The sequence below is a fragment of the Lissotriton vulgaris genome, chromosome 8, assembly GCF_964263255.1.
Source record: "Lissotriton vulgaris chromosome 8, aLisVul1.2, whole genome shotgun sequence".
Lineage (NCBI taxonomy): Eukaryota > Metazoa > Chordata > Amphibia > Caudata > Salamandridae > Lissotriton > Lissotriton vulgaris.
In genome coordinates, this window is record NC_141696.1 from 163,105,325 (window position 1) to 163,682,040 (window position 576,716).

A 576,716-nucleotide genomic window follows, 5' to 3' on the forward strand; every position below is an offset into this window, starting at 1 on the left:
AGTCCTGGTTCAAAGAACTTGTTCTTTGCCAAGTGCTGATTGCCACAGATGAGCCATCTGCTCACGTGAAACCAAAACAGGAGGAAATGAAGAACAGGATTGTTGAGATTAATGCCCTGCTCTCGACATCTGAAAATTATTAAAGAGCACTCGTCATTGGGTTTAAAGTAAAGCTTTGAAAATAATGCCTTGTCAACAAAATGCAATGCTTCGTTGGCAATTAGAATCATAATCTTGCAGCCTAAACAAAGCAAACAAACCCAGCCATTCTGTTATGCACGTGATTCATGAGAACGGCTGTGTGCCTTCCCCATGGAATTTACCTTAGCTACAGTGAGAAGTGTTTGATACTTTTATACCGCAGTTTTACACGTAAAAGTAGTACATTTAAACATTTCCTGTCTTATAGCATATCATAAAATAGCGTAAAATATGTCAAAAATCGTGGTTTCTCCCAAAATATCAATTTTCTATCATCCAACCCAGGCGTTTCTTAGCATCCTTGGACTTATTGTGCTGATATTCTTGATGATAAAAAGGACTAAAAATACAAGAATGCAAAGAAAACAATAATTGTAAAGGACAGCAGGTCTCTGTCATATTTCACTGCATAAGTATAAATGGGGTCTGTAGTTGCCAGTGGTTTGCACCCAGTCCAAGTAGGGACCCTCGCTCTACTCAGGGTAAGGGGACTGATTACACTCCTAAAATAACCCCTGCTCGCCCCCTGGATAGCTGGGCACGAGCCATCAGGGTTATCTCAGAGGCAATATGTAAAGTATTTGTATACGCACACACAGTAACACAATGACAACGCCACAAAAGTACTCCACAACAGTTTAGAAAAATAGCCAATATTTACCTGAGTAAAACAAGACCAAAATGACAAAAATTCAACATACACAAAATCAGGATATCACTTTTTCAAAGGTCACTTAAAAGTATAGTTTTTAGAAATCAATAGCTCCATATGGGGCTATTTTGATGTTATGACAGGTACTAATCGGGAAACATCCATTACAACGCCGTCATCACATCGCACTGCTTTTACAACGCAACTGTTACAACACAACTGCCTTTTCATCTCATGCCATTACAACGCATGCCATTACAACGCATGTCACTACAACGCATGCCATTACAATGCATACCATTACAACGCATACTATTACAATGCATTATAAGGTAAGAAATTGAGATTTTTTATGTTTAGGGTGGGCATGGGTTTTGGGGTAGATGGGAATAGTAATTTTTACCCCTACACTACCCAACACTTTCCGTACTGTTGCACTCACTGAAGTGGGAATAGTAATTTTTACCCCTACTCTATCCAACACTTACCCTACAGTTGCCCTAAAAGTATTGTGCGTTGTAACGGTATGCATAGTAATGGAATGCGTTGTAATGGTAGTTTTTAAAAATGAGTTGTAATGGCATGCACTGTAAAATCATGCGATGTATTGGTAGTTGCGATGTAAAAACCACATTGTAAAAGCATGCATTGTAATTGTTTGCGTTGTCAGATCATATATTTGTACTAATCCAACAGATCAGCGCCGGCTGCAAGGAAGCATGGGCCAGCTATGGAGTCACATGGACCCGGGTTAGAGTACCTTCGGAAATGAGGAAAACAAAGTCATTGTATGGTGTCAGAGAGATGAAGGGTTTCTGGGACAGTGCAGCATCGGTTCCTTACTGTCACATGGGAGGTGAGGCATCAGTTCTTTAATCCTAGGCAGGGGAGGTGAGGCATTGGTTCCTTGCTGTTGCCGGGGAGGTGATGCGGCGTCGATGCATGGGTTCATTATGACAGGGCGATGTCAATGAGTTCGGGAGGTCACACACATCGGTTATCGACTCTGCAGTGCTTTGGTTGAAGTGCTGGCATCAATAGGCATCAGGGCTGCGGTGTAAGTTTGGGTGGTGCGTTGTGCTCTCCACGAGCGGTTCCCTAGCTCCCGTGCAGGCAGCAGGGTTGCTTTTCTTAGGTTGTAGCACCAACCACACGATTCTAAGGGCCCAGGAACTGGATTTGAAACCACTTGGCAATCAGGACTCTCAGCAGAGATGTCCAGGTGCTGTAAGCAGGATGCAGGTGAAGTCTTTGATGGCCCTGAGACTTCTTATCAGGAAGCCAGCTCACACAAGCCCTTGGAGAACCTTGAAAGCAGGACGTAGAAAGCAAAGTCCAGTCCTTTCACTCTCATGACAGAAGCAGCAGCAGCAGGCCAGCTCAGCAAAGTGGCAGTATCTCCTGACAGCAATCCAGCTCTTCTTTCTGGCAGAATGACTCCAACCCAGAAGGGCTCTGATTATATAGTATCAGAGGTCAAGCACTTATACCCATTTCGGCCTTTAAAAAGGCAAAATTTAAAGGAAAATCTTTGTAGTGCACAAGATCCTGCCTTTCCCTTCCTGGCTCCAGACACACTACATAGGGGTAGAGACGGGTTTATGTGAGGACAGCACTGCTCTAATATGGTGCCAGTGTCAACTCCTCCCAACACTCTAGCTCAGGAAGACCCATCAGCCTGGTTAAGGCCATCAGGATATGAAAGGGCACACCTCTGCTCCCTTTATGTGACTCTTTAAAGTGAATGCACAAACATCCCAACTGTCATCCTAACCCAGATGGGTTTTCCTGAGGCAGCCAGAGGCATAGAATGGTTAAAGTAAGAACACTGCACACACAGACACTGCATTGGCAGGCTTGAGACATGGTTACAGGGCTGCCCCTGTAAGTGCCGCAGGCCCACTAGTACCATTTGATTTACAGACCCTTGGCACACACTGCGCACTATACTAGGGACTTACTAGTAAATCAAATATGGCAATCAGGGAGAAAACAATTACCATTACATTTTAGACACAATTATTATTACAATTTTGCTGGTTGCGCGTGATCATGTGTGCGTGCACACACACACACACACACACACCCACGCGCGCACACACACACATTTGAGGAAAGTAAGACTACTGTCTAACTCAGACGTGTTTGCACACATGTACTCTGTCACAGAAGGGACCTTTAATGAATTGTTTATAGCCTGTGCAGGCCTTATCATTTTATTGGGCATTCAAAAAGAGATAAGCTCATCTATTTCTTTTAGATTATAGTGTATTCCTGTGATATTTCATGTAATGTATATAAATTGTAGGGAAAAGTTGCACCAAAGTATACATTTCTGTTGGCTGGATGTAGAGAAGAGCTTATTGTCTCTTTTTGTAAGGAAACATATGTCCCATGTGAAAATATAAAACTATGATGCTCATATTTACACTCCTTCAGATACTTCGAGCTTGGTCATATTTCTTTTGATACGGGCTTTGGTCTGCCAAGCTGACCCACATTAATTGCTCTGCTGGCCAACATGTAGATTACAGCCTTGGCCACACAACAGACCCATCTATAAGGGATTAGGCCTGCTTCTGAGAGAAGAAGAGGATGGAGGCTGAATAAGTGTAGTATATTTAACAGTAACAGTAAATGTTTATTGTTTAGTTAATTAAAACCATAACAATTTAAAAGCCTATGTTATACAAAACAGATTAAAAAGAATTAAACAGTGTATTCATTTCATCTCTGCTTGACACTCCTAAAATGTCATTGTTAAAATTCAGTAACCATAAGTTTGTCCATTTTTCTTTGCCAGAATTCCGACCCTTTTAACAAATCTTTGTAAGTGTAGTATATTTCACACTGCCTGCCGGGCCTGGACAAGCTCTTCCCAGGGAAACAATGGAGGAGGGACCAGACTGCTTTTTCCAGTCTCGTCAGGAGGCCCTTTGAAGTTTAAGGAAGAAGGAACTAGTTTGACAGTGGGGGTGAGGAGTAAGGCATAGTTCTCAGAGAGCTGTTCTTCTTTACTTAACACCATCGATGCTGATGCTATTCTCCTCCGGTGCTGTAGAATTGGAAATCCCATTGTTCATGACGAGCTCAGCTCGTCATGAGTGTACGAGAGGTGTACCTCATGACGAGCTGAGCTCGTCATGAGCATCGATGGGGTTAAACTTCCCGGCAGACCCCTAGTGCTACTGGGCTCGAGAATCTTTTTTGCAGACTTTGTGGATCCAAAGTGGAGCAGTGCACTTGGTGCAACGGGAAACATCCTTTGCCATGCATCCAGTACTATGCTGTGTGTTACATCGCAGTTTTGACTACACAAGTCGTTAGATTGACTTGCACTGGACGGCGCTCTAGAAAAAGGAAATGTGTAATTTACTATTCCAACACCTTCCCTACTGTACGTAGACTGGAGTTGGAATAGTAATTCACACTGTCCCTAAGTCCAGCGCCCTCCAGCACAAGTCGATGTAACGACTTGCGTTGTCAAGTACCCCGATGTAACATACCGCGTTGTAATAGAACTCGTTGTATCATCATACATCCTGGTGCAACTCCCTAGACTTGCTAATTATCTGTAAGGGGGCCATGAGTCCCCAGGCATCAGCAGGAATCAGAGTGCCTAGTGCCCTTCCTCCTCCAGATACTCGGATTGCCTCAGGGAGGGCCAGGCACATCAGGGGTACCATGTAGTGCTGCGTTCTACTTCACTGACAGCTCCTGAGGAGTGCTGGAGCCTTGAGAGCATTGTGGTGTGCCACCTTCAGCTCCCCGTGCATGTGGCCATGGGTGAGAACAACGACTGCTGGCCCCTATGTCTGCACAAAAAGCAGTGTTGGACGGCTGGGTCAAAAATTAGCATATTTACTTGGTGCCCATAGTAGGACCACGGCACCACTAGAGGAGTTGTTTTTGTTCTTGTGGACTGCTAGGAGAATGGCAGGCCATCTACAAGGAGCCTCTCACAGTTTTGTAATGTTGTTCCTCTGGTCACCCAGGTACACAAAATAGCATCTTTGAAGACTTTTTGTTTGTTTTCAGGAACTTTCCAGAGCTCAGACTGTTTGTCTTATGGCTCTGAGTGCAGGGGCCTTTGTTTTTAGGCTGCAAAGCTGTTTTGCAGCAGATGCAGAAAGTAGAAATTCACAGTATAGAACATTGGATGGTTTAATGATAAAAGCAGTGAACTACTGCTCATGGCATTGAATGTTATTAAAAGACCACACTATCATGCATTGTTTTAATATTGATTGCATTGAAATTGTGGTGGCGCAACGAGAAAGCCTGTAGTCCTGACTTATATTGATTGCACCCACTATATAGCGTTAAGAGTATGCCGGTGAAGGTTGTGCTTTTAGAGTTTGAGGTGGTGGTTTTCTTTGTAGTGCAAGCATATGTTAAAATAAAGAAACAAACACACAAAGAAAACAAAAGAAAACATATGTAAACTTAATGTGAAAAATGTTTAAAAAAAGAAATTTAAATGTGGAGGGCATATACTTCAATAAAAAAAGCAAAGTAAAGCTTTGCCCTGGTCTGCCATCTTGGAACAGTAAAAAACGAGAGAGTATACTGAATACTGTTTCAAGATGTGGCATTGTTTTGAAACCTGCAGCAGTGATACTGTATGTATGCTGTTCTGAAGGGCTCAACATTATGTGATAGACATTAAAGGGCTCATTGTGATGGTGGTCGGATGAGCGTCTCAACGCCGCAGGCAGGTGACTGACCGACAGTGAGTCTGTGGTCCTGTCCACCCTATTACGATACAACTGCATGCAGGTGGTCATAATGCTTTTTTCTACTGCAGCCGCTCTAAAAAGCATTTTGTGCACATCCATGCACCGTGTGCCAGGCACCATGTGGTTTTAATAAGGACGAATTGTGCATTAGTGAACCCAAGAAGTTGTTCTTAATTTACCTCTGCATTCGTTTGCATAAAATGAAACAAGCAATTAATCATTTCCCAGTTCCAGCACTCTGCCCTAATTAAGTCTACGTTTGTTTACTATGCATGGTTGTCTGCCCTCCACCCCTCAAGGAGGTGCCTGCCACTGAGTGCAGGGATTAACACCACCTCCCATTTCCCTATGGGAGCATGTACTATGGCCAGTGTACATCCATAACACATGCTTCCAAAGGGAAATGTCAGAATGCAATCGAACCGTGTTTGATTGCATCCTGGAGAGCGGTCAGTCTAATTTCTGAGACAGTGTTGGGCTGAATCAAGTCTGCCCGCCATCGTAATCGCCCCCATAGTGTTTATTAGAACTTAAGTAAATCAATAGAACACACTGTTAAATAAACTGAGAGACCGCTGCTGGTGGTGAAAGTACATATTTCACTCACCATTTCAGACGTTTTCCTGACATGGATGAATAAGAGTTTTAAGAATTTATAGCAAGTACCTTTATTTTAGTTTTTTAAAACACTATAGTATTTATGACAAAATTAAACTCCTAATTTTTTTGATTTACTGCTTTCTTCTCCATAGGTAATTGTTTCAATTTTACAGCTACTATTCCAGCAATATGGCCTTCAAGTATGTCTCACATTTACCACAAAATTAGAATGTTAGCATTCAGGTTGTTATTTGGAACTTTACGGTGAAACTGCCATAAAACACTCAGGAATCAATGAATAGGCTTCCGCTCTGATAGAAGTATGCTTCACTCAGTATGAAGGACTATTTTCCCCCAACGTGCAAGTGGTATACAAATCTTTCTTCCAAAGGGCCCAGAGAAAACAACTGTCTATTTAGTAGTAAACACATTTCTGGTGCACATTGATCAACCTGCACTTCATTTCCAGCCAACAACATCTCTGGCACATCAATGGAGCAAATAGTGCAAATGAATTTGTATTTCTTATTGGCGATCCTCAACTCTGCTAGCAGTAGACAACAAATTATAGACTGAGGGTTTATTGGTATGTTTTTCAGTCAAGGAGAAAAAGTTGATGAGTTGCATCTAATGAATCATAGTCAATATATGGTGGGTCTGACTTTATCTGAGACAAGTTAATTCCTAGAAAAAACACAACTAGTATCTGACTTTTACTGTGTATAGATGTAGACATAATTTTGAAGTAGAGAACATTTTCCAAATGTTTATCTAATGATACTGTCACTGTTATGTTCTTAAGTTAAAATCGCTCAGCACATTGATGGTTGAGTACTGTCATTAGGGTGACCCAATCATGGAATGTTGCAGTGATGTAAAAGTTTCTATTTCCTAGCTAGTGGTGTTGCAGGTTGTGGAAGTTGATTCTTGTGGAGATGGCGCTAGATGCCAGGACGAATTCTCACACTGTAGGTACAAAAACTGAAAGTTGTCTAAATAATATGGAATGTTTTACATTATCGATATGGAACAGGGTGAGCTCAGGGGGCTTGGGAACAAGTCAGATAATGTTGTTCTAGAAGCGGCTAGTGCCTAGCTAGCCCTCTATCAGCCACATGAAATCTGCAGGTAAGGTCCTATGTGAAGACAAGCACACTGCACAGTGAGGTACTTTTGTACTGCAGCATGCAGGTATAAGTGGATTAGGCCATATTGTGCTGGGAATTGTCTACCAGTGCACAGTGTTAAATGATAAGAGCTCTCCACAGCAAGGGATTGAATGGCAGTAGAACTCACATGTGGTATTACATGGAGGAACAGTTCAAAATTGGTATATGGGGTTGTGCTTCCATTTTCTATATGGTTAATGTAAATTATCACCAATGACAGAGAAAATGATGATGCTTCCAACAATAACAATTGAAGCCCAAGGCACTATCACCATTATTGGCAGTACACCCTGCCGGTATAATTGCTTTACTGTGGTGAAAGGTTTCCTGGGGCACCAGAGCCATCAGGGGTTACTGGGCTCCAGTTACATAAATTGGAGTTGTTCATCACTGGTGTCCTGTGTCCCCAGTACTATTGCACCCCAAACTAGGTATTCAAGTCCTCCTCTCCAGCTCTTAACACTTTCAGGCTAGCAAAACAGAATAGGACATGGTTTACTCAAGACGGTTAGGTGGATTAGACATCATGTGGGCTATCCACAATGGTAAATTACACTTGTAAGTAAATTGGATGTGTAATTTACTCTTACATTTATTAGTAACTTCACTACTTTTGGCTATTCACAAAATCCAAGCGTAAAGTTACTCACAAGTGTAGATGTACATGACTTCACATCCTGAAAAAGGGTGTGGAGCCAAATTTTACGAGTGTACGTTACTGCTTTCAAAATTAAAAAGTAGTAAGTTCAGCACCAAACATGGCAAAGCACTGTAACACTCTCCCACATAAAGTATTAGAAATAGGGACTTAAAGTAAAACTCTCTAGGAATTGAATGAAATTATTTAAAATAGCTTAAAATATAATTTAATATAAAAAGTACATACAAATGAATCATGTTTGTTATTGAATCATAAAATATTTTAATACACTTTTTTGAATTTATAAAATAATGTATTATTTTTATGATAATTTAAACATACTCGTTTTCATTAATTCTATACATCAATTTGAATAATTATTACTGCATAATAATTTTTTTATATATATTATGTGGAATTAGGTTTTTTTCATTTGAAATTCAGAATTTTTTTTATTTAATATATTTAAATTAATCATGATTTAATTTGAAATTAAGATAATAATGTTTCTTTGTTCTAAATTTATAATACATATACAAAATTCATTCACAATATTATTTAACATAAACATATTGCTAATAATCTATTATAAAGTTTAATAAACTTTTTACATTTTACTTATACTTAACTATATCAAGATCTCTAAGTCTGGGCTGTGAACTCCGCTCGGCTCAGAGAGTTTGCAGAGTTTTCTGCACTCCTCATTACGTGGAGCTTGCAGAGTTCCGAAAAACTCAGCGGAGTGGAGTTTTTTTCCTCGCTCGCATTCGTCAACGTCAAGTTGTCGTGCGCGATCGAGGAAAATCCACCTCCCGGTGAGTTTTTTCCTCGTTCGCAGTCGTCTACATCAAGTTGGTGAGTGCAAGCGTGGGAAAATCAACCTCCCGGCGAGATTTCTCAATGCGGGGATCAGATTTCTCATTGCAAGTGGTCGAGTTTAGAAAGCTGCTGCTTTGAGTAAAAATCAACTCGATTGGCAGAAAGGAAGCAGCTCTCGCTTGCACTGTGCATGGGGCCGTTCGTTATGAATGCACAGTGCGGACAAGCACCTGACACAGAAAATCACTGCAAATGGAATTTTCTAAAGCACTCTGCTGCCTGCTGAGCTCTGCGCAGCACGGCGGAGTTTGTTTTGCACTTAGCGGGACTCCGCAAACTCTGTCCAGGCTTAAAGATTTCCACCTTAACTGTGGAGTTTCACCATGAAAAGAATAAGTAAAAGTAATAAAGATTATTTTTGTTAAATATTATGCAACTTAATATTATATATTTATGTCAAATATAAACCAAACACAATTTGCTACAGCACTATTAACTTAATCTTAAATTAAATATGTTATTAATTCAAATATATTAATTTAAATATTTTTTATGAAGTTTAATTTAAAAATAAATTCCCACCTAAAGCAAAAAATTGAGTTTTTGTATTATGCATTGATTATTATTAATGATATACAAAATTATTTAAAATAATTTAATTATATTTTAATTAAAACAATGTTGCTATAATTTTAAATCTGAAAATAAGAATTATTTTCAGATATTTGTGTCAACATTAACCTATATTTATTTATGTGATATTCAGATAATTTATTTTGCATTATTTCCTATAGGGTTTTATTTGAAGTCCCTACCAATTATTTTATATGGGAGGGTGTTGCAGTACTAGTGGTTTGCCATGAGTGGATCTGGACGTCCTTCAGCTCTGAGCTAGACCAATTTACTGCTTTTTTGGGCCCCTTTTTGGCTGCAGTAACTAGAAGTGCAGTCTGGGAATATACATTGGTTTATTCTCTTTTGGATGGGTGCATATCCTTCTCTAAACCACTCCCTAATCATCCCTAAATCATTTCTTACTCTTCCCTAAACTTCTCTCATCTAGCAGTAAGTACGGCCCATCATCCAGCCCCTGCCACATTTATTATGACGTAGTAAACTTATATGTGTGAGGATCTCCCCATCAAAAAGATAGACGGGGTGGAGGTGAAGATAAACATGACATTTTGTGAATAGCATTTTGTTTTACTTTAGTAATACTATTGAAGTATTACTATAGGTACTACAAAATGCAGTTTGTGAAAAGGCTTCTTCCAATACGGTTTACACAATAGCACTAGCTACGAAGATCAATGTCCAGTTGATGCTTTACTTTATAAAATAAAAGTTGTTTATTTCACAAAAGACAACTATGCTACTAAAAAAACTAAGATACACGGCAAAAACTAGAACAATCTATTACCCTCTGTGGTAACATCTGTCAAAACGTCTCTGACGTGTCTGTTATGTACATATCATCTTAAATGGACTATTAAGGATAATATACTTGATTTTTACCAGAAGGAGAACCATTGCTAACAAATGGAAATACAAAATACCCACCACAGATTACTAAACGGATCAGGGAAATCAGATCAATAGCATATTAGGCGAGATGTTACCATATTAGAATAGTGTTAGTCAATAAAATAAAAAACGTTTGGGAAAATGCATTAGCAGAAATTGAGGAATAAGGAATGGTCAGAAAGCAAAGAAAAAAGTGAGTAAAGGAACATTTTTAAGAAGACTCTTACATCATCTCTTTACACCTCATTCTCTGAGACCCATGTACTAGGTTCTTCTAGATCAGATATTAGCTCGATGTGCATTGGATTTTAGAAATAACGATGCATATTTGCAGAGGCACCAGGCCATGTGTCTTTCTAAAACCTTAGCCCTGAAAGGCAACAAAGAAGTTGGGCAACAGTTCTTTAAACCTGAAGGATTTAACCGTTTTTTTTTAAAATGGGGTATGAGAGTAGCATCTTTTAAGATGAATGAGACTATCACTTTTTTAAGGAGGTGCTGTACATGTAGCAGTAAGGTGAGTGGGGTCCAGTTGATACTGTATTCCTGAAATCAGGATATGATGGGATAGGAATTAAAACATATGAAGGGGACTTTACTGAATAGCATAACATAAAGCTGTGTCTCTTCTGGCAACTAGTCGAAACACAAACTGGCTGCCATCAGAGAACGAGGTACCCCCATTTATGAGAGAAACTGCATTTACATGATTCTTCATGTCAGTCACTGCTCAGATTAGACCCTGGAAATTAAGCAGCATTATGTGTGTGTATGAGTGTGTAGGTATTGTCTTGTATTGATTTTGAGCTGAAGTCCCCGAAAATTGACAATCCATGCAGAATTTGTAGAATTACACATTACAGAATATCAATAAAGTTCAATAAACTATTTTTCTTCTCAGTGTTATGCTTTATTTGAAAATAGTAATTTGAAGATCACATGGCAAAATAAAACAATATCCTTTTTGGTGTACGTAGTGGCCAGGGTCTGAGGTACTATCAAGAATATATCCGACATTTTAATGGAAACCGGACCCATATAAAACATTTCTTAAAAAACACCGCTACAAACAATTTTTCCATTCTGACATTTTCATCGTAAATAAAGTGCAGTTGGTAACATAGCCTTCCCAGGAGGTAAATTACATATGAATGAGTTAGGATTTAATTTCCAGCAGTACAAATCCAACTCAGCATTTGCCCATCACTTTTATTGTTCCTGCTCCAGCGAATTAATCCTCAACCAACGACAGTGCTAATAAATATGATAAATAATCCCATTTCCGAAAGAAAGTTCATTCAGGAGGACACGCCCTTCAGTGTCTTTCTCTTTTAAAATCAGAAATGTCCCCTCATTCCTTCATATTACATTCTGGATGCAATGCTTTTTCTACTTTTCCAGAAAATTGTTTTTATTTCTTGACTTATTGTTTCTTGCCAGTCTTGCCTATTAAAAGAAAAAAACTGAGATTATTTTGTAGCTCAGAGAAACATAAATATAATGTCTTTTAAATTGCAATATGCTGTTCATATGTATAGTTTTGTCCACTTTGGCACATACCTCCTTTTTTGTACAATTGGCTATTGTACAATGTTTCCCAACCATTTCCCCTAGATCTCTGGGATAAAGTTCCACCGTTTCAGGTGTTATACATTGAATAAAGTTCTCACTAATCTGTATCAGAAGGAAATTGTAGGTCACTGTGACGTTCTGTGTCTATATTGCGGAATACAAACACCATGGTCCTTTTCATGGTCACAGAAAGCAAAAGACATTTGTGGTGTGTTTTTTTATATACGTCAGTGGGTAATGTATTCCTTATGCTACATAATTACACAATCGTTTGCTAACCCCCGGTACCTTTTTAATCCTGGTCTCTATTTCTGATGTAGGTGAAATGCCTGAAGGTGTAATATACACAATGTAAATAAACACATAGATATGCAATCGTACTTTGTTGCACAACAAACATTTTAAACAGTTTAATATGAATCTGCTTTGATACACACAGATATATTCCTCCGGATGTATTGGAGTACATCACTGCAGTAAAAACCATGAGTGTCATGAATATTCGGGTAAAAATATCCAGAAGTAAAGATGTGACAATCTAGTCAAAGTGGCAGGATTTTCAGCACTCAGGTAAAATTGTATTACACCGGCTGAAGTCCGCCTGCCACACTGTTAAAAATACATTTTCAGACCTGTTGTCATTTGGCACCGCCATTTGCTTGCACCTGCAGGCTGCTGCATTACCTTTCCTTATTAATGTGCTTGCCCTGTTGAGTAGGGAGTTGTTTTACACACATTATTGACTCAGCAGAAGAAGCTGTGTCTTCATAATTGGTTGTAAAATATATTACCGTCAGTAGTGACACATAGTTTATTTTATTACAGGTGTTTTATGATGATACCAAAATTAGTCGGTAATAAGGAAATTAGGTGCAGGCTTACATGCATGAAGGAATAAAGTACCTCAAACTGCACATTATCATAATTTTGCGAGTTATCTAGGAGTTCTATGACCTTATGCAGTGACTCGTCCAAAGATACTGAGGTATGTTAGTGCAGCCAAAGTAGTTGTCAGACATTTGCCTTCGTTCAAAGTTTACTAGGATGGAAAGTAACCCAGAACAAAGTATTTGTGACTGGGAAGTGGCAGCAGTGGCGGCTCCTTGAGGGAGTGCTGCAGGGTTGCGGGGTTGGGGAGGGGCAGGGTGGGGGGTAGTAAACTCTGGCATACGACCGAACGGAGTTAAGTAAAGAACTAGATAAATAAAATGAATTACATTGCAGGCGCTGCCTCGCCATTTGGCATTGGGCGTGCACAATGTAATTATTAGGTATACTATCCCACTTCAATGGGAGTGCTGCCATTGCAGGGCATGAGGTAAATTTTTTCAGAACCAAGGGAAACTAGTTTTGCCCATTTGGTGAATGCAAAGCCCATCTTTAAAAGACAGAGTCCTCCGTGAAAGGCAACAAAGTCAGAGCGATAAATAGTTATTTGAAGTATATAAAGACACTCGAATATGTGTCAGGTGTTTTTGAAGACAAACATGTTTATAAGAGTTTTAAATGAGTAATAAAAAAACACAATTTTGTTGAAGAAACACAAGAAGTATTAAAGGGCACAGACACATTTATCAGGATCAGAGCATAAATAAGTATTTATTATGCAACATGTGTTTCTTCTTTATCTAGCAGTGCCCATCAACATTTTCCTTTTCTCTTTACATTTCCAGAAGGGCAGTCTATTGTCCCTCTTTTATTTTTATCCAGGCTCATGGTCTGCATCAGCAGTTATTAAAGCTTAGCAGAATCAAAACTGAGTGTACCGTGTTAGTCATTGATGTAACCATCATGAAATGGTGCCATTTATTATAAATCTGTATCTGTATCTATTCTCTATCCAACATTGTGGAGAAACTTTGGAAGAGCAGTGTCAGAAAAGGTTGTTTTTCATTGTTAGGTCTCGCTTAGAGCAGCGCTTGAGCTGTCTCTTCGAGAAATGTAGTATTCAACATATGTGCATTAAGCTCCGCCCATGTTCCACCTATCTGTACAATTGGCTTCTCTTCCTGTCCTTTGTAAATGATGGCTTTCAATTCGTCAATAAGCTTAGTAGTCCCTCCTTGGTACCTACTTGTCTCTCTTTGTAACCTCCCATGAGGCCTGGCCATCTTACTGTGATGTTACGCAATATGTTTTATTTACTGTCTGTGGGCACTATTTTCTTAAATGGCTTTTCCCTATCACACGCATGACATGCTTTCCTGCAATCTGCAATGGCTTGTTTACAATTGACTACTGACAGATACTCCCTCTCCTCATCTCCCTCCTCCTCCCCCCTGCTTCTTTAATCAATGCTGTCTGCTGCTGGTTTTACATTGACACCCCCACCCAGGTTTAATTCGCAACAACATCCCTCCCTCCTGCTGCTTGTTTAAATTACCCTGCAGAGATGCGAGTTGTAAACGTAGGGTTTAGTAATGCATGAGGGCAGAGAAAGATTAAACTCGGAAAAAACACCTTTTTTTTGGCAAACTCACATTAAATGTAGTTTTCCCACAGTCACCTTTTTGTCTCAAAAACAAGAGTTTTGCAGCCATTCACATGTTAAAAACAACTTCCACAAAGGTGAAGTGTGGCACTTTTCAAAGAACCAGATTATTTATGAAGTGCCCTCTCTCCTCTTATGTCCACAGAGACAGTTTAGCAATGCATTAAAGACACATTGTGCCCAAAACGCGCTGTCTCTGCGGACATAGGAGGAGGGAGGGCACTTTATAAATAATCTTGTTATGCTTATTATAGGTGCAGTAACAGCCCCTTGCATCTTTCATTTACTATCACTTAATGCAGTTTTCTGGCTTTAATGCAAAGGAGTGTTTTTCTTTAGCACATATTTCAGTTAGTAGAACACAAAGCTTTAGAAAATGCAAATATCACTGTTCTGTGAAAGCCAGTCTTTTGTTATTCTTAAGTAGAGTTTATTGCTAAGTGTTCAGGCTGCTCACAAGCTTTTTTATGACTGCTCTAGGACGGAGACATTCCTGATAAGATAAGGATCAGCAATCAAAGGCTATGTCTGTTTTCAAGAAACGTGCTGCTTTTCTGTTACTATAATATGATACAGCATGGAATCTCTTTTGTCAAAATCATCCATTTCTTTTTCTTGTTATTTTTTAACAAACATTTATGCAATCATACCAACACTACTACCCTATCATAAACAATATTGTTGATATCTTCCAAGGCTTTTTTCTTTAATATGGGATAGTATGCTGCTTTTGTAAACATTTTCCTTTTTTATTCTCTTTATTGTCTACAATATAATTCAAAATCTAAGGGAACTCAAGACCTGTAAACAGGGCATATTAGATGTAAGCAATACATCTGGGCTATTTGTTATAAGCAAGCAACCATAACCCATAGGTTTCTACAAACGGACTCCTCCTTTACTGGAATAAAAGAAAAATTCTACTCACTCAGGAACTATAAATGGGGCAGCTTTCTTTCTAGAGATTGTATGAATGTTAACATTGTTTTTCTGAAGCTTTTGCGTGATGTTTTCACCATTTTTAAAGGGAAGGCTTTTTTTTATATGTAATCAGTCAGCACTGCTGTGGATAGACAACAAGCATTCATCGCCACATAAATCAAAACACTGCCACACAATTCCACAAAGCGGTACAAAAGGGGTGGTGATGGACGGAGCATCTGAACCAATCAAACACTCACACCCAGTCAACAGATCTGGGTTTAATCCATCACCGTTCTTTAGCCCACTCTGCCACCCCAGTTCAGACATGGCCATATGCAAATCAGTCTGACCCTGTGCCTCATGGGAACAGTCCAACCCGAACTGCCAAGCCATGCCTTCCCTGGACCGGAAAAAAGCTTCCGAGGACCGGTTTCTGGCATTTCAGCCGTCTTCAGCCCGGCTTGCTTGAATCCAGTGGCAAAGTGAGCAAGGGACCCACGTCTGAGCATACCCTGCCAACTTATGGCAAACAAAGCGGTACAAAAGGGGTGGTGATGGACGGAACATCTGAACCAATCAAACACTCACACCCAGTCAACAGATCTGGGTTTAATCCATCACCGTTCTTTAGCCCACTCTGCCACCCCAGTTCAGACATGGCCATATGCAAATCAGTCTGACCCTGTGCTTCCACAACACACAATTCAGAGCCACACAATTTCACACATTACAACGTAATTACAATCCACATAATACCACTCAACACCACATAATTCAACTCCGCCTAATTGCATGCTACTCAATACCACATGAATACACTCCACATAAATACACTCTATTACACATGACAATCTGCATAAATACTCTCCTCACCATGCCACATAATACCAGTATATTTTCGCTGAACACCACACTGATCCATGCCACACTACTCAACTCCACACAATTCCATTCCAACACTACATAATTCACCACCAAACCACATTATTCTACTCCACAGCACAATTCCACTACACACCGCATATATTAAATTTAGAACACATAATTCAACATCATACCACACATTCAACAGTACAACACATAATTACACTCCACTACATAACAATCCCTAACACAAAATGCCATTTATACAAATATAATAGTCAAAAACACCAAATTACTATTCACATAATACAACTGCACACCATGCCACATAATCCCACTGCACAAATCCACGTCACACAACAATTCCACATCTAAGAATTCTAATGCACACAACATAATTCCACTACACCCCAAATCCACTCCAGTCCATCACACATAAGTAAGACATTTACATTTACAACACAAATACCTCTAACTCTTTCTTTTTTTAACACCCAAACACAAGGATCTAGAGCTTAGCTCCTGACTATTTGTTCTTTTTCATCACAAAAACGCAACACTATCCATACAGTTCAATGCCACACAATTCACTCCGCACATTTTCAATGCACGCCACATAATCCAACACCAAACCACATTATTCCACTCCACAACACCATTCCACTACAACTCAACAACACAATTACACAACACACCACATATATACAGTCCACATCACGCAAATCCAATCCACACCACACAATTCCATACCATGCCACAAAATTCAACTGCACACTACATAATTAGCCTCGACTACATACCACTCCACAGCACAAAATACCATTCCACATAATTCCACTCCATAACACAGAATCCCACTCTGCATGATTCCAGTTTACTAAATACCACATAATTACATTCCACATAATTCCACGGTCCACCATGCCACATAATTACAATACTCAAACCCTATCCACAACACATAATTCCATGCCACACAATTGCACAAGTAACTAAACCAATACAACCCACATAATTCCACTACACACCAAACATATACACTCCATAACACATAGGTAAAAGACACTGGTATTCACGATGCCATTAGCTCTCACTCAAACTAATGCTAGACCATTTGTTTTTTTCTTAAAAAATATCCCAGAAGTTGCAAAAGTAAAGGTATATATGGCTAAAAGAGGTCCCTTTACAACTCCACAAAGACACCTAGTAACGGCCTGTGGAACTGCACCCTTTTCTTGTTTCTTGGATTTCGTTTTATTACTTGTACAAAATAAAAGCAAACAAACATTATCATTTGCAATGCGAATTGCTGAAACTTTCAGTAAGGCGAGTGCTATTGCATTGCAAATGCTTGATTATTAGGGTGTTGGGCTTATTCTAGGATCTTTTTGGACGGACAAAGACTTGTTTTAAGCTTCTTTCATGGAGAGTGTCATTTGTTTAGGACTTCTTCTGGCACTACATGTCTTTATTTTTTACTGGTATTCACTGAGAGTTTTTCTTATTTCATTACTCCTATTGGGATGTTGTGGCATTTTTTGGGCTCCCTTCTATTGAGACTGAGTTATATTTGCATCGTAATGTGATGCCACACTCCTGCTGCCATTGCACCAAAGGTGATTTTGTACATTTACATGTGTTTGTACAGTTACATGTGATTTTTACTTGAAAATCACACTCATGTTGATGCTGCACCAAGAATGATTTTGCACCACAAGTTATTTTACAGCTGAATGTGTTTTTCATTGTCCCCCCACAGCCTATAGGGAGCCGCCATTCCCTGCAGTGTTGCAGCAGTCGGGAGGCTGCAATATGCTGGGCGGGACTGCTGCGGTCCCGCCGAGCATATTATGAGTTTCCTCTCCGCCACAGTTTTTCATGGCGGTACCTTCTCCATGAATACTGTGACTGTGCCTCTGGGCCATAAGGTGTATTCAGGTGGGCACAGTTAGTGCCCCCCTGTGTGAATGTACCCCTGTTCATGCACGGCATGGACTTTCCAGTCCATGCCATGCAGGTACTTTTTTGGCATTCCCATTGTGGTTCCCATTTTCAGGACACCGTCGTGGGAATGTCAAAACAGAAGCCCGCCAGACACAAGAAACACTCGTATTCTGGCAGGCAGCTGGACCGGTCCTAGTGCCGCCAAACTCATAATCTGGCCATTATAAAGAATGGGGTGACCCAAAAAGGTACTGGACCTGGGTATGATTCGTTATAGAAAACATGGTCCTAGACCTAAATTTGATATTGAACAAAGCAAGCCTATAATCGTTAATTCCTTATTTTGAGCTTGAACACCAATTGCTCACAGTAATAAATACAATCAATCAACCAACGGATTATGCAACAACCCAGACAAAATTATTGGGGAATAATATATTTTATTCCACCAATTTTAAACAATAAGTTAAAGGTTCATGTACTACTTGGACACTTTTGGTACATAAGGAGGGCACTCCTAAGAACGTGCAAGAGAGAACTGCTTGAGAATCGAAAGGGGGGTGAAAAGAGCAAAGGTTTGTGATTTTAAAAAAACAAAACAAACTCACAAACCTTTGCTCAAGCTCAAAATGAGGAATTAACGATTATAAACTCATAATCTGGCCCTGAATGCTTTGTACCTAAAGGTGATATTTCACATAAACGTTCCTGAATGTTACTAATGCTCATAAAACATTTTCAGACTCCTGGATAATATTGCACCACGTTGACTTTGACTATACGTGTCATTTCACTCTTAAATATGATAGTACTGTGCTACATACTATGTGATTTTGCACCTGTATTGGATTTTGCTCCTAAATAAGATTTTGCACATCAATGTGATTTGGGTTCTTTGATGTTTCCAACGCTCATGCTGATGTTATAAGCAGGCCCTGTTTACGAATTCCCTCTTAATTCCAATCGGGTAGGTAGCAGGAAGTACTGGTCCCATCATAATTATGACTTCTGCACTACTTCCACAGAGCTGTTTCTTTCACACAGAGATTCCAGTTGATGAAAGCAGCTGAAATCTTTCTGCGAAAACTCATGGGGAAATGAGGAATGGCTGTCAGAATAGGATGCAGAATTACTGATTCTCCCTGAAATTCCTATTTTCTTAGGGGATTCTCTGAGCTCCATTTGTAATAGCAAAAATAACAAATGTTAGACTGAATGCTGAACAAAATAAACATTCACTCCCAGTCACAGATCTGGGTTTAATCCATTTTTTTTTGCTCACCACACCGCCCCAGTTTTGACCCAGCCATATGCAAATCACTCTTATCCCTGCTCCCCATGGGTACAGTCCAGACCAAACTGCCAGGCCTGGTCCTCCCTGGGTTGGATACAAGCACCTTGGGACCGGCTTTTATGTATCACCTCTCATCAGCCTGTTTAGCTTAAATCCAATGGTACAGTGAGCATGGGACCCATATCTGGGCATATCCCTCCACCTTAGGGCAACAAAAGCAAACGTTTCCTTGACTTTTGCAGTGATCAACTCACCTCTTCTTGAAATATTATATTTTGTTTGGAAATTTCAACCTCAGTGGGAAAAAGATGAAGACACCAACAAGTCCCTTCTCAACCCCTTCCTATCAAACAACAGCATATTACACATAAGGGCTCTGCCCTAAATGTCATGAAGAAATACCACATAGAATGTTCTAACTCTCTCAAATTGGATTGCTCTGATGATTTCGTCATTACATTTGAAATCCTTACTCAATCCAGTCGCCCATGTGCAAAGTTGAGATGGCTATGGTAAAATATGGAGACTTCAAAGACATTGACAAAAATCTTCAATCTTACTGTGCTTGGACCCTGCAACACCACAAAATTTGGGAATAAAAAATACGGTAAAATCACAAGGCACTGAAATAGTCTGCATGCATGTCTGCACACCTGTTTTGCATGTTTTAGTTCATTAACAGCAGATTTATTGCCCTTGCCGGTGCTTGTTTGTTTTGGTTGTAAATTCATTTTCAGAGGTGGTACTTTAGCAGTAATTGGAAAATTACTCATTTGGGTGTGATTGTTTTGTCAGTTTTTCTGAACCCCCCTCTGTAGAAAACGTTTCTCAGTATCAATCAACACAGGACATAAATTGACAATGTTTTCCCACCTGTACCACCGCAAATACATTAATACCCCTGAATAATCAAAGATATACCCCATCTGTCTTCGGACTAAGGGCCAAATTACGAGTTTGCCGCGGCTCCATTCTGAGTTAGGTGGTAGGACCACCACATGACCGTCGCAACCGATAGGAATCATGGATCCCAAGGTGGTGGCGCAGTAGTCAGAGGCTGCAATATGATGGCGGTGCCAATGTGCCACCGCCCAGCATTTTACGAGTTGCTTCATTGTGACCCTATCCACAGAGGTGAGGCCACCATTGAAAGGGTGGTGGTGATGCAGCTCACGGGCCCTTATAGGGCCTCCTGTCACCTTTGTGTGAGGGGGGCATGCAGTTGGGCAAATGTTATTCCCCCCTGCATGTTTGCACCCCCAGTTCATGCACAAGAAGAATTGCACAACATGATGCATTTTTCCCTGTTAAGGAATGTGCTGCAGGGCTCTCACGGCACTGCCTTTCTTTGGCTCTCCTTTGAGCCTTAAAAAAGCACTGCTGTGGGACTGATGCAGCAGGACTGCTTGCACTTGGCTAACTCGTAATCTGGGGGGCCGGTCTCACTACGGGTTTGGCGGTCCCACAGTGGGGCACTGGGTGAGGCCCACTGCTGGACCGCCAAACTCACAATCAGGCCCTAAGGCGCACATGCATCAAGCGATTTTGGAATCGCAAACGGTGCGAAGCGCAAAATTCGTCCGTTTGCGATTCCAAAATCATTTTTTGGGATGCATCATTTATTTTTCATTTATCGCAATTTAAGAAATCGCAATTTTTAGCGATTTCTCAAATTGCGATAGCATTTAAGAAATCGCAAATTTTGCGATTTCTTAAATGCTATGCATGATTAATTTTAATTTCCGAATTCGCAATTTGGAAGGGGAAAATTACCATGAAGTGAACCTTCATGGTAATTTGCGAAAAGTTAAAAAAATGCATTTTTGAAACTTACATTTTACACACAAACATACCCTTGGGACATGTGTGTGAGTAAAATGTACTTACATGACATTCCAGAGGTGCAGGGGGGGTCCTTTGGACCCCCATGCACCCTTGAAATTGCATTCTCATTTTGCGATTCCTGAATTGCGAATTCTCAAAATGAGAATGCCTTCCCATTGAATCCTATGGGCCTCTAGGCCCATAGGAATCAATGTAAAGTGATTCCTTATTTGCGATTCGCAATTAAGGAATCGCAAATAAGGAAAATTAGGAAATCGCAAAAACTTTTGCGATTTTTTGTTGCATAGGAATTTACGATTCCTAAATTGCGATTCCTTAATTTTCGCAATTTAGGAATCGCAAATTCCTACAATGATGCATGTGGGCCTAAGTCTTGTACTATGAATGAAAATGGACAATTTTCCCCATAGATTCCTGTTCTGCTTTTATTGTTTAAATGTGAGTTACAACACACAATTCGTGCTTTTACCTTAAAAAGAACCTTACACACCTGCTGCTTCCATTCCCTTCTCTGTTTTTTAGTGCCATCCTCAGGCTCCCTTGTGTTGCCGATATTTTGGAACAATGTTACGTGTCCTTGTTTCTCTTCCTCTGAAATCTCCAATACTGTTTTTGAATTCCTCTCTGACTATCTTTTGTATGACACTGCACATTAGAAGCTATTGTTCTCTTTCTAAAACTTTTCCCCTATAATTTCTAAATGCTGACTTAAGGCATGTTCAATTAGTTTAAGTTCAATAAATAATCTTAAGAGAAACTTTGATGTGAAGAACTGTCTACATCTCATTATCGTTACTACGGAGGCAATATATAATTATATGCACAGTATATGTGCTACAGAGAAAAACAAGTCTTGAAAGACATGCACAAGGACATTAAATATAACACAATGGATTTTTCAGTGCTATTGGTTATGGTGTAAATTAGTGTAAACGTAGCTAAGGTTAATAATATTGTAGTATGAATAAATTGACATCGTAAATTAACCCACACACAGAACTTAAATGTATCCTATACCCATTGTCTTTGGCCATACCGTGAGACAGCTGGTGAAAATACAATAAGCTACAAATACATTGAGGATGATCACTGAATCAGCCACATATGGAAGCTATTCACAATGGTAACTTACACTTGTGAGTTATGTGTACGTTTATTCAAACTTTACTGCTTTGGCCTAATAATAAATTCCGAGAGTATGTTACTTAAAAGTGTAGACTTATATATCTTCACCCCTGGAAAAGGGGAGAGGGTTGAGCTAAATTTATGACTGTATGTTATTACTACTCAAAAGAATCACTAGTAAGTCCAGCACCACACATGGCCAACTACTAATACTGCAACACCCTCCCATAGAAATTATTGGAGGTAGGGACTTAAATAAAGTCCTGTGGGCAATAATGATACATTAGATAACGTTATTTAAAATAGTTAAACATATAAATACATCTACATTTATGTTAAAAAATAAAATAACAAAACATTTATTTTTTTAAATATAAATATTTTAAATACTCTTTCTACTTTTTACTTATTGAAATGTTATGTTGATTAACACATAAATAAATTACTGTAAATGTGTTCTATGCATCACTTTCAAGAATTATTAATGCATGATTGATTTTTTACTTTGGGTGGAAATGTATTCTTTAACTTTAATGTCACAGAAATAATTTAATTTTCATTTAATAAATTAAAATTAATTAAAAATGTGATTCATCAATAATTTAGTAGTGCTGTAGCATTACTTTTCTTTTTTCTTTTACATTTACATTGCATATATCGAATTTATAGAAATGTGTACCATAAAAGTATTTTTACTATTTTTTTCCAAGTTTAATATACGTTGCTACTATTCCTTATACTTTACCATACAGAGAACATGTAGTCTCCCTATGGCAAAGTAAGAGGAAAAGTTAAAAAGTGATGTATAGCATTCATTACAAGTCATTTAATTGTATATTAATAAAAATAATGTTCCATGGATTTTTTTTACTCCAAAAAGGGTATTAGAATATGTTAGAAATACATTATAAATATGTATTATTTTTTAAAATATTTTTGGAGCATTAAATTGTATTTACGAATATTGTTTTACTAGTTTAAATTATTTAATTGAGCATTATTTCCTATAGGATTTTGTTTTAAGTGTCTATCTCCGGATTTGGAGGGTGTTGCAGCACCAGTGGCTGGCCATGTGTGGCATTGGACTTATTCCATCTCTGAGCTGGAGTAATTTACTACTGTTTTTGGTCCTTTTTTGGCTGTAGTAACTTTAGAAGTGCAGTTTGTGAATAGCAAATGGTCTATAATTTTTGTGGATGGGTGCACGTCATTCCCAAGAAACACCTCCTCACTAATCACCTAATCTTAAATCACAAATTTTTCCATTTTCCAGACACTCCCTCATGTCCTTCCCACATTTCCTACTAAATCATTTACTTACGGGTGCATAGACTCCACAGTCAGGGCATAGATCTCAGCACAGAAAAAGATAGGAGAAGTTGAGACTGAACCTCTACACTTAAGTTTAATAAATTATGCTACTAATTCTTATACTTTACCAAACAGAGAACCTGGTTCTTTTCTTCCAAAAAGGGTATTAGAATATGTTATAAATACATTATAAGTATGTATTATTGTTTACATTTTTGAAACATTAAATTGTATTTATGAATTTTGTTGTACTATGTTAACTAATTTAATTCAACATTATTTCCTTATGGGTGCGGAGACTCCACAGTCAGGGTAGGGATCTCCACACAGAAAAAGATAGGAGAAGTTGAGACTAAACCTCTGAACGTACGTTTGTGAATAGCATTTTGGGCTCGATTCCGATTCGGTTCGAAAGGGCTCCGAACCATGGATTCCATTCTGACCGAGCCATTTCGATGGGCTCGGTCGGAATGGAATCCGACTCGGGGAGCCCGTCTGCCATCCGGAAATCCTCCAGTACTCCTCCGGTCGCCTCTGTACGACCGAGGGAGTACGATGGCAGCTTTTCACTGCCTTTTCGTGTCGGTCTGTCTGGCACAAAAAGGCAGTCGGAAGCTGCCTCTGGGGGCCCCCAGCAGGGCCCCCAAGGGTGTGAGGCCGTGGATGGCAGCCTGGGGGGCACCTATGGTGCCCCTCCGTTGATCCCCGCTCCCGGTGGCAGGCACCTTGGGGTGCCAGCCACAGGGTGCAGGGATGAACTGCACCCCTACCTTCAGCAATGCAAGCATGCTTTCTGCCCGGAAAGCATGCTTGCATTGTCAGGTATACGAATGCGACCAAACCCTGTTCGGTCTCATCGTACTTGCAGGGCTGTAACCGATGACAGCAGGTCGGTCGGTCACAGCTCCTGCACGATGTCGGACGGACTCAGGTCCGTCTGACATCGGAATAGGTCCCTCTGTAGTATGTTAATACTATTGGTATACTATAAAATGCAATTTGTGAATAGGCTTGTTAATGTTTAATTGATATTTTTGGTCCAATTCACATTTGTGCCAGAATATAATTGTAGCGAATCGTCAAGTTATTTAAAGTGCTGTTGTTTAAATTCATTATGTTTGAAGTTCCACGGGTAGTACTACACACCTGGCCACGTAACAAGAACTTGAATTGGTGAGAGTGTGGTTGCCTTACACTTGAAGTATGAGAGCAAAAACTGAGCAAAAGTATCAAACATCAATAATAAGTATCCAGACTACAATCAAAAGCGTTAAAGTAACATTCTGACAATTAGAAATCAATTACAATATATGTAAACCATTTTACACAGCAACTAACTACTACTTTAGTGCTGAAAAATAAATGTGTCTAAAACTATAGATATATGAATTCACCTTACTAGCATTACCAAAAAGAATGGTGAAACATTTTTACATAAGGGTAGTTGTGAATTAAAATTTCACTTGCAAATAAAAGTTAAAATAAAGTAATTTCCCCTCCTTTAACCAAAGACCCTTTTTTGTCTCTTTGCACATAAAAAGGTGAATTCACCAATTGAATTACTCACATTCAGACAATCACAACTACTACAGGAGAGGAAAGACACAATCACAGACTAACTCACAGGGAACTACTGAAGATATTTACAGTCATTTCACTACCTCGTGTCTATGCCATTTTAGCAAGGTATCTCTCTGCTTTTCGTCTTTTGAACTCTGCAATTTCATCCGATGTTAAACCATGTGCACTACACCTGCAGTAGACATACATGCCATTAGTACAGAATTCCTTTGTCTTACCACTTCCATGATTAATGAAAATTGATATTAAAGCCAAATGAAAGAAGTTTATGAACATTTATCCTTAAGCTATAGAAACGTTGAACAGGAAACATAGCCTTTTTTTTAAAAACTTTCAATTGAATTGTAGGATCAACTTAACAATGTAATTTCAATTATATGTAAATGCAAGGATGAATATATACATAGTAAAAAAAACTTGATATTGCTAAATGATGGGAACTGCACAGACTGACCTGAATAGAAAAGAAATGTTATGTCTTACTTTACCATTTAAGTTGCATACGAGTAACAATGTATGCATACAGTATTTGACATAATGCATTTTTCAGACAAATAGTACTTTTACACCCTTACATGCAAGCTGTGGAAGGCAGATAGGGCTTGACATTTTCAAGTATGATCACTCCTTCATTTAGTATGGCAAACCAGCAACAGACTATCTTAATCTCATTCAGTGTTGATATTTTCTTTCCAAAGAAAAATGTATTTAAATACACACCAAGCTTTGTACAGTACTTTTTTGCCATGCAAATGTATTGTGTAAAAATATATTCTCCCAGTTGAGACCAATCAAGTGTTAGAAATTCTGCATTTGTACCACAGATTCAACTTTTAGTTGTAATTTTAATTAGAATGTAAAGCAAAACCTTTAAATGAACAATGCAATGGTTATATTCAAGAAGTGTGTGTCCGTGTGCATGTGTGTATATATGTGTGTGTGTGTGTGTATAGGTTTGTGTGTGAGTAAACATCTGGAGGTGTTTGCATCAGTGTGTGGTTCTCAGTACGGGTGTGTAGGGTGTGTAGTTGTGTGCGTGTCTTTTTGTGAGTGTGTGACTGAGTGTGATAGTGTGTGTGTGTGGGAGTAGGTGTTTGCATGTGTGTGAGGGAATGTGTATGGTGTGTGTGCCTGTGTGTTTGTAGTGATGTGCATGTGTGGGTGTGTGTATGACTGAGTATGTGTGTATTTAGGATGTGCGTGTGTGTGAGGGAAAATGGGGGTGTTTATGTGGGTGTCTTAGTGTGGTTGTGTGAGTTCATGTGGGTAAAGTTGTGTCTGTGTCTGTGAGGATGTGTGTGTGGGAGTAGGTATAGTTGTGTGTGTGACTGTGAGGATGTGTGTGTGTGGGAGTTGTGTGTGTTTAAGTATCTACAGTGAAGGGTTTGGGGTAGCAGGTGCAGTGCGCTCTAACAGGTAGCTGGTAGCGATAACTTGGTTTTAGCAATTAGTAAGTGTGAGGTGCCTTCAGGACAGGGGAAGACCCAAAACCCCTGAATGAGTGAGGGGCTAGAAGCCCATCCCTCAGTATGAGCAAACAGAATCCTGGGCACACAGATAAATATCAACAGTTGATAAAGTAATTAGTAGATAAATGATGTCGACACCGGTAGTTCCCTTTGTAGGTTTTTTAATATATGCAGATGTTCTCTAGTAAAAACAACAACGCCAGCCGACACATGTTTCGTCAACAGGTCAATGCCTGTGACTCTTCAGGGCTGAGGGGGCGTGTTGAGGGTATTGAGGTTCCGGTGATAATTCCAACCCTGAGTGCGGGTACAACAGGTGATGAAAGATAAGTTAGCAAAAATAGTTGTCCAAAGGGCGGGTGCGTCCTAGACAAGGGAAGAGCCTGGTAAAGCAGAACTCTCCTTGTGCTCATCTCGTCGGAAGAGTGTGTTTAAGTATGTGTGCAAGCAGATGTGTGTGGAGGTGCGAGCAGGTTGTGTGTTTGATTATGTGTGTGTGGGGTTGTGTATTTGTGTGTGTGTGTGTGTGTCTGTGCAATGGAGGTTATGTGTGTAGAGCTGTGTGTAGGTATGGTGGGTGTGTTGGTATGTGCCACTTAGTACATGGGGTTGTGTGTCTGAGTGTACTTGAGTGTGTATCTGCTTTTTTAAAATAGGTACTTTGGATCTGCGGATCCATTGCAAAGCATCAAGAGGGCAAAGCTGAGCACCATAATGGATTCATGGATCCAATGAACAGTAAGAAAAAACCTTATTAACTGTTTTCATCTCAGGGTGGTCCCACTACAGCCCCCTTATACCATCCAGGAGGTTTCTCTATTTCCACATGACACTAAGACAAAATCCCCTCATCCTAAAATGGTGGCCACAACTTGCTGTTCAGGTTGTGGCCAGCCAATCACAATGCAAGAAGGTTGACATTGCAGATTTGCAAATCTGCAGAGCCCCTGCTAGGTATCCCTGGTGGATCTGTGGAGTAAACTATACATAAATATTGAACCATTGTGTCTCAAAAACGACTTGACAGATGTATATCAAATCACAAAAAGCGCTCTTCCTGGACAAAGACCTTGCAATCTGCCAAATTTTGTGTAATTCTGTTCAGCCAGGAAAGTGCTGTATGCCTGAATGTTTACTTGTAGTATTCCCACCCCATATTATACAACAGTAGGGAAAGCATTGGACTCTGTAGGGTTTAGGTTTTCTATTCCCACCCTACTCTATGCAACAGTATGGAAAGTGTTGGACTTCAGAGGGGTTAGATGTACTATTCCAACTCCAGACTACACAACAGTAGGGAAAGTGTAGGACTCCAAAGGAGTTAGATTTAATATTCCTATTCCATTATATGCAACAGTAGGGAAAGTATTGGACTCCTGAGGGGTTATATTTCCCACTACAATCCATACAGCATTAGGGAAAATGGGGTAAGATAATGGGCCTGATGTAGATCTTGGTGGAGGGGTTACTCCGTCACAATGGTGAGGGATATCCTGTCCACCAAAATATAAATCTCATTAGATCCTATGGATTGTATATTTCAGCAAAAAGGATATCGGTCACCGTTGTGATGGAGTATCCCATCCAGCAAGTTCTAAATCGGGCACTTACTATTCACACTTGAGTCTATGCAACAGTACAATAAATGTAGGTCTTTAAAGGGACTACAAATAGCATTGCACATCCTAAGTATTTGGTAAAAAACATGTAAATACCTCAAATAAAAAACAGATCATATTATAAATAAAAATACATATTATATATTACTACAAGTATAAAGTAATGCATGATGAAATTAAAATAAAAAAATTACAATTTACTTTTCTACCACAAAAAAGAGGAAACACTAAAAACCTTTAATTACATAATAATAAAGCATTTAAAAATAAAATATTACTTTAACAAAGACAGCACTTTTAAATGCAATGATTTTACAAACATTATTAAAAGACATAGCACTACATTTTAAATAAAACAAATCATATGCATAATATTTCCAACATTAAGAAAAATTAAATCAATAATTTAAAATAAATATTACTAACAAATACCTTAACAAATACTATAATTCAATACCTACCAATCCTATTCTGCTATAAATCCAACAACCTACTACGCAAATATACATTGCTAATAAAAATGTAAACATTTAAATAAACTGTAAAATTAAACAATTAATAGAACAATAGCAAAAGAAAACAATTAAAATGATTAATTAACAATTAAAAATTAATTAGCAGTAATATAACAATATTTGTAACTCTGTTAGCTTCCCACCCTATTCCTCTATAAACCCAGGAACCCATTACTAAAACAGATATTATCAACTAGAATCTAAATATGCAAATATACAGTAAAAGTTTGAAAATAAACAAATAATGCAACAATAATCTTAGGTTGTTGAAAGAGATGGTATTGCAGTGTTTAAAGCTGAATGTACTGTTTGAAGCCCAACATGTCCCTGACATCTTAAACAATGCTGCTGATGCATTATTTTGTTTCAAGATGCATGCTTTCAGGTACCATTACCCAGGAGCAGCAGAGTCCCCTACGCCTTTCCCGGACCATCTGTGACATCTTGGTGCCCAAGCTTACCAGACCTCCTGGCTGCCAGCTTAGTGGCGAGGACCAGGCCTGCCTGTGAGGGGCATTTAACACAAATTGCAAGTTCATGGGCCATGGTGGGTTGGCAGATTAGTTTGCTTCCACTTCAATCATGGCATTCCTGGGGTCACTGAGGGTGGGGCTGGTTGGTGGCTTCCTTTTTTGCAAAAATGCTGGGGCAGTTGAATGGAACCAAATCTTTCTTGGGGCAAAGGGCCTGTTTTTAGAAGTTGCTAGCACTTAGAGGGGGCTGGGCCAAAATGTAGGTGCCCCATCAACAATGGCAAGTTAGCAGCAGTTCTGGGAGCCCTGGGAGCCATCTGTAGGTCACTGGATGGGGTCCGCCATTTTAGGGTGGTCTTTACCCTTGCTTTCTATGGGGCCCTCAGAGTTTGCAGCTTGCAGAAATTAAGTGTCTGGAGGGGTCCCTGACAATTAATATCATCCATTTCAAGTCAGGACAGTTTAGTAGATGTTACCACATCCTATTGCATAGGGCCCCAGGTAGCGTATGCTGCTGTTAAGTAACCTTGAGTCATTTCTAGCCAGCGGCCCCAAGGTATGGGAGGTCCCCTCCTGGTCCATGCTGATGGGACCCCTTTGCGCAAGTTTCAGTTCTGCAGAATACTTAATAGGGCCATGTAGGCCACAGGGTATGAGTTAGGGTCTCACTCCTTTTGGATAGGCGCTGCTACTCAGTGGCAGGAATGGGGCTCACTGGCTCAGTGGTGCAGAGAACTGGTACGTGGTGCTCTGATTGCTTCAAGTGTTGTGTTAGATATCACATGTTGTAGCGACTACAACGAATCCCCCCTTTTTCTGCCTTTTGGATGCAGGTGGTGGATGCAATGATTCAAGCCAGCTCCTGGATTTCTTAGTGATCCATGTCAACACAAAGACGATCAAATTACAGAAGTGCTGGTTCTGTGCTATTCATATGTGCGGTGTGTTGATGAATTTTATTTTGCAAGCGGTTTTGCAGGCAGGGCACAGCGGGCAGGTTACCACCTGGTCTTCTATGGTTGAGGAAGGCTGCATCTTGACTAATTGAAAGCTTTTCTGGACACAATGTTACCCACAGGGTACACGCCCCTTGGGCTCACCATAACACATCTCAGTGGCAACAATTTGGTGCGTATTGACTGGAAGGCCCTGTTTGAACAGTTGATCACTGATATTTGGTGGTGGCAAATAGGTTTTTTCAGACTGTGCTTGCATGATCTAATATCATACCTAGGCCACATTGAAGGGGTGGTAACTCGATTAGGGATCTCAATAATTCAGTGAAGTAGATAAATGATAGTTGGTAAGTTGTTTTTTTCATGTATTTGTCAAAGATCGGTAATGAAATGTTCTTGCCTGGTTAATACACGGCCCACGGTAGCAAGTTTGTCAGGGGATGCCAGATAGTAGGGAAAATATGCTGGCCTGTGGTGGGTGAGGTCATGATTGGTGGGACAGTTCCGGTCCTCATAAGTAATACATTTTCCCTAGATAAGCATAACAGCAGTGTCACAGGGCCCTCCAAAGGGATGCTTGCAGGGAGTCAAAGAGAGGATGCAGGGGTGCGGGTGGGTTGGGAGCGAATGCTAGCATCTGGTCTTTCTGGCCAAACACCCACGCAAACACAATGGGTGCAAAGCTAGCACTGGCTCTCGGGGGGATAGTGATGGGTGTAGGGAGCGCTCAAGGTGGGTATCCTGCTGGGAAAGTGGTCCCTCTGGGCAGGCATAACCCAGAAAGGGATGCAGGAATGGGGTCCTCCCCTTATGAGGAATTCACCCCAGGTGCACTTGACATGAAAACTTGAAATGGAGATTCTGGAGCAGGGGACACAGCTGGGACCAGTCATGATATCACTTGAAGGCCTCAATTGTGTATGAGCAGGAACAAGTCTAGATATGGTTAGGAAAATCTGATCTATTAGCGACTCTGTTAAGGCTATCCATCCACACATGTAAATATGGAGGGTGACTACGGATTATTATGGGAAAGTTGGATGTTCAACTGCAAATGTTGTGTTTTTAATAAAATACAGCTGGGTGTTCATGACCCTAATCCAAAAGATGAGTGCAATTTTGTGCCTATCTAAGGTGGAATAGGGTGGGTATGTTAAGGATTTCAGGGATTTGTTAGCATGAGCTGAAAGCCATTTGGTATTTGGCAGCCATTTTAGTTAGCCATGTGCTCGCCATGTGCTGTTTCCCTCTTCCGAGCCTTGCACATGCTCAGAGAGGCCTAGCTAGTACAATGCACCTGCTCCTCTTATACAACTGTCAGGCTATTTTTACTGATGTATGGAGAAGTAACTCTCCTCCCACTTTGTTGAGCAAGCTGATCTTGCATGCCCATGTTAGGCATTTTGCATGCTTACGTGAGCCAGGACCTCCCCTTGGTCTTATGCTGACTATGTAACCCTAAGCATATATAAGGACCCAGTTTTCTGTACTCCTTAGACTGCCTCATACAGTTGCTAAGGGTTCTGTGTGACGTAGTCTCCCTAATCTGAGGTTAATACATATGTATGGTATATTTCACCTTCTGTGCCAATTTCTTCTATGTTGGTTTAAAAGGACCAAGGTGTATCAGTGAGAGCCCTGAGAAGGTTTCTATGTTCTTCAGGTATGTTGGCAAAGGTGTGGCAAGTGTCAATGGGGAAGGTCTCAGCGATACCAGGCCATATAGTTGGTTCGCAACATTGTACTAAAAAAACCACAAACATACTGGAAATAATACATTACGAAAAATATGTTAGGATGAGCCACACACTTATGGTCCTTTCGTATAATTCAAATGAAATACAAGGAGAAACAACTATACATTAGTAGTGCAATTTTTTTTGTTTGAATCACCACATAGACCATTCAGGAAATGCCTTCATTCCAAGATGAAAGACAATAGAAACTGCCCACTCCTCAATAATTGGAATTATTTAGAAAATTACAAGTGTACATCAATTACACCTGGACAGGTAATTTTATTTGTACCCATTACTCATATTTTTTTGTATTTCTGACATTTCTTTTAGGAGTAGAAAAAGATGCACTTACATAATCAACACAATAACTGCACAATTTATAGACAATTATAAAGAAAAGCAATTGATACAAAACATGAATACACAAAACAAAACATATTCACACATTAATTCATTAATATTTACAAGTAAATTCCTATTTTGTGACAATCAAAGCTAAGTGAAAACATGAGCACAAGCTATGTTAATTCTTTTGCATAGGAACACTTAATGTTACGATTGGCTCTTGCGGAATGCCGAAGCGTTTCAGGTTCGAATGACACGTTTTCGAACCCTCATCAGGGCTTTGTGAGTTGTCTGTGTAAAAAATAAAACAACAATGAACCTTTGTTGCAAGCCAAAAACTCAAATGTGTGCCTCAATTCAATAAGATTGTAAGTGAAGGTACCTGTTAGAATCAGGCTCCTAATGGTTGAATGGTGGACAAGGGGGGCGGCACCTCGATAGTTTGGTTCTAAAATAGATAGAGCATGTACTGTTTGAGAATTTATGAATTATATCCTCATATAAAAAGGGTGGCGTATTATCATTAAATGCCACCTACCTCTACGTGCACCGTCCGGCGCCTCTTAGAGGGTGGAGGTTGTGGTTGCTGGTCTTGGAGTCCTATTTAACAAAACAACAGGCTCGTACTGTGCAATGATGTTGCACTTCTTAAGAATCGAGAAGAATTATGAAAAGACCCCGTACCTCGTGTCTTGAAACTGCTATGGAAAAATTAAATCCAATCTGTAGTGGTGATTTGCATAAAGCTCTCCGACCTGAAAAATCGGAGCAATTGTCAACACTTGATGTGACATAAAATGTCTGAATCATCTAATAAAGGCGGACAAAAGCCTACCTGGGTTTACGGCGTGTGTCTCTATCACCCAGGCGTTATATGTGGAGCACTTCAATACGGCTCCGTAGTTCGTGGCGCACTGTATAAAAAAGTGAAAAACGGCGTTAATGCAGGAGCCGTAGAAGATTGTTTTGGGACGCGTGGGCGGCCAAGCGGGGATTGTTCTTACCTGTCACCAGACAGTCAATGTCCTCAGTGTGAGGCTTCCGTTCGAATGCCTAACGTAACGCGGGGGCCATCTTGGTTTGATTAAATCGAGTGTAGTTAGCGTCCCAGTGCATTCTGGGATATGTAGTCCCATACCTTATGGTAAAGGCGCCGAATGTTTGCTAAAAGGAACTTCGTGCCCACTAAAGTTGGAGATGAGTATTACACTATTGAAACCACTCAATGTTAAGGCGAAAAAAGAATAAGAGCCATTATTTAAGGCTAAGATATGAAAAAAGAGTGTCCACCTTATTTATGTAAGGGGAGACTATGTGCAAGACAGATAGGGGGTCATTGTCTCATTCAAAGCAAGCTATTGCCGAAAACAACAGTCAGATCCTTGATAATTCAGACATACTGTTTAACCCTGTGAGTGTACTATTAAATTTGAGAATCAGGTATGCTTCCTTTTGGAGTAACGCCTTGTCAACGTCCGCTGGGCTGTACCAATTGTAAAAAGTACCGACCATTTAAATTCCGATTCTGAATGGGATTTCTCAATGAAGTGTTCGACCATGGGAGCCGTTAGCACTTTCTTTCTTATCCGGGACCTGTGCTGACTTATGCGTAAGTTAACTTGCTGCTTCGTTTTCCCAATATACATCTTTTGTAATGGGCACTGGATGACATATAGGACGTTTTTTGTTTTGCAATTAGAGAAGCCGGAGTGCTTCCATTTGATCCCCTGGTGCTCAAATTCATTGCCTTCAATTGTGCTGGAGCACGCTACACAATTGCCGCATCTATGATGCCCGTCAATTGGTTTCATGTTCCAGCAAGACAGAATGTCATGTTTTGGTTTTGGCAACGCCACATCTGCTCTGACAATTCGTTGTCCAATGCTTTTGTTCTTTCTGTAAGCGAAGATGGGGCGGGGAAAGGGGCATTCCAGCCCGTCAAATAGGTGCCAATTTTTGAGAATTGTTTGTCTCATTTCGTGCGTGTCAGGGCCAAATGTGGTCACGCACACCAAACGATCAAGTTCTTTCTTTTCTTTGGTTTGCAACAAACACTCTCTCAGCGTGAAACTTGCTCGTTTGTAAGCACGTTTCACGCCGAGAGAGTGTTTGTTGCAAACCAAAGAAAAGAAAGAACTTGATCGTTTGGTGTGCGTGACAAACAATTCTCAAAAATTGGCACCTATTAGACGGGCTGAAATGCCCCTTTCCCCGCCCCATCTTCGCTTACAGAAAGAACAAAAGCATTGGACAACAAATTGTCAGAGCAGATGTGGCGTTGCCAAAACCAAAACATGACATTCTGTCTTGCTGGAACATGAAACCAATTGACGCAGCACAATTGAAGAAAGAAAGTGCTAACGGCTCCCATGGTCCCACTTCATTGAGAAATCCCATTCAGAATCAGAATTTAAATGGTCGGTACTTTTTACAATTGGTACAGCACAGCGCCCAGCGGACGTTGACAAGGCGTTACTCCAAAAGGAAGCATACCTGATTCTCAAATTTAATAGTACACTCACAGGGTTAAACAGTATGTCTGAATTATCAAGGATCTGACTGTTGTTTTCGGCAATAGCTTGCTTTGAATGAGACAATGACCCCCTACCAGTCTTGCACATAGTCTCCCCTTACATAAATATGGTGGACACTCTTTTTTCATATCTCAGCCTTAAATAATGGCTCTTATTCTTTTTTTGCCTTAACATTGAGTGGTTTCAATAGTGTAATACTCATCTCCAACTTTAGTAGGCATGAAGTTCCTTTTAGCAAACATTCGGCGCCTTTACCATAAGGTATGGGACTACATACCCCAGAATGCGCTGGGACGCTAACTACACTCAATTTAATCAAACCAAGATGGCCCCCGCGCTACGTTAGGCATTCGAACGGAAGCCTCACACTGGGGACATCGACTGTCTAGTGACAGGTAAGAACAATCCCCGCTTGGCCGCCCACGCATCCCAAAACAATCTTCTACGGCTCCGGCATTCACGCCATTTTTCACTTTTTTATACAGTGCGCCACGAACTACGGAGCCGTATTGAAGTGCTCCACATATAACGCCTGGGTGATAGAGACACACGCCGTAAACCCAGGTAGGCTTTTGTCTGCCTTTATTAGATGATTCAGACATTTTATGTCACATCAAGTGTTGACAATTGCTCCGATTTTTCAGGTCGGAGAGCTTTACGCAAATCACCACTACAGATTGGATTTAATTTTTCCATAGCAGTTTCAAGACACGAGGTACGGGGTCTTCTCATAATTCTTCTCGATTCTTAAGAAGTCCGACATCATTGCACATTACTAGCCTGTTGTTTTGTTAAATAGGACTCCAAGACCAGCAACCACAACCTCCACCCTCTAAGAGGCGCCGGACGGTGCACGTAGAGGTAGGTGGCATTTAATGATAATACGCCACCCTTTTTATATGAGGATATAATTCATAAATTCTCAAACAGTACATGCTCTATCTATTTTAGAACCAAACTATCAAGGTGCCGCCCCCCTTGTCCACCATTCAACCTTCAGGAGCCTGATTCTTACAGGTACCTTCACTTACAATCTTATTGAATTGAGGCACACATTTGAGTTTTTGGCTTGCAACAAAGGTTCATTGTTGTTTTATGTTTTACACAGACAACTCACAAAGCCCTGATGAGGATTCGAAAACGTGTCATTCGAACCTGAAACGCGTCGGCATTCCGCAAGAGCCAATCATAACATTAAGTGCTCCTATGCAAAAGAATTAACATAGCTTGTGCTCTTGTTTTCACTTAGCTTTGGTTGTCACAAAATAGGAATTTACTTGTAAATATTAATGAATTGATGTGTGAATATGTTTTGTTTTGTGTATTCATGTTTTGTATCAATTGCTTTTCTTTATAATTGTCTATAAATTGTGCAGTTATTGTGTTGATTATGTAAGTGCATCTTTTTCTGCTCCTAAAAGAAATTTCAGAAATACAAAAAAATATGAGTAATGGGTAGAAATAAAATTACCTGTCCAGGTGTAATTGATGTACACTTGTCATTTTCTAAATAATTCCAATTATTGAGGAGTGGGCAGTTTCTATTGTCTTTCATTATATTACGGTCCAGCCCCCCTCAGTCCCGCTACGGACCTGACTCCTTCTGTTGTTTCATTCCAAGATAGCACCTTGATGTAACAACCTCGTGATATTACCCATTCAAATATATGATAAGATGTAGCATTGTAAATTAGGAGTCACAGTAGTTTGTGCAAATGTTTCATAGCAGTGGGCCTAGGCTATATTTCAAGAGTATACAAATGCAAAATTCTAAATGTACAAGTGATAATGCTTCCGTAAATTGAATACCAATTTCTAAAAATCCAACTCAGAGTTTCAAAAGTAAGAACTGCTAATGATCAATGCTATGCCCATAATTCTATTTCCTTCTTCATAGATGTAGACACATTCTTCAAAAAGCTGGAGTGGGTCTTAAAGTCCTCATACAGGGGCCAAATAAATATGAAGCAAGATAACCATCCTACAAGGTATTTTAATCCCAGGCTATCTCTTTTTGAGTAAACCTACTGGGGGGGGGGATCTATTGCAGTTATGTACCTATGTATGATGAGCCTGAAGATATTTGGAGATCTGTTCAGAGTTACTTATTGCTCCACAAACTGGGGATTTTAATGGAAAGTCAGTAACATGGCTATGGGAAATTTCTTTCTCCATTTATTAGCACATTATTAGCTAATGCTACATTATCACTTGGTTTTCAACTACTTAGATATTTAACTACTTATCTAGTCTAATCCAGAATGAAATTCCTGCAGATAATTATATAAAAGTATATGGTATTTGGGTTACATGCTCATTAAAATGTAAGAGAGGTGATCCCCCACAATTCGAAAAGCTTCAAATTGGAAGCCCATATGAGTTCTTATGAAAGCCAAAGGTGAACAGAATAGCGTGTGGGGTGCACATTTTTAGTTTTAGCACATGCGGTCAGAACTAATAAAATGAAAAAATGAGTCTTTAAAAGAATTTTAGTTGTAAACATTTCTAGATACATTAACTACAAAGACCAGGAACAGTTTTTGATGGAAAACAACAGTAGATCATTTTGGTAAAATATCTAATCTTCTGCATAATTGCAATTCATGTGTCTTTCTTGTCTCTACCAACCAACCAAAAAAAATATTTTAATTCATAAGTTTATGGAATATTAGAAGGGTGTGGGTCAATAAAGAACTTCCGAGTCTGGTGTATTCAATTGTTTTAAAATTAATACCCTACCTGAAATGTATTACCTAAATTCCAAGGCCAAGAATGTTTCCCTGTTTTGCAACATCTTAGATTTAGTTTGAGCAAAACAATTAGCATTATTCCAGGGATATTTAGGACAAAGGGAGTAAGCATGTCCTGATTTGCTTAAATATTACAAGGGCACACAATTGTACCTGAATCACAATGAGTGGTGAATGTTCAACAGCAATGACATTACACAATAAATATATTTTATCATGTACATTTATTTGAGAAAATTGGGATGAGAGGCATCTATTGTTTTGTTGTATGTGGCGCATACTTTTGGGGGTGATATCAGTATTGTAATGGAGTGGTCCACTGAAGGAACTGAACCAAGTGGAGGCACAAGGGAATTGGGGCATGGAAATGTATGAGTAAGTTACACTTTAGTCTGGAGTAAGCTGTAACTACTCATAGAAAATATTTTGTGAATCAAGTCTCACATATCAGGTGCAATTCACACCTAAAACAAAACTAAGACACTTCTACTCACCACTTCTCACCAAAAAGGTTAGTGACTTATGCCCTAAATTCCTTCATTAGAAGCTATTTTAGGAGAACTTTGGTTTTAACCCAAGGAACTAGCATCCCTCCAAGATCAAAAAAGCTATTAACTCATTAATGAAGAAAGGCTGACAATCTGTCTCTCTCCAACTTAGCTGTCGGATGTGAGAGAGCTTACGCTTAGAGCAGCACCCCTATTTATAAGTGCTTGATGAGCAATATTATTTACTGTTCCGTTCTCAATAGATTAATACATGTGTTTACAGTATTCACTTTCTTTTATGTTGAACTGATTCAAATTCCAAGTAGGCACAACATGTATACCACTCCATCATTTGAGAGACAATGCAGGGGAGGTTTAAGGATACCCCTTACTCTGTGTTGGGACATAGGCTATCGTGCAATCTGCACTTGCAAAAAGTGGTGACCTTTCTAAGTAAAAGTGAATAATTTTATTTACTACATGTATTACGTTTTTGCTTGCTTCACTTCCAGCGGTTTTCATTTTACACTATAAAGTATCCTTCATGATTTTAGAAAAACAATGTTCACCAACACTTATATTCTACTAGGATAATAAATACCTTTTCAGGATAAATGAAAAAAATTTTCCTTTGGAAAAATATTGAAAATATCATGAATATAACTTATGCAATTGATAATGATTAGGGCACCCACATTGAGAACAATATCAGACAGACTCATACAAGATGTATAGGTTTTATATGAATGAACAAGAATCAAGAGTATCATTTGAAAACAATACTGGACTGGCTGTACTAATTTACGTTCAAAAGCAAATTGGACTTTACTTACCCAGGCTTTACATCAGGTGGATTGGGCAATGGTTTTGTAAAACCTTCCTTTCCTACGAGCCAAAATGTTTCCTCCACTCCTTTACCCTAAAATTCAAAACAGAATGAAATATACAGAAAAAACTATTATGAACATTTGTCTGGGAAACAAAGTCCTTAGCAGATGTGTGAGTAATGGCTTTGTTACTTGAGGTTTTAATGTTTACCTTTTTCTCAGTAGTACGCATGGTTTTTTAATGGTTTACGGTTCTCCATGATGCTCATACTGACCCAGACTAATAATATTAAAGCAAGTATGCCATTTGCCTGTTTATTTTTCCATGTTTATTCAGTTCCCATAAATGTCTATCATTAAGTGATAGATTATTACTCAGTCCTGAACCTTTTCAGTGAATGAAGCTGAATTCAGAGGCAGTAAGACAATAAACAGAGATCAACTGAATTTGGTCTAACTCTATTCTATAACATTTGTTCTTTCACATGAGACACATTTGGTGCTACTCTATTAAATCTAAAGAGAGAGGTTCATCACAAGGTCTCAGGATATCATAGTGAAGTGACAAACCTGCTCCATGTGACATCATTACATGCCATCTGACTTACATCAATTACCATGATATATATTGTGGGTGATCTAGAGGTTTAATTGAGCATCACTCTTAACGTGCCTTTTGAAGGCTGCCTTGTTAATGTGGCTCACACTTTTGTCCACATGGTTCAACTTTTCAGGCCTTGTCTTTTTAAGAAATATGTTTGATTGCAGAAACTCTTTCAATTAATTACTTTTATTGGGATTCATTCATCCAGTGTACAGTCTTCTACCTAAAACGGGGCCAATATTGTAATCACTGCGTCTAAGATTTGAAAAACGTATCTACCAGAGGTCCAAAATGCTTGGTATCTCCACATTGACTTCTCTGATTTACTAGCTTCCCAATTATGTTTGTTCAGAGTCACGAGGAATACTTTTTATTAAGGGTACTACAGAATACAAATACAAACATAATGTTAATGTTATTTTTTTGTTTTCTCTGCTCAAGGTACATGGGTCTGATATCATTCATCAGAAATAGCGTTGGATTCTATTCCTATACATGACCTGTGCCATTTACCTTTAATTCTGTTTTGCCTCTGAGTGCTATTTTATAACCTTCATTTAGAGTGTGGAGTGTTTTCACCGTGCTTTGGTTGACATGAATTCTGTAAGCTGCAAAAAAGGAAGATTGAGAAATCATTGTTAAAGAAACTTCTATAATATTTCTTATTGACATTTAGATCAATATTTATTGAATAACGTTCATATTATATAGCACAGCTCTGGCACTGGAGGGTATTTGTGTGTGATTGAAGGTCCAAACTTCACATACTTTGTTAATTGTAAATTAAAATTAACAAAGAATGTGAAGACAGAACGTTCAATCACATTTAAACATATCAAACACAAGAGAGATTGAAATGTTCAAATATATAATGCATGTTTTTAAAGACACTCATTGTTAACAAGGATTTGCTGATTACAAAGAAGTATTTTAGATAGTACTTGAGATCACATATTTACACTTTTTATATTGCATGTTATCACCAGAATCCGTACTTCAAGGACTATGAACTCTAATAGGAATCACTATTCTACTAGAAGAAAAATCTTAGTGTTAACCTTCCTTTTTAATTATTTATTTTGTTTTGTACAGAGTTATATAGTGCTTGGTCACCAAAGGTATAGATGTGCTTTACGGATAACAATTAGTGTGATGACGTGGAAGAAACATGAATAAACCCGAGAGTGTAAAGTGAAAGCAGAAACCTGGCTTGGGGTAGGAGTGGGATGAATAGGGGCCAATAAGGTTAGAGAGGAACAGGGAAGAGAGACATGAACATAGGAGAAGGAGTAATGGACAAGACAAGAGGAGAAGAGGTAGGACATATTTAAGGAGTAGAAAAGAAAAGAGGGTGGAGAAAGAAAGTTGAAGGAGGTGGTTAAGGTATGAACACTGGACAGTTTTGAAAAGTGAAAATGGAGAACAAGATAGAGACTATGCAGTTCTAATTTCATTATGGAGACAGCTCCTCAAAATTCTTGGATGAAGGGAGTGAGAGATTAAGAATAAGAAGTTGTCTGGAAGGAGATTGTTCTTGTGTTTGAGCTTCCAACCACCACCTGAGATTTGGAGTAGATAGCCCAGATAAGGCGGGCTTAGGAATGGATTTCATTGAAGACTAGACATCCGAGCTTGAAATGTCTGCCTGGACAAGTGACGCACACCCACTGAGTCTGACTTTAGAGGTTTTATTTGTCTAACTGGTGTTGAAAACAAGAATAACAATGTTTTTCTTCCTTAGACTATGGTGCTGTCTTCTTAATCCTCCTTCTCAATTCATCCCTCAGCATCACTGCAGCACCTTCGGGAAACTTAAAGACAAGGCTATTAGTCCTGTGGTCTAAAGTTCATTATTGCCCTTCACCAAATACATTACAGTGCCCGTGTGTGCTCCAAACTTGTTTTACTCTCCTCAGGTTCACACCCTTGTAACTGACATCACCAGATTGTGTCCACAAGAGAACCCAAATGTCTGGTTTCCATATTCTGCCCCAAGGGAGAGAGTAACAAAAGTCCACCAACCCTTTGCCCTGACAGCAACCAGCAAGCAGTTATGCCCGATAAACTCTCCCCAAATGTAAGGTTTTCCAGATCAGAAAAACCCCATACATCACAAGCCACACTCCCCAGAACCATGCACTTATTGCGCACTCTTTTCTGATGCCATGACTTCAAGGCGGAGTCAAGGCTGCCTCGTCCAGCACGCCGACCCTCAGGTGTTTGTGGATTCAGTCAATGTACGCAATAAACCCTCTGTCCTCTTCCTTAGGTCAGCAGGGATTCCACCCTCTCTCCACTTCCCAGGAGTTCTATCGTCTTCTCCGCCTCCAACAATTTCCAGACTTCCTCCAGATCCTCCCGAGCTGGCTCACACCTTGAAGGTGATTCTCGTCCTCTTTTGGCATTGAGACAAGATTCCAGGCCAACCGACAACCAAACAGCAGACAGATGTACAGGAATATCTAAATCGCGCACAACCATGACAATAGTGTGCGCACCCTCAGTGCCCGCGGGCATCCCTCACAAAACGGCTCATATTTTCTGTCACAAAAGGGTTCCTGGCCTTCATACAAAGTCAGAACAGCTCAACAAGGATTGGGGAGATGTGGTCAAATTTCATGGCTGAAGATAGTAGACTGGCTCTGGAGTATAAGACAGATTTTAGAGGCTTAAGGGCAAGTTGGGTTGTCCCTGCCAGCATTGCATTACTGAAGTCCAGGCGACAAAGAATAAATGCAAGCACTGCAGTTTCATGTGTTCCAGCTACAAGAGTGGCTTTACATATTTTTACATCCGAAGATGGAAATCTGTACTTTTAGAAATGTTATTTAAAAGAGGAAACATGGGGAGTGAACGGTCCGATGGTAGTCCAAGATTTAAGATCATAAGTAACAAGGTCGAGGTGAAATCTGTTAGGTTTAAGTGATATAATAGGTCTGGATTCAAATACTGTTTGAGTCTTGGAGGGAATAGAATGAATGCTATCTTTTTCAGTTTAAGGGCAAGAAAGACTTCTTAATCTAGGTTTGATTCCAATTAGGAATAGTTTTATGGTGATGTCCAGTTTCAGAATACATTTGTTTGTCTGCAAATTGGTGGATGGACACATTAAGGGGCTTATTTACAAGCCTCTTGCGCTGCGGGTGTTTCACGGTGCATGACCCGTCAATGGCGCATCCTGCTGCGTGATATTTACAAGCACACGTAAAGCCACCCTGCATGGCTTTATGTGTGCTTGTAAATATCGCCCCTTTTCACGCAACACTTTGAGTGTTAGGGGTGTGACATGGGTGTTGCTGTGGGTGTTTCCATGCAACACATATGTCCACTGATGCATTTCCAGATTTACGAGCAATTGTAAACCTGGAAATGTGTTAAAATGCTACGCCACCCCAGGGGCGGCATAGCAAGGCGCAAAGAGGAGAAATGTTTTCATTTCGCCTCGTTTCTTTCCTCTTTCAATGTGTGCTGCATTCTATAGCACACAATGAAAGAGAATTCACCTCCATTTAGTGATTTTGTGCAGGAAGGTGCCGCTTATGGCACAAAAACCATCTCCCCCCGATGCAGGCATCCTTGCACCATGGTGCAGGGGTGCCTGCGCCCGCACATGGCAGCAGTTGGTGCACCAGTGCAGGGAAGAGCACACAGATGTGTTTCATCAATCAATATCAATTAACAGTGAAACCCATTTGGTTACACAAAGTGGTCCAGGAATCAGTAGCTAAAGTTGAGATGGTTTTTTACTGATTCAAGTTACGATAGACAACTCTTAACACCTTGCTATAAAAATACAAAATAGCAACTCAATTCCAAATCAAGTTAAGATACACAACTCTTAACACCATGCTATAAAAGTACAAAATAACAGCAGGTGGGCCCAACGTACGAGGAAATTGAGGCGGACCAGTATTAGGCAAACATGTAATTGGTCACAGCAATACAAAAGATCAAAAGGAGTATTTGATGCTCAGAGAAGAGATGCAAGTTTTGTTGTCTATACATGGATAAATATAATTACCTAAGGTGGAGTTCCAGCTAAATGGTAGGCTGGTTATAAAAACTCTAAAGAATCTCGGAAATCATCCATTTCCATGCAAGAAATAAGAACTAAGAAAGGGAAAAATAAGTAGGGAAGGTGTCAGCTTTTCAGAAGCTCGGTCAAGAGACTTCTTGAGTCAGGTAAGTAAGTGTTAGTCTAAGCGACACTCAGCCGAGAATCAAGGAAAGCATAAATTCTAAACCACTCAAAGTCTAAAGGAATAGTGCTTTTAGGGAACTTTAAAGGATCTGCAAGGTAAACGAGAAAGAATCAAAATTTCCAACAGTGTGGACACTAAGGGCTTGATTAGGAGTCTTGGGATCCAAGGACCGCCAGATTCACAGGGGCACGGTGGTGATGGTCTTCCAACCACCCAATTACAATTAGGGCTGTCGGACCACCATTACCCGGCCACATCGGTGTTGTGGTGGACTTGAGTCCGCAAAATACTTGGCGGGACTGCACCAGTCCTGCCAAGCATATTACGAGTTTCCTATATGCCACGGTTTTAAAGGCAGTTCCTACACCATGAAAATCAGGGCTTAAAGGAAACAAAAGGGGACCTACAGAGCCCCCTTGTGCCTCAGGGCCATGGGGTGCACGCAGGAGGCCACAACATGGTCCCCTTGTGTGCATGCACACCAGTTCCTGCCTGGCAACAATCTCCAAATATCTCACACCAAACATGGGAACGACTTTGTCTTCTCACGCCCATACCAGGTTGAAACATTGATAAATAGATCTTTCAGTTAATGCTCTGGCCCTCCATATTTTTTATCAAGGCCTTCTTCTTAGGCTCTTTCTCTATCTCTAGTACAGTAATGTATCTATTCTATAACTAGCAATGGGTTTGAATACCTGCCAGAAATGCAAAGTTAGCAGAAAATGAAAACCAGCATTTATGTAGCACAAAAAATTATAGGCCTGGATTGTGAACTTAAAGTATTAGCAAGAGTGCACATTTAATATGCGGGTACACATTTAAACCCCGACAAATTTGAATAATCAGTGTTTTACTTGACTTTTATGGTTTTATGCAAAAACCGAATACAGTGATCTGATAATGATGATGATAAGTGTGGGGGCTATTGTTACTTTCTTTCTTTCTTTCCTTTACAGCCAGGCTCTAACTGACAGCCTTGGAGAGAATAAAAGGACATCACTCCACCCACCCTCATTAGGGAGGCTGACAGAATGCCATTCAAACGATGGCGGTTACTCTGTCGGACTATAGGAGGAAGCTTTGCATCAACAGATTCAACAAGAGTTCTGCCAACATAAAGCCTAAACAGGGCGAGAGATCCGCCGGTTTGGTGAACAGGGTACTCCATTGCATTTGCATGTTTTCCAAAGTCTAAATCAGTCACTTTCTGTTTATAATGGCATATTCGACAAATTGTGCAAAAAAGTGATGTAAGCTGAACCAAGCTCAAATCTAATATGGAAGTATGCATGAAATAATTTCCCATTTCTGCTGAAGAAACAGTGGCTTAAAAACAGCACGTGTGAATGCAAAGATTTTGGACCTGTGTTTAGAAGAAAGGGATAGTTGTTTTGATATTAAAGTATCGAATTTAAAAACGTTGTAAGCTAGCTCTAGATGTGAGGCAACATGTGTTCTGTGTTCAAATTTCAAATGTTAGCAGTTTCCCTTTGATATTTAAAGATGCAATATGGTTTAGCTGCCCCTTCTTTCTTCAGCAGGCTGGATTTTAATGTGCAATAATTTTGCCTAAATCCTATTTTATTAAATGTTGTTAGGAAATCTCTTCACACTAAATTGCCATTTTTACAGCAAGTTACTTTAAAACATCATGTTAGTGTTGACATGAGGTATTGGCACCATGGTGATCTTAGACAGAATTCAAAACAAAATTCCTTAATCGTGTTAGGCATGGCAAGGGACATTTTTGGATTATTAGCAGTACAGCTGGGCCATATGGTAACCAGATGAGAACCCCATAAGTGAGCATAGGAGTCGCTTGATGTTATGAGTTCTCAGTCCTGCAACTATAGTATAACTTTCACATTGGAATTAAATCGATTAAGCACCTTTTGATTAACAAACAGATGTTTTTTCTCACTATGGCAGTGATTCTAGTTTAATTTAATATTCATCATTTTACATGAGTATTTGTAGCTGATTACTTTTTGGAACTTTTTGAGACTTATACATCAGTTTATTTTTGGCCACTCTGCCAAAGTATACCATCTGTATTTTCGTGTGGTTTATTGACAAAGAATTATGCTGCTCATGCTTACATACAAGGGTCAATGCCTTTTGCAACTCTGTTGGGTTACTGTCCAGAAGAAGAATAGCATCTGCATACCCTAACCTACCCAGTGGGTTAGTATTACATATTGCTTGAAAGAGTCAAACACTCAAGAAATCACTATAAAATCACTGGTGTAGAGGTTAAACAATAGGGATACAAGAAAAACACACAATTTTCTTCCAACTGGATCGAAACTCACCATGGTTCCGCCTCTGTGAGCTGAAAACCTGATCTGCCTCTAGGAGTAGATCTCATTGATTATCCGTAAATGCAAACGTGGTAGACCCTTTAAGAGCAGCATATTCTATAATTGTGCCCTATAAATGGTATCAATCTGTTGCCCATAAAAGTACAATATTATGGCACTAATTGCTCAGGAGTCTCTGTCTTATCATGATGATCAATGTCATCAAACGTGGACCATAGATGTACCTGTCTGAAAGCCCACTTTTTAATATGGCAGTATTCTCAGAGCCTCCATCTATCTGTCCATCCTTGTGAGTAATATTACGGAAAATATTTTCAAAGGCGAAGACAGCATACCCAATAATCTTGGACAGATAGCTGAGTTGTATTACCTTTTCATATAAATAGACAATAATAATGTGCCTGGTAATGTACTATATATACGTCCAAATCTAAAATAGCACAAAAGACTGTCATCAATATCAAGTTCTTCTGGTGAAGTTCAGCTTGTAGGATATAGGCAAGTCCTCAGGCCCAATGATACATGGGTTTAACTAGTTATGATAGTTTTTGTAAAATCTCTACTGCTAATTATGATTTCCACTCCTTACATGCTCCAATATTGACTTTTCTTCTCATACTGATCATGTACAAGCATAGTATGAAAATTGAAAACACATGTAATTGTGTACATTTTGAGTAATTGCTTCTCACCAACCACATAAATACTCACGCAGTCCGGTGGATTCCATTCGTGATGCAGTGTTCACTGTGTCTCCAAACAGACAATAGCGTGGCATGGTCAGTCCCACCACACCTGCCACACATGGACCTGAAATTTAAATATGGCCATCAAGAGATAAAAATTGTACAAGGGATCCCCTTGTAGATAGTGTACATCTTGAACTTCACTTTGTAAAACTTCGAAAATATGAGATAACACTGCACATTTTGTGAAGGTGGAAACACGTTTTAGACACCTCACATCCAGATTTAATTAACCACTTTATTTAATCAAGAAATATGGCACACTATATTTGGATAAAAAAATGTTCAGACAATCTTACATAACAACATGCATGTATATCAAAGTTGTATAATATTTTCCATCATCTTTGCCTGCTTTCCAATGAGTTGCAGTCAAATACCAAAAATCTCTACCTTTTACTTTAGATATTTCAAACATATATTCGCATTGAGTTTGCCATGGTTTCTTATCTGTGATAAATTACAAGATTATTTGTTTTTTGTGGAAAAACATATGTACCGAATATACAATTTTTAGCTGGTAACATGGTTAAGTAACTTGCATATTATTATCACTCCATGTAACACTCTCAAGGAAGATGGCAGTAATACTCCAATAACTACAAATGTTAAAAAAGAAGTTAGTTTAACATTAAAGTTGTGGCTACAACCAGGATATACATTTATTAGAAAGCCTAAAGGTCCAGCAAATGTCATATTGTGATATAATGATGTATCAAGCAGCTTCCAGTTTTGAGTTTGTGGATGTCATTCTTCCAAAGCAGGTTTGCAATACAATAACTAGCCTAGGTCATCAAGTATATTCAACAACAATTCTTTTGTACTGATTGATTTCACAAAAACACAATAATCCAGAACTCTTAGATGAGCTTCTTATCTATTTATTATCTGCTACTTCAGCATTGCTGCTCTCTCTACAATCAATATAACTCATAGATTGTCTCTCCCAAGCCCCCAGACTAATGCTGATAAATGTATTCAAAGAAATACCAATTCTCTGCATGCAACTCTATTGCTAATGACTTCGGACATGTAGTTCCAATTGCTTTTGCTGAATCAAAGGGCACACTGGAGATATTTTGAATGAAAAGCCAATACAATTAGAAAACATTTTAGATAGATTGATTGGGAAAACTGTATTTAGCATAAGCCTCGGCATATAGATGTTGGGTAGTTTACACAATTGGGGACATTATATAGAGATTCAGCCGAAATTCATCAGACTCAGTCTATTATGGATAGGATGAGTGCCATGTGTCAAACATTGGATACTACCATAGATTCCCTTCATTGTCAGATTATTAATCTAGAAGTTCAAGTAAGGTACTACAAATTTTGGTAGGTTTAGTTAGAAGGATTAGTTGCTATTATTGATCAAAACCCGCTGACTCTTTATGAGATGATTTCTACTGAAATTCAAGAAACAAAAATGGAATATTGATTATGCACAAGATAAAGAAAAAATAGCTGATTTACCTTCCTATCTTCAATTAATGCTGAAGAGAATTAATGATGATAGGGGGATGTGTGAGAATCCTATCTTTAATTTCCAAGATAAGGCTATACAACTATCTCGGCCCTAAGCAGAGATGAAGCATAGGCTTGTTTAAGCACACATATAGCACACAGAGAGGCTGGAAAGGAGGAGGCTTCTTATGCTAGTGTATTTACGAATTAAATATTTTCCATTGATTTGTGCGAAAGTATTTGCGTATGTGGTATTTGTATACCATAAACTAAGCCATGTGGTAGTTGAGTGCTGTAAAGTTACAAAGGCAACGCCAGAGCCAACAGCTGTGTGGAGAAGTAAGATTCTGGGAGCAGAAAATGAATGTTACTGCATCAGAGTGTTAGGCTTTCAGCTGACTCCCCTCAAATGTTATCCAAAATGGTAAAAGAGAAACTTAAAAAAGCACTAAAGGAAGAGAAGCAATTACACCACTAAATATTTCCATTGCCGAGGTTAAAGATGAAAAGAAATACCACAGATAAATATTTTCCCATGGTTGTTAACAATATTATATATATATATATCAGTTTTAAAGGGGAAAAATAATATGACCATTTTAAATCCCTTAATATGTATTGTGAGAGAGTCTTGATATGCCTCATATGGGCAATACTGTGCCTCTTTTACAATCAATCATTTCATTGAAGCACATTACAATATCCAAAGTCATTTCTGTCAGAGTGTACAGACTACAGCAGAATCCACAAAATAACCATCAGCGGTTTTTTGGGTATCTTTGGATGCTGCAGCATGAATATTTTAGCATTCTACCTTATTTTCTTCTTGTGAGATAACAGCACAAGAGCCAAAGCAGGGAAGGTTAGGCTGGGCTGTAAGGGGGAGGAGGCAGCCACAGGATCACGGAGGTAGGAGGTAGGGGAGGGAAAGGAGACACAGCAGAGAGATGAGGAAAAACAATGTCCAATGTCTGGCTGGATAGGTGACGGCCAATGGGGGTGAAACCAAAGTCCATCTCCTCTGTAGCTGACTAAACAGCTCCACCGGTCATCAGCCATGTTGCCCTGGCTCAGCGGTCAGTACAACATAAAGGTTTACACCTAGGGGGCATCGTCATAGATCTATCGGCCGTACCAGTCCCAGTGTTACTGGGAGGTGCCGTCCGCATCAAACTTTCATCTCTGTGGCACTCGTCTCTCTTCAGCTGGTCGGAGCTCACTCGGCGCTAAGAGCATGCGGACTACGGTCCAACATTTATGGGAGAGGTCTTGCGGCTCCTTGCCTCGGACTCTGGTATTGCGATTTTCTCAGGGTAGGCACTGACAAATCCCACAGATAACAAAGTTTCCTCAGGATAGGCCGCCATTGTAGAGTCAGGCAACTCAGGAGTGATCCCTTGCGTCAGCCTGCACCGCCTTGTGTGAGGCTTCACTTAATAGCCCACAGTATTGTCCACGTCATTGGAACCTGATGGGGCGGTCAGTCGTGCCGCTTACCCCGCAGCAGACCGCCGCTACCCCACATACAGTTTTATGCAACTAAAACATTTGAGAATGAGATTCTCATGCAATTGCTGGCCACCTGGTGCTTAATTACTGTTGCTGATGGCTGAAGAATGACGTGGGTGCCATTGGAGTGTAGTGGGCACCGGAGTAATGCAAAAAGCACTAAGGTTCTAATTTGACTTGGTCGCCATCTTGGGGTCAGGCCACATGTAGTGAAAGGACGCGTGGTGAAATAAACAGTTGTACATAAGGACGCTCCATGCCCAAGCGGCAGCTAAAATAATAATGAGTGATCAATTGTTAAAGAATGCAGCATGGCTACTTAGGCAAAGGATGTCACGCTCGCCGAAAGTCCCTCAAACGGCCGCCATCTTAGGGTCGAGTCGCAACGTTTAATATGTCTCTGCATAAATTTAGGCCCCTCCAGCTCTATCAAGTATTTCCCGGGGGAAAACAGTTCAATCAGGCTTTCGCTAGGACCAGTGTACCTTTCTCTTGGCTAATTTGCGCCCCCCGGTCTGCCCCATTGCATCGGTACAATTATGGATGCCTCTGCCCCCCTTCCAGCCAGTTGAACGGTCTTACCGCAAAAGAACATGCTTTGTCATTTGCTCCAGTCAAAGTTGCTATGATGCTTAAGTCAAAGTTTCTTCTAAGCCATTTTCATAAAGGCTCTTCTGAAATCTTTAGTTAGCATGTTATGTAAGGCTACTGTGTATGGGTTTCCATTGACAAATGAGTTTACTCCAGATGGTGGAAAGGCTGGAGTTTGGTCTATCAGCTTCCCCTTATTTATTAAGAGGTGGCATTTTGAAGCACGTTTAGATTAGTAGCAGCTTCTGATATATTCCTTAATTTTGATAGGACATCTGCAGGAAACACGAATGAGCTTTTTTATTGAAGTGTACAAAAGTTAGGAATGACAGTGAACTGGACACAGTTCAGTACATAGATCTATTTAAGAATAATGTCAAATCTGCTTTGAAGATGAACTCCTTTTTACGGGATATTGAACTAGTGGAGAAAGCCAACCCTTTAAGAATGGGTTGTATGGCAGAATATCGAGAGCAAAAATATAGTGCAGCATAATACTGTAAGCAAAACATTGCAGGTAAGTGTGTATAGGTAAGTATAGATTTTCTATTCTTAACTAATCATCTATGCACGTCGACAATATAAATTGAAGTGCTTAGATGTGGCATTGAGTATAGTAAATACATACTTGCCGATATATACAAAAGAAAGGTCAGAAAAATAAAATTCCCCCACTTTGTAATGTCCCACATAGCTCTGAGTGACTGGATGTGGCAAGCAAACTTGAACATTGTTCAGGAGAAGGCTCCTCTTCAGAGAATTATGCAATTCTTAAATTTCCTTCCTTCCTTTTCTTCATCAGTTTTTCAGTCTTTTGTACTTTTTTCTACATCTTATTTCTGCCTTTTACCATTTTGCTTTCCTTCTTTCTTTCCATCTTTTCTGTTTTACATCTATTCATTCTTCCTTCTCTGAAGCTTTCTTTTTATCCACCCTTCCTTTTACCACCCTTATTTGTGTTTTCCTTTCTTTCTTATCCATCCATCCACTCTTCTTTTTTCTTCAGATCCATTTTTCATTCATACTTCTCTCCATCCAACCATTGTCCATCCTTTTCTTTAACCGCCCATTTCTCCATACATTCGTTTATTCTCCTCTCCACTATCTGTAGATGCATCCATCCACCTCTTCATCCATCCAACATCTCTCCATCTTTCTCTCCTCTTTCAATTCATTTCCTCTTCATCCCATCCATCTCTGCATTATTTCATACCCTCTCCATCTATTGTCCATCCATCCACACACCCATCCATCCACCCACCCACCCACCCACCCATCCATCCATCTCTCTACCCCTTCCATCCTCCATCTTACTGCAAAAAGGAGCTTATTGAAAACAGTAGGTGTGATTTAGAGTTTTGCGTAAAAAGTACTCAAGTTTCTCCCTATCCACAAAACTTACAGTCTGACCCTACTTGAAGGACATTCAGCTTTCCATAGACGGAGCACCTTTAGGTCTGTTAATGGAAAGCTTCCTCTGAAAACCCGGAGCCATAGGAGGAAGGACATTAGACCGCCAACACTAATTAGGGTGGATTGTGTGATTTCACTCTTATTAGTTTGTATGCCAGGTAGCACCTTCTTTGGGAGTTTGTTTTCGAAATCTAAAAGTTGGTGGACGGTCAGCAAAACTGACTGTGGTCATCCGCTAAACTATTTGTACCTTGTCTGGAAATGTCATCACAGCTGTTCCATTGCTGGATCCTGAAACTCGCTACTTGAAATCAGTACGGAACATCTCGACTTTCAGAAACGAACTTAAGAATCACCAATTTAGAGTCGAGAGGACAGGCCCTCCAAGAAAACCTGTAACATCTCGGACTGAGAGCCCTAGTGCCTGATTCTATCCGGACAAGCCACAGTGATCATCACCCTCAAGAGCTCACCCTCAACATCAGGTTTCAATTCTGCATCTCATCAAGGTTTTGAAAGTTACATAACTAATCTCAAACACATCAAGTGCTCCATCAACTCCCTCCCAACCCTGGTCAAAGATGCCAAACTATTACTAGCCAACATCCATAAATTAGAAGGAGACCCAGTTACCAGCTGGGCAATGTTTACCAAAACAAATGGCAGACCGACATGCAAAGCCGGTACCAGGTAAAGCAAAGCTGCATGCCATACAAGGATTAGGATCTAGTCATCTAAGGACTGCCAAAAAAGGATCAATCGGCTGTGGATAAGTCTCAGAAGGTCACCAATGGACGTGAAAATAATAAGCAACCTAAGGTAGGCTCGAAGACCTCTGAAGGTGGCAAAAAGGGAACATCAATGGAAAATATGGAATTTGTTGTGGACAAAACTATTGTATGACACCAGGATAAATAACTCTGTAAACGTTTGGTGCCCTATAAATGCATTTGGTGGCACCTTCCCAAAAGCGGCCTCTTCCAATATCTTGGAGACAGCGTGGTATCACTTTTTACACTATCACTTCAATATTCAAACACCACGTGATCAATCTCACATGCAGGAAGAAGGCTCAGAGGCCAGCAGTGTCCCAGCAGATTCAACTGAGAGCTGTGAACAGGCTACTTCCGGGTGCCTTATCTCTGAGCCACTAATTTAGAAACAAATTGCTAGGGGACGCAGAAATGGGGCACCATGACCAGACGTAATTCCACTGGGCCGCTACAAGGGTTATCCAACATTTCAGGCTATCCAAAGAGCCCCACTTTACTCATCCATATTGGAATAAAACTGCATCCCCCTCTTATGGTGTGGTTAAATACTTGCTCCCATCTACAAGAGGGGTGATAAAAAGTCTCCCGGGAACAATCGCATGATAGCTCTAATCAAAAATGAAGCAAAGTATTTTGTAGGCATGCTGCTGGACTCATTACAAACATGGGGCAAGTCAAATAAAATCATACCTCCAAAGCAAACTGGATTTATAAGGCATACAGGGACAACAGTGAACCTCATTGCACTCTCCGTATTGATTGACCAGACAGAGTCTGACAATCATCCCATATACATGGGCTTCATAGAGTATAAATATGCCTTTGACAGGATCGATAGGGGAAAGCTTTGGCAGAAACGTGCTCTTTTTAACATCCCGGATCCCCTACTTATGGCCCTACAGTTCCTGCACCACGATACATGGGTCAGAATAAAAATTAGGGACGTATCGCGCTTGTTATGTTCTTGCGCCTACCTTATTCAACTTGTTTCTATCTGACTTGTGTCCGGTCCTTAACTCAGTAAATTCTCACCCACCCAAACTGGGTTGCTTTTGCCTCTCAAACTTCTTTATGCAGACAATCTGGTCCTCATCAGTAAAACTAAGATTGGTTTGTAACGTCTCCTGGACGCAACTGCCACATTTTCCACTAGGAATGGTCTGCTGATCAATAAAAAGAAAACTAAGGTCCTCAAAGTTCGAGTTGCTAGAACGCAAAAGTCAACATAGTTGCTTGAGCAGGAGAAACTAGATGCAATCAACTGCCACAAGTATTTTGGAGTCCTCTTTAACCAAAATGACAGATACAGGAGCCAGATGATCGAAATAAAAAAGAAAAGTACTGCATTATCGTTCGCTTTTAGATCTGCATATAAAAAACTAAAATGCCCCACACTCGCGCCTATCATCCAAGTCGGTCAGGCAAAGGTTCTCGCGACCTTAACATATGGGGAGCGAGGCACTTAAAGGATGGGAGAGTGTGACTTTCGATAAAATGCTCACAAAAATCTACAGAACAGTTTACCAGGTTCCCTCCTACACATTGCCAGCTCAAATAAGACTGGAATTTGGAATATGCAGACAGGCGCTGGCTCATAAGGTGGCCTTTGCAATATGCTGCCACAAGCGCAGGGCCTCAAAGGAAGGTGCCCTGGCCCACCATTTATTGACAGAACTCGCCACAAAACAGGTCGGTGGGAAACCACTACTTGACCCAAGACCTCAGCACACTTGGCTTGGTGACTACTTGCAACCTTCCTACCAGTCACCAGGAATTTAAAAGGATGGCAAAAATCAGCACAAAACGGCTTTCTTTAATAGTAGATAAGGCCAGCCTCTCTGCATGGCTGGATGACACTATGTATTTATAAATATCTGAACCCTCAGTGTTACTTAAATAACTCCTATAATGAAAAGACAAAGTCACAGTTCATGAAGCTGAGGATGGGGGTAATCACTATCCCATGTCATCTCCCAGCTTGGAAAAGGGGCAAAGAATAGGCAACGTGCCGGCTCTGCATTCAGCAAAAAGAGGAAATCATACATGTATTGTGCCTGTGCCCCACCCTTCTAGAGGAAAGGAGGGCTTTATTACGAAGGGGGTGGATTGCTAAAAATATAAGATTGTGCAGGGAAGCAGTGCTGGCCTGTTTTGACCCATCTAATATCATGTTAAACTGTGCTTTGGTCAAATTCAGTCAACGTTTCTCAAGAAAGATAGAGGCACAGGATCCCGTAGATGGAGGGCTGGGAAATGAATAGGCTATTACCAGGCCCCGTTAACCTCTGCCTTCGATTACACCCCCCTAATGGAATCCTCTCTTCCCACTTGAGACTATTAGAGATGTTCCAGCTGACATCATTTGGTCAGGAAGTGCAGGTGTCTAGTAAAGTTCACAAACCTTTTTACTTAAACCTGTATCACTCTTTTATCAGTGCAACAATTTGAACTCCCCGGCTTCTTTTATTTTACTCATGTATGTACTTTACATAATAGCACCACTGTGTTAGTGATATGTAAATCTGGCCACTTTTTTATGTCCCTATGATTTCTAACTTATATTGTTTTAATTATGTATTTTACAAAGAGGCAACTTTTTACGGAATATGTAAATTTGGACTTGATGCCATTTACCTATGTTGCAAAGTATTTAATTAATCATGCAATAAAGTATTTTCTTAGGTCTACCTTGAAGATCCAGAATGCATGATTCCCCAAGTACCTGGCATGGCTATTACAGGAACGATTCATAATCCTTCATATGGAAATAGGGATTAGACAGGGAGATGGGGCTTTAGGCAAATTCTTAGCTATTTGATACTTAACAGTAGGTTTCACATTTTCATTTTCTCTCATCTCCCTGTCCCCATCTCCAACCACTTTCCATTCCACCTGCTTCCCACCTCAATTTCTCCTCTTGCCTCCCTTTTCACTCCCCATACCCCAGCTGCGTCTCTATGCTACTATGTGTTTTTGTCTCTTCTTAGCACCTGGTAAAGCAACATATGACCTGTTGCACTATTATGTTTAAATATGTATCTCTCTTTGTTCTTTGTAAAGTGCCTTGATGCCTATCTGGTGTTAAGAGTACTATCTAAATGTATTAAGGAAATTAATAAATAAATAAATGATGGCAGTTCTGGTCAAGGTACAGAGCTCACAGCTGGGCAGGTAATGATCTCTAAATTTGGCAGGCAAGAGTCAATCAGGGTGGAGGACATAATGTCCTCCTCCTCCCAAGTGGATAGAATACTGTCTGCCAAAACTTAAGATGAGGCCCAGTGACTCCAATCAAAGTCAAAGTAGCCATAAACAAAAACATAAATGTTTCATGTTAAACAGGACTGCCCAGAACACCCTCACCCCACTCTAGCTGCTAAAGTGGGGAGTTGATGACGCTCCTGTATATATTCTTACCTTCACTATTTTTTTCGAGTTGATATTCTGGTGAAACAATTTGGTAGCACAATAATTAAAACACAATATTCGAGTCACCTAACTTGCACTTGAAGCTCACTACATCATTGTAACTGTACCAAGATTGGGATTTCTGAGATTCAGGTTTATGCTATTGCCCTTAAAGGAAATTAGAATGTACACGTCTGAAAATAATTGTAACAGTTTTGTTGCAGGTTACGTCGCAGGCCAAATGAAGATGTGGTGCACAGTCCACTATTGACCCCAAAGCGATGAAGTTTTTTAATTCCTCTTTCTGGTATGGCTAGTATTAAAAAAATAAAGGAAGAGATTTACACAATTGCACTGTAAATTAGCTAAATAGTGGAAATCTGCAATATAGATGTAATCACCATACTCTTTGGACAATTTTGCTTGATACATAATGGTTGATGCTTGATTTTTTAGGTTTTAGAACACTGAATATTTATAAAGAAGAGTGGACAATTTCTTTTCATATTTACAGTAAAGTTATTTTGTATTTTATTGTTGTTCTACATTTAAATAAATGAATAAAAATAATGTACTTTAATAATTATTATAAACATATTTTAATATGTATTTTTTAGTTAAATTTAACTTTATTTTAAATGTAGAACAAAATGAAAAATTGCCAGGGCACCATTACATTATTTTGAATTAAAATGGTAATTAATGGGAATAGATTAGGGGTGGGTGAAGAATTCGTCTCCGTCAGTAGAGTTTGCGGAGTTTCTCCCACTCTGCGCTCTGCGCAGAGTGTGGAGTTCCGAAAACCTCTGCAAAGTGATGCGGAGCAGAGTTTTTTCTCTCTAGAATGTCTACTCGAGCTGGCAGAAAGAAGAAGCGTCCTCTGGTGGACGCGTAGTGCCGTTCCTGCTGATTTTAAAGTGCAGGACAAATCTCCCGACGCTAAACGTCAGTGCGAGCAGTGCGACTTAACAGACTCTACAGCTGGCGGAACTCTGCGGAGAGCGGCTTCGTTTTTCTGGCAATTGGCAGAGTGCTGTAGAATAAAACTATGAGAACCCCACCCAGGCTTAGAATATATAAAATGTAATTCTTATTTATTCTGAAGTTTAAATTTAACAAAAATCAAAGCTCAAGAAAACATTTTTAATGTGCATTCATGATTATTAAAAATGAAATATATATAATCAATTCAAAATAATTTAAACATTAATGTTTAAATTCAAAATAGGTTATTAAAATATTTTGTAATTAAACAATATATATGTTTTGTTTTTATAGATTGTTTAGCATTCATTTACATCAATTTTTTATTTTAACTAGTTTAAATATTTTAATTTTATTTAGCATTATTTCCAATAGGGTTTTAGTTTAGCCCCTCTCAATAATTTATGGGGGGTTGTTGCCGTATATATGTGGCTGACCATGTGTAGTACTGGACTTACTACTGTTGTTTTTATTTGTGAAAACATGACTATCATAAAGTCGTAAAGTCGTAATCCTACTCACAAGTTACCTTTATGAATCAGGCCTGTTGTATTCAAGTCGTGTTGCAATGGAACAATTTAATGGCAATCAATTTACCAATTGTAAAAGCGATGCTAAATATGATTACCCAGTGCCGGTATTCGAACTCATGATTATATTGGCAGTCAGAATTCACCTCACAGAGAATCTTGCCAAAAACAATGCAGCTTTAGTATAAAGAGGGTGGATGATACAGAAGGGGTGTATACCACCTACAAGAGGCTTAATGCTGCAACACAATGCAGAATGAGGTTGGCCTGAAACTACTCCTTTAAAGCAATTTTAGTAGTATAATTGTTACTTGTATTTATGTTTACGTAAAGAGCCTTAACTGTTTCACAAACTGAAGTAGAGGTTTGGACAAGACAATGGCTACAAGAGAAACAATAACAAATAATCAGTTTCAAATGAGGATAAGGATAATCAAAGTGGATCCAGTATTCTATAAAATATAAATATAAATGTATTTCTCCATTCTACAAAACTATAAAGTGAGGAAGAGCAAAAGTGCAAAGTGTGAGGTGTAGCTTTCTGCCCTTCCCCAAAGTTTTGGTGAAAGTGAAGTGTACAGTAGTTAGGTTCAAGCCAAAAAATACCTTTGTTAAAATAAAAAAATACATTTCAGATTTGATAAATGATGCTGGTTATTGCTCTATATGTTAGTGTCTATATCATTTTATCATTTGAATTCTTGCAAAAACAGTTTAAGTACTACTTTAGCTGCGTAATTGCCCTGTGCACCCTTGAGGTTATAATATTACACAACCAGTAAATACCATAATCCCATGGTGAAACATTTAGTGGTGCAGTAAGTACCTCCTATAAAAAGAATTCCCAAGACAAATTAGAAATGACATGCATGTTTTGTGTGGTGCATACAAAAAATGGAACATATCAGAATGTACAGGTTATGTTTTCCCCGTAAATAGCAGGGGATGCAGCGTTTGCTGCGCAAATTATAATTCCAAACCCTGGACTAACAGGCTTCTGAACAGGGATTGGAATTTAGACCCCCCTATAAGAATTACGGTTAAATTCCAATCCCTGTATGATTTTGAAAAAAATGGGTTTTCACTTCTTTGGGGAAGGTAATATGGTTTTGAGCTGACATTTTAATAGAGTTTCCCAGTGTCAGGCGCTTTACGCCTCTTGAGCCAAATATCTCCAGAAGAGGCTTGCTTTTTACCATCCCGCCAGATCTTTGAGGTCTGAAGCACTCTTCCTCGAGTAAAAAGGGCTCGGATTGGAGGTCGCTCTTTCAGGCTGCTGGCGCCACTGCTTTGGAATACTCTGCCCCTAGCTCTGCGGAGCACCTCTAATCTGTTGAACTTTAGAAATGGCCTTAAAACTTGGCTTTTTGCCCTTTAGGTTGCTTTTTCTTCCTTTGGCCTGGTCTGTTATTTTACTGTGTTGTGTTTTCTCTTTTGTTACTGCTTTGTTAATTAAAAGTGCCGGGACACTCCATGGAGTAGCCGTGCGCTATAGAAAAACCAATATAACATAACATAACATCAGGTCATCTTGTGAGAGTAGACGTCTTCTGCCTGAGATAGCTGTAATGTACTCCCTGCATTTGCCCATGACCACTCATACTATTTGTATTCTGCCTACACTCCCTCTTCCAATGCCCAATCTTATTACAGAAATAAAAAGGAGTAGACTTCTTCAATGTTGCAATGTCTATACCAAAATTCAAGTTAATCGGAACACCTGCATTTCTACCCAGTGAAACACCACCTCCTCTGTGAGCAGCCTGTCCTCCTGCTTGAAAACCAACACCTTGCATTCCACTAGTATTTCCTCTAAGTGACTGATTCTGAAATCAATTGTTAGCCAGCCTTCTCTGTGCAAGCATAAGTTAAGTCTTTTCTGCTTCATTTCTTGTTGATCACTACAGTATTTTGCATACCTTAGATGGGATATCAAACGGTTTATTAGTTAAATGTACTGCATGTCTCTTTAAACCACTGCATTGATGTCCTCATTACCAGGCCTCCTTCATGGGCTGGTAACAGCAGATCTCAGCTTCATCGGAATGATTCGTTTTTTGCTTTCACATGGCAAATTCGGCCTCTGAAAGCAGCTGAAATCTTTTCGTGAAAGTGCCACAAAGAATGAGGAATTACTGGGAAATCTTATCCAGAATTACTGATTCAGCTTATAATTCTTAATTCCTAACGGACCCTCCTGGATCAACTCCTAATAGATACCTCCTATTTGGTCAGATTTTCCCCACCTCTGGAGCTACTTGTTCCCCTGGTATTGTTAATTCCAGGGGAAAGGTACATCTCACCTATTTTCTAGGTCACTCGTAATGAGGACCTGAAAGTACTTTAAAGAGTTATTTTGATTGAGTACAGCGGAGTCCATTCAATGTATCCTAAGTGGATTGCCAGATTTTTTCACCTGAGTATAGTTTCACAACAGTGTTTTTTCTATGTTACTCAAGTACCTCGTGTTTGAGAGTTCTTGTTTGCTGTCTACCATGGCAGAGATTTGAATATGTTTTCTCAAGAAGGAATTATTGTGGTGTGTAGGGGTGGTGAATGAGCTTGTCTTTCCCACATCTAATTAATCAGATCATCACAACAAATACTTATGTACCTGAGTGCAAACCAATTCGTATCCTGACGGGCACATCTGGCATGTGTCTCATCTGAAAGGATCCCACAGAGCAGAGGATATCAAGAGACATGTTTGCTATTTCAGCAGCATGTTTATTTCCGTTTCGTTTTGGAAGGCCAGATGCTACCATATAGGCATCACCAATAGTTTCCACCTGGAAAATGAAGATAGGGTAAGCCAATTAGCAAATTACATTATTTCACAAATAGCTACAGTTTTTGGTTTAAAATTAAACTACAAATAGTATTGTTATGACTTTCATTAAAATGTAATATCAAAACAATAAACAACACCTGATATTGTCTGTGTCTTATGGTAGCGGCAGTTAATTAACACCCTCTATTACCTACTGCGACTGTCCAGCCAACTAATCTGGACCAGTGTTAAATGCAAAGGAGCATAAAAAACGGAAAAGGGCAATTAACAGCTGTTAACATCTGATGACAGGCAGCCAGTATTACCACTAGTTGTTAATATGTCACACAACACAGGAAGATACATTTCTCAATTCTCCAGTGTAGTTCATGTAATCAGTTTATACTCTCTCTGAGGTAGGAATGCACGCAAACGGCAGTAGTAAATTCAAGTGTCCTAAGCTTTCTGCTGGCTGAACCCATCACTGCAATTCATACATGGTGCGAGATTATTGACAGGCTCTACTCCCGGGCCACTAGATATGTAAACATATTGTAAATGGTGAAGTAAATGTTACCAGGCTTATTACCAGCCATGCTTTTCTTTTTATGAGGGCGGACCTTGACTAGATGCCATTAGCTTGAATCCTAAGAACGCCATGTACTTTTTATTAAAAAAATTCTGAAGTTTGGCATCCCACTTAACTTCACTCCCTAGGCAACCAGGTTTGGCTTTTTGGACAGGTCATTTCTTGTTTTCAGAAGGCAGCCTCTGATTACAAATATTTTGTCAAAGGCCAACAGCAACTGTTCATCAATTGTGCCCCCATTCTCCTCCAGGCTTCCTTTGCAGTTGTACCTGCTCTTGCAAAGGCAGGTGTAGATTGTATAGGTAGCCAGGAGAGAATAGCTCAGTACTGGTGTGGGGTCAGGAGATACAGTTTTACTTGTGCTGCATCTTCCTGCCATAGGGAAAAAAAGTCAAGAGCAAGTGAGATCAAACACCTTCTCTTTTACTGCATCACATCGGGTACAAATGTTAACAGAAACGCTAAACTAACTTCAATACTGAACCAAAATTTATCAGATTTAATTGAGATAATTGAGATATAAATATGATGAATTCAAGTTAGGCAAACATAAATGGAGCTCATTGTGAACATGCATATGGTTGCTAGCTTAGCTGTGAATACGATTGCAAGTTGATGCTCGCTCCCAGACTCCAGTTCTCCATTGCTTGTCAGTGTCAGACATTTGCTGTGGTTTGTGGCTGCTGACAGTGAGTTATTCATGGAGTATTACCAGCAAAGAGGCTGAACAGCCAGATCCCACAAGAAACTGGAGACTTGCAGACTGGCCTCCAGTTGGATCTCTTACCTCTGCTTACTCCCTTGCCTTCCGGTCCAGAGAGGGATAGGTATGCCCACATGTGGGTCCTGTGCTCACCATGCCACTTGAGTCAAGCTAGCCTGGCTGATGAGGGGTGAAACCCCAAAAACTGTCCCAGGATTCTTGCTTCCGTTCCAGGGAGGACCTGGCCTGGCAATTCGGGCTGGACTGTTCCCATGGGGAACAGGGTAAAGACTGATTTGCATATGGCTGGGTTTAAACTGGAATGTCATGGGGAGCAAAACACAATGAATTTAGGCCCAGATCTCTGTACTTGGGTGAATGTTTGACATTGTTCAAAATGCTGTCCATCAATTGTTCTATTTGCATTCGTTACTCACCAGGTTGCAGCACAATGTGATGCTGGGTTAAATTTGCTATCTTGGATGCTTGTATTTAGGACAACATAGGGGCTTTCTCTCTTCCTGGCAGTCCAGTAGCCCAAAATGTGTGCTTGTAAAAGGGATCAATACTTAGAGCAGACAACATGCTTGTTGATGCTTATGGAAAGCAGTATCTAAGGCAGCAGCAGTCCGCGAGTTACATCAAGCAGTAGTGAGAGCCGAGTTGACTTTGTACAGACCTGGAGAATGTTGGTGGGTTATATACATATTACAGAAACACATATGAGATACAACAACCTGGATCAACCAGTGCTTAATTTGTACAGGCTTTTCCAGTGATCAGCACCAGCACTTATTCCTTAACACCAGAAAAAGAAGAGTGGTTGCAGGATCTTCTTAACTGAGATGAAAAAGAGGGTACCGTCACTAAGAAGTTGATTTTAGGACATAGTTCATAATGGATAAAACCCAGAGGGGAAAGGGAAGGAAATATACCTCTATCAAAGAATATTTCACCATATTCCTCCATCAACTATCTAAGGCTGAATAATTAACGTTATAAAGAGGCATGTCTTTCTCACCAAGTTGTGCTGCAGCATCTTTGGCTATTTTAAAGGTGACAAATAGAAACTTCTAAGGAAAACACAATTAAAAGTGTTGCAGTCTAGTGCAAAGTTCTCTATTAAATACAAAAGATCTAAGGAGTTTATCCTCAAATGCAAAATTAAATATTGGAGTTGTTTGAACAATCACTGACAAATGATTTAATCCATATTGGATATTAACATTTGGCTAACATCAATGAAAAAGCCCAATGATAACAGTCCTGCAAGAAAATAGAGATTAGATATAAACATTTAGAAATAATGCATCTGCTACAAGTTACTTGCTATCAGAACTCACATTAAGACATTAAGTATAAGAAATACAGACTTCCGGATACCTATAAAGAGAATATGGGGATAGAATAGGCGACCTATTAGCTGCTACAATTCACTGATGCCTAGCTAACCAAAGGGTGCTTGAAATGATATAAACAAAGGGAATATGATTACTACTGATATTGAAATAGCAGTCAAATTAAAAAAATATATCCTTCACCCAAAAAGGACTATTACCTGTGGGAGGGTATACATATTGAGAGCTATCTACAACAGAGAAAACTACCCAGGCTTAACCCATAACGGCAGGAAGAAATCACTTAAACTATATCACTATAAGAACTTATCAACACAATTAAAAGCATCCTTCAAGGAAAGCTTTAGGTACAGACTCCATACCAAAGTGAAATATATAAAGTATTGATCCTGTAACTTGCCTCACTCATTGTTCAATCAATGAATGAAATGATGGGGGGGCCTTTCCCAGAATCCTGGAAATGGACACTCATTATATCCTTTAGTAAAAAGGAAATACAAATCAGTTGTACTTATTAATCATATAGATCATTATCCTTAATATCTGTGGATTCTAAAATGTACACCAGAATATTAGCATATTGGATCAACCAAATAATTTCTAGTTTAGTCACTTCCTAGTGACAGGGCTTTATACCAGGCAGAGATACCACATCACTTACCAATCTAGCTGCATAATGAATTGATAGGGTAGAATCTACATGCCACCCCTCATCACAAATTTCCTTGGATGCCAAGAAGAATATATATTCCTGTGGGGGTTATGCACCAGTCTGGGGTTCCATAAATGGTAATTAAATTGATACAAAGAATTTATCAAAACCCAGTTGGTAGGGTAAATATCAATGGAGTCAGTTCCAACATATTCCCTATTATGAAGGTATCCGTCAGAGTGGCCCATTCTCTCCTTGTTTTTATGCTTTCTACATGGCACCATTCTTAAGAAATGTTGATATCCTAGTATTGAGCCAATGAGACTCCCCCAACTGGAAGTCAAAGTATTAGAGCAGCGTTTCTTAACTTTTTGACTTCTGAGAACCCCTACTATATCACTACTGGAAGCTAGGGACACTGAAGCCTTTTTCTGCCCATATTGTTCTGAATTCCTCCATTTTCATGTTCCACACACCATTGCTTTCTTCTTTTCCACCCTCTTTTTACTCCCTACCTCACTTCACTACCCCCACACACAACAGTACAGAACACACCCATTCAGCTGTAAACACTTTGGCACTGACAATATTATAGGAGCGTTGTACCTTCCTTACACAGTTTCACACATAATCTCAATTGGCACATGCCACCATTGCTCTGTGCACTTAGCAGAGAGGCAATGAGTGGATATTCAAGTAGTCTGAACATGTTAATGATCCACTGATAGGTAATGTGAGAAACTCTAACTATCTTCAGCCTAAACTCAACGATTCTCAAGTATGGCCTGTTAGACCCACCCAGCCACAACTTGAACTAACAGAGAAACCTACGAGTGATCTAGGCCTCAGCACACACAATGCAAGAATGATATGCTGTATCTCTTCTCTTCCAAAGACACTTCGATCAATAACTCTCTTAGCCAAGTTCCCCACCAGGCCCACGCTCCCTGACCCCAGGTCCTATTCCTGTTTGTTCATGGCACTCACAAGAGCTACCACAACACTCTGTCTAAATTTTGTAAATATGTATTACATATTTGTGTAACCCTAATCGTTTCACCTTTTCTTAATATTTAACCGTGAGTGAATACATAACCTATTAATCTGTCACTCTCACCACAAGTAACTGTTGTACATATTTGTAATGTTAACTACTACCATGTCACTCTTGTTCCTTATGTAATTCACTTAGCTCTTTTGTAAAGCGCTCTGACACCTCTGGGTAAAGTACAAGCTATATAAAAAAGAAGAAAGAAAGAAAGAAAAAGAGAAAGAAAGAAAGAAAGAAACAAAGAGAAAGAAGAAAGAAAGAAAGAAAGAAAGAAAGAAAGAAAGAAAGAAAGAAAGAAAGAAAGAAAGAAAGAAAGAAAGAAAGAAAGAAAGAAAGGAGGAAAGAAAGAAAGAAAGAATGAATGAAAGAAAGAAAGAAAAATATTACAGGAACACAATGAGCTGGAAAAAACAGATACTTTAGGGAAGTAAATTATTTAAATGGTGACAAATGTAAACACATGTTTTACTACTTACATGTATTACCTCGTTTTGATTTAATATTACTGCTGACCTTTAGCCTCAATTTCCCCAGACAGCTTGGGCTAGCGCTACACACTCTAGCCTGCCGATGCTCTTGGAATATGGTTAGGTTTGGTTAGGATCAACTGTTTTTGAATATGTACGTGATGTTTTAATTCTCACTTCCGATTCTAATATAACATTATTTGTAATGGAAGAGGCAGGTTTGGAACTGTGGCAGAATTCAGGTTAAGTCATGTTAAAGCAGGGGGTTTAAACATACAATTTAATCATGGGTATGAACAGTATGCAGTAAGTATTCTGAAAAATGTGGGAGTCAGACTTACTCAGAAGTGCAATGCATCAAGGGATGCGAGTTACAAGAGAATCCTTAGGCACATTCCACAAATGCCTAATAAATAGGAAGGGTTAACCATTTCAATTTTAGACAGTTTAAACATATTTTTTGAATTATTATTATGCCTAAAATAGTTTATTATTTTAGGGTTCTAGCCATATATCTTGTTTAAAAAAAAATAAAATAGATGCTTAAAATAATTTCTGTTATTTGAAGATAAAAAAATCCCAAATGTACTTTCAGATTTCTACACCTACTGGTAGCCTGGAGGGGGTGGGTCTTTCCTAATTTTCAATTCTTTCATTAAGCTGCTGTATGCAAAACAATTACAAAGTTGATTACGGAACAAGATAGCAACTGTGTTTGTTGAGGCTATTATGAATAAATCACCAGATCTGGTGCTATTTCAAATTTCTGATCCAATGAAACACCACAAACATGTTAAATATAAACGTTCTGTAGAACTTGGTAAAGTATGGGTTGATATATTGAACTACTTCTAAGTTCCAAAGTATCATAGTTAAACCCCCATTTGGGTTAATATAAATACCTATTTTCAGATACTGAAGGCTTTGCCATGGGTCAAAATACAATTTCTGTACCCGCTATATTTGGCTGGCTCTCTAAAATTCTTTCTGAAGATTAAGGAGAAGTTTGATATACCTCCAGGGTATATTTATAGATGGTTGCAGATTTGAGAAATGTTAAATAAAATTAGTAAATAAGGGCTTCAGACTTTCTACCAATTGTACTTGTGAGCCTAATAGAAAATGATCCGCAAAGGATCTTGTGGTTCAACCATATTTCTTGAGGTAATCAGATACCTATTTGAGTTTCAAAAGTGGTCAACCTGGTTAAAAGTAGGGTTACCCATTAAATATTTTTGTAATTAATAGATATGGGGTGTTCAGTAATAAGAAATGCTCAATAGCTAAACAAGCCCTATTACAATATATTTGATGTTGACATCACAACACTCAAGAAAGTCAAATAGAATTTGGACAAAATAACCTTTTGCTCTAGATTTTGATCAGAAGAAATAGACCGGGTAAATTTGTTCACTGAATGTCCAATATTAAGACACTATGAGGAAGAAGTTTTTCATAAAACAGCAGTCTTCAGAGGGACCATAACTCCGTGCTTTTGTAAGGTAATTTAGTATAATTGTACTATTTTGTCTGTATGGACTGCACACATACACATGGCTTTAGTAATGGATGAGTAATATGTAACTGGATATTATTGTATGAGCTCAGGAAGTATTGTACATTAATAACCTGGATAGATAACTTAATACAGATAGATCTATGAAGTGGTGTAAATGCCTATGGGGTCATTATAAATTCATTGTGGATAATTTGGGAAGTGGAAACGGAATCTGGGACTATAAGTGACTCATGTTATAATTGCAATTTAATAAATATGCATGGGGAAATGTCTTTGTAAAAGAAGAACTTAGAGAGTAAAAAATAAAGAGCAGATAAATGTGAGGCAGTAGTGTTAATGAATATGAGTTATTACGATAGGGTGGTAAAATAACACCTACAGAATATAAATGCATTAACGAAAATGGAAAAGGACCCTACATTGAAGTATCAAGAGATTGGAAAACATACAGAGAATTATACATTTGCAAATGGATGGACTACAATTAAGATAAAGTTAAACCCATATTTGATAGTGGAATATCAAAAAATACCAATATTGTACAGGATCCCAAAGATGCATGAAAGCATGAAAGATCCACCATTTCACCACCTAGAAGAGGGGACTGGTATGATTTTCCCCAATTGGCAACATACTTTGACTAAATACTTTGACTATCATTTGCATCCGATTGTGAGAGGGCTAGATTTCTATGTGCAGGAGACAGGAAATGTTTTGTAGGCCATAAAGTAACCTCTGGTACATACAGTTATGCCTAGATGTCATACTTTTTTTGATGCAACGTTTATACATAGTTGTCATATACAATTACTGTATGTGAAAAGATAATTATGTTGTCTACAAATAACAGGAGTACCAATTGTGTCTAGCACTGCTTCGTCAATGAAGCGAACATATATATGAAGGACTGAGAGAAAGTACATATATCACAAAATATAAAATGGAAGATCGGACAATTATGTTATGGAAGTTATGTTATGTTATTATAGATTTATAACAAGCACGGGTACTCTGGAGTGTACCAGCGCGAGAACCAGTGTGAGGGAAGCTGAAGGAGATGTAGCAAGGCTGAATGTTAATTTAAGAACAAGGGGGCATATTATCAAGCCTGTGCGCTAAAATTATCGCCGCTTTATCGGTCGAAAACGGCCGATAAAGCGGCGATAATGGGCTTGATAATATGCTCTATGGAATTCCAATCAAAGCCCATGTTAGATGTCTTCACATCTAACATGTGCTTCGATTGGAATTCCATAGAGCATATTATCAAGCCCATTATCGCCGCTTTATCGGCCGTTTTCGGCCGATAAAGCGGCGATAATTTTAGCGCACAGGCTTGATAATATGCCCCAAGGTTTTTTACTGCTTCTTAAACAGCCTAAGATCTCGGGTGTTGTGTAGTTCGAAGGGGAGAGAATTCCAAGCCTTGGCTGCCTTAAAGGAGAGAGAGCTCCCCCCAGTCTTAGCAAAGTGGAAGCATGGTATCACGGCAAGACATTGCCCAGCGGAACGCAGATGTCTATGCAGTACATAGAAATCAAATCGCCTTCTAAAATAGGGGGTGGGGGCAGATTTATAGAGGGCTCCATGGGCCAGTGTAAGCGCCTTGAACAGGACACGTTGTCTCACTGGGAGCCAATGAAGGTCTCGAAGATGTTGTTTTGTTCTGGACCTACCAGGGATACCCAGCAGCGCTCTGGCTGCCGCGTTCTAGAGGGTCTGTAGCTTTTTTAACTGGTAGTCTGGAAGACCAATATATAAAGCATTGGCATAGTCCAAGCGGGATAAGATGAGGGTGCGGGTCACCATTTCTTTTGCCGACCTTGCAGTAATGGTAGGAATTTTCGTAGAGATTTCAAATTATCAAAACAAACACCGGCCAATTTCTGTTTCTGAGGAGCGAAGCGGAGGTCATCATCAAACCAGACCCCCTGATTCTTCCCTAGGCTCCCCGTAGACTGAAGCATGGGGTAGCCCTTAGGCCAGAGGTCATCCCTAAAATGCGGAGGAAAAGACCCATAGAGATGCATCTCGGATTTATCCTCGTTGCATTTGAGTTGGGCTTCTGCCAGCCAGTTAAACACTGCTGCAAGACAGTTTTTGGCTGAAACAGGGGACAGGTTGTTATCCTTCCATGTGAAGAGGAGCTGGGAATCATCTGCATAAGTTATGATCTTTGCCAACAGCTCCTCCGCCAAATGAGCTGGGGGCAAAGATACTAGACATAACATATACATTGAAAAGAAGAGGGCTCAAAGTTGAGCCCTGGGGAACTCCGCTTGTCACTTTTCTTGGTGCTGAACGGAGGCAACCATACTTGCTGTCTCCGTTTCTCTAAAAAGGATTTGATCCAGTCCCATGCCCCCGAGAAATTCCAATGTTAGAAAGACGGGCCAAAATTGGTGGTGTGGCACCGTGTTGCAGGAAGTTACATTGATGACCTATTTTAATGTTGTTGGAAGCACAAACCAACAACTGAATAACATTAAATATATATTGAATAGAGCATATCCTTGAATAACAGCTGAATACAATACTATCAAGAATTAGATTTTCATCAAATGTTGACAGGAACAATTGCTTACATTGCCCTAGAATGACTCACTGTAGGTGTAAGTCTAGGTAATAGGCCAGCCTTCATTTAATTGTCAAAAATGTTCAGAGTATTACAAACTACATGTTCTGCTCTACTTACTTGTTAGACCTGACATCATTGGCCTAAGTCTCTCCTCAATTTTTTTTGTTTGCCTCCTCTGTTTACGATGCTTTTGCTGGTATATTGCTTTGGGCACTGTGCCACTGCTGATCAGTGCCACAGTGCAAGTGCTCCCTATGTTAAATTGATATTGATTGGATTCCATGTTTGGCTTCTTTGGTTTACTGTCAGTCCCTAGTATAGTGCACCAGGAGTGCCAGGGCTTGAAAATATAAATGCTGCTAGTGGGCTTGCTGCACGTATTGTGCCACCCACAGAAGCAGCCTGGTAAAATGTGTCTGAAGGTCTGCCATTGCTTGACCTACGTGCAGTCTGGTACTGTCACGCGGACTGCGCAAGTACACCTACTTGCCAGTCCCCAAACCTTCCCTTAACTTCATGTTAGTCACCCCTATGGTAGGCCCGAGGGAAGGGTGCATTGTAAGCAGAAGGCAGGACAAGCCCTGATGTGTGTGGCATGTCCTAATAGTGAATTACAGCCATATTCGTTTTTCACTATTGTAAGGTTACCTGCTCTCCATAAGTTAGAATGGGCTGCCAGGGTTATTAAGAGCTATAATCCTAGCTGGCTCGGGGAGTATGGTACAATGTCGAGTTTGGTATCCCTGAACTCAATTTTTAATAACGCATCCGTTGGGGTGGATGGTTTTTGGACTCTGAGTTTGAAAATAGCACTTTTAGAAAGTGGCTATTTTCTTGTCTGACTATTACCGGTCTATGCTGGTTTGGTGTGTGTGTGACAGGAGCTGGGTGGCTCCAGAGGTCTGAATGAGTCAGTGTGGGGTGAGTGAGGCATTTGCCTTGAGAGTAGGGGAAGAGTAGCTCCTGATAGCCTGCCCTGCCTGACACAATGCTGGCTCCACCTCCTGCCGGGTGACTGATGGCTCTGCTCCTGCCAGTGACAATACTGGCTCCACCTCCTGTTGGGAGGCTGAGGACCCTGCCCTGCACAGTGAATAGGCCAGGTGCCTCGGCCTGGCTACACCCACAACAAACCCAGGATGAGGGGAATTCCCCTGCATGGAGAAAGGGATCAAAACAGAAAAGGGGTATAAGAGAAGGACCCCTGAACCAAAGAACTTAGATCAATTCTGACAAGGAACCCTGAACCAAGGACAAGAAGCCTGCTGATCCAAGGACTTGCCTACCCCTTCTTCCAGAGTGCTGTTTGCTGGGGGGAATCCTGCAGTCACTTCTTTATTTTTGCCAAGGAACCAGGAGAGAGGAACTGAGTGTGTACTCTTAAACTTTGCCAAGGAAATCTCCAAGAGCTGGAAGAGTGCCAGCCTCCTGTTGAAGTCACAGGGCTAAAGGACTTCACCATTTGCTGAAAGTGCTTTTTGCTGGAACCTGAAAGTCCAGCACCTCTGAAGAAATCCAGCAATCCCGTCGCCGACGGACGCCGCCAAATCCAGCTCGACACCGTGAGTGCAGCTCCGTGTCCTGCTTCTTCGACGCCGGCCGCTGGGACCGATCGATGCTAGTAGCGAAGCCGCTGCCGACGCCTCGACCCCGAGCCCTCTCGACGCCGTGAGCGCTGCTCACTCTTGCAACATCGACATCGACATCGACGACGACGCCATATCCTGCTTCGCCTCGTGAGCGCTGCTCCTGCCTGACATCTGTCAACGCCGCTGCAGATCGCCCCGACTCCGAGGCTCGATCGACGCCGAAGACTCGACGCCGGGACACCTCGACGCCGTAGATCATCTTTTCTTCGTTTTCCAAGGTACTTTGTTGTGGGGGTCTGTTTCGATTCCGGGCTTGACGTAGCGCTCCTCGCGGTCGACGCCGAACCTTTTGATTAACTTTGCCTCGACGTCGTGTGACTCCTGTGGGGGTTACATTGTTGCCAAGATCTGTGATTTAAAGAAGAAGAGTAGCTTTTGTTACTAAAGACTTTGTGCTAAGAAGAAACTACACTTGAACTATTATTTTTTCTTCCAAGAGTATTTATTAAGATTGTGGTATAATTTTATCGTTATTTGGTGTTGTGCTAAGCCTTATATAAATATCCGTATTTATTTAATACTACTGTGTCGTGTCCATTTGTAGTGTATTCACTTTATTACTGTATATGGTCATAAATGCTTAACGCACTGCCTCTGAGATAAGCCTGTCTGCTTTGCCAAGCTACCAAGGGGGTGAGCAGGGGTTATCTAAGTGTGTGATCCCCTTGCCCTGACTAGAGGAGGTGAGTCCCTATTTGTCAGAAGTATATACCTCTGCCAACTAGAGACAGCCAAGTCTAACACTTACTGATTTACAAACACTGAGGATTGTGATGTGAAACAAGTAATTAACAATGAGGTGTTAGTACTGACTAGCCAATATGGGGGATACCTGATATGACTTGTCCAAAATGATGTTGATTATGATAACCATCTTTAACATTTCCACACAGCATAGCCACATGACCAGCTTTAAGATCTATGAATTTTATCCTCAACAATGTAATATCTTTGGCTACATGTGTATTTTGTGAAATTAGTCATCAGATGGATCTAAATGTCTAATCTCTAGCTCTTGTGGACTTCTGAAAAGAAGCACTAGTTCAATATCTTGCTGTGAATGGCCTATTGTGAATGGTACAGGATGAAACAGATTACTCCATATTTATATGGGGTAATGGGGCATATTACCAAGCAATAGCGATAATTATCGCTATTGCTTGGTTAGAGACAAAAATTTACAGCTGAGCTGCTGCGATTTTTACCGCAAATAAACCTTGGTATTACCAAGGTTTATCGCAAATGCGATAAAAATCACCGCAAATGAATGAATATCGCTGAATATTCTTGCATTACCGAGCTAATGCTCTTAGCCATGTTATCCACCTCCCATTGGATAAAATGGCTAAGAACTGCTCAGGGCAGGTGTTAGCTTTTGAAGATATTCGCACTTAGCGCGAATATCTCCAAAAGTTGGTAATAGGAGATAGCGATGTTAGCGACTGTTTCCAGTCACTAACATCTTGGCACGCCCACTTTGCATGTCATTAGTGATAAATATCACTGACATGCAAAGTGGGGCCCAAGATGGTCGCTAATTATCTCCTACTAGCTGTCGCTAACTGGTGTTAGCGACAGCTAGGTAATAGGGAGATAATTTTATCTCCGCTTTCTTGCATTTAAAGCCAAAAAAGCGGAGGTAAATCCCCTTGATAATATGCCTCCTTGTGTATAGAGTTGGTGGTATGTAGCAGTGATCCGCAACAATTTTAAATGACAACTTTTAAATACCAATCATTTATTGATTGACTCCTTCTTAAAACTAAATATGTCATCTTCTCCTACAACATCTAGCATCATATATCACACTATTATGGGCCTAATTACGATGGCGGTTGGACGAGCATCCTACCGCCAGATGGAGACCACCCGACATGTAGTTGGTATGTAGTGTATTTCCTATATTCCCAATAGGCTCTGCACATTGGAATAATATATCCTATAGATGTGACGTAGGACTTACGTCTACTAGGTCTCTTTCGAATATATTAGACCTAATTGTGAGTGCCAGCTAGCTCAGAGGTCACTAGAAACTTTCTCGAATGAACAAGAAGGGATTCGTTTCTGACAACCGCATAAACTTGACAACTTTGTTTTCCCAAGATAAAACTGATCTTCAGAGTCGTGGAAACAATAGATAGATATTTTACTCAGTCAATCGTGCATGCTTCGTTTCACCAGCGGTGCAGAGGAATAGAGAGACGGCGTTTTCAATAAAAGTATTTATTGAACAGTCTTCTTTCTCATGTAGAGAATCGTAATACTGGCTGTAAAGTATAATGCGTACAGCAAGAAGAGTATTATAAAATAATACTGTGAAAGCATGGTATGGTTTCTAAGCCATAAAATACATACATAAATAAATAAAGACTAAAAGTACTCAACTGGTGCTTCTAAAATACGCCTACCCTGATGTACCTCACCTAAGTCTAGTACGAGGGAAGAAGTACGTGAGGTGTAGCATAAGTTTAGTATTTTTTTTTGCCAAGAATCTATCCAAGATTTCTCTTAGGGTCTAATCAGCTCCGTACCTTGGTTTAGAATGAAGGAGGTCTGGTATCTCTCTGTCTCCGGACTCAGTTTCCCAACACCCCGCAAGGGAAGCTTGGAAACACTGGAGCTGGATTTCTCAGCAAGAGAAAAGACAGCGTCTCTCTCAGTGCGTCTCCTGGAGGGTCGGCTTCCTTCGGCACTTGCTGTAGCAGGATGCGTCGGGCAAGTAGATAGTCGAACTGCTCCAAACCACTGTGTGTTTGCTAGGGCAAGTGTGGGCATATTTATACCTTGAAGGTGCCGAGTTTGACGTAAAGGTGGACATATTAACGTCATCAAAGAGTCTCAGTTCTTTGAAAACTCCATGAGTTCTTGGACAAATCAATATTCAAGCAAGGGGAAGTCCCTAACTGCTGAAGCCGAGTTTTCCAAGAAATCGTTGTGGATTTTCGGAACTAGTGGAAGTACCCATGCCGTATTTTGACTGCATAAGCTATGTCTAAATATGGTTGTGATTTCTATGCCTATATAAGGATATTGTGATTTATACCTATATAAGGGCATGAATCGGGAAAATTACACTAGGGTCCTAAAATGCTATACAACAAGTACTTCCACCCACCATATTATGATACTACTATGGTGTAGTTGGTCAGAAACATGCAGTTTTCTATTGTGGCTTGTGCTGTAGGCTTTAAAAGCCCACAGTAGAGAAATGCATGTTTGCAAACATCCATGCACTGGGTGCCAGGCACCATGCGGTGCCTGGCACTCAGTGCATTGATATTTGGGGGGCAAATATCCCCCTGGCCACATAGCAGTGGCTCACAGGGTATGAGGGCCTTGCTAAGGGGCCCCAAAGTCCCTATCTGACAGTCTTTGCACGGTGGTGGGACCAACATGAAAAGGGTGGAGGAAACGGACATCGTAATCCCTACGCCTTCATTGTAGGGATTACTGTCCAATCGCCGCCCTGACGGACTCCTTGGCGATCTTTCCCACCGACTGCTGCGCTCCGACTGCCGGTAACTTAATCCTGTAGTTGGACTGTTGCCCTGGATGTTGGGCAAACCAACTCCAACAGTCTGTCGGAGGTGGTCCACTGGACAACCTAATAAGGGCATATGTGTGAAAATTCCATGTTCCTTGAAAGATGTATTGAGCATTTCCTAAACCAGTTTATATGATTTAACAGTAATGTTTCTGTGCGATTTTAACTTATACCTGGTTGAATATAATGATACTATTGTCAATTTACTGTCCCCTTCCTTGTCAACAGTGATCTTGTTCAGCATTACACCAAAGCAACAGACTAAAAAATGTACCCTGAATCTAAATAAATATACAAAAACCTTATCATTACCAATGACCTTAATCTGCTTTACTAGTGTGACAACTGGCAAATCTCTCTTTACAGCTGTTCCATGAATAGAGCGGCCTAAAAAGGGATGACGGCTCAAAGACACCAAAGGCATTGACCTCAATATTCTATTATTCCAAACTTCCAGAAAATCACCTCATTACTACAGTCAGATACATAATGGATGAATCATTCAATACCTTACTAACTTTCAAAGGATTTGGAAATCCGAAGTAATTGCAAAATCTCCATTTATGTAGCTGGTGAAGGTCCTAATCATCTTCAATTTCCAAAGAAATTCCTTTCAGACCTGCTTGTTTTTCCTAGTTCCCCTCCTCTTACTTTGCCACATGCTCATCATCTAGGAAGATTCAATCCTCAGTCATAGAAGCCTAGGGGCATCATTATGTTTTATTTTTAATTTACAGATCTTATTTTGGTTTTGAAAGTAGCTAAAGATAAAAAAGAATTATAGGGTCCTTCCATAACGTATTCATATCTCAGGATATTTCTACTGCAATCAAAGCCAGATGCAAGGAATTCCTCGCCTTGAGACCTCAGATGAGACACTTGAAAATGTGCAATTAAATTCTTCATTGTTGCTCATGCAAGATAACCCATGATGGCATTATTAAATTGTTGGATGATCCTGTCAAACTATAAGTGTTTTTTGAAAATATTTTCTCATATGCAATGGACACTACTGTCTTGAAATCTTAAGAAGCTCTTTGTTTTTTTTCTCTTCTGAATGGCTATAGTCTTTTTACTGTTTTTAACTATTTAACACTGCTTTATTATTAGTTTTGTCATGGTGTTGACTTATCTCATTTGCTTTTGTACAGCTTTCCCGTTAAGATCTGGATACTTATTCCTGACCTGCTTTTTCTTATTTTCTCCTGTGTATTTAACTTTCTCACTTCAATCTCCCTTTTCTTATTTCTTTTTTCTGAGTCCTTTTTTGTCATTTGATTTTTACTACTCTCCTATTGTATTTCCCTTGTTTTGCATAGTCACAATTGGTGTTATGTCTTTATCCCTTTTTGCAGATTGTCATCCTTGTTCCTGTATTTATTTCTTCTTGTGTCCAGTATGTTCAATTTTTGACTCATGGAATGTTTTTGTGCTTGGCAACCCAGTCAAAAGACAAAAGGTACTTGGGAAACGGCCTTTACAACACGTCCTTAAACATGCGTGCCAGTTACCAGCAAGCTGTACAACGCTTGCCTTAACCGCGCATATTCTTGGTGAGGGCAATCAGCATTCTAGCTGTTGTTCCTCTGGGGAGAGGAACCGGAAGGAACACTGCAGGAAGTCCGAGAAGCAGCATGGAAAGTTGGGCAGGGGGGTAGATTTTATGGGAGGGGACCGGTTTTAGGGCTCAGCACGTGGGGCTGGGGACAGGGTCGTTTTTAAGGCTGGGGGGGTTAGTTTTGGGGCTCAGGGCTGGTGGGAGTTGCAGGATTTAGGGCAGGACACAGTTTTTAGGGCTCACTTCAGGGGGGTTTGTGTTTTTGTAGTTTTAAGGACTGGGGAGAGAGTTTTAGGCCCCAGGGCAGGAGGGAAGGGTAGTTTTCAGGGTAGAAGGCAATTGTAGGGTGGGGGTGCTGAGGGTGGGGTGGTTTTTTGGACTGGGGACTGGAATTTAGGGCACAGGGTAGTGGATCGGGGTAGTTAATAGGACTCGGGAGGGTAGAATATAAAACAGGAGGCACTCATTTTAGGGCTCTGGGCGGGTGGGTGCCTTGGTGGGATCTTTGCAAGAAGAACTGTAGGAGAACCCACAGTGAAGGGAGTGCACAGCTTGAGGACTAAATGTCTCAAAACAAATTTATAATCAATCAATTTCAACAATAGTGAGAAACGCTCAAAGGCATTAAGGTTCATTTGAAATCATCAAATTTAGTTAGTATGCCATAAAACAAATCATATACAAAAGATCATTGGTATCATTCGCAAAACATTTTTGATAAGTATTGTCGAAGCAGTCTATTTCAGAATGATCCTAAACCAACACAAAAATATATACATAAACATGTAACTCCATGTAGATGTAATTCTTTTTCAAAAGTCCCAATGCATTTCGGGTTTATTGAAAAACCCTTCGTCAGGGGAATCAATTTGCATAAATGTGGTGATCTTCAAAGTCAGAAGTGCGTCCACAGTAATCTAAAACACAACAATATGCAGTGAATATACTGCTTTACATGTAGGATTTGCACCCCAAGATGTGTTGTTTTGAAAGGAAATGTGAAGGAATGTGCTCAGTTTGATAGTAATAACCAAAATCCATATAGCTGCTAGACAAAGCGCGTTAAAGTAATGTGTGGCGATAGGTAATAGAGGTCCCGAAGAGCCCAAAAGAAGAAGGTTTAACATTAAAGAGTAAGCTTGCCTGAACACCCCCAAAGGCGCCGAGTGCAGCAGAGAATACCTTCTAGCTACAGTTGAGTGTGTGCCATTCTGCCAAAAATAAAGATGCTCTAATGAAGAATGCATGATAGAAAAGTCCACGTGAAAGAAAGTAAACAAATGCAAGTGTGGGCTTACCGGAAGCCTGGAGGAGTTCTCGTGGGTTGGTGCCCAGAGCGGAAGCTTGAGAATCAGTCTGTGAACTAATAGGAGGCGCACGGTTAGTAAACTGTGCGCGTCGAAATTAAAAAGAGAATACATAAAGCGGAAGCATGTTTGACCTACCCGTAGTGTAGAAAAGTTGCTGACCACCAGTGATAACAGTCGCCGAGACGCGAAGTGTATGTCAGCTGTCCCAGAATGCTACGCGATTAAAAGGGGACGTGTTCTGCAATGAGGGGAACGCAAAACTAACCGAAACCCGGAAATAAGCCCTAATGTGTAAACAATGTGGAAAACGGACTGAGGTACGATCATAGTGTGAGATGGCTCGTGTTGTATTGTGTGAAAGGAGTAAAGCATTAAGTGGCAAAAAAGTCCAGACAAAGTATGATTCCATTAAAAAAGAAGAGAGTATCTGTAAAAAGAAACTGAGTATTCAGAGAGGGTACAAAAGAGGAATATCACCCTGAGGTAGTGTAAACCAAGGAACAGAAGCGGGTTCAAATCCTGTACAAATATTTAAGGGTGATGGAATTATACACTGGTATCATCATAAGAAACATAACATCTCATAATGGTCGTTGAGCCCATTGGGGGCCAACGTACATGATATTTTGATCCAATGTGTTTCTCTGCGGGCTAATGCAGTGTTGATATCTATACCAGAGACCTTTTTAACACTTTCAAGAATTGTGTAGAGTAGTTGAGGTATAGTGTGTCCCGCCGTGTCCCAGTGTACTGCCAATGGAGATGTGGTGTTTTTGTTCCTAATTCGGCTTTTATGCTCTACAATGCGTGTCTTTATTTTCCTGCTAGTTCTGCCTACATACACAAAGCCACAGGGACATTTAATTGCATATATTACTTGTTCTGTATTGCAATTGGATGTGTGATTTAATTTCAATTTTTTGCCCGTCTGTGGGTGCATGAAGATGTCGCCTTGAATTACATTGCTGCATTGGCCGCAGTTGTAGCATTTCGTCATTCCCTTGAAGCCTCCCATGGGTTTTTCTTCCTGAGGTTTTTAAATTTCACGTAGATTTTTTGATCTTTGATGTGCAAATAGTGGAGGTTCCAAAAAGATGTTATGGAAGTCAGGTTCATTTTCAATGATCTCCCATCGTTTCTTGATGATTGTTTATATGAGAGGAGTTTGAGTAGAATTTTTTAATACAAATACTTCTCTTCGTGATGGTGTTCTCATGGAGGCTTGCAGTAAGTCCTTCCTAGGTTTTTTTTCAACTTGTTCTTCTGCTTGATTGAGTATCGTGAGTGGGTATCCTCTCGCTTGATATTTGCGTTTTTGATCCTGAATGTTAATTTTGCATAGTTGTTCATCTGAGGTGATCCTTTTTATACGCATGAACTGAGAGATTGGTAGGTGTTTCCTCAACGAGAATGGATGTGCGCTTGTGAAGTGAAGTGCACTGTTCACATCTGTCGATTTTGTGTAAACTGATGTGCTTAAACCAGTTGCAGTCTTGCGAATTTCAATGTCCAGGAAGTTTCTTTTTTCTTCCTGAATATTGTGTGTGAATTGAATCCTCGGGTTATGTGAATTCAGAGTCTTAATTGAGTCTTCAAGTAAATGTCTTTGGCCATTCCATATGACAAGGATGTCATCAATGTATCGAAAAATTGACACTGCATTGTTTTGCCACGTGGGGTTGGTGAGCATGTGCTGGTATTCAAAATAGGCCATGAAGGTATTGGCATACGAAGGGGCTCCGGGAAAGCCCATGGATGTTCCCGTCTTCTGTAATTAAATTTGTTCTGCCAAAGAAAATAACTATGATATAGCGAGAAGTGTAGTAATTCCAGAAGAAAGATAGCTAATTCCGATGGTATGGTCGAGGCCAGCAGTCTCCACTCCACTGCCTCTAAGCCTTCATTGTGTGCTATTGAGGTGTAGAGAGCCACAACATCCATTGTGCACAATAGAGTGTCGTGGTTTACCACATTGTCAATTGCTTCCAGTTTTAAGAGACAGTCCGTAGTGTCCCGTATGTACGTGTCCCAAGTTTGTACCAGTGTCTGTAGGTGGTAATCCACAAAATATCCAATTGCTTCATGTATTGAGTTGCATCCGGCCACTATGGGCCTAAAGGGTGGTCTTAAATGATCTTTATGCATCTTGGGAAGCATGTAGATGTGTGGAGCTTTTGGTGTTTGGTTCACCAGGTGTTTTCCAGTTTGTGTATCTATAATGCCTTCATCTGTAGCTCTTGTAACTATAGAAGTTAGCAAAACTGTGGACGCACTTCTGACTTTGAAGATCACCACATTTATGCAAATTGATACCCCTGACAAAGGGTTTTTCAATAAACCCGAAATGCATTGGGACTTTTGAAAAAGAATTACATCTACATGGAGTTACATGTTTATGTATATATTTTTGTGTTGGTTTAGGATCATTCTGAAATAGACTGCTTCGTCAATACTTATCAAAAATGTTTTGCGAATGATACCAATGATCTTTTGTATATGATTTGTTTGATGGCATACTAACTAAATTTGATGATTTCAAATGAACCTTGATGCCTTTGAGCGTTTCTCACTATTGTTGAAACTGATTGATTATACATTTTTTTGAGACATTTAGTCCTCAAGCTGTGCACTCCCTTCACTGTGGGTTCTCCCACAGTTCTTCTCGCAATTATAAATGGGAAACTAGGGTCGTTTTCCACATAGAGAATAGCACGCAAATTCCTTACACACCTTAAAATACCTTATACACCACTTAAAATCAAACATAAAATTATCTTGACTTAGGTGTGCACCTGCACCACCCTATATTGGTGGGATCTTTACCACACATATACCTTTACCAAACATGCCTCTACAACAAAATTCATTGTAAAGGCATGCATAGTAAAGACTTGATAAAGACGCTGTAGCTGTAAAGACCGCGTGGTTAAGGCCACATGGTTTAAGCATGCGCGGTTGTGTCACACAACCAAGGTACTCTCTCATTTATCTAGACTAGAAACTAAAATTGCCATTTTACAAGAAAAGCACTGCAATGCCTCTGAATCAGTTAAATGGAAGAGACAATGGGCTGGTCGAGCTATTTTTCTCTCCAGCTGCTGATTGTAAGGGTGGGGTTGCCATTCTTTGCCATAACGCTTGCACTTAAATGTCGTTTCTGCAGAATATTCCTAATACTTAATTACCTCTGGAATCCTACATTCCCTCTAATCAAGTCAGGGTTATATTAAGATAGTGCCTTGATTTCATCTTGTTTATATGTTTACAATTTCTTGAAAAAGACTGAGAGTGGAAGGAAATTTTATTTTTATGAGGCTTGGTGCTGAAAAAGAACATGTTTGATGCTGTTCTTTCTTCATTGTTCTGAAGCAAGAGAAAATAAACAGCAAACCAAAATGACACTTCTACAAAATGATGTTCCATAAAAGAGAAAAATAATCCCCAAAACGGAGGCTGCCTCGGACAAAGGTTCTATAAATACTGATCTGAGTATGACATAGGTCAGGTGACTAATTTCTGGCTAGAGGAACATATATTTGTTGGCGTTCTTTACCTTGTAAACATCGTGATTGCCAAGAACGGCATCGAACAGAGTGTACAGGTCATTCAAGAGGTCGACGACCTCAATGGGTTCACTGAGAGCTGAGATCGTCGTGAATCCAACGATGTCACTGAAGTAGATCGTCACTTGATCAAAGTATTCGGGCTCCACTGTGGCCCCTGTTTTCAGAGCTTCGGCTACGGATCTGAAAGCGAGAAGGCAGCGAAGCAAGAACTGGGTAAAGGGGAGCATCCCATTCTTTCTTGTAATACACATAATATACATATTATCGTATTCTGTGGGTTGCTTGAATTTAAGAAATGCGTGTGTGATAATATGAGATGGTACAACATCAACGCCTACAGATGAACATTGGGGGCAACACTCATCCGAGGTTCAGGCTTCACACAATTCATATTAATGAGATACATTCACACGAAATAGTGCTTATTGTTTTTTTTTTACAGATACATTTTACACTGAAAATCTGACAGCAAGCGCCTGTGCCTGCCTGACTGAAGCAAAGTTCCAACACAGAATGGAAGCAACCAGTTAAACGGAGATCAACACCTAAAGGACCATAAACAAAATGAGGAAATAGAAATGAAAACGAAGAGGCATATGTGCAAGCCCCTATCACCACCACATTCTCACCTATATTGACGTTGTGGTGGTGATAGGGGCTGCGCCTTATGTACAAGGCAGTGTTAAGCCGCTAAGGTGGCTTAAAGCTGCCTTGTATATAAGGCCCCTTTTCACGCTATGGTTGAAAGTTGTGGGCATGGGTGGGCAGTGGGTGTTGCGGTGGGCGTTTCACCGCAACACCCATTCATTTTGACGATGCCCCCTATGTACAAGGGCAGCTTACATAGGAGGAAGCGCCAAAATTAAGACCAGGTAAACACTGATCTAAAGATGGTGAGACGAGGAGAAATGCCTTATTTCACCTCATTTTTGCTTTTTCCGTGTGTGCTGCCTTGTGCACTCCCTCACCCACTTACCCAGCCACTCACTCACACACACATTTAGCCACCCACACACACAGCCCCTCAAACACCCACACGCAGGCAGTGATATACTTATAGAAATTGCAATAGAGTATGTTTGTATTAAATGTGTTGTTGTTTTAGTATTGCATCTGTGTGCAATATAACCAGCAGACCAAATATTTGTTTGAGGATTCAAAACGGTTTTGTGGATCCATAAAATTAATCTAAAAAAAGAAACACTTGGTGCATTGCATTTATAGAAAGACTACATAAGTTACCTTATCTTAATTTTTAAAATCTTTGTTTTAAAATTTTTAATAAGAATGAATGTGTGCACTGTGTGACAAACCACAATTAAAATTATTATTCATCCTGGAGATAGGTGTCAGCAGAGAGGTCAGTCTGTTGCAAATCACGACTACACTGAGCCATCATCCAAGAGAGAAGCCTTAGTGAACACAGGAATTTGCTCTGGCACAACTCCAGTGCATTCCACTGAATGCACAATTACTTGGCAAATGCGCCACGGAGATCTGGGACACATTCTCCTCCCACACCCTAGATGTCATCTTTCTCACAGACTTGGCTGAACTCCGACTCCGTGCCAGACATCCCCTCGCCACACCCGAAGGCTATAAGATAACCTGCCGGGACTAAAGCAATAAACACAGAGGTGGAATTGCCATCATCTAAAAGGACACCATCAGCTGCACAACCTCCTCAGACAACCCAAAACCTACAATGGAACATCTTAATTTCCAACTTCACACAGACAGAAAAAGAACCATCAGAGAAACCCCTACTCCGAGCATTACGTCTGCCTAAGAGACCTTAACTTCCACCTCGACCACCCTGATGACATCAACACAACCGACCTCCTGAAAAGCATGAGCAACATTGGCCTCTAACAACTTGCGATCGACTCCATCCACATGCTCAACCCGACTTTTGCATTCAGCAACAGAGTCAAGAACAACAGCGTATCACAGCTCACCTGGACCAACCACCACAGCGTCCACTTCACCTTCACAGGATCTACCAACACTGGCACCACGTCAACCAGCTCCACATACAGAAACTGGAAAAAGGTATCAGAAGACCAGTAGAACAACGCTCTCAACTCCCACGTCCCAGACACATCACTGGACCCAGAGCAGGCTGCCAAGAACTTTTCCCACTGGATCACAGAATGTGCTGACACAATCGCCTTGAGAAGAGAGCCAAACCCAAAGCACTGACCAGAGAAGCCAGCTGGTTATCCACGGAGCTGAAATCCTCCTAAAACAAATACAAGCAACTGGAAAGGAAATGGTGTGCTATTGAAAAGACAGAAGACTGTACCACCTTCAAAACAGCACTTGGCCAGTGCCACCACTTTCTGAGAGAAACAAACAAGAATGCACCAGCAGAGTACATAGAAGCCAGCACAAACCATAGCAAAGAGGGCTTCACCAATGTGAAGGAGTTCTACAACCCACAGCTACTGGGAACAACATCACCCTCTCCCGAGAACTGTGTGACACCCTGGCAGACTTCTTTCACAACAAGATCTCAGCCATCTACGAGAACTTCAAACTCACCCATGAACATGAACCTCAAACACCTGCTAAACAGTTGGGACCCTCTCACAACTCAAGCCACAATCTCAATCATGAACTTCGTACACTCTGGAACACCCACAGACCCATGTCCCCAGCACATGTTCAACCTCGGTAGCCAGATGATTGGCGACGAGTCCAAGAAAGTCCTGAACACCTCCCTCACCACGGCCTCCTTCCCTGAGGACTAGAAACACACTGAAGTGCGGGCCCTCCTGAAGAAACCATCTGCTGGCCCAGCAGATCCAAAGAACTACCAGGCCATCTCCCTGCTCCCCTTTCTGGTTAAGGTTCTCAAAAAGAAATCAACTAGTAGCTCACCAAACACTTGAAACAACACAACCTCCTGGACCTCTCTCAATCTGGATTCCAAGCCAACCACAGCACAGACAGCCCTGATAGCAGTCACTGATGGCATCAGGGCCCTCCTAGATGACGGCAAAATTGCAACCCTCATCCTCCTGGACTTGTCTCCCACCACATCTCAATAAACAGACTCCACCACATCAGAATCCAGGGAGATACCCTCAAATGGATTATTATGCTTCACCGGAAGAACACAGACAATATGCCTCCCGTCAGTCAACTTGAAATCAAAGGAGACAAGCTGCGGCATCCCACAAGGATGGATCGTTCCTCAGGCCCACCCTTTTCAACATGTACATGACCGTAATGGCCACCAGCATCAGATTGCACGGACTCAAAATTATCTCCTATGCCGATCCTCTTGCTGTCGCAAGACCCCTCCACCACCAGAACCAACTTCCACAGATGTATGATGAGCGTTGCCGAATGGATGAAGAACAACTGTCTCAAGCTCAACTTAGACAAGACATAAGCCTTCATCTTTGGGAACAGCACCTTGCAATGGAACAACACTTGGTGGCCTGCTAAACTCGGCCCTTCTTCCGCCTCGACAGACCACACTTGCAACCTCAGCTTCATCTTGGACAGTAAGTTATCTTTGCAGAAACAGGTAAAAACAATTTCGCTCACCTACCTTCATACCCTATGCATGCTCCATAAGATCTTCAGGTGGCGCCCAATCAACACCAGAAGGACCATCACTCAAGCCTTCATCACCAGAAAACTGGACTGTGGTAACAATCTTTACATAGGAATCATTGCACACCTCCTGAAGAGACTACAGACAATACAAAACGCAGCAGCAAGAGTCATCCTTGAGCTCGACAGATGGACTCACGTCACCAGCACCTCAAAAAGCTACACTGGTTCCTGATCCACAAGTGATGCCACTTAAAGATGATGACCCACACATATAAAGCCCTGCATCATGAAGGACCAGCATACATCAATAAACAAAAGGCCTTCCACCAACCAACCAAACACCTGCTATCAGCCTCCCTTTTCCTCACTGACACACACCCAGATCCACTGATCCAACAGCGGAGGACACTTCTTCTCTCTCCTGGAGACCAAAGCCTGGAAAAACATTCCACAGCACCTCAGGAATGCTGTATTGCTCCAGGAATTCAGAAAAATACTCAAGACATGGTTGTTCGAATTAACAGAGCACCACAAAGCAGCTAGCAACTCCAGAGAGGCTCAAGGATGACTTGCAATGCTTTATAAATCCTGATTAATTGATTGAAACAGCCACTCAAACACCCACTCACACACTGAAACAGTCAAACAACCACTCAGATGACATATGTTAGAAATAGTTTCACTCATTAGTAGTACAGAAAGAATAGTAATTTAACTTATGCAGTAGCTTAGTATATATCTTTAACCCCTTAGGTGCTCACCACGGCCCCCAGCCATCACGTGTCACTGTGGGTCTATGCTAATGACGGCCGGGGGCCGTCTGAGTCCCGCCCACTCGTTAATTCTCCCGCACAGCGGGAGAATTAACACCACACTCATGGGGTTAAGTCTCATAAATGTTTATGAAACACACTCACTGGATGATGTCTTCAGTAATGTAATTTGAGATGTCTTAAGTGACATGTCATGAGTGGTGTTATATGTGAGGTCATAAGCAGTGCATTGCGGGGGCATAAGTTATACTTAGCTCTGCTGAGTTTCTACGGATTTGTGCTGTGACATATGAGTCTAACTATAATGCTCCTGTAACCCTTGATTTTTTCAGTGAATATATATATATATATATATATATATATATATATATATATATATATATATATATATATATATATATATATATATATATATATATATATATATATATATATATATATATATATATATATATATATAACATAACTATGGTTGACAGAAAACAAACATTTCATAAACGGATGGCAGAGAAACAGGCATTGATTGTAACAAGGATTTCTGATATAGATAAAACTGAATGTCTTACAGTAACATACCAAAAATATCCTAGTCTTTTTAAAAACTATAACACTCTTACATCCACTCTTACATCCGCTTTTGAAGCCCTGCATGACTAAATTCCTGTAAATACAGAGTTTAACATGTATTACTTACGGAGGTAGCATCTGTGAAAGTAGCTTCTCCGTTTTCTGTTTTTCTACCTCTAGCTCTTCTGTTCGCTCCCTTATCAAGTCTTCCAGGTTACTGGAGTACTGCTCAAGCATTCTTAGCATGGAGTCTATGATGTTGGTCTTCTTGCCTTTATTGATAGTTTTAAACTGATAAAGGATTTGTCTTATTATTTACTTCTTCAAACTTACTATTTATTATAGAAATTGTAATATAATATACAGAAACAAAATACTGTAACAAACCATGTCATAATCTTTTGCACAATGCTCCTTTGCTCTACAGATAGATTTAATCTTTATTAGCTCATTTGTATACACATAAATACACAAAGTAGAACAGAGAAAACATAAGCAAACGCTTTCACAAAACAGTCTCTAAAGGTTATTGGAATAAATGTTGCGCAAAATTGAGACGATTGCATATCGATATAAACTGTAACCTGTTTACTTTTTAATACTTGTAAGTTAGTGACTAATATCTGGAACATAACTCTGAGTGTGGGGTTAAAGTATTTACGTTTCAGAAACAACAGTCCCATTGTTGATGCACAGTGATGTTACTAATAAAACCAAATAGGAGATCCCAAAATATCTAATTAACTAATAGAGACAGTGCTGATGAGATGCACATATACAATCTTAATAACATACATAGGTTACAAGAGGGGAACACATAATGGATACTGTGGTTGGCACCCTTTCTTTCACATCAGCCTAAGTGTTCATGCGCTTCAAAACCATAACCTAGATTGTACCGCACCAGCCTTATCCACATCTCAGTCTGTAGCAATGCTACATCAAGATCACAATGTCGCCTTCTCTCTTCCTCCACCACTCATAATTATGGAATTCATACACTTGTAAAATAGCTAACAAGTTGAGCATCCCTTGCAGAGATCTAGGTGCAACATGTACGTGCCTGGTGTATGAGACTAGGGGCCAGATGTAGGCAATCCCAATTTACCTATTCTTAAATACCAAATTTTACCGATTCGGTATTTAAGAATAGGTAAATGGAATGTATATAAATTTTCGGTAAAAGTTACTGAATCGGTAAGATTCGGTATTTACCGAATCCGTATTTACTTATTCGGTAATTGCCATTCATTCCTATGGGCCTGGAGGCCCATAGGAATGAATGGCAATTACCGAATCGGAAAATACCTATTCGGTAAAATGCGGGTAACATTCAAGGGTGCCCCCCTGAATCGTGCTTGTGTGCAGATGTGGCACACATACATGCCCCATGTCTGCCACATGGCACAGTTGAAAATGCACAGATTTGCATTTTCAAAGGTATTCCTTATTTACCACCAACTTATCCTAAAATGGGAAAAGCACTCATTTGAGTGCTCCCTACATTGCAAATTCGGTAATTTACCGATTCGGTATTTTAAGGAATCGGTAATTTACTGATTCCTTAAAATACCGAATCGGTAAATTACCGAATTTGCAATTTAGGCCACCTACATCCCAAATGCCCAATACCGGTCGGTAACGGTCGAAATTCAGTAATTTCGGCCGTTACCGACCGGTATTGGGCCACCTACATCTGGCCCTTGGTGTTTACCTTCGCATATGCTTAAAGGTTTCTCTCAGTCCGGATAAAGACTCTTAACTAATTGTGTGTGGAAACACTGTTGATGTAGTAGGCAACTGAACAATTTGAATTAATTACAAATTCTTATGTTTTGATGCTGAGGATCTGTATGAACAATAGCAAATATTCAGTTTGATCCATTGCTTCTTTTATGGTATATGCACATCCCTTTTTCTTTTAATTCAATAAGAACTGTGTGATCTCTTTAGCAATGAGCACGATTATGAAAACTTAAAAATACTGGATTTTTGGGATGACTTGATGGGGATTATCACTGATTTATTTGTGTTTTAATTGTGCTTGAGAAAATATATGATTTGATGATTATTTGAATGAACTGAATTCCTAGTCCATACTTTTGTTGTGTACCACTGTGTACTGGGCTTATCACATCTCAGAACACCACACAACCACATCATTGCACCATGGTACACTCAGACAGCCCCTTTCTCAAAAGGCTGTCTACTGTAATACGAAATAATTTCCCCTCAAACTTTGAAAAGAGGATTTTTAGAACTTTAAACCATGCAGAGGTTATTAGATAGATTCTGGAGACTTTCAAGATCTGAAGAATTGGCACTCAAAAAAGATCTCTTCTACTCCAGCCTCTTCCTCTAGAAGGACGTTGTTATCAAGATGCAAATTAATTAAAAAACATAATGTACAAAGGTAAACATTCATGGGAAGATGTCTATCTCTGTTTTTAATAATGCTAAAGTCATGATTCAAATACCAGGTGATATCCTTGCTCAATTTGATTTACTATTTGAGACCCTGCTTTACTCTCAGAAGATGCTTGCCTCCACTGATAGCTCTGTATTCTAGACCTCTCTCTCTCTATAACACCATATTAACTTCTCTTTCCACTCCACCACCAGAACAATGCCTCATCTCACTCTCCCAATGTGTTTACTTCTTCTCCTTTATCCCATTCACCAGAAAATGTAAAAGAAGATTTCCTCCTCATTCCTTTTTTTAATGGAATACTGTGACTCACACAACAAATGACTTTTAACATTCACTGAACCGGTTACAAAAACATATTCTTTAATTTCGAGTACCATCATCTACTGACTACTCTTACTCCTGTGTTGTGCTCTCATTGGAGCTTTCCTATTGAATGCACCAAGAGTACTATAACCAAAATAACATTCAGAATACTTCACAGTACCACACATAAGGGAAGGGCAGAAACAACCAACCTACATTCAGCCCCTCTCTCTTATCTCCCTTTGGGCCATTAATACCTGAGGCCCTGGAAATGAGTCAATATTTTCTCAGCCCAAGAATTACTGATACACTATTTCTAATGACTTTAGTGCAGTATAGGCCAATGTTTTCAATAATTATTTTGGTGTTTTCACTAACACACACATTAACCCTTTGCATGCTGCGCACATTCCCTCGCGGTGCGGGCAAATTAATGAGTGGGCGGAGTTCAGACGGCCCCTGGTCATCCTCGGCGCACCACCACCGTGACGTCGGACAGCCGGGGCTGTCCGAAGCACGCAAGGGGTTAATCCTGATTTCAAACACTGTAGGTAGTTCAAGCTCTCTGTGGATTCCAAACCCTATCACAGCTCTTATAGTAGCATTTTATTGCACTAAAGAATTTAGAATAAAAGTTAAATGAATTGGGAAAAATGCGTGCAAATGATTTATTATGTTGAAGATGACTTGGAAAAGCAGAGAAGGGGTGGAAGGAATTATGTTGAAGAGAGTTAACGAATGCATTATAGAACAGGCGGTAGCATTCCATAAATGATTGTAACAACAGCAAATCTTTTTCAAATTTTATGGACACCTTGAAAACTGAAAAATAACAGTAAATATATACATTTGGAAGAAAAATGAATAATTTTTAACAGTGTATCTAAACTGCAACCAAGGAGCTCACTATAAAACTAAGAATACAGAAAACAGTCATGATAGGCAAAAGGCGAATTCTTTGAAACTGGAAAGGACCTAGCCGCAGGACTGCTAACAATTAGATGGAAGAATTATCCAAACTGGCAAACTTTGAAAGAATCTGGGAAAATATTCTTAGCTTTCTTTGCTGAATGATTACATACATTTTACTGTGGAGAACAAAACATATTTATGTTTGAAAATTATAAAGTATTTGTAATGGTAATTATTTTAAATAAATGGCTAATTATAATTAATCTCATACTATTTAAACATATACTGGTATATTAATGCTTCATTTCAATGACTCGTTTTGTAATTGTGGGGAAAAGGAATGCTGTATTGGCAGAAAGGCTGTTAGTTGCTTGAGAACACATTGAGAATGGCCCAAAAGTGTTTCCGGTAAAATGGTTAATGATCCTGTATTCTATACTCTAATGCTATTCATAACCTGATAATTAATTGTTTAAATATTTTGTTCCTTTTTCGGGAGTTACATTATAGAATTATGAAAAAATTATCTGGAAGATATTGTTGTAGCTCCTGAGGAAGACCCTAGAGGATATTTCATATATCCATCTTTTTGACTTCATTGATTGTGTTCATTGATTTTAATCTTGAGATTATAAGTAATATATATATATATATATATATATATATATATATATATATATATATATATATATATATATATATATATATATATACACACACACAGATCCGGCTCAACACCGGTGCATGAGGAGGCACTCACTCAGGCACAAGTAAGCTTTAAACCAACAGCTTTATTTTCAGCTCTCTCGTCTTAACCCAACGCGTTTCGTCTTCAGCCGAAGGCTTGATCACGGGTGTTGAGCTCTGACACGAGCCTTCTTTTATGTTCAGTGCGCAGTGAAAAAACACACAACAGTGAAATGCAGATGCATTGTGGGAAACGTAGTTTTCAACTATGAAAAACAGTGTTAAGGTGCTCATTTACAATAAAATTGCATTTGGAAGGGATTTGTTTTTAGGTTTTCAGCGGATAATTTATACAGTGATGACAGTTCGTTTTTGTTTCTCATGATTTTAAGTCATTGGTGACTGGCTGTCTTGCCATTCTCATGTAGTGATTCAAACCTCTCTAGTGAGTTTGTAATCATAATGAGTGGGATAAATGGTCATTGCGTTTTGCGGAATTGCAAATAATTTGTCTCTCTGGTGAGTTATGGATTCATGAGTTCGATCACTTCACAGATGTACGTGTAATTCTTCCGTTTGGTTGAGGATAGATAGATAGATAGATAGATAGATAGATAGATAGATAGATAGATAGATAGATAGATAGATAGATAGATAGATAGATAGATAGATAGATAGATAGATTGATAGACAGATAGATAGATAGACAGTTAGATAACTTGGCCGGAAGCTAGATCTTGATCCAGAAAGAGTGTGTTTTGTTATTTGGTACAAATCTGCTCAGTAGTTTTTGAGAAACTACAGTTTTAAAATATTTGTATATCTGGACAGTTGGGTATGAGGTACTCCACGCATCGCGGGAGAGCCAGTTATAAAATAAAGCCTTCTGATTGGCCCAGGGAGCTTTTCTTCTCTTGGACCAATTTGCTGTGATTGGCTGCCAACAACATGAGAAAAATGTTGCTGGCAGCCATTACAAGACTTGGGGGCAGAAGTTTAAAAACAATAAAAATATAAGGGGGCAAGGTAGGGATACCCTGCCCCCATATACCCTGTGGGGTGGGGGCCCAGAGGGTCGCATTAAAAACAAAAAAAGTAAATGGCGACCCACAATTTTGTTTTTGGTGATATTTTAGGCAGGAGGCGGAGTGGTGGCTCCCTCCCCGAGCCGGTTTATTCCCTGGCTATCCAATCCCCTGGGGCCGATTGATGTAAAAAAGTGGAGAGGGTCATGTGGCCCTAATTCTGAGCCTCTGTAGACTGCGAGATGGGGTCCCCTGGGGCCTATTAAGGATTGTGGAGGGGGCCTGTACAGCTCCATCCCCTTTTAAATAATGTATGGTCCTAGGAATGGGTCTCCGGTGCCTGTGAAAGCCTTGTGGCAGTGCCCCCTTTCAGTTCGTATTGGCCTGGGGGATGGGGTCCTTGGGGCATAATAGGGCTCGGGGAGGGACCCATGAACCCCTTCTCTTTTTAATTTAATTTGAACCCGGGAGGATGGGGTCTCCGTGGTCTAATGAGGCTCATGAAGGGAGGCTGTATGCCCCCATCCTCCTAATATTAGTGTTGCTTCTTAGGTCCCCTGGTGAGCACCGGAGCATCCATCTAAGATTTAAAGAGGCCCCGGGGAAAGGGGTCGACAACAAGCTCAGGGAGAGGGGCCGTGCGACACCCACCTCATTTACTCATTTAATTCGGCCCCACCAGATGGAGTCCCCGGAGCACATTAAGGCTCATGAAAGGGGGCCATATGCCCCCTCCCCTTTACAAATATTGGTTGGCCCGGACGAACGGGTCCATGGAGCACGAAGAGGCTTGTGGAGGGGCGGGGGGGCACACATCCCCCTGTGCACAGCAAAAGTCCTGGGGATTGGGGTTTCCCTGGCCCAAAGACCAATCCTATGCCGCACATACCAAAAGCCATGTGCAGCATAGGGTTGCAGCCAGTGGGCTGTTGGCCACAGACCAGGCTCTGCGGCCAACCCCTTGCCATGCATGGCTGAGGCCATATGCAGCATGGGGTTGGCTGCCTGTGAGGGTAGGATGCAGGACCTGGTTGGAAGCCAGTCCCGGCAGCCAACCCCATTCCACGCATGACCAAAAGCTATGTGAGGCATGGGGTTAGCTACCCCTGGTGAGATTGACTGCAGAGCCTGCGGCCAGGCCTTGCTGCCAACCACCCACTGCACACAACCAAAGGCTAAGTGAGGGGGTGGATATTATGTATGGTAGCAAAATATTTCTTTACATAAAAAAACCCAGGTAATTCACTGAGAAAACAAAGGTTAAAGTGATGCAATAGTTTGGAATTGTTATTAGATTTTGCTTTGTACAAAAAAATAGAAATTCACTAAAAATCCATTGGTTAAAATAATGTTATACTTAAGAATTGTAATGATATCTTGATTGCCTTAAAAAAAACCTTAGTAATTCACAGCAAACCAAATGTTAAAATAATGCTATAGGTGAAAATTTCAGTGTCAACATAACGTTTAAACTAAAAATAGCACGGTTTACTATAACTTGCGCCCCTACCATGCAATACTTACTAACTCACATATTACATTGCTCATGAAATGTTGTCTGACATCATTTATGACATCTCAAATTAAATGATTGATGACATCATTTAAGCTACTGCACTATACATTACTCTATAACGGAGTATGACAGGTTTGAAAGTAAGTGCCAAATAACTCAGTATAAAATAAAGCATTGATAATACCATCATACATTCAGCCCCCTTAAGTGAAGCAAGCTTCTGTTATGCACAAAACTGAGCCTATATCATATTCATGGGCACCCAAGTTCATATTAATAATCACATGTAGAACAGTACCCCTAATGCACCTGGTGTTCAATCTGTATACAACTGTTTAGAGAAAACCAACTTCCTCCAGATACGGAGCTTGTTATTTACCTAATGCCATACTACGGACAGCCTTTACCTGTATCAAACCCTTCACATTCAATGGACCTACATTAAGAAATCAAGAGGACATAAGTAAAAATGTGGGAACTGTAAATAGTGTTCATTCTATTGAGAGAGCGTTTGCAGACAGTGAAACGCTCATAAGAAATACACCACAGAGCATTAAAAAGTATCTACTACAAAAAGTGCTCACTCTATGCAAAACCTTTCGAAAGAGAGTATTCACTTAAAATACCACGGTCTGAAGGTGCTAAATGTCATACTATCTGCAGCCTTCATAAGGTGGTGAAAACTTTACAGATTGCGCATTATACATTGAATCAAAAGAAGGATGTGTACATAGTTTAGTACCTGGTGCAGACAGTCTTCTATCTTATGGAGAAATTGTTATGCTGATTTGATTCTATCAAGATACTCAAGGCTGCTTGCAATACTTAGAATCTACTACGTAGAATCTTTGCCTTGTTGGAAGCTTTTTCTGCAGAACCAAAAACTTGTGTCAAACATACTGGACACAAGTTGTCAATTGTCACGTGCACATACAGTTGCTCCTCAATACAAACATTTATTATGTGTTCAATACCACTACACACCTATGATTCATTAGCAGCACGTGTTTTGTAAACACATACACCAATTGGCTCGACATAGGCTGTACAAAATTAGGTGGAGAAGCAATATGGTACTTATCCGCTACCATTTAAACTATAAAACAAACCAGCACACTCATTGGATGTTGTCATCAGTGATGTGATCAATGATGTCATTTGAGATGTCATCAACGATGTAATAAATCATAGCATAGAACATGTGTTGAGTGATGTAATATGTGAGGTCCTAAGCAGTGCATGGCCAAGGTGCAAGTTATAGTTAGGTCTGTTGACTCTAATTTTGTTGACGCAGGCTATAGTTAGCTATGTTAACCACATTGATGCTGCAGATATTCCTCTGCTGTGCTGGACAGCAATAAAAACGGGTGTGGTCATGACAAGCTCAGCTCGTCATGAGCAGACGAGAGGTGTACCTCATGACGAGCTGGGCTCGTCATGAGCATCGAAGGGGTTAACTAAAACTTTAGGTGAATATCAGTGCTTCTGTTTAGTTCACAATATTACGCTGGCACTGAAAATTTCACCTAACTACAATGTCACTTTAACCTTTGGTTTTTGAGTAATACATCTATATATCTATCTATATCTCTATCTACATCTATCTATATACCTATATCTCTATCTATCTATCTATCTATCTATCTATCTATCTATCTATCTATCTATCTATCTATCTATCTATCTATCTATCTATCTATATATATATATATATATATATATATATATATATATATATATATATATATATATATATATATATATATATATATATATATATTTGGAGTATTATGCTGTGTATGAGAGAGGACATAGTCTTTATGTGAGTTGTAAGTGAGCTACCTCTCACACGCTAGTGTTGTGCTCAGGTGCCAATGTCCACATCAAAAGCACAAGTTTGTTTTGTTCTAGAAATCATTTTTGTTCATTTTTTGAATGTTTTTATTTTTTCTTTTTGTTATATTATATATATGAAAAAAAGATGAATGACAAAAGAAAATGAAAAAAGAGCATTCAAAATATAAACAAAAATGATTTCTAGAACAAAACAAACTTGTGCTTTTGATGTGGATAATGGCACCTGAGCATAAAACTCGCATGTGAGAGGTAGCTAGCTATGAAGCAACAGATCACTTTATATTACATGAGGGGTTAGGAGACGAACTACAAGACGAACTAGAGGATATTGTGCATCAAGTGGGAACCACACAAATACAATTTATACACATTACATTTCACATTTTCTAGGCACAGGGAGATTAAATGATTTGCCCAGAATCATACAATGTTGAGACAAGTGAAGTGGCTGGGATTTAACTGTGGGTTCCCAGGGAGGCAGCTCTAGCCCCTAGGCCGAATTTCCTTTCATTAACAGTGCATTGATTCCGACTAGTGAGCAGAGACAGTAGCACACTTGTACTGGACACATATGCAGAAAACGAATGCCGTTTGGAGAAATGTCCTACTGTCTCTTTCTTTCTCTCCCTGTTCTCTCTCTCTGTCTTTATAATCTGCTGCTGTGTTTTTCTGCCTCTATCTATCTCTTTCCTTTGTATCTCATCCCAGTATAGTACAGAACTCTTTGTCATTATTATATTCTATAAACCTATGCTAGCTAACTCGTATTCTGATTGGATATTCATAGAAGTTTGCAAACTGGAAATCAGGCTCCCTAACTCACACAAGATGTTTTGTTTCATATTTGAGGTAACAGAACCCCAACAGTCACTCCTGAAAGTGATGAAATGTGAGTATAGAACAGAGTATTTTACCTTATGTACATCTCTATACAGTTCAGGCTGTATATGCACATCAATAGGGCAGGGATATCTTAGACTTAATCAAATAAGATTCACAGCTATTTTTTGTGACTTACTTTTATAATTCTCCTGAATTCCAAGAGTAAACCAGAAATACTTCTGAATACAATGTGTACTATAAGAGTAAGTCACATTAAAATCTTTGCGAATCAGGCACACTGACTCCAGCAAATAACATTGGTAATAATATACATAGTTAAAAAGTCTTTTCTAAAATATGGTGTATCTCTTCCATGTTACATTAGCAAGGTTCATTGGCGAGCTGAAGATACATGGAAAGTCTTTGTTTTCATGAACCAACCTGGTCGAAGATCTCATCAAATGTAGGCCTTCGTTCTGCTTGCTCACTCCAGCACTGTTTCATCAACTGAATGCATTCCAATGGGGCTTGGTCTGGTGCAACAGTCGGTCGACATAGAGGAGGGGGTTTCTTCACCTTTCTTATAATTTCTGTGATAAAAAAAAGTTCCTGAAAGTCCTCTGGAACTTGACAGTTGACATAAATTTCACACAACAAACACAAGGAGATGATGGACAGAGCGCTAAAACCTTTCAGACACTCACCCCCAGTCACAGATCTGGGATTAATCTATCATCGTTCTTTAGATCACTTCGCCACCTCAATTCAGATCCAGCTATATGCAAATCATTCTTGACCCTGTGCCTCATGGGAACAGTCCAGCCTGAACCGCCAGGCCAGGTCTTCCCTGAACCGGAAACAAGCATCCTGGGACCAGATTTGGGGTAACACCCCTCATCAGTCAGGCTAGCTTGAATCCAGTGACAAAGTGAGCAAGGGTTCCAGATCTGAGCATACCCTGCCAACTTAGGGCAAACAAAGCAAACACATTTTCAGTTACCCCGAAACGAGTTCTATTGTCTGTGGCGGTCTAGAGGGAATACACAATTTCCAGCTGTCACCCCACCCCGCCAGTGGTCAGAGACAGGCAGCAGGCATCAAATGGTTAGGAGGAGTATAATGCCTGCCTTTCTAAAAATACTATTTTCAAAGTAGTAACAATAAATCTGACTTTACCATTAAAGAGGATTCATTGTTATTGATCCATAGGTATTAAACATGAGAGATCTACATTCTCTCTATTAGGAATTACAGCTTATTAGATGCAATAAAGAATCCCCAAATATATCCTATGGGAAGGGGAGGCCTCACAGTAGTAAAAAATGGGTTTGGGAGTTTTTTCACTACCAGAACTTTTCAAACTTAAAAGTACATGTCCTACTTTTTAAATACACTGCATCCTGCCGTACTTTAGGGATAACTCATATGTATTAAAAAGGAAGTTTTAGACCTGGCAAGAGGTTTAACTTGCCAGGTCGACATGGCTGTTTAAAACTGCAAACACAGGCTCTTGATTGGTAGGCATGAGACATGCTTAAGGTGCTACTTAAGTGGTTGGCACCATCAGTACTGCAGGCCCACTAGCAGTATTTAATTTACAGGTCTTGGGCACATGTAGTGCACCTTGCTAGGGACATATAAGTAAATTGAATAAGACCAAATGTTACCATGTTTAGAGGAGAGAGCACATGCACTTTAGCACTGGTTTTCAGTGGTAAAGTGCTCAGAGTCCTAAACCCAATAAAAACTAGAAAAAGAGGTGCAGGAAGGCTAAAAGTTTGGTGTGACTCTTCAGAGATGGACATTTTCCAACAGTTTTCAGGCAGAGAGCACAATTTAAGCTGACAAAGTAAAATTCACTCTGGCTTTGTCTGTTACTGTCGGGTATATCCTGGTGGTGAGGGATGGTAAAAAAAAGAAAAATGACCCCCATACCATAGACATTACTACCATAGTAAAGGGGTCATTAGTTTTTTATTTTTTTTAAATCAAATTCCAGCTTTAGGAGTTTGGATAATTAAAAACTTTGTAAAAGTTTGATGGCCAGCCATCATGTTTGATTGAATTATCCATCAAGCTTTTCCTTCATTGACAGGAACTCCCTTACTGGCTGTTACTTCCAATGTATATAAATGACTGCAAGGCCGGCAGACATCTCAAAATTTTAAAGGTGGATTAAAGGCAGGGTGGCTGATGTACAGTCTTCTCCCACTCTGTCTGACTTTATTACGTCCACCAACCCAGTAGTATGGCTGCAAACCTAAGACTGGTGCAGCTATCCAGGCCTACTATTGCCAATGGTTAAATATTCCAAAACATAGTAGATTTGCATACATTCACAAAAACGAATTTAAGAGTTTTTCTCTTCCAGGACATGCAAAACATTTTAAATGCATTACAACCCTGCACTCTGAACTGTTTAGGGCCTACCCTAGGGATGCTTTTTATGTACTTAAAGGCACACCAAAAGGTTTATTTTGCCAGGTCGAAATGCAGCCCTGAGACATGTTTAAAAAGCTACTTAAGTGGATGACACAAATAGTGCTGCATCCCACTAGTACCATTTAATTTACGGGCCCTAGGTACAGGCAGCACCACTGGACTAGATACTTAGAAGTAAATTCAACATGACAATTGTGTAGAAGCCAATGTTAATATGTTTTAAGGAGAGAGCACAAGCACTTTAGCACTAGTCAGCAGTGAAACAGTGCTCACAGTCCTAAGGCCATCAAAATCGAAGCCAGCAAGAACAGGAGAATTAAAGACAAAAGATTCGGTGAAAACCACACCAAGAATGTCAGGTCCAATAAGGGGTTGTCTTGGTTGTATTACAAACAGCACTGATCCCCTTTGATATCTGGAAAACGGTTCATTCTTGTCAGTTTCATACACTACCCTCACTGAGGGCCTGATTCTCAAAGGTAAACTTACACTTTTATGTAAGTTTATGATTGTTTGCAATTCACAAAAATATTTTACTTTTTTGTGTCTTTATGACTGCGGAGGCTTCTTCGCACATGAGAAGATAGTTTAGTCCTATCTTTGTATGGGCGGAGATTGCACAATCGTAAAGTTACTACTAGTAAAATACCTTTTTGAATAGCAAAAATCGTAAACATACACAAAGGTGTTTGTTTACCTTTGTGAATGAGGCCCTACGTGTATATTCAGTAGATCTAGATATATAATACAGGGCAGATTTTAGTGATGACCCTCTTGGAATTCGAAAAGAGGAAAGAAAGAGGAACAACACCAGATTCTTATTCCTATACACTTAAGGGCTGATTATAATGTCATGCTGAAAGCCTCAGAATGGCAGTCAAATTCCTTTAGACCGCGTCGGAAACCTATACGGCCGACTCAGTCGGACACAATTTCGACCGACCGATTATGATGCTTGCTGTTGGAAAGGAAACCCATAGGTCAGTCCGAATCGGTTCCGATTGGCATTCAGGAAATATGAGTCGGTCGAATCCGAATCGTACAGCATCTATGTAAAGTATTTCCAACCGATGGATTACGATGTTTGATTGAGACAGCCTTTCCAACTTGGTCTGTCCAACATAAAATGGCTTTGAAAAATGAGTTTTGGGCCCCTATCAGACCCCACTTCATCCTGAGGCCTCCGGTTGGGGCTCGTGGGGGTGCCCAAGGGAACCCCCCTGTGAAACCATGCACAGTGTGGCAGGCGCAATTGGGTGCCCGCCAAAGGGTGTAAGGTTTTTCGCAACCACCCCTTTTTTCAGTGGGAGCCTGTGTTGTCGGTCGGACCACAGGCTCCCATTGAAGTCAATGATAGACTTTCCGAGGAGTGTTCGAAAGCATCTTAATCAGTTGTGTGAACCTGCCGAACGCAAGTCGTCTGAACCAATTCCGACAAGGAGTCGGGCGGTTTGCTTTCCAACCAACATCATAATGAGGCCATAAGGATTCAAGGTGAGAGAATCTAGGCTAAATTCTAAACCAGGGAAAGATCTAGTGAAGAATCAGCTACATTGTGAATGGGCTTCATTTGGAGTTTATAGTATTCAGTTCTTAAGGTAGAGGGCCATGGTGAAGAGTAACCCTGGGTGGAGCTGGCCTAGTAGTACTTTGTGGAATTTCAGTTACTACAAAACTCCATGAAATTCAGCGGAGTACCGTGGCTTGCAGAGTCACATATCCCCCCATACCCTTCTGCACCCCTCCTACTAAACCCCTGGCCCGCCCTGCCGCCTACACCCTTGGCCTCCACACCTCTCCCACTAAACTCACTGTTTCCCCTCCTCCCGCGTATTGTAAGGATTGCACTGCAGTAGTGCTGGCGAGGAAACTTATCTTGCTTCTTCCTAGTTCCAAGATGTCCTGCTCCTGCAGCACCACTTGTCTTCTGCTGCGCTGCTCTGCCGCTCTGGAATTAATTAACAGGAAACCAGAAAGAACTGCAGTGCACATGGCGTACTGCGTGAAGGCATGCCTGACGTCAGGCATGCCTTCATGCAGTACGCCATGCGCACTGCAGTTCTTCCTGGTTTCCTGTTAATTAATTCAACCGGAGCAGCAGAGCGGCGCAGTTGAAGGCAAGTGGAGGCGCAGGAGTAGGCAGGAGCACAACACCAAAGGTAAGTGCTACTCCGATCCACTGCGATTGTGCAGTTTTGGAAAACTTCACACTCCGTTTGGAGTGCGGAGTTTTCCAAAACTGCACAATCGCAGTGGATCGGAGTAGCACTTACCTTTGGTGTTGTGCTCCTGCCTATTCCTCACAAAATCCGTAAACTTATCTGGCGGCGAGGAGTTATCAGCCCAGCCTTAGTGACGAGTCTCTAGTTGTTTTCATCTAAAATGCTCTTATAGTGGTGGCCAAGCAGTAGTAAAATATGCTCCTGTGTCACTATGTGGCCAAGTCATTGGAAACAATCACAACCACATGTAGTAATTTGATTGAGTTTCTCATTCTGCTTCATCTTTTATGCTCTCAGTTAGTGTTACCATATCATATCGACTTTTTATGCTTTTGTATGTTGACTGGTCATCATCCATCGCAATTAGTTGGAAGGGTGATATTCGAGTCTGCTCCGAATTCCATTTTCCAGTGGCATATAAGCAGTGGTTTGCGAGTGCAATTGTGGTAGCAAACACATTTTCCGTTACCAACAAGTCAAAAAGGTTGGTAATTTACTCGCAAAGTGGAAGCATCCTCGTCTGCCCTTAGGGAATCATGTTGGGCAGCCTCGGGCGAGTAGACCGTGACTTAGGAGACCACTACATGCTCCCCCGCTGTGTTCTTAAAAGGGATTTTGTTTTTAAAGCAGCACCTGTTCCTTCAATGGGAAAGTAGTGCTTTAAACATTTTTTTATCGTTTGGGAATGTAAATGCAAGGATGATAGTCTGCTGTTCTTTGCAGGGAACCATCCAAATATTGGCAGCCAATCACAGGGATTTGTATATTCTAATTATAATTCATTATGCAGGAATTTTTGTGATACCCTTTAAATATGCAGTTTGCAATGTGACCCTGTACCACATGGCCACATTGTAAATTGCACACCCATTCACAAACCAGCCGGTGTCCAAAGTGCACATTGTGGTTTGTGAATGTTCCTTAATACATGGGGTCTTATGTTATTTAGATGACAGTTAAATACTGTATTAATTTAATAGTCCAACATATACTTCTGTATTTCTGAACTGATCTAAGTCCCATTCACATCACTTCATTCACCACTGTGTATTGAATTAAAGGGCCTGTATCAAAATTCCACATTTTTTCTCAGGGAAGACTTGTGTAGAAAGGTATCACAAATGGAAGAGTGTGGTAGTGTTAGGCACTGCCATTGTGTGGACAATCTGAACCTGAATGAATCTGAGTTCCAGTATGATATATCCAATCACTTCTAGACCTCTAGGGGCCTATTTACAAGATACTGATGCAGTGCTGTACAACATGTCGCCTTGCTGTGCCGTGCTTGCCAGAGGTAAAGGGCAGGAATGTGCCATATTTAACCAATACTTACTTAAACGAAAAAACGTTTTTAAGTTAGAAAAATATTTATTACATTCCAACCAGGCATGCTTATTCAATGCCAATTATTTTGACTTTTAAAGTATCTTTTTTAACATTAATAGGCAGAAATTAAACGGACTGTGCATTATCAATTTCGAGTCATTCAGTTGACCATATTCCCCATTCTTTCGATTTGTTTCATTCATTGATTCTATATGTATATGATATTGGTGTTTTGTTATGTATTAATTTCTTTGTACGATGTTTGATGTTTTATATATTATTTTGACATTGTTTGTTTCTATGTGTATCAAACCAATTGTACAGTGATGTAAATATTGATTGCACAGTCCTTTTAATTTCTGCCTATTAATGTTAAAAAAGATACTTTAAAAGTCAAAATATTTGGCATTGAATAAGCATGCCTGGTTGGAATGTAATAAATATTTTTCTAACCTAAAAACGTTTTTTCGTTTAAGTAAGTGTGGTTTAGGCAATTTGTGTGCTTTATACTTAAAAAGGGTCTAGCCTTTACCACGTTTTCATAGACCTATCTCCTTTGGGCTCCGTATTTAACCAATATGGCACATACCATCCTTTCCCCGTGCATGGCCGCTGTTTCTGCAGTCGGGCGCCAATGCAGGCATCCTTGCACCACGGTGCAACGGTACCTGTGTTGTAGGCAGGATTGTGTTTGTGATGGAAGGGGCACCTTCCTGCACAAAAACAATCCATAGAGGCATTTTCCTCTTTCTTTGTGTGCTGCAGCAGACATAGAAAGAGGAAAAAAGAAGAGAATTAAAGATATTTCTCCTTGTTACGGTTCACCGGGGGATGTGTATCCTATTGGTGTATTCCCAGGTTTACCAGATTTCGTAAATCTGGGAAACCGTAAAAAATCATGGGATTTGCATGGGAACACCCACCGCATCGCACAAGGACATGCCTCCTGTGAGCAGAGTAAAGCATCACCGCGATTTGCACTGCGTTGGGTTACTCCAGGTTTATGAAGCCATTCAAAGCCACACAATGTGGCTTTATGTGGCTGCATAAATCTGACTTAGAGGATGCAAAACTCATACAACTCGCACGACTCATCCTGGACATCCCTCGCCACAACCACATCTCTGCCCGCCTGAGAGACCTTCACTTGCTCCCCGTCAGCAAGAGAATCACGTTCAGACTCCTCACCCACGCACACAAGGCTCTCCACGACTTGGGCCCCAAGTACCTCAACATCCGCCTCACATTCTACACGCCAACCCGTCAACTCCGCTTGACCAGCCTCGCCCTCGCCACCGTCCCACGTATTCACAGAGCCACCGCCGGAGGAAGATCCTTTTCCTACCTGGCGGCCAAGACATGGAACTCCCTCCCCACCCACCTACGACTAACCCAGGACCATCTCTCCTTCAGGAAACAACTCAAGACCTGGCTATTCGAGCAGTAGCGGACCCCTCCCTCCCCTCCCAGCACCTTGAGACCCTAGCGGGTGAGTAGCGCGTTCTACAAATTGCCTGACTGATTGATTGATTGATTGATTGAAAGTGACGCAAGCCTCTCATAAATAGGCCCCTTAGTGCTTGGAAGCATTTCATTGCAATTTCTGCCAAAATGGGAGAATTAATCTGCAACTCAATTTCAGCACCGAATTTGCGTGCCGCAGGTCTACCACATCAGTGAAGAAGAATTTCCACATCACAACTCCATACCCATGAATGATTTCTGTCAACACGTGAAAAAAGCATGAGGTAACGTTGTTCAGGCAAGGTCTTTCCAAATTATCTATTTATAGTACATGTGAAATCTGTGTGTGATTTAGGGTCATATGTATCAAGGAACCAATTTGCGATTCTGTAATAGCAATTTTTAAGAAATCGCTATTTCAGAATCGCAAAATGGTATGTATCAAGAAAAACAATTTTTTTTAGCGATTTCTTGATATTCCTTAATTGCGAATTCGCAAATTGCGAATTCGCAATTAAGGAATACTTTCCCATTCATTTCTATGGGCCAGGAGGCCCATAGGAAGGAATGGGAATTTTTTCTCAATTAGCGAATTCGCAATTTGCTAATCGCAAATTGAGAATAATTTCAAGGGTGCAAGAGTGTCCAAAGGACACCCTGTTGCACCCCTGAAATAAGCATAGGTGCACATGTGGCGCACATACATTCCCTAAGGGCATGTATGTGCGTCACATGGCACTTTGAAAAATGCAAAAATTTGCATTTTTCAAGGAATTTGCAACTTACCACCAACCAGAAGTTGGTGGTAATTTGCGATTCCTTAAGGCCATTTAGCAATTTTTTTTGCCTTCTTACATTGCATTTAAGGAATCGCAAAATTTGCTATTCCTTAAATGCAATCGCAAAATAAGGAATCGCAAATTTTGCAATTCCTTATTTTGCATTGGATTTTCCTTCATACATATCATTTTGCGAATTCCCATTCGCAAAGGCTTTGCGAATGCGAATTTCAATGATACATATGGCCCATAGTGCTTCAACATTCTCACTTTATTTTGATGTGATCCTCAGTTTATCACAATGCATTAGATGACTCCTAAGGTATTTACAGAAACAATTCCTTCCTAAACAAAACCATGTAATATCACAAGCTACAAACAAAACAACTAGCAACAGTGCTCTTGTATACATCTCTAGAAAGAAAGAAATCTACGAAACATTTTATTCTGAAAACACGTACCTTCAGCGCCAAGCCCTGACATACAATATGGAGGACCGCGGACAACTACTTCTTGTAAAACGATAGCAAAACTGTAAACATCTCCTTTGAAAGTGCCTCTTCTGGCAAGAGATTGGTCTCTTAATAATTCTGGAGCTGTCCAAAACAATTCTGCAAAACAAAAACGTTCAAATGTGACTACAAGGTGTAACAACAGAGAACAACAGGGCTCTACAACACAACAGTGAGCTGCTGTCCTTGTCTTTGAGTGGTGGAGTAGCTGCATTGGAATCTCACTTGTGCGCTTGTAGACTATGCACAATGGGCCAATACACAATGCACTTTCCATGTATAAGTGCCTGGAAAGAGTGTACTATTGTACATCTAATCAACAACATGTCATAAAATATCACTCAAGTATTGCATGCATTCTTGTATGCAGCACATGGATACTTTATTCACATGCAAAATCCGCATGGATGTTCACAGGGTAGTGTTACAGAAGTAGCCATGGGATTACAATGCAGCATAGGTGAACATATATAAAGTAGCAAGTTTAGTTCAATTAAAAAATACCCTATGTGTACCTACAAAAAAAATGAATAAGATTTTTATGACAACAAATTCCAGTTACACCGAAGAAACCCTGTAGCCATGGCATATTCACTCCTTCTATAAAGGAAAATGGGAAACTAGGAGAGTGTGCAGTGTGTGCCAGGTAACATGTTTGTAACACCAATAAAGTTTGACCTTTGTGCAGCACCCCTACCTCCTCTATGGCAAAGGAGCTTTGCCTTCCCCAAAACTAGCAGGAAATGAAAACTAAAACAACACTAATGTTATTTCTTGTTTCCTGTCGTCTTAGGGGCAGGGCCTGGGAGGTGACAACATTGAGGGGAGTGGTGTGTGCACTCCCTTTACTGCACATGACAGTTTGGCTGGCTGTCTCAGGCCGGCCACACTGTCATGCGCAGTGAAGCTCTCTCCAACCCCAGCTGCATTGCTCGGCCTGGACAGAGCAGACACAGTCTCCTAGTCTGTCCTGGAGCGTTAATCGAGAGCACTCACGCCAATTCTGAATCTGCCCTCATGAGAAATCAGCTTCAGGCTTGACCGCAGGGCTGGCTGGGGGCCTGTACCTGAAGAAGATGAAGGAGCAGAGGAGCGAGACGCGGGACGTGAAGACACGTCTTTTAATTATTATTATTTTTTACTCACCCCGTCCTTTTCTACCCCTATGCCACCCCTCTTGCCCCCCACCCGCCCCGCCACTCGTAGCAAATACCGGACGCTACTGCCTTTGTGGGATGTCTCAAATATTTAGTATGATCATTTCCACTGGGGAAACTCATGTCAATCTTGTACTAGTTTTAATCTTAGTTAAATAGCAACACAACAGTCCACTGTAGGTAATTTAAAGTAACCTTATTATTAACACTTTAACCAGGGCTGTTTCCAACTAACATCTATCTATCAATCAAACAACTGGTATTTGTGTAGCACGACTTGTCACCCAAGAGTGTATCTAGGCACTGTGCTGCAAATATCAGTCGAAGAGAAAAGTCTTGAGTCCCTTTTCTGAAGTCAGTCAGCCAGGGTGAAGTGCGGAGGTGGAGGAGAAGGGTGTTCCAAGACTTGGTGGAGAGGTGGGAGAAGGAGCGTCCTCCAGAGTGGCATCAGTGGCTGCACGGTAAGTGAGCGAAGGCAAGGTGGGCGGATCGGAGGTTTCTGAAGGGTGGTGGAAGTTCAGCAGTGATTCATGACTAAGCAGGTCATGGGTCATGGAGGGCTTTGTAGGCGTAGGTCAGGAGCTTGAATTGAGATCTCTTCATGATGGGGAGCCAGTGGACGTCCTTCATGTGCTGGGTGATGTGGGTCCTCCTCAGAAAGTTGAGGATCAGTCTGGCTGCTGCGTTCTGGTTCATCTGGAGTCTGTTGACTTGATGTTTCATAGAGAGTTCACTGTCCAGGATGACGTTGAAGTTGCGGGCGAGGTCTTTTGATTTGGGGGTGGGTCCGAGTTCTGATAGACACCAGGAGTCATTTCAGAGGGAGATGTATCTGCCGAAGATCAGCACTTCAGTTTTGTCTGTGTTGAGCTTCAGGCAGTTGTCCTTCATACAGGCTGAGACTTTCTTCATACAGTTGTGGAAGTTGGTCTTCATCGAGGCGGGATCCGCTGAGAGCGAGAGGATGAGCTGAGTATTGTCAGAGTAGGAGATGCTTTTGATGTCGTGGGTTCTGGTAATGTCTGCGAGTGGTGTCTATAGAGCTTAGAACCTTCTCTAACTACGTTCTTTGTGTTGGAGCATTCCACAACCTCCTTCCATAAGGGAAAACTATTTAAGGAAGACACCCCACTTCTCCTTTCTTGTAATATGACAATTTGTACCATAGATTAATTAAAACAAATATATAATCATATATAGCAACACACAAGGTAATGAACAACATTTCTGGAGTTCAGTTCAAAATCTTGCAGATGAAGTGGTTTATTGGCAGCTTTCAAAGGTTCACTCTTGTTCATGTTCTCAGAGAGTACCTCATCACCTACTCTCCTTATTTCAGCATCAAAGTCCTTTCAATTCTGCTTTATCTTGTTATTCAATTCCTTTTCTTTGCATCCTGCTTTGACATGTTCCATATTTTCCATTATGTGTCTTGATAACATTTTAAACACGTTTAGCTGTTGGTAACTTTGGACCAATTAAACCATTCTCCTGGTGCAAAAATGTGCACCCAGTTTTGTGTGGAGTTTTATATAGTGTGAGCTAGACCCGAAGGTATCAGAGTGCTTTACATGCGCACCAGTTACGTTACAGACGGACACATTCAGTTTTGGTAGGCACAGGGAGATTAAATGATTTGCCCAGAATCGCAGGATGTTGAGCGTCTCTGTCGAGACTCAAACCTGGTTCCCCAGCTCGGAGGTCGACCGCCCTAGCCGTTAAGCCACATTCTCTACCTCAATCTTCATCCTCTTTTTAATTAAAATTACCAGACTCTTCCTTTGATCAAACCTCTCTTTTCTCACAGCTTGTTATCTTTTCTCTGTTACTCTCTGCTCACTAGGGATGTTATCTCTGCACCCTTTGTCCCACTGCATCCACCCAGGACACACTGATGTGTTCCACATGTATTCCTTGAAAGGTTTTAAAGGAGTATTTTCTGTGGCCATGTGAGGAACCATTTGGCATGAGTTGATACGTTTTTGTAACTCTTGCTTCCAGTCCAAACCAATGGTTCTACCCAATTGTATTGCTTCATTTAAAGTCTTGTTCTTCCTTTCAATGGCTTCTTTGGTATGAGAATGATACACTGAAGATTTCTTATATTTAGTTTCCCACTCCTTTAATTATTTCTTCATTTGACAAGAACACAATTGTAAACAATTGTCTGTAAACATGCTCCTTGGATAGCGCTCTTGTTGGTTCCGATTCAGAAACTAGATGTGCCCCAGTCTGAAGTTTTTCTTTCTGACTTAGTCTCCGAAATGGAAGTCAAAAATTCTCAGCGGGTCAAAGCATCAGGCTGTGGCCCAGATGGGATCCATGGGGTTGGATTTCTCTAGAACAAAGTCTTGATCAAGCAGTTGACGTTAGGTGTGAAAGTTCAGTGCAGGTGGAATTCAAAATTTGTGCCCAAAGAAGGTCCCTCGCCAGACAGATAATTTTGGTGCCTTTATCTGGTGACAATTTCTACCTTCAGACTTTTCAAGAAGTTTGGAGCAGTGCACTTTTGCACAGCCAAGGGTCACAGGACATCCCTGTAACTTTACAAGAGGTCACCCAACTGACCCTTGCATTCTACTCCTTTGTCCTGGATACAGCTAAGGCAGGTCCAGCCTTTACGATCTCCTCACAGATCTTAACAGCAGGCACATCCATTCTTCTGTCTTCCAAAGGTTCAATAGGGTCCCAGGTGTGCCACATTTATGCCTTGCACTTACATGTGGGTAGGGGTGACCAATGGCACCTTGGTAACCATTAGGGAAATGGTTCCCACTTATGCAGCAGTTCCTGTGTGCCCTACAGCAAAACAATTCACATTGCCCTTCTCTTCCTAAATTCAAGATATCAGAACATTCCTTCCACTGTGCAGAGCTTCTGTGACCACCATAGGGTTGTGGCTAGGTAAATGAGCAACCCGTCCTCTGTGGTCACTCAAAACCGGTTCTGGGGCCAGCTCCTCTCCACTTAGTCTGGTGCCTAACTGGCTCTAGGGAACACAGGAAGGGGTGGGACCAGGTTTTAGCTATATCTACCTGTGACAGGTTGCTGGGCACTCCCCAGATGGCCATCTTGACAGAGGCACAGAACACCTCCCCACATTCAAGTCCTTTGTCTGAGCTTTGGGATCAAGTTTATATCCCAATAAGGAGCTATTCAGTTCCTGGGTAACAGTTGGAAGCTCATGTAAATGGACTTCTAGAGACTTTACTTAGTTAAAGGTGACTTTTTAAAATACCTTTTGTAAAACATTTAGCACAAATCCGACTTTACCTATGATTTGGACTTATAAAAAATATTTTTAAAAGTTGAAGAAATTACTTTTTAGTTGGTTCCTAGGCTGACTTTATCAACTTCAATAATGTATCCTAATGTTTACCAATGGAACAGCTAACCATTCTACAGCTAAAATAGCTTTTTGTACCCTGTCAATCTAAGGACATGTTTTACACGTTTACATGCTCTACTTATACCATGCACCCTGCCTTACTTGGATTTAACGCCTACTTAGGTGTGACTTACTAATATTTAAAAGGAGGGTTTATGTCTGTCAAAAGGGGTTATTTTGACCGGTCAAATTTTCAGTTTAAACCTGGCAGACTTGAAGTCATGTTTTATATTGTCATTTTTGTGGGTGCACAATATGTGCTAAAGTCCACTAGTGACATTTGACTCACAGGCTCTGGGTACACTTTGTACCGTACACTCACAAATAAGTTAAATATGCCAATTAGGATTTTAGCTAATTTGGCATGTTTTTGGGGTCAAAGCATGTGTTGGGCACTGGACAGCAATGTCCCAGTGTACAGAAAATCATCCACCAATAATTGATATGAAAGATGTTCCTTTGAACCTTGTCCAACTTGCATTACCACTTGTTCGCAAATCTCTCTCACCACCCTTGCATACTCTTTCTTTCCCTGCCCTTGCACCATTTGATAAAATTCCCTCTCTTACCACAATTGTTACATATTGCTCCCATCTCAGTACTTTTTGCCATTTGTCTTATGTACCATATTGCTACATTAAAAACATTCACCGCTTAATATCCGACTGACATTTCTTTTATCGTTCTTTGTCCTCACTACACACTCATTGTCCTCTTTTACTTTTTCTACAGATGATTTTATAATTTGACGTTTACTCAACTCGCCTTCACATGTTAGCAAGTGCTGTACTCTTTCGGCAACTTACCATAGTTCCTCTACTTGTGGTTTTCCCTTCATACACAATTCTACTAAAATATTATCACTGTTACATTTTAAATCAAACTGATCTTGAATCCTCTCCTCTGTCATATTTCCAAACCTGCAATAGGAAGTTAGTTTTCTTCAACTTGGAACATATTCTTCAACCAACACATCCTATCTCTTAAACTAAAATGCTATCTTTCTTGAATTGTGCTACTGGGGGATACATAATGTAAAGTAAGTTTCTTTTTATGACTTTTTCATACTGGTTCACCTATCATTCTTCCTCCTTACTCAATTCCAGGGGGTACTCTCAGACATCTTGCCCTCATGTTTTTCATTTTGCATTTTACTTTTGATATACTATACCAGTTAGGAGGTTAATAATGCACAAGGCTCCAACCCAAACACAAAATCGTTCTATTTTTGGTTTTCATCTTTTAAACCTAAACAAAGAGTGAGACTTCTCTGAACTTTATTTTACTTTGGAGATCCATCTAATCTTAGACCATTTTTGAAAGCTATTCCTGCATTGCGTGTGCAATGTTTTGAGTATTTTCATTGAATTTATGTCACTAGAACCTGCACTTTCTAGATTAGTGCAGAATCCCCCAAAACTGTCTGACTTAGGACAATACTGTGGTGTTTTAATTGCACAACACACATATATCCTGCATTCTCGGAATCTCTCACGCTGTGCATCAATCTTGCAGAAGGCCTCAGCCAATATAAGCACATTTCAACTTACCAACCCGCAACACACTCCTTGTATTGATCGTTTTTGGGAAGCAACCTTTACAATGCAGTCATTACATTGCACTACCTTTACATAGAGGTCATTACATCGCAACATCCTTTACATCGCATGCCATTACAACGCAGCCATTAGAACACATAGTACCCTTACACTATCCGACACTTACCCTACTGTTCCACTCACTGGAGTTATAATAGTAATTTTTACCCCTACACTATCCAACACTTACCCTACTGTTCCACTCACTGGAGTTATAATAGTAATTTTTACCCCTACACTATCCAACACTTACCCTGCTCTTCCACTCACTGGAGTTAGAATAGTCATTCCTACCACTACACTATCCAACACTTACCCTACTGTTGCACTCACTGTTGTTAGAATAGTAATTATTACCCCTAAACTATCCAACACTTACCCTAAATGCAATGTAATGGTATGCATTGTAATGGTATGAGTTGTAAATGTATAATGCGATGTAATGGAATGTGTTGTAAAGGTAGTTTCTGAAATGCGATGTAAAGGCATGCTATATAAAAGAATGCGTTGTAAAGGATGTTGCGATGTAAAAATTGCGTTGTGAAGGCATGCACTGTAAATGTCTGCGTTGTAACGTCATACATTCATCGTTTTCATGTGTGCTTCCCTCAAAATGAGTAATTTAGTTTCCCTATGGCTCAATAGCCTCCACCACTGTGTGCCATGTTCATTGTCTGTAGAGTATTCCCCCACCCCGCCCCACTGCTCTTACCTTCACGGGCCACTCCTGGTCCTTTGTAAGTTTGCAAGAAAACACAGCTACCCATAAAAAGTTATTTGTGAATCAGGCTTTAAAACTGAGATCTTCTTATCATTTATTTTGGGTTCCTATCGATAATTATTTATTGAATTAATTTCAGTTATCGTATGTTATAAATTCAGTTTATAATTGGTTATTGTATATAGTAGCTCAATTTATTGCCTATTATTTATCTGATATTATATGTTTCTTCCCATTCCCTCCCCTCCCTCCCCTTTCTTTTCGTTGTTTCATTGGATTACTTGTACTTTATTTGGAACCATGAATTCAATATAGTTTTCTGTATGTCATTTTTATTGTTACTTATGATAAAAATCTCAATAAAATATTTTGAACTAAAACTGAGATGTCATTTTGAAGTAAGATAATAGCAAGATACAATTAACCAAAGAAAAAGCTTCGTGAATTGTCCCTAGAGTTTGTTAGCGACATTTGGGGGTCTTCAACCCATCTCCCATTCTTCAAAGAAATATATTTACTGATGGAAGAGGAGCCAGTTTAACTTCACCTTGCTAATGATGGTTACTTAGCACAGAACACAGCACTGGTATCCAGTTCTGAATTTGAGCAGGTGGTTGCAGGTGGGGCCCACTGCCACTTATTATCTGATACCAGCACTTACCTTTCCTCATTAGGCTGAGAAACGTGTAAGAATAGTAGAGGAAGAAGAGAGAGAGAGAAAGAAAAACAGTGACAAAAGGAGAGAGCAGTGACAAAAACAACTTGCAAGAGCAGGATAAAGCGGGAAGGGAGTGCAGGCTGGTGGAGGAAAGAGGCATGAGGTGGAATCAAGACTAGACAGCCTTGGTATTTGGTGTACCTCGACATTCAGCAGGGTGGGTTACAGGCACGTAGAAACCCTTTCTCAGAACCTCATTTTAGAAGGTAAAATTATCTACTTTGCTTAGATTTTTCCGACAGTGCCTCCAACACCCCAAAAACAAAATCTTAATTTTATAAACTGCCTGGTGGTGATGTTTACCATTAGACTGCTTCACACGAAGGTATGCTCTTTTCTTTTTGTGTTTGTTTGTGCTGTACCAGATGGAAGCATACATTTGGCACCCTTATGTCAAACACGGTTTTGCATTGTCATTCGCATTGCATACTGTACAAAAGCACACTCAATAATGTTACTTTCATTATAAAATACATTTATCCAATTCCTAGGTGGTTGGTCAGTAGGTTAGCTCCACAAATCCCGCCCAGTCATTTCAGAACTAGTTGTTGCTTATACCTGCTAGTGAGCCACACAAGTTTATTTTCCATGCAGTTTTATTTGTTGCCATACGTACCTCCTATCGGTGGTTGAACACGAGGGCATTTCTGTGTATCCATGATATCATTATAGCCATAATCTGTAATTTTGAGAACAAATCGGCCATCGACCACACAGTTCCGAGACTTCAAACGTCCATGGGGGAAATCCCGGTGATGTAAATATCTCATTCCCTGCAAATTTGCAAGTGGAATATATTACAAGCGTAAGGGACAACTCTTAACTTCTGTTAGCTCTGTCATGTGCAAGCATTACTGCCAAAAATGATACCTAAGGCTGCTGGACAGAATGCCACTACATTTTTAAGTAGTTATCTCACAGGACTCTCGGCTGCTCCTATGCACCCGAATTCTTTACTGTTAACAACATTATAAGGCCATTGAAATGCTCACATCACATTAAAACTTTTTCAACACAATGCAGTTATATAAAAACATGTACATTGCTAAAATGCTTTTAAGTTTATATTTTTAACTCCAATATTTTGGCGTAGATTCACACAATTATTTCTACAACCTGCACACCGGCCAGCGTGTTGTGCTGGTTCTAATTATCAAAGAAAATTTGCATGTGGGCAAAATGGGTTGTGAGAATGCAAATTGAATTAGTTGCATTCACTCACCTTGCTGCAAATTATACACCCAGGGCATCATTTGTTGTAATGCAGTCTAATGGACTATAAGATACGGCGCATGCCAGTCCTTTTCCCCAGCGCTGTCGAACAATGGGCTGCTGTGTGCCAACGCAAGCACCTTTGCCCCATGGTGCAAGGATGCCTGTGTTGCAGAGATGATTATTTTTATACAGGAAGGTAAACCTTCCTGAACAAAAATAATCACAAGAGGCTTTTTCCTCTTTCTATATGTGCTGCAGATGAGGACTGATATTTATCAGGCTGCAATAAGGCAACAAAAGTGGCTTGGTGCTGCCTGATAAATATCACGCAGGCTTCTGCGCCAGGGAAAAGTGACGTTCCGGCCGCGCAAGGGGCCTCATAAATGAGGTCCCTAATTGTGTGCTTGGAGGTGTTTGGGTGCAATTTCCAGTGCATGTCTCATTTATAAAAGAATGCAGTGAATTCTGCACCTGCCATATTTCCTTCAGAGAAAGGCTTTATGTGTACATATCAAGAAACACTGGGCTAATTATGCGGCATTATGTAACTATCTCTACCTCATAATTAGGAAACCCATAAACTTCAAAAATAGTGCCCAGAAAATCAAATCTGCCTTTTGTTGAATCAATGAACAGGAAAATACAAGATCAATTGCCTGGTCCGTTTGCCCCTATCAGTGGATGGCAATTACAGCTAAACAGAATTTTCCAAACACAGGGGCCAATTATAATTGATCAGAAGAAAACTTCGTGTTCAGGTCAATTTAAATAGCACCTCTTTTTCCAATCAGAATTGGTGCTTGCGATCTGGATTATGGTTATCAACAAGGTGGCCTATCAGAATGCCTGGTGTTCCTTATGTCTTCACGGACTATATTGCTGTCCAGGAAGGCACGAGGAAGTTGGAGGTTCTTTCGCATGCATCATGCATTTAGAATGGAATTGCAAAGGGGGAAGCACTTCTCTTGTGAATAATGAGCATGATGTTGAAATGGGCAGAGGCGTCTCTTATTCTATCTGGCAATTTTCACACATGTGTAGTCCTGACATGCCACACATTTGAGTCACTTTTTGGGTCCCCATTGTTTCTGGATGTTTGTACGTCTGGCTCATAAAGATATTTATCATATCCATGGTTTCCTCTTCCAGTGGTACTCAGCTTCCAGGCCAGCCATATGACGTCACATTGCCTTACTATGTTTTTGTGCATCTTATTAAAAGACCACAGGCCTAATTTATAATCTGGCAGTCAGGGTACTCTGTTGCAAACACAACAGTGTAGCCTGTCTGCCAAACTGGCAGTCCGCCCACCTTCTTTAGAATCCGTGAACTGTAAGTATTTTGTCAATGGAACCCACGTTGGTTCTGTTAGTGGAAATTCCTCGGATGACCCGATTGAATAGGGACCATCGGAGGAAGGAGTTTACAATCAATCAATCAATCAATCAATAGCATTTGTATAGCGCACTACTCACCCGGAGGGTCTCAAGGCGCTGGGGAGGGGGAGTCCGCTACTGCTCGATCTGCCCTATTTGTGTTGCGTTATGGTTTCACTTTATTACTGCTTGAAGTGCTGCATAAACACTTTACACTTTGTCTCTAAGTTAAACCTACCTGCTCTGTGCCAAGCTATCAGAGGGTTGAGCACAGGTTAGTTTGGGATTCGCTTGTGCCTCACCCTGACAAGGATTGTGGTTGCTGCTTGAGTAAGGTTTTACCCCCCTCTACCAGGAACCCAATTTCTCACAGTAGTTATGTGCAACTCCTAGATATGATGGACACTTAACATTAAGCCTTAGGAGGGATTTACTATGGCACTTGATATTTTACTTGTTTCCTTGTAGCCAACCCTGTCTACTGGCCTTGCCATTCGGTAGCACATGCTTAACATCAGGTGTTTCGAAACTGGTGTTGTGATACTTCCACCATCAAAGTCTTGAGGTGGGTAGTGGCAGTAGAATTGATCCAAAGTACTAAGGAAATCAGTCCTCTAGAAACGCAATATGATGACTGAGCAAGAAACACTTGGCGGGCAGATCGAGTTATATCACAACGTAAATAAATATACATGCCCTGAAGAAGTTCATTTGTATGAAAATATGATTATTAATAAACACAAAAGTGTGTGATTAATTCATTACAAATAATTGAATGTAATGAATTATCTTCCTCATAATAATAATTAGCAGCATAATTACTGTAATTATGCCAACCCCAGGCGTTTATGGAAACGTCTATACATAACTAAAAACTGGTAGCCAAAATCACAATCCTTTTTTCGAGGATGAAATTGTGCTCTTCTCCAGGAAATTCAGGAGTATGGCAACTCACATATCTAGTCTGACACATACTAAAAAAAAAAGCTTTATTGAGCTTATAATGATTATTGAGGAAGTCAATGTGAATGTGACGCATCACTACAATATTGATTGTCTCTTCTTGTACAGGAGTGATAAACATGTAAACTGGTTGTTATATAGGACTAAAGGGTTATATGATGAAACCCCACATTCATTTACTCTGCCTGCCTTTACAACGCAGTCACTACCCAGACTAAGGCATTACCATGGTTACTTTACCATGCAAGTCATTACAATGACTTGCTTTAGGGAGCGCTGGACTTTAGAATAGTATAAATTACTAATCCAACTCCAGTCTACACAACAGTAGGGAAGGTGTTGGACTTAAAAGTTCAACACCAGTTGAACAATGAGCCCCCTACAGCAAGTCGTTGTAACAACATGTGGGTTAAAGTAACACCTGGTAACGTCGCCGCCGGGGTAGTAACTGCGTTATAAAGGCATGTCGTTGTTGAGACTGTGGGGTAAAGGATGTTTTTGCTGGTCTAAAGGTAAGCTGTAAAAGCCTCATAAACAGGAAAAGTTACTCTATTTGAATTTGAACAAAATTCCAAGGGATATGTACCAAAATATTTGACATGTGTAGTTGGTTCTTTGTATCACTAACCCTGAATTGGTAGAGTTGTCGTCAGTGGAAAGTGTGTAGATTAGTGATTGTGCATAAGCTGGAAACACCCTAATCGTATCTTTCTATTTTTTACCGGACCAAAAATACAGTTTTCTACCTAGCAGGAATTCTTTCGAAACAAACCAACAAAATGGTGCACCAGTATATTCAGACTGTGTGTCCATCCTTCGCTTATTTTTGGCACCAAAATTAAATACCCACTATAAGTAGGAAATTCACTGAGAAGTTCATGAATAGGTACATCGTTATGAATATGTGAAGGTTAACTATCTTTCCTATAAGCTCCGACATGTACCATTCTATGAGATCACCTGTGTCGTCATTCTTAAAATTGAACTAATTACTATGGAAAAATGCATAAACTTGTAGATTCTCCAAACTTGTAAATTCAAGCATCCATTAAATTAAAATGTTATCCAATGCCATGACCAGATCAACATATATCAAACCAACGGAGTTCTGGTATATCACAAATATACTGAAACAAATATCTATCTATCTATCTCTATCTCTCTCTCTCTCTCTCTCTCTCTCTCTCTCTCTCTCTCTCTCTCTCTCTCTCTCTCTCTCTCTCTCTCTCTCTCTCTCTCTCTCTCTCTCTCTCTATATATATATATATATATATATATATATATATATATACACACATAATATAATGAACACCTGATATTAAATATGCCTGAGGTCTTAATTCAGTCAAAAGACAAGTCTACTTTCGTGGCACATTAATGCATCCTTCCACCGAATAGGTCTTTTTTATTTTTGTAGACTTTTTTCTTGCAAGAAGGTTGCAAGTTTTGTGAAAAATTATCACCGAGAAAGAAACCACCATTATGAGAAATTGTAACTTTCTTTGCAATAGAACTTGACAAAGTACCAGACATAGGCTTAGAAGATTGACATTAAGTGGCTACAGTAGTAGAAGGCCAAGAGATGAGACGCTTTTAGCTTTGAATGAATGGATGAAAAACGATTTTTAACGCGCAACTAAGCCCAGGTGGGCGTCAAGGCGCCTGACCAAATAATACCAGGTAACAGAGAATAATCCTAATTACGGATATGCCCTGACAAAACACCAGGTCTTGAGCGCCTTTTTAAAGGAAGACAGAGAGGGTTGCATCTTAATCTCAAGAGGTAACAAGTTCCATAGTTTGGGGGCAGCAATGGAAAAAGCTCTGTTTCCCCAGCGAACCCTTTTGGCACGTGGGACAACCAACAAATTCATCTCTGAAGATCTTAAAGATCTACCAGGCTGGTAACGGGTCAGCAGGGCACCAAGGGGATCAGAAGAACCCTCTGCCAAAGCTCGATAGACAAGACAAAGGATCTTAAACGAGATCCTGAGATTAATGGGCAGCCAATGAAGGGAGAAGTGTGGCTCAATGGTTAGAGCGGCAGACCCTGATGCAGCGGTCCGGCCCGGAACCAGGGTTCAATTCCCCGCCTCGGCGGGTCTTGGGTTCAAAATTCCACATACCTGATCATTCTCGCCTCAGTGCCTATTCCAATCATGGAGTCCCACTCTGCAACTCTGGGCAATAGCTTGCTTAATCTCCATAACAGCCCCCACGACGCTAAGGATGCCTGGCCTCCCCCTTGGGGGTGCCAAGGAGTGGATGCCTCACAGGGAAAGCCAGGATGGGTTCCACAGCGGTATTCGTACAAGCGCCTTGAGACCCTTGCGGGTGAGTAGTGCGCTATACAAGTATCAATTTACCTTTTTTTTAACTAAATAAAGACTTCCATTTACTTACTTTAATTAAATCCAGCACGAGGGAGGATTTGAACATCCAGTCCAGTTTGACATCTTCATTCCTTAGGAGGTCCTCCAAGCTTCCCCGCGAGCAGTGCTCCGTCACAATGGCGAAGATGCCACAATCCGAGAAAAAGCCCAGGAACGGATTCACATTTTCATTCCGCAAATCTTTCATCTATAAGGAAAATGAAACATGATTAACAGCAAACATCAACATTATTTCTTTGTGGATGTCTAAAACACCCATGAGGCTCCCTGTCATCATGGAGTTTGAGAGGCATTTAGGCATGGTGGGGTTTCCTCAAGGTGTGTGTTGTCTAGGCACAAAAGTGAAGTTATGAGTTTGCAAAAGTATCCGATCAAGCTGATTTTCATCGTCTTTTCATTGTGTTATTTAATTCTTACCCTAGCCACTGGTGATATTTTGCAAATGTAAGACCACTGTCTGTCTTACATCAGAAAAGGCAGCGTTATTTGATCATATGTAAATCTGTTGCTTTGAGTGTGCCCCTTGAAGATACTGAAGCAAAGTTATTTAATTTTTTAGTTTCGGCTGCATTAAAATCAATCACTTTTTGTTGGAAGGATGCTACTTCTCTTTCAGTCCATGCTTGGTGGTCTTGGATTATCTTTACAAGAAGAGGTGCTCAATTATCGTTACATGGTGTTCATCATAATTCTTCACATTTTCAATCCTTTTGGTCTCCTATAGATTCTTATGTACAGTTATGATTCTTGTTTTCTTATTGTTAATATGTTATTGGTAACTCTATTTATCTAAGTTATTATGCTATGGATTGTATATTTCCCTTTCCCTTCTTCCCTTCCCCTTCCTTCCTTCCCCCCTTTATTGAGTTATCCTTTGATTAACAATACTATATTGCGATGTATTTTATTGGTGACTACATATTTATAATTGTTATTATTCGCTTCCTTGTAATTTAATGAATTATTTTTTCAGTTTTTTGTATGTATTTCTGTATTTCTCCATTGTCAAAATTCAATAAAATCCTACTGAACTAAAAAAGAAAAGGCAGCGTTCTACAAATGGAGAATTCTTAGGTAGAACTGGTGATGACGGGCAACCAATTCTTTAATAAAGGACGCCTTCTGTTAATGAGGTTCAGAAACTAAAAACAAACTACCAGCACTATCCACTGTAAATGTTTATTGTTTTCTGCTTACTAGATGATTCCTATAGCATATTTAGAAGACATACACCATACCAAAGATAAGCATGTCATATGTCTCTACATAACTCAACAACTGCATAAACTTCCACAAAAACGACCAGACTCTTCCAATCAGCTGGACTCCTACTTGCACACACTCCCCACATACACAGATCCCAATCTGGCAGTCATGCCTTCTCCTACCTCATCGCTAAAGTCTGGAAAGATCTGCCCCTATACATGTAAGTTGTTGAATTCCTCTAGAAACTGAAGACCTGGCTCTTGAACTAGACCCGGCAGTGGTTTGGCCCATTCAGCTTCAAAGCCAGGATATCTCCTGGGTGAGTCATGCATGATACAAATTAACAGAACACTAACAGTACATTAACAAGATATTAACACAACACTACACTACACACATACAAACATCTACACATATACTACATATAACCATATCATCCCACTGCCTTTCCCTCTCGTTCTGCCCTCTAGACACACACACTTCCTTCCCCTCCCTATTCTGCAACCACCTCTATTCCCAATACCCCTATGCTGGTTCGACAGCGAATCCCATTTTTCCTTATACAATCACCTGCAGACATCTCTCTACCCTTGCCTCCTCTCACCCCAATAACTCCCCTGACCCATGGTGCGCTCAGCACTCACCCTCGTGCTCTTTTTGAATACCTCTCACCCATACAGCTATCTGTTGTATTGTAGTTAGGTTTGCGCTATATATATCACACCTACATACAAGTATACAAAGGGTGGGCATGCATACTTTATGTGACACTTTAAATGCAAGGAGCTTTTGCATTCTAATAAATGCCAATATTAGGACCGTCAGAGGAGGTGGGGGGTGCTGGTGGGAGTATTAGAGGGATGATGTTGAATGGGGAAAGCATACTGATTTCAATAATGGCAATTCTTTCATTCCATGTTAGAACAGACTCTAACACTTGAACTGAGCATTTGGTCTCCCAATGCACATATCTTGATAGGTTGATCATAGTTTAATGATCTAAAAGGTTATGGTAGATTAATCCCCTCTCATATGGACATAAAACCATGCACAGGAGCAAGGAGGAGGTTTCAACACAGTATCATGCATGAAATGAAGCCTTCTGAAGGATATTGGAGAAAAATATTGTCAAAGCAGTTTTCAGACCATTAAAAAGATTTCTTAAAACAACTCCCCAAAATGGATGCAGTGCTTTAAAATTACACATTGAAGGAGCTTTATTTCCTAAGAAATAGGAACAACAATATCACTGTATGGCTCTTTGGAGAATCCACAAGCTTCAGTGGGATAGGAGTATCAGCGACACAGAGTATACTAAAAACTCTTCCTTATACACATTAAAATCAGAATACTTAACAGAAGGCAGTAATGAGAGCCACATGCTATGTACAAATCTTGCTCAAGCGAATTTCCATCTGCTAAATGTTTTGTTAGTGATGCCACTTGTTTTAATAATAGCATTGTTTTGCACAGTACTACTTAATACACATTGTCAGTAGTGTAGCAAGGGTACCATGTACTCTCATTGAAGAATGGAAGATGGGTCCCTTGACTTCCAGTTTGAGTAATGAAAGATAGCCATGATTAGAATGCAGTAGGCCCCTCACACCACAGGGCGTCCGTGACAATGCACCTTCTGTACTAATAAAATCTATGCCCCACCACCAATGCCTTGTAAATAACAGGTTACTAAAACATAATTTAATTATACACAGTATGCAACCTAGGAAGCAGGGAATGCTAAGTTGGTGTTCAGCGTTTTGAACTCATGACTGGCAGATTGCTGTAGATTGACAGCAGTGGGTGTTAGCTATTATTCTAGCTTCAGGAAAACTAAGATCAGTAGGCAGAATGCCTGCCACCTCCCCAAACAAAATATTATGGTGAATTTCGTGTAACTCTATGCCGGGGGTTAGAAACCTTTAACACGCCACCTAGACGTATTAGAAGCACCTCCTTCTCGCGTCTTCCTTTGTTTACACCCGATTAGAACCGGGTTGGAATTATCACCGGTCCGACGACACCGCTCTAATCCTAAAACTCCACAGCCCTGAAGACTCACGGGTTTACCCCGGTTTTGACGAAACACGTGTCGGCTGGTTTTCTTGTGAAACAAATACTCACACTGGATGAATAAACACCTAATAGGTTAAAAACATTGGAGTTGGATTTTATCCTTTTTATTGAATGATCACAAAACTCAATTTGTAAACTGATGCAGGTTGTGTGCGCTTGACATTGCTTTTATGTTTACAGAAGGTTGAGATCCTCTCCCCTTCCTTTCTCTGAGACAAGGGTTACCTCAGATCAAGAAGCACCAACCACCTAAACCTCACAAACTACCCCCTGACCACTACCTGTTGAGCGCCATCATATTTCTGAAAACTCTCATAACCCTTCGCTGAACTTTGTAATGCTAAGTTGGTGTTCAGCGTTTTGAACACATGACTGGCAGATTGCTGTAGATTGACAGCAGTGGGTGTTAGCTATTATTCTAGCTTCAGGAAAACTAAGATCAGTAGGCAGAATGCCTGCCACCTCCCCAAACAAAATATTATGGTGAATTTCGTGTAACTCTATGCCGGGGGTTAGAAACCTGTTTGTTAAGGTCAAAGGGGAGCCATATTGTCTTAATTGTGTCACACGAATAGGAGAAAATTAGCTTACTGCACAATTTCAGGTATGGAACAAGTGGTGAATTTGTTTGAGAATTACTCACTAAACACTGAAAACAATTCACAAATCATGAGGTAGAAACAGGTGAGACACATATTTGTACATTTTCTCGTGCCGGAAACTCTTGCACTGTCTAGTTTGTAATGGTGGTGGATCCTCTATACAAAGCTGTGGATGAGATAGCAAAGGTCACCCTATGTACGTATAGATGTATGTATGTATGTGGTATTTTATAGTGAAACTTTACCCAGAAGGCAATGGTCCACGGTCCAGGGGTAAAGGTAAAGATACAGTCAACCTGTCATTGGAAGGCTATTTGGTCGCTAAGGACGAAAGTGGACTGTTGCTGCATCAACACGTGGCTTTCTTCAAGCGGAGTGTCTTCAGCTCTTTCCTAAAATGAGGCAGGGTTTGGACAGTCATGATGAATACTGCGACTTCCCTCTGGATTATGGAATAGATGGGCAGGGTGGAGAAGGCCTGTTGCCTTGTGTTTTCCTCTTTTTCACTTCTTTATCTCCATGATGATGGTGTGGGTATGCCAGAAGCCTCCGGAGAGGGTGCGCTTGTAGACATAAGGGCGGAGGTGCTGGTCATGATGGTTTTGGAGATGATGCAGCTTGAAGTTGATATGGGCTGACAAGGTAAGCCAGTGGAGTATCACAAGGGGGGTGATTTAGTTATATTTTTTCAGCCCCTTGAGAAGGCTTGCGGTGGGCAGTATGGAGTACTGGAGGCCTTTGAGGAGGACATTTCCACCATTCAGATGCAAAAGTTCAAGAGCCTGAACATCAGTTCTGCTGTCACTTTATGGGAGAAATATTTTCACTCTCTTTAATAGGAAGCTAGGACAAGGCTAGCTTGAGTTTCTTGCCAATGTGTTAATTGAGGGTACATTTGGTGCCAGTGTGAGTTCGAGTGACTCAACATTGGAGGAGAGGTAGTGTTCGATTCTGTCCTGGTTCATTTCTTGACCGAGGTTCGGAGTAGCCGGTGCTTGTTGTTTGTGCCGAATAGCTGGAATTCAATTTTGATTGGTTTAAGATTCACATAGGTGTTGGACATACAGTGCTGGGTGAGGTGCAAGCTGTTTTAGGGTATGAGTTGACTGATAAGGCATGCTATCAGCTGACCTATTAGGTATCATTGAACGATGAACATGAGTTGATTCATATAGTCTTTCTCGCCCAAGTAAAGATCTGTGTAAGGATTCCAGCTTTCCAGTACAACAGCGTTTTCCCTATCTGAGCATATCCATACAATGACAAGTGCCTTGTGGGGTAATGTTTTACAAAAGGGGGTGGTGATGAACAGAGTGTCTGAGTTAAACAGACCACTCTTACCCAGTCCAAAGATCAGGGCTTGATCCATCACCGTTATTTATCTCACTGCCCCATCCCAGCTCAGAACCTGGCTATATGCAAATCAGTCTGTCCCTGGCCCAGTGCATCATGGGAACAGGGCAGACTAAACTACCAAGCCAATTCTTCACCAGAAAGGAGACAAGCTACCGGGGACCGGTTTCTGGCATTTCAGCCTTCTTCGGCCCGGCTTGCTTGAATCCTGATGGAGCAGTGAGAAAGGGACTCATGTCTGAGTATACCCTGCCACACCTATAGTGGCCAAAAACGATTTACAAAAGGGGGTGGTGATGAACAGAGTGTCTGAGTTAAACAGACCACTCTTACCCAGTCCAAAGATCAGGGCTTGATCCATCACCGTTATTTATCTCACTGCCCCATCCCAGCTCAGAACCTGGCTATATGCAAATCAGTCTGTCCCTGGCCCAGTGCATCATGGGAACAGGGCAGACTAAACTACCAAGCCAATTCTTCACCAGAAAGGAGACAAGCTACCGGGGACCGGTTTCTGGCATTTCAGCCTTCTTCGGCCCGGCTTGCTTGAATCCTGATGGAGCAGTGAGAAAGGGACTCATGTCTGAGTATACCCTGCCACACCTATAGTGGCCAAAAACGATTTACAAAAGGGGGTGGTGATGAACAGAGTGTCTGAGTTAAACAGACCACTCTTACCCAGTCCAAAGATCAGGGCTTGATCCATCACCGTTATTTATCTCACTGCCCCATCCCAGCTCAGAACCTGGCTATATGCAAATCAGTCTGTCCCTGGCCCAGTGCATCATGGGAACAGGGCAGACTAAACTACCAAGCCAATTCTTCACCAGAAAGGAGACAAGCTACCGGGGACCGGTTTCTGGCATTTCAGCCTTCTTCGGCCCGGCTTGCTTGAATCCTGATGGAGCAGTGAGAAAGGGACTCATGTCTGAGTATACCCTGCCACACCTATAGTGGCCAAAAACGATTTACAAAAGGGGGTGGTGATGAACAGAGTGTCTGAGTTAAACAGACCACTCTTACCCAGTCCAAAGATCAGGGCTTGATCCATCACCGTTATTTATCTCACTGCCCCATCCCAGCTCAGAACCTGGCTATATGCAAATCAGTCTGTCCCTGGCCCAGTGCATCATGGGAACAGGGCAGACTAAACTACCAAGCCAATTCTTCACCAGAAAGGAGACAAGCTACCGGGGACCGGTTTCTGGCATTTCAGCCTTCTTCGGCCCGGCTTGCTTGAATCCTGATGGAGCAGTGAGAAAGGGACTCATGTCTGAGTATACCCTGCCACACCTATAGTGGCCAAAAACGATTTACAAAAGGGGGTGGTGATGAACAGAGTGTCTGAGTTAAACAGACCACTCTTACCCAGTCCAAAGATCAGGGCTTGATCCATCACCGTTATTTATCTCACTGCCCCATCCCAGCTCAGAACCTGGCTATATGCAAATCAGTCTGTCCCTGGCCCAGTGCATCATGGGAACAGGGCAGACTAAACTACCAAGCCAATTCTTCACCAGAAAGGAGACAAGCTACCGGGGACCGGTTTCTGGCATTTCAGCCTTCTTCGGCCCGGCTTGCTTGAATCCTGATGGAGCAGTGAGAAAGGGACTCATGTCTGAGTATACCCTGCCACACCTATAGTGGCCAAAATCGATTTACAAAAGGGGGTGGTGATGAACAGAGTGTCTGAGTTAAACAGACCACTCTTACCCAGTCCAAAGATCAGGGCTTGATCCATCACCGTTATTTATCTCACTGCCCCATCCCAGCTCAGAACCTGGCTATATGCAAATCAGTCTGTCCCTGGCCCAGTGCATCATGGGAACAGGGCAGACTAAACTACCAAGCCAATTCTTCACCAGAAAGGAGACAAGCTACCGGGGACCGGTTTCTGGCATTTCAGCCTTCTTCGGCCCGGCTTGCTTGAATCCTGATGGAGCAGTGAGAAAGGGACTCATGTCTGAGTATACCCTGCCACACCTATAGTGGCCAAAAACGATTTACAAAAGGGGGTGGTGATGAACAGAGTGTCTGAGTTAAACAGACCACTCTTACCCAGTCCAAAGATCAGGGCTTGATCCATCACCGTTATTTATCTCACTGCCCCATCCCAGCTCAGAACCTGGCTATATGCAAATCAGTCTGTCCCTGGCCCAGTGCATCATGGGAACAGGGCAGACTAAACTACCAAGCCAATTCTTCACCAGAAAGGAGACAAGCTACCGGGGACCGGTTTCTGGCATTTCAGCCTTCTTCGGCCCGGCTTGCTTGAATCCTGATGGAGCAGTGAGAAAGGGACTCATGTCTGAGTATACCCTGCCACACCTATAGTGGCCAAAAACGATTTACAAAAGGGGGTGGTGATGAACAGAGTGTCTGAGTTAAACAGACCACTCTTACCCAGTCCAAAGATCAGGGCTTGATCCATCACCGTTATTTATCTCACTGCCCCATCCCAGCTCAGAACCTGGCTATATGCAAATCAGTCTGTCCCTGGCCCAGTGCATCATGGGAACAGGGCAGACTAAACTACCAAGCCAATTCTTCACCAGAAAGGAGACAAGCTACCGGGGACCGGTTTCTGGCATTTCAGCCTTCTTCGGCCCGGCTTGCTTGAATCCTGATGGAGCAGTGAGAAAGGGACTCATGTCTGAGTATACCCTGCCACACCTATAGTGGCCAAAATCGATTTACAAAAGGGGGTGGTGATGAACAGAGTGTCTGAGTTAAACAGACCACTCTTACCCAGTCCAAAGATCAGGGCTTGATCCATCACCGTTATTTATCTCACTGCCCCATCCCAGCTCAGAACCTGGCTATATGCAAATCAGTCTGTCCCTGGCCCAGTGCATCATGGGAACAGGGCAGACTAAACTACCAAGCCAATTCTTCACCAGAAAGGAGACAAGCTACCGGGGACCGGTTTCTGGCATTTCAGCCTTCTTCGGCCCAGCTTGCTTGAATCCTGATGGAGCAGTGAGAAAGGGACTCATGTCTGAGTATACCCTGCCACACCTATAGTGGCCAAAAACGATTTACAAAAGGGGGTGGTGATGAACAGAGTGTCTGAGTTAAACAGACCACTCTTACCCAGTCCAAAGATCAGGGCTTGATCCATCACCGTTATTTATCTCACTGCCCCATCCCAGCTCAGAACCTGGCTATATGCAAATCAGTCTGTCCCTGGCCCAGTGCATCATGGGAACAGGGCAGACTAAACTACCAAGCCAATTCTTCACCAGAAAGGAGACAAGCTACCGGGGACCGGTTTCTGGCATTTCAGCCTTCTTCGGCCCGGCTTGCTTGAATCCTGATGGAGCAGTGAGAAAGGGACTCATGTCTGAGTATACCCTGCCACACCTATAGTGGCCAAAAACGATTTACAAAAGGGGGTGGTGATGAACAGAGTGTCTGAGTTAAACAGACCACTCTTACCCAGTCCAAAGATCAGGGCTTGATCCATCACCGTTATTTATCTCACTGCCCCATCCCAGCTCAGAACCTGGCTATATGCAAATCAGTCTGTCCCTGGCCCAGTGCATCATGGGAACAGGGCAGACTAAACTACCAAGCCAATTCTTCACCAGAAAGGAGACAAGCTACCGGGGACCGGTTTCTGGCATTTCAGCCTTCTTCGGCCCGGCTTGCTTGAATCCTGATGGAGCAGTGAGAAAGGGACTCATGTCTGAGTATACCCTGCCACACCTATAGTGGCCAAAAACGATTTACAAAAGGGGGTGGTGATGAACAGAGTGTCTGAGTTAAACAGACCACTCTTACCCAGTCCAAAGATCAGGGCTTGATCCATCACCGTTATTTATCTCACTGCCCCATCCCAGCTCAGAACCTGGCTATATGCAAATCAGTCTGTCCCTGGCCCAGTGCATCATGGGAACAGGGCAGACTAAACTACCAAGCCAATTCTTCACCAGAAAGGAGACAAGCTACCGGGGACCGGTTTCTGGCATTTCAGCCTTCTTCGGCCCGGCTTGCTTGAATCCTGATGGAGCAGTGAGAAAGGGACTCATGTCTGAGTATACCCTGCCACACCTATAGTGGCCAAAAACGATTTACAAAAGGGGGTGGTGATGAACAGAGTGTCTGAGTTAAACAGACCACTCTTACCCAGTCCAAAGATCAGGGCTTGATCCATCACCGTTATTTATCTCACTGCCCCATCCCAGCTCAGAACCTGGCTATATGCAAATCAGTCTGTCCCTGGCCCAGTGCATCATGGGAACAGGGCAGACTAAACTACCAAGCCAATTCTTCACCAGAAAGGAGACAAGCTACCGGGGACCGGTTTCTGGCATTTCAGCCTTCTTCGGCCCGGCTTGCTTGAATCCTGATGGAGCAGTGAGAAAGGGACTCATGTCTGAGTATACCCTGCCACACCTATAGTGGCCAAAAACGATTTACAAAAGGGGGTGGTGATGAACAGAGTGTCTGAGTTAAACAGACCACTCTTACCCAGTCCAAAGATCAGGGCTTGATCCATCACCGTTATTTATCTCACTGCCCCATCCCAGCTCAGAACCTGGCTATATGCAAATCAGTCTGTCCCTGGCCCAGTGCATCATGGGAACAGGGCAGACTAAACTACCAAGCCAATTCTTCACCAGAAAGGAGACAAGCTACCGGGGATGCATTGCACTGGGACAGGAACAGACTAATTTGCATACAGCCAGGTTCTGAAACTGGGATGGTGCAGTGAGCTAAAAAACGGTGTTGGATCTAGCCCTGATCTCTTGACTGGGTGAGAGCTTTCTGCTTAATTCAGAGACTCTGTCCCTCACCACCCCTTGTTGTAAATATTTTTGTCCACCCTAAGCGTGGAAGGGTATTCTCAGATGTGAGACCCTTGCTCATTGCACCATCAGGATTCAAGCAAACCGGGCCGAAGACGGCTGTAATGCCAGAAACCGGTCCCCGGGAGCTTGTTTCCTTCCCAGTGTAAGAATTGGCTTTTGTAGTTTGGTTTGCCCTGTTCCCATCATGCACTGGGACAGGAACAGACTAATTTGCATACAGCCAGGTTCTGAAACTGGGATGGTGCAGTGAGCTAAAAAACGGTGTTGGATCTAGCCCTGATCTATTGACTGGGTGAGAGCTTTCTGCTTAATTCAGAGACTCTGTCCCTCACCACCCCTTGTTGTAAATATTTTTGTCCACCCTAAGCGTGGAAGGGTATTCTCAGATGTGAGACCCTTGCTCATTGCACCATCAGGATTCAAGCAAACCGGGCCGAAGACGGCTGTAATGCCAGAAACCGGTCCCCGGGAGCTTGTTTCCTTCCCAGTGTAAGAATTGGCTTTTGTAGTTTGGTTTGCCCTGTTCCCATCATGCACTGGGACAGGAACAGACTAATTTGCATACAGCCAGGTTCTGAAACTGGGATGGTGCAGTGAGCTAAAAAACGGTGTTGGATCTAGCCCTGATCTCTTGACTGGGTGAGAGCTTTCTGCTTAATTCAGAGACTCTGTCCCTCACCACCCCTTGTTGTAAATATTTTTGTCCACCCTAAGCGTGGAAGGGTATTCTCAGATGTGAGACCCTTGCTCATTGCACCATCAGGATTCAAGCAAACCGGGCCGAAGACGGCTGTAATGCCAGAAACCGGTCCCCGGGAGCTTGTTTCCTTCCCAGTGTAAGAATTGGCTTTTGTAGTTTGGTTTGCCCTGTTCCCATCATGCACTGGGACAGGAACAGACTAATTTGCATACAGCCAGGTTCTGAAACTGGGATGGTGCAGTGAGCTAAAAAACGGTGTTGGATCTAGCCCTGATCTCTTGACTGGGTGAGAGCTTTCTGCTTAATTCAGAGACTCTGTCCCTCACCACCCCTTGTTGTAAATATTTTTGTCCACCCTAAGCGTGGAAGGGTATTCTCAGATGTGAGACCCTTGCTCATTGCACCATCAGGATTCAAGCAAACCGGGCCGAAGACGGCTGTAATGCCAGAAACCGGCCCCCGGGAGCTTGTTTCCTTCCCAGTGTAAGAATTGGCTTTTGTAGTTTGGTTTGCCCTGTTCCCATCATGCACTGGGACAGGAACAGACTAATTTGCATACAGCCAGGTTCTGAAACTGGGATGGTGCAGTGAGCTAAAAAACGGTGTTGGATCTAGCCCTGATCTCTTGACTGGGTGAGAGCTTTCTGCTTAATTCAGAGACTCTGTCCCTCACCACCCCTTGTTGTAAATATTTTTGTCCACCCTAAGCGTGGAAGGGTATTCTCAGATGTGAGACCCTTGCTCATTGCACCATCAGGATTCAAGCAAACCGGGCCGAAGACGGCTGTAATGCCAGAAACCGGTCCCCGGGAGCTTGTTTCCTTCCCAGTGTAAGAATTGGCTTTTGTAGTTTGGTTTGCCCTGTTCCCATCATGCACTGGGACAGGAACAGACTAATTTGCATACAGCCAGGTTCTGAAACTGGGATGGTGCAGTGAGCTAAAAAACGGTGTTGGATCTAGCCCTGATCTCTTGACTGGGTGAGAGCTTTCTGCTTAATTCAGAGACTCTGTCCCTCACCACCCCTTGTTGTAAATATTTTTGTCCACCCTAAGCGTGGAAGGGTATTCTCAGATGTGAGACCCTTGCTCATTGCACCATCAGGATTCAAGCAAACCGGGCCGAAGACGGCTGTAATGCCAGAAACCGGTCCCCGGGAGCTTGTTTCCTTCCCAGTGTAAGAATTGGCTTTTGTAGTTTGGTTTGCCCTGTTCCCATCATGCACTGGGACAGGAACAGACTAATTTGCATACAGCCAGGTTCTGAAACTGGGATGGTGCAGTGAGCTAAAAAACGGTGTTGGATCTAGCCCTGATCTCTTGACTGGGTGAGAGCTTTCTGCTTAATTCAGAGACTCTGTCCCTCACCACCCCTTGTTGTAAATATTTTTGTCCACCCTAAGCGTGGAAGGGTATTCTCAGATGTGAGACCCTTGCTCATTGCACCATCAGGATTCAAGCAAACCGGGCCGAAGACGGCTGTAATGCCAGAAACCGGTCCCCGGGAGCTTGTTTCCTTCCCAGTGTAAGAATTGGCTTTTGTAGTTTGGTTTGCCCTGTTCCCATCATGCACTGGGACAGGAACAGACTAATTTGCATACAGCCAGGTTCTGAAACTGGGATGGTGTAGTGAGCTAAAAAACGGTGTTGGATCTAGCCCTGATCTCTTGACTGGGTGAGAGCTTTCTGCTTAATTCAGAGACTCTGTCCCTCACCACCCCTTGTTGTAAATATTTTTGTGGGGTAATGTAGCACCACCAGTAGTTGGAGCCTTGTGGAACCACTGGCGCTGACAAATGGACATCATTTAGTGGTCGTCAGGGGTCTCAGCTGCAACCTCTGGCTTGCCCCTTGATATCCCTGGCACTGCTTTTGCGACCGCTGGCCTCAGAGGTGACAAAATCAGTGCCTGAAAGACAGGGGCAGCTCTTCCTAATGGAATCTGGGTGCAGCTCCACTTGCTTGGTTTCTGTAAATGTATTTAATTATACAAATAGTGAATGGCATTATTCACTACAAGTGTAATAAGAAATTGAATAAATTAGCTGGAATTTAACCCTATCTGGAAGCTAAGGTAAGTAAAAAATAATGCTGTGAAATGTATGCTGTAGGAATGCTTGCGGGTGAGAGTGTGTTTATGTGCGCAAAAATGTGGGAATGTGTTAATATGTGTAAGCATGCATGTGTGAGTCAAAGTAAAGGTCAAATGGCGTGCAATGTCCCTTCCGCTACCACAAGCATTTTGGTGAATGGACGTCCAAGCCCTGACACTGATAAAACTGAGACTATTAAACAAAACCTACTGGTACCGAAGATGTCCAACTTCAAAGGAAAGAGGTTCATGCCTTGCATGGGACCACGGGGCATATTATCAAGGGGGTTTATCTCCGCTTTTTTGGCTTTAAAAGCCAAGAAAGCGGAGATAAAATGATCTCCCTATTACCTAGCTGTCGCTAACACCAGTTAGCGACAGCTAGTAGGAGATAGCTACCATCTTGGGCCCCACTTTTCATGTCCGTGATATTTATCACTAATGACATGCAAAGTGGGCGTGCCAAGATGTTAGCGACTGGAAACAGTCGCTAACATCGCTATCTCCTATTACCAACTTTTGGAGATATTCGCGCTAAGCTAATGGGAGGTGGATAACATGGCTAAGAGCATTAGCTCGGTAATGCATGAATATTACTGACTTTTCAGCAATATTCATGCATTGCGGCCGATTTTTATAGCATTTGCGATAAACCTTGGTAATACCAAGATTTATTTGCAATAAAAATCACCGCAGCTCAGCAGTAAATTTTTGTCTCTAACCAAGCAATAGCGATAATTATCGCTATTGCTTGGTAATATGCCCCCACGTCCCTGCACTTATGTATCTGTAGCGACTATTGCTATTATCGAACAAGTTCAATAAGGAACCGATAGGCTGCACAATTAAGTATAACAAGAATATTTTAGATGTTTGTAAGTTCTTTTGGTTTGATTTCCTACTAGCTAGTCTTCAGTTGAATGGATGGATGATGGTGGAAAGTCCTTGGTAAGAGATGTGTTAAACCTCATTGAAAAGGCTTCGATGGAAAGTCGATTTTGCAGGAAGGAACTTCCAAATGGATTTGGTGATCTAAAAATAAACATGATTCCGGAATCAAACGTACAATGATGGGACATAACACGCTGAGATAGTGGAACATATGAATACTGTAGCATGCTTGTTTATAGAGACAGACTGAGTTTGTTTTGTTAAACCTAAGAATAAAGGCGGATATAGGAAATGCTAATCTAAAATCTTTTGCATATATCTTGAAGATGCACAGCACGAATATTTGACATATTGCTGGGATGCGTTTTTTAAATTCTTAAGATTAATAAAGGAAATGAAAATAAATAACTTTAAAATCTATTTTGAATACAGTTTGATTAATCAAAGCAAAAATATTTGACATGTTTCGGAGTGCATGTTGTTAGGTTTAGAACAAAGAACTGAGGAAGGAAATGCAATTCTAAATAGCTTTTAAATATGTTTTGAAAATAGAAAACATTTATAAATAAACAGACACGCTGAATCAAGAGAACGTACTTAGGCAAAATTATTGAAAGCAAAATAATTATGTTTCAACTATTTCATCATTCCTTATATTAATAAGAAGAACCCAAAAAAGACACGCTAAAAAATGTAAAGCTGAATTGTAATAGAACCTCACCAGCGGAGGCAGACTCAACTCTTCTGCACCAGCCACCTCAGCAGCTTCACCACACACTTCTACAACATGCAGGACATTTATTATTTTTTAAACTTTATTTAGCAGTTTCATAATAACATCAACGTGGCATTGAGGATGCAAGATTGACAGCATAATTACTCATGTACAGCAGTTCCTTTGTATCATACATGTGTTCAAACTGGCACTCTAGGATATTTATGATATATGCACGTCTTATCTGCCTTCATCAAGCGTCTGCCCAAATCACCCGCACCCAGAACCCCTTCAATATTCGTCCTCCCCCAAAGCCTGCCAATAGGTATTATCAATTTGCAATCATCATATAATATGCATGTATTCTTGGAGAGACCCTGCTCCGCCATTCTAGCCTATACCTATTGGAACCAAACCCTGTTCTTGTTGGGTAGGAGGGTCTTGCTGCTGCGCCGCCAGGAAGGCCCTGAAGGGGCCCCAAATATCTTTGGGCCTGGATGTTGCTGGGATTGTGTTTGCATATAGTTCGCTTTTCATGGTGCAGGAAGCTAGGCTTTGGATCCAATTCTGTTCTGTAGGTGCACGTTTACTGCCCCAACGTATAGCAACTTCTCTTTTGGCCAGTAATAAACAAATACGAATCTTCTGTGGGAACTGCACCACATAGCCCAGCAAGGCAATCTCCGGAAGGGGCTACACCTGTATGCCCACCATCCCACTAAGTGTATTGTGTATATCGCTCCAGAAATTATGAATGTTGGGGCATGTCCAGGCGAGATGTGAAAAATCTGCATGTGGGGAGTGGCATCGCTGACAGGAATGCAGCCTGGTGGGATCTATTCTATGCGTTCTGGCCGGAGTGATATACATCCTGCGTAAAAATTTAAAATGGATCAGTTTATGACGACTATTAAGAGAGACAGATTTCATAACCGCACAGCAGGCCGCCCATTGCTCATCTGATATCGTGTTCCCCAGATCCAGTTCCCATGCCTTGCGTATATTGTCATCTGTAACTGGGAGGATGTCAATACACACTCAGTAGATCTGGGACATAAGATGGGCTCCCTTGCGGCTGTTAATCGCCACAGTGAGCGGGGGGAAGGAGGCGGGCTCTAATGGGTATTCCAGGAACTAGGCCCTCAAGGCGGAACGTTACCTCATTAGAATAAATTTGTCCATGAAAGTGCTTTCAGGAATTAGGGCCTCATCGTCTGGGTCAAAGATGTGACCACCAGGATACAAGTCCCCTATTTTAAGAATGTTGAATTTAGTACAGGTCTTTTGAACTAGCTCCTCGCCTGTAATGGGTATCCATCTGGGATTAGGGAGCGGTAGGGTGGAGTAATACAATGATGAAGCGTTCAGTATGCGTCTGAGCTTTGTCCAGGCCCAGCTAGTCGTGGTGACCGGTTGAATATCTGTGGTGTCCCTGGGGATACCCAAGGGCAGGACTGAAGCGAAGGTGTCCTGCTGCACAAAGTCCGATTCGGGACGCAGGAAAGGTATCCTAGAGTCTGGATGGTACCAAGCATGTGCAAAACTTCAGTGTGCTACCAGGTAATATATTTGCAAATCGGGAACTCTAAGCCCTCCTCTGTTGTAGGGGAGCGTCATAATTTGCCAGCGCACTCTAGCCTTTCTGTTGCCCCACACCAATTTCATTAAATGTCAACGAAGCGTGCTGAAAAAACGATTAGTGAGTGGGATCGGTATATTCTGAAAGAGATACAGAAACTTCAAGAGCACGTTCATTTTTATGAGGGCAATCCGTCGAGCCATGAAAAGCAGGAGTCTCAACCATATATCTGTTTGTGTTTCCAATTTAGAGATCGCTACCCCATAATTATGGTGGCTAATCTGTTCTGTATCAAGGTGGATGTGTACGCCCAGATATCTCACTGAATAGGATCCCCATACCAGTGAGAATTCAGTATCTCATTTTGAGGTGCTAATTGTGAGGGGGAAGATCACCGACTTACGCCAATTTATACCTAGCCCAGAAAAAGTACAGAATCGTAGTATTTCCCGTATAAGGGGATCCAAATTTAGCCAGGGCTCTCGAACATATAATATTGTGTCATCCGCATAGAGGGACACCAATAAAGGCCCGGTGGAAAATTGTAGCTCACGGTGTAGATGTTTCTCCTGGAAAAGCCTGACCAAGGGGTCAATCGCCAATAGAAAGAGCATGGGGGATAAGGGACAGCCCTGCCTCGTGCCGCGCGACAAAGAGAAAGCGGCCGAAAGAGTGCCGTTTAACCAGAGCCTAGCAGTGGGTCTGCTGTACAGAAGGGTTGTTGTGGCGATTAAACCGGTAGGCATCCCCATACGTTGCATTACGGACAGGAAAAAGGGCCACTCCAACGAATTAAAGGCCTTCTCAGTGCAGTGCCGGCTCGTGTAGGGCGTTCCGCCGGGCGGTGACGTGAAGCGGGGGAGGGGCAGGGTGGGTGGGTGTAAAATACGGGAACAGACGATTACAGGTAAGTGACGTAAAAAATAAATAAAACGAATTTCGTTGCGCGCGCTGCAACGCCAAATGACAACGGTCTCTAGGAGCCGCACAGTCGGGATCCTTTCCTGGCTTAGGGAACAATATAATAACCACCTCACGGAGGGTGGGAGGTAATTCCTGCCTCTCCAATGTTTTGGCATACACCCCCAACAACCAGGGGATCAGTAGATCCTTGTATGCCTTGTAGAATTATCCCGTAAACCCGTCCAGGCCGAGGTCAGTAGAGGAATTAAGGGTTGTGATGGCTTCATCGAAACTATCCTCAGTAATGGGAAGCGGCAGAAAGTCCTGCATAAAGCGCTCCAGATACACCAGTGCAATTTCTGATAGATAAGACTCCTGGCCTGTCCGGTCCTGGCCTAGTCTCGTGGTGTATAAGGTTTTAAAATAAGACAAGAATTCTCCCTGGATGTCAAGTGGGTTGGTGAAATGCTGCTCTGTCACCGTTTGGAGCTCTGTGATGTATGTTTTTGTGTATGGGGGCCTGATCATCTGGGCCAGTGTCCTCCCAGGGCAGTCTCCTTCCCCATAGACCTTTGCGTTATGATATTTCCCCGTAAAGAGGATTTCCCTCTCGGCCGCTTCCCTGTACTCGAGAAGGAGAGCCGCTCGTTTGTTGTTAGTTTCTGGGTCAAGAAACTGTGCCTGTCAAGGGTCTAGTGTGCCAAGTTCTGTCTCTATGTGGGTCAGGGAGCCGCACAAGTCCCGCAGGACTCCTGCACTCTTTGTTATACATACCCCTCGCATGTAAGCCTTAAAACCTTCCCATCGCACTGTCTCAGTATCCACTGACCCTGCATTCAAGCTGAAATATTCCTCAATTGCCTCATGCACTTCATGTCTAAAAATTTCATCCTCTAGTGCGCGATTGGGGAAACACAATTGCCTCTCAAAGCCCTCGGGACAGGGGACTCTCAAGGTTAATAACATTGGGGAGTGATCAGAGTAGGTCCTAGGAAGAGTCTTACTACCTTGGAACCAATGGGAGATCTCGGGGGTCGCTAGGCAATAATCAATCCTTGTCCAGGTGTTATGGGGGCTGGTGTAATGTGTGTTGGTGGTGTTTCCCGGGTCACGTGAGCGGCCCAGATCTAGCAGGGAAAACTGGTCACACATGGACTCCAGGGCTCTACGTGCTCAAAGTTTGGGGTCTTGGGCAGTCAAAGTGCTGTCTACCATCCGGTTGAGGGCTATGTTAAAGTCACCCCCAGCACCATTGGCATGCGGTCCAGATACATCAATTTAGAGAGTAGCGAATAATAAAAATCAGGAGAGTGCGTTTGGGCCATAGATACATATCAGTGCTATTCTGTGGCCCATGAGTATCCCCACGAGTATCACAAACCTGCCCCCTTCATCGCACATCACAGATAGACATTTAAAGGGGATGCGTTTGTGCACCAGTATGGCCGTACCCCTGGCATAGCTGCTATAGTTCGCAAAGAACCTATTCGTGCCCCAGCTTGCAACAAAACAGGAGGTTTCATGTGTGGGGAGATGTCTCCTATAGAAAGGCTATGTAACCCCATGCTGGAGTAAATATTGGACTACTTGTCTCCGCTTGCGCGTGTTATTTAAACCTCACATTCCAAGTGGCAAAGGTGACGCTCAAAGGGTCAGAATTAAAACCTATCTGTGCCATAGAGCTGCAGACGGACATGAGCTGGTGAACAAGATTGTGCGTTTCTGACAACTGTTTCTATGTACAGCCAACTTTTGAGTCAATGGCAAACAACAAGAACCAAGCCCCACCCACCTCGCCCCACCCACCCCTCCCGCCCATTTGGAGAGGCAATACCAATCACAACAATCCTCCACATAGTACTAATAATAAGTGTAGCAAAAAGAAAAACTGGCATCTTGGGTACATTTTGTCCCCGTAAGCAATATTAGTGGGTGAACACCAAATAGGGGGTGAGAACTCTCCGACGGTGAAGTGGCACATGTAGAATACTGAAGACTATAAACCATTTCCCAACATGACAGCCGAGTCTACACCGGGCAACCTAGCCCTGCAAAAGAAGGACAGAACAGACTTGCAATGTCAACCATGTCCGGAACCTGAAAACAGTTCCATGCTGGTGTCTGAACCACTGTGTGGAGTTGAAGGTTTGTCCCTTTCTGTGGAGCAGTTGGAGTGGGCTTTATAAGTATGGCAGAACTCCTGTACCGCGGTGGGACTCTCAAAAACTCGGGCCTGGCCATCGATCTCCACCTGGAACCGTGCAGGATAAAGCATGCCGTATTACATGCCCAGGTTCCTGAGCGTCGCCCTACTCCTGTGTATTTTCTCCTTGCCTCCTGTTCCATAGCTGTGAAGTCTGGGTACAGAGAAATTTTGGAGCCCTGCCATATCGTTTCGCCCCGCTCACACGCCAGTCTTAGTGCAGTGTCCCTGACACTGTAGTTCATCACTCTGGCAATGATGGGCCTAGGCGGGCAACCTGGATTTGGCCGGGGGCCGAGCGACCTATGGGCTCGCTCCACCGCAAAGCCCGCTGTAAATGCTTCCCTCACAAAGGGGTCTGTTAGAATTGTCTCCAATAAGGTGTTCATTCGACCCACAGCCGTGGATTCAGGCACTCCCAATAGGCAAACGTTGTTGCGCCGACTGCGCACTTCCAAATTTTCGCTTTTGACTGCGATCTCCTTGAGAATACGTTCCATGCGGTCAAGCCTCTTCAAGGATTGAGCCATTCCGTCCTCCAGATCTGACATGCGGGATTCTACTACGTTGAGGCGCCTATCATGCACCGTAATCTTGGCACCCAGATCTGCCATATGCTTGTCCAAGGTGTCAAATCTGACATCCAGAGCTTTAAAACCTGCCCTCATTTCCTGCAGCAGTGGTCCCAATTGCGTGCTGTTGTTGCCTGAGGCAGCGGAATGCTGGCTGCCCTCTGCCATGTCAGTGGTGGAGCCGGTAGCTGTCTCAGAGATTTTCTCAAAGGGAAGTAGGCGCTGTTTGGGGTCTTTACGGCCCATGCAGCAGCAGCGATCGAAAACACGTGCAGGGGGGTGGACTTGCAGGCTCTCAGCTCAGAGACCGTGACCAGGAAAGCCCGTCTGAAGCTGTGTGGAGGCTTGGCTGGGTGAAATACCTGGCATGCCCGTGGTGAGGATTGTGCTGGTGGTTGCAGGTAAAGGCAGACCTTTTCCATTGAGTAGATGGAGAGGCAGTGCAGCAGCAGGGATCAGGCCAGCAAGGACCGAGGGAGAGAGCCCCCCCCCTGGAGTCCCGGTACAAAGGGGGGGAGGGGGTGGCGATATGTATTTAGCCTGGGGAGTGCGGGGGGAACATGTGCAGCGCAGACCGCCCCAAAGCCAGCCAGTAGCGCAGATAAAGGAACCCCCATCAGCGAGGGGCCAGCGCAGGGGGAACATCCTTTACAACGCAACTTTTACCACGCAGTGCCTTTCTGACGCAACTTTTACAACGCAAACCATTACAAAGCATTGCGCTGGGGGGCGCTCTAGGATAGGGAATAGGTTTAATGTACTATCCAACACCTTCCCTACTATCCACGGGGACTGGAATTGGAATAGTAAATTAAACTATTCACTATCCAGTGCCCCAAAGCACTATGCGTTGTAAAGGCATGCATTGTAAAAAACGCGTTGTAAAGGCATGCATGGTAAAAGCATGCGTTGTAACGTCATACATCCCCAGTGCAGGCACCCAATGGCGCAAGCGAGGCCCGTAGTAAAAGGTGCGAGCAGGCCCTGTCCCTGCACGCGCAAGTCGCGTCTCTGCCAACGGGGGGCTAAAAGGACGGCGCTCACCAGTGAGGGCACAGCGAACTGGGGTTGTGCACTGCAGCCGGCTGGGGGCGGCCCGCGACTTACTGCACCGCCGCTGTTCCGTCTGATCCCCGCATCCACTCCACCACATCCGCTGGTCCTACGGCCGTCCTCCCGCCGCCATCTTGCGTTGCATTACTCCGGCAGGCATGGCCGGCGATTCTGCCCGCTCCATTGTTCAGCAGGGCAGCGGACGATCCCAAATGTAGCCTGGGCTGCCCTGCTTCAGGAATCTGGCCTCAGCATATATTTCAGGCTACTGGAGAGGCAGAGAAATGCCGCATAGCCACGTCAGCCGGGAGAACGCTGTCGCCGAGCGGCCATTCCAGTCTACGGCTAAGCAACGCCCTCAACATGCAGCAAATTTAATCATGTCATGATACATCTCAGGTGGACGACTCAGTACCTAAGGGCTATATTTATGACGAGGTTTGTGTCGCTCTTGCACCATGCAACGTGGAACACCAGACTTATGAAGCCACTTTGCTCTAGTGGCTCCAAAAATCTGAAGTAATATACTTAAACCAACAAAAGAAAAAGATATCAGTTATATACCAACAGACCAGAAAAACCTCCTCACATTCTGAAACTCAAAGTGATTAAGCTCAGATGCAACTCTGTTATCCCAAGCCTAACTCTAAAGTGAAGTTCAAATTCAAAAATATTGATACCACCCTGCTACTCAAAGTTCAATGTGTACTCAGCAGACCTAGCAAACTTTTGGGCCACATCAGAATTCTACCCTTTCACCAAATTCCAAGGAACTATTATCTTCATGCAGCCTTATGCCCTCCAAGAATCACATAAAACTCTAACTAACCCTTTTTCTGTTTTTACCCAAACCGAATTAGAGAAAGTATTTTCATGAGTGCAAGAGAACAGCTGCCTACAGCTGTTTTAATCCTAAAATTTATTGTGCTAGGATCCTGATGGCTCTATCAGCTGTATTCCACATTGTTGTTATACACCATTGTTGATTACAGGAAATGCCATTGACCGAATTGTCCTTATTTTTCTAAATTTAACATTGGATCATTATTGTTAATGGCTACAAGACTCCCACAGTCCTCTTCTGCTATATCACCCACCTGTTCAAAATTAAGGTTAGCCTAGATAATACAATCATCAGATACCACATGTACATTAAAGATGCCCATCTCTGTGTCACACTTCTTGAGGGGATAATGATTACCAACCTATTGCCAACTGTATCCTGAATAATTGCCAGTCACTTGAACCGACATTATTTCAAGCTCATGTTTTTTTTAATCTACCCTCATGACATTAGCTCCTTCCTGTGCCCAAAGTCACATTTTTGAAGTCCATCCTCACATTTGATAACCTGTCTTACAATCTGCCACCTTTGACTCTGATCTGCCCATCAGGCTTCATTTCAATGTGAGCTCTAAATTTAACTTCCATCATGAACTCTCCCTACAGCTTCTTGAAAGGATATTGCTCATGTTCAGAGTGGCACACTTCAATGGCATTTATCCAGGCCCACCAGTACAGCTGCTTTACAAACATCAGCAGATTAAAAACTATGGCCTGATCTAGAGTTCAGCAGATGGGTTACTTCATCACGAATGTGATGGATATCTCATCCGCCGTTTCCAAGTGCCATTCAATATAATGCAGTCACGTTTGTGATGGAGTAACTCGTCTGCCAAACTCTAAAACAGGCACTATGTTTCCCACCTGAATTCAGTCTTAAACACATGGACCAACATCATTAAAGTACTATACTCTTTTCTTTCATTTCTGAATAAGCTAATCACTGAACATGGAACCTGAAACATGGAACCTGACTAGTCGTATACCCTAACTAAACTTGCTCCTTTCTGTAGTGGGGCCTGGCCTTTTTAACTAGAGGTTCCACACACCTTGTAAATGTAGCACAGGTCAAAAGTCAGTCTATATCTTTCACTGCACAGCAGTAAAAATCTTTAATCATTCTACCTGGCTAAATGTGATTTGTGTTCCATCTCGATTAACGTGCACACATTGAGTTAACCAGACATACACTACTTTATACAGTTAGTTTTGTTTCTCTGTCTACAAAGCAGTCTCTGTTTGTCTTTTATAGAAGGTATTGAGCAAACCTTGGATTATGTTAGCACCATGATGACGCGCTTTCACCTAAAACGCAGCAGGGTGTCATGGAATAATTTATGATGAATTTCACCTGCATAACACATAGTTGATAATCAAAGGTTAGATAAACAATCGTGGTATGATTAGTTTTCTGGTATACCAATGAAAAATTCTACAACTATATTTGGCAGCCTTTTGAGCATTATTGCTGTGACAAAGACTGACTTTCAGCCTTTGATATATTTTCATTTCTGATTAAATAATACTACCAGGTCACAAGATACTTATGGTTGGTGTTGAACCTAGCCCAGAATGCAGGTTCACCCCAAAACCTTTTGCCTTTCTCCCTCCACTTTTTGCTGAAATTATTTTTTGCTGACCTTAGGGCTCTATGCACCCTACCACTTCTAATCAGAGCTAAAGTGCTTGTGCTCAATTCCCTAAACCTGATTTGATTGGCATTTACCTAATGCACACATTTCATTCTCATATAAGTCCCATGTAGAGTTGTATACCATATACTCAGGACCTGTAAATTAAATGCTACCAGTAGGCCTGCAGCACCTATTGTGCCACGCACTTAAGTGGGTGGCACAATCCTGAGTGCAGTTTAAAATGTCATGCCGACTTGGCATTTAAACCCCCTTTCAAGGCATAAATTCCCCTTTTATTAGACACCCCTAAGAAAGGCCATAGGTAGCCCATACGGCAGGGTGCTGTGTACTAAAAAGGTTTGACATGTACTTTTAAGTTTTACTTTTTCTGGTAGTGAAAAGTTCCCAAATTAGTTTTTAACTAGAAGTAAACTAGAGGGAGGCATATCCCTCCCATTGGATAACATTGGGGATTCCTTATAAGGTGTAATTCCTAATTTGGAGCAGGTAGATATTTCATTTTTGGTACCTATGAAATTATAATGATAAACCCTCTATAATGGTAAAGTTGGATATTTTCATTACAATTTTGAAAATGACACTTTTAGAAAGTTGCAATTTTTCTACCCTCAGCCCTTTGTGCGTGCAGCTCGTCTTAGGTCACATGACTGGGTGTAGCTGACATTTGGGATTTGTGACTTCCTCCAAGACAGTCACACAATAAAGGGATTAGGTGTGCTTCAATGATCCATCTGCTGGCAGGATGATGGGGCAGAGCTGAGTACAGCCCCACTTCCACCTAAATATCCTGTGCTCTGCCTTCACACAAATGGCCTAACGACCCTGTATTGTCACTGCAGCCATCTTAGAGCAAGGGTAGTCAGGAAATTCCATTCACTTCAAAGAACCTCTCCAGAATCTTTCCCACCATCCAGAAGAGGAGCACCACATCATAACAAACAATACCTTCAGACCCAGTCTTCAGTACACTTCTGGAACTGTGGATACTCTGCATGGAAGAAGAACTTCAGTGCTGCTAGAAGAACTGGCACTCTGCTGGATTGGTGCTCTCTTTGTCCTGCTGCTCTGCTACCTTCTGCCTGAGGACAAGGACTGTATCTTCAACTGTCCCAGGACCTACAGAGTGACTCACCAAGGCTAGCTTACTGTCCTCCTGTTCAGAGCCACATGCACACAAAAGACGTCCTCCATCTTGAACCTGTACCTGGACCCAGTCTGAGTGAGTCCTGACCCTCCAAGCGGTGCCCCCCTCAGACCTGGACCCTTGGTAGTGGTGCTAAATGTGCCCAGATAGCCCAAATTCAAAAGTGAGGACTGCTCTGAGAACCAGAAGGAGACCTAAACAAACCTGCACGCCTTTCTGCCCCAGGTGCATAGGCGATCAGATTCCCTTTGCTGATTCTCTCACTACGCTCTTCTATGCAACAGCAAATCTGTTTCAGGGGTCCTTCACCAAAGGCGTATCTAAGCTTGTGGAACTGTCTTCAGCTACAGCCCTCTGCCTTGTCCCGCTGGAGATTTTTGACTTCCATCTCAACGACTACAGGCCTGATTCCGATTCGGGTCGGAAGGGCTCCGAACCATGTTCAGAGACCTTCCGACTGAATCAATATGTGTTGGATGGATTCCTTTCCAACCGAGCCATTCCCATGGGCTCGTTCAGAAAGGAATCCGATTCAGATTTACGAATGGCCTACGATGGGCTCAGAGAGCCCGTCTGCCATCCGGTAATCCTCCAGTACTCCCCCGGTCGCCTCTTATGACCGAGGGAGTACGATGGCCGTTTTTCACTGTCGGAAACTGTCTTTTGGGGCCCCCAGCAGGTGCCCCTCTGTGGATCCCTGCACCCGGTGGCAGGTACCTTGGGGTGCCGGTCACAGGGTGCAGAGATGAACTGCACCCTTGCTTTTCTCAATGCAGGCCTGCATTCGCTCGGAATGCATGCTTGCATTGCGAACCATACGAATGCTATAGAGCAGGGTTTTGGTTGCATCGTACTAGCAGGGCCGTAACCGACCACAGCAGGTCGGTCGGTTACGGCTCCTGACCGATGTCAGACGAACCTGAGTCCGTCCGACATCGGAATTGGCCCCTAAGTTTGAACATAGCGATCTTCATCGCGGCTGTGACCCAAGGCTTTTTGGCAATGTCACTCCCTCCTCGGATACTGAACTTTAACTTCACAGAACATTTTCCCCAAGAATGTCTCTAAGTTCGAAGGTAAGCACTAACTGGGCCAAATCCACTGCATCGCAGGCAGCCATATTTGTTTAATTTGACCTAGTCTCACACGTCTACATGTCCACGGTTGGCACTTTGGTCATTTACTTTCACTAAAAACTTTAAAAATTCATAACTCCAGTTCTACTGATTGGATCTGTGTTTTTTTGGTATCAAATGATTTATTAAAATGTACTCTATTTCTCTAAACTGGTTTGGGATTTTCCCTGTGTTGTACGTTCACTTTATTACAATTTGGTGCTGCATAAATACTTTGCGTTGTCTCTAAGTTAAGCCTGACTGTGTTTTGTGCAAGCTGCCCAGGGTTAAGCACAGGTTCATTTGGTGACATTTTTGTGGTTTACCCTGGAAGGGATTGTGGTTGTTGCTTGATCAAGACTCACAACCCCAGTCAACCAATAAGCCAATTTCTAACAGTTGGTCTCCCAAACCAGCTTACTATTCACTAGCCTAAGTAGGTAGTTCTACTGCACTACATTAGATGTCGAACAAGAATCAAACTGGAAAACATTTGGAAGGAAGCTAAACTCCATCACTTTCTGCTAGGCTTAACAACCTTAAAAATATGAGGTGCCCTGCTTATGTTACTTTTTGCTTACCTCGGTTACCCTTCTCCAAACTTAGCTCTCTGAAGTGAGCACTCAACAAAATAAATAACTTTAATACATGAGTGCATGTCAAACATTCAATAAAGTGAAAACATTCCAAAGCTACTTTAGGAGTAGATGGACAAGTCATGCACAGCAAATTAATAATGCAAAAATCATATAATTTCAAGAAACGTTAGTATTAGCTTGTACATCCTTTCTAAAACACTGCACATCAGCTATTATATTCAACGATTCATTTTAATTGCAAACATTCTGCTAAATAAGAAATGGTCTGAGACCGGTTGTATTATGTTTACTAAAATGCTGGTCAGCATTTGTATTCTCTGATGTTAGGAATATGGCAAGTTTGTAACATCATTATAAAGGACAAAAATGACAATGTTCTTGATGACTTTGCCTCTTACATGTTTCTTCTTCTTATTCAATATAGATTGAGAAAGATCCATCTAAATGGCTCTGCACAGCATGCCACCCCACCCTGAGTTCACCATAGCAGGATGTTTTGGCCCCGTACCTCAGTGAACATCACAATCACACATGTAGTGAGTCCTGATTTGAAAAGAAATATTGCCCAGTCTGGGGCTTTGAGGTCGGAGGGGCACACTATGTGCATCCTCTTTCCACTGGTGTGACTACAGTCACCTCTCTGGGATGTAGAGGAGCGTGGTGGTGGCAAGGATACCACTTTTAGTAAGTAGAGCAGCCAGTTGTACCTGTTACCTGCTGGGGAGGGGTTCTACCGAATGTCTTCCACCTTTTTCCATTGTCTACCTGTCCAAACAGGTTCTTTGCCCATTAATATGTGGAATGACTAGCACATGTGTTCAGATATGTATGAGTTTCAGGTGTGTATTAATAATGTGTAGTGTATGTGGCCATGGCCACACACGTTTTGATAATCTATTGCTATGTAAGCTTGAGGGAGAGAGGGGGTCCCTACAACTGAAGTGAATTGGACTTTTCTTTCAGGAATTCAATGGATCTTTGTAGTGGGCCCGGGGAGTGTTTTAAGGAGTGGAGACTGTGTGTCCATTTGAAGTCAGGGAGTTTGTCCTACCTTTTTCTGTCTCTTTGTTCTCTGGCACGGTTGCCCCCTGCTGGTTAACTGGTAGGTGAGTGGAACAGCCCGCATATTTTTAGGTATTGTTGTTTTGTGTTTCACCAGAGAGGAGACTTTAAGCTCCACCCCACCTCCATGCTCATACTCATGTGTGGACCAGTTTGTGTGGCAATCACAACGATACCGAACAGCCTAAAACCAGCCACAGAACTCACCTACTGGAATACACAAAGTCTGTCCACAACTTCGGTATGAAGATGTGACAATTAATCTCCAGTCAGTCTTTGGCCCCAGCCAAGTGACCAGGAGAATCCTCTGAGCTCCTGCATTGGGGTACTAGCTGCCAAATACCCATGCCAGGTTTGGGACATGAACCAGTGGAAGATCCAACTAGGTTGCCAGGAGAGGCTGCATCCAATTTTGAGAGAGAAAGAGATGCCTGACTGCTGATGTGGAGCAGTAGAGGTGCCCTTGCATGAAGACAGGAGCCCACACCAAAGAACTAGAGCATGTGATCAGCAGTACAACATGCCTTCCTTGAAGTAGCCACACTCTCCTTCTATGATTGATGGTATCCTAGACCTCAACCGAAGGCGAGTTGAATGTGGAAGAGTAGTGCTAAGAAGTGCTTTAGTGCTACAACAAGCTGTGACTGCCCAATGTGGTCAGACTCTCAAGAACTGACAAGGAAAGGTGAAGACCAGCCCGAGGAGCTCCACCACATGTTCAGGAATCTTCTTGTTTGAGGTGGGGGGTTGCAACTGGGCCAAAGGAGTACTTAAGCAGCAAGATCCACATGACCTCTGACTCCGCCTCCTGCAGTGTGCACTCAAAAGACGGGTTCTGCTTACTGGAACGTTGCATGTTACAGCATTCTTCATGGTGCTTCATCTGTTGGGCCTGTGTCAGAGCCTCACTTCATGGCAGGATCAGGATCAAAGGCCAGATCAGGATCACAACACTGACAGCATCACATCAGGCATGGCCTGCCAAAGAGACTGCACAAAACTTCTTGCACATCAGGTCCAGTGAATATGACCCTGAGTGATCCCTTAGTGGTCGAAAGGGAATAACCAGTGATTATGGGTAAGTTAAATGCCAGGGTCCGGTCGTGTGATATAATTGTTATCCCCTTACAAGACTATGGGGCAATACATTATATCTTCAGTGACTTTCCCTGTAATCCCAGTGGGCACTTACCCAATTAATACTACGAAATTTCCCTTTTTCTCCTTGCATAGTAATTCTAGTTGTATGCAATAAAGTACTTTTCTTTTGCTAATCCAAAGTATTGCCAGTGCACCAATTTATTACCTTGTATTTGCTGTTTAACCCGTTCGCTGCTGCCGTCGGCCGTTGGACGTGGCGCGAGCTACCTCCCTGGTGCTGCGCACGTCCAACGGCCGACGCGGCCGCACCCTTTTCTTCGAACGTTCAGCACTGGCGCTGAACGTTCGAAGCAGGAAACGGGTTAATGAGGTCTCAATCCCTAACCCCACATTGACTCCCTTATTAAACCCTGAGCTCGCCCACACTCTATTGATAGTAAAGTGCCAAAGGGGTGAACCTGGTGCAGAGCTTTGGGTCCAATAGTACAGATAAGCTGTTGGACACCCGAAGTAACTCGCCCTGAATCTTATGATCCAGCCCTGTAATGATTGATTGGCCAGGGACTCTCGAAAAGATTTTTACTACTCCTTCGAAAGACTTTCCCTACAATCCTTCTCAACAAAATATACATTTTCAGGCAATGCTCTTGATCAACTCTCTCACAGCCCTCTTCTCCCCTCTCCTGCCTTTATTGAAGATGTCACTGCTGTACAGTGCTCTGTCGCTTTTTAATGATTTTGTGCTATATAAACACATAGACCACTGCAAAGTAGATGCAATCGCAATGATTAAGCCTCACTTTGGCCCTTCATGTGGCAATAACATACATATGTGTAAAACGAACTTTCACCGAGAAGGGTACCTTAGCGCCAAGTAACAGATGTTTATTGTTACCCAGCTCAATGGTACTCATTCTATCGACTTCAGAAGGATGAAAGGCTGAGTGGACTCACTGTCAGTTGAACCTGTGACTAGGAGGTTGAACACAGGCCCTACATTGGATGCATTAGCCCCCTAAGCCACCAGACACTGCATATTTTTGCCTGTACTAAATTTCCAATTTTTTTGGTTGCCATTTATACAACCGTACCAACGGGACTTTACAATACACTTTTAAACCTTTTAGCATATATGATTCATTATTTGTTATCACCATTTACACGTTGTTTTAAGTTTAAGTAATTCGCCATTTGCTCTAAAATGCGGATGTCTGTGTTTTTCCTGCCGCACCTTAGTTTTATACAAGAGAATAAAGCAATGGTTTGCAATATTTAAAATACTTATCTTATTTGCTTCCATTTGGAGCATAGTTATCTGCATACATAATCTAATATAAATGTATGAAAACACTTCTAGTGACTGTTTTAAAAAGTCAATGAAATGGATAAAAACATCCAAATTCTCTCTTGCCTTTTCGTGGTTCTTCAGTGCTGTACAAGTCTCTAAAAAGGGATAGATTGGGATGATTACGTACTGGATAGAATTGGCGCAACCGATATTCAGTTAATTGTGAATATACTACTTATCAGTAATATGGGTGCTTAGAGAAGGGCCAATCATCCAAATGCCCTCAGGTAGATCAATAGATCAATAAACAGAATCCAAGTCCCTAGCACACCACAGCAAATTATTTTTACAGTAATACTACTTTTTCAGAAACAAAACATACATTTTTCTTCATGAGATCTTTAATGTATGGTATCTTGTAATATTTCTCGCCGCCAACACGTGTTTCGTCGTTTGTGAGTTACCAACGACTTCCTCAGGGCTGGAAGCAGATACACAAGGGTGTTTAGCCTTCTGGCTGGTTGTAATTCCGTCCCAGCCTCAATTGACTAGGTCATTAAATAATATCCGTATCAATATGATGCCACGAGTTACCCCTATTTAGGAGGTAAAAAGCTGGAATAAATCAACAGCTCAGCACTCTTTAAGATGTCGCTGTTATCCACGCAAAGTATTCAGTAAAAAACAATTGTTCTTATTGAGGCACCATCCATATTCAAAACGTATCTTTCGGTCCGTGATCCAATATTATCAATCTTCAATCTTTCGTGGTACAGCAAAATAAAGCGTCCACGAGCGGGTGCTAGTATCGGGCACCTCACTTCTATCCGTATGTTCGCGACTCCAAAAAGCACTAGGCCTTTGGACAGGCAACATTTCCCATAATATAAGTGACATTTCCAGCAACATTGAGTTCTCTGTGGGACTCATTAAAGAGTTGGATTTGGCACATGTCTGTGACATTTTATGTCACATTCTCTTGCGTGGGTTTCTTTCATTATCACAGCTTCTGAAAAATAAAATAAAAGTCTACCCCATGCCACAGCAGTCAATATCAACACATGGACATATAATGGATTTTAATTACAAATTCAAATCTGTGCAGTAAAAGAGAAGTTGCGAGTGTCTATCAGGAAAGATAATAGTATTAGGACTAGTTTTTAAAATGTGTTCATACCTTTCTTAGAATGCTGGCAGAACTCTGTCTCAGCTCCCTGTACACGCCCGGTTCAAATTTCTTCAACCAGACCCAATCTCCCTGTTGGACAAAACATACAATATAATAATACACCAGCACTTTCTAAAATGGTCAGAACCGCATTCTATGAGCAAATGCCCTTTAAGGGAAGCAGGGTTTTTTATTCATATGAAATGGTTTTCGACTTGTCCAGAGCAGCCACGAGCTGGCCAGTTTAATACTGTGGATTTGAGACTGTAGTGGCCTGGTGTACAAAAGGCTTTGCATTAGGAAAGACTGTGCAAACGACTTTGGGAAAGTAAAATCTAATTTCAGAACATATAAAGGACTGCAAATTAATGAAAGGAACTTCAATGCAGGGTTAGAGAATGTGTGCTCTGTAACTCCTTGTGCAAAGTCAATAGTGACTGTAAAAGCACCCTGTGAATTGCTATTAAAATGTCCAAAAGAAGGCAAAGCCATTAAAAAGAGCTTGTTTTAATCATACCAAGGGGATTTCACAATAAAAGGGAACTAGAGTGAGTCTCCTGTATTTTTGTCCTTCCCAACCCTGTTAGTCAATATCTAAAGTGCTCCCTGGAAGATGGTTGAGCCCACCGTGGTTTACAGGAACCAGGACTAGATCCGATGATGAAGAAAGCATTCCACTAAAAGGGTGGTTGCGGTCTTCAAAAACTGGACAACCTCTTGGCAGGTATCAGTTTCCCGCTAAAGAGGTTATTTAAGAAAGGGTACTAGGATACCATTTGTGTTCATAATGCATTAGGAGGAAAGTATCAGTTTTCCCATACAAAATCTCTCTCCTGCTCCCATAAACAATAATTTAACTGAGATATACCAGAATAATGTTTGTGAATTGAATTGCAGCCTATTATGAAATGTTGTAAATGCTGGCATGGAAGACCGCGTTAGACAGCTGACCTCCAACACAGACCTTCCAATGAATATCACTGAGGTGGGTGGTTTGTGATACTTGCAAACAGTCCGCTTGCACTGCAAGGTCTTTCAGCATACCACCCACATCAAGGAAGGAGCCGGGTCACAGCTAATCCCAGTGCAAAGGGGTTCACTGCTCTCCGACCAGCCTCTTGAGCATCAGTCTGAATGTAAATAGCGCTTCATACTGCACTTCTATCTTTTCTAAGCACTGTAAATACCAGATGTTACCGCTACCCAATGTAATACTGCTCAATGTTGTGGCTTCAGATTGAGGGAGGACGGAGTTGACCTTGACGAGATGCAAATTAATGACCAGCAAATCAGTTTTTCAGATGACAATCATGAAACTTACTGAAACATCCTGTCAGATTAAAATGAATGACATATGCATAGTATTATAAAACCACTGTGAATTGAATCACATATCTTTAGGTAAGCTTCAATACTTTATATTTGGTAATCCATTCAGAGGGGATGATCTATTTTCCCATTAATATCTGACTTGTGGTACACATTTGATGAATATTTTAAGTCCATTATAACTAAGTTCATTAGTTACTTGAAAGAAATGATGATCATTAATGGAACATACAACAATAATTAACATTTTCCCTATCTTTCTTGTCCATTATCCAACTCAAAAGATAAATAGGCTTATTTACAAGCCCCTTACGCCACCCTTACGTCACTTTTCCCAATGTTAAAAATGACGCAAAAGTGGTGCAAGGGGCTTGTAAATCCGCCCCAAAACATTTTTCCATGCTGTTCTGGTCATAGCGACGTCTCTTATGAAGACATGCAAAGTATTTCTTATCTAGACCGATGAGACGCTGACCAAATTGTGTTCGATGACATACGCTGCCATAGCTCAAACAGACAGGTGTATATTTTTTAAATGTTTTATTTGTTTGTACTTTCATCACAAACTCTCGATCTCAAGTGGTGTACAGTTTGGGTTTTTCGATTTATTTTTCGTGAAAACAATATAATACTTCTAATAATTCAGATATTCCCAGCTTTAAAAAGAGAAATTCTTTTTTAATTGCAAGAAATGTTACTCCATAAACAGGATCAACAATTTTTATTTTTTTTAACTGTAGAAAAAAGATTACTTGCAAATTGCAACTCTTAGGCAGTCTAAACCTGTAATAACAACACGTTGTATCTATACAAATGGAGGAATTACAGGGCAATTAGTAATTCCTATGCCTCTTCACCATGAAATTACCTATCAATGCGATAACCATAGATCTCATTCACAATACTTTTGAATACCTATGGTAACTGTAGATGCAAAAAAACACAATCTGCCAGGGGACATTCTGTAAAACTGAATTACATAGTCAGGATCTGTGGACATTTGTGCCCACAGGCACAATTTGAAACTGTGGGAAAACACTAGAATAGTGTGTTTTCCACTGTGAGTTTATTTCCAGTGTTATGATAACACATGAAGACAGCTGAAGACAAATTCAGAGAACAGAGATTTGGAGAACATGCCACTATAGAACTTATTGTCACCATAGTCCAAATGCTTGAAGAAATAGATCTTCACTGGCTTTCAGAAATTTCTGGTGTATGTCTTGAGAAGGTAAGAATACTTTTCCCTCCCTTAGGATTAAAGGGGGGGGGGGAGAAATTGCCAGACAGTGGGTATATATACAAAATATATGGAACAACCCAAAAACAGCTAGGTTTACCCCTCCCCTCCTCGAAATACATGTAAACATACCCTAAGAAATGCATGAACACCTTCAAAAAGCCAAGAAATTAAAAGAAACAACAAAACAATAGAAACAACAAGAACAAACAAAAATAAAAACTTTTTAAAAATCCACACAACTTATGTCTGTTCATTGTCCATCCACTGGGCTAAGTTTATAGGAAGAGGTTCCTATAAACCGTGTGAACTCTTAAGATGTTAGTGAATCTTCTGAAAATCATCAATCTAAGCAAATGGATGAAGCATATATATGATGCATAGCTTTCTGAATTTCTAACTTTTGTGCATGAACTGAGTCCTGAAAAATATGGGCTCCTAGAACTCTACTCTAAAACTGGTCAGTGGCTAAATTGTTAATTACGGAACCTAAGTTGATATTATTTCATATCCTTTTTTCTTATATTGCACTTATATGCAATGTAACATGACACATAAAAAAGTTCAGTGTATTGCGGCACTCCTTTGATTCTGACCCCGTTCAGGATCAGTCAGCCAGGCCCATATGCCACACCATTTTAGGCAGAGCTTATGCTGCAATAAGACTGTTTTTTGCACTCTGCTGTTCACTGGAGCCAGACCTGAGCTATATCAATTTACTAACACTAACATAGACCAATGCTTCCTTTTTCACAAAGCCATTTTGGAGCACTAAACGTATTACGCTTATAACACTTTCATATGTAGGTATTTTTGCCTATGTCATTTCGGTCCAAACATCTAAAATTGAAATAGTCAGGGAATCGTTATATACAATTAGTTCAAATAGAAACATCTGCCCCATCTTTGCACTTTCATTGATAGGTATTTGGATGCTTCGTGGCTAATTCCCAAAGGCCATTGAAGGTGTGTGAAAGATTACACCTTAGTCTACTTCCCATACTAATACATGCTTTTATGAATCAGCCCTTAGATTATTGGCATCATTTGGCATTCACATATCATTTTCCAAGTGTATTTCTTGGATATCTAGCACAGCATTAGTTTCCATGTGTATGACTGGAAAGTCTAATTCAATGTCTGCCATACACAACCCATGGGTTTAGGGCTATAATAAAAGTATGATTTACACTGTATGGTGCATATTTACAATTACTGGCGCATCCCTGCAAATTAGCACCAGAACGCCTCCTTAAGGCGCAGAGCTTTACAACGTGACGCATCTCCCAGATGCGTCACTATGTAAATAGCCCGCACCATGGTGCATCTTTTGCGTCACCGCTGCGTCACAAAAGTGACGCAACGGCGGCGCAAAAGAGGCGCAAGGGGCTTGTAAATCTGCCCCTATATATTTATTTTCTTGTTGAATGCATTATCCAACGCTTTCATGACCATTGGGGTTTGTGGGGCTCCTTCCCCATGTAAAGCAAGTTATATCTACTTTTTGTAGATTAAAATATTCATTTATTTCTGTGGGTGCAGGAAAGATTTTGTGAGTCCTCACAAAGCACTGCTTTGTGTGTGTACTCAAAACGTGTGCACTTGCTCCCCACCACACATGCTGAAATAAAAATTCTGCCTCTGCACATTTTCATCTAAATATGTGTCATTCTGACCAAAAATCCTGATAATGGGGGAGGGGAGGTGCTTATTCCCAAAGGCATTTTTGAGTATGTAAAGTAGTACTAATATAGTACTGTTTTACATACTCATACATACAAAATAGCCCCAAAACATCTAAAATGTGAATATTCATATATAATTAGTCGAAACAGAAAAGACTTTGCCCTCTTTGTACTTTTACTAATAGGGAGTTGGATGTTTTTGAGGTTATTTAGCAAAGAAAATAATATACAAAAGGGAGTGCTTGAAAGGCCGTATGTTTTAATAAGCATTAATTTAGTTGAATATTAATCCGAATTTGTTAAATCACAAACATTCTCCTGCTAGATCCGATATACTGCAGGAGTCATGTACTGGTTTTCAAAAAAAGAATTTTTCTTTATTCTTCACAACATCAAAACTGCAGCCCAGCCAACGCTTTTCATCCCGATAAGGAACTTCATCAGGGTTTACAGATTTGTTGGTATTCCCTAATGGATAGTGTACACCTGAGATAGGAAAAGGGGACTGAAAAGCTATAACACCAAAAGTTTGTGAAGAACTCCTGATTGATTCCTTCTGGAAACATGTCATCCAGAGAATCGAGAGGGCTTGGTATCAGTATCCCCATTGGGACCTGCAAGGTTCAAGACAAGAACTCAACATACCATCCACGCAAAGCTTTTTTGTGACGAGATTTTGAACTCTTAGGGGCTGATTACTATCCCTTTTGGGAAGCATTTCTACCGAATCGGTTCCGGAATGCTTTCTGGACGACTCGGATAGGGGGAGTCCAACCGAGCGATTTGGATGCATACAGATGCATACAGATGCTTCCGAATATGATTCGGTCGGACTCCCATTGCCTTCAATGGGAGCCTGTGTTCAGAACGAGAGCACAGGCTCCCATTGAAGAAAGGGGTAGTTGGGGAAAACCTTGCACCCTGTGGCAGGCACCATGGGTGCATGGTTGGAAAGAGGGGTCCCTTGGGTCCCCCATAGGCCCGATTTGGAGGGCCCCAGGTGAAGGGGGCCTGCTATGTGCCCCCCAAAGACCAATTCCGACAGCCAATTCATTAAGGAGAAACCAATTTGGAACTACGGTACGAATCGTTCATCGTGTTCGGAAAAAGAGTCCATAGAGCTCTATGAATTGGATCTGAAAGGCTCAGCTGGTACGGATGCCTTTTCAGAACCAATTCAGGCAGCCCAAATGATTTTCCAGGCATTGTAATCGGTAGATCGGAACTGGGTACGAATCGGTCGGAAACAAGGGTTCCGTATCAGATTCAGCAAGCCCGAGTCCGATTCGGGGCCCTTCCTAGCGTGATCTTATTCAGCACCTTAGTAAGAACATTGGACTTCCTAAGATCTCCCTTTTGTATATTGTTTTTCTTTATGGCTTATGGTTTCGGAGCAGCAGTATGACCATTAGAAGGCTAAGTGTTAGTGATTTAATTATAATATAAACACCTGTGCAGTCAGTTAGAGCAAATACTGCTCTTGTCTGAAATTACAAAAGGAAATGTTCATGCACTGATATCCACATGCATAGAATTTATACTACACCTAGGAGATCTCTGTATCGATGGTTGTTAGAACTGTCAATCATATGGTGGTCTTCCACTAACCTTTTGTCTTCACCTTCCTATTTTTCTGATTTCGGTTTTGTTGGCTTTATGACTCTGTGCACTTTACCATTGCTAACAAGTACTAAAATGTGTGCTCACTCCCTAAAACATGGTAAAATTTGTTTACACCTGATTGAGATTTACTTATAAGTCCCTAGAAAAGTGGTATACCATATACTCAGGGCCTGTGAATTAAATGCTTCTAATTGGACTGCAGCACTTATTGTGCACCCCACTAAAGTAGCCCTGTGAAACATGTCTCAGGCCTGCCACTGCAGCATGCCAGCAGTTTTAAACTGCCAATTCAACTTGTCACAATAACCCCTTTGCCAAGCCTAAAAGTAATGTTTAATACATATACATAAGCCCTAGGGTGGGCCCTAAACAGCGCATAGGGCAAGGTGCATTGCATTAAAATGTTAGACATGTACTTTTAAAGCTTTCACGTCTTGGTAGAGAAAAACTCACAAATGTGTTTTTTCACTACTGTGAGGCCTACCGCTACCAAAGGATAATATTATTACATTTAAGTCATAACGTTTGATTAGGAGTAGGTAGAAAAGTAAAGTTTGGTGTCTGAGGAACTATCATTTAAAATCCTCTTTATTGGTAAAGTCGGACATTGAGCCACATTTCTAAAAAAGCCACTTATAGAATGTTGGCATTTTTGTGCCCTAGCTGTTTGGTGCCTGTAGCCTGTTTCTGGGCATGTGACTAGGTGTGAGTGGCAGTTAGCCCTTATAGTTTCCTCCCAGATAATCAAACAAAAGAGGGACAAGATGTGCCTGAATGGGCCATCACTGGCCAGGATGGGGCGAAGCTGTGCACAGCCCCACTTACACATCAATAGACTGGACTCTGCTCACACAAAAAGAACTTCAAGCTAGCCATTTGTACCGGTAGCCAGACGGGAGCCAGGGCAGGGAGGCAGGAAATTCTAGTCACTTTTGGTGCGAGGAAGCCTCCAGATGTTTCTTCCACTTTAAAGAAGGCACAAGAGATAAAAAGGGTACATTCGGACCCACTCTTCAGATCATGTAGGGACCTGTGGAAGACTCAGAAGAAAGACTGCTCTGCTGCTCTTCTGCAAGAAGGTCTGCTCTACTGCCCTGCTGCTCTGCTGCTGGCCTGCTGCCTGAGTAATGGACTTGCATCTTGAAACCAGTACCACTAGAGTAACTCTAAAGGCTAGTTGACTTCAGTGAGTCCATATCCTCAAGGGTAGCCTCCCCAATACTGAACCCTTAGAAGTGGGGATAAAAGTGCTCTGCCAGCCCAGCTGTGGTCCCCATCATAACCAACTCAGAGTGCTACAACCCAAAGCAGCCAAATCAGCTCCTCATCAGAAACGATGCATCACGACACAACTCATATCGCAGCCCTGACAGCTCATCAGAACCGATGCAGTACGATGCAGCTGAACTCGGCACCCCGTATCGCAGCCCTCTCAGCTCCTCATCAGAACTGACACAGCATAATGTAACTTGATGCTACTGGGTGCAGGACGTGTAAGGATATATGGTTTACCTTTATTAGAGACAGTCACTAAATACAACTTTTCTTTTTTCAGTTCTTAAAATAATCCACCCGCACTCTCCTTCGTTCTGGTGCTGAGTGACTATGAACATTGCTATATCCAAATGCCAATAGTAATAATCATACTATTGCTCCTGCTAATACTACACCAACTACTACTCCTACTACTACTACTATTACTCCTACTACTACTACTCCTAATAACACTAATAACAATAATAATGTGGTAGTAATTGTCAAAGTATGCTCTTTGGACATGCATTTTCTCTTTACTCAGTGTAACTGAGATAGGCAGCTGCTGTCTGAGGGTTGCCCTAACTCAACAGATAGCTTAGACTGGGCTGAAACATCAGCGGCCCACACACTTCTTATGAACATTTACCTGTAAGTAGTCCATCTTTCTGCTATGCTTCCCCTGGATGAGTTTGATAATGATTCTTTGACTCCGGACAACTCACATTTAGATCTCAGTAGCGTTGAGGTGCTCCCAACTTTATGTGCCCCTTCCTAAAGCTCAAATTTTATTTTGAAATTATGAGATGCTTGGCCTTATGGTGAAGCGGGTATCATGTTTGTACTATCAAACTTTCAAAGATATGCATACAGAGAAAGCTTTCTCCACTGACGTCTAGAGCACAAACTGCAACATATCCTGCAGTGCTACACAAACAAATGATGGATGGAATGAAGAATAAATCATACAATCACCCCCAGTCAAGAGATCTGGGTTAAATCCATCGTTCTTTTGCTCACCATGCCACCCCAGTTTAGACCCAGCCATATGTAAATCAGTCTTGATCCTGCAAGCATGTCTGTAACTTCAAAAGAAAAAACACACAAGACATACCTTTTAAAAAGCATGGTTTATCCTTAATGTGTAAGCCAGCAATACATGTATATTAAAGGGATAACTTTTAGTCACAGGGTGACCTTGTTTGAGCAAACAGATGTCGAGGGGTATGGTAAGAATATATTTGCTAAGAAGGTGATTTTTAACTTGATTACAGAATTGCAGCCGGTTTTAGAGAGGATCGCCCAGCATAGCTACCAGCATACACATGCTGTTGCTGGGCTGGTATCTAAGAGTGCTCTGTGTATAATATTCAGTGTTCTAGATGTCGTGCTGGAAAAAGTAAATGTACATATTTTTCCAATTTTTTCCAAACAAAAGTAGATTTGATTTGACCTATTGCACATTGTCCAAATGTTACTGGGATATGCAGATAGAATAGCTATCCTAACTTGTCCCCCCTCAGAAAGAGAGCACATTTATGGAAATCTTAAAAGTCAACACAAGTGGTGTGTAATGTATCATGCTCCATAACTGATATAATGCCCCATCACTGAAATAGTAAAACATACTCCTTACAGATATTTTTATATATATCTTTACATCTATATAAATATTATATCTTTATAACTTTCTAGCTACAAGAGAGTTTGGCTAGTAGATATGTTTTTAATTTATATTATGTTATTACAGATTTGAAAATATATAATTGATATTACAGGTGACAGTGCATATTTCTTATGCCCATCGAAACTAACATTATTCTTCATTCGACAAACAATGTGAGAGTGGAAATACAATCAAGCTCTTTGACGCCTCCTCAGGGGTAGCAAGTGCTATATAAATGCAATTACAATACAATACAATCATGTTCATATACAACTACTGTAACAGAATTGACTTGCTGAAAGGAAGATTTTGGTGTCTGCTTAAGACTGGGATGACCTGAAATATGAAACAACGTGTTGTAAAATGAAAGCCATGTGTTCTATGATGCACAATGTTTGACGAAGAAAAGGCATCGGAGTGAATCAGTTTCTGATGATTCAGACTATGAACAGGAACATCTGCTTGGTCCAGCTGCCCCAGGGCAGGATGCTCCCAGATCCGCTGATGAATGTGCACGAAGGACTGATGTCACAAACAATTACTTTTGAGATTTTAATGACTAAGACATGTGTTTTTTGATAACAGCATTAGTCGGTTGACAAAATTTTATATTTTTTCTCTTAAATGTAACAATGTCTTCAAAGTAAATATAAACCAAATGTATGACATTGCTTTGTCTATGTAACACAAACTTCAAATATGGAACGACTGCAGAAAGAAGAGTGGAAAGGTGTTGGTAAACAGATAGAGTTATATATAAATAAGCAGAAAAGTGTTTTATGCCCACTAGGGCATTCAAGTAGACACCAGGAGACAGAACCAAAAGCAGACATTCTATGGGAGCTGGATTTTTTAAGATAATCTGGGAGTAATAATAATGCATACAAAACAATATTTGCACAAACTAAACTTGGATGGGATACTGAGAGACATCAATATGTGTATTAATTTCTGGGCAACACTACCAATTTCCATTAGAGAAAGGATAGCTGGAAGTGTTACCTAGATTTCTACATCTATTTCACTATAGCATTTTCCCAGTTCCACAAACTGATCTCAGGAAGTTAAGGTCAACTGGGATGAGGCTAGTCTGGGGAAGAAAAATAACCAGAGCCAAAATTGAGATACTGCAATGTATTTATGACTAAGTTACCTGGGGATGGCGGACCTAGAGGCATATTACCAGGCTACCCAGTTGCAGTTTGCCATAGGTTCATATGAGGAAGACTACAGTGTAGATAATGAGGAGCTACAAGGGATACCACCAAACAATGAGCTGGCAGGAAGCTTGTTTGAAGCAAGCAGCATAAACCGGGATAGACCGCGCCTAATTTGCATGATGACACAAGTATGGAAAATATTCCAAGTACGATTGGGTAATACACTTCCCCGTGCACAGCAACCCCCAACGTGTACCAGATTTCGCACAAGAAGACTGAGAAATAAGCATTGTGATATTGAAAACAGGGGGATGTGCATCAGAGAAGGATTTGCATGGAATGGAGGTGCTGGAATCACCAGAGAAAGACGTGGAAGTTGTTTGGTTAGCGAATGGACAATTTTTATAATATTATGCGATCTGAAGAGTCACAAGAAAGATATGGGGAATGCTGCAAGAGGTAACTTATGATACTTAAGTCAGGCCAAGGTAGAGAGATTATACCCAGACTCTACACATCAACATGAATGGATAACCCAAATCCCAGACAAAATCTCAACAAAAATGGGAAACTAATTGTATAGCCGATTCACTGAGAAAATGTGGGAAGATCCCTTACACTTAAAGGCAGACAGCCAATAAAAAGATTCAGGCTGCTCCAATCTAATTTCCTTACTTGGACTTAAATAACAAATATGTTTTACATTAAGAGTTGAATGCTCTAAGTGCAATCAAATAGATGCAATGTATTACTATTTCACAAGGGATTGCAGGAGAGAGTACATGACTATTGGAAAGGGGTGTTAGATATAAAAAAAATATACACACAGGACTAGCATTACAACCATAAACATATCTCTTAGGTATAAGAGACACGCGAACCAAAAACAAGACCAAGAAAATTCATACACTTCATACTCCTGCTTGCTAAAAGCTATACATTGGTTAAGCCCTAAAACAATAAGAGTAGAAGCTTTATTGAGAGATGTGGAAAATGGTCATTAGAAGAGGAAAAAAGAAGGAAATTAGCAGGAATATATGAGAAACTGCTTGAGAACTTGGAAATATGGCATGAGTTATCTAGAAACCTTCAAAACCCTCTTGATACACAACCACTTTAGATGGAACGTGGAGGGTATAGGGTAAATTGTTAATTGAGAGAATAGGAAATCTAGAGAAGGACAATTGAGAAATTGATCGATGAAGTGGATTGACTCATAATTCCTAACAATGTACACAGCCTTCGACTATAATGATTTATGATGTAAAATTGTTGTGTTGACTGTACAATAATAAAACACTGAATAAAAATATTTTTGTAATGTATTGAACGTTTTAATTGGCCATTGAATCTATTCCATCTAGTTCAGAAATATTGTCTGACTGTGCTTATAAAAAGTGTCCCATTAGGTGAAGATTTTCTATTATTAACTGCAAGAGGGGATATTGTGACATTTATAAAGTCAAGAAAAGCATGCAGATGTGGAGTTATGAATGGAAATCTATATTTAGCTATACATACTTACCTTGATTATGCAGAGGTAGTAGATATTCTGCAGTAGATATTCTTGTAGGGCAAGGTGTCTGACCTCAATATATAATCCTGTAGGGCCTAAGTTTACTAAGTTCACCTAGGCCTTGATTGCACCAGGTACAGGTCAAATTATGTTTTGTCCAACCCAACAAGGACCAGACGCATGAATAGACAGCACCAGAGGTGTGCCCAACATGCATAAAATGATATGAGAGGGTGGAGCAGAATTATAATGTTGCCTGTTTGACAAAAATTCTTGCACTTATTTCGGCAATAACCTCCATACTTAATTTGTGTTTCTCTGGAGAAGCCTAGTACACAAAGCCTCCATGTGCCTCTAGATGTGAGTGAATAATATATTTGTATTATGTTTCTTGCTTATAAAATCAGTATTCTTTAGTATACAGGACATAGTGTAGAAGTAGTCTTTTGATTTCTAATAATTACACCAACTTGTTAAATTGAAAAGAATGACATTAATAACCATATTTGACATTTATATTTTATGCCTCTGGTTTCTGGCAAAATATTAGGACAATTCTAATGTCTCATTCAGGAAATCAACATTTGGCCAACTCAAGTCAATCAATCAATCAATCAATCAATCAATATTAAGCTTTAGTCGACCATGATAATAAAAGTCATAAAAGCACAAAACATATTCAGTTAATATAGAATTTAAAAGAAGAAGGATTTTTCAAGTTAAATAAAAACAGAGCAATAAAATACCCAATTCACATGACATTAACATTTTACGTCTTATAAAATAGTACATAACAATTCCCACTTTGCCGCCAAACGGGGGACCTCCAAGACCTGAAATGACATACTTTTCCTTAACCAAGGGACCTTTTTCAGAAAGTTAGATACCCTCCAGGCCACATGCTTGTTCTCTAGTAGTTGTAAGCAAACAAGCGCTGGGCGACATTGCCTAAGGCCTTGCTGTCTTAGAAAAGGCAGTAGCCAAACTTTCTTCAGTTCTGAGAACAGCTTACAGAAAAAAATTAAGTGGATAGTCGACTGCTCTGAGTGGGAGTCACACGGGAGCAGGAGCCTTGACCAGTGGTTCATTTTGGGTATTGACGCTAGTCTGTGAACAGTGACAAGTCTGAATCTTGTCAGAAACTATCTATCATAGCCACTTGGAGCAAAATATAAATAAGGTTCCATGCCCAATGAACGGAGCCTTAACTGATGTTGCATAGCTGTGGGTTTTGGATTTCATCAGCTACTCTTAAGGAGCCAAAAAGTTCGATGCCCTCTTTCTTCAAAGCTTTTCTGGAGGTCCAGACCATGGTGCTTGGATTTGTAAAATAATCTGGGTGTCCTAGATCATTCAAAAATCTATGAACAAACCTGAGCCAGGAGATTTTTACCGCCCCCTCCAGCTTAATGCAATCGCGCAGGATATCTCTGCATATCCTGTGCCATAAAAGTATTGGCTCCAATTTGATAAGGTCCATTATATAAGGCAAGCACAATTCCTCATGGCACACAAATGAAGACGTACCCTGGGGAAGTGAAAGGATGGACAGCAGGAAACCATTTTCCACCATTTGTAGGGGGAGGGAATTGATCAAACCCCACACCCCGCCCTATACAATAAACATTTGGGCCAACTCAATTCAAACATTGGCATTTTCATCAAGCTGTAAGAATTTCTACAGAATTTGCAAATTCAGAATTATCAATCACATCAATTACTATGGTGATCAGTACAGCTACAAACGTCGGAACAGAGAAAATTTGATGCCATTGAGTGGAAGAGGTGGTGCACTTGGATAACAGAACCCTCCTGGTTGGTATCCCGCCACATCCTTGATATTACATATGTGCTTTGTTCATTCATCTATTGATTTGTTAAGACCTGAATGTTATCCCATTGGGAGAGGTCAAGAGAAGAAATAGACTACTGATAGGGAAGAACACAAATAATCGAAAATATTTTTGAGCAAGACTTCTTAAGATTCTCAAGTAAAGCTAAGTGCAGTTTATGTATATACATGTGCGCACCTCTCAGCTTTCTGTCAAATCACCTGAATGTTTATACAAATCATGTGTAATATACACATTAAATACATTATCCAAGTATATCAATGACATTTTGAACAAATGGTGACTGGCTGATTTTCCCCAGCCTATGACTGCATTATGCTGCCATGCGTACATTGTGCATGCCCATTGTGGAAAAATCTGCCACTTTTATAGTACTACTTTATTGCAAAACATAGCTCTCTTATATACCACCCTTCCCACATGCATATTCTTAATTAAGCATTGACAGGTGCAGTTCTCTTCCCATACTCTACAACTCTCGAAAGGTTCACCTGAGTAAATTTGCAGCTTGGATGTTTGTTTGAAGAGCACAACCATTTAGAAGTGAAAAGCACTCCTAAATGGATGTGAGCATCTTAAAAAATGACCACTTTGTGGCTGTGAGTTAAATTTCTGTATCCTAGAACATATCACAAGTTTGAAGGAATTAATTAATATTTATAGAGCACAATCTTTCACCCAACAAGGCATCTTGACGTTAACACAAATTTAGAACAGCAGATGAGACCAATGAATAGGACAAATGACAACAGAAGAGAAATGTTTTCAAGTTTTCCTAAAGCCAATATGAGTGAAATGAACTAAAAAATTCATGGCTAGATCATTCCACAAGTGAGGGCCTGTACACCCAGAGATATTCCACTGATTCGTAACATGCCTACTAACATTTCCCAAAAACTTCTAATTTTTCAAAATTTACATATATGTAATGCATGTATGTTAATCCTGTATTACACACAGTTGTAGGACCTACTTATCATGAACACTTGACTATAGGATACAATGTTTTTGGCATGAATATACTTGAGCTGAGGGAAAAACTTTGTAAATTGCCCACAGGCAGTATAATCATTTTCTGGACAATCATGAACAGCATTCGTAACTGCAAAGCCACAATATGCCTACCTCATACACAGCCACACTGGAGTTCTCATGTGTAGCTGAAATGCTCTTTGCTGACAAAGACATAGCTGTAGATCTCGTACTTTTGCCATCAGAGTCACTCATGCTATCGAGGTTGATTTTCTGAAAAAAATGAACAAAATGTAAATGGTAACAATATTTTTTATCTTAACTGATCAGCTATTTATCATTTTTTCCAGAGCCTCAGATGATGCATGTGATTAGTGCTTCTCGGCCTGCTTCAGACGGTGTGCCCTGGGATTATCAAGGTAGAAATTAAGATGGCACCAAATACTGTGGACACAATATCAAAGGACAAAATATCGAAAGATAAGTATGTGTAGATTTTATATACCCAACTAGCTTGTCAATATCAATAAATATCTTCAAGATCCACAGATGTGGAGTTAATCATAGTAAATCTACATTTCTCCTACATAGACTTACCTTTTGAACTTTTGTCCCTGGATATTTGACCCACTATATTGGTATATCTCAATATTCCTAGAGTCCATATTCTGGGGTAAAATCCTATTTATGGTTTTAACTATGCATAGCCAGTTGTGTTTTAAATATTTCTGATGTTCACTAGAAAAGCTTAAAGTATACCCTTAAAAGTCCATGCATGTTCTTGTTTATAGGTATTGTCATGGATGTACACATTCAAATAAATGGTGTTGTCTGAGAATTGCCACACATCTGCACCCCTATCTAGGTGATTCAGACAGTAATATTTCTAAATCAAGAAATCAGGAAGTATAGTCTGGGGCATGGCTACCACTGGTGCAGCAGGCACTGGGGCCTACGGCCTGAGGGAACCACTGTCCACAACTATGGGTGTTTTTACTACCAAACCGAGGGATGGAGGGTCTATTTTCTTTGTTTGCATATGACATCTTTGTTACACTGCATGCTACACGTCCAAAGAAACCATGGCATCTATGATCTTCTATTACCTGTCCTAGAAATTGAATAAATTGTACACATGTGCTAGATGTATGTTTCAAGAAAGGTCTCCTTAAAAAGGTACTTACCTTTATGCTTAACTTTGGGTTGATGAATGTGAGGTCATCCTGGCTTAATAAAATTCTATTTGGACCCTTCACCAACTGGATCTGCCGAATACTATGCCTGAAAGAGAGAGAATACTCATCAAACTGTGTAACAATCTGAAAATGTCAGGGTTTATAGTAAGACAGAGAATGCAAGAGACTGCTCACCACTTTCACCACCTCTAATCAATTGCTTCATCTGTCTACTTTCTGAGGCCAGATTTGCAAAGCCACTTGAGCTCATAAAACTACAGACCAGGTCAAAAAGCTGGATTTATGCCTGCAGGATATTCACATAAGGATACATTGTACCTGCAAACACTTTCACCTATGAAGAATATTACCCCACACTAGTGTAATTTTGTAAAGAGTAAGTCTAATGCAAGGGGCGGGGAATGGGCATTTCAAGCATCACTTTTTGAACATTCACAGCTTTTCCACCTATGAAACCATTTAAGATTTTCTCCTAGGCAAGGGCTAGAGTTAATAATTTTCCAGGGTAGGAAAGGGAATGCAACACCTATAAACTTTCTATAGGTAATAGAGGAAAGAGCCCCTCCAAGAAAAACCTATTTTCCCAAAAAATGCATTGCTTCCTGTAATGTGGATATGTATTTTGTGTCTAATTTGATATTGGAAAATACTACGGTAAACACAAAATATAAGTCACAGACTTCCTTAATAGTGCACCTAGAACCCTACAAATGGTGCAGCTTTCCAGGAATACACCTTCAATCATTTGTGAGTTGTATACCAAAAACTAGTAAGACAACATCCGCTGGAAGCACAAAACTCCGCAAGTAGATTTAACATCTTTTGTGTCAATTAACAATTCTTCTTAACTCTAGTAGGCAACATTTGGAAAGCTCAACATTCAGTAAAATTATTAATAATAATAATAATAATATTAATAATAATAATAATAATAATAACAGCTTTATTCGATTCGATACACAAACCATAAAAGCATATAAACAACAATCAATACATTAATAATAAGTAAAATTATCTTAAGTTTTTATCAGATTCACACCAACAGAGGTGATCTTTGTGCATGACAAATCAAAGTTTCTCTTTAATGAGAAGAAATTCCTTTGCTTTCACTAAAGATGAGCCATAAGCCTGTGTTCTAACTCCATTTGTAATGGGTCTTCAACAAAAAATACATATGGCTGAGATACCCGCCACCCCCTCTCAACACAATCCCCAAGGATGGGAAACCGGAAACAGTTCTGAAGTTTTTGGAAGACGGGAGGGAGTGACCCTCCCGGCCGTATTTATTAAAATATGAAACAAAATGAAAACATTAAATCAACAGTTTCATATTATGTACAATTTCATTACCACATTGCGATGTTTGGCTAACCTTAACATATCCTCTAATACAAAGGTTCTCCTAGCCGAACTAACATCCTACAAAACATTTACTTGAAATTTTGAAATTGTACATCCTAACGTTTAAGGGCCAACGGCAAGGTCGTAACCGGTGTCAAGATCCCTAACCCAGACATATCCCCCTCCCTTGTGAGGGGCGGCACGGAGGCATACCTCAAGTGCAACTACCAATTTCCCTTGACTTGACGGGGGCCCCAATAAAACTCGACGCCACTTAAAGGTCGTACGAGGCTCGTGTGAGGTATCTAGAAGGTAGCGTAGACCCCCCCCCCCACACCCCACACAACTTACCACATCTGCCGTCGCAGACGTCCTGGCCCCGGGAAATTCACCAGGAGGGGGCTGTAACCCCTCCTACCCATGAAGGGGCCTTGACCGCCTTCCCTTTCCTTTCGGCGACCCATCCTTAGAAGGGACCGCCTCCCCGTTGAGGGGCCAATGGCCACCTCCCCCGAGCGCCCCCATCCGTAATGGGTAACGCCCACTCATAGGGATCTTCCAATTAGTGCTCACCGATCATGACCTTACCGCCCGACCAAAATAAATACGACAATGCTAACTAAATACTAAATGACTACATATAACCAACAGTAGCAACAACAACTTTATTCAAAGCATGCATACTGATGAACACCAAAGCAGAATTACTTTATTTGCAAAACATAACACAAATCGACCATTCTTTATTGCATACTCAAAATCTTCACAATAATACCACAACCTGTAAGCGAAAATCCGAGTTATCCATCAAACTTTATTAAACCACTTGCTGTCTTCAGGGGCTGGTGGGTGGGTCAAAATTGGCTCTTCGTTCCGTCTCGAGCTCACGTGCAGCGAGGAGGTGCAGCTTCAGAGCACAGGAACAAGAGGATGCCTTCTGGTCTTGCTTCTCCTTTTATCCGTCTTCAGGGCGGGCGTAAACCCGCCCCTGCCTGCCCCAAGGGCGTGGCCAGCCGCGTTAGTGTCTAGGCCAACCCACTCGAGGGCGGGAAAAGGCGCGCCCCGGCTACGCCGCTTCGGGCATACCAGCCGAGACTCGCCTCCCGCCCAAGATGGCTTCCCGGGGGGATCGTGGTACTCTGCCATACATTCGGGGGGACCGATTGGTCGCCCCTTTCCATATGGCTGAGATACCCGCCACCCCCTCTCAACACAATCCCCAAGGATGGGAAACCGGAAACAGTTCTGAAGTTTTTGGAAGACGGGAGGGAGTGACCCTCCCGGCCGTATTTATTAAAATATGAAACAAAATGAAAACATTAAATCAACAGTTTCATATTATGTACAATTTCATTACCACATTGCGATGTTTGGCTAACCTTAACATATCCTCTAATACAAAGGTTCTCCTAGCCGAACTAACATCCTACAAAACATTTACTTGAAATTTTGAAATTGTACATCCTAACGTTTAAGGGCCAACGGCAAGGTCGTAACCGGTGTCAAGATCCCTAACCCAGACATATCCCCCTCCCTTGTGAGGGGCGGCACGGAGGCATACCTCAAGTGCAACTACCAATTTCCCTTGACTTGACGGGGGCCCCAATAAAACTCGACGCCACTTAAAGGTCGTACGAGGCTCGTGTGAGGTATCTAGAAGGTAGCGTAGACCCCCCCCCCACACCCCACACAACTTACCACATCTGCCGTCACAGACGTCCTGGCCCCGGGAAATTCACCAGGAGGGGGCTGTAACCCCTCCTACCCACTAAGGGGCCTTGACCGCCTTCCCTTTCCTTTCGGCGACCCATCCTTAGAAGGGACCGCCTCCCCGTTGAGGGGCCAATGGCCACCTCCCCCGAGCGCCCCCATCCGTAATGGGTAACGCCCACTCATAGGGATCTTCCAATTAGTGCTCACCGATCATGACCTTACCGCCACAGGTCCGGATAGTTGACCGGCTATCCGGACCCCCCACCACACTCCTATCTAAAGGTCATGTTTTAACGTCTTTAGCCAAGCTATGAAGTCTCCTATGAGTAACTCATTCCCCACCCGAGACAAATGAACACCGTCCCCCAAATACATACTGTCATCATTAATACACCCATGCGAAATAGAATGCAGTGCATTGGACCGGAACAACCTACTCACTTTGTTATTAATTTTTCTCACAGAGTGATTTAAAGCAGAAACAGAAAAAGCCCCCCGCCACACTTTTCGTGGGATCATATGGGAACACGCAATTGTGCACCCTGGAACTCTCCTCGCTAACCAACTTACAGTGGAAAGCATCGCCTCCAGGAGAAGTCGTCTACCAGTGGTGACCAAATCATTGCCCCCAAGATGTACTATGACTACAGACGGCGGTGACCTCGTCCGCCCTAGCAAACCCTCGAAAAATGTTTGAAACTGGTCAATACAGAGACCGCCCTTTCCGTAGAAGGACACACTGTACCCGTATTCCCCAGCCACGTGCACCATGTCACCTGCCTTGAATACGTCCGCGGCACGCCTCACGTATGAGTGGCCCACGACCCACACCTCCTTTTTCACAGCCGGTGATGTCTGACCGCTGTCCCGGTGTTGGGTCGACTGCGTAGTCCGCCCCGCCTCGTAGGCTTGCGTAACTGAAAACCAAACAAAACAAGAAGCGTGAGGACATCATTACAGCTTCACAACATGTGCAAACGCACATACCTTTTATAACAATTGGAGGACCAACGCCCCACACGTTTAACCTGTTCTACATTCAGACCCCTGGCTGTAGCCTCTGTAGCAGCCCCTATCCGAAAGGAATGGGTCCCAAACTTGCCCGGGTTCAAGCCCGCAGCTGTAATCGACATCGCAAGCACCCGCTGAAACTGAAACCTTGTCAGTGGGGTGGCGTCCGCGTGTCTCAACAAGGTCCCCCCCCATGATGCCACCCTTCGTGTTAAATAATCCTCTAAACACTTCACTGGGCACATGGACGACCCGGGAATCCTGCGTATAATTATGCAGTCGCCCATCCCGCTCTGGTCAGTCTTGGACCTTACAAACGAGACAGTCATTGTCTCCCCTCTGATTTGAACGTGCTCTGCGCACAGCCCTCCCGTAACATCCTGCTTGTTCCTCGCCACTAATTCGCTTACCCGCATAGCCCCATGAAATGCCAGCGTAAAAGCGGCTCGGAATAACACTGTCTCAAAGTGAGATGAACATGTTGTAGGGAGTCTGGATAATAACTGGGCCAACCTATCCAAACCTATCGGGCGCCTCTCGTCTACTCTGCGACCCTCAAGGCGTTGCCACCCACGTAGCGCTTTTTGCACAACGAAAGACGCTGTCGGGTCCTGGATCCCATGAGCCCTAGCAACAAAGGAAATGGCCGCCCGATGCCTCTGGGCCGTGGCCACCGATTTCCCTGCCAGATGTAAAGACATCAGAAAGTTCACTACCCATTCCTCCTGGCCCCAAAGCTCCTCACTAGCAGTCCCCAAAAAGGCTAAATAGGACCGGAACGCCCCTTCATATGCCTTCCTCGTCCTGGGTGCTAAACTCTCTCCCACGAGGTTACGAAGTTCGGGGCACCGAGAGACCAGAGAGCTTCGGGAAAGGGTGCCGGCTCCGGGTCCGCTGTGGGAAGAAAACCCCAGAAGGCCTGCATACGAAAACGAGAAAGGGCATCAGCCGCCTGGTTCATTACCCCCGGGACATGTCTTGCTTTGAATAGCACATTCAATTGCATACACAGTAATACGATTTCTTTAAGTAGTCTCAAAATCCATTTGCATCGTGCTGCCTGGCTATTGATACACTCAACCACGGTCATATTGTCAGACCAAAATACCACAGAGTGATCTCTGAACCCTTCGGGCTACGTTCTCAGGGCCACAAAAATGGGGAAAAGTTCCAGGAAAGCAATGTTACTTGTCAGTCCACTGTCATGCCACCATGCCGGCCATTTTTGTGCAGACCATTGAGTGCCGAAAATGGCACCAAAACCTATGCTCCCTGCCGAGTCTGTCCTCAGCCCCAGCTCCTCAGAGGACATGGCCGGTTTGTTCCAGACGACTCGACCATTGAAATCCGCCAGAAATGCCAACCAAATGCGCATATCCTGGCGGACCTCTGCCGAGAGCCTTGTGCGATGATGGCCCTCCTTCAGTCCGACCATGGCTTGAGCGATCGAACGGGAAAAAGGGCGGGCCATTGGTATGACTCTTAGGGCAAAATTCAACTGTCCCACTAACTGCTGTAATTGATGCAGCTTAACCTTAGATTCGCTCATACACATTTGCAGGGATGCCCTGAACTTTAACACTTTATCACCTGGTAAACGGAAACAACCTTCTCCGGAGTCTAACTCGATCCCCAGAAACTCGAGGCAAGTCGAAGGACCCACAGTCTTACCTGGTGCCAGTGGCACGCCAAACTGATTAATTAAAACACAAAATGCGGCCAAAGCCTGCCCACATTCCGGATCCCCGGCTGCCCCCAGGAACAAAAAATCATCTAGATAATGCATCACATGTTGGAAACCCGTCTTCTTTGTGAAGACCCATTGTAGGAAACTACTGAATTTCTCGAAATAGGCACAAGATATAGAGCATCCCATCGGCATACACCTATCCATGTAATATTGACCCTGAAACATGAATCCCAGGAGACGCTGATCGTCTGGATGTACCGGGAGCAACCGGAACTCTGACTCGATATCAGATTTTGCCATCAGCGCACCGGGCCCCAGGTGATTCAAAATGGCTACGGCCTCATCGAAGGATGCGTACCGTACTGAACACATTTCCGGGTCTATCGCTTCGTTTACGGAAAGACCACGTGGGGCTGACAAATTATGTATCAGCCGAAATTCACCCGGGTCCTTCTTGGGAACCACCCCTAAAGGAGAACAAACAAAGTTAGCAACCGGGGGTACACTAAACGGACCGGCGACTCGACCTCGAGTAACCTCCTTCCGGATCTTTTCCTGTACCACGGTCGCATGCTGCAAGACCGATATCTGATTTTTGCATCTTTCCACACCCTGAAAGTCCCCCACTGGGATGCGGAAACCATATGAAAACCCGTTCCGTACCACCCCAGCGGAAGCACGATCCGGGTATTCGCTGAGCCAGGGAATCATTGCCAAGGTATCAATCGGGGTAGGTAAAGGCGCCCCTCGGACTATGTTAGACCTGTTTGGCACCTCCTCTACCCCCGTTATCACCCGTTTTGGCTCTGCACATGGACTCAGGATGGGATGATTGCCCACACCCACTACATTCGTGTCTAAATTTGCACGACCCCTGGGGCCTAGTACATTTGCCCCTGTTAAAGTTCCAACAAACCCCCTTTTTACCTGCATTGCCGGTAGGCCTCGAGTGATTGTCGGTACCCGTACCTGAGCGAAAGGGCGTCCCCGCATACTGACGGGAGGATTCGCCCACGTTGCTTCCTACCAATGGCAATTTCAACATACCAGTATCCTTCATTTTGGACCAGGACACAGAATCATAACAATCCCAAGTTAAGTTTTTATCATGTTCTTTTGCTTTTCTAAAAATATTATCATAGCAGAACCAATGATTACCCTCGTGTGATACAGAGTACCCCATGATTCGTGACTGATAAATCGGCAATTCGGGTAGCAATTCGGGCCTTCGTTCTCCCAAGATCGATGTGAAAACCCCCCACGCCTTGCCCCAATTGCCAATGTTCTCATTTACCTTAAAGGCGGCCATCTTTGCGCGCCAAACACTCGGATGCATGAGGTCCTTCTGACCCTTAACATGCTCCATCTCATAGTGATCAGTAAGCAACGAGAAGATGTTTACATACTCCCCTGCCCATATCTTTTCTTTAATAGCTAATGGGACATGCTGGCCCAACTTCTCCCTTCGAGAGGGTGCCGACTCCTCCCTCGCAATCGGCAATGGCCGCTTACCTGCACCGGACGCTGTCTCTGCGACTAAAACCGTCCCCCGTGGCTTCTCTGCGGCCGCAGCCGGCGTGGATACCGTCGCTGCTTCCCGAGTTTCACGCAGTTGCTTCATCAACACCTGCGCGTCGACAGCCGTGGCGCCCTCGCTACCTTTACCCAACCACGCTGCTAATTGTGCCGCCAGCTCGGGCGGCATATCTTCCCCGGACACGGGGGTGACCACAACGGGAATCGGATTCCCTTCCTCCGGCACGGGAGTGGGTGCTTCGAGCGGGACACTGGGACTCGGGATGTCTCCCCCAGCTGCTCCCCTCCTGGGCCTCTTGCCTTTTCCTTCCGGGGCTGTTCCCGCCAAAGGACGTTTCGGCCCCCCTTCCTCGTCTTTATCCATTCGCCTCTTTAGGTCGGTCACCTCTTTCATGAGAACACGCAGCATCTGGTCGGTAGTCATTCGCTTTCCCACCTTCATCGGCATTCTCCAACAAAATATCTGAAAAACAAACAAGAACGATTACAACGCTCAAAATTGGCTCTTCGTTCCGTCTCGAGCTCACGTGCAGCGAGGAGGTGCAGCTTCAGAGCACAGGAACAAGAGGATGCCTTCTGGTCTTGCTTCTCCTTTTATCCGTCTTCAGGGCGGGCGTAAACCCGCCCCTGCCTGCCCCAAGGGCGTGGCCAGCCGCGTTAGTGTCTAGGCCAACCCACTCGAGGGCGGGAAAAGGCGCGCCCCGGCTACGCCGCTTCGGGCATACCAGCCGAGACTCGCCTCCCGCCCAAGATGGCTTCCCTGGGGGATCGTGGTACTCTGCCATACGTTCGGGGGGACCGATTGGTCGCCCCTTTCCATTATCGCCGTATTTCTTCTAATGTTGTATGTCAGAATATCGCTAGCAAAAATATCATCCGATGGAGAATTGTGGCTTAGTTATCTTTTACACAATTACCTCTCATTGGGTGGAGATTTTCTATTGTTTGCTCAGATTTGATGATTTTTTTTGTAAATGATATTTAGGGCACACTGTTCTTTCAGACAATATTTTTGTTACTATATTCAGGTACCATACCACTTTGAAAGCCTATTGTAAAAATTAATGTACACAGCCTGATTTGTGGATGTTTAATATAAGTTAAATTTGAAGGTTATTACCATATTTATTTGCAAGAAGAGAGGATTTTGACTAGAAATTATATGCAATTACTGACAGAACAGTATTGGCAAGAGCTTGCTTTTAAAATGTGAGATCCAAGCTATTGCTTTGCTAATGTTTGTTGCTTTAGCATTGCCGAAAAAGTATTAAACAATTGAAAATGTTCACTAGTTCATCATGATTAATTTAATTGATACTTTAGCAGCTTAAACAGTAAAACATTCTCAGAAGTTTTGTCATTTGTTTTGGAGAGAAAACTTGCAAATCAACTTTTTGCTAGACAGCAAAAGTTGGTTTGGTGAGAAGAATTTTGTCAAAGGTTAAATTGGACAAACCATTCTACAATTTGCAACTTCATGACTTGCAAAACGTTTCGATTTGTACATTCATACTAAAAGAATATAATAGTTTGAACATCTACTAAACAGAAAGTCAGTTAGTTTACTTACGTCAGTATTGTGCCTCGAGTTTAGATTTATTTGAATGTTCTTATATGCGTCTTGAGTATTCAAGCCAACTCCCTGACTTTATGATTATATTTGAAGTGAACATTAATTTGAACATCAAAAGGCAATTTATAAATGCAGTTGTTTTAGATTTAAACGTGCCTTACTGCCCTGACCCTTCATTCCTGAATTTGAACACAAATATGTCAGGTGCACATTTCTGAATTTATATGCACATTGGAGGATTTGGGTGAGCAGTTAGGAATGGATTTGAGAGACACAGGCCTGATTCTCAAATACTGCTTAATGTGAAGGTGTGGCTTACTCTTTTAGTATTCCCGGCATACTCTTTAATTTCATGAGTAAGCCAGGAATACACATAGCTTATTCCTGTTTACTCTTGGAATATTTCAATAGTAAATCCTAGTACAATATTTGTGAATTGGGCATATAGATGCACTTTATTTTCTTTTAGTGATGCAAATCAATCAATCAATCAATCATCGCATTTTTATAGCGTGCTACTCACCCGGAGGGGTCTCAAGGCGCTGGGTGGGGGGGGGGGGGGGGGGTCTGCTATTGCTCGAAGAGCCAGGTCTTGAGTTGCTTCCTGAAGGAAAGGTGGTCCTGGGTCAGCCGGAGGTGAATGGGGAGGGTGTTCCAGGTCTTGGCTGCCAGGTAGGAGAAGGATCTTCCTCCGGTGGTGGCTCTACGGATGCGTGGAACGGCGGCGAGGGCGAGGCTGGTGGATCATAGCTGGCGGGTGGGAGTGTAGAAGGTCGGGCGGTTGTTGAGGTACCTGGGGCCCAGGTCGGGGAGAGCCTTGTGTGCGTGGGTGAGGAGTCTGAACATGATCCTCTTGCTGACGGGGAGCCAGTGCAGGTCTCTCAGGTGTCCGGAAATGTGGCTGTGTCGGGGGATGTCCAGGATGAGTCGTCCGGAGGCGTTCTGGATACGTTGGAGTCTTTTCTGAAGTTTGGCTGTGGTTCCGGCGTAGAGGGTGTTTCCGGTGACGAGTGCTTGGGTGACTGTCTTCCTGGTCTCGGTGGGGATCCACCGGAAGATCTTTCGGAGCATACGCAGGGTGTTGAAGCACGACGACGAGACAGCGTTGACTTGTCTGGTCATCGAGAGGGAGGAGTCCAGGATGAAGCCCAGGTTACGTGCGTGGTCCGTTGGCTTGGGGGCGGTGCCCACAGCAGGGGGCCACCAGGAGTTGTCCCAGGCGGAGGGCGATGAACCCAGAATGAGGACTTCCATCTTGTCTGAGTTCAGTCTTCATCCACTCGGCGATGTCTTTCATCCCTTCGTGTACTCTGGTTCTGGCGGTGGCGGGGCCGTTTGTGAGTGAGAGGATCAGCTGGGTGTCGTCGGCCCAGGAGATGATGTTGAGGTTGTGTTGGCGTGCGATGGCTGCGAGGGGGCTCTTGTAGACATTGAAGAGGGTGGGGCTGAGTGATGATCCTTGTGGTACGCCGCAGATGACTTCGGTGGCCTTGGATCTGAACGGGGGAGGCGGACCCTCTGGGTTCTTCCGGTGAGGAACGAGATGATCCATTCCAGTGCCTTCTCTTGGATTCCGATGTCGTTGAGGCACTGCGCTACGGTGCGGTGGCAGACCGTGTCGAACGCTGCGGAGAGGTCCAAGAGGATGAGGGCCGCTGTTTCCCCGTTGTCGAGCAGGGATCTGATGTCGTCTGTGGCTGCGATGAGGGCGGTCTCGGTGCTGTGGTTGGCTCGGAAGCCGGACTGCGAGTGGTCGAGGGATCCATTTGTCTCGAGGAAGGCGGCAAGCTGTCTGTTGACTGTATTCTCAATGACCTTGGCAGGAAAAGGGAGGAGCGAGATGGGGCGCTAGTTTTTGAGGTCGGTGGGGTCCGCTGTTGGTTTCTTCAGGAGGGTGCTGAGCTCGGCGTGCTTCCAGCTCTCCGGGAAGGTAGCGGTGTTGAAGGAGGTGTTGATGATGTCCCGGAGTTGGGGTGCAATGATGGAGTCGGCTTTGTTGAAGACGTGGTGGGGGCAGGGGTCGGTTGGTGATCCGGAGTGGATGGTTTTCATCACGCAGGTGGTGTCTTCGGTGCTGACCGGAGTCCAGGCGCAGAGGGTGGTGGTGGGGGGCCTTGGCTTGGTGGTTGGGTGCCTGGTCTGTGCGCCGAAGCTGTTGTGTATGTCGGCGATCTTGTTGTGGAAGAACGAGGCGAGTGAGTCGCAGAGGTCTTGCGAGGGGGTGATGTTGTTGTTTCCGGCGCTGGGGTTGGAGAGCTCTTTGATGATGTTGAAGAGTTCCTTGCTGTTGTGAGCATTGTTGTCCAGTTGTTCCTTGAAAGCTGTCTTCTTGGTGGTGCGGATCAGCTGGTGGTGTTTGCGGGTGGCGTGCTTGAGGGCAGTCATGTTGTCTGTGGTCTGGTTGTTGCTCCAGGCTTTCTCGAGGGTACGCCAGTTCTTCTTGGAGTTCTTGAGTTCGTCGGTGAACCAGGAGGCTTTCTTGCTGCCGGGTCTGCTGGGAGGGGTCTTCAGTGGTGCAAGGTTGTCTGCCCAGTTGGTGATCCACTGTGTTAGGTTGCTGGCTGCTTCGTTGGGGTACGTTTTGCTGGCGGGAGGGTTCTGGCTGAGGGAGGTGGTGATCTGGTCAGCGGTGATCTTGTTCCAGCTCCTGCGAGGGACCTGTTGCGGGTGGTGGTGGGTCGTGGTTCTTCTGAAGCTGAAGTGGGCGCAGCTGTGGTCCCTCCAATGAAGTCCGGTGGAGTGACTAAAGGAGATGTACTTGCTGGAGGAGAAGACGGAGTCAAGCGTGTGACCGGCGTAGTGGGTGGGGGTGTTCACCAGTTGCTTGAGTCCGAGGTTGGCGAGGTTGTCCAGCAGGGTGGTGGTGTTGGTGTCGTTGTTGTTCTCCAGGTGGAAGTTGAAGTCATCTAGGAGGATGTAGTCAGCGGAGGGGAGGGCGTGCAGACTGATGAAGTCTGCGATGTCTTCGCTGAATTGTGTGCGTTGTCCCGGGGGTCTGTAGATGAGGGTGCCTCTGAGGGTCGTCTTGGGGTCGGTGTGTATCTGGAAGTGGAGGTGTTCAGCGGCGGTGAGGGTATCGTCGGAGTTGGTTGTGATGCGGATGGTGTTCTTGTGTACGATGGCGATGCCTCCTCCGGTCTGGTTGACACGGTTCCTCCTGGTGATCTTGTACCCGTCCGGGATGGCGATGGCGATGTCGGGGGCTGAGGAGGCGTTCATCCAGGTTTCCGTGAGGAAGGCGACGTCTGGTGAAGTTGTGTTGAGGAGGTTCCAGAGTTCCACGGCGTGTCTGTGGACGGAGCGGTTGTTGCTGGTTTCTGGCTTGGCAGGTGCGGTGCTGGTCCGGAGGCAGATGAATCGACAGGCATTTCAGGTAAAGGGTCCGTGGGTGCGTTTTGGGGTGGCTCGGTAGCAGGCGGGGTACCGGCCGGCATCGATAGCGTTGAGGGTGGCGGTGTCGTAGGTCCGGCGGGTGTTCTTGCATCGGCGGGGGCCAGAGGTCCTGGCGCTGGGTGCGGGCCAGGCGCGGAGGGGCGCAGACTGGCTTGCCTTTGGCGCGCCTTCGTCGCACGATCAGCGCACCCGCTGCACATGTCCGCTGCGCGTACGCGTGGGCGTCATAAGTAAGGAGCCGAGAGGGAGGATCAGCTGAATGTACCATTTGAACACTATCACAACAATGATTACTCAATTCAATTCAATTCTTTCCGCGTTTAAATTCCACAGGGAAAACCATAAAACTACACAGTAAAAACAGCACAGTTTATATATGAAAAATATATTTAAAACAGCGTGAAGAATTAAAACTGCACAGCTAATATATTAACATTAAAATTGAAAACAAAATCACAAGTCTAAGTACCCACACCCAATAGCTAAACATGGAAGTATGAGGATAGAGGCACATGCTATCTAAACCTAAAAACAAAAAACATATCTAATGGTAAGCCATGTTAGCGGTAATGAAGACCCAGCACTACCCTCACAGGCAGGTCGACGGACACTAAAAAACATACAAATTAAAAGATAGCAGAGATAGACATCAATGGCTAATACTCAGCGCTTAAGCGTAGAATAACATCTCAATAATAAACAGGATAGGCACCATCAGCTAGATATAGTCATGGCATAAAATTCAGGCAAGTGGTTCCTAATATTCACAGCAGCAGAAAGATAATTTACATTTGATAGGGATATTAACTCATTAGTAAAAGATGATGCGCCGGTGGCTCAAGGGGCTTATAATTAAGTCCTGTGGTTGTATAAATCTCGCTCCAATTGGGCAGTAAATAATGGTATACACCCGTTACAACGCATCTTTTACTCCGCACTACCATTACAACGCGACTTTTACTCCGCATACCATTACAACGCATTGCGCTGGGGGGCGCTCTAGGATAGGGAATAAGTATAATTTACTATCCAACACCTTCCCTAGGGTCCACGGGGACTGGAGTTAGAATAGTAAATTATACTTACCACTATCCAGCACCTCAAAGCGCTATGCGTTGTAATGGGATGCGTTGTAAAAGTCGCGTTGTAACGGTATGCGGAGTAAAAGTATGCGGAGTAACGTCATACATCCGTAAATAATACAAAAGAAAAGAAAGCCCATCACAGACAGTCCGTCACAAGGACAGACCCTCCTTTCTCTATACCACTGGCCTTTCAATGGGTAAACCACCAAATCATAGATGAAATTAAGTGGAAACCTGGTAAAAAATGAACCTATAGTGGATCAATAAAATGTGGTTCAGATACGTCTGCAAGCGGCACTCTGGGAGTATAGATTGATATGAGACCATCGAGCTCTTCAAGAGGTCATATTGATCCCTACCAGCCCCACGTACTCTGGTTCTTAATTCAACTTTTGAGCAATCAAAGTTGAAACACCCCTCAATGGGGGGTAAAAGAAATATTTAAAAATGAATACACCTTCCTGTTATTGCTCAGCCTGGTTATCTCAAGTGAGTGGTTGATGGAGAGACAATCAGATACAATAACCAGATTCAATGCTGCTTCGGGCATCATCCAGAACAGGTGCCACAGCACAATAGACCCTGCCTTTATAATATCTTTAATATAAGACAAGCCTAATTCGCTATGTGGGATGGAAGCAGGCGTGGATTGAGGAATCAAATGTATACTCCACAGAATACCGTTCTCCTTGCTTTGCACTTTTTTTTTACCCTTGAATACCCCCAAATACTTGCCCCATAGGTAGCAGCTGACACAGCTTTGGCACTCTACAAAGTGCACATTGCTTTCAAGGGATGGGACCCGAGCCTGGCAGCAAACCTAGAAACCGCCCCAAAATTACCAAGCAAGTGCTGTGATCTCATTATTACCTCGGAGTCCAGCTATCTTATTGTCAAAATGAACACCCAGGTAGCTAAACAGTAACCAGGATGCTGACCTTGTTAATACTAAAGGTTGACGTTTTGCAACATTGTTTCCCAATAATCATAACAAAGGTTTTCTGAATATTTGTTACAATGTCTAAGCTTTCCATAAATTGAATGAAAGTATTTAAGAGAGACTGCAAGGCATATGGTGTAAGGGCTTTAATGACAACATCATCTGGATACATCAGTACAGGAATGAATCTCTTGCCAATCTTGGGTATGTCCATCCAGAGGTGGGTCAAGCAAGGTCTTTTCCAGACCATTATGTATGGTGAAAAAAGAAAAGGAGGCAAAACATATCCTTGCCTAACCCCATGCCTGACAGCAAACCCTTTGGTACATTCACCACCTAGACCATAATGGACCCTAGCAGAAGCACTTGAATAGATGTTGGACAACATATGTATAATTCTATGGTCAGCTCCCAAGGCAGCTAATATATTCCAAATGTCACCATGGTTAACTTAATCAAATGCACTGCTAACATCCATAAAGCCCAAGTAGAAAGCCCAAAGTTTGGCCCTGGTATATTTTCTTAATATAAGCTAGAGATTAAGGCACTGCTCAAGAGGGCCAATATATTTGAAGAAGCCGTATTGTAGGTCAGAGAGGATTGGATTACTTGTAACTCAAGTCGCAAGCCTTTGTAAAAGCACCCCACCTAAGATTTTAACAGACGAGTCAAGGGGGGCAATTGGCCGACAATATGCAGGTCTGGCCTTATCGCCCTTCTTGAATATAGGAACCATAACAGTGTTGCCTCAGGTCCTAGGTAGAACACCACTGCAAGCAGAATTGAATACATTAGCAAGTAACAGACCCCAGACTATTGACTCAGCACAAAACAAATCTGCCAGTAATCCATCCAAGTGGAACTCTACCAGATCGGCTTGCAATAATGACCTGGTGTGTTTCTTCTACAGGAAAACTCAGACAAGTGCAACCAGACAATATTTGCTCAATATTAGAGGGAGCATCAGCAGCTAAGTCTGAGGCAAACATTTTCCCATAATGCTCAACCTAATCCTCCTCAGACACTAATGATGGTGGCGGTGGCAGGTCACCCCTACAAAACAATGGTGAGTTGATTGCGGACCAAAATAGGAGGGAAACTTTAATCTAGCTGGCTTGAACAGAGATGGTTAGGGCAGAATTAAAGAGAAGCTTTTTAAGGCCTTTTCTGAAAACCATTTCAGAAGGACAGGTTCCCAAGGCCAGAGGCATGGCATTCCACAGTCTGGCCATCAGGACTTAACAACACATGAAGTTTGAAACAATTTGAGGTTGTTGGAACGCAATGAACGGGCCTGAAAGGAAAAGTTAAACTGGCGCCTAAGATGAAGAGGGCCCTTTAGAAAATTCTAAAGGCAAAAATGAGGGCCGTGAACTGGATCCTTCCGTTGATCGGTCGTAAATGACTTGATATCGAATCCTAGGGAGGGATTGTAAGGATCAGATGGGCAGCAGCATTTTGAATAATCTGAAGACGCTGAATAAGAAAAGTAGAAAGTTCAAGGTACAGACTGTTAGAATAGTCCAGTTGAATGTATGACGAAACTACCTTGACAACGCATTCCATTACATCGCAATATACCTTTACAACAAATACCATTACATTGCATTTAAGTTAAGTATTGGATAGTATAGGGGTAAACATGACTATTCTAACTCCAGGGGGTGCAACAGTAGGGTAAGTGTTGGATAGTGTAGGGGTAAAAATTACTAATCTAACTCCAGGGGGTGCAACAGTAGGGTAAGTGTTGGATAGTGTAGGGGTAAAAATTACTATTCTAACTCTAGAGGGTGCAACAGTAGGTTAAGTTTTGGATAGTGTAGAGGTACTATGTGTTATAATGTAAGCGTTATAGTGTCAAGCGTTGTAATGCCTGCGTTGTAGTGACATGCAATGTAGTGTCATGCGATGTAGTGTCATGGATTGTAATGCCTACATTGTAGTGACATGCGTTGTAAAGGATGTTGCGATGTAATGACTGCGTTGTAAGTGTAGTGCGATGTAAAGGTTGTGTTGTAAAGAATGTTTCCCTGTCCAGTTTGGAGGTGATCAAGGCATGTACAATAGTTTTTTGCTATTCAATGGGAATATAAAATGTAGCATGCATCTCAAGGATCAAACACCAAGTACTGGACAATGCTTTCCTCTGAGGTTCAAAAGTGAGGTCAGCATCAAATTTGATCCCCAGATTAATTACAACTGGAGAAAGACAGGGGAGAGTTCCCATCTCCGATGGCCACCAGAGTCAAGGATGGATTTGATACCTTTTTTCAATAAAAAAATGTTTTTATTGGTCATAGCATAAATCAATACATTAACGCAATTCATACAGGATAGCACCATCAAAAGAAAAGAGAGAGTACACAGTACAACCGTCCATAGCAATTCACAGGAATAGATATACATATGTCCAAGTAATGTCCAACATTAATTCATGCCAGAAGGAAATGCCTTGAATGCCACATAGGTAAAAAATATTAATGGTATGACCAACCATAGACTTTACACACCTAAAGAATAAAGAGATTGAACTGAAGAAAGACTAAGCATCAACAGCATTAACGCAATCCCATCTAAAATTCCTCCAAATCTTGTCGAATTTTTGCACCCTGGTGAGGCATCTTGCCTTAGCCAGTACTATCTCTAGTTTGTATATTTGATAGAGAAGGGTACGCCATTCTAAAGCATTAGGGGCATTCTCCAAAATCCATGCTTGGGCGATTCAAAGTCGGGCAGATGTTAGCATGACTGTGACTAATTGTTGTGAACCTCCTATAGAATCATATTTAAGGGCCATCATTATCTCCTTAGGTGTCAGTTGTATGGGAAGGCCCAAACTTAAGGAAAAATATTCTATCACCCCTTTCCAGAATTTTTCCAAGTCCCGGCAGAGCACAAACTTGTGCAGGGCATCGGCAGCCAGGAGGTCGCACTTAGGGCACCAAGTTCTATCTGTCCTGCCTATTCGCGGTATTGCTCCCCAATTTAGGATTACATCCAGAGTATAATATAAAAGACAAACTGTATGCCAGTGCCGCAGCTTTAGATTTACAGAGTGGACAGAACGGTCCAGCAACTCTGACGACATCTGAACCTCAGATTTCATAAATCGACCGGCGCCCTCTAGCGCGCCGATATCCCCAGATAAAACTACTGATAGCAACATCGAGGCGCCTAAAAAAATATTCCGGAAAACCTCAGCGGGATTGCCCGAAACAAATACAAAAACTTTGGGAAGATATTTATTTTATAATATTAACTCGCCCAATAATCATGAACGGTAGCTCATTCCATGATTTTAATTTAGTAATAGTGGCAGATAGTAAAGTTTCATAATTAATTTTAACAATATTGGATACCAAAGGGTATACCTTGATGCCTAGATAAACCGATGTGAATGTAGCCCCCTAAATAGCACAGTCAGTACGTTTTCAAATCCGTAATGGCTGTGTTTTATTCACATGTATGACACTATATGCCTGCAGGAGACCTGGATCATCAACAACTCTTATGTTTTGGAAGGCTACAAGTTGTTTAACATACCTGCAACCCCTTCAAGGGCTGGTCGACCCAAGGGGGGGGGGTCTTGCAGTCTTTGTGTCACTTAGGATAAGGGGCTGCATTGTTGACCTGAATACTGACAACCCATGCCTTAAAGCTTTACTATTTTCTTTAGGGTCGTGTAGATTACTTCTCTTGAATTTTTAAAATGCTACATCCCTTCCAGAGGTTTGTAACTTTACCCGACTTGGCACCTTCCTGACAAATTTTAAAGCCTCCCCGTATGATCTGTAATATAGTCTTGGTAGGGGACTTCAACGTTCAACCCTATGGGGACCCAAGGCTGCAGGATCTTAGGGGTTTTGAGGGCCTCCCCTGCCCTCACGCTGCTGATGTGCATTTTGAACATAGTGGACAAAGGGACAAACTAAACTCCCTAGTTTTTTTATCTGGACTTGCTTTCAGCTATGGGCAAATTGGATTCAGATAGGAGGAACCTAATTCCTACCTTTAAAGGACTAGGTCGTGAACCCTCCTTTATCAATTTCATTCTAGTTTCCACCCCTCTTTTTTACTTGATTTCTGACTTTTTAGTTACAGCCAGTAACCACAGTGATCATAATCCACTGTGAATTGAAGCTAACTGGCCTATATTGAGTATGAAAAGAAGGAGTAGTGGAGGAGGAGTACTTCGGCCTACTGATGGAGGTAGAAGGCTTAAATGGGAGCAGATTATCCCAGGCTCCCTGTTTGAGTCCCTCTTGGTGAAGTGTCAGAACGAGATTCAGATTTGTTGTGACGCGGAGGCAGAGCCGGACGAGTACATCATCCACGCCTTCGAATCTCTCTTCCGTTCTGTTGCTGAGCTATTAACGGCCCCTGCACCTAAAGTCCAATAGGAGAGGACACCCAGATGGTTTAACCTAGAATGCTCGCTTGCTGCTAGGAGGCTCAGAATAGTGTTGCATGCCATCCCCAGGGACAGCTCCCAAGTTAAAACTCGAATGAAGCAATATAAGATGGCCCTCAGCAAGCATAAGGAGTCTCTGAAGGAGGAAGCCTGGGCTAAACGTATGGAAGCAACAACTATTAAGTGTAGTGCCAAGTTTTTGAGCATTACTAGTAGTCATTTTTTGGGAGTAGAGGCCGCAAATGTCCTATACCACATATTACAGAGAGTGACTGGGTCAGCCCTTTTGAGGGCATGTTTAAGGGTGCTTCGGCCCAGTTCTTACTACCTGAAGGGGGGACCAAAATATAACGCTATCTATAACAGAGGAAGAAGTGAGGTGAGGCATCACTGGCATGATGCGTAATAAGGCCCCGGGACCTGACAGAATTCCTCCCGATCTTTATCTGTCGGATGTGGAGTTCTGGGCACCATTGCTTACCTCTGTAATTAATGCAGCCACGAGGTCTGGCCCTCCTGCCTCATGGGTCATCTCCATAATCGTCCTGGTTTTTAAAAAGGGGAATAGGGACAGTACCTTTTGTTACAGGCCTATATCTTTGAAAGACTCCGTGGTCAAGGTGGTCGGGCGGATCCTGACGGGCAAGTTATCGTCTTGGGCTCTTGACAATAACATCCTGTTGGATGACCAATAAGGTTTCCGCTCTGGCTGCTCTACAAATGATCAATGTCTAAATCTCTTTATGATATTGAATAAGTACATGGTAGCCCACTCTGGTACCATCTTTCTGGCCTTTACGGACCTGTCTTTCGCATTTGATTGCGTGAACAGAGGCAAACTGTGACAGATCCTTCTTTCTCTATGGGTGGACAGGGATATAGTCTCCTTCCTACATGACCTCCATCGTGACACTAAGGGGGCCCTGCATTATTCGGCTGACCTGAATGTATCACATTTGTTTCCCGTCAGGTTTGTATTTTGGACCCGTTTTTATTCAACCTCTACATTAACAACTTGGATAAAACCCTTTTGGAGACCAAGGCGGACTTCCATCAGGCCGGACGGCGGGGTCTCCCGGTCCTGCTATATGCATATGATGCCGTCCTGTTGGCTAAGACTGAACAGAGTTTGCAAACGCTTATAACCTCCTTTGCGCAATTTATGGGGGACATAGATCTGACGATCAGTAACTCGAAGTCATTTATAATGCAAGTAGGGGCACGGCCCAGTAGGCCATACACTTTCAGGGTAGGGCTTACCCTTATTCCTAAGTCGAACATGTTCTCCTATTTGGTGGTATTCTTAGAGGATAAAATGAATTGGGACTTCCAACTCACCCCAAAGAGAAATGACCTCATCAGGGAGACTGCAGCCATCTTTAATTGCACTGCTAGACTGGGGAAAATACCGGTAGGAGCCCTTCTTAAGCTGTACAGGGCCAAATGTATTTCAAAGGCCCTCTATGGCAGTGAAATCTGGGGGTACAGCGACACAAACAATATCCATATTGCGGAAAATAAATTCCTGAGACATCTTTTATCTCTTCCTCAGGGTACTCCCTCTTTCACTGCTCATTAAGAGCTAGGCATGCCCTACATCTCTGATCCTATAGCATTTCGCCCAGTGTTTCTTTGGCTAAAAATCTGGGCTGGGAAGGGGACCTCCCTAAATAAAGCAATCCTAAAACATTGTCTGGCTCTTGATCACGCATCCAGGGTACCATGGCTCAAATATGTGGAAACGAGCCTCATTAGTATGGGAAGAGGATATCTTTTCTCCAAACCCGATGCGACATGCAAGAAAGATCTAGCCCTCATTAAGATGGCCTTCCTTGCATGCCGGATCATGGCAAGGGAGGAGAGGGAGCTTCTGAAGCCTAGCATACGTCGCTTCATCATATTAAGGATCACCCTGACGGTGGAGCCATATTTACTGGGGTTTACAAACTCGTACGATCGATTTCTTCTTCTGGTTCAATCTTTTCCACCTTCTTCTTGCCCATCCTAGGGGTCAGAATAAAGGGCAAACTCTTTCGTCCTGCGGTTGCTATGGTACATCTCCACAGGACATGGTTCATTTTATGATGTTTTGCCCATTTTATGATACACCTAGGAAATCCTTTTTAACTTCTATTTTGAAACAGGCCAATTTCAGATAAGTACGGCCCGCATTTATATTTCTTCAAAAGTTGATGGGTAACACTGTTTTTTATGTGCTTAATTTTTTAAGCACATAGGGGGAGTTGTGATTAACCAGCCTGATCCTTGTCACTATTCCCGACACTATGCATTTTACCTTGTTCCACTAGCCTGTTTAACCAATAATTTGATTAAGTGCTTTGTTTAGCAGGTATTTTAAGTGTGTTTGTGGTGATTTGGTAATTATATATTTTTAAGTGCATATACAGTATAATAATTTTTAAACTGTATATGATACTGTTTAAACCAGGTCTGTTCCTATCTGGATTGGACGTATCACATTTTATTCTGTGTTTTATCTTGGGCTTTTAAGGATTTATCACATGAAACCAAATAAAGTTATATGATAATGAATAAGAGAGTCAGAGTTAAAATTCAAAAGTATCTGTGTTTTGCCAACATTTGTAACCAGAGAATTCCCTGAAAATACACACCTCATGGAAAATCTGGGAGACAGCTAATGCCGGATTGGAGGAGAACATTCCCACATCGTCCACATAGGCGGTAAGTTTAAGTTGCGGATCGACATAGACCCATGGTTGTATGTCTGAATTCCTGAAAAGAGATTGTAGATAGGGTACAATATAAAGGGCAAAAAGAAGAGGCGAAAGTGGGCACCCCGTCTTGGTCCACAGTAGATTCGAAAAGGCTCAGATTAACTGCCAGCATATCCAGCCCAGGCGTGTGGGGTCATATAAAATGCCTGGATCATTTTAATAAATTTGTCCCCCATACCAAAGGCAGACAACGTGATCCATAAGGTGCCCCAGCCAACCCGGCCGAATGCCTTCTCAGCATCAAGTAGTATCATGCCCATATTCAAATTGCATTTACCAGCGATATCAAATGGTGTGATTGCTGCATTGATATGTTCCATAGTATCTCTACCCGGAACAAATCCATGTTGCTGTGGGGACACTAGACAGGAGATCAGTGGAGCGAGACGACAAGTTAAAATTTTGGCGAACCACTTAGCGTCTTTATTAATCCGCGAAATGGACCTGTAAGAACCCAGATCATCAGCGGGCTTATCCTTTTTAATAAAGACAACAATGTTAGTTGTATTCCAGCTATACATAATAGCCTCCCGCTTGAATATACTGCAACACATAGAGAAAGTCCCCCTGTAATATTTCTCCAAACGTCTTATAGAACTCAATCAGGAGTGCATCGTCTCCTGCAGCCTTGCCCGAGGGTAAAGTCCTGAGTGCTCCTTCAACTTCCAGACTTGAAATTCCTATCTGTAGGTCACAGGCCTGCTCACCCGTGAGGGAGGATAAGTGACACTGTTGAATATATTCCCAATACTTGGGATGATCAAACATCTGTGACTGGCTACAGAGCTTACTATAAAACCCAGCAAATTGCTCCAAAATAAGTTTGGATTTTGTGTAGAGTTTTCCATCCAACCACTTCATGACCTGAATTTTACCCTTAGTTTGTTTTTTGGCAGTTTCATATGCTAAAACCCTGCCCACCGTTTCCCCATATTCATATTGAAGCTATCTATGTTTTACATATTTGGCCGCTGCCTGCTCTTTCAATCTGTGTCCAGCCAAGATCACATCTCTAACAGTTGGCAGAATATTTGATGTTCATCTGTTACACCCTGGGTAATTCTTAGGGCATGTTGATTCTTTAGTTGGTGGACCGTTTGCCAGAGTGTGTTTGCTTCTGCAGTTGCTGCTCTATTTTGTTTAGTCACAAAATGTAATGTTATACTGCAGAAATAGGCTTTCATACTGTTGTAGGGGAAGCAGATCCTCTGTTACTAGAGAAGAACTCCCTAAACCTGAAGAAGTCTGTATATATTCAGTATTAGTTAATGGATGCCGGGGGAAAGTAAACCTAGGGCTTTCAGGCTTAACCCACTTCATATCGGGTGAAAAGTGAAAATAAATTGGGTTGTGGTCTGAGACTACCCTCGGACAAACTGACATCTGCATATTATCTAGCAGAGTGCGTTTAGAAAAAACAATGTCAATCCTTGAGTAGTGTTTGTGCGGGTAATAGTAATATGTGTAGCCGGGATCTAAAGGATAAAGGGTCCACCAAGCATCACAGATACCATACAGCTTGATCAGGTAATTTAAAGAAGTCCTAGTTCTTGGTTTACAAGATGTCATCCAGCGGTTGGTGGAATAAATAGTTAAGTATCCCATTAAAATCAAATCTTCCTCCTAATTCAATAATTCAAATGAAAGTGTATTAAAAGTTTCAGGGTCATCAGTATTTGGATCATAAACAACACAGATCACAAATTTAAAAGAATATAACATAAGTTGTGCCAGTACACATCTACCCCTACGGCCAGCTGCTGTTTTTAAAACTTGGCCATCAAATATTTTAGAGGAGAGCTACCCCCTGAATCGATGTAGTCTGAGATGTAGAGGTGACTCTATCAGCTGCTTCAGTAGGGCTCTATCCGTATATGCCAAGTGCGTCTCAGTTAGTACCACCAGATCTGAGTTACAGTATCCGATCTCCTCCCAGACCGGTTGTCGCTTGACCCGTGCATTAATCCCTGAGACATTCCAGCACATACATCGGATCCGCGCAAGCTTAGCCATCTATACACCAACAAGTTCGCTGAATTGCATTGTCTTGATATCCGAGCATAAGCCTAAAATATCCTCTAGTAAACTCAACATTCAACCTGTATGAAATCCGTAAGTTGTGACATATAACTCCCCCTCCCTCCCCTAGCCCTTTGCAGCTAAGCCAGCCTGCCAACAGTGAGCAATCCAAACAGATTGGCCTAGAACCACCCATAAGTGCCACCAGAACACCCCAGAGCGCCCCCCACCCTACCCCAATCATAAAGAAGGAATCACTCCAGCCTAGGACCATTGATAGAAAAAAACCACCCCGTGCCCAACTAGACCCGCCTCTGCCAACCACTAGTAAAAGAAAGTGAAAAAAAAGAAAGAGGTAAAAATGCGAGAACAAGTATATACACTATTAAGCATGCTTGTGCTTTGTCCCCTTTAGTCGAGCAAGTGCCTGTGAGGCATCCTCTTCAGAGAAGCACATCCGGACACGTCCATCTATCACAATCTTGAGGCGAGCAAGTTCCTGTAAAAAAGCTTGTGCACCAGCAGCTTTGAATGGGTCTATAACCTGTTGAAGCTTCCAATGCTGGTCCATCGTTGTTTTACAAAGATCTGGCAAGGCTACTATTGTCCTGCCGTCGACTGAGACCGGGGATGTTGGTCAGGCCGACTAAGGAATAGCCTGTCGCAGAAGGAAGCTCCCGATGTATATTAGCAAAGGTCGAAGCTGTAAACTTTTAGAGCCAGAGGCATTGCGATTGAGAGGGAACCGGTGGGCACGTTGTATTTGCGTATCCCAGTCCCAGTTATTTAGTTTGGGGAAGGCCCTTCTGAATAGTTGTCTCATATATGGTTGGGGATCTGAGCCTTCCTTGCCCTCCGGTATCCCAAAGATCTTAAGATTATTCCTCCTATGTCAGTTCTCAATGTCCTCAGTCTTATTTTAGAGGAATCTAAGCTGGCCCTTGTGGCCCCCTGTTGTCTTAGCTGTTGTTGCTACTGTCTCCTCACTAGAAGCCACTCTTTGCTGCAGTTCACTGACATGACATCCGCTGTAAGATTATTAATTAGACCAGAAACCTCCTCCAAAGACTTTTGTAACTGCACAGTATCTACTCTTGCCTGAGTATAGTATGCCTGCGCCTCAGCCCTGTGAGCCTGCAGGGCTAACATAATTGTTTTTAAAGTTGGTTCCTGTGCAAACCCTTCCATACCTTCTGCAGTCTCCTTGACTGTAAGTGAGGGAGGGTGGTCCGATATTGTCTCAGATGAAATATCAGAGGAAGAGCCCGCATTCGGGGTTGAGCACCTGTGGAGGGTCTGGATCTCAGGGTGCTAATTCCCATCTATAGGCCCGAAAGAGTCACAGATGGACAAGAGATAATTGATCTGACTTCTCCCTTCGATGTAACCCATTTCCTAAGTGGGCTACTCTTAGCCACTTGGCTACTTGTCCTGCTGGCCTGCCGGCTCTTTGTAGTTTAGGATATGGAGTTCACCACACTTTGATCCACAAGATTTATTTTTTTCGGCTTAGTCTGCGCTACTGTAAGTTTAACAGAAGGAAAAATGCCTTGAGTAGGAATAAATGTAAATTCGTATTTGTAAAGTGCGAACTACTCACTGTTACGGGTCTCAAGGCGCTGGGGGGCGTCGTGGAAATTAAGTGAGCTATTGGCCAGAGTCACACGGTGCTGAGCTGAGCTGCCGCCATAGCCTGGGATCGAACTGTGAACTTTCTGCTCCGAAGTCAGCTGCCCTGGCAGCTGCACCACACCTCTCCACAATAGTATCTACCTGCAGGGCGGAGGACAAACTCCCTGGTGCAGGCTGATGATCACTGTCATCTTTGCTTAAAACAGTCTCCTGTACATTCACCTATGTTGTAGCGTAGCGTCTAGTGGCTCCCAGTTTTCCACCCGTTTGCAGACCCAAATCATCATCTAGGTCTTCCTTTAATATAGAGGATGGCAAGGGCTCTTGTACCTGCACCACATCCTGATCCACATCCTGATCTGCACTCTGCACCTGGTGATGACCATGTAATTGAAGCAAAAAAGGAGTTAAGCTTGCCTGGGTCGCCACCGCTGCCTACATTAAAATCTTTGTCAGATGGGACACATCCCCCGGTATTAAATCTTTAGATGCTACCATAATCGCTTCTTGTAACGCGCCTGTCTTTAGTAGCTTCATAATAGGACGCCCCACTTGTTAAAATCTGGATTCTCCACCTGAAGCACTGCTACATCTTCAACCCGATTTTTAGCAGCCCCTCGCATGCCCCGGGTCCCTCAGAGGCATTGGTCTTCTGTGGGGCTATCACTGCATCTTGTAAAAGCATGCTATGCAGATGCAGGCACAAGCTCCCAGCAAAAAATACCAGGTCATATAATCGGCACCCACTGAGCCGCAACATCAGAAATAAAAGTAGTGACCCGGGAAAAAACAACCATCAGGGCCCACCAGGGGAACACATCCTCAGGGAAATCATTGGAAGGGGTCACTGCTACATTAACAGGAAACAAAAGAGGCATACCAGAAAAGAGCCACAGACCAGGACCTGGGGCCACCAAGGAAATACACCCTCCAAGGGCTCAAGAAATCACCACTGGATGTTGATGGTTCTCCTATATTCAGCACTCAGCACGTATGCAGCCGGGAGAAATGCAGCCAATATCATCCAGCAAATGCACATGGAGGGTACAATGCCCCCTTCTGCGGATGCTCGAAGATGCGATAGCACAGTCCAGTCAGGTAAGATTAAAAAAAACTGAATAATCTGCCGGAGAAAGGCAGCGGTGAGACTACAGACACACGCAGCCTCAGCAGTTGCTGGCCTTTAGGTAACGGTGGTGAGCGGGAAGATGCAGTGTGGAGCGGGGCCCTTGGTGGAGTCTACCCGCCATCTCCCTTTCTAGATTTGATACCACAGAAAAGAATCTCAGTTTTGTCTGATTTCAACTTTAAGAAATTGGTATTCATCCAATCAATGACAGATCAATGAGGAAGTAAAATTTTTTTGAAAAGCCAGGAAAAGTTGGGTGTCATCCGCATAGGAAACTACTCTAACTCCAAAAGACTCAATGATATTACCAAGGGAGACATGTATATATTTTAAAGGGTAGAGCTAAGAGCAAAACTCTGAAGGACTCTGCAGTCTAGACGTTTTGCTGTAGAGGTTAAAGGAGGGAGAAAAACTGCTTACGTATGGTTGCTGATAAAAGATTTAAACCATGAAAGGGTGTGATCAATAATGCCCATACCTTCCAGCCTATAAAGCAGAATAGCATGAGAGACTGTATCAAACCCTGCATAAAGACAAAAAAGCTTTACCATAACCAGGGAATTTTGGTCAAGATTTCCTCAAAAGAGTGCAAGCTGTCTATTAACATTTTTCCTCCAGCTTTGCCATAATGGGAAGAAGCGAGATGGCCTAAAACTGCTCAAATTCTTAGTATCAGCAGAGGACTTCTTAAGTAGGGAAGTAAAACAGCATGCTTCCATCCAGAAGGAACCACCGCCTGAGCAAGACATTTATTAAGTAGGCTATTCACAATGGGATTGACCGATGAAACTGCCATTTTAAGAATGGTCGGGGCAAGATTGTTGGATGATTCTTCGAGAGAAATGGGAGCTAAACAGAACAGTTAGGGGCAGATATTGGGGGGGAGGAAGACTCAAGGAGGTAGAGGAAGGCTTCGAAAAAAGATTATAAATAGCTTGAATCTTGTTATGAAAGAAACCCGAAAGGCCTTTACAAAGCTCCATCGAAGGTGTAAGAGTATCTTTAGTCGCCAGCGGGGGAAGAAAGGTACTAACCACCTAAAACAATTCTTTAGGAGCATTATCTGCCTCAGAAATAGACAGGGCAATAAAAGCTTTATGAGCCATACAAATTGCTCCATGGTATTTCTTGTGAGCAGACTGATAAATCAGTTTAACATCTTCACCATAACTGGTTTTCCAACGCCAATTTCTGCATATCGCAGAAAAACACTGAGTTCCACAGTGGCCACCAATAACTGGTCCGAACAAAAAGAGGGCTCATCTGTGCCTTTCATGTCAATACCCTTGCTTAGGAATCACAACACAACATCAAGCAAACTGTTCACTTTGAAAACGCTTGCACTACACACTTTCTTTTTAATCTGTTATTTGATATTATATAATGACTTTTGTAAAGTATTTTACCAGACACATTTATGGTTTTAATGAGAATTTTATATGATGATTGCAATATGTTATGATTGTTTTATCCCTGCGCGATGCGCAGTCAAAATATAGATTTTTTCACATCGGCCTACACTAATATCGATTTTTTTAAATCGTATGGACAGAATATCGATGTCAAGCATATTGGTGACCAGAATATTGACCGTAAGGTAAGCAATATCCTTTTTTTTATATCGAAGTGAGTAATATCGAAGTAAGTAATATCGAAGTAAATAATATCGTTAGCAAAAATATTGTTGTTAATAATATGGATATTTATATTAGTGTTACGTATTTTAGTATGTATTTTATCAGTATGTTTAAAATTTTTATAATGTATTTTTATTAATTTTAAATATATGTATTAAATGTTTAGAAATTAGAAATGTTTTTTTTAAAAGATCTTTTTATTATAAAACATGCTCCAGTTAGATCATACAGTGGTCGGCAGTAGTAATACATTGATACATAAAAGACATCATCATTTACATTACATGTCATCATCTCGGCTCGCATGAAAAATCAAACCTCCTGTATCCCTCCCACCCATGACCATGAATGTGTGGGGCCCACACCGGCAGGATTTCTGTGAATGGATATCACTGCGTATTGAAGTGCCACCCCCCTCCCATACCCGGTCTAGTCCCCCCGTGCCACCCATCCAACCCCTCCCCCCACGGGAAGGGAGCAGGACTCTGGGCCTATTCTAACTTTTAATCTGACTCAGAATCTGCCTGGGTGACTACTGATTCTCCTCTGTATTGCCTCCATGGCCCCCACACTTTCTTTGGGCATCCTCTGCTCTTATAAATAACTCTTTCCGCCCTTTGGCACCAATCGAGGTCCCTTTCCCACTCTTCCACCGTAGGCATCGCCTCACTCACCCAGAGCTGTGCTATATTTCGTTTTGCAACCATGCTGGCTAGTGCCAACCAAATCTTGTCACCTTTAGGCCATGTAATGCCACTCGTTACCCCCAGGATATGCCATCTAGCCTCTAGCGGTACTTCTGTCCCCACTACCTCCGCCATGATATCAGACAGCCTGGACCAGTAAGCCCTAATCTTGGTGCAATCCCACAATGTGTGGAAGAACGTGCCCTCTTCCCCGCATCCCCTGAGGCAAAACTGAGAATCTGCATAGCCTATCCGGTGCTGTGTCGTGCATGGGGTGTAAGAGCGATTTAATATACGAAGCTGGACCAGCCTGACTGAGCCCGAATTGCCACCTCCCTTGGGCCTTGCAATGCTTCTCTCCAGTCGTCGTCTTCCAGTAGCCCTACGTTTGTCTCCCACTTCTCCCTCAGAGGGCCCAGGGGGTCAGTCAGGTTGTTGATCATTTTTTTGTAGGTGAGGGAGAGCGGGGCATATTCCGGTAGCTGGTTCCTCGACTGCAATTGCCCCAGGATGGCATGTCTAAGCTGCTGGTAATGCAGGATCTCTCCAGTACCCATATGGAATTCCGTCTGTAAGGATGCAAGTTCCATCATGTTGCCTCTCTTCCAGATGTCCCCTAGTCTATCTATGCCGATAAGGCTCCACGCGCGAAGGCCTTGCAGTTTGGCCACTGCCGGGAGAAAGTTCCCGGCCCATAATGGGGCCTGGTCAGTCAAATTCGCTACCCATCCCAGCAATTTTGTTGCTTTCTTCCACACCTCCACCACTGCATTCGTCTGAGGTGGGAGTGTCCTACAGCATCTGCCCCTATGGTAGAGGGCAGCCAGGTAGGTCTCATCTCCGAAGACCATGCGGTCGACCCTATACGCCGGTTCCTCCACGGGTGCGAACACCCAGCCATTAACATTGACTAGCTGGGACACCCAGTAATACAGGCGGACGTCCGGGACCGCAAGCCCCCCCTCATACACCCCTTCCTGTAACTTCTTGAGAGATATCCTAGGACAGCCCCCGCTCCACAACAGAGAACGCTGTTCCGATTCGACCACTCAAAAGAACTGCTCCGGTACCAGGAACGGCACGCTCTGCAGTGCAAAGAGCAGACGAGGGAGGGCCATCATCTTGAATAAGACCGCGCGGCCTATTAGGGACAGCGGGAGGATCTTCCAGTGTACGACATCACCACGCAGATGCTCCAATTGGGCCGTCACATTCAGGCGCATATATTCTGCCTCTGTCTTCGATATCCAGATCCCCAGATACCGAAACACCTCCTTCCATACAAGTCCACCGCACTCATCCATCATGCACGGCGTAGGGCCTGCCAGTACATGACCCAGGGATTTACTCCAATTAATCTGGTAGCCTGAGAAGGCGCCAAACCCTATGGAGGATCTCCAGCAGTCTCCGGATGGAAGCCTCAGGACGTTGGACATACAGCAGGACATCATCGGCGTATAATGAAATACGTTCTTCCCAGCCGCCCCCCAGATCTATTCCCCACACCAATGGGTCCGCCGGCACCTAGGTCGCCAAAGGTTCCAAGGCCAAGGCAAAGAGGGTCGGGGAGAGTGGGCAGCCCTGCCTCGTGCCTTGTTCTAATTGAAACTCCCTGGACAAGGATCTATTCACTCTGACCCTCGCCAAGGGTTCGGTGTATAACAATCATACCCACGTTCGTAATTTATTCCCAAACCCCATCTTAGCCAAGACCGCATTGATATAGTGCCTTTCTATACAACGCAGACCATATGAGCGTCAAGCGATAGCAAGGCCGCCGGGACGTTCGGTCGGGCCAATGTCATGTGTATGACCCCATAGAGGCGTCGCAAGTTAAGCCGGGTGTTCCCATGTGGCATAAAGCCAGATTGATCCGGGTGGATCAGGGATTGTATAACCGCTTCCAGCCTGGTGGCCAGGATCTTGCCCAGGACTTTCATCTCGAAATTAAGGAGTGATATGGGTCTGTATGAGCTACATAGGTCTTGTGGCTTACCAGACTTGTGGATCACCACAATCGTAGCTGAGCGAAGGTCCTTTGCCAATCGTCCCACCTTTTGGGCTTCTGTATTAATGCGAAGCATAAGGGGCGCTATTTTACTAGCAACAAATTGAAACGCTTCCGCCGGGAACCCGTTGGGCCCTGGTGCCTTCCCGACTTGTAAATCGCTCATAGCATGTTCTATTTCTGCTACTGTAATGTCAGAGTCAAGGATATCTCTGTCTGTCTCGTCCAAAGAGGGCATCTGCAAGGGGGCCAGAAAATCCTCACAGTCTCGTTCCGTCCGTTGACTTTGTGATCTGTAGACCATTTCATAATAGCTAGCGAACTCTTCCGCTATGTCTGCACTCATGGTCTGTAGCTGTCCCTCCTGTGTCCTAATCCCTGGCACCCAGTTTCGCTCCCTGTCCCTCCTCTCCAGCCAGGGTATCATTTTGTTGGACTTTTCCCCTAGATCATACACCCGCCGCTGGGTCGCTAACGCACGTGATTGCGCCTGATCCGCCAACATGTCATGTATTTCCTTCTCTAAAAGTCGTAATCTGTGACGCCTTTCTTGCTGTTGTTCCCGAGTTTCCTCCCTGTCCCCCTCTAATTCCTGATATTGCGTTTCTAGTCCGTCGATCTGAGCCGCTTTCTCCTTCCTACGTTTTCCCGCCTCCGCTTGCACGAAATCCCTCACTACTGTCTTGCAGGCCTCCCAAACTATGCTGTGTGACTGAACCGAGCCGACGTTATCAGCAAACTACTGATCCACCCATTTACGGAACTGTGTCTGAAACTCTTGGTCTTTGAACACAAAAGTGTCCAGCCTAGGGGGGGGGGCACTCCAATTCCTCCCGGGGCCCAGTAGGTGTACCTCCACTGGGGAGTGGTCCGAGATGCCTCTGGCCTTATGGCTCCCACTGTGAAAGGAGTTCATGCCCCCAATCTGTGTGAATAGGCAATCTAGCCTAGAACCCGACCCATGCGCCGCAGACATATGTGTATATTGACGAGCGTGGGGGTTGTGTGCCCTCCAAAGATCTACCAATCCCATCGCCTGTGCAAAGGCTCTGAGGTGACTCACCCTCCCTCTGGATGCCGAGCCCGATGACCTATCCATGTCCTCCGTCATAACCTCGTTCATGTCTCCCCCAGAAGCAGGATACCCGCCGGCATATCTAGGAGCAGTTTCCCAAAATCAGGAAGGGTAGAACCATGTAATCGTGGGGGAACATAAAGTGAACAAATATTAAGGGTCAGGCCCTCCCATTGTCCAGAAATGAGCTGCATTGCGCCCTGGGGGATCCACCCAATGTTGTCTGATCACGAGTGGAAGGGAATTTTTAATCAGTATCCCAGTACCTCTCGAGCCTGTGGTAAAGCCGGCGGTCGCCCTCAGCGTGTAACCAAATCTATTGAGGGCCTTATAATGATTCCCTATTAGATGTGTTTCCTGGAGCAGGACAATGTCGGGGCCATGTCAATGCAGATATTGCAATACCATAGTATGTTTAATCTTATTCTGCAAGCCGTTAACATTCCAGGATAACACATGAGCTGTCTGTGCCTTTGACTTATGCATCATAGATGTAAAGCAATATCGACTGCATGGGGAGTATCCACACCCCTCAACTCCCCGCCACCCTCTCGCCCACCACCCATGTCTCTGGAGCTAAAAGAACTTTGTCGGAGCTCAACTTTCCTGTTGTAAATGAACATATGGACGTCCCCCCCAACTCCCGGATCCCCTCCCCTGCTACCCTGCTTTGCAGGCCACACGGGCCCGACATACCCCAACAAGTAGAGCGCCTGCCGCCAAGGCAAAGAAAAACTTAGGGGCACAAGTGGCAACCAAAAATCCAGTCAGAGGATACTACCCGGCCCCAGTCTATTAGCATAGTCCACCTCTCCCCAGCTGCAAGTCCAGACGCGAACATATCTTACAACTCAGTTCCCCCCAACAAATGCCGCCCCCCACCTCCAATACGTTACCAAATGGCCGCCATGATAGTGGCGCCTCGATCTCATCACCGGTTCGTGGCATGTCCCAACACGACCATCGCCCAGCGGCTTCCAGTCCCAGGCAGTGATCCCTCCACCTGATACGATGTCCAGCCACGTTCCTCTCGTTGGGCCTCACCCTACTGAATCATCCCAAGTCCGGCGAGGCCGATAAACTGCGCAATCCCACTTTCTCCGGTGTCCGGGGAGCACTGCGTTCTCGAGGTTCGCATCCCCCTGAAACCAGTGACGATGCTGGGGACCGAGCCCCGGTATCTCTCCATGCGAGGGGTGCTCCGATTCCTCGATCCACGCCATGGCGTCTTCCGGAGATTTACAAAAAGATGGATTTACCTCTGGCCAGGATCTTAAGTTGTGCTGGAAAGAACATCATGTACTTTAGGCCCCTTGCACGGAGCTCCTTCTTAACTCCGTCAAACGAGCGAGGTTCTTGTTGGACCTTCAGGGTGAAATCAGGGAAGAACCGGATCACCGCATTCTCCAGCCGTAGGTATCCATGTTGGCGGGCCGCCTGCAGGATGGCGCCCCAGTCCCTGAAGTTCAGAATTCGGGCGATGATAGTCCTCGGGGGGCCCCCGGGCGAGGCGGGGGAACCGGGGCTCGGTGAGCTCACTCGATGACAAAGAACTTGGACAGCCGCTCAGGTTGAAGATGCTGTAGGATTAGGTCTTCCACGAATAGGTCCATGCTCGGCCCTTCCATTTTTTCTGGTACACCTACCACTCGTATATTGTTCCATCGGGCCCTCCCTTCCTGGTCTTCCAGCCGCGCCGTTGTGAGCTTCTGCTGGTGGGTGAAATGCTGGACCTGCTGTTGCAACTGTTTGGTGGTGCGCTGGAGCTCCCCAATGTCCGTGGCATTACGAGAGGCTTTCTCTGACGTCTGATTAAGGCCCGCTCGCTGTAGGGCCAGTTCAATGGCCACCTTATCCATTTTAGACTCCAGCGTTGTGCCCAGGGTCTGTATTGCCAGCCTGATAGCGGACAAGGATGGTTCTGACCCCTCCGCTGCCTTACCGGGGGCAGCGTCACTCCCTCCGCTCATCGGGGCCTTGTACTTGTCGATAGTATTAGTCTGACGGCCGCGGAGGTCCTGGATTTAGCCACGTTTTTGGATTAATGTCCAGGGGCACCAGCCGTGCCACTCCGAGCTCCCGAGCCCTAAGCATCGCCCCCTACAATTCGGCTCCGTGCTCCCGGTCCCATCGTGTTGGGCTCTTGTCGCCAACTCACAGCACCACACTAGCCCCACTCAGGGTAGCCACACGCCACGCAGCTCCCTCAGGACCCCGCTGCTCTCTCTGCCTCAGTCGTCTGTCCGGGGGAGCTCCAGAACCCCTCCTGCTCCAACGATCGCCAACCTCCGCTGCAGGATCCACGCAGCCTTGGCAGGTCTCCGCACCAGGATAGAGCCGGCCGGCCAGTACCTCCACCTAAAGGATGTCCGGCCCTGGGCGCGACTGGTGACCTCACTTGCCTCCTTCACCGTCCAAAGGCACGCCCAGATGTTCTCTTCCCCCTGGTAGGTTGGTGGGGGGAGGGCAAGTGGGTCATAGCCAGTATCTACCTCGAGTGCCCTCCAGGCCTGCACACGTCGCCGTTCCTTTCCCAGCCAGGGAGGCCTCAAATCCTCCAGCTGCCCGATCCCCGCTGTTTTAAAAGTGGGACTGCCCACAGCATCAGGTTCTCCACCACGGCCTCTGCGGAGGGTCCGGGGGGAGTGGCGGTCCGAGCAGAGACCCACGGTCCGCAGCGTGAACTGGCCGCCTTCAAACACGGCCACACGCCGCCGACGTACTCGCTCTCAAGCCGTCCCGCCGATACGCGAGGCCGGGGCTGATCTCACAGTCCGCAGTGGCAGCAGGCCTCAGCAAGTCCCCACTCGTCCAGTCCTGCTGTGCCGATTTGTAGGGGTAGAGGAAGATCGGAGCGGGCTCCGCCGACTCCGGGGCTCGCCCGTGATCAGGTCCCGCAGCTAGGAAGGAGAGGCAGCAGGATCAAGTTGCGGATTTCAGGGCCGTTTTGCAGACCCCAGGACGAGCCTCAGGACTACGAGGCCATCTTAGCCGCCGTCAGGCCACGCCCCCTAGAAATTAGAAATGTTTTTAATGTAAATTTTGCGTTTTAGTATCAGAGCGGGTTGTGGGTTTATAGGGGAATAATGTGGGAAGTAATTTAATTATAATAACTAATTAATTAATATGTTCTATTCATTGTTATTGATTATCATTTTATTGTTAATTTATTATTAGTTGGTAATTCATTTTTATGAATTGATAAAATGATCATTATATTAATTATAATTAATGTATTCTTATTTTTTATGTATTTTTATTGTTAATAAATTAATTGTTAATTATTTGGAATTGGTAAATAATTGTTATTACTTGATTAATTGATAATAACATTAATTGTATTATTTTTTATGTGTAGCGGGTTGTGGGTTTATAGGGCAATATGGTGAGAAGTAATTTAATTCTAATTAATTAATTAATATGTTTTTATTTATTGTTATTGATTATTCATTTATGGTTAAGTAATTAATCATTGGTAATTATTTTTTATTAATTGATTAATTTATCATTATATTGAGTATAACACATGTATTATTTATTTTATTGTTAATTAATTTATTGTAAATGTATTATTAATTGGCAATTAATTTTATTAATTGATTAATTGATAATCAAATTCATTGTGTTATTTTTTATGTGTAGCAGATTGTGTGTTTATGGGGGAATACGGTGGGAAGTAATTTAATTTTATTTCAGTAAATATTAATTTAATTGTATTGATCTTTATTATTCATTTTTTAGTTAATTAATTATTAATATGTTATTTATTTTACAAAAAATATTTAATGAATAAGTATGTTAATTTCCACTCTGTTACGCTCACTGGAGTTGGAATAGTAATTTTAACCCCTCCGCTATCCAACATTTTCCCTACTGTTGCACTCACTGGAGTGGGAATAGTAATTTTCACCTCTACGCTATCCAACACTTTCCATACTGTTGCACTCACTGGAATGGGAATAGTAATTTTTACCCCTACGCTGTCCAACACTTTCCCTACTGTTGCACTCCCTGGAGTGGGAATAGTAATTTTAACCCCTACGCTATCCAACACTTTCCCTACTGTTGCACTCATTGAAGTGGGAATAGTAATTTTTACCCCTACGCTATCAAACACTTTCCCTACTGTTGCACTCACTTGATTGGGAATAGTAATTTTGATCCCTATGCTCTCAAACACTTTTCCTACTGTTGCAATCACTGGAGTCGGAATAGTAGTTTTTACCCCAACGCTATCCAACACTTTCCCTACTGTTACACTCCCTGGAGTGGGAATAGTAATTTTAACCCTTACGCTATCCAACACTTTCCCTACTGTTGCACTCACTGGAGTGGGAATAGTAATTTTTACCCCTACGCTATCCAACACTTTCCCTACTGTTCAACTGTTTGGAGTTTGAATAGTAATTTTTATCCTTACGCTATCCAACACTTTCCCTACTGTTGCACTGTTTGGAGTTGGAATAGTAATTTTATTCCCTCTGCCATCTAATATTTTTTGTATTATTTTAGTTAGTGTAGTATATAATTAATTTTAAAAATAGTTTTAATTTGTTGAATTTCTTATATATATATATATGTATTTAATGTTTATTTATATCACTGTTTTATGTGTATAGATGTATTTATAATTTATAAGATGTGTGTAATCATTTATTTTATTAAAATAATTATTAAAACATATTAATAAGTATAAATATTTTATTATATGTATATGTTTAATTTATTTTTGCATCATATATATTACTTATAATTTTTAAACATTTTGAAATATTTTTAACTATGTTTATTTTAATTATATGTATTATTTTACATTATTTTTTTACTTAAATAAAAACAATATTTTTAACTACAATATTTTTGACCTATATTGTTTTTCCGATATTTTTGTACTTACCAGAATGTTAATAGGATGTCGATATTCTTGACTTCGATATTCTTGCTTCGATATTTCTGTAGGTTGGTATTCTGACATTCGATATTCTGTCAGTGATTATTCCTGCGTGTATGGTTTTATATTAACTAAGACATGAACAAAATGTATTCCTGTCTTCCTTCTTTCCTTCTCTCTTGCCTTCTTTTTTTTCTTTCTATCTTTCTTTTTGTTTTCTTTCTTTTTTCTTTCTTCTTTCCTTCTTTCTCATAGGCAAGAAGCTGGCAGGGAATGGCAGAATGATTGGCTTTTATTGATATCTGTGTTAGCCAAGACCGTTTTATTTTACCTAAATTATATGCATGACATATCAACCATGTTTTGTGACAGGTCATGGATTGGCCCAGTTACAAGAAGATATCAAGCTGTGGGGTTTGGGTCCTTCCTGTATTCTCCCAGGAATTGAAACATGTTCCATTTGATGCCTATCATTCATTGCTGTGCAGGATAATGCATTTGCTTTAAGGTGTAGAATGCCAACATTGGCCTCTGCCCGTTTACCAATCTTGTACATTTTCGTGGCCTGTACAGTTGTTAGTCCCACTCCCCACCTGCTACGTGATTAAGGGCCCACCTGCTGTTTCCTGTGGATAGGTCAAACACCTTTGAGTGCATTAAGGTTCATTACAAACCAGAGTACCTGCCTAATTTACAGGGACTGTCTTTACTAACTCCTCAGAGGCATCCTGTAGGAAAAGGTTACTCTGGGACTTCAAGTCTAAGTTGAGAGGGACATTCCACTCTCCATCCTCAATAAGTAATGCATGGGTTGGTTGACCACTGATTAAAGTGGTACAGATACCTCAAGCTGTGACCAGCATATCCTCTCATGTTGTTTTTCCTTTGATATATGGTACTTGTAGTTGTAAACTCAGATTGGATTAACACATTTACATGTAAAAGTATAAATAGGGCTGAATGAACTAACTAAGCCATATGTAGACCAACATGGCAGATATATAAGCGTAAGACTGGAACAGTGATTTAGAAGGATTTGATAAATCTTGACTTGACTGAGTGTTGCAAAGGCTTTCTAGATATAATTGACTCTTATGAATGCTGTCAGCTGTGATGATACTACCAATCCACGGAATCTGTGAAAGCCTGTCTGCAAAGCTAATACTAGTGATTTATGCTGAAGACAGAAGGATGCCACTTACACTTTTAACAGGTAAAATACAAATGCTACCAACTCACTCCCTGTCAATGGAAACTCTTGCTTCCAGTCCTGGTCTTTTACTTAAAAGACCAGTACATTCTACTTGTAGTCTTGGCTGGGCTTGGTTCAGCAAAGCCATTAAGTATTCTGGTAACTGTGACCATAGTCCATTGGCATATGTTGGTGAAGACCTCCTTGCAGTGTCCAAATCACAATTTGTTTAAATTAGTGCTATTGCTCTGTAAGCAGGAAAGCATTAATGAGGCCACAGAGAGTAAAATGAAAAGATTTCTCTTCTCCGTAAATCCATAAAAAGGCCAGGCCAATGGCTTTGCCTTCCCAAGAAGAATGGGTTATTAAAAGGCATTTGTTTGACTTGACATCCTTGGCATGGTTTTGCCTCAACATTTTGCCTTCCATCCTTCTGTGTTTGCTGATGTCATTTTTTTCTGGCTTCATGACTCTGTGCCCTTTACCACTTTTGATGAGTGCTACAGTGCTTGTGCTCTCTCCCTAAAGCATGGTAACATTGGCTCAATCCAATTGGTACATTTATTTCCTTGTATGTCCCTAGTAAAGTGATACCACATGTAACCAGAACCAGTAAATTGAATACTACTAGTGGGCCTGCAGCACTAATTGTGCCACTCAAGTAGACCTTAAAACATGTCTTAGGCCTGACATTGCAGCTTGTGTGGGTAGTTTTAAACTGCAAATTCAACCTGGCCTTATAAACTGTTTGCCAGGTCTAAACCTTCCTTTTTTATACCTATAAGTTATCCCTAGGGTAGGCGCACTACCAGGGCATGTTTTACATGCCCTGGTAGTGGAAAACCTTTACATTTGTTTTTCACCACTGTAAGGCCCATCTTTCCCGTGGGATAACATTGGGTGACATTATTACATTTAACAAGTCTAACTTTCAATTGGGAGCAAGTCAGAATGTTGAGTTTGGTGTCTAAAGATTTGCAATTTAAAAACCTCTTTAATGGTAGTGTTGGATTTTAAGTCACAATTCTGAAAATGCCACTTTTAGAAAGTTAGCATTTTTTGTCCTACCCATTCGGTGCCTGTATCCTGGGTCACATGAATAGGTGTAGCTGACAATTAGGGCACATTACGATGGCAGGTGGACTTTGTCCACCCGCCACCATAACGGTAAACAGGACCGACCGCCAGAGGTGCGGCGGTCCGCCAGGCTAATTAGGATACGACCCCCACCCTGGCGGTCGCATCCCGCATATTTCACATTGCGCCGGTCGGTGCTGTAAGCAGCACCCACTGCAATGTGAAATATGCATGTTATGCATTGGCATGCACAACATGACAGGCACAGCGCAGTGCCTGCCACCTTGTGTATGCCAATGAAGGGGGGACCATAGGTACCCCCCAAGTGCAGCCCCCTACCCCCCTGGGGGCCCGTAACAGGCCCCCAAAGCATTTTCCGCCAGCCTTCCTTGGAAAGGCCTTTCAGAATGCACATGATAATATGGATGGCGGTGCCTGCAAGGCATTGCCACCATATTGTCTGACTTTTCGGCCCAGCCGGCAATCCGACCGGCGGAAAAGCGGCTGACGGTCTCTTCATCCGCCGCCGTGCCCCTCGCCATACTAATATGGCGGGGGTTACACAGAGACATTTGGCATGCGGATCGCTAGCCCTGGGCAGGCGGTGGCCACTGCTGGGCCGGCGGTACTGCAGTGGCAGTGGCGAGATCATAATAGGCCCCTTAGTCTATGTGTATTGCTCTCAGACAGCGAGACAAAGGGGATATAGGTTCTTGGCAGGGTGTGCCATCTCTGACTTGATGAGAGGAAGGAGCTGTCACCTACTACACTTGCCCATCACAAACCTTCTGCCTGAGCACACTCACAAAGGGGTCTTTTGTGACACAAGGGCAAGTTGCAGCCAGGGCAGGGAGGCAGGACATTTCAAGCACCGCTGGGAAAGTAAACCTCCAGAATCTTTTCATACTTAAAATTGGGCATCAGGTATCAGTATTGAACCCTGAGACTCAACTCAGTACACCTCTGGTCCTGTGAGAGACTCAGAAGGATTGCTGTGTGGCTCTGCAAGAACAACTGCTACTCATCCGCCCTTCTGCCCTGCTGCCTGAGTGAAAATAACTGGACCTGCATCTTGAATCCAGGACCACCAGAGAGACTCCAAGGGCTAGTTGGCTGGTCTCCTGATCAGATCCTTGGGGATAGAAAAGGCTCCAACTACCTTGAACCTACCACCTGGACTCTGACTCCTGTAAATGCTACCCCTCAAGTGGTGCCACCGCAGTCCTGGAACCTTGGAAGTGGGCCTATAGATGTTCTGCCAGCCCAAGCTGTGGTCCTGTGTGCCGAACTGATGCAGTGTGATGCATTTTCTCTCAGCTCTACTTCAGAACTGCTGCAGCTCAATGCATCCCAGACTTAGGGCCCAAGATGCGTTCCTGATCCAAGCATTCACATCACACGCCCTTGTTGATGGCATCCTTGATGACTATGCAGAACTTCTCATTGCAGTACCGCAGCTTCCTCGGTACCGCCACTGCACGACAAATCCTCCACACGGGATCACACAACGCCCCCCAACCAGGATTTAAGGTACTTTGTTCAGCAGATCTTATTGGGTCCCTATATATGGCCTGCATTCCATCGCAGTAAGCCATAACTTGTGACTTTGACTCGGTCCGGTGTGACCAAATAACCACAGATGGCACACGTGCTTCTAAACACTATTTTTACCTAAATCCTAAAAATTGCAAATCTTTGGATCAACTGAGTGAATTTTTGATGTTATGATCTCAAATAACTGATTACATTTTACTCTATTTCTCTAAATTGGTGTGGGGTTTTTATTGTGTTGTGTTTTCACTTTATTACTGTTTGAAGTGCTGCATAAATACTTTACAGATTGCCTCTAAGTTAAGCCTGAATGCTTTGTGCCAAGCTACCAGAGGGTTAAGCACAAGTTAATGTGGGATTTGCTTGTGTTTCTCCCTGACAGAGATTGTGGTTGCTGATTGAGTAGGGTTTTACCACCTTCAACCAGTAACTCAATTTCCTATAGCATTGTAGTCTACTAATGAAGCTGCCAAGAGACCGTATGCCATGTGTAACAGTTTCAGTCCATTATGTAATCTTCGGGCCCCATTCACAGAACTAACTTAAGACAAAATCCTAAACTTACTACCATTTTGGCATTCACAAAAGGCACTTACTCATTTCGGTATTCACAGAATGCGCTTACTCATTTCGATATTCACAGAAGTTAGGAGTCCTACCTTTACTACTCCTAAACTGAGAAAAATCCTAACTTAAAGACTTTCGGTATTCACAGAAAGCATTCAGGAGTCCTAAAGTTAGGACTCCTAACTTCAGTGAATACCGAAATGAGTAAGTGCCTTCTGTGAACACCAAAATGAGTAAGTGCCTTCTGTGAATACCAAAATGGTAGTAAGTTTAGGATTTTGTCTTAAGTTAGTTCTGTGAATCGGGCCCTTCGACTTCTGTAACATGGTAGAAGGGGTGTGCAAAGTTTTCATACAAGAGCGAAGTTTTGCGTAGTTCAAATGTATTGCACTTCATTTAGTTCATAGAATTTGCTGCTTTTCTATGAGCTACACCCTAACGTTGCGTTCCTCTCATAAGTGATAGTTGTCGCTGAAACCAGATATTGTTTCTCATGAAAATAGCCACTGGTAAGTGCAAGCATTTTGTACGTTACCTTTATTCAGACCCATTTACTGTAGAAGGGGAATAGCTTCTAGGGTGTCTGAACGAGCCTGCTGCCTCTGTTTATCACGTTGGTTCCCCTTTCACTTCTCTTGCTACCTCTGGTCCCAGAGGCATAATAAACAGCAGCAACCCCTTTGTCCTTTCTCTATTTTTATTTTCTTCCATAACCCTAGCTCATCAACAGCAAATAGGAGACAGATGAGGGACTAATCCTGGGACAATGGGTTATCCCCCTGTTGATCCCTTCGATGTCATGGGGAGGTGTCCAAGAATTAGTAATTTCACTTCCGCTTTGCCTGACATTTTGGTGACCTGCCCTCCATGGTGTGCAGGGGTTTACCATGGTCTCCGGCATCATGGTGAACAGGCCATATGCTCTGTGACAGAAATATTCCACTTGGCTTCAGATTACAAACCAAGAGCATTGCAAAAAATCAATCGAGCCCACCAACTGTTGTGTTCCTCTGTTGGCTTAGGAAAGCAATTACAAAAGTGTTCCTTAAGGATTTGGAGCAGGTTTAAATAAAACACAGCTCAGAGATTAATGTTAAAAGGGCTAAACATAAACTTGTACAGGAGAAAATTAATTCCACATCCCTCTGTTGCTGCATTTCAACTATTTCGCTCAGGGTAAATCCAAGAGTTGTCTTTACTGCAGTTGAACTGCATTTCACAATTTAGAAGGCTTTCAAGTTTATTGAAACCAAAATGCAAAAAGAAGTACAACATGGAGGCATCATACAAGATAATGTAAATAGAACTATAAAAGCATAAACTAAAGATGCATAATTAGGAATCAATAAACACAATTTAGAAGGCTTTATTCCTCTGACATGATTCAAGATTTCACCCCCCATGTTGAGAGTGGTCAGAAAGTAGCGACTATTACTTAAGAGATATTCTGGCACATGCATCAACAATGCCATTTGCGATTCCTTATTAGCGAAAAATAAGGATGCGCTAATAAGGACTAGCAAAAGGCTATGCATGTAGAAATCACTTAAAAAATAGCTATTTCTAAACATTCCTTAATTGCGACTCGCAGATTGTGAGTAGCAATTAAGGAATATCTCCCTATTCATTCCTATGGGTCTAGAGGCCCATAGGAATGAATGGGAAGACATTCTCAATTTGCGATCCTCAATTAGAGAATTGAAAAGGGTGCCAGGGTGTCAAAAGGACACCCTGTTGCACCCCTGAAATCTGCATATGAGTACATCTTGCACACACACATGCCCCAAGGGCATGTGTGTGTGTAAAATGGAACTTTGAAAAATGCACTTTATTGCATTTTTCTAAGTTTTTGCAAATTACCATGAAGTTCAACTACATGGTAATTTGCAACCCCTATTAGCGAAATCGCTATGTTTTTTTACTTTAATGCATTGCATTTAAGGAATCTCAATTTGAGATTGCTTTTAAGGAATCTCAATTTGAGATTCCTTAAATGCAATGGCAATTTAAGTAATCGCAATTTAGAGAATACTTAAATTGCGATTTTTGCATTTGGGATGATGCATCCCAAATGATTAAATACCAGTAGCAAAGGGCCGTTTGCGACCGGTTTTTGCTTTGATGCATGTGGGCCGTTGTAATTAATTTTTTTCCTACAAGTTGTGGATATGACTTGATAAATGTAATCCAGAATCTGACCTTTTGACCCATGTTTAAAAGGTCAAAATATATCATTTAAAAGACACTGTGGGGGCGTGGCCAAGATGGCGGGGTGAGCGGACGCTTCCTCCCGTAGCTCCCCCGGCCCAGCTCAGCTCGAGCCCCGATTCCTGCGCTTCTCTCCCCCCGCAGCTGCACTGCGGGCGAGAGAACTGTGCCGGAGTTCTTGGGGCGCATTTTGATACCACTTTGACTTCTGTTGCCTCGGGGGAAGTCCCCGAAAAGTTTGCTTAACGATCGCTCCGAGGAGTGGAGCCTGGGTCGCCCCGAGGAGAAGGGCCTGGAGGCGGAGCGTATTGCGGCGCTGTCCGCGCGCCTCGGCTGGGCCGAGTGCTGAAACGCTGGAGACCCTGGGGGAGCGGACTAGTCGGACTCCGCGGAGTGTGGAGGCTTCCTGGCCGGCGCCCTTGTGGCAAGAACCATCGCCGGACGACAGACCCTAGCCCTGCGACGACGATCCACTCCCCTGCCATGGATGTCGGTGTGTGACGCCTTGCAGACCCCGAGCCTGAAAGCGAAGGACGGCGAAGTCTGAGCGGTGCCCAGACCGGGCGTATTGGCCGGTGCTAATGGGGGACATTGGTTTCGCACTTTCACGATCCATTGCTGTTTGAGGGTCGCCCATAGACTTGCTGGTCTAGGCTGTCCATCTGGGTTCCGCCCTCCCGCCATCTTGTCTTTGTGGAGCTGGAACTGGTGGCCCTCGCCCGCGCCCTTGCCTCGTAGACACCTTGGCTCATTCTGGTGCCTACACATCTACTGTCCCCCCTGGGAACACATGGCTGGAAGCCTCCGTTTTGAACATTGCTGACCACCCCGACTGGTTCGATGGTCGTCTCGCCCTGACCCGGGCCGCCATTTTGTCGCCTGTGACGCACTACCCTTGTCCTTGGTGAGGGCTTCGCATCTGGTGCCCACGAGCAGTTGGGCACGTCCACAGCGGCTGGCTCTAGGCCTCATCCACCGCAGATGCCAGGATGACTGGGCGACGAGGCGCGGCACGGGGAGACCGCACTCTGCCGGAAATGCTCGGCAGGACCCAGCAACTACGCGACAGGACGCAGCCGTCCCCGGGGTCCTCCCGGGCCTCAACGGACGCCACCGGAGGCGAACCACCAGTCACGCGGTCCTTCATGGAGGACTTATTCAGCTCTCTCAAGGAGGAATTCCAGACTCTCAAGACCGAGGTGGCCGGGGAGGTCCGTGAAGTACGTAGGGAAGTCGAAGGCCTGGGCGAGCGGGTCGACACTGTGGAAACGGCGGCTCAGCGTCGCGACGAGGAGATAGTCCACCTCCAGCAGGACGTCCTTCGCCTACCGGAGCAGTGTGTCGAGCTCCAGGCCCACTCGGAGGACCTTGAGAACAGGTCCAGGCGGAACAACATCCGGGTGCGAGGCGTTCCATCCGCGGATGAGGGTACGGACCTAGTGGCCTATCTGCAGGACCTGTTCCGCGACATCTTGGAAGAAGGAGCGGACTTCCCGATCCGCATCGACAGGGCGCACAGGGTGGGCCGCCAGCGCCAGTCATCGGCGCCCCCGCCTGATATCCTGGCATTCCTACCGGATTTCCCCCTAAAAGAGCGCATCATGTCGGAGGCCCGCAGGAAGCAACCGCTGTCCTTTCGAGAACGGCCCGTGGCGCTCTATCAAGACCTGTCCGCCATTACACTGCAGAAACGCAGGTCTTTCCGCATCGCCACGGACTTTCTACGGGAGCATGACACGGCCTATTCCTGGGGTCACCCCTTCCGTCTTATCTTTCGATGGAATGGGGTGCTACATCAGCTGCGCTCCTTACAGGATGTCTGTGGGGTGCTGGGCCTCACAGCTACAGAGGAAGAAGGGGCTACCCCATGTGGAGGCGCCCCGAGCGGCGGGGCCGACGGAGATCGAGGAGGCGCCATTCGTCGGCGGCGGCGAGTCGTCCTGACTCCCCTACCATCAGAGCGGACATGGCGGAGGCCCTGAGGACTGCGGCCAGGAACTTGCCTGAATCTACCGGCGTGGCCCTGACGGCCTAACTTTACTCCGGGGGGAGAGTCTCTTAGCTTCTACGATGCTGGGTTGGGGCTGGGGGATGGGGGGGAGAGGTTGGAGGTGTGTGGCTGGACGTCCACTTGACTGTTTTCTGCAGACTCGCCCACTTGGGCTTGACTGAGACAATGGGGTGTTTTTTCTTGTTTTTGGTTTTGGCTGGTTGCCATGGGTTGATTTTAGGGGGGTTTAAGAACTGGTTTGATGTTGGAAGGGTCCCGTCCGATACTGTCCGAATACATGCGAAGCCGACTCTGGCCTTCCCTGCGCCCCTGGCCCGCGCGCCCCTTCCACTAATCCCTCGCTTGCTGCATAGCGCTTTGCTTCCCCGGGAGAGATGCCGCCCCTGAAAGTGGTGACCCTTAACGTTAAGGGTCTGAATAACCCTGTGAAGGGTAGGGCGATCCTTTCTCTGCTAGAGGGGTCGCAGGCGGATATTTGCCTCCTGCAGGAAACCCATTTACTCTCTAAAGATTGCCATAGGTTGCGCTCTGCCAAGTTCCCCACGCAACTCTTTTCCTCGGCTGCGACTAAGACCGCAGGGGTGGCCATTCTTCTAGCCAGCTCCTTTAGGGGTGAGGTGTTATATAAACATGCCGAGCAGAAGGGGAGGCTTCTAGTGTATCGCATGCGTCTAGGAGGTGTTGCCTTTACGGTTGGTTCCGTGTACAGCCCGATTGACCACCAGGATCGTTTCCTGGAATCTGTGTTGGTGGACGTTACTGCCTCGCCCGATCGCCATATCATCCTGGGGGGAGACTTGAACATGGTCTTCGACTCCACCCTGGATAGGTCCGCCCAGCGCTTTCCGCAGACGGGGGAGCTTTCTAAAGCGGTACAGGACCAGATTGCAGAGATGGATCTGCATGACCTCTGGCGCACCGTGCACCCCACCGATAGGGACTACTCATACTTCTCCCACGCACACCGCACTTATTCGCGGTTGGATTACCTCTTGGTGAGCGGACCGCTTTGCTCGGCCGCCACGACGGCGGACATCGGGGTCTTGTCCCTGTCCGACCATGCGCCGGTTTCCGGAGTCTTTGCTTGGCCGGCAGCCCCCCCCTCCAGAGGGATGTGGCGGCTTCGGGACACGCTTCTCCATAAGAAATCGGTGGTGAAGCGAGTGGAGGAGGTCATCCAGGAGTACCTGACCCACAATAACAACTCCGACACGTCCCTGGCAACGCAGTGGGCGGCTTTGAAAGCGGTTGTCAGAGGGGAGTTTATCTCCATTTCCTCGGCGGAGAACAAAGAGCGCCAACGCAAAAGGGAGGAACTAACGGCGCAGGTCAGAGAACTAGAACAGGTTCACCGCCGGACGGGGGCTCCCCGTGTTTGGAGGCAGCTGAAGGCGGCGCGGAAACTCCTCTCTGCGTTGGACCTGGACCGGGCGGAGTATGCGGCGTTGCGCCTGAAGCATGCCTTCTACACCGGCGGAGATAGATGCGGTAAGCTCCTGGCCCACCGGCTCAGGGCTGCGCAGCAACGCAACGTAGTAAAAGAGCTAGTGGGAGTAGATGGGGTCCCGGTATCCGGTGATGCGGAGGTGGCGGATTCCTTTCGTGCCTTTTACGAGGCACTGTACACTGCAGAGCCCTCCCCACCGGGAGAGGCTGAGGCCTATTTGGACTCCGTAACCCTCCCAGCCCTGGATCCCGCCCAGGCGGACCACCTGGAGAGGGATATTCATGTGGAAGAAGTCATCTCTGCTATTGCACGGCTAAAGCACGGCAAGGCCCCGGGCCCGGATGGCTATACGGCCTTGTTTTACAAGACCTTCTGCCCCACTGTCGCACCTCTCCTGGCTCGCTTATTCAACTCCTTCTCCGAACCGGGAGCCATCCCACCGGACCTTCTCTCGGCGACTGTGTCGGTTATCCCGAAACCGGGAAAGGACCGGACTCTATGTGGCTCTTACCGGCCCATCTCGCTTCTAAATGTAGACCTCAAGCTTTACACGGGGATCTTGGCGGCCAGATTGGGTCTACATCTACCAGGTTTGGTGGAGGCGGACCAGGCCGGGTTTGTACCCGGTAGGCAGACGGTCGACAACACCAAGAGGGTGACGCACGTGCTTGAAAAGGCCTCACGCGTTCCGGGGGAACGGATGCTGCTATCGGTCGACGCGGAGAAGGCCTTTGATAGGGTTCATTGGCCGTACCTCGAGCTGGTTCTCGGGAAACTGGGGATCGGCGAGAAGTTCCGCACTATGGTCTTCAATTGCTATAGGAGACCGTCAGCATCTGTGCGTGTCAATGGACACAGCTCCAGCAGCTTTGCCATTGAGCGCGGCACGAGACAGGGTTGCCCCCTCTCGCCGCTCCTGTTTGCCCTCTATATGGAGCCGTTTGCCCAGAGGATTCGTGATAACCCGGATGCTATTGGGGTGAAGATGGGGCAATACACGCATACTGTTAGTCTATATGCGGACGATGTCTTGCTGACCCTGGATGACCCCAAGCGGTCGCTCCCTGCATGCGTCCAGGAACTGAACTCCTTTGCCCGCGTGGCGGGCTTTAAAATGAATATGACTAAGTCGGCTGCCCTGGACGTGTCGCTCTCTGTCGACACCAGGCGGGATCTCCAGCGTCTTTTTCCCCTGCAATGGTCCTCCTCCACGGTGCCTTACCTGGGAATTTTGCTCGCACCCTCCTTGCCTGCAATGGTCGCAGCTAACTATTCTTCTCTGGGCAAGAAGATCAAAGAGGAACTAGGCCGATGGAACAAAGGCCTGCTCTCGTGGCTGGGCCGTATCGCAGCGGTGAAGATGACGATATTGCCTCAAATCCTGTATCTCTTTCGCGCTCTACCTCTCCAGCCCCCTGTGGGTTGGATACGGCAGGCGCAGGCAGACATCTCCCGCTTTGTGTGGCAGGGCCGTAAGCCTCGGATGAAGCGGGTCCTCTCCATGCTTGCCCCGGAGGCGGGGGGTCTCGGGGTCCCGGACCTCCGGAAGTACTTTCAGGCGGCGCAACTTCGGTACTTGGTGGAGTGGAGCCGGTGGGAATCGGACAAGCACTGGCTCTTTCAAGACCAGGCAGTTGCGGGCCGTACCCTCCAGGAAGTTCCGTTCCTGCGGCGCACTCACCGCCCGCCTAACCTCTACGCCTCCTTTATCACCCGGGTTCCGCTGAGAGTGTGGGACTCGGTGTGTGAGCTTCGTGAGCTCACCACTTTTCCATCGCCGTTCACTCCCATTGTTGGCAATCCGGACTTCACTCCGGGTCTGGAACCGGGTGCCTTTTCCCACTGGGTGAGCGCAGGCTGTAGGGCGCTTTTCCAGATTTACGGGCCGGAGGGTGTGCTCCCCTTTCAGCAGCTCCGACAGGAGTTTGGCCTGACGGAGGGGGACAGATTGCGCTATATGCAAGTCCGCCACTGGGCTCTTCAACCCCCAATACGCGACGTCGCTGACCGTTCGATTACGCCCTATGAGCGATGGCTGGTGACCCGGACCTCGGATGCCAAGCTTATCACCGACTTGTACAAGTTTCTCCAACCCCCACCGTTTCATTACCATAACCCAGGGAGGGAGCGCTGGCACAGGGAATTGGGTAGGACCCTGAGCCACAAGGAGTGGGACAGGATTGCGTATCGGGCGAGGCACTCTGCGTACCACACTGGGCTGACGGAGACCTTTACTAAGGTGTCCACCTACTGGTATTACACCCCGGAGAGGGTTTACGAGATGCGCAAAATCGGCGATAAGGGCTGCTGGCGTGGCTGCGGACAGGAGGGCACCCTCACGCACATTCTCTGGGAGTGCCCGGTGCTGTCGGCCTACTGGAAAGAGGTCTTGGATGAGGTGGATAGGCATTTTGAGATCGAGCTCCCGCGCTTCCCTGCGTATGTCTTGCTAGGCCTCCCCAATGACCTGATGTACCCGCTGAAGTCCCGTAGGGGTAGGCAGATTGCGATTGCGCTAGGCTCCGCGGTTCAAAACATCCTTGTACTCTGGCGTACCCCCACTGCCCCCTCTATCACTGGTTGGCTACACAGGCTCTGGCAGGTACTGGGCATGGAGAAGATGTCGCTAACGGTGGCTGGGAATGTTGACCAGTTTGAAGAGCTCTGGCACCCCTTTTTGGCACTGCTGTCCACGGAATTTCGCGAGCTCACATGTCCACGGTACCTGCGACTCCTTAGGCTGACGCCGCCGGCGGCTACAGCGGAGTGAGGGTGCGGGTTCTGGGGTCTGGGGCTGGGGGTGGGGGGCGGGGTTATATGCTTCTAATGCTGACTTTCGGACGGGGATGTTGGGGTATTGTTTTCTTTCTTTTCCTTCCTTGTTTCTCTTTCTTCTCCTTTTCCGGGGACGGGGGGTTGGGGGGATGGTGTGCTTTTGTTTTTTGCTGTGTTGCGGGACGCTATTACAGCTCGGCATTACTCAGGGAATGGGGGTCTACTGGGGGGCCACTTACAATGCCTTATTGCCTTATGACTTCTGCCTTGTTACCCTCTGGGGCTTCCTGCCTCCCTACTTTCCTTCTGAACCGCAGCAACGTTTCGCTTCTTGTACTGTATGTTCGCTTGACCTCCTATTCCCTTCCCCATGTTGTTTTTGTACCTTAATAAAATACTTTAAACCTAAAAGACACTGTGTAGTGACTCAGACAGGAGGAGGTAAGAGACATTGACAATGCCAATAACTCTGCCTTTGGCATTTATGTTCTATGTGCTAATTGTTAGTAAAGTGTTGACAGATAACAGTACTCTATTGTAAGATTTCTAATGGGGATTGAAAACAAATAATTTTTTACTTTTTAAAGTTATTACTTAGGCATTCATTTTGTAGGTTAATAGCACGATAAGGAAAGAGGGTAACTGTGGTAGGGGAATATCGCATTTTAAAGTTTCATTACAAGTTGTGCCTGATTACTGTTAGGTGAGAACAGGGCGATATAGATGCAGGATTGTGTTACAGTTCATAAATTCACTAAGCAGTGTTCATGTAGCAGTGCAGGTCAACACATTCCAAACAGTGAGTCACACAACATTAGCATTTCTACCAAAACATTTCGTTTATGAATGTGTTTGACAGAAAAATGTATGAGTGTTTTTGACTTAAACAAACTATGTCTGTGAATCTTTATTGTAACTGATCTCAGTTGTGTGTGGAAGTAACATGCTGTTCCAAGACTCGCATAGTGAAGGAACAGACACATAAAACACAATTGGAGCAGATTTGTGCGCATAACTTTATCTCTGATCCAAAAGCCATAAATATTTTGTTCTCTGCTTTGTCACTTCTTCTGTGTTTGAAAAAGAATGATTATCTCACGTTACTACAGTTGTTCGCACCGAGTGACCAGCACAGCAGGGCTGTTTACTGTAAATATCACATGTACAAAGATTGGTCTGATGAGAAGGACAAAACCTTGAACGTGACCCCCCATCCTAAATTTTCTGCCATCTGCTATCTGAAGGTTTACACTTCTAATGTAAGCAGATGGCAGGCTGATATATTCTCTGAATTATCCAGTTTTTCCATATTTATGTAAAGATATACAACTGCTGCCTTTATCTTCTCAGGAGAAGGCTCATGAGGCTGAACAAATAATACGGAGAGCACGTCGCTCTTCTGTATTGAACATATAGGGCCCGATTCACAAAGGTGATCTTAGAACAAAAGTCTAAGTTTAGACTTGAAGTCTAAGTTTAGACCTAAAGTCTAACTTAGCTAGTAGTAAAGGTAGACTTTTGGTCTAAAGTTAGACTTTTGGTCTAAAATTAGACTGTTGGTCTAAACTTAGACCAAAAGCCTAATTTTGCTACTAGTAAAATTAGACTTCAGGTCTAAACTTAGACTTTTGGTCTAAGTTTGCCTTTGTGAATCAGGCCCTTAATCATTGCATTTACGATAGAAAAATCACTGGCATTAACTGTGCTCTAGAAACTTGCAACACACTTTTATAAAAAAAAGAACAAATACCTCATGGGTGTAATTCCATGTTAGCCCTCAGCCCTCTCACTGGCACGCAAATCAGGGGTGAACACAGTAGTGGCTGCTACCAGACGGGGTGGTAGGGTGGGTGGGGTTAATTAATAAACACTTTCCTTACAACGGCAGGCCAACCGCCGCCTTCCCTGGTCCTCTTCCTCCTTCCTCTGCAGTCCAGCCGGCAGCACGAAGCACCAGCACTCAGGCTCCTCTGAGCCAATCAGGATTGTTCTTGTGGAGGTAGGCCACCTTCCTGCATAAAAACAATCCTGCATGTAACTGAGAAACCATCACACTGTGGTGCAAGGGTGCCTGCATTGGTGCTTGGCTCCAAAACGGCACCACCACAAGGATAAAGGACAGGAATGCATCATATTGAATAGATACGGCTCATTCCTGCCCTTTCGCAGTGAGGGTAAAGAGAGCTGTTTTCCGAGCTCAGCCTCGCGTACATGCTAATTTGCATTTTATCGATCTGCACTGAGCACTTTAAGCATTTCTGACTGCACTGACTAGGCTTCAACTGTTTCTTGTTTTAAACTGTTTTAAACTGCTCTATGTTTTTTAAATTGTACAATAATTTAATTTGGACTTGTTTTAACTGGAAAGTTTGTTACGGGGGAATTAGGAACCATAGAGTCCAAACGCACATACCATAGAGCCCTAAGAGGAAAGAGGTTGGCGGCCAAGTTGCAGACTCCACCTCTTCCTTAAAATATACACTGCGTCCCGGTCCCGCAGCGGGTGCGCCGCTCGCGTGCCAAAGGTGCACCAAAGGCAAGCCCGTCTGCGCCCATCCACCACCGAAAGGGCCCGGGGTCCAGCCTGCCTATCCGTGAAATTCAGGTACCGCAGACTCACCCTGCCGGTGTTCCACAACCAGGTGGTATTAACACTCCATTCATCAGTGAAATCTGCGCCCAGTGTGGTTATGAGCCACTTGCCAGTTTAAATAGGCAAACAATATACAACAGAGGGTCAGGGCCTAAATGGAATTTAGGATTAATTAATGCCCGTTCAATTCCAAGCATTCTGCTGATATTAGAGACTTAAAAGAGGAGGACCCTCTAGACATGTTGTTTGTAACCGAAACGTAGCTCAACAACACCTCAGGGCCAGATATCCACCTTGCCCTTCCTCTAGGCTACCAGATACATTGACAGTATTGGGTGGAGAGAACAGGGGGCAGCATAGCTATTATTTTGAAAGATGAATTCAAGTGTACCACAACTCAGTTTTTGCTTCCAGAATTTGAAAGTCTCCAGTTTGACATAGCACTATCCCCTAATTATACCTCTTCAGAGGTACTTATTTATAGACCCCCAGGTGCTAGCAGCAGGTTCCTGGAAGCACTTCCTGATGCTCTGATCAGCCTTATTACAGAGAAATCCCATTTGACTATTTTGGGTGATTTTAATCTTCACGCCGACGTCCATGAATCTTCACACATTAAACAGCTGATGATTTAGAATCACTACAATAACTGCAACGTGTGACATCACCTACGCACGAGAAAGGACATATACTTAATCTTTTTTTTTCTAATGACCCCCAATTAACTGTTGGAAAAACTATCCCAGTCTCCTGGTCTGATCATCGTTTAATTATATTTGGCCTACCTAAACCTGCACAGCAGGACACATCTCAAACACAAGCTGTTGTAAGGCGCAGCTGGGCCAAATTGGATCCAGACACCTGGCAGATGGTCCTAATGAACAATATTCCCAAATTAGATGGGAGCATAGAAACGAAATATTGGCAATGGGCAGACTGGACTACTAAGTCGGCTGACATGTGTGCCCCCAAAAGAATTATTAACAGCAAACCCCACTCTAGAAGGGCACCATGGTATAATGAACAGCTTTTAGAACTGAAGAAACAATGTAAAAAATTGGAGCGGCTCTGGAGGAAGAATTACGACCCTGTCCTAAAATCTAAATATAAGCTGTTAATCAGGACCTATCATAACAAGATGATGAGGGCTCAAGCCAAATTTCATGAGGAAAAAAATATGAATACCTCCCCCCACTTCAGTAGAAAGCTGCAATAATATAGCAGTTTTTTTTCATAAAAAAGTGACAGACATTTATGACCATTTCCCGAAGAAGAACAGGGATGCTATTCCTGGATTCGGCTTTGAGGCGAAGGAACTTACACCCCCAAGCAAACTAGCCAACTTTCCTAGACTTGAAGAAGAAAATGTTTGAAATGTAATTAAATCTACCAAACATGGGTCACCAATTGACCCAGCCCACTCCCATATCCTAGCGAAAGCATTGGAGACCATTTTACCTTCCATAACGGAATTGCTCGACTTTGGTACCTAAATCTTGGAAGCATGCGGTCATTAGGCCACTTAAGCTAATATGGACCCCACTGTTCTTAGCAATCTGCGTCCTATCCCCCTCTTACGTTCATTAGCAAACTGTTAGAGAGGCATGTCAACAATACCTTGACAAATTTTCTGGAAATAAAGGACACATTGCATCCCACTCAGATGGGTTTCAGAGCCTCTCACAGTACAGAATCGGCATTATTGGTGGTTACAGAGGAGCTTAAGGCATTATTGGATGAGGGTGGATCGGCTGCCATCCTCCTATTAGATCTTAGTGCAGCATTCGACACCGTAGACCACACCACCTTAATAGAAAGACTAAGGGAAACAGGAGTCCGAGGCACAGCCTTGGATTGGCTGGCCTCTTTCTTGGAAGACACATCCTTCCAAGTTATGGAGGGAGACTGTTTTTCAGATCACTTCCCAATTACATGCGGTGTCCCACAGGGATCCTCCCTTAGCCCTGCATTATTTAAAGTTTATGTACAACATCTGGCTCACGTAGTACAGGAATTGGGCATCTCAGTGGTGTCATAAGCTAAGGACACTCAACTGATAGTGTCCCTAACAGAACGCAAACCAGCAGCTGGGTAAATGCCTTGAGAGAGTAGTAAACAGGATGTCAAATAGCTATCTGAAATTAAATGGTGAAAAAACAGAGATTATGATACTAGGAGATCCTACTATCCAGGCACCTATGACACAGTGGCCCCAAAGTATGGGAAACCCACCCACCCCCAAATTAGCTGCAAATAATCTGGGGGTCTGGCTAGAAAACTCACTCACAATGGACTGTCAATCTAGGAAGCTATCAGGAATATGTTTTTCTTGCCTGAAAATGCTAAGGAAAATAATTGGGGTGATTCCGGAGCACCTGAAAAAAACGGTCATTCAATCTCTTATGGTATCGCGCCTGGAATACGGTAACTCACTTTATGTGGGTGCGCCTAAATATGTAACAAAGAGACTCCAAGTAGTGCAAAGTGCGTCAGCGAGACTTTTACAAAAAATCCCCAACCGCACATCAGCTAAAGACTCACTAAAACATTTACACTGGTTGCCAATTGAGACAAGAATAAAGTTTAAATCCCTCTGCCTGGCCTATAGGACCGTCAACAATAAAGGCCCACTTAAACTTAGGCAACTGTTGTCCAAGTACACACCGACCAGGCATTTAAGGTCCGCACCGCAACAGCTTCTTAGGACTCCCAGAGTCAAAATAGCTAGGTGGGGAGGCAGATCTTTCGCCCATCTGGTGCCACAAATGTGGAATGCCCTCCTATATGATGTCGAAACCCTACCTAATGAAAGCTTTTTTAGGAAACGCCTTAAAACTCTGTTGTTTTCCTTGTTGGTCCTGCCAGTCAGAGTTCGCAAACGGATGTATGACGTTAAAACGCATACTTTTACCACGCATACCATTACAACAGAATTTTTACAACGCAGGACCCTTTACAACGCATACCTTTACAACGCATGCCATTACAACGTAAGTATAGGTACGTATATTATTTTTAAATATTATTATATTATTTTTTTTAAAGTGTAATTAAAAAATATTTAATTATTTTTATTTATTAAATACATTTTTTATTAATGTCATTGTAATTTTAAAATTATATATATATATATATGTACATTTTTAAACAAATATTAAAATTTCTAAAATAAATGTATTTAAATAAATTTAAGTATTTTTATAAAACTGAACCCTTAAAATACCCCTGTTCCCCAAAACCCAAACCCAGCCCTGAACCCTAAAAATACCCCTGTTCCCCAAAACCCAAACCCAGCCCTGAACCCTAGAAATACCCTTGTGCTCCATAACCCAAACCCAGCCCTGATCCCTAAAATTACCCCTGTACCCCATAACCCAAACCCAGCCTTGAACCCTAAAAATACCCCTGTACGCTATAACCCATACCCAGCCCTTAACCCTAAAAATACCCCTGTACCCCATAACCCAAACCCAGCCCTGAACCCTAAAAATACCCCTGTACCCCAAAACCCAAACCCAGCCCTGAACCCTAAAAATACCCCTGTACCCCAAAACCCAAACCCAGCCCTGAACCCTAAAAATACCCCTGTACCCCAAAACCCAAACCCAGGCCTGAGCCCTAAAAATACCCCTGTACCTCAAAACCCAAACCCAGCCCTGAACCCTAAAAATACCCCTGTACCCCATAACCCAAACCCAGCCCTGAACCCTAAAAATACCCCTGTACCCATTAACCCAAACCCAGCCCTGAACACTAAAAATACCCATAAACTCCATAACCCAAACCCAGCCCTGAACCCTAAAAATACCCCTGTACCCCAAAACCCAAACCCAGTCCTGAACCCTAAAATTACCCCTGTACCCTAAAACCCAAACCCAGCCTTGAACCCTAAAAATACCCCTGTACCCCATATCCCAAACCCAGCCCTGAACCCTAAAATTACCCCTGTACCCCATAACCCAAACTATATATAAAATGACTTTAATTAATTAATTTAATTTATTTTTAATATTTTGGTATTTTAAAAAAAAGGTAAAATAAAATGATATACTTACCTATACTTACGTTGTAATGGCATGCGTTGTAATAGTATCTGCGATGTAATGTCATGTGTTGTAAAGGTATGCGTTGTAAAGGGTCCTGCGTTGTAATGGTATGCGTGGTAACAGTATGCGTGGTAAAAAACGCGTTGTAACAGTTACATACCTTCGCAAACAGCATATCTTAGCGCTGGGAAGCCTTTGGGCAGCCATGCGCTTTATAAATCTAAAACATAAACACATGTAGGGCAGCGCCGCAAGGTGACTTGCTACGCTGCCCTGCACCACTCATTTCATTTTTATGCCCCTAGTTTTCTAATGTACAGCTTTAGTTGAGTGGTTCCTTCAATTTTAATCTTATTTGCCATCTATTCCCATTTTATTTCTTCTCTACATAGAGGCGTATTTCGAAAGACCACTGTGAGACACATAATAAATATACATCACTGTGGATACAACATTAAATATCTGATCAAATGTCCGAACAGATGTGGAGACGGTATAAGCCCTATGTCTTGAAAGAAACCTTAGAGCCAGAGGTAGTTAGCCATTTAGTGGTCACAAAACCTGTAATTTGCTACATCATGCTACTTCTAAATGGCTTCTACAAATGTACTAAACTCATATTTCAATTCGGTAACTTGTTCCTGATACTCAAAATAGGATAGAAATGCTTTGTGAGTCGCAATGTGGAAGGGCTGTGTTTACACTTCCCTTTGAAATTCTGATTCAGATTGCTAAGTATCGATGATAGTGTAAGTCCCAAACTATTGATACACTACCATTTCATAAATGGAGCTAGTACGATTCACAAAAAGAACGGAGTCCCACTGGGACCCCTTCCTCTTTGCGAATAAATAAAAAAAGTTTGTTTGGGATTAGGCTGTGGATTAGGCTGTGGTCCACAACCAACTGTTAAACAAACTTCTTTTAAATTATATTTTTTTCTCAAATGCCGGCCCATTTCCTAGAAGGAAAACAGGCTGTATTTAAAAACAAAGCATTGGTTAAGCCAATGGGTCTGGCGCTGGCCACAAGCCTTTAGGCTTGGGCGATTCTTGTTTTGTTCTGTTATGGTTTTTGTGAAACTTTACTGTAGGGGAAGCTGACGGGCTGCATCAATCTGAAAAAAATCATTGGCTAAAGACAAAAATACACAATACTGTAGTAGAGCCCGCCATTCAACTGAACTACTTTGTGTGTGGATATGTTGCTTGTGAAAGGGCAGAGTGCTGCAACTCACAGTGAAGTCAATCAATGCTGAAGCAGGCTGACCTATCAATCAATCAATCAATCACGTCATTTGTATAGCGCACTACGCACCCGGGAGGGTCTCAAGGCGCTGGGGGAGGGGAAAGTTACTGCTCGAACAGCCAGGTCTTGAGCTGCTTCCTGAAGGCGAGATGGTCTTGGGTTCGCCGAAGGTGGGTGGGGAGGGAGTTCCACGTCTTGGCTGCCAGGTAGGAGAAGGATCTTCCTCCGGCGGTGGCTCTGCGGATGCGTGGTACGGTGGCGAGTGCGTGGCCGGTCGATCGTAGCTCGCGGGTAGGCGTGTAGAAGGTCATGCGGTCGTTGAGGTACATGGGGCCCAGGTCGTGGAGAGCCTTGTGTGCGTGGGTGAGGAGTCTGAACATGATTCTCTTGCTGACAGGGAGCCAGTGCAGGTCTCTCAGGTGTCCGGTGATGTGGCTGTGTCGGGGGATGTCGAGGATGAGTCGGGCGGAGACGTTCTGGATGCTTTGGATCCTATTGCCTCATGATGCATGCTGGAGTGAGTGGAAGAAAAATGTGAACAATACAAGAACAGACTGTCACCGAAATGGAATTAAAAAAACTCCAACAGGATAAAACAGGGTGCTGTAGCTGTTGAAAGTTCTACGAGGTGGGACACAGATTTGGCAAAGGACCGCTGAAATGGATATGCAATTGCGGAAAAGAATGTTGTGGCCCAGCGCCTTGAGACCCTACGGGTATGTAGCGCGCTTTATAAGTGTCACTGATTGATTGATTGATTGAAGCCACAAAGTCAATTCGACCAGTGATGCCCCTATGGCAGGTAGGCTAGCAGGTTGGTATTGGTCTCCTCCTGGTTCTCAGAGCAGTTTTATGGCCACATTTTGTCTAGGTCTTCAGATTTGGAAATTAATTATTTGGGCAACTTTAGTACCACAACCAAGGGTTCAGGACTAGTGGGACACCTCTTCGTGGTTCAAGACTCTGGCTGTATCCAGGTGCAGGTTTAAGGTGGTGGGAGCCTTTATGCCCCTGTGGCTCTGAAGAGGAAGCCATCAAACTAGCTCTTGGAGTCACTTCTGGCATACTCTGGGTGTTGGTGAAGATGCAGGGTTCAGCAACAGGGCTAGCTTCTGAGTGTCCAAGGCAGGTTCCAGGCAGCAAAGTATCAGTGGCCAGCAAACCGGAAGGTACAGCAAGTAGATTCTATAGCTGCATGTTGGAGACTAGTAATTCGATGTCCAATAATTGCTTAAAACTAAACTCTGGCAAAACCAAGTTGTTTCTGCTAGGCAACAGTACTTCTTTCTGGTTGACCACTTGGTGGCCTCAGGAACTTAGGGTTCAAGCCAAAAACCTTGGTATCATTTTCGATAACAAATTGCCATTTGAAAAAAAACATCAATGCTGTGACCTACCATCCTTTTTCATTCTCAAATTTCTGAGGAAGATTTTCCATTTATTCAACAAGACATGCAAAAACTGGCGGTTACTGCACACATGCTCTCGAAACTTGATTATTGTAATGGGCTTTATGTTAATTTGCAGCAAAGACTTATGAACAAATTACAAGTCTTGCAGAAAGTCGCAGCGGGTATGCCTCTTAGAATCACCAAGAATCACTCTGGGTCCCAAGCCCTGGCTCAGCTCCACTGGCTTTCTATTCACAAGCATATTGATGTGAAAGTACTTTGTGTTTAAAGCATTAAATGGTTTTGGCCCAGAACATCCGAAGCAGAGATTTATCTGGGACCACCCGCCCACAGTCTTGTGGTCTTCATCTGTCCCCAAAATCATCATTCCCAAAGTTAAGTTGAGAGACCTCACTGAGGAGGCAGGAGCTTCTTTCACTGTACAGCTAAAAGATGGAAGTCCTTTCCTCTTTTTCTGAAGAGCTGCACAGGTCTCCCTGCTGTCATTGAAGCCTTGAAAACATGGCTTTATAATCCATAGTTAAAATTTGTCCTCAGTTCAGTATCCCCTTAATTATCCTCTCTATCCTCCTGCAGCACAAAGTGCCTAGATGCCTTTGGGCAGTAGTGCGCTATACAACAATATTTTTAATTTAATTTAATTCAAAGTACAGCCGCAGTCTGGCAGGGTGCACAGCAGGTCCCAGCAGCAGGCAATCCTCTGGGAGTTCTTCCACAGGTCCTTTAGTGAACGGAAGGGTGGGTCTGAAGCTCATATTTCTATACCCTGATGCCCTTCTTCTGGAAGGTGGGAGAAGCTTCTGGAAAGTTTCTTTGAAGTGCATGGAATTTCCTGACTCCTCTGCCCTTGCTCCAATTTGACTGTACTAACAATATAGGGTTGTTAGGCCCTTTGATGTGAAGGCAGAGAAAAGGCTATTCAGGTGTAAGTGGGGCTGTGCTCAGCTTCACCCCTTCCCATCTTGCCAGCAGATGGTCCATTGAGGCACACCTACTCCCTCCATTGTGTGACTACCTGGGAGGAATTCACAAAGTCTGCCAGCTACACCCAGTCATGTGACCCAAGACAGGCTGCAGGCACAAAGTGCTATGGGCAAGAAAATGTCAACTTTTTAAAAGTGGCATTTTCAAAATTGTAATGAAAAATCAGATGTTACCCTTAAAGTGGGTTTATCATTACAATTTAATAGGTACCACACATGACATATCTACATGTTCCCACTTAGGAATTACAGCTTACTAAATGTAATAAGGAATCCCCAATGTTATCCTATGTGAGAGATAGGCCTTATTGTTGCAGAAAACAAATGTAGGTGTTTCTCACTACCAGGACATGTAAAACCTAAACATACATATCCAATCACCCAATTACACAGCATCCTATCCAATGGGCTACCTAGGGCATACCTCAGGGGTAACGTATATGCAAAAAAAGGAGAGTTTTAGGCTTGGCAAAGGGGATTACATGCAAAGTTGACATGGCAGTTTAATACTGCATTCACTCCGCAATTACAGGCCTAGGCCATCTATCAGGAGGCTACGTAAGTGGATGGCACAATATGTGCTACAGGCCCACGGGTAACGTTTAATTTACAGGTCCTGAGAATATGGTATATCACTCTACAGCGGACTCATAATTACATTGAATATACTAATTAGGTATATGCCAATCAAACCATGTTTATGGGTGTGAGCACAAGCACGTTAGCACTGTTTAGCAGTGGTAAAGAGAACAGAGTCCTAAGGTCAACGGAAACTAATTTCATAAAAAATTGGAGGTAAGTAGGCAAAGGGTTTTGGGGAAGGCCACCCTAAGGCTGACAGGTTTAGCAAGAGGGATAGATAGATAGATAGATAGATAGATAGATAGATAGATAGATAGATAGATAGATAGATAGATAGATAGATAGATAGATAGATAGATAGATAGATAGATAGATAGATAGATAGATAGATAGATAGATAGATAGATAGATAGATAGATAGATAGATAGATAGATAGATAGGTACCTCGATAGATAGGTAAATAGACAAAAAGATGGATAAATAAGCAGCTAGATAAAGAGATAGATAGACAGACCAGTAGACAGACAAATACAGTTTGATGGATAGGTAGATAGACAGGGTGACAGAGAAGCATACAGCTAGACAGATAGATAGCTAGATAGATAGATATATAGATAGATAGATAGCTAGATAGATAGATATATAGATAGATAGATAGATAGATAGATAGATAGATAGACAGACAGACAGACAGACAGACAGACAGACAGACAGACAGACAGACAGACAGACAGACAGACAGACAGACAGACAGACAGAACAGGAATATAGGTACATCACATTTGGTGTGCTTGAGCTCTTTGTGAAAGCACAATGCAGTCACTTAAAATGAATTTAGCCAAAGGCTGAACTAGGCTGACCCAATGCCTCATACTCAATTCTGTAGTGGGTGGAAGCAAAATGTGAATGACACAACAACAGGCCAATGGATGGAGAGAGCTGATTGAAAGCCCCTTTAAGTAAGTATGTTATACAATTGGTGCTAGATATTCGAAGAAATGTTGAGGTCCCAAAGGCCCGATTCACAGAATCGGGCTGTTTGCGACGATAAAAATGCTTTTTGGGACGTACAAAGCTCAAATTGCGAATCAGTAACTTGTTCCAAGTTCGCAATTTGGGTTTTGTGATTTAGTATTTCGATGGGGTGTGTTGAGTTTTGTGACCGAAATACAGTTTGTAAATCATTTACAATTTACGCCATCTGAAACTTGGTGGTAACTCATTCGCACATGGGAAATGAGTCCCTTCCCCTTTGAGAATGGTTGGTAAAATAGTTTTTAAGAGCAGAGAGTGGTCTCACAGTCCAATGACCGCTCTTAAAAAATGAAACTTCCAAGTTTCATTTCTTTTCTTTTTAAATGCATCCTGTCTTTCTTTAAGGCTGCATTTAAAAAAAAAGATTGTTTTATTTAAAAGTAATCACAGATATGGTGGCCAGCTGGCCCCAGTAGGCCACCAGCTCTATGATGGCTGTGATTCCTAATGGGTTGCAAATTGCGACCTCCCTTATTAACATTCATGAGACCCACTATGAATCACTAGTGAAACTGTAAAGAGTTTCATACGTTAATGAATTGATTTGATTTGATTTATAAATTTGTAGAGCGCGCGATTGCCCATGGGCGTCTTGGCACTGGGTAGATTCAGAGACACTCAGGATCCGACAGGACTAAGATCTAGCTGGCAGTGAAAAGCCATGTTTTCACTTCTTTCCTGAAGGAGAGCAGTGATGGACTATGAAATAGCGATGTCCTAAATGCGATTCAGAGGAAATCGCACTTAGGAAATCACTATTCATTACTTTCGTACATCTAGTCAATAATTAAAGTCAAAAGGTCTTGGCAAAGCCTAAGAAGTACTTTATTTTAATGTGATCCTAGAAATTGCGGTCTGCTGAACCCAAAGCTGAAGACTTTTCTGAGTGAGCTGGTAGTGGAGGTGGATCCTCAGCTATGGCGGAGGAGTGCCGCCCCCCCAAAAAAGGCAGGAAAGAAAAAATAAAATGACACTCATTTTATTTTTCCTTTTCTGCCTCGTCTTGGTGCCGGGGCCTGGTACTGACTGGCACTGAAGGGGGTGGTAGTGCACTCCCACATCACTGCACATGCAGGTTTGGCCGGCATCAGACAGCCGGAGAAACCATCATCGCCAGTGAAAGCTCTCTCCAACCCAGCAACGCAGCTGGGTTGGACACAGTAGGTACAGACTCACAGTCTATCCTGGAGCCCAAAGCAAGGGCACTCAGGCCAATACCGAAGCTGGTCTCATGAGCGAGAGCAGCTTCAGGATTGGCTGCAGGGCATTCTGGGGGTCTATGCTTTCCTGAAGAGGGGAAGAGGAGCACGATACGGCCGGCTGAAGGTAAGTGTTTTTAAAAAAATGATTCCCCTCTGCGACCCCTAGTGCCCCTCCCCCACTCCCGCCTACCTGCCCCTGCTCCTTCAGCATACCGGCCGCTCCTGCCTGGTAGGGGCTAAAAAGATCTTGAGTGAAGCATTGGGGACAATTTGAAACTGAGTATGGTTATTGTGGTAATCCCCAGTATTAGTGGTTCCGTTCCCAAAGCATTCTACTCTGGGGTTGGGGAGACCCTAAGTCATTGCAACTGCAGACACAGACTACCATTTATCCTTAAACCTTGGGGTTGATTAGTGACCTGTGCCAACTAGAGTGATAATGGTTGGGATGCAAAGCAAAAAGGGAAAGGAATGTGTGAATCAGGGCATCATGACCAAGGCTTAGTTAGGACATTTTTCTATTTTAGCCATAGTTACAAGGTCGCAGAATTAAACTTGTTTTTCTTTTTGGTGTATTTTTGATGCATGCGTTATTACTGTCTATATTTTCATCATTAATGTATTTATAATTTCCACGCACGGATAAGAACATTTATTCAGACAGATGTGTGTGTGTGTAGATATACATATTTATCATTTAAAATTAAATGTAATAATTTGATTTTAGGTCTCTCTCACACACTGTTCACGGATCGACCTATTCCTTCTAGTACCTTGCATATACATAGAGTGGCTTTCCGTCAGACCCTTGCTCATGATTGGAAGGCTTCGTTGTACGAGTCACTACCCTGATCCTGATTTGATGGCTATCTTTCCTTTTCTTGTATTTGTCCTACCCAGTAGCATTTCAGTCTCATAGTACTTTGATTGGTTGATGTGTCCTGCCACTGCTGATGTCTGACTTTGTATGGCAGTGAGTGACTATTTTTTTCTTTATTGCTTTCACTCCCTGTTTCCTGCTATTGGTAGACAACAGTCCTAAAATGTTTTTTTCACCAAGATGGCCACTTGCATGTGCACATAAGCTAATATTGATGTTGATGTACGCAATGATCCGAAATCGGATCGCTGTTGTCGAAATCCCCTGATAAAAACTCTCCATCAATCAGTAAAGAAATATGTAATCAAGCATGCTCTGTGCTCTAGGCATGAGACTAATGATTGACAGATAACCGGTGGTGTGGCACGTAACCAACAGGACAAACGTAAAAACTGGAAAAACCTAGATTAGTCCCAAAAATAGGCAGCAACACCACGTTGGTCCTTGGAGATTGGCTCGAATAAAATGCACATATCCAGAGGCGTGCACGTTCCCAAAACACCATAAATTTAGATGCCACATTAAGTTAGGAACACTCAGACAAACAGGACACAGCACACACTACACATGCAGTGATCACACGCTCCCCATCCGGACACGTTACCCACAGGCCCTGATTGTGTCCACACAAGGTCGAGGCCCACCTGCATTCATCATCAGGTGGGAGTAATTTATGGCTTAATGGCAAGACCCACAGTCTACTCTTGAAAAAGGATTTGTGTTGCTTCAAGAAATGTATAAAAAGACATTCAAAATAATTGTACTTTGAGTCAGTCCTAAGACCCATTTCTGTACACTGCACCCCCGGCGGTATATTTAATTAAACCAACGGTTCCTGTTTTGCCAAAGCCTATTGTCTTTGTTTTTTCAAGATAAATTCATATTTGAGCAACACGTGTATGTATGTGAGGTGGTCAAGATTAAACTATATTTTCTCTTTTTACAAAATGTTTCAAATGCACATCTGCAGTGGCCATCTGTGAATGCATTTAAAAAAAACCTAATCACAATAGAGCTATGTGTACCAGCTGTGGCCACCTACTACAAAATTAGAAGCATTGGCAAAGCCAGTAGGTGTCATGACCAAGACTCATTAGCTTTGCCAATTCTTATTTGCTGGCTGGCTGTCATGCGGTGATGTCATGATGAACCAGTTCACCTTTTCTGAAAACAGAAAAACCAATGCCCATTGGATACGGGATTTTTTCTTCCAGAGTGTGGGGCACACATGATTTTTTCCTGACCAGTAGTATGCAGAAAAAAGCAGAGCAAATCTGCTGACGGCATACCATACGTACATATAGTGAACCCTCTGACATCATTTCTGCCACCAAATACCAGAGGCTGTCCCGAGAGGTTTTATGAGGTGGAGCCTGTGGCAGATCCAGCATCAGAATCACAGCATGGATTAGGCAACTGAGAGATTGATAGAGGGGTGTCTTGCCAACTTTTGCCAGATGCCAGATGCCAGATGCTCCACTACAGCCTACTTCTAAATGGCTCACTTAGTTAACTAATTAGACCAGCTTAATCTCAACCAACTTGTCGATAAACCCTGCCGCTAAGATGGATACAATGTAGGTCTGGTCTACGTGAAGATGCTTGTGGTAGGTGCAGCAAAAAACGTCAGCTGGGGCAAACACTATGGTAATCTTTTAGCTTTAAAATAAGTCAAACTCAAGAAACCCACAACTCCAACCATCTCCACAACCGCCAACAATATAAGAGAAAATTCTTCACAGAAAAGGCCATAAAAAATACATGAAGACAGTGTATTAAAAATAATTGAGTATTTTTTTACTATTCTAATTCCATGTGCATACCGATCGTTGGGTATGTTACACAGCAGACCAAGGCAAATATAACCCCACGTTTAGTTCACTTGAAAGTACCTAAACACACCACTGAAACCAGTCCCTGTAGACTGATGGTCTTCACAGATATGCTGTTTGTCTGGCTTTGCCAGGTTTTACCATTACTGTAGGGAACAAAACGGTGCTCATATTTTGGGTTAAATATACCCAGATATACACACACACATTCACACATACTGATATTCTTCTTAGTAAGGACAGATACAACACTGGAAACATCAGGGCAAGTTTAACATATGGAGTGAGCAGACAGATTTTAGCTGCAAAAGCTTCACCCACACACAAAATATGGACTGAATATAAGAAGAAAGACAAGGAGGACAGTGAGGTAGAGGTTCAGGACGAGTATTAGGATCTGGATCCCCATTGCAATGTCAGGGGCCCTCAGGCACCGTTACAGAGTAGGAGCTGACATCACCTCCCTGTGAAGATGCCTGTGTGCTTGGATGTGCAAGTGCATGCTGTTAAAGTGTGTCTTTGCTTTATGGGTGGGGTGCAGTAGCTCTACAATGCTTTGACCTGTACATATGATGAAATAACATTTTATTATCAAAACGTATCAAATTAGGGCACAGTCTACAACATATAACATGCAATCTGGCAGTGGGAAAGAATAAAATGGAAACATTTGTTGACTCTGTGACTGTGGAATTTTGATTTCGACATTAACAAGAGTTTCTTCCTCAATCAGGAATGAGAAGAGATGTAGGATTACTATATCTAGTAGTCCTGGGTGGGGTACTGCCACTTGCTTTAGTGCATACAAATCTCCCAAGTTAATTGCGGGTTTAGATGTGGGAATATGTGATATTTACACGTTATTCTCCATTCCATACAGGTTATAGGTAATCAACTTTCAATCCAGTAATACCAGCACTGATGATACCGATAGTTCTGGTATCGATAACACCAGATACAGTATGGCCACCCAGCAACTAGAGGCTTCTCACAATGAGAGCCCAAAACTGGATTACAAATGGTGCAGTGATACTGCACCAGTTGTTGATGTGGTTCAGATATCTTGAATATTTTATTAGAGACAAATTCCCCACATCAAACATTGAGGACTTTGTCCTCATTAAACATACTGGAATTTCATATGCACTTGAGGGATTCAGGACAAACACACTAACTCCCACATATGGGGCTAAAGTGGATCACCTTGCAGCAATACTGATCTCTGGTGGTAGAGAGGCAAAATATTTAAATTAAAATATCGATGTACATATTAGTGCTATGTATTTTATTATGTTGTTTATATGTTTGTTAAATTTGTTTTTAATATATGTTTAGAAATGAGTAATTTTGTTTACATTTTGCGTTTTAGTATCAGAGCGGGTTGTGGGTTTATAGGGGAATAGGGTGGGAAGTAATTTAATTATAAGTAATTAATTATTATTTTTTAAAAATATTTTTGATTAATAAATAATTATTAATTAATAATTAATTGGTAATTAATTATTATTAATTAGTTAATTAAATAAATTAGAGTTAATGTAGTAATATTTATTATTTGTTGTTATTGTTAATTAATAATTAATGGGTAATTGATTATAATTAAGTGATTAAATGACAATTACATTTTTTATGTGATTTTTTTATGTGTAGTGGGTTGTGTGTCGTCTATTGGAAAATATGGTGTGACATTATTAAATTAAATTAGTTAAAAAAGTTGTATTTATTTATTGGTATTTATTGTTAAATAATTGTTAATTAATTAATTGGTAATTCGTTTTTTAATTATTTCATAATATTAATTATAAATAATTTATTAATAAATATTGTTTATTCTTGTAAATATCTTGTTAATCAATTATTAATTGGTAATTAATGTGTGTTAATTAGTTAAATAAAAATTACATCAATGTAAAAATATTAATTGATTATTTGATATTGTGGTTGTTTATAAAGCAACCCTTGCTCACAAATGTTCTAAATAAGGGAAATCAAAGTGGGTTTATTGATACCTGGACTGACGCTATTGTGGTCCCTATATTTAAAAAATGTAATAGGGACGATCCTACTTGCTACAGGCCGATATCCCTTTTGGATGGCCTAGTGAAGGTGGCTGGACGAATAATCTTAAAGAGAATGCAACTCTGGGAGGAAGACCATAATGTAGTTTCCCACCTACAGTACGGGTTCAGAAAGGGAACAGGGGCAATTGAACAGTGCCTAAATTTGTCCCTTCTTGTCTCCAAGTACACACAAGCCAAACGCGGAGCACTTTTTATAACCTTTATTGATCTTAGCTCCGCGTTTGATTGTGTTGATCATGCTTTCTTGTGGGCAACACTAGGAGAAATGGGCATCGATAACCGCATCATTACCTTCATTAAAGAGCTCTATAAAGACGCAGGGGCAAGAGTTAGGAATGGCAAAAACGGGGAATGCACAGAGAAATTCCCGATCACTAGAGGGGTGAGACAAGGTTGTATACTGGCCCCATTGCTTTTTACATACTATATTAACTCTATTGGCCAGCACCTTTCAACCTTACCTAATGACTACCCAACTGTCAAGGGCTCCCCGGTCCCAATTTTACTATATGCCCACGATGCGGCTATAATGTCCCAGACTAAAGTTGGTTTACAACGGGCGGTAAATAAGTTCACGTGCTACATGAGGGATAGAGGCCTCAGAGTTAACATCTCAAAAACCTTCACGATGCCCTGTACCCAGAAGATTAATAGAACTCCTTGTACCATATTCCTAGATAATCAAAAAATTGCCACAACAGATAAATTCTGTTATCTAGGAATTTTGTTTGATAGACGGTGTCGCTGGCAGGCAGCGGTAGCCGCTAGGAAGTTGGCTTATAGCCGTACCATAGGCGCCCTGCGTGCTTTCTCCGATAAGACTGGTGGCAAGCCTGTTATGGAGCTGACCCAGATTTATCGGGCTAAATGCGTATCCACGGCCACCTACGGTGCGGGCAAATGGGGCATTGAAAAAGACCAATCCCAACAGAGTTGTGAAAACCAATTCATCTGCCATCTTTTGGGAGTGGCCAAAAGTACCTCCACGTACATGTCACACATTGAAATAGGAGCTACTTACCTTAATGACATCATTAAGATGTCCCCCATTCTGCTCTGGCACAAAGTTTGGGTCACACATGAAGCCAGTTTCAACAGAGACCTTATCGAAGACTGTTTAGCCCTAGAGGGGGCAACTAATGTTAAATGGTTATCTTATGTTAGATCCATACTTACTGATTTAGGCCACCCAGGGTATTTTGATAACCCTACAACTCTAGATGGGTTATCAAGATTAGCCTTGAAAAAAATGATAACCACCCATCTAGAAACTGCCAGATGGAACAGTGAAAAATTAAGACGCACAGTGTTAAATTACCAGGAAATTACACCAACCGAGGGTTTGCAAACCTACCTCGTCCTGGTACAGAGCCCATATCCTCGAATGTTGTTGACCCGCTTGTGTCTGGGTTCCTTTTTTCGCATGGTTACCTTACCTAACGTTAATGACTGGTCCTCCATTAAACTAATATGCCCTTGTGACAACACATCGGTGCAGTCCAACATTCACATTATGTTTTTTTGTAAATTATATACGAACCCCAGAAAACAATTTCTGATGCCGTTATTAAAACGTTGGGGGTTACGAAAATGTAGACCAACATACCTGAAAATGCTACAGTTAGAAGGAGATCATGTCATTTACGCCGTCTCATGTTTTCTAAAAATGGTAATAACGAATAGAAAATCACTGTATTAAACCATCTTCTTGTGGTACATTGTTATTTGTCACTAATGAAATGCTTGTATTTTATGGTTTTTATGAATTTTATGAAATGTTTTTTAATGATCAAGTAAGCGTTTACCTTGTACTGATCATGCACACGTCACTTTAAATGTTGTATGTATAAATGTTTTTGCAGTGCTTTTATGATTTTAACTGAAAAATCGAATAAAGCTTACTTTGATACTTTGATACTTTGATATTTATATTAATTGTGTTTTTTTTGTATGCGTAGTGTGTTGTGTGTTAAAGGGGGAGTAGTGTGGGAAGTAATTTTTACCCCCATGCTATCCAATGCTTTCCGTACTGTTGCATCCTCTGGAGTGGGAATTGTAATTTTTACCCCTACGCTACCCAACGCTTTCCCTACTGTTGCACCCTTTGGAGTGGGAATACTCATTTTTACCCCTACGCTATCCAACGCTTTCCCTACTGTTGCACCCTCTGGAGTGGGAATAGTAATTTTTACCCCTACGCTATCCAATGCTTTCCCTACTGTTGCACCCTTTGGAGGGGAATAGTAATTATTACCCCTATGCTATCCAACGCTTTCCCTACTGTTGCACCCTCCGGAGTGGGAATAGTAATTTTTACCCTTACGCTATCCAACGCTTTCCCTACTGTTGCACCCTTTGGAGCGGGAATAGTAATTTTTACCCCTACGCTATCCAACGCTTTCCCTACTGTTGCACCCTCTGGAGTGGGAATAGTAATTTTTACCCCTACGCTATCCAACGCTTTCCCTACTGTTGCACTCTCTGGAGTGGGAATAGTAATTTTTACCCCTACGCTATCCAACACTTTCCCTACTGTTGCACCCTCTGGAGTGGAAATAGTAATTTTTACCCCTACGCTATCTAACGCTTTCCCTACTGTTGCACCCTTTGGAGTGGAAATAGTACTTTTTACAGCTACACTATCCAACGCTTTCCCTACTGTTGCACCCTCTGGATTGGCAATAGTAATTTTTACCCCTACGCTATCCAACGCTTTCCCTACAGTTGCAATATGTGGAGTAAGTATATATATTAATTTATATGTAGAGTTTTACATTTATTTTAAATGTATATGTATTAGTAATTATTTTTTAAATATGTTTCAATGTTTATATTTATAATTTGTTAAATTATATGTATTTTAAAATTATTTTTACATTATTATTAATACATTTAAAAAAACGATATTTTTAACTTCGATATTTTTGTACTACGATATTTTATTTTCGATATTTTTGTACTTACCTTTATGTAGATAGAACTCCGATATTTTTGATGTTGATATTTTTGTGTCGATATTTTTGTATGTCATAGATTCATTTCTGGTATCGGTTACATTGCGTACACATCTTTAGGCACATAACTTTGGAGCACTCATAATGAGGGCCATAGCGTACAAAAATGGTAAATGGCTTGTCTTGTACACCCCATCCCTTCCTTATTTGTCTTCAGACGCCCAAGTTTAGGGGCCCAATTCACAAAGGCAAGTTTAAACTTAAGAGTATGTTTACTACTTTTTGGTATTCACCAAGGTAAATTAATACTAATAACTTTACTACTAGTAATTTTACTCGTAGTAACTTTACCTCCAGTAACTTTACTACTAGTAAGCTTACTAGTAGTAACGTTATTAGTAATAACTTACCTTTGAGACTACCAAAAAGGAGTAAACTTAGACTTAAGTCTAAGTTTACCTTCGTGAATCGAGCCTTAGGTAGCCTTATTTTACAAAGGAAGAGTGCTGAGCAGTGTTGCCAAAATGCCTGCACTGGCAGCACTGCAGATTCTCTTGCTTTGTAATGAAAGATGGGATTAAATAGAACCATTTTTTTTCAAATTGTTTATTTCCCCAATTGAATGAGATATTAAGCTAAGTGTATGAAAATTCTTTAAAAGTCTCACATTATTAACCACAACCTTTTCATACAACTATTGCTAATTCTCCTCACTTCAAATATAAAACGTAAACTTATTTTTCATTTAATGAATCCTGCCATTGAATTTGACACAGAAGTTGCAAAATTTAGTAGTGAGACAACACATACAAAATTTGATTCTTCTTCAAAGGCGTATTTCATATATGCCTATATGTACGTTTTCACACTGCACACTTTAAAAAGTAAAAAATACCTGATAAGATGAGAAACTGCAAAAGCACATAGTACCATGGCAAATATTAAACCAAACGCCAGGATCACTATTGATGGTTCAATACCTAGAACAAAAGATAAACAAATAACATTATTGCAAATGTACTCATTTATATTTATTGTTAAACATATATTATAGTGTGACTGTTCAGAGAATTGACATATAATCACAGTGTTTTACTCAAGCATATAGTCAGGCAATCCACCACCTGTGTAAGGTATTTACTTTACTATGTTAGGAGTATAATATTCCAAAGCTTGGTGCCTTGCATTTTTTACCAGTACTAAAAAGTACCCAAAAATACCAAAAGTGGCACAAACCTTGAACTTAACCAAAGTCAAAATCTAGTAGTGTCAAAATCAATCTTGGCTCCACTTTATTCTTAGTAGTCCTGTATTACACATACCATCATTGTGATGGTGTTAGGTAACCACTTGTTTTCTTCTAGTCAGCAAGGCACCAACCCCAGTGGGAGGGAAATCTCACCAAGAAATGGTTTAGAGTGACCACTGGGGTTGGGCTTTTATCATACCCTTTGACATTCAAGTGTCAAATCCTGTTTGAATGTCTCATCCTGCTTGACAAGTCTGCTGGGGCTTTGCATTACACATTTATGGGACATGTCAAAGGAGGGAAATGGAATGCCAAAACACTTTGTGCTTTATTATGAGTGTGGCGGTGCGGCACCTGGTCCACCCTGCTTCTGCACTGCCAAACCCGTGGTGAGGCTGCCCGCCAGATTAGGAGTTTCTTTCAGTCTGAAAGGCTTTTTTTGGTGATCCCACAGCTGTGTCTCTAAAAACGAGCACCGTAACTGGAATGCAAAAAACAGTTCCTGCACGGCTTGGCCCTTTCCGTCCATGCTACGTAGCAACTGCCCGTGTAGGCACACTGGAGGCACAACTGCATGCACACAAGGGAGCACATGTTGTGCATCCACAAGGCTCCCTTTGTTTCCTCTCCACCAGGGTTTTCATGGAGAAGGAATGGACATGAAAATCCATTGCGGAGAGGAAACTCCTAATATGCTAGGCCCCACTAAGCATAATGTTGACCTACACCGCTGCAACACTACCAGGGAATGGCTGTTCCATGGTGGCTGCAGCAGAGTTGTGGCGGTTCTGCCACTGCCGTGCCCCCACACGTCTGGTGGTCCTCGGACCACCAGGCTCATAATCAGGTCCTTTGTGTGTATCCACTCTCTGGTTGCTTAAAGCTCAGCTTTGATTTCCCAGACTTTGTCTATAAGTTTGTTGCAGTTACACTGACTGCTTGAAATTGGATTTTTGTGTTAGATATGGAAGGACATTGGGTTACTATAACATACTTCCCACACACTTCCCTTGCTGTCAGAGCCAAACTTTAGTGTGACTGCAGACTTTGACCATCTTGAAAATGCCCAGAGTGAGTGGATTTAGGCCCGGAACCTTTATTCAGTTGTGTATGGTGTCTTCAGGGGTCATTCCAACCTACAGCTCATGCCAAGCATAAATGCCGCACCTCCAGGCACCCATTTCAGAAAACATGTCTGGACCTGTGGAAGATCAGAAGAGGACTGAACCTGCTGTCTGACACCTGATAAGAGGCTAAAAGACTGGGCCTACTCTCTGTCTTGTACTCAGGACAAATAAGCAGAATCCAAGATCATAAGGCTGAACTCCTGTTAAATCTAGAGGCACATCACAAGCTGCAAGAGGCCTTTTCCTGAAACTGCCCAGCTGACCAGTGGCTACTAGACCTGGGCTGGACCTGTCTATTGGTCTAAACCTGCTACCCTGTGAGTTTCTAAGTGCCTCCCCAGAGCTATTTGTAGGCTTCAGAAATGTACATCTGTGGTGAATTGGTACTTGAAGGACTAACGTCAGAATGTAAAATCTTTGACAAGGACACACCTGGTTAGTGTATGTGACTTGTTCTCCATGGCGATCAATTTCAAGATGTGCCTCAGTCCTGCTCTATCGTGGCCTTTGACTATCATTGCCACTTTGTGTTTCCTGGTACTATTTTTATTTAAAACTTTAAACATTCATATCCCCAGTTCCCCTTATTAGATTTTTGTCATTCTGGTGTCACTTTGTTTATTACATTCTACTCCATTGTTCTATTAATTCATTTAAATATGTTTTATTGTTTTGAACTTCATTACTGTTTTTGCCTCTATTTAAGTGAAGCCTGTCTGCTCTGTGCCATAGTTACCAGGGGGTTGAGCTCAAGTTTATTTGGTGGTTTCAGTAGTTCACCCTAACAAGAATTGTGACTAATAATTGTGGGTATTTACCCCCTACCTGAATTAATAACCCAATTTTGTATACTGATCCAAAGACAGCACAGCTATTCTTTGTGCCATTTTAGTTCCAACTCAAACACTGAACTTGGGCTGAACTTTGGTTGTAGGTCTTTTAGTCTTGTGCCCCTTTTCATGTTGGAGAATAGCCCTTTCCTTCTATAGGGTAAAATATTATTTACACTCTGCACCCTACTACAATTGCCTGATTACAGGTAGCTACTGCACCACCAGGTTCCATTTCTAAGAAGACTCCTAATAACAGTTAATATACAAGAGATTAAATAAATAGGGTTCTATAATAAGTTGATGGAGCAAGTGATGGTACAATAAGGAGCACTTACAAAAGATGGACTGTAACAAAATTGTTTTCTTCTTTGACAGCATGTAACAACCTTGTATCTTCAGTGCCAGTTCTTGCTGTTAGCTAGAAGGTTTTAGAAGTCCCAGAGCAATCAGGAACTACTGGACTCTAACTGTAACAACTAGAGAAGCCAGCTTCTTATTGGACCAACTGCTTTTAATGTGACCCTCAGGACAGCAAAGTATAGGAGTCGGAAATTAACTTAGGGTACTGGAGTGGATTTAAAATGCAGAATTCTCCCAAGCACCAAATACAATTTAATTAATCAAGATCTAGCCACTGTTCTTACTTTAATATAGAAAAGCACTTTACTTCATACATAACTAATCACTATTATAATATTACAAATGTACCCAATAAAAAGCGGACCAGCTGTAAAAAAGCCTCTCTTTGTTAAACAATGTAAAACCCCTTTGTGTGATATTTGTCACATGGTTCACAATGTAAAATTGTTTCTTATTGTATTCAGTGGAGAGCTCGTAATGTAAAACCACTTCCTATTGTATTTGTAAGAGTTCACAATGTAAAACCCCTTCCTATTCAATTTGTTAATAGGATAACAAAGGAAAAGCAATTTCAATTGTATTTGTGAGAGAGTTTACAATGTATTAACCCTTCCTACTGTTTTTGAAATGGGTTACATCATACAAATCCCTTTTCTATTCATGAGCAGTGGAACTACTTCCTAGATAGACTAAGCCAGCTGTCTCCGAATCAGATCACCATAAACAGGATCAACAAAAGGGTGGGCACAATGCACACAAACCAAATTGATTTGATTTCATGTAATTATGCAAAAATCATGCAAAATTACGCACAATTAAGTAAAAAGCAAATCAGTCAATTTGCACTATATTTGTGCACAAAATGCTTCCTCGCATCAATTGTTGGCACAAGGATACATTGTATGCCCCTGGTGTCTTGTTGTTTACATGCCTTTTGGTTAAAGAATTACAGCGGATGCCGCATAATTACACAAAACAGCATAAATTCAAGGATTTCACATGAGTGTAATGCAAAATCCCAAAAATGATGCCACTGTGTTTTTAATTTCACCTGCTCTTTAGCATTTGACCCTCAGGGTAGTGAAGCACAGCAGTCCAAGGATTACTCCATGAGGTGGTGGGCAGACATCTAGAACTCTATTAAGCACAGAATAACATTTAATAAATTAATGTCCATTAAGTGCTTTTACTTTTAAAGATTAAAATAAAATACGTTATTTAATTCATAACTAAACACTAAAAAAATATTTTTACCTGCACATAATGCACAATGAGTGCTAGACCTCCATAACCCTACCACATTGTAACAGATATATGTATTATACAATTTAAAGCCCTTCCTGTGGTATTTGTTAGGGAGTACAAAACATAAACCCTTTCATATTGAATCTGTCAAATAGTTCCCAAAGTAAAATCTTTACCTATGTGTCTGTCATTGAGTTCACAATTGAGAACACCTTTCTACTGTATTTGCCCCGGGGTAACATCATGCAAAGCCATTTCCTACTATATTTAACATATAGTCTGCATTAACAAGACCACATTTTAACACAGGGTCAGCAGAAAAGTCCCAGGAAACTTCATACAAGCTGAAAATGGAAGACAGGACAATGGAAACTACACTCATGCAGGACAGGTACTTAAAGGGTTTTGATACATGCATACCGCTCCACTCTCTGTTGAGCTGGTAGGCTATGTTGACACTTCCAGGTCACAATAGGTAGAGTTCTATAAAGACTCATGAGACTAGGGTGGAGAATTCTGAGAACAGCAGTTGTTATGACTCTCTACTTTTTATCAGTTTGCACCCAACCTTGTTCCCTCACCTTTATTGTTTACTTTCCTCCTCAGTTCCCTTGGTCCTTCCTGCTAAGTTCTCCTCATTGACTCTTATGCGACTTACTTCCAGTCCTACTTTGATTTGTGCCTTACCCTGAATCCTCTTACTGCTCTCCTGTTTGGCATCTGAGGCACCACTCAGCATTTCCCTGAAGTGACAAAGTTTGATCCTCTTCAGTTCTTGGGTGAGGTGCCTGGATTTCTGGGGGCTAGTTAGAGTGAAACTCCACCACTCATGAGGTCAGCATTTAAATGTAAATGTAAATGTGTTGTACTTGTATAGCGCACAGCTAACCCGGACCGGGGTCTCCCGGCGTGTGTACTCATACCGCTCAGGAACCCTTCCTGGCTTTCCTTCTGAAGTGTCCACTCCTGGGCACCCCCATGGTGCAGACCAGGCATCCCTCGCGCTGTTGGAGCCGTTGTGGAGATTAAGCAAGCTATTGCCCAGAGTTGCAGGGTGGGACCCATGATTAGAATAGGCCCTGAGGCGAGAATATCCGGTCAGAGGAATTTATGAGCCCGAGACCCGCCGAGGCGGGAATCGAACCCTGGTGTCCTGTTTCCTTGGTGTTAATATACATTGATTTTACAGCTGACGCTATGGTTAGCTTACTCCTGTCTTTCACTGTTTCTACAGAAGTGGAGCTGCAAACATGTGATGATGTATTCCATGTAATCTGAAAGTCCATTTCAAGTATTCCACAAACTAGGCTGCTGACACGAGTCTCTGTCTGTCTCTATTCCACACTTACTTTTTCCCTCGACTCTGTGTTTCCTTCATACTTCTGGAGATTAAATTATATACAGGCAATGAGTTAACTAGAACAGGGGTTATGGCAATCAGTCTCAAAACGTCCATCTCTATATTAGTAAAAATTGGTCATTGTCCTTTTGATTTGTAATAATTATGTTAATATACAAAGAATATTCTCATTTTAGATGTTCTGGGACCAATTCACAAAGGTATGAAGAATACGTAAAAGAGTACTACAGTTCTACTTTACATACTCCAAAACGTCTTTGTGAATAGCCCCCATTAATGATGTATGCACCTGAGTTCTGTGCAGCATAGAGTGTGAACAACTGGTACATGACTATGGTTCACACAGTGCAAACCCATATCCATAATTTTTTGAGTCATCAGTCTTCTTTGTGAACTTATTTCACAATGCATGGACAGCATATTGGATGTGTAAATCTGTTGCATTTTGTGTGGAACTTGAGTTGATGGACACATCCCACACTCAATCTAGTACAATCATCAAGATTTTTCCAAAACAACATGAATTTACACCTGCACAGTTGCCATTACATTTACAATATATTTAATATTATTTTGTATTATTCAAGGAACTCTGGTAGTGCTCTGGGAAGCTACAAGAGATGCAGTCTTCCAGGAGAACTTGTAGGATAAACATTTACACACATATGATGTACATGCCTGGTGTACATTTATGCGTGTGTATATGCTCATCAAAAGTGCATTTACAAGGGGACCCCCGGGCGATGGAAGCAGCAGCGACGTCGGCGCAGGCCGAGACGCCCCGCAGCTACAGAAATTGAGGAGGGGCAGCGGGCAGCAGTGGAAACCGTGGCACAGGGCTTGGTGAAACAGGACAGCGGCTGACCTGCTCTCTGAAGGCATTCTGCCCCGGCGGCGTGTTGTAAGGCCGGGACTGTGCGAGCCGGCGGCGGGGCGGTGGGTTTGGACTCCACATACCCCCCCGAAGGAGACTTTGATGCTTCATCCACGACGGTGGAAGGGGGTTGGAATGGTTCCTCTACACCGTTGCCACTGCCCACGCACTAAGGATAACCTTTGCCACGGGCCCAGTGGACTGTTAACTGGGCCTGGGACTATGTTGGACCCAGATTTTTCCACAGTTGGGACGAAGGGATTGGGGTTGGGATGGGAGGGGGGAGTTACGGATGTTTGGGGTGGGGGGGAGTTGAAGGGAGGGAGGGAGGGGGGAGGGGACTCTCCTTGTCCAGGGGATTGCTCTCCGTGTCCGGAGGCCTTGGGCTCTTTCATGGGGGCCACGAGCTGGCAGTGCATTGAACGAGGGACTGCCCCACATCAGGTTGCCACACTTCAGGCGCCGACAACAGCTTCCCACTCACCGCGCCCGCCATGACACACCCACTGCGAATACTTTCCCTTAATGTGCGAGGTCTCAACAACCCGGTCAAACGCAGGGCCGTTTTGTCCTTCCTAGACCGCTCGAAGGCCGACATCTGCCTCCTACAGGAGACACACCTGGTATCCAAGGATCACCACGGGCTGAGGTCACGCTCCTTCCCGTGGCAGTTCTTCTCCTCCACCCAGAAGAAGGCTGCTGGGGTAGCTATACTGGTTGCCAGGTCTTTTCGAGGGCGGGTCATGCAGAAGGAGCCCGAGATTAAAGGGCGGCTTCTCCTCCACAGCTTTCAGGTGGCAGGTCAGACCTTATTAGTGGGCTCAGTTTACGCACCAAATGAGGGTCAGGAAAGGTTCCTTCTCACTGCACTAGAGGCTGTCACGGCCACAACACACTCACACTTCCTGCTTGGGGGGAACTTAAACCTGGTGTTCCACAACACAGAGACCGCACAGGCCAGAGATTTGGACAAGTGGGGGCGCTCTCAGCGACGGGACACGCACACCTCTCAGATCTGGCCATCACTGACCTATGGCGACACTTCCACCCACACACGGCGGCTTACACCTACTACTTGGCGGCCCACAAGACCTATGCGTGACTGGACTATTTCTTGTGTTCTTCGCAGCTGACGGCGCAAGCCGAGGACGTAGAGATACTCCCGGCCTCACTGTCCGATCATTCGCCGGTGGTAGCGACCTTCCGGGTAGCGCCCACGCCGGCACCGCAGCGCCACTGGCGGCTTCGAGACGGCCTCTTGCTCAATCCAGCCACACAGGACAGGCTCAGGACTGCACTTGCGCAATTCTTGGCCCACAATGCCAATGACGACACGACCAAGGCCACTCAGTGGGCGGCGCTCAAAGCAGTCTTGCGGGGCGAGCTCATCTCTATCGCCGCAGCCGATAACAGAGATAGGGCACTGAAGAGGGCCGAACTCACTCAGCGAGTGGCTAAGTTGGAACAGATGCACCAACGCACCGGGGCCGCGCGGCCGTGGCGCCAGTTATGCACGGAGCGAAAGATGCTCGCAGCGTTGGACCAGGATGTGGCCGAATACGCCGCCATCCGTCTCAAGCACGTGTATTACACCGGAGGGGACCGATGCGGGAAGCTCTTAGCGAGCAGACTGCGGGCGCAGGAGCAGAGACGCCACGTGCACACCCTCACCTCCCCACTCGGGGTGCAGGTCACGGAGGACGCGGCCATAGCGGTGACTTTCGGCGAATTCTACGCCGGCCTTTATGACGTGAACTACCTTGACCCGAAGGCGGGCCTAGACTACTTGCACAGCGCGACGCTCCCCACCCTCACACCAGCGCAGGCGGACTTCCTGGACCGGCCCATTGGCCTGGAGGAGGTCATATCGGCAATATCTCGCCTTAAAGTGGGGAAGTCGCCGGGGCCGGACGGCTACACGGCGGCCTTCTATAAAACATTCTGCCCACAGATTGCCCCCATTCTGCGCGACCTGTTTAACACCTTTGATCGACCAGGTGCTATTCCCCCTGACCTGCTCGAAGCGGCCATATCGGTGATTCCCAAGGCCGGCCGTGACCCGGCGGACTGTGGCTCTTACCAGCCCATTTCTTTGCTGAACGTGGACCTGAAGTTGTACACCGGCATCCTCGCGAGCCGCTTAGCGCCGTATATGCAGCAACTGGTCGACCCCGACCAATCAGGCTTCATTTCCCAGAGGTAGACTAGCGACAATGCCCGGCGAGTCCTCCATCTCATCGAGGCCGGCTCGCGTACACGACCGGGCTGCATGCTCCTCACCATCGACGCGGAAAAGGCGTTCGACAGGGTGCATTGGCCTTATCTAGAACAGGTGCTGCAGCACTTCGGGTTTGGGGAGGCCCTCCGCCACCGCATATTTAACTGCTATCGGCGTCCCAATGCAGCGGTGCGGGTTAACGGCCATACCTCCCCGAGATTCGAAATTGGCAGAGGCACCCGGCAGGGCTGCCCGCTCTCTCCCCTCCTGTTCGCCCTCTATATGGAGCCGATGGCCGGGAGAGTGCGACAGCACGACCGCATCTCGGGTATCCGCTTTGGTGGTGACACTCACAAAATTAGCTTATATGCGGATGACGTGCTGCTGTCCCTAACAGACCCGATGCAATCCTTGCGAGCGCTCTTTGTGGAACTCCATGCCTTCGCGTAGGTTTCGGGCTTCAAGATCAATGAGGCGAAATCGGAGGCCCTGAATGTCTCGCTATCCCCCGACACCCTGGCAGAGGTCAAAGCGGAGTTTAAGGTGCAGTGGTCGACCACCTCTGTTCCTTATCTAGGGGTCCACCTGGCGCCAACGGTGCAGACCACGGCGGAGGCCAACTACGCGACCCTGACGAAGAAGGTCCGCGACCAACTGCGGCGCTGGAAGCCGCTCACGCTGTCCTGGCTCGGCCGGATCGCGGCGGTGAAGATGACTTTGCTCCCGCAGATTTTATATCTGTTTCAGACGCTCCCCCTGCGGCCACCGCGCGAGTGGCTTAAAAACACCCAGTCGGACCTCTCACGGTTCATCTGGAATGGCCGACGCCCGCGATACAAACATACTATTGCGACCTTACCGCCGGAGCACGGGGGAGTGGGGATACCCGACCTCACGCTATATTTTCAGGCGGCACAACTGCGCACGCTGGTGGAGTGGCACCAACTAGAGTCGGGCCAGCACTGGCTCTTTCAGGACCAGGCAGTGGCCGGTCGCCCATTGCAGGGAGTCCCGTTCCTCCCACGGCGCCACAGACCTCCCAATCTGTACGCCTCGGACATCACAAGCACTGTCCTTGGAGTCTGGGACAGGGTGGCCGTGACGAAAGGGTTGACCTCCTTTCCATCGCCGATGACACCGATTTTCGACAACCCTGACTTCACACCGGGACACGACACGCGGGCATTTGCGGCTTGGCGGGCGACCCCCTGCAGGGATGTGGGCCACATGTTTACCCTTAAGGGTATACTTCCATTCCACCAGGTGAAGCAGGACTATGGTGTCGCCGAGGCGGACTGCCTGCGATACCTACAGGTGCGGCACTGGGTCCTTCACCCTTCCGTCCTGCCAGTCACCCAGCGACATCTCACACATTATGAAAAATGGCTGTTGACCCGTACGTCAGACAAAAAGTTAATATCAGATCTCTACCAACAATTACTCCTCACCAACACTTACACATATAACGCGGGTAGGGTCAGGTGGGAAAGAGACTTGGGGCGCCAACTCACACGGAAGGAATGGGAGGGGATCTACTACAGGGCCAGACACTCAGCCCACCACACCGGTCTCACTGAGACGATGACCAAAATTGCCACATATTGGTATCATACCCCCGAGAGGCTGCACCAGTGGGACCCCCGGGTGAGCGATCGCTGCTGGCGGGGTTGTGGGGAACTGGGGACTCTGGAGCATTTGCTGTGGAGCTGCGACAAGCTCCGTCCGTACTGGACCCCCATTTTGGACTTAATTGACTCCCACCTAGATACACAGCTACCCCGTTTCCCAGCCTACATCCTGCTAGGCCTCCCAAACGCCCTTATGTACCCCCTGAAGTCCTGGAGGGGCAGACTGATCGCATTGGCATTGGGGGTGGCGGTACAGAACATTGTGGCTCATTGGAGGGCGACTCAGGCTCCACTGCAGCTGGGCTGGCTACACCGGCTGTGGGCAATCCTGGGCATGGAGAAGCTCTCGCTGACCGCGGCGGGGAAGGGGTCGGACTTTGCAGCTTTGTGGCAACCCTTCCTCTCCCTGTTGACCGGGGAATTTCGGGAGGTGAGTTGCCCCCGATATCTGCGGCTGCTGCGCCTCGCGGATACCCCACTGCCGGAGCCTAAGACACGCCCACGCAAACGCAAGGACCCGGCAGGGGAGGCTGCGACTGGTCTGTAGATAAGACAGCGCTTGAGTTTCTCCCTATGTTTGACTATTGGACAAGGAGAGGGGAGTGTGGGGGGGGGGGGTTCTGGGATAGTTTGTTTTGTGTTGAACTCATGTTCCCTTTTGCATTCTTACTGGCTCCGCTTGCACCTCTTGAGCACCTCTTTTGACGCGGCCGGCCCGGATGGGTTGTAGGCGGCTTGCTGTGTTAATTAAGAATGTCTGATGACACCATGTTGGGCGTAAGCCATGCCTCCGGCCTAGACTGCCTTCCCTCGGAGTCGGCGCTGATGCTTATTGTGAGGTGCAGTGTGATTATTTTCTGCCCAATAAAAAGATTTAATACTAAAAGTGCATTTACAAATGCTAACTTTTTTCTCCTCTAGGAAAATATTTTACCTGTGGAGAAACCCAGTCACTAATGTCCCCAGCAAGGTTGTTGTGTATTCCCTCCCTATTCCTGCCATGGATACTGAGGTACTTTTTCTCTTGATAGAAGTACATATGTGATCTTAACTAGGGTGGGAATGTTACCTAACAAACATTTTTGGGGGCATACAATATCAGATTGTTTTGTTGTATTTCAGGAGACCTTCCTAGGATTCCCACTTCCTACTGCCAGAAGGCAATTTACTTTAATTATTCTATAGCGGTGTAATATTAAGTGGTAATAGTAAACCATAGTGGTATATTTAGGTATGAGTAAATCAACCTATGAGAGCTAATTCATGTTTTGTGAAGTGTATATCACATAATAATTTAAGACGAGTGTACAACATTTTAGGGCTGACTGATGTCTTAAATAGTTGAAGAAATTGATGCGTGAAAAAATGTTTGTCACTAGAAGTGCTATTTATGAACAGCAATGAGACAAAACTTTTGACATCGGCACAACATAATGCAGTACAAAAATAAAAAGAAAAATAAAACAATTACACAATGTAATAATGCAGCGGAAACACAACAGGTCAAAAACAACAAAGCATATCACCATCACATCAAAATGCAACGCATAAAATGTACACAAATATTCTTGTTGCACATTACCACCTCCACAAAGCTGTTTTTCATAATATATGGGAAAAAATGTATCCACAAAGCACTGTCTTACATGTGACAAACAGTGTCACAGAAACCAAGCTGTAACCAGCTGATGAGCCCGTAACTAGGGTGAACCTGGTCCTGGGTTGCTTGTGTACCGGTTTAGAGAGAACCTAGCTTGGAAGTTCTGGCTGTACTTTTCCCATTAAAGCAGCTTTAAGACTGATTTGCAAATGGCTGGGTGCAAATTGAAATGGCATGGTGTGCAAAATAATGATGGATTAGGATGTGGACCGAGTGATTACTAGTTACTGAGATTAATTCAAGAATGCCATTTATCACTGTTTTGTATACTCATTTTGTTGCCCTAAGTGAGATGGATCTGCCAAAAGTGAGTCTCATGCACATTGTGTCACTGGAACCAAGTTGTACCCAGTTGACTAGCCCATAACCAGGGCAAAACCAGTCCTGGGTTCCTTGTTTACGGGTTCAGGGAGAACCTGGCTTGGTAGTTCGGGTAGGACTGGTCCCATTGGAAACAAAAATAATGATGATCGGAATACTGAATTAACCAAACATTCACCCCCAGTCACAGATCTGGGTTATATCCATTGTTTTTTTGCACACCATACCATTCCAGTTTAGACTCACCTAATGCAAATCAGTCTTGACCCTGTTCCCCATGGGAACAGTCCAGCCTGAACTGCCAGGCCAGGTCTTCCCTGGACCAGAAACAAGCATTCTGGGGCTAGTTTTGCAGTAATACCCTCATCAGCCGGGCTAGCTTGAATCTGGTGGTGTAGCGAGCATGGGACTCCAATTGGCATACCCTTCCCACTTAGGGCAACAAATGCACAAAGAACAGAAGATGGATGAAATGCTGACCCCTAGTCACAGATCTGGATTAAATCCATCGTTTTTTTTCACACCATTCCAGTTTAGACCCAGCCATTGGAGCAGGGTCAAGGCTGATTTGTATACAACTGATGGTGTGCAAAAAAACTATGGATTGTGACACAGCCCGAGTGATTACCAGTGGTGGAGATTAATGCAAGCATTCCATTAATCACTGTTTTGCATGCTAACTTTGTCACTCTAAGTAGGATGGGTATGCCCAGCCATGGGCCCCAGGCGCACTGTGTCACTGGAACCACGCTGTACCTGGCTGATGAGCCTATAACTAGGCTACAAATGGTTCTGGATTGCTTGTGTACCGGTTCAGGGAGGACCTAGCTTGGCAGTTCGGGTTGGACTGTTCCCATTAGAGCATGGTCAAGACTGATTTGCATATGGCTGGGTCTAAACTGAGGTGTCATGGTGTGCAAAATAGTGATGGATTGCGTTGCGGACCGAGTGATTACCAGTGGCTGAGATTAATTCAAGCATTCAATAAATCACTGTTTTGTATACAAAACATGCCACCCATGGTACGAAATGGCACCAAGTTAAAATGTTTTGTGAAATGGGCATTACATGAGTAAATGACTTGGAAATATGACTCAATATCTGGTGTCCTTACAAAATACGGATCCCCCTTAGATCCATGCCTGCCAAGGAAATTTAATCTAAATATGTGCAATTTGGCTACTAGTTTGACAGAGCCCATTAAGTGTTCTCGTTCAACAGTGGTAGTGCCTATGGACTGGAAATAGGCTGCTCATAGATCGTTACAAAAAGTCAGCTAACCCAAGTTATAAAAGCAACTTTCAGCCAATATACCCACTGCCCTTATGTCTAATGTAAGAGAAAATTGTGAACAATCAGTTAACAGTATTCATTAGGGATAATACAACTAAGTGAGCGTTAGGTCCTACCAGGGAAATTGAGATGGCCCTGTGTGCAGTAAGGAACAAGCTGCGGATTATCCAGGTTTTTGTAAATTGTTTTTATTGATTTTGACAAAATAACATCAGTTGCATCTGTATGACGATATAATCCAGCTTTGACATTGTAAAGAGACAACAATTTGTATGGCGGAGGCGGGATGCTGAAGGAATCCCATTCAGTAAGCAAGAAAGTTCACTTTGTTGGTTGTGCTGCCGCACTTTACTGTAACATATTACATTTACAAACAGTCATAGGGGTCAAAGGAAAATCCGCCATTCTTACACAGAGCAATTCCTTCATGAAATCGTATATGAATAACAAAATAAAACAACCTGAACAAAAGGAACTAATAAACGATCTCTGTGTGTGGAAACAGGTCAAAATGTGCCTGTCAGTGTGGTATATCAGTGGGTGACACCTGGGTAGCTGACTGGGTGCAGTGGTCCATTGGTGGTATATGCGCCAAGAGTCCATGATCCCATGATGGCGCAAATCTTGATACACTTTGTGACGTTTAGCACAGCCCGCTAGGCCCCTCACGTTCCAGGTCAACAAAACATAATCTCCAGCCACCATTTACCAAGTTGTGAAAGAGAAATTCAGTACAGAACAGGCCCCAGGCATCCAGTCCCCCTCCACCCCACAGCCAACCCTCCATGCATAGAGTTAAAAATATACAACCATCCCACACTCCCCGCTTTATACAGGCAAATAAAGAGATCAATATCTTATGAAAGATTCCCCAACATCCCAACCTAGGCCTTCTTGCCAATGGGCCATTCGCACTGAAATGCGGGTCAAATAGACACAAAAATATAACATAAAACAAATAGGAACCAATATAATGCTATATCACCTACTTATCACTCGCTGAGAAGGGCGCAGCGGAACTAATAGGCAGTGCCTGGGTGCCGCCTCTTATGACTTAGTCTGGCATTGAACGTGTTTGCTGATCATCCAGTCTCTGCAGTGAAAGCCTTCGTAGAGTTCTGGAATTTTCAGCCCAGTGCTTCTACGGTCTGCGGGGTGAGGGCCGGTCCACCCCCTCAAGCTGTGAGGCTGTGATGGGTAACATCTGGTCCATAGTTCTGTCCGAATCCAGTCTTGGAGATAATGTAGGCCTACTTATGTGTTCCACTGTTTTGATGGCCTGCACACGTTTCTGGGCCAGCTGTGCCTTGGTTGGATGACTTACCTAACCTTTACCCTGGCCTCTACGGGGCTCTGCTAGCTTCCAGGTTGGAGGATTGTCTGTCGATCATGTGGGAGAACCATGCGCAAGGCCTTGCTGGTCAATCCAGGTCCACGCCTCCTCAGGTGAGTGGCAAAATACTGTACCCTCCTTATGGAGAATGTGAACGCGTGCCGGGTATTGCAGAGAGTATTTGATGTCATGGTCCCTTAGGAATTTTATGACCTCCAGGTAGGAGGAGCGATGGCACTGTACTGATAGAAGTTATTTTAAACATGTCTCAGGCCTGCCAGTGCAGCCTATGTGTGCAATTTTAAACTGCCATTTCGACCTGAAAAATTAACTTTTTGCTAGGCCTAAACCTTTTGCTTTAATACATATGAGGCACCCCTAGGGTAGGCCCTAAACAGCCCATAAGGTAGGGTGCAGTGCATTTAAAACGTTGGACAGGTACTTTTAACTTTTACATGTTCTGATAGTGAAAAACTCTTAAATTCGTTTTTCACCACTGCAAGTCTTTCCTCTCCCATAGTAACATTGGGTTACCTTATTACATGTAATAAGTGATATCTTTCAATTGGAAGCAGGTAGGAAAGTTGAATTTGATCTTGAAATAATTGTAATTATAAACCCTCTTTAATGGTAAAGTTGGATTTTAAATCACAATCTGAAATTGCCACAGAAAGCTGGCATTTTCATGTCCCAACAATATGGTGCCTTTAGCATGAATCATGGGTCCCAGGACTAGGTGCAGCTGGCAGTTGGTCTTTGTGTAATATTCCCAGACAGTGAGACAAAGGGGAAATAGGTGTTGGCAGGATAGGTCATCTCTGGCTTGATAAGGGGTCGGAATTGTCACCTACCAGACTTGCGCCACACAAAGACTCAAAAAGGGTTAGACACTAATCTTTTGTGCCCCCAGACGATCTGTGGCTAGGGCATGGATGCAGAAAATTCCAGGCACCTCTTTATGGGAAGGACTTTGGAAGAGGGTCTCAAGTATATATATTGGACCCTCAGACCCAACTCTTCAGCCCATGTATGGACCTGCGAAAGAATCAGGAGAAGGACGGCTGTGCTACTCTGCTGCAAGAAGGACTACCCTTCTGCCCTGCTACACTGCTGCCCTGCTGCCTGAGGAAAATGGACTGGACCTGACTCTTAAAACCAGGACCACCTGAGTTACTCTAAGGGTGGTTGGATTGCCCCCTGATCATAGCCTCAGGGACAGAAAAGGCTCCAACCCTTGCACTTGGACTCTGCCTGCTGTGAGTCTTAACCCCCCATGTGGTGCACCTCCAGGTCTGGACCTTTGGAATTGGGGCTCAAGATGCTCTGCTAGCCCAGCCGTGGTTTCTACCAGAACCAACGCAACAAGTCACAAACTGGACATATCTCTTTGCAGCGCCTCATCGTAATGGCTGCAGTGTGATGCAAGCCCACATCAATCAATCAGGACATTTGTTAAGCGCTCTACATACACGTGAGGGTCAAGGCGCTGGGGGGGGGGGTGCTGCTTCTGATCGAAGAGCCAGGTCTTGAGAAGTCGCCTGAAGGCCAGGAGGTCTTGGATCTGCCGGCGGCGGTTGTTTTTCAGATGAGTGGCACTGTGGCGAGGGCGAGGTCGGCGGAGTGGAGCTTGCGAGTAGGGGCGTGGAAGCTGAGTCGCTTGTTGAGGTATGCTGGGCCGGCGTTGTAAAGGGACTTGTGTGCGTGGATGAGGAGCTTGAAAGTTCTCCTCTTGTTGACGGGGAGTCAGTGTAGGTCTCTCAGGTTGGGTGTGATGTGGCTGCGGTGAGGGATTTCGCGGATCAGTCGTACCAAAGGCGTTCTGGATGCGTTGCAGCCGTTTCAGGAGTTTGTTCGATGTTCCTGCATTGAGGGCATTTCCGTAGTTCAGCCTACTGGAGAAGAGGGCCTGTGTTACTGTTCTTCTTGTTTCGATGGGGCTCCACTTGAAGATTTTGTGAAGCATTTGTAGTTTGTTGAAGCAGGATGAGGAGACAGCGTTGACCTGTTTGGTCATGGAGAGGGTGGAGTCGCGAATGACCCCCAGGTTGCGTGCGTGGTTCGTGGGTGTCGGGGCTGTTCCCAGCGATGTCAGCCACGAGGAACCGTCCCATGCCTTGGGTCGGTGTGAATATGGAAGTGCAGGTGTTCAGCGGTGCTGAGGGTGTCGTCGGTGCTAGTCGAGACGCTGAGGGTGTTCTTGTGGATGATGGCAATTCCACCTTCTGTTCCATTGGTGCGGTCTCTGCGGCAATCTTGTAGCCTTCCGAGATGGCTATGGCGATGTCAGGTGCTGAGGCGGTGGTCAGCCAGGTCTCCGTTAGGAAGGCGACGTCTGGGGCGGTTGAGTCGAGGAGGTCCGAGATTTTGACGGCGTGTTTGCGGGCGGAGCGAGTGTTGAGGAGGATGCAGTCAAGAGTGCAGGGCAATAGAAAGAAAATAATAAGGCACAGTACAATTTAAAATGAAATACCAGAAAGGAAAGGAAAGATACAGCACAATTTACCAGCGGAGGGTGGGGGGCGTGAAACTCGGCAGCAGCTGGCTCAGGCAGGCACAACACAGGCAGAGCTGTGCGGGGAGGGGGGCGGCCTGACCTGCAAGCAGGGTCAAGGGTCGCTCCCTCTACCGCGCAGCGGTCTGCCATATAAGGGGATGTGGGAGGGAGGAGCAGCTGGGAGGTGGGAGCGGGGTGGCGAATGGGAGAGCGGCGGCAGGCTGCAGGGAGGCAGCGGCAGGAAGGGGACGGCAAGATACAGAAGGCAAAAGGGTCAGGGTAGGGGCACAAAGAACAGTCAAGAGTGCAGGGCAATAGAAACAAAATAATAAGGCATAGTACAATTTACAACAAAATACCAGAAAGGAAAGGAAAGATACAGCACAATTTATCAGCGGAGGGGGGGCCGAGGAACTCCCGAGGCGGCGGCAGCTGGCTCAGGCAGGCACAACACAGGCGGAGCAGCGTCAAGGGTCGCTCCACACAGCCCTCGCCCCACTGCTGCACAGCACAATGCTCCACAACTAGGATTTAAGGTACATTTCTCAGCTGGACTAACTTGATCCCTGTAACCAGCCCATGCTCCATCACGGTGAGCCTGAACTCCACACGGTGGAGAAGTGTGGCTCACGGTGTAGAGCAGGCAGACCCGGAAGCTGAGGTCAGACCCGGGACCAGGGTTCACTTCCCGACGCGGCAGGTTCTTGAGCTCAAATGTCCACGGACTCGATAATTCTCGCTTCGGTGCCTGCTCTAATCATGGGTTCTCACTCTGCAACTCTGGGCATTAAGCTTGCTTAATCTCCACAACGGCCCCCTGCGGCGGGATGCCTGGCTTTCACCTTGGGGATGCCCTGTAGGGGCTATCTCACAGGGAAAAGCCAGGACGGGTTCCCAAGGCAAGCGCCGGGAAACCTCCGGGTAGCTGTGCGCTCAATAAATACAATAATAATAATAACTTGTGATTTTATCCCAGTCTGGTGCTACCAGACCACCACAAATGAGGCTTTGTAGCTTTAAGCACTATTTTTACATAAACCTTCAAAATTGCATATCTCCGGTTCTACTGATCAATTTTTGATGTTTTAGTGTCAAATAAGTAAGTTATTACATTTTACTCTATTTTTTTCTAAATTTATGTGAGATTTTTCTTGTGTTGTGTTTTCACGTATTACTGTTTAACATGCTGCATAAATACTTTACACATTGCATATGAGTGAAGCCTGACTGCTTGTGTGTCAATCTACCAGAGAGTTGAGCAGAGCTTAATTTGAGGTTTGCCAAAACAGAATCCAAAGAGCAAAGTCAAAGTAAACAGGCAGAACATCAAAAAGCTGTAGAGAAAGAAATTCACAAAAGTAAGAAAAAACTCCAGAGCAAGGTTGGGGTATACTGGCAAGGAGGTCAAATAACTTAGGAATTTTATAGGGAGAAAGTAACAAAGGTAAGGGATGGGAACAGTGGACGAACTAGCAACAGTGCAGACCCAATATAAAAAAGGTTGCCAGGTAGCTCCATAGTGTCATCCTGAAGTTTAAATTCTGCTACTGCCTGTCTTCAACCCAGAAGTCCCACCTTTGACCCAGGCTAATTAGCTATTCACTGTGTCCCAGCAGCCATAGACTGGTATGCTACTGCGTAATGAGATATGCCTGTTATGTGTATTTGTGATGCACACTGTCATCCATGAGGGTATCCTGGGTGTCTCACTGATTCCCGTAGTCATTCTAAAACCTCAGACACCCTGCTGATTCCCAACATTTGGCCAGAATCAAGCATTTGAACCAGAGCCTTAGACTTTAGTTTGGATTAAAAAAAACTTAAATGAATTAATCAATACTGTGACTTAGACTCCACAATTAGGTGATGGCTTTGGTTTATCGCCAAACGTTCACATAGCTGTCTACAATGTATATGCCAGAGTCCTGCCCGTCTGCGCCCGTCCGCGACACGGCAGCGGACGGCGCGGCGGCAGACTCTGGCCATAGGCTCACTTACTCTGCAACGGATTTATTATCCTATAACCCAAATACTGCGTCCTGTCGGTCTGTTTTTCCAGGCCGTTATAAAGGTAAATGTCGCTGTCCTGGTTGTGGATGGTACCCTAACATATACCGGGTTTCTGAGGGACCCCACTTACTCCCCGTAAATAATTTTAAGTGCTTACTGTTAAATACCCGCTCTTTGCATAGGCATGCACTGGACATTTTTGAGCTACTGACCGCTGAGAAACCACTTTGTCTTATGCTTACAGAAACTTGGCTCAATGAGTCCTCTAACCCTGATATTGCGGCAGCCATTCCTCCCGACTATACAGTCTATAGACAGGATAGGGCACTGGGTAAAGGTGGGGGTGTGGCTCTTGTAGTTCAAAGATCTTTTGCCTGTGCAATTATTCCCTCCTCGCCGATTTCTGGTTGCGAATCCCTCGTCTTCTCTATTACACTTTCCCCGCACCAATCATTCTCAGGGCTCCTAGTTTATAGACCTCCTGGTCTGCGTGGTTCCTTCTTCGATGAGCTTCAATCAGCTATTACTACTCTATGCCTGAAGGTGGAACACTGCATAATGCTTGGGGACTTTAACATTCACATGGATGTCGAGTCGGACAGTGAAGTTATTAAAATCACGGACATTACTGTTCCCCTTGGTCTAACTCCTTACATCTCTAGTGCAACTCATGATAAGGGTCACACTCTTGACCAAGTGTTCTCCACCATTCCCCTCATTATGTCCCGTCCCACTCCTGTTTTGTGGTCTGACCACTCCTTGATCAGTTTTCTTATTCAAGGTAGAAGCAAAATTTCTTGTATTAACTCTGACCAACTTAGGCACCCCAGTAGACCCATCCATAAAATTACTCAGGAGAGTCTTGTTCAAGCGTATCAAGAACATCCCTGTATCCTATCCGGCCATCTGGAGAGGGACCTTGAAACTTTTCAGAAATGGCTAACGGAAAGGCTTGATAATCTTGCTCCTCTTTCTACGCCTCGCTCATCCATCAAGCGTAGCTCGGCTCCTTGGTTCTCTAAATCACTGGCTCTTGCTAGGCGTAACTGTAAGTTAGCCGAAAGACTCTGGCGGAAACAGTACGATCAGGAAGCTAAGTCCGCTTACAAATTATCTATCAAATCTTATCATGCGGCTATCCTAGAGGCCAAAAAGAACTATTTCGCCAACAGAATTGAAGCTGCGTCAAACTCGTGTAAAGAAATTTTTACCATTGTCAAAGAGTTTGTTTCTCCCAAATCGAGTTCAGTCCAGCATAAGTTTTCTGAACCTTGGGTAAAGGAGTTGGCCATCTTTTTTAATATGAAAATCAAACTTATCCAAGAATCCTTTCCTCCAGCTGCCCCCAATGTATCTATGATTGATTCAAATCTGTTGTCTTTTCCTTCTGATACTTGCCCCATTCTATCGGAGTTCCCACCTCTATCGGAATCTACTTCTCTGGATCTCCTACTCAGAATTAAATCAGGCTCTCCGCTTGACCCCTGTCCAGCGAGTTTTCTAGCTAGGAATGCTAAGATTCTAAATTCCCTGATCTACCCTGTCTTGAATTTATCCTTGTCTAGCGGCATGGTTCCGCCAGCCTGGAAGAAGGCAATGGTTGTTCCCCTTCTAAAAAAACCAGGCCTTGACCCAGAGATACACGCAAACTATAGGGCCATATCTCTCCTGCCCAGTTTGGCTAAGATCGTCGAGAAGCACGTCCACTCTGTGCTTTCTTCTTTCTTGGAAGATCAGGGGTTACTCCACTCTACCCAATCTGGCTTCCGCTCCAATTTGAGCACCGAGACCGCTCTCTTGGAAGTAAACGAAGCCAATAAGGAAGTTCTCGACGCAGGGGGAAGAGCTATGCTGGTGATGTTGGATCTGTCGGCGGCCTTCGACACCGTCCCGCATGAGGCCCTCTTGAGAAGACTTCACGAGATTGATCTCCGAGAGACGGTGTTGAGCTGGTTGAGATCTTACCTAGCGGGTCGTCGACAAGTGGTCTGGGCCCCACCGTACTCCGCGGAGGTGCCGCCTATGGATGTTGGAGTCCCACAAGGGTCGGTGCTGAGCCCGACCCTTTTTAACATCTTCATGACTCCACTGGCGGTACTTGCGGAGTCCATGGGTGCCCAGATCATATCATACGCTGACGACACCCAGCTTCTCTTCACCTGCAAGAAGGGCATGGAGTTTGACGGGGAGAGCATCCGTGGTTGCCTGGGGGCTGTCTTCGACTGGTTTTAGGGAAGCAGCCTCAAATGCAACCCTGATAAATCTGAGGTGCTCTTCTTCGGCTGTCAAGCAGATCCACCTTGGCAGGAATGGTGGCCGGTGTGCATGTCACCCCCTTCCTCTTCCTCTGTGGTTGCTAAAAACCTGGGGATCAAAATCGACAACACCCTCTCGCTGAAAACACAGATCACAGGTCTCACCAGCACCTGTTTTGGTCTGTTAAAAATGCTGCGAAAATTTCTTTCTTCTCCCTTTAGTCCACAGGAAGCTGACGGTACAGGCTTTGATCTGTTCCAGGATTGACTACTCAAATGTCCTCTACCTGGGTTTACCGGATTACCTCCTGCATAAACTTCAGGTAGTTCAAAACTCCGCGGCAAGGGCTATTTTTGGCCTACCTCGGCAAGCTCGGGCTTCAGAGCTGCTTTCTTCCCTTCATTGGCTTTCAGTGAAGAAGCAGATTATTTTCAAGGCTCTCACATTAGCCCACAAGGCACTCCATTTGGTTGGGGCCTCGTACATTCAGAAACGGCTTCTTTACTATAGACCCACCAGATCTCTCCGATCTGAATGTCTTGGCCTGGCAACGGTTCCTCCCATTAGGAGGGTCAGGATCGGTGGACGTTCCTTTAAACATCTTGCCCCTAAACTATGGAACTCCCTGCCTGTTGATCTGTGCCGTATCTCTAATCTGCTTGCCTTTAGAAAGGCCTTGAAAACTTGGCTTTACATGCAGTAACTTGTTATGTTTCTGTTTTTTCCATCTCCTTTCTCAGTTTGGGGTCAGAAAGCGCCGGGACACTCCCTGGAGTAGCCGTGCGCTATATAAGCAACCCCAATAACATAACATAACATTTGTAAAGCGCACAGCTACCTCCAACGGAGGTGTCCCGGCGCTGTCCGTATACCGCTTAGGAACCCTTCCTGGTTTTTCCCTGTGGAATGTCCACTCCGGGGCACCCCCAAGGTGAAGCCAGGCATCCCAGCACTGCTGGGGCCGTTGCGGAGATTAAGCAAGCTATTGCCCAGAGTTGCAGAGTGGGACCCATGATTAGGATAGGCACCGAGGTGAGAATTATCAGGCCCGAGGAAATTGAGCCCAAGACCTACTGAGGAGGGTATTGAACCCTGGTCCCAGACCAGAACTCTGCATCAGGGTCTACCACTCTAACCATTTGAGCCACACTTCTCCACAAGAAAACTAAGGGTACAGACAACAACTAACCATCCCATTTTCTTTAAGGTTTGTCCTGTATTTGGGTGGTCTGTCTGCTGTCAGCTGCTATATGATGTGTTTGCTGCTCACAGCTGGCTGCCTGAGGGGACACCATGAGCAACCTACAGAGTCTCCACAGCTCACAATTTAAGCCATTTATTAGCTGTGAAAAGGGGCCCTGTCTGTGGCTGGGATAGAGGAGCTGAACCACAGGAGGGTCCTGAAAATTACATCCTCAGAGGTAGAGTCACTTTTAGAGATGCTAATAAGGAATGTGCACACCTGCACACTAATTGTGTTCAGGAAAACTATGGTGGGGTCCTATTCTGGGAATCTGCTTTAGGTGTTTTTTTTACATCAAGGCTGCTTCAAGGTCCACGCATATTCTTAGATCGGGGGCAGAGGCACAGGGAGAACATGATTCCTGTCTAATTGCTTTTTAGAGCGCTCTAATATTTGCCCTTTTCTAAGCCCCTCATCTAATATTTCATCCATTTGGAAAAAGGCAGAAGTAGCTTTTGAGACCTTTTCTTTGCCTCCTCAAATGTAAATGGTTTCTGGGCAGTATCTGTGGTGGATGCTGTAATTTACCGTTGGTGTTTGAGATCTTAAAACTATTTTAATCCATTTGGAGGACAGAAGTGTTCATTTTGTAAACTTGTATTTCTAAAGGTGTCCATGCAAGCAGTAGGCTTACTCAAGGAGGTGTTAACCCCTCCCATGCTCGTGACAGAACCATTCCGTCACGAGCCTCGGGTGGGCTGTGCTGGTGACGGAACGGTTCCGTCACGGCCCGCTCGCCGCGCCTGCGCAGCGCGAATTCCGTCGGAATAGCCGTTGCAGCGAAGGGGTTAAAGGGTTTGGCGCTCAAATACAGGATTAAACAGTAATCAGAATTAATAAGCTCAATATTCAGCTGATTTATGTAATTTAAAAGTGCCTGATTTATACGAGGGAATTATTGCAATGAAACCTACAAAATTACATATTCCAGCTATTCATCAAAGCAGTTGTAACTGTTTAAGGGTGTACTACTGGAATACTGAGATTCTTTTTTACATTAACCTACACAAATATGGCCTGTATAATATTGACTACCACTAAATCTTCATGGTAAGCATGCACTGATGAGATAGTGGTAAGTATACATTTACTAGTCTTTGCTTCACATCTACGAAGCAGCCATGGCTCATGAGAGGCAAAGCATCAAGTGAATCATGACACCCCTCCCTGTCTCAACAAAGGTGATAAAAAGTACATTATGCTCTGCACATCTGCATGCATGATAAAATTTCATGGTGCTTTTTCATGTGTTCGTGATTTACCCAACAGCAGTATGCAAGGGGTTAAAGCTGTACAGTACGAAAAATACATTCAAGGGACCTCCTATTAATGAAGTTGTTTCCCTGTGTAAAGTCATTGTTATTTACAAACAGTGAGGCAGTAAAAACTATTGTTATGATGCCATTCTTTTCTTTAATGTGGTAATAAACTCAAATCTGAAAGAAAATTTGGGGGGCTTGGCAGATATATCGAGGTTTATGAACGGACAGTTGATGTAGTAGGATTGTAATTAGTTAGGATTGTAGCAAATCATATACCATATATGACTCGGATCTGAAACAAGAAATGATGACACAATATAACTGCTCTTTTGATGTACTAATTTTTGTTTGCGTACCAATACAAATAATTTTTTTTTAAATTGAAATTAGGATCAGTTTTTTCATCAATAATTAAATTTGAGATGTCATCAGTGATATTACCAATGATGTAATTTAAAATGCCATAAGTGATGTAATATGTGAGGTCATAAACAGTGTATGGCAGGGGTGCAAGTAATAGTTAGCTCTGCTAACTATAACTGGTGAATTTCTGTGGTTTTAAAACGGTTAGTTTTTATCATATTTCAACACCGAACTCTAAAATCACTTTAGCTTTTGTTTTTTTCATTCATCAAATCACTAACAACATCAACAAATGAATGTGAGAATTTGCAATATGTTTTTCATACTGGAAGGTATTCAGCGAGCTACATCCATAACCAATTCTCTATCACCTCTGTAGTGCTAGTGAGTTTCACCTTTTGCAACATGCAATTTATTTATTTATTTATTGCAGAGTTTTATATAGCGCGAACTTGAGCCGCAACCGAATCGGGTATCAGAGCGCTTTACATAGCACCATTTACGTTACATGAGGACACACATTCATTTTTGTTAGGCACGAGGTGATTAAGTGATTGGCCCAGAATCACATGAAGCATATCTGCAAAGGCACCCGCATTTAGTCGATATACTTTTTTTGCTGGTTGTCAGGTGCATAAGAAACGTAATGGCTCAATAGATATTAATGCAATCTGTAATTTATTGAACCTTGAATACTGTTCATATGAGTGTTTGGTCATTATTTACCCTAATGAGATATAGTAGTTAAATACCTCATCTGACCGAGAATTTTTAGTTAAGGGTTTTACTTTTAAGCATTAGCCAATGTTAAGGCAAGCACAATCAGGTCAAGTCAAGTCAAGTCAAGTCATAAAATTTGTATAGCGCACTACATACCCAGAGGGTTTCAAGGCGCTTAGGAAGGGGAGGAGGATTATTTGTCAAATATCCACGTTTTAAGCTGCTTTCTGAACGCTAGGTGATTCTTGGTTAGGCGAAGGTAAGCGGGGAGTGAGTTCCATGTTTTGGCAGCCAGGTAAGAAAAGGATCTGCCTCCCATGGTGGTCTTGTTGATGCGAGGTACAGTGGCGAAGGCTTGGCTGGAAGAGCGAAGTTGGCGGGAGGGGGTGTAGAAGGACATTCAAGAGTTGAGGCAATCTGGTCCGATGTCGTAGAGTGATTTGTGTGCGTGGGTAAGCAGTCGGAAAGTGATCCTCTTATTGACGGGTAGCCAGTGGAGGTCTTTAAGGTGACCAGAGATGTGTTCATTGCGTGGGATGTCTAATATGAGCCTGGCTGAGGCGTTTTGGATTCGTTGTAGTTTCTTCTGGAGTTTAGCGGTGGTACCTGCGTAGAGGGTGTTTCCGTAGTCCAGTCGGCTCGTGACTAGAGCGTGGGTGACTGTTTTCCTTGTTTCGGAGGGGATCCAGCGAAATGTTTTTCTGAGCATGCGAAGAATGTTGAAGCAGGAAGAGGATACGGCGCTGACTTGTCTGTTCATTGAGAGTGAAGAATCCAGGATGACGCCTAGGTTCCGTGCGTGGTCTGTCGGGATGGGTGCTTTTCCGAGGGCTTCCGGCCACCAGGAGTCGTCCCATGCAGAGGGGGATGTACCTAAGATGAGGACTTCTGTTTTGTCTGAGTTCAGTTTCAGACGGCTTTGTTTCATCCATTCGGCGACTTCTTTCATTCCTTCGTGTAGGTTAGTTTTGGCGGTGCTGGGGTCCTTGGTGAGAGAAAGGATCAGTTGAGTGTCATCCGCGTAAGAGATGATGTTGAGGTTGTGTTGGCGGGCGATGGCCGCGAGGGGGCTCATGTATACGTTGAAGAGGGTGGGACTGAGTGAGGATCCTTGAGGTACGCCGCAGATGATTTCAGAGGCCTCGGACTTGAATGGTGGGAGGCGGACTCTCTGGGTTCTTCCGGTGAGGAACGAGGTGATCCATTCCAGTGCTTTTCCTTGGATTCCGATGTTTCTGAGGCGTTGTAAAAGGGTGCTGTGGCAGACTGTGTCGAAGGCTGCAGAGAGGTCGAGGAGGATGAGGGCGACTGTGTCTCCATTGTCCAGTAGAGTTCGAATGTCGTCTGTTGCTGCGATGAGGGCGGTCTCAGTGCTGTGTTTGGCTCGGAAGCCAGATTGTGAGGGGTCGAGTGATTTGTTGGCTTCGAGGAAGGCGGCGAGCTGGTTGTTGACGGCTTTCTCGATGACTTTGGCCGGGAATGGAAGAAGCGAGATGGGGCGGTAGTTTTTGAGTTCGGTGGGGTCCGCTGTGGGTTTTTTCAGAAGGGCGGTGAGTTCAGCGTGTTTCCAGTCTTCTGGGAAGGTAGCGGAGTTGAAGGAGCAGTTGATGACGTCTCGGAGGTGCGGAGCTATGACGGAGTCTGCTTTGTTGAAGATGTGGTGAGGGCATGGGTCTGTGGGGGATCCAGAGTGGATGGAATTCATCAGGCGGATGGTGTCCTCAGTGGAGATTGGGTTCCAGGCGTTAAGGGTATTTACGGGGGGTAGATGGTCATCAGATGGTAGGGTGGGTTGGCTTCCGGGTTGGTTGTCAAAGCTGTTGTGGATGTCAGCAATCTTGTTGTGGAAAAAAGAGGCTAGGGAGTCGCAGAGGGTTTGAGAGGGGGTGATGTCGTTGGAGTTGGCCGAGGGGTTGGAAAATTCCTTGACGATGTTGAAAAGTTCCTTGCTGTTGTGGGCGTTGTTGTCAAGTCGATCCTTGAATGCTGTTTTCTTGGCTTTTCGGATCAGTTGGTGGTGAGTACGGGTGGCGCTTTTGAAGGCGTCCTTGTTGCTGGTGGATGGGTCTTTTTTCCAGGCCTTTTCAAGGGAGCGGCACAGTTTCTTGGACTTCTTGAGATCATCGTTGAACCATGAGGCCTTCTTGTTGCCAAGTTTGTGTTGACGTTTTTTCAGTGGTGCTAAGGTGTCGGCGGTGTTGGATAACCAAAGGGTGAGGTTGGAGGCGGCTTCGTTGGCGTTGGAAGAGAGGGCTGGGGAGGTTCGAAGGAGCGATGTGGAGATCTGATCCGTGGTGATTTTGTTCCAGTTTCTTTGTAGAGTTGGTTGGAGGTGGATGATGGGTTTCGGCTTGTTGTAGGTGAAGTGAACGCAGCTGTGGTCAGTCCAGAGGAGATCCGTAGTGTGGCTGAAGGAGACATGGTTGCTGGAGGTAAAGATGGGGTCGAGTGTGTGACCTGCGATGTGGGTGGGGGAAGTGACCAGTTGTTTAAGTCCGAGGTTGGCGAGGTTGTCTAAGAGGGTGGCGGTGTTGCGGTCGTTGATCTTTTCAAGGTGGAAGTTGAGGTCTCCCAGAAGGATGTAGTCTTTGGAGGGGAGCGCGTGTGGGGTGATGAAGTCCGTGATGTCTTCACTGAATTTTGCGCGGGGTCCTGGAGGTCTGTAGAGGAGGGTGCCTCTAAGAGTTGTCTTGGGGTCGATGTGGATCTGGAAGTGAAGGTGTTCGGAGTTAGCGAGGTTGGCGTCGGAGCTGGTAGAGATGCGGATGGATTTCTTATGGACGATAGCGATTCCTCCTCCTGTATGGTCGGTGCGGTCCTTGCGTGTGATCTTATAGTCGTCAGGGATAGCAATGGCGATGTCAGGGGCGGAGGAAGCGTTCATCCATGTTTCCGTTAGGAAGGCGACGTCAGGAGAGATGGTGTCTAGTAGGTTCCAAAGGTCAATGGCGTGCCTGTGGACCGAGCGGGTGTTGAGAAGGATGCATTGTAGGTGGTTGGGGTCGGGAGTCAGTGGTGTGGTTGTAGCGGAGATGTTGTCGGTGCCGCTAAATTTGCAGGAGAAGCAGGAGAACGGTCCATGGGTGTGTCCAGGAGCGGCTTGGACGCAGTTGGGGGCGCGACCGGGATTAAGGGCTAGGAGGGTGGCGGCATCGTAGGTAATGCGAGGGGGCTGGGAGGGACGGGGGCCAGGGGGTATGGCGCTGGGCGCGGTCCAGGCGCGGACGGGCGTAGACGGGCTTACCTTTGGCGCACCTTCGGCGCGGGTTGGGCGCGGATGCTGCGCGTAAACGCTGCGCGCGGGAACTACTGTCATATATGGATAGTGGAGGGGGAGGGGCGAGGGCGTCTTATTCACAACCCTGTATAGTGTCTAAATATACCTTAAACATATTCATGAAATGAGCAGAATGGCAGGAATACACCATTAGAACAATGCTTACAGTCAAACTGCGACTTTAACCATTTGTGAGTCATCCATGCATTGTATATCATTGAAAAATGTTTAATGTTTCAGAATTTTCACTTAATTTCTTGAAATAAGTATCTGAAGTTTATAAATCTCCAGATTATAGATAACAATTCTCAGCAGCACTACCAGACAACTCTTTAATGTCAGCATGTGTAGAGAAAGCCATAGTTGAATAATGTACTGTAAGGGTGACATGTAGGTGTTTTTCTCACATATCTTGGCAACAGGACTTTGATTTAAGCCACAAGCTTTATGTAAAGAACATCTGCAGATCACACTAGAAGTACTCACCCTCTATCTTGTTTAAATTATGTTCTGGTGTCACTTAAAACTTTATTGATAGCTAAAGTTTGCATGATATAACTTTTACTTTACTGAATCAACTTGTCTCAAGGACTACATTATTCTATTTTGTACATGCACACATGTACATAAATCAATCCGAGCTTTATATATGTGTATGCCTGTTACTACATACTCTTTTTTAAATGATGTAGCATTTTCTATAGTGATTTAAGGAGCAGTAGATTGGATAATGTCATCAGTGATGTCGTCAATGATGTAATTTGAGATGTCATCAGTGAAGTAATCAATATTGTCTTTTAACATGTCATTATGTAATATTTAAGGTAATAAGCAATGCACAGCAGGGGTGCAAGTTATAGTTAGCTCAATGGCATCCTACATATCGATGCGACTATAGCAGCAAACATTTTGTATGTGAATTTCAAGATATGTTTACAGTGGATAGTGCAACATTGCACACTTTCACACTATTTTCAAGATTCCACTGAATATGCCACAAAGCAAAGTCGTGTGATTTTGTTCATAAACTTCCACGCACTTGGGCTGTGTAATGATTACTGCATTATAATAACCATCTGTACTACATGTGGATTACAGTAGCTTAAAATTCTTGGTCTTAGTGTGATGCTATCGCTGTATTGATAAAATGCATGCTTTGACCACTCCTAGATTGTGTTTTTATGCCAATGGCCAGAGTCCTATGTTTATGGTCCCTTACTTACACTTTTAGGTTGGAAATTAAATTTTTGCCATGTATGTGAGGATTCTTTGTTTAAAGTTTATTGAACACACAGGCCCATTCTGTCACACCGACGCGTTTCAGCCACACAGGGCCTTGCTTACGGTTGGAGGACATTACCCATAATTCAGTATATATATATACCACTCCCAGCACAGCCCACAATGAAGCCTTCTGGGATATGTAGTATTTAATATTTCTACAGTCCTGCTATAGAAAACAGACAGATTGACAGTTGTTAATTAAGGCATATTTTCATACAAAAATGATTGTGGTTGCCAGTAGGTCAGCTAGGACCTAGTTTCCATAAACAGAGCTTTTTTTGTTTTGCTAATAACTTTGACGCCGTTTGACGAATATTCACAATATTTTCAAAACTAGTTTTCCAGTCACTTCAGCTGCTATCTGGAAACTTTTGGTATGATCTGACAAGAGGGGGCCAAGAACAAGGGGGTGTCTCAAAACGCATTTTCCCCATGCAATTTCCCGGAGAGATTTTAGACATAACTACAGCCTGAGCCACTGAACGGAATTACATCAAGTTTGATAGAAAGCTAGATCTTGGTCTAGAAAGAGTGCTTTTTGTAATTTGGTGTAAACATGTTCAGTAACATTTGGAGTTATTACAGAAAAAAGATTTATGTATAGCTAGAGAAGCGGATCCATCGCGGTGGATCCGTAGATCCACACGCCCTCAGCAATGCTGTGATAGGCTGGCTGCAACCTGAAAGAAAAGTTGCCGCTGTCATTTTGTGTATCGAGTCTCGGTCCCGAGGAAAAAGTAAAAGTTACATTTGATTGAAGGGGTCAGGATAGGGGTACCCTGACCCCAAGGGATGGATGGAGTGGTCTGTGAGGGACCCATAAGGGACCCATAACGGGCAAGAAATTGCCCAAAAAGTTTTTTTTCTTTTAACAGGTAGGATCCACTGATCCACAGTGGTGCTCAAAGTGCCCCCATGTGGATCTGAATCTGTGACAGATCCGCAGATCCAGATCCCAATTAAAAATAAAAATACACCCACTCACAGACACACTCTCTCACATCCCCACGCAGCCACTCATACATCCACACACCCACTCACAAGCCCATACAGTAATTTACAAATCTCACACACCTATACAGAAAAACCACTGACACACCCATATAGCCATTCACACACCACTCAGAGACCCACACACCCACCCATCACACATTCAAACACTCCCCCACACAACCACTCACACACTCATACAGTCAGTCTCCTACACTCTCACATACCTTTACGGTCACTGATACATCACTCAGAGAGCCACTCACACACCCATTCACAGACCCACACAGGCACTCAAACAGCCATCTATGCTGCATGCATAGTGTTGGCTGCAAGACCTAGCCATAGGCCAAGCCCAGCTGCCAACCCCCTGCCATGCACAGCCAAAGGCTGTGCACTGGGGTGGTTGGATCAACGTATGGTAATTAAATATTACTTTATGGTAATAAAACCCTACAAATTCACTGAAAAATACAAAGGTTAAAGGGATATCATAGTTAGGAAATCGAATTAAAAAAACCTCAGAAATGCACCAAAAAAAATAAAGGTTACAGGAACCTTATAGTTAGGTTCAGATTTTACACATGTAAAACCATAGAAATTCAGCAGTCATATTCATCTCAAGAAACAATAACTCATGCCCTAAGGTGACTATAACTCATACCCTCACCACTGTTAATTACCCGACATAATACATCAGTGAAGACATCTTCCACGACATCATTGATAATATCACTGCAAGATTTCCAATGAAAATATTGATGAAAAAACTGTGCATGGTGAGGGCGTGAGATATCTTGAGTGGCGAGTTTTAATTTCTTTAGATTACTATAATTATAACTGCTGAATTTCTATGGTTTTATGTGTGCATCTAACTATAACATCCCCTAATCATTATTTTTTACTGTAGTTATAGTTAGGACCTTGTTACCATAGGAAATAGTTTTTAGTTCGCTAATAACTATGGTGTCAGTTTACGAATTTTCACAAAACTTTCCCAAAAAATCTTAATCTACCGTAGCTCCTTCCTGGAAAGTTTTGTGGTGATCCACCAAGCGGGGGCCAAGAAAAAAAGGGGGCCACTAAACATAATTTTCCCATTGATTTTTCCACAGGAAAATTGAGCGATAGGGCAAAAACGATTGAACAGAATTACACCGCATTTGGCAGAAAGCTAGATCCTGGTCCAGAAAGGGAAATCGTTTTGCTTTTTGTGATTTGATGTAAATCTGTTCATAATTTTTGAGAAATTAAGGTTAAAAATAAGCCCGGGCGGTTACCTATGCTCCGCCAGTGGAGTTTACATAGTTTTGCCTACTCCGCGTTCGTTGCGAAGGCGGAGTTCATGCAAAACTACGAATCCATGGCAGAGCGTAGTTAGCCGGCCCCTCCACCCTCCCAAGGTAATTCAAAGTAATTACCTGCCCCATGGCTGCCTCCTCCTCGACATGGCCACTCTCCTGCATCCTCCTTGTCGTCCTTCTTCACTAATAACCCCTACATTGTACGTCTTGCTAGTATGCATGCTTTTAATTTTTAATTACTTTGGGAGTGGGGAGTGCATGGAGTGAAGTTCCACAGAGTTGCTTTCCAACTCCGTGGAACGTCGCGTAGAGACACTATGCCTGCTCTGCCCATGGTTATTTAAAAAACACAGTATATCTGGGCTGTTGGGTTTGAAAGAGGCTTGCAAGAGTCCTTCAATCATGCAACTTCAAATAAAAGAGCGATATGATTGGCAGAAGTTTTTTTCACTCCTGAAGGACTGAAAAACACTTCAAACTCCCATGGGATTTCACACTCTGACTGGCCACAACATGAAGAGAAATATTGAAGTCCTGAAATTTTTTTTAACAATCAAGTATTAGGGGACAAGGTAGGAGTACCCTGATTCTGGACCATGTGATAGGGTCCACTCGTCAGGCCCAAGCTTAAAAAATGCATTTATTTTTTTTGATCTTTGTGACCCCAGAAAAAAAAAAAAAAAAATATATATATATATATATATATATATATATATATATATATATATATATATATATATATATATTCACTGAAAAAAACACACAGGTTAAAGGGACGTTATATTTAGGTGACAATGTCAGTTAAACCATGCCTTTTTAAACTAACAAAACCATTGAAATCCTCCAGTTATAGTTATCTTATGTAACTATAACTCATGCTCTAAAAGTTCTATAACTCATGTCCTTGCCATGCACACTGTTGTTATCAAAGATGTCATTTCAGATGTCCTTAGGTATGTTATAAATGCAGTTATTGGGCATATCATTATGTAGTGTGGGTAGGGCTCTGCTTGCACACATTGCTATGTTAGCATACGCGTATTAGAAGTTAAACACCATTTTGCAACTTTGCCCCTTTTGCACACAACACTATAGGTAGCTGTTGTTGTAAGTTAAACTACTTGATTTTCTTCACATGAGAACGGTCTGTTTTACACATCCTTAGACTAACACCGCAACCTTAGTCTGTACACTGCGTGCAGAAGTCTTCAATGTCAGAATAACAATGTATGCTGTCATTCAGGTTGATCGGCCTACGCTCTAGACATAACACGCACACAGCTGCACCCAACTGAAATACTAGTGCCTTCAATATTGCATTGCATGCATGATTCGGGCACTTGGAGAAAAACCTTTTCCAGAGACAGAGAGTTTTGCTGATCCTGAGATGTGGCAATACCCCAGCCCTTGCACCACCAGAAGAAAAAAATATGTGAAAAAAAATCCATATCAGTGTGCTCCATGCAGTAGCAGCAAATATTAAATGAGCTTCTCCTGCCGCTCATTCATTACTCTTTTTTGTTGTTGTTTCCTTTTCTGTTATGGATGCCTGGTGCCCACACAGAGCACCCACAACAGGGTATCTGTTGGGGCCCATGGAGGAAACCCCAAGGCTCCCGCGGTGCTTGCCGCCAACCTAGCCAGCACCCATTGTAGTTCAGGTGCGAGCCATCTATTGCATTTCTTTAATGGGGCCCAGTGCCAACCCAGGCATCCACATATTTTTTTTAAGTTAGGTTCAGAAGTGGGACCCTGCCACCTCTCAGGCCAGCACACATAGTGGGTGCCGGCCGACGGGAGCCAGCTCTATTACTTTAGTTTCACCCAGGTAGGAGCAACTTACCTCTCTGCCCTCACAGGGACAGAAGCACAGTTGTGTTCCCTGCCGGGGAGAGTGTGAGCTCTTCTGGGTAGGAAATTGCTCAGTCCTGGAAGATGGTGTCCCCGGACCAATGTACAGCTTGGAGAAGGGGCAATAAGCCACCTCTTCGAAATGTATATCTCAGATATAGGGTACCCGGAGCCTCTAAGAGGCTTGGGGAGAGCTGAACTCACATAATTCCCCAAAAAACAATAATTCCAGGTGATGGGATCCCCAGAGCCTAAATACAGGGCCTAAGTAAGGTTCAAGGAGGGAGACTGCTTGTGCCCCTCTGCAAAAAAAATAAAAACTCTCGGGTCTTGGCCCACCCGAGGAGCCCATGTGTTTTTTTTATCTGCTCAATGGATTCTCAAAAAGATTTGCCCCCCAATAAACAATAGAAAAAGTTTTTTAGCCCTTATATGTTTTTTTGTTTTCCATAGTTTCTTTCCAGGACAGGGGACTGAATCCCCAAGTCCTCAAAGTGGCTGCACCAGATCGTTGTTGATTTGGTGCCAGTCAATTACATCTGATCTTGAGATCTATCTGCTCAGCAGCTCCTTCTTGGAATAAAATATAAAAATATTTTGAACCTTGATTTCACCAAAGCTTGATTGCATTATATCACAAATATTCCACTTTCTGGACCAAAATCATGCTTTCTGCCAAATATGGTGTAATTCCTTTCATGCATTTCTGTGGTATTGCTTATTAATTGTCCCATGGAAACTTGCATGGGGAAAACATTTTCGAAGCCCCAGCTTGCTGGATCCCCCCAAGACTTTCCAGGGAGGAGCTGAGGTGGATTTTTGGGGAAGTTTTGTGAAGATTTGTCAAATGGTGCCAAAGGGGCTGTTACAATGTCAGTGGGAATGCCATCTACAGGCCATTAGTGGTGGTCCCACTGATAGACAGCCCTTCAGTCTGATCGCCGCATTATGATGAAGGTTCTACTGATCTTGACAATCCTCAATGACGGTGGTGCCAAGGCAGGAACTGCCGTCGGTATTACAATGTCCCTTTCTATTAGCTTTTTCATGGCAGTTAATGATATGGTGGAACATACCTGAGTTAACGGAGTCAACTAGTTTCAGTTTCCCTGGTGGCTGTGAATGTTGACCATGAATGAGTATATTCACTAGTGCAATAACAGAAAAGTAGAAAACTGCTTATATTTCTAGAGTTTGTTCACAGGACAATACATATGCGCAATACTTGTATTATCTACTCCTTCTCTGTCAGACATTGAGCTTTCAATATTTATGGTCAATCTACAGAAACCACAAATCCATATCATTAGCTTCTGTGTACTGGATAAAGGGAAGACGGAGTCATTGTGGACTGCTCTTTAGATGTCCACTTCATATACCATCAGACTACAAAGTTACTTAGGCCACCAATACTTGCACCCAGCTAGATAGGGAGTTGCAGACAAAAACAGCTTTATTTTATGAAGTTACACCCCACATATTATTAGGTGTGTTAATATAGAGTGTTACACACAGTTATAGATCAACACTCAGAGCTCATACATCCCCATAATACTACCAGCTTATTGTTTAGCGTCTGGTAGACATGGCTACCGCCCGTTTACTTATCCCTGCTTAACAGCAGCAAGGCCTTTAAGTACCTTAGAGAATATTCCATATGCATCTGCAATTCCATTATTCATGGGCACACTTACAGAATCATTTCAGTGCTCAAGTACTCATAGAATCATATAATGTCAAGGGTGATGAGGGGTGTTACCCCCAAGCTGGTCTCAGGGTGCTTGCTTCTGGTCCAGGGAAGGCAGTTCAGGCTGGGCTGTTCTTAGGAGGAACAGGGTCAAAACTGATTTGCATATGGCTGGTTCTGAAGTGGGGTGGTGAAGTGAGCTAAAGAACGATGACTAATTTAACCCAGATCAAAGAGTGAATGGGGGTTAGTGTATGTAAAGTGTCAGCGCTCCGTCCATCATCGCCTTAGGTTTGCTTTGTTCATCCTAAGCAGGTTATGCCCAGTTGAGGGTCCCTTGCTCACTTTCCCACTGAATTCAAGTTAGCCTGGCTGATGAGAGGTGTTACCCTAAAACAGGTCTCAAGATGCTTGTTTCCGGTCCAGGGAAGAAGACCTGACTTGGCAGTTTAGGCTGGAGTGTTCCCATGAGGAACGAACAGGGTCAAGACTGATTTGCATATGACTGGATCTGAACTGGAACAGCAAAGTGAGCTAAAGATCGATGATGGATTCAACACAGATCTCTTAGTGACTGGGGATGAGTGTCTGAAAGGTTTTAGTGCTCGGTCCATCATCTCCTTATGTTTGCGATGATTATCCCCTGACATCTAGTTTGTCTATTTGATTGCATAACCTTAACACATGCTCTATAAGGTCTCCAACTTTATACCTACTTTCTTTCTATTTGCTGTGTATCCTCAAACCCCATCTTAGATCTGTCAAAATAAACAAAGTCATTTTATCCATAGCAACTCTACAGGGAAGTTGTTTTGTGAATTCCATAAGAATTCTGTGAAAACATAATTTCAAAAATATATAGGATCATCTCTGTTCCAAGTCTCAAATTATCACATACATCACACACCTTCACCAAAAATAATTGCTTCTAGATTTATGGCTCTACAAGTATATGAATGTCTCTAAACATCTTTGGAAAGTAATATTAGAATAGTTCTTTACAATCCATCCTTATTGGCAATAGGCTCACAATTCATCCACCACCTTGTGAGTGCTAAGTGAGACCGTACTGCTAAAGCCATTCAAGGAAAACTAATCCGGCACTGAACTGGAATCCAAATTGTTAACAAAGGCTCCTTTTCCACCAAAATCTCGGTTATTCACTGTTTTATAATGAGGGTTTAAGGATCATAATCCCACACTTGCACCCAACTACTTCCTTTGAACTCACTCATAAATGTCACAGAAGAAGAGATCAACTATTGGAGTCACCACCAATAGAATGTATGATATTATCCCGCTGTATTTCTCCCCACAGGGAATCACAACGCGGTTGTTACTACGACCGCATTGTGATTCCGCATACCATTACACCGCAAGTCGGAACTAAGACTTGCGGAGGGGGGGCACTGGATGTTGGAATAGTATAATTTACTATTCCAACTCCTGTCTGTGTGGACAATAGGGAAGGTATTGGATTTTAAATCCAACACCTTCCCCCCCTCCGCAAGTCGTTGTTTCGTCTTGCGGAGTAATGGTATACGGAATCACAACGCGGTCATTGTAGTGACCGCATTGTGATTCCCTGCAGGGAGAAAGATTCATGTGTTCTGGTATGATCAGGTAGATAGTTATAAATAGATATATTATTTGGTGCATGAATTAATAATGGAAATAATAACAAAATTTCCATTCTTGAAATTCTAATCAAGAGGGATAAATGACAATGAATCACAATAAAATAGTTACATTGGATTGACAATACAATCAGACTTTAAAATCGCTATCCTTATATAGCTGATAGTTTAAAGTTATTTCTTTTTCACAAATCGAGAGTTACTCTTACACTAGTTATGGTTCTTTATTAAAACCAATTCCTTATGTGGCACTTTCATATATTTTGAAAAACAGGCTGACAGTTGGCTTGATTTTCCTTTCAGGCAGGGCTGTTTAGCTTTAATGAAGGATCAAATGGTAAAATATCAAAAAATTGGGTGCAACCAGAATTTCCTCACATTTTAGTTTCCTGCAAGTGCATACAATATAAATCAATGTTTCCAGGGAAACAAGGCATAGATGTTAGTATCTGGGCCTATCATGTTTTTTAACAATCTTTGAAGTGCAAAGTTTAAGGTTGGGCCGAGCACCTTGGGGCTTTAACATAGACCTGCGATTGACCTCTTTCGTCGATCCATACTCCAAGATTTTTATATGTTGGTACCCTCATCATTATCTCATTTTTCAACTGTCAGGAGACATTTTCATTCAATTTGTGGCTGAATATTATTATCTTTGCTTTAGGTATGTTAATTTGAGTGCTATTCATATCACAATAAAGAGAATAGGCATCCAAATATCCCTGCAACCTAATTGCTGTCTGATCTAATTTAACTGTGTTGTCTGCATACTGTAGAACTTGGATTTTAGCCAACATCAGGGGTTGGAGGGTCTTGACTCATCAATTGCTTACCTCATATCACCTAGATATAGATTAAAGAGGCGAAGTGCTAGGATACAGCCTTGGTTTTATCCCTTGTTTGTAAATATTTTCCAAGACTTGGTCTATATTGCAGTTATGTTCATTTTAAACCAAGTTTCTGAGTACAAACATATTATATGGCATTTAGTAATGAGATTGGAATACCTATTTTGGCCAATTTAGCCCATACATTTTCTCTAACTACATTATTGAATGCTGTGGTAAAAATCAATAAATGCAGAACAAAAAGATTTCCCTTTTGACGCCATTGTTTGCCCAACCAGTGTAGTTATACATAACAGATTATCCTCAATATTACAGCCCTTTTAAAATCATGTTTGGAAGCAAAGGATTGATTGATTTTCTACTGCCCATTATTCAAGCTGTAAGTTTAATATTCTGGCAAAGCATTTGCTTTCCACATCCAAAAGGACAATTAATCAGAAGTTCTCAGGAGCATCAAATACACCTTACAGTATAAGCAAGTGGTTCCAAGTGAATAAACCAGGTTTTAGTAATAATGTTATTTTATTAATATCCTTTATATTTATTCCCTCAAATTATTTGCATTTTTTTAATCTAGCCTAAATTACTTATCCTATCATCAGGGCCATTCTGATTTTGCAGCAATTATGATTAATTCATGCAGCAATATTGACATCATTATGAAAAGAAAAAAGGACAAATCATGTGTTCTTAGTGCTGTCTGTCAAACGTTTCTCATCATTAATATCAGGTTATTACCTTAAAACAGCAATCAGAAGCCTTTATTAACTTTGCTAAGTGTCTGTCACCACACAGCACCACATATGGCACTTTTTAGTAACCTTTAATTCGTTTGAGATAAAAACAGATTATTTTGTTGGCTGACTACGTGAGAAATGTGGCACATTAATACTTATGTAGAAAATGTCACATACCAGGAATCCCATTATTCCAGGTGACTATGGGACAGATTACAAGTCTTGGGGTCTGAGGACCACTAGACTCATGGTGGCAGGCCAGCCACTGCCACATTGTTGGTCCGACCACCCTTTTAAGACTTGACCTGTTGGACCGCCATGGGCCCCCGCATGGAACTGCCTTTTCCCGGCAGTGGCATGGTGGTCAGGAGGCTGCAATATGCTTGGCAGGACAGCTGAGGTCCAGTCAAGCATATTAGGAGTTTCCTCTCTCCCAGCAGTGTTGTGGAGGTTCTTACTCCATGTAGACTGTGGCGGGGAGCAAACAAAGGGAACCCAACAAGTTTCCTTCTCTGTGCTTGCTCACCAGTTCCTGTACTGCATGGACTTTTGAGTCCATGCAGTGCTGGAACCTTGTTGTGTGGTGCCTTTTTCAAAAGCACCTCTGTCTTTGAAACAGGCACAGCTAAGGAACCGCCACACTACCCGCCTGCAAGCCCACTTTTAGGTTTTAAGTGAGCTGGTGGGCTGGCGAGTGGTGGTGACTTTTGGCGGTGCAGGGGCACAGCAGTGACATACTGTCCACCCCAGCACCTCCAAAAGTCGTAATAGTTAACTTTGTATGAAGTGTATTTCCATTCTTTTCTATTCATAATATGTCCCTAAACATTTGTATTTTATTTATATTATTTGTCATTCTTTACATACAATGTTCTTGTTCCTTACAAACACTTCTTATTAAGTGTTACTGTTATTTGAAAAATATTGTTTTATTTTAGGGTGATAGCCCCATCACCTTTCTTTTTTGTTACTTGGTTCCATTGTAATTTAATACCATATAATTTAAATAAATATGATGAATTTAATTTTTTAATTATGTGTTATTTGGGACATCACCTCCATTTTTGTTTGTATTTAAATATAAGTTACATGTTTATTTCACCTTATACTAGTTACCCTTTTAATGATTAATTAAATGTACTTACATAACTTAATTGATAACTTTAAATTTACATCTTATTTGGGGTGACTCCCTTAATCCCCTCCTTTTTACTTTATTCTTCCAACATATATTTAATATACATTTAACTTATTGCATTATCTTTATTTACTTTAAATTCCATCAAACTATCGTAAATTGTTAGCTATATTTTTTAATCTTATGTATTGTTTTTTGAGGATTCCGTCAATGCCCTTTTTAATCCCTGTTTTGATATTTAGTAAATATACATTTTGACATTAAAAATGTGCATTCGTTTATTGTTTTTATTCGTTTTCATCAAATTAAGTTACATTTTTTTATTATACTTACTTTTGACAATGTTGTGCCTGCCAATGTAAAGGTCACTGTGATATAGAGATGAGCATGTAATAACTCTTCATTGTAATAAAGGGTGATGTGGTGCGGATTAAACTAGCTAGTGCTCTCACTCAGGTGGGTAGACATTGGTGGTAGAAATAACAAATGGCTATTTGTGGCTCCCTTGGAAAAGCATACGCAGTTTTTTCAAAGTCTTCTGGAATAATGATATTTAGTAGTAATGTCCGAAGTTGAAAGAGTAGAGTGTTCATTTGATCAGTCGTAGGAAATAAACATGACAAACCATGAAATCTGGCATTATGGACTTATGTTGCAATCAATTTTTGTAAATCATTATTTTTTGTAGAAACTTGGTCCTGATCCAAGAGAAACAGTCCAGTCCCAGCTGCCCGATGAGGTACCCTGTAGTTCGAGGTTGCTTGCGATTGGAACATGACCTAGCAATTCAGACTTGGCTGTTCCAATTGCAGCAGGACCAATTCTTCCTTATTTACCTCAGGATGACCTGCAGAGATGCTGCAACAAAGATGATGTACTTACTCTCTTGTAGTAACCCTCTCAAATGTTTGAGAGGGCAGCAAAGGTCCTTCAACTAGAGCTATGGAATTCACTACCCCCCTTCCTAAGACAAAATTCCAATCTTGTTACTTTCAGAAAATATCCGAAGACGTACCTGTTTCCCACCCAGCAACCCTAGATATGTCATACAAACTTTCTGTCCTTACTTATCTTCGGAACAACACAGCGCGGAGATATCTCTTTGGAGATTGAATTCCTGCGCTTTATAAGAAACATAAATAAATAAATAAATCAGTCCACCTAACAGAGCCACAAAATGCATCAAAGCCACGTTTAAACCCTTATTCGGTCTCACCTACAGACAGGTTTAGCTGTCTGTTGGCCAGACCTATTGTTTCCAATACATTATATATCCTTAGAGTAGGCTTTTGGAAAAATCTTGCTTAAAATTGAATGGCATTCTTATCTATCTCACTTTGCTGCTCCTGATTTTGTTATTTTTTCTCACTATTCTTGTGGTTGTCCAATGCAGGAGCATTTAGGTCTTACAGTGTTTTGAGTGGGAGAGGCAATCTTCCACTGATTACACCAGACCTTGCTTTGTAATGCCTTGAGGGGACTACTTTCTATCCGTCTTTCTCCATGCTCCACTTCTATCCCTTTCCCCCATTCAAACCAGCATCCTCTTGCCCCACATAGTTCTCCATTTTCTATCAGTTTTTACAGCCCACTGCACTGTTAGTGGGTGACCATCTTTAAAATGTTTTTGGACCATTTCAATATGGCCACCCTTGTGTGCTCATGTGATTTGGGCACCTTTGAATCTTTTTGTTTTATTTTAACAAATCCCATTGAACAAAGGCCACCTCAGATGCATGTGCATCCATGGTAGCAGTCTTAGAAAGAGACATGTTAAAATAAACGAAAATGTTTTTCCAAGTTGCTCTCTATGGATGTGAGAACTTTCATGGTGACCATCTTTAAACAGTAGTTGTTAAGACATTACAAAATGCCTTTAAAGATGGCTGTCATATATGTTCACCCATGTGTGACAGCTATCTAAGCCAAAAGAGTACTCTTATAGCCCAAAACCTATTGGCATTCCAATTGCTTGATAAAGAACAGTGCTGGTGAAAGGTCAACTTGTACAGAATTGTAAGGAAAACAATTCACAATTACATGTACTGCTCACAATTTGTCTTTATTTTACCTCTATATTTTGAATGTCATAACCCTGCTTTTGTAAACATAGAAACCTAACTACTAGTCCTAGAATGCAGAAAAAACAGTAGTAGATGAACTACACAAGCCTGACATAAGACAACTTTTGAATTAGTGGAAGATTGAAAACAATCCACTTATTATTATTAGATAAAATACCGCCAAGTGTGGCCTAGTGAAATCCTTTTTGCTTCTGCATCTCTGTTTTATCTTTACTGGGGGTCTTTGTGGTTCTGTGGTAGGGAAATAACAGAGGTTATGAGATTTTGGGGAGTAACATAGACTCTATGGCCCATATTTACTAAGTCTTTGCATTGTGTAATGTGATACTGGGCAACATAAAGGCATATTTTAGATTTGCAAAGACCCAGCCGCGGCTGTAGTTTCCATTGGTGCCCAAAGGCCCAGAGGAATGAGTAGCCCACTGAACCCTCATTATTCATGTATTCTGTAAACTAAACAGCAGTCAGGGAGGCCATTTCCTTTCTTGCTCTAGGGCATATGAAACACTGGCTACAATACTGGCATTAGACCACATTTTAACAACATTTTTAGAGCATACTCCACAATGGCATCAGAATGCTTTACAGTAATCCAGACTCTTCATTTAGAGTACCACAGTAATGACATGAATATATAGCATCAGCACAACTGCCCGTTAATCCATTATTATTCAGCACAATAATACCACATTGCAAATGCATTAATAGTACACATCACCATGCAAAACAATGACAGATTACCACTTAACTGTGCACATAAGCAATAATACAATAATATTTTCATGTATTGCCTAAAATTCTTGAATCCATGTTATATGGGTTTGGCATTCCCCAACAGAGGTACTGCTACCCTTAAATCCAAGGACAATGAATATGGAAATTCCCAGCAGAGGTGATGTTATTACATCTTCAATGTAATACCGTTATGCTTACACCACCCTTTCAAAGAGTGCCCTGTTGAACTCAGAAATAAGAACTAGTCTATGAAGTAAACAAAAGACTAAAATATAATCTATGTTATTTTAAGATACCTTCTCCTTATATAAAAATATTTCAAAAAATACAGTGAATGTGATGTTTCTGCAAAAAATTTAACCAATGGGTATTCCATTACCTCCTATGCACAGCGTGTCTGGATCAAACCAACAACTGGAATCTGCAGGGGGTGGTGTGCCACCAGGAAATCTGATTGTCTTTCCAAGGAATCTCACCAAGTTGGAGGACAGCTCGACCGCATAGGTAGGAAAGAGCTGGTTCAGTTTGCCGTCGGTGTCCAGCACCACGTAGTTAGTCAGCCCATTTCCTTTACTATCAGTAAGTAGCCTGTGATTGAATCCAGGACAGTCAAGGTTTCTGGTGTACTCTGCCAAATTGGTGCCAGAAATCCAGGCTCCTTGTTTCCAAGCATTGCTCATGGCGCAAGCCAAAAAGTAAATGGAGCCGTAGATCGTTCCGAAGAGGGGTGAAACCTGCAAATATAGTACATGATAAACTGAAATTAAGCCACATTGACACAGTAGCAGAATGTACTTAAGACAAATCATTATTAAATCCATTACTAAACTGTGAAGTTTAGGTCTGGTTCACACAGGTAAATGAGCAACTAGGTCGCTTGAGAACATGATTTATGAGTGGCCTGGGTGGAGTATGTGGAGTTCCGCATAGTGGAACTCCACGAAGTGACCCAAAACTCAGCTGTGCTTCACTGAGTTCCGCAAGCGGTGGAGTGCGTTAGCTCGCACTGTTCATGCTGATTTTCAGCACCAGGTGTTTGTCCCCGTGCGAACAGCACAATGTGCAGCGCAAGAGGGTGGTGCTTCTTTCTGCTGCTCAAGTAGAGGAGCAGCTTCCTCAACGCGAACGGATGGTTTCTCAACAAGGGTGGTTGTGACCATCTGCGACCACCCGAGTTGAGAAATCTCGCTGGCTAGTGGTCTAACGTTGGATTTTCCACGCTCACCAACTTAACGCTGAGTTTTTCAGAACTCCGCATGCTCCGTGGAGTGCGGAAAACTCCGCAAGCTCTGCAAACAGAACGGAGTTCGCCGCCCAGGCCTATTTATAAGTAAAAAGGAATGCTGATGATTCAAAAACATGAATCTGAAATTGGAACTGGATTTATTCAAACTTAAAAATTCCTTCAGCACAGGAGAATTTTCTATGTGTGCATAACTGCCCACAGAGTTTTGGTTGTTGGCCTTCCAGGGTGGATGTCTGCCAAAGTGCGTGAACACCTTCTCACTTGTTAGTTGGTGGTTATTCCCACCCAGGACAGGGTTAGAGATTTACTCCTGTCAAATTCAGCAGTGGATGCAAAAATAAGTTGTGAATAAGCGGAGCTGTCAAGAAATTTGGAATAAGCAAAATGTTTTTTAAATAGCGAAATAATATTTTTCAGTTGTAGAAACCAAAAATAAATTTACATTATAAATTAATTTAGGCTTACTTTCCCATAGCCGGTACATTTTAATTTCCAGAAATGCCAGCATGGGCAAGCTTACAAGTGTAAATAACCAAATTTCAAGCCGGTATTTTTGTGATGCGTGACAAAAGTAAAAAGACATTTTTTAGGGAGGGGGACATTGTTAAGCAGTTCACTGGAATGGCTAAAATCACAGGGATGGTGGCATGCTCGGGTCAGCAGACCACCATGCCTGTGATTGCTTTTAAATAAGGCAATTTTTTTTATGCAGTCCGTTTTCATTAGAGGAAAATGGGATGCCTTGCAAAAACAAATAAAATATTTATTTTAATTTTTAAGAGTAGGCAGTGGTCCATGGGACCACTGCCTGCTCTTAAAAACCGTTTTTACAACCATTCACAAAGCGGTAGGGATCCCTTGGGGACCCCTTTTGGTCTGAGAATGGGTTACCACCTACTTGAAGTAGGCAGTGAAATGTGAATGTTTTGCAACCACATTTCGGTCGCAAAACATTCATATATGCCACTGCGAGTCGCTATTAGGAAGGGACACCCATAACACGCCCCTTCCTAATACCAAATCGCGAACCCATTTTGCAATTTGGTAATAGGATACTGAATCGCAAATTAGGGTTTGGTACATGGAAACATGCTTTTCTGATGGCCCAATTCTGTGAAACGGGACATTCGCGGCCTAAAGAAAGCATCTGGCCCCATGTTCCATCTACGGCACTCTTTGGCAGAAAAAAGAAAAGTTTCCATCCTTTAGTTATTTCCTGATTGTTGGAGCAAAATAGCAAGTGACAAAAATATGGTTACAAAAATATCAAGGACCCAAATATTGAGAAGGCAAGTATAGATTTACTACTCTTGATTCCACATCTACATATTTGTAGGTACATACATGAGGAGTTAAGTAAAGTAAAGTAAAGCTTTGTTTACTTTACTTACTTATTTTTGCAACAATATTTATGTTGAACGATATTTTCACCCCCTGAAAGTGAGACAGTGGTCCCTATGGCACTGACCTAGGTGGGGAAGGCCACCCACAGCCTGCACTGAAAATCTTCTTTCCAATTGTTTTCTATTAGATATGTAGGGGTTGTGTGTTGAAAGCATTTGAAGGCTCGACTAATAAGCCTGTGACATAGCCACGCTTTCATGCTCTATTTATCTATATATGTTCATATTCTCCAGCTCTGGGACTCGGTTTGCTCTAGGTATCAAGTTGAATGGTCGGGGGGTTGAGAGCCCAGGGGAACAGAATTGCAATAATGCATCAATTCACATTTTCTGTCACCATGAATACTTTATTCTTGACAGTAAGTTCGAAGCTAACAATTCTTAGTGGTCGCTTTAGACAAAAAAACATGTTTTCATTCCTTGAGCTCAAGGACATGTGCATCCATGAAGATACCAAAATTCCTCTTTAGTCCATTAGACAAAAAAATACCATGTTTTCATCCCTTGAGTTCAAGGACTTGTACATTCATGAAAATACCAATATATATATATATTCCCTTAAAAGAAACACATTCATTCTCAAACGTTTTAGAACCAGAACCCATATTTTAGAATGACAAACTTTCATGACCCACCTAGCTGTAATGGACATGAGGTGGGCAATTTTTTATGTAACTAAAGCATTATGTGCATCATACAGAAAGCACGTTTTCCATTGAAATGGACACTAAATTTGTTCTACTGACAAAATTGTATTGCACACAAATGATAATGCGTGGAAATTTCAGGGAATATTTATCATCTGTAAATCACCAAGTAAAGTGCCTTGACTTGTTTTGATCCTATAAAAATCTTTGTTTCCATCAGAAAAATGTGCTTCACTTTTGATTTCTTAACTGCATTGTGTCCAGTTCATTTACAGGCATCTACATTTTGTTGTGTGTTACAAAAATAAAATCCTACCGCCTTTTCTTTCACACTCTCTATACCCCAGCAGGATTGTGACATAATTTACTTTACTTTCTCTGACTGCAAAGTGAGCAGAGTTTGTAAAGTCCAGAGACCAGTGCGACTGCCAGTTTGGAATATAAATCTGTTAAGGCAACTTTGGGGGACTAGCTCTCTATACTGATGTATCTACACCATGCTAGGAAGTCATCACTGCCTGCTCCACAGCTCACCAAGAAAGATTTCAATAACACTAGTTAGTTACACTTTTCCTAGTTCCACTAGGAATAATGTTTGTAGTGAGTGCAGCACCATCAGTTGCAACCTGCTCTGTGTGTAGTCTACCTGTCCTTCGTTAAATGGTAGCTGTGTATTTCATAGTACTAATGATGCTCCATTGTGTGTTGTCACAAAGAACACATAATCTACCAACTACCATATTAGAATCCACCTCAAGCATTTACTGGCAGTTCAGGGTAATATGCATCTATATTACCCCGAATGAGGTTTGCAATCATATTTATATGTTGAAAAGCACAAAGATGATATTGACTCAAAAAGACTTCTTAATATTGATCTTATAAATGCTAAATATCTTTACAATCCTGCAACTGAAATCACTGAGATTTTTTTTCAAACAGTGCTTAAATATTTCATGCATCCCTGCAACCAGGCTACAATCAAGCATGAGTCCTGTATACCACACTCCAGGTAGTGCATAGCACCACCGTCAGACTAGTTCGGAATCTTCCTTCCCGCACCCCTTCGGTACCTACCCTGAAATCACTATACTGGCTTCCAATCAGGAAGGGTACCTGCTTTAACTTTTATGTGCATTGTACACAAGGCCCTGCATGGAGCAGAGCCAAGCTACTTATTAAAAGAAACTTGAGCGGTATTTGCCAAGTAAAAACCTTAGGTCTGAAAGAAAATACCTTCTCACACCTCTGAAAGTTCAAACCGCAAAAAATGGTGGTAGGTCTTTCTCTCACCAGGCCCCTCAACAATGGAATAAGCCACCAACACATATTTGTGCCATCTCAGACCATAAACAGTTTCAAAAGCAGCTAGAAACCTGGCTATTCTAAATTCAGTTCTCCATGTCGTAAGACCCCCTTCTTTAATGGCCCCGCAATAGCACCACGAGACCCCTTGGGGTGATATGTGCGCTTTACAAATGGTCATAACATAATATATAAAAGATGATATGCACAGTTGAGGCATTGCTGTTATCTTTTTAATTTTGAGGTCTTGTTCTGTTCTTACTTCCTATAATCTGGTTTCACTCTTAAAATAAGGTGCCAGTACAATTGAATAATTGGTTCCATACACATACCTCATCCATTTTTTACAGAGTTTGATTATATCGTCTCCGTGGAGATGTGTCTCCTGTATGAGTGCTATACTGATTCCATAGCGCTTCAGGTAAGAGTAGACCCTGTGGTGTTTGGTGAAATTGTTAAGACCACGTAATTATCTTATGTGAACTTTTGATATTGTATGTTTGTTCTCTCCCTTACAAATAACACACCCCATTGTACCTGCATAGGACCGTACACTATATGTAGTGGAGCGACTGCTTATGTATGTCTCTAGGATCTCAAATGTACCCCACTTTACCAGTGTAACAGAACAATAAGAAAAGTCCCCAACATCCACCCCAGAGTAGTGTGTCAAACCCCTTCTATAACCTATTAAGTAAAAAATTGAATAAGTTAACAGAAAAAAGAACTCTTAGTGCTACCCCCCAACCAGTACTACACTGGTTGGGGGGGCTAGTATTTAGTAATGTCTTAATTACTAAATATAAACCCCCTGTTCCACCCTCATTCTTTTGTTGCACTGCAGAGCACTACCTCTTGGACACTACTGAATACATCGCCACCACTGCAGAAGTACCACTCCCCGGAACGTATCTCACTCAGCCCTGTGAGTCATCCTATCAATACCTACAACAAAGCACCTTAATCTGGTCCTACCTAATACCCGTGAATATACGGACGAGTGGAAATGTAATAAATGTACTTCTGCTCATTCATTTGTCCAGTGTCCTGAGGGGGGACCTTGGTAGCCGTCAGAATAAAATTTCCCAACCGTTGGGTGTCCACAGAGATCAGTCTGACTGACACGCTGCCTCGGCCTACAGTTCCTCCTCTAGAAGTTGGTTTGACTCAGAGATAGGGGCCAGCATTCGGGTCAACGTCATCCTCTTCTTAATCTCCCAATATCGCTCTAGTGTGCCATCTTTGCGGACGATTATACACTTGATCTTCTCCATGCACTGCCCTTGCAAGGGAATGCCCTGACCTTCTCGGTTTTATTATTTGCCATCGATGGGGGACCCCTTCTGCCTAGTCAAGCACAACATCGTTCGACCTCTACGGATCCAGCCAATCCCAGACTTCATCTGGTGTAGTGAAGAATTGCACCTTTCCAGCATGTTGAATGCAGTTTGGCAGGGAATATAAGGCTGTATGGTACATTGTAGCTCCCTTAGCTTCCTCTTTACTAACATGAAGGATTTGCGCATATCCTGGACTTCTTTTATGTAAATTTAGAAAGATTAAGATAGTAGATTTTGCATATTGTATTGTTCCAGTTTTGCGGGTGTGTTGTAGGATCACGTTGCAGTCTCTGTGGTTAAACAGTCTGGCAATTACTGCCTTGGGTGGAGCCCCAGGTGTTGGGGGTGCAGCCGTCGATCGAAAACCCATTCTATGGAAAAGAATTTAGCCAGTCTCAGCGGCTGTAATGCACCTGTGATTCATTATTCCAGAAACAGTTCAGCCTAGGGGCCCTCTACACACTCAGGGAGCCCCACAAATTGAAGTTTATTATGACTTGAGTGCCCCTTCGTGTCCTCAAGGTGCCCTTACTGCATGGACGTCTGGGTCTTCAGCACAGCAACATTGATTTCAGGGTTTTAATTTCTTCTTGCATTGTGCTGACATGTCCCTCAATCTCAGATACGTGATGTGCCATATTGCGCATGTCCTCCATCTCAGTCATAATGTCCGAAGGTGTCAGTTCAGGACCTTTCTCTTATTCACTTCCATTCTCCACTCCTGAAGAGTTTCGCCAGCTTTTGGTGCAACATAGTTCATTATTTTATTGCCCTGAACCTTCTTTGCTGCTCTGTCCTTGCCCAATGCAGTACTCCTCTCGGCACCAATCACTGTTCACTCCTCCACTCCCAAATGACAAAGTTGATGTTGTTTATTACTGATGTGGGCAGAAGGAATTCCTGTTCTCCGTTCACCCCCCCATCCCCCCCACACCCCCCCCTCCACCCCCACCCCCTGGCCGCCCTTCCACCATTAGCAACCAGAGCCCATGGTGGGTTTGGGGGCCTCCACTGTACTATAAATGACACAAGAGAGTCCAAACCTCTCCTGCTCTCCCACGCACCTCGAGGGCTCCCACTTGGCCCATTAGGGTCTCCCCGCTGCTGTAAACAAGGGAGCCTTTGCAGAGGCTCATCAGAGGCCTTCCTTGTTTGCACTGGACCAAATTGAAGGTGAGAGCCCGGGATGTCTCTTCTCTTCTGTTGCTGCACCTTTTGAGGGAAATCAAACTGATTCAACTGGTTGCTGTAAACCTCTCACAGGTTCTACCAGGGCCTGTGTAGCTCCATTATGAGAGAGGGTGCCCCAACCACCTCCCAACAGGGGCCTCTCTGATTGTCTGAGTCCAAATAAGTTGCTCCGACAGGGGGTAGCTGCCTCAGGTTCCGCCTACCCCCGTTTCCTCATAACTCGAGACACACCTGAGGACACACTGCTTTCCAGGCGGAGCACTCGTTTTCGGCTGCAGGCCATTAGCTGGGAGCTCTAGCCAGCACAATACCGATATCAGTCGCACTGGTACAACCGTGCTGTAGTGTGTGCATCGGTCTTCCCGTGTCCCGGCTCCCAGATGGGACCCGCAAAGATGTTCATCAGTCCCCAGAGCTGGGCAAAGGCAGCACCGTCGTGTTAGCCAGCTCGTATTCAGTCGGTGTGCCAAGGATGGCACATTGATGACCAGGATTCTAACAAAATCTATGCTCATTTGGTGCGGGTATTGGGAAAACATGCATTCTGCACCATACATATTTCATGCCCAATCACTTGCATAAAATATTTCAGATAGTACCGGATAAGTGTGTCTTAGGTGCCTAGAAGTAGAGGCAGACATATTGTGTGGTCCTGCACCATTTTCGGACACTACAGGGAGGATGTACTTAGTTACTTAGACCAACTGATAGGAAGCAGAGTTGACAGACAGACAGACATTTTTGCTCTTTCTATTTGTGCTGCCTTCTGCAGCACATATAGAAAGAGCAAATCTCCTTTAAATATTGCTTATGTCAAGAAAGGTGTCCATTCCTGCACATAAACAATCATTCTCTGCAACACATACACCCTTGCACTGTGGCGCGAGGGTGTCTGTGTTGGCGCTAGGTAGCTTTTTTTAGCACCAGAGCAAGGGAAAACATAGGGGTGCGGCGTATTCTTGTGAATGCGGCGCAGCCCTGTGTTTTTAAATGACGCAGTGCAGAGCTACAAAATGTGCTGCAGCGCCATTCTGCGTCATTTCCTTGTGAATATACTCCATGGTCTCATGGAGTAAGACTGAATGTGGCTCACATCGCCATATTCCAAACCAAGTGGAGATTTGCATTGTTCTACTAAGCTGTACTGGCCATGAGCACATTGCTGTAGTCCATCTTTTTATCTAGTATGGGTACCATTGGCTTCTCACGCGCCTCGAGGCAGGATGGACTCTACTGAGAAGCCTGATGTGCTAATGAGCAGCTGCATCAAATCCTAGGGTAGTGCTCCTCAGGCATACGTGCATCAAACACTACTCCTAAGGTCACAGCTTTGCCTTCAGTGTGAATGTATGACCAAGTGTAATTGGTTGGTTAGTTGATGTATCCTCACCCGCCATTTGACATGGCCATATTCAGTCAGCCTATCACCACTCAAGATGTATTTCTTGTGTTCGCGAGAGTGTTCCACAGGAACTCTGTGGTTATTCTACGAGATAGTTTGTTTGGCCTTTAAAATACTCAGCTCTCAAACTGAATTCTGCTATTGTGATTTACATCTGAGTTATTCCCTTTTGGGGCAAATCAGTAAATACCTTTTGAAAAAATACCTTTCCCATTGACTTACACTGAAGAAAGCTGGCATTGTGACTGAATCGGTAGTTTAAGAATGGACATTCGACGGCTCAAATGAGAAGACAATCTCGATACAATTATAAGAAAGAGAGCACGAATAAAGGTCGGAGAAAAGGAGAATAAATGGAGAGCAGGAAATTCAGAGACAACGAAAAAGAGAACAAATGAAGAACAGGAACCTAAGAGACAGGAATACAGAGAGAGAGAGAACAAGAATTGCTCAGATAAACAAGCATTTGCAATGCAATAGGTCTCGCATTAGGAAAGCTTGAGCTATTGGAATTGTAAATGACACATTTTTTAGTTAGGTTTTGTTTTTGAAAATGGCGAAATTAATAGCTTTGTCATTTACAATGCCAATAGTTATAACTTTCGCAAATGTGACACATATAGCACTTGTAATGCAATATGTGTTGTATTTATGTGACTTACATGTATTGATATTACAAATAACAATGGCTTTTATTTTTTTTAACATAATTAATACTTAAATAAAAAGGTATTGTAATTTATAATGGCAGTAGCTTAAACTTTTGTAAATAACTTGTGAAGATTATGTTCAGTGTCTTTTATTGTTAAAAACTCCTAGAACAGAAGTGAAATATTAACATCTTTTTGTTACATTTGTAATAAAGCTTGAAACATTGAGAGAACATATTTGAACTAGTTGTTGAATGGTTGCACAGATTGATGTTGTGGTGGCGAATGAGTGATGCAGGGAGAGGATGTGTGGGGGTGAGAGGGGGTGTGAGGGTGAGGGGATGGGGGTGGGTGAGGGGGTGTGAGGGTGGGTGAGGGTGGATGAGGGTGGGTGAGGGTGGGTGAGGTGGTGAGAGGGGGTGAGAGTGAGTGAGGGTGTGTGTGTGTGAGGGTGAGGGGGGTGTAGGGGTGAGGGTGTGTGGGGGTGAGAGGGTGTGTGGGGGTGAGGGTGTGTGTGAGGGTGAGGGGGTGTGTGAGGGTGAGGGGGTGTGTGAGGGTGAGTGAGGGAGGGTGAAGGGGTGTAAGGGTGAGTGAGGGTGAGTGAGGGTGTGTGGGCGAGGAGGTGTGAGGGTGTGTGAGGATGAGTGAGGCTTTGATGGTGTGAAGGTGAGTGTGTGATGGTGTGAGGGTGAGTGAGGGTTTGATGGTGTGAGGGTGAGTGTGTGATGGTGTGAGGGTGTGAGGATGTGAGAGGGTGGGGGATGTGAGGGTGAGGGTGTGTGAGGGTGAGAGGGTTGTAAGGGTGAGGGGGGTGAGGGGGTTGTGAGGGTGAGTGAGGATGAGGGGTGAGGGTGTGAAGGTGGGGGAGGGGGTGTGAGGCTGAGTGAGGGTGTAAAGGTGAGGAGGTGTGAGGGTGAGGAGGTGTGAGGGTGTGCGAGGGTGAGTGAGGGTGAGTGAGGGTGGGTGAGAGGGTGTGTGAGGGGAGGTGAGGGTGTGATGGTGCGTGAGGGTGTGTGAGGATGAGGGTGTGGGGGCGAGGGTGTGTGAGGATGAGGTGTGGGGGTGAGGGTGAGTGGGGGTGAGGGGGGTGAGGGTGAGTGAGGGTGTGTGAGGGCGTGTGAGGGGGTGTGAGGGTGAGGGAGTGTGAGGGTGAGGAGGTGTGAGGGTGAGGAGGTGTGAGGGTGAGTGAGGGTGTGAGGGTGAGTGAGGGTGTGAGGGTGAGTGAGGGTGTGTGAGGGTGTGATGTGTGAGGGTGACTAGGAGAAGGTGGCAGTGTAGTTCTCCGGTTCCACACCTAGTGGCACAACATCACTGAATAAAAGAGGAATGGCAGTCCACACAAGTCAATAAATCGGCCATCGGAAAATGTGAGAATATTCGGACGCCACTAACGAAGAAGGAAATCTTGCACAAACATCAAGATCCAGTGTGAGGGCCCCTGGAGCCGAACTGAAACCAAATTGGCACGCAGCCCTAACTGAGACACTGTGGTGTTCTACGGAGAATAGTAGCCCCTCGCAGTGCACTATGGATCCTACACCCTACTCACAATAAAGAGGGAAGACATTTTAACAAGGAGAGTGCATTTAAACAGCACTTAAAGTGCAGAAAGCATGTGAGATGCATTAATCCCCGGCAGAGAGCGATAAGAATGACACGTGACGGCCGCTGCGACTCAGACACACAGTGTAGCATCCAGCATCAATCACAATAGCAGGAGCTGCACTCAGAGCGTCACCTACCTTTCAAGCCCCCCTCCCATCGTTTTTTCGTCCCACTTAATGCCCTGGGTGCAAAGTACGCACAGCTCTCACTGGCATCTTCACCTAGTGGCACAACATCACTGAATAAAAGAGGAATGGCAGTCCACACAAGTCAATAAATTGCATAATCGGCCATCAAGATCCAGTGTGAGGGCCCCTGGAGCCTAACTGAAACCAAATTGGCACGCAGCCCTAACTGAGACACTGTGGTGTTCTACGGAGAATAGTAGCCCCTCGCAGTGCACTATGGATCCTACACCCTGCTCACAATAAAGAGGGAAGACATTTTAACAAGCAGAGTGCATTTAAAAAGCACTTAAAGTGCAGAAAGCATGTGAGATGCATTAATCCCTGGCAGAGAGCGATAAGAATGACACGTGACGGCCGCTGCGACTCAGACTCATCGTGTAGCATCCAGCATCAATCACAATAGCAGGAGCTGCACTCAGAGCGTCACATACCTTTCAAGTCCCCCCCCCCCCCCCTCGTTTTTTTGTCCCACTTAATGCCCTGGGTGCAAAGTACGCACAGCTCTGACTGGCATCTTCAGCAAGTAAACACTGAAGGTACATACACTATAATACAATCCTCGCACGGACATTGCTAGGTTGTTCGGCAGGAATATAGCCGGATGTAGCTCGAGAAAGCTCCTAGAGTAAAGGCTTAGGGTGACTGGCACACAGTTCACTGTCGGTGAGTGGACTGGAGAGCTGAGCTTCAGGGCAGCAGAGGTCGTGTAGGGGCACCTCACTCAGGCATCAATGCAGGGTGGGTGGGGGGGTGGGGTGAGGTGGGTGGGGGGGAAGCATCCTTAAATTAAGCACTGCCTGGACCACAGGGGTAGAATGGGGTTTCTAAAAGACCCAGGATACGGGCGTCTTCAGGTAAATGATTTATGTTTGAAGTCTGGGGCTCACCAGCTGCTGCAGGAGGCCTCTCGTCTGCGAGGTGACAGCCGCTTCTAAAACTTATTTTACGTCACGTGACAGCTCTTGTGCAAGCACAGCGCCAAAGTCCAATAAAGAGCTGCATTTGAAACAAGACGTGTGCGTGCGGAAAACTGCCGTGGGGCGGGACTTCCGTTTCCCTCTGGAAGCCCGCGCCCACGGATTGGCTGGCTAGGAGAGGAGCAGTGGTGACGCGGGGCTCTCATGCCCGAGGGAGAGCCCCACGGTGGCAGCTGAACTCCGGAGTTGCACCGATGCGGTAAGTGGGGTTGGGGGGGGGGTGCGCGCGTGTGTAGCTGTGCGTGTGTATGTATATGTGTGGCTGTGTGTCTGTTAGCTGTGCGTGTGTATATGTGTGTCCCGATGCATTGTGCCTGCGTGGGTGTATGTGTGTGTGCGCGCATGCATGAGTGTGGCTGTGTGTGATTGAGAGAGGCTGCGAATGCGAGGCAGGGGATGTGCACGGCGCCGTGCGCGCCCTCGAGGGCGAATCTGAGACAGCAGAGGCGCGTAACCGAACGCTGTCTCAGATTCCCCCGAAAGAGAAAACAATAGGTCTTTCGCTGACGCTCGACCTAAAAAGAGGGAGGAAGAGCGAAAGATAAGCGGGCAGGCAGAGAAGGGAAAGGAAGAGGGAGGGAGAACCCGTACAGCAGAAATTGCTGAATGATCTTTGGAAATCAATATAAGTACAGGGATACAGACAAGTCAAAATCCGGAGTGCAGGAACGGATTGGATAAATCCCCAAAACAAGTGACGTTGGAAGTTCTATAAAAGAGGGAAAGGAAAAGGCCAGATGTAGTGCGAGCAGGGGCTGAAGGTGGACGGTCATAGGTGTCAGGAAAAACGTAAAAATTAATAAGTGCTGAAGTGCTGAAGTGCGAGTCAGGCGGAGGCAGTAAAACCGGCAGAGTAAGAACTAAATAAAGTAACAGGTAAAGAAGGGTAAAGGGAGAGCGCTAACTACTAAAGTGAGAGACAGAGATAAAACGGAGAGTGAGATCAGCAGAGAACAGACGGCTGGAGGGGAGAGAAGGGCAGGGACCGTGAAGACATTAATAGAAAAGAGAGACAGCAAACCAGGAAATGGTGAGAAATAGGTGCAAAGAAGCACTGGCGTAACGAAAAGTGAGGGGGCTTCCCTGCACGGTACTTAGAGAGGCCCCCTCTGGGCTCAATTAGGAGCTCTCCCGGCCAGAGTTCAGTGCCGAGGGGGCCTCTTGGAGCTAGGGCCCATGTTGGACAGGCCTCGTGAAGGGCTCGCTCCCTCCCCGCATGACAGAGCCTGGACACCAGCTCTCCCGGTGCCACCAGAAGAACAACCCCGACGACCCACAGAAGCAACCCGCAACCCGTCCCCTATGGGACGCCTGCTCCCGGACATCTCTGTATCACTGGCCCGGGCCACCGCCAGCACCATTGCCCGGCCCAGCAGCCATCTTGGACACTGCACCACGAGGCCGCATGGCCTCAGCTCGACCCCAACCCTGGGCCTGGCCAGGCCCCGACATCCCGGCACCACCATCCACCCAGGAGGTGAACGGACCACTTGGCAGGTCAATGGGAGAGAGGAGTGTCGATGGCTCTCCCCCGCCAGGTGCCGATCGCCCCCAGCCTCCCCGGGCGCTGGCTCCACCCCCCTGCTGGGTGTCTGGACTCCCTCATCCCGGACCTCCCGACCTCCAAGAGCGAGGGTCCGGACATCAAAGGAGGCCAGACCTATAACTGGGGCAGCTCCAGAGCAGGAAGGCAGTTGTATCCTGGAGTCGAGAGACACCTAGAAGAACTCATCCTTGACGGACTGCTGGCGCTGCCGCAGCCCTGCCCTGTGAACCATCGTCCTGCCTGCTGGCGCTGCCGCGGCATTCTGCAACCTTCCTCCTCGACGGGACCTGCTGGCGCTGCCGCGGCCCTCTGCAACCTACATCGTCTTCGGGACCTGCTGGCGCTGCCGCGGCCCTCTGCAACCTACATCGTCGACGGGACCTGCTGGCACTGCCGCGACCCTCTGCAACCTACATCATCGTCGGGACCTGCTGGCGCTGCCGCGGCCCTCCTCAAGTGAGACTTGCCATCTGAGCCTGCTGGCGCTGCCACGGCCCGACCTTCCAGAACTCCGAGCTCGAGGATTGTGAGCTATCCATCAGACCACCTCAATACCACAAAGGTATCAAGACTGTCCCGCTACCCCCTTTCCCTTCCAGAGACTAGAATTGAGAGGACCCTCGTGTACCGATCTCACTGTACCGTGATACTTTGCTTCGAGAACTGCATATAAAAAGCCTTAAACTTATCTCTGTGTGGTGTCCATCTGTGGGGGGGGGGGAGTTACTTGTCTGTACGATCGCTGGAGACGGCCCTCACCGGAGGCCTCTCCCCTTGTCCTCGGCCGACCCTCCAGGTCCCCGTCTAACATTGGTGGCCAGCGGCGCGATCCGAACCAACGCGTAATCGTACAGAGAGTAACTCACCCCACGACTCAACCACAATGACAACAAAAGAGAGCGGATCCGCAGAGAAATTCCAGATGGAGAAACTAGAAGATTACAACCATCGAGAGCTAAAGCAATTTTGCATGGAACTAGGCATTGCTACCACTGGGCTGAGCACGAAAGAGGACTTCAAACATGTGGTATTCCATTACCTCATGCTTTCTGGAATTTCCCTATGTCACTCGGTAGAGTGTTAGGTCTTTAGAATGTTTTCCTTTGACTGGTATCTGTTGCTGAGCTTGATATGATGAAGACATCTCTTTGTAGCTGTGGTTGTTTAAGCTGTCCTTCTTATCAATAAATCCTGCTTGAACCTACTCATTGTGTATCCCTCATTACCACACAAATATTGGCGACGTCGGGAGCAGTGATTTTATTGAAGGCAGCGTTCACTCGCTTACTCTTTTTCATATTTTTGACTATAATCGGATTTTGGCTACTAGAAGAACGTTTTTTTTTCCTGCTTATCTACTGAGAGGATTCTCCGTCTTCTGGACAGATCGTGGACTATCATTTATACCTGTCTGATCCTTAAACGTGAGCCTGCTCAAACGTGAGTCATTTCTACTTATATTCTATTCGCTCCTCTGTGCTTTTACTTTTCGACCGCATCATCGAGCGGTGTCATCCTAATTTGACAAGTAAAGACTCTGCACAGTTTATGCGAAGTGCTTATCTACAATTTAAAGACTTTTCTCGAGCGACGCTCGAGCGTCTTTCAGCTCCATATTTTTATTTAAAAAACTCACCTCGAGCGCTCCGCCTCTCGAGCGCCTTGCAGTTCGCTTGCCTTGCGAACTCACGAGGTGTTCCATGAGCGTTTCTCACCCTGCTTCATCGCCATTGTTTGTCAGGAGCTTCTCATCAGACGCGTCTCTGCGCACGTCATCGCGCATTGCTGACGTCCTCGGCGGCCATCTTGATTAAGTCTGAAGCATTTTCTTCGTGTTTTCCTTGCTCTTTTATTTCTACAGCGTTTTCAGTGTTCCTTTCCACAAAACAACGCTTATTAAATAACGCTTATTGTCAAAGACTTCAACAACATTTAAAGAGAGGAAAACGATTTTTTTTTCCGTTTTTTTTTTTTTTTTGGAAATTTTAAAAGCTTTCAACGCTATTACTCTAACACATCAATATTTGAGAATTCTGATCTCCAATTCAGCAAATCTTCTACTACGGTGATTTGCACACCAACTACATTAATTTCTCTATTTTTAGGTCTTCATGTTCAATTAATTGCATTTTATGGTTCAGATTTTCTTCTTGCACTAATTTATATCTACAAATGTCTAACATTGCTGCACCACCTCATTTTCTTCAAGTTGCGGGCGATCCTCCTATTGAATGGGATCTTTGGTTTCCCATGTTTATTGCCTATGTGGATGTTTTGGAAAAAGAGGATTGTTCCGCAAAAAGGAAACTTGCACTTCTAAGACATTGCCTTGGTGGAGCAGGAATAAAAGAATTTGATAATTTACCACCTTTGGAAGATGCTGGTGATATGGATGTGTTTAATAAAGCTTCAAAGCAAATGAAAATCCGTTTTGGTAGACGGATAAATACTGTGATGGAAAGGTTTCAATTTTATTCTCGTGAACAGAAACAGGATGAAACAATAGAGGACTACGTGGCAGCTTTACGCTCTCTTGCTTGCACTTGCTCTTTCGAAACCATATCATATGAGCAAGTTCTCAGAGACCAAATCATGATGAAAACCAAAAGTAAAAAGATCCAAGAAAGACTTTGGTTAGGTACTGAGACTACCCTTGCTGCAGTTGTAAACATAGCTAAGGGTATAGAACACTCTGAAATTTTTGTATCTGAGATAAGAGGGAAAAATTTAAAAACTAATGTTCCAGATGTTGAAGTTGCCATTGTTAAATCCTCTCCGAATACTTTTAATCCTAAGCCTGCATTTAAGAAAGAATATGTTAAGAATTTTAATGATAATAAGAGTTTTACCAAGAAAGGTACAGTTGTTTGCTATAGATGCGGTAGCACTAACCATGTTGGCAACTACAAGGGTTGTCCTGCATGGGATAAAGTATGCATCAAATGTAAGAAGAAAGGACACTTCGGTAATGTATGTAGATCTGGTCAAAGGATTAACTATATTTCTCCTGAAGAAGAAGAAGTTTTGAATAGTCTAAATTGTATACTTTCTGTTGATGAATGTATTCAGAATAATTTTCCTTCCTGTACAATCCTCGTGGACGACAAACCTATTGACATTTTTGTCGATTCATGTGCTTGGTACACGATCATTGGCAAGGATATTTTTGAAAAATGTTGGCACAATAGGGAACTCTTAAGTCCAGATATATATCCTGGTGGTTACACAGGACGCAGGATTGCATTGGAGGGTTTCTTTTGGGCCAAATTATTTTTCAAAAACTGGGATGTCAGAGTTAAGGTTTATGTTTCCACTAAGGGTGTTTCTTTACTTGGTTGGCCTCATCAACGTGCCTTAGGCATCAAGTTGGACCCAAATTCTGTTCCACCTGTTTATGTTGAAGAGCCCCGTTATGAAAAACATGTTACTGACTCGCTAGTCAATTTAACTTTGAATACCTCTATTAACCCAGATTTCACTAAGAGTGTACTCGAGAAATTTCCCGAGATTTTTAACGACAAACTTGGGAAATACATTGATTTCAAGCACAAAATTGTTCTTAATGATAATGCTGTTCCTGTCAGACACAGGGTAAGAAATGTCCCTTTAGCTTACAGATCCAAATTGAAGGAAATCCTAGATGATTTAGTAAAAAGGAACATTATAGAACCAATTGAATCTTCCCCTTGGGTTTCGCCCATTGTGATTTCCCTTAAGAGTTCTGGCGAACTTCGCTTATGTGCGGATTTACGCAGCCTCAACAAGGAAATTTGGATTGATAAACACCCTTTGCCAAATATTCACGAGCTAATTTCCGCTTTGTCAGGCGCTAGTGTATTCTCTTCAATTGATTTAGCTAGCGCCTATCACCAAGTAGAATTAGATGAAGACTCAAGGAAATTGACTGCTTTTGTCACCCCTGAAGGCATGTTTCAGTATTTACGTATGCCCTTTGGGTTGGCTAGTGTAGCCTCCGTTTTCCAGCGCCTTATGAAAGAACTATTAACAGACTGCAAAGGGGCCATAGCTTTCCAGGACGATATTTTGATTTTTGGGGAAAATCATTCTGAACATGATGCTAATTTATTTTGTGTCTTGGAGAAAGTTCGCTCTAAAGGTCTCACTTTGAAATTTAAAAAGTGCAAATTCAGACAAGACAAAGTTGAGTACCTGGGACACGAAATATCAAGCCTTGGTATCAAACCTAAACTTAATCATGTTCAGAATATTGTCAATGCTCCTTCCCCAAATTCTAAGGAACAATTACTTTCTTTCCTAGGGCTTACTGAATTCTATGGGAAATTCGTTAAAAACTACTCAGATATTGTGCATCCCTTGAGAATTCTTCTAAAAAAGAATGCAAAATTTGTTTGGGGAAAAGAGCAAGAGAATTCTTTTACCATTTTGAAACGCAAAATTGTTGAAGCACTATTTTTGAAGCCTTATTCTGTGGGAAAAGAATGTATTGTCTACGTTGATGCAAGCAATGTTGGGTTAGGGGCTGTCTTGATGCAAAAAGATAAATCTGGGGAGTTCGTTGTCTCTTATGCTTCACGAGCTCTGCGTGATGCTGAGAAGAATTACTCAACTATAGAGAGAGAACTACTTGCTTGCACCTGGGCTTCTCAGCACTTCAGGCAGTTTTTGTGGGGTACAAAGTTTTCTTTAAGAACTGATCATAAACCCCTGATTTCCATGTTGTCTGCCGGTGGTGGAAGGGTTCTCACTGCTCGCTTAGCGAGACTAGCGGCAAAATTACAGGAATACCGTTGTGAGGTTGTTTACATTCCTGGTCGTCTAAATGTTCATGCGGATTGCATGTCGCGTTTTCCAGCCAGCGTAGAAGTTGGTGATAGTTCTGATTGTGATGTTGCATATTCATTCGCAGATATCAATATAATCTCTGATCAGGATAGTTGTTTAATCCTTTCAGAAAAAAATTGGTCAGAGGCCATGGAGAACGATGCTGTATTGAATCTTGTCAAGCAGTATTTGGTTAAGGGATGGCCTGAAGAAAGGAAGCTTTCTGGTGAGTTGGGGTCGTTTTACAAAGTTAAAGATGATCTAATGTTATCTCGAGACGTTATTCTCAGATCAGACAAAATCATTCCTCCCACAAGTCTCAGAGAGAAAATTTGCAGCTTGGCTCATGAGGGGCACATGGGAATGTCCACCACCAAAAGAAGGATTAGGGAACACTACTGGTGGCCTGGTATTGATTCAATGGTAGATAGCTGGGTCAGGAATTGTTCGCCTTGCTCGTTGAGTGACAAATCTGTAAAGAGTTTGGCTGTTGACACTTCTCCAATTGAGTACGCCAATGGTCCTTGGCGAAGGTTAGCAATTGATATTATCGGACCTTTTAGCTACCAGTCTGGTAAGGATATGTTTGCTCTAGTCTTAATTGACTACTTCTCTAAGTGGCCCGAACTTAAAATCGTTGAAAAAACCTCCTCTGAGCATGTTATTGAGTTTCTTGATGAGATATTTGCTAGGGAAGGTTTACCGGAGGAACTCGTCTCTGACAATGGTCCACAATTCATTAGCAATGAGTTTGAGTGTTTTCTCAAGAATTGTGGTATTGTTCACAAAAGAACCTCTAATTATTTTCCGCAAGCCAAAGGCCAAGTTGAGAGGTTCAACAGAGTCATCAAAGAATCTTGCCAATTAGCTATTAAAAGTGGTTTGAAATGGAAAAAAGCGCTTCAAGCGACTTTATTAACTTACCGGTTGTCCCCCAATTCAGTCACTGGGCTATCTCCTTTTGAACTATTGCGTGGGAGAAAACCTGGTTCTCGTCTTCTTCCCTGGTGGCTAAAAGGTGATTCTCCCTACGAGGTAGATTTTAAGGTATTGAGAGAGAAAATTCAGAAGCACCAGGAAAGTATGATCCAGCTTTCGTCCAAAAAGAAGTACAATACTTGCCGCGTAAGAGTTGGTGATCGAGTGCGTGTTAAAATGGGTGGTTTGTTCCACAAGAATGTGTCCAGATGGTCTGACCCTATCAGAGTCATTGAAGTGTTTAGCAAAGCTGTCAGAGTCGAGGGGGGCAAAATATGGAATTTAAGAAGGATTTCTCTATGCAAACCCCTCGTTACTTCTTCACAAAGAGAAACTCCTACATCTACTTCTCTAGAGAAATTTGTTCCACATAAGCCTGTCTCTGATAGTCCTTGCTCAGTTAAACCTGTTTCAGAACATAATCCTGGTTGTTTCTCTGGTACACATGAAGTTTATGACAATTTAGATAAAGTGATTGTAAATAATTCTGATGCTATGCTTAGTTCTGAAGGGCCTCCTGCTCCTTGTGTCTCTTTTGATAATCAATCGAGTGTTGAGCAGGAAGACATTTCACTGAGACGTAGTGAGCGTATTAAATGTGCTCCTTCAAAGTTTAAAGATTACATTAGAACCTGATTTCTTTTTGTACTTTCCTTGTTTTTTTTTTTGTTTTTTTTTTTTCTTTTTTTTTCTCTTTTTCATTTTCCAAAGGGGGGGAGGTGTGTGGTATTCCATTACCTCATGCTTTCTGGAATTTCCCTATGTCACTCGGTAGAGTGTTAGGTCTTTAGAATGTTTTCCTTTGACTGGTATCTGTTGCTGAGCTTGATATGATGAAGACATCTCTTTGTAGCTGTGGTTGTTTAAGCTGTCCTTCTTATCAATAAATCCTGCTTGAACCTACTCATTGTGTATCCCTCATTACCACACAATACGCCCTAGAATCTTGGGCAGAAACGGGTACGGCTGTACCCCGGAACCAAAACAGTGAGGCACCAGAAACAAACACCACTCCGACGGAAGAAAGGAGAGTGGGTCTCTCCCCGGAAGAGATCCAAGAACGAGAGAAAAGCAGACTCCATGAATTGGAGTTGGCACGGCTCCGGTTGGACGGAGAGCTGAAACTGGCGGAACAAAAGATAAACTTAGAACACTTACGGCTCCGAGAGGAGTGGGAAGAGAAACAAAGGCAGAGAGAACTCGAAGAGAAAAAACTGGCATACGAACACGAGCGCAAGCTAGCAGAAATAGAAATGCGGAAACAGAATAAAGATCTAGGGGTGCCCGAGCGCCCGCACACCCCGAGCACTACCGAACCAAAGGTCCACATCCCCAAGGATGTCGTCAGAGAATATTTTCGGAACGACGACATACAGCAGTGGTTCAAGGCCTTCGAGATCGCTATGACCTCCCACCGGATTGATCGAAATGACTGGGGAGCCGGGCTATGGGGGAGGTTCGTCAATGAAGGCCGCGATGCCCTGCTACAGCTCCCGGACCATCAGATGACCTCCTATGACCACATGAAGGCCGCCCTCCTCACTCGATACGGACTCACGCCCGAGATGTACCGCCAGAGGTTCCGCGACTGCAAACGGATCCCGGGTACAACTTGGGTAGAGTATGTGAACTATTTCAGCCGAGCCTTCGAGGGGTGGATAAAGGGCAGCCACGTAACCACCTACGAGCAACTCTTTAACCTCATGGTGTGGGAGCACCTCTCCAACAATTGCTTCGTCGAGCTCAGGCAGCACCTTCTCGACAGTAAATTGACTGAACCCCGGCAGCTCGCCGCTGAAGCTGACAGATGGGAAAGCACTCGAGTGGCCCGGAGTGGACCGAGTGAACAAAACAGAAACAACCAAGGTCTCCATCGCCCCCGAGGAGGAGGAGGAGGCCAGGGCCGGGGCAGAGATGCCGTCCCGGCAACTCCCGCCAGCAACACCCTGCCCCGGGCCGGTCGGGGAAACCCCCCGATGAGCCCAGGGTTCCGAGCCAACGTTACTTGCCACCGGTGCCAGCGAATTGGACACTATGCCAGCGACCCGAGCTGCCCGAAGAACCAGACTCCCGTGCCCCGCCAGGTCGCTGCCGCTGCGCTAGGAGAGGAACAAACCTCCGAAGAATATGAAGAGTACGAGCAGGAGCAACCCGAGTGGGAACCTGCCGCCATGACCCTTGCCTGCCTGGGGGAAAGAGACATGATCCCGCGGGCTCCCCTACCCGCCAACACCAGAAAATACAGCCAGTGGGTGAACATAAATGGGCGCAAGGCCGAAGCCCTGCGCGACACCGGGGCCAGTGTGACGGCGGTCCGCTGTCACCTGGTGACCCCGGAACAAATCCTGCCAAACGTTCTTTGCCCCGTCCGATCAGCCGACAATTCAGAGAGCCTGTGTCGGATGGCCTGCGTCCCCTTCGAATGGGGAGGAGTGTCCGGTATGCTAAAAGTGACTGTCTGCGATGATGCCCCCGTGGACTGCCTCCTGGGAAACGACCTCGAGAGTTCCCCGTGGGCGGCCGTTGAGAGAAGAGAGCACCTGGGGATGTTGGGCCTCCCGGACTGGGCGTGCGTAACAACCCGGTCCATGGCCGCCCGTGCCATCCCCAGACCCGAAGAACCCGAATGGCCAGCACCTCCTCCCCCGATCACCCCAGAGGAAGACGCCCTCAGTACTGATCCCCCAGAGCAAACCCAAGAAGGGCCCACTCCGCTCCAAGATCTTCCAGAACTGGCTCAGTGGCGTCAAGAGGGTGGACCCACCCAGGAACAATTCCGTCAGGAGCAGAAGACCTGTCTCTCCCTCGAGGGACTCCGACAGCAAGCACTCGCCCAGAGCGCGGGAGACACCGCAGGGGCCCACTGGATCTATTGGGACAATGACCTACTATACAGCGAGCAAAGAATTGCCGATTTGGGGGCCAGTCGAGTGCTGGTGGTGCCCCTCCGCTTCAGAGACTTCCTTTTGAACTTGGCACACGATGTCCCCCTTGCTGGGCACTTGGGGCAAGACAAAACGTATAACCGCCTGGTAACCCACTTTTACTGGCCCAAAATGCGAAATGACGTCTCCAACCACTGCCGGGCCTGCCCCACCTGCCAGGCCAGCGGGAAGAGCGGCTGAAAAATCAAAGCACCCTTGCAACCATTCCCCGTCGTAACCACCCCGTTCGAACGGGTGGGGATAGACATTGTGGGGCCCCTGGACCACCGAACAGCACAAGGGCATCGATTCATCCTGGTCCTGGTGGACCACGCCACCCGCTATCCCGAGGCCATTCCTCTTCGGACTGTAACAGCACCAGTGGTAGGCCGAGCCCTAATGGGGATCTTCTCCCGAGTAGGATTCCCCCGGGAAGTCGTCAGCGACAGAGGCACAAACTTTATCTCCAAATATATGAAATCCCTCTGGCAGCAGTGCGGGGTTACGTACCGGTTCACGACCCCCTATCACCGGCAAGGAAACGGACTGGTCGAACGGTTTAACCGCACTCTCAAGGGGATGATCATGGGCCTAGAGGAACCCCTACGACGCCAGTGGGACGTGCTGCTCCTGTGCCTCCTCTTCACCTACCGAGAAGTCCCCCAGAAATCCCTCGGTTTCAGCCCCTTCGAGCTCCTGTACAGACACCCTGTCCGGGGGCCTCTCAGCCTGGTTAAAGAAGAATGGGAAATGGCCTCCCAGAAGACCCCTCCGGACGTGTATAAGTACCTCCTGACCCTCGGCAACCAGACCCGGCGATTCAGGGAACTCGCCAAAGCCAATCTCGAGGCCAGTCAGGTGGACATGAAGAAATGGTACGATCAACATGCCTCCTCCATCGAGTTCGAGCCTGGTCAGCAAGTATGGGTAATGTCTCCCATCGAGCCTTGTGCCTTGCAGGACAAATGGACAGGACCCTTCAAAGTGGTCGAGCGCAAGGGCCCTGTCACCTATCTAATCGACATGGAGTCCCCCCGGAACCCCCTCCGGGTCCTTCACGCCAACAGACTCAAACCACACTTCGTACGCTCGGAGCTCAGCCTACTGTTGGCCACAGATAGTGGGGCAGAGGAAGACTCTGAGCCCCTCCCTGACCTACTGAGGACCCGTGAGAAAGATAGCTCGGTGGACGGGGTCCGACTCTCCGATGCCCTGACCCCGGAGCAACGCCAAGACTGTCGGGCCCTCCTGCTGCAATTTGCAAACCTGTTCTCCCTCACCCCCGGGGTCACCCCCTGGTGCCTTCACGACGTGGACACTGGGGACAGTCCCCCTATCCGACACCGGGCGTATCGAGTACCAGATCGGGTGCGCGCATGCATCCAAGACAAAGTCTCCAAAATGCTCACACTCGGAGTCATCGAGCCATCCGACAGCCCTTGGGCCAGCCCAGTCGTACTGGTCCCCAAAGCTGCTGCCCCGGGCACCACCCCCGAGCTCCCGTTCTGCATCGACTATCGGGGCCTGAACGCTGTCACCCGAACCGACGCTCACCCCATTCCCCGAGCAGATGAACTGGTTGACCGCATGGGGGCTGCCCGCTACCTGAGCATCTTCGACCTGACAGCGGGCTACTGGCAGATCGGCCTCACCCCCAGAGCCCAAGAACGATCCGCCTTCTCTACCCCGGATGGTCACTACCATTTCAGAGTGATGCCATTCGGCATGAAAAACGCCCCCGCCACTTTCCAACGACTTGTGAACCAGGTACTGGCGGGCCTCGAAGAATTCAGTGCCGCCTACCTGGACGATATCGCGGTGTACAGCCGCCACTGGACAGACCACCTCCACCACCTCCGAGAAGTCCTGCACGCCCTCCAACAGGCCGGCCTCACCATCAAGGCCAGCAAGTGGCAAATTGGCCAGGGGTCCGTGACCTACCTCGGGCACCAAGTGGGGAGCGGTCTGGTGGCCCCTCTCCAGCTCAAGATCGCTGCCATCCAGTCCTGGCAGCCACCTGTCACCCAAACCGAGGTCCGAGCCTTCTTGGGGCTCACCGGATACTACAGACGGTTTGTGAAGGACTATGGCAGCATTGTGGGGCCCCTCACGGAACTCACATCCAAGAAACACCCCAAAACAGTCAACTGGACCCCGGACTGTCAAGCGGCCTTCGAGAAACTGAAGGCCGCCATGTGCACCGCCCCTGTGCTCCAGGCCCCCGACTACAGCCGTGAGTTCATCTTCCAGACGGATGCCTCAGACCATGGCATTGGGGCAGTCCTCTCCCAACTAAACACCGAGGGAGTCGACCAGCCAGTGGCCTTCATCAGCGGACGCCTGCTGGCCCGAGAGCAGCGCTGGAGCACCATTGAACGGGAGGCCTTTGCAGTGGTGTGGGCCCTCAAGAAGCTCCGGCCCTACCTCTTCGGTACCCACTTCCGGGTACAAACAGATCATCGACCCCTTCAATGGTTGATGCAAATGCGGGGGGAGAATCCAAAACTGTTGCGATGGTCCATCTCCCTGCAGGGGATGGACTTCACTGTGGAGCATCGTCCAGGCCAGGACCACGCCAACGCGGACGGCCTGTCACGCTTTTTCCGCCTCGACGAGGAGAGTCCCCAAAAGGATGGGTACTCTCCCCGCCTTCAGCTGGGGGGGACGCATGTTGGACAGGCCTCGTGAAGGGCTCGCTCTCTCCCCGCATGACAGAGCCTGGACACCGGCTCTCCCGGTGCCACCAGAAGAACAACCCCGACGACCCACAGAAGCAACCCGCAACCCGTCCCCTATGGGACGCCTGCTCCCGGACATCTCTGTATCACTGGCCCGGGCCACCGCCAGCACCATTGCCCGGCCCAGCAGCCATCTTGGACACTGCACCACGAGGCCGCATGGCTTCAGCTCGACCCCAACCCTGGGCCTGGCCAGGCCCCGACATCCCGGCACCACCATCCACCCAGGAGGTGAACGGACCACTTGGCAGGTCAATGGGAGAGAGGAGTGTCGATGGCTCTCCCCCGCCAGGTGCCGATCGCCCCCAGCCTCCCCGGGCGCTGGCTCCACCCCCCTGCTGTGTGTCTGGACTCCCTCATCCCGGACCTCCCGACCTCCAAGAGCGAGGGTCCGGACATCAAAGGAGGCCAGACCTATAACTGGGGCAGCTCCAGAGCAGGAAGGCAGTTGTATCCTGGAGTCGAGAGACACCTAGAAGAACTCATCCTTGACGGACTGCTGGCGCTGCCGCAGCCCTGCCTTGTGAACCATCGTCCTGCCTGCTGGCGCTGCCGCGGCATTCTGCAACCTACATCGTCTTCGGGACCTACTGGCGCTGCCGCGGCCCTCTGCAACCTACATCGTCGACGGGACCTGCTGGCGCTGCCGCGGCCCTCTGCAACCTACATCATCGTCGGGACCTGCTGGCGCTGCCGCGGCCCTCTGCAACCTACATCGTCTTCGGGACCTACTGGCGCTGCCGCGGCCCTCTGCAACCTACATCGTCGACGGGACCTGCTGGCGCTGCCGCGGCCCTCTGCAACCTACATCATCGTCGGGACCTGCTGGCGCTGCCGCGGCCCTCCTCAAGTGAGACTTGCCCTCCGAGCCTGCTGGCGCTGCCACGGCCCGACCTTCCAGAACTCCGAGCTCGAGGATTGTGAGCTATCCATCAGACCACCTCAATACCACAAAGGTATCAAGACTGTCCCGCTACCCCCTTTCCCTTCCAGAGACTAGAATTGAGAGGACCCTCGTGTCCCGATCTCACTGTACCGTGATACTTTGCTTCGAGAACTGCATATAAAAAGCCTTAAACTTATCTCTGTGTGGTGTCCATCTGTGGGGGGGGGGGGAAGTTACTTGTCTGTACGATCGCTGGAGACGGCCCTCACCGGAGGCCTCTCCCCTTGTCCTCGGCCGACCCTCCAGGTCCCCGTCTAACAGCCCACCGCACCGCGTGGGCTGCGGGGGCCTGTGTTACGCCCCTGCAAAGAAATGGTAGCAGGAAGCATCAAGGAGATGGATGCACAAGAAAAAAACATAAGAAGAAGATTAGCTCAGGGAGATAGGAACAAAGCTTCCTCCAATTAATTTTGACCCACAAATTGGTGAAGATGTTTTTACCCTATTTTCTCCAAACTACATCAGTGAAACAACACAGACACAGGGAGGTGACAACATGCCCTAGTTAACGACCTCTTGCTGATCCGAAAGGAAAGAGCAGCTGGAGCTCCCAGGAAGGCAGAAGACCAACAGTGTGACATAATAATGAATGTCTTTCGAAAGCACTCGATTTATGCAGGAGGTGAAGAATTGTAGCGCTGTTATTGTTCAGTACAGTTTTAGGCCAGCTTTTGTTTTTTTTTCTGTCAACTACTTGTAAAGGGGTCTCGACCTTTTTATTCAATTCCATTGATTGCTCAGTTCAACATGTGGTGCCCTCTGTGGTATTGTTGGTTTTATAGATTACACAATGAAGCAAGACAAGTCCCATTCACCTTTCTCTTTGTCTCTGCCAGCAACATTTCTGACACACTTTTCTCTTTCAGGAAAAAGTTGAAACACCTCAATTCAAATGCATTAAATAAACAACAGTAACTGTATTATCCCCGAACGTGATTTGAACTATGTATTGCTGCTATACCTAATTATGGAATGTTTTTATCATCTGTACTTTTATGGCCGTAAGTGGCCGAGTAAAGTTTTTGTGACTGATTGAAATAAACAACAGATGATGTGCTGGGGATTATTTAGTTATGAAATGAAGGGTATTTGCAAAACCACAAACATAGGCAAAGCCAGCAGGTGTGCAGTGTCTGTACCAACATTTATAAACACAGGCATTCACAATTGCTGTTTAAATGTGTTTCATTCACTAATGCTGTTTAGTCCATTAACTTTAGATAAACTGACTTTGCAAAACTGGGGAGATGGAATAAAAAAAGGAATGCTTACTATACAGAATACACAAAGAAGATAAAGAACTGATTGTGACAGTGATGACTGAGTATGATTTACCTATATAAAATAGTCCAGCGTGAATCCAACAGAAGCACTTCTTGGAAGGCTGAAGGATACACTAAATAGCCAATGGCATGAGGCGAGAGGGTTTTAATCCTCAGATGGAATCAAAGCCCAGTGAATAAATATTTTAAAGAATTGGAAACAAAACGTCCTGCAGAAAACTCCACTGTCATGCCAGGCCAAAAAGTAGTTTCCATGAAAAGACACATTGTTTCCATCCTTAAGTGACATAGCCAATTTACTCATTCTGAGGGCTACAACATAGAAAACATTTTTTTTAATTTAATACCATAGCGTATGGGCCTAATCCTGTGGTGGATTACATTTGGCTAAAATATTTTATATGTGCATTCAAATTGGCGCAGTGCCAGTATGCTCCTTTTCCCAACTGCCAATTTGCAATGCTTAAATCTCTTTTATTGGGGTCTTTTATGTCGTATAAAGTAAGACTTTACTATATGTCATTTTCCGAACTGAAATAGATTGTGATTGATATTTCACTGTGACCTTCACACGTACAAAATAAATCACTGTTGCTTTGTTACTGCTCAGTGCAAAATAGTTACCAGCTATGGACTGGAGCCTGGAATCTGCTAGTTCAGTTAAGAAATATTCTTCTTTTCCATTACTTTTTTCTGCTATGCTCTTTCAATATTCTGTCCTGGTAGAACTCTTAAAATTCAATTTTGAAAGTTTATTACTCAAAATCTAACATTAAAATTGAAATATGAATATTTAAAACATGAATTACCATTTTGATAAGATTGTGCAAAATGGATCTCTGTCAAAAAAGTGGTATACAAGACACTTGTTTTTACTTTCACTTTTTTTATTTTCTCGGTACTATATATATATTCTTCTTCAGCTTTACAGCAATGTCTCTGGTGATGAAAGGGACACCTATTTAGTGTGTTATTCCTGTTATGCATTTCTTGACCACAACAAACATGTCACAGTTTTTGAATGAACACGTATAAGGAACTTGAAGGCCAGACTCTAAAATAGAAAATGCTGTGTGTTCTTCAGAATGCATAGCAAATCGAAAATATGGTATGTCCAGGTAAGCATATGAAATTTGTGTGACTGATATAATGGCCAATAGCTATCTCCCATGTTACGTGAAGCAGTGTCTGTTTGACCACCTCTTCAATGCAATCAACACATTCACCCATCCTTTGGAACCTTGTCATTCAATGAACAAAATGTTTACATTTCAGCATTCGAATTTGAGCACAAAAACTCTCTGCTACCAAGCATGAGGTACCCGGTAAACCAAAATTTGCCAGGGAATCATTCATTTTGCAGTAAGCAGTAGTGAAGCAAGAGTCATCCTCAACAATCTGTGTCCTTTAGCAGGTGTCTTCACTTCATAAAGTAAAGTAACCTACCTTTTCAAGTGCTTTCAAGATCCAGCTATTTGTCCATGATATTTACAGCTAGATATAGAGTTTGGTAGACAGGATATACTGTCACAAACATGATGGAGCACCTTGGCTGCCAAACCCTTAGCCCCCCATCAACTCTGAGCCAGGTAAACCATCAGATTTCCAACTCCAGTGCCTCCACTGGCTCTGCTGCTGAAAAATGTACGTCACTGACAGAAAAAAAGTCGCTCCCACTACCTGGGTGATAATTAGCTATTTGTTTTGTTTTTAAAGTTTGGTGGATGGTCACAGTTTGGTGCACGGCCGTCATATTCGACAATGAACATCCAGCAAACATTTTGACCCTTTAGAGGAAACACCTTGATGTTGCTTCCTCTGAAGATGTAGAAATAACCATTAGGCTGACAGTGATCTAAATTTGTCAGACCCTAGGGGGGAGCCCCTAGCACATCAGTATCCATAAAACAACCGTGCAATTAAGGAAGGCCCAACACACCCTCAGTCACCCAGCATGAAATATACCTGATATACAGAATGACACATTTTCCTTGGTCAAACTGCTGCACCGCAACTCCATATGCTACCAAGTGATGTACTAAAATATTCTAAATTAACCGCCGACTAATCTACCTGCCTTCATGTTTATGTTACGTAGTTGTTTTTCCATGCTTAAGGGGAAATTATAAACACAGTTTGTTGTAAACAAGAAAATAGAGATGTGTAACCTTCAATCAATCAATCAAGAAATTTGTATAGCGCGCTACTCACCTGGAGGGTCTCAAGGCGCTTAGGGGAGAGGGGTCCGCTACTGCTCGAACAGCCAGGTCTTGAGTTACTTCCTGAAGGAGAGGTGATCTTGGGTCAGACGGAGGTGGATGGGGAGGGAGTTCCAAGTCTTGGCTGCCAGGTAGGAGAAGGATCTTCCTCCCATGGTGGCTCTTCGAATGCGTGGAACGGCGGCGAGGGCGTGGCTGGTCGATCGAAGCTGGCGGGTGGGAGTGTAGAAGGTCAGGCGGTTGTTGAGGTACCGGGGGCCCAGGTCGTGGAGGGCCTTGTGTGCGTGGGTGAGGAGTCGGAACGTGATTCTCTTGCTGACGGGGAGCCAGTGCAGGTCTCTCAGGTGTCCGGAGATGTGGCTGTGTCAGGGGATGTCCAGGATGAGTCGTGCGGAGGCGTTCTGGATGCGTTGGAGTCTTTTCTGCAGTTTGGCTGTGGTTCCGGTGTAGAGGGTGTTTCCGTAGTTCCGTAGTCCAGACCTTGATACATGCTTCATACCGTAAGTTGAGAAATGACATTGTCATAACACGAGTACTGCAAATGTATGTTGTAATATAAAAAGGAAATAAGGTGCTCAAGCTATAAAATATTGCCATGGTAATCTCGCACTAAAACTCATTTTAAAACATTTATTTTTTAATTGTCACATCATAGTCCGTTAGGGTGGTGGACATAATGTCATCCACCACCCCGACATACGGACTACCTGCCACCAAAGTCTAAATCGTGCCCATGGTTCCTGACAGGATTTTCCTTTTGTCAGAGCATCTGTTTATCTCTAATTGTCTCCATGATACTTAGGACATTTCTGGTTTACAGAGCGCATATAACCATTAATTGCTTGGTGAATTCATTTGGCTAATGTAATTGATGAAATGATTTTTTGAATGCTACCTATAAATATATATGCACCGAAGTTCTACTGAGCTAATTAGAGTTCTGGGCCAGAAAGAGCGAAACAACCTGGCCCCACGCTTGAAATTTGCAGCTTTCAAATGCCAATTGATGCTTTTAACAGAATGTGTCATAGGGATAAGGTTTGCATTCATATGAGTAAGAAATACACATTATAAATGCGCATTAAACTACATAAAGTGAAAACACATACACAAACATAATGAAAAGAACATTTCATTCATTCATGATTTGGGTAAAGAATAATTTTAAATTTAAAACAATTCCTAATTCAGTACAAAAACTCCTAAACAGATATCTTAAACAAATCATGGCCAAATCTTCATGAGCTCTACCGTAGTTGCTCATAAAATTGGAGATGCATCTAAAGATTTCAGCACAGAGAAAAAAACACAGAATTATTTGCTGACTCTGAATACTTCTCCAGCTATAACTACACCATTCATAAAAAGCAGGAGCCTTAAATATTTCTTCCTGAGCACCAATAGGGCTGGACAGGTGCATATAAAGGGGGTTATTCATAAAGATAAGTTTAGACTTGACTAAATCTAAATATATATGTTTAGTGTTTGTTGTAACTTTACTTTACTTTTGGTAGGAATTTATATTAATAAATCTTAAAAAACTATTCTATTTTAAGTTAATATATTTAAATTGCTTACACATTTAACTTAAACAAGTAGTTAATAGTGCTTTAGCTTGGAAATTGTTTCTAGATTTAAAATACATTTATATAATATTTAATTAAGTTAATATTTAAGATAGAAAATAGTTGTAATTGTGTTTAACTTTAATATATGTTTTATAAATTTTCCTGTACTTTACCGCTCTTCACCCTTTCGAAATATAAAGTTACCCAAAAGTATAGACCTACATTTGCCTGAAAATGTTGAATAAAACCTAGTCATAACTTTACAACAATATGTTATGTTCCGCACACTTGGAGAAAACCTCCACAATCGGGGCAGAGATCTCCCTGTGGTAAAGTAGGGAAATATATAACATTGGTAATAACGTTTAAAACAATTCTGGTGCAGTTTCTAAATAGAAAGGGGCTTTAATAATGTGTAGGTGGGTGCACGGCCCTGCTAACTCCCTCCTTGTTCCTCTCTAAACCTCTCCTATTTAGTAGTAGGTGTTCCCTATTTTCCAACCCCTCCCCAGACCCTTCCACATTTACTACTAAAAAGTAGGTGTGCATGTAGGGCGAGCATTGCATTCAGTGCCGAGATCTCTGCACAGAAAATATAGGAGAGGCGGAGGCGCAGACCTCCTCAATTAGATGTGTGAATAGCATTTTGTAGTACGTGAGTAGTACTATTGTAGTACTATTGTAGTAATACTAAACATATATTGAATAGGCTCCAAAGTGTTTCAGAGCTGCCTTGTCCAAGCAACAGTGATGGAAGATTTTGACAGCGACAATGTATTCTCTATTCCTAAATTACTTCCTGATTAGAGTCAAATTAGTACCTAAGATGATGTTGCAAAAGTTCCCAGAAATACTTGAAGAACTGTGATAGCAAAATTCGATAGCCATTCCCACCCACTTTAGAGCTTGCTGCTAGATGGCAATCCATTAGTAAGAAAGGTAGATGATTTTTTTAAATTAACAATCTGACAGAAACAGATATCTAGGAAAAACTAAAGAAATTCACAGGAGCCAGATCAATTGCAACAGCCCAGCCACTGAATGTAGCGCAAAAAAGATACAAGATGTGCAAACTGAGATGTAAATCAGTGGCGGCTGGTGAAATTTGAGACTGGTGCGCAGAAAGAACCACCATGTATTGCTCTGGGAGAGAAAGTTCTTCTATATGCGTACAAGGAGCTCAAATTCAGGCTTGTCCTAGAATATGGTCAACATTAATAATAATAGGAAAAGCTACTGTTATTAGTCTGATAAAAAATTCTTCTCAAACAGATAAAAGCAGCTAAATGCCATTTTCAGGCACAAGATAAGTGAATGTACCCGTGTTTTCAAATTCCACAGGTTTGTTCTTAGGCAGTGTATGTAATTCTTGAGGGGGGAGTACATGTTAAGTAAAACAGCATGGCTGTTGCTGGCTGCGGAATGGACAGGCACAGACAGGCTTGCCTTTGGCTGCCAGCAGTGCACCTGCTTCACCCATCTACACACCCCCTTAATGATGAAGGGTGTGCTTAATTGCATCCTCCAGTCACAAGACCCTGTGTCATCTAAAATGGCATCTGAAAATGTCCTAATAAGAAAATGTCTGCTGAAAAGCAAAAGCTCTCTCCTCACCGCTGTGGACTGGAGAGCAAAGTGTCCATTTATGTCTAATTCCCCAACAATTGATCAAGCAAAGTTCAGTAAAACAAGTAAAAATCAGACTTAAAAAATGCCCCAAGTGCTAGAGCAAATACATTGATGGCAAATACCTAAGTTACATTCTATTTCAAAATAGTATGGCCTTCAGCTGCCAAGCAGACTGCCCAACCCCATCAACTGACATTAAGGAATGACCCATGTGCATACTAATATGCACTTCAGTATTTAAGTGTTCCTGACATGTCCTTCTTTTTTTATTTTGAATTTCTGCATTCGTATTTATTTTAGTATTTATAACGCACAATTGTCTGCCTGTAGATGCATGGCGTATTTTCCAACTCTTCACCTACGACTTCCAGCTGTGACTGGCCCATAGACGTTCCTGAAAGTACTAAAGAGTAAGGTGACAATACAAAATGCTGATAGGAAATATTTGTATTATGCCATTATGTCTTTCTGTTTGCTGTTTATCTGATATGTGCCGTCACGTTTTTACCTGTTCACACACACGCTCCTATAGATAGTACTCTGCTGGCTCAGGTGGGACAGGTTCATGCAACATGAAATTGCAATAATAAAGGTGTAAGCGAAGATGCTCTTAGAGTGGATACATCATGGTCTGTAATACCTCTCTAGATTTTACAAATTCTCAGCCTGATTCATCAAGAATAATTGCGCTCGCAAAGGGCCAGATTCTGAGAATCCGGCCCTTTGCGAGTGCGATTTTTGCATTTGGGATTCATCATCCCAAATGCAAAAATCGGTAATAGCGAATTCGCAAATTTGCGAGGAATTACATTTAAGGAATCTCTATTTGAGATTCCTTAAATGCAATTCATCATCCATTTAAAAATTGCGAATTCGCTATTTCGGCCCGCTATTTACCGCAAGGTCAAACCTCGTGGTAAATAGCGAAAACGTAGAAAAATGCTTTTAAAAGCATTTTTCTAAGTTGCATGTTGCACACACACATGTCCTTTGGACATGTGTGTGCGCAACAACTGTTCGTATTTACTTTTAAGGGGTGCTACAGGGTGTCCTTTGGACACCCCTGGCACCCTTTAAATCGCTATCTTATTTGCGATTAGCTAATTGCTAATCGCAAATAAGGAATACTCCTCATTCATTCCTAAGGGTCTTTTGGCCCATAGGAATGAATGGGGAGTTATTCCTTATTTGCGATTAGCAATTTGCTAATCGCAAATAGGGAATATGTAGGAATCGCATTTGTTTTTGCGATTCCTACATGAATCCCGTTTTGCGAGTCTGGAATAGCGATTCCTTATGAATCGCTATTTCAAACTCGCAAAACGGCAATATGATGAATCAGGCTGAGACTGTAAGGGCAATGTATCAGACCATAAATATTCAACCAGGAGCATTGTAGAAAAATAGGACAATTTGAACATTTTTCATCAGAATAGTTTATGCATAAAACAGAAGGCCCTATTTGGAGCTTGAAATTAACTGAAAACTCTCCAAAGCAGAAAGAAAACAATATATTAGAAACTGGGAGCACATGCCTAATATCAAGAGAAAGAGTTCCCTTGGGGTACTAAAAGCTCTTGAATGTGCTCAGCTAATTAGTCACTTCTCCAAAGAATTTATTTGACTTGAAAATGTTCTTCAATAAACCAAATGTAAAACAGGATTTTTAACAAGTCTTTTGGCCAGGGAAGTTCTTGTGCGATCAAAAAGTGTGGATTTATATAAAGTTTGAAAGTTGATGATAGTAAGCTTTTGTAGTAACTGTTTGATTATTAAATTCTGAAGAATCTGCTGAAATTTGTTTTTAACCTCACTGTTACTAAATTTAGGGAAAACAATATTTCTGTGAAATAATATCAAGGGTTTGTGAAAACAGATCTGAGAAAGGATTAGCATTACCATAACGATCATGAAATGTTTTTGCAACTCTACCTAAAAGCTCAAAAAATGATAATCATATAGGGCTAGATACATGAGTAATTGATTGCGAAAAAATAGTCGCGAATTACGCCCAGTATTTTTGCGACTAGTAGAGAATTTTATGAACCAACCTATGCATTAATAGGTCAGTTCATAAAATTCCAAATTGTACTGGTTGTAATCCGACTTACCTCATTAAATATTAATAAGGCAGGCCGCAAATTGCAACTCACTGTGATTGGAGGCCATCAGAGGGTTTTTTCACTGCTTGGGTCGGCAGACCACCATGACTTTGTCTCTTTTAAATAAACCAAACATAGGGGGTCATTAGGATCGCGGATGGACTTGAGTCCGTCCGCCACCCAAGAGTAGGAGGGAACGTCCGCATGGGCTGCGGCGTTCCCTCTGTGCAGATTAGGATGTGACCACCAGGGTGGCGGTCACATCCTCTATCTTTAACATTGCGGCGGGTGCAGCTTCAAGCTGCACCCGCCGCAATGTTAAAAATGCTTGCACAGCATTTGTGTGCACAAAGCGGCAGGCACCGCGCGGTGCCTGATGCTTTGTGCACGCAAATGCAGGGGGGAACCATAGGTACCCCCCATGTGCACCCCCCACCACCCCTTCACCCAGGGGGTCCGCAACGGGCCCCCGAAGTGAAGGTCTGTAGGCTTTTCCACGGCGGAAAAGCCGCCTTGGAAAAGCATAGAAATGCAGACATCCTAATATGCCTGGCGGTGTCTGATAGACACCGTCAGACATGTTAGTGCTTTTCCGCCGCGGTCGGAAGGCGACTGCGGCGGAAAAGCTGCAGACAGAATATCAGACCCACCAGCCATCCTAATTTGGCGGTGGGTCTGTGGAGGCTCCGCAGCGGTTTTCCCACATCCTCCGGGCCGGTGGTGGCTTCCGCCGGCCCGGAGGATGCGGGAAATCCGCAATCATAATTAGCCCCATATTTTTTAAATACAGCCCATTTTCCATAAAGGAAACAGGGTTGCGTTAAAAAAAGTTTTTTAATGTTTTTCTTCGTTTGAGAGTTGGCAGTGGTCCCATTGACCACTGCTTATTCTCCAATTAACTTTTTTATTTGACAAAGGGCAAGGCATCCCCAGGGGACCCCATTCCGCTTAACACTGGGAGATCATTTCCTTTGACACTGCTGTAATTTTCAATGTTTTGCTACCTGAATTCGCTTGCAAACCATTTCTATATAGCATACCGATTCAGTATTTAGAAGGAATGTCTACAACATGCCCCTTTGAGATACTGAATAGGTATCCATTCACAATTCAATTTTAGGAGTCATGAAAACCTTTCCGACTTCTAAAATGTGATTAGTATATCTGAAAAAGAATTTCTAAAGAATCCAACAAAGAATGGGAGATTTTTCAGACATACAAATCAGTGCATCTGGCCCCTAGTCAGTCTACGAATTTCAATTCAACTCAACAAAGAAATCATATTTGTGGCCTGCAAATGACCATTTATTGTAGTACTGCCAATATTTTTTACATTTAATTTGCAACACAATGCCTCTAAGTTTAAGTTACATTGTTTTCACCCTGGTGCCTAAATTGATACATTTTTCTTAAGACTCATTTTTTGTGAAACTTCCGAGAATATTCTGGTACTCACTTGATAAGGTTCCAAATGGGTTTTTATAGCTCCGGACTCTTTGGCTTCAGCAAATTCCTCATAGAAAGAGTTCCCTTCTGATTCCACTGTGATTGTCAGCACGGCGTCGTATGCCTCCAGTAGTTTGCTGTTGTTATCAAGAACGTAGAACGAATGGTTTTTGTAAGGAAGACTGTAAAGCAAAGTGTCGTATGGCACAAAGACATATCTTCCATCTGTAAGTCCCATTTCTTGGGCTTTTGTAAGAAGGGTGGCCTGTTCTTCCCCGCCAATGAGTACAGAATGCATGCACATAATAATAACTAAAACACAAAAATTATATGTAAGGTTATACATTTTCATCCTGCAAGAAAATGAAAAGAAATACAAAATATATTGGAAAATGTTATCTACGCTAAAAGACAAATGAGTCAACCATTTCATATCTATGTACTTACCAATGGTAACACCATTTTTTATTTTTGTCATTTAGGCAATTCTAATATACTCTAAGCTGGATAAGGGCAATTTACAAACTGGAACGCTAAGACTAGCCTCAAGTTCTAATTCTAATTAATCATGTTAAAAGATACATTAGTATAGCACTTACGGACTCAATGGACAATCTTTATATTTTAAATTATATACTATGATATGTTAACTTTATGGGGCAGACTGTGTGGTGAAAGCATTATAGAACATCTCATTTTTATAGTAAGCCGTTATATGCTAGAATTGTGTCTTATAATTCACAATATTTTCCACTGTTGACCACTGTTAACCATGTAACGTACAAAGACTACTTATTAGGTTTATGTACATTAATCAGTACCAGCAACACAATCAGCAAGATGAGTTTTAAGAGATCATAGTTAAGAGAGGATGAAAAAAGTTGGAACAGACTATTGCATTAGCCGAATGCAAAATGTTGCATAGATAGGCAGAATCAAGAAACAAAACATCTCCCGCAAACCATTATCAATGTTTCAGCTTTAAGTGTATTTTGTACGTCTTGCTCAGGATAGGGAGGATATGTAGATATATCATCTTCAGTCATTTACGCTGCAAAACAATACTTAGCCTCAAGTCAGCTGGATGGCAAATTCCAATATAAATGAATGCTGACCTTACAAGGAGGAAAGGTTGATCAGCTTTGATAAACTGCAGGTAAATTATCATGTGTGAAAGAACTATATGCAGTCCTTTACGATAAGCGCATGCAAGATAACTATTGTACACATGGTTGGAAATCTATAAGGTGGTACATTTACTCTGCTATGCTAACAGCCTGTTATATTTGCCTACCATTCATACTCTGCTTACCCTCCAGTCAATTATATCACCACTCACCCATCAAGAAGTATTACATAATTTTTTTTGCCAAAGCACCTCTCTCTGCTGCTTGACTGTCAGCACATGTGACACTCATCCCATATAGCCACTCATATAGCTACTGATCATCACATGCAGCAGCTTACACAACAACAGACATACTGATGCACACATTCAGACAGTTTAGTCACTAACCCATGCATTTAGTAAGACACATTTAATCACTCACTCATACAGTCAGTCACGCACCTACTAAATCCTTCATCCAGACACTTATACATCCACTCATTCTTCAATATGTAAAACATATTTAAACTTTACAGAAACACACAGTCACTGGATGATGTCATCAGTGATGTGATCAGTGATGTCAAATGAGATGTCATCCGTGATGTCATCAGTGATGTCATTTGAGATGTCATCAGTGATGTCATCAGTGATGTCACTGACCATGTCATGAATGATGTAATATGTGACATCATCAGCAGTGGATTGCGGGTGCGCGAAATATAGTTAGTACAACTAACTATATAGGAGCAATTTCAATGGTTTTTAAAATGCTAATTCCTAACTATATAAGGCCTGAAACCTATGGTTTTTTAAGTGAATTAGCAAGGTTTTTTAAATGCTAATTCCTAACTATATAAGGCCTGAAACCTATGGTTTTTTTAAGTGAATTTGCAAGGTTTTTTAAATGGTAATTCCTAACTATATAAGGCTTGAAACCTATGTTTTTTTCAGTGAATTTGCAAGGTTTTTATAAATGCTAATTCCTAACTATATCAGGCGTGAAACCTATATTTTTTTCAATACATTTCAAAGGTTTTGTAAATGCTAATTCTATTAGCGGATAACGTTTATATGTGTTATTATCCTTCTGGGACCACCTGAGCAGCCATCTTGTTTCTCAGGAGAAGCGAGGCACAAGAGAGCACAAAACAAGAGTGGAAAATGTGAAAAGGGGGCAGGGTTGAGACCCCCTGACCCCCTAGCCCTTCTCAGGGTGTCCCAGAAGGACCACCAAGTGCAAAAAAAAAATATTATTTTTTTAAAGCGCAGGGTACGCGCACGGTGCGCGTACCCCGTGATTTTTTTCGAATTCTTTTTTTTTTGCCCTTGGGGGTCCTTTTGGGACCCCCTGAGAAGGGCTAGAGGGTTGGGGGGTCTCTACCCTGCCCCCTTTTCGTGTTTTCCACTCTTGTTTTGGGCTCTCTTGTGCCTCAGTTCTCCTGAAAAACAAGATGATGGCCAACACTTCCTGCTTTGGACAGTTTGGAATGTTGACAGTCGACTGCCAGCCAATCAGAAACTCGGTCGCACACGTAAGGGTTTGCACACGTTCGCGTACGGTACGCGTACCGTACTCGTACGGTGCGCATACGGTGAGCGCATATAGAAATATAATTTGCTCAAATTCAATTTTCTCAACAAGTACTGGAGGGATTTTCACCAAATATAGTAAAGGCACATCTGCATACCAGGCCCTACCATTTTGCCAAGTTGGTGTAATTCCATTCAGCCGTTCGGGCTGTAGCCGTGTCTAAAGGTCCCTATGGAAATTACCATGGGGAGAACACGTTTTGGGACCCCCCTTTCGGCCCCCACTTGACGAATCCCACCGAAACTTTTAGGGAAGGAGCGGAGCGGAGCTGGCCAAAATTCTGGAAAATTACACACAGATTCCTCAATCGGCTCCAAAGTAATTCACAATAGAATGTTGAGCGCATATAGATATATAATTTGCTCAAATTCAATTTTCTCAACAACTACCGAGGGATTTTTACCAAATATAGAAAAGGCACTACTGCATACCTGTACCTACCATTTTGCCAGGTTTGGTGTAATTCCGTTCAGCCGTTCGGGCTGTAGCCGTGTCTAAAGGTCCCACAGAAAATGCTGTTCGAATAATTTCAAATTACATTTTCTCAAGAACTACTTTAAGGATTTTCACCAAACATAGCAAAGGCACATCTGCATACCAGGCCCTACCATTTTGCCAAGTTTGGTGTAATTCCATTCAGCCGTTCGGGCTGTAGCTGTGTCTAAAGGTCCCTATGGAAATTAACATGGGGAAAACACGTTTTGGGACCCCTCTTTTTTCTTGGCCCCCGCTTGACAAATCCCTGCGAAACTTTCATGAAAGGAGTGGAGCAGAGCGAAGCATTTTAAGGAAATCTACACGCAGATTCCTCTATCGGCGCCAAAGTTATTCCCAATAGAATGTTGGGGATTTCCTATGGTAACTAGGTCCTAACTATATATACCTACTGGCGACCGCCAGTAGGTTATATATATATATATATATATATATATATATATATATATATATATATATATATATATATATATATATATATATATATATATATATATATATATATATACGGTATGAATCATCCTCAGTTACTCAGCAGTACAGCAAGCAGCCAAATCGAGGTTAAGACAAGACCCAAATCGTGGTGTTTAAAGTTTTATTGCGCCCAACACTAGTCTGCCATGACGCGTTTCAGCTACCAAAAGCCTTGATCACCTGACGCAGTCATGGGGCCTGGCCACCATTTTAAAGTGCAAAGTGCAATATATATATACTCGAGACAAAAGCCAGACTGTAGCCCCAGGTCCCCAGGACAAACAGACGACTCAACGACTCCGATATGAGGCAGTTGAAAATGTAATGAGCAAAACTGAGCAGAAGCAAAAACTGACGCGTTTCGGGCGGGTGACCTTGTTCACAGTCAAATGTTAACCCATCATGCCTGAACTTTTAAAGTGCTAGTGCACACCATGTGATAATAATAGATATGGAGAAAATACTACTACGTACGACTGGCATAACTATGAGTATGGATGGGTTTGAATCAATTTACACAAAGTATGTCTCCCAAATACCAATTATTGACTGAATAAATTCATGTGTAATGACAAGATTGTTTCTGCATAAATGCTTAAAATATGGTAAAATACAGTAATGTACATTTAAAATGTTATCAAATGGCAGCTTACATAGTTAATACATACTAAATTCCATAAAAATCAACAGGAATAATATATGTAAACAAATAATGTTAAAAAAAAACACACTTGGTATATCACAAAGGAGTATTATTCTAAACAATTGTCCTATTGATCTATGAACCCCTAAACATTATAGACGATATATCATGTGCAAAAGATGCCAATAAATACTGTATATATATTAAAAACCATATATAATATTTACAATATTGTGGGGACATCTCATATTGATGGCAACCCCAATTGGTGATGATGCTGAGGGGACATCTGAACATGATGGCAACCCCTCCAATCTCAAAAACATAGCCTACGTCTGGTAATTAGTCTCCGAGTTTCTATATGTGTACCCAACATCTAATAAGTGAAATCAAAAAAAAAGAAAAGTTTTTTATATATATATTTTTGATATAGTCCAATGAGAAACTTACTATCTATATTCACTTTTAAGTCCAAAAATGAAAAAATAATAATCAGGGTGAAAGACAAAAGATATAAACAATTGAACAGCAAAGGAAAAAACCTTTATATGGCGAGGAAAACTAATATATTGTCAATCAAGCGGATTTTACTCAAAACTAATGAAACTAAACATTGGGTCAGAATAGGTTACAGAGTGTAATCATATATGTTAGATAAGACAATCTTAAAGAAAATGATACAGGTCTTCTGTGGTGTTAAGACCATTAGGTACCTTAGTATCGAGTTCTAATATCGTTTTAGACTCGATTTGACGGAGCATTTTATCTCTATCCCCTCCCCTGCGTGGTTGGGGTACAGATGTCAACACAAAGTAGCTGAGACACTCCAAATTGTTGTTATGCACACTTTTGAAGTGTCTTGCCACTGGATAAGAGTTGTCATTATTGACAATTGCTCAGAGGTGCTGTAATATCTTGCCGTGCACCGCAAGCCGTGTACTCCCAACGTATCTCAGGCCGCAAGTACACGCCAGGACATAAACAGCATACTCTGTCCTGCAACTGTAATTGCCCTTAATCTGTAATAGCCCTGGACTGAATGGGGTCATGTAGCTGCTGGTGTTAACACCAAATTTGCAAGCTCGGCAACTCGAGCATTTAAGAAAACCTCGATGTTGCGGGAACCAGGTTTTTTGTTTGAGTAATTCAGGGAATGGATTGGTGACATGGTTGCGTAAAGAAGGTCCTCTCCTGAAAGTGATCTTAGGATTGTCAGGGAGTTCAGCTGAGATGACACTATCAGTTTGAAGAATTGGCCAACTCTTCGTGAGAATCGATCTTATTTTTCTATTTTGGCAACTGTATGGCGTTATAAATCTCAAAGCTGAATTTTCAGGGTCTTCACTGTTTGTTGAAATAACTATTGTCTGCTGGAGAAGGCAGTCTCTAGACTTTTGTTTCATTTTGTTAACTGCTCTTTTAAGAGTATCAACATGGTACCCTCTTGTTTTGAACCTACAAAGGGCTTCCATCGTACATTTTTCCAATTCCTCTTCTCTGCTACAAATCCTTTTAACTCGGAGCAGTTCCCCATAGGGGATATTCTCAATTGTGTGGTGCGGGTGAGCACTACTAGCGTGCAGAGTGGAATTACCCGCAGTAGCCTTTCTATGGAGGGTGGTTGCCAGACTGCCTGATTTATGATATACCTTAACGTCTAAGAAATCAACCGATTTACTATTGATGTGATGAGTAAACTTTAAGTTATACTCATTAGCGTTCAGTTTTTCAATAAAAGCAAGTGCACTCAATTCATCACCTCTCCAAATTAAAAACACATCGTCAATAAATCTTACTCACATTTGCACATTTTCTGAAAAGATGTCATGATGCGTACCCATGAGGACCTGCTTCTCCCAATAGCCCACGTGCAAGCACGCGTAGCTAGGGGAAAAGCAGGCCCCCATCGCCACTCCCCTCTTTTGTAGATAAATGTCTCTCCCAAACATGAAGAAGTTATGATTTAGGCTCCATGATACTAATGCAAACAGTATTTTACTGTGGTTATAACAGTCTGCTGGTCTGGTACTCAGGAAATGTTCAAGAGCCCTGAGTCCAATCTGATGTTCTATGCTCGTATATAGAGCCTTGATGTTGAGCGTTATCAAAAGAGAGTCTTCTGTCCAAGCGGTATTTTTTATTTGATCCAAGAAATGTCCAGTGTCCTTGATATACGTGGGCAAGTTGGTGACCAGGGGTGGCAGGAAGTAATCGATGTATTGAGCAAGATGTTCCCCCATACTGCTGATGGCCGATATAATGGGCCGTCCTGGTATTGGAGTTATTTCTTTATGGACTTTGGGTATAAGGTAAAAGCGTGCCATGACCGGTAGTTCAACATGAAGAAATTTGAATTCCTGAATGGAAATCAAACCCTCCCTCTGATATTGAAGGAGGAATTTCCTTAATTTCTCCCTGGCTAAGTCATATTGCTTTACACAAGTTTTTATGTAACATGCAGTATCTGATAATTGTTTGGTGGCCTCCGCAATATATTGTTCTTGAGGCCAAATCACGATATTGCCTCCCTTATCAGAACTGCACACCACATTATGAGGATCGTTTTTCAGTTTATATACCAAAGCCCAATATTGTTTTTCTTGATCTTGCTTGATTCTTCCTCGATGTTTCACCTGGTGATATTATTTCTTGAGATCTGAAGTCACAACATCATGAAATGAGTCTATTGCATCTTTTGGGATGATGGGCATGAAACTAGATGATGGTTTAAAAGGACTAGATCATGCTCCAATTTGCTGGATTTCAGCATTTCTTAACTCCTCTTGCGTTGACAAATCACCATTCATGTCATTAGCGCCTTCACCCAGCTGACATAAAGTGAGTAAGCCTCTGATGTCGCGAGCTTGGAGAGTTGTAGTAGTAGGTTCTACTGAGTTTGATTCCGTGATTTTAGAGCTTTGTTTAATTTTGAAGAATTTACACAGCTTTAGTTTCCGGATGTAGCGGAACACATCTATTCTCGTAGCTGTGTAATTGAAGTCTGTGAGTGGACAGTAGGTAAGGCCAAGACTGAGCAACTGTTTTTCTGCTGTTGTTAGCGTTGTAGATGAAAGATTGATTATTATTTTTTCATTTACTTCTTGTTCTTGCGCCAGAATTTTTTCTTTTTGTTGTTGTTTTTTGTGCTTGTTTTTTCGGCGTCGTTCTTTTCTGCGACGGTTGAATCTGGCCCTTTTTTCTGCTGTTTTTGTTGTTGCTTCCGTGGGCGCAGAGTTTGCAATCGTGCGTTGACTAAAAAATCAACTTCTTCGTCCAAATCCAGAACCATTGATGGCTCTTCGTCTTCGTCTCCTACTGTTAAGTTGTCATTTGAATATGTGCTGCAATTACTGCTCAGATTTGAATTAGAGTCACTGGTACTGGGTGCTCGTCCATTCAGGGTTTCGCATGGATCTCTTTCAAATGTGGTTGCCCCTGCACTTTTTTGGACTGGTGCTCTTTTTTGATTGATTTTCAAATGGTTTGCATTATCAAATTTGCGCGCGAAGGTGTAGATTTTACCATGTTCATAGTCATCTTTATCGCGCGCAAACTTCCACGCCTTGCGCACCTTGATTTTTTCTTCATGTGCATTGACCCTTTCCTGGATCTCCTTTTTCATTGATGTAATGAGATCATTAGGTTCAAATTTGAGTAGCTCTTCATTGATTGCATGTATCTCCTTTATCAATGATGCACGATCTATCTCAGCATATTCAATTAAAATAAGTATCAAATTTCGGGAAGCATCCAAATTACTCTGTCCCCACTTTTTCAGCATTTCTGGATGGGGTTTATCATAGTTGGGGGCCAGTAGAATTCGTAGCCCTCGTGGAACACGTTCTTCTGAAATGTACATTGTGAGCGATTTGTGCTCCCACCACTTGGTTACCTCATTTTTCATCACCTTCTCCAAGCGCTTCATTAGAGCCTTAATTTTCGTTTCATCTGAAGGGGGGTGAGTTTGTATTCCCCCCGATGTGCCCGCTGTGTAGCTCCCTTTTGAGGGATTTTAGGCAAGTTGGAAAAAAGTTTTAATGAGGCCGTCTCTCGCCCTTTCACTGCGTCTTCCGTCATTATCGCTCCTGCCCAGTTTGTGTGTATGCTCGTTTGTATGGTGCGGGGGACCGATATCAATGCTGCCCCCAACCGCAAATGCCTTATTCCTCCTCACCGCCTAATATACTTATATATATTTATATTTATATATACATATATATGTTCTTTTTTTATATATATATATATGTAATAAATATATGAACTCCGTCGCTCCTGGCTTCACTGCACAGACGGAGACGGACCACAGTATGGTGCTCAAAAAGTTTTTTATGCCTGCTTCGATCATATATATATTTACTCTTATATGTATACACATATATGTATGAACTTTTACCAATGTTTTACATAGACAAAGCAGCGCTTTCAGTGAAGTCTGGTGCAATTACAACTGCAGTGAGGATCTGAAGACTATAATTCTCAAAACTGCTAGCAGATGTATTTTGGCACAAAGCCTTTCAATGGACTAACACTGTGTACCCATGTAATTCCATGTAATAAAGTCATCCCTCAATGTCCCTGACAAATCCAGACCACTCAATAACCACCAACAGGAAAACATGTGAATGTCATTTTTTCGCCTTACTATTTTTTAACTTATTTATTTATTTATTTATTTATGCGCCTTTTAAAGCGTGTAACTACCCGTGGGTGTCTCGGCGCTAAATGTGGTGAAACTGGGTTCACTAACCCTGTCTCCTTTTCTGTACTGTTCTTTTCTGTACTTTTGTTAATTAGTCACAAACATTAGACATCTTTAAACCAATAATCTGTCAAGTGCAAAAAAAGTGTTTAAATATGATAATAATCTTGCTTAACTGTATGATATTACCACTTAATGTCAACAGAGATACAGAACATCATATCACAATAGGTGTCCTGTGATTTCATTGGCAATTGTAATCAAGTCATAATTAAACTTATTTATGTATGTATTCAAATGGCAAAAATGATTAATGTGCAAAGTATGCATTAAATTGCCAGTGCAAACTTTGCAGGGATCTTAAGACATTCTTTCATTATACCGTAACCCGTGCAGATGAGACCGAGGTTTCATATCCCGCAATGCACATATTTCTAGTACCCTAGAGATTTAACGACCATTGTTACAATCACAAAAAGAAGTGACCCAAACGAATGAACTCATCAAAGAACAACCCTGAGCAAAGAATCTTGTATTATCTGCTTGAGCCACGTCTTTCATAGATGTTAAATTTCTTTGTGACTCATTGTATCTTTTGGGATCTGAATTTTTGCCTGGCTGACTTTTGTTTTTTTGTGATCCTTCATCTTCAAGGATGTATATATCATCAGGATACATTGATATGGAGTTAAGATCAGTAAATTTACACTTAGAAATATGCAAATATTTCCCATATCAATATAGTGGTAGTCTATTGTGACACTCACCGCTACTTTGCGGGTCGGACCCTCGCGCTCAGAAATTGGTGTGCCCCATCTTGGGTGGGTGTTAGGGAAAGGCGGAAACGCTCTACGCTCTAGCAGTCAGGTCGACTGGCTATAGCCCTATATTTACTAGTGCTCATGGCGCGCAGCGTGTGCGCGCAGCGTGTTCGCCGCAGCCACGCCGGAGTCACGCCAGAGTCCAGCCCGTCTGCGCCCATCTGCGCCCGTCTGCGCCCGTCTGCGCCCGTCCGTGCTGAGGAAGGGCTGGGTGGCTGGACTCTAGGTCAGGATATGGTAGGTCATCACTTATTGAAATACTCCTTACAGGATGTACTGTGCCTCAAACCTCCAGTAGCATCATGTTCTCATAAGAGCACCCCTGAAGACCTCCTATTACCCATGGAATGTGGCTGTTTTCAGGTAGGCTCGGGGAGCTTCAACCCATCCCCTCCCTCCTCTCCCTGGGAGCCTTGCTCTTTGTTGGGATCTAGTGCACCGAGCGAAAAAAAATTTCAATCAATGCTCGCTCACTTCTTAAAAATAACATTGTCTTTAAGGAGCTCGTATTAGAGAAGAAACCCTCATGGGTTTTTGTTACTGAAACATGGGCTAAAGACTCTTCAGGCCCAGACCTTGTCGAAGCAGTCCCCGATGGGTACTGCCTTGCTCGGCAGGACAGAATGGTCCGCGTTGGTGGTGGGCTGGCTATCTTGTATAAAGACAGGTTCCAATGTCACATCATACCTGTCTCTGACCCCAAGGATGTTTTCCAAGTGCTATATTTTTCATTGTCCGACTCTCTTAATCCCGCATTTAACGGGATTCTGGTCCATCGTCCTCCCGGCCCCAGAGCAGATTTTGGGCTTAAACTGTTTCATGTTTTAGAACCCTATTTTGGCCGTGAAAATCTTACCATTCTAGGTGATTTCAATTTTCACTTAGAGCTGCTGAAGGCTCGTGACACTCTTTCCCTGCTGGAAGTTATGTCAGCCTGTGGGCTCACCCAACTGGTGAAAGGACCTACACCGAGCGGGACATACGCTCGATGGGATTTCCTCTAATGATCAGAGGTTGACAGTAATGGATCCCTTCTCTCTATCATGGTCGGATCACCTGGCCGTTCCATTTAATCTGACCCATCCGAGCCAGGACACCATTAGAAAAGCTCCGAGTATGATGGAAGTACGTAGGAATTTTAAAAACATCAGGGAAAATTCTTTCGATCCGTGGACGCTTAGTTTGTCCACAACCCAGGAGATGGATGTCCCATCGGCGGTATCACAATATCAAAAGATCATCACAGAGGCCCTGGATGAACTGGCTCCTGCTCGGTCTTGCTATTCAGCCAGGAAAAGACCATCAGCTCCCTGGTTCTCTGAACACCTAAGACTCCTTAGACAGGAAGTAAGGAGACAGGAGCACCTGTGGCATTCTAGCTGGGATCAAAGGGATAGGGAAGCCCACAAGATCCTGTTAAAAAGATACAAGTCGGAAGTGATTAGGACCAAACAAGAATACTTTACGGCCCTCACAGCTTCACTTTCATCTCCTAAAGAGCTCTTCAGAATTGTGGACTCTCTTACATCTCTCCAGATCCCCGACCCTATTATTGCATCTCAGGAGCTCTGCAACAGGATAGCCTTCTTCTTTCAGTCCAAAATATCGGACATTTACATTGCCTTGGAGTCACAGAGATCCTCTACAGCTGAGCCCCCGGTTCCCGTTGTCTCGGACGCTGTTTCTGCAGAGCTATCTCGGTCCGGCGGTCTGGAATCCTTCCCTCCTCTTTCCCTACAGGACCTTGAGATTCTCCTCAACAAAACTATATCTGGTTCTCCGCTCGATGCCTGTCCTTTAAAGATCCTTAAGCAGTGTAGAGAATCCCTCCTACCCCCTCTGGTTGACATCATGAACAGGGTGATGAGGGAGGGCACTTTTCCTCAGCAGTGGAAAAATGCTGTAGTGAAACCGCTGCTCAAGAAACCTTCTCTTGACCCGGGGGTATTACAAAACTTTCGCCCCATCTCACTGCTCCCGGCTCCCGCGAAGATGTTAGAAGCTCACCTAAATAAACATCTTGCTGCCTTCGTGGAGAGTTCGGGCTGTCTGGATCTTTCCCAGCATGGGTTCAGGAGAGAACATAGCACCGAGTCTGCCCTCACCCTAGTGCTTGATTCCATCCGCACGCGTGTGGATGGGGGACAGACCTCCCTCCTGATCCTTTTAGATCTCACGGCTACCTTCGATACCCTCTCCCCCCAAGTCTTAACATCTCAACTGAGGGAGATTGGGGTTCAGGGGGCGGCCCTGGGACTCCTTTCCTCTTTTCTTGATCATAGAGAGCAAAGGGTGATGCTGGGCAAATTCCTATCTCCATCCCTGTCTGTGCAATGTGGGGTCCCCCAGGGGTCGGCGTTAGCCCCACCCTTTTTAACATTTATGTGACCCGCCCTTGCCAGACTCATTAGATCTTTTGGGATGGAGGTAGTTTCCTATGCGGATGACACCCAGATCCTTGTCTCTCTCTCCCAATCAGTTACGTCGACTGCCTCCAATTTTAGATCTTGTATGGAGGCAGTCGGCCAATGGATGATTCACAACTCATATAAACTGAACGGAGAGAAGACTGAGGTGATGGTGTTTGGAGGAAAGGAAGAGATTTGGCCAGCTGAGTGGTGGCCGGACTCACTGGGTACCTGTACTGATCCCACTTCTTCAGCTAAAAATCTTGGGGTCATGATCGATCCCACCCTTAGTATGTGCCAACAGGTCAACAGGACCGTATCAACCTGCTGGGGTATCATCCGCATACTAAGGAGAATCAGGCACTACCTCTCTTTGCAGGCAAGAAAGCAACTTGCCGTTGCTCTCCTGGGCTCCCGTTTGGACTACTGCAATGCGCTGTATGCAAGACTGAGCAAAAGTCAGCTGCAGTGTTTGCAGGTAGTCCAGAATGCAGCAGCCAGATTTGTTCTGGATCTACCTCGACGTGCCTCTGCCACCGCAGCCAGGAAGCAGCTCCACTGGCTTCCTGTTGAGGACCGGATACTTTTCAAAACCTGTGTTTGGTCTACAAGGCTCTAGCTAAAAATAGCCCGACTGGCATTGGATCCATTCTGTCCTATCATAATCCTAGCAGGAACCTTCGCTCCTCAAACAGACTTCTTCTCTCTGTTCCGCGTATTCGGAAAACCAGATGGGGCGGGAAAGCTTTTTCCAACCTGGCCCCAAAGTGGTGGAACACTCTCCCGTTTGAATTAAGGTCTCTCCCCACTCTACAGTCATTTAGAACTGCCCTTAAGACCCACCTTTTTGTACGCGCGTACCTGTAGTTGTGCTCTGCATTTCTGATCTTTTTTGATAGGCGCCTTGACACCTTCGGGTTTAGTTTGCGCGGTACAAATTGCATAATAATAATAATATTGTCTGCACTCAATATTGTGGCAGGTCGATATTCTCTACTCGGTATAACTCCCTATTGAGACACTACACCACAAAGGCTGAAACTGCCCAACATTTGATTGAACTGCAGCAACTTGTGTGCATAAGAAGGTAGTATTTTCACAATTTGAGCAATATTCTTGATGGATCTGATGAGAAATCTATCCATAACATTTTGAATTATCTGTCTGCTTTGATCGTTGAGTGGTTTAGAAAACAAGTTTACAGAGAAAACTACATTTTATTTCAATACTTTGATTACATCAACTTCGATCTTTGCTTTGTTTCTGAGGACTCCTATGAGTACCTCTTCAGCTACATAACATAACAATCTATTATTATTATTATTATTATTTAATTTTATAGAGCGCGTAGTCACCCGTAAGTATCCCAGCGCTAAAATCAGTACAACTAGGAGTCAGCAAGGGAAGGGGAGAGACAGTTTAAGGGAAGAGGTGGGTTTTCAATTGCTTCCTGAACCGTAGGTAGTTGGATTCGGTTCTCAGGTAGTGCGGTAAGGCGTTCCAGAGATGTGCGGTGTGAACCGAGAAACGTCTTCCTCCTGTTCGTGCCTTCTTAATTCTGGGGGTGACAATGAGGTGTTCGTGGTCGGAGCGGAGGGATCTAGGGGCTTTGTATGGTTTGATAAAAATTTTTAGGCTTGGGGGACCATTGTTTTGGAGCAATCTGTGTGCTAGGCAGAGGGCGTTGAACATCACACGTTCTCTAACCGGAAGCCAATGGAGACACTTCAGCGCTGGTTTGGCTGAGGCTCTGGCTGGGGTGTTAGTAAGGATCCGGGCAGCTGCATTTTGGACCCATTGTAGTTTATTCAGGGTTGCCTCTGGGGCCCCTAAGTAGATGGAATTACTAAAGTCGAGCCTAGAAAGAATCAGTCCTTGGATCAGCAGTTTTTGAGAGTTGTGGGGGAGTAGGGGCAGGATCTTTCGAATTGACCTGAGCAGTCCAAAACACGTACCGGCTACCTTTTTTGCCTGTGTTGCAAAAGATAATTCCTTATCGAGCCAGACACCCAGGCTTTTTACCTCTGGTTTCGGATCTGGGATCGGGCCTAAACAGGGTGGCCAGATGTTATGAAGTGAAGTGGGTCCCTTCTGGCCAAGGAGGAGAATGTCAGTCTTTGAGCCGTTGAGTTTCAGAGACGATCTATTCATCCATCCTTGTATCTGCGTCAGACAGTTGTAAAGGTCCGCAGGTTGTTGTTTCGGATGAGAAAGGGACACCACTAACTGAGTGTCGTCGGCATAGCTGACGATGCTCACTCCGAACGGGATAACAACCTCCTCCAATGGGGACATGTAGATGTTAAATAATGTGGGGCTCAGGGAGGAGCCCTGAGGCACGCCACATTGGAGGGGAGTGTCGGAGGAGCAGGTGTTGTTCTCCCAGATTTGAAAGGAGCGTTGACTCAAAAAGGACGATATCCAGGACAGAGCAGTTCCTTCCACACCGACACTCTTGAGTCGTTGGATGAGGAGCTGATGGTTGACGGTGTCGAAGGCCGCACTGAGGTCGAGGAGGATCACTGCCACTGATCCTCCTTCATCTAAGAGTGCTCTGGCCTCCTCCACCGCCATGAGAAGGGCAATGTCGGTGCCCTGCCCGGGGCGGAAACCCGTCTGCGTGTTTTTTAGACGGTTGTTGTTCTCCAAAAATTGTGACAGCTTTCTGTTCACCATTTTTTCCGCGATCTTGCTGGTTCCCGGGAGGAGGGAGATTGGTCTATAGTCTGCCAGGTCGACAGGGTCAAGGGAGGGTTTTTTTAGAAGTGCCTTGACGACTGCCGCCTTCCAGCTGGGGGGACGACTCCTTGTTGAAGGGAGGCGTTGATAAGGTGAGTGAGAGAAGGGGCGATCGAGGGTGCTACCTTTTTGAGAATACGTAAAGGGGCAGGGTCCCTGGGAGATCCGCTTTTAATAACTTGCAGCGTATCTTCGACTTCTTCTACTGTCACTTGTCCCCAGGAAGTGATGCATGGGAGGGTAGGAGAGTTGCTGGCTTCTCTCTCCTCGCTCAAACTAGTAGGTGGAATAGAGTCGAGGATTTTTTGGATTTTCTCCTTGAAGAAATTAGCCAGCTTGTGGCACTTTTCCTCATCAGCTTTGGGGTCTGGTGGGTCTCTCGGTCCCGAGTCAGGGACTTTGAGGAGTTCTTTTAAAATGGTAAAAGATTCTTTACTGGAGCTAGTGGAGTGTTCTATTCTCTCTTGGAAGAATAGACTTTTGGTTTTGCGGAGGGCGGTTTTGTAAATTTGTGAGGCGGTGTGATAGGCTTCCTTATTTTTGTTAGATTTGTCCTTCCTCCAAAAGCGTTCTGATCTCTTGCATTCCTGTCTCAGAGATTTGAGCGCCGGAGTATACCAGGGAGCGGGAGCCACTCTTTTTATGTGTTTAAGAGTGGTGGTTTTCGGGAGGAGTTGGTCTAGTGAAGATGTGAGACAGGAATTGAATTGTTCGTCGGCCGTGACCGGATCCATGGAGAGGGCAGGTGTCGAATCTGAGAGTAGCTGGCCCACTCTGCCGGTTCAAGCTTGTGCCAACGTCTATCAACATTGTTTCTGTGGATTACGGATGGGCATAAAGAATTATAACGATTGTCAAGAGGGAGTATTTAACAACTCCATTACTACATCCACCTACACAGCTGCCCATTTTTTCAGTGCCTTGAGAGCCTCACGGGTGAGTAGCGCGCTGTATAAACCCCCCCTGATTATCAGTCCTTCTGCTGATGATCCTGGACCCACCACCTTAAGCAACAGCTGCACCATTGCCAACAGTAGCACCAGCTGCAGTACCAGCCTTGGCAGTCATAGATGTATTCCACATTGTGATGTCTTAGTGCTGCCAAATATCAGCAATAAACTGCAGTGTAGCCAGGAAAGGAACATTGTTCAGGATCTAGTTCTGCCATCTGGGAGAAGCAGCGCACGCACCACAGAGGGCATCAATATCAGTTATGAAAACAGCAGAACTATGCAGCCTTCCTGGATCTTGGTAAATTATTGTTATGTGTGGCTCTGCTAGAGACCCACTAGTATGAATAAGCGGATTCAAACCCAGTAACTCACTGCTGTGATGGAGCAACAGTCGTTAGCAAAAGCTGTTACTCACTGTTGCTGCAATATGAGAGAATCCAGCCTGCTCAGACAAGACTTACTAAGAGCCTGTCAGAGCAGAGAGCACATCTTCTGGAGGGTAGAGAAGGGAAGACGCTGAGATTGGTAGTGGTGGGTTTCAGCAGACCAGGTATTAAATTGGACATGGAGTAGAGGTCATGTTATGTATGGCTACCCCAATATTCATCTACCCTTGTGTAGCAGTTAAAAGCATTGACAAATGATGTTAGGAGCCATACATACCATGAACTTATAGGTGGCTAAAAGCGAATTACAGAGCTGTCTTTCACCTCAGAGTTTTGAGTGGCATCATAAACAACGCAAGCTTCGCTCTTGTTGTCTATTTGATGTCACCCTGAACCCATACACCAAAGCCTGCAATTCCATATGTAAAAGCTTGTCTCTCAATTTTTTATTACAGGTGACTTGTGACAACTCTAGTCACCCATTATAATGAAATGGCGAAGCTGCTCAACTGTAATACATGATGACAGTTGAATTCTAAACTCACAATGCTTGCTGCCCAGGATAAAGGAAGGTCACAGAGAATAAATACATTTACCATTTGAACAAGAAAATGGGAACTGGCTTTTCCTTCTTATGATATTTTGATTTAAAAAGAAAAAGTGATCAGTAGAAAGGAGTTATTTATAGCAACATGTTTATTTGTTTCTATGCTATAGGTTATTACCAGAGAGATAGAATCTCTAACTACTTTTTGGTGTGTCTAAGTTTGCGTACAGATTCTGCTTTTATTCTTTATGTCTGCTGTGAACATGAAAGAGCAAGACCAAGGATTTAGTCTATGGAAAGAAAAATGGCGTGACCAGCTATTATTCAGAATTAAATACCCTGTACTGTACCTTAAAAGGCTATTGAAAGACACCTTGGACTTCCAAGACATTATAAAGGTCTGTAGGGTCATAAGTCTGTCTGTCTGTCTGTCTGCAAAATATATATAAAATATAAAATATATACTTTAGTATATGCATATAGATATTTATGAATAGATAAAAATATTTTCCCACACATACATGTATATATATATATATATATATATATATATATATATATATATATATATATATATATATATATATATATATATATATATATATATTACCTACTGGTGGTCGCCACTAGGTAGTTATAGTTAGGACCTATTTTCCATAGGAAATCTTCGCACCATTCTATTTGGAATAACTTTGGCGCCGCTAGATGAATCTTCAGGAAATTTTCAAAACTAATGGACAGCTCCGATCCGCTCCTATCTTAAAAGTTTCAGGTTGATTCGTCAAGCAGTGGCCGAGAAAAAATGGGGTCCCAAAACATGTTTTCCCCATGCAATTTTCTATAGGGACATTTAGCCACAGCTACAGCCCGAACTGCTGAACGGAATTACACCAAATTTGGCAAAGAGGTAGTCCTTAGTTCAGACTCGTGCCTTTTGCTTTAATGGTGTAAATCTGTTCAGTAGTTCCTGAGAAAATGTAATTTAAAAGTACATATGTATCTATTGCCGTGGTGGATCCGCGCACCCTAAGCACACCCTGCCGTGCACGAGCTGTATTCTAATTGGCTGTCAACATTCCAAATCAGGAAGTGTTGGCAGCCATCTTGTGCCTGCGAGAAGGTCATGAGCAGCGGAGGTTGGACACATGACCTAGACTATAGAGAGGAATCTTGTCCTAAGTCCTGCCTTCCAAGCAAAGTCAGGCACTCATCGTAGTGTTTTGCTCTTTGTTTATAAACTAGTAGTCACGTTTGCAGAGTGGTGAAGACAGGGGACACGGCCTCCAATGCACTCTCAGGAATCCTGCTGTGTCTGACTTACTGGAGGTAACAGGAGGGCTTCTTGGTCCCTAAGGTCACTCTGGAGTAAAGTGTACTTCATCCCCCAACTAGTAGTGCCCTAAGAGGCGCATTTGCAGAGTGGTGGAGAAAGGTGGCATGGCCTCTGAAGACCTCTTAGCAATCCCACTGTGTGGGACTTACTGGAGGTAACAGTTTGTGATTTGAAGTTTTGGCAGCCAATCAGATCTCAGCACGAGATCAGGAGGGGTCGTAGATCCTTCGCATCCCCAGATATACAACTGGAAATTTCTTTAAATAACTCAAAATCTACTGAATGAATTTACACCATTTAACAAAAAGGGCACTTTCTGGACCAACAGCTAAATTTCTCCCAAACTTGGTGTAATTCTGTTCAGCAATTTTGGCTGTAGCTGTGTCGAAAGTTTCCTACGGAAATTAACATGAGAAAAATGCATTTTGGGACTCCCCCTTTTTATTAGCATACACCTGAAAGATCACCCTGTAAATTTCAACACAGCAGCTGAAGTGACTGTCAAATTTGTTTTGAACATTTCATGAGGATCCGTCAAATAAAGCCAAAGTAATTGGCAAATGAAAAAATGCTCTACCTATGAAAACTGCATCCTAACTATAACTACCTACTGGCAATCGTGGCAATCACCACTAGGTAGTTATATTTCGGTCAGTGTTTCCATAGGAAATGCATTTTTTTGTGTTGCAAATAACTTTGGCACTGTTTAATGAAGGTCTTCAGAAGTGATCTTTTTTGCCTAGTTCTTTCATGAAAAGTTTCAGGGTGATCCGTGAAGCAGTGGGCGAGAAAAAATGGGGGTCCTAAAAATAAAATCTCTACACATTTTCTAAACAGTTCTTGAAGCAGGGCTGCAGCAACAACTGTTGAGCGGAATTACACAAAATGTGGCCAAAAGCTACTTTTTGATATGCAGATTGTGCTTTTTCTAATTTGGTATAAATCCAATCAGTAGTTTTTGAGATAGTAAGCTTTACAAATATTTGTATATCTGGAAAGTTGAATTTGTGAGAGGCTCGCACAAGTTTCGAGGAGCACCAATTTAAAAAGGCAGCAAGTTGATTGGCTCAGGGAGCTTTTTTTACCATAGGCCAAATCTGATCCTGTAGGAGACAAACTCCAGCAGGAGCAAGCACTCTAATTGGATGCCACCAACATCAGAAAAATGTTGCTGGCAGTCATTACAGGACTCTGGGATGTAGTCCCCTGATCTGAACTTTAAAAAAAGTGATATAAGGGGCCCATAGTGGGGGACCAGAGGGATCCTCTTGAGGCCAAAATTGAAAATATGTTTTGCTGCGATCCTTCTGAAATCATGCGGAATCATAAGAAAACAAAAAAAAATGTTGGCCTTGGGTTGCATTGTTTAATTAAGGAGAGGGGTGTGTGCGATCCCCCTCTCCGGGCCGATTCGGCCTTGGGGACCCCATCCTCTCAGGCCTGATTCATTGAATATGGGGAGGGTGGAAGTGCCCCCCCTGCTCGAGCCATATTCGGCCTCATTCCCCGGGGCCCAATGTATTTTTTAAGGGGAAAGGGGCTACATGGCTCCCCTCCCCAAGCCATTAAAAGGCCCTGCGCACCGCATCTCCTGGGGCCAGCTAGTTTTCTGTGTCCTGGGGAGCACAGAGAGCAATTTCTCTACCAGCACCTGCGTGGGCGGGGACACTTGTGTTTGCTCCCGCCTGACTGGAGTATTTTTAAACCTCTCGCCAGATGGGATCAAGCACTAAGTTTGCTCCTATGCTCCCAACTGGGTCCAGACTTGAGATCTGTCTCCCTGTCCGCAACAGATCCCCAGATTGCTCCCATCTGGAGGGAGCAGCATAAATAGCTGCTCCCTGCGGACAGGAGAAATGCCAATTCCTGCACCTGTGGCTTCCCCTGCGCCCTCAATGTGGTAAATGTAACATCATCAATGTTGTAATTTAAGATGTTATCAATGATGGCATAAATGTTGTCATAGAACATGTCATGAGCGAAGTAATATGTGAGGGCATAAGGAAAAACCTGGTCTTAAATTGGCGAAACGAGGAGAAATGCTTTATTTCCTATCGTTTTGCTTTTTCCATGTGTGCAGCACACATGGAAAAAGCAAAACACCTTGGATTGTTTATGTGTAGGAAGATGACCCTTCCTGCACATAAACAATCCCTAAAAAAATTACATTTTGTAACTTCCATGTGTGCTGAATTAAGCAGCACACATAGAAGTGACAAAATGGCATTTCAGGATAGTTTATGTGCAGGAAGGAACACCTTCCTAAGCATAAACAGTCCTCCCCTGAACGCAGACACCATTTTACTATAGTGCAAGGGTGCCTGCATTGGGCTACACTGCTAAGTGTAGCACCAGCGCAGGGGGAAATGCAAAGTTGCACCATATCCTTGTAAATATGGTGCATCCTTGCGTTTCTGAAGTGGCGGAGTGAGGCAATAAGCCATGACAGCTAACACTTCACTCCGCCACTTCTTTGAACATATGCCCCCAAGTATGGCCCGGGTGCCGCATGTGACCCTTCTGACCTTTACAAGCAGCCCCCTGGTAAACAGCGGGACTGGCCTGCTGTTTACTTGACCCAACACCAACATTATCGCAAATGGTAAATAAATGGATAAGAATTTATTTAATGGTTAATTGAAGCTAAAAACGGAAGTAACTACAGTGTCCTGCACCGCTAACCTTTAAAAACACCTTCATTTTTAAAGATATCTTGCAGCAAAAGTATAAAGGTGTGATCATTAACATGAAGAACCATTTTGCCTTAGTATATCAAATTATTTCAGTGCTTTGAGAAGTATTATTTTCAAAGTGACAATTTTCAAAAATGAATTTAGAAACAATAATTCTTCCTGCCACCCTGACAACAATGCCAATAGTAATCTAAGAAGCAAGTCAGGAATTGTGTTAACTCTTTCGGTCACCTGAATTTCTATTATGCATGAACATTATAGTTTATTCAATCAAACGCAGAAGGTTCAGTGAAATAAAACAATTGCATAGGGTCACACAATTTGCTTAAGAGAAGAAGCTGGGATTATTCCCCAGTTTATATTTTAACATTGTGCAATTCAGACATCCACTTCCCACAGCCCCCAACCTTGCCCCCACTTCCAGACCACCACCCTGCTGGCATCAATGCGGCCATTGGTCACATCACAGGCCAAACTTTGTGGCCCCTGGGAAACTGTTTGTGAATACCTATGATAATATGATAAATATATATATATCATAGGTATATATATATATATATATATATATAATATATATATATATATATATATATATATATATATATATATATATATATATATATATATATATATATATATATATATATATATATATATATATATATATATAAAGTTCGAAAAAGGTTGCCCCTGTGAAAGAATCCTCACGCAAATCTTTTTGCTTCCTTTTTATTGGACTTCGCCTGCTGGTAAATTGCAGCGTGATTCTCACTTCATTTATAGTTCTTAAGCACATACTCCAGACGCGTTTCAAGAACCTCTGTCCTCTTTATCAATGGTTGTGTGCTGACTGCTCGAGTTCATTCTTGTTTCTTTGCACTATTTTTAACGTCCTGCCCTTTGTGGGCGTGGCTCCTGGCATCTTGGGACTCGTAGTGCATAACAGTTTGAGACTCTCAGTGAGTGAATTGAACACTAGCAAATAGTTCACAATTGTTGCCCAAGTGGGTAGAGGGGGTCTCACATCTCAGCCTTTTACCTTGCTTTTCGACGAAGCCCTGGAAAATTTGCATCCATTTCGCGCTGTCACCTTGTTGAAGCAGCACTGGTCTGCCTTTCAGGCAGCGCGATCTTTTCGCGGCCGGACACAGCCGCAAATATAAAATTTGAAAAAGGTTGCCCCTGTGAAAGAATCCTCACGCAAATCTTTTTGCTTCCTTTTTATTGGACTTCTCATGCTGGTAAATTGCAGCGTGATTCCCACTTCATTTATAGTTCTTAAGCACAAACTCCAGACGCTTTTCAAGAACCTCTGTCCTCTTTATCAATGGTTGTGTGCTGACTGCTCGAGTTCATTCTTGTTTCTTTGCACTATATTTAACCTCCTGCCCTTTGTGGGCATGGCTCCTGGCATCTTGGGACTCGTAGTCCATAACAGTTTGATACTCTTAGTGAGTGAATTGAACACTAGCAAATAGTTCACAATTGTTGCCCAAGTGGGTAGAGGGGGTCTCACATCTCAGCCTTTTACCTTGCTTTTCGACGAAGCCCTGGAATATTTGCATCCATTTCGCGTATATATATGTATATATATATATTTATATATATATAGCAGCACACCTCTCTTGACCTCCATAACTCAAAGCAAACAACAATGTGCAGCAAGTGCAAGAAAATACGCACAGCTAACAAAAAACTATAACTGTTGATTTTCTGTGTTTTTATTTTAGTTCAAAATGTAATGTTGCCACTGAGATATTACCCTAACTATAACGTCACTTTAACCTTCAATTTTTCTAGTAAAACAAATTTATTTAAATGTGTGTGGAAAAAAATAATAATATATGTGTGTGTCTGTGTGTTTTTATATATAAGGGGTTTAAATCAGTTTTTACCGAAATAAACCTCTTAGCATGCAATCCCCCTTAGTGAGCGCAGATTTTTATATGGACCCTGGAATCTATGACTGATGTGCTCCTCCAGTTCTAGTTCCCCACCCCTTTGGTGGTTTGAGAGCAAAGCGAGCCTCTTTGCTGATCTATCTATCTATCTATCTATCTATCTATCTATCTATCTATCTATCTATCTATCTATCTATCTATCTATCTATATATCTATCATTTAAGAACAATTTTTTTGGTACATTTAAATTTCATAAAATCTTTTTTTATAAAGATTATTAAATATAATGAGTACAACAAAAACACAGGTCCAGGGATCCTAGCTCTAGATATTGATTCCTAATGTATTGAAAGGTGAAGGAACCATGCTCCAAGCTCTGGACCGTAGTAGTTTCATGAAATCAATTAGGGTTGTATATTAGTGAGCTGATGTTCCTTCGTCTTGGACAAATATTGAGATAATTAGGATGAATCCTTTTTTCAAATATCACGCTCGTTGGCGGCTAATACTCCATTTCCAATACTTTGTCACTCATTTAATCCATCATACTCTTTATTTGATTAATCAATTTTTTATTCCAATCCTCCCAGGAAGACAGCACACATGTGAGCACTCTTCCTCGGAGAATTGGAAATATTAAAGAAAGGAACCTACGACTTAGTCAGAAACTTGAATGTTCTACTGCAACATCTGAAACACTGCCTGCTGCGACTTAATGATAAGAACTACTGTAATGACTTAGCCTTGAGAAAGCCCAGGCTTGATCTGCCACAAAGGGAAAAAACACGTGTCAGATGTTCTCTGTCTCTGTCAACATAAGCTGGCTGCTTTTCTTTAATAAAAAATTGATTAATCAAATAAAGAGTATCATGGATTAAATGAGTTACAAAGTATTGGAAATGGAGTATTAGCCGCCAACCAGCGTAATATTTGAAAAAATGATTCATCCTTATTATCTCAATATTTGTCCAAGACGAAGGAACATTATTAAATATAATACAAATAAAATTATGTTCATAATCTTAAGTGTTTAATTGATTAGTGTTCTACGCCTCAAATCGGGCCTCTGCATTACTTGCTTTGTTTGTCTGTGCAAAATTGTTACTGTTTTCTTTTCACATTGTTAGAGCAAGAACTGGGATGTTTTTCCATTCTCTACTAAACATTTAAAATGGCTCACATTGTAAATGCTTCTGCTGATTGGTCTGAAAAGTAACAAAAGGGCTGATGCTTTCACATGTCTCCTTCAGTCACACCACTACTCTCCATTGGACGGACCACAGCTGCGTACACTTCATCTACAATAAGACCACAACTTACAACCATCCTCAACCTACTCTGCGAAGAAACTGGAACAAAATCACCATCGACCAGATCTCCTCATCGCTTCTCCAAAACCCCCCTACCCACTCCTCAAACCCGGAACAAGCAGCCATTAACCTCACCCAATGGCTATCCAACAGCGCCGACATCCTAGCACCGCTGAAAAAACGTCAAATCAAACTAGGCAGCAAAAACGCCTCCTGGTTCAACGATGATCTTAAGAAATCGAAGAAACTCTGTTGCTCCCTCGAGAAGGCCTGGATAAAAGAACCAAACACCAGCACCAGGGACGCCTTCAAAAAAGCCACCTGCATACACCAACTAATCCGATCTGCCAAGAAAGCCGCATTCAAAGACCGACTAGACAACAACGCCCACAACAGCAAGGAATTATTCAACATCGTCAAAGAATTTACCAACCCCTCAGCCAACTCCAACGACATCACCCCCTATCAAGCCCTCTGCGACTCCCTAGCTTCGTTCTTCCACAACAAAATCGCAGACATCCACAACAGCTTCGACAACCGACCCGGAGACCAACCCACCCAACCTTCTGCAGGACCTTCACCCCCCCTTGAAAATCCTTAATGACTGAAACCCAATCTCCACTGAGGACACCATCCGCCTGATGAACTCCATCCACTCAGGATCCCCCACAGACCACTGCCCTCACCACATCTTCAACAAAGCAGACTCCATCATAGCACCACACCTCCGAGACGTCATCAACTGCTCCCTCAACTCCGCCACCTTCCCGGAAAGCTGGAAACACGCAGAACTTAGCGCTCTTCTGAAAAAACCCACAGCGGACCCCACCGAACTCAAAAACTACCGCCCCATCTCGCTCCTTCCATTCCAGGCCAAAGTCATCGAGAAAGCCGTCAACAACCAGCTCGCCACCTTCCTCGAAACCAACAAATCCCTCGACTCCTCACAGTCCGGCTTCCGAGCCAAACACAGCACGGAGATCGCCGTCATCGCAGCAACAGGCGACATTCGAACTCTTCTGGACAATGGAGACACAGTCGCCCTCATCCTCCTCGACCTCTCCGCAGCCTTTGACACAGTCTGCGATAGCACCCTTCTACAGCGCCTCAGAAACATCGGAATCCAAGGAAAAGCACTGGAATGGATCACCTCGTTCCTCACCAGAAGAACCCAGAGAGTCCGCCTCCCACCGTTCATCTCAGAGGCCACTGAAGTCATCTGCGGCGTACCCCAAGGGTCCTCACTCAGTCCCACCCTCTTCAACGTATACATGAGCCCCCTCGCGGCCATCGCACGCCAACACAACCTCAACATCTTCTCCTACGTGGATGACACTCAACTGATCCTATCACTCACCAAAGACCCTAACACCGCCAAAACCAACCTACATGAAGGAATGAAAGAAGTAGCCGAGTGGATGAGGCACAGCCGTCTGAAACTGAACTCAGACAAAACAGAAGTCCTTATCTTAGGTACCTCCCCCTCCGCCTGGGATGACTCTTGGTGGCCAGAGGCCCATGGAAAAGCACCCATCCCGACGGACCACGCACGGAACCTGGGCGTCATCCTGGACTCCTCACTCTCTATGAACAGACAAGTCAACGCCGTTTCATCATCTTGCTTCAACATTCTTCGCATGCTCAAAAAAACATTTCGCTGGATCCCCACCAAAACCAGAAAAACGGTCACCCATGCACTGGTTACAAGCCGCCTGGACTACGGAAACACCCTATACGCCGGTATCACCGCAAAACTTCAGAAAAAACTCCAACGCATCCAGAACGCATCAGCCAGACTCATACTAGACATCCTGCGTAAAGACCACATCTCTAGTCACCTGAAAAACCTCCACTGGCTCCCCGTCAATAAGAGGATTACTTTCCGACTCCTAACCCACGCACACAAAGCACTTTACGAACTTGGACCCAAATGCCTCAACACACGACTTTCCTTCTACACCCCCTCCCGCCAGCTACGTTCCTCCAACCAAGCCCTTGCTGCCGTACCTCGCATCAATAAAACCACCATGGGAGGTAGATCCTTCTCCTACCTCGCAGCTAAAACCTGGAACTCACTCCCCACTCACCTTCGTCTCACTCAGAACCATCTAGCATTCAGAAAGCAACTTCAAACTTGGATATTCGACAAGTAACTCCCCACCCTTTTTCAACCGCCTTGAGACCCTCCGGGTATGTAGCGCGCTATATAAATCTTTTGACTTGACTTGACTTGTCTTTGACTTGTTAGTGCAAGCAAAGGGTTTCAAGCAAGTTCCAGTTGAAGAACCCCCACCACCCTCTGGCTCCATTGAAATACTAATGAAGGAAAGGTATAAAAATTCACCCAAAATTTGGAGGGACACAGAAAAAGACTGGGAAGGATGCTTCAAAATAAAACACTGACATAAGTGTTTGTGGTAGGGGTAATATATGACTTAACAACATACTAAAAATATAATACTGTATTGCAAGAAGGGAGTTAAAAAAAAGATGTCAGTTTTGCCCAGAAACCCACAGCTGGGCCTTCAGAGCACCTTCAAGCCCACTACCAAGGGTCCAGGATTGGGGTGGTACTTGAAAAACCGATTGTTTTATCATTTTAAAAATTGGTGATGTTTTAGCTGCTCTTTTGTAAGATTTTAATTAATCAAACAAATAAAATAAACTTGATACTTGAAACACTTGGGGGGCAAGAGTCACAGCAGACAGAGTCCATGTGCTGGGTTCAAGATAGTTGGAGCCATTTCTGTCCCTGAGGCTCTGATCAGGATTCCAGTTAACCAGCCCTTGGACTCACTCTGGTGGTGCTGGGTTCAAGATGCAGTCTCAGTGCTTCTCACTCTGGCAGCAGGCCAAGAGGGCAGCAGAGTAGCAGTCCTTCTTGCATCAAAGCAGCACAGCAGTCCTTCTGAGTCTTTCACAGGTTCAGTGGTGTACTGAAGAGTTGGGTCTGAGGGTGTAATAATTATACATGGTACCAGCTTTGAAGCAGGACAAATTTCGGGAGGTTTTCACCCTTAGAGGTGTTTGGAATATTCTGCCTCCCTGCCTTGGCCCAGCTTGTGGCTCCAGCTTGTCTGGGGGCACACTAGACTAGTGGAAAACCTTTTGCGAGTGTGCTGAGGCAAAGCCCCTGTGATGCATAAGCGTAGTACGTGACAGCTCCACCCCCTATCCAGTCAGGGAAAGCCCATCCTGCCAACACCTATTCCCCCTTTGTCTCGCCATCTGGGAGTGATAGACAAAAAACAACTGTCAGCGACAGCTAGTCATGTGCCCCCGGTGGGGGACTTTCAGGGTGTCGGGACGTGCAAAAACCAGCTTTCCGTCTTGCAGCATACGACTGTAGTACAGGATAAGATCCGGAAAGAGGTTACCCGAGGTCGGGTTGCCGGCCCGTTTAGTGTTCCCCCGGTACAGAATTTTGTTTGTTCTCCTTTAGGGGTGGTCCCCAAGAAGGACCCAGGTGAGTTTCGATTGATTCACAATTTATCAGCTCCTCATGGCCTTTCTGTAAACTACGCAATTGATCCAGAGATATGTTCGGTGCGGTACGCATCATTCGATGAGGCCGTAGCCATTTTGAATCGCCTGGGGCCCGGGACGCTGATGGCGAAATCAGATATCGAGTCAGCGTTCCGTTTGCTCCCGGTATACCCGGAGGACCAACGTCTTTTGGGATTCATGTTTCAAGGTTCGTATTACATGGATAGGTGTATGCCGATGGGGTGCTCTATATCTTGTGCATATTTCGAGAAATTCAGTAGTTTTCTACAATGGGTTTACACGAAGAAAACGGGTTTTCGAAATGTGATGCATTACCTCGATGACTTTCTGTTCCTTGGGGCCGCTGGGGATGATGAATGTGCCCGGGCCTTGACTGAATTTTGTGTTTTAATGAATCAATTTGGCGTGCCATTGGCACCAGGTAAAACTGTGGGTCCCACGACTTGCCTCGAGTTTCTCGGGATCGAGTTGGACTCTAGTGAGGGTTGTTTTCGTTTACCAGCTGCCAAAGTGTCGAAATTCAGGGCAGCCCTGCAAATGTGTATTACTGCATCTAAAGTTACGCTGCATCAATTGCAGCAATTGGTGGGGAAGTTGAATTTTGCCCTAAGGGTGATCCCAATGGCCCGCCCCTTTTCCCGTTCGATTGCCCAGGCGATGGTCGGCCTAAAGGAGGGTCATCATCGCACAAGACTATCGGCTGAGGTCCGCCAAGATATGCGTATTTGGTTAGCATTTTTGGCGGATTTCAATGGTCGAGTCGTCTGGAACAAACCAGCCTTGTCCTCTAAAGAGCTTGGTCTATGGACGGATTCAGCGGGAAGCATGGGCTTTGGCGCCATCTTCGGCACAAAATGGTCGGCACAAAGGTGGCCAACATGGTGGCATGAAGAGGGGCTGACGAGTAATATTGCTTTCCTTGAACTGTTTCCCATTTTGGTGGCCCTCAGAACCTGGCCCGATGGATTCAAAAATCACTCTGTCATATTTTGGTCTGACAATATGACCGTTGTAGAATGCATCAATAGTCAGGCAGCACGTTGTAAAATGATTTTAAGGCTGCTTAAAGAAATTGTCTTACTATGTATGCAACTGAACGTGGTATTCAGAGCGAAACATGTCCCAGGGGTGATGAATCAGGCGGCTGATGCACTGTCTCGTTTTCAAATACAGGCTTTCTCGGGTTTCCTTCCCTCGGCGGACCCAGAGCCGGCACCCTTTCCCGAAGCTCTCTGGTCTCTCGGTGCCCCGAACTTCGTTACCTCGTGGGAGAGAGTCTAGCACCAAGAACGAGGAAGGCATACGAAGGGGCGTTTCGGGCCTATTTAGCCTTTTTGGGGACTGAGAGAGGGGGGCTTTGGGGGCACGAGGATTGGGTAGTACATTTTCTGATGTCCTTGCGTAGGGCTGGGAAGTCGGTGGCTACAGCCCAGAGGCATCGTGCTGCCATTTCCTTTGTTGCCAGGGCCCATAATATCCAGGACCCGACAGCGTCTTTCGTGGTACAGAAAGCGCTACGTGGGTGGCAACGCCTTGAGGGTCGCAGAGTAGATGAGAGGCGCCCGATAGGTCTGGATAGGTTGGCCCAGTTGCTGGCCACACTCCACGCCACATGCTCGTCTCAGTTCGAGGCCTGTTTGTTCCGAGCTGCTTTTACGCTTGCATTTCACGGGGCGATGAGGATAAGTGAGCTGGTGGCAAGGAACAAACAGGATGTGGTGGGGGGTTTGTGCCGGGAACACGTTCAGATCCGGGGTGAGACGATGACTGTATCCTTTGTCAAGTCAAAAACCGATCAAGGTGGGGTTGGAGACTGCATAGTCATTCGCAGGATTCCAGGGTCCTCCATGTGTCCGGTGAAGTGTTTAGAAGATTACCTAGCACGAAGGGTGGCATCATGGGGAGGGACATTGTTGAGACACGCGGACGCCACCCCACTGACGAAGTTTCAGTTTCAGCGGGTGCTCGCGATGTCAATTACCGCAGCGGGCTTGGACCCGGGTGAGTTTGGGACCCATTCCTTTCGGATAGGGGCTGCCACTGAAGCTACAGCCAGGGGTCTTAATGTGGAACAAGTAAAACGAGTGGGGCGTTGGTCCTCCAATTGTTATAAGAGGTATGTGCGGTTGCACATGTTGTGAAGCTGTAATAATGTACTCACGCTTCTTGTCTTTTGTTTGGTTTTCAGTTACGCAAGCCTTCGAGGCGGGGCGGACTATGCAGTCGACCCAACACCAGGCCAGCGGTCAGACATCACCGGCTGTGAGAAAGGAGGTGTGGGTCGTGGGCCACTCATACGTGAGGCGTGCCGCAGACGTATTCGAAGCAGGTGACATGATTCACGCAGCTGGGGAATACGGGTACAGAATGTCCTTCTACGGAAGGGGCGGTCTCTGTATTGACCAGTTTCAGGCATTCTTTGAGGGTTTGTTAGGGCGGACGAGGTCACCGCCGTCTATAGTCATAGTACATTTAGGGGGCAATGATTTGGTCACCACCGGTAGACGACTTCTCCTGGAGGCAATGCTTTCCACTGTAAGTTGGTTGGCGAGGAAAGTTCCGGGGTGCATAATTGCGTGGTCTCATATGATCCCACGAAAAGTGTGGCGGGGGGCTGTTTCGATCCCTGCTTTGAACCATTCTGTTAGAAAACTTAATAACAAAGTGAGTAGGTTGTTTCGTTCCAGGACATTGCATTCTATCTCGCACGGTTGTATTAATGATGACAGTATGTATCTAGGGGATGGCGTGCATTTGTCTCGGGTGGGAAATGAGTTACTCATAGGAGACTTCTTAGCATGGTTAAAAACGTTGAAACATGACCTTTAGCTAGGAGTTTTGTGGGGGGCCCGGATAGCCGGTCAACTATCCGGGCCTGTGGCGGTAAGGTCATGATCGGTGAGCACTAATTAGTAGATCCCTATGAGTGGGCGTCACCCAACACGGATGGGAGCGCTCGGGAGAGGTGGCCATTGGCCCCTCAATGGGGAGGCGGTCCCTTCTAAGGATGGGTCGCCGGAAGTAAAGGAAAGGCGGTCAAGGCCCCTTCCTTTGTAGGAGGGGTTACAGCCCCCTCCTGGGGAATTTCCCGGGGCCAGTGACATCTGCGACGGCAGATGCGGTAAGTTGTGTGGGGTTGGGATAAGGTCTATGGTACCTTCTAGATACCTCACACGAGTATTCGAACGACCTTTAACTGGCGTCGAGTCTTTAGGTGCCCCCGTCAAGTCAAGGGAAATTGGTAATAGTTGCACTTGAGGTACGCCTCCGTGCTGTCGCCCAGCCCAAGTGGGAGGGGTAAGTCTGGTTAGGGATCTTGACACCGGTTATGACCTTGCCGTTGGCCCTTAAACGTTAGGTTGTACAATTTCAATATGTCAAGAAATGTTTTGTAGGATGCTAGTTCGGCTAGGAGAACCTCTGTATTAGAGAATCTGTTAAGGTTAGCCAAACATCGCAATATGGTAATGAAATTGTACATAACATGAAACGTTTAATGTTTTAATTTTTTGTTTTAATAAATACGGCCGGGATGGTCACTCCATCCCACTTCCAAAAAACTCAAGAACTGTTTCCGGTTTCCCTCCTTTGGGGATTGTGTTGAGAGGGGGTGGCGGGTATCTCGGCCATATGGAAAGGGGCGACCAACTTGGTCCCCCCGAACGTTTGGCTGAGTGCCTCGATCCCCCCGGGAAGCCATTTTTGGGCGGGAGGCGCGTCTCGGCTGGTATGCCCGAAGCGGCGTAGCCGGGGCGCGCCTGTTCCCGCCCTAGAGTGGGCTGGCCTAGACACTGACGCAGCCAGCCACGCCCTCGGGGCAGGCAGGGGCGGGTATACGCCCGCCCTGAAGACGGATAAAAAGGGACGCAAGACCAGAAGACATCCTCTTGTTCTTGTGCTCTGAAGCTGCACCTCCTCGCTGCACGTGAGCTCGGGACAGAACGAAGAGCCAATTTTGACCCACCCACCAGCCCCTGAAGACAGCCAGTTGTTTGTAATAAAGTTGATTAATTTTGCTTGTGTTCTCGTTTCCAGGTTGGAGTATCATGTTGATATTGAGTTAATAAAGAATGGTCCGTTTGAGTACGTTTCACCATTAAAGAGATTCAGATTTAGTGTTGAATTTTATGCATGCCCTTTCGGTCATAGTGGCCAATGTATTCTGAGTTTTAGTTAGCACTGTCGTATTTATTTGGTAGGCGGTAAGGTCATGATCGGTGAGCACTAATTAGTAGATCCCTATGAGTGGGCGTCACCCAACACGGATGGGAGCGCTCGGGAGAGGTGGCCATTGGCCCCTCAATGGGGAGGCGGTCCCTTCTAAGGATGGGTCGCCGGAAGTAAAGGAAAGGCGGTCAAGGCCCCTTCCTTTGTAGGAGGGGTTACAGCCCCCTCCTGGGGAATTTCCCGGGGCCAGTGACATCTGCGACGGCAGATGCGGTAAGTTGTGTGGGGTTGGGATAAGGTCTACGGTACCTTCTAGATACCTCACACGAGTATTCGAACGACCTTTAACTGGCGTCGAGTCTTTAGGTGCCCCCGTCAAGTCAAGGGAAATTGGTAATAGTTGCACTTGAGGTACGCCTCCGTGCTGTCGCCCAGCCCAAGTGGGAGGGGTAAGTCTGGTTAGGGATCTTGACACCGGTTATGACCTTGCCGTTGGCCCTTAAACGTTAGGTTGTACAATTTCAATATGTCAAGAAATGTTTTGTAGGATGCTAGTTCGGCTAGGAGAACCTCTGTATTAGAGAATCTGTTAAGGTTAGCCAAACATCGCAATATGGTAATGAAATTGTACATAACATGAAACGTTTAATGTTTTAATTTTTTGTTTTAATAAATACGGCCGGGATGGTCACTCCATCCCACTTCCAAAAAACTCAAGAACTGTTTCCGGTTTCCCTCCTTTGGGGATTGTGTTGAGAGGGGGTGGCGGGTATCTCGGCCATATGAATATGGCTATGCACAACTAGCAATAGAACACAGGTTCACACTATTACACTGTGATTATGGTCCTGCCTGTCTCTAATCTATTTTAAGGAAAATGCATGTGAAAATGTTTCAAAATATAATTGGTTTCGCCCAACTCTAAACATTGTTGTGCCCTACTCATAAAACTGATACACAGATACCTACAAGGACATATATAGTGCTTCCAATATAGCCAATATAGCCAGGGTACTGGTTCATCAATCATAATCTCACTTGTGGTTAACACAACCGTGCTTTTCCACTTGAAAACAAATGTAATTTCCATAATAGGTGCATAATATTGGTGCAACCTAAAATAAAATAAAAATATTTTAACATATTTTTTGTAGCTTTAGCTTTTTGAATTAAAAAAATAATATAACATTTATTTTTGTTAAAATGTAATTAAAGTACCTTAAATATATTCTATACATCACTTATAATAATCAATAATACAAATGACATTTATGGGGAGTTTTTTTATAATGTAAAGTCCAGATTTTTTTAAATTTAATATATTAAAAATTGTTATGTTCTGTAGAGTTAGTGTTGCTGTTGCTATGGTTGATGTATGTTTTTTTGTATTGTGGTGCGTATTTTTGCTATTTTATGTTGTGTCTGTTGTACTGTTATTGTTGTCTTGTGTGAGATGGTTGTATTCTTGTATTTTGTTACTATTATTTTTGGGGGATCATGGTTGTTTGTAGTTGTGATTTCATGCTGGAGTTTGTTGTGGTTTTATGTTAGTGTGATGTTTTTGTTAGCATTTGTTGTGTGTTGTTTTGTAGCATTTTATTGTGAAATACTTGTTATTTGTTTTCACATTGCATAGCTCTGAGTTGCATTGCATTTGTGTTATTGTGTATTCTACTTGATTGTGCTGCTACGTTCATTCTTTGTGTTGATGAGTTTGTGGTGTATTTTTGTATTGCTAATACTTCGTTATTTTGTTATTTTGAATTTCATTGTATGCTGCTAACTCCATATTATGCCATTGTGTTGTGATCCTATTTTGTGTTGGTGTGGTATTGTGTTGCAGAGTTGTATTGTTATGTTGCATTATGTTGGTGTCTTGGTTTTGTTTTTGTGTTGTAGCTGTGCTTTGTAGGGGTTTGCATTGTTTCCCTGTTGTGTAATTGTGATGCTATTGTACACAAATGTTGTGTTGTTTTGTACATCAAGAGGAGTCTGTGTGTGCAGTGTTTCAATGTGGTACTTGTGGGGAGCATAGTGTGGTTTGACCGGTTGTATAGCATTGGTAGTGGTAATCTGGTGTTTGTAACTTGCCAAAAGAATGGTGAAATGTGGTGTGCGTGGAATTCTTGTTTTACTATTCTTTTATTCTGAAGTTATGTTTGATATACATTTTAATGATCTACAATAGCTCTAAGTTCAAAGGCTTTGTTTAGATTAATTGATGGTACAGGAAATTTCCAAATTGTTGGGAGCAAGGTAAATAAGTGCATTTACAAAACAGGAATTACATATAATCAGTGCTACAGAAATGGGTGCTGCAAGAAAGTTTCTTTCACTTTGTAGTGCTGTGGTGTGTTCGCTCTGTTCTTGTTTTTCCTTTTCATTGCACGTGGTTCATCAGTCTGTGGGTTACTCCCAGTAAATGTCCCCTAGGAGGGGAGCTGTGCCTTGCAGTCCTCCATTACTCCATGCGTATTTACTTTTAGGTTGTGTGTGGTGGGAATGTGACAGTAAGTGTCATATAGTAACATTTGTGATACAATACATCATCAGCATGTTCCTATTAAGTGAATACGTGTTGTTCTGATCGTCTGTCTAGTTAATTGTTTCGGTTAAGATAGACTTACTTAAGAACTTTAGTCAGCAAATCTAACCCTTGTTTTTCCTGTCACTGTGAGAAATACAGAGGTTGACATTAATTTACTTCAAATATTGGGGTTTATTTACAAGCCCCTTGCGCCGCCGGTACCTCACTAATGTGACACACCAGTGGCCCATTTTCCTGCCCCATATTTACAAGGACAGGGAAAACCACCCTGCGTGGCTTTTCCGGTCCTTGTAAATATGGCCACTTTACATGCAGCACTTTGCGTGAAAGGGGCGTTCCATGGGAGTTGCTGTGGGTCTTCCCACACAACTCCCATAGAACCTGCCACATTTCCAGATTTACGAGAAATTGTAAGCCTGGAAATGCGTCTGAATGCTTCGCCTCCCCAGGGGAGGCGTAGGGAGGCACAACGAGGCGAAATGTATTCATTTCCCCTTGCTTTTTCCCCTCTTTCTATGCGTGCTGCTTTCTGCGGCACACATAGAATGAGGAATTCACCTCTTGTGATTGTTTATGTACAGAAAGGTGTCCCTTCTTGCATATAAACAATCATTAAATAAATTACGTTTTGTAGCTTCTATGTGTGGTAATGTAGCACACATAGAAGCTGACAAATGCCATTTCATATTGTTTATGTGCAAGAAGGAACGCGTTCCTGCACATAAACAATCATCTCCATGACGCAGGCATCCTTGCACCATGGTGCAAGGGTGCCTGCCTCGGCGCATGGCAGCCAATTGTGCGCCAACGCAGGGGAAAACATTAGCATGCAAAATATTATTGTAAATATGTTGCGTCCCTGTGCTTTGAAAGTGCCATAGCGTGTCGCAGCCAAAGGGCTAGTGGTGCCGCACTGCAGCACTTTCTTGTAAATAAGGCCCATTTTTTTCCATTCAATCTGTATATGAGTACCCTGTTGTGTGTCTGCAGCATCAGAAATATCTATTATATACCTGTAATATCTTGAACAATACATGCCAATATTTACCGAAGTTCTCTTCTATCAGTTTAAAACCAATACTAAGTTGGGCTGCTCCATACTACAGTTTATTATTTCTGAATTCAAATCCATTTGTATTCTAAATGAATGATTATAATCTTTACTTGTTTTTCAATGGATTGCTACAATAAGTGGGGTTTAATTTATGTACTGCAAAGAGACAATGTGAAAAAATACCGGCGCATCAGAGGACATAGGTTTCTACTTCTCTGTGCCCCCCCCCCCCCCCCCAGGGTGCTGGAAGTCACTCACTGTTATCTTTGCTCTTGCTATCCAATACCCAGCTGCATTCTCATAGCACAATTCTTTAAGATGTGCAGAATCCTGAATCCCTGTACTTCAGGTCTCAATGTCATTGTGACATTAGAATCAAGTGCTTGGAAATGTTCCAGCTTCCTACGATGCACTCGTGAGCCAGTGATCTAAGGTGCTGAGCGGTAAATTACCTACTTAACCCGATTCACAGAACAGAAACGACAGAAACCACCGGAGTCTAAATTCACACATGCATGCACTTAATAGCACACCATACCTTATCCATCTTACTTTTAGCTGAATTAAAAAATATATATGCATACAACCCTCGCATACAAGTCCTGTTATGCACAAATAAATACTTTTCAGATCTGTGACCTTTAAGTTAATTTAATTCTGTATTAAAACTATTGTTCTCCAATTCGTTTCTGGTTGCTATTTCTATTCAGCAGTTCTTTGTGTTTATGTCAGAAATTGTGTTGTTTAAGTCTGATAGATTTCAGTGCACTCGTTTTATCCACTTAGCAAACATATGTGTCATGTGATAACATATCTGCATTGAATATGTATGTCCCGGAAAGAGCTGAAAGAAGGTGGGCTGTTTTATGGACAGAGGCTCATTCAATGCCAACATGCTTTTATCTCTGGTTGCAGAAGAATGACTTGATGCCACTCAGTCAAACAAGGGTGCTTCATACAATCTGCCGCTGTGCTGCAGTCGTTGTACAGAGGAAGGTCCGCCCTGCTTACTCATGGGCTTCCAATGTACATATATTCTGTTTGGGGCCTCAAGGAAAAGTCTAGCGCTCCTGAACAGATGAAAACGTAAACGCCCTCCAAGCGCTGCAAGACAATTGCGAGCTTGTGAACATTATTATTATTATTTAGAAGGAAACACCTGCTTTGAGATTTTGTTTCAGGATACAGAAATTATGCCAAGCAGGTCCATACAAAACCGTACACCTTCTTGGCATAGGGTGGCAGTGAGATCCCTACCAGCAAGTCGGGGATCTCAAATATTAAGGTCAGTTATCCTTAAGGGGAACAAAAACCATATGGCCGAGATACCCGCCACCCCCTCTCAACACAATCCCCAAAGGAGTGAAACCGGAAACAGTTCTTGAAGTTTTTGGAAGTGGGATGGAGTGACCATCCCGGCCGTATTTATTAAAACAAAATTAAAACATTAAACGTTTCATGTTATGTACAATTTCATTACCACATTGCGATGTTTGGCTAACCTTAACAGATTCTCTAATACAGAGGTTCTCCTAGCCGAACTAGCATCCTACAAACATTTTCTTGACATATTGAAATTGTACATCCTAACGTTTAAGGGCCAACGGCAAGGTCATAACCGGTGTCAAGATCCCTAACCCGACTTACCCCTCCCACTTGGGAGGGGCGACAGCACGGAGGCGTACCTCAAGTGCAACTACTACCAATTTCCCTTGACTTGACGGGGGCACCTAAAGACTCGACGCCAGTTAAAGGTCGTTCGAATACTCGTGTGAGGTATCTAGAAGGTATCGTAGACCTTATCCCAACCCCACACAACTTACCGCATCTGCCGTCGCAGATGTCACTGGCCCCGGGAAATTCCCCAGGAGGGGGCTGTAACCCCTCCTACAAAGGAAGGGGCCTTGACCGCCTTTTCCTTTACTTCCGGCGACCCATCCTTAGAAGGGACCGCCTCCCCATTGAGGGGCCAATGGCCACCTCTCCCGAGCGCTCCCATCCGTGTTGGGTGACGCCCACTCATAGGGATCTACTAATTAGTGCTCACCGATCATGACCTTACCGCCTACCAAAATAAATACGACAGTGCTAACTAAACCTAAGAATACATTGGCCGCTATGACCGAAAGAGCATGCTTAAAATTCAACACTATATCTGAATCTCTTTAATGGCAAAAACGTACTCAAACCGACCATTCTTTATTATACTCAACATCAATATGACTCCACAACCTGTAAACGAAATGGAAGCAAAATTAATCAACTTTATTACAAACAACTGGCTGTCTTCAGGGGCTGGTGGGTGGGTCAAAATTGGCTCTTCGTTCCGTCCCGAGCTCACGTGCAGCGAGGAGGTGCAGCTTCAGGGCGCAAGAACAAGAGGATGTCTTCTGGTCTTGCGTCCCTTTTTATCCGTCTTCAGGGCGGGCGTATACCCGCCCCTGCCTGCCCCGAGGGCGTGGCTGGCTGCGTCAGTGTCTAGGCCAGCCCACTCTAGGGCGGGAACGGGCGCGCCCCAGCTACGCCGCTTCGGGCATACCAGCCGAGACGCGCCCCCCGCCCAAAAATGGCTTCCCGGGGGGATCGAGGCACTCTGCCATAAGTTCGGGGGGACCGAGTTGGTCGCCCCTTTCCATATGGCCGAGATACCCGCCACCCCCTCTCAACACAATCCCCAAAGGAGTGAAACCGGAAACAGTTCTTGAAGTTTTTGGAAGTGGGATGGAGTGACCATCCCGGCCGTATTTATTAAAACAAAATTAAAACATTAAACGTTTCATGTTATGTACAATTTCATTACCACATTGCGATGTTTGGCTAACCTTAACAGATTCTCTAATACAGAGGTTCTCCTAGCCGAACTAGCATCCTACAAACATTTTCTTGACATATTGAAATTGTACATCCTAACGTTTAAGGGCCAACGGCAAGGTCATAACCGGTGTCAAGATCCCTAACCCGACTTACCCCTCCCACTTGGGAGGGGCGACAGCACGGAGGCGTACCTCAAGTGCAACTACTACCAATTTCCCTTGACTTGACGGGGGCACCTAAAGACTCGACGCCAGTTAAAGGTCGTTCGAATACTCGTGTGAGGTATCTAGAAGGTATCGTAGACCTTATCCCAACCCCACACAACTTACCGCATCTGCCGTCGCAGATGTCACTGGCCCCGGGAAATTCCCCAGGAGGGGGCTGTAACCCCTCCTACAAAGGAAGGGGCCTTGACCGCCTTTTCCTTTACTTCCGGCGACCCATCCTTAGAAGGGACCGCCTCCCCATTGAGGGGCCAATGGCCACCTCTCCCGAGCGCTCCCATCCGTGTTGGGTGACGCCCACTCATAGGGATCTACTAATTAGTGCTCACCGATCATGACCTTACCGCCACAGGCCGGATAGTTGACCGGCTATCCGGACCCCCACAAAACTCCTACCTAAAGGTCATGTTTCAACGTTTTTTAACCATGCTAAGAAGTCTCCTATGAGTAACTCATTTCCCACCCGAGACAAATGCACACCATCCCCTAGATACATACTGTCATCATTAATACAACCATGCGAGATAGAATGCAATGTCCTGGAACGGAACAACCTACTCACTTTGTTATTAAGTTTTCTAACAGAATGGTTCAAAGCAGGAATCGAAACAGCCCCCCGCCACACTTTTCGTGGGATCATGAGACCACGCAATTATGCACCCCGGAACTTTCCTCGCCAACCAACTTACAGTGGAAAGCATTGCCTCTAGGAGAAGTCGTCTACCGGTGGTGACCAAATCATTGCCCCCTAAATGTACTATGACTATAGACGGCGGTGACCTCGTCCGCCCTAACAAACCCTCAAAGAATGCCTGAAACTGGTCAATACAGAGACCGCCCCTTCCGTAGAAGGACACCCTGTACCCGTATTCCCCAGCTACGTGAATCATGTCACCTGCTTTGAATACGTCAGCGGCACGCCTCACGTATGAGTGGCCCACGACCCACACCTCTTTCCTCACAGCCGGTGATGTCTGACCGCTGGCCTGGTGTTGGGTCGACTGCATAGTCCGCCCCGCCTCGAAGGCTTGCGTAACTGAAAACCAAACAAAAGACAAGAAGCGTGAGTACATTATCATAGCTTCACAACATGTGCAACCGCACATACCTCTTATAACAATTGGAGGACCAGCGCCCCACACGTTTCACTTGTTCCACATTGAGACCCCTGGCTGTAGCTTCAGTGGCAGCCCCTATCCGAAAGGAATGGGTCCCAAACTCGCCCGGGTCCAAGCCCGCTGCGGTAATTGACATCGCGAGCACCCGCTGAAACTGAAATTTCGTCAGTGGGGTGGCGTCCGCGTGTCTCAACAATGTCCCTCCCCATGATGCCACCCTTCGTGCTAGGTAGTCTTCTAAACACTTTACCGGACACATGGAGGACCCTGGAATCCTGCGAATGACTATGCAGTCCCCTACCCCACCTTGATCGGTTTTAGACTTGACAAAGGATACAGTCATCGTCTCACCCCAGATCTGAACGTGTTCCCGGCACAAACCCCCCACCACATCCTGTTTGTTCCTTGCCACCAGCTCACTTATCCTCATCGCCCCGTGAAATGCAAGCGTAAAAGCAGCTCGGAACAAACAGGCCTCGAACTGAGACGAGCATGTGGCGGGGAGTGCGGCCAGCAACTGGGACAACCTATCCAGACCTATCGGGCGCCTCTCATCTACTCTGCGACCCTCAAGGCGTTGCCACCCATGCAGCGCTTTCTGTACCACAAAAGACGCTGTCGGGTCCTGGATATTATGAGCCCTGGCAACAAAGGAAATGGCAGCACGATGCCTCTGGGCAGTAGCCACTGACTTCCCAGCCCTACGCAAGGACATCAGAAAATGTACTACCCAATCCTCATGCCCCCAAAGCCCCCCTCTCTCAGTCCCCAAAAAGGCTAAATAGGCCCGAAACGCCCCTTCGTATGCCTTCCTCGTCCTTGGTGCTAGACTCTCTCCCACGAGGTAACGGAGTTCGGGGCACCGAGAGACCAGAGAGCTTCGGGAAAGGGTGCCGGCTCTGGGTCCGCTGAGGGAAGGAAACCCGAGAAAGCCTGCATTTGAAAACGAGACAGTGCATCAGCCGCCTGATTCATCACCCCTGGGACATGTTTCGCTCTGAATACCACGTTCAGTTGCATACACAGTAAGACAATTTCTTTAAGCAGCCTTAAAATCATTTTACAACGTGCTGCCTGACTATTGATGCATTCTACAACGGTCATATTGTCAGACCAAAATATGACAGAGTGATTTTTGAATCCATCGGGCCAGGTTCTGAGGGCCACCAAAATGGGAAACAGTTCAAGGAAAGCAATATTACTCGTCAGCCCCTCTTCATGCCACCATGTTGGCCACCTTTGTGCCGACCATTTTGTGCCGAAGATGGCGCCAAAGCCCATGCTTCCCGCTGAATCCGTCCATAGACCAAGCTCTTCAGAGGACAAGGCTGGTTTGTTCCAGACGACTCGACCATTGAAATCCGCCAAAAATGCTAACCAAATGCGCATGTCTTGGCGGACCTCAGCCGATAGTCTCGTGCGATGATGACCCTCCTTTAGGCCGACCATCGCCTGGGCAATTGAACGGGAAAAGGGGCGGGCCATTGGGATCACCCTCAGGGCAAAATTCAACTTCCCCACCAATTGCTGCAATTGATGCAGCGTAACTTTAGATGCATTTATACACATTTGCAGGGCTGCCCTGAATTTCGACACTTTGGCAGCCGGTAAACGAAAACAACCCTCACTAGAGTCCAACTCGATCCCCAGAAACTCGAGGCAAGTCGTGGGACCCACAGTTTTACCTGGTGCCAATGGCACGCCAAATCGATCCATTAATACACAAAATTCAGTCAAGGCCCGGGCACATTCGTCATCCCCAGCGGCCCCAAGGAACAGAAAGTCATCAAGGTAATGCATAACATTTCGAAAACCCGTTTCCTTCGTGTAAACCCATTGTAGAAAACTACTGAATTTCTCGAAGTATGCACAAGATATAGAGCACCCCATCGGCATACACCTATCCATGTAATACGCACCTTGGAACATGAATCCCAGAAGACGTTGGTCGTCCGGGTGTACCGGGAGCAAACGGAACGCTGACTCGATATCTGATTTCGCCATCAGCGTCCCGGGCCCCAAGCGATTCAAAATGGCTACGGCTTCATCGAATGATGCGTACCGCACCGAACATACCTCTGGATCAATTGCATCGTTCACAGAAAGGCCATGAGGAGCTGATAAATTGTGGATCAATCGAAACTCACCTGGGTCCTTCTTGGGGACCACCCCTAAAGGAGAACAGACAAAATTCTGTACCGGGGGAACACTAAACGGGCCGGCAACCCGACCTCGGATAACCTCTTTCCGGATCTTATCCTGCACTACAGTCCTATGCTGCAAGACGGAAAGTTGATTTTTGCACGTCCCGACACCCTGAAAGTCCCCCACCGGGATGCGGAAACCATATGAAAAACCGTTCCGCAGCACCCCAGCAGAAGTACGATCTGGGTATTCGCTGAGCCAGGGAATCATCGCCAAGGTATCAATCGGGGTTGGTAGAGGCGCCCCTCGGACTACATTAGACCTGTTTGGCGCCTCCTCTACCCCCATTCTCACCCGTTCTGGCTCTGCACGAGGACTCAGGATGGGGTGCCCCGCAACCACTACATTCGTGCTTGAACTTACACGATCCCGGGGGCCTAGTACATTTACCTTTGTTGAAATTGAAACAGAAACCCTTCTTCCCTGCATTGCCGGCGGGTCTCGGATAATCGTCGGTACCCGTACCCGACCGAAAGGGCGTCCCCCCATATTGGCGGGAGGATTCACCAACAGTACTCCCCACCAACGGCATTTTCAACATCCCTGACTCTTTCATTTTATCCCATGTCAAAGAATCATAACAGTCCCAGGTTAAACTTTTGTTATGCTCCATCGCTTTCCTGAAAAGGTTGTCATAACAGAACCATTGGTTACCTTGGTGCGATGTCGAGTACCCCATAATTCGTGACTGATATACTGGAAACTCAGGGAGCAATTCAGGCCTACGTTCCCCCAAAATTGACGTAAAAATTCCCCATGCATTGCCCCAGTTGCCAATATTCTCATTCACTTTAAAGGCGGCCATTTTCGCGCGCCAAACACTTGGATGCATCAGATCCTTTTGACTCTTAACAGTTTCAACCTCATAATGATCAACGAGCAAGGAGAAAATGTTTACATATTCCCCCGCCCAAATCTTCTCCTTTATTGCCAAAGGAACATGTTGCCCCAATTTTTCTCTACGAGAGGGCGTTGACTCATCCCTCGCGATCGGCAATGGCCGCTTACCTGCACCGAACGCTGCTTCCGCCACTCGTGGCTTGTCTATCACCGCAGCCGGCGCGGGTACCTTGGCTGTATCACGTTTCTCGCGCAACTGTTTCATCAGTGCTTGCGCTTCGGCAGCCGTTGCGCCCTCGCTACTGTCCCCCAACCACGCTGCTAACTGTGCCGCCAACTCGGGAGGCATATCCTCAGTGGATGTCGGGGTGACTACGACGGGAATCGGATTCCCTTCCTTCGGTACCGGGGCCGGTACCGGGACTGGCGCCTCGAGCGGGGAACAGGGGACCGGGACGTCTCCCCCGGCTGGCCCCCTTCTCGGCCTCTTTGGCATCCCTCCAGCCGGTGGACGCCCCGATCCCTCCTCCCCGTCTCGCTCCGCCAACCGCTTCTTTATTTCGGACATCTCCTTCATGAGGACCCGAACCATCTGGTCAGTCGTCATTCTCTTCGCGCCTTTCTTGGGCATCTTTCAAACGAAGTATCTAGAAGACAAAAAGAAAGATTAAAACGCTCAAAATTGGCTCTTCGTTCCGTCCCGAGCTCACGTGCAGCGAGGAGGTGCAGCTTCAGGGCACAAGAACAAGAGGATGTCTTCTGGTCTTGCGTCCCTTTTTATCCGTCTTCAGGGCGGGCGTATACCCGCCCCTGCCTGCCCCGAGGGCGTGGCTGGCTGCGTCAGTGTCTAGGCCAGCCCACTCTAGGGCGGGAACGGGCGCGCCCCAGCTACGCCGCTTCGGGCATACCAGCCGAGACGCGCCCCCCGCCCAAAAATGGCTTCCCGGGGGGATCGAGGCACTCTGCCATAAGTTCGGGGGGACCGAGTTGGTCGCCCCTTTCCAGTCTCCTCTTACCTGGCAGGCCCCCCAGAATTTTGTAAATTACCCCCTACATCTTTACAATTGACTCCCAAAAATTCATTCCATTTGCACACAGCCTTGATGCTGCTGCCACTATCTGTACCAAGGGTCCCAAAGTCCTCACAGTTATCAAAGTAAGTCGACAAAGGAATTCTTTCAGTTGAATCCTGGCACTTCTCTGCATGAAGCCTTCAGACACAACAGCAGATTAGTGGCCAATGGCCTGATTTAGACTTTTTGGGATCACGGATTTTCCGACCACTGTATTATAAGTGCATTATAGCCTATGGCATTTGTAATAAGGCTGAAAGGATATTCATCACACTTGTGAAAATAGCCTTTCCATCAAATGCTAAATGAGGCCCTGCTTCGACCGCAGGTGAAGCGGGGACTTCTGTTTCTTCATTTTGCACTAAAGAGTAGTGCTGCTAATCTGAATTTTTGAAGATGAAGTTGGTAGATGCCTTTTCATTGGTCCCTTCAAGTCCCTCATGTATTCCACGCCCTCTTTTTCTCAACAGTGGGATGGATGCCTGTGTTCTGTGAAATTTGATCTTCCTGCAAAAGTGTCTGAGCTGTTCTGCAATAGTGCAGCAGTGAACTCTCAATATTACAGGAAGAAAAACATCCTCACATTACTGAGAAATGAAAGACAGATGGCCCTATTCACAAAGGGGCATATATTTGTGTAGATTTACCTAAGTGTAAAGTTGCTCTTGCACCTAGGTGTATGTTTACAATGTTTCACTGTTCACCATTCCAGAGTATAAATTTACACTTAAATACGGATTGAGATATCTAAGAGAATTTATGATTGTTAAAGTACTACTAGTAACATGTAGATCTCCGTCACCGAGCAGAGATCCTCCCCCATGGGAATGCATAGGGGAAAAAAGGAAGCTTATGAATTCTTAAAAATTATTACAAATATTTTCATGCACAATAAAGATTGAGAATGGATTTAAAATAATTATTATTAACCTAATAGTGATCAACGAAAATGCTACAGCAAATGACCTCATAACATTAAATGTTTATTAGATAATAAAATAATGAAAATACATTAATTTAATTTATAAATACAATTTTTAATAATAAGATTTAAAAATCACTAGCATCTTCGTATTTAATGGTTAGTAAATTCAATTTAAAATTCTAAGTTTTTGTTATTAACTAAAAATATTTTAGTTAAATGTCATTATTTTTTTAATCTGTCAATTATTAATTTTAACAAATATAAAATATTTACCTTTTAATTAAATCCAACTTTAAATACTAAATAAATTAAATATATATTTAATTTTATAGTCAGAATAATCTAATGTATTTAATATTGTTTTCTAAGGGTGGTTTGCAAAGTTGGTGTCTACATTATTTTATCTGGGAGTGAGTTGCAGTAACTGTGAGTGGCCTTGGGTAGTGTTAAGCATTCTCCAAGGCTGGGCTGGAGTACATTTACTACTGATTTGAGACCTTTTGGGCTGTAGTACCTTTTGAGGTGTTTTTTGTAAATAGCAATGGTCTTACCTGTTTGTGGGTGGATGTTTGTATTAGCATATCCCTCCCAAAACCCCTCCTTACAACACACTAAATCCCTCCTTACTTCTCTCTGAACTCCTTCAATTTAACAGTAGTATTCCCCATTTTCCTGCTACTTCACTTGGATGCTCTCACATTTACTACAAAAAAGTATGCCTACATGTCTGGAGATCTTGGCACATTAGCAGAGATTTCTGCATAGAAAACATGGAAGAGGCGGATCACTGAGAAATATCGAGGGTCAAAATATCGACTGGCAAAAATATCGTGGACAAAATATCGACAGTCAAAATATCGAGTTTGTATCTACAAACAGGTAAGTACAAAGATATTGAGTACAAAATATCGTTTACAATAATATAGTTATAAAAAATATCGACTTTGTTAAAAACAGTGTTTAATTAAATTAATATTAAACTTTAATTACTAAAATATACTTAAAAATACTTCAATTAAATTATAATAATTAAATAATAAATAAACTTAATAAAAATAATTTTTTACAATCATATTTGGAAAAACATATATATATAATAACATACTATAATTAAATAGGATACTATTATATTAGCGTACAATACCAGAAGTGTAAAAATTACTATTCCCACTCCAAAGAGTAACGACGGTCACATTATCGACTTGCAAAAATATCATTTAAAAACTGAAAACTGACCCTGAACCCTAAAAATACCCCTTTACCCAAAAACCCAAAACTGACCCTGAACCCTAAAAATACCCCTTTACCCAAAAACTGAAAACTGACCCTGAACCCTAAAAATGCCCTTTACCCTAAAACTGAAAACTGACCCTGAACCCTAAAAATACCCCTTTACCCAAAAACCCAAAACTGACCCTGAACCCTAAAAATACCCCTTTACCCAAAAACTGAAAACTGACCATGAACCCTAAAAATGCCCCTTTACCCATGAACTGAAAACTGACCCTGAACCCTAAAAATACCCCTTTACCCTAAAACTGAAAACTGACCCTGAACCCTAAAAATGCCCCTTTACCCAAAAACTGAAAACTGACCCTGAACCCTAAAAATACCCCTTTACCCTAAAACTGAAAACTGACCCAAAACCCTAAAAATGCCCCTTTACCCAAAAACTGAAAACTGACCCTGAACCCTAAAAATGCTCCTTTACCCAAAATGTATCAATATTATTTAATTACCAATTAATTATTAATTAACAATAACAATAAAGTTAATATATTAGCACATTAGCTGTAATTATTTTAATAATTAATATTATTTTTTCCCAATTAATTACTTAAAAATAACACAAAATTATATATATTAAAAATGTACTCTAATTAATGTAATTAACTAATTACAATTCATTAATTACCAATTAATTACTAATACAAAATATGTACAAAATTATATTATTTAATTAACTAATTAATATTAATTAATTATCAATTAATTATTAATTAAAAATATGAACAAACATATATTAATTAATTGATTATTATTAAATTACTTCCCACCCTATTCCCCTATAAACCCACAACCCGCTACAGAATGACATTACGCAATTATTATAAAAACAAAATTCATTTAATAAAATATTTTATAACATTAATACACACTTTTCACACATATTATTACATAAAAATACACTATAAAATATTATATATTATTAAAAATTCGATATTTTTGCTATCTATATTTTATACAGTCGATATTACTTCACTTACCTGAAAAACGATATTTTTGTAGTCGATATTATGTCCAGTCGATATTTTGTCCAGTCTATATTTAAAACTCGATATTATGTCCAGTCGATATTTTGGAGTCGATATTTTGTCTGTACACCGGAAGAGGCAGTGGCGGAGGTCTCCTCATGGAGGTCTGTGATTAGCATTTTGTAGTATGTGAAAAGTACCACTGTAAAACACACCGCATGAAAGTACTACAAAATGCAGTTTCTTATTGGTCCCCACTGAGTCGAGCATGGCCCACATTGCATAAAACAAAAGTATGAATTTAAAGTCTTTCACAGATGAGTCTCTCACAGGCCATCTGTGTTAGTTATATTCTTCCCACAGGCCTGGAGTGTGGTTATGCCTGTTACATTTATTGTCTTGGACAGGACATGACTAAAGAAACCTCTTGCAATGTTAGAACGGAGACAGGTTGGCTTCAATCTACAACAAACATACACCGATCTGTTAGGCTAAGAAAAAGTAGTCCCTGTTTCAAAAGTTACATTGTATGCATGCTGATGCATCAAATGTATATTGCTGAGTCTCTGTCCAGCCTGACTAGACACCAGACACCTCCAACATGTCCAAACGTCAGCAGATGAGACAGATGAGGCAGATGAGACAGGTGAGGCAGATGAGATGAGGCAGATCAGACAGATGAGATGAGGCAGATGAGATAGATGAGACGGATGAAATGAGGCAGATGAGGCTGATCAGACAGATGTCCATGAGCTCAATAAACAAATTGAAGATTTTTTCAGAGACAGTGAAAGTTCGGTGTCCTCCCCAGTGACACTCCCCCCCCCCTAGCGCCTTGAAACCCTCCGGGTAAGTAGTGCGCTATATAAATGCCTATGATTGATTGATTGATTGACACTTTGGGACTCATTCTAATGTGTCATGAGAGCCCAAATTATTAAACCTTTGGCAAAAAAGGACCAACGTCAAGGATTCTTTAAAATCCTTGGGTGCAGAAATAAAAATGAAGGAGGAAGCTTTCAGACATACTAATAATAATAAGGCTCTACTAGGGGAAATTAAACTTCTAAGTACACATTTTACACCATTGTTAGTAAAAGAGCTTATCTTTTTGGTCAAGCCCAAAAATCAAAACAGCTTCCCCTCTGTAATAGAGAGGGTAAAGAGCTTGCCAATACACTTAAATTCAAACACATAAGCAACCAAATCAAGTACATCAAAGCTTGAGATGGTTCACGAAAAGTTAAAACCAAAGACATACTAGAGATTTTTTCGGAATATCGACAAGACTCTATATACCCCTCAGAACAATACTGAATAAACGTACATGTCTAGAATTTTTTTAATCCTTCCCTATGGTGTCTGTTTCTGACATGGCTAGAGAATGCTTGAATAAACCGTTTTCTTCAGATGAGATTATCCAAGTAATAAAAACAATTAGCTCTGGAAGGGCTCCTGGACCTGTTGGATTCACCATTAGTGTTTATAACACCTTCATACACACGATGATCAATCACCTCAAAAATACCTTAGATCACTTTGTGCTTAGTGGAAAGGTGTCAGTAATAGCCTTTGAGGCCACAATTGGTGTCATCCCCAAACAGGGTAAGGACCACTGCGATCCGAAGAACTATCACCCTATATCATTATTAAATATGGGAGCAAAAATTCTTGCTAAGATACTTGCTAAAAGACTGGAACCATCTATCCCTACACTAATCCATAACTCTCAAACAGGGTTTGTCAGGGGAAGACTTGCTAGTACAGACAATATGTGCACATTTTGTCATGTAATTGAAAAAAGCCTGCTTCTCTTCGAAGCCAACAACTGTTATTGCTCTTGACTCTGAAGAGGCTTTCGACAAAGTCTCCCGGTCTTTCCTCCATGCAGTTCTTGAATAACCTTGGCACTTCTTTCATTAATATGGTTATGGCATTATATGCTAATCAGAAACCTATCATTGGAGTTTATGGCGCCATTTTTAAGTTTTTCAACCTCCATCAAGGTACGAGGCAGGGTTTCTTCTTTCCTCTTTGTTATTCTTGCTCACCATTGATCCTTTACTTACACTACTTAATTCGTCAACAGATATAAAAGGTTTCCAATTCGGCTCTGAGACGTATAAAACCGCAGCTTATGCGGATGATGTCCTTATCTTAGAGAGCCGATTGAACGTGCAATTCTTAGCATCACCAGTATTATTCAGAGGTTTTCTTATGTATTCGGATACACCCTAATTAAAGATAAGACTGAAGTCTTCCCTTATTCTTCTTCTCTCGTTTAGGTAACTCTGGCAAGCCCAAATGACTCAAATATCCGTGGATTTGGTTCTGCAAGAACTTGTCTGAAACACTAAAATATAATGAATCCCAGAGCATTTCTAAAGTTAAGGACCTAATTTTTTCCTGGTCGCCAAAATTAATTTCATGGTGGGGTAGGCTTCAAACACTCAAAATAATGATTTACACCCATTGAAAAGGATCCACTATGCTCCCATTGAAGTTGTCCAGCACATTTTTCCAGGTTATTGAGAGATTAATGTCTACATTTCTGTTGAGAGATAAAAGAGCGAGGATCTCATACAAAGTTCTCAGGAAGAACTTCCGTTTTGGAGGGTGCAATCTCCCTAAGTGGAGCCTATTCCAATCAGCCTTTTTAGCAGCAAAACGTGCCTTATGGTTCGCCCCTAACTCCCTGAACTCTCCGAGATGGGTGGAGATAGAAAGTACCCTTAGCGCTACTTTTCATCTTTATGCATAACCACAATGTCTAAGTTGAAACCTCCACACGCTCAGACATTAATCTCAGAAACTATGAATATTTTAGACCTCCTGGATAAGCACATGCTAGTCCTATTGCACAACTCTATATTAGCCTCACTTTGGTACAATCCTAAATTAAGGGCTGATGTTGCAAGTTCTGTTCCTGATTCAAGTGCTTCCAAGGGCATCACACAGATTAGAAGCGTATTTGATGACAATAATAGTCCTCAGCCTTTCTCACATTTAGCACAACTCCAACTTAGACTTTTAAAGCCTCCGGAAAATGAGAGTACAATTGTCTAAACTCAGAGAGCCGGAATACCCGACCCTTCCTGTGCGTTTGATATCTTGGCTTCTTGTAGGCCACATTGCTTTAAAAATTTACAAACACTTTCCAATCCTCTTCGGTCTCAGCAGTCGCCACTCAATACAAAATGGGTCCGACATTTTGGCTTACAAATGTTTGAACACATCTCAGAAGAAGACTGTCAGAACATTAACAAACTATCCTTGTGCAATAAAACATTCCTTTCTCTCCCTCAATCAAAATCCTTCTCTATGAACCTACTATATTGGACCCCAGCTCAATGACATAAACTAAACTGACGAGAAAGTAATACTTGCTGGAATTGCAATGATGAGATTGGTTCTCACCAAATTCCGACTCCTTTATCAGCGATTTTTAACAACCCGATTCTGTTGGATTTTCCCGCAGGGATTTCTGGCCCTGGGGCTTCGAAGACTATGCTTTCCTGGGATGGGCACATGGATCACAATCCAAACAAATGAAGCACCTCCAGTTTTGCGCTGCTGTCTGGCACCCTCTTGACAAGTTCAATGGTCTGGGCATTGGCAAGTGTTTGCACTTGTCTTTATAACATTCGGGATCTTTGACAAAGCCCCACCTATGGAGTGGATTTTCCCATTACCCTCTCCCCTTTCTCTCCTCTGTTTTGCCCAATCCCTCCCTGGATGATATTAGTTGTACCTTGCATATTTCTCATACAGCAGATGTACCTAATACATAAAATATACTGTACCTTATTCTGTTATCCTAGGGAAACTTACTTCCAAAGGGTGAATATTCACTGACGTAATACATATAATTTAGGTGGATTTAGGTGGATCCATCTGCTAACTCTCAAGATGACGGATGCATGTTCTCCTACTACTTATGCATTATGGTAGCTGTATTTCTATGTCTTGTAAGGGCTATGTAACATTTCAATGACTGTATAATCCTTTTAAATGCCAATCAAATATTTGGAACTAAAAAAAACAAAATTCAGCAGCCACACCCGTCCAGTATATGCCTTCAAAATAACTCATTCCCCCTGCCTTACTACACTACACTGGCTGCAAAAGGACTGACAAACCAAAACCAAGGTCATCTGCTTCACACAAAAAGTATACTATTGAAAGGATCAGAATCCATATAAGAAAAAGTTAACAAATGCCATCCAGCCTGGGAACTAAGGACTAGTTTGCCCTTCCAGTTCCATGACCCCAATATCCCATGAAATTAAAATAAGAGGTCTGAAAACAGTGCAGGGTGATCCTGGCGAATCCGCCCTGCAGCAACCTGTCTCTCTTGCAGCCCTCGGCTCATGGGCTCTTTGTTATACAGAACTCACTGTAAATCGATGTTTTCTTAGAAGGCTTGGCAGTATGACAAGCCAGCACTTCACTCAGAAAGTTGTGTGTCATTTGATTTCTTGTAAGACTCATCTTCTCTGTACGTCAAACCTTTTTTGTTGTTTCCTCCTTTCAATTGCCTCTGGGTTGCGCTGCAGTGACCCTGATTTCAACCCATCTTAATTTCTCTTCCCTGTGTTGATGACTTTTATCCAGCCAGGGCCCCTGGAAGGAGTTGCGATGCAGGGTGCGCTACGAAATTCATTTTATTTATTAAATTGTTTACTTACCTTCAATTATCCATATTCCAGTTTTTAGCACCCCCCACCCTGCCCCTCCACCGCCCCGCCTCTACGCCCCACCGAAACTCCCTCCACGGGCCGTGGCTGCTTTTATCCTCTAATTGGGTGTGCACTACCCACTGTGCGCTTACACAACTCCTTGATATATTATTGATCCTTTAGTATTACATTACCAAGTGTCATTTCTCAAACATAAACTGTATTTTCTTTCTCCAGATTCAGCATTAGTAATATTTTTTCAAAATGCAGTTCGTGACTCATAATGTCTTTTCGTCATTTTATCTAAAAACGAAAACACCAAACATATTCAGCTTCCATTATAAATTATAAAATGATATTCCCCTTGATGTAATATCCCCACTGTTAGAAATGGGATTTTTGGTAGGCTAGGGCATGGGCCAAAGCCAGGCAAAAACCATTACTCTTGTCATGATAAGGGAGTTACACTTCTATAATAACCCCTGCTCACCCCCTTGGTAGCTTGGCACGAGCAGCCAGGCTTATCTTAGAGGCAGTGTGTAAAGCACTACAAAAGGACACCACACCAGTTTAGAAAAAAATCCAATATTTTTATATAATTAAGACAAGACCAAAAACGAATGTCTGACATAATATCGACAGACAGAATATCTACATACAAAAATATCGACACAAAAATATCGAAATCAAAAATATCTGAGTCATATCTTCATAAAGGTAAGTACAAAAATATCGAAAAATTAATATCGTAGTACAAAAATATCGAAATTAAAAATATCGTTTTTTTAAATGTATTAATAATAATGTGAAAATAATTTTAAAATACATATAATTTTACAAATGTTAAATAAAAATATTAAAACATAATTAAAAAATTAAAACTAATACATATACATTTAAAATAAATTAAAAACTTAATAATTTAATGTAATTTTATTTTTTTTAATTTCATTTAATTGATTTAATTTAAATTTATTTTATTTTTACCCTGTACGACTGTACCCCAAAAACCCAAAACTGACCCTGAACCCTAAAAATACCCCTTTACCCAAAAACCCAAAACTGACCCTGAACCCTAAAAATACCCCTTTACCCAAAAACTGAAAACTGACCCTGAACCCTAAAAATACCCCTTTACCCAAAAACCCAAAACTGACCCTGAACCCTAAAAATACCCCTTTACCCAAAAACTGAAAACTGACCCTGAACCCTAAAAATACCCCTTTACCCAAAAACTGAAAACTGACCCTGAACCCAAAAAATACCCCTTTACCCAAAAACTGAAAACTGACCCTGAACCCTAAAAATACCCCTTTACCCAAAAACTGAAAGCTGACCCTGAACCCTAAAAATACCCCTTTACCCAAAAACTGAAAACTGACCCTGAACCCTAAAAATACTCCTTTACCCAAAATTAATTAATATTATTTAATTACCAATTAATTATTAATTAACAATAACAATAAAGTAAATATATTAGCACATTCGCTGTAATTAATTAAATTTAATAATTAATATTATTTTTTCCCAATTAATTAATTAACAATAACAAAAAATTATATATATAAAAAAAGATTACTCTAATTGATATAATTAACTAATTAATATTAAATAATTACAGATTAATTATTAATTAAAAATATGTACAAAATTATATTAATTAATTAACCAATTAATATTAATTAATTACCAATTAATTATTAATGAAAAATATTTACAAACATATATTAATTAATTAATTATTATTAAATTACTTCCCACCCTATTCCCCTATAAACCCACAACCCGCTCTGATACTAAAACGCAAAATGTAAACAAATTTACACATTTTCAAACATACATTACAAAACATGTTTAACAAACATATAAACAACATAATAAAATACATAACACTAAAAAAAAAATCGATATTAGTAAAATTCGATATTAGTAACATACATACCTTAAAAAAACGATATTCTGTCTGTCGATATTTTGGACATCGATATTCTATACTGTCGAAATTAAAACATCGATATTATTGTATATCGATATTTTAATTTCGATATTTTGTCTGCCTACCACCAAAAACGATAAAAATCCACAATGCTATATTTAAAAGTTCACAGTTCCAAAAATACTGTGTGGATAGCTCCGTCCGGGCTACCACAGCGTCGTGAACAACAAAATCCAACAGTTCTGGCTAGTCGCGGGGTTGTGGGCCAGCTACGGTGTTGGGACGACCCCCAAAACAGTAACTGTGAGAAATGCAGGGCGATGGGGCCCTTGAAGTCACTCGTGTTGCAGGTCGAGCTCCTCTCTGATGGAATCAGGAGCGCTGACGCCGGCAGGTGCCGGGTGCTACAGTGTGAAGGGCAGCGGACGGCGTGCAGTGCCCCAAGGTCATGGTGCGAGAAGCGGCTTGGTGGCGGCGTCAAATGGCGCCGTCGGTGAGATGAGGGTAGTGGTACGAGATGAAGGCGGTGCTCGCCATGGTGCTAGCGAGCCACGTTGCAAGCAGCGCCATTATCATTGCTGAAGGGCTGTCGTCAGCTGAAGAACTGGAGTCGATGGCGCTGGTGTTGGGAGGCCAAAGCTGCTGTGCGGGATGAGGGTGGTGCGTTGTGTGACTTACGAGCGGTGCCCTCAAACCACGGTGCAAGCAGCGGCATCGATTTCGGTAGGGGGTGGTGGTGTCAGGCAGGCCAAGGCATCCTCGTGAAGCCAGGTTGTGCAGACTGCGGTGCCCACAGGTTGGGGTGCGAGCAGCGGCTTGGTGGCGGGTCAACAGGCATCGTTGGTGAGATTAAGGTCGCGGTGCGACGTTGCAGCGGTGCTCTCTGTGGTGCCAAAACTTTGGTGGGAAGCGAGGCGATGCAGAGTGCGGTGGCCACAGGACGCGGTGCAAGCAGCGGCTCGGTGGCGGCGTCAACAGGTGTCGTTGGTGAGACCAGGGTTGCGGTGCAGCATTACAGCAGTGCCCTCTGCTGTGCCTTCAGGTCATGGAGTCAGCAGCGGCGTCGTAGACGTCGTCGAGTTGCTTTTCCTCTGTTTGCAGCACAAAACACACAGTCCCCAGAGCTGCTGGCAGGAGAGCTTGAAGTCTTTGTTGTTCCTGAGACTTCATGAACAGGGGGCAAGCCCTACCTCAAGCCCTTGGAGGGACTCACAAATTGGGTTGCAGAAAGTCCAGTCCAGGCCTTTCACTGCCCAAAACAGAAGCAGCCACTGCAGGTCAGCCCAGAAAAGCATCCAGCAAAGCAGACGTTCCTTTTCACAGCTTCTCCGGATCTTCTTCTTGGCAGTCTTCTTGATCCAGATGAGATCAGGGGTCTGGGACCCAGTATTTAAGTCCAAGAATCCTTTCATCTTTCAGACAGAGGGTGTCTGTGCCCGGCCAGAACCAGTTGGGCCTTCTCTGGTGTGAAGTCCTGGCAGGAGGAGGAGACGGCATTTGTCAGAGGCAGACCAGGCCCTTTGAGGTGCAAGGAAAGCTCCTCCCCTTTCCCCATCATAGCCCAGGTCTATTCAGCCCTTTCCTGGCCTACCTAGACTATCTGGAGCCCCTCCAGCCCCCCAGCCTTCTGTCATCCAAAACCCAGACACCCAATCCACATTCCAGCAGAGGCACACGGGATGACTAAGCAAGAAAATACCCACTTTCTCAAAGTGGTATTTTCAAACGCAGATTGTAAAAATCACCTTCCTGAAAGATACATCTTTAGATTCTGAGTTCAGGCATGCTAAATTGTATTTTCTTACCGAATTCCCTGGGCCAGTTATGTTTATAAGATGTTATAAACAAAACCTCCCATTCTTTCCAATGGGGAACTGGTAGCCTTGCAATAGTGACAAACTAAATTGGCTGTAATTCACTATTAGGACATGCCACACACACCAGGGCATGTCCTACCTTACACATACACTGCACCCTGCCCACAGGGGTACCTTGGGCCTACCTGTTGGGTCTCTGACATCTAAGAAAATGGAAGGTTAGAGACCGGCCAGTGTGTGCACTGGCCAAGTCGACATGGCAGTTACAAACTGTGTGCAGACTCTGCAATGGCAGGTCTGAGTTACCGTTTTTAGGGTTACTCACGGGGTGGCACAACCAGTACTGCAGGCCCCTGAGTAGCATTCGATTCACCCGCCCTGGAACAGGCAATGCACTTTACTAGGGGTAACAGGTCAATCAAATATCCAGTCATGGAAAAACCAATCCATAACACAATTTACACAGAGAGCATATGCACTTTAGCACTGGTAAAGTACCAAGAGTCCTACAACCAACCCAAACAGGTCAGGGGAAAATAGGAGGAAAAAGCAAAAAGTTTGGGGATAACCCTGCAAAAAGGGCCATTTCCAACACCCACTTTTTACATAATTCTTGTTAATTTATAGTTCTATTTAAATCTCACTGCTACAGAGAGGATAGCAAAAAAGCCACCTAGCCGTCCTTTCTTCCCATTCTGGTTATTACATATCCCTGTCATTTTGCTGATAATGTGTTTCATTTCACACAAAAAACTTTGTACCGGTGACAAAACATTATTCAGTCTGTTACTCTTAGGTTCCATCTATCTTTGGACTGTCTTGTTGTCTGACCAATATACACAAGACCCCAAGGGCACTTGGAACATAATATATACAGTGTTTTTGTTGACATTAGTTGCAAATGATCTTAAGGGAATCTTTTATCCTGTTTGAGGATGTGCTACACTGTAATGCTGGGAGCACTGCAGAACCCATTGCAACTCACAGGTATGCAGTGTGAAGGAAATGGAAATTGGCATAATACAAAAACCCAATCACATGGTTTGCCCTTGTAAATGCGACACTTTTCAATGTGCATTGCAGATGTATTTCTGGTAATCCTGGGTTTCTAGGGGCTGCTTGTTGATTCTGTCACTGATGTATATCTGTTAATTGTCAAATGTTACAGTCGTAATATGATAGTGAGTTTACTAATTAAGATGTCTGTGCTCCAACTCGGCCTTTTATATATTGTATAGAGGTTTTTAGTTTTAATCTTGTTTTGGGAATCATTTATTGCTCAGCTTAATGTGCACTTGCTTCGCACATTCAAAGTAAAACATCTGTTATTCATCGCTAAAATTCTCACCTGCGTTAAAGTTCTCTTTAAGTTATTGAACGTTTTATTAAAACAATGATCAACTGAATGCATGAATCAATGTATTGGGCAATGTGTCTGATGATACTGTTCTTCCAAAGACAATCATTCTGCCTGTTATCCATGTTTAGCCGAATATGAGGACAGTATGCTGTGCGGAAGTTGTTTATATTGGCTAACATTTGAGAATGTTCTTATCACTGTGCCACTGTTCCTTTCTATCCCCTTGGATTCCTTACAAATAGGTGTGTTCAGACTGTCTCACTCATTGGCATTGACATCTGCTTCAAGCTAAAGGAGGCGTGAACTGGTTTGCAAAGAAACGCAGGGACCGGTTGCTCCCCAGATGATCCTATTGAATACGATTTTTCATAGATTAAATTCATGCTTCGTTGGCCTTTGATACTGATCTGCAAAGCTTCATTCCTGATTGCATATTCACTCATGTGAATCTGTAAATATAGTGCGAAAATAACTGCAGGTGGACGTTGCATTGATGTCACTCACTCACTTACAACCGTGATTGCATATGGAAACTGAACATCACACAGACAGAACATACTTACAGGTAGCACACAATACCACAGCCTTCTCCAGCACACAGCGGATGACAAGCCCCTCACTGATAAACACATTTGCATCCTCCTTAATACCCAAGAAAAGTAAAGTTGTTTTCTACTAAGCAGCTACCAAACAGTATGGAAACGTTTTCGATGACTCACAATAAGAACACTGAATGAAATACATGTTTAGTCTTCCATTCAACCAAAAAAAATCAAAAATGGGGAAAAGATGAGTCACAAACAACTGCAAAAAAGTAGTTCATTCAGAAGAAAATAGGTGACATGCAATAGAGGGCAACACTGAAGACCGGAAACATGAGAGCTCACTCTACTCATGACCACACCTGCTGACAACACTGAAGAACAGACACACACTGCAGATTACACACACACACACATCACACACTCAAACACCCATACAAAGATGGATGCAATAAACGATACATTCGAGTGTTTCAGTCCAAGAGGAAAGCACATAGAAGCAGTGGCACTGGAGAAATGGTCAGGTCAGAGGCTCTGGCTTTAGTCACCACCAGATGAATAGCATGGAAGTCAGCAAAGCTTGTTTGTGTTTTTGTGTTACTTGTGTCACTGAGGACGTGAGCATAAAATGCATCTAATCCTTTCTGTTTTAGAGGGGTTGGGGTGTTAGTGGGATTGCATTCTTATAAGTATTTGGAAAAATGGATCGATAGTTTCATGAAACGTTACCTTAATGGTAAGTAAAAAAGTACACTTAAAATGTGATTAGCAAATAAAAATAGGTCTTAGCACCTGATTTACCATCCAACCATTTACGTCATTTAGGAGTCACCAGGGGTTGCAGCTGCGACTCCTGGTTTGCCCCTTGCAACCCCTGGCCCTGCAGATGTGACCTCTACCCTCTGAGGTTGCAAATTCAGTGCCAAGGATATAGTAGCGGCACAACATCATACTTGACTCATCGCTCACAATGAACCACCAGATCAACGCCGTATTCTCGGCCTGCTTCAACACCCTCCGGATACTCTGAAAAGCGTTCAGACGGATCCCATCCAAATCCAGAAAAACAATCATGCATGCCCTCATTAGTACCAGACTGGACTACGGCAACGCTCTCTATGTCGGAATCAACAGAAACTACTCTGCATACTCCAGACCGTCCCGAATGCTGAAGCTAGACTGATTCTAGACATCTCCATCAAAACTACATCACCCAACACCTCCGCGATTTCCACGGGCTCCCCATTGAAAGAAGAATAACCTTCAAGCTCCTCACTCAACCATACAAGGCCCTCCACAACATCGGAGCAGTATACCTAAACAACCACCTCTCCTTCCTAGTGCCTTGAGACCCTCGTGGGTGAGTAGCTGCACTTTACAAACCCCTGATTGGTTGATTGGTTGAAGGCACTCCATGGTTTCAGCCTGTTTTTATTTGCACTAATAGTGAATAATATACTATATTTTCACTATTAGTGTAATAAAAATGTAGTACAACTTAGTTGGAATGAGGCCTTTAGTGGCAGCTCTGGTAAGTAAAAATGTTTTTAAATGTATGTTGTTTGCAGGCTTGCGGGTGAAAGTGAGTTTTTGTGTGAGAGAGTGTGTGTATGTGTGTGCATGATTCTGTAGATGTAAGCATGTGGGTGTTTGTGAGTGAAAGTCAGTGAAATTCAGGGACTAGTAGAGAGTGAGATTGAGTGATCATGCAGCCTACATTTACTATTCTTTGATGCAATGCACCAAAGATGCTGCACTGCCTTGAGCCAAAGGAAGAGAGACACAATGCACCAGATCTACTAAGATATTTTGCATTGTTTCTCTCCCTGTGCACTGCTGCACTTTTGGCCACAACACACCAACACACACACCTTTGCACCACCATAGTGTGTTCTCAGGAAAAGTTTTGCACTGGAAGGTGTCCCTTCCAGTATAAAAACTATGCTTTAAAGCGTTTCCAACTTTGTATGTGTGCAGTACAATGAAGCACACATGCAAAGTTGGAAAACATGCAGAAATTAAAACATATCTCTTTGTTTTACCTGCCTTGAGTAGTTGTACGATTATTGTGCAAATTCCCCTCTACCAGTGTTTGTAGATAGGGATTTGCATCAAACCCCATGGGTGGTTGCGCAGGAACTCCAAATCACTACCCATGGAACGTCCAATTGACCCAAAATAAAGGAAAGCAGTGCGTAATGGAATTTTGTGTTACTTCTGGGTGCTATCCTACTATACAATGAAAATAAGGATGTGCATTGGATGGGAAATCCCACCCTAACACTTTGCACTAGTTTATGTCACATGGTGCAAAGCATTAGTAAACCTGGAACTCAGTGGCAGTAGGTATGAGTCAGTTTGAGTGAGATTAATAGTGAAGGCAAATGAGTGAGTATGATTAAGAATGAGCTTAATTGGGTGTAAGAGTGTGAGTGTGATGTTAGGGTCATGCGACTTGCCTTCCTGGGAAAAAAGTAATTAGTCATGTGACGTCACTTCCTGTGATGTCATTAAGGCCAACGAATATGTGATATTACTCCTCCTTCCCCAGGCATTTTGGTGAAATGATGCCCATGCATCAGAGAAATGTTTTTTGCTCCCTCATATCAGTCACTATATTTCCGATTAATATTTAGCTCAAGTGCCATTGTTTAACAACTGGGTATACTTTGAATCAAGTGTTTGAGTTTTAGGGCACAGCCAATTGGGCAGGAGCACTAAACAATAAGATACAATGCAGCGACTATGCTATGCCTTGACTTTTGAATCCATGGCAGTGATTTGAGAATAAGGAACAAGGTCAGGAAGGTAAATAAACAAAGTCAAATGTAAAGACTGATCACACCCTTGATATAAACGTTTCTGGTACTTCCGGGCATCCTTTTTGGCTGCTTTATCGGTGACCTGGTGTCTTGTCATGGATATTCAGTAGTACACCATCCAGCCAACGGTGTTTAGAGTTCACTTGCCCAACTAGACTGTAAGTCTGGGACAGTGACTGGCTAATGCACCGGTACTCACTCAATGTTTCTTTGTCTTGGAAACTAATGGTCATGGGTAAGATTTCACTTGGCTGGAACAACAACGGGCAAAGGGCATTGACAGAAGGCACTAAAGAGTCCAGTGTCCACTACTCAGCTGAAAGGGAGTCTTGACCATAGATTCAATCTGAAATATCCCTAGAGCTGTAGCAGCTGGAGGATTGCTTAACCCCTTCAGCGAGGCGCGAATTTTCGTGCTGTGCTGAAGGTTCTAATGAGCCTATCGGCTCATGACGGAACGGTTCCGTCATGAGCATGGAAGGGGTTAAAAAACTTGACTTCAGCATGGCCTCCTCCAGCTGACGGGACTGTACCCCATGACAAAGGTCCAATACCAAGTAACTCCAAGTATAATCGAGAATTGAATAACATAAGTGCAGGCTAGCTACTGATAGGAAAGGTGGCCAATGGTGCAGATGCAACTTTCTCAATTTATGCAAATGATGAAGTAGCTGCTTGGCCAAAATGCTCACCATCCTTCTCCTGGCCAGTTAGGCTGGGGTGGCCTCGTGACTCTGGACCATTTCTTTCAATTGCACTGTTCCCAGCAGGTCCTTCCAATTAGATAGGGCTTGAGCTCTCTCCCCATGTATCAGGTCACTCCTTCCAGTGTTGACCTGGCTGTTCTGACATGACCACTGAATATTCTATAATTCGATTATGTACCCATTGTGTCCCTGACTATATCTGCCTCTGGCACTGAGGGACTGATGCTTGAGGCAGTATACCTTTATTGTACTCACTCGTGATACACCTTCAGGTTGGCATAATCATTGCTATGTTTGATACGCCAGGGAGGGGGGAGGGATACAAGGGTGGGAGGGAAGTTTGTTAAGTAGTATAAAATGTGCCTCAAGGGTGTCTTTTACACTATCCTCAATGACAATCTTTTGCTACTAATATATTTGCTTTTCAATGGTCTAGTTGACATTTGATACTATTGTATTGAAGTGTGGAACACAATATGTGTCGGTTATGGCTATATCACTTATTCCTGGGCGCGACCAGTTCGTATTATCATTGCATGAATACCTGCTTGCCTACATATTCTGATAATGATTGTATCGTTATGTTTTGGAAATAATAAAAACATATTAAAAAAAAAATCAGGTCACTCCTTCCAGGTTCTCCGGCATCTCATGCCAGCGGGTCGGCCATTTTGCCACAGATCAAGCCACAAAGTGACTCCATAAGCTTTACCAAATGGAGGCTCAGTATAGATACAAAATAGCCGTTAAGCAGAGGCTTCAATTCTGACTCTTGTCTTCCTTCCTTATACTGATATACAAGACTCCTTACTGTCTGGTCGACAGTTGCAAGCCTAGTATTAGCTTATAGTGCAGTACATATCCTCCTCTGGTGGCCAAGCCTGGCCAGTCATAAAGATTTCAATGTTCAATTCTCCAAAGGCCAATCCAGTCTTGGGAGAGCACCTGTCACACTGCTGTCAGCCAAATAGGCAGGGTTTATTCCCTGCTGTCAGCACTGAGAAAAGGTTCAACTAGTTCAGATGAGTCTGTGCCCTGCTTGAAGAGACATTACCACTGTAGAGGGCCATAACATAAGAAAGAGAGGGCGAATGTTGTTCTATTATGGGAAACCCAAGCTACAACAAAGGAAAAGGCTGGCTACTCTCCCCATTCTTCTGGCACACCTGTTTGTTTTTAATGGAGGGTAGCAAGAGGAAGAGATATATAAATGCTGAGTGGGGTTTCCACAAAACCAGTTTCACACCATGTAGACCACTGTCGTGTACAACACCCACACATGGAGTTCAGTGAACACAAGCACAGCATGCATATTTCAGACCTGATGAAGGCGAAGGACCCCAATTATAGCAAATGGATGATCCTTTTATGGTGGGAAAGGGGGGTTGTTAGGCATCCCCAAACCTGTGGTTTGCTGAAAATGTGTCTGTCCCACAATACACACACCACCTTCTCTGTCTGTCAGTCAGTGCGCAGCTTGAGTGAGAGGGCTGTAGACACTCTCAGAAGAAGGAGGTTCTTTCTGAGTGCTCCCGGAATGGAAGACTCCCAAAGATTGAGAACCCTTCTAAGTCATCAACCACAAGCCTTGATAAGCTTTCACCACAAGTCGCATCAGGTTCCAGTATCTAACGTATGTTCCTTATCGCCGCCCAGAGCAGGGTTCTCAATCATTGGGAGTGTGCCTTCAGGTTAAATTACGGGAGAATTTATCACAACGTGGTTGGTGGGTTCGGTATAAATGGTGTCTGATTAAGAAAGGAACTCTGGTCGATATGGAATTAGAAGACTTGTACGTCCGTTAGTGCTCAGTCTCCAAATATTACCAGAACGAAAGCTAGCCTATCAGCAACCTTTGTCCTGATGCACTACAGTGGAACCGTACTAGTAGCTTTTCCATAACAGATGAGTTCCATGCACAGAATTTACTGCAAGCTTTAACTGTTACGTTGGCCATTAAGGAACTTCGTGTTAGAGGAATATTTCTACTGGATGGAACTGGAAAAGATTGACTCCCAATAATACTCTTAGGAGTCTTGAACTCATATTCAAGTTCATGCACGCATGCCGCATGGAGTTTTTTATTTTTGGAATACATCGTCAACATTCTGCATTTAGGAGTTGAAAAAGTCTATGGATAGACGAAACACGTGTCGGCTAATTTCTTGCTGGGAGAATTTTATGAGAATAAAATCAACTAACTGAATCATTGGACGTTTCCGGACTTTTTGTAGCCTTATGGACAATGTTAATAGATTTCTCTGACAATTCTGCCTTATTACTCTAGTTCTAACATATAACTTTAGGTTGATGACAGTTTCCAGTACATTGTGGAAGGCTTGACTTGTTTTAGGAGGGCTGAACATAGCTCTATGTTTGATTTCATGTTCCTGTGCTAGTTTAAAGAGCCAGTTTTTGCATCTTTATAGAATGGTTGGCATGACCATTGCCAGTCAGAAGTGTATACAAGAATGTGAAAGGGAATTGGTGTTAACAAGTACTTTTAGGTTCTATTACTGTTACATTCGTCAGGAGGGTATTTTCCATTTACTTTCAGGGTACCATGTTCCAAACAACTACTGTTTTATTATCTCTCGGACCCACCTCATTTAAGCTCTTCCTTCAGTGCTTTAAGGGACCCCCCTTAACTCTCCCTCCTTGGTAAGTGGGTGTATCAGCAGGCTCCAAGAAGTCTGAGCAGAAAATGTTAAGTAAAAAGAAATCCTGCACCAAAGTTCATGTATATACTTTACATTTTTAAAGCAATATGTTCTTCAAAGGATGCTAATGTATTTATTCATAACATTAGCCAGCAAAACGCCGCACTTTCCATTCTGGATTAAGCATTTTTACATTTCCATTATAAGGTTCTATTTTGACTCTTCAAGATGCATGCGAAGTGTCAAACACGGAGAGATGCAAAGTTGAGTCTAAATATGTGATAAATTATTATAACAGTTTGTTGTTTAGCATTTGAGTTGCTATAAAAGTCTTTATGTGATTTTAATGCATGTTTTAGTTCATTTTCTATAACCTTTCTCCCAAGCCTCCTTGTGGGTTTATCATCCATTCTAACTAGTGTATACGAATGGATGTTTGGATGGGCATCCTTGGGTAGAGAATGCCCAATTTTGCCAGCGTTTGCCAAGAGCACATAGCTCTGGGTGGGTTGCAATTTGGACCGTATTTTATGGAAATCAGCTGAATTTGTAAGTCACAGCCGTGAAAGAAATACACACAAAAAAAGTAATTGGGAAATTCTGAAGAATCCATCATATTTTAGGTTTTTGAAGGAATATAAACTTAAATATTAAATAGGACAAGAGATCATTTAAAAATTATGATTGAGCTGTCTAATCTAATACTAAGTGCTTTTACGATTCTGCATAGAATGAAATGGCATTAAAAAATATAGATACCATGGTAGCAGCTACATTGTCACATGTTTGCCTCCTGCAACACTTCCCATTATGTCAAGAATGCTTTGCCACTCCATGGTTGTCCTCATTAGTGATAAGATGTGCAACTAGGTACTTGGGTTTCCTACTGTTCTACCTGCTGCAATCTGTATCGTGAAGCAAATCTAAATTGCAAGCAAGATCACACGAAACATGAGAGTTGCAAACAAGAAGATTGTCAGCAGATAAGTGAGTAAATGGATGGAATAGGCAGGAGAAAACAAAAGCAAAGGAGGACCCGACCCATGACAGTTGTAATCCACGTGCCCTGCAAAGGGAGTTGCCTAAATCGGCAGTACAATCTGATTGTGTCTTGCACCTACTGAGGCTCACTTAAAGACTGGACCTGACTTAAGGAGTTACATTCATAGTGGGCTATTCACAAAGGTGAATAAACACATTTATATTGATTCACATGTATATTTCTTACGATTCCTAGATGTAAGTCTAAATTTTTTTGCTATTGACCATTGTCAGTGCAAATTTGTCTCTAGCACCTCAGATCTGGGGTGAAGCCTCCTAGAACATCATATAGAAGTGCAAAGTTACTATTAGTAAATTTGCCCATGTAGGTGAAGCTCTCTGCGACCACAGAGGAGATCTCACTATGGGAAAACATTTAAAATGCATTATTTATATGTTTATTTTCAACCTACAACTACTAAAAAAAGATATTAAATCACATTAATGCATCAAGTAATTGTGTATCTAATAATTAAATACTTTCAATACATTAATTTAATTTAGAATTGTCAATGTTTAAACAATAGGTAAAAACAATCCCTCTTCACTAACATTGGGTGTTATTTTCTTTCCCTGTCTCTATTATTTTCTAGGGGAGCATCCTGCAGTGCTGTGAGTGACCATGGGTGGTGCTTCAGTTACATCTCTAGGGCTCTTATAACTTTAGAAGTGTGGTTTGTGAAATAGAATGCTCTTACTGCTTTGTGGATGTGTTTCTATTAGCATGTCCCCCTCTAAACTGTCTTTAAATTTCCCCTAAACCCCTCCTATTTTGTAGTAAGTTTTTCTCTGTTTTTGCACCACACCAAGGGCCAGATGTACGTAAATTAGATTTACCGATTTTTAATTACCGAATTTTACCGATTCGGTAATTAAAAATCGGTAAATCTAAAGTATGGATATGCAGGTATATCCAGATGTTGAAATACCGAATCTTTAACAATCGGTATTTACCGATTCTGTAAATACAGAATCGGTAATGCCCATTCATTCCTATGGGCTTCAATGCCCATAGGAATGAATGGGCATTACCGATTCGGTATTTACCGAATCGGTAAATACCGATTCACACAAGGGTGCAGGGGGTGTCACTTTGACACCCTCTGGCACCCCCAAAACAGGCACGGGTGCCATGTGGCAGGCATACCTGCCCTAAGGCCAGGTCTGCCTGTCACATGGCTAGGTGTGCATGCACACATGTGCATGCACACCTGAATCGGTATTTTACCATCAAATTGGATTTGATGGTAAAATACCGATTAGTTAAAGCTCCTGGGACTCTTAAGAGTCCCACCTACATCGGAGAATTACCGAATCGGTAAAAATACCGATTCGGTATTTTACAGATTCGGTAAATTTACCGATTCGGTAAAATTGTGCCCCTACATACCATTTCAGGTATACCGGTCGGTAACGGCCGAAAATACCGATTTTCGGCCGTTACCGACCGACCTACATCGGGCCCCTATTGTTCCTCCACAATTACTACTAAAACATATACCTACGTGTTTGGAGACCTCAGCCAGCATGGTGAAGATTTCCACACCGAAAATATTGGAGAGCTGGAAGCAGAGGCACTGCAGAACGTTGACAGGGTTGTACTTCGGATTACTAAACGTAAAAATATTGTGCCACAAAAATATGATATGTTACAGAAATGGTGGTCCTAGACGTCAACTCCACACACAATTATTGATATTATTTCAAAAGAAACTTGTTCAATTCTTATTCCACATGCGTAATTAATCCTGCAATGAAGAATTTTGGAAACATAAGAGAGAAAACATAATAGCCCAAAACAAACAGATGTCCAACACACACAAAAAAGTATTTTTCAATCGTTTTAAAAGTAGAGGAGAGAAGACTCTACAGTTTATTCTCAATAAAATTCCTCCTCAAGCTATAATACACAAATATGCAGTTTTTTTTAACAGGGGGTTACGAAAGGGTAAAGTGCATAGAGTGAGAAGTTTGTGCTCGTGTAAGATAGAAAAGGACCAAGATGAACAGGGGGCGGTGAATTACACAATGTCTTTGAGTCCAAGGTTAAGATAATCCTTGGCGTGGTTCAACAAGAGCCTGCCCTCAATAGTTTTTGCAAAAAAATGTCAATCTTTTTTGCTGTCTTTGCGGCGATCAATTTGCTTGTTGCTTCGTATTTTCAGAGGGGTGAGTGGGCAGGGGCACAAAAGATGCAGGCTCCAAGAAGAGGTTATGGAGCAGCCAAGAGTCACTCCGGAGCCATACATAAATGGGGCAACCCCAGTTCCCTCCTCAGAACAGCTGGCCTATGGAAGATCAAAAGAGGACTGTACCTGCTGTCTAAGACCTGAGTAGAGCCCAGAAGTACAGGACCTCTCTCCCAGGGGTCAGAGGACTGACGTCTTGTTCAAGCTACAATGACACAACAAGCTCCAAGGGGCCTTTCCTGCAACGGCTCAGATGACCAGTTCCAACTGGAATTGTCCTGAACCTTGCTGGTTGTTTCTGCTGGAGTGAGTCTTGACCTCCAAGTGCTGTTCCTGAGGTCATGGAGCTCTGTGCTGTGTCAAAGAGTACTTCTCTTAACATCTCCTGAAACCTGTGGCTAGAAATCTTCACTGAGTGGTGGCACCAAAAGAAACCAGCCGGCAAGGGACCAGCTCTATATGCGGAATTCAAATTTTTCCCACTTGGAGCTTTCATTCCAAACGTCAATTGCTTCACTGAAACCTCGTAGGCAGCAATTCGATGTGAAGTCCTTGTGAGGCCTTGTCATGTTGAGGTTTTTTTACTTCTGTTTCAAGAACTAAGGGGCTCATTACAATGGTGGAAGGACCGCCCCCGCCGGGCCAGCGGTGGCTGTCCTTTCACCATCACATAGTGATTTATCCACCACCAAATTAGGATGGCTGTGGGTACCGCAGTGGACGAAAAGTCCGTCCGCAGCTTCACAGCCAAAGACAATCACACTGATTGCCTGGCAGATGGAGCAGGGCCACTAATATGGTGCCGGTGCCTAGCAGGCAACGCCAGCCATATTAGGATGTGGGTTTGAAGAGGTCTTTTCATGGCGGCGATGCCGTCATGATAAGGCTGGCGGGGATTGGGCGTGGGGGCCCGTTGCTTACCCCCTTTTTCGGGGAGGTGTCATTGCACTGGGGGGTACTGTGCCATGGTGCAGGGAAATGCAGTGCAAGCACATTTAAAATTGCGGACGTTGCTGCAGCCAGCAGCACCACCCGCAATCTTAAAGGCCCAGGATGCGCCCGCCAGTATAACAGGCGCATCCTAATCGCAGTGGTGGCACCGTCGCATGTCTGGCTGGCGGTCCCAAACACCGCTACGGTGGCAGGCGGACCAAGTCCACCCACCATCGTAATGAGCCCCTAATTCCTATGGTAAAAATTCTGTCCGGGTCGAACCTGGTGTCTGTTTTTGAACCGTGCTCCATTACAGTCGGTCTTTACTCACCCTAGATAATGGTCAAATCCCACTAGATGACTGCGGTTGGTGCAGAATACATTTGGCTCTATTTTCAACCTTAAGCTTAAAAAATTCATATCTTCAGTTTTCCTTATTGGATCTTTGTAATTTTGGTGTTATTTTAATTAGTAAAATGGACTCTATTTTTCCAAATTAGTTAGGGATCTTTCTTAGGTTGTGTTTTAACTTTATTACTGTTTTGGTACTTTATAAATACTTTACACCTTGCCTCTAAGTTAAGCCTTGCTGCTAGTGTTTGTACAAAATATTGACCTGTAAATATCGGGACACCCAAGTACCGGGGTGCAAAAGGATGACATAAAAATATTGCGATGCAAAAATATTGTTGCAAAGAATGTTGTTTTTTTGGTAATTATAATAATTTTTAGAATGTTGTTGTTTTTAATGTATTTTTCAATCACAGCTGTAAAAGATATTTTTTAAACCATTTTAGTGTGTTTATTGTATATATTGATTGTATGTGTTACTATTGTTTTGCTAATTGTTTAATTTAATTTTTAATAGAAATGTATAGTGTTGTTGTGGGTTGTTGGTTTTCTAGGTAGATATGGTGTGAAATCAATTAAGCAAAACTTAATATTTGTTAATTATTAATTAGCAATTCATAAGTTATAATTAATTATGTGATTGATAATCATTATGTAAATTATGTAATACTGACATATTTGAGTTATATTTTAGATGCGGATTGCTAGGTCTGAAAGAGAATAGGGTGGGAAGGTTTTTAAGTAATAATTAAATACCAATTATTACTTTAATAATAATTTTGTATTGTAAATTGTGTAATAATGATATATTTTAGTTATATTTATCTGCAGGCTGCTGGATTAGTAGTATAGGGTGGGAAGTTAATTAATAACAAATAAATTAACTAATATTTGTTAATTGATTATTTAATTTATTATCAATCATGTAAATGTTGATATACTTATTTATTTTAGTTACATTTTAGGTGCACATTACTAGGTTTGAGGGGTGTAGGGTGGGAAGTTGATGAAGTGATAATTAATTAACAAAAATGTATTACATTATCAATGTTAATTAATTTATTTATAATTATATAAAGTGTGTAATCGTTATCTAATTTCGCTTTGTTTTTAATGCTAATTAACATCTGATTATCAATTGCTAATAAATTATTATACTGATGATCAAATATGTGTATTACTCTATACTTATTGATTTTAGTTATGTTTTAGATGCAGGTTGCATGATTTGTAGTGGTATAGCATGGGTAGATAATTAAGTAATAATTAACAATTATTATTTGTTAATTAAATATTTAATTGATTGTCAATTATGTAGATTAAACTATCCTCACTTACTTTAGTTATATTTTAGGTGTGGGCTGCTTGGTTTGTAAATGCATGAGCTGGGGAGTTAATTAAGTAATAATTAAACAACAACTACTTTTCAATTGAGAATTATTGATTTAATTGTTTACTAATTATGTACATTGTTTAGTTTTAATTTTTAATATACATAAATATTTTTATGTTAATAATGATTAAATTAAGAGTTCATATTTTTTCTAAACTAATAGGGTTATTTCAATCTGTAATGAATTCTAAGCGAATTCCCTACTGTTGCCCCTGACTGGAGTGGAAATAGTAAATTCAACCACAGCAAAGTCCAAGGCTTTCCCAACTGTTGCACATACTGTAGTAGGAATAGTAAAATTTACCCCTCCGAGGTCAACGCTTTCCCTACTTTTACACAGACTGCAGTGAGAATAGTAAATATTACCCCTCCAAATTCTAACACTTACCCTTCTATTCTGCTGTTTGGAGTGGAGATAGTAAATCTTATAGTAAATCCTACCCCTCCGAAGTTCAATGCTTGCCCTCCTGTTACACAGAATGGAGTGGGGGTAGTAAATCTTACCCCTCCGAAGTCCAACACTTTTCCTATTATTGTGCTGTTTGGAGTGGAAATAGTAAATCTAACACCTGCAAAGTCGTAAGCTTTCCCTACTGTTGTGGTGTTTGAAGAGAGAATAGTAAATGTAACCCCTCTGAAGTACCACTTTCCCTACTGTTATCATGACTGGAGTGGGAATAACAAATCTTCCCCCTTTCGAAGTCCAAATTGTTCCCTATTGTTACACAAACTGGAAGGAGAATAGTGAACCATATCCCTCTGAAGTCCAACACTTTCTGTACAAATGTGCAATTTGGAGTGGGAATAATAAATCTACCTTCTCAAAATTCCAATGCTTTTCTTACTATTGTGCTTAAATGAGTGGGAATCGTAAATGTAACCCCTCCGAAGTCTAATGCATTCCCTACTGTTCCAGAGACTGTAGTGGGAATACTAAACCTTACCCCTCCGAAGCCCAACGCTTTCCCTACTGCTACTCAGACTGGACTGGGAATAATAATTCTTACTCCTACGAAATCTAACACTTTCCCTACTATTAAGCTGTTTGGAGTGGGAATTTGTCAATTGAACTCCTCCAAAGTCCAACACGTCCCCAACTGTTGCTAGGACTCCAGTGGGAATAGTAAATGTAACCCCTCCAAAGTCCAACACTTACCTATTTGTTGCACATACTGGAGTGGGAATGATAAATCTAATACCTCAGAACTCAAACGCTTTCACTACTGTTGCACTGTTTGGAGTGGGAATAGTAATTCTAACTCCTCCGAATTCCAAAGCCTTCCTTACTGTTGTGCTGTTTGGAGTGAGAATAATAAATGTTTCCCCTTCAAAGAATTCCACTTTCACCTCCGTTGCATAAACTGGAGTGGAAATAGTATATCCAGTATTTCCAGACTCCAATACTTTTCATAATATTGTCTTAATATATTTATTAGTATTATTATTTTATTTTCTTATTTTATCTTATATTATTTGCTTGATTTGTTTTAACTTATAAAAAATTATAAATCTATTTTATTTTTAGTGTTTTGTTTATTTGGCAATGTACTTAATGTTTTGCAATTGAATTGTTAATATTTCTTAAGTTTCATTAAAAAAATATATATAGACAGACAGACAGACAGACAGACAGATAGATAGATAGATAGATAGATAGATAGATAGATAGATAGATAGATAGATAGATAGATAGATAGATAGATAGATAGATAGATAGATAGGTAGATGTGTTTGTGCTCTCCACTGGGTTTTCATAGTTAGGTCAGCTGTTCCATAGGAAAAGCGTGTTGCTCATAACTGTGGCACTGTTTCAAGGTGATCCGTCAAGCGGGGGCCGAGAAAAAAGAGGGTCTCAAAACAGAAAATCCCCATGCATTTTCCTTAGATTTCTTTAGACAAGGGTACAGCAAACACTGCTGAACGGAAGTACACCAAATGTATCAGGAAGCTAGACCTTGGTATGCAGATTGTCCTTTTTGTGATGTGGTGTAAATCTGTTCAGTATTTTTAGAGATATTAAGGTTGAAAAAATATAGATAGCTGGATGGTTGGGTTTGAGGGACTCTTGTGAGAGTCCCTCAAACCCAATTTTAAAACATTTGTTTGTGTTGTCCTATGGAGCTTTTTCCCTTGGGCCAAGTCACTTATTGGCAGCCAGCAACAGGAGAAAATGTTGCTGTCAGCCATTACAGGACACAGGAACATAGTCCACTGTCCTGAACAAGCCAAAACTGGGTCCAAAACAAACTGGGGGGTTGGCTTTATGTATGTTAGTAAAATATTACTTCATGTTGAAAAAAAACCTAAGAGTTCACAGAAAAACCAAAGGTTAAAGTAAAGTTATAGTTATGTTGTAGTTAGCAATGATAAAAAAAATCTGTTTTTGTATAAAAAAGAACCTTATAAATTCATTGAAAAAACGAAAGTTAAAGTAACGTTATAGTTAGGTGAATATGTCAGTGACAACATTAACGTTGTCAACATAGATGATTCTGTCTGATAACTAAGGGCTGCTTACAATACTTAGGGCCTGATTGTGATGTTGGGTGAATGATATCGCTGCTGTCTTGGGACCGACCGACCTCCGCTCCTGACACCCCCAATGCAATGCACATGGTGCGGTCGCATACTTCCATTTCCCTATGAGAGCTTGTGTTGTGGCCATAAACCAGCCGTAGCACAAGCTCCCATAGAGAAATGGGAGCCTGTGTAAATCACTGCACCACACAGTGCATGGATTTACAGGGGGCTCCATAGGCGCCCCACAGGTCCCCAAACAGAGCTTGTGGAAACATAGTGGCCATGCTAGAGGCCCCCAAAGTCACTTTCCAACAGTATTTTCATGACACAAAATATCATAATCCCTACGGCGTAAACGCCATACATTGAGGATTATGAGCAGCCTCCAACTGGCCAACAGGCTCCTTGAGCCCATCGTAAGCCAGTCCATCCAATTTCCTAGTTTCAAATCTGACAGCCTTTATCCTAATAAGGCTGTCGGATTTGAAACCTACTTTGTGAGACAGAAATCCTCCGACCTGCGGTTGGAGGCTTTCCGAATCACATGGTAATAGGCCCCTTAGTATGTGGTGCGTTGAATATTTCCCCTGCTTGAAACATTTTCTGCAGTACCAAAAAACCTCTGTAGAACATAATGAACACAAGTCATCAACTGTCACCTGCACACAGAGTTACTCTTCAATACAAAGATTTATAACGTGTTGAATACCTCTACACACGTGTATGAGGAGCATATGCTTTTTGTAAACACTTACACCAATTAACTGGATACTGGATACAGGCTGTACAAAATGAACTACAAAAAAGTAATATCGTAGTTATACGCCACCATGTAAACTATAAAACAAACTAACAGTCATTGAAGGATGTCATCAATGATGTCATTCAAGATATCATGAATTATGTCACAGAACATGTCATGAGTGATGTAATGTGTGTGGTCAAAAAGCAGTGCATAGCCGGTGTGCAAGTTATAGTATGTTCTGATAGTTATAACTGGTGAATTTCTGTGGTTTTTCTAGTTCCAAACGTTTATGTTGTCACTGGCATATTCACCTTACTATAATGTTACTTTAAGCTTTATTTTTTCAGGGAATTTATAAAGTTTTTTTTAACGAAAACAGATATTTTTACCACAGCTAAATATAACGTTACTTTAATCTTTGTTTTTTCCAGCGAATATCTATAGGCCTTTTACAGTAGTAAATAACATAAATTACCTAAAAAAATATATATTGTAAACTATATATGTTTAATAATTGTGTTACACTATATATATATATATATATATATATATGTAAACGTACCTGGATACAACAGGATTGCTGGTGAAAAAAAAAGTGAATTTTAATGGCAGGAAACAACGCGTTTCACCTATCGGCTTGCTCACGTGAGCAATATATATATATATATATATATATATATATATATATATATATATATATATATATATATATATATATATATATATATATATATATATATATATATATATATATATATATATATATATATACAAGCTCCAGTTACCCGTCCGGATAAGAAAGCACTCAAACCAAGGCGTGCAGAAAGCATTTTAATGGTATGGTCACAGTCCGCTTCTCGAATTGCATTTAAATTGGGAAGCAGATCGGAGCACGCACCATCTCCGCCAGCCTCTGAGGAAGTCAAAAGATGAAACGCGTTAGATGGAGAGGGGTCACGAAGCTCGGTAACCACGGAGTTTCAATGTGGAGCCATGGTGAAGGATCTAGGTTGCAGTTTGCTGATTGAGGCACATTTTCGGGCTTTTAAATGAACATTGACAGTAATCAAGTGCATCCATATAGGAGGACTAAGTCCGAGACTGCATTTCCCACAATGCCTTGCCTGGATGTAACCGCCCATTAATCCAGGGCGGGCAAATTGCATTTAAATTGGGAAGCAGATCGGAGCACGCACCATCTCCGTCAGCCTCTGAGGAAGTCAAAAGATGAAACGCGTCAGGCACAAACGGAGTGGCTGTCTTATATGAATATCGAGAAGCGGACTGTGACCATACCATTAAAATGCTTTCTGCACGCCTTGGTTTGAGTGCTTTCTTATCCGGACGGGTAACTGGAGCTTGCATACTTTAGGCAGCAGCCCTGCTTCCAAGAACGCACCACCCGACCCGAAGATGGAGAGGGGTCACACAGCTCGGTAACCAGGGAGTTTCAATGTGGAGCCAAGGTGAAGGATCTAGGTTGCAATTTGCCAATTGAGGCCCATTTTCGGGCTTTTAAATGAACATTGTCAGTAATCAAGTGCATCCATATAGGAGGAATAAGTCCGAGACTGCATTTCCCACAATGCCTTGCCTGGATGTAACCGCCCATTAATCCAGGGCGGGCAAATTGCATTTAAATTGGGAAGCAGATCGGAGCACGCACCATCTCCGCAGGCCTCTGAGGAAGTCAAAAGATGAAACGCGTCAGGCACAAACGGAGTGGCTGTCTTATATGAATATCGAGAAGCGGACTGTGACCATACCATTAAAATGCTTTCTGCACGCCTTGGTTTGAGTGCTTTCTTATCCGGACGGGTAACTGGAGCTTGCATACTTTAGGCAGCAGCCCTGCTGCCAAGAACGCACCACCCGACCCGAAGATGGAGAGGGGTCACGAAGCTCGGTAACCACGGAGTTTCAATGTGGAGCCAAGGTGAAGGATCTAGGTTGCAGTTTGCCAATTGAGGCCCATTTTCGGGCTTTTAAATGAACATTGACAGTAATCAAGTGCATCCATATAGGAGGACTAAGTCCGAGACTGCATTTCCCACAATGCCTTGCCTGGATGCAACCGCCCATTAATCCAGGGCGGGCAAACTGCATTTAAATTGGGAAGCAGATCGGAGCACGCACCATCTCCGCCAGCCTCTGAGGAAGTCAAAAGATGAAACGCGTCAGGCACAAACGGAGTGGCTGTCTTATATGAATATCGAGAAGCGGACTGTGACCATACCAATAAAATGCTTTCTGCACGCCTTGGTTTGAGTGCTTTCTTATCCGGACGGGTAACTGGAGCTTGCATACTTTAGGCAGCAGCCCTGCTGCCAAGAACGCACCACCCGACCCGAAGATGGAGAGGGGTCACGAAGCTCGGTAACCACGGAGTTTCAATGTAGAGCCAAGGTGAAGGATCTAGGTTGCAGTTTGCCGATTGAGGCCCATTTTCGGGCTTTTAAATGAACATTGACAGTAATCAAGTGCATCCATATAGGAGGACTAAGTCCGAGACTGCATTTCCCACAATGCCTTGCCTGGATGTAACCGCCCATTAATCCAGGGCGGGCAAATTGCATTTAAATTGGGAAGCAGATCGGAGCACGCACCATCTCGCCAGCCTCTGAGGAAGTCAAAAGATGAAACGCGTCAGGCACAAACGGAGTGGCTGTCTTATATGAATATCGAGAAGCGGACTGTGACAAATACCATTAAAATGCTTTCTGCACACCTTGGTTTGAGTGCTTTCTTATCCGGACGGGTAACTGGAGCTTGCATACTTTAGGCAGCAGCCCTGCTGCCAAGAACGCACCACCCGACCCGGAGATGGAGAGGGGTCACGAAGCTCGGTAACCACGGAGTTTCAATGTGGAGCCAAGGTGAAAGATCTAGGTTGCAGTTTGCCGATTGAGGCCCATTTTCGGGCTTTTAAATGAACATTGACAGTAATCAAGTGCATCCATATAGGAGGACTAAGTCCGAGACTGCATTTCCCACAATGCCTTGCCTGGATGTAACCGCCCATTAATCCAGGGCGGGCAAATTGCATTTAAATTGGGAAGCAGATCGGAGCACGCACCATCTCCGCCAGCCTCTGAGGAAGTCAAAGGATGAAACGCATCAGGCACAAACGGAGTGGCTGTCTTATATGAATATCGAGAAGCGGACTGTGACCATACCATTAAAATGCTTTCTGCACGCCTTGGTTTGAGTGCTTTCTTATCCGGACGGGTAACTGGAGCTTGTATATATATATATATATATATATATATATATATATATATATATATTCACAGAAAAAACCATAGGTTATAGTCCATATATAGTTAGGAATTTGCATTTACAAAACCTTGAAAATTCACTGAAAAAACCATTGGTTACAGAACATATATAGTTAGGAATTTGCATTTACAAAACCTTATTTTACTCGCATAAAACCATTGAAATTCCATATATAGTTAGATGCGCTAACTATATATCGCGCACCCGCAATCCACTGCTGATGATGTCACATATTACATCATTCATGACATGGTTAGTGACATCACTGATGACATCACTGTTGACATCTCAAATGACATCTCAAATGACATCACTGATGACAACATCCAGTGACTGTATGTTTCTGTAAAGTTAAAATGTGTCTTACATATTGAAGAATGAGTGGATGTATAAGTGTCTGGAAGAAGGATTTAGTAGGTGCATGACTGACTGTATGAGAGAATGATTAAATGTGTCTTAATGAGTGCATGGGTTAGTGACTAAACTATCTTAATGTGTGCATCATTATATCTGTTGTTCTACAAACTGCTGCATGTGTTGATCAGTAGCTATATGAATAACTGTATGGGTTATTGATTGGTTGTCCAAGTATTTGTATGGGACACTGAGTGTGTGTGTATGGGTAGCTGGGAGGTGTGTGACTCTGTACATAGATGTGTGAGTAGTTGTTTCACTATATGTATGGGTTCAAAACTGCATGTGGAAACAGCTGTATGGGCGGATGACTGTGTGCATTAGTGTATTAGTGAGTGAATGGATAGCTCAGTGCTACATGTCAAAGTAAGTACATATGTAAAACACAGTACATGTGAGAGTTGACATATATAAATAACTGTGCATAAGAGCCAGTGAATGTGTGAGTGGCTGTATGGATCATTGTGAACTTGTATCAGGGATTGTATAACAGAGTAAATATGTGTTAGTATATGTTTGAATAAGTAAGGTGTGTATAACTGTATAGTTGAGGAAATGGAAGTGTGATTGATTGTTTGCATGACTGACTCGGTGTGTGAGTAACTGGATGAGTGACAGTCTGTGACTGTCTGTTTACACTGATTGTATCTAAGGTTACATTAGAGTCTGAAGAGGTTCATGGTATTATCACATGAATGATATCATCAGTGATGTGATCAGTAATGTCAAATGAGATGTTATCAGTGATTTTATCAGTGATGTCATTTGAGATGTCATCAGTGATGTCATCAGTGATGTCACTAACCATGTCATGAATGATGTAATATGTGACATCATCAGCAGTGGATTGCGGGTGCGCGATATATAGTTAGCGCATCTAACTATATATGGAATTTCAATGGTTTTATGCGAGTAAAATAAGGTTTTGTAAATGCAAATTCCTAACTATATATGTTCTATAACCAATGGTTTTTTCAGTGAATTTTCAAGGTTTTGTAAATGCAAATTCCTAACTATATATGGACTATAACCTATGGTTTTTTCTGTGCATTTCAATGGTTTTTTAATAGCAAATATCAAAAGCTGTCAAATGTCAAGTACGTGATAGGTAAAAACGTTTTCGTGTTTATGCACGCTGATGTGCTTTGAACGCTGCCCCCCCCTCCCCTCTTTTCTCTTAGTAGTACTCTCTCTTTGCAGATAGTGAAGGGTAGTTAACGCAGACCTTTACCCCCGTTGTAATCCGTCGTACCTGCTTGTCTCTCCATTTGATTGATTGTTATCCAAGCATTTACTGTTTTAGAATTGGCTCTCTTTGGATCATTCTCTATTTACAAATAAGCACAAAGTCGCAATACTCTGTTTAGTCTTTGCAGATAGTGAAAAATCGTGTAAAAAAATAAAAGTAATCGAGCAAAATCAGTAGACCACTAATTGGATCTCTTTTTGACCTCGCTAAAATACAAACATTAGGAACAACCCTTCATGAGAAATACGAAAATAGTGAGATGAACTGAGCTCCACACCATGATGACTCCAAGACATCTCGACTCCGCCACCCACCCCGCCCAAAATAACAACAAACCCTATGCAAATATTATAAATATATACAACACACCAGCAAAGTAACAGGGTAAAACATTTTATTAAATAACTATTTACATAACTATTTTATACTTTTTGTTGCCCGATCCGGCTAGCTCAATCGATCGAGCATGAAACTCATGCACTGATAGCAAGCGTTGCTGCTGATGCTATGCAGACAAAAATTGGTTTTCAGTTTGTACATTCTTTAAGATTTTTCCATCCAAGGCTGGTTGAGAGTTTGTAGAACGATGGCTTCAGATTTTCTACATACGGTGTGGTGGCGCGAACTGGGAGGGGGCGTTTGGATCCTGCCCCTTCCCTAAATAAGATTTTCATACGTGAGTGTTCGTTCATGCTTTTGGTCCCTGAGTTGCTTCGATGTCACTGCCTTACACAAATGGCATAAGTCCTGGATGTTGAGTGCCATACTTCAGAGTTCTAAGCAGCGCTTGTAACACTGTCTAAACCTTATTTGCACCTGCTGCAGCTTCACTATTCAAAGTAAGTGGGGTCCGTTTGTGGACCTGACTGCATTGGAAAACAATGTGATACGGTGCCTCCCTAAACCGCTTGACGGAGGCCCCCGAGGGGCGGTGAGATGGCGCGGACTGGGAGGGGGCGCTTGGCTCCTGCCCCCTCCCCAAGTCGTGTTGCCCTGGTGTGGCCTGAGATCACCCCCGACATAGGCGGCCGGCTCCCGGGGTCCGGCGGAATTTTTTGCCTTTTGATGACTCTTCCATTCTGGACCTTGTCCCACAATCCGTTTGACCTGAAGACACGCTGTAGTGGGGCGCCCCTTTAACGTTTTAGTTGCCATTCCGCCCGCTTTTGCTACTCTGTGCCTCTTCCGCCATTCAGCTGTTTACCGCCCGCTCTTGCGACTACAGCGTCTCGCTCACCATGTAGTTGAGTTGCTCCCGCTCTTGCGATTTAACAGAACTTTTTGGACTGCTGAAAGCGGTTGTATTCCGACCGCTGGTTGGTGGAGACATTTTGACTATATTCTGGACCTGCGTTGTGGCGTAATGCGTCATATGACGCGCCGCGTTAGCGCACCCGGAAGTGCTCCGGTGCGCAAGGCGCAGCTTCCCGGAAACGATCCAGAGCGCGCCGCGCAGCGCGTAACGTAAGCATAACAGGTCATGTGACTTGTTAATAAAACTTTTCATTGGTTCATTTTACTTTTGTTTTCCTAATGATGTAAGACTAGGTCATGTGACCTAAAAATAACACTTTTCATTGGATTAAAACATTTTTTTTCCCAAACGATGAAAGCCCCACCTTGTTTCTGGATGTTTCAGACTGAAGCTGGCGTCACCATGAGAGCACCACCATCTCGTAGCTCCGTCGTGGCCATTCCGCAAGCAATCATGGCAGCCGCTCCCCACCGGAAGCCTGCGGGAGTCGAGGGCCCCCAAGACTTTTGTAGAATCTTCAAGGCTGAGGGGACGCTTTCGAGAATGGGACCCAAGCCCTGGCAGACAAGCGTCCGAGTTCCAAGGTGTCCCAGGGCCATTTTACTGGACCAGGCCCAAATCCGAAGAGCCGGCCGCCACTTTAAGAGTCCTGTGGCAGCCGCCTATCGCTGCACTGCAAGAGTGGGAGCAACTCAACTACATGGTGAGCGAGACGCTGTAGCCGTAAGAGCGGGCGGTAAACAGCTGAATGGCGGAAAAGGCACAGTGTAGCAAAAGCGGGTGGAATGGCAACTGAAACGATAAAGGGGCGCCCCACTACAGCAGACGAGCCTCCGCCATGTGCTTCAAAACTGCATGCGTATCTCGTGATATCAAGGTTGGGCAACCAGTACACAACAAGCAGTTACGAGTCCCATTTAAACCGGCGCCATTTTGGGCGCGGCCGGGCAGGTCCAGGATCTAGTCAAACATAACAAATGAGGCTGACGTCTCTGAAGCAGTTGACGCACAGCAGGACATAGCAAATAAACATGAAGTCTCTAAAGCTGTTAACTCACTGCAGGACAAAACAAGTGAACCTGAAACCTCTGGAATAATTGTCGCTCAAAAGAACAACACACAAAACTCTGTAGAGCCTGAAGAAAGAAAAACAGAAGGGCACTGTAGTTTCAGACACACTTAACACTAATGACTTAACAAAGATATCGTCTGTTTATGAAGCAGTTATCATGTTTACAGAATTGACAAAGAAGTGTGCAGACACCAATGCTATTAAGAAACACAAGGAAATCCCTAACGCATCAGCATTCTCGGAAGAGGTTGACACAGATAACATCTTAAGGAACAAAGAAAGACAAAATAAGGATGAGGAAGTTATCACTTTAGTTTTTTCATCAGCTAGCGACAGCAAGAAACATATTGTAATGGAGATTAGAGAGGCTACGGATGGATGAATAAATTATCAAAAGAAATGGCGACTCCCCCCTTTAGCAGATTAGCTAAATCTTTGCGTAATTTGGACATTAAAGTTATATTATTGTTGTTGTTGTTATGGTTATAGTTCTGGTTAATTTCAGCAAGAAACACATTGTAATGGAGATTAGAGAGGCTACGGATGGGTGAATAAATTATCAAAAGAAATGGCGACTCCCCCCTTTAGCAGATTAGCTAAATGTTTGCGTAATTTGGGCATAAAAGTTATATTATTGTTGTTGTTGTTGTTATCGTTATAGTTCTGGTTAATTTCCATTCAGAGTGTCCTACACAGCACCACTGTAGGTAAACACTACTTTATGTAAAACCTGGGACATAGCACTCATTGAAACTATAGTTGGTCACCATGGGGTTTAAAGAAGGGATGGTTCTTCACCTGGGTGCCTTCTACAACTCAGCACGTTGTGCTGCCTTGGGACTATTCGCACAAAAGACAGCTTCTGACCATTGTTGGTTTTTTTTGTCAAAAAATGTTTAAATATATTTACAGTTTTTGTTGCGTTCGTTATATTTAAAAGTTAATCAAGTTTTATAATCCTACTTTCTTGGAGTACTATATTTTTTTTAAAAATCGGGTGAATGGGGCCTTGAATCGGGTTATTGTCATGTGTGGGCTTTGCAAGTGTACTGCTACAGGATCGGACATTTCAAACTCAAATGCACGTTCTTTTTCTTACCTTTCCGAAGCATGGAGCGCAATAGCAGGCAGAGAAAGGGTGATGCACGTGTTGAACACTGCCTGGCCTGGCAAGTTGCTGGCAGTGCCCCTCCCCCGCCCGCTCCTGAAAGAGGGCACACACACACCGCCGCCCCGAGTACTTCACAAATCTTTAAAAGACCATGCGCTTGTTCATGAGGCTTAAATGGTTTATCACCCCTTCTAGAACCCCTGCATCGACCCTCTGACGTTTCCTGGAAGAATTAGCACGTAACACAATACCAAGCCCTGTCAGCTGAAACCCCCGAGGAATCGTGGGGCATATTATCAAGGGGATTTATTTCCGCTTTTTTGGCTTTAAAAGCCAAGAAAGCGGAGATAAAATTATCTCCCTATTACCAAGCTGTCGCTAACACCAGTTAGTGACAGCTAAAAGGAGATAGCGACCATCTTGGGCCCCGCTTTGCATGTCAGTGATATTTATCACTAATGACATGCAAAGTGGGCGTGCCAAGATGTTAGCGACTGGAAACAGTCCCTAACATCGCTATCTCCTATTACCAACTTTTGGAGATATTCGCGCTAAGCGCGAATATCTCCAAAAGCTAACACCTGCCCTGAGCAGTTTTTAGCCATGTTATCCAATGGGAGGTGGATAACATGGCTAAGAGCATTTGCTGGATAATGCATGAATATCGCTGACTTTTCAGCAATATTCATGCATTGCGGCCGTTTTTTATCGCATTTGCGATAAACCTTGCTAATAGCAAGGTTTATCTGCGATAAAATTCGCCGATGTGCGGCGATAATTTTTGTCTCTAAACAAGTTAGAGACAAAAATTATCGCTAGTTGTTGGTAATATGCCCCCGGGTTTTTGCTTGCAGGAATCGGGAGGCGGGAGACTAGCACTGAAATCAGTAGTCTCACGCCTGAATCGGGAGGATTGGTATGTCTGGATTCTCTACAGCTGGGGCCATAAACTACATCCGCAGGGCTAGGTGATAGCCTGGGTCCGGCCTGGACAATCGGACACAGAGGAAGAGGAGTGTCAGAGGATGCGGTAGTGAATAGGGTGAAAGGGAGGTGTTGGGTGGGCACAGGGTGTGATTCTCAGGGAAGAGCAGCGCAGATGGGGGAAGTATATGGCCCATGCATGAGAGAGAGAGCGGGGGTGACTGGTGCGTGGGGGAGATGCTTGCGAGGGTGGGGAGCCGTGCTGAGAATCGACGGCGTGCAGAGAGTAGGTCTGGTCAAGGCATCTAAAATGGCTGCCGTGCACGACAAAATTGTGGCATTGGACAAAAAGGCAAGATGGCGCAGACAATGTTTATCAATAAGGATTCATTTATAACAAAATATTTACTCGCAGTGACAAAATGGTGGTCAACACTTCCTGATTTCCATCGAATCGAACGTTAACAGACGTCACGCAGCAAAAAAAAAAAAAGCTCACGCACAGCCGCTGGAAGACATGTATCAACATATATGAGCCTCCTCAGCCACCCTCAGAAAACATAAGGGATCAGGATACGTCTCCCGCACCCCCTTATACCTAGTAATTTAATTAAAACGAAACACAAAATGGCGAATTCCCGTTTCGCTACCAGTTTGCGGCCCAGTTCGCGGCCCGGGAAGCGCTTCTACCGTGAAAAATATATATTTTTTTATTTTCCCCACGGGTCCCTTTAATAACCCCAACATCATTCCTGGGGGTCAAGAGGGGTATACCTTGCCCCCTTTCATTAAATTCCCCCTTCGTTTTTCACCTCTTCTTCTCTCTCGATCCTACCGAGAGATAAGATGGCGGCCGCTCCGGACTGTTTAGAATGTTGACAGACACCGGAGAGCCAATCAGCTTCGCATCGCAAAGTTCAGTTTCGCGAAAAGTAAGCGGACCGGAGCGCAGCCCGGAGCGCTGTTACAGATATATATCTTGTTTTGAACGTTAATTTCTCAAAATCCACTGGAGCACATATATTGAGACCTAGCAAAGGCACATCGGGCTAACAGTCCCTACAATTTTGCCAAGTTTCGTGCAAATCCATTCAGCCGTTCGAGCTAAAAGTGAGGCCAAAGGCCCTATGGGAAAATGAATGGGAAAAACGTGTTTTGGGATCCCCTTTTTTCTCGGCCCCCCCTTGATGAAACCCCCCCGAATTTTCAGGGGCTGCTCAGAAACAAAATGTGCCATTTTCCTGAAAATTTCAGCCGATTCCGTCCACAAACGCCAAAGTTATTACACATAGAATTTTCAAAAGTTCCATAGACAAATAATCCTAACTATATATACCTACTGGCGACACGCCAGTAGGATATATATATATATATATATATATATATATATATATATATATATATATATATATATATATATATATATATATATATATATATATATATATATATATATATATATATATATATATATATATATATATATATATATCTCGCTATATCTTGGAACTAAACAGTCGTACCCCTGGAGGGCTAAACGCCAGCGAGGACCTTTATACCTGTTTATAATTTATCAACAATTGTCTTCACAAACATGGGCATTTACCCATTTACAATGTTGAAGACATCAGATATATCTCATACTTAATGGTAGCCACCATCTGTATTTCTATTGGGTCTTTGTTTATACCATCTTGGGCCATGGTATGTAGCTGTTTAATAACATCAGTCAGATATTGTATTCTATAGGGAGGGGCTCCTCCTTTCACAAATATAGAAAAATTATTCACTTGCACTTAGCACTTTTATAAATTTAGTTTGCACTTTGCTATAATGTCTGCTCTATGCCTCACAATGGGAATAACAAGTAGATTTGTCCATGTTTACAGAGTTTATTGTTTACATATTGCACTACAAAAAACAAGAGAGGTACTGAGAGTCTGTGAAATGAAGAAATGACAGGACCAGGTTGTGTCCAGTATAAGTGTTCAGATCAAACCATTGATCTTGAGCACATGACACTAGTATGTCATAGAGGTGAGGATAGGAAGATACAGGGTTTAGAAAGTAAGAACATAGTGCCCATCCGCCCACTCATCAGTGGAATTTCGTCATCTGGGTTGGTGAAAAGAAAGGTGTCCTATGGGCTTCTCCTCAGGGAGAGTCTGAGGTAGCCAGATGTTGGACCCTTAAGAACCACATCCAACCAGCAGAGGATAGTGTGTGAGTGGAAGGGGCAAATAAATTTGCAGTGCTCAGAAAAGAAAAAGGAAACTAATCCTAGTGATTAAAAATACCTACTTTGATGACATAAGAAGACTTTTATTCGGTGTGACCATCAAAGTGGTATCGTTAAAAACAGTAAGCTGATAGCATGTAAGGAATTGCTATCTATCACGTGTATTAATCGGTCGACATGTTTCAGCCTATACCGGCTTTCTTCAGGACCTATGATAAGCTACTGCAACATATACTTATTGTGAGTTGGAGCTTGAACATGAACAATCTCCAACAATTGAAGGTGTATCTCCTCCCCAATTGTAGGGAGAAAAAACCTCACCTCGCCTGGCAACAGCTCAGGTTGGAAGGAGGCCACGCACTCTCCGTCGTTACCTCGGGTAGAATCCTGAGCCGAGGCTCATATATACTCACTTATATACATCAATACTCACATATACTAGATTAAAACATATGTAGTTACTGATAAAGACACTAGTAAGACAGTCATTCACTTACTAACACATACATATATACACTCATTCACCCATACAGTCCGGCACATATGCTGTCTTCAAAACACATACAAACAGTGAGTCAGTCATTTATGCATCTATGTGCTAAGTAACACTCCCACCAAATCATACAGACACTTATACTGATACTAAAAAAAACATCTAATAACCCATATACACACATATGTAGCTACTCACCAACCCATGCAGCCACTTATACACAAAGTGAAACACTGATACATATATTTAAATATTTAAACATTAGACACTTATTTAAACATTTATTCTCCCATCGACCTTTACATATACATATATAAAACATATTTATTTTTCAGAAAGACACACATTCACTGGATGGTGTCATCAGTGATGTCATGAGTGATGTCACTGACCATGTCATGAGTGATGTAATATGTGATGTCATCAGCAGTGCATTGCACGTGCAAGTTATAGTGAGTCCGACTAACTATAACGTGGGAATTTCAATGGTTTTATATCAGTAAAATTTCCAGCTAACTATAACTGGTGTGAAACCTATGGTTTTTTCAGTGAATTTAATAGGTTTTTTAAATGCTAATTCCTAACTATAACTGGTGTGAAACCTATGGTTTTTTCAGTGAATTTCATAGGTTTTTTTTAATGCTGGTACATTCTGTCATTGGGCTACAGTTCTGCTACATCTGGCTGATATTTGGGCAATTTTTTTTTTGTCTCTGGTGGCCATCTTTTGGCTACATTGGGCTATATTTGGCTACATTGGGCTACGTTTGGGCACTAACATATATATAGCCCAATGTATCCCAATATATATTTTTTCAAAGTTAATTTTCGTAAAAACAACTTAAAAATAGGGCTTCCAGTCCATACAATTTTCCCCATTTTTTTTATTTATTCTTTTTTTTGGGGGGGGGGAGGGGAGCGCTCCCAGAGCACGCCCCGGGGAGCGCCCCGGAAAGCGCAATTATATGAAGCGCCCCGGGGCGTGCACCGGGGAGCGTCCCGTAAGCGCCAATATCGCGAACGAAAACATGATCGTGACGTATCGCGTAGCCGCGTATGCGTGAAACGCACGACGTAAGCGCACCGACGCGCTTACGCTACGTGACCCGGGGCACGCCCCCGGGCACGCCCCTGGGCGCGTAGCGTAAGCGTGTCGGGTCATGTGCCCTAAAAATAACACTTTTGATTGGTTCATAACAGTTTTGGTTTCATAATGATAAAACCCCTAGTCATGTGACCTAAAATTAACACTTCTCATTGGTTCAGGATATTTTTTTTTCAAAATGAGGAAAGCCCCCACCTTTTTTCCTTATTCTACCTTTTTGCTTTGAGAGAGGAAGACCTTTACTTTTATCTATAGAAAATGGCTACATTAGCTGCAGCTGCTGGATCTTCTGGACCACCACCACCACCACCACCACCACCACAAGGACCTCCTCAACTTCACAGTGGTGCAGATCCAGAACAGGAGGAGGATGAGGACGAAGAGGACAGTAGATTCGTCCCAGAGGACAACATAACATACAAACCAAAAGAGCACATCATTTGGCAATTTTTTTCTATCCCAAGTGACAAAAAAAAAGTGAATGCACCTAAAGCAACCTGCCTTATCTGTCATCAGGAGATGTCAAGGGGGAATCCCAACAAGAAGTACTCCTTCGGCAACCACACAATGATTCGGCATATGGTTAGAAAACATCCCAACAACTATTCTAGGGCAGAGGTCAGGGAACTGGCCAAAAACCCTGTACAATCTTCTGCTAGCACCTCCAAAACTACTGTTCCCACCCCATCAGGACCGGAAGTTAGGGAGACATGCTCCATCATACAAACCAACTTTTCAAATTTTAAAATGGTTTGTAAATTTTGTGGTCAAACGATTTGCTATGGTGAACAATGCATCACTCTTATTAATCGTGCTTGGGAAAACCACAAGTGCCAAAGGAAATATTAATTTGTTGCCCTTTTTTTTTTCTCCTGTTGAGCCCGTTTGAAATGCTTGGTTTTTGTTTCTCTCCTTAAAAAATACAAAAAAAAAAAAAATGTTCAGAAAAACCAAAAAAAGCAAAAAAAGTTTAAAAACTCCCAAAAAAAAAATAAAACAACAAAAAGAATAAAAAAACAGTTCTTTTCAGAACTACCTCCCATTTATATAAAATGACTTAAATTTTAAAACTCTGCCATTCTCTTTTCTCCCTGGTGCGCTCCCCGGTGCGCTCCCCGGTGCGCGTACCATGCGCGCCCCCCGCGATAATCAAAAAAAATATATTTTTTTTGACCCCGCGGGGCCCTTTTATGGCCCCCACATTAAACCTAGGGGGTCAGGGGGGGTCTACCCTGCCCCCTTATGGTCAATTCCCCCCTTTGTTTTTGACACCTCTTGTGTCTCGATTTTACCGAGACACAAGATGGCGGCCGCTCCGGTCTGTTTAGAATGTTTTCAGACACCCGACAGCCAATCAGCTTTCAGTGCGCACCTCACGTGGCGCGACCGGAGCGCTCGCCGGTGCGCGCACCGGTGCGCGCTTACAGATATATATATTTTTTTAAACTTAAATTACTCAAATTCTACTGGAGCACATATCTTGAGACATAGCAAAGGCACATCGGGCTACCAGTCCCTACAATTTTGCCAAGTTTGGTGGAAATCCATTCATCCGTTCGGGCTAAAAGTGAAATCGACCGCCCTATGGAAATTAACATGGAGAAAACGCATTTTGGGACCCCCCTTTTATCTCGGCCCCCGCTTGACGAATCCCCCCCAAACTTTCTGGGAAGGACCGGAGCTCGACGAGGCCATTTTGTGGAAATTTTCAGGCAGATTCGTCAACCGGCTCCAAAGTTATTCCAAATAGAATTTTGAGATTTAACATTGAAAAAAATCCTAACTATAACTACCTACTGGCGACCGCCAGTAGGTAATATATATATATATACATATGTGTGTGTATATATATATATATATATATATATATATATATATATATATATATATATATATATATATATATATATATATATTACCTACTGGCGGTCGCCAGTAGGTATATATAGTTAGGATTTTTTCTCTATGGGATTTTTGAAAATTCTATGTCTAATAACTTTGGCGTTTGTGAGCAGAATTGGCTGAAATTTTCAGAAAAATGGAACATTTTGTTTCCGAGCAGCCCCTGACAATTTGGGGGGGTTTCATCAAGGGGGGGCCAAGAAAAAAGGGGGGTCCCAAAACGCATTTTTCCTATGTTAATTTCCATAGGGCGGTTGGCCTCACTTTTAGCTCGAACGGCTGAATGGATTTGCACGAAACTTAGCAAAATTGTAGGGACTGTTAGCCCGATGTGCCTTTGCTAGGTCTCAATATATGTGCTCCAGTGGATTTTGAGTAATTTAGGTTAAAAAAAGATATATATCTGGGCGGAGCCTAACCACACATCTGATCTGATTGGCTGTCAGCACTTCATCCAAGAAGTGTTGGCAGCCATCTTGGGACCAATATACATGATAGCACCTCATTAAAAAGCATTGTAGTTAATAGAGGGTTTTAGGACTTTAGTTACATTATAAATCATTTGTTGATGGTACCATACTCGTTTTAGGAATTGTGATGGGTTCTAAGGTGATTTTACCATGTGAAAAAACCTTCTGCTGTGATATCATGAATATTGTTTGAAAGAAAACTAATATCTCATGATTTTCCCACAGTGGTTTGGAAGGGGATCTATAAGCTAAACTGAAAGCATATTTTCTGTAAATTCACATTATCTTTCTCAGTCATGTGAAAATGAAGTCTGACATTCTCAGTAAAACATGTACATCCAACAAGGACAGAGACTGTCAGTTGATTCCTTTGTGTTCTACTGCAGCCTCCTAGAGTGTTCTAAAGAACAACTAGAGCGCTAACAGTCCTACTTATTACAAAGGTATGGCACACCTGAAGCCATCTTGATTGGAATAAAGTGGTAACTCTTAAAACATTTAATTTAAAAAGAAACAACATGAGGGGGTATATTTTGCCATAGAAAGTATGATTAGTGCTGCAGAATGAAAAATTAGGGCACATTTTGAGTGACTTCTCAAATCCTTTTCTATTTCATTAAAACATTCTGACATGCAGTCTCCCAAAATGGCCACCAGAGACAAAAGAGCCCAAATGTAGCCCAAATATCACCCAGATGTAGCCCAAGTATAGCCCAATGACAGAATGTCCCAGAGTGTTCTAAAGAACAACTAGAGCTCTAACAGTCCTACTTATTACAAAGGTATGGCACACCTGAAGCCATCTTGATTGTAATAAAGTGGTAACTCTTAAAACATTTAATTTAAAAAGAAACAACATGAGGGGGTATATTTTGCCATAGAAAGTATGATTAGTGCTGCAGAATGAAAAATTAGGGCACATTTTGAGTGACTTCTCAAATCCTTTTCTATTTCATTAAAACATTCTGACATGCAGTCTCCCAAAATGGCCACCAGAGACAAAAGAGCCCAAATGTAGCCCAAATATCACCCAGATGTAGCCCAAGTATAGCCCAATGACAGAATGTCCCAGAGTGTTCTAAAGAACAACTAGAGCGCTAACAGTCCTACTTATCACAAAGGTATAGCACACCTGGAGCCATCGTGATGGGAATAAAGTGGTAACTCTTAAAACATTTAATTTAAAAAGGAACAAAATGAGGGGGTATATTATGCAATAGAAGGTATTATTAGTGCTGCAGAAAGAAAAATTAGGGCACATTTTGAGTGACTTTTCAAATCCTCTTCTATTTCATTAAAAAATTCTGACATGCAGTCTCCCAAAATGGCCACCAGAGACAAAAGAGCCCAAATGTAGCCCAAATATCACCCAGATGTAGCCCAAGTATAGCCCAATGACAGAATGTCCCAGAGTGTTCTAAAGAACAACTAGAGCGCTAACAGTCCTACTTATTACAAAGGTATGGCACACCTGAAGCCATCTTGATTGGAATAAAGTGGTAACTCTTAAAACATTTAATTTAAAAAGGAACAAAATGAGGGGGTATATTTTGCCATATGAATTATGATTAGTGCTGCAGAAAGAAAAATTAGGGCACATTTTGAGTGACTTCTCAAACCCTCTTCAATTTCTTTAAAAAATTCTGACATACAGTCTCCCAAGATGGCCACCAGAGACAAAAGAGCCTAAATGTAGCCCAAATATCACCCAGATGTACCCCAAGTATAGCCCAATAACAGAATGTCCCAGAGTGTTCTAAAGAACAACTAGAGCGCTAACAGTCTTACTTATGACAAAAGTATGGCACACCAGAAGCCATCTTGATTGGAATGAAGTGGTAAGTCTGAAAACACTCAATTTAAAAAGGAACAACATGAGGGGGTTAATTTTGCCATAGAAAGTATGATTAGTGCTTCAGAAAGAAAAATTAGGGATCATTTTGAGTGACTTCTCAAATCCTCTTCTATTTCATTAAAAAAATGGTGACATGCAGACTGAAACATGCACTTTGAATACCAGCAGCAGACGTCCCTGGTGAGCAGTAGCTTTACTACAGTGATCTAATGTGCAACTAGAGTGCTAACATTCAGAATTTATGGCAAATGTGTGACACATCTGAATGCCTTCTTGATGGAACCAAAGTAAACAAGCAATAGATCTCGCCCTCGTTTAAGTTAAAGCCATTCTGTTTGTAATGAGGTGGCTTTTTAGCTTTGCTTTTATTAGTGTTTTTTCAACTTTCATGTAAATAACATGCATCTGTATGCATATAAGTATATGTATGCATGCATTTATGTTTGTATTTATATAGATATACAGATGATATATGTTTATATATGTATGTATATATATATATATATATTCACTGAAAAAACCATAGGCTATAGACCATATATAGTTAGGAATTAGCATTTACAAAACCTTGAAAATTCACTGAAAAAACCATAGGTTATAGACCATATATAGTTAGGAATTAGCATTTACAAAACCTTGAAAATTCACTGAAAAAACCATAGGTTATAGACCATATATAGTTAGGAATTCGCATTTACAAAACCTTATTTTACTCACACAAAACCATTGAAATTCCATATATAGTTAGTTGCACTAACTATATATCGCGCACCCGCAATCCACTGCTGATGATGTCACATATTACATCATTCATGACATGGTCAGTGACATCACTGATGACATCACTGATGACATCTCAAATGACATCACTGATGACATCACTGATGACAACATCCAGTGACTGTATGTTTCTGTAAAGTTAAAATATGTCTTACATATTGAAGAATGAGTGGATGTATAAGTGTCTGGATGAAGGATTTAGTAGGTGCATGACTGACTGTATGAGTGAGTGATTAAATGTGTCTCACTGAGTGCATGGGTTAGTGACTAAACTGTCTTAATTTGTGCATCATTATGTCTGTTGTTCTGTAAACTGTTGCATGTGTTGATAAGTAGCTATATGAGTAACTATATGGGTTATTGATTGGTTGCCCAAGTATTTGTATGGGAGACTGAGTGTGTGTGTGGGTGGCTGGGAGGTGTATGACTCTGTGCATAGATGTGTGAGCAGTTGATTCACTAGATGTATGGTTTTAAAAGTGCATGTGGAAACAGCTGTATGGGCGGTTGACTGTGTGCATGAGTGTATTGGTGAGTTAATGGATATATGAGTGCTACATGTCAAAGTAAGTACATATGTAAAACACAGTACATGTGAGAGTTGACATATATAAATAACTGTGCATAAGAGCCAGTGAATGTGTGAGTGGCTGTATGGATCATTGTGAACTTGTATCAGGGATTGTATAAGAGAGTAAATATGTGTTAGTATATGTTTGAATAAGTAAAGTTTGTATAACTGTATAGTTGAGGAAATGGAGGTGTGATTGATTCTTTGCATGACTGACTAGGTGTGTGAGTAACTCCATGGATGAGTGACAGTCTGTGAGTGTCTGTTTACACTGATTGTATCTAAGGTTACATTAGAGTCTGAAGAGGTTCATCGTATTATCACATGAATGATATCATCAGTGATGTGATCAGTAATGTCAAATGAGATGTCATCAGTGATGTCATCAGTGATGTCATTTGAGATGTCATCAGTGATGTCATTTGAGATGTCATCAGTGATGTCATCAGTGATGTCACTGACCATGTCATGAATGATGTAATATGTGACATCATCAGCAGTGGATTGCGGGTGCGCGATATATAGTTAGTGCAACTAACTATATATGGAATTTCAATGGTTTTGTGTGAGTAAAATAAGGTTTTGTAAATGCGAATTCCTAACTATATATGGTCTATAACCTATGGTTTTTTCAGTGAATTTTCAAGGTTTTGTAAATGCTAATTCCTAACTATATATGGTCTATAACCTATGGTTTTTTCAGTGAATATATATATATACATATTGCCACAGCTTCTTCTTCCTACGTTTAGTAGACCAAAGACACGGCACAGCAACAGATAGTTTTCTGCGTTTTTTTATTTATTTACACACCAGTGCAAAAAAGAAAGTGCATCAAATGGACGGTCTACGCGTTTCGGCTCCTGCCTTCCACTGGACCATAGAGTCCACAGGTCTAGACCTTACTTAAATACAGTGAACAGTCTAAGTACCCTCTACTATTTTCATGGTCATCTAGACCACCAACCCAGCATAGTAGGCACATGGTCAGTACATGTTTGTAATTATATACATAAATATGTACAATTAACGTAAAGTACCAAAGGTAATCCTGAACCATTAATTTAAATAAAGTATTTCACATCAAATTAGGTTCCGTCCTACATATGAATGTGTAAAATTAATGTGAAGTACAAGTGGTAACCCAGAACCGACAATTCTAATTAAAGTATTTACATAAAGTATCAACAGTCAGATCAATCCATTTATGTACAATGATTTGGTATTAAATTATACCTATTCATGTAAAGTACTGTACTGATTTATGAACAGAGGATGAAATTAAAATTTAAGATGACCTGTGATTTTATAGCAGTTAGAAGGTTTAGGAGAAAACCAAAATTTCAAAATTTCAAAGTCGCTGCAGGTCTCTAATTAATAAAGTATAAATCATTCATGGGATCAAATCTCGATAATGCATAATGTGGTAACTCAGGTCTATATACAACCTATTATTTACAATTATATACATTACTTCGACATGTGTCTCCCTTTGCAGCAAAGCATGATATATGTAAAGTACTCCATTTAACTTTTTCCTCCTATCATCATACTCTTTCATAATTTCTATGAGTCATCTCTCCCCCACATTCTCTATCTTCTTATTGGAATTTATGATCTGAATGACTAATTGGTTCTGGTTCCATAATCATTTCAAACATGTACATAATCCAACATCAAAACCATTTTCAAGATTCCATATAGTTCCACATAATGGAATGACAATTTCATATTGTTCTTCAATGTCTCTATACCAATTCACAAATGTACATGCAGTTCGGCATCCAAGTTATGACCAAATGGTACTTCAGTTCCCATGCTCAGTATCATTCTTGATTCCAAACGTCTCAATTGTTGCAGTTGATCTCCACCTCGTTCTGGGAGTTTGCACATCTTTATTCCCGAATATTTCAACAGGGTGGGATTGCTTTGGTGATATTGGGCAAAATGTGTGGCCATTGGGTAGCAAGGGTCCTTGTTCTTTATCGCCCTTAGATGTTGCAATATTCTCAATTTTAGTTTGTTTATAGTGCTCCCAATGTAGTACTTGCCACAAGGGCATTGTAGCCTGTAAACCACACATTTTGAGTCACAGGTGATGTGGTCGTATATGGTTTCTTTTTTGCCATTTAGTAGTTGGTAATGTTTGATGTTTACTCCATGCTCACAGGCCTTGCACTTGTGGCATTTCCAGAAGCCAGGTGTTGTTAGCCATGTCTGTTTTTTCTCCTCACGCAGTACTAGGTGACTTTGCGTTAATATGTCTCTTAAGGAGGAGGTCTTCTGATATGTTATGCTGGGATTTCTTGTCAGGGTCTCACTCAAGGTTTTGTCCAGACGGAGGACTTGCCAGTGTTTTTTGTAAGCTTTCCTCATGCTTACGCTTTGGTTGTCATAGTCCACTATTAATCTGGTTATTTCATTGCCCTGATCCGATTCTTGCCCTCGATCTGTTTTTGATTTCTTTGTTTTTGGAGTTAATAACTCCTCTCTCTCTTTCAGATGCATCCGGTTTTGTGCAGTGGAAATCACTTCTATTGGGTATCCTCTTTCATATATATATTTTACCTACTGGCGATAGCCAGTAGGTATATTTAGTTAGGATTGGCTACCATAGGAAATTCCGAACATTCTATTGGGAATAACTTTCCCGCCGATTGAGGGATCTGCCTGTAAATTTCCTTAAAATGGTCTCGCTGCGCTCCGCTCCTTCCATGAAAGTTTCGGGGGGGATTCGTGAAGTGGGGGCTGAGAAAAAAGGGGGGTCCCAAAATGTGTTTTCCCCATGTTAATTTCCATAGGACGGTCTGACAAGTCTACAGCCCGAACCGCTGTACGGAATTACGCCAACATTATAGGGAGTGGTACGCAGATGTGCCTTTGCTATGTTTGGTGTAATTTGCTCCAGTGGTTTTTATGAAAATTAGGTTCAAAAACACATATATATCTATATGAGCTTACGGGTCCACACACCGTACGCGTACCGTACGCGTATGTGCGTGTACCCTTACGTGCGCGAGCGCGATCCTGATTGGCTGGCAGTCGACTGTCAACATTCCAAACTGTCCAAACCAGGAAGAGTTGACCACCATCTTGTTTCTCAGGAGAACTGAGGCACAAGGGAGCCCAAAACAAGAGTGGAAAACACGAAAAGGGGGCATGGTAGAGACTCCCTGACCCCCTAGCCCTTCTCAGGGGGTCCTAGAAGAACCCCCAAGGGCAAAAAAAAAAAAACTCGGGGTGCACGCACGGTACGCGTACAGGTCCGCGTACGTACGCGTACCACGTGATTTCATTGGGGGTCCTTCTGGGACAACCTGAGAAGGGCTAGGGGGTCAGGGGGTCTCTACCCTGCCCCCTTTTTGCGTTTTCCACTCTTGTTTTGTGCTCTCTTGTGCCTCAGTTCTACTGAGAAATGAGATGGCTGCTCAGGAGGTACCAGAAGGATATTAACATATAAAAACGTTATTCGCTAATAGAATTTGCATTTACAAAACCTTTGAAGTTTTTGAAAAAAAAATAGGTTTCAGGCCAGATATAGTTAGGAATTAGCATTTAAAAAACCTTGCAAATTCACTTCATAAACCATAGGTTTCAGGCCTTATGCGATTTTATTAAAAAAAAATAATAATAATTTTGCCCTTGGGGGTCCTTCTAGGACAACCTGAGAAGGGTTAGGGGGTCAGGGGGTCTCTACCCTGCCCCCCTTTTCGCGTTTTCCACTCTTGTTTTGTGCTCACTTCTCCTGAGAAACAAGATGACTGCTCAGGTGGTCCCAGAAGGATAATAACATATATAAACATTATCCGCTAATAGAATTAGCATTTACAAAGCCTTTGAAATTTATTGAAAAAAAATATAGGTTTCACGCCTGATATAGTTAGGAATTAGCATTTAAAAAACCTTGCAAATTCACTGAAAAAAACATAGGTTTCGGGCCTTATATAGTTAGGAATTAGCATTTAAAAAACCTTGCAAATTCACTTAAAAACCAAAGGTTTCAGGCCTTATATAGTTAGGGATTAGCCTTTAAAAAACCTTGCAAATTCACTTCAAAAACCATAGGTTTCAGGCCTTATATATTTAGGAATTAGCATTTAAAAAACCTTGCAAATTCATTTAAAAAAAACATAGGAAAGATTTTACTAGTGTATGAAAAGGTGTATGTGATTGTCACGTGGATGATGTCATCAGTGATGTCATCAGTGATGTCATTTGAGATGTCATCAGTGATGTCACTGACCATGTCATGAATGATCTAATATGTGACATCATCAGCAGTGCATTGCGGGTGCGCGAAATATAGTTAGTCCAACTAACTATATAGGAGCAATTTCAATGGTTTTGTATGAGTGAAATGTCCAGCAACCTATAACACCCCTAAAACTTTTTTTAGTGAATTTTAAAGTTTTTTTTTAAGCTAATTCCCAACTATATAAGGCCTGGAACCTGTGGTTTTTTCAGTGAATTTCAAAGGTTTTTTAAATGCTAATTCCTAACCATATAAGACCTGAAACCTATGGTTTGTTAAGTGATATATATATGGATATAGGGACACGATATTTTGGTGAATTATATTTTTGACACAATATTTGTGTCAACTGATACTGTTTACTTCGATATTGTGTCAGTGATCCATAGCTAGCAGGATTGTAAGGTCAGGTTAATTTAGGGACTTTAGTGATTTACTCTAGCAAGGTTTGCCGTTATTGCTTGAGGTTGGCCATCATTTCCCTTCTCAAATACCCCAATTTCTTGCAGAATGTCTTCCTGGGGATAGTAGAAGGATATGGTTTGTCTTGGTTGCATCTGTTTGATGAGGAGGGAAATTTGTTTCTCTGCTAGTTCTTCTCCTTTGAGTCAGGATGCTCTATCTGTTAAATGGCCCATGGACCCAATGTATACCTTTCCTCTAATATCCTTTCTGTCAAGAGTAGTTTGGAAAATCAGAGGGCAGAAGGTTTGGATATTGCTGATTGGCTTGCTCCTGAATCTTGCAGTGTCCAGAATGTGTGTTTTTCTGACTCAGCAGTCTCACATGAGAGAGTCTCATTTATCAGTGGAAGCTCTGAGGAGACTTCTCTTGGGGATCCTCAAGCTTGATAGGATGAGAGTCATGGAACAGCATTGTAGACTTAGCTATTCAGCAATCAAGATCGGCTACATGAAAAGCGTGTGTCGAGCATTGGAACATTTTCAGACTTGGTGTACGTCTGAGGATGCAGATTCCATTTCCTGCACCTCTGCTATGGCTTTGGATTGCATTAGAGATGGTTTTGAAATAGAGGTGGCAGTTATAACCCTGCTGAATCTGTCGCCATCTATTTAAGCCTACAGAGGTCAAGAAGTTCTGCCTTTAGATTATTTATCATCTAGACTTTTGAAACATTTGTCTTTTGACGATCAGTTGTTCATTGCCATATTCCACCGTGGGATTCACCAGTTGTAGTAAGATCTTTACAAACCACCCTTTAAAAGTTTAGAAAAAGTTTCCTTAAAATGTTTATCCTTCAAGATACTTTTTCTGGTAGAAATCAATTGTGGTACATTGAGTCAAGTTTGTGTAAGGATCCATATATTAGATTTTTCGAGTCAAGGTAGTGCTATGTACAAATCAAACTGTCTTACCTAAAGTGACTTCTTCCTTTCATATAGAACAGGAGTTCTACCTTTTCATCATCACTTTTCAGTAACAGGGGCAGAAAACTGCAATGTTTAGATGCCCACCAAGCATTAACAATGTGAATAGAGTTGCCTCCATAAGTATGATCTCTTTCCATAAGTTTTGGAGCATCTTGAAAAGGGTTTATGTCCATTCATATCACCCTAAGTGGATGGGTAAGACATACAGTTCCTTTGGCCTATGAGTTAATAGGTTCTCCTCTTTGTATTTTAATTCAGGTAAGATCAACCAGGCGGATAGACGCATACTGGGCAGGTTTCTAGAGAGTCTCCCTGAAGGATATCTGTAATACTGCCATTTGAGTTAATCCTAATCCATTTTTAGCCCCTTATATGTTGCAGTTTATAAAATCTTTGCTGGCTTCTTTTGGTACAGGCATTCTGTCAGCTGTACAGGAGATTGTTTTTTTTTAAATGAAATGTATGAGCAAAAATATATTAACCAAAATACAGGGTGCAATATATTGTTACAAATATATTTAATTTAATTTTAAAAGCTGTCATATTTTCTCAAAAAATAGTCACGTATGCAGAGATGATTTTGAGTAATTCACACTATTAATGACTGTGACCAGGAAGACAAAGGAGGGGGTAATGCCCAGATTACTTACATGTAATCTTCATTACTCCAAGTTATAGTCTTTCTTCGCTTCAAACCCCCCCTGCTTAAAAGGTGAATTAAGGCCTATAGAATGGTACAATATACGTGGCTGGTGATATCCACTTTGATTAATACAGGAAGTCACTATATTTTTGATTTGGCCTTATGCAAGAAGAAAGAGGTGGAGCCCTCTAAAGGATCGACATTAAATAAAAGTAATTTTTTTTTATTTAGAGAAAGTAAACAAAATATCTGCAAGTGGATTAAATGCCTAACTAGTGAAGACTGTAATAAGTAAGTAACACTATGGCTTGGAGTGATGAAGAGTTTATGTAAGAAATGTAAACACTTATACCTAGGAGCAAATGCTGGGAGCAAAAACACTTTAGAGCAAATAACGTTTGTAGTGCATTGCTGATGTTATTAGCACCTGATTTACGCCTAAGTGTAAAATAACAGGTATTAACATGCATAAGTGGTATTCATATATGTTCATTCTGCACATAGGTTTTTCTGGGAAATTACCAACAAGTAAAACTTGGTAGTTACTTCTAATGAAAAGAGAGGAGTGCAATTTGCAATCAACTCTTAGACAGCAGTATTGCTATAATGGTCATGCCCGTTTTACCACGAATTCTCAGGTTTATAGGTAATAGGGTGGCCAACTAGCTACAAGTCAGCAGACATTATGTTTACAGTCCTAAACTTTTAGGTGCGAATAATTACGATGTGTGTCAATACAACTGGTTCAGTACAAGCAACCCATGAATACAACTCCCAGAACACATTAGATTATCAAATGAACACCTAGAATTAAAAAACATGGGTCCAGATTATGAATAATTTTTGATTGCTCCTATTACATATGCATTGTTATGAGTAACACCCTGCTTGGCACCTTTTCTAACTGTATTATGAATGCAAATAATATTTGTAAATTTTGTTGTGGTGGTGATGAAGTGTTTTCTAGATTGCTGTTATATGTCTGTACTGTATTGTTGTACTGTGTTATTGTTGTATTGCATGGTGTGGTTGTGTTGGATTCTCTTTCGACAGTTTTGTTATGTTGTCGAATGGTATGTTTTTGACATATCAAAGCTTGTTTTTATTGAGCTATGCACTGTTGTGCACCTTGGAGATGACACCAAATACTGTTACATTTTCAGCAAAATGCAGCACATTCCAGACACAAGTCACTATTTCCCATTACCTATTGTAGTAAAATACTGGTGCTCCTGCTGTTCCACTATTTAAGACACCAGGTAGTTCAAAACTGTACCAGAGACCTGTCTTAAATTAGCACTATCAGTGCTTACTTTACGTTAAACAGTTAATGATGCCCTGAGATGATAATAATGAGCAAACCCTAGTACTTAAACCCAGTTTTGTTACTGATGTCTCCAGGAGATGCACATCCCCTAACAACTCAGCACCAGTAAAGACGTTGGAAGAAATTGGGTCATTAGTCAAGGGTTGGTCACTAACTTCTTTCAGTAATAAACACAATCCATGTCAGGGTGAACCCTGAAACTTACTAAAGTAGTTGAGCTCAGCCCCCTGGTAGCTATGGCACAGAACAGGCAGACTTAAGTCAGACTAGTGTGTAAAGCATTTATGCAGTACCAAAACAGTAATAAAGTCAAAACACAACACAATAAAAATCCCAAACCAAATTAGACAAGTATAGTACGCTTTCAATTTTAATAAAGATACTGATACCATAACTTCAAACATCCAAAAAGGGGAACCGGAGATACAGATATGTATTTTTAAAGTATTAAATAAAAATAGCGCCAAAAAGTCTTAAGTGCTAACCATGGTCAACTGGTCACAGTAGGCCAGGAATGCAGGTCGAAATCAGGAAACAAGTTAACTTGGAAGGGACTTACCTTCCAAAATCTTCCACAAGGTTGAATTGCTTTGGGTCGGGTGAAGTCATTGGTTTTGGTGTGAAAAGCTTAGAGAGGATAACATTTTATATGTGTGGTGGAGAAAGTTCTCTCATTGGCCAGGTTTTCTGGCACCTTCGCCTTGTCAGGGTTCTATATTTGCATGTATTCACTTTTTCAGAGCACAGAATCCTTCAGCTGGGCATGGCTGCTGCCTGTAACTGAAGAAAGCTTCATAAGTCCGGATACCTTCTCTGCGAGGTCCCACTGCAGAGAATCTCTGAGCAGGAGTAACCTCAATTTTCACCCCAGCACCTTCAGCAGATGAACTTGGTAGGTTGGTCCCAGTTCTGAATTTCAAAACGTTTTTAAGTCACAATTTTTGTGGAGAGGATAGGAGAAGTCCAGCAAGACATAGCCAAGGGTTCCAGGACTTCAAGAACAGAACTTAGGGCCAAGACTCACTCCAACAGAGGACAACTGCAAGGTCCAGACAGGTCCATTTGGAACTGGTCAGCTGGGCAATTGCAGAAAAAGTCCTCTTGTAGCTTGTTGTGTCCCTGAAGATTGAACAGAAGTTCAGCCTCATGAATCTTAGAGTCTACTTCTTTGCCCTAGGGTATGAGAAAGAACAGGTTCAGTCCTTAAGGACTCCTCTCAGGTCACAGTTAGCTGGCCCAGTCCTCTTTTATTCTTCCTGAGGTCCAGAAAGTGTTCTAAGGCGGGTTCCAGCGAATGCTACATTTATGCTTGGCACTTGCTTGTGGGTGGGGAGGACTTTAGGGCCATCCCTAATCAATGAGATAAAAGTTCCCAAGGGTAACTATACCCACTTTTGCAACAGTCCCTGAAAAAACATCCCATAATAACTCTCAATCCAAAAATCGAAAATGATTAAACTCTTCGCCCCTGGCAATGATTTTGTTTGCCTAACCAGAAGTGTGGCCATGGTAATGAGCAGCCCAACCCTGTGGTCACTCTAGACTAGTCCTGGGGCGGCTCTCCATTCGTTGTGTTTGATGCCTGCCTGAATCGGAGAACAAAAAAGAGGGGCTCTCCAATCATCATCTGACATCTTCCTATGACAGAGGAGGTCCCTTTGAAGCAAATGTAGTTCCTAGACAAAGTCCAAATATCCATTCTGCCACCTTCCAACACCTAAAACCTTGTCCCTGCTCTTGAAACAGTTTTCACACCACATTCAGCACCGAGCGCACTCAGACGGCAGCAGCTGCAAAAGGTTGCTTTCTAAAAGTTACTTTTCTAAAATATTTATTAAAAATCTGACTCACATTGAGTTGGGCTTTTAATAGATATTAAAATCATTGATGAATCCTCTTATTATCTGTCCTCTAACTGGAGGTAGCAAAAGCAATATTTAATATTGCGCCCCAGTTTTTCTCTATAGGCGAGCCAGCCTTCCTGCTGTAAAAATAGCTTTTGGGTGATAGTCGCTGTAAGGACAAGTTAACATTACATTTCTACATGTCCTACTTTTAAAAACCATACACCCTGCATTGTGGATTATCAGGCCTAGTTAGGAGTGAGCTATCAATATTTAACGGAAATGTTTAAACTTGTCAAATGGGCGTGTTCAAATTGCAGGATTATATACTGCTCCAGTCGGTTACAATAGTATGACGGAAGCCATGTTGGCACTGTCACTGTAGTGCAACCCACTTATGTAATTTTCCTTCCAGGCCCTGTTTACACTTTGTACCGTAAACTTGGTATGATAGGTAGGTTACATTTTTTCACATAGAAGTATATCAATTCAGCAGTGTTAAGAGGAGGAGCGCACTTTGCTATTTGTTTGCAAGGGTTAAGTGCACAGTTCTACAGACAGTAAAAACAGATATGGCAATTATCTGTGTTGTACCACACAAAATATGGTCATTTCCTACAGAGGTTGAACATAGGGGAAGGGAGGACAAAAGGGGTGAACTCTGTGACATCAACAGGCGTCAAAGGGTAAATGAATCACTTCCGCTACCGTGACACTGTGGTCCATGTATGGAATGCAAAGGCAAAGAGAGAGAGAGGAGAAGAAAAGATAATGGAAAAGATTTAAAAATAGTGCTAGGTGCAGAATAGGGAGAACTTAATAAGGGTAGAAGGAAAGGAAAGTAAGATCACAAGCAGGAAGACATGGCCATGGACAGATAGTGGCACAAGAAAAGATGTGCACTACATCTGTACTTCTAGGCAAATCTGTGCCTTCTCCTCTCAGTGCCAAATAGACCCTCCACTTGAGAGGTGGCTGGACTCTATGAATGGAGATAGAAAAGGCAGCTGGAGACTGCTTCCCTCATTATAGCAAATAAAATATGGAAATTTGTGCACATGCTGGATTACTGGTAAGACAGCATTTTTAAAAACACTTTATTCCTATTTGGCCTGAGAGGGAGCAAAAATGTGCTTATGTCAGAGTTGTTTAATTTCAATATACTAATGTTTAATAATGTTTAATTATTATGTGATAATGCAATGAAAATTATCCGCGTTAGTTTCAAAATTGTACTTAATGTCACAGTAATATTGCTGTTCCTTACAAATAAGAATATTCCTGGCCTAAAAATAAACTTTAATTGTCAAACAAATGCATTTTTGATTACAGTATCAAAGCAAGACCCACTTGCATTAACTTCTCATAATTTGCATTATTCATCATGTTTAAATTTGAAGCAAAAATGAACCAGGGGCGAACGCGGAATATTTAATGCATAGCATACTGATCTCAACGTAAGCATTGCTGTAGGTATTTTAGAGTGGCACGGGACTCTACATTGGTTTTGTAAAGCGGGATTGCAAATTAGTGTGTGTGAAAGTTGCACAATTTACTTTGGTACTATTATGCAAAACTATGAGTAATTATGTGAAATGCAAAACCGGCATTTGGCACTTTATTTTAGCTCGAACTGGGCAGTCTGTTCCATTTTGAATGCAAGACGCATTCCAGGGTAAAATAACAGCAGCTGCTCATGTTCTGCTTGCTCGTGTTGTTCGCATGTACTAGTACTAAGGGCCTGATTACGATGGCGGTTGTACCGCCACCGCCCGGCCATTGGTGGCAGTCCCACTACCATCGGTCCCTGCAGGACCGCCCGCTGCATTAGGATGGTGGGCAGATGGTGGGTGGATGGTGGGCTGGTGGAGGGACGTTCCGCCATGCATCCGATAGGCTTGAGGAGCACGTTGGTCTGTCACAGGGACTGCAACCCCTACAATAGTGGCGGGCCGGCTCAGGCACCGCCATAGGGATTACAATGTCCCTTTCCACCTGCCATTTTATGGCAGTCTACCCACTGTGAAAAGGCAGGCGGAAAGAGACTTTAGGAGCCCCTAGCGGGACTCTCTTCCCCCTAGCCCTCAGTTATGGGTTCTGGGGGCACTAAAAATCCCTGCACCGTGTGGCAGGCACCACATGGTGTCTGTCACAAGGTGCAGGGATGTTTGCAAACATGCCTCTTAGCAGTGAGGCTTGTGCTGCAGCCCATTTTCGGGCTGCACCACAAGCCTCAATGCTAAGAGGCATTTATCTGACCACCTCCATGGCGGTTGGATCATAATCCGTCTGGCGGGACCGCTGACTCCCTGGCGGCCTGTCCCATTACCGACAGGATGGTGGTCGGATGCTCGTCTGACTGCCATCATAGTCAGGCCCTAAATTCTTGTTGCAAAGAGCATGTTATTTTTTAGAACAAGTTGAACACAAAATCACTGAAATTTCTACTGTGAATGTGTACTTTTATTGTACATATATATTTTTCTAATTCATTTCATGTGAACAGAACCCTAAAGTTATTATCAGTTTATAGGGAGCTCCAGGTTTTTTATGAATTATACACGCATATTAAGTAGTGAACCAAAAAACACAAGAAGTGGCTAATTATTGATTCAATCAGATGGTGGATATGGCTGTGCCATCTTTGAATGATATTTCTGAAAAAAAAGAAATCTCGTTTAAATCGGGTTGCCTAGCTTGTGCACACATACCTGGCATCATGTTGTTTTTTTTTTAAGTTCTTTATTTTTTATTTACTGTTCAAAATGGCAGGTAACCTTTTCTGAAAGGTGAAATAAAATATAGATTATGTGCGTAATGTAGCTCAGTCGGGACAAGGGAGTGTCCCTGTAGTAGTGTGCATTTAAAAGCAGGGGGCGGGGATCAGGAGGTGGGTGTTTGACTACTCAGAGGAAAATAGGCAGAGGCGGGTGAGTTAACAGCACAAGAGCAAATAGGAAAAAGTAAATGGCCTGGTAGCAGTGAGCAGTTGCAGAACCTTCACCAAAAAGAAAAGAAAATTTTGATTAATCATAAAAAAATTAAAAAATCAAGGGTTGAGGCGATGGGGAACAAACAAAAATAATAGTTTCCTCAAGTCGCTAGCGGAAGAACACATCATCCTATCAAACGCAATGCAAAGATGAAATACTGAATGTGTGGAAGAAACATATGAATAGGGAGGAAAGACATTGAATAAGGAGCTGAGAACATAAAGAGATGAGAAAGGAGTCTAACCATAAGTGGTGGGCAAACCCAAGTGTTGCAGACAATGGGTCTTCAGCTACACACAGGTAAGGATATTTATTGGTTTACGCCTAAAAAAGAAATAAAATCTTGGCATTTGGTAAATTGCAATTTTTTTCACGCCGTTGCATATTTCTCACAAACACTAACAAAAATGGTGAGGCTACTGAACTGTAAATGATTGGGTTGTTGGTGATAATAGGGACCTTAATAATGCTTTTAGATTGCATAATCATTATTTTCACAGTTTCATACTCAAGTGCCATTAGGCTTATCTTTCCCTTCAAGTGTCTGATAAACTGCGTGGAAAAGCCAGGCAAAGAGTGCATACATGCATGCACAAACCCAAGATTATCCAGCTACTAGATAAATATTTTGCAAATAAGAAAACAGAGACAACGTGAAAAGGAAATCAATTTGATTATTCGGGGTATGTTTTACTGAATGATTAAATTCAAGTGTTTGGAGAAATTAAGTTTAGGCATAGGGAAGGACAACCAGGAAAGTCTGCAATCTATGCAAATGACAATATTAAGGAACTAGACAAACCTACACTTGCATATTGAGATGCTTGCATGCCTCTAGTCAATGGTGTAACAATGTTGTCATGCTCCCTAATACAATCGAGCAAAATGGGCCACTCCAGGCATTCATTGACCCTTGCATTGCTTGGACCCTTCAAATCATATGGCCTTGACGTCACGGCACCTTTGTTATGATAGCTGCGCTGTTGCCCCTAAGGTCAGGCACAGCAATCCATGTTGCTCTCACTTTCTCAGAATACCATATATTCCATCATCACAGGAAGTGACATCACTGGTTTTACAGTATTCATCTCTACAGCAAGTGACATCATTGGTTTCCCACCAAACTCATTTTAAAAGAAAGAAGCTAGACAAGTGGACTTCGGTCCCCACCATCTATCTCCCCAATAATTGTCATCACTTCCTGCCTTCTGCCTTCTTAAATACACTCCTCGTGGCATCCCACCACTCTGGCATCGCCAGCAATGGGTGGGCAGGGACTGCTGTTTGGACCTTTTAGAACCAGGAAGTGCCTTAGGCAGAATCCCTGCTCCAACGCAACCTACAGTGTGAGAGCTCACCATGTGCCTCACCCTGTACAAACCACACTGCCGGTCTCAACAGTCACACCCAGACCTATCCCACACATTCACATTGAATTCTCACAACACATAGACCAACTCACATAGATTCCACTAACAAGAACACACCCTCAATTTACCAAACACACACCATAAAATACTAATCTATGCATACTCTGCAATACTCTATGCTCCGGACAATGCAGACCTCATCACATATCACAACCTTGATACCCTCTTCATTACAGAAACACTGTTCGCCCCCAAATCCTTCCACATCCTAGACATCCTTCTTCCCACAGGCTAAAGCACCCAGCAAGTGACCCATGCTCATAAGAAGGGACAATGCCCCACAGTCGTTCATAAATCCTTCTGGTCCTACACCATTATTAGGTTTGCAGCATTCAACTCCATGCAGCTCCTCACACTCTCCACAACTCCTTCACTTCAGCTACATCACTCTCCTCATCAACCACTCTCCATGATCAATGCCTTCATCACTCAAAGCATCTTCCCAGAAGCCAGATATTCCTACACCTGATGAAACCTTCACTAAACAATGACACCCGTACAAGCCTGACATTCATCAACCCTTCATTGTCAAAGATCATTAAAAATCAGTTTATCTAGATCATATCAACACCAAAGTCAATTACCTTACAAATCATAGATAAAGCCTTCCTGGCCACGAATAAAAAGAACCCCTGTCTACTGATATTACTGTACTACTTAGCTACCTTTAACACTGTGGGTTTTATTCATGCATCTTTAATATGTATTTTTATATTTATGTTTACATTATCTTACATGATGCACTCCTGCTGTACTTATTTGTACTTGGTTTCAATAAACTTTTTTTTTGTTTCTTTTTATTGAAATATGCAAACAAACAAGGCATGAAACATGTTATACAAAGTGTCAGGTCAATTAAGGGAGGAAAAATACACTGAAAAGCAGTCGATATAAAGAAAGGGGATGGGGGGACAAGTGTTAAATGTAAAAACAATACAATAAAATGGTCAAAATGCATGGGTCAGGGGGAAGGTGGAGCATCAATGTTATCGACTGCAGGCGGTATACATCTATTCCCACGATAACTATTCCAAGGTCCCCACACTCTACACCACTTCCGGGGACGGCCCCTGGCTAGGTACACATTCTTTTCCCTGAACATACACCAATCCATGTTTTCCTTCCATAAGTCCACAGTAGGAGGCCTCTGGGACCCCCACAACTGAGCAATATCTCGCTTAGCAATCATGGCCCCCAGGGATGCCCACTGAGTCTGAGCTACATTATAATCCGTAGGTTCCCAGACGTTCAACAAGCAGTGTTTGGCCTCCGGCAGGAGAGCAACACCAGTCACTTCCTTCATGACCTCATGGACCCCACTCCAAAAAGCAGCAATCTCGCGTCATTCCCAAATAATATGAAGAAAGGTAGCAACCAGCCCACATCCTCGCTTACATAATCCCTCCTCAGAAAAGCCCATCTGGAACAAACGGGGGCCCGTGACGTAAATTCTGTGGAGGATCTTAAGTTGTACCAGTCGGAGTCGAGCTGGAATCGCGACCTCCTTGGGAGAGGAGATCGCAGATTGCCAGTCCTCGTCATCCAATTCCAGACCGTCACGGGTCCACAAATCCCGGAGATGTAGCAGGAGATCAGGCCTATTATTAATTAATTTCTTGTAAACAAGGGAGATGGTGCTGTCGGGGACATGGCCATCCAACAGCCTATCCTCAAGTGGGGACAACTCCGGAATCACCTCACCCAAAGGGAAGACCGACGTTAAAGCATGGTGAACCTGGACGTAGCGAAAGTACTCTGTGTCACCCAATTCAAACTCCGTCTTTAACATCTCAAATGATTTCACCTGGCCCTTCACCCAGAGGTCGCCCACCTTACTAATACCGATAAGGTCCCATCTATCAAACCCCTTGGTTTTCCATAACTTCCCAAGCCTGTCTGAACTGAAGAGAGGGGTCACTAAGGTTAAACGATCTTTCCACCCGAGGGAAGTATTAGCGTCCTGCCATGTACGCACCGCCATCTTTGTAGGCCCCGACAGATTCTTGACCACCGATTTTGAGTAGAGCGCCCTATAATAATTACCCCCGGGCAGTAGCCATCTGTCCATAGCGAAAGCAGGATTTAATACAGGACCATACTTACCATGGTTGATGGCACCCAATTGAGCAGCCCAGTAATAGCGTTTGATGTCAGGGAGAGCGATTCCCCCGTCATACCAGGGGAGCGTCAGTTTGGCAAGAGCAATACGAGGTCTACCGTCCCATATCAATTTCCTCTGAAGGTCTTCGCAAGCACGAAAGTAGCTAGCGGGGACAATATCAAGAGTGTTCTGGAGAGCGTACAAAACACGAGGCAAAGACATCATTTTAAATAGGGCCGCACGGCCAAGCGGCGAAAGCGGAAGTTTACGCCAACCCGCGACGTCCTGTTTCAATCTAGCCAGAGGTGGGAGAAGGTTCTGTTCATAACGGGCCATCGGATCCAACGAGATAAAGATACCGAGGTACTTAAAACCCATCAGAGTCATCTGAATAGGGCAGGTATGTGGGAGAAGAGGGACATCACCAGAGAGAACGTATAAGTAGGATTTCGCCCAATTGATAATCAAACCAGAATTCCTACCAAAGGAGGCCAAGACATCGCACAGAACCATCAATGACTTCTGGGGTGAGGTCAGATACAGTAGTATATCATCAGCTTAGATCGAGATGCGATCCTCGAATTCAGGAGACCATTGGGTTCCCATCGGATCCACGCAGCAAGGGGTTCTAGGGCTAGGGCAAACAATAACGGAGACAAGGGACAGCCCTAATGAGTTCCTCTTCCAAGACTAAACTGAGTAGAAACATGACCATTTACTACAATTTGCGCAAAGGGGTCTTCGCAGAGAAGCCGCACCCAGCCAATAAAACCAGGTCCAAACCCTAATTTAGCCAACACGGCCCATAAGTATGGCCATTCCACGGTATCGAAAGCCATTGTGGCATCTAATAACGCCAAGACGGCCGGCTCACGCAACGTCGCAGCTCTCGCGAGAACGCCGTGTAGGCGCCTGAGATTCAGAGCAGTATTTCTATGCGGAATGAAACCGGATTGATCCGGGTGTATCAATTCACTGATAACGGTGATCAAGCGGTTAGCCAGCAATTTTGCAAGGATCTTAGGTTCAGCGTTCAAAAGAGAAATCGGCTTGTACAATGTACACCTGTCTCTCGGCTTCCCTTCCTTATGGATCACCACAATGGTCGCGAGACGTTGATCGCTGGGTAGAGAACCGCACTCCCGAGACTCCAAAAACATATCTCTTACATAGGGCGCTATCTTGTCAGGCCGCAATTTGTAAAGTTCGATAGGCAGGCTGTTAGGACCCATAGCCTTTCCCGAAAGCAAGGAGCGAATCGCAATAGCCACCTCGTCTGCAGTTATTGGAGCATCCATATGTTCCCTATCCAAATCAGAAAGACGCGGTAAAGCAATATCATGCAACAATAAATGTGAATCTTCCTCTGGCCTATCCGACACAGAGGCATATACTGACTGAAAGTGATCTGCAAAACACTAAACGATCTCCTCAGGGTCAGTAACCCGGCAACCACTCGCTGTCTCAATCACGGACACCGCATGACTAGCCCTATCCTTCTTATCCAGCCACGCTATCAATTTGCCAGCTTTATCTCCTACATCATAAAGCAGTCCCAGCTGTTTTCTACTCATTGCCTTAGCTGCGTCAGTAACCAGCATCCTATACTCCAACTGCTTGAGCCGCAAAACATGCGTCCTAGCACGCGTAACTTCCCGTTCCAGGCCGAGCTCAAGATCCGCTATCTCCGCCTCAATCTTAACCACCTCCTCGTCTCTCCGTTTCTTAACACCTGCGATTAATGACAGGGCCTGGCCCCTGAGAACAGTTTTGAAAGCCTCCCAAAGGGACACTGCCGACAAAACCGAACCCTCATGCTCAAGAAAATAGTGATTGAGAGATTTCACCAGATCCGCACGAGTTTTAGGGTTCCGGCGGTACCATGAGTTGATCGGGGCTACCCGACCCTCCGTCCCAGGACTGGACCCCATACAGAGCCATAGTGGAGAGTGATCAGAGATCGCCCGAGCGAGATGCTTGTCCTCAGTAACAGAAAGCGCCTGTGCAGCCGGGACCAAAACATAATCAATTCTAGAAAGGCTACCATGTGCGCCCGAGTGAAAGGTATACTGCCGCTGAACAGGATGCAACAACCTCCAACAATCTACCAAGCCCAGAGCATCAATGAAATCATGAAGCCAGTTCTGCGCCCCCTTAAGATCTCTAGGTGGGTGCCGATCCGCCATACCGGAAGCAACAGCATCAAAATCACCACCCAATAGCAATGACCCCTCGGGGAGAGCGAGGACCACCCGCCCCAAGTCCGCGAAAGTAGTAGACTGTAGGCCAGGCGGGGCATAAACGGAAACCAGGGAAAGAGTTCGACCCTTCCACCTACCCGTCAGAGCGACATAGCGCCCCCTGTCATCTAGGACCGTTGCATCGATCTCCAATGGGAGGAAGTCTTAATCAGAATACCAACCCCCCTTGAGCCTGAGGAAAACCCGGCATGGGCGACCAGACGATACCCCTTCCTATTCATGGCATGACAAGTATTATCTATCAAGTGAGTCTCCTGAAGAAGGACTACATCTGGGGAAAGACGTTTCAACAATTGCAGCACTACCCCGCGTTTAATCCTATCCCCCAACCCATTCACATTCCAACTCATCAATTTCAGCCCCCTACTCCCCATCCGAAAGTGAAAGTTCCAAACCCAACGAGAATCCAGCACTTCGATCGGAAAGTCTAACAATACATTGCCGTGCAGGAAAACAAACACACACCCCAACAAGAACCCCCCACCCCCCCCACCAACAACCCATTACAAACCCCCCCACCCTGCACCCCTGCGTAAGACTAAAAAGCCACCCCAACTTGCAGTGTGCCTGTCGCCCCCACATCAACTAAGCTACAAAAAAGTACGTCAGAGGAGGAAAGTGACCCACCAATAGCCCCGCTTCCCCCCCGGATGTCACAACCATTCATATTACAATAGTAGCGAACCACATTTCGAGGCAAACTGGAGGACCCCAGAAGCCAGGCAAAGGTGTCTATTCCTGTTCCATCGGTCCGCCTTCTGCCCCTCCGGATTGTTCCTCTGGTGCAGGATGGTTCAGTATAGTGTCAAGCCAGTCGGCCACTGCATCAGGCCGATCGAAAAAATGAGTGCGCTCAGTGTGTTCGATTCTCAACTTGGCCGGAAAAAGCATAGCGTACTTTAGGCCCATATCACGCAGTCTCCTCTTTACCCCCAGGAAACCAAGTCTCTGCCTTTGAACAGATTGGGTAAAGTCCGGGTAGAAGTTGATTGTAGTGTTCTCGAACTTAGTAGGTCCACTCACCCGCGAAGCCTGCAGGATCTCTGCAGCGTCTCTGTCGCGAAAGTTGAAAATCCTTGCGATCATAGGCCGCGGTGGGGCACCCACCTTTGGCTTACCACCCGGCACTCTATGGGCCCGCTCGACCATGAAAAATGTACTTAGTCCCTTGGGTGCAAGATGGTTAACAACCAAGTTTTCGACGAAGAGGTCAGTTGTGGAGTCTTCCGCCTGCTCCGGGACACCGATAATACGAACGTTGTTCCGCCGAGCCCTCCCTTCAAAATCCTCCAGACTACGAACGAAGAGATCATTGGAGGCCCTCAGATTGCGGACCTCCGTCTGCAGGTCAGCAACATTGCTCGTCAAACTAGAGTTCTTAATGTCCAACAACTTGACTTTCTCGTTAGTTTTTGTCAGGTCCGTACGGATCAGATTAACATCGATCACCACAGTGTCGAGTTTATGGGCGAGGGTCTCCATTTGTTGCCCAAGGGAGGACTTGATCCCATCTATGGCGGCCATAACATCTTGTAGGGTCGGTTCGGTTGCCGAAGTCGGAACATCTCTAGTGTCCTCTAGCAATCTGCCTGGTCCGATAGGAGATCCCTTAGTTTGGGCATAACAGTCCATATTGTTGGTCTGGGTATAGCCACCCCGCCTGGTTGTCTTGAGCTTCTGCTTTTCACCCTCTGGTTTCCCCGCCATTGCGGAGTACAGACCGACGTGATGCAGATAGACTAGGTAGGAAGATGGCGGTCCAGGACCTCGGGAACGTGGCCCAGCGTCACGCAGGAGGGCACACACCAGGTATCAAAGCAAGAGTCTCAAAGCGGTGAGGAGGTACACTCGGATGTAGCAGAGAATAGCCGACCTCGGCACTAAGGGGCCGCTTGCCGTCGAATCTCCCTCAGGGAAAGGCCAAATCGAAAGTGAAAGTCAACCAGACCGGTTGACCCCACCACCTCAGGCCGATGTTGTTCAACTGCAGCTCGGGCACTGTGCCAACTCAACAGCCCTTGTTGTAAATATTTTTGTCCACCCTAAGCGTGGAAGGGTATTCTCAGATGTGAGACCCTTGCTCATTGCACCATCAGGATTCAAGCAAACCGGGCCGAAGACGGCTGTAATGCCAGAAACCGGTCCCCGGGAGCTTGTTTCCTTCCCAGTGTAAGAATTGGCTTTTGTAGTTTGGTTTGCCCTGTTCCCATCATGCACTGGGACAGGAACAGACTAATTTGCATACAGCCAGGTTCTGAAACTGGGATGGTGCAGTGAGCTAAAAAACGGTGTTGGATCCAGCCCTGATCTCTTGACTGGGTGAGAGCTTTCTGCTTAATTCAGAGACTCTGTCCCTCACCACCCCTTGTTGTAAATATTTTTGTCCACCCTAAGCGTGGAAGGGTATTCTCAGATGTGAGACCCTTGCTCATTGCACCATCAGGATTCAAGCAAACCGGGCCGAAGACGGCTGTAATGCCAGAAACCGGTCCCCGGGAGCTTGTTTCCTTCCCAGTGTAAGAATTGGCTTTTGTAGTTTGGTTTGCCCTGTTCCCATCATGCACTGGGACAGGAACAGACTAATTTGCATACAGCCAGGTTCTGAAACTGGGATGGTGCAGTGAGCTAAAAAACGGTGTTGGATCCAGCCCTGATCTCTTGACTGGGTGAGAGCTTTCTGCTTAATTCAGAGACTCTGTCCCTCACCACCCCTTGTTGTAAATATTTTTGTCCACCCTAAGCGTGGAAGGGTATTCTCAGATGTGAGACCCTTGCTCATTGCACCATCAGGATTCAAGCAAACCGGGCCGAAGACGGCTGTAATGCCAGAAACCGGTCCCCGGGAGCTTGTTTCCTTCCCAGTGTAAGAATTGGCTTTTGTAGTTTGGTTTGCCCTGTTCCCATCATGCACTGGGACAGGAACAGACTAATTTGCATACAGCCAGGTTCTGAAACTGGGATGGTGCAGTGAGCTAAAAAACGGTGTTGGATCCAGCCCTGATCTCTTGACTGGGTGAGAGCTTTCTGCTTAATTCAGAGACTCTGTCCCTCACCACCCCTTGTTGTAAATATTTTTGTCCACCCTAAGCGTGGAAGGGTATTCTCAGATGTGAGACCCTTGCTCATTGCACCATCAGGATTCAAGCAAACCGGGCCGAAGACGGCTGTAATGCCAGAAACCGGTCCCCGGGAGCTTGTTTCCTTCCCAGTGTAAGAATTGGCTTTTGTAGTTTGGTTTGCCCTGTTCCCATCATGCACTGGGACAGGAACAGACTAATTTGCATACAGCCAGGTTCTGAAACTGGGATGGTGCAGTGAGCTAAAAAACGGTGTTGGATCCAGCCCTGATCTCTTGACTGGGTGAGAGCTTTCTGCTTAATTCAGAGACTCTGTCCCTCACCACCCCTTGTTGTAAATATTTTTGTCCACCCTAAGCGTGGAAGGGTATTCTCAGATGTGAGACCCTTGCTCATTGCACCATCAGGATTCAAGCAAACCGGGCCGAAGACGGCTGTAATGCCAGAAACCGGTCCCCGGGAGCTTGTTTCCTTCCCAGTGTAAGAATTGGCTTTTGTAGTTTGGTTTGCCCTGTTCCCATCATGCACTGGGACAGGAACAGACTAATTTGCATACAGCCAGGTTCTGAAACTGGGATGGTGCAGTGAGCTAAAAAACGGTGTTGGATCCAGCCCTGATCTCTTGACTGGGTGAGAGCTTTCTGCTTAATTCAGAGACTCTGTCCCTCACCACCCCTTGTTGTAAATATTTTTGTCCACCCTAAGCGTGGAAGGGTATTCTCAGATGTGAGACCCTTGCTCATTGCACCATCAGGATTCAAGCAAACCGGGCCGAAGACGGCTGTAATGCCAGAAACCGGTCCCCGGGAGCTTGTTTCCTTCCCAGTGTAAGAATTGGCTTTTGTAGTTTGGTTTGCCCTGTTCCCATCATGCACTGGGACAGGAACAGACTAATTTGCATACAGCCAGGTTCTGAAACTGGGATGGTGCAGTGAGCTAAAAACGGTGTTGGATCCAGCCCTGATCTCTTGACTGGGTGAGAGCTTTCTGCTTAATTCAGAGACTCTGTCCCTCACCACCCCTTGTTGTAAATAACTCAACAGCCGGGCATCACGGAGGCGTAGGCCGCAATCTTCAGAGCACCACAACTCCGGTCTCCGGGGTCCGATTCGGAATCTGAAAGCAGATCTCGCCTCACCCGTGGTTCATCTTCACAGATATGTCAATGAAGGACAGGATAAACGACAGGATAGATGTGGGAGGCTACGAGGGTCTCGGGAGCCCTGTGCTCACGCGGCCATCTTAGTCGCGCGCGAAGCTCCTCCTCGGTTTCAATAAACTTGAACTTAAAAACACTGTGGGTTATCCGACCCACAAGTCTTGAATGGGATTCAAGGTAAATGTCTTTCACTGATTCACTGGCTCCCTTCCTACCTACCCAACTGACACTGGTTTATTCTAATGTGCACCTCCATGGTCGAGCAATTACTAATTGCATGTGAAGTTCAGAAGGGTTCTATCATGTTTACTATTATCTTCGACCTCTAGATGGAGCTGTTTGGAGTTCTTTTTACAGATAACGTCACAATTCATTGATACACTTATGCCACACAATTGGACTTGAAGATGTCCCTGCCCCAGGCAATCAATGCCTCAAAGATGTCAAACCCTACTTGAAGTTTAACTCATCCAATTCAAAATTCCTGCTGTTCATCAAGAATAACAAGGAACAACTATTCCAAAACTGGCTCAACACCAACAAACCTTTATAGATTCTGACACCAACTTGCACCCAATGCCAAGTCTCTAAAATTCACCCTAGACACTGACCATGCCCATAAGGAATACCTCACCAAGAAAACTAGAATTATCCGATACCACCTCTCTGTACTAAGAAAGTGATGTAATTCGTTTGAGACATCAACTTTAAATCTACTGTTAGAGCACTCATATTTTCAGATCTGTACAGTGTTAATTCTTGTCCACTGGCCTACCAGACTTTACACTATCCTTCCTTAAGGTTGAGAGTAGAAAAATATGTCCACATCATCCCCATCCTGAACTCCACTGGCTGCAATTGTCAGCCTGTAAATCGTCAAAAAAACAGCTGCATCACCCACAAAGTCACCACAGCCACTACATGTGCCTATGTGGCTGACAGGCCCATGGTCTGCATTGGTTTTGGCACATTTAGAGACTTTACATCCTCAGCATGGAGATGAAGAAGAAAACATGAAAAAAAGAAAAGCAAGGCAACAGCCTTCTCTTCTAGAATAATATCTACATATCCATCAGGACAGCCCTAACCTGGCTCCAATTTTGTAAACAGCTGAGGACATACCTCTTTGAAGAACACTACATCATGGCAGAGCAACAGTCCACATTTGCTCTTAGAAACCAACTACCCCTCCAATCACACATTGACTGTGCCTTTGCCTTGGGCAGCATCTGCTGCCTTTTGGCTGGGGTCATTCTACACAGAATATTACATTCAAACATGCAAGAAAGGGAAAGACCTAACCTTTAAAAAACATATTCCAGCTTAGCAAACACCTCCTTTGACTACTTAGCTGCCAAATGTTTGTTAAAATAGCGAACCCCATCATAAAGTTTAATATAATGTCAAACATTCACGAACACCTCGGAGATTTCAAATCCTAGAACCACTGGACCTCATTGTATCAGCCAGCTAGTGGTACATATAAAAGGTTATCAAACCTGAATAAAACATGACTTAGAAATAATACAAACATACACAAATAAGACACAGCCTTTCTCTGAACTATCACATTCTACATGATAAGGATTATAAGTATGGTGATCATGAGCTTGATGAAAAGAAAGACCTTGCTGGCTGTTTCTGATCATAATAGAATGTAAAGCACTGGGCCATATAATATGGTCACTTACATCCAACCACAGTTCTATTCATATAATTTTAAAGTTAAAGAAACAAGGCAAGGTCAAATTAAGGACAAAAATGTTACCTCTATGGAAAGCGTTAAAAAGATACATTTTAGGGACAAACAAAAAAATCCCTTAATAAATTATGTTTTTTTAATGTTAAACTAACCGGAGTCCAAAGGTCTAGGAATCTCTGAGTAGAATGAAAAACGAAATGAAACTAGTATTGCAATTAAACTATTAATTACCCTGGTTATTTTAAATAAATTGAATCTATGCGGAGGAAATTGGCTCCTTCTACAATGTATGCACCAGCTGTGTTTGGGAATGAGGAATGGGGAAGTATCTTATTATGCTCTGATTGAATAATTCAATACAGGAATAAAGGAGGTCCTACATCAGACCTCAGGTCAGTGATGGACCCTAATTTACACCCTGAACTCACCAGAATCCAAATATGCAAATATTCACCCAAAGGAAGCTCATGTTACCCCAAACAGAATTCAGACGACTTTGATGTCATCATTGTCTTCTTTCAGCTGACTGCCACTCACAACCAGAAGGCCAGGAGAAGGGAACAGATTCATGACTCATCATGGCTTGGTCAATTTATAGTGAATGAATGGAGTTAGCACACACCTAATCTAAACAATGATACAAAGAATCATATAGAACGCTCGTATGCGTGCCAGCCAGCCAGAGGATGCCTGCCTCTCAAAGAACCAATATGCAAGTGACTATTCACTTGAACGCTGGATGCACAGCATAAAATACTTTTTTTCACATAATCCATAATGGATTATGTGAACAATTTTTTGTTTCACACTGTGCATCCAGCATTCAAGTGAACAGTCACTTGCATATCTGGTCAATTTATAGAACACAGCAGGTATTGTTTGAATTAGGGTACTCATAATCTGAACTTTGTGGAGCTGATTAACAAAAGCATTTATGAGTATGGGAAGTAGTACTACAGGGGTACATTTTTACATAATACTGCATACCTATGTGAAAAAGCCCAGAAAATTCCAACTCCCTATTATTAAAATTGAAAAATAGGCACAGGTTTTCAATTTGTACAAACTGCATGTAAATAGGACTCTATGTGAGTAGCTTTGCTATTGTCATGCTACAGGAACCATGAGCAAAATGCAGTTTTCATGAAGGGGTATATATTTATTTTCTCTACCAAATAACGAGAATTCATGAACTATTTTATTTTTGAATGTGCTATATCTGAAATGCTGAGATTAATACAATCATCATATCACCCCTAATGTCCATGCCCATACAAATCTCCCTAGTAAATGAGTAGTATTTTCTTCATATTAACCCCTATTCACCACCATACAATAAACACAATTTTTTAAAACAAATCTAGGTAAATGAAAAATGATGTTCTTTAATAGTAGAGGAGTATGACATCATGTAGGAAAAATATAGAACACATTCAGGTGTATGACTGAACAGAAATAGGATGGAGATTACAAGTCTCTGTGGGGCTAGGTTCTATAACAACTTGTGAGGCCATTGTTCTCCCAAATGACATTCATGAAACTTGGATGCAAATAATTTATTTTAGAGCCTAATGGCACAGTCACATTGGTTAACAACATATGATTTGATGGCTACTTTACAGAGGGTTTTGAGAGGCTCACCCCTTGAAGGAACATAGTGACATATAATGCATTTTACTATACATTCAGTCAACAGCCTTTGGCCAGAACCATACAGCATTTGAAGACAATATTGAGGGTTATCCCTGAAAGAATGTTAATTCAAATATTTGTGAAAATTAGTTTTTCAATGTATGTTACCAAGAGTTTGAAAGGATTGGAAGATCATTTGAGGTTTGCATTCTGAAAGAATTTGAGAATGATTCGTTTTTTGAAAGCACATTTAGCTGGTCAAATAATCTTTTCGAAGGGTTTGAGTGTATCCCCCAAATATTGTAGGTAATTAGTACACAAAAGTGCCAGCTCCACACAGTGTACCCAAATAATCATAACTAGTGCACTCACAGTGACAAGCAACAATTGTGCCACAACCCAAAAGGAGTAGATTTAGCAGTGTAAAGTCCATTTAGGAGGCAATTTACCTGTGGCTTCTACTGTAGAGGATAACTGTAAAATTTGGGAAGGAAATAATACTGATAACACATGATTAAAATAAAAAATGGGGGTGTCCCTCTTTGATTCAAAATGTCAAGTGGAGATGTACTGGATCGAAAAAAAATGTTTTCTCCTTTTGCTGTTTTTTTTTCTGTATCAACCGACTCATGTGTTTCTGTATAAATAAATAAAAAAATAAAAAAAATTAAATTAAATTAAATACATCTTATATTGCGCTACTAAGCCCGAAGGCATCAAGGCGCCTTCTTTGAAACTATAAATTGGTTTTCCAGCACACTAAAATATGGTTGCAGCATTTTCTTTTTTCAAAGACCTCCCTTGCGTCACTTTATCAGTAAATAGTATGATATTGTAGGGGTCATTTGGACTATGATGCCATATTCAGAGATCCTTGTTGGGTTGGCAGGGATCATTTTGGAAAAACTGCTACTAACAGCACATATGAAGCTTTTTCTTTTCTTCTGTATTGTCAGACTTCTGCAATAATCTGGCAGCCAGCCTGTATTTCAATGTACTTGAGAAACTATACTTCAAAGCATAAGGTTATATTATACTACAAAACTTCAATAGCAATGGAATTGAGGGAGTTTTAAAGGGGCTAGAAGGTCGTACAGTGGGGGTAATCATTGCCTCGAAGTGTTAAGTGGCATAGGCAGGTGTACATGAGGTCCTGGTGTGGTGCTTTTAAGGAATATTTAGATGTTGGGTGTAATATTCTTTGCTTGGTTACATTACTGTAGATTGTGGGGGTGAATGGGGTGGTATGAGGATGCTACACATATTGAGGTTACTGTGGGGTGTGTGCTGCTGAACCTAGACATCTCATGTTATGTAAATCGTGATATCAGGAGGATTGTGTGGTCTGGTTAATTTCTTAGTGAGGGGTTGTGGAGTTGCATTGGTGTTTAGTGAGATTAACTTTTTCTATGCGGTGGTGGGGTTTGAAAGTGAGCAGCACAGTGAGACGCGGAGTATTGAAAATTGAAAGAAGTGATAGGCAGACGCTTGTGAGGCTTGTGAGGTATATTTGGTGGGCCGCAAATAGAAATCGGCTGGGTTTGAATGGGAGTTATGATGTTATATATTCTTGGTGCATGTTAGATTGTTATGGTGCTTTGTGGCTCAGGCTGTGTATCATGCATGTGTAGTGTATGGTGTGTGCATTGGATGAGGTAGTTGATACCAACATTAATGTGACTGTGTGGTGTGATAGCTGGGGCCCCCAGCATGGGGTAAACTGAACGGTGTGATCTAAGGGTTTGTTGTTTCCTTTGGAGTTTATGGTTAGGTGTGGTATGAGGCAATATATTATAATTTAACATTAACATTACATTAAAAATTCCCAGTAACTAAATATAGAAGGAAATTGTGTTAAATAGGGCTTGTAAAAGTGTAACAATTCCTCCATGCTTCCTTTCGATCATTTCCCTGTTACAAGGACGTTGACAGTTACATACCCCTACATGCATCAATGTAAGGTTTTGCAATTCCTTATTTGCGAAAATTAGGGAATCACAAATAAGGAATCGCAAAACGGGATGCATGATTAAAATCGCATAAAATTTGCGATTCGGTAAAAATCGCAATTTTTACCGAATCGCAAATATTATGCGAATTCCAATTTGCGATTTCGCAATTCCCATTGATTCCTATGGGCCAAAAGGCTCATAGGAATCAATGGGAATTGCGAATTTGCAAATTAGAATTCGCAAAATTTTAATGCATTCCATGGGTGCAGGGGGCCCCTGCACCCCTGAAATGTATTTTGAAGTGCATGTTACACACACACATGTCCTAAGGACATGTGTGTCTGTAACATGACAGTGTGTGAAAATGCAATTTTGAGCATTTTAACACATTTTCGCAAATTACCACGAAGTTCAACCTCGTGGTAATTTGCACCCCCTAATTGCGAATTCGCGATTTTAAAAGTAATCATGCATTACTTTTAAGGAATCGCAAATTTGCGATTCCTTAAAAGCAATTGCATTTTTTGAATTCGCTAAATATAGCGATTTTTCCTAAAATGTTTGATGCATACCAAAAAGATATTTAGGAATCGCAAACGGCCGATTTTACCGAATCGCACCGTTTGCGACTCCTAAATACCTTGATGCATGTGGCTAATAGTCCTTTGTTGGTCATTGGGGAGCAGTAAAGGCACTGATTTGTCCAAATTTGTAACAAATGTTTGATCCACATATTTGTACTGGTATTTTTTGTAGCCAAAGCTGGATTTTCTAGCTATAAGCGTAGATATTTAGATTGTATGAATTGAAAGTAAAATATGTATGTGTTCTGAGAAAAAGAATATAAAACAATGTAAGAACATACATATATAATCAACATCTTAACTGCAAAGAGCCATGTTGTCCAATCTCTGATAAGAACAACATGCAACCAACCATCGAGAACACGACTTCCAAAAGGCAAATGAGTGGATAACTTACCTCTTAGATTGATTGTTTCTTTAATATTTTGCAATGCACTTGTGATGCCCTCATCTCCATTACCTATAGTCGTTACAATGCCGATGGGCAATCCTTCATTCCTGATGGCACTTGCAAGTCTGCTTGCTGTGTCCACCCATATATCCTCATTGGAAGAAATGATGCCTAAATGCGCCCACCTGAAATACTTCATGAAACTGAATAAAACTTTGGTTGGTGTGGGCAAGGTCCTGGCAAAGGTTGGAAAACTGTCCTTGTTGTCCAGTTCATAGTTGATGCACGTCCAAGAAAACACTGCTTTATTCCAGTTCTTCCCTAATAGAGTGGCAGCTTCACAATACCCAGGGTTTAAAGGACCGACAAATGCAGAAGACATTTTCTCATAGTCAGAAAATCCAACAAGTGCTTTGGAAGTTTCACAGTTCTCCTGTAGAATGGTGTAGGTCATCCTAAATCCAAGCTCTAGAGAGGGGTCCACATTTATTCTATCCACTGCCAATTTAGCAGCTACCTCTGGCAACGCTTTGGAGAACAAAAGGTCACAGTCCCAAGGTCCCAATATTCCCACTGTAAAGTTTGCACAGTGTACATGACATGGAAACATTAATCTTCCCAGGAGTAACCACCACAAAAGGACTGAGAACGAAAACGTCCTATAAGACCTCTGAACGCTTAATATGTAAGTGCCAGGATGTGCTGATAACTTCACCAAAAAGTCTCCAATTCTTAGAAGGAGAAAAATCATTGTCTTATTGCTTTTTGTGAATGGTGCAGAATCTTTTAGGAGCCCATAAATCCACAATCCAATGTTTTCCTGCAATAGAGAAAATAAAAATTATTTAGACATACAAAATCAAGCAAGATTCAAAGGAGCACCAGCAAACTATAACTCGCCCTCCAATGCTCTGTTAATTGAGGTGAATTAGTGAGGTGATGTGTGATGTCAGCAGCATTGTCACTGATGATGCTATTTGCTATGTTATCTGTGGAGAAATGTGTGATGTTATGCACAGCATTTTGGTGTGGTGTGATTTATGGTTGGCTCCACTAACCATAACTACTCAACTTCTGTGTCCTTTGGCTTGTTTCATAACCATTATGTGACATTATCGATATTTTTGTAATGACTACATTAAGGATACACATTCTTGGCCTTTTTGATTCCAGTACCCAACAAATTATCAGACCAGCAGTAATTTTGTCCCGACTTGACGACTGTAACATCTTTTACTTTGGCACTAATGAGTCAGTCGTTACAAGACTCCAGCTTGCCCTAAATGCAGCAGCCAGACTAATTTTTGCCCTCCCCAAATGTTAGTAAACTACGGAATACGGCCGAACAGAGGTAAGTAAACAAATCAATAAATAAAATGAATTTTGTTGCGCGCGCTGCTTCACATTTGGCACTGCAGCGCACTCAATTCGTTTTATTTATTTATTTGTTTGTTAACTTACCTCTGTTCGGCCGTATGCCGTAGTCTCCTTTACAAACTGCATTGGCTTCCAGTGGAGAAGGGCATCTACTTCAAGACCTTGTGTATGGCTCATAAGATCTTATACTCCCAAAGGGCTCCCATTCTGTCCAATCCCCTCTCTTGCTACAGACCCTCCCGTACCCTACGTTCAGCTGATCTTAACTTGGCACTGTCCCGCGAGTCCGGGAGGCCGCTCATTTTGTGCCAAAGCTCCTGTTCTTTGGAATGCACTTCCTCTTTCCATCAGAACCACTGAAAACTGTCTGCACTTCAGGACATCGTTGAAGACATGGCTTTTTTCTGCCTAAATTGACTGTCTCTTCTCTCTGTGAGCCTGATAGCGTCAGTTCTCTATTTCCGAGGTCCAGCGCTAGGAAGCCCCATTTTTGGGGCAGCTATGAGCTCTATAAAACCACATAACCAGGGGCGGACTGGCCGTAGCGGGCACCGGGCATTTCCCCGGTGGGCCGCCAGGGTGGGGCCGGTTTTGGGCCCCTGGGGTCCGTTTTTGTTACAGGGCCGCTTTTGCACATTGCTGCAATATCGGCCTCTGTAACAAAATCGGCCGAAAACGGCCCTGGCAAATAAGTCGGCAGCACCCCCAATAGCCCGGGTGGCCGGCAGAGCCAGGGCCGGTTTTGGTTCCCAGTCCAGCCCTGCACATAACATGACATAACATCAGTAGCGGCTCCTGGTGGGAGTGCTACGGGCAGTGAGGCGGGGCAGGGGAGGAGCAGGGTGGGGGATAGTAAACTACGGAATACGGACTAACGGCGGTAAGTAAACAAATAAATAAATAAAAGGAATTTTGCTGTGCGCACTGCTTCGCGTTTGGCAATGCAGCACACGCAATGAAATTCGTTTTGCATTTTTGCAATAAAAAATCCCTAACTTTAAATATACATATTTTATCTTATTTGGGAATTCTCCAACATTCCCAGTCCGATGCTCAGAAATCTGTATAATGCGCAAGTTTCAAGGTGTGCTAATGGGTATATTTTTTGGCAGTTTCTGTGTGATCCTACTCCAATTCTGCACATAGTGAATGGAGTCTCTGTGCATATGTATGTTTTGTTCTTTCTTTTTTTCTACATAGGGATGGCATTTGTCTCCATAGAGAAAGCTCTATCCCTACACATCCACCAAATCTTGGAGTGATTCCTCTGTCTTCCTATCATGGAATGGGACTCAAGCTTTTAGCTGGATCAAATCTCCAGCCATTTTCAGGGTGAGAACTAAGTTTGATAATACCACATTTTTTCATGTTTGCAGGTGTTCTCAAGCTTCTAATTCAAACCATGGGTTGGAACACCCACTTCGCGCCACTTAAGCAGGATTTATTACTACGCATTTCTCCACACTCATGATGGAGAAAGTGGCTGTAGTAAATGTATTGACACCCACTAGGAATCCATTTGTGGAATCCTGACAGGCGTAAATGAGGTACATCTTTGTGAATAGGACCCTATGTGTTTATCTGTAGCATGAAATTATGTAGCAACTTGTAACAAAGTACAAACCTTGACCAAAATGTCAAGCATATAAATATAGTAAAAGCATCAACACATCACAAAGTAAACAAGAGCACAGTACAGCCATTGGCAATACTGTTGTTTTGGTGAATGATTTCTTGCTTATTGAGACAACTACTAAAGTACAGAAGAAGTTTAAAACGTCATTGTATGAGAATTGGATGAATATTTAAGCTATGTGGGTCATAGGTATTTGGTAGAGGTTGGCATAATTCATGAGCAAAAGGAGTGAGATGAGGGGAATGAGGTACTGGCGACTTTGAGGACTGGGAAAGGTTCCCCAGACTAGGGGTAGAGGAAATTTAATTTGTGTTGGGATTGGTAATGAGGAGGATAATAATAATAATAATAATCCATATATGAAAAGCACAAACATTTCCACCCTTAATGTTTCTAGGTATTGGGGGCCTTCGGGGAAATTAAGGGGCATATTACCAAGGGGGGCGATAGGCAATTATCTCCGGTTTAGCGGCCGTTTTCGGCTGCTAAGCGGCGATAATTCTATCGCTCTATTAGCAAGCTGTCGCTAACTAATGTTAGCAACAGCTTTTAGGCAATAGCGAGCAGTTTGGGGCCCGCTTTGCATGTTATCGCTAATGACATGCAAACTGGGCGTACCCAACCAGTCGCTAATGTCGCTATCGCCTATTAGCAAGGCGGGCGTAGCAATGGAAATATTCCCGTTATCTCAAAAAACGTACGCCTGCTCAGACCAGTTCTTAGCCATGTTATCCAATGGGAGGTGGATAACATGGCTAGGAGCATTTCGTCGCTAATGCGTGAATATCGCTGTATTCTCAGCGATATTCACGCATTTCGCTGCTACCGCTGGATATTTTAGCACAATGGAGAAAAACGTTGCTAATAGCATGTTTTCTCTGCTAACATATCCAGCGATAGGCAGCGATAAAAAAATCATTGCTAAGCCTATTTAGCGATAAATATCGCTACTTGTTGGTAATATGCCCCTAAGTGAGCTCTTGCTCAGAGTTACCTGATGCTGAGCTGAGCTGCTGCCGGGGATCGATCCCTGAGCCCCAGAAGAGAGGACTGTGATATGGATCGAGACAGACATTGTAATCAATTGGCCTGAGAGAAAGCAGTTGCAAATATTGCCCACAGTTAAGTTAGGTCATGGAAAAAAGTGACAGGGATGGGCAGGGTAAAGTTGAAAGGGCCTTGATGAGATTATGGGGATTACTTTGCAGAGTCCAGATTAGAGTTGATATAATTCTGCAGGGCTGTTTTCGTCTCACGCTACCTTTCCTTGATGTACAGGTATTTCATGCACCAGTTAGTCACTACTAACTAGAAATAAGCCATACGAGTAGTGCTTTCAGGTCTGTGCCATCTTTGAGGGTTACTAAGCTCTGTAAGGTATTATAGTTAGCATTCGCCTTTATTGGATGTGCCAGAAAATAGGGCCCGTTTGAGGGATTATACAGAAATGCAAGTAAGCAAAAAAATCATTTGGAATATCCTATTTATTATAGTAGGTGTTTTCTATTATTTTGGCTCTGTCTCATCTTGATAACTTAGTAAGTGCACTGAATAACCTTACTGCTAAAACACTGTGTTAACTGCACTACCTATTATGTTAAAATTATTTAAAAATAAATTAATTTAGAATTATAGAAATTGCTAAATATACTGAAATAAAAATTATATGAAATTAAAATACCTTAAACTTAAAATTAAAATTACTAAATTAATTGCACACACAATGATTTTTGCTTCCTCTTCCACCAATCAGCCTTTCACCTAAGCAATAGTTTTTTCACAAATCCATGCAGCACTAAAATGAATACATTGCAATGTAAGTGTTATTATAGCTTCAATGGAAAATACCTGTTCCATCTGTCAGTAGGCACTAGAAACTGAAGACAAAAACAAAACCAAAAGATACTGGCTCTTTTTTACAAGGATTTTGCTGTGACTTACTGTTGTAGCGCTCTTGAATTCCAAGAGTGTGCAAGGAGTAAGTTAGGAGTACTCGTGGTTTATTCCTGGAATTCTTGAGCAAGTCATAAGTACTACAAGAGTAAGGCATGCCTACTCATGCACCAATCTTTACGAATCTGGGCCAGAATTTCTCAAATGTTAAAACACAGCTTTAATTCAACATTATGTTTTAGCACAAATGCATGTATTTTCAATGGAAAATATCCTAACTGGCAAATGAGCACAGAAAGTGAAGCAGCTGGGACAGGCACCTGCCTGCCAATCCATTTTTGCTTAAATAATAATTCCACATCTGAGTTATTTTTATTGACAACATAATAGTCAAGTTACTGTAACATGCATGGAATTGTAATCTCTTCTCATATCTAATCTCATCTCAGAGACTTGGTCACAGTTTATCCCATTGTGACAGACTGGATAAAAAGTATGTTGAATGCTATGGCCCAGATTCTGGCAAGGCAGCACAAGGGCTTCAGTGAGATTTACTAATCCACGCAAAGTCACCTCGCTTGGCTCTGCGTGGCTTAATAAATTGGGAGTAACGCAAGGCAGTGCAAGTCACAGCCTTGCATTACTCTGCCCTGGGAAGGTGTTCCATGGGTGGAGCCTGGGTGTTCCATGCATTCACTCATGGATTATGGCATATTATGAAATTTACTACCACTTGTAAAGCTGGGAATGCGTAAAAATGCTACACTTTCCCACGTGAAGCGTTATGAGGTGACATATGTTTATTTCTCATCTTTTTCCTCTTTCTATATGTGTTGCATTCTGCAGAACATATAGAAAGAGGAAAAAATCTCAGATGTGTCCCTTCCTGCAGAAAAAAACATCTTGGCTGTAACACAGGCACCCTGGCACCCTGGCACCATGGCACCATGGTGCAAGGGTGCTTGGGTTGGTGCTAGGCTGCACTCAGTGCACCAGAGAGCAGACAGACAGAAAGGCAGATACAAATAGTTACACCTTGGTCTTTTAAACATACAACATCTAAAACAGAACAAAGGAAAACCTAATTCAATTAATTTACAAGCATAAATACCAGGCATGAACAAGTTAAAAAGATAAAAATGCTTTCTGTGTAGATGCAGCCATTAAATATCAGCCCACCGCACGTCACGTCTAAAAATTCAATTTCAAATAAAAATCTAGGGCTTCTCCTCTTGTCTTAGTAACATATTTCAATAAAACTGGTTTTAATCATTTACAACTTAAAGCCCAAAAAATTTAAATTTCACACAAAATGTTTTGGTGATTGTGATGTCGTGAGACTATGAGCGCTAGGACCCTTATGGTTCTGGGTGGACTCAATAAGGAATTACATAACTGCCTGGGAGGTGTTAAGGTGGGGTTATTAACAGTTATGACATAATGGAAGGGTGTGACAGTATGCCGAGGAATAAAGATGCCTACTCTACAGCTCCGCGTGTTGTGTATTCATTGTGCATTCTCCGGGGTTGGGAAGGATACTACAGTAAGCATCACACCTTAAGGAGACAACTACAAGTTCCATCTTTATTCAACAGCTGGTCCGCCCGCATCCCAACTGAATGGAGTGGATTCAGCCCTACTCATAATTTTAATATGGCATTGCTGGATTGGGCAGTGCCATCAAATACGGGAAGACTGTTCAATCCTTCCACGATGGTCTCAGATGAACAGCTGATATTTTTTGAGGCAAATAAGTTAAATCTTTGATCTTTTATTCTATCCAGCCTCTAGCATTTAATTCCTTTCTAGAAGGCTATGGAAAATGTTCAATGTCATACTTCCTCAATTTGAGATAAATTACATCCATGTTGACCGCTCAATTTCCTTAGTCTCTGTACCATACTGCTTTCTTTGTGTGACCACTTTGCTCAACCCTCCACCTAACTGGGTGCTTCTTCAACTTAATTTTCAAACAGAAAAATTATCAAATTGTGCAAATTCTAAACAAGTAAACTAAAATAATTGATTAAATGAGTATCTGATTTCCCCTCTATGAATATGCACAAGGTCCATCTTCTTTTCATTATGGAATCAATAATAAAAAACAAGCAAAATATATTTGCCATTAATAAATCTTGCATTGGATGTTTTCAGAGTTTGCAGCTCTTGTGTTTGAAAACCATGGTTTGTGAACAAGAATACAAGATAGGACATGATAGAAGCTCAGCTTGGGACAAAACAGGACTGGATCTAGGACAATAGGATAAAGCAATTCTGAAAGGCTATTCAGTGCCCCACCTACAGGCGGGCATGAGATCTCCTCACAAGCAGAAAATGTCTCAACATAGTGAAAAAGGGGTGGCAACATGTTGTTCTGTTGCACCTACCCTGCCATGTGAAAACCCTGAGTTAATGCCAAATCTAATCTTCTAGTATAAAAATGTCTCTATGGTAATTTCATAATTTGTTTCATAATGAAAAAGATAATTAAATAACCATAAAGACATTTTCTATAATAGAAAATGGGATGCAGCATTTTGGTTGATTCCTGAGGCGTCATCTTGATTGCCTCCTACATGATTTGATAGACTTCTAATTATTGACATATATTGAGTCATTCTCTTTTATTGTGTTATTTAAATCAATTGCTAGTCAAACTGATTTGGGATGGCAAACAGAGCAGGGCAAAACTAAACACCCTGAAACTTGAGGGGGAAATGGTGTGTCTTCTAAATACTAGACATGGAGCAATTTTATACGGTAGCCCAGTTGTAGGATGCAGTGAACTTGTTGGATGAAGAAATGAACAGGGAGAAAATATTACTGAGTGGGGCACTTGGGGTTATCCCATTGAAGGGATTGCTGATGAGGGGCCGAAACATCCCAGTCCACATGCCCTATGCGATTAAGCAGGTCTGTAGTAAATGGAATAGAGTAGTTAAAAAAATAATGCAACATCTGCCATTTGGACTGCCTTGCAAATATGGAGCATTTATCCATATGCACGGAGAGCTGAAGACATGAACGTTGACAAAAGGAAACAAGGCCGCTGCCTGATGCATGCTGACTTGTACCCAAACAATAGATTTATAACATTTGGAGGGGCACAAGAACAATACAGGATAAAAAAATTCACTTTTTCAAATATACCTGCATATCCTGTAAAGACTGTGAGGTCTGGACTTCTTTCCTGGAGACTCCTCAGTCCACACAAACAATGACAAATGTATTATCAATTGCACAGTCCAGAAAACTAGTAAGTCAAAATATATTGGGCACTAAGATCATATAAGCTTAAGATAAAGCTAAAGGTTCAGGAGAAGTAGCAGGCCTTCAGGAGAAAGTTGGGCCATCATGGTAGAGCCACTGACTGATAAGGAATGGGAAAACCTTCCTGGGAGTAAAACTATTTAAACTAATACTACACAGTTATATCCACTTAGCATAGAAAACCCCAATAAAATTAATTTAAATATACCTAGGGTGGTCTTTATGGCCCCCAAGTGCCATGAAGAAGCTACCACCTCTAGACACATCATAAGGGAATGCCAGGCTGTGAGGGGCTTTTGGGGTGAAGTACTCACCAAACTGAATCACTGTACAGTTGGACATTGGCAATTTGAGATGAAGCAATATCTGCGTGCATTGATTCTAACCTGCAAAAACATCACAAATTCATAGGAAATTTGTAGCACTAGGTACCTTATTGGCTAAGACACACATAACCATACATTGACTTAGCAGGAAAACTGTGGCTGTCGCCAGTTGGTGCACAGACATAATTGAGTAGGCTACAGCTGAGGAAACAAAGATGAAAAGGGAAAGAAAGGGTGATCCACTTGCAGAAGATCCGATAGAATGGGCAATGATGATTCAGTCTCTCATTGATACACTGGACACTAGGCTGCTGTTGAAAAATTGCCATTTTTGCAGGGTTGCCCACAGATTTTTGCCTTCTGTATCTGAACCTGTTTTCTTGACCATACAACTCTGTGCACTTTAGTTCTGCTAACTAGTGGGAAAGTGATTGTGCACTCCCTTCTAATCATATCAAAATTGGCATATGTAATCTATGATAAGTCCCTAGTATATGTTTCTACATGCAAGTAGAGCCTGTACAATGAATAAAACAAGTGAGGTACAGCACTTTGTCCCACCCTCTAGAGTCTGCAGCCTGTAGTGCTGTTTGTAACTGGCATTTCAACCTGGCACAATAAACTCTTTGCCAGATCTAAACTTTCTTCTTCTTACTTACGAGCCACCCCCAATAGAGACCCTAAATGATCATAGGGCAGGGTGCATGGTATTTACAAAATAGAACATGTATATTTAATGTTTTACATGCCCTAGCAGTGAAATCCCCCAAAGGCGTTTTTCACTGTAAAACAGCTGCCTCTCCCATAGCGAAACACTGAGTAACATTATAACACCCTAATAATGCTTTAATTCAATTTGGTGCAGCTAGAAAGCTGACCCATTGACTCATTTTAAAATCCAGTTTAATCATAAAGTCTCTTTTCATATTAGTATCTGATGGCCATGCACAAGCCTTCTTGAGTCCAATGACCGTTCCGACATTGAAATCTAGGGCTAATTTGACTCCTTCGACAATTGTTTTAATCTTCCTCGGTCTAATGTGTCTAATTCATTTACCGGACCTTCACAAAGGGTCTTTGTTATATGCAATATTAAACTTCCTGAAGATGGTCTGACGGACAAACGCCATGTAAGACTGAAATGTCGACTCCATCATCTATTTACCAAATTTGTATTTATTCAAGTGACTGTTACCTGTATTGCCAGACATGTTACTTCTCTAATTATTTTGGAATGGATGTATATATTCATGATCTGCAGGATAAATTGTATACCTTCTTTCATGATTTTTTTGCTGGATTCATTTTTATTGATTGTACCCTCTTCAGCTTGGTTTATATAACATTTTTTGTATATCCCTGTGTTTTTCTGCTTTTACATTCATTGAATGTTTAGATTTTCTTTCTTCTTGACGTATGCATTGATTTTTCAAAGGCTCAGGATCAGATCGGACTGAACCACTAAGTAATTTGAAGTACAGTACACCAGAAGTTATTTTTCTCAAACAAAATCCCTTATAGGCACCTTTACTTATAATTTCATTCAGTTTGGAGTCGCTAGAAAGCTGACCCATTGACTCATTTTAAAATCCAGTTTAATCATAAAGTCTCTTTTCATATTAGTATGTGACTTTTTTCTAGCTAAGTTAAATGTGCCTTTCCGCCAGTGTCCAGTGTCACCTGACTGTTGAATGGCTCCCCTGTGGTGAGATGTGGATTACTTCAAACAGTGACCAAAGGCTTTGGTGGGCAGAGGTGTTTTTCTCCTTTAGCAAAATGCACACCGTTCCTTAGTTTCAAAGGGTGCCTACCCAGTCACTTACAGATGTAGCTCACACCTAGGCAGTCTTCATTTGTCTTTCCAATCAGCTTAGCCTCAAACCCAGTGGGATGTTGGAGCTACCTCAGAACTGGGTTTGACTGGTGTTTAGTGACAACAAGGGAGGATTTGCCCATTGTCCTAGCTTCACCTCTGGATGGGCACAGGGGGTTCTGAACAGAGGAAGAAGGGTTCTGTCATGTTGGATTTAGGTAGAGAGGGGTACTGTGGGATAAGTTACAGTAAAGCACAAAGGAAATGCTTCAAACTGGGTAGGATCACCCCTTGGGCCATGGCTAGGGAGGGCTAGGAGTTTCCCTCGCCCACAGACTGGCACTAGGCATAAATGTGGCATCCCCGGTACTCTCCTTGCAACACTCCTGGACCTGTGAAAAATCAAAAAAAGGACTGCCCTTCGGTTTGAAGAACCCAAAGATAGACTGGACTTGCTTGCATTGAAACCATGACCCCAGACATGACTCCAAGGGTCAGTTGGCTAACTTCTGGTTTGAGCTACGGGAACAAAGCAAGATTCCAGAGGCCTTTACTGCAAATTTCCAGTTGACCTGCCCAGGACCCTGATGCTGGCCTCTGCTGGAGGGAGTCTTGACCCAAAGTGCTGTCCCTAAGGTCCTGGACCCTTGAGTGGTGTCAAAGTGTACTCCTACTAAAGTTTCCTGGGACTTACTAACTTTTTGCCAACTTTGTGCTCTAGGAACCGACGGGGAACTTGGACTAACAGCCAAGCTGATCCAACAAGGTGACGGTGCATCGCCGCTGGGCCAAATATTCAGATTGCACCAGCGATGTTCTTCTCTGAAGCAGCAATTCCGATCCAGCAGGACTTGGCAGAGAAGGTGCCCAGCCTCATGGAGCCCTCTACGGTTACAGCCAGCAGCCTTACCCCACTGGAAGAATACCAGCTACAAAAAAATGAACTACTTCTGAAGCTAGATGTCTCCACAGGGCAAAGGCATGAAAGGTATAATGCCAGTGTGATGTTCTCTGGGCATGATATTCCAATTTCTCCCACTCAAAGCTTTCCTGTCAAATGTAATTGCCTTCACTGAGACCTCTTTTAGAGGCTATTAACGATGTGGAATCTTCATCTGCCACAGCCTGCAGGCTTGCACTGCTGAGGATTTCCGACTTGCCTCCCAAAAACTACGTTGAAAGGTAAAATGTTTCACCGGGATGAACTTGGCCCTTGTATCTGACCCGTGGTCTAGTGTAGCACGTTACCCCTGTCTCTGTGAACCCCAACCAGATGACTGTGGCAGGAGCTTAATGCTTTTGGGGCTATTTTGAACCTTAAACTTAAAAATTTGTAACTAAGATCTATGAATTGGATTTTTGTGATTTTGCTATCCTTTTATTTAGTAAAATGTACTCTATTTTTCTACATTGATTTGGGATTTTTCTTGTGTTGTTTTTTCACTTTATTACAGTTTGACTGCTGCACAAAACGTTTACACATTGCCTGTAAATTAAGCTTGACTACTTTGTGCCTAGCTGCCAGAGGGTTTAGCACAGGTTTATTTGATGGCTTTTGTAGTTCACTCTGACAAGGATTGTGGTTATCATTGAAGGTGGGTTCTTAATCCACTGGACTAATATCCCAATATTTTTACAGCCGCCTTAAATATTTGTAGGAAAAAACAAACATTATTGTAAAGTTGGGACAATGCGTTCTGAGAATACAATGAGCCCCCCTCTTTCTTTTCTATATTAGTTCTGTGGCTAGTGGGGTGTGTAACCCTGTAACTCAAAGGACCTGTAAATATCAGAAAGGATTTGTTGTAATTAACTGATGCAGATGAGAGCTATGAAGGTCAACTGACTATAGGTAATAGAGGGCAAAGACAGAAATGCAGAACACCATAGGTGTGATGAGATACAGTGTAGCACAATGGGTGTGCAAAGTTTGCCAACTAGTTTTGTTTTGTATTTGTTTATAAGTTGAACATTTTCGTACGGTTACATGGTTGTATTGATTATCATTGTCGAAATGTTGATCCCGTGATCGAATACGTAATTTTGCTAATCGGTAAAACAGAGCAAAGGCAATTGAAAAATACATAAATATTTGGGATACTGGGGGGCAGATTTACGTTGCCTGGTGCATCTCTGCAAATCAGCAGGGATGCACCAGGAAAGATGCATGACGCAAGTTTACCCTTGCACCACCACAGATGCGCCGAATTTACAATGTGGTACAAAAGGGGGTGGTGATGGACGGAGCATCTGAATCAATCAAACACTCACACCCAGTCAAAAGATCTGGGTTTAATCCATCACCGTTCTTTAACCCACTCTGCCACCCCAGTTCAGACATGGCTATATGCAAATCAGTCTGACCCTGTGCCTCATGGGAACAGTTCAGCCCGAACTGCCAAGCCATGTCTTCCCTGGACCGGAAACAAGCTTCCGAGGACCGGTTTCTGGCATTGGCAGTTCGGGCTGGACTGTTCCCATGAGGCACAGGGTCAGACTGATTTGCATATAGCCATGCCTGAACTGGGGTGGCAGAGTGGGCTAAAGAATGGTGATGGATTAAACCCAGATCTTTTGACTAGGTGTGAGTGTTTGTTTGAATCAGATGCGCTGTCCATCACCAACCCCTTTTGTACCGCTTTTGGCCGCCATAAGTGTGGCAGGGTATGCTCAGACGTGAGTCCCTTGCTCACTTTGCCACTGGATTCAAGCAAGCCGGGCTGAAGACGGCTGGAATGCCAGAAACCGGTCCTCGGAAGCTTGTTTCCGGTCCAGGGAAGACATGGCTTGGCAGTTCGGGCTGGACTGTTCTCATGAGGCACAGGGTCAGACTGAACTGGGGTGGCAGAGTGGGCTAAAGAATGGTGATGGATTAAACCCAGATCTTTTGACTGGGTGTGAGTGTTTGATTGATTCAGATGCTCCGTCCATCACCACCCCCTTTTGTACCGCATTTACAATGTGGCGCATGATGGTGCAAGGATAAACAGATACATGTCGCATCTGCTGGCGTAAGGTTGGAGCAGTGCTGGAGTTGTGTCCCGGACGCGACACAACTCCAGCAGGTTCCAACCTAGCCAATCTCTAAAATGCTGCGTCATGCCTTACACCAGCTTCAAGCAGGCGCAAGGTTTTGACGCAGCGGTGTCAGAAAATTTACTGCGACAGAATGGCCCCCCCTGCGCTGGAGCCTCCACATGAAACCTGACGCAGGTTTCATGTGGCGCAGGGCTTTACAACGTGACGCATCTACCTAGATGCGTTACGTTGTAAATAGGGTGCAACATGACACATGGTTTACGCCACCGCTGCGTCACAAAAGCAACTCAACGGCGGCGCAAATGTGGCGCACGGGGCTTATAAATCTACCCCAAAGTTTTCAGTTTGAGTTTATCAACCCTAGCGCCAACAAAGATGTGTGCCCAGCTGCTCCAATTAATTTCTGAATGATTTTTTAATACAACCGAATGAACACAATGTTCAATAGCACATAGAAAAGGGTACCAGCTCTCCATGTGACAGCACCGCACCGTATTATTATGGAGCCGAGGTCTTCAAAGTACCCAATTAGAATAATATCACACCTGTCGAGAGGGTCCTCTTCACTTTCACTTTGACATCTGTTTTAACGAGTACTTTTGGTGAAAGGGCAAAGATGTCAGTGGCATCTGCAGCGGAATGTGGCTGGGATCATTCCGCCTGATTGAGAGAAAGATCAGCAGAACCGAGGCCTCTGCTTAACAATGGGATGACGCAGTGACAGCATGTCATCCCTGCCTCTCTTGGAAGTGCTACTCTGCAGTGCACTGACAAAAAAATGAAAGAGAAAGGAGGAAGCAGCCAGAACATTCAGAACTAATTTAGAGAAGAGAGACCCTCTGCTACATCTGCAGGAAAGCAAATTAAAGGCCCAATTAATATGAGAACGAGGCCACGTGTCACTTGTAATTTAATGTCATATAAAACTCCCTTGTTTAAGGATTTTTTGGAAAGCTGGAGGCTTTTATTTTATGGCAGCAAAACCTGCTGCTGCATTATTTACTAACTCCGGTGATCCTGGGGCGAGCTGCCTCGTGGCATGTGGAAGGCAGCGCGTTAATTGTGTCAGTGTTAAGCGCTTAGAAACAATGCAGCAGCTCTGCAGATTTCTCAGGCTTGTTGACAAATTCGAGCGCACTGACAGTTCACACTGTGGAAGGCAGCAAAGGACCACTGCTATCGGTTATGATTGACAGAAGTGACAATAATACTTGTTATGAAAGAATACGTAATATTAGGTGTAGGTGTTGACATAAGGAAGAGGTGGATCGAACATGACAAATAAGGAACCAACTAAGAAAGTGGCAGTCCAGCAGCCACATGTGATGGCAGTGTTGGAAACTTAGGGGCATATTGATTAAAATAGTGATGCAAGTCACCTTGCTGACCTGCCATACCTGCGTCACTGGCAAAGGGGCGGAATGCAGCGCATTTATCCAATACAGAGTATTCCTGTCCTTTCCCCCTGCGCTGGCATCATTTTTGGCAGCCTAGCGCCAACGCGGGCACCCTTGCCCCATGGTGCAAGGGTCCCTCCGTTGCGGGTAGGATTGTTTTTGTGCAGGAAGGGACACTGTCCTAGACAAACCAATCCTGAGAGGCTTTTTTATCTTTTCATGTGTCCTTCAGACTGCAGTACACATAGAAAAATGAGGGGAAATAAATATATTTCTCCTCCTTACACCTCACCTGGGGAGGCGTTTGTTTTTGGCACATTCCCAGGTTTACAAGGTGCAACAGGTCAGTTCTATTTAGCACATGTGTATTTCCATCAAGGTAGGAGAAATAACACAAGACAGTTGTGTAAAATTTGCAAATGACAGGTTTGTACCCAGCATATGTGCACTGCTATTCATCCTTTTTGGGTCAATGAAGCAAGTACTGTTCTTTTTATTGCAGCAATATGTCCTTTTATAACTACCTTGAACTTGTGAATGAATGTGCTACATCTATCATAGGCCTTTTCTCTTTTTATTACTTTTTGTTTTTATAATTCTTTCTCTGGTTTTTGTTTTGTTGTTGCTGATGTTGTTCTTTTTCTTCCTCTTATGAATATTATTATTTCAATTCTTATTATTATTGTTTTTATTGTTGTTATTACCATTGTCGTTATTATCATTATTATTATTATGGTTTCCATTGTCATTATCATAATCATAATTATTACGATTATCATCATCATTATTGTTATTATTGTTACTTCTTGAGAATAGTCCCTTACAAGGAAGATGTCCCATAGATAAACCCAATAAAAGGGATTTATCCATGGAGACCAGTTGTTTTTGGCTTGGAAGATACAGCTAGAGCTATTGCCTCGTTAAATCTGCTGAGGCACCTGGCCTGGATAAAATCTCAGGAGATCTATATAAATCAGAAATGCCACATCTGGACATTTTATTTAAATTTACGTTTGAATGCCATAGAAGTAGGGGGTGTGATACTGGACTCATGGGGAGGAGCCTAGTTTAATACCATATATAAAAAAGGTGATGCATGTGCCCCCTCAAACTACAGACCAATCAGTTTAATAGATAATGCACAGAGGATTTTTGTTAAACAAGTTCTTGAGAAACTGTCAAACTGGGTGTATTCTAATAATACCATGTCTGCCCTTCAAGCTGGTTCTCGACCAAACATTTGTACCTCTGACCACATTTTTAGATTTGCCACATTGTACTGGAAATATGTTTTATTACATCACTTTGATAAGATTTTAAATTCTCCTGCTGACATTTGCTATTTTTCACTGTTCATTTGCACGAGGGAAACTCAGGGAAGGAGGGGGATCGAACCGCCGGACCGCCATTTTGCTGGTTACCGGTCTAGTGTTCAGACACTAGGTTATTTTGCCTGCATGCTAACATGGACACGCAGTACTGGTTCCCTGGGTGAAGCACTGTTCAATGCTCGCCAGGTGAGACCATAATTGTACTTTTAGGCTCTACATTGCACTTTACTGTGATTTTAACTTTGATAAGATTTTTAATTCTCCTGCTGACATTTGCAATTTTGCACTGCTATATTGCACGAGGGAAACTCGGGTAAGGAGGGGGATCAAACAGCTGGACCGCCATTTTGCCGGTTAGTGGTCTAGTGTTCAGACGCTAGGCAATTTAGCCAGCATGCTGACGTGCTGCGGGCGCGCCTAAGGCAAGCCCGTCTGCGCTTGGACAAGGCGCAGGGCCAGTCCCCCTGACCATTTTACCTTGAATATTATGAGGTTCACCAAAGAGGAGTTATATAGAATGAACCCTGGTAAGGGTAGGACATGCTGCCCTTCTAATCCCTTAAATGCAGTCGATAAAGACGTGGGAGGCACTTCTTGCTTTAGTTACCGCAACAACTCCCCCGCATCCTTGACCCAGGTGTCAGGTCAGTTAAGAAGACTAATGACATTGAAGCAGGTCCTTTAAAATGTATTCTATTTAATGCTAAATCCCTAATTAACATAGCATAGAATGTGCGTTATTATTGGAGGAACTTGAGATAAAGCTGGCCTTCATTACTGAATCTTGGACAGATAATGCATCTGGCCCGGACCTAGTGAAGGCAACTCCCCCTGGTTTTCACTGTTAGACACTGGAAAGGCCACATAAAAAAGGGGGAGGGCTTGCAATCATTTACCATGATTCAGTGGAATCCAACTTTTCCACTGCCCCCAACATGTCTTGTGAGGCATTAGCTTTAAATATTTACTCAGAATACCACAGAGTCTTCAAAGGTATACTACACTATCGTCCACCGGGACCAAAAAGTGGATTTTTGGATACTGTAGGTACCTTACTGGATGAAGGGCTATGCCTAGAGTCTTATATGGTATTGGGTGATTTTAACTTTTATCTGGAAAGCCCTTTGGATCCAGATACCAATTGGCTGGAGCAAATTATGGGGGCTGGAGCTCTTAAGCAGTTGGAAAAGGCCCCGACTCACGAAAAAGGGCACACCCTGGATGGGATATATTCTAATAACTGTGGTTTAGTTTGCACCTCAGTTCTCTCGCTCTCGTAGTCTGACCACTGTGCCATTCAATTTAAATAGAACAGCTATGGGGGCCACTCAGCCAGGACAAAACCTGCCCAGGAGATTGTAACTAGAGCCTGGAGAAGACTGGACTTTAAGAAATGTGAACATTTCCTGAGGAGCTCTATGCACCCTCTCCCGTTGGGAGTAGAAGATGCCACTGTAGCCTATAATCAATGGCTAAGCACCACCTGCAACCAACTAGCCCCTGAAAAAAGTGGACTCCTAAACGAGCTGTACCATCAGCTCCATGGTACTCTGATGAGCTTAGAGCCAAAAATCTGGCCTGTAAGCAATTAGAGTGGGTATGGAGGAAAAGGTATACACATGCGGATAAGGAAAGATATAAACATTGCATCATCACTTACAAGCAGTCTTTATTAGAAGGGAACTTTTTGTTTTTACGACACAAATAGCTTTAGCCAAATCTAACTCAAAGGAACTGTTCAAAACCATTAAAAAATTGTGTGAGTGCGCTCCATATGGACCTGTCTGATATCTGTGACACCTGTTATTAATTATGCCGCATGGCGGTGTTGCTTTACACAATGATTCCCCGTCAAAAGAATACTATGTTTGACATTGACTTTTACCTGTACCGCCTTGGCCCATTGTGATGTTTAAAAGTGTTGTAATTATCTGTGTGTACACATTTCTGATATTGTTGCAATCTGGGGTGCACCCTATAACTGTGTGGTATTGAATTATAAATGAGTGGGCCTCATCTGACAACTTTTCGCACCGCATAAGGGTGCAGAGGGATAGAGTCGGATCTTTCCCACATTTGCATGTTACTGATGTCATTTAACACGGTTGGGCCTAGTACTGCTAGTGATATTTGAAAATGTGATTTATTGTCAGAAATAGATGATGTTCATGTTGTGTTAATTAATGAGTGTGTTGAATCCTAACTTTCTTTCCATACACCACATGTGATGTCTCTTTTGTGACGCTCAGTGTATTTATTATGTGACAGTGCTGTGCCAATGCTTTACACGGTGCCTCTGTGATAAGCCTGACTGCTCAATACCAAGCTGCCCAAGGGTATGCACAGGTTATACAGAAAGTGCAATCACACACCCCTGACAAGAGTGATAGGATCTGCCTGGTTGGGGCCTCACCTCAGCAGACCAGAATGTGCCAGTTCCAACAGTGAGCTGTTTGTAACAGACAGTTATTGAAAAACCCAAGGACTAAGTGGCATGATGAGTACAGTATAATTTTCTATGAATATGTGATGTGTTCAGAACATTAGAAATAATATTTGTTTATTCAAAGCCTCTCTACATTTCTTATCCTTACTTCACCTTACTTTGCTTGAGAAAGTTTCCCTATAAAGTATTCATAACTTGTTTGAAGTAGTTCCATTGCTCATTTTATGTTTTTGTTGTAATTTTATTTTTCTTAGCCATATCGCTTTGGCTGTCAGCAGCCGCGGCCCATGTAGGTAAGAGCTGTGGGGCAGTGGGGCTGGGTGGGGGGTGGGGGGATTTCGACAGATGACATCGAGGTTAAATTAAACGTTTATTCAATTTTCCATCGTTATTGTCCGTCGAAATACCCCACCCCCCCCCACCCAGCCCCATTGCCTCACCCTTACTACCTGCACGGGCCGCAGATGGCTGTCAGCAGCATTCAAAGACAATACTTTCATTGGATCTGGCCATATCCCACCTTTAGAAAAAAAGGTGTCAAACAAAAGTAGCCTTGGGATACTTCAGCCAACGCTTGATCATGTTCTTCTTGTGATTTACCAAAAACTAAAATATCATCGCTTTATTTTAAAGGGTTTTAAGTTGGCTTAAATACATTCCTTATTAATTCCTGAAATATCTCAACAACTTACCAAATACCAAAGTTGAATCTTTTATATTAAAACAAACAAAGAGGTGTAGAGAATATTGTTACATATCTGAATTGCTTATCAACCTCTCACAAAGATTCAATTTGGAAAACACAGATGCTGTTATTGCTATTGCTATTATTGTCTGTGTTCTTTTTGGAGAAATTACTTTGGCTGACACACATTGTGTCATAACTTTGACTGATTTAATGATGTATAGCTGCAATAAATAATACATTTCTTCTTAAACCTTTGTTTGCATATGGATGGGAACTCTTCTGTGCATTTGTTCAAATAGCTTTATAGGTTCATTAATATGTGATCTTACTGTGGTTCCTTCCAACTATCCTAACCCCCCGTACAGACTTGTATATTTCTTAAATGTAAAATGCTCTGTTGTGATATTGAACTTCATGGCCAGTAGTCCCATCATTTGACTTTTAACGTTGCTCAATAAGCATGGACCTGGTACTTCACCTGTCAGGACATGTATTTCCTCTTTAATGGATATTTTTCCATCAATTACATTTTTTTTTCAAATTTTCCTAGACAAGAGGCAGACTCAATAGGGGCCTAAGCTGCATCTTGCATTACATGGAACTTTTTGTTGACCACACATGATGTTGACAGATGTTGTCCTCCTTATACATTCTCTTTGAGATAGCTAGACTTGTTCAGCCGGCCTTGTCTCTGATATCTTCTGAATCATGTAAAACATTCTAATGTTTCAGGATCCTGTGAACACTCCAGCTCCCAACTTTCCATTTGCCTGAATTATTTAACATTCCCTTTTATTTGTCTCTTCCATGGTTTAATCTGTTCTTTCTTTTCATTTCCATATTTCAGTCTACACATGCTCACAAAGGGTCATATGTATCAACATTTCGTTTTGCGATTCCTAAATAGCGATTTTTAAGGAATCGCTATTTAGAAATCGCAAAATGGTATGTATGTAGAAAATCGCTTCTTTTTAGCGATTCCTTAAAATTCCATAATTGCGATTAGCAAATTGCTAATCGCAATTAAGGAATAATTTCCCGTTCATTTCTATGGGCCAGGAGGCCCATAGGAATGAAGGGGAAATTGAGAATCACAATTTGCTAATCGCAAAGTGTGAATATTTTCAAGGGTGCAGGGGTGTCTCAAGAACACCCTGCAGCACCCCTGAAAATGACATGTGTGCGCATATGGCGCCCATACATGCCCTAAGGGCATGTATGTGCGTCACATGGCACCTTTTGATTTTTAAAATAATGCTTTTTTGAAAGAATTCGCAACTTACCACCAACTAGAAGTTGGTGGTAATTTGCAATTCAATTAATTTTCCACATTCTTTACTTTGCTGTCGCTGGACATATATCTGGACATTTTCATCCACACCAGTAACATGTTTTCCTTTCCTTTTCTATAATTTCCACTTTTTCACTTCTGCTTCTGCTTGTAGACATTTATCCTACTGGTTCAATGATCTTTATTCTTTCCTGCTTCATGCTCGTGGCGTGCTTCTATAACATGCATCTTAGTTTGAGCCATCACAAAACTATTTGTAGATCACATCATTTTTCTAACAGTTTCTTTCTGATTTCAATTGGATTGCATCCTTGTATCATTCTTAAACTTGTAGCCTCATCATTGTTTCATTTTCCCATTTCACGGAATATTACCATTTTCCTCAGTTTTTTAACAAATTCATCCATTGATTCATCTTCCTCTTGACAAGCCATAATAAAATGATATCTTTTAAAATCCACATTTAGCACTGAGTCAAACGTTTCCTTTAGGTATGTGATAAGTCCTTTATATGTGCTTCTTTCATGGTCCAGGAATGTTATGAATAGATTTATGCCTGTTATTCAGCTTAGCATGTAGATGTCACTTTTAAGAAATGTTCAAATCTCTGTCACCCTTTTTCCCACATTCATGTAATAGTTTGTAGATCCATAACGTCAAACTGTAGTAGTTTGTGAAACATTGTATTTGAAGTATTTTTTTCTCCTTCTTGTGTGCATATATTTTCCCCATGAGTTATGGTTCCAATGTCATAATCTTCACCCAACAATACTACTGCTACCTAACTTTGGGCCTCATTACGAGGTCGGGTGAACAACACAGTTGCCGTTTGGAACGGCCCAACCTCAGGTCCGCATTTGTGACCACAGGATTGGAGGTTGCAAACATAAACTTTTCAATGGAAGGTTGTGCGGCGGGTGGAAAAGGCCTGTGGCACAAGCTTCCATTGAAAAATGGATGTTTGTAAACATTCTTGTACCGTGTTCAGGCACCATGTGGTGCAAGCCATATGGTGCAGGGATGTTTGCGGGGGTACCATAGGTGCCCCCAAGGTCCCACCTTGTGGAGGGCCAGGGTGCATGGGGGCCCGGCTAGTGGCCCCCAAAGTTACATTCTGACAGCCTTTCCATGTCTGAAATGCTGACAATGAAAGGCAGTTGGAAACCGATATTGTAATCCCGACGGCGGAGCCGAGGCTCACTCTGCCATCTTTCAAGGGATTACAATTCCTCTTCTCTCTGACGAGCTCTGTGAGCCCGTTGACAGAGGAGAAGCGGAATCCCCCTGCAAGTTTTCCTCAGACTGCCGTCATCATAATATGGCAGTTGGAGAGAAACCGTGGATCATGTTGGGTAGAAAGCCTCTGTCAGACTGTCAGATGACTATCTGCCCGACATCCTAATTGGGCCCTATATTCTATCAGTGACATCAAAACACTATGTCACACGCTCTTTGAAAAATTCAATAAGAAGGGGTGTTACATGGTGTTGGTGAAATCTGCGGCAAGCTCTGAAGGAGAGACGTTTACATTGCGAAGTCAGTGAATAAACACTCTCACAGGGGCTTTGTTAACAATGAAAGAGTTTATTTCATAGATCTGTCCAGCAGTTGTGTTAGCTTGCCTATGAAGTAATTTCACTGCTCTTAACTGATAGAAACAGTGTTAATACAGATTCCTTGTCAACTATAGTAGAAAGGGGCTTTTATATGGCAAAACCATCTAACAATTACAGTAGGAAAGGGGTTTACATTGTGAACTGTCTAAAAATACACAAAGAGTTTTATAAATTGCATATCATCTAGAATGTGAATGGCAGATGAGCCCCATTGGCTTTTTAGGGGACTCTTCTCATTTTAGAGGGCCACATCAAATCGGCTATTTTAGGGAGATTTTTCTCACAGTCCAGGATCATTGAACCGGTTGTGAGAATTAACCACAGCCAGTGCACCATCTACCCTTCTGTTTTGAAGCTTTAAAAACTGTAATAATAGTTCAAATATTGTCTGTTCCTGAAACTATATGATGCACAATTGTGCCTCTTCAATTTTTGAGAATGAAAGCTATTTCTTTGAGTTCTTACATGCTTCTAAGAAAGGCTTAAAGAGGATTTTTGCCTGGAGCACCTTTGCAGACACTTACAGCATGATAAAGGATTGGCATGTGCAATGAGGTCTTCAAACTTTCTCTCTCCTGCCGGGGGTGAAGTAGACAATTTAAGCAAAAGAATGCCATTCCTCCTCTTCCTCATTTTCCATTACTGTTCACAGTGGCAGATAGAATGACTGTGCTGTTTTCTTCAGAAACCAATGGTCACATATGCCTGTGTGTAGAAAGTGTGTACTCACAGTTTTTTTCTGAAAATTATCAGATGCAAGATTTACATAATTAAGGGACTATGGTGCCAAAGAAAAAGACTGATGTCATTTTTTCCCCAAAAACATATAGGGATGAACTTAAACACAACTAAGGGTAAACAGAGTTAAAGCCATGTAGTTTATAGAAAATGACTGTTTGGACAACTGCAAAGTAAATTGCTTCCTAATACATTGTTAACAGGTGGTATTACCATATATTAATGATTTTATTGTACAGGGCATAAGATCAGTTTTGATTTTTCCATGGATTGTGACTAATATGTGTGACTATTATCCACGAAAAAAGGGATTTGCTGGTCCTAATGAATTTGAGTACAAGACCTGCAGAACCCAAATGCCTTCAGCCAGTCTCCGAATAACCAAGAATTCATGACATGTAGATCAAATGAAATGTCACTCATAGTACTTACACTAGCGGGATAACAATCGGACTCACTACCGTTCCCTTGATCTTACATTGTGAATCTGCATCTCTATAGCATGGGCTTAACGCCAGAAGTTACAATGATGACATTACATATGTCATCATGAGTCAATTGTCAGTAACTTGAACTTCTATGAGGATGGACATTGGCACTTTCATCATGTTGCTGACTCTTTAATACTACAAAGTACAAAAATATTGAGGGTACATACATCTTTTTTTACAATAATACTAATATTTGAACTATTGTTTCTTAAAATGTCCTGGTATACAATATAATTTCCTTGTATTGTACACACACACACACATATATATATATATATATTAACTACTGGCGGTCGCCAGTAGGTAGTTATAGTTAGGACCTATTTTCCATAGGAAAATCGCAACATTCTATTCCCAATAACTTTGGCGCCAGTTGACAAATCTTTGCGAAATTTCCAAAATTTATGACCCGCTCCAGTCTGCTCCTATCTGTAAAGTTTTGGGGTGATTCGGCAAGCGGGGCCGAGAAAAAAGGGGGGTCCCAAAACATGTTTTCCCCATGAAATTTCCCATTGGAAACTTAAGACAAGGCTACAGCCCCAACTGCTGAACGAAATTACACCAAATTTGGCAAAAAGGAAGAGTTTTGTTCGCAGATTATGCTTTTGGTTAAATGGTGTAAATCCGTTCAGTAGTTCCTGAGAAAATCAAAAGTAAAATCATAGATATATCTATAGACAAAATACCGTACACGTAGGGTAAGCGTACCGTCAAGAGTACCATATATATATATATATATATATATATATATATATATATATATATATATATCAAGACACAGTTTTGCCCGCAGATAGAGGAAGCCACATCACAGGTAAGTAGTATGCCAGTGTTCTTTATTGAAGGCTGTTGCGAGGACAAAAAGCGGACTTCACAGAAAATCTTTAGCCCCAGCCTGACGCGTTTCGTGCAATTCACTTCCTCAAAGGCACAGGCATCATAGTCTCTGCACGCTTGTTTTCGCACGTTTATTGAAGTAATTAGTGCCGCCCCAATGGGCGTGGCCACTCCCGTGGCCCTCTGGTCACTGTAGTGCTCGTTTCTCCAGTGAGCATAGCGTGCAAGGACCCTTCATGAATAGTGTTACCCCAGTGGGTTGCGTTGTCAGCCTCAAGCCCTCGCAGCCTTGGTGATCCTTCAAATAATCGGCACCTGTAAACCCAGCGTCGGCGTTGTGCAGCGTCGACAGGGAAATGCAGCAATGCATCCGGGCTTCCTCCGCGGCCCAGGCGAGACCGCTGTTACATCAAGACACAGTTTTGCCCGCAGATAGAGGATATATATATATATATATATATATATATATATATATATATATATATATATATATATATATATATATATATATACATACATACATACATATATATATATCTATATATCTGTTTTACAGCTTCCCACAAATGCTGCTGAATTCACAACAGGTGCATCCTTGTAAGCAGATGTTGGATCCGCTTGTTCCACTACAACTAAAAAACAGGTAGGTGCACTCACAGGGTGTTATTTATTGGCTTCCCTGCATGGGCGGCCAGGTTGCATGGTAAGTTTGTGCATTTGTCACCCCTTGTCTGCTGCTGGCTTTCACCAAATAGTCTCTCCGCAGGTGTCCGGCTAATGACTGGGCATCCCTGAATTTGTATAATTCTCAACCTGCAATGGTCAACAGAGTCCATCAGCGGCGGTTCAGGCAGACTGAAACTTATACGGTTTACAGCTTTCCACAAATTCTGCTGAACTCACAAGGGGTGCATCCTTTTAAGCGGACATGACCTTGGCTAGTTCCACAAGAACTAAAAAACGCTCTCATCCAGTTGTAAGCTCTTTCCCCTGTGTTCATGGGAATGAAGTAAGAATAGTAAATCTGACCTTCGCAATTATATCCACTTTCCACATTGCTAGTGGGATTGGAGATAGAATTTAAATTTGACCCCCCCTCCAAATATATATACTTTCCCCAATATCATGCGACTGAAGTCATAATAGATAAACTGAACCCCCTAAATTATATTGACTTTCCCCAATGTTAGTTGTGGTGGAGAATAGCAAGTCTGACCTCCCTTATTATATGTGCTTTCCCCAATGTTCATGGGACTGGAGTTACAATATTAATTTTAATATTAAATTATCCTGTGTTCGTTGGACTGGAGAACGAAAAATCTTTATTTGTAGCTACAACTGTGGGTTTCCACCGGAGTGAGCACCCATACACCTAATACTTTCTCTATTATTTGCTGTCAATATTTTGGTATTAGTTATTTTTACATTGATGTCTTGTTACACACATATTTTTGATGTAGATACTTAGGGCTATGGTGTCATAGAAAAGTGCTCAAACCATACGACACAGGAAACATAATGACGAAAACCATAAAACTACTGGGTGACGAATTGCTATAAACACTCTTTATATCAAGGTGCATATTTTGTAGAAAGCTGGCCTGATATGCATTAATCTTGTACGGTTGAATGGACCGGTTTCGAACTTACAAAACCAGAAATAAGCCTTTGGCTCGCACAGCCATTTTCCTAGCTTGTCACAAGATGTAACTTACAGTGTGCTCTACTAAAGGAGCGTAGACATGGCAAAGAGTAAGGGGTTCAGCATTCCAGAAATTAGCAGTACTTTATAACCCTACCAGAGCACCAGACAACCATCTGGGGCGGACCCCCTCTGCGATCAAGCCCTTGTGCCTGATGCCTGAAACATCGTGCAGTGATTTTGTACAGTCAGGGGCGGCCTTAGGCATGTGCAAGCTGTGCACCTGCACAGGGCTGCCAGACCCGAGGGGCCACCACGCCAATATATATCCTTAATATAACAATCCTCTGAGGATGGATACATATTTCCGTGGCGGCCCCTGGCAGGGATTTGGCATCATCCGGCTCTGTTCCACTTCCAAACACCCTGACCCCACCCCGCCCACCCCCCTCTTCACTGGCCTCTGCGCTCCGCCCCGCCCGGACCCCTCTTCCGGGGCCCCCTACCTATGCTCCCTTTCCAGGGCCGCCATGAGCCTAGAGCCGCCCCTGGTACAGCAAACCTAGAAAATGCTTTTGATGCCATGAAGAGGATAGAATAGTGTAGATGTGCAATGTAGTCTGTGCAATAGGATATAATCCATGGCTCTTGGATGGAACTCATGAAAAAGAGTAACTGTAAGGGCATGGGGCAGGGTGCAGATGGCAAAAGTGTGTTGATTTTCGACTGTCACTCAAATTAAAAGAACCATCTAACCATGTCATACCAGCAAGCACATCTGCTGCAAGTGAGTGTATTTCTTTTATTTCATTAAAATGATAATGGTACACTTTTGAAAAAGTTCCATCGGAGTTTGATTCTACAATAAGACAAAGAAGATAAACACAAAACTCAGAAACAGATTCATATGAACATATTTTTATACCCACCACAAACGCGAACTCTGTTGCCACAAATCAATGGACACATTGCGAAACAAACACACACACACACACACCACAGACAGGTATGCATACAAGCACAGCACAAGCACACACACACACACATACACACACACCACAGACTGGTATGCATACAAGCACAGCACAAGCACACACACACACCACAGACAGGTATGCATACAAGCACAGCACAAGCACACACACACACATACACACACACCACAGACTGGTATGCATACAAGCACAGCACAAGCACACACACACAAACACACACACACACCACAGACTGGTATGCATACAAGCACAGCACAAGCACACACACACAAACATACACACACACCACAGACAGGTATGCATACAAGCACAGCACAAGCACACACACATAAACATACACACACACACCACAGACTGGTATGCATACAAGCACATCACAAGCACACACACACACACACATACACACACACCACAGACAGGTATGCATACAAGCACAGCACAAGCACACATACACAGATATAAAAACGCGAGAAGACACCACATGGGTATAACCCCATGTAGACCACAAATATAAGTGCACCTCACATACAGCATCTGCGCACAAGCTATCGGATAAACTACGAATATTTCATTGCGACAGAACATATGACAACATAAGGTTCGAAACCATTTTAGAGTTGCTCTGGGTGTTTTCAGTACAAGCTGGAGAGTGTAAATAAGCGAAGCCAAAAATGCAATTTTTGTTAGAGATTAAAATTAAAACCTGTAAATTAGTATTTACCACCTTCAGATTCTGTGACATGCCCCAGATATCCCACCAGTATTGTTTGGGGTGGTCCTATAGAATTTTGAAAAAACATTTCTACTTGTAGCTGCATCTTTGGCCATCTACTGAAAAATGCCCTAATATCCTCGATGCAGAGGAATGGCAAAATATGTGAAACTGAATATTTACAAAACAAAGAGCTACTTCAGAGATTTAAAATGGTATCAGGTCCAAGCTTGGGGAACTCTTCCAGCCCAACATTTTACTTAGCATTCCATGCGTTCAGGACCTAAAAGTACCAGAATGTATCATAAATATTAGTCTGGAATTGACGGAATTTTGAGTATTTTAGAGATAATAAACTATGACAATAGCAAACCAGGAACAAACAAGGATCCCTGATTGTGCAACCCAGGCGGTGGATCCTTGTGTCAAGGCAACAAGTCTCCTCCCTTTAAACAGGGATGAGCCAGACATGCTTCCATGGCTGACTACCTACCTTCCTCGTGCAGCCCTAGTTTCTGCTGCCTGCTGCTACTTCACTCATCTGTTGGTCTCTTCAGTGATAGCTACTCAGTAAATTGAGCGATGTTGTACATGTCCTGTTGTATGGTACAGGTGAGCATATCAAATCCTAGCAAAGCCAACTCAGTCTGTCACGTTTCAGGCACCCTTCTTCAAATCAGGCCACATTACTTTCAGATTCATGGCTATGAATAAGAAAGATATGAGTAGCGATCTTTATTTCAAAATGTAGTCACTTTCACTCTTAAGTGTTAAGCAGCCTATGTGCACGCTTTATTGTAGGGGCTATATTTTGAGCCCCTTAGTATGTTGTGTTTTGATTAGCTTTCTTTTGCAGCACAAACCTGCTGGTGAATCAGTATTGGTCCCCTCGATATGTTGTGTTGTGTTGTGTTTTGTTCTGCTTTGTTTTGTTTTGCAGCACCAACCTCCTGATGAATCAGTATTGGTCCCCTCATTATGTTGTGTTGTGTTGTGTTGTGTTTTGTTCTGCTTTGCTTTGTTTTGCAGCACCAACCTCCTGGTGAATCAGTATTGGTCCCCTCATTATGTTGTGTTGTGTTGTGTTTTGTTCTGCTTTGTTTTGTTTTGTTTTGCAGCACCAACCTCCTGGTGAATCAGTATTGGTCCCCTCATTATGTTGTGTTGTGTTGTGTTTTGTTCTGCTTTGCTTTGTTTTGCAGCACCAACCTCCTGATGAATCAGTGTGAGACAAGTCATGCTTTCTAGGCTTAGCCATGTTTCCCAAACCTCAATGTTACATGTCCATTCATTACTACTTTAAAGCCTGACTTACTGGCATCATTTAAATGCTTGTTTTCCTTTGAGAGAGAGGGATGTTTTTAGATCAGTTGCCTCAAGCCATTAGCTTGCATGTTTTTTAGTAGTTTGCGCTAGGATTGCCTCTCCATCAAGGCCACATCATTTTTAGGCTGGTTACATTGTTTGGTAGCTTGTGTGCACTTTCCTGCTGACACAGCAACATTTTAATTGCTGATGTATGGCTTTTGGGTTGGGAAGTTGTTGCTGTTGTATTTCAGTGCCTTACCCTCTCATTAGGCCACGAGGCTATCCAGTAACCACTCTTGTGTATTTGTTTCACTTTGGTGTCTTCATAATATGTTGTTGGATTTACACGATTTTGTTCACAAAGGAAAGATATGCCCACATTTATGTGTTTTAGAGATGAAACAAAAATACAATCATTTTGCAGCGTTTCCCCTTTAAGTTCACCACTTACAACACACGCTTCATCTTCTGCAACTTTTTCATAATACTTATCAGCATTCCTTTGCTAATGTAGTCTGGTCAGGCACGCGGCCATACTTAAAAGTGTAGCCCAAGATATTGCTTCTTCGGGGGACTTTCTTTCTAGGACACCTGGGGCATATTACCTAGCAACAAAAAAGCAATACATTTTACCTTTGCCAATTCTTGTTGGTAATGCAACTGAAAGTTGGGCTCTTCCATAAGGTTGTGAGTAATTTAAATTTCACAAGTAACTTTATGCTAAATTCATAAGATGACCATTTCCTGAAGATGCACATTGGGTGGAGTTTATTGCCTGTGGGCACATTTTTCTTCTACATTTATTGTTTTGTGGGAAAACTTTCAAGTAAAAATGTTTTTGTGCAAGAATCCTCAAACAGAAATGCATTTTGCAGGAACTTTTGTGCGACTAAATTGAGGTTTTGTGGGATTTTTGTTTCTCTACAAACATGTAGATGCTCACCTTTTACTGACATTTTGAGAAACGTTCCAGCTTTGCAACATTCACAAAGTAAGTAACTTTTTAAAAACTTTCTGTAGTATATTTAAGTGATGTTGCCCAACGTTGCTCGCCCCTACTTTTCACTTCCAAAGTATATTTGATCTTTAGCACTTTTGTGCTCTAGGTCTCCTAGTTTCACCTCCTTTTCAGGTTCAATCACTAATAGAGAAACAAAGGGGCATATGTACAAGTCCCTATCGCCATGGGAACATCTCTTTTTGTAACGTTCCCATGGCGATAGGGGCATTGCCTTATGTACAAGGCAGCGTTAAGGCACTTAACATGGATTAACGCTGCCTTGTACATAAGGCCCCCTTTCATGCTATGGTTAGCGTGGAAGGGGTGGGCAGTGGGTGTTGTGGTGGGCGTTCCACGGCAACACCCATTGCATTTGGCACTGCCCCCTATGTACAACGGTGGCGTACATAGGAGGCAGTGCCAAAATTAAGACCAGGAAAACCCTTGTATAGCACATCTGGAAAAAGCAAAAAGCCATGGTTTGCTTATGTACAGGAAGACGTCCCTTCCTGTACATAAACAAATCTTTTTAAAAATGCCCTTTTGTAACTTTTATGCGTGCGAAGCAGCACACATGAAAGCTACATAAAGGCATTTTAGGATTGTTTATGTGCAGGAAGGGACACCTTCCTACACATAACCAATCCTCCCCTACACATAGACACCCTTGCACTCTGGTGCAAGGGTGCCTGCGTTGTTGCTAAGTTGTGAAACTTAGCACCATTGCAGGGGGAAATGCGAGGCTGCACCACATTCTTGTAAATATGGTGCAGCCTTGCGTTTCCGAATAGGCAGAGCGGGTTGTTAAGCCCAGGAGGCTAACGACACGCTCCGCCACTTTGTCGTACATATGGTCCTAACAGTGGAACAGACCTGTCTCTCAAACATATGGCCTGGTTCGACATCTCTTGGGCCTTATGTTGATAGGTCTATCAAGTTTCGTAAAAAAGATAGGATCCTCAGTTAGAGGGTTTTAAATTGTGACTCTTTAGGGATCATTATTTGTATTTGTCGCTGCTTCATTCAAAGTAAGCATTGTTATAATACATCCGACCTTCTGTACTCTGGCACAGAGCTGTGCATAATTTCAATTATGAAGCATAATTATGGGTAAACCCTGATTTCTGGCACTGTGTAGCACAGGTAATTTCTGTTTTCTTTACTTTTATGCTGATTGACTCTGCTGTGGGGTGAGCCGGACACCCACCTTCGGTGGAGCCCATCGCACCTGGGGTCCTGACGCTGTTGGTCTCACTTCGCGCTGCTGCCAGCATCACAGTGCGGCTGCAGAGGGGTGAGACTACAGCTCCCAGGTTGCTTGCAACACCGCCCACTGACGCCTAATCTCACGCCCGGAGGTGCTTAAAGAACAGAGCCTCCCTCGGTGGAGCGGGAGATATTGACGCTGCTGTGGGGTGACCCGGACACCTACCTTCACTGGAGCCCATCTCACCTGGGGTCCTGACGCTGTTGGTCTCAGCTGCCGTCGCTGCCAGCATCACTGCGCGGCCGCAGAGTGGTGAGACTACAGCTCCCAGGTTGCCTGCAACACCGCTCACTGACACCTAATCTCGTGCCCGGATATATATATATATATATATATATATATATATATATATATATACATACATACATACATATATATATATCTATATATCTGTTTTACAGCTTCCCACAAATGCTGCTGAATTCACAACAGGTGCATCCTTGTAAGCAGATGTTGGATCCGCTTGTTCCACTACAACTAAAAAACAGGTAGGTGCACTCACAGGGTGTTATTTATTGGCTTCCCTGCATGGGCGGCCAGGTTGCATGGTAAGTTTGTGCATTTGTCACCCCTTGTCTGCTGCTGGATTTCACCAAATAGTCTCTCCGCAGGTGTCCGGCTAATGACTGGGCATCCCTGAATTTGTATAATTCTCAACCTGCAATGGTCAACAGAGTCCATCAGCGGCGGTTCAGGCAGACTGAAACTTATACGGTTTACAGCTTTCCACAAATTCTGCTGAACTCACAAGGGGTGCATCCTTTTAAGCGGACATGACCTTGGCTAGTTCCACAAGAACTAAAAAACGCTCTCATCCAGTTGTAAGCTCTTTCCCCTGTGTTCATGGGAATGAAGTAAGAATAGTAAATCTGACCTTCGCAATTATATCCACTTTCCACATTGCTAGTGGGATTGGAGATAGAATTTAAATTTGACCCCCCCTCCAAATATATATACTTTCCCCAATATCATGCGACTGAAGTCATAATAGATAAACTGAACCCCCTAAATTATATTGACTTTCCCCAATGTTAGTTGTGGTGGAGAATAGCAAGTCTGACCTCCCTTATTATATGTGCTTTCCCCAATGTTCATGGGACTGGAGTTACAATATTAATTTTAATATTAAATTATCCTGTGTTCGTTGGACTGGAGAACGAAAAATCTTTATTTGTAGCTACAACTGTGGGTTTCCACCGGAGTGAGCACCCATACACCTAATACTTTCTCTATTATTTACTGTCAATATTTTGGTATTAGTTATTTTTACATTGATGTCTTGTTACACACATATTTTTGATGTAGATACTTAGGGCTATGGTGTCATAGAAAAGTGCTCAAACCATACGACACAGGAAACATAATGACGAAAACCATAAAACTACTGGGTGACGAATTGCTATAAACACTCTTTATATCAAGGTGCATATTTTGTAGAAAGCTGGCCTGATATGCATTAATCTTGTACGGTTGAATGGACCGGTTTCGAACTTACAAAACCAGAAATAAGCCTTTGGCTCGCACAGCCATTTTCCTAGCTTGTCACAAGATGTAACTTACAGTGTGCTCTACTAAAGGAGCGTAGACATGGCAAAGAGTAAGGGGTTCAGCATTCCAGAAATTAGCAGTACTTTATAACCCTACCAGAGCACCAGACAACCATCTGGGGCGGACCCCCTCTGCGATCAAGCCCTTGTGCCTGATGCCTGAAACATCGTGCAGTGATTTTGTACAGTCAGGGGCGGCCTTAGGCATGTGCAAGCTGTGCACCTGCACAGGGCTGCCAGACCCGAGGGGCCACCACGCCAATATATATCCTTAATATAACAATCCTCTGAGGATGGATACATATTTCCGTGGCGGCCCCTGGCAGGGATTTGGCATCATCCGGCTCTGTTCCACTTCCAAACACCCTGACCCCACCCCGCCCACCCCCCTCTTCACTGGCCTCTGCGCTCCGCCCCGCCCGGACCCCTCTTCCGGGGCCCCCTACCTATGCTCCCTTTCCAGGGCCGCCATGAGCCTAGAGCCGCCCCTGGTACAGCAAACCTAGAAAATGCTTTTGATGCCATGAAGAGGATAGAATAGTGTAGATGTGCAATGTAGTCTGTGCAATAGGATATAATCCATGGCTCTTGGATGGAACTCATGAAAAAGAGTAACTGTAAGGGCATGGGGCAGGGTGCAGATGGCAAAAGTGTGTTGATTTTCGACTGTCACTCAAATTAAAAGAACCATCTAACCATGTCATACCAGCAAGCACATCTGCTGCAAGTGAGTGTATTTCTTTTATTTCATTAAAATGATAATGGTACACTTTTGAAAAAGTTCCATCGGAGTTTGATTCTACAATAAGACAAAGAAGATAAACACAAAACTCAGAAACAGATTCATATGCACATATTTTTATACCCACCACAAACGCGAACTCTGTTGCCACAAATCAATGGACACATTGCGAAACAAACACACACACACACACACCACAGACAGGTATGCATACAAGCACAGCACAAGCACACACACACACATACACACACACCACAGACTGGTATGCATACAAGCACAGCACAAGCACACACACACACATACACACACACCACAGACTGGTATGCATACAAGCACAGCACAAGCACACACACACAAACACACACACACACCACAGACTGGTATGCATACAAGCACAGCACAAGCACACACACACACATACACACACACCACAGACTGGTATGCATACAAGCACAGCACAAGCACACACACACAAACACACACACACACCACAGACAGGTATGCATACAAGCACAGCACAAGCACACACACACACATACACACACACCACAGACTGGTATGCATACAAGCACAGCACAAGCACACACACACAAACACACACACACACCACAGACTGGTATGCATACAAGCACAGCACAAGCACACACACACAAACATACACACACACCACAGACAGGTATGCATACAAGCACAGCACAAGCACACACACATAAACATACACACACACACCACAGACTGGTATGCATACAAGCACATCACAAGCACACACACACACACACATACACACACACCACAGACAGGTATGCATACAAGCACAGCACAAGCACACATACACAGATATAAAAACGCGAGAAGACACCACATGGGTATAACCCCATGTAGACCACAAATATAAGTGCACCTCACATACAGCATCTGCGCACAAGCTATCGGATAAACTACGAATATTTCATTGCGACAGAACATATGACAACATAAGGTTCGAAACCATTTTAGAGTTGCTCTGGGTGTTTTCAGTACAAGCTGGAGAGTGTAAATAAGCGAAGCCAAAAATGCAATTTTTGTTAGAGATTAAAATTAAAACCTGTAAATTAGTATTTACCACCTTCAGATTCTGTGACATGCCCCAGATATCCCACCAGTATTGTTTGGGGTGGTCCTATAGAATTTTGAAAAAACATTTCTACTTGTAGCTGCATCTTTGGCCATCTACTGAAAAATGCCCTAATATCCTCGATGCAGAGGAATGGCAAAATATGTGAAACTGAATATTTACAAAACAAAGAGCTACTTCAGAGATTTAAAATGGTATCAGGTCCAAGCTTGGGGAACTCTTCCAGCCCAACATTTTACTTAGCATTCCATGCGTTCAGGACCTAAAAGTACCAGAATGTATCATAAATATTAGTCTGGAATTGACGGAATTTTGAGTATTTTAGAGATAATAAACTATGACAATAGCAAACCAGGAACAAACAAGGATCCCTGATTGTGCAACCCAGGCGGTGGATCCTTGTGTCAAGGCAACAAGTCTCCTCCCTTTAAACAGGGATGAGCCAGACATGCTTCCATGGCTGACTACCTACCTTCCTCGTGCAGCCCTAGTTTCTGCTGCCTGCTGCTACTTCACACATCTGTTGGTCTCTTCAGTGATAGCTACTCAGTAAATTGAGCGATGTTGTACATGTCCTGTTGTATGGTACAGGTGAGCATATCAAATCCTAGCAAAGCCAACTCAGTCTGTCACGTTTCAGGCACCCTTCTTCAAATCAGGCCACATTACTTTCAGATTCATGGCTATGAATAAGAAAGATATGAGTAGCGATCTTTATTTCAAAATGTAGTCACTTTCACTCTTAAGTGTTAAGCAGCCTATGTGCACGCTTTATTGTAGGGGCTATATTTTGAGCCCCTTAGTATGTTGTGTTTTGATTAGCTTTCTTTTGCAGCACAAACCTGCTGGTGAATCAGTATTGGTCCCCTCGATATGTTGTGTTGTGTTGTGTTTTGTTCTGCTTTGTTTTGTTTTGCAGCACCAACCTCCTGATGAATCAGTATTGGTCCCCTCATTATGTTGTGTTGTGTTGTGTTGTGTTTTGTTCTGCTTTGCTTTGTTTTGCAGCACCAACCTCCTGGTGAATCAGTATTGGTCCCCTCATTATGTTGTGTTGTGTTGTGTTTTGTTCTGCTTTGTTTTGTTTTGTTTTGCAGCACCAACCTCCTGGTGAATCAGTATTGGTCCCCTCATTATGTTGTGTTGTGTTGTGTTTTGTTCTGCTTTGCTTTGTTTTGCAGCACCAACCTCCTGATGAATCAGTGTGAGACAAGTCATGCTTTCTAGGCTTAGCCATGTTTCCCAAACCTCAATGTTACATGTCCATTCATTACTACTTTAAAGCCTGACTTACTGGCATCATTTAAATGCTTGTTTTCCTTTGAGAGAGAGGGATGTTTTTAGATCAGTTGCCTCAAGCCATTAGCTTGCATGTTTTTTAGTAGTTTGCGCTAGGATTGCCTCTCCATCAAGGCCACATCATTTTTAGGCTGGTTACATTGTTTGGTAGCTTGTGTGCACTTTCCTGCTGACACAGCAACATTTTAATTGCTGATGTATGGCTTTTGGGTTGGGAAGTTGTTGCTGTTGTATTTCAGTGCCTTACCCTCTCATTAGGCCACGAGGCTATCCAGTAACCACTCTTGTGTATTTGTTTCACTTTGGTGTCTTCATAATATGTTGTTGGATTTACACGATTTTGTTCACAAAGGAAAGATATGCCCACATTTATGTGTTTTAGAGATGAAACAAAAATACAATCATTTTGCAGCGTTTCCCCTTTAAGTTCACCACTTACAACACACGCTTCATCTTCTGCAACTTTTTCATAATACTTATCAGCATTCCTTTGCTAATGTAGTCTGGTCAGGCACGCGGCCATACTTAAAAGTGTAGCCCAAGATATTGCTTCTTCGGGGGACTTTCTTTCTAGGACACCTGGGGCATATTACCTAGCAACAAAAAAGCAATACATTTTACCTTTGCCAATTCTTGTTGGTAATGCAACTGAAAGTTGGGCTCTTCCATAAGGTTGTGAGTAATTTAAATTTCACAAGTAACTTTATGCTAAATTCATAAGATGACCATTTCCTGAAGATGCACATTGGGTGGAGTTTATTGCCTGTGGGCACATTTTTCTTCTACATTTATTGTTTTGTGGGAAAACTTTCAAGTAAAAATGTTTTTGTGCAAGAATCCTCAAACAGAAATGCATTTTGCAGGAACTTTTGTGCGACTAAATTGAGGTTTTGTGGGATTTTTGTTTCTCTACAAACATGTAGATGCTCACCTTTTACTGACATTTTGAGAAACGTTCCAGCTTTGCAACATTCACAAAGTAAGTAACTTTTTAAAAACTTTCTGTAGTATATTTAAGTGATGTTGCCCAACGTTGCTCGCCCCTACTTTTCACTTCCAAAGTATATTTGATCTTTAGCACTTTTGTGCTCTAGGTCTCCTAGTTTCACCTCCTTTTCAGGTTCAATCACTAATAGAGAAACAAAGGGGCATATGTACAAGTCCCTATCGCCATGGGAACATCTCTTTTTGTAACGTTCCCATGGCGATAGGGGCATTGCCTTATGTACAAGGCAGCGTTAAGGCACTTAACATGGATTAACGCTGCCTTGTACATAAGGCCCCCTTTCATGCTATGGTTAGCGTGGAAGGGGTGGGCAGTGGGTGTTGTGGTGGGCGTTCCACGGCAACACCCATTGCATTTGGCACTGCCCCCTATGTACAACGGTGGCGTACATAGGAGGCAGTGCCAAAATTAAGACCAGGAAAACCCTTGTATAGCACATCTGGAAAAAGCAAAAAGCCATGGTTTGCTTATGTACAGGAAGACGTCCCTTCCTGTACATAAACAAATCTTTTTAAAAATGCCCTTTTGTAACTTTTATGCGTGCGAAGCAGCACACATGAAAGCTACATAAAGGCATTTTAGGATTGTTTATGTGCAGGAAGGGACACCTTCCTACACATAACCAATCCTCCCCTACACATAGACACCCTTGCACTCTGGTGCAAGGGTGCCTGCGTTGTTGCTAAGTTGTGAAACTTAGCACCATTGCAGGGGGAAATGCGAGGCTGCACCACATTCTTGTAAATATGGTGCAGCCTTGCGTTTCCGAATAGGCAGAGCGGGTTGTTAAGCCCAGGAGGCTAACGACACGCTCCGCCACTTTGTCGTACATATGGTCCTAACAGTGGAACAGACCTGTCTCTCAAACATATGGCCTGGTTCGACATCTCTTGGGCCTTATGTTGATAGGTCTATCAAGTTTCGTAAAAAAGATAGGATCCTCAGTTAGAGGGTTTTAAATTGTGACTCTTTAGGGATCATTATTTGTATTTGTCGCTGCTTCATTCAAAGTAAGCATTGTTATAATACATCCGACCTTCTGTACTCTGGCACAGAGCTGTGCATAATTTCAATTATGAAGCATAATTATGGGTAAACCCTGATTTCTGGCACTGTGTAGCACAGGTAATTTCTGTTTTCTTTACTTTTATGCTGATTGACTCTGCTGTGGGGTGAGCCGGACACCCACCTTCGGTGGAGCCCATCGCACCTGGGGTCCTGACGCTGTTGGTCTCACTTCGCGCTGCTGCCAGCATCACAGTGCGGCTGCAGAGGGGTGAGACTACAGCTCCCAGGTTGCTTGCAACACCGCCCACTGACGCCTAATCTCACGCCCGGAGGTGCTTAAAGAACAGAGCCTCCCTCGGTGGAGCGGGAGATATTGACGCTGCTGTGGGGTGACCCGGACACCTACCTTCACTGGAGCCCATCTCACCTGGGGTCCTGACGCTGTTGGTCTCAGCTGCCGTCGCTGCCAGCATCACTGCGCGGCCGCAGAGTGGTGAGACTACAGCTCCCAGGTTGCCTGCAACACCGCTCACTGACACCTAATCTCGAGCCCGGAGGCGCTTAAAGAATGTAATGTAATGTATGTGTTCTTGTAAAGCGCACTGCTGCCCTGAGGCGTCGTGGCACTGTAGACCGCTGGGGAACCCGTCCTGGCTATCCCTGTGAGATGGTCCCTACTGGGTATCTCCAAGGTGAAACCAGGCATCCCCGACGAATGTGGGGGGCCGTTGTAGAGATGAGGCAAGCTAATGCCTAGAGTTGCCGAGTGTGATCCCTGGCTAGAGTAGGCAACGAGGCGAGAATTATCGAGTCCGCTGACCCTGGTCCACGACCCTGCTGCGTCGGGAATTGAACCCTGGTCCCGGGCCGTTCTCTGCTTCCGGGTCTGCCGCCTTTACCAGTGAGCCACACCACTCCACAGTCCACAAAGAACAGACCCTCCCTCCGCATCGCGGGACGCGCGCAGGCGGCGCGGGCTACGCCCAGGCAAAGGGCGGCCGTCAGTGGCCGTTCGGGGACGGAGGAGGACGGGACGGGCCCTGTCCTTAACAACCGCGGATCCGGAAGTGACAGTGAGCATTACTAGACAAACATCTGATTAGTACAAGGAGCAATCTTGTATATTGAATTAACGGGCAATCCTGTGAGTCACCACTGGGACTAGAGACGCTTGGGAGTGGTAGTGGGCGGCTGTAACTGTTGGACATCTAGCTGGGCACAGTGTTTCGGAACCTGGGTGACCTCCTGTTGCCCCACTCGTTAAATCTGAGTAGCACAGTGACATAGCAAGCGCGGTTCAAACCAGATCTTCAAAGCTCCCTAAGGGTACCTCCCCGGATCCACCAAGAAGTAGCAAACCTAAAGGAATCCCGCTATCGATCCGGGATAAACCAACTGCTATTGATAGAACGTTGAGTAAAGCATTAGGGGAAGTAGCAACTGAGATTGAGCGCACTGAGAGACGCCTCTCATTAACTCCCCAGCTTGTTTTACCAACTCAGCAGCAGGATCTAGAAGCCCAAGCATCTCCATTACTGGCCTCTCCTGACCTCGGGATATACGATATCCCTTGTGCCCAAGAGGGGACCTCACTAGTACAGGAGACACCATTAAGGGGGGAAATGCCACAAACGGGGAAGACTAGGAAAACTAATGGGAAAAAAACTGGCGAAAGAGGGTCACTCCGAATAAGGTCCAGTTAGACAACTCCACCACAGAAGCAAGGGCTCATGGAGGGGTCGAATTAAACACACAAGTGCCCCCAATGTGGGTGGCCCAAATAATATCTGACCTACAGAACCACCTAGAGCAACTCATCACCAACCATACCAAACTAATCCTCATTAGGTTGGATAAAGCAGTAACCCTGGTGAAAACAAAGGGGTCGGTCGGTGGCTCCAATCCCCCCCCTTGGGTAATACCCTATTGGGGGAGGTTACCAGCATCAACTCAGATATACTATCTATAAGCACTCTCCGAAATGAACAAAGTAATACTATCATACACCCCCTGATTCCTTTGAAAACACAATCAGCAGGCCTGACACAGGCCCCCCGGGGTTTGCCCGCTACCAGCAGGGAAGTTTCCCAGGGAGCGCCCAAAGGCATACACAAAGCCATGGTCCATAGACAAGCTTGCCCCCCTCCCCCCTGTGAGTCAGTGTCAATTAGAGAAATCCACTACCAAGGTGCATTCCAACACGTCAGTAACCCTTAATCTACCTCCTGACGCAGCCTCTTACGTAATTATTCTCACAGGAGTTCCAGTGCTGAGATCAGATCAGTTGGAGCCCTATGGCGAGCTCAAAAATAAAACCATGTTCTGGTTAAACAAGTGTAGGGCCTTAGTAGGCAAGGAACTGGGGGAAATACTAATGGTACGACGGGTGAACTGGGTGGGAACCAGGCCCAAGGATAACACCGGGGATTGTGTGGTGGTGAATTTTCAAAATACGCAGGTGGTTGACCAGATACTAAGATGGGGCCGAACCACAGACTCGAGCAATATCGGGTCTATGCCCCTGAGCTTCTTCTATCCCAGGGGGGCCTATAACTGGGGGCGAGCCATGGATGGACAGAGCTGTAAGGAGTGGAACCTGGTTGGGCATAGTCGTAGTCCCCCCTATGGAGCCACGAGGAACCAGGGAGGGATTGACCTCCAGAATAGATTTGACCCCTTGTTGACCTTAGGAGAACTGGACTGACTAGGGATAGACACAAACCCCCAGCAGAGCCCCAGCAGAGCCAAGACAGGGATAAGAGTTCTGAACAGGATAAGGCACCCCTGACTCAAACTCCGCAGCGCGAGTTATTGCAGAGAGTGGACTATAAGTGGGTAACTATAGCAGAGAGCTCACAATTAAGTAGTGCAGTAGAAATTGAAATAACGGGGCTGGATAGCAGTGCTCTAGGAACCCAATGAACAAAATCATATAGCCTAGCCGACCCAAATGAAACCCCGGTAACTGAGGGAAATGTAATTATTATCCCCCTCATAGCCAGGGCAAGAAGACCCGATAGACAGGACGGATTAAAAATAATATCCTGAAATGTAGCAGGACTTGCTGCCAAATACGAGGAGCAGGAATGGAGGCAATACATTACTGGGTTTCACGTTATATGTCTTCAGGAGACTTGGATGATTGATTGTAACCATTTCTCCCTGGAGGGGTTTAAGTGCTTCCCAGTCCCTGCCCAAAAGTCAGCTTCAGGGAGAGCCATGGGAGGGTTGATCATGTATGTGGATCTTACAGAAGGGTTTTGGTCCAACCTCAACTGATCATCACAAAATTTGCAGGCTTTGGGCTTTCACTCAAAAGGTGTAAACATCACCCTGATTAACTGGTACAATGCGGTGGGAGCCAATGGGAAGGGCAATACAATAAAAGAATTGGACTCTCGCCTAAATGCCCAGCTGTCGGTTGCGAAGTCAGTAGCAGCACCGTCTGTAGTCGTTGTAGGTGATTTTAATTATCATCTGTGCGCGAACCTAAGGCCACTTAATAAGGATTGGTCTCGTTGCACAGTGGAGAAAGGACCACACTTCCTGCATTCACCTGAAGAGGTAGACTTAGACAGGGTGCTGAAAGGCCACCATTTGGTCCACACCATGGATCTGGTAGGACTGGGTAGTGGTGGGGAGCTTAATACCACCTTTAAGGGCAGAGGTTGTCGATCCTTCATTGATTATATCATGGTCTCGTCTATACTTAAAGCTTGGGTCAACAGGGCAGATATAGAATGGAGCATATTTAGCGACCATAACCCCCTGGTGTTAGAGCTAAAAGGCCCAACTATTAAAAATGTATCACGAGGGGTAGGTTCTGTAGAGAAGATATCAGACATGGGGAGGAGACTTAGATGGTCCAAAATAGATGGGGATAGTTTTTATAAAACTTTAATAACTACAGGGGCAGACGCACTTAATGTATGCCTCGACCCCAATATTGAGGGGGCTGCTGTAGTAACTGCATTTGAAGAGATGGCGCACCTCATTGAAGAACTATTAAAGACCCCTAAGACCAGGATATTAACTTCCACCCCTAGATGGTTTACAAAGATTGTTCAAAGGCACATAAAGAGCTTAAATCTAGCCTAAAATTGCTTCCAAATGATAAGTTATATATCGCCCAATGCAGGATGACATATAAGAAGGCATTAAAAATCCGTAAATCTAGCCTCCAAACGCAAGCCTGGGAGGATCTAAGGGAGGCGTCAGACAGAAGAGACTTGATTGTGTTCTGGAAAATTATAAATAAACCGTGTTTCCAGGAACCAAATGCCCCACAGATTTTAAACATTATTTTGCCAGAGCAGTGGTATTCCCATTTTAAAAATTTATATAATCACACGGGTGAAATTAATAATGGTGAAGGGCAGAGGCTAAAATTGATTGCTAGGCCCCCTGGTTCATCGACTCCCTCAGACTGCTCAGACAGGACTGTAGGAGGCAAGAAAGGCTCTGGAGGTCTCATCTTGACCCTAACGAAAGAGCCAAACATAAGGACATGCTCAAAAGATATAAGGCTGCAGTTCTAGCAGAAAAAATGTCATACTTCACTAACCTAACGGCTACCCTCAGATCACCCAGAGAGCTATTTAAAATTGTGGATAACCTATCCATGACTCTCCTCCCCGACCCTATTGTCCCATCCCAAGAGCTGTGCAACCAGATTTCCACTTTTTTCCTCACCAAAATCAGGGATATATACACAGCTCTAGAAGAGTCTAACCGCAACTCTAATGACTCATTTCTTCCGGCAACTCTCCCCCTTCAGGAATTAACGTCCCTGCCCCGCGACAAGCTGACAAATTTTCCTCCTTTGACTTTTGAGCACCTCTGTCAACTTCTTGACAAACTTAAATCTGGTTCCCCCCTTGACCCCTGTCCCTTAAAAACCCTGAAGGAGTGTAAAGAGGTTCTGCTGCCCCCTTTTCTTGGCATCATGAATCAAGCAATCTCCAAAGGCGTTTTTCCTGCATCTTGGAAAATGGCCACAGTCAAGCCACTCCTGAAAAAACCCTCCTTAGACCCTACCATCTTAGAAAAAACCTCCATCCGATATCTCTGCTTCCAGCTCCTGCCAAGCGGCTCGAGGCCCACCTAAACTCCCATCTCAGTGCCTTCCTGGACAAGTTCTGCCTGCTAGACCCATCTCAGCATGGTTTCCGGAAAGTGCACAGAACGGAGTCAGCCCTGACAGTGGTGGTTAACAACATTCGTGCTAAGGTCGACCGTGGTCAGACCACTCTTCTGATCCTGATCAACCTTACAGCCGCATTCGACACCCTGTCCCCCTCTATTCTTATTGCTCGCCTTAGTGAGATGGGAGTGGAGGGGCCTGCCCTGAGTCTTCTGGCCTCATTCCTTAGCCATCGCATGCAGATGGTCAAACTGGGTGACTTCCTCTCTCCCACCAAGCCTGTGCAATGTGGGGTCCCACAGGGCTCATCTTTGAGCCCCAACCTTTTTAACATTTATGTGGCCCCCCTTGCCAGGCTTGTAAGATCTTATGGGCTGGAAGTACTATTGTATGCGGATGACACCCAGATCATGGTCTCCCTCAACCAACCTGTGGAGACCGAGGCTTCCAACTTCAGGAACTGCATGGAAGCTGTAGCAGGATGGATGACCAATAATTACCTCAAGTTAAATGGGGAAAAGACGGAGGTTGCTCAGGGGTAGAGGGAGCTCGCACAGCAAATTGTTCATACGGTGCAGTGGTGGAGGGTTGTAACGGGTTGTAGTGTGCAACCAGAGGAAAAACACTGTCTGGCCAGGCAGTGTAAAAGTCAGTAGTAATGATCCAGGGCTCCCCCGTCTAGGGAGAGAACAACTCTGTGCACAACCGAAGAGACCAAAGTCTCATTCCATACTCAAAATTATATAAGAATCAAAGTTAACCATCACAAGGTTTTATTCCAAAATGTAGGATATTTGGACATTCCAGTCCGTAGATGTTTGTAATCAAAAACATGTCTCTTTGTACATTATGTTGCAACAAAATAATCCTCAAACATCCCGATGCATTTCGGGCGGATGCCCTTTGTCAAGGGATTACTCTACGAGGCAAAACAAAAATAACCAGAATCACTGAAACGTCCTGTAAGCTATAACATAGAGCAATAACAATGACATGCGATTAGCTGAACCGAAAAAGAAAGGGTAAGTATAAAAATAATAACCATGAAAAAGAGTGCGTTATGTATTGCATAACGGGTAAATGAAAGAAAGTGCAAGGGTTAAACAAACCTACGAGTCACCATAGTCTTCTAGTGTAGGAGGAATTGTCACCCAGATCAGTTGCGCTAAATACGTGAAAATGAGCTGTTACGCTCGTGAAAAGTAAAAGTACGGAAGCAAGCTTGTGTGCAGCTGAACAATGGAGTGAACCAAGATTGTGTGGGAACACCACCCGGTAAGAGTATCCAAAGGTCCCCGTAGGGTACTTACATGCGTGCAACTGCGTTAAACTCCGCGGAGTTCCGACGGAGTGGTTGGACCAGTAAAACGCAGTACGTCACTGGTTTAAAACGTCAAATGTGCGTGAACATGGAAGAAGGACTAAAGGTAAAACCCGGAAATAGTGAAAACAGTATAGGAGGGTGAAATATAAACGCCGCCATGATGGAATGTGTAAATCAGGGGAATATAAAGAAAATAACGTGTGCCAGAGGCTGGAAACAAAAGGTATAAAAAGTGTAAAACGGTTCCAGGTGTAATCAGGCATGCCTAATCATATTACAGATAACAAAGAAATTCAATGCGATCATTGAGCCCATGGGGCACCATCGTGGAAAGACGGAGGTTCTCATCTTCGGAGGCAAGCATGAGATCTGGTCGGCTGACTGGTGGCCATCTGCCCTTGGTGCGTGCCCCACGCCTTCCCTTGCAGCTCGCAATCTAGGAGTTATACTTGACACCTCACTCTCCCTCAATAAACAAGTAAGCAGAACCGTTTCCACCTGCTGTGGGGTCCTAAGGATCCTACGCAAGCTGTCAAACTATATTTCTCTGGACTCTAGAAACCAACTTGCCGTGGCCCTTATCTCTTCACACCTAGACTACTGCAACGCACTTTATCTAGGCATAAACAAGAGACTGGCTCACGCTTGCAAGTTGTGCAGAACGCTGCAGCCAGGTTCGTCGTCAACGCTCCTAGAAGGACTTCAGGCTCCGCCATAAGAAAACATCTCCACTGGCTCCCTCTGCTGTCCAGGATAGACTTTAAGGTTCTCTGCCTTCCCCATTCTGTCCTCCACGAATCCGGTGCAGAGGACATTAGGTCTCTTGTATCCTTCTATACCCCTGGCAGAGCATTGTGCTCTGCCAACAAGAACCTTCTGTCCACTCCCCGAAAGAGGAAGGCTAGACGGGGAGGGAAGGCCTGCTTTGCTCTTGCCCTGAAGCTCTGGAATGTCCTCCCTGACAAACTCAAGGGCCTTGCGCCTCCTGATCAATTCCTCAAAGCCTTAAAGACCTGGCTCTTCACCAAAGCATACCTCTAGTTTGCCCCTGGTCTATGCCCTGCTTTCAGCCGTTCCATCTGATGCGCCTTGATGCCCTCGGGCAAAGTTGCGCAATATAAAACTTCTTTCATTCATTCATTCATTCATCACTCTGGTAGAAGTAGAAGGGGCCATCCTGGGACTAACCAAAAACAAGGCGCCCGGCCCTGATGGCATACCTCCTGATCTATACCTTAGTAAAGTGGAGTTGTGGGCCCCCATTCTCACGAGGGTCCTGAACGTGGCAGTGGAGGTGGGTCTGCCATGCTCTTGGTCCTCTGCAACAATAGTTCCGATACTTAAAAAAGGAAACCGGGACGACCCCCAATGCTATCGCCCAATATCCTTGATTGATATCACGGCGAAGGTGCTGGGCTGTGTTGTCCTAAATCACCTGACTGAATGGGTGGATACCCACCAGCTAATAACGGACACACAATATGGGTTCAGGGAGGGAAGGTCAACTACGGACCAATGCCTGAACCTCCACCTGCTGGTCGCTGAGTACACCATTGCCAGCAAGGAGGAGGTCTACTTGGGGTTCATGGATTTCTCTGCAGCTTTTGATCATGTAAACAGAGAGAAGCTATGGGCCCTGATGTTAGGCTTGGGGGCTGACCAGGATCTAGTTAACATCCTTAAAGCCTTGTACTGGAATACCACTGCGTCTGTCCATTTTAACCAAGACGGAAGTAGGACTTCATCATTCCCATGCACCAGTGGCATGCGGCAGGGCTGCATTTTAGCTCCCTTTTTGGTTTCACTTTACATTAATAACCTAGATAGTGAATTAAACAAACTTGGAGTCTACTCCCCTCAAGTAGGCACCCGCCCAGTCCCCGTCCTGCTTTACGCGGACTACGCTGTGTAGTTAGCCCGGACGCCACGGGGGTTACAGAGGCTGATTGATGGATTTGTAAGCTTTATGAACACACTTGATTTATCAGCAAACCTGGACAAATCCTATGTCATGCTCGCGGGGCCAGACCAGATAAGAAATTTTCCTATAAGATAGGTACTTGTAAAATAGGACTTGTTCAGTCCTTCTCCTATTTGGGTTTATTATTTGATGGGCTTTTAAAGTTTAGACTCCTTGTGGACAAACACTGCTCAAAATTGGTGGCCTCAATCGGGGCAATAATGAGTTATGGGTGTAGGCTGGGAAGATGGTCCCCCGAGTAAATGATGAATTTGTATAGATCAATATGCTGCGCCAAGGCAGCCTACGGGGCTGAAGTTTGGGGTTTCGTAAATATACCTCAGGTTCAGGCAGAGGAAAATAAATTCTTTAGAAGGATACTGAAAGTCCCACAAAGTACATCTGCCTATATTACACATGAAGAACTGGGAGAACCCTATATCGAAGATCAAATCAAGGTCAGGCCACTTTTGGCCTGGGTGAAGATCTGGTCTAACCCTGAGGCAGGCCTTAGTAGACAAATTATCACAGATTGTCTGAATAGAGACAAAGGAAGCTCTATCCCCTGGCTAAAATATGTAAAGTGTACTCTAGAGGACATTGGCTGCAAGAATCTCTTCACTAAGCCTGAAGCTGTTATTCCTCAGGATAAAATGAGAGTCAAGAAAATGTATGGGGAATGGACACCTGTAAGCAGGGCGGCCACTGAAGAGCGCAAATCCACAGTTGTTGCTTACAGACTATTGAAAACCGAGAGTGGAAGGGAACCCTATCTCTCACTGACCCATAATGCACAGGACAGATTTTATATGACCCGTTTTAGGTTTAACCTTTTGCATCATTTATTGGCCGATCCCCCTGGTTTTACTTTAACGGTTGAGCAGAAGGGTACCTGCGGCTGCGACAATAGGTCTCTGCAGGATACCCTTCACTTTGTTTTGTTATGCTCATTTTATATATTACCTAGGTGCAAGTTCCTTGTGGGAATCTTGAAAAGAGCTAAGTTTAAACACGCCAAGGTAGCTTTATTGTTCTTGCAAAAGGCCAATGACGCATATACCCTGTCCTGTATCACGAACTTTATTAAGATAGCGGTGAGGATAAGGAATTCGAGAGAGATGAGTTGACTGCAATGCCCTTTAACAGAGAGATTCTTGACAAACGAAATGCTATGAACTGAATTGTTTTTTAATGCTTTTTTAACTGGTTTTATGCACTTTTATGGTATCTTTTTAAGTGCTGAATAAAGAAATATTTGATTTGTTTTGCTGATTGCATGGTTTTCTCTCGCAGGAGACATTGTACAAACATAAAATGTGTTGCAGAACAATGTAGCTGGATGTGTGCCACATGCACATGCGCTATGCTTGCAACACTGAATGCATGGCTTCAGAAACTGAATGGACAATACATCAGAGGTGGCATCTGTAATCCTTCTTGTATACAAGAACATACTGTATGTATGGTATACCGACAAAAAAACATCCATGCATAAAACAGATAAAACTAATATTTCAACTGTTACCCACAGACAAAACATATTAAATTTTACCCAGACGTGGATGAAAAAAGATAGTGTGACAGAGGTTTAAAGTGGCCACTTAAGCTCCACTATAGGAGTGGTGGCTGTCCATAGAGAAGTCCCAGACGGAGGGCCGAGTGCAAACAACGACGTAGGATAAATGTTATAGCTCCCCTTTTTTTAAATTGATTTTTATTGATTTTATAATTTTTTTAAACACAAATCGAAGTCCTACTTTTGGATGTCACATATGACTGTTTGAATGGTGTTTAATTTTTAACATTTGGTACGTATTTTTTTTATTGATGAAATTATTATGCATGTATTGAGTTTTTCTGTCTGGTGTATGATCACGGTATTGATCGAATAAATAAAATAATACATGGTGTGACTTCCTCCCAGGTGTGATTTCACTGAAACAAGTAAATTGTCACTTTGGTGCATGTTCTTTATTAATGCACCGTGGTGAAGAGATCTTGCTTGGTCGTATGGCTTAAAAAGGCGGCTATCTTGTGCACAGCCACTCCTTTCAATGTGCAAGTTCAAGGCATGCATTCAAAATATTTTGAGCAAGCATTGTCTCTGCCACAATGTGATCACTGTTACGTAGTAATACTTTCCTCTCAAGTTCTTCTCTGAATGTGGTTGTAACAAACCGTGTGTCAGACTCGTGCTCTTGTGAAATCGCTTTTGTCCCTGCCCAGAATGATGTATACATTCTTACTATCTTGAAAGTGAGTTTCCTGCACGTATAAGATTGTTGAAAGTGAAAAAGCTGTGGTGCAGTTCAAAGCATACAAAATACCTCATTTGTGTTAATAGTTCGGCCCATTAGAGGCAGAACTAAGGGTACTCAGTGCCCAATGGATGACGTCAGACCTCTATTGAAAAGAGGATTGTACTCAGTATTCTGGCAGTGATCAATAGGTGACAACAGACCTCTATCAGGACAGGAAGAGGAGGTGCTCAGTCTTCTAGCAGTGGCCAATAGGTGACAACCAGGGCCGGACTGGCTACCGGGCAGTTTGGAATGCTGCCGAGCTGCTGGAAGATTTTACTGCAGTGGGAGATGATTTTGTACATGGAGACGTGCGTGCACTTCGAAATAATGAAAACAAAACGAATTTCGTTTAGTACACAAAGGTCCCCATCAACGAAATTAACCCCCAGCTCAGCAGCATTCCAAACTGCCCAGTAGCCAGTCCGGCCTGGTCACAACAGACCCCTATCTGTAAGAGGAGGGTGCTCAGCCTTCTGGCAGTGGCCAATGGATGACAACAAACCTCTATCAGGAAGAGGAGGGCACTCAATATTCTGGCAGTGGCCAATAATGACAACAGACCACTATCATGAAGAGGAGGGTGCTCAGTCTTCTGGCAGTGGCCAATGGATGACAACATACCTATATCTGAAAGAATGCAGTTCTTCCAGGCTCTCTGTGGCTCCTGTCTCTTCTAGGAACAGAAGCAAAAGTGTTGAATGACCCTGATGTTAGTCCACATGGACTATGCATAAGGTAAATTATTCTTTGGGGAATTACTGGCCTAAATCTTCTGTGCCTCACGGCAATATGGATATATTAAAAAACAGATAGGACTGCTTTATGAATGCCAAGGGCTAGTTCCCAGTGTCTGCTTAAGAGTTACATAAAGAAGACAAAAAATGAATGCATCCTACTGGGTTTCACACATCCAATCAGGCTTGCAAACATCAGCCAATATGGATACAATCCTATGACAAGTTTGGCACAGTGTGGGATCATCCACAAATAATCTGAATCAGGTGATTGATTATCCTTCGAGGTCCTTAAGACGTCTTCGTTTTCTGTTTATTGCACATGCCTTCGGCATTCCAATTCCAGTGATAGATTTCCAAGATGGTGGAATGTACATACTAACATTTATTCTATCTGACACAGAAATGTGCAAACACAGGTGCAAAAAACTCATATCAGACATTTTCATATATGTATCAGTTAATATCAACTCTACTGAAAATACATTGAATACATGAACCCTTGGCTGAGTGCACTGACATGTTTAGCTCTGACACACTGTTAAGTGTGATTTGGCCAAGTGCAACAGTCCTGAAAGAGGCCCTAGTGCTTGGCAGTCTTCTACTTCAATGTGAGAAGGGCTTTTAAACACCAACCATGATGGGAGAGTAAAATAAAAAGCAGGTCTAATGAATGGCTATTGTTATTGGTGACTAGCATTTCTATAGCAAAACCCTGTGTGGGAAGGGTATGCCCAGACGTGGATCCCGTGCTCACTGCGCCACTGGAGTCAAGCAATCCTGGCTGAAGACGGCTGATAGCCAGAAACCGGTCCTAGGATGCTTGATTCCGGTCCAGGGAAGACATGGCTTGGCAGTTCGGTCTGGACTGTTCACATGAGGCACAGGGTCAGGACTGATTTGCATATGGCCATGTCTGAACTGGGGTGGCGTGGTGAGCAAAATAACAATGGATTAAACCCAGATCTGTGACTGGGGGTGAATGCTTTGCCAATGTGCAACATTCCGTCCATCACCTTGTGTGTTTTGCCCTAGCATTTCTATAGGGCATAGTCCACAGATGAAGGGACATTGTAGGTGGTCTGATAGAAAAGTAGGTTGACACTGTGAGATGAGCAGACAGACTGCTTGCCAAGCTGATAGAACAAGGGTGGACAGAGGGATAGACAATTGTCCTGATAAACAGACAAGAAGAATAGATTGGTGGGTAACGATGCACTGCGAATTTGGTGGACATCTGAAAAGACGGATAAATGCATGAAAGGAATGATAGATAGAAATTTGTGGCTTGATTAATTTCTAAACATACAAATGTGGTGTTTGAGTCAGATACATTTGTAATGGGGGAGGTCTGCACAAAATCACCACTTTATTCCATTGGGTGGTGATATGCACTGGGGCGAACCCATGCCCTTAGAGCAGTGGTCTTCAAACGTTTTAACGCTGTAACCCTCCCCCAGTGAGGAAAAAACGATGTCACCGTGGCCCCCTCAATTTTTCACAATTATTCTATTAAACTGGCAATTTTTAAATATGAATAGACTTATTTAAACATTGCAGTTAAGTTCTGTTACTGTTTTACAAATGCAATCAAGCACATTATTGCAAACATACAATTCTGGTCAAGCAGGCCTTTCTAAAGTATAAAAATATCCACAGTGTAATTATTAGGAATGGGGGTGCTGGTTTTGAAGAATATTTGGAGTCCCTTTGCTTTGGACACCTTCTACCAGTCAGAATATAAATGACAAACAAAGTTGTTAGTGATGACCAATTACAGAGCGGCTTAGTGCAGCTTATTTCTTTCTGCTGAAAACAAATGACTTTCAGCATAATGCTACTTTTGGCCAGAGCCTGGCGTTCCCCTGGGATCACTGGACGCCCCCCAGTTTGAAGACCCCCTGCCTTAGAAAGAGAAGTTAGATTTCCGTGATAATGCTAGTTTAATTTCTCAATGGACTGTTAAGTGATCACTCTATTTAGAAAACGTTACTATGAGAATCCCCATATAACTAGCTGAATATGCAATATGGTGTGTTCTACCTCAACATGTTCCAGCAGTATACTGAGGGAGGGAAGGAGGGAAGGAAGGAAGGAAGGAAGGAAGGAAGGAAGGAAGGAAGGAAGGAAGGAAGGAAGGAAGGAAGGAAGGAAGGAAGGAAGGAAGGAAGGAAGGAAGGAAGGAAGGAAGGAAGGAAGGAAGGAAGGAAGGAAGGGAGGGAGGGAGGGAGGAAGGAAGGAAGGAAGGAAGGAAGGAAGGAAGGAAGGAAGGAAGGAAGGAAGAGGAGGGAGGGCAGGAAGGAAGGAAGGAAGGAAGGAAGGAAGGAAGGAAGGAAGGAAGGAAGGAAGGGTGAATGGATGGATTAATTGGATGGGTGGATGGAAGGAAGAAAGGGAGGAAGGAGGAAAAGGAAGGAAGGGAGGTAGGAAGGAAGGAAGGAAGGAAGGAAGGGAGGAAGGGAGGGAGGGAGGGAGGGAGGGAGGGAGGGAGGGGGGAGGGAGGGAGTGAGGGAGGGAGGGAGGAAGGAAGGAAGGAAGGAAGGAAGGAAGGAAGGAAGGAAGGAAGGAAGTAGAGGGAAGGATGAATGGATGGATTCATTGGATGGGTGGATGGAAGGAAGAAAGGGAGGAAGGAGGAAAAGGAAGGGAGGGAGGAAGGAAGGAAGGAAGGAAGGAGAGGGAAGGATGAATGGATGGATTAATTGGATGGGTGGATGGAAGGAAGAAAGGGAGGAAGGAGGAAAAGGAAGGAAGGGAGGTAGGAAGGAAGGAATGAAGCAGAAATGTGAAAGTTAACTAAAAAGCATGGAAACCATTCTTCGATTTCACTGGTCACTATAAACTTTCACAAAAAAATGTGTGCACTTACTCTATATAGAGGCTGAGGAGGATGTTGCCTTACATACCGTTCCGGACCAAGCCTTGTTCCCACAGGTCGGCGGGTAGCAGCGAGGGACCAGGACGGTGCCGGGTGCCGGTAGCATGCATTTACCTCAGGCTGCCTCCTTTCCGCGGCTCCAGCCTCCCCGTGTGCGTGTGCTGCGGCTCCGGAGTTTCAGCACCGTGGACAGCTCCATGCCATCAGCTCCCGCTGACCCCGCGCGGCTCCACACGCTGCACGTGCCCGGCGCTGGCCGCACTCCTGCCTCAAACTGCCCAGTTTTGTCTTCATGGCTGCACCGCTTGAGGGGAAAGAGAGCCCTCCAAAGACTGGAGAAGTGGCGAACAGTATTCCCTGGTGCTCCTCGCCCCGCTGCCTCCGCTCGCCGCGTGCTCCACTCCCTGCTCAGCTTTTTTGAGGCTTTACTCTGCTGTCAGCATTTCCACGTCAGGGGAGCGCGCACCCTGCGCCGGGAGCCGGTAATGATGATTGCTGAAGCATGTTCTGACAAACCTGAAGATTCCTCCCAGGGCGAGGCCGTGTCACCTCCTATCAAGGTGCCTTCTGCACCTGCGCGCAGCAAAAGACGGATGCCAAAGACAGCTCAACATTTAGAAGCTCTCCAGTCACAAAAAAGAATCTTTCCCCAGAAGAGTTGCATTGTTCCTAGTTTTAGTTTTTTAACCTAGTTTTTGCATTTGTGGCTCCATTGTTGAATGTCATTGTACAGTTATCTATTTCCCAGCAGTGTCCAGTGAGTGACCTCTGGGTCAGCACGCGGCATTAGAAGCGTTTCTGTGTGTGCCTTTAATCCCTGCTTGTTCTGGAAGCCTCTTAATACGATCCTCTCTTTCTCTCTCTACCTGCCTCTCCCTCCCCCCTCTATAGTTCCCCTCTGTCCTGCACCTCAGCCTGTCCTCTCCGTCACCATGATTTATCCGTGTACCTTCCTATGTTCCCAGTGAGACATATTCGTTCATAAAATAGCTCTGGAGTTTCTGAAGCGTCTTATGGTAGACCCCGTCCCTATAAGTGGGACTTGTAAACGTTTTAAAATGGTTCAATCCTTCATTATATTATCTTGTAAATACATGACTTGCACATCCCACACCAGTCACACATTCCATTCTAGTTGTGTATTGCAGGCACCTGTCTATATGTAGGCTTCCTTTTTGCTGGTGTTTTCACCAACATACCACATTGTGGGGCATATTATCAAAGAAGGGGATAAGAGATTATCTCCGCGTTAGCAGCCGTTTTCGGCCGCTAAGCGGCGATAATTCTATCGCCCTATTAGCAAGCTGTTGCTAACAACAGCTAGCGACAGCTTGTAGGCGATAGTTTGGGGCCCGCTTTGCATGTCAGCAATATTTATCGCTAATGACATACAAAGTGGGCGTACCCAAACTGTTAGCGACTGAAAACAGCTGCTAACATCGCTATCGCCTATTATCAACGCAGGCGTAGCGATGTAAATATTTGCACTAAGCGTGAATATCTCCAAAAACTAACGCCTGCTCAGACCAGTTCTTAGCCATTATATCCAATGGGAGGTGGATATTATGGCTAAGACCCTATTGGCATTAATGCGTGAATATCGCTGTATTCTCAGCGATATTCACGCATTTCGCCGCTATCGCCGGATATCTTATCCCGTTAGAGATGAACGTTGCTAATAGCATGGTATCTCTGCGATAATATCCGGCGATGTTTGGTGATAAAAAAAAAACTTGCTAAGCTCATTTAGCGATAAATATCGCTAGTTGTTGGTAATATGCCCCTGTATTGTAAGGAATACTCCGACCTCCTTGATGAGTTGCGAAGTAACTTGTTTATTATAATGCACCAACACAAGCCCCGTGGAATTCGGAGCTCAACAAACGCCTCTGTTCTGACTCTAAATCAAAGTAAGCAACATGGCTGCCTTGCCTCCTCTCAAGTAAGCACGTGTTGTGGTCACCTCATAACGCAAGGGTCACTGGAATTATGCAATTCTGGGTACGCAGCATTTTCTTTGTTCTAATTTGCCTCTAAAACTCCATTCCATTTGCACCTATGAATGGAGTATCATGCCCTTTTTGTGCTGGAAGCAGGGGAAAAAAGAAGGGGAAACCTTTACTGCCCTCATTTGTTTGAAACTCAGTCCCTTACTATCACTCCACACCCCTCCTCATTGAACAAGCAAAGGGGAGGGGGGGGGGGAGTGTAGAGGAAAACGGAGACCAGATAGCCAGATGAGGCGTTTGCAGCTATCTCAACCTAATTATAGATTTGATGCATTTGTCACATGCTCCTGCTACTCATCCGCGACATAATCTGCAGTTATTTCCCCCCCCAATTTTTTTTCTATCTGAGATGGATTAAAACTTACAAAAAACATTCCAGCATGTGTTCGCGTGCAGTGGCAGGCCCTTCACAAAGGTTAACTGGTCATCTTTCAGTTGCTTATTTCTTTAGGTGTCTGTTAGATTGGCACCATTCTTCCGAAATCATTGACCAAACAATGTATAAGGATGATAAAATAGTGAAGTAATACTAGCAAAAATTGTGCCACATTATGCCTCATAATTTGTATTTTCTTGCCGCATAATTTAGTCAACTCGGCCATATAATTTTGTCCTCCACTGCCAACCGCGTTTTAAATTATCCACCCTGGGTGGTCGTGCTTTTTCTAACATCTTCCCAGCTGTCTGGAATAACTTACCTACTGAACTGCGCAAAGAATCCAACTTGTTGCCTTTTCGAAAAAAAATTAAAAACAGTGCTTTTTCAGCAAGCATGGGGTGTGCTGTAATTTTGACGATCAGCTGTAGAACTTGGTTGGTATATATCTGGAAAAGCGCATAGAGACCCCGGGGTGATTACGCGCTATATAAATCAAATAAATAAATAAATAAATACATAATTCCAGTGGCCCTTGATATAGCACATTCGGCAAAGACATCCCCATAATTTTCAATCATGCTGTATATCGTCTCAGTTCTTTAGACATGTTAAATTATTATGTATGTTACATATAACAGTAAACACCACCAGTGCACAACTTAAATAATTTAGAAGAATCGTTTTTGCCCCGGTGCTTTATTTTACCACCATTTCCAAGTTTGACAGTTCATAATGAGGAGCATTCCACATACATTTTTCCATATCAACCTATTTTCTCTGTGCTAATGCCTCCACGTTATACCTGAAAGAATTTGTGTAAGGAAACCCCAGTAGAGTGCGGTGATTTTGAACTGTGTGGCATGTGAGATCAAGTGCAAACACTATTTCTGCACAGATTTGTATCTACCCTGCCAATGGGAACAAAAGCCCAATTTCTTTATTCCTTTGACTCTCCTCTACACAAACATTGACATGGCTGACAGAAGGTGGCTTTTGCCTCAGCGAGGGCAAAAAGTGGTGCATTTGGGATTTGGAAAAGGAATGAGACCTTGGAGAAACACCTGTAGATTCTGCCTGGTTATTAGTGTCCAGCTCAGTCACTGGATGCTGGGGTTTATAGCTTGTGTCTCTCACAAGATTTGAAGTCCCCAGGATCTCAAACAGATGCTCCCTTTCGGTCTCTTCATCAATATTTTTACATCCATTACCAAAAAATAGATCTTGGAAGCCACATAACTGTGACCGCCCCAAGAAACTCTTGAAAGCAGAGGATGCTGGTGGAATCACCATGGTTGCTTTTGCTTTAATGTTTATGTGGGTGCAAGCTTCAAATTTAATTGGAAACTTCCCACTGGGCAAATATTCTTCGCTGGTACTAGGTCACCATCCTGAATGTTATAGCCTCTAATCCTATCACTGTTCCACCTTAGTTGGCCTATTGAGTGGCCATTGTCAGCAATTTCAGACCCTGAATGCAATGGCTGGACAGGGATATTTCTAGCATCCAGGCACGCTATGAAGGTGACCACCAGGCCACAGTAGATAGATGAATTAGCGAGAGAGTGGAAGCCATGAAGATGCTGGCATGGTAGCAGTGGCCAATCATTATCCTGCTATCCAGTGATCCTCTCCGTTTTCTTCAAGGTGCACGAGAATCACTCAACCTCTTTAATCTCCATGATCATCTTGGTGTGTTGCCCTAATGGCGCACCTCAAGCAGTGAAAAACTGTTAGCATTTGCATTGCTTGAATTGGGGATTGTTGTGTGTTTAGCTTTCTTAAAGTAGTCGACTTGTGGTCAATATCCAATGGGCGGTACCAGCTCCAGCTCATAGTTTTGGATGTGTCAGTTTGCCATTGCCAGTAAATGGTGCACAGGAGTCACACTGCAGAAATCCAATCCAGGCAACTGTTGCAGCTTGAAGCTGACTTATAGAATACAATTCTTGATTTCTTGTGGTTACAGGAGTCAGCAGACGCCCACCAGGCCTCTGAGAAGTGCATCTTAAGCCAGTCTCCCAATAAACTAGATGGAACATCTTCTGGATGTGTGATCCTTTTTATTACCATTAGGTTGGTGATGAGGATGGGAGGATATCGGCTTACTGTAGGTTAAGATCTGTTTGGGTTTCCTTGTGGTGCATGGCACACGGTGCATGGATGTACAGGAAGTGCTTCTTTGCATGGCGGCTTGTACTGCTGTGCTTTTCCTGGGCTGCAGCACAAGCTGCCGTGTTAAAGAGCACTTTACTGAGAAGTGCATCTTGAGCCAGTCTCCCAATAAACTAGATGGAACATCTTCTGGACGTGTGATCCTTTTTATTACCATTAGGTTGGTGATGAGGATGGGAGGATATCGGCTTACTGTAGGTTAAGATCTGTTTGGGTTTCCTTGTGGTGCATGGCACACGGTGCATGGATGTACAGGAAGTGCTTCTTTGCTCGGCGGCTTGTACTGCCGTGCTTTTCCTGGGCTGCAGCACAAGCTGCCGTGTTAAAGAGCACTTTACGACCGTCAGCCAAGCGGTCATATCGTAATGTGGCTGTCCAACCACTGTCTGCTTGCCGGGCAGTCTCCTGACTGCGGAGATAGCGGGTGTCTGTCTGACCGCTCGCTATCCTAATCAGCTCCCAGTCCCTACGTGTCAGATATGGGACAGACTGCATGCATGTCTCTTATTTGCCTTTCCTGACATACCTAATGCAGCAGAGACATGCTCTAAAAGACCCGAGAACCATGTCACCTTTTTTAAAGAGACCACACTCTCCCTTCGAACATTAGTCACAGAGATCAAAGGTCAAATTGGACAGAGGAAACCATCAAATTCTGCATTCAGATATTTCTCTTCACAAATTAAATATGCCCTATAAAGCACACCTGTAAACATTTGTACTGGTCATGCCACAGTAAAGTCAATCGTCTGATTGTTGATGGCCTTTACTCTTTTTTTTCTGCTTGACCTCAGAGTCATCCTGAAAGACACCTCTGCACCATTTGTTTCAACCAAACCTTCCTTCCTGTCAAACATGCCCCAGTGCATGTTGTCTTCATGTGGGCAGGGCTCGCTTGTTCATTGCCTTCTCCTCATTTCATCAACCTAAAACAAAGCATTCCTCTAGTGATATTCCTGGTATGCCTTTATCCCATTGCAACAGCCAATCCATAAGAGAGGCACACCCCCATAGCTACAATTTATATATTTCTTTCATACTCCATCCCCTTAAACACATTTGATCGCACCCTGCCAGGCAGCAAAAATGCATGGCAAATAGAGTGGGTGAATAGTAACTCATGAGCTGCATGCATTTTGAAATGGCAGCTTTCTAGGAAGACCATCTGGCTCCTAAAACTAAGGGGCCTATTTACAACCCCATTGTGCCGCTAGTGCGTTATTTTGATTGACGCACCGGCGGCACTGAGTGCAGAACCTTTTCCACAGGGTCCCGCAAAACCATTTTGTGTGGCTTTTCATGGTCTCATAGATATGGAGTATAGCAAAGCAGAGCAAGCTGTTGTGTTGCCTTACTCTGCATCAAAGAGGTGTTCCATGGGCATTGTGGAGGGGGTTTCCAAGCAACACCTATGGCTGTTGACGCATTTCCAGATTTACAAAGGCTTGTAAACTTGGGAATGCATCAAAAGCCTTTGCCTTCCCAGGAAGGCATAACAAGGAGAAATAACTTCATCTCTCCTAGTTTTGTCCTCTTTCTAGATAGAAGGAGGTAAATACATCCACTGATTGTTTTTGTGCAGGAAGGTGTCCCTTTCTGCACAAAAACAATAATTCCTGCAACACAGACACCCTTGCACTATTGTGCAAGGGTGCCTGCATTAGCACAAGGCAGACATTTGTGCCCCAGCGCAGTGGAAGAGGACAAGAAAGTGCCTTATCTCTTAGATACAGTGCATTCCTGCCCCTTTCCTTTGACACAGGAAAGGGACTTGCTGCACTGCCCTGCGTCAAAAACGTGTAAATTCGGCCTAAGTGCCATAATTCAAGTGGGAGTAAAGCTTGCACTCTGTCAACTATAGCTCCCAAAGGAGAGAATAATGCCTTATAGCTCACATCAGGGCGAATGACTGAGAAGAGACTGAATGACTGAGAAGAGACTGACAGTATCACCTTCTTGCCTTCACGAAAGGATAACTAAATTGTACAATGCACTTTACGCTTAAGAAAGCTTACCTTGCATCTACAATTGCGCTCCTTGACTCCTGCTTATTAAGCGTGCAGCGCCTGTGATATTTTTAACTCCTGCCGCTTTTTGTGCTTTTCTGTTATTATCTTTTCTTAGCCCTTGTTTTTAGCTAGTATATAATTGTCCACAGACTTGCACTATAATTGGGCCCCCCACCGCTTGTAGAGCGGAGTCCTTCGTGATATTTTATTCCATTTACTAGTGGCGCTTGGTCGCCATGTTGAGGGTGCTGGTTCTCAGCGCGCCACCGGAAGCAGCGCTCTAGTGCTCCGTTTGGAGCCCAGGTGAGGCTGTACTTAAGGCGAGCATTGTGAGCAGCTCGACCTTAAGAAAGCTTACCTTGCATCTACAATTGCGCTCCTTGACTCCTGCTTATTAAGCGTGCAGCGCCTGTGATATTTTTAACTCCTGCCGCTTTTTGTGCTTTTCTGTTATTATCTTTTCTTAGCCCTTGTTTTTAGCTAGTATATAATTGTCCACAGACTTGCACTATAATTGGGCCCCCCACCGCTTGTAGAGCGGAGTCCTTCGTGATATTTTATTCCATTTACTAGTGGCGCTTGGTCGCCATGTTGAGGGTGCTGGTTCTCAGCGCGCCACCGGAAGCAGCGCTCTAGTGCTCCGTTTGGAGCCCAGGTGAGGCTGTACTTAAGGCGAGCATTGTGAGCAGCTCGACCTTAAGAAAGCTTACCTTGCATCTACAATTGCGCTCCTTGACTCCTGCTTATTAAGCGTGCAGCGCCTGTGATATTTTTAACTCCTGCCGCTTTTTGTGCTTTTCTGTTATTATCTTTTCTTAGCCCTTGTTTTTAGCTAGTATATAATTGTCCACAGACTTGCACTATAATTGGGCCCCCCACCGCTTGTAGAGCGGAGTCCTTCGTGATATTTTATTCCATTTACTAGTGGCGCTTGGTCGCCATGTTGAGGGTGCTGGTTCTCAGCGCGCCACCGGAAGCAGCGCTCTAGTGCTCCGTTTGGAGCCCAGGTGAGGCTGTACTTAAGGCGAGCATTGTGAGCAGCTCGACCTTAAGAAAGCTTACCTTGCATCTACAATTGCGCTCCTTGACTCCTGCTTATTAAGCGTGCAGCGCCTGTGATATTTTTAACTCCTGCCGCTTTTTGTGCTTTTCTGTTATTATCTTTTCTTAGCCCTTGTTTTTAGCTAGTATATAATTGTCCACAGACTTGCACTATAATTGGGCCCCCCACCGCTTGTAGAGCGGAGTCCTTCGTGATATTTTATTCCATTTACTAGTGGCGCTTGGTCGCCATGTTGAGGGTGCTGGTTCTCAGCGCGCCACCGGAAGCAGCGCTCTAGTGCTCCGTTTGGAGCCCAGGTGAGGCTGTACTTAAGGCGAGCATTGTGAGCAGCTCGACCTTAAGAAAGCTTACCTTGCATCTACAATTGCGCTCCTTGACTCCTGCTTATTAAGCGTGCAGCGCCTGTGATATTTTTAACTCCTGCCGCTTTTTGTGCTTTTCTGTTATTATCTTTTCTTAGCCCTTGTTTTTAGCTAGTATATAATTGTCCACAGACTTGCACTATAATTGGGCCCCCCACCGCTTGTAGAGCGGAGTCCTTCGTGATATTTTATTCCATTTACTAGTGGCGCTTGGTCGCCATGTTGAGGGTGCTGGTTCTCAGCGCGCCACCGGAAGCAGCGCTCTAGTGCTCCGTTTGGAGCCCAGGTGAGGCTGTACTTAAAGCTCACCTTTCCCGCGCAGCGGTGACGCGCAGCGGTAGCGCCTGACTCGCGCCTGAGTCAAGCCAGAGTCTGCCTGTCTGCGCCCGTCAGCGCTTAGGAAGTGCGGGGTGCGGCAGAACTCTATCCTCTTTCCTCTACATCATGTCTTCGTCTACCATCAGGTATAGCAGAGCAGACTTATTGGCCGTACGAAAACGATTTTCCACTTGTCCCCTTCCGCTAGTAGCGCCGCTAAAGGGCCCTTATCGGTGCACTTGTTGCTGCTGGCACCTGCCTCCACCTTCCCGTATCCGTTCCTTAGAAACTTCCTCCCGGCAGATTAACGTGTCTGGGGTGAATACAGTTAGTATATATAGTCTAAATGTCAGATCTCTGGTTAAACATCAGGCGGATATCCTTGATATTGTTACTAAAGACTCCCCGGATGTGTTCTTCATGACCGAGACCTGGTTACAGGATGCGGATACTGCCATTTTAAACCTTGCTTTCCCCCCTGATTACACCGTAGCTACTCTCAATCGTGGCTCGAGAGGGGGTGGAATTGCAATGGCAGTGAAACGGCGCTTTCCTTATGAATGGAAAGAACTAAAGCTTCAGGGATGCGAATGTGCCCGCTTTAGGATTTCTCTCTCCCACTGCTACAGCCTCTCAGGCCTCCTAATATATCGGCCCCCGGGCTGCGATGCCGCCTTTAGGGCCGCTCTCCCGGACGTCATCAGCACAGAAGCTCTTGGCTGTGCGAATTTTAACGTGGTAGGCGATCTTAATCTACATTTTGATTGCACTTTTTTACCTTCTATCAAGAGCTGCCTGGCCGATTTAGAAGCCTTGCAGCTCCTACAGAGAGTGTCATCTCCCACCCATCTGGGTGGACATACGCTGGACCCGTTCTTCACCACCTTAGAGGACATAACTATATGTCCACCTGTCCAGCTGGCATGGACGGATCACATGTTGGTGAAGGCAGCTATTCTCGTGGCAGATCCTTTTTTTGTGTCACAGTCTAAAACCTCTTTTTCCCGCCAGTGGAGTAAATTAAAACTAGAAGACTTTTACTCTCTCCTAGAAAAGACACCTTTACTTCCCTTTTCGGATGTTGACTCTGGGTATGACACATTCTGCAACTGGATTGGCAAGGCCTTGGACTCTCTTATTCCCCTGGTACGTTCCAAGTGCCGGACCAAGCCCCATAGCCCGTGGTACGATCAGACCTTGGCGTCTCTCAAGAGAGAATGTAGGCAAGCAGAAAGGCGATGGAGGAAAGCCTATGACCCCGCGCTTAAAATCTGCTACCTCACTCTATCCAAGGCATATCATAGGGCGGTCTGTCGAACACGTGCGGCATACTATGCGCAGGAGTTTCGGAACAGCCCTAACCCCTCTAAATTAATCTTTAAGGTCCTAAAGGACCTTATGACTAAGAGGGCTTCTGCTTCTGATATTTGCACTGACCTCCATTGCGAGAAACTGGCCTCTTTTTTTATCCAAAAGGTGCAAGCTATCTATCACACCTTTCCAACTGTTATGCTCCGCTCGGATTCAGGTGTCTGTCCAAAGGGCAATGATATGCCCTTGGATATATTGGCCCCCCTTTCTGAAGAGGGCTTTGATCTACTGAGCCTAAAAATCAAATCCGGCTCTCCTGTAGACCCCCTCATACCGGCCCAGTTTAGAAATATGCAGGCATTATGCCGCTTACCCTTGTTGGCCCTTATCAACTTGTCACTGGCCTCAGGGAATGTGCCCACCAAGTGGAAACAAGCGGTAGTCACACCCATCCTAAAAAAGCCTACCCTAGATCCTATAAAACCCGAGAATTATCGACCCATCTCACTGCTTCCGTGGGCTGCTAAAGTCACCGAAGCCCACGTGAATAGGATCCTGGCCGACCATCTTGCCAAAGTTAACATCTTGGATCCCACGCAAAATGGATTTCGAGCAGGCCATAGCACGGAGACTGCCTTGTTATACATGGTCGAACATCTGCGCTCCGTGCTGGACACCGGACGTACAGCGGCACTTTTGTTGTTAGACCTGAGTGCCGCCTTCGATACGGTGTCCCACGAGATCCTGCTGCGGCGGTTAGAGGAAGCTGGGGTTAGGGGTGTGGCCTTGGGGTGGTTCCGCTCCTTCCTTTCCAATAGATCTTTTCAGGTTGCAATACCACCCGCCAAATCCACCTCTCACCCGCTCACTTTGGGGGTTCCACAGGGATCATCTTTGAGCCCCACTTTATTTAATTTATATGTGAGTCCGCTGGCTGCGGTAGTCAAACGCTGGGGCCTGACAATGGTGTCCTATGCGGATGACACGCAGCTGGCGGTCACACTAAGTGGGGACTCAGCTGTGGACGCCCTCAACTTCTGTGAGGGGCTACGTGCGGTGGCCAATTGGATGAACCAAAACTGCCTCCAATTGAACACAAAGAAGACAGAGGTGATGGTGGTTGGGAAGCAACCTGGATGGTGGAACGACAACTGGTGGCCCCCCGAGCTAGGAATGATCCCTTCTCCTGCTATGGAGATAAAAAATCTCGGGGTCTGGCTGGACCCCATTCTTAGTTTTATCTGCCAGACTAAGAAGGTGGCGGCTTCCTGTTTTGGAATAATTAGGGGTATCAGGCCGGTGCTCAAATTTTTCGATGCCCCTACTAGACAGCTTGTGGTTCAGGCATCTGTACTATCCAGGATAGATTATGCCAGTGCCCTGCTAGCAGGCACAAATAAGGCAGAACTTATGCGGCTGCAACGAGTGCAGAACGCCGCCGCAAGAGCGGTATTAGGGCTGCCTCGACGTTCTTCAGCGTCTAAAGCATTGCATACGCTCCATTGGTTGCCTGTTGCACGGCGGATTGAGTTTAAGGTGCTCTGCCTGGCTTTTAAAATTTTGAAAGGCACGGCCCCACCTATTCTAACGAACCTTCTTACCCCATATGTTCCTTCTCGATCATTGAGATCGATGGGCCAGAATTTGTCAGTTGTTCCTCGCTTTTTACTGAGCAGGAGTGGAGGCCGCTCCTTCCGAGTAATTGCCGCCAAATTGTGGAACGGCCTTCCCAGTGAAATCCGAGCTCTGGAAAATGTATTACAGTTCAGACGTGCCATCAAAACTTTCCTTTTTAATAAAAATCCCTGATTCTGTTGCATTTTGTGATGTTGTGTTTACCTTTCTTGGCGCCAGGACGCCCCTTTGCTGGGGCAGCTGTGCGCGGTACAAAAACCATTAACATAACATAACAAGAGTCTGCATGAAATAAGTATGCTAAGTTATGCAAGAGTGACACCAAAGTTTTTGATAAGCTGTGAAAGTTTTTACAATGGTGAAATTAAAGGATTGACAAAGGTAAACAGGTCTCAATAAAGATAAACTGAGGATCACATTGATATCTTGGCTAGGTTAGCATATCAGTCATAAGCGAACACTGCAGCACCAATAAATAAAAATCAGTGCAAAAATATTTCAGTTAAAACTTGATGACAAAATAGCAAAGAACTTTCTAAATGACCTCTAGAGAATGAAACATTTCCTAGTAACTGTTAGAATTGGGGGTCTCTGGTTGGCATGGGTATGCACTTGCGACAAACAGGGACCCTCTCCTCTAGTCAGGGCAAAGGACTTACTCCTAAAAATAACCCCTGCTCACCCTCTAGGTAGTGTGGCGCGAGCAGACAAGGCTAAACTTTAGGGCGTTTAGTAGTTAAGCATTTATGACCACATGCAGTAATATAGGAATGCACCACAAATGGACACCAGGCGTAATTATGTATACAAATAAGTATTTTATATAGATTCTTTAAGCAGACTTATTACAAGACCATATTAACTTTTTTAAAGTGAGCCACAAGATTGTTTAGGCAAAGCGTTCTGTGAAACAAGCGTATCTTCTTTTGTGGGACGCGTTGCGCACTTTGTCCAACCCTCCCTGGTCAACAAAAAGGCAGTTTATCAACAAAAATGTTGCGGGCTCGTGGCCCAGGGGTACGCACCATAGTGCACGTCGAATGACAGTACCTTAGTGAGGGGGCAGAGTCCGGCGTGTAGGCGGCGATGTCAGCGCACTCATGCAGTGCGGGCAGCTCCTCTCCGAGGCGGGCCCCGGCTCTGGAATGTATCTGTGTGAGACGTAGAGCGAGGGGCCTCAAGGAGCGGGGCAGGGAAGGTAGTGCGAGGAAACGTCCAAGGAGTACAAGCCGTACCTTCGGGTCTGCTGGTGTGCTGTGGTACAATGCGGCCAGGTGCGGAACGGGGCTCCCCGTACGGGGAGGCACAGCGTGCGGCGCGGCCCTCAGGACTTTGGAGTGCGGAGCGGGGTGGATGGGTACGTCTCGAACGTACGTGCCGTCTGGGGCTCAAGGCAGCACTTGGGTCGAATTCCGGCGGGAGGGGTGAGATGCGCCCAGTGCGGCACAAATAGGACGAGGTGACAGAGTGCGGGCGGCCCAGCGGGATGGACGGTGAGCGGCTCAAACTCGAGCGGGGCTCACACGAGGCGGGGGCGGCCAGGCACAAGTGTCATGGCCCAAAGAGGTGGGCGAGGCGCACTGGGGATCACAGCTCCGGCAAAGGGGAAGGCAGCAAACCGGCAGCAAACAGCAAAGGCAGGAGAAGAGCCCAACGGTCCTGGGGCTCAGTTCAGGGGGCAAGCTCACTTCCAAGCCCTTGGAGATCTTTCTCAGTCTTTTCCTCTCCTTCTTGCAGCAAGGCACCCAACACAGGCTAGTCTCCCAGGTCAGAGACAGTAGTCCTCCATGCAGCTTTTCCAGGTCCTTCTCTTCGGGCAGAGGTTCTTCTTGGCGTAAACAGGATCTGATTTCTTAGGAGCAGGGCTCCTACTTTTATACACAAAATCCTTTGTTCTTGCAGGCCAGGGGGGCCTTTGCCTAATCCAGTCCAGTCTCTGAGCACTTTGTTTTGCAGACTCTGGCTTCTCCTTTCATTGAGCAGGGCAGGGACATCAGATGCTCCTCAGGAGGTGGAGCCAGCATTGTGGTGACAAGTACAGTCCAGGAGTACTCTGTTGACAGTCTTATCCTCTCTCTTCACAAGGTGCAGGACAGAGACATCAGCCACTCCCCAGGGGGCGAAGCCAGCTTTGAGGTGGCAGAGCACAGCCCTATTCAGAGTCAAGGGGCACTCCCCCCACCCACCCTGGTGTAATCTCTCTATTCACCACCTGTCAGCCCCAGCCTGTCTCCTGGAATTCCCCAGCCCTGTCACACACAGAAACCAGACAGCAGATACACATCAGAGCAGAGGCGGGCTTAAATGGTTAGGCAAGCAAATACTAACTTTCTAAAAGTAGTATTTTCAAACACAGGATATTAAAATAAACTTTAATAAAAGAAGTATTTTATTATTCTGAGTTCAGGCATGCTAAACTTGACTTTCTACCATGCTCTCTGAGTCTGTTAGGATTATAGAGTGTAATAATTCCATCAGCCCATTCTGGCCTATGGAGAACAGGTAGCCTTACAATAGTGAAAAACGAAAATGGCTGTAATTCACTATTAGGACATGCCACACACATCAGGGCTTGTCCTACCTTATGCTTACAATGCACCCTGCCCTTGGGCCTACCATAGGGGTGACTAATATGAAGTTAAGGTAAGGTTTAGGGACTGGCAAGAGGGTGCACTTGCCCAGTCAGCATGACAGTACCAGACTGCACGCAGGTTCTGCAATGGCAGACCTCAGATACATTTTACTAGGCCGCTTCTGTGGGTGGCACAACCAGTGCTGCAGGCCCACTAGCAGCATTTGGAGTTACAAGCCCTGGCACTCCTGGTGCACTTTACTGAAGTCTGACAGTAAACCAAAAAAAGCCAATCATGGAAACCAATCACATATATACATTACTTTACAGTAGGGAGAGCATATGCACTTTAGCACTGGTCAGCAGTGGTAAAGTGCCCAGTCATTAAACCAACAAAACAGGCCAGAGAGAATATTGGAGGAAGGCAAAAAGTTCTGGGATGACCCTGCTGAGAGGGACAAGTCCAACAGTAACCATCACGGAAAGTTTCAATTCTATTAAGGATGCGGAGGTGAGGATTATGCTCTACTTTCATTTATTTCCATTACAGCAACTTCAACTTTAACACTCAAGAAAAAACTTCAAGTCCCATCAATCCTGTAGTTCCAGTGATGTGCACAGTCCTCCAATCAGCGTGCTCCCTGGGTGACAAGGAAGTGCTGCTCTCAACACTATTCCTCATTCATGACTGCAAAGTTGAAACCTCGAAACTTGTTATTCCGTTTTCGAACCTTCTGAGCCTAGGGAAAACGAACCTAAAACCAATGAAACAGTTCTCTAACATTGAAAACTAGAAAAAACATTCTCAAAGACTTATAATTGAAGAACCAAGGAAAACATTAGCCACAACATTGTACCTCTGGAAGGTTAGTACAAACAGAAATACTTATCCCATATGCAGTTGACAACCCCTAGGGAATGATGATCTCTACTAGAGGGGCGGGTACCGGTCTCCTTGAGGCCCAGGCGGGAATCATCCTCGCCTCTTCGTCCTTAATAGAATTGAAACTTTCCGTCATGGTTACTAGGAAATTTTTCATTCTATGTCAGGACCGGAGGCAAGGATTATGCTCGTTCAAAGCTCATCCACCACCAAGGATGCAATATTCACGACTGGTTTAAAATAGAATCTTTTACACATTGAGTCCGAAGACCAGTCAGCTGCATTCAAAATGTCTTCCAGCCTTGCGCCCAGAGAAAAAGCTTTAGAAGACATTGCACCGCTAACCAAGTGGACTCCAAACTGCAAAGTACTAATACCAGCCTCTTGCATCACCCATCTGATCCAACGGGCTATGGTCGGTGGTGAAACCGCCTTGAAGGGCTTCCTCCAGGATATCAGCAATTGACCGTCCCCTGGGGAACGAAATTCTTCAGTCATACTCTCGTATTCTTTGAGCCAGCAAACCACACATAGTTTAGGGGACTTATTACATGCCGGGTAGGAGACAACTCGTGAGTCCGACTTAGTTCTGCGCCTAATATAGAAGGTAACTCCTTCAGGCATAAAAATTCTCCCCGAAATGTCCAGAGCTCTGACATCTGAGACTCTATGGCAGGAAATCAAGCATAAAAGCATAGCCAATTTGGCTGAGAGCTGTTTGCGGGACAGGTACCTATTGGATTGCCAAGATAGGAACAGATGCAGTGCTTTGTTAACATCCCACAAGGAAGAGTATCTAGGCTCTGGAGGGAGAGAAAGGCAAATCCCTCGCAACAACTTACAGACCAACGGGTGTTCGCCAACTGGGGCTCCCGCAACTGGAAGATGACCCGCAGAGATCGCTGATCTATATGAGTTAATAGTTCGGTACGCTAACCCTTGGGTTGCTAGGGAAGCCAAAAAGTTCATAATAGCTACCACTTCGCACCCCATGGGATCCTGGTTGTTCCGAAGACACCAACCAACCCATCTGTTCCATGCTGATTTGTAGCGCTTATTAGTGCTGTCTGCCCAGGCTGCTCCCAATAAAGTTTGATCCTCTGACGATAGGCCTGGGACTCTTCAGCGATGCCCGAAATCCGCCAAGCTACTAAGGGCATACGGCCTTGCTGGAGAAGAGGGTGTGGAGCCCCCTGGGGAACTCTCAGAAGGAAAGGATCTTGGGGTAGAAGGATTGGAGAATCCCAGGAAAGTTCCAGAAGAACTGGATACCATACTTGAGACCTCCAATGAGGGGTGATCAGCGTCACCCTCGTCTGCTGGTGGTGGACTTGAATCGTGAGCCTCATTATCATGGCGAACGGGGGAAAGGCATACCCTGTTTCCTTGGACCAATCCTGGAGGAAGGCGTCCGTGGCAGTCGCCAGAGGGTCCGGCTTCCAACTGTAAAACCTCGGGAGTTGATGGTCCAACCAGGATGCAAAGAGGTCCATGGAGAACAGGCCCCAAAGATCGTAGAATCTCTGAAAAACCAACGGCTGCAGCTGCCAAGGGCTCATGTCCACCCAAATCCTGGACCACCAATCTGCTATCAAGTTGGAAGCTCCTGGAAGATATTCCGCCATCACCAAGACATTGTGGGATAGGCAGAACAGCAGCAAAAAGCAAAATATGGAGGAGGGCCCTAGGGGAATCTGTGTTTATAGACCTGCTTGTATCTTGTCCCCCAACTGAACAATATAACACACGAAAGATACCAAGGGTCTTTAATAGTTTTGTCAAAGTTCGGTACCTATTTTTAGTATCTAAAATGACACATACCAAAAGGTTATTTTAAGGGGTTACAAAGGAGAGGAAAGAAGAAGAACGAGAGTTTAAAGATGAAGGAAAAATGTACCCATCAGCCCACATAATAGCGGAACTTCATCATCTGGGTTCTGAAGGAAAGTTGGTTTCCGATAAGCACTTCCACAGGAAAATTCCTGAGGATAGCTAATGTCGGATCCACAGGTTGCACCATCAACCAAAAGATGAGAGTTTTGAGGCTGTGAGGGCAAGTTGCAGTGCTCAGAAAGTGTGAAAAGTGTAGACAGATATAGTGGTGATCTAAAAATGCCTGTCTTGATGTCTCAGGAAACTTTATTAGATGCGACCATCAAAACAGCATAATTAAAAGCAGAGTGGAAATAGTATGTAAAAAATTACTATTCACCATGAATGGTAGTTGGTCAACATGTTTCAGCCCCCACAGGCTTTCATCAGGACCTATGATGTTCACTACTGCAACACTTACCACGTGACGTGATAAATAGTCTCGATTATGTAGACATATCAATTGTGAAGTAGTCTCATATCTTTGTTTTTCAAAACCTCTCCTATGAAACAGGAAATAAAAAGAAGAAAACACACACAAAACAGTGCAGATGTCAAGACATGAACAAGTGCATCCATTGTGTTAATACTTAATATATCCATTATATTTTTCACTCACCCAGAATTGTAGGGAGGAACAGCCTCACCTCGCCTGGCACTCGCTCAGGACAAAGAGGCCACGCACTGAAATTTTCAGAATATGAATAGTGTTATGTAACTTTGGTTTATGTGACATACACTTACTATGTGACAAGGAAAAACAGAGATGCAGGTCCAAGACCCCTTTGACATTAGAGCTCAAATCAAGTGATCAATGTTAGGCATGTTCAGCTATTTAAAAAATGTATTACTACATGAGGTCAGAAAGTGTGTCTCCAATATTCAGAAAAATGGACATGTCTCATCTATCAAAAAAGGAGAAATGTATGTAAATGTCTGTAAAATGGTCCTATAGTACCACATTAATATAGCTAAATGTTCTAACCCATTAAGTTAGCCTCTAGTTCGCCACCGCACAGCCCGCACTCACCTCTCCGTCGTTACCTCGGTCTGACATCTGAGCCGAGGGGGAGGTGGCGAGGCTGTTTGGTGCTGAGGCTTATAAGACTCGAGGGCGGACCAGAGAGAGAGCTGCCTTTTGAGTTTGTCATTTCAGAGACTCGCTCCATGCTCGCGTTACATTTGTTGGGAAAACATTATCGTCATATTGAGCAGTACCGCTATTCTAATAGGGTGGGCCATAATGATGAATACTCCTATTAGAGCCAGTGTTCGACTTAAGGCCCCGCCCATGCTATGGGACGTGTTCGGGTTGGTTGGTTCGCCCGTGAAGTGAGTTGGTGAATAAACAGATACACTCCTCTGTTTAGAATGCGTTACATTGCTAATTCCCTGCGGACCGCGGTGGAACAGTTTATCTTACGAGTCCCCGGTTGTTGGTTGGTCGAATTTAAAACCGGAAGGGGACTCAAAGCAGAAGCAGAGTGTTTTGAAAATAAACATATGCGCACCGTACCGTATTTAGTGTTGTTTTTGCCTGGTTTGTTTATTGCCGAGGCTACCTTTTATATCGGACAGTGTCTTGAGTATAAACACTGAGTTGTTAAGTATCAAACTCTGAATCGAAGGCCAGTCGGCTCACGATTCTATGTTGTTTTAGAGACTCGCTCTGTGCTCGCGTTACATTTGTTGGGAAAACATTATCGTCATATTGAGCAGTACCGCTATTCTAATAGGGTGGGCCATAACGATGAATACTCCTATTAGAGCTGGTGTTCGGCTTAAGGCCTCACCCATACTATGGGACGTATTCGGGTTGGTTGGTTCGCCCGTGACGTGAGTTAGTGAATAAACAGATACATTCCACTGTTTAGAATGCATTACATTGCTAATTCTCTGCGGACATCACATCACATCACAACATCACATATAGGGAAATGCTAGTCGATTGGCGCGAGAAGGGACAACTTGAGTGGGAAGAATTTTACTATCTGTACTGCCCCCATCCACGCATCCCTGTGCTATATCTCCTACCTAAGTTACACAAGAATCACCAGGACCCCCCAGGAAGGCCTATAGTCTCCTCTATGGGTTCCCTTCTTAAAAATACTTCAAGATTCATTGACTATTACTTGAGACCTTGTGTCGTGTCACTTCCCTCATATTTGAGGGATACAACCCACTTTCTTACCAGCATACAAGGCATACATTGGGAAGAGGACTTTGTCTTCATTACCCTTGACGTTGGTAGCCTTTATACCAGCATTAGGCACCAACTAGGGTTAAATGCGATCAGACATTTTTTTAGAACCCGGTCAAACTCCCTACTGGATCATTCCAATATGATCATAGGTATGATCGAGTTCTGTCTGACAAATAATTTTTTTGTCTTTGACGGGACCATCTACAGACAGTCACAGGGCACCGCGATGGGTACCTGCTTCGCCCCCAGCTATGCAAATGTATTCATGGGCTGGTGGAAGGAGCAGGTGGCCGCATCGATGGAAGAGTTTAACACCAAAGTTGCCCTGTCGCTACCCTATATTTACGACATTTTCGTCATTTGGAATGGCTCAGAGCAATCAGCTAGGGACTTTGTGAGGAAGTTGGATGATGATGACCTCAATTTAACCTTCAGTGCAGATATCAGCAAAACCTCGATAGAGTTCCTTGACATATCGGTATGTATCAAAGATCAAAACATTGAAACTAGATTGCACCGCAAAGCAACTGCGGGCAAAAGTATCCTCAGAGCTAATAGTTCACATCCTCGCAATTTGGTACAAAGTATTCCTTACGGGGAGGTTTTACGGGCTAGAAGAAACTGCAGCTCTATTGAAGCCTTTGAATAAGAAAAGCTTACAATGTGTCTGAGGTTTAAAGAACGTGGTTATGGCACAAAAAATATCTCAGAGGCTTGTAAAAGGGTAGAGAGAATTGAGAGAAATGATCTGCTGTTTCCAGTAAAACTGAATGATGGGTCAGATACAATCAGATTCATCACAACTTACTGTGGACAGGCCAATGATATTCGCCAGATTTTTAAGAAACACTGGCATGTCCTTTTAAGTGATGAGCACTTAAATTTTGATCTGGGGAGCAATCCACAGATCACGTTTAGGAAAAGCAGATCATTGAAAGATGAACTGAGTCATAACCATGTCACACAACTCAATCAGAGCATACAGGGCACTCAATCCGGTTACAAATGCTGTAACAGGTGTAAAGCCTGCAAAGGGAGCTCCAATTTGTAACAAACTGATAATCCCCAGCACCGGAAAAGAATTTACGATCAAGAAACACCTTACCTGTAACACCACACATTGTGTATATATTCTAATTTGCCCATGCAACAAGTGGTATGTGGGTAGTACGAAACATCAGGCCAAGAAGAGAGTTCTTGAGCATCTTCAAGCTATTAGGAATAATAACAGACTTTATCCAATAGCTCGACATTTTCACTCACATCACTACCAAGATGAAACAGGAGTACGCATGGTTGTGATAGATTGTGTGGACCTTGGGATCAGGGGAGGCAATCAGGAGTTATCACCACGTAAATTAGAATCAATGTACATTATTGAATTCGAGAGTATTGTACCGCATGGTTTAAATGTTACTGAGGAATTGGCAATACATTTGCATTAATTGAATTGTATGAGCTAACAATAGTACGAGTTCGCAGTCACTGTTTTTAGTAATTTTATATTTCTATTTTCGTAGGTGCTTTGATGTTGTAGAATATTGTGGCCTCAGAAAATTAACGCACTTGTTGGTTCAACTGAAAGATCAAGGAGATGTGGCATTATGACGCTGATATAATTGTACATATTTTTCATGTATAATAGTCATCATATCTAAGCCCACTGGGGCATTACTGCGCTAAATTGCCACGAGTATCAAGCAATGGACTTTTGAACGTCATAATGTGTGTTTAATAACTATGGATTAAGCATAACACAAGTATACACACTGGAGAGGTAATACGATGGTAATGACGTCCTATGTCTCTAATTGGTTGTGAATTAGGATTAGCCCATTAGGGCGGGACTTCTATTCATCTGTTTGAATATGAGTATGAATTTTTAAATGTACTGCTTTTTTAAATTTATACCATTTGTATGTTTTATCACTTTGTATTTACAATGGCAAACCCACATGGGCAAGCCTTTCCTGATTCAATAGAGGACCATAAATTTGGTACGGAAAAGTACACCTCTTTTCTGTACAATCATGATTTATGAGCATGTGATATAGCTTGAGTTATAATTGCATTCAAATGTGTGTATAATTGAATTGCAGATAGGTGGTCGCAATGTTTTTTGCACATTACAAAATGGCCGATACAATTACCAACTTGTATACAGCACCAGTAAATACTTCTATGTTTATGTTTATGATTTATTTTACACCAATGGATTTAAATTTGATTGTGTGTATCGAGACTCTCAAACGTGATCAAGGCTTAACCGTCGAAACGCGTTGTTTTTTGCCGCAATAAATCACTATTTGCAGAAGGAAGGTGTCCGAGTATCCTTTGTACGAGAAAGATTGGTGAGAGGACGTTTTGGGACTTCCGGTGTCCCTGCTCGGACCGCCCGATAACAGCGTTCCAACCATACCGGAGATCGATGGGAGAATATATATATATATATATACATACGTATATATATAATATTATATATATATATATATATATATATATATATATATATATATATATATATATATATATACATACGTATACATATATATATTTTTCACTGAAAAAAACAAAGGTTACAGGGACATTATATTTAGACTCAGATTTCACTCCACTCGTACATAACCATAGAAATTCAGTAGTTATAGTTACCTGAGCTAACTATAACTTATGCCCTCGCAATGCACTGCTTATGACCGCACATATTACACCACTGGTCAGAGACATCACTGTTGACATCTCAAATGACATCACTGATGATATCACAAATGACATCCCTGATGACATCATCCAGTGAGTGTAAGTGTTTTCTAAGGATTTATGAGTATTACAAATATATATAAAGTTCCTATAAAAGTTTACTTAGAATACTAGGTGTACTACTAATGAGTGATACTACTTTTAACATATAATATGTGAGACGCTGTGTGTATCCATGTGCGAGTGTGTGTATATGTGTGTGTGAGTGGATGTGTGAGTTGCTGTGTGGGTGAGTGAGTGGCTGTATTGGTGAGTGAGTGGGCATGCCAGTGGCTGTATGAGTGGATGACTGGGTGTGACTGTATGGGCAAGCAGCTGTGTGGGTACTTGTATGGATGTGTGAATGGATATGTACGTGGTTGTATGGGTGAGTGAGTGTCTATGTTGAGAGGCTGAGTGAGTGGGTGTGTGAGAAGCTGTATAGGTGAATAAGTGGGTATGTAGTATCTGTATGGGTGAGTGTGTGGCTGTGTGAGTTGCTGTTTAGGCAAGTCACAAGTTGTATGAGTAGATGTATGGGTGAGTGAATGGCTGTGTGAAATGCTCTATGGATGAGTAAGTGGATGTATGAGTACTTGTATGGGTCTATGAATGGGTATGTGACACATTGTGTGGGTGTCTGAGTGGTTGTATGAGATGTGAGTGTGTGTGTGAATGAATCTGTGGATGATTTCATATGTGATGTCACCAGTGATGTCATTAGAGATGTCATCAGTGATGTCACTGACCATGTCATCACTCAGTGATTTAATATGCCTGGTCATAAGCAGCGCATTGCAGGGGCAAACATTATAGTTAGCTCAGGTAACTATAACAGCTGAATTTTTTCGGTTTTGCATGTGTTAAATCTGAGCCTAACTATAAAATCCCTGCAACCTTTGTCTTTTTCAATGAATTTCTGAGGTCTTTTTAAATTCTATTTCCTAACTTTAACATCCTTGTAGTCTTTGTTTTTTTAAGGGAATTGCTAAAGTTTTTTAAATTCTATTTCCTAACTATAACATCCCTGTAACCTTCGTTTTTTAAAGGGAATTCTATGTTTATTTAATTAGTAGGCACGTTTGCAGAGAGATGGAGAAAGGGGAAGGGGCTTCCAACCAGCTCTGAGCAATCCCACTGTGTGGGACCAACTGAAGGTCACAGGGGGGGTTCTTGGCTCCCAAGGACCCTCAGCATCCAAGAGGATGTCATACCCCAACCATTAGTGTGCCAGGAGGTGTATTTGCAGGGTAGTGGAGAAAGAGGACGTGCCTCTGACTAGCTCTCAGCAATCCCACTGTGTTAGATTTACTGGAGGTAACAGGAGGGGTTCTTGGTCCCCAAGGACCCTTAGCATCCAAGGAGATTTCATCTTCCAACCAGTAGTGCAGCAGGAGGCACGTTTGCAGAGTGGTAGACAAAGGAGATGGTGCCTATGAAGACCTTTTAGCAATCCAGCTGTGTGGGACATACTGGAGGTAAGCGGAGAGGCTGTTGGTCCCCAAGGACCCACAGCAGCCAAGGAGACTTCATTCCCCAACAAGGTGTGTGCCAGTATGCCCCTTTGCAAAGCGTTTGATAAAGGGGGCAGGGCCTGTTGTGATTTACCCAAGGCCTGCCTATTTAAGAAAACAATATATATTTTATTAGGGAAAGGGGGCCACACTCCCCTCTTTCCCTAGACCGATATTGGCCCAAGGGATCCCATCTCCCAGGGTCAGGCCTTTCATGTGGCTCCTCTCCGGGGCCAATTTTGCCCCACGGACCCTATCCCCTGTGGCCCAGTCTGTTCAATTATATATTTTATATTGGTAAGGGGACCCCCTCCCTGGGCTAATTTTGGCCCCAGGGATCCCATCTCCCGGGGACAGCTATTTTTCAAATTGTGGAGGGGGGCTGTGCAGCCCCCCTCCACAAGCTGATTTAAACCCCGGGGACCCCATTCCCTGGGGCCCCACCATTTCTGCTGGGTACCCTCAGGTCACCCATTCTCCACTAGGACGGCATGGGGAGCCTATGTACCCCATGGTCCCTGCTGGCTCCTGTCTCCCGCGGGAACCGGCATTTCTTTCAGACTTAGGGTGCAGCTAAACATACCAGCAATTTTGCTCTGCTTCCAGTCAGCAGAGCATTTCCAACCTCTCGCTTGCTGGAAACAGAGCATTTGCTGAGACTTGTGGGAACGGTACAGCTACCGCCAAGCCACAGCAAACAGCAAACAGTTATGTCCCGGGGTGTGCACCCTGGGACATAGCAGGAGCCAGCCCTGGGGGGTGACTGTGCCCAGGGTCATCTATGGCTCCAGAGGGGAGCTGCATGGGGCCCCTCCTTTCGTTTTTGTAGGGCATTCCATTAAAAAAAAAATAAGTTAACCTCAGAGAGGTGGTGATCCCTGGGGCCCGGGGAATCCCTGAAGCCCCCCATTACGCATTGATAATGGGCCCAGGGAGATGGTGGTCCCTGCTGAGCAGGGAGACCACAAGGTCCCCACTATTTTTTTTAAATGTATCTTGGGGAGGCGGTGGTCCAAGGGGGGTCGAAATGGCCCCCCATTTAACAATGAATAAACCCCAGAGAGGTGGTGGTCTCTGGGCATTGCACCCCCTTTATTTTCAAAAGGTCCCCAGGACCTGGCCCACCCAGAGGCCGATTACTAAAGAAGCATGGGAGCCCGTGCTTGTTTTTAAAAACGAATTCCCACAAATATCACAAATATGCTGCAATTTATTTTTCAAAAAATGTTTTTTTGGGCTTACAGGGTCCCTCTGGGATCCCAGGATCAACTTTAGGAGGTCAGGGTATTCCTACACTGCCCCCTTTTTTTTGAGGACTGGGCTGAAGCCGAGTCCCAAGATAGCTACCAACACTTCCTGGTTGAAGTGTTGGTGGCTAATCAGAGCTCTGCATTTCCCTGCATGAGCTTGTCTTTTCGCAAAGTCGTCATGGCCAGAGAAATTACGGACTACATTTTATTAAACTTCTCAAGAACCACTAAATGGATTTACACCAAATAAGAAAAAGCGAAATCTGAATAACCAAATCAAGCTTTCTTCAAAATGTGGTGTAATTCTGTCCAGCGGTTCGGGCTGTAGGCATGTTGACAAGTCCTTTGGGAATTAACATGGGAAACTCACCTTTTTTATCCCTCTTTTTCTCGGCCCCCGTTTGACGGATCACCCCAAAACTTTCCAAGCACAACAGGACTTACTATGACACTTTTGGGAATAAATATTGTGAAGATTCTTCAAACATCAGTGATGTCATCAGTGATGTCACTGACCACATCATGAGTGAATTGATATATGAGGTTATAAGCAGTGCATTGCTGGTGTGTAAGTTATAGTTAGCTGGGGTAACTATAACTGCTGAATTTCTATGATTTTCTACAAGGTAAATGCCAGTTTTAACTATAACATCCCTGTAACCTTTGTTTTTTTCAGTGAACTTCTAAGGTTTTCTAAATTCTTTTTCATAATTGTAGTCTGTAACGTTTGAAAATAAGTGTGTAAGTAAGTGCTAGAATATCTTAGCGAGTGTGTGACCGGGTCTGTGAGTCACTGAGTGGGTCTGGGTGGGTATATGAGAGTCTGAGAGGGTCTGTGAGTGGGTGCATGAGCCTCTGAGTGGGTCTGGGAGTGGGTGTGAGAGTCTCTGAGTGGGTTTGTGAGTCAGTGCATGAGTCTCTAATTAGATCTGTGAGTGGGTGAGAGAGAGTATGCATAAGTGAGTGCATGAAGGTCTGACTTGGTCTGTGGGTGACTGTATGTGTCTCAGTGCATCTGTGAGTGGGTGCATGAGTGTCTGAATGGGTCTGTGAGTGGCTGTGAGAGTGTCTGAGTTGTTCTGTGAGTGGGTGCATGAGTGCCCACATGGGTTCTGCTTGTTCTGACCTTTTCTGCTGATTTCTGACCTTCTGTTAATTTCTGACCTCTATTTTGCCTCTTTCTGCTCCTTTCTGACCTTTATCTTGCCTCTTTCTGCTCATTACTGACCTCTATTTTACCTCTTTCTCCACATTTCGCCCTTTATTTTGCCTCTTTCTGCTTGTTTCTAACCTCTATTTTGCCTCTTTCTGCTAGTTTTGGTCTTTATTTTGCCTCTTTCTGCTCGTTGCTGACCTCTATTTTGCCTCTTTCGGCTCATTTCTGACCTTCATTTTGCCTCTTTCTGCACCTTTCTGACCTTTATCTTGCTTCTTTCTGCTCTTTGCTGACCTCTATTTTGCCTCTTTCTGCTTGTTTTCCTCTTGTTGCTGGTTATGACCTCTATTTCATGCCTCTTTCTGCTAATTTCTCAACTTTATTTTGCTTTTTCTGCTAGTTTCTCTTCTTCATCTTGCCTCTTTCTGCTCCTTGCTGACCTCTATTTTGCGTCTTTCTGCTCATTTGTGAACTCTATTTTGCCTCTTTCTTCTCGTTGCTGGCCTTTATTTTGCCTCTTCCTGTTCATTTCTGACCTTTATTTTGCCTCTTTCAGCTCCTTTCTGACCTCTATTTTGCATCTTTCTGCTCCTTTCTGGCCTTTATCTTGCCTCTTTCTGCTCTTTGCTGACCTCTATTTTGCCTCTTTCTCCACATTTCGCCCTTTATTTTGCCTCTTTCTGCTCATTCCTGTCCTCTATTTTGCCTCTTTCTGCTCATTGTTGGTCTTTATTCTGCCTCTTTCTGTTCGTTGCTGACCTCTATTTTGCCTCTTTCTGCTCATTTCTGACCTTAATTTTGCCTCTTTCTGCTTGTTTCTGACCATTTGTTGCCTCTTTCTGCTTGTTTTCATCTTGCTGCTGGTTTATGACCATTATTTTTTGCCTCTTTCTGCTCATTTATCACCTTGATTTGGCTTCTTTCTCCCCTTTATCTTGCCTCTTTCTGCTGATTGTTGATCTTTATTCCACCTCTTTTTGCTCCTTTCTGACCTTTATTTTGCCTCTATTGTTCCTTTCTGATCTTTATCTTGCTTTTTTATGCTCATTGCTGGCCTCTATTTTGCCTCTTTCTGCTCATTGCTGGTCTTTATTTTGCCTGTTTCTGACCGTTTTGCCTCTTTCTGCTCGTTTTCCTCTTGCTGCTGGTTTATGACCTCTACTTATGCCCCTTTCTGCTCATTTCTCACCTTTATTTAGCTTCTTACTGCTAGTTTCTCATCTTTATCTTGCCTCTTTATGATCGTTGCTGACCTTTATTCTGCCTCTTTCCACTCTTTTCTGAACTTTATTGTGCCTCTTTCTGCTCCCTCCTGACCTCTACTTTGTCATTTTTATTAGGGGAGGTTGGCTGCAAGGCCCACCTCCCCATGCCGCTTTCAGCCCTAGGGACCCCATCCCCGGCCATTATACTATGGGGAGGGGGGCCATGCAGCCCCCTCCCTGGGCCAGTTTCCCCAGGACACCCAGTGCGCAATGGGAGCGCGGGGAAGCCGCAAGGCCTCCGTGGTCTCAGCTTCACCCCTGCCTCCTGCTGGAGCCAGCATTGCTCTGAAAGACAGGGGGCTGCTGGAAGGCCACTCCCTGCCTGTTAGAGTTATGTTTTCATCTATTTCCCTGCACGCAAATATGCAGAAACAGATGAACACTCCACTTTCTGCTAACCGGAACTGTTTGACACTGCCGGCTTGCAGAAAGCGGTGTTGTGTTTGCTTTTGTCAGATCCCTCCAAGCAAAAGCAAACAGCTACCCCCTGAGGGTGGGCACATCAGAAAGTAGCAGGAGCCAGCCCTGGGGGGTGGCAGACCCCAGGGCCAAAAATGGCTGCACAAGGGTTGCATGGCCCCCCACCATCGTATAACTTAGCCCCTAGAAGGTGGTGGGCTCCAGGGACATGGGGCAGCGACAGACCCCCTGTATGAACCTATTTTACCCCCAGGGAGGTGGCACTCCCCAGGGTAGAGGGGGGCAACTTGGGCCCTCGCATTAATGTTAAATGTCTAGCCCCGGGGAGGAAGCAGTACCAGGGGTTGCGGGCCGCACAGGTCCCCTGATTATTGTTACATGTTCAGCGATTGGGAGGTTGCAATTCACAGGGCGCACGCGGGCCCAGTGGGCCCGCATGCACACGTATTTTTCAATGCTCCAGGGAGGTGGCAGTCTGTGTGGCAAGGGGAATGCCGCGTCGGCACCCTCCACATGTTTTTTTTTTTACAGAGTTTTATATAGCGCGTACTTGATTCAAGGGTACCGAGTATCAGAGCGCTTTACAGGAACACTAGTTGCGTTACATGAGGACACATTCCTTTTTGTTGGGCACGGGGAGATGAAGTGATTTGCCCAGAATCACAGGATGTCGCGCATCCTTGCCGAGACTTGAACCCGATTCCCCAGATTTAAGGTCGACTGCCCTATCCGTTAGCCCAACTATTTTGAATTTCTCATGCCTACGCAACCTGGCCCACCCTGGGGCTAAACATTACAGAAGTGCAGGAGCCTGTGACTCTTTTTAAAATGAGTTTTGGTGTGCGCCGCAGTACCAGGTGGCTCCCCTGAAAATGTTTGAAATTTTTTTCTTTTTGCCCTGCGAGGATCCCTGCCCTAGGGCTAGGGGTTCAGGGTATTCCGACCTGCTCCATTTTCTTTATTTTTAATTTTTGTGTTGGGACTCGGCTGTAGCCGATGGCTGCCAACACTTCCTGGTTGAAGTGTTGGCAGCCAATCACATTTCAGCACAGGTACTGTTGGATCCTCCGTGGATTCCCTTCCATATATATACACATTTGAATTTCCCTTAATATTTCCAAAACTACTGAACGAAATTATACCAAATTAGAAAGAGGAACTTCTCTTGATCAATATCTACCTGTCCCTACCATTTTGCCAAGTTTGGTGTAATTCCACTCAGCCGTTCGGGCTGTAGCCGTGTCTGAAGGTCCCATAGAAAATGCCATTTGAAAAATGTCAAATTCAATTTTCTCAAGAACTACTGGAGGGATTTTCACCAAACAAGGCAAAGGCACATCTGCATACCAGGCCCTACCATTTTGCCAAGTTTGGTGTAATTCCATTCAGCCGTTCGGGCTTTAGCCGTGTCTAAAGGTCCCTATGGAAATTAACATGGGGAAAACACGTTTTGGGACCCCCCTTTCGGCCCCCGCTTGACGAATCCCCCCGAAACTTTCAGGGACGGAGCGGAGCAGAGCTGGGCAAAATTCTGGAAAATTACACACAGATTCCTCAATCGGCGCCAAAGTTATTCCCAATAGAATGTTGAGCACATATAGATATATAATTTGCTCAAATTCAATTTCTCAACAACTACTGGAGGGATTTTCACCAAATATATAAAAGGCACTACTGCATACCTGTCCCTACCATTTTGCCAAGTTTGGTGTAATTCCGTTCAGCTGTTCGGGCTGTAACAGTGTCTAAAGGTCCCATAGAAAATGCCATTTGAAAAATTTCAAATTAAATTTTCTCAAGAACTACTGGAGGGATTTTCACCAAACATACAAAAGGCACTGCTGCATACCAGTCCCTACCATTTTTCCAAATCTGGTATAATTCTGTTCAGCCGTTCGAGCTGTAGCCTTGTCAGAATGTCCCTATGGAAATTAACATGGGGAAAACACGTTTTGGGAGCCCCCTTTTTTCTCGGCCCCCGTTTGACGAATCCCCCAGACACTTTCAGGGAAGGAGCGGAGCGCAGCGGGGCAAATTTAAGGAAAATTACAGGCAGATACCTCAATCGGCGCCAAAGGTATTCCAAATAGAATGTTCAGAATTTTCTATGATAACTAGGTCCTAACTATATATACCTACTCATGCGAAAACAACTCCCAGCACCTCCTTATGGCGAACTGAAGAAACGGACCACCAGGACATTCGAATGGCAGATTTTATTTCTCACTCCTCATTCCATGACGCGTTTCGGGCATAATATATATATATTCTTTTTTTATTGCATCCAGTCCCCTGAGCGAACTGATATCAGATTCTACATTTTCAATATGTTTGCAGTCTCAATGGGTTTTACAACAGAAAACAGCTAAATAAATGAATTTTAGAAAGAGGTCTTTCAGAACAGCGTCCAGGAGCACCTCTCATTTAGAAAATCATACTTTTTGATTAAGCATACACCAAGAAATCTACTGGAGGGCCAGGGGCAGTAGAGATGGATGCAAATTAGTTTAAGTGAATCCAACTTCTTCGCCGTTACATCATTTTTTCCAATTTCACATCCCTTGGTTGAATGATTTGAAATTGTTTAATTTTTCAACTTTTCAGCCCCTAATGACTGCAGATAAATATAACTTCAGGTTCTGGTCTCTTCGTTCCCGCGTGTTCTTTTATCAGCATGTGCCCATTTCCAATTGCACATCCTCAAATCAGCCCATGACAAGCATCGCTTCTCATCAGGTCACATTGCATCACTAAAATGCAAATCAACACAAACCAATTAGTGTGCATTATGTGGCCAGGGTGCAGCCATAATATTTTGTGTTGTTTTAAATAGCTGTTTCAACCAGCAGCAGAGCTAGTTTCCGACACAAGGAGTCAGAAACCTACTGGCACTACGAGTCAGTGTCAGTACCTAAAGAACCAGTCGACTCTGAGCCAGGAAATGAAATGAATCTCATGCAGCAGTAGGCACCAGCACCACTTCTTTTCCACTCACTGTTTCCTCCTCTCCTTGCTCCCCCCTCATAGACCCTCCTACACCACTCGATCCCACACACTTAGGGGCAGATTTATGTTAACTGGCGCATCCCCAGGGATGCACCAGTTAACGTGTGCCACAGTGCGCCACAGCTACGCCACCCATGGTGCGCCGCATTTATGATGCGGCGCACCATGGTGCAAAAACGGCACAGATGCATGACGCATCTGTGCCGGAAATGTGGCGCATTGCTGGAGTTGCGTCGCAAGCGCGAGACAGCTCCAGCAAGGCTCGGGGGTGCCCCATCTACACAATGCTGCATCAAGACCTACGCCTGCTTCAAGCAGGCGCAGAGTTTTGACGCAGCATTGGCCTGAAAGTGACTGAGTGAAATCTCATAGATTTCACTCAGCCACTTTCAGGAGGCGTTCCCGCGCAGGAACGCCCCCTCTGCGCAGGAACGCCTCCTTATGGCGCAGGGCTTTACAACGTGATGCATCTCCTAGATGCATCACGTTGTAAATAGGGCGCATTGTTTGCGCCGCAGTTGCGTCAAATAAAGTGACGCAATTGCGGCCCAAGGGCATCATAGTCTGCCCCTTAGAGACATCAACAGGTGTTTATATTTAGTTAATGCTTTTGTGAATCAAGCATGGAAGTGGTAAATGTACTACAAATTGTAAACATAATCGAAAGTGTAACTTACCTTTGTGAATCCGGCCCAAGCTTATTAAACTTATACCTTGGCTGATGTGCTTGTGAAGCTTGTGAATGTTAGGGCCAGCCACAAAAAATGTTTGCTTTCTTCAAAGCTGAGTCACATATTCACACTGAAATGGAAAGAGAGGACTACGTGCTTGCCACATTTGGGAAGTAACGCTTCAGAATCTGTGGCTCAACCTTGTTCACTGCTGAGCAACTCTACTTCTCAGGGTGCAACAGATTCTAAAGGCCAAACAGCAAAGGACACGGACCTGGAGTCTGTGGGAGATGAGGGAAGTACTGAAGGTCACCAACACAGTACCACTGATATTTTTTTTGTGATTAGTATCATACAACTCGTATTTCTGGTTTAGCCCTGTTATGTTTTGTTAGGCAGATTTGTAGAGCACACTATCACCCGGGAGAGTATACTGGTGCTGAGCTGTGGTGAGTCTGGGGACAACTAGGGCCTAGTGGGACTACTGGAAAAGCCATGTCTTCAGCTTCTAATGTGTAGAGACATGTTCTTCCATTCTTTAGGAGCGATGTAGGAGAAGGCTAGACCACCAGATCTGGTTTCCGTATGCATAGGATTTATGTAAGTCAGAGTCTGGAATGTTTGTGAAAGCAGAAACAATTGTGGAGGTATGGTGAGCCAGTGTTATGTAATGACTTCAAAGTGTGGGTTGGGAGTTTGAATTATGCTTGTTTGTGAATGGGAAGCAATTGGAGTTTCTTCTGGTGTGGTGTAATGCTGCACTGTACCATTCACAGCTCACTGGGTGCCTGCATCTTTGCCGCCACCATTGGCTTAGTCGCAGTTGCTTCCACTACTTCCCATGCTATGTTTTCACTGTTGTATTGATGCACCCGTTCTTCCTCATGAGTGGACTGGATTGCACTTGGTTGTACCACAATGCATGCTCTCTCAGGGCCATCGCCACACAGCACCACAACAAGACAGAGAAAAAAAATGGTTGAAGGGATGCTACCATGGTCCCAGGAGGTCAAGCACCAGGATGCGGTAAAGCATTCTGATGGACATTCTTGCCAATATCAGCTGCAGGCCATCCAGTCTCTCAGTGCAGCGGTGCTGAACTGGTGGTGGTGGGCTTGTACTCTGTAGGCCTCAATAATGAGGCCCCTAGCATCACTTTTGCATCACCGGAGCGTCACTTTTTTGATGTTCCATTGGCGCAATGTGCAGCAGCATAGTTACAAGGCCAAGCAAAGCCACTGTGCATGGCTTTTCATGACCTTATAAATATGTGCCACACTTATGCAGAACCCTCAGTGAAAGGGGTGATCCATAGCTGCTCCTGTGGATGTTTCCAAGCAACACCCAAGGAATCTGAAGCATTCCCAGATTTACGAGGCATGGTAAACCAGATTCTAGCGCCATGCTAGGGGTGGCATTAAGGAGGTGTAACGAAATATCCTTACTCCAAGCAGCAGGGGTGCTGGAAGAGGCGTTTCTGGCTGCTGCTGCAAACTACAATGTGGAGTTTGTGAATTAGGCCCTCCAGGTGTAAATGTGCTACAAAATTATACGTTACATATCTCCAACCCCCAGAGTAATACAATTGGCTTACTCTTGTGTGGGTGGGTGATGTGTCTCCTTAAACCCTCCCTGACCATTCATAAATCCCTCTTACTCTTCCCTATTTCCATTCCCTTTCCCTTTTCCCTCTCACTCCCCTTGGTTTCGCCCTCATTTACAACCAAAATCTGTAGTTACATTTGCAGAGACTCTGGAGTTGTGGCGGAGAACTCCTCACACATAAATAAAGACACAATTCACACTTGTAGTATATTTTGTACTACATTTTGTAGTACTACAAATATACTACAAAGTGTAGTTTGCAAATCAGGCCCTGTATGTCCAACAGGCACATCACGGACAGAATCCTGCTCAGTCAATCGCGTCCCTTCTCGCTCAAATGGTGGCCTCATCAAAAGGCCTTACCACCTTTCACACCTGTCAAATAACCTTTCATGTTCTGAAGTCAAGACGTTGCCATCTAAAGCCATAGAATGCTGTGCTGCTACTGAATGGTCTATAATGACAAGCCATTGTACTAGGAGTTTCTCTACCATGTTTCGAGTAGAGATCCAACAGGTGGGTAACTCAGGTGTCATCAGGGGTTGAGGTAGAGTGTTTCCTTCCTGATAGAATGCCAGGACACTGAATGCTAAGTATGACCATGGAGAAAGAAATGGTTCAGTTGGATTCCTTCCAGTAGCAGGTATGTTATCCATCTAAACATTCTAAATCGCTGAGCATGCTTCTTCTCATTGGCAGGTATGTAGTGGAGCAGAGCAAATTTGGCTCCACCCTTTCATGTTTGTGCAAATGGATGGATGTTGGTGAGTGTTTAGCTGGATGAAAGAGGGGTAGATGACTGGATCTTGGTGGGTGCATGGATAGATATAAAGAAGGATGGATGGATGGGTGCGTGGATGGGTAGATCTAGATGGGAGGATGGATTTCTAGGTAGTGGTAGTTGGATCTTGCTAGATACGTGGATTGATAGACTGGTGGAAGGATGATGGATAGATGGTTGGATGTATGGATGGATGGATGGATTGATCGATCGATCCATGGATGGATAAATTAATGGATCATTGATGGATGGACTTATAGTTGTATGGATGACATTTGATAGGTGTATGGATGAATGGTTGATAGACCAGGGTGGATGGATGAATCTTGTTGAGAGCATTGATGAATAGATGGATGGATCTTGTTTGCTTGGATGGATTGATGGAGGAGTGCTTCGGTGGTTGAATATGTGTACATTGATAGATCTTAGTGGGTGCAAGGATGGATATATGGAAGGATGGGTGGGTGCTTGAAAGGATGCATAGATCTGGGTGGATCTTCGTGGGTGCATGGATGGATAGATGGATGAATGGGACAGATTTGAACAAACTCTAGATGCATACTGTCAAAATGCAGAAAAAATATTAATAACATTTCTGTGAGCTTTGGTGTTACTTGCCTGAAACTTGCTGTATCAGGCATAGTTTGGGGGCTTCTTTTTTTGAATTTGATATCAAGAAGAAGCTAATACCCATAAGAAGGTATGTGTGCAACACCAGAGGTAGTTTCAAAGGCTTGAAGACACACAAACATGCTGTTTAGGCTTCTCCTGTTACAATCCAAGTGAGCACTTTTGTCGTTTAAATCTGGTTCTTTTTCTTTCAAAAACCATCCATGTCGCCAAAATTGTAGTGGTAATCCAATGGCAATAAAGAGAACTCCAAGAAATGAAATGAATAGTATTTATTCTTGAGCGGTGAAGAATAGATGCAGCTGGAAGGAAGGTTCATCCAAAGAATGAATCCCAACTCCAGTTTCAGTACACACATTAGAACATTCATTTGTAAGAAAACATTCCACAATACATAGAACGAATTCCATTTAAAGAAACATGCAATCACTACATGAGCATTTGACAGTGGTACAGTAAAGCTACAATGCTATCACATCTTTAGAGGAGTTGTTGACCTAATGTGACACAACCAGGATAGCCCACGTCCCTTTTGTGTGAAATGCTCTAGTGTCTGGCTCTGAAATATTTCAGCTGCATCAGATAGGAAGATAGACTTTAACCAAGACTCTGTTGGCATTTTACAGCCAGAAATGCTTTATAAAGAACACAAATCAGCAAAGGGGAAGTGAAAGATTTCCTTAGATTGCATCATTCTAAAAATATCAGTTCTTGCTTTGGAATTACATTCTGGCAGCCAGTGTAGCTTTCATGCATGCCTTCCTGAAGTAGGGTGTCCACAAGCTCACTAATAACACAAATGTTACATAAATTAAACCTAATGTACATTGTCTGTTATTGATCTGACAACAGACAGAATTTGTCCATAATTTCAGCACTCTTTCACTTTATATAGTGAGCCAGTCCAAGTCACATGATGTTAAACGGCGGCCATGCCCAGTGCCCTTTACTGGTTCCATACAAGACGACATGTGTCTATAATTCCACTGCTGCTTTTTCACAGCCACTCACGTGGCTTGCCACATCCTTAAATTGCCACCATCAACAGGTGCTTCAACATTCCACAGCGAGGGCAGTAGTCAGCACTGTGAGGAGAGAGCATATGTCACCTACCTTGGATGACGTGGTCTGGTTGCCAGTAGAGGTGAGGACGCATTTTAAGGCACAAACACTGAGCAAAATCACATCTGGGGTTCAGCACATGCATGTTTGCGAATCGACTGGAGATTATCAATCCTATCTGAAGAGGAAAAACTCCCCCTCCATGCTTGGATGTCAAACATTTATGAACACGTCATAACTGATGCTGATAATGACTGCCATTATGGTGGTGACCTCATCATGATGCGTAGATGGCAAAGTCTCCATTGATATTGTAGAGGTGCCTATCAAAGCTAGTGATGACTGCCCTTGGGCCGCCTTAGGCACGTTTTTCAACAAAAACATAAACATATGATCCTGAGGAAAGGTCCATGATGGGCTTTAGAGTTCTGTAAAAGGAAAATGCGGATATAAACTGATGGTCATTTTGAGGGTGTGTCATTAGGAAAAGAGCAATTGCAATTGCTTCAAAATTGGGGACAACTAGACAGTGTGGAAGGAAGTCTTTGCAGTGTCAATTGATACACAATGGCTTGGGTGTGTGGTGCCCACTGCCGCAGACTGTGGGTATCTGTTATGAGAGTGACGGTGGAGTGTAACAGTGGTTGAAGTTCACTGTGCTGAGGGCGATAATGCACTCATTTGTGGTAGTAATCTATTGTGCTTTGTGTGATGGTGCATTATGCCACTGGTGGGGTTACACTACATAGTGGGTGATGGGGCACTTTGCTTGTGGGTTTGGTGCACTGTTCTGAGGGTGGCAGTGCAATGTGCCTAGGGTAGTAGCAGAATGTGCTGAGGGCGGCGGTGCCCTGTTCTAGTGATAGTGCCCTGCGCTTTGTTGGCTGGTACCTTATGCCATTGGTTCTGGGAGAGGACGCAGTGAGTGATGGTAGTTGCTGTTTAGCACATCCCTGATTTGATAATCCAATTCAACACGTGTGTGATTTTTTTTTATTACTGTATGTGCTCCTTTTCTGCACCGTATTCATTTTTTTAGTTGTGTCCTGTAATTGGGTCAGCTTTCTTCAGCAATTAGCTCATTTGCTTCATGATCTTTGCTATTGATGCAAAACATTGCCAAACAGGAGCTGTATTGCACAAAGTACCATAGTACACCCTGCATCCTTGCGTGCGTTGCTCGGCTGCGGTGGGTCCCTCGGGGGTCTGTGTCACCAGATCTTCGACGCTGCGGGTCACTCATAAGCCTCCTCAAGCATAAGCTCGCGAGACTCTTAATGCTGTTGTGAAAAGCCCTGCAATTCATTAGGCCTATGGCTGATAGCTTTGGCCGAACATATGGGGACCAAATACCCTATTTCTCTCTTTCAGTGATCCGCCTGGGGTATGGGAACATATGGCAACGTGCCAGCGTCCGTCCGCGTGGATTATGGAGGAGTTTAAGGTTTCTAGGCTACGAGGGCAAAGCGGTGGTCTGGTGGCAAAGGAGCTTGGCTTCTGGAGGGAACAAATTAAGCAGGCACGTGAACGATGTTCCTGTCAGTCATCATTACTAAGGCTTGGGGTTAATTCGTCTACTAAATGTATATTTTCACGAAGTAGCAATGTTAGTTGTAAAGAGGAAATACACGAAATGAGTTTCCTCCTCTGAAACTTGGGAATGGTGTTTATTGGAGAGCTGAATAGAAAACGAAGGGTTTCGAGGTGCTATTTTGCCAGCAAGGTCTTTCTTGTGCCTTGGTTCATAAAAGGGTAAGGCGAGATCCAGTCGCCTGCTATGAGCTGGGCGAGGTTCGTCGAGGCTCTTTGGGGCATATTTACAACAAAGTGACGGAGTGCGGCGTTAGCCTTCGTGGCTTACCGCCACCCTGTGCCACTACAGAAACACAGTGCTGCACCATATTTACAAGAATGTGGCGCACCCCTGCCTTTCCACCTGTGTTGCCGCTAAACTTAGCAACCTAGCGCCAATGGAGGCACCCTTGCACCATAGTGCATGGGTGTCTGCATTGAGGGGAAGATTGTCTATGTGCAGGAAGGTATCCCTTTCTGCACATAAACAATCTTTCAATGACGTTTTGTAACTTCTATGTGTGCTGCTTAACATTGCAGTTACAAATGTTTTTGTTTTTTTAAAGATTGTTTATGTGCAGGAAGGGTCACCTTCCTGCACATAAACAACCAATGGCAACTTCCTGTTTCTATGTATGCTTCACAACGCAGCACACATGGAAACAGCAAAAACAAGGAGAAATAAAGCATTTATCCTCGCTTCACCTGTTTAAAACCAGGTTTTCCCTAATCTTAATTTTGGTGCTGCCTCCAATTTACGTCACCCTTATAAATAGGGAGCAGTGTCAAAGTCAATGGGTGTTGCGGTGAAACACCCACCACAACACACATTGCTCTCCCGTTTCACGGTAAGTACAGCGTAAGAGGGTGCCTTATTTACAAGGCAGGGTTAGGCCACGTTAAGTGGCAAAGCACCTATCACCACCACAACATCACTTAAAGTGTTGTTGTGGTGGCAATAGGGTCTTGTAAATATGCCTCTTTGTGCCTTCTATTTCCTGTTCAACCTCTGGCTTCCTTGATACACAGACATGTTTCCAAATATACCACACTCCATTTATTATGGTAAAATAAAATCAGCTCAAGGTAGGGAATGGTTAAATGCAAAATCTAAAAATATTTGAAAGTCACCACTTAAGGCGAGCAGCGACCATACCTCCCCCATTACACTACTCATGGCCTCACACATGATGTCACAGATGACGTGTCATATCACAACACCTTTATCATTAAAATTAATTCACTGAAGTCACTGAACCTCCAAGAATATAAAGGGATGGACCTTTAGCCATAGGCAGCAGGCTCTTGGAGCAGGAATTGGCCCTTCAGAGGCACTGAGTTGAATGTGAAAGGTTGCTGATTGCAGAGCACACTTCAGCACAGTCCAGTGGGCTCTTATCAAGGTATAATGCATCTGACCAGGTTGTGCACTCAACACAACTCCACAAAGAGGTGAAGAGTGCTCTTTATGTTCATGGCTTGGCCTTTTGACAGCCTCTGCACCTATGGCTGTACCTACGGACCCTGACAGACATGACCTCCATCTGTGCTCAGGGAACTTTGGCTGCAGGCACACTCAACCCCAAAGCAAAACAATTCTTCTCTCATTACACTCATCCACTGCATTCTGGTGATAGGTCCTGTATTTTGGCCAGACCATGCACCGAGTTCCCAAAACCCAGTGCCAGCTTCATTGATGGTATATATTATACAATTTATGATTTCATTGTGGAATCATGTGTGAAGCAATGAGTAGTGCATTATGGGAGTTAAGTTCCCTTTCCTCAAGGAACTCAGGAATATAAGGGATTATAGTATGTGCATTACAATGATAATTCCACTTTGATTAAATTTATTTTGGGTGGCTTTCTATGAATCATATACCATAATAGTTTCACTTCTAATTACTGTGAGATCCTAGATTATTAAAAGAGGCCGATCAATATATGTACTACCACAAAGTTGATAATACAAAGCCTTATTGGGTAATACAGTTTCAGTGAGATAACTTGGACTTAACCCTGGTAGCTATGGTACAAAATGTCGGGACTTTACTAAAAGAAATTAGAGCAGAATAATTGCAGTATCAAAACAACTTTAGAGCCAGAAAACAAATCAGTAAACTTCTGTGTTCAACCTGACAGCCTTAGGGTGGTCTCCCCCCCAACCTTTTTCCTTCCTCCTCCACTTTTCTGACCTCGGTTCTGCCGGGATTAGGACTCTGCACAGTTTACCACTGATAACCAGTGGTAAAGTACTTGTGCTTTCTCTCCTAAACATGGTAATAAGGATTCATCCCCAATTGGCATATTACATTTACTTATAAGTCCCTAGTAAAGTACACTACATGCGCCCAGGGCCTGTAAATTACATGATACCAGTGGGCCTTCAGCACTCCTTGTTCCACCTACTTAAGTAGCCATCTAACCATGTCTCAGGCCTGTCATTGCAGCCTGTGTGTGCAGTTTAACCTGCCCTTTCGATCTAGCAAAATAATTATTTTACCAGACCCAAACCTTCCCTCTTTCTTACATATGAGTCACCCTTAAGGTAGGACCTCGACAACCCAGAGGACAGGGTGCAATGTACTTAAAAGGCAGGACATGTACTTTTATGTTTTACAAGTCCTGGTAGTGAAAAACTCTCAAATTTGTTTTTCACTACTGCAAGGCCTAACTTCCCCATGCAATAACATTGGGATTACCTTATTACATTTTATACATGTAATTTTAAGTTGTGAAGAGATAGACTTTGCAAGTTTGATAACTCTGGCATCACAATTTAAAATCACAACTTAGGGTGAAGTCGGAGTTCAAATTGCAATTCTGAAAATGCCCCTTTTTGAAAGCTGAAATTTTTTTACTTTAGCCATTTGGTGCCTGCTGCCTGTCTCAGATACATGTCTGGGGAAGGTAATAGCTGGGCTTTGAGTATTTCCTCTGGACAGCCACACACAATGGGAGCTTAGGTGTGACTTGATTGGCATTGTCTTAAGATGGGAGGGAGAAGCTGGAACCATCCTCACTTACACCTGAGTAGGTGGTGTTCTATCCCCATGCAAAGGGCTGCATAACCCACTGTAGTGAGTCTGGAGCCATGGCCGGAAGGGAAGACCTCTATGCACTTCAAAGACCTATCTTTAAAGTCTTCCCTCTATAAAGTGAAACAGGGTATAAGTACTGGACCTCTGACACTACCACTTCAGTACACTTCTGGATCTGTGAAGACTCTTCCTCCTGACTGCTATGCTGCTGAAGGACTGCCACTCTGCTAGACTGCTGCTTTGCTGAACTCTGACCTTACTGTTTTGCCCTGCTGCCTGCTGTTCCCCTACGTGGGGGAGAAGGACTGGATCTGCATCCCTTGAACCCAGATCGACTCCAATGGCTATCTGGCTGGCCTCCTGATCTGAAGTCTCAGGGACATAGAACATTTCCAACCACCCTGCTTTTGCACCTGGACTCTGCTATCTTTGAGTCTTCCCTTCCAAGTGGTGCCACCACAGTCTTGGACCCTTGGAAGTGGGCCTAAGGTATTTGCTCCCGCAGAACTCATGCATCTTCTATTGAAACTGCATTGTCTCGGTTGTTTGGATCAGAATGGGTACATCGCCACTGCAGCATGGATCAGACCAGAGGCATCAACTTCGGAACCACCACTACAACTCACTCTAACTTGCACATGGTCTTTGCATCCCCGTAGACGGCTGCCTTGACTATAATGCCAAATGCCGGTATTGCAGATCATAGGAGGTGATGCATCACTACTGCTGTGCAGATCAGGGCGGGCACATTGCTGCAGCTCCGTCGCTTGACATGACACATCACCACGGCTGCACCCTGCATCCTCGACATCGACGCAACCAGGATCAAGGTGCTTTTGTTGGGTTGGCCTCAATGGGTCCCTGTATCCGGCCCTTGCTGCATTGTGGTCAGCCTGAACTTTTGACTTTGTCCCGGCCCGGACTGACCAAATATCTCAAGTAAGTGCTTATTGCTTCCAAGCACTATTTACAGTTTATTCTTTAAAAATTAATAGCTTGACTTCTACATATTGGATGATTGTCATTTTGGTCTTGTTTTAATTATTATATTAAGCTTTTTTTTTCTAGCCTGCTCTGGAATCTTTGTGTGTGGGGTTTTCACTGTTTTATTGTTTGAAGTGTTGCACAAAACCTTACACATTGCCTCTAAGTTAAGCCTGACTGCTCTGTGCCAAGCTACCAGATGGTGAGCACAGGTTCATTTAGGGTTTGCCTGCTTCCTACCCTGACTAGGACCGTGGTTGCTGCTTGACAAAGGGCCCATACCCCAGACAACCTACAACCCAATGTCTAACATTGGTGATCAGCGGTGAGAATAGGACTTGTGTTTTTGCAGTGCCATACCGTAATATTGGTGTACAATATTCTTCCACATCCAAGACCAATTAGAATTTTATATTCTTCCTGATTGGCCTTTTTTCAATTTCTTCCGTAAAATCATGTCTCTGGCTGCTGGATTTACAACTTCACCTGCAAGATAAAAATGTTTACATGGCCAACCTAGAAGTACACACAGTGACCCAGATCTAGGACTTATGTAAGGAAGCTGGGCTTCCTGCTAAATGCACCACCAGGAAGATGGAGTAGCAAAAGGCGCTGAGGGCCTGGGCAGAAGCTCACTCCATTCTGGCTGAGACCACAGGAGAGGATGATGGGATGGAGGATACAAATTCTGAGGAAACATCTGCAGTGGATGAGGGGGGTGAACCCTGAATTGGAGCTTCCTACCATGGCAGAGAGCAGCGTCTCTTCCCATGGCTTATCCCCATAGGAACTGGCGGAGGGTCGGGAGGCGAGAGCATTCAAGCTGCAGATGGATAAATTAAAAATGGCGGCAGTGGAGAAAAAGGCTGAAAGGGCAGTGGAGGAGAAAAAGTTGTTGGCTCATGAGAGAAGCCTGAAAGAGGTGGCCATAAGATCTGTTGACTGGGTGTGAGTGTTTGATTGGTTCAGATGCTCCGTCCATCACCACCTCCTTTTGTACCATAAGACCAGATAGGCAGATTCCAGCATTGATGGTGGCAGCGTTCCTGCAGTACTTGAAGGAGACAAAAGGGTTCACATACCCAAGGATTTGGTACCGAGTTATGTGGTGGGAGTTGACATTGATAAGTGGTTTTCTGCTTATGAAGTTGCACTGAAGGTTCACAGGGTTTCTGAGGAGCAAAATAATGCCTACTGTGGGGAGAGACACACTTCTAACATTAGAGGTTGAGGACCAAACCAAGTACACCTCCATGAAGGCCATCTTACTTGTCAAATTGGGCTGAACCCTAAAAAGTATTGCCAAAGATTCAGGGATAGCCAGAAGCTCCCCAACCAATCCTGGGTAGGTTTTGCGGTCTACTCCAGTAAGGCACTGAAAGGTTGGGTGCGGGCAGCAAGGTTAATGATTATGTTAGGTTGTACAATGAAATCATGAGAGAGTACATTCTCAGTATTTGTTTTATAGAGTTGCATCAGCACCTAGTTGACAGTAAACTGACTGACCACAGGAGGCTTTCTGAGAAGGTGGATCTCTGGGCTAGAACTTAGAAGCTTGGTGTCAGGAATCTGGAAGAACTTCCACAAAGGTGGTCAGGGTTCCAACCAGAAGAAAGAGGGTGGGGAGAGAAACTTAAACATAAGGAGTTCTCTAAAGGCCCCCAAAATAATTCCCAATGGAGTAGTGGGAACCAGTCAAATCCTGATCCTAAGAAGAAAGGGTTCTTTGATCACAAGACAGGGAGGTTTAGTGCTACAAAAATGAGCACTCCAAGGGCAACTCCAAATGTCCCAAGAGGTCACAGTCCCCAACCAGTGGGCAAACACCAGAGTTGACGGGTGTAGCACTCGGGTAGGAGGTAGTCCCAGTTAACTTTGGGGGACAGACAGAGGTTACTCTTGATTTGCTGGGGGATAAGGTGGAGAAGTGTGGCTCAATGGTTAGAGCGGCAGACCTTGATGCAGAACGCTGGCCAGGGACCAGGGTTCGATTCCCGCCTCGGCGGGATCGGGCTTAAATTCCTCTGACCGGATATTCTCGCCTCAGTGCCGAATCTAAGCATGGGCCCCACGCTGCAACTCTGGGCAATAGCTTGCTTAGTCTCCACAACGGCCCCCGATGCACAAGGGATGCCTGGTTTCACCATGGGATGCCCAGGAGTGGACACCTCACAAGGAAAAGCCAGGAGGGGTTCCGTTGTGGTAGGAGTACAAGCGCCGGGATGCTTACGGGTTACTGTTCGCGCTATACAAATACAACACATTTACATAAGGAGATGGTGCCTAAAGCCCACATACCTGCCAATTCTTACAAGCATAGGCAGCAGTAGGTACACATTAATGGGCAACGGGTGGAGGTTCTGTGGTACACAAAAGCCAGCATGACTTCTGTCAGGTATCAGCTGATGTCTGTAGAGCAGGTCCTACAGAACACATTCCACCAAGTCGTAGTCCCCGACAACATAGAGAGCCCTCTACCAGTATCTCTGATTACCTTTGAATGTGTTGTGTCTCAGGTTCTCTGAGAGTTGCTGTGAGCTCTGACAAGTCTGCTGATTGTTTGTTAGGCAACGACCTGGAGCAGACTGCCTGGAGTAGACTCAGGTCACACTTGGAGATGATGGAATTGCCTGAGTGGATCTGTATGACCACACGGTACATGGCTGCCTGCACAGGGAGTTAAGGGCATCTGTAGCCTGGAACAAATGCCAAGGAGAGGAACAAAGGGTGTGAGAAATCAGCCCTAATGATCCCACGGTAGAGGTTGACGGGGTACCAGAGGAGAAGTCCCCCAGGCCAATCAGGAAAGACATTAGCACCCTAGGTGACTCTCCTGAGATTGCTGAAAGGCAAGTTGGGGGTAGGCCCACCAGGGAGTAGTTCTGCAGACTGCAGAAGTATCCAACCCTTGAGGGCTTGATGCAACAGGCATCGGCCCATACACCAGGTGAAGCCTCTAAGGAGCACCTAATCTACTGCGAGATGGATCCCCTATATTTCAAGCCTAAAGCTCCTGGTGATGGAGAAGCCCATGTGTGGATGGTCCCTCCGTGTTACAGGACCTTCCTACTGGTTTTGGCTCATGATATCCACCTGACAGGACAGCTTTTCTCTCACTTTTATTAGCCCGGAATGAAGACAGCATTAGATGTATTCTGCAGGTCCTGTCCCACCTGCCAGGCCAGTGAAAAATCAGGGAAAAAGCAAACAGCTCCACTGATCCCATTACCAGTCACTGTCACTCACGTTGAAAGGGTGGGCATCAAAATCATTGGACCATTGGACCCCAAGAACAGGTTGTCCTGGTCTTGATGGATCATGCCCCCACTACCCTGAGGCCATCCCTCTGAGGTCAGTGACTGCACCTGTGGTGGCTACAGCTCTGATAGGAATCTGTACTCGTGTTGGGTTCCCCAAGGAGGCAGACAGAGGTACTAACTTCATGCCTATGTACATGAAGTCCATGTGAGATGAGTGTGGTGTAACTTACAAGTTCACCACACCCTACCAATGGTCTTGTGGAAAGATTCAACAAGACCTTGAAGGGCATGATTATGGGCCTGTCCGAGCCGATGAGACATAAGTGGAATGTCCTCTAGACATGTCTTCTCTTTGCCTACAGGTAGGTGCCGCAGAAAGGAGTAGTGTACAGCCCCGTTGAACTCCTCTACAGCCATCCTGTTAAACGACCTCCGAGCTTTGTCAAGGAGGGGTGGGAGCAAGCTCCCAGGAACCCCCCCCCCCCCCACCCAGGATGTGGTCATCTACATGCTGGCCCTCCACAACCAGATGCATTGCTTCTGGAAAAAGACAAAAAGCAATTTAGAGGCCATTCAAGAAGTCATGAAGCTCTGCTATGACCAGAAGGCCACTCGGGTGGAGTTTTAGCCTTGCCAAAAAGAATGGGTCATGGAGCCAGTAGAGCCCAAAGCTCTCCAGGAGTGCTGGACTGACCAATACGTGTACTTGATGTGAATAGATTCAAGCCTCACTTCAAGAGGTCCGACATGAGCATGCTCCTCATGACAGATGAGGGGGAGGAAGAGGAGAGTGAACCTCTCCCTACCTCCTCGCTGCACAGCAACACAATGGGTCAATGGAGGGTGTCAATCTCTCTTCCACCCTGACCCCAGAACAGCAGAGTGACTGTTACCAGTTTCTGGGACAGTTTGCCTCACTGTTCTCCCTCACCTGGGGAATCACACATTTGTGCGTCCATGATACTGACACAGGAAACAGTCCACCTGTGAAAAACAGATTTTATGGGTTGTCAGACATGATGAGGGCCAGTATTAAGGAAGTCTCCAATATATTAGTTTTAGGGGTGATTGAGCCCTTTAATAGTTCCTGGTCCAGCCCTGTGGTGCTGGTACCAAAGGCTGCCTCACCGGGTACCCCACCAGAACATCGGTTCTGCACGGACCACCGAAGACTCAATTCCTTCACCAGGTCTGACACACACCCCAAGCTGATGAGCTCATTTACAGGCTGGGCCCTGCTGAATTCCTCAGTATTTTTAATTTGACATCAGGGTATTGACAGATCGCTCTGCTGAGGGGCCAAAGAGAGGTCTGCATGTTCAACCCTAGAGGGTCACTTCCAGTTTGGGTGATGACCTTTGGCTTAAAAAATGCCCCTGCTACCTTCCAAAAGTTGGCTAACAGGGTCCTGGCTGGTAAGGAGGCCTTTTGTGTCACCTACTTAGATGACATCCCCGTCTACAGTTCCAGCTGGGAGGAACACCTGCATCACCTCCACAATGTGCTTCAGGACCTGCAACAGGAAGGCTTGACCATCAAGACCAGTAAGTGGCAGATTGGGCAGAGTTCCGTGGTTTACCTGGGTCACCTGGTAGGTGGGGTAAAGATGTAGCTTCACCAGCCCAAGATTAGAACTATCATGGCCTGGCAACCACCTAAAACTCAAACATAGGTGAGAGCCTTCCTAGGCATCACAGGCTTCTACCAAAGATTTGTTAAGGGCTATGGCACCATTGTTTCCCCCTTAAATGAGCTGACTTCCAAGAAGCAGTCCAGTTTGGTGATGTGGACGGAGGTTTGTCAGAAAGCCTTTGATCCCCTCAAGGAAGCCATGTGTACAGCACCTGAACTCAAGGCATCTGATCTCTCCTAGAAATTCATCATGAAGATGGACACTTCAGAGCATGGCTCAGGGGCAGTTTTAGCACAGTTGAATGCAGAGGGTCTACAACAATTGTTAGCCTTCATTAGAAGGAATCTACTTCCCCAGGAACAGAGTGCATGTGAAAGAGAAGTTTTTGTTGTGATAACATAACATAACATGTGTATTTGTAAAGCGCACGTTCACCCTTGGGTATCTTGGCGCTGAATAACAGATGTTTATTGTTACCCAACTCAATGGTACTCATTTTATCGACCTCAGTTGGATGAAAGGCTGAGTGAACCCCCGGGATTTGAACCTGTGACCATGAGGTCGAACACAGGCCCCTGCAATGGACGCATTTGTCCACTGAGCCACCAGACCCGGTTCTGGGCACTGAAGAAGTTGAGACCATACCTGTTCTGGACTCACTTCATAGTTCAGACAGACCACTAGCCCCTCAGATGGCTCCTCCAAATGAGGGGTGAAAATTCCAAACTGTTGAGGTGGTCTATCTCTCTACAGGGAATGGACATTATGGTGGAACGCCAACTGGGGTCAGACCATGCCAATGCGGATGGTCTTGCCAGGTTTTTCTGCATCAGCGAAGAGAACTCCCAAGGGATTGGGTAGCTCTCCCCATTTTCAGCTTGGGGGGAACACATGTTAGGCCGAACAGTCTTAGGGTGGTCTTTCTCCTCCACTTTTATGACCTTGTTTCTGCTGGCTTTAGGTCTGTGCACTTTACCATTGCTAAACACTGCTAAATTGCTTGTAGTCTCTACCCCACACATGGTAATATTGGTTCATCCCCAATTGACATATTTAATTTACTTATAAGTCCCTAGCAAAGAGCACTACATGTGCCCAGAGCCTGTAAGTTAAATGCTACCAGTGGGCCTTCAGCATTGCTTGTGCCAACCACTTAAGTAGCCCTCTAACCATGTCTCAGGTTTGCCATTGAAGAGACTCTGTGTGAGGTTTACACTGCCATTTCCGCCAGGCAAAATAAACTTTTTGCAAGGCACAATCTTTTTCTTTTCTTCTATATAAGGTACCCCTAAGGTAGGCCCTGGACAACCCAGAGGGCAGGGTGCAATGTCCTTTAAAGGCAGGACGTGTACTTTTAAGTTTTTTATGTTCTGGCAGTGAAAAACCCTCAAATTCATTTTTCACTACTGCAAAGCTGAACTCTCTTATAAGATAACATTGGGATTACCTTTTTACATTTTATAATGTAATTCCAGTTGTGAAGAGATAGACTTCTCAAGTTTGGTGTCTCTGGAATCACCACTTAAAATCACAACTTATGGTATAGTCGCATTTTAAATTGCAATTCTGAAAATGCAACTGTTATAAAGGTAATTTTTTTTTACTTTAGCCATTGGGTGCCTGCTGCCTGTTTCTGAAACACATCTGGAAAGGGTAACAGATGGCCCTTGTGTAGTGGCAGTGTCCTACTCCGCTTGCTGGCTACTGGATGAGCTGGTGAATTTACTCTGTAAACGGTAGAGCGTTGCTGAATAATAGCGCTTTTAAACTTCATCTTTTATAAAATATCTTGTGCACGATTTTAGCGTGTGTGCTACACCCAAATTGTTTAATAACATTTTAAAATTTACCCGGAGTGCTGGTCTCGATTTCTGTGCCTGCCCGCCTCGGTCCGACTCGGTAATTCATTACCGTTGTGCGGAGGGCGGACAGGTGAGGGCCACACTTCCGGCGAGCGGTCAGCGCTCTAGTGCTCAACTGGGGGCTAATTAGCCATCGCCTCACAGGAAGCGCACAGCGATTGCGCGCAGCCTCATCTCAGCCGAAGACCAGCCAAAGAGCTGCCCGTCTGCGCCCGTCCGCGACAGGACGTGGCGACGGGGCGGGAATCCTACATCATGCCGCCTCTTCGCACTGACAAACACATCAGGTATGACTCCACATTCCTGACCTCATTGAGGCAACTCTCTGCCCCATGTTATGCTGAGGGTAACAGACCCTGTTTTAATGGCCCGTTCTCGTGCAACAAATGTCATTATACTTCTTTGTTTTTAAACAACTCTTATGAACCTTGTAAATCTCATAATGACCTACAATGCATCCTCATGAATGTCCGTTCAATGCCTAAACACCAGACTGAGATCTGGGACCTATTACATTCCCTATCCCCAGACCTATGTTTCATTACCGAAACTTGGCTAAAACCCCATACGGTGTCTGCCATTACTCTGGGAGTACCTATGGGTTACAAACTTCACCACTCTGACCGCCCTGACAAAACTGGCGGTGGCATTGCTATAATTTATAGAGAGTCTATTAAATTGGACATTTTAGATAGACAATGTTGCAGAGATATGGAAACAATGGTTTTTAGAATCATTCTCCCCAACAGAAAGACCATCAAAGGTGCACTTGTTTACCGTCCACCTCTTCCATGCCCCAGTTTCTCCACATCTCTTTTAGAGATACTTGGCCCTTATATGCGGGCCAATGAAGATTTTCTTCTCCTTGGAGATTTTAACATCCACACTGACCAATGTGATTCTACAGGGACAAAAACTTTGTCGACTGATATGACAACTATCGGTCTAACACAAAAGAATCAGGATCCCACCCACGAAGGCGGTCATTGTATCGACTTGATATATACCAACTTCGATAACATTCGGTGCCACAAACCTATTCAAGTCCACTGGTCAGATCACTTTTTAATGCAGTTTAGCATTTTTAAAGTTAATAAGGGTCCCCCACAGAAACCCCTCCCATCCACCACACGCAGACAGTGGCACAAACTTACACTGGATGCGCTAGAAAAGGCGTGGAAAAAACCCGAGATCAGAGACATTGACGAAGTAGAACAAAAGTTAACCGTGCTTCAGCAAACTCTGACGGTAGCCATCGATAAAATTGCCCCTTTGAAAACATTCAGACAGTTTCCGGTGGCTAAACAGGAAAAATGGTACACCGAGGCCCTAAGAAAAGAGAAGCAAGAATGTAGAAGGATAGAGAAGAGATGGAGGAAATCACATTCTGAGGATAATAAAAAAGCACATCGTGCAGCCCAAGCTAATTATTATAAACACATCAAGGCTGCCCGCAAAAACAACATCGCTCAACAGCTCATGGAAGCCGATAACTCTCCCAGAGAACTGTATAGGATTCTTGATACTTTTGTAAAACCTACGGCATGTATATGCCCAGACGACTTCTCACAAAGTCTATGTGAAGAAGTGTCATCTTACTTTGAAAATAAAATAGAATCCATTTATGGCAAAATCCTAGGATCCCAACCTAATAGCGATTCCCAAAAGGCCTCCTCCCTCAATGAGAATAAAAACTTTACCTTAACTACATTCCCTCCTATAAACATTGAAGAGCTTGACACAATAATGACTCAAGTCAAATCTGGATCTCCGGATGACCTTATTCCTGCTAAAATCTTAACCCCCCTTCGTACCCTGTTAGCCCCCTACATTCAGGATATCATCAACCAGTCTCTTAAAGAGGGAAAAGTACCAACTGAATGGAAGAGAGCAGTGGTGAACCCAATCCGCAAGAATGCGGCCCTTCCTTGGACGGAGCTTTCCAACCTCCGTCCTATCTCCCTCCTACCTTATTACAGCAAGATGGCCGAGAAACATGTCAATGCACACCTGTCCAACTACATCGAGGCAGCGGGCGGCCTAGACCACTCACAATCTGGTTTTAGGCCCAACCATAGCACCGAATCAGCCCTTCTGTCAGTGACAGATAACATCAGAATGTTACTTGACAGAGGGAGCTCAGTGATTCTGGTGCTATTGGATTTGTCCGCTGCCTTCGACACGGTGTCGCATGAAGTTCTTCTCGGCCGTCTGAAGGGAGCTGGAGTAGAAGGGACCGCCCTTGCGTGGCTGGAAAGCTTCCTCGAAGACAGACAACAAGGTGTCAAATTAGGCTCCTACAAATCTGTCTGCAGGAAGCTCACCAAGGGGGTGCCACAGGGCTCATGTCTAAGCCCCACGTTATTCAACGTATATGTGGCCCCCCTGGCAGAGATCATTAGATCTCACGGATTTTCACCAATCTCTTATGCTGACGATACTCAGCTGCTTTTCCCCTTTCAAACCATTACACCCGCAGTCATGCAATCTTTCCAAGACGGTATGAGAGCGGTGGCAGGTTGGATGGCCCAGAACTTCCTCCAATGCAACGTGACCAAAACTGAGGTCATGTTGTTTGGAGGGGCCTCCCTGCTCTGGTCCCCGGAATGGTGGCCACCTGAGCTCGGACCTGTCCCAGCGCCCAAGCAAACCATCAAGAACCTGGGGGTACGCCTGGACCAAACCCTGATCATGAAAGATCACGTCAGTCAGGTTGCGGGAACGTGTTTCCGCACAATTGGTCTTCTACGGCGTATCTTCCCTTTCCTACCAAACACCCATAGGAAGACGCTGGTTCAGGCACTAGTCCTTGGACGGGTGGACTATTGTAATAGTCTACTCATATCCGCCAACCAGGAACAACTTCGCAGACTGCAGGTGGTACAGAACACCGCGGCAAGACTTATCCTGAATGCTCCCCCCCGCACCCCTTCCCGCCCCCTCCTCTCCCATCTTCACTGGCTCCCGGTGCAACAGCGGATTCATTTTAAACTTTGCTGCATCATGCATAAATGTATCTACGGCTCTGGTCCCAAATATCTGAAGGATATCTTTCTTCCTTACTCTCCTAGACGCACCCTACGCTCCAGCAACACTATGTTGCTATATGTACCTAAAGTAAACAGAGCAAGACAGGGTGGCCGTGCCCCCTCCCTTAAAGGTCCAATGCTGTGGAACTCCCTCCCCCCCCAGCTAAGACAAATTCCTCACCTTCTTAACTTTAGGAAGAAACTGAAAACTTACTTATTTACACAGGACTAACTTAGCCTCCCCTCTGCCTTTTCCGACCTATAGTTTTGCCTAACTCATTCAGAAGCCACGCGCGGAGATACCCCTCCGGGGCTGATTCAAGCGCGATACAAGACTATAAATAAATAAATAAATAAATTCCCCCTAGAAAGCCACACACAATAGGAGGTCAGGTGTGACTTGATGTGCCATCATTGCAGGATGGGAGGAGCTGGTCCCAACCTCAATTACACCTGAATAGGCTGTTTTCTGTCCCCACACAAAGGGCTGCCTACTCCTCTGTAGTGTGTCTGGCGAAAAGGCAAGAATGGTGAACCTCTGTGCACTTTTAAGACCTGTCTTTCCCCTCTGCAAAGGCAAAACTGGGTATAAGTACTGGACTTCTGACACCACCACTGCAGTATACTTCTGGACATGTGAAGACTCTGCCAGGAAGGACAGCTCTGCTGCTGAAGGACTGCCACTCTGATGAACTGCTGCTTTGCTGGACTCCTGCCTTGATGTGCTGCCCTTCTCCCTGCTGTTCCCCTGCCTAGGTGATAAGAACTGGACCTGCATCACTTAAACCCAGAGTGACTCCAAGGCCTATCGGGCTTGCCTCCTGATCTGACGTCACAGGGGTATAAAAGATTTCTTACCACCCTGCTTTTGCACCTGGATTCTGCCATCTGTAAGGCTTCCTTACAAGGGATGCCACACCAGTCTTGGACCCTCAAGAGTGCCCCTAAGGTGCATTCTCCAGCAGAACCCACGCATCTTTTGTCAAACCTGCCCATCACCTCTGTTGCGTGGATCAGAACCAGTTCATCTATTCCGTTGGGTGGGTCATCAGCAACGCGTCACCACTGTTGCGTGGACCAGAACCGTTGCATCGCCGTCTGCTGTGTGGATCGGATGTGATGCATCAGCCTCGGAACCACCATGTCGCGATGCTCCCTCCCTAGCGCAAGGTCTCTGCATCACCTTCAAAGACTTCCTTGAGGACTAAGACAAATCTCAGCATCGCAACTCCTTGGAGGTGATGGTTGGCGTAGATCAGGACCGACACATTGCCGCCACTATGATGATCAATGCCGACGCATCGTCTCAGCTCCCCTCTGCATCCTTGATGTCTACATAACCAGGATAAAGGTATTTTTGTTCAGGGGGCCTCGCTGGGTCCCTGTATCCGGCCTTCTCTCCATCGTAGTCAACCTTAATTTTTTGCTTTGTCCCAGTCCAGCACTACTAGATATCACAAGTAAGGGCTTATTGCTTATAAGCGCTATTTTACAGTTTATTCTTTAAACATTCATAACTCAAGGTCTACTTATTGTTTTTTTGCCATTTTGGTCTTGTTTTATTTATTATTGAAGTATTGCGCAAATACTTTACACATTGCCCCTGAGTTAAGCTTGACTGCTCTCTATCAAGCTACCAGCTGGTGAGAACAGGTTAATTTAGCGTTTGCTTTCTTACCCTGACTAGGATTGTGTTTGCTGCTTGAATAGGGTTCATACCCCAGTCAACCTACAACCCAATTTCAACCATTCCCCAAACATCTTCAGTAAAAATAAACATAAAAAATGCGTAAAACAAGATGTAATGTAAATTGATACTTGTATAGCACACTACTCACCCGCAAGGGTCCCAAGGCGCTTGTACGAATACCGCTGTGGAACCCATCCTGGCTTTCCCTGTGAGGCGTCCACTCCTGGGCACCCTCAAGGTGGAGGCCAGGCATCCTTAGCGTTGTGGGGGCCGTTGTGGCGATTAAGCATGCTATTGCCCAGAGTTGCAGAGTGGGACTCCATGATTGGAATAGGCACCGAGGCGAGAATTATCAGGTCTGTGGAATTTTGAGCCCAAGACCCGCCGAGGCGGGGAATTGAACCCTGGTCCCGGGCTAGACCTCTGCATCAGGGTCTGCCGCTCTAATCATTGAAAAAAGTTTTTGGTCTCTGTGCACACTTGCGTAGGATTTTTTCTAATACTTAGTGATTCTTAGTTTAGCGCTACACGTTGTCACACGATGCCTATTCGTGTCTTTAATTGAGACGAATTGTGCGGAGGTTAATCAACTTCCACTAACTGTGCGCTGCAATTCAACTTGAAACTTTAAATTGTTTCTTCTCCTGTTTTAATTCATTATTTACAAAAGTTCATGACTCCATTTTATCTTTGACTTTGAATTTTATTGATTAGATAATTTTCTTAGTTCATTGGAAAACGTTTAGCATTCAATATCCTGGAGTAATCATAATATATCCTTTATAACTCTGCCCAATGCATTTCGGGTCAGGTCATGTGACCCTTCGTCAGGGGCCTGTGAAAAGACGAATACAGGACCATCACCTTCAATATAATATGAAAATAAAACATTTCTTATATATACATACAATAAAGTGAATATTCAAATAATATGCTGATTAGATCATGAGTATGTTAATGTAACCGATAACTGAGATAGGTCCTAGTTAAGTGAGATAGTGATATGGTGGTCCGTGATTAAACAAATGGCAGGTGAAGGGTAAAATGGATGATAGGGCGGGAATTGCCAAATTAGGAACGCGGGATACTGGAATAGTGCGCATAAGTTAAAAGAGCACTTGCACGAGTAGAGGGTCAATTTAAAACTAAGGCAGGGATAACAAAAATGGGTGCACGTGATGCCGAAATAGTGCACAGAGGATAAAGCAGCACTTACGCGAGTCAGAAGAATATCAACGATCACGCTCGTAACAGGCGGGTAAACCAAGAATGCTCTCGTGGATACCGGACGGGTAAATGAGGAACACTCGCGGTTGTGTTTTAAAGGGCGAGCTAAGTTCCGATCACGTGACCGTGTTTTGGCAATGGAAGTCGAGGAAAGACTTCTCTACAGTATTATGTCCGGGATATCGAACATGTGGGGAAAGGTGTCGGAATTGTAAATAAAAACTCATATTGAAAGGGTGAACAGTGTGTAAATCAAAGGAATACAATAAATTACATGGAAAATGGGAAACGGTCCCGGCGTGAAGTTACTAGAGGACATATGGAAACTAAAAAAGGACTAAAAAGAAAATAGAAATAGTGAAAAGGCGAAGAGCAAAGTGTTTGGTATGTGGCTAAACATGAATGAGTGCAAAGGAATACTATTGCTATTCAAAACAAAATAACCATAGACTCCATGAAGAAAATAGTATAAGTAAAGCTGCAAATCAACAATGATGTACATATAATCACAATTGAAGATGCCAGTGGTCCTTAATGATGCCTTTTATAGGAAACATGAAAATTCTATCCGGTCATTCATCCCGGATGGCTGAAGACTGTTTAATTTCTTGATCCAAAAGAATTCGGCTCTTAGCCTTGAGTGGGATGTCTGAATTTGTTGCCCACTATAACATTGTTACAGTGGGTGCAGTTGAAGCATTTACACATTCCTTTGAATTTTGATTTTTTCATTTTGTCAGGTGCGGTTGTTAAGATTTCTTTTAGATTTTTTGATCTCTGAAATGCGAATGTTAACAGAACAAAAAACAGTATGTGTACTTAAATATTCTACAGAAGCCATGAAAATCAAAAAGATCATCAAAACTCACTGGAATCTAATTAAAATGGAACCAGACTTGAAAGACTTGTACAATGAAAACATCACATTCGCATTTCAGAGATCAAAAAATCTAAAAGAAATCTTAACAACCGCACCTGACAAAATGAAAAAATCAACTGTAACAATGTTATAGTGGGCAACAAATTCAGACATCCCACTCAAGGCTATGAAATTGACTTAAAACACAACAGTACCTGTGACACCACTAATACTATCTATGCCATCAAATGCCCATGTGGCAAGATATATGTAGGCCAGACGGAAAGGAAAATTAAAGTACGGATAACAGAACACAAATCAAACATCCGACTACATAACCAAAAATCAACTATAGCCAACCATTGGGCTGAAGCAAATCATCAAATCTCCCAACTGAGATTCACGGTATTGGAGACTATACCACAACGCAGTGACATGGACCCCACAAAACAAAGGCTAAGAGCCGAATTCTTTTGGATCAAGAAATTAAACAGTCTTCAGCCATCCGGGATGAATGACCGGATAGAATTTTCATGTTTCCTATAAAAGGCATCATTAAGGACCATTCTAACCCCCGCTATGGAACTCTTGACACTTAATGTTCTATGAGGCAGATGCCCCACTGGCATCTTCAATTGTGATTATATGTACATCATTGTTGATTTGCAGCTTTACTTATACTATTTTCTTCATGGAGTCTATGGTTATTTTGTTTTGAATAGCAATAGTATTCCTTTGCACTCATTCATGTTTAGCCACATACCAAACACTTTGCTCTTCGCCTTTTCACTATTTCTATTTTCTTTTTAGTCCTTTTTTAGTTTCCATATGTCCTCTAGTAACTTCACGCCGGGACCGTTTCCCATTTTCCATGTAATTTATTGTATTCCTTTGATTTACACACTGTTCACCCTTTCAATATGAGTTTTTATTTACAATTCCGACACCTTTCCCCACATGTTCGATATCCCGGACATAATACTGTAGAGAAGTCTTTCCTCGACTTCCATTGCCAAAACACGGTCACGTGATCGGAACTTAGCTCGCCCTTTAAAACACAACCGCGAGTGTTCCTCATTTACCCGTCCGGTATCCACGAGAGCATTCTTGGTTTACCCGCCTGTTACGAGCGTGATCGTTGATATTCTTCTGACTCGCGTAAGTGCTGCTTTATCCTCTGTGCACTATTTCGGCATCACGCGCACCCATTTTTGTTATCCCTGCCTTAGTTTTAAATTGACCCTCTACTCGTGCAAGTGCTCTTTTAACTTATGCGCACTATTCCAGTATCCCGCGTTCCTAATTTGGCAATTCCCGCCCTATCATCCATTTTACCCTTCACCTGCCATTTGTTTAATCACGGACCACCATATCACTATCTCACTTAACTAGGACCTATCTCAGTTATCGGTTACATTAACATACTCATGATCTAATCAGCATATTATTTGAATATTCACTTTATTGTATGTATATATAAGAAATGTTTTATTTTCATATTATATTGAAGGTGATGGTCCTGTATTCGTCTTTTCACAGGCCCCTGACGAAGGGTCACATGACCTGACCCGAAATGCATTGGGCAGAGTTATAAAGGATATATTATGATTACTCCAGGATATTGAATGCTAAACGTTTTCCAATGAACTAAGAAAATTATCTAATCAATAAAATTCAAAGTCAAAGATAAAATGGAGTCATGAACTTTTGTAAATAATGAATTAAAACAGGAGAAGAAACAATTTAAAGTTTCAAGTTGAATTGCAGCGCACAGTTAGTGGAAGTTGATTAACCTCCGCACAATTCGGCTCTAATCATTGAGCCACACTTCTCCACGATCAAAACATGAAAAATTAGTCAGTGGATCAGAAGATATGATTTGAAAAGAAAATGTAAAAAAAAACGCCCATTGTGACAATGAGGGTGTCAAAGTGAATGCTAGTCCTCGTGCATTCCCAAACATGGCCACCAAAGGCTCCTCTTGCATCAAAAATGATGAGCAGTTACCTGCAAAATGCTTTGCCTTACAGTGATCAGCAGGGCAAACGTAGAGTCAGTTACCAGGCAGGATGGTATACTGAAATTCTTCCAATCCTCCCGGGAACTCCAGCCACAAATAAATGAGGAGAAAGACCTCTTTACTCTTGCTGCCATAGGGCAATCAAGAGTATCTTGTCCCTCTGTTCTACTGTGTCCTTCCTCAAAGGTACCCTTACCTTCCAAGGGGGAGGGGCTTTCAGTGTGTTTGGGGCCATATTCATTACCTAGTGTCACAAGTTCTACTTCAAATATGATGCTAACTTTCTCTCCCTGCTGCTTCCTGAGGCCGCTTCCTACTGCCAAGTGCCCAGCCCCCCAGGACTTGCTCATTAATTCTTTCAAAGCACCCTCTATTCTTCATGATTTGCCATTAGACCACCAGAGGACAGCTTCCTGACCCCTTGAGACACACTTCCAGTGTTTGGATACAAAGGAAACATATTTAGACTCTGCCTTTTCACAGGCAACAAGGAGCAATTTGAAGCCCTTTCATACTCTTGTCTGTTCTAATTCCAAGGGTTATGTTCTTTCCACAAGGTTGACACTCAAAGAATTAGTGGTACCTCAACATTGGTGTGTGGGACATCCTGAGCTGAATGCTATTCAGGACCTTTCCAACATTTCAGCAGTTCTCCAAAAACTATGCTGAAACAGTCCTAAGAAGCCCTTTTCCTGGCCTAAGTCAAGATGGCAGATATTTATTTCCGCTATAGGAAAATTGAAAATGAGTAGGCCTGGGCGGTAAATTCCGTTCCGCTCGCGGACTTTGGGTAATTTCGCGTTCCGCTGAGAACGCAAAATTGCCCAAAATTCTGTGCTCCGCGACTTCGCGAAAATTTTTGTTTGTTCGCGATCTCAAAATGCGTGTTCCTGAGATATTTTCCCCTGAGCATGCAAACAGCGATTGCGAACAGGAAAAAAGCATTGCGAACAAGCAATTCCGCGTGTTCACGGAATTTCTGCGTGTTCGCTGAGATTTTTTACTGTTTCGTGAATGTTGGACCTGGCCTCCTGGCGTGGTTCCCCCCGTTCCTCAGCGCCCTGTTAGCTTAGCCCGTGCCCAGAAATCCCCGGTCGTCCTGTCCATGTCCGCCTAAACGCCGACGACCAGCCCGGACATACCCCTGCACCCCTGTGCGCCAGACCCACATGGCCCCATAGGCCCACCGGCAGCCATGTTCCCTTCCTGAGATCCCTGATTCCCTGGGCCTAGCATGACCCCCAGTCCCAGCGACACTCAGACTCCAGACACGCCAGCCCCCACTGAGAGGGTGAGGGCTCCCCGAGGGAGATAAGACAGGGAGTTTCGATTGCACCTCCGGCCTCCCCTGAGAGACGGGTTTCTGTCACACCTCTGGCCATACCCTGGGAGCCGGTTTTGATTGCACCTCTGGCCTCCTCGAGTGCTGGCTCCAAACCCTGCTGGGCGTCCGGGAATTCCCGGACGCATCCTCAAAGAGATCAAAGGGCCAACCGCCGGACCTCACCGACGACCAGCCTCCAAGGCCCAAGACCTCCGCCTGCGAAGATCCGGCCATCAAAGGGCCACTGGACTATATCAAGGGCCGCCCAAGAACTAGCGGGCAGTTGTATCCTGGACAAGAAAGCCCTTCTGATCCGATCGCGGCTGACCCTTGGGGAAAACTCAACATTGGAACTCTTCGAGCCCTGCTGACGCTGTCGCGGCTCTTCCTCGTATCTACGGAACCTGAACATCGGAGCCCTGCTGACCTCGTCGCGGCTCGATCTTGAATCTTCATCGAACATCTTGAGCCCTGCTGATGTGGTTGCGGCCCCTCAAGAAATATCCACCGGATCGAGCCCTGCTGACTTTGTCGCGGCTCGAGGAGTACTCTGGTCTGGCTAGACCATCGACGCTACCAACACGAACTGAGGCGACCTGAAGTGAGTAGGACATCCAGTACGACTATCATCTCCCGTACTCCCCCCGGCTCGAGGATTGAGAGCTGTGTGCAGGGTACGCCTCGTACTGGCCAAACAACTAAAACTGTCCCGCTTCCCTGTTACCCGAATCTCTGAGACTTTACGATCCCTCGATCACCTGTAAATAAGAGTGCTAATTCCTTTTCCTGTTCATAAAGAACGTGTTACTGAAAACCTACAGTGTGGTGTCCGTTCTTAAGCGTGGTGTGATCTCAGTGTGTACGATTCATTACTCGAAGTCCTCCCGGGTGGGGACCTCTCGTCAAGGCTCGGCTTTATTGGCAGGAGAGGTGGGTCACGGAGCAGTCGGGTAGACATAACCCGACCTTTGGGACCGCCCCTTCTAACAGCGAAGATTTGCATAACGCGATTATCTGCCCACCCCTAAAAATCAGGTAACACCAGCTGAAAATCAATAGGAAGCCAACTAAACTGTTTCTCTGCCTTTCTAATCTCTCTAAGTAAGAGGAAGCATCCTTTCTTGGACCATTAAAAGCAAGTCCACACTATAACTCTGTCAGGTATTCTTTCAATGTTCCTGAAGCCATTTGGTATTCACTGCTCTTCCACACCTGTCACTTTTGTCACATAAGTGGAAAGATGCTCATATCATTTCCTTCCAGTCTTCATGTCAAGAATCGTCCATCAAGCCAGTCGCCCCCAAAAACATTTGTCTTGCAATGGGCCCTGCAGGGGAGTTTTTATGCTAATTCTAATCCCAGGTCAACTCTGGATGTGGGAAAGCTGATCATAGCCAGAGCTTGCAGGGAGTCTGACAAGCCCAATCCCTGGACCCGCCACATCCCTCGAAGAAATGAACAACCTTTATAAACAAATTTGCAATATTTATATTAAAAAACCTAAGATCTGTAATGGATAGAATTCTTAAGACTGAGAAGAAAGCAGCATGAATTAATTTCTTAGTGGACCCCTATGCTGGGATTTGTCTGAAGGACTTCATACGTTTGCCAATGGCAAAGGTGCACCGGCCCAAGCAGTAAATTGCATGTTGTTACTGCAGAGACAGTGAAAGTTACATATTAGGAATGATATTCACAAATTACGCACCCGACATTCTGGCCTTCTAGGAACTTTTTAGCAGTACATTAGCTATTGTAAAAGTCAGTAGCAGCTCCTCCACAATGGCAGAGGAGCATTGAACCACTGGCAGAGCCAGCAGCTAAAAAAATAAAACGATATTTGATTATTGTTTTATTTTTAAGCAGCTGGCTCAGCCAGCGTGTGCAGGGAGGGGCGGGGCTAAGGGCATGGGAGGGGGTAGGAGGAGTGTGCACTCTCTAAGCACACATGTGGGTTTGGATGGCTATCTCAGGCCAACCAAAACACGCATGCGCACTTATGTTTCTCCAGCCCGGTTGCATTGAGCAGCCAGGGTGGAGAAATTCCACAGAATCCCTGGTCTGAGCAGGGCGTCTTCCTAACCTGCTCAGACCAATCCCTGCACTGCAGATCAAGAGTCTGATGCAGCCCCTGTGCCTGCTGGGACACAGAAGAAGAAGCACCCGGTGCGACGTGGCACGCACCTGTAAATTTAAAGTCGTTTTTTTTTTATTCTTCCCAGGCTCCCCCTCCTGCCCCCCTCCCCGCCCCGCTACCTTTTCTCTAATTTGGTGGCCGTCACTGGTAGAAGTAGGCACTTCAACCTGTCAAAATAGTTTTCTTTGATAGATATTACTGTAGCTTTTGGGTACAGTAAATTAGACTTTCAAAGGCAGCCCTGAAACCATGCTTTTACAGTCACATAAGGGGGCAATTTAAGGCAACAATGCATCCCACACACAACATATATCTTTATGCCGCTAGTGCATTTGCTGCACCATGTTACTAAAGATTATGATGTGCCAATTGAAATTAACCTTTTATTACCATGTTTTGGGCTAAGAGCACAGGCACTTGGTAGCATGCATTCTCTGGTGCCCAGAGTCAAATACACAAATAAGTCTTGTCCAATAAAGCAAAGAATTTCAGATGATCTCAGTAAAGGGTACATTTTAGCAAAAGAACATTTAGCCAATTCTTTCTGTAAAGTCATGCCCTTTTATTGATATAAATTGGTCCCTCACAATACAAACACCCTCTGTGATGGCCTTCATTTATGAACCCATCCCCACACTCACAGAAACCTATATGCAGGGCCCAAGGCCTGTGCAGTGGTCTCTGCAAGAAGTCACTGGCAGAAGCCATGTCCTGCACTAACCCCAATGCCTGTAGAACCTGCTGTGCACAATGTTTGCATCATGCTCATAAAACTGAGCTCATGGATCTGACAGTCTTGCCATGGACCAGCCTCTGTGCCCCTTAAATTCACTGAGCATGACCAAAGGCTGTGCACGGCTAAATACTGGGGTAAGGTGTGGCCTTCGACTGAGCACTCTGCCCAGCCTCTCAGAACTCTGAGGCCATTTCAGCATTGAGAGATTTTATTTTACTAATCAACAGTCCTAAAACCCACTTCACAGATTCAAAAAGGAACTAAAGGTTCTCTGTGGGGCTTCTGTGTGTGCAGGAAGGATGGCGCCTGGGCTGGTAGCGGTGAGAGTTTGGTGGAAAGTAATAGTACTAGTACGGTGCTACAGGTTAGAGGGGATCCCCAAACCTCTACAGTGAGTGACAAGGGCTCACTCAGTGATTATAGCAAACAAATCCTGTGCACACGTTAAGTTTGGTGTCTGTACAACTCATTCATAGTAACAAAGTATCATCATATGAAACAAAGTGTACACATCAGAGTAGTTTCTTTCAAATGAAAATATATTGGACATCAAGGAATACAACCAGCCGACACGTGTTTCGTCATGTGGGTGTTGAATCCGTGACTCTTCAGGGCTGTCCAAATCAAAAATAGGAGTTTGAATAGCCGGTAATATTTCCAACGCCACTCGGAACTGACCTTGCCCACGAGGAGATTTTGCTCGTATTTCCTGAGACCATCTTCATAGTTCGCCGGACCCGCTGCGCGGGTCCCGCTTCACAGTTTGGAGGAGCTTTCATCAGGCCTGGGGCTGAGACTTTGGGGCTAGTACATCTAAAGGCAGGACTAGCAGCAGGACTAGCAGCAGGGCTGTGAGTGGTGCCGCAGAGACTCGATTTCCCAGGAGTCCCTGCAGGATTAAACCACCAGCACCTGGCCCGCTCTCCCTACTTGCCGCGCCCCCTGACCATCTTCTTTTCTTTATTGCAGGCGTTGCAGCCCGCTGCGCGGGAGCGTCCCGGGAGAAGCCCGGGACAAGGGCGGGCCGTCTGCGGCCGTCAGAGGCCGGTTGAGGCTGGGCTGGGCCATTCCCCTTGGTTTTATTCCAACAGTGATCTCTTTGCTTTTCTTGTTGTTATTCTAAGGCTTTCCCTGTGATTATTTGACATCTCTGAACGGAGGTGTAATGGCGGCTCAGTCATCCAAGGGAGGCAAGGATGGCGATAAATCTAATAGTGGTAGCATTTGGGGTACCCTGGACAATTATTTCACAAGGGTTTCTGTTGCACTTGAACACCAGATAAGTGCTGTTGAGAAGAGATTATCAGCTGAAATCTTTACGAAACGTTCTTCTTTGGGGGCAATCCAGCATTGTACCACGCCTGAGTCTCGTATAAGCCAACGGCTAAGTGACTTGGGTTTGCCCTAGTCCAGCATTGAATTAGATTCTTTTGCAAACATCCTAGAGGAAAATAACTCTCTTACACTGCCAGGTAGTGACGATCTAGTAGAAATTCCCACTTGCATATCTTCTCCCAATGGCTCTCCGGTTTGTCTGGTAGTTGACTCATCGCCTCTAAATAAAAGAGCCACTGGCAAAAGGAAAAGAAGGGGGGCAGTACGCAAAGTAAAAGAGCTAAAAGGTCGAAACCCACAAAAAAGGGGAATAAGCCTGTGGGTGACGGGATTTGCATATAGCCTGATAACACACTTCCCTCTCCATTACTTCCCCCAGTTGTACATGATGATGGGACTCTGGTTGGGCAGGTTGAACACCTGCTTCGTTCCTTTTTACTCCCTATTATTGAGAGGCTGAAATGAGTCACTGCAAGTTTGGATAAACTAGAAATCTCAGTTAAGGACAACTCTCAAAAGTTACTCTTCCTGACTGATGAAAAAAGCAAGGGCAAAGTTCCAGCTGGTAATCCAGAAAAGATGGTCACTAGAAGTAGTCAAGCACCTTCTACCTGTAAATCCCCCCTGCATAATGAAAACAAACCAGTGGCACTTAGAGATGTTGGCTTAGTCAGGTCAGGCGTTAAAGAATCATGCCCAGATGCATCCAGTGCACCAAAGGGGGCATCGCATCTCATTAGGAAGTTCGGCCAGAACCTGAAAGATTCGCTTCTGGGTATTTGGCTCCTAACAATGCTGATTTAGTTATAGGTAATCAATTTACACTTAACTTACCCCCTCAAAGTACCCCCCTAGTGGTGATTATGACTAATGTCCCCCTCTTCGAGCTGGCTTAACTGAGGGGTTCTACCAATTGAAGTCAAAGGTCTCCCATTGGTTCACAAAGAATCCAGAAGAGGGCCATGAAATAGGACGAGACATACTCATGGTCCGTAGAGTAGGATGGGTGGGTCGCTCAAGGAAGACCAGAGAGGGTGACTGTATAGTTATTAATTTTAACAACCCGAGTACAGTTGGTAGAATATTAGGGGAGATAGAACAGCATTCATTAGAGAGGGGACAGGGTATTGAAGTCGAGCCCCTTGGGTTCTTCTATAGACCAGGTACTCAGGGAAAACCCTTCCATAGGTTCCCCCCACTGAGGAATTTCCCTAATCAAACTCATCCTATGGGAAGACATGGGGTGCGACCTATACCTCACGTGATACCATCCCGTCGTTGATATGGGGGAGATTCCAGATAGAGAGGGGGAGTTGAAATAACTAATAGATTCAACGTCCTCTCGGGACTTAATGAATGCAACTGACTTGTTCGTAACCAAGTCGACAGCATCCCAGAGCACATCACCAACCCCCCACAAGATCATCATTCCAAGGGGGTGGTACTAAGTATGGGGAACTCTAGGCCAGTAGAGTATACTGATAACAATACAGTCCTTGATGTAACCCCGCAAGGAACTCCCATGGAACCGGTAATAAATTATATGGAGGGTGTAGGAAGCTTGGTTTCCTGGAATATAGCTGGTATATGCCCCAAGCTAGAGTCAAAGGAATAGGTAGATTTTGTAAACTGCTTCGATGTATGTATGTTCCAGGAGACTTGGATGTGTGAGCCATGTTTTCTCAAAGGGTATCTGAATTATTCGATCCCGGCAACTAAAGGTCAAATGGGTCGTCCGAAGGGTGGCCTGATTATATGGGTACGTCAATGTGGTGAACAGACAAAATATCGACTCCAAAATATCGACTGGACATAATATCGAGTTTTAAATATAGACTGGACAAAATATCGACTGGACATAATATCGACTACAAAAATATCGTTTTTCAGGTAAGTGAAGTAATATCGACTGTTTAAAATATAGATAGCAAAAATATCGAATTTTTAATAATATATAATATTTTATAGTGTATTTTTATGTAATAATATGTGTGAAAAGTGTGTATTAATGTGATAAAATATTTTATTAAATGGGATTTGTTTTTTTAATAATTGCGTTATGTAATTCTGTAGCGGGTTGTGGGTTTATAGGGGAATAGGGTGGGAAGTAATTTAATAATAATTAATTAATTAATATATGTTTGTAAATATTTATAATTAATAATTAATTGATAATTAATAATAATTAGTTAATTAATTAATATAATTGTGTACATATTTTGAATTAGTAATTAATTGGTAATTGATTAATTGTAATTAGTTAATTACATTAATTAGAGTACATTTTAATATATATAATTTTGTGTTATTGTTAAGTAATTAATTGGGAAAAATAATATTAATTAATAAAATAATTACAGCTAATGTGCTAATATATTTACTTTATTGTTATTGTTAATTAATAATTAATTGGTAATTAAATAATATTGATAAATTTTGGGTAAAGGAGTATTTTTAGGGTTCAGGGTCAGTTTTTAGTTTTTGGGTAAAGGGGCATTTTTAGGGTTCAGGGTCAGTTTTCGGTTTTTGGGTAAAGGGGCATTTTTAGGGTTCACGGTCAGTTTTCAGTTTTTTGGTAAAGGAGTATTTTTAGGGTTCAGGGTCAGTTTTTAGTTTTTGGGTAAAGGGGCATTTTTAGGGTTCAGGGTCAGTTTTCAGTTTTTGGGTAAAGGGGCATTTTTAGGGTTCAGGGTCAGTTTTCAGTTTTTTGGGTAAAGGGGCATTTTTAGGGTTCAAGGTCAGTTTTCAGTTTTTGGGTAAAGGGGCATTTTTAGGGTTCAGGGTCAGTTTTCAGTTTTTGGGTAAAGGGGCATTTTTAGGGTTCAGGGTCAGTTTTCAGTTTTTGGGTAAAGGGGCATTTTTAGGGTTCAGGGTCAGTTTTTAGTTTTTGGGTAAAGGGGTATTTTTAGGGTTCAGGGTCAGTTTTGGGTAAAGGGGTATATTTTAGGGTTCAGGGTCAACAAATAAGATTGTAAATTTTTTTTATTATTTTCATTTATTATTTAATTATTATAATTTAATTTAAGTATTTTTAAGTATATTTTAGTCATTAAAATTTAATATTAATTTAATTTAACACTGTTTTTAATAAAGTCGATATTTTTTACATCTATATTATTGTTAACGATATTTTGTACTCGATATTTTTGTACTTACCTGTTTGTAGATAGAAAGTCGATATTTTGTCTGTCGATATTTTGTCAACGATATTTTTGCAGGTCGATATTTTGGCAGTCTATATTATTTCAGTGATCCCGTCAATGTCTGCCCTTTTCTATCAATGTGGTTGAGACTGGTAGTAACGATATCCAACTTATAAAAGTGAGTATGGGCCTATCTGGGAGTCTGGATATATACAATGTATATGCCAGGGGTTCCAACGGGGGGAAATCAGTAGTTCTTGCGGCTCTGGTTTCCCTACTTGAGACATACTCCATGAATAATAACATCATTATTGCTGGAGATTTTAACCGTACGTTTGAACCCATGGACATTTGTGATGATCTAGTCGGGATGGACGAGGACATGCTATGGGGTGTTCCTAAATTAAATCTAGACCCAATTAAACACTGGCCTGAAGATATCTTATGTTTGAATGCCATTTGCCTGGAAAGGGGCCTTAGGGCATTAAATGGGCGAACAATGAGTGACAAGGGGGGGGGGCATGCACTTTCGATAATGGTAGAAACAGGAGTAGGATAGATTATGTTATGTGCAGTCTTCAACTATGGAAGGGAGTTAACGATATGGAAGTAAAGCACAGGTTAGAAGGTGACCACGACCCATTGTGTGTAACACACAAATGGTGGTGGCCCTCAACAGGGAAGCCCGCTGAAGAGTGGATTGGTGTTCCCCTGCCCACATCCTCTAACGACATGCGACGGCTAAAATGGCCCAAGGTTTTGGCTAACCACCAGTCTATGGCTAGTATAGACATGGAGGTGGACAAGGCGATAATTGCCCTAGATCAAACAAAAACAGTCGTTCCTGGGTCTCAAGAAGTCACTGCTATACATGATAATCTTTTTTGTGCTACTAGATTCCATTTTCAGAAACCAGGTAGGAAAACCAATAATGTACCTCCCAGTTCTGCGAGGTGGTATAACGCTCAGTGTAGAAAAGCCAGGTTAGCTTTGGGAACAGCTATTAAAAGTAGAGATCAATTGGCTATCCGTTGTGCAAGAAGGATTTACAAAGATTGTATAGCCTCTGCCAAAAGAGCATGGGATGAGAGGCATTGGAATGAACTAAGGGAGGCAAGTAAGATTAAAGATTCTAGACTCTTCTGGAGCATTGTTAAATGGGGTAGTGGTGGTTTATACAATTGCCCAGATAATAACGTTGGTGAGGAGGACTGGGTCAATTACTTCAAGCCACAATATGCCGATAGCCACCCCGGTTCTGAGATGGAAGATTTTATGGCTGTTTATCCCAAAGGTAACTTTTTTAGCCATGGCGAAGTGTTGTTGGCCTTAAGTGCAATATCAAGAGGAAGAGCTCCCGGCTTGGATGGGATCCCGGCGGACCTTTTCATTAATGATCAGGAACGCTGGGGCAAATATATCCTGCTTTTGATTAACGCTGTTGCCAAGGGTGCAATTGTTCCGTCATCCTGGAAGGGTACAATCATTATCCCTGTACACCAGAAAGGCGACAGGGGCTTGCCGGGGAATTACAGACCCATAAGCTTGATAGCTACCATCCAAAAGGTGGTGGGGAGGATGGTGGTGAACAGGCTCATGGCCTGGGTTGATGAAAAAAAAGCATTATCCCCTTACCAGGCTGGGTTCCGGAGGCCACTAGTACGGTGGACCAGGTGTTCCGCTTCACTCTGCTACGGTGGCGAACTTTGGTGCTGGGCGGGGGCAGCCTGTACGCCGCTTTTGTGGACTGGTGGGCTGCCTTCGACCTGGTTCCCAGGTCAAAGCTGTGGTCAGTATTGGGGAAACTGGGTCTACCGGAAGATTTACTGACCCTGGTTATGAGGTTGCATGAGGCGAATTTTGCCAGGATACAGTGGGGCAGTCAAGGGGAGGTCACTGCGGACTTTCCGGTTGAGCGGGGAGTTAGGCAGGGGTGTGCCATGGCCCCCTTGCTTTTTTCCTTGTTTATCAATGGAGTAGTAGCTAGAATGCTGTCTGCTAATTTAGACGCCCCCTCGTTGGCGGACATTAAGGTCCCAATATTAATGTTCGCTGACGATACTCTTATTATATCAAAGACCCCGAGTGGCTTGCAGAGTGCCCTTAATATTTTCGAGGAATTCTGTGGGGAGCATGGTCTTGAAGTCAACGTGACCAAAACCAAGTTAATGTTTTTTAATCCTCACCGTAATTTCCGATCTAGGCTAACTATGAACCAGCGCCCACTAGAGGTAGTCAATGCTTTTACCTACCTTGGCATTTATATAACCAATGATCTTAAATGGTCCCAGCACATTGATCTAGCGACATTAAGGCATAGACAATTAGCTGGAGCCCTCGGGGCAGAACATAGAAAGTCAGAAACCAAACCAATCATGCCAGCCCTACAGGTTTACGAGGCAAAAACCCTTGGCTAAGCACTATATAGGGCTGAGTTGTGGGGATTTGTAAAACTTGATTCATTACAAAGGTCCGAAAATAAGTTTTTTAGGACAATTACAGGTCTTCCAAAAGTACCCCCCTTCTCCCCCTCAGATATGAGCTGGGCAGAAAGGCAGTGGTCGATTTGGCAAAGCTTCGCCCGATATTGTACTGGAGACGACTCTGGACATCTCCAGAACTTAAGCACTATGCCGAAGGTTTTTTGACGTTAATTAAATGGGATGTTTTTCATAAAATCAAATGGCTAAAAGACCTTAGATCTTTGTTATGCTTGTTGGGTCTCCAAACCCTTTGGGATAACCCACCAGGTGCACTATTTCCTAGTAAAATTACTTTAAAGGAGTTGTATTGGGATTATGTGACTGAGCGGGACTGGAGAAATACTGATTCTAGATCTATGGCAGGATGTTATCTGGAATCTAAAATTTCTCCTGATCACGAACCTTACTGGGACATAATAACAAAGCCACGGGATAGGAAGCTTCTATGTCAATTGAGGATAGGTACTCTTCCACTCAGGTCACTTACTGGCAGGAGGCGGGGTTCATCAAATATTTCCTGCCCCGCGTGTGGGTCTGAAAAGGAGAATATTGGGCGCTTTTTATTCGCCTGTCAAGCCTATGCCATCCCTAGGCAAATTTGGTTAAAACCTGCATGTAAAAATCTAGGCACCAAAAGTAGTATTGTAGCTTTAAGAATTATTTGTACTAGCTCTTGTTTGCCATTGGCTATAGCAGTAGCGAAATTTCTGGGGTGGGCATGGTCTATTAGGAATAAATTGATAGTCGAGTAACTGTTTATAGTGGGTGGGTTTTACTACTAAAAGCTACTTGACGTCGCTCGTATTTTATATTGTATGTATATATGTATATGATTTTTACCTAAAAGTTCTTGCTTTTACTTGTTCGAGGCAATTATTTAATACTGTTTTAATATTTTGTATGTATTGTGCTTTTATGAGAAATGCTCGAATAAAGCCTCTTTGAACCTTGAGATATCTTGTTGATGTTTTGCCTCACTGTAAATGGTCAAAGTGGGACAGACGGGTACAGCCGTCTCCACCAGGATTCTGAAAGATAGCAGCGACGTAAAGACCGGTGGTGTCTTGTTCCTCAGTAAGAGGGTGAAAGACGAGGCTCTGGATACTTTTAAGGTGCATCGGGGGCGGGAAGTGTGGCAGCGTGTGGCAGCAGAAGTGAGTGTTTAGAGCTCTAAACACTCACTTCCGCTGCCACACGCCATCGAGTTGGCAGTCGAGACACTTTTACACGGCGCGCTAATCACTTATTGCCCCAGCTGCACCGTAAAAGTATAGAGCCTCGTCATTCACCCTCTTACTGAGGAACAAGACACCACCGGTCTTTACGTTGCTGCTATCTTTCAAAATCCTGGTGGAGACGGCTGCATCCATCCGTCCCACTTTGACAGTTTACAGTGAGGCAAAACATCAACAAGATATCTATTTCACACTAATGGTAGCCGGGTTGGAAATATCACCGGCTATTCGAACTCCTATTTTTGATTTGGACAGCCCTGAAGAGTCACGGGTTCAACACCTGCATGACGAAACACGTGTCGGCTGGTTGTATTCCTTGATGTCCAATATATTTTCATTTGAAAGAAACTACTCTGATGTGTCCACTTTGTTTCATAAGATGATACTTTGTTACCATGATTGAGTTGTACAGACACCAAACTTAAAGTGTGCACATGATTTGTTTGTTAGATTAAAAAAGGTGCCTGATATGATGTTTTGGAACTTCTTGGTACACATGGATCCATGGTATATGCATTTCACTGTTTGAATCTAAATATCATATGGTCAAAAATATTTTATACACTTTGAGAGGATGATTGTCCTTCTGTGATCCTCCCATATGCTGTTGAATGTCAAAATAGCCTCCCAGCCCTCTTAACCCCCATTTGTTTTTACTGTGACACAGGCTAAATTAATACCAATAGATCACCTTTATTGTGCATAAGCAGTATCAGCAGTGGCCAGTTAATAAAAATCCATCAATTCTTCATGGATCAATGAATTCCATGTTAGCTGATGGGAAAACGTTGTCAAGAGTAGGTCTTCGAGGAGAAGTAGGCAGTAGGTTCTTGTATAAGGTTTTCAGCTTCCTCCTACCAAACCCAAATTCCAGGATGGATACTGGAATTGGAGAAACAAGGAAGCAAACTAGATGAATCTCCAGGTTTTCATAAGGAAAAACATGGAATACAGAAAAACCTTCTGTAGATTCAAGCTGTTTAATATGACGCAAAACAGGTTAAAGATAAAGAATATCCAAGTAATGGAATTGCCTCCAGAGTGTGCAACAGCAAGAAGCAAACATGCAACACATTGTGAAGAAAGCCCACCTACCTGCCTACCAAACCAGAACACAGTAGTCCCACTGACAGTCAACAAGGCAAAGCAGGCCGCTAACCAATATCTCTATGGAGCCTACACATGGCTCCAAGAAACTTCAACAGTGAATTGCACAGTAACTTCAGAGAGGGCTGCATGATGATCTACAGAAAACAGGGAGCAGATCATCAGCACCTCAAACTGTGGACTCTGCGAGAAAAAGTGACCCACCAAGTTGGCAAAGACCATGCAGACAATTACCCTGGCATTGATGGACACAACAGCCATGTAAGTGAGCAAAGTTTTAGATGAACGCTCCAGGTAGCCCTTCGACCTAAAGCACATGACAAACATTCCCCCTCATCCAAATATATTTGAATTTCTTTTAAAAAAAATCCTTTTATTCCCTGTGTCTCTGGATTTGGGATTCATGTGGGAATTAGTGGTCTAACTGATTAAGGGTCTCATTTATATTTGGATGGGTGAGCCATCAAACAGTTGGGTGGGTCGACACATGGCTGGGGTGGCAGAGTTACTGCCTCTGACACCCCACTTTCAGCGTGTTCCCCTCATTTAGGAATTTCTGCCTAAACAACTGGGATTTTGTTTTATTGAAAACGCTTCTGCCAACATGGTGGGAGCATTCTTGCAGACACTCCCAATAATGACCATCCCACCATGCCTTAGTAGCTTGATGACCAACTTGGATTTTTCTATTTTTCAAACTCTTTCAAAACCACAGCGGGAGATGTTTTAGAAAAAATGTTGAATCAATTTCCCTTATGTATTTGGAGTATTCTACCATCACATGGGGGATATTAATGTTTGTTATTACCCGGGATCACTCTGCCAGACATAGAGGTCTCAGGTAGGAAATATTATGGTGATCATGGAGCCAAAAGCCTAGACCAAATATGATGCCATTTCCGCTTCAGAATGCTAGGGACATTGACATATTGACAGATTTGGAATGCAAATATCTTGAAAACTAATAACAAGATTTACACCAAGCAACAACATGAGAATAGTTTTTTAGTAAAGATGTAAATGCTTACCAAGTCAAGTATAATTTCCTCCAGCAATTTTTGCTGCAGCATAGAACAATGATTTAAAAAACTGTCATTGCTCCTTTTCGACTATATCAAAGAATGGTGTTGCCCCATAACTGATGTAAATGGAATTTACAATGAAGAACTTGAAGTAGAGATGCCAAGTGTCTGCCAATTTTCCTGCTTGTTTTTCAATCTACGCTAAAGGTAGTGGAAGTGGTGGAGCTTGTCTTGCTCATAGTTAGACATGTTTATCCATTGGTGCCAGCTACAGTATCTGAAGACAAACCCAGAATGAGTTATTGGTGTCTATACATTTTGAAACTGGGGGGCTTCCAACCAATGCATCTCAGTGTATGGACAACAGCCCGAGTCCATAAGTCAGCACCCAGAACGGCTACTGTGATTCTGCCAGCATTCCTGTGCTCTAAAATGACCGAAGAGGAAAGACTGATGTTTGGAATGCATGATGTCCCCCTTGGAGAATCTTTTTACTGAGTGTGTGAGAACTGGGGCTTCTGTGGACTGAACCTGAGTTGCTGGAGTGAGACTTGAGTCATGGAAGAGCAGCGCATAGTGCACACACCTTGTGTGTTCTGGATTTTATTGATTTGATTGGGAAGCACCAATAAAATGTACTAGCCTCCCTGGTCACATTTTCCTCTTTCTTGAGTCCCACCTCACTTGACCCATTGACAGGTAATAAAATATATGTTAAAAAAAAGAACCTCAAAGGGTTCTGGGCAGAGCCCATTGCAGATGCCAGAGTTGGGATGTGCATTGAGGAGGGGCCCAATGAAGCATACCACATTGGTGCATGAGGGCCTTTGTACTTTTGTATAAAAACACCCAGGAAACAGATTTAGACAGTACCCTACTTTTTGATATAAAATCTTGACTCCTAATAAATTAATTACTCTTCACAGCGATCAGATACCTCTTTGTGTATGCATCAAATATGAGAGGGTGTATCTAAAACCCTTTCTCCTCCCACTCTCCCTTGTGTGTTTCCTACAGTTTATATTGATTTGATTTGATTCAAATATTTATAAAGGCTAAATATTTGCCCAAAGACATCTTGGCACTACCTAAGACAGGAAAGTATAACAGAGCTGCCAAACTTCAAAGATAATTGGTCACATCCAGGGTAAAAGGCCAAGACTTTAAACGCTTCCTAAATTTGAGAAGGGAAGTAGCCATTTTGTGTTCAAGGGGTAGACAATTCCAGTTTAAGGTTGAACTGCGAAATAGGCTCCTGCCTACCCAGGTTGCCACTCTGTGAAAGGGAACTGACAGGTCACATGAAAGACTGGAACAGAGAGTCCTACTTGGGGAATACCAACTAAACCTATTCCTGAGATAAGCTGGGTCCAAGCCCTGTAGAGCCTGATAAACTGTGCAAAGGCCCTTAAAGATTATACGTTTTATAATTGGCAACCAATGGAGATTACTGACCGGTTTGGAGGCTGAACCATATCTGGAGGTCTCGGTTAGAAAACAAGCTGCTGCATTCTAAACAATTTGCATTTTTTTCAGATGCTTCTTTGCTAGATTTACATAAAGCTCATTGCAGTGGTACAACCTTGCCTGAACTAACGCAATAACTACAGTTTTCAGCATAGACAAAGGGTAGAGAGTCCGCATTTTTTGTGATGATGCAGAGAGAGAAAAAAGAGGCTGAGATGACCTTGTTCACTTGTTCTTTATAAGGCAGTTGGTCGTTAATTATAACTCCTACGTTGTCTACCTTCAGCATTTGTTTTGGCACAGTGCCAAGTTCTTCAGGCCACCAGTTCCTAGACCAGAAGATAGGAATGTTACCAAACAGAATGACCTCTGTCTTTGTGGAATTCGATTTTAAGCAGTTATGGTCCATCCAGAGACCTACTGCACTCATACAGCTTCTAAAGGTCTCACTCTTGTTTGGGCCTTTGTTAGATATCAACACAATTATTTAGGTGTCATCGGCATACGATACCAGTGCCAATCCGAATGACTTGATTAAGGCTGCCAGGTGGGTCACATATAGATTGAACAAAGTAGGACTCAGTGATGAGCCCTGTGGTACCACACAAAGCAGCCAGAGGGCTTTGAGGTCAAATACTTAAAGGATACTGATTGAATGCAATTAGTAAAAAATGATCTCAATAGATTAAGAGCTATGACTTGAATCCCAAATTCCGGAGACGGTCAATCAAAAGATCATGGATGACCGTGTTAAAGGCCACAGCTTGGTCTAATAGGATGAGGGCAACATTGCCTCCCTTTTCCACTGCTACCCTTATCACTTCAGTCACCACAATATGGTCTAAAACTACTACAAAAGACACATTGGGTGTCATCAAGAAGGCTATTTTCTTCCAGAAAAGCTTATGGTTGAGAATTAATGGCTTCTCACATAATTTTTCTGGGGGCAGAACCTGGAAGTAGGACGATAATTATCCAGAACCTGCTCACTCAGGTTAGGTTTCTTTAGCAGTGGTAGCACCGAGACTATCTTCCACTGATTAGGATAAATCCCTGAACGAAACATAGAATAAAAAATGTTAGTCATGTATGGAGCGACAGCTTTCGGGATTAGATGAACATTTTAAGAGGGCCTGGATCTAATGGGGATCCATATTTAGATCTGGAGATCTCTATGGTCACTTGTTCCTCCGTTAATACGTCAAACTCAGCAAAAGTGGATTTGTTTAAAAGGTTTTCTAGGGTTATTTGCCTAGCCTGACCTGTAAATCTGTTCCAGGTGATTTTATTGAAGATTACTGACACTTTCTGCTGAAAACATTTTGCCAGAGTATCACAGAATGCCTGACTACCTTTAGTCTCACTACCAGAAGCTGGGGCAGAAAGCTTTGTAACCACTTGAAAGAGGGTTCTAGAAGAATTACTGGCAGATTTTATTTGTTCAACAAAGAAAGCAGATTTAGACTCGGTGATAAGCTTCTTACACTGGGCAATACAAACTTTGTATTTATCTATTTCAGTACTATTGTATTCTCTTCTCCAGACTCCCTCCTGTCTGCAACAACTTTGTTTTGCAGACCTGAATGTATCATTAAAGCAATAGGAATTGGGCTTTCCTCTTCTGATTGTTTTTGGTTCAACATGGGATACCAACGTGATTGCAGTACTTCATCATCCTGTAAAATACTCCAACAGGAGAATCTGTATTGTCCACTACCTCAGGTTGTGATCTTGCCAGGAAGGCTTTAAGATCCTGTGCGGATGTGTGGTAAATAAAATTTCCTAGACATTTTTCTATACATTAATAACAAAAGAATAGCTCATATAATGAGAGGCAGAGTCCGTGGTATCTGAGTCAAAAGGGCTTTATTTCAATGACTCGAGCCAGGGGAGAATCGGGTTCCATCACCACTAAGGTTCAGGAAGGGATATCTAACGTTTTATTAACATCACACATTATATATAGTAAAATCACATAATTGCAATGAATACAGTAGGCGAAACACTCCAGGCGGAGCAAGTGAAAAGAGAGAGATAAGAACATATGGGCGTAAAAGAAGGCGTGTAAAGAGGCGTACACGTGGGTGTTCACTCGATGAGTCATAGGAATGTCATAGATGGGTGGATGCATAGAGGAGGTCTAACATAGGTGAATGGGGACTCCCTGTGATACTTTAAGGTCTAGAGGAGGGAGTGACAGTCTATAACAAACAATGAAGGGAACCTCTATACTGACCTATATTTCTTTACAATTGAGCATTAAAGTCTCTACAAGGTTACAATTATGATGCTGCATAAGAACAAGAGATAATTCATTAAGACATGGAATGTATATTTGATTTCTTTCATTTATTTTATATCTTTTGCATAACAAATTATTTTTTTCTTCATTTTCTAGTGATCATTTTATCAAAGTTACAAAACAGTGACATGGTAACATATGTATATATAATTAAAAAATGCATGGTTGGATCATGTCTAAACACAAACCCCTAAGCAATACACATAAAATAACTTTCACTCATACCTGCATTCATACAAATTCAAACTTTCATACCCATTATTCTAACACTACTGACAATAACACAAAACAGTGAAAAAAAGTGAACAACATGTATCGTGTCCTTCGATAGACTCCTCAGAATATGGCTGGACCCCGTTATCTTATTTCTTCCTTTTTGTTTTGAGGGTTAGCAGTTTTTAGTGCTCCTTTCCTTTCCTTCTCCAGATTTTGATTTCTGATTTAAGCTGAGGGTGTCTGATGCGTACGGCCTACGTACGTTTCGGTGATGTGCTTAGTTTGCTTCACCTTCTTCAGGGCCAACATGTAAATGGACAACAGACAGGTGCATACATACAGTGCATAGAGGAGGTCCGCAGGGTCAGCAGAAACCTTTACCCGACATGTGTGCGCAACTGATCATGACGTGAAATTGACGTGTAACTGCGGAGAGCTGGGGGTTTGCCTTTTGCACTAGAAGAGGAGTCTGGAGTCTGGGATGTCAGAACGACCTGTACCTTTGGCATATCTGATATCGTGTGTTTGGAGGATGTATTGTCTGAAGGAAAGGTCTCTCGAGCAGAAGTCGTTCATCACTAAATGTTATTCTGTGCATATATTTCTTTGTGCATTACGTGGGGGCCATGGGCCTACTATGGCAACGGGTTCAGTAAATCACTTGCATGGAGACAGGAAGGCTAGGCCCTATGCTCTGCAGGTGGAAAGTGTTTACCTATTTCACTAGACTGGAATGTGTTTTTGCGGAGGCTGAGCAGATAACTGTAGGCAAAATACCGTCTTGGCAGGCAGGCCAGGCCGGGCACCTCCCGGCCGGGCAGGGTGTAAGGGAGAGGTCAGGGATGCAGAACTGCAGCTTTCGGAGACAGAAGAGGCTCGGAGCCTGAATTCAGGGCCTGGCTCAGCTGGGCCACAAAAACGTGTGCTTCGCGTTATTTAAACGTGTACTATGTAAATGCATTGGCAATGCAGGCCTTAGTGCAGAATTAACGTTTCATTCATGGAAGGCCTAATAACTGACATGTTAACATTAGACGGAAATGCAGGGGCATCATTATGACAGGCACGGGAAAGGAATTACACGGTAACATGGACATACATGGAGCATGGGTACGTGGATAGGGTGCGAGTGGGGGACACATTGACCACATACATTTTCTGTTTCCTCATTCCCTCCTTGGCCCCTACTGCGCCCTTTATGATATATCTATTTTCATGAGACCATCTATTTGTTCATATAGCATCATTTGCTCGTCTTTTTTCATTCGAGCACGGGAACGTGAACGTGGACGGGGAATACAAGCAGTGGCACACAAGCCGCAAATCGCTGGGCCACATTGCAGACAGAGACAGCAACTGAATACTATGAGCAGTACTATCCCTAGACATGACAGTACAGTCCAGCCCCATCCTGCTATTACACTCCAGAGCCAGCCGGACCATGACCACGGGTCCTGATGCAATTCACGGGCTATCTTATGTAGTCTTGTTATTGCTGCATACACTGATGGTGCGTTATTAGGAATAAAATCACAACAACTGGAGCCGATCACTCTACAAGCTCCACCCCTATCGGCCAGGATGACGTCAAGAACAAGGCGGTTCTGAAGAACAACAAGTCTCATAGCAGACTGTTCCTCGGTCAAGTTTCCTAAGGCAAAAGTAGTCTCGTTCACTACTGCTTCAAGAGTTCTTGTTAACCTGCGTATTATCTTACTATTTTGGACGGGACCTATGAACCAGAAGTATCCTTTAATGTAATCCTTGTACTGGTCCCACGCTGACTCAGAGTAATCGATAACTGGAGGAAGGTCTCTCTTGTGTCGTACGTGTACCAGTCGGGAATTCCGATGATAATCGGATGGGGCGAGAAAAACAGGTGGCAATAGGAACGCCATATAACACGTTCCACCCCAATCCAAGGGCAGACGTACATAAGCTGTCTGACCACAAATGAAATAGGAATGGCGGGAAGCTTTGAAAGTAGACTTTCCTTTATCACTGAATTCGACCACAGTATTACAATCACTGTGTCCTAGGTGTACCGAACCATTTTTCCTAACGCATAATTCACCTTTCACGGGTAAGACTGTAATAAACGGTGAACCTGTATTGATCTCGGACTGGACGTTCAGATTCATGAGGTTGAGGGAAAAATTGCCTAATTCGTACACTTCATTTTCTAGATCGGTCCCTTTCCTTTGGGGAAGACCGTCTTCGTCTGGGAAACATGCTTTATTCATAACTGTATTCAGGTCTCCCCATATCCAATCGCCCTGGGAAACTGAGGATTTACTGTCTAGTGATGACATTAAAGCAAACCATGCTCCGCACGAACCATTGTGTGTAAACAGATAGGGAAAGAGGGGCAGAGCTCCCTTCAATTTCTGATAAGATGGGAGTCGCCAACATACCCAGCAATTCGTGACATTGCTGGTCTGGTGAGAATGGTGTAACATACGAATGAAAGTGTTGTTGCGCAGTGCTAGTCGATAGGATAGTTCGTGAGGTGGCAGGTCACTGAATGTGTGCTCTACAGTGTCATTGAAAGAAGAATGTACATGTGAACCAAGAGGACGAAAGAAAACATGTAGCGTCAAGCTTATACATATAATCAATATACTTAGAAAAAACATAATGATCAGGGTTATTATGCATCGACTGCGTAGGTTTTTGCAGTATTTGTCTTTCATTTCTTTCTGTCTATCTCTCTCACTATTTGGGTCTACAGTCTTATACATGTCAGGAACCTGTCTAACCGCTTCACCCGAGGGGGACTTAAACAATTAAATGCTGTCTGACTTACTAGACCGTAATTTAGACCTGTACTCCTGTTGCGGAGTCTTTTCTAGCAAAGGGAGTTTAGTGTCAGTGTCGGAACAGTTCTCAGAAATCTTCACCGGGCCAAGTCCATGGAATCTTTTTACGTGGTGGATGTGCAGCCAGCCCTTCCAGCCCTCGACCTTGACGGCGGCCCTCGTGGTCAATAATACCAACTTCGGCTGACGCCACCTGGGCTCCAGAGGGCTTGAACGGTCGAAGTTGCGAATACAGACGAATTCACCCGGAACAATTTCGTGCGTTTTCACTTGGGCGTTGTCCGGGAAGGCAGCTGCGACCTGTGAACGACAAGAAAGTAGTGCAGACATCAAGGAAGCCAGGTAATCTGTCAGCATATTACTGTCAACATCTGTAATTTTGCGCGGCATAGGCGTACCCCACATGTTCGGCGGTCTACCAAAAACCACCTCGTATGGGGACAATCCGGTTCTGGAATGAGCTACCATACGCATGTAAAAGAGGGCAACCGGTAAGGCTACCATCCAGTCCACGCCTTTTTCTGCACAGACCATCGCTAGTCGTGTTTTTAGAGTCTGATTGTGTCTCTCTACGAGACCAGCTGCCTCTGGGTGTCGTACGCAATGGAATTTCCACTGGTACCCTAACAGGAGTGATACTTGTTTCATCAATTCAGAAGAGAATGGCTGTCCATTATCTGAGTACACGACACGGGGCAAGCCGTATCGTGGGAAAAATTCACGGACCAACTGCTTGGCAGTGGTCACAGCAGTGTAATCTGGGACTGGGTACGCTTCTGTCCATCTGGAAAGGGCACATACAACTACGAGGACATACTTGAATCCTCGACATCTGTCCATCTGAATATAATCCATCTGGAGGACTTCGAAAGGGTGGTCAGGAGGATGAAATCCACCTTGTTCCATGGGAATGCCTTTGCCTGGATTGAACTGACAACAGATCATGCAGGTACGCACTTTCTGTTTCGCTGCTGTACGTAAATGCTTGTTGAACCATATGTTCTGTATACTGTCTAACATGGCTTTCTCTCCTAAGTGTGCTGGACTATGTGCTGTATTTATGATAACTTGAACCATGGAGTCGGGGAGAAACCATGTGGCTTTGCCTTTCGTCATCCATCCCTGATCTGTCTGGACCCCTCCTTGTTCAGTCCATTTCTTGATTTCGTCTGGAGTGGCATGTGTCTGTATGTCGAGTACATCTTGTGAGGGATCCCTGACTTTCACGCAATTTGTCAATGATGGTACATCAGTCTTAGTCGTGTCAGTCGGAATGTCTGTTTGAGTCTGAGCTGTAAGTTTAGCTGTTCGATCTGCCAGGTCGTTACCCTGGGAAATAGTGTCAGTCACTTTCGTATGTGCTTTGCACTTCATGATTGCTATTGCTGTAGGCAAGTGTATTGCATCTAATAGAGCTTGAATGAGGGGACCATGCTGTATTTTGGCTCCATGGGAGGTCAAAAAACCTCTCTCTTGCCAGAGGACACCGAAGTCGTGAACGACTCCGAATGCGTACTGTGAATCTGTGTGTATGTTTACTTTCAGGTTCTTGGCTCGTATACAGGCTTGAGTCAGAGCAATGAGCTCTGCTGCTTGGGCAGACAGGGTGTCAATTCGATGTGTTTCTATGACTTCAGTATCGGTGGTCACGGCATATGCGGCCACTAACTCTCCTGTGCTTGTTCTCATGCATGAACCATCCACATAAAGTGTCAGGTCTGGGTCGGGCAATGCAATGTCTGTCAAGTCTTGTCTTGGCTTCGTCACTGAATAAATTACTTCTACACAGTCATGTGGTGCAGGGTCTGTTGTGCTCGAAGGTAAAAGTGTAGCAGGGTTTAGCGTATTGCAACGTCTGATCTCTATGTGTGGCTGGAACAGTGTCAATTCATATCCTGTCAGTCTTGCTATGGTCAGGTGCTGTGTCTGTGTCCGGTTCAGGAGAACTTCCACTGGGTGTGGAACCTGTACTGTCAGGGGATGTCCTAACACTATGGAGTCGCTTTGTCTGATTGCTAGAGCTGTTGCTGCAACTGATTTCAGGCACGCAGGCAGAGCCTGGGCCACTGGATCCAGTGTACTAGAAGAGTAAGCACAAGGCTTGTGTTTTCCTGCCTGATCTTGTGTGAGAACAGATAATGCTGTGCCATCACGTTCAGTGACAAAAAGCGTAAAAGGTTTACTGTAACATGGTGTCGCTAGAACAGGTGCTTGACATAGAGCTTTCTTCAGTTCATCAAAAGCAAGTGTATGTTCCTGAGTCCAAGGGAGGACAGTCGAAGTCGCTGCCTCCTGTGTTGTCAACTGTATGAGTGGTTTGGCTAGATATGCGTACTGAGGAATCCATTGTCTGCAGTAAGAAGTGAGGCCAATGAAGGCCCGTACTTCCTTTTGTGTCTTGGGCTGTGGAAGATGTGCAATTAACTGAATGCGGTCAGGTGTCAACTGTCTACCCCTCTTGGACAGCAAGTGTCCAAGGTATACCACTTGCTGGGCACAGAATTGCAGCTTAGAAGGGGACACTTTGTGCCCCTTTTCTGCCAGGAAGAATAAGACTGTCAGTGATGCACGTTCGCAGTCTCGTTCTGTTCGTGCTGTGATCAACAGATCATCAACGTATTGGAGCAGTGCAGTGTCAGTAGGCATGTGAATACTGTCTAGTTGTCGTTTCAATGCTTGACTGTAAATACTAGGGCTTTCTGTGAACCCTTGAGGAGCTCTCGCAAATTTGAAGCTTCAGCCATTTAAACAGAATCCGAAAAGGTACTGGCTTTCCGGATGGATTGGGACACTAAAGAAGGCATTCTTGAGATCTATCACAGTGAAGAACGCCGCTTCGGAGTCAATTGCAGTCAATAGTGAAGAAATGTCTGGGACCACTGGGTACTGGGGTATTATGCATTTGTTCAATTCTCGGAGGTCAATCACTAGTCTGTAGACCGGTGGTGCATTCGGGTCAGTTCGTTTAAGAATCGGAAGGATAGGAGAATTACATACATTGGAGTCAGTTTTTACAACCACACCTTGTGCAATGAGCTCGTCAACAATTTTCAGTAAGGCTACTACAGCCTCAGGTGGTAACTTGTATTGTCGGATTCGTGGCAGTACAACTCCTTGCTTGAGTGTGACGCGGTATGGTGTAATATGCATGTAACCTACATCAGTCGGGCCTTGCGCCCATAAATGCTGTGGTACATTCTGAAGTCTGGGGTCAAAATCTCTCAATACATAATGTCCTTTAAAATCACGTAAAAACAATCTCACTCCTTCCGGAGAACAACAAATCACTGCTCCTAGTTCTTTCAACGTTTTTATACCAAGCAAGTTTTCTGGACATGATTTCGTAAGCAACAAGTCTGTAGTGCGGGACAATGGACCAACTCCTAGGGGAACTGGCTTTGACACTTCGTTAACAATAGGCTTTCCTGAAAATCCCAGGGAAATATTCTGTGAGCCTGAGAGGGGTGCCCCTGGAACCTCGTCATGACTGATGGTAGTTCTGCTCGCCCCTGTGTCAATCAAAAATTTTCTGTCTTTTCCCAATACACGACTATGTACATAGGGACCCTCTTGATCTACAGGAACCTCAATAAGGGGCAAGCCAACCTCCCTCTCTAGGCTGTTTCATGAGTACTGTTGATAATCTGGGTAGTCTGACTGTGCATACTGGTACATTTGTTGCGTGACATGTTGTGTGGCAGCAATGGGCTGGGGTACAGCTACTGTCTGTTGTGCGTTCTGTGGAGGTTGCGTGTTCTGCGGGATGTTTTGAGGAATGTGTTCTTGTCTGGGAGGACGCGGTCTTTCTTTCGTCTTGCCTGTAGCTATATTGTGTTTCCGGACAGCACATTCATTTATATAGTGACCTGGCTGTTTGCAATAGTTGCAGTTCCCTTTGACAGGAGGTGCTGAATGACCGGGAGGTGCCGTACCCCTTTTCTGACCATCGGCTGGGACTGATTGAGCAACTAGTACTTTCATTTTCGTATCTTTCATGCGTCTCTTTTCGTGTTCCTGTTCTTCTCTAATTCTGTTCTGGTGGTACTGTAACATTTGTAACATTTGGGAAGGGCTATTTGCTTGCCAGGTACTCTCAACCTTCAGTACTCTATTTTTAATCTGGGGTAAGGAATTCTCTACTAATTTGGTCACAAAAAGATGTGGGTATGGTTCACTACTTGTCTTCAGGCCACTATTAATAAGAAAACATTTCTCGAGTAAAAATCACTAGTGTCTTCATCTTGTTTCTGTTTGCAGGCTGAGATAGCATCCCAGTCTTCCTTTTTGGTAGTCAATAATCTCGGCAAAACCTGTATCAATAGCTCGGGTAATTCTTTAGCTTTATCCCCGAGACCAGTACCAGGGGTTCGTCCTTTATCCTCGTCGTCTAATTCTGTCCAATTAATCTTTTTCTCTCCCACCTCCCACTCTTTTTCTTTCAGCTTTTCGTAAATGCCTGCTGGCAACAATACTTTCAACATTTTAATAATATCGGCTTATGTATACTCCCCCATGCGGAGCATGTCTTTTAATTCACGGTGGAACCCCCCCGGGTCTTTATCATGACAGGGCAGTAATTTTTTCATTTCCAATAATTCCATTTTCGTTAAGGGTGTGTAAACGTATACTCGCTCAAGCTCACCCCCTGTAGTCCGAACGGGATGAACCTCTCGTAAGGGATTCTGTCTGTCTATGTAAAATGTCTTTCTTTCTCGGTGAGGGACAGGAACAAAGTGCGGAGTTAGGAAAGTCATGTATTTATGTCGTTGCTCTAGAATTATATCAATTAATTCGGTGCCTAGGCCTCTCTATCTTGCTAGGAGTAAATCGTCCAATAAGTTATACAAGGGACCTGGATCAGAATGCTGACTCTCGTATAGTGTGATGAGGTGTTGAATCATGTAAATACCAGCTAAACGCTGTTCCTCTGGGGGAAGACTCAAAAATGTTTGCGCTACTATGTCATCTTTATATATGTTAGAATTGCTAGCCCATTGAACTGCTGACCGGGCTAGTTCCTGTTCATGCAAAGTACTAAGTTCGCTACTCCCTACTCGTTTTCTCAGTGCTTGGTCAGTGGCTTGGAATATGCGTTCAAGGGAATATTGTTCTGGTATGGGAGAGAGAGAACGTTTCTTGTATTCTAGGCGTATGGGTCTATCAAACGGTCTTGCCCTACCTACATAATGTATTTTACTTGTGTCCTCTGGTTCTACATCATCGTCCTCTGAGACTTCGTCGCCCTCCTTCTCGGCGGCTTCCTTCTCGGCCTGTTCTCTCTTGTGTATTTCAAGAATTTCTTTACGAATTCTACTGTACATATTTTCTATTTTGTTCTGCGTATCATGTTTACCAACAGCTATATTTTCACTCCAATTCTTCATACCTTTAGTTACTTCTTTATTTGGCTGGTCTTGTTCCCTGATCAAACAATTAACCAAAAACTGTAAGAGCATGCTTTGAGTCTCTGCCTTTCTATGTGCCATGGCTTCCTGTATACTGTCTGGTCCCTCCCCCGTTCTAATGAAGTGGTATATTCTGTCTAAATGATCCCTCATGCCTGGTAAAGTGACCAAATAGTCTGCAACGCGTCTTAATCGTATTGAGTATATGAGCATTGAACCCTCACCTGGTACTGGATCATATATGCAATCACTAAGGAACTGTCTAAGGGTTGCGTATGTCGCTGCTTTTGGCGTGCGTTGTAGTGCTAAATCTCGTAGTGATGTTCGTTTTAATGGAGGTGGGGTGGAGGGGCCCCCTCCCGCTGCTCCTAGACTTGAGTCGCCTAGGCTTGAATCGGCTTTTACTGGCAGCGCTGTCGCTGTCAGCGTTGTCACTGGTAATGCGGGTTGATCTTGTACTACGGGTGCTGTGTGAAACGGATTGGTAGGGTTGGTGCCAGGAGGATTAGTAGGGTCGTCAGGAACGATAGGGTTGGGAGGAGGTACATTCATATTTACATACTCTGGGGCAGCGTCATCTAAATAGGAGGAAAGAAAAATGTCCGCTGCGGTCTGTTTATGACTACGGAGTTTGGTCGGGATCAGTGGTGGCGGCAAGTTACTGGGTACTTCCGGGGTCACTTTAGGTAGGCCCTCAGCAAGGAGGGGATACATGCCTTTAATAAGGGCATTTCTTTGTCTGTCTAATTGTTCTGCTTTAACCCGTTCACCTTCTTCTAGTAGTTCTTTTTCTTTAGCTTTTTCTGCTGCTTCTCTACTTCTCTCTGCTTTCTTAATTTCTTTCTCTGTTCTTCTATGCGCTTCTTTACGCCATAACTCTATGGCATCTTTCTGAGATTGTCTGGCTTTCTTTTTCCACAGTGCTTCCTCTACTCTCATGATGCAATCAGCATCCCATGTCCCTGAGACAGGCCATCTATATTTCTCTTCCAGATCTTTCGTGTAATCAACCCATAAATCTAAGTACAGTATGGCATCTAGGCCATGTTTGTGGTACATAAAATGTCCGGGAGTGTCCCTAGGCGGGACGGAAACTGCCTCTTCGAGTATCCCTTTCCTGGTTCCTATCTGACGTAATTTCGAAAACAGCGGCATGTTTAAACTAGTTTGAACAAAAACACAATAGGCACAATAATAGACTGCAAACAATCATTCGTACCACGACATTAAAACATTAGAAACAGACACTAACTAGTACATAGAATAACACAATTTTAACAATCCTAAAATACAATACTATACTGGATGCACTGCTAGAACAGTACAGTCATACCGGTCCCATAAAGAGACACGTCTTACCGCATCCACCTAAATGGACACGTCTTTACCGGATCTGTGTACCCAGACCCGTCTTGACCGGGCTCAAATAAATGAACCCGTCTATATGCTTTCCCAACAACGGTACTCACCGGGAAGCAAAACTGAAGGCCTCGGAAACTCAATACTGGACTGGACTGCTACGGCTTCTTGCTGCGCATGCGCCTCGGAACAGGTGGGCCTCTGGATACCTCGGACCTTCCTCTCTCGGCTTGGGCTCTGGTCGGGACAGTCCGCAATCCTCACCGCCTCATGTGGATGCCTGGTCGCAGTCTCCGTCTCCTCCGTGGGCCTGAGGAAGTTAGCAGGAAAACCCGCGGATGTGCACAGAATGGGTCCGTCACGGCTATAGAAGGGGTCAGGGGGCTGCGCTTACATCGCCGGCGCGTGGGGAAGGGGACTAGTACCTGTTCGGGCGCCAGAATGTGGTAAATAAAATTACCTAGACATTTTTCTATACATTAATAACAATAAGAATAGCTCATATAATGAGAGGCAGAGTCCGTGGTATCTGAGTCAAATGGGCTTTATTTCAATGACTCGAGCCAGGGGAGAATCGGGTTCCATCACCACTAAGGTTCAGGAAGGGATATCTAACGTTTTATTAACATCACACATTATATATAGTAAAATCACATAATTGCAATGAATACAGTAGGCGTAACACTCCAGGCGGAGCAAGTGAAAAGAGAGAGATAAGAACATATGGGCGTAAAAGAAGGCGTGTAAAGAGGCGTACACGTGGGTGTTCACTCGATGAGTCATAGGAATGTCATAGATGGGTGGATGCATAGAGGAGGTCTGCAGGGTCAGCAGAAACCTTTACCCGACATGTGCGCGCAACTGATCATGACGTGAAATTGACGTGTAACTGGGGAGAGCTGGGGGGTTGCCTTTTGCACTAGAAGAGGAGTCTGGGATGTCAGAACGACCTGTACCTTTGGCATATCTGATATCGTGTGTTTGGAGGATGTATTGTCTGAAGGAAAGGTCTCTCGAGCAGAAGTCGTTCATCACTAAATGCTAGTGTGTGCATATATTTCTTCGTGCATTACGTGGGGGCCATGGGCCTACTATGGCAACAGGTTCAGTAAATCACTTGCATGGAGACAGGAAGGCTAGGCCCTATGCTCTGCAGGCGGAAAGTGTTTACCTATTTCACTAGACTGGAATGTGTTTTTGCGGAGGCTGAGCAGATAACTGTAGGCAAAATACCGTCTTGGCAGGCAGGCCAGGCCGGGCACCTCTCGGCCGGGCAGGGAGTAAGGGAGAGGTCAGGGATGCAGAACTGCAGCTTTCGGAGACAGAAGAGGCTCGGAGCCTGAATTCAGGGCCTGGCTCGGCTGGGCCACAAAAACGTGTGCTTCGCGTTATTTAAACGTGTACTATGTAAATGCATTGGCAATGCAGGCCTTAGTGCAGAATTAACGTTTCATTCATGGAAGGCCTAATAACTGACATGTTAACATTAGACGGAAATGCAGGGGCATCATTATGACAGGCACGGGAAAGGAATTACACGGTAACATGGACATACATGGAGTATGGGTACGTGGATAGGGTGCGAGTGGGGGACACATTGACCATATAAATTTTATCTTTACTCAGATGTCAGCTCACAGAACCAAAGGTTGATACAGCCGTGTCTCTAAGACATCACGTACAGGACTTCTATAGAGACATATACCATTATCTTGTTCAACCAGTGAAATTTGGAGACGGTCTATCCGCCCAATATTATCGAGGTCCATCTTTGACTGGCACATTATTTTTTATTATGAGATTTTTTCATATCTCTTATATATCAAACTTAGCTGGTGTGTTCCTGCCTTCACCTTCTTTTGATTGGAGCCAGATTTACAGTGGTTCTAACAGCTGAACCCCCTGGTTACCTTTTCAAGAACTTTTCCCCCCATGGGTCCTAGCTCTATTTAGTCCTTTTGCGCCCTGAGGAATGTTGACCTCAGAGAGAGGTCAATACCGAAACTCGCGTCAACACTAATTCAACAACCATCCAGACCAGGACATTTATCTCATTTGAGCACTATTGGATGGAGGAACCTTGGGCTATGTAGTAGTTGAAACGCTGGAATATGCAAAACAAGGATGTGCTACTGCCTAACTTAGTTTTTCCTGGCCTACAGAAAATTAATCTTGGTCGTATGATATTAATGCTAGAATGACTGAAGTATGGGATTGACTCAGTATGCCTGTTTGAGTGAATGGTAGTTTGAATGAGTTGATTTGGGGGTTTTTGGTATCGGGGTTCCCAGAGATTTCGCCATACTTTAATGTATCTATTGTATCCTGGACTTCTTTCTTTTGCTTATATTTAGGGCTCCTGGTTTTCTGTTTAAATGGATATTTACATATTAATACAACGGAAAACTATTTTTTAAATATATAATGTATTTATATTTAGAAGCGGTAAAATACTAGTAAATTTTGCGTGCTGCTGTGCTCCAGCCAAGGTGATTTGCCACGTCCCTCAGCCCCTCAGCTGCAGGCAGGCCCCCTCCCTCGGGTGTGGCAGCCTGGGTTGAGACAGCTTCCCGGGCACACACATTGCCGCACCCGAGTATTTCACAGGTCTTTAAAAGACCTTTAACTTGTTAACGAGGCTTTGTCGTTTTATCACCACTTCTAGAGCCCATTGTCTCTCCAATCTAACTATTGCTGGGAGAGTCAGCTCCCCACCCCACCCCCCAAAATGTTTTCTCAACGGTGTACATTGTCTATTTAAATGTGGAAAAATACTAGCTGCAGCACCGCCGTTTGATTGCGGCAAAAATAAATGTGGATAAATACAGATCCAATTTTATGTGTTAACAAAAATGAATACATTTGATATGTTAAATCTCATGAGAAAGATCGAATCATGAGATTTGTGGGGATCCTTATCCTGTGGGCTGTATTGTGACTTTTTGTGCTTTTAATATATGACTCAACACATTGTTTATATCCGAGCGACCCTTGACCTTGCGAGGTAGGTCACTCCCCCACCAGACAGCTCCGCCTGTGTTCTCCTGCCCGCTGCTGCTGCTGGTAAGGTCGCCCTTGTGCTTGCTGTCTCTGTGCTCTTGCCAGCTCTCCCCCTCGCTGCCCCATGTCTTCTGTGCCAGTCTTCCTCTGCTTGTTGCCTTTTTTTGCCTTATGTACCCCTCGTGTGCCCCTGATTCTGTTACCTTTTTGCCTTGTGTTCCCCTCATGTGCCCCTTATTCTACGCTCATTTTTGCCATCTGTGCCCCCATTTTTGGGACCATTTTGCCTTCTGTACCCCTTGTGTGCCCGATTCTGTGACATTTTTGCCTCTGTTCCCCTCGTGTGTCCCTGATTCTATACCCGTGTTGCCTTCTGTGCCCCCGTTCTGTGGCCATTTATTGTTTTGTACCCCTCGTGTGCCCCTGATTCTGTGACCTTTTGCCTCTGTTCCTCTCATGTGCCCCTGATTCTGTGACCTTTTGCCTCTGTTCCTCTCGTGTGCCCCTGATCCTACGCCCATTTTGCCTTCTGTGCCCCTGATTCTGTGCCGGGTCGCCCCCGGTTCCTGCTGCTGCATCCCCTGTGGCCCCGCCCCCCTCACTGACCATTAGCTGCCCCTGCCTCCCGCCTCCCAGCTGCTCCTCCCTCCCACCTCCCCATACATGGCGGCCGCTGAGCTGTGAGGAGAGCGACCCTTGACCTTGCCAGGTAGGTCGCTCCCCCACCACACAGCTCTGCCAGTGTTCTCCTGCCCGCTGCTGCTGCTGGTAAGTTCTCCCCTCTGACTGCTGTCTCTGTGCCCTTGCCAGCTGTCCACCTCGGTGCCCCGGTCTTCTGTGCCAGTCGTCCTCTGCTTGTTGCCCTTTTTTGCCTTCTGTACCCCTTGTGTGACCCTTGACCCTGCCTGCAGGCAGGTCACTCCCCACGCCGCACAGCACCACCTATCTGTGCCATGTCCCTGCTCTCAGCCACTGTTGGTAGTTCCAGGCCCTCCTCCACCCGCAGGATTCCACCTGCACCTCATGCCTGGTTGCCCAGTGGTGGGAAGTAGGTGAGTCTCTGCATGCCTTGCCTGTCTTCCGTTGCGCTCTGTTGCCAGATATTGTACTGTATTGTGCCCTTATTCACTGCTGTTACTTTTCTGTGTTTTGTACTGGTTTCTTTGTCTCTGTATTTTGCTCCTGTTGCCCCCTTGTACTCTACTGTCCCCCCTTCTCTCGCCCTCTATTCTCCCCCGCCGGTTCCCGCCGCTGTATCCCCTGCAGCCCCGCCTCCTCGTCCCCCTTTGACCTCCCCGCTCCCACCTCCCAGCTGCACCTCCCTCCCACCTCCCCATCTATGGCGGACGCTGGGCGGCCGTGCTGCTGGCGCACCGAAGACGTGCCAGGACCGTGCCCAGCCTGGACCGAGCCTGGTCCGCGACCAGTGCCAGAACCCCTGCCCCCCGCAGATGAAACAACGCCCGACAGAGCTATGATGCCAGTACCCTCCACGCACGCAATACCGGCCGAGAACACACCTGCTTCCGGGCCACCCCTAAGCGCACCCAAGGACCCTTCACCTGCCAGGGCTGCAGCTTCACCAACATCCGGCCAGCCAAACCGCCAACCAAGATACCCAACTGCCTCAACTGCATCCTCCTCAACACCCTCTCCGCCCGCAAACACGCCGTCGAACTCTGGGATCTTCTCAACTCCCTGGAAGGAGGAGTGTTTCCACCCCTCGCCGGGTGCACTGCTTTAATGTCCAGGCATCACAAATTATGCCACACGTTAAATCTTTTGTTTTCTTCTTCTTTATATTAATCACAATAATCCACATCTTGTTACATTCTTCTTATTTTCACATCTTTTCGCTCTGTCACAAGCGGGAACGCTTACATCTAGCCTTATTCTAAATGAGGCAGAAATGCTAATGCAAGCCTTCTTCTGCGCCACGATTGCACATGTAAGTTTTGTTAATGTTCATTAAAATCCATATACCCAATGCATTTCGGGCCTTTAAGTTTGGCCCTTCGTCAGGGGTTATCTAAAATGCAAAATACATAATTAACTCTATGTTCCATTCAGTGATACTGCATCTTAAATTCTCATAACATCTTTATCAAAACAGAGCTGTTGCTTAAACTAACGTTTTCCCGCTAATAAACGTAGCCTACCGCTACACATTATCCTGAATACCTCTACTCCCTTCCATGTCTTTCCACCTTGTTGTTATACTCCCCATGTGTCCCAAAGCCTCCCACGTCATCTGTCTACCCTTATCCCCCCTCCAGAATGCTCCTTCCTATGTGCGCCTCTAACCACGTACTGATATTCCATTGCTTAATGCACAATCCCCCATTCTTTTTCATCATTGCATATGCGTACCTTTTTACAAAATAATCACGTTCTCGTGCTTGCGTCGGCTGTCTCGTCAGACTTCTGTTAAACTCCTACGCTTTTCAATGTGCACCCGCCTTCTTGAGCCTAAAGTTATCCCCGCCCCTCTGTTGCACCTGTGTGTGGTTAGTCCACCACCCTTCCTTCTTTCGCGCTGTTGTTACACCATCCCCTCTTAATCACCGCCTACAGGCCCCATGTTGCAGTTCGTGTTCCATTCTAAATATCCGGCTTCCTTAATCCTCACTGCTAACATTCCGAAGTTCACCACATCAATGTATTCAACATAATTACCCCGCCCTCCCGTAGATGTCAACTAACGTTAGTTTTCGCCTTGACATGTGAGGTGTATGTTATTCGTCCCCCAAATTACTATGTAATCCAATTACAATAACACTGATAAGACATATAACGTTCTCTGTGTACCATGCTTAATTCATGAACCTAATGAAAGCTGTTGCGAACAACTGGTTAAACCATCGTCCTGCTTGTGACATTTTTAATCTTTCATCAAATTTTGTCAAATGTCTGCGGTGGGTGCTCCGAGGTATTTAGGCTGTAAAATGTCAGACTGCACTGTATAGGTTTCACGGTGCACACCTTCTTTATTTCGATTTCAGTTGTTTTAATCATTTTAGTCGTCTTCTGTTGCGTGCTTCCCTGAAAAAACGCGGACAGCCCTGCCACGTTAGTTGAATATAACGCACTGGAAGGAGGAGTGATTTCACCCCTCGCCGGGTGCACTGCTTTAATGTCCAGGCATCACAAATTATGCCACACGTTAAATCTTTTGTTTTCTTCTTCTTTATATTAATCACAATAATCCACATCTTGTTACATTCTTCTTATTTTCACATCTTTTCGCTCTGTCACAAGCGGGAACGCTTACATCTAGCCTTATTCTAAATGAGGCAGAAATGCTAATCCAAGCCTTCTTCTGCGCCACGATTGCACATGTAAGTTTTGTTCATGTTCATTAAAATCCATATACCCAATGCATTTCGGGCCTTTAAGTTTGGCCCTTCGTCAGGGGTTATCTAAAATGCAAAATACATAATTAACTCTATGTTCCATTCAGTGATACTGCATCTTAAATTCTCATAACATCTTTATCAAAACAGAGCTGTTGCTTAAACTAACGTTTTCCCGCTAATAAACGTAGCCTACCGCTACACATTATCCTGAATACCTCTACTCCCTTCCATGTCTTTCCACCTTGTTGTTATACTCCCCATGTGTCCCAAAGCCTCCCACGTCATCTGTCTACCCTTATCCCCCCTCCAGAATGCTCCTTCCTATGTGCGCCTCTAACCACGTACTGATATTCCATTGCTTAATGCACATTCCCCCATTCTTTTTCATCATTGCATATGCGTACCTTTTTACAAAATAATCACGTTCTCGTGCTTGCGTCGGCTGT

The 576,716-nt window shown here is 43.4% G+C and overlaps 1 protein-coding gene across 1 annotated transcript; it reads right to left on the reverse strand.

Moving 5' to 3' along the window:
* Positions 1-25,382: 25,382 nt before the first annotated feature.
* Positions 25,383-434,338, reverse strand: LOC147696807 (retinal guanylyl cyclase 2-like). Its single transcript, XM_086933248.1, has 18 exons — positions 433,594-434,338; positions 313,610-313,911; positions 277,843-278,197; positions 234,938-235,022; positions 163,828-163,924; positions 162,797-162,916; positions 148,355-148,435; positions 117,623-117,799; positions 112,282-112,438; positions 104,033-104,182; positions 95,780-95,928; positions 85,913-86,076; positions 80,863-81,055; positions 60,176-60,350; positions 46,852-46,950; positions 40,128-40,222; positions 39,017-39,102; positions 25,383-25,467 (listed from the first exon to the last, which is right to left on the reverse strand). Exons 1-18 carry the CDS (start codon positions 434,336-434,338, stop codon positions 25,383-25,385), a joined length of 3,315 nt encoding a protein of 1,104 aa, XP_086789374.1.
* Between the last annotated feature and the right edge of the window lie 142,378 nt (positions 434,339-576,716).

Excerpts from the sequence above, each read along its gene's own strand:
- LOC147696807 (XM_086933248.1), bottom strand. The coding sequence starts at position 434,338 with ATGATTTTTCTCCTTCTAAGAATTGGAGACTTTTTGGTGAAGTTATCA. Across the intron at positions 162,917-163,827 it reads ACCCAAAGTTAAGCATAAAG|AAAATCAACCTCGATAGCAT; the intron begins GTAAGTACCTTT and ends CATTTTTTTCAG. Across the intron at positions 112,439-117,622 it reads TCGTGCTGGATTTAATTAAA|GGAATGAGATATTTACATCA; the intron begins GTAAGTAAATGG and ends GCAAATTTGCAG.